Source organism: Diabrotica virgifera, chromosome 1 (genome assembly GCF_917563875.1).
Source record: "Diabrotica virgifera virgifera chromosome 1, PGI_DIABVI_V3a".
Lineage (NCBI taxonomy): Eukaryota > Metazoa > Arthropoda > Insecta > Coleoptera > Chrysomelidae > Diabrotica > Diabrotica virgifera.
Genome location: NC_065443.1, coordinates 54,895,153 through 55,471,868, shown reverse-complemented (window position 1 = coordinate 55,471,868; position 576,716 = coordinate 54,895,153). Strand labels below are relative to the sequence as shown.

The window sequence follows — 576,716 nt, the reverse complement described above, 5'->3', positions numbered from 1 at the left end:
GCAAAATTTTTTCATTAAAATAAATCAATACTTTTTGAGTTATTAAAGATCAAAAATTTAAATTTTTTATGTACTTACTTTCCGTGTCCGGAACACCAACAACTTTAAATTCTGTATTTCCAATGGTTGGCCACATAGATGGCCCTGTCATTTGCTATAATTAAGTCTTGTTCTGTGCAGGTCTCTCTCATCTCTGTGCATGATAGTAGATGCCGGCTGGTCTGAACCGCGCCACAGTCGCAGGTATCGTCCTCCTGGTATCCCCATTTTTTCAGGTTACTAGCACAACGTGAAACGCCGGTTCTTAGTCTGTTTAGCGCTTTCCAAGTCGGATACGGTAAATTGTGTCCAGCAGCCATTTCCTCCGAGGGAGGAAAATGTGTCGCGGTAGCTGACGCTTGACATAGGTGTATTCGGCGCGTCTCTGGCGCTTCGGGGATGGATCTTGATGTTTTCAGGAAGCTTTTCCGAGATCTTAGTCTGCTTGGCTGAGTTTGGTGGTCATATAAGGGGTGTCTTCGGTCCGTCTCCTGCTTTTTCCGTTCTACCTCTGACGTGACCTTCCTCCTGATAGGTGGTGGAGCAATTCCAGCAATGGGGTATACCTCTTCGATAGGTGTCGGTTTCAGGCAACCCGATATTATACGGACCGTTTCATTTAGAGCCACGTCGACGTTCTTTGCGTGAGCGGAGTTTGCCCATACTGGTGCTCCAAACTCCGCGGCCGAAAAACATAATGCCAAGGCAGAAGTGCGGAGAGTGTGTGGTTGTGCTCCCCATTTTGTATTAGTTAGCTTGCGGATGATATTATTTCTGGCACTTACTTTCTTCTTGACATCTTGACAGTGGTATCGGTAAGACAGAGTTCTATCCAGACGGACGCCAAGGTATTTTGGCGTCTTGTTGTGTTCCAGCATCTGACCACGCCATTCCACCTCCAGCGACCTTCGGGCATGCTTATTTCTCAGGTGGAAAGCACATACCTGGGTTTTTGTGGGATTGGGTTTCAGATGGTTTTTATCATAGTATAGAGCTAAGTCTCCCAGGGCATCTGTCAGTTTCACTTCGACTTCATTGAAGGTTCTTCCCTGAGCTGCCACCGCTGTATCATCAGCGTAAATAAATTGCCTTGTTTGTTGGTGTATGGGTTGGTCGTTGGTGTATATGTTGTATAGAATCGGCGCGAGGACACTTCCCTGTGGTAACCCATTTTTTTGGTCCCTCCACCGACTGTTCTTGGACTGGAGCGTTACGTAGAAACGTCTATTCTGGAGGAGACATTTCACTAACCTTGTTAGTCGGAAATCCTTTGTAGTTTCGTAGAGTTTTGCGAGTAGCCGTTGATGGTTAACTGTATCATAGGCGGCAGTTAGGTCTATGAACGCTACTCCTGTTATTTCCTTCCGTTCAAAACCATCTTCAATATGTTGGGTGAGATTAAGAATTTGACTGCAGCAGCACTTTCCGGGCCTGAATCCTGCTTGTTCTGGAATCATTTTAGTCTCCACATATTCTGCGATCCGGTTCAGTATCATTCTTTCAAAGGCCTTGAAAAGGTGGCACAAGAGAGATACAGGTCTAAAACTCTTTGTATCCGCCGGATCCTTCCCTGGTTTTAAAAGGGCTACCACTCTAGCTTTTCTCCAGATTTTGGGGATTTGTAATGTACGGATGCAGTAATTCATCATTTTTACGAGCCACTCAACGGTTCTTAGTCCAAAGTTCTTTATTTGCTCTGTTCGTATGTTGTCCAGGCCAGCCGCTTTATTATCTTTCATTTGATGGATCGCGCCTCTCATCTCCTCTAGGCAAAAAGAGGTACCTAGAACATCTCTTTCTTCGTCGATATTCCGTTGAGCTCTCACCTTGTTCTTTCTTGATGTCGTCTTACCGTTTATTAGAAGATGATGGGCTATCTGATCGGGTGTGACTTCTGTCATGTTGACTGCCGGAGCAGCGGGATCGTTGCCAAGATTCCGAATCAGATTCCAGGCACGTCTGCTGTTTTGTTTCATGTCCAGACTCGTGACCAGCTTGCACCACCTTTCCGTTCTGTTGGCGGATATCGCATGTAACATTTCCTCCCCAGCCTGTATTGTCGCTTCCGAGAAAGGGTCTTCTTCATATAGCTGTTCGTATCTTTTAAGTAGGGGTTTAGATTCCTCATTGAGCCCCGCTATGTACTCAGTTCGACAACCTCTAGGGATAAATTTCCGTGATACTTGCTTTACGATTTCTACAAATTTATCGTATGAATCAGGGCAAGGTTCTAGCTGGGAAACTTCTTGATCCAATGTTTCAGAGAATTTTTCCCATTTTGCTTTAGTAAAGTTGAACCTTCTCTTGAAAGGAACAATTTGAAAGACAAATTATTGGTCTGTGCTGTGTCTTTGGGAGGGCGCTTCCAACGATTTTTGTCACCTGGTCTCCAATTCTGTCGCTGACAAATATATTGTCTGGGTTGTAACCTCTGCGCCATCTTCCGCTGTTGAACGACGCAGGCTGCTTTGGATCGTGAATAAGTTTTAGGTTCATGCTTTCAGCCCATTTTTCTAGTTCTTCGCCATTGGAATCTGTTTCGTTGTAACCCCACGCGACACTGTGACAGTTGAAGTCACCCAGTACGAATTTGATTTGCTGTGATTGAAAGTTATTCGGTTCCTCAAAAGCAAAGTCAGCGTTTGGTGGTTTGTAGATTGACGTTACTGTACAGGAGTTTATCTCCACTGTGAGGATCTCGATGTCATTTTGATCTGTTAGAGATGTGGATGCTACGTCGATATCTGGTCTGACGAAGACTGCGCTACCATATTGGTCGTGTGGTCTCTCCAGTATGAGCTTCATACCCCGAATCCTTGGTCTGCGGCTTGCAGTACCTCTATGGGTTTCTTGAACCAGTAGAACATCGACACCATGTTCTCTGCACATATTAGAAAATAGGTCTTCTTTATCTGCTGATAGTCCTTCAATATTAATTGAGGTCGTCATCAAAAATGGCCTTGATAAAGACCGTTTTGATTTTGATTGCATTTGTATTGTTGGTGCACCGGTGTTGAAAGGATTAGCCGACATTACTCGTTTCCAGGGGACGCCCGATTGTATTCACAAGTGATCACAATCTACGTGGAGGCTCCTTTCATTTCCCCCATTTTTCATGTAAAAATGTATGTTTTAAAATTGTTTTTCATAAATAACTCAAAAATTGTAAGTTTTTAAAAAAATGCCAAAATTAAAGCTAATAAAAAATTAAATAGACTGAATGCTAAAAAACCTTTTTAATTTTAACCCAAAGTGAGTTATAGGTAATAGAATAAAAATTTTTTTCCGGCGATTTCTCAAATCTAAGTATTCAAGCTAAAATAACGGGAAGGCCATGTATTGTATAACATAAACTTACTAAACACGTCAAAGTACTCAGGAATACCTATCAAATGCGCTCCAAAAGAAGCTGATATAATCAAAATTAAGCAAATTATAGTGAAGACTTTCTGCTCGCTAGTCATCTCGACACGCTGCTCACCAGGACTCTCGACGATCTGCTCTCCATTCATCTCGTCGAGGTCGAGATGCGATCGATATACAGTAGAACCCCGCAAATCCGAACTAATTGGGGGGACAGCCTGTTGGGATTCCGAAAAGTTCGGATTATCCGAAAGTTAGCCTAACTAATAAATCAAAGCTTTCGTTTTCGTTGATTTTGAGTCCCAAAACGTTCTCGCAAGAGTGTGGACCGTGGACAATATTTTTCGACTAAGCTGACTGCAAGGCAACCGAAGTAAGTTTATATTTAACATTTATAAACACTACGTTTACGTAGTTTACGCACTTACGTTTACGAACATGTAAACCGAATGGAACCAGATAGATTAGCGAACATCTGTAAAAACAACAAGCCGTGTAGCAGAAGACCCGTTGGAAAGCCGCCGAAAAGGTGGAAAGACAATGTACAGTCAACAACAACTGAAACAGAATAAGAGGCAGACAAACGTGAGTAATACTAGTCGCACGAAGAAGAAGAAGAAGAATAATAAGAAGTGGACGTATAAAGTACGTATTTATTTTTAAGAAATATTAAATTTCAACGTCCTATTAATCCTACATTGTTCAATTTTCTGGTTTTACTCTATAATAAACATGTTTTTAAGTTTTTCTCGTGAATTTTTTATTTTTTTTTCCATTCTGTTGGTTTGGATTTGCCTAACGTTCGGATTAGCGGGGTTCGGATTTGCGGGGTGTGTGTGTATACATATCATATATATACTCACACATATTAAAATATGTTAAAATCCGATTATACAGATAAAGAAAACTAAAAAAAAGAAAAATAAATAGAAAAAATAGGAGCAAAAAAGTGCCCCGTAGCCAATTTTAATTTTGACGTACATTTATTTAAAAAGGAATACTGTAAGCTTAAAAGCAAAAAAAACGCTTGCTCGATCAACTATTATTTAGATATTCTCTTGAACACCGTGTGCTATTTACCACCAATATAATTCCTGTCATTTGTCAGTTTTCCCGTTATTTAAACTTAAATACTTAGATTTGAGTACTCGGCGAAAAAACATATCCTACATTTTATTTACCTATAACAACTCACTTTGAATTAATATTAAAAGGTTTTTCAACTAAGTAGTTTATTCTGTGTTTTATTATATTCAATTGTGTTATCTAAAAATATCTTTTTTGCAAAAACTGATCGTTTTGAGATACCGATAATTTTCACTCCCGAGAAGGGGTGGCATTCATATCCAGAGTAAAAGCATAAGTTGGCATCATGTCACTTTTGTTGTATCCTCTAACCACTCACCAATCTTCATGAAAAGCGACGGAGGTTCACCGAAGTCGGAGGTTATAGCTAATATCCACCTTCAGTCACTGCACTATATTATGGCCTTATTAATGGAATAGGAACGATATTATGGTTATAAAACTTTATTACGTAATATTCTGTCCAAATATTTTATACTACATCGGTACAATACGGCATTAAGCGTTGAAGTGGTTTAACATATCTACTTATTTATAAAGTGAATGATCAAATTATAAGAGTTATCTCTCGGCCTATTAACAGCTGTGTATAGAAATTATAATTTAGTATGCAATACTTAGAAGGAATAACTGAAATTATTAAATGCCATTTTCCTAGTCTCATAATAGCTAGATTTACATCCAAGAACTCGATGAAATAAATAGATACCAGATGAAGTTTTCAATTTCTAATAGCAATATTAATAATATTTAATAATATTAAAATATTACTAAAAGATTTTTAAATTGAAAACTTATTGGTCCATTTCCTTGGTAACACCTTCATGGCTTCCAAAATTTGCAAGCTCGATGGATGCTGAAGCGAAGAAGACAAGAGGGAATTCAAAAACTTCACGATCAAAAAAATTCACTTTCAAAAAATTCACGATCCCGTCTGTTCAGCTGGTAAATTCCAACAGAAAATGGACCTAGTTACTCAAAGAAGTAACGACCAATATAAAAATAAAATAAAAATTCCATTTTTATTCAGTTGCAATGCGAAAGTAAAACAATCTTATTCCTCACTTAGAATACGGAGCACAGTCCAGCACTCTTAATCGACGATTTTCGACTCTTATTGGAGTCTCATCGGAGAGACGTAGGCCTGCTGCTCCATACTCTAAGCGACTAACAACGAGAGTTCATCCCTCACACCGCAACTTACGTGAATGAATTAGGTGACTAGCGTCATCTGGCAAATGAAAGATGAAGTTTTCAATTCTAATAACAACATTATTAATATTTAAAAATATCAAAAGATTTTTAAATTGAAAACTTATTGGTCCATTTCTTTGGTAACACCTCCATGGCTTCCAAAATTTGTAAGCCAGATGGATGCTGAAGCGAAGAAGACAAGAGGGAATTCAAAAACTTAAAATTCACGACCCCGTCTGTTTAGCTGGTAAATTCCAACAGAAAAGGGACCTAGTTACTCAAAGAAGTAACGACCAATATAAAAATAAAATAAAAATTCCATTTTTATTCAGTTGCAATGCGAAGGCAAAACAATCTTATTCTTATTCCTCACTTAGAATACGGAGCGCAGTCCAGCACTCTGAATCGACGATTTTCGACTCTTATTGGAGTCTCATCGGAGAGACGTAGGCCTGCTGCTCCATACTCTAAGCGAATAACAACGAGAGTTCATGGGCAACGGTGTGGGGGATGAACTCTCGTTGTTGGTCGCTTAGAATATGGAGCAGCAGGCCTACGTCTCTCCGATGAGACTCCAATAAGAGTCGAAAATCGTCGATTCAGTGTGCTGGACTGCGCTCCGGATTCTAAGTGAGGAATAAAATTGTTTTGCCTTCGCATTTCAACTGAACAAAAATGGAATTTTTATTTTATTTTTATATTGGTCGTTACTTCTTTGAGTAACTAGGTCCATTTTCGGTTGGAATTTACCAGCTGAACAGACGGGGTCGTGAATTGTAAGTTTTTAAATTCCCTCTTGTCTTCTTCGCTTCAGCATCCATCTGGCTTGCCAATTTTGGAAGCCATGGAGGTGTTACCAAGGAAATGGACCAATAAGTTTTCAATTTAAAAATCTTTTGGTAATATTTTAATATTTTTAAATATTATTAATGTTGCTATTACAATTGAAAACTTCATCTTTCATTTGCCAGATGACGATAGTCACCTAATCCATTCACGTTAGTTGCGGTGTGGGGGATGAACTCTCGTTGTTGGTCGCTTAGAGTATGGAGCAGCAGGCCTACGTATCTCCGATGAGACTCCAATAAGAGTCGAAAATCGTCGATTCAGAGTGGTGGACTGCGCTTCGTATTCTAAGTGAGGGATGAGATTGTTTTGCCTTCGCATTGCAACTGAATAAAAATGGAATTTTTATTTTATTTTTAAATAGATACCATTTAAAATGGATTGAAATGGCTATATTTTAAATTTAAAATTCCAGAATAGGCACAAATTATAGAAATCATCAAAATCGTCAGCAAAGGAAGAGGATATAGAACGGGAAACAAAGAAGTAAAACTACTGTGTTACGCAAACGACGCAATACTGATAGTCCAAGATGAAGATAGTTTGCAAAGATGTCCGCAGTTTTAAAATAAGAGCAAAACAGGTCAATATGACAATTTCATCTCAGAAAATTAACCAATAGTAATAAGTAAAGAACCAATCAGATGTAAAATAGGAATTAGTGGCATGAGTATTGAACAAGTAATGGAAATAAAATACCTTGGAATTACACTGGCCAGCTATTAAGACCTTGAGAAAGAAGTGAGAAATCAAGTACAAAATGCAAATATACTGGAAGGATGCCTTAACACTATATGGCAAAACCAACATATTAACACTGAGATGAAGTCAAGAATTTATAAAGCCAGTGTATGACCAATACTGTCATATGCGTCAGAAACAAGACCCGATACAGCCAAAACACAAAGACTACTAGAATCGACAGAAGAGAGAGTACTTTCAGGTGAATTACAGGAAATAGGATAAGAGATCGAAAAAAGAGTGAAGACATTAGAAGAAACTGTAACGTACCGTGTATAAACGAATGGACACTAAATAGAAATAAGAACGGAATAACCATATTAGCAGAATGGGAGAAATCTGTGTGATTAAAATAGCAAGAGATAAATCACCAATCCGTAGAAGAAGTATCGATCGACCGCGCAAAAGATGGAGTGGTGACCTTCCATAGAGGTATAAATCCGTGAATGAACAAGCAGAACTGCTTATAAAGAGGAAGAAGGAGAATGAATAGTTAAAAGAATGGAAGAACTATATTTCTCTACCGCAATCCCTAAAAAATTAGTCTTTTATCCTTTTTTATATTTTTTTATTTGTTTATTTTTTTTATTAATCGATTATTTTTTTATAATGTCAAAAAATACAATGTTTGAAATAGCTTAAAAAACCAATTTTATTTATAAAAATTTTTTTTCGTCATTTTTCTTTTTATTATATAAACTAATATAGGCGAGCGGCAGCCCCTAAAATTACGTTATGCCGACCACGAAAATCTTCAAAAGGAAATATTTACAGCGAGCAAAGAAATACGGCGAGGTAAAGTTGAAAAATCATCAAAATTCGTTTTTCACATTTTTGCATAAAAGTTGATTATTCCACCAATTCTAGACAAAAATAAACTTCATATTCGGATTCACCGACCTCGAAAATATAAAGAATGACCAAAATTTGCCATTCATCTATCATGGTCGCTTTTTCGATTTCTAAGCCTCAAATTAGGGGTGTGCCGCTCGCCGAATAATAATAGCCTAATAAAATAAAAAAAAGTCAAAATGTAAATTCGTACAGGTTAAAACAAATTTTATATCAAAGTTTAGGTGAATACAAAAGATATTTTCAAAAAAGTATCCAAATCATGCAAGGGGATCATTGTTTAAATAATTAAAAAGTGGTCATTTTTGCAAAAAAATTACTTATTTAACTGCTGAGGTAATTCACTTATTATTAAAGGTCTATGGGATTTTTTCTGCAAACTTGAAGGGTAAATCTTTCACATAAGACTTACTAAATTAAATTTGACCCCCTATTTATTTAAATAATTGTATGTAAAACTTAAAAAACAAATTTGCAAAAAATTATTTTTAGCGTTTTAAATAAGCACTATAAAATATCTTATTTTACAGACTAATTTGCGCTATGTTACCAGTATTAAGCAAAAAAAATTGGTCAAAAAATATTTAATAGTGTTTGAGATATTGAATTTGTTTATTAAATGTTACTTTATTTTCAATTCAAAAAACGCGGTTGTTGTCAAAGAAATATTCACCTGCTTAAGATCTCATTACTTTTATTTTTATGTATATTTTCAATAAATGTATTGATAAATTCAAATTTCAATTAAACTCCACCCTAAAATGGCATTTGAAAATTATTCAAATTTGTTTATAATTTAAGGGATTAAGTATTTTAAAATGCCGTTTCGATAACTGGTTTCCTGATATTTTTTAATAATTAACAAAATTTTTCGTCGTTTTTTCTTCTTCTTTTTTTCGTTGGAGTTATATTACTACGGGCACTTTTAGGGTTAAATTTTATTAAGAATGTCAAATCTCTGAAATGTAGATTCTAGACCTAAAAATATTAAGATTTAACTAAAATCTCTTAAATTAAATGTGGCTACTTAATGAGTTACAGGGTGTTTTATTTAAAAATTTAAAAATTATTGTTACCAAGTACTTTAAAACTATTTAACGTATCCTTATCATACTTGGCAGAAAGTGTAGCTATTATACACCCTACTAAATTGTGATTCATAAGCGTTTCTAGCTAGTGCCAGAGACGTACGACAGGGGATAGTGAATGATTGACCCTTCCCAAATTCTACGCCACTGAGTGAATTACTATTTTAGAGAAATTTGTCGATTATCCAATACTTTGTATGTAAATAACTTTATTGGTATCGATAAAGTCATCAGTTTGAGAGATATTGGAAGTTTAAAATGAATGAATGAATGAATCAAAATAATTATGCCGTTTCAATTTTAACGTCCAATATCTCGAAAACTAATGACTTAATCGTTACCAGTAAAGAGTATATTATTTACATAGAAAGTATTGGAGAATCGAAAAATTTCGCTAAAATAGTAAATCTCTCAGTGCCGTAGAATTTGGGAAAGGTCAACCATTAACTATCCCCTGTCGTACACCTCTGGTAGTAGCTAGAAACTTTTATTTATCACAATTTAGTAGACTGTATAGTACCCACACTTTCTGCCAAGTATAATAAGGAAACGTCAAATAGTTTGAAAGTACTTGGTAAAAATAATTTTTAAATTTTTAAATAAAACACCCTGTAACTCAGTAAGCAGCCACATTTTATTTAGGTGATTTTAGACCAATCTTAATATTTTTAGGTTTAGAATCTACAACTTAGAGATTCGACATTCTTAATGAAACTTAACCCTAAAAGGGCCCGAAGTAATATAACTCCAAGAAAAAAAAAGAAGAGGAAAAAAAGACAAAAAAATGTGTTAATTAGTGAAAAATTCCCAAGAACCCAATTATCGAAACGGCGTTTCAAAATATTTAATCCCCGCGAAGTTATTAAAAAAAAACAAATTATAAACAAATTTGAATAATTTTCAAATGCCATTTTAGTGGGAAGTTTAATTGAAATTTGAATTTATCAATACATTTATCGAAAATATGCATAAATATAATAATATTTAATACAGGTGAATATTTCTTTGGCAATAACCGCGTTTTTGCAATTGAAAATAGAGTAACATTTAATAAACAAATTCAATATCTCAAATAATATTAAATATTTTTGGACCAATTTTTTTTATTAATACTCATAACATAACGCAACTTCTCCTGTAAAATAATATATTTTATAGTGCTTATTTAAAACGCTAAAAATAATTTTTTGCATATTTAGTATTAGTATTAGTAAGTCTTATGTGTATTATGTGTATTAGTATTAGTATTAGTAGGTCTTATGTGAAAGATTTACCCTTCAACTTTGCAGAAAACAATCCTATAGACCTTCATTAGTAATTGAATGACCTCAGCAGTTAAAAAAGTAATTTTTTTGCAAAAATGACCCCTTTTTAATTATTTAAACAATGATCCCCTTGTGTGATTTGGATACTTTCTTGAAAATATCTTTTGTACCCACCTAAACTTTGATATAAAATTTGTTTTAACCTGTACGAATTTACATTTTAATTTACATGTAGTGAAATTTTATTTTACTAGACTATAATAGTTTTCCTTTTATACCGCTGACGCGGCTTTGGGATTGTAGCAGGGTAATTTGCTATAGCTGGGGCCTACGGTATAAAAGGAGGGTAACAGGGCCAGTGCTACGCTTCAACCGCCTATTATTACCCCTGGTTTTACCCAAGGTACTCATTTTTAGTCAGGCTGACCTGGGGCCTATACGCTATGAGCTCGTAGGTGGAGAGGATAATTAAAAATTCGTGAGCGCCAGTAGTGGCAAGTCTGTGACAAGCTTTTACTGGAAATTTGACATAAATGTCAAAGTGATTAATTTAAAACATTGAAATTTTAAAAACATTACCTAATAGGAAATAATATTAGTTGGTCAAAGCTGTGGTGTATACTTTTACCTTAAATATACTTACGTTTTAAATACTTAATTTAAGTTTTTTTAATATTTCGTAATATGTAATTATAAATTAATCTAAGCGCCATCTACACGATAATTTTGAAAGTATCCGAAGTAAGAAATTTCATTAATAGAACGTTAAAATGATTAGCAAAATCTTTAAAAAATCGATTACAATTTAATTACTTTTTTACGTTGTAAATATTAAGCGATAACAATTAAATAATAAATTTAAAAATTACCGGTGAAAGTTGCATTAGTAATCCGCTAGGAGCGACACCAGCGAAGCTCAGAGCGTATAGACATTTTAAAAATGTCGAACCTCGGCCTACCTGCGTGGAAATCAGACATGCTACCGCCTGAGCTATCCGGGCCCCTATTATATATAAACTCCTTTTTTCAAAAAATGTATTACCATTAACATATACAGGGTGAGTCACCACTAACTGGACGGAAGATTACAGCGAAATAATAAAAGGTTTGAATTTTTTTTTAAATTAATAGATTGTTAGTTGATAAAAGCTACATTTAAAAATTATTTTGAAATATACAGGGTGTCCCAATAAATGGCGACGTATAAGTTATATGTTTTCTTATGAAACACCCTGTATTTTATTGCATTTTTAATTGTCCTCAAAAAAATAATAAGAATTATCTTAAAACGTAAAGTTTTAAAAAAGGCTTATTCTCAAGCTATTTAAGTATTTATAAAAAAATTAGATGTCTCTACTCGAGTTACTTCGGATTAAAAAAAGAATGAAGAAAATTGCTCGATTGGAAGCCGAGAAAATGCATTTTTTTACGTATACCGATTTTTGTACTTTGAGGTTCAAATTCCATTAACCTATAGTTCATTCTTTCACGGTTTTTGCTGTAAATTTTAAAGAACCGCTTGGATTGACATGAAATTTGGCATACGCATAGATAACATGTCAAAGAAAAAAAGTGATATGATGCCGATGTGTGCTTTTGCCCTGGGGGCGAGTTACACCCCATCTCGTGGGTGAAAAAATATATGTTCAAGATAAGTTCCGAAATGGATAAACTGACTAATTTTAAGCAACTTTTGTTCTATAGAGTTTTTTCACCAAATCAATACTTTTCGAGTTATTTGCAAGTGAATATGTTCATTTTTCAACAAAATAACCACGTTTTTAGACGGTTTTTCGCAAATAACTCAACACGTAAGCATTTTGTCGAAAAAAATATTCTAAGAAAAACTATAGCCTATAAAAAAGGAAAAAAATGGTGTATATATTAGGTCCCTATACCTAGCAAAAGCAGAGTTATAGCTAATGAAAAATAGGTTCATATTCGAAAAAATCCAAATAGAATAATTCAATGTGAAATATCCAAATAATGAAGCATTCTTGGGGAAAACACATTACAACTTTTTTAAAGTGTTTAAAAAACCTTTATTTCTGTATTTATAAAAAAAATTTCTAGCATCAAATGTAAGCAAGTTACGCTCAAAATAAAGTTGGTCCCTTTTGTTTTGGCAAAAAAAATCAGGAAGATCACCCTCCAATTAGCAACTTAAATGAAATTAATCGTTACCGCATCACAAGTTACTTTACTTATGTTGTGTTTATATGATCTATAAGTTTCATCGATTCAAAGTGCTTATTTTTGAAAAAAATTTGGTTTTAAAATAAAATTTTAAAAATTTTAATTTTGAAAAAATGCTTTTTTTTTCGAAATAACTAAAAAATTGTTAGAGATACCAAAAGTCTTAAACAATAAAAAAAGTCGGCTTTACTTTTCTGAATATTTTGTATTTTTTGTTTTTCTGTAAGACAAAAATTGGTCAAGATTCGGTGTTTCTAAATTTGCATACACTCGTGATAAGTGACTCGTTCAAGCCCTTTTAACTACAGCTCTTCCAAAAATAAGGACTTTGAACCGATGAAACTTACAGATCGTATGATCAATACATACGCGAGTAAAAAACTTGTGAAGTGGTAACATTTAAGTTCATTTGAAATGCTAATTAGGGGGTGATTTTCCCGATTTCTTACCAAAAAAAAGGGACCAACTTAATTTTGAGCGTAACTTGTTTACTTTTGATGCTAAAAATTGTTTTAAAAAACAAAAATAAGCATTTTTTTAAACACTTTCAAAAAGTTAAAATGAGTTTTCCCCAAAAAAGTGCTTCGTTTGCTGGTTATGGCACGTTAAAATATACGATTTGGAATTTGACGAATATGAACCTATTTTCCATTAGCTATAACTCTGCTTCTACTAGATACAGTGATCTAATATATACATTAAATTTTTCACTTTTTACGTGCTATATTTTTGATAAGAATTTTTTTCCACCAAATACTTACTTTTTGAGTTATTTGCGAAAAACTGTTTGAAAACGTAGTTATTTTGTAAAAAAATTATCATTATTCACTCGCAAATAACTCGAAAAGTATTAACTTGGTGAAAAAACTTTATGGAACAAAAGTTGCTTAGAATTAGGCATTTTATCCATTTTCGGACTTATTTCAATCATATATTTTTCACCCACAAAAGGGGGCGAAACTCACCCCTAGGGCAAAAGCACACATCGGCACAATATCACTTTTTTTCTTTGAATTATTAGCTATGTGTATACCAAATTTCATGTCAATCCAAGCAGTTCTTTAAAATTTAGAGGTTTTGCAATATTTTACCTTCAAAGAACATACTACTAGTTTTTTTTTATTTTTGGTATTTTTATACCAAATAATCGCGCAATCGCGCACCGATCGTTTTCATTATTATAATATATTTTATGAGTATCTTGAGCATATGAAAATTTGCATGGAAGAAAAGGATCTAAAGAGTAAGGTAATAGTTCAAAGATTATCATCCTATTGTTTATAACTTCGTCGTAAATACCGGCCAATTTAACCGGCCGTATCTCAGGAACTAGTCCTCACAATTCATCTTTTGTACTTTTAAAATAAGCGTCGTACCGAGTATTTTTGAGTTCCGTTTTGTAAATTTAATTTAATATAATTATTGTAACGGAGATATATTTGTTTATAAGCCAAAAAATTGTTTATAATTTTAAAATATTGCTGACACTGCTTACATAATCCGATTTTAAATCTGTTAAATTTATTAGATATGTATTACCTAGAGCGCCTGTTTATAAGGAAAAAAATTAGCAAACTTCTAAATGGTGTACTTTTTGTTCAGAAAAGGTTTAAAAAATTTTAACTTTTAAAAAAATATATTGAAAATGTTTTATGCAAAATCTATTGGGTAGATTTTAATGAAATTTGGTGGACGGTTTAAGTATGTTATAAGCATTTTCTAAGCAAAAGATGAAGGTTCTAAGTGCAACCAAACTGGTTGAAAGACATTGAATAAAAACAGGCGTGTTTTGCCACCTCATTTTGTATTTATTGCTTTTTTGCAGAAAGGGTAATAATTTAAGACATTTTAACCAGTCGTATATTATATAACATTCAATTCTCTTTATTTTATTTCCCTACAACTTTGTTCCAAAATGAACAGTTTTAAAGTTATAAGTAAAGAAATTTTAAAAAAATCGAGGATTTTCGAAATTTTTAAATATTTTAATTTTTTTATTATTGTTCCGGGCATATTTGGGAAATAGCATAGGTCAGTTGAAATTACTGAAGTTGTCACCTAACTTTGTCTGCAAAAATCCGAATGCCACCTCTCACATTCACCTCATAACAGATCCGCCCTGGTCTTATTAAAAACATGAAAATTTGAGATAAAACGTGGATAATGAGATCAAAAAAATTCATTCTATATATTCACACAACAACTTTATATCTCTTTGAAGATGGCCCTTTATACTCTCAGATGGGATAAACAAATAGGGTTGTTGAAAAACTACTTATACTTTACATACATTACATATTATACATACATTATAATATAATTATATATTATACATACATTATACAGAGTGAGTCTGTAATTTGGAATAAATTCAATAATTCAAATACTAATTGCTTTTTTGAAAAATGCTCAGATCTGTCGATTAGTATTTCAAATTGTCATTTTTGACATAAAATAATAATATATACAGGGTGTCCCAATTTAGAGATATGACGTAATCGTTGATTTTCTTAAATGGCAACACTGTCATTTTGATAGCTATTTTGATAGGGTGTGTAAAGTTTACATAACTGTAAAATTTCCAATTTTTATTCCCTACCATTTACAGGATAATAAAAAATAACAAAATTATGAAAAACAAATGATCAAATAATAATTGAATTAAATTATCTCAATTAAGCAATTTCTCATAATGTTGCCCTCAATTATTGTCAAATAGTCAATTGGCAACATTATGAGCATTTGCTTAATTAAAATAAATAAATTCAATTATTTGATTACTTGTTTTTCATAACTTTGTCATTTTTTATTATCTTGTAAATGGTAGGGAACAAACTACAGTGAACTCTCCCTTGAACGGACAGTAGTCGTTCCGCATAAAGTGTCCGTTTAAAGGAGGTGTTCGTTGAAGAGAAAAAAACTTAACTTAATTTTTTTAAAAATAAGTGCCTGTATTTATGTATGTATAAAAAGAGATAGGTACTAGTTTAATATTACATAACACAAGTTGTGGATGACCACGCAGCATTGTCTATGAACATTGATTTATTAAACTTTTCGATTTTCTTTCTGCATTCTTCTATTAAAATATCATATTGGTACAAAATAGAATGGTGATCCTATCTTTAGAAGCCTTGCCTCCAATGTACCTTTCTACTTTCAGGGTATAAGTTTTCTTGGGTAATACTCTAAACTCTAAAATATAATTCCGTCTCATCTGCGTTAATAGTGTCTCGTGGAGAGTACCTACCTATACTGTCATTAAAATGAGCAGTTTTTCCTTCCAGTCAAAAACTACTAATAAATCTACAGCCGCTGCTTCGCCACATACAGATTTGAAGGAAATACTGTGTCGCTTACAAAATTTTTCGATCCATCCACCAGAAACTTTCTTATCAACGCTTAGTTCCCTTGCAACTTCTAATGCCCTTTTTGAATAATTTTACCAGAAACAGGAATAATTTTAGACCGCACTTCACAAACCAATCGAAAACAATTATTTATAAGTCTAATGCAATAGCATCGGTTTTCAATAATTTTCTTTGCGCTTCCAGGTTTCCGTTCTCAGAAAATTGATGGATTAAATCACTTTTGTGTTTCAAAATTTCACTGGCTTGAAGTTTTCCAATTCCAAATTTTTCAGCTAACACTTAACTTATCTCAGCTCTCTCCATAATGAATCACATCGACTTTTTCTTTCAAACTTAAAAAAATCTAAAACTAGACATAACATTTATTATGAAATTTCATCCGAAAATAAAATTTTAAGGAAAACACTCAAAAAATACAACAACGTCTATTGAATATAGTGTTGCCCAAAATCGGTCTTGGTCTTGCAGTCTTGGTCTTGTTCTTGCGTTTTCGCAGACCAAGACCAAGACCAAGAGCGCCTAATTTTAGCAAGACCAAGACCAAGACTTACCGTGCAAGACTTGAGCAAGAACAAGACTAAGCCTGCGAGACTCTTGCGTCTTGCAGTTAGAACTGAGGGTCGTTTTAGGGAGTATATAAGTTCGGCTATATTCTTAGATCATCTATGAGAAACAAAAAAAAATTGTAACAAAAATTTTGAAAATTGGACTTATGCGCATTACGAACAATACCATAAACATACATAGCGAATTAAAATATCCATTAAAAGAACACTCGACACATTTGACATGTACTAAGCGGTCATTATTATAATGTAAAAATAAAATTTTTTAGTTATACATTCTTTCTCAGCAGCAGTGGCGCAACTCACAGGGGCCCCGTATCAAAGATTTTCGCGGGGCCCTTTTCAAGAACTGATATAAGGTAGTGCTAGAAAATGTTCAATGGAACACCGTACTTATGTGAATATGTACTCTTTTGTATGGTGTCGAAGGTTAGACTTTAACGGATACCCTTCTCAAAAAGCTAGAAGCCTTTGAAACCTTGGTGTATCGGAGGATCCTACGAATAAGTTGGGTGGATAGAGTTCGTAACGAAGTTGTTATACATTAGAGGGGAAAAATTACGGGAAGTCATCAGAGCAGTAAAAACTCGCAAACTTGAATATTTTTTGGCCATGTTATGAGGTGCTATGTGCTATCCGTATTATACTACGGGATGGAAGCGTGGACACTGAAGAAAATTGATGTGAGAAGACCGGAGACATTCGAGATATGGATGTACCGAAGAGTGCTGAAGATCTCATGGGTAAATAGAATAACCGACGTAGAGGTAATCAGACAAACGTATGCATAAGGAAAGAGAAGTACTTCTAACAATTAAGAGAAGAAAACTGAGATATATGGGACATGTGATGGGAGGAGATAAATATCTAATACTCCAGTTCATTATGTAAGGAAAATCCAGGAAAAATATTTATAGGAAGCTGATAGCTGATTTAACTCATGACTGAAGAATCTTAGGGCATGGTTTGGATGTAGTAACAACGAATTATTTAGAGCCGCACTCTCAAAAGTAAAAATCGCTTTGATGATTGCCAACCTTCGAAGCGGAGATGGCACCTAGAGAAGAATGCGCCACCCAGAGGGTTATAATGTACTCCATTTAATAATAAAAGGCAAAGGAGACGGAAGAAAAGGGCCAGGTCGAAGAAAAACGTCATGGCTTAGAAACCCAAGAGAGTGGTTTGAGAAACTCCAGCTTCCATTTTCCGAGTTGCCGCCAACAAAATTTCTATATCCAATTTTGATAGCCAACACTCGATAATCGAGCACGGCACATGAAGAAGAAGACATGTGTGAATAATTTTATTCCACTTTAAAATTCCTGAAATTCAAATACTCGTACGAACTAACCAGCATCTGAAAGAATTACTAACAAGTTCTGTCACCATTTATTCGTTAAGATTTAAAGAATTATCAAAAGAAGTAAAAAAGTTCTGTAAAAAATTTTTCAACACCTCTTTTTTGCATAACTTTTAAAAACGCATTTAATGACGGCTTCTAAAAAAATTCAAATTTCTATCAAAGAATATCAAGGACCTTGGCCACCCCTGTTACAGACGAAAATTAGATAAGAATTATTGTTTCATTAGTAGATAGAGATCTAGTACCTACTTACCATTGCAATCTAAATCACTTTGAGAATCTGGTTGATGGAAAAATGAAGAAATTTTGGGTATCTTCTTTAGAACTTTTTCCTTTTTTTGTTTCATTTTTCTTTTCATCGCTCCACTCAGCTTCTATACTCTCTTTTTATTTCACTCATTTTTTTCACTTCACAATATTTTCAGAATTTAAAATTTAAACTTTCTGAATCGACTGCACAAATTGAACCTAATAAACCTAATAAACTCTAATAAACCAAACTCAAAAAATAGTTTTGAAAACAGATTCAGTTTTTTCAACAACACTACTTGTTCTTGTTATATTATTATATAAGCCAAGGGTGACTGGACAATGAAAAAATGGGCTAAACAATAAATAGATTAAGTACACGAAAATATATGGGCCATTCCACGAACATACGCCTGTTTTGGATTACTTCGACAACGAATATTTTACTGTGCAACATAAGAAGTACGAAAGTAAATGACGCTAATAATTATTCCAATAAACAACAATGTAATTTGCAATTTACTTTCGTCCTTCTTATTTTGCACAGTAAAATATTCGTTGTCGAAGTAATCCAAAACAGGCTTATGTTCGTGGAATAGGGTATACCCAAAACAATATACACACTTTTCCAAATCGTCAAAGATTAAGCGATAACAAAAATTGCATTTGGCCATTTTACAGTGTGTCACCGCCAACAGTGAATGAACAATGAAAAGTAACTTGAAACCAAAAACAAAGCTACTTTGTTGTTATGGAATACGGCGGCAAATATTATAGATAAAGAATCCATTACACGAAAAGGTCGACATCCAAACAATACACTGTTTCAAAGCGTTTTATTAGGGAAATTGTAGAATATTTTGTTCACTTTTTTAATTGGAAGTTTTGTTTCGACATGCAATATAATTGATACGGCGCGGCGGTAGCTACGCCTTTGCTCAGCAGCCGACTTCTTTGCTCTGAAATTATTAATTGTCCTGGTTGTGAGAATAGTCGTCTTCTAATCATATTCATATAACACAACATTCCTGCGTTGCGACGCATGCAGTAATATCGAATATCGTATCCAAACTTTTTAAAAATATGTCACCTTAGCACTTATATTTCTCCAAGAAATTAACGCACCACCCATCTTTATTTATAGGTCCATGGCATCATACCACATTAAAAACCTGTTGTTATTTAAATTTAAGTGATTTTTTTTTAATATTTGGTCTTATTCTATTCTTTATAAATATCGCAATAATAATATATATATTGTTGGTAGACAGGTCAATTATTGTCAGTGTATACCGGGTGTACCAATCAAACTGTGTTTTTTCTTACTTTATAAATGCTTTGTTTACCAAATAGGGAGGGGTTGAAATTTTTATTACAAACTGACGATTTATTTATTGCTCTAAAATCGGTTGAGATATGCAAATGAAATTTTGTGGGTCTTAAGAGGTAGTTTTAACTTTAGTTAGTTAGAACATAGACAGCGATCGTGGGTTCAAACCCCACCCGGTGTCAGTTGTTTAGATATTTATTAATTTGGCTAGTCTTTACTATGGCTATGATATTTTGGCTAGTCTTTACTATGGCTATGATATTCAAGCAAATGTACCTCTCTGTTACGTTGTTCTAAGATATGCAATAGGCTAATGGGCAACTGCGAGACTTGCAAGACTCTTGCTGCAAGACCAAGACCAAGACCAAGACCAGGAGCGCAATACCAAGACCAAGACCAAGACCAGGTGTACTGGCGCAAGACCAAGACCAAGACTGTCTAAGTCTCGTCTTGGTCTTGCATTTGGGCAACACTAATTGAATATGCTTAATCAGACATTCCGGTTAAAATTCTTAAATCCTTGATCTAGTCAAAACACAATTAACAATTCCTGGTGTCGCCTTTCTTTCACCAACCAACAAAAACATTAACGTGAACAGTATCAAATATCAGGTCGTGGACATTGTATTGATTTGAAATAATAAATGTATTATATTATATAGTTTCATATTGTAAACTATTTGGAAAGAAATGTTAAATTTTTTTCATTTACTGTCCGCATTTACACATCATTTACTGTCCGCGTCCGTTGTTGAGTGTCCGTCGAAAGGAGTTAAAGGATACAGGTACATATACGGCCGAATGATTTTTGTTTTAAAAATCGTCGGTATAGAGGATGTGTCGGGCGAAGAGAGGTGTCCGTTAAAGAGAGAGTTTACTGTATTTTAAATGCTTTGTTTCCTGGGATATAACGTAACAATTTCTCCCTTTAGATTTTTGTAATTTTTTTTAAATTAATTTTTTTTTAATTTTTAACACTCTTTTTCTAAAAATTACTTTTCGAGTCATTATTAAACGCATTAATTCTCCGTAATAATCTGGTCTGCCAATTTCATCTATTATTAGAACGTATAAAGGCGAGAATGAAACTGCTGCACCGGAAGGCATTAAAGCAAAAAAAGAAAACCACAAAACCGTTTAAGTTTAAGGTTTTTTAGAGGATTAAAAATTAGCGTATTCCTTTCATCTCGATTCGACGATTTATTGAAGTGGGGAAATTTACATCCAGTGCGATTTTTTTAACTTTTCAAATTAAAATTCTAGCTCGGTGTGGCAGCTTTCATTAAAAGTGTAGTAGTTCCAATACTCCGAGGAAAATATACGTTGCATTTTAGATGAGGTGGTTTTTCACAGAAATCAGATTTTCATTACGGGTTAACAAGCAATTAAGTTTGTAGAAAACTTGAATATATAAAATGAAGTTTTTTTCTAAAGCTGTGCCGAATTCTATACAAACTTTAACCGTAGGAGAAAAAGTTACACGGTGCTACAATGATTGAAAAAAGTGAAAATTATACTCATTTTCATAGTTGATGTTTTCGTGAACAGATTAACAGATTCCGCTAGTTTTTTTTATTATTTTAGATTTTTCTTTAGTATTTACACATTTGTGAAAAGGTTAACTCAAACTTCTTTTTTGTACTTATACCGGGTGAAAGAAAAGAAATGTTTTCTTATTGTTGGAAATCCCGTAAAATTGATTTGGTTGTTTAAATAGTTCGAAATCATATCCCTTTTTTACCCTTGTCGACGCCTGTGTTGTTCCTTGCTAGCATGTTATCGAAATTCACATGTGTCGCGAAGAAGAGGATAGGACGCTTACCACTTGAGATCCAAAAATTCTTCCCCTACGATATAAGGAAGAGATGCATTCGAGACTTCGGGAAGTGTACACACACGAAATATTGTTGGTTTTCGCCGTTGATGCTTTGATTGTAAGTTTTTACCTTTTATTTGTTATTACCTATATATCTCATTTGTTTCGTTTTTGAAATATTTACCAACCAGTTAATTTAAATTTGTGTATGTATTGCGTTTATGGGGAACTCCCACTTTTCTCTCAATAGAAGCTATCAGAAGGATAAAATTCATTTAGCAGGTGTTGTAATTAGTTTTTATTGCTCGTTTTTGATTTTATTAGTTGTCTTGTACAGCACCTGCTAGTATTAAACATACACTTATGTTAAGTTTGAGACACCTTGTAGGGAGGACGAAGTGCAAATGTGAGTATAGCTCAGAATCGCATTGTAGTCTTATGTTTTGTGAACATTTTGTTTTTTGAATGTCCCTCATATCTGTAGAAGCAAAGAAGTAAGACGGTTTTGTAGGTTAACATGTGTTTTAACCGAAACAAAAGTTTGAGACACCTTGTAGAGACGAAAAGGCAGAAAAATGGGTATACATCAATATTATGCTGTAGGCTTATATTTTGCAAATATTTAATTTTTAAACGCTTTTCTTTACTACAATAGTTTGCATAAAATTTTTAGACGTTAATTTGACTGACTTTTCTTCAATGCAAATGCATGAAAATTGGCAGACATATGCATTCGCGGGAGCAATACAGGAACAGTCAATAAAAAAAATTATGTTCATTAATAATTGTTTAAATTAAAAAAAAACGATTTGAATGGAAAATTCTTAAATTCTTTTTTTTTACAATGTAGAAATTTGAAACTTTTACAGCTTGTAGCTAATGATATGAACTATACATAATTTCACTTTTTACGTTAATTGTTTACGTTATGCTTCATAAATAAACAATAAAGTTTCAAATTTTGAACGCTCATTATATTTGTTTATATACAGGGTGTAACGAAAACACAGGTCATAAATTTAATCACATATTCTGGGACCAAAAATAGTTTGATTGAACCTACCTTACCTTAGTACAAATGTGAATATAAAAAAAGTTACAACCCTTTGAAGTTACAAAATGAAAATCGATTTTTTCCAATATATCGAAAACTATTAAAGATTTCTTATTGAAAATGGACATATGGCATTTTTGTGACAGTAGCATCTTAAGAAAAAATTATAGTGAAATTTGGACACCCTATAAAAATTTTATGGGGGTTTAGTTCCTTTAAACCCCCCCAAACTTTTGTGTACGTTCCAAATAAATTGTTATTGTAATACCATTACTTAAACACAATATTTTTAAAACTTTTTTGGCTCTTAGTACTTTTTCGAAAATTCAGTTTTTATCGAGATATTTTAAATATTTGTCAACTCCACCACATATTTGTATATGGTCAAGTACGATTATGGAGACTTGGTAAAAAATATGAAAATTTATGTATGATTTACATTTTTAGGTATAATTTTGAACCGTATTAAAAAAGAAGCCATATCTCGATAAAAGTTGCCTTCTTGAAAAAATACAAAGAGGCAAAAAAGTTTTAAAAACATTTTGTTTAACTAATGGTATCGCAGTAATAGTTTAATTGGAGCGTACACAAACATTTGGGGGGTTTAAAGGAACAAAACCCACATACAATTTTTATGTAAACATATTAAAAAAGAAGCCGCAACTCGATAAAAACTGCCTTATCGAAAAAATACTAAGAGCCAAAAAAGTTTTAAAAATATTGAATTTAACTAATGGTACCACAATAATAATTTAATTTGAACGTACAGAAAAGTTTGGTGGGGTTTAAGGGAACAAAACCCCCATAAAATTTTTATGGGGAGCACAAATTTCACTATAATTTTTCTTTAAGATGCTCCTGCCGTAAGAATGCCACATACCTATTTTCAATAAAAAATCTCTAATAGTTTTCGATATATTCGAAAAAATCGATTTTCATTTTGTAACGTCAAAGGGCTATAACTTTTTTTATGTGCATATTTGTACTAAGGTAAGTTAGGTTCATTCGAACTATTTTTGGTCCCAGAATATGTGATTTAATTTATGACCTGTATTTTTGTTACACCCTGTATAAATCGGCGTTTATTCGTGTCAAGTTTCAATACGATACGAAACAAAACTTCAACCAAAACTCGAATTCAAAAAACTCGTGTTTTTATCGTAGTCTTAGAAAAACCACCGGCAGAGACGTTTTGTGCTACAATTAACATTAGAATTCGTTTTGTCGTATTAATTAATTAAACGCTGTTCTTTAGTTTAATCGTTTGGGTCAAATCTTTGGACGTTAATTTGACTGCCTTTTCTTCAATGCAAATGACTAACAATTTGCAGTCATATGCATTCGCGTGAACCATACACGAATAGTCAATAAAAAATTGTTTTGTTTATTAATTGTTTAAATAAAAAAACGATTTTACCGGAAAACGCTTATATTCTCTTCTTTTTTACAATGAAGAAACTTGAAACTTTTACAGATTGTAGCTAATTATATGAACTATACATAATTTCACTTTTTACGTTAATTGTTTACGTTATGCTTCATAAATAAACAATAAAGTTTCTAATTTTTTTGCCGATTCCGACTACTTTTCATGTTTGTACATCATATGTTTTATATATATTTTAATAAATATGACAATATATTTTAATGTTTGAAAAGTGTAAGACTAAAAAGTAAAAAATAAAAAAGTATGAAAAAATATTTTTAAGAAACGCTTTTCTTTAGCTACGAGTGACTAAAATTAAATATATTATAAAAAGAATCAACTAAAAAGCAAAAAATAAAAAAAAAATGAAAAAATCTAACATATTCGTTAAAGAAAAGCGTGGTGCGAAAACCGTTTATTCGATGAAGACGCGCCACGCTTTTCTTTGACGAATGTGTTATATTTTTTAAATTTTTCTTTTATTTTTTACTTTATAGTTGATTTTTTATATGTTTAATTTTAGCCACTCGTAACTAAAGAAAATCCTTTCTTAAAAATATTTTTTTCATATTTTTTATTTTAATTTCTCTCACATATCTTTAAAAACAATAAAACTAACAACTAACAAATAAATTCTAGAGGTTTTGCTCTTTAATACGTGTTTTAACTGACTACATGCGATACGTGAGGAAGCCATGTCTTATCATACTACTAAGATGAAATTATTTTCTACATTATATTGCGAAAGCAACAAAGTGTTTAAAGAAAAAAATCTGTGTAATGTACCTCTCGCTATTTAAAGAGCCTCATGTAGACACCAAATCCGAACATATTCTCAAGGAAATTCCACCCCAAAGTGTCACAGAGACTCCATTAAACAACCTCATCTCTCTTATGTTACGCTATGCATACCGCTTACCTGGTCGACAAATAACTCTTATAGGTGTCAATAAGAAGTGTTTACCTTATGTGCCTTTCTGTTTTTGAACTTTTGTTAACTGTTATTTTTTTATTGTTAATTTAGTTTTGTTTAAGTTAAAACGTATGTTAAAGAGCCAACTATCTTCTTTATTTCTAAAGATATCAAGTACATTAAAAAAACAAAATGATCACAAAATAGAAGACTACAATACTACTCCGATGTATACTAACACTTGTACCTCGTCCTCCATACAGGGTGTCACAAAGTTAAGATAAGAAAAACATTTCTTTTGTTCCACCCGGTATAAGTACAAAAAATAAGTTTGAGTAAATCTTTGCATAACTGTCAACTGTTTAAATACTAGAGAAATCTAAAATAATAAAAAAAATTAGCCGGAATCCGTTAATCGGTTCACCAAAAATCAACTAAGGAAATGAGCATCATTTTCTATATCCTAACTTTTGACGAGAAGTTTACTTGGGGTATTTCCCATAATTTTATTTAAAGACAGCGCAGCGCGTCCTCTAGTTTATCACAATTATTATGGTTACACAAATTAGATTATTTATTTTTTGACGGACATAGATATTTTTTTTGTAAATACCTAATTTTCATATTAACTCGATTGTCTAGAAATAAAAGATTACAATATTTTACAAATTTTGATAACAGCTATTGCGAAATAAATTTTTTTGCGATTTCGACTTTTTTCGAAATTATATTAACAAAAAATGAGTATATCAAACTTTCTAATACTCCATTTTAAAGCTTTTTCCATGCTCTCGAAGATGTTTGTACTAAAAAAACCATAATTTTCACTGTTTCCCATTGATTTGAAAAAAAAACAAAAAGAAAGGCCGTTTTTGACACTAAATTGTTTATAAATAAAAATGGCCGCCAGATCCTACACCGGAAATAGTTACAATTTTTCTTATAGGTATTACCTGTCGAAAAAACGCTTCTGTGCCCTAGCTGTTGAAGTGTCACGAACAGAGTATATTTTTTTGTTATTATCCTGACCTAATATTACATACATACTGCCGCACACACTAATATACAAGTATAATATCCTTGGATAAACATCGAACAAATGTATACATACGAGAACAATTCAAGGTAAAAGACATATTTCTTAAACAAATAAAATAGAGATATTTACAGTATAGGGCTAGTATTACATTCCAAAACAAGTTCTTCTTATTCTCGCAGCACTACAACTCAGGCAAGTTCTTGGCTGGGCGCATAACCTGCTTCTCTTTTACGCAACGGTCCATGATAGTTGCGTTGATGGGAAGACGAGTAAGATAAAAAAACTAATAAAATTATACTGAGTTGAAGGAAAAAGACCTAGAGGAAAATCTCAAAGCTGCTGGGTAGACCAAACAGAAATCCTAATTAACTGAGGGTTACAAGAAGCCGAACAACTGGCCCAAGACACAGAGCTGAAGGATTGGGACTGAAGTCGAAAAGAAGGAATGACTTTAATATCCCTTAGCAAATTTATTTTGATCCAGATTTATCCATACGGCTCACACTCCCTCTAAGGGGAAAATTGACTTATCCCAGATACAGTTGAGTCCGCGAGTCTTTACACGTGCGTCATCATTTAAAGCATACGAAATAAGTCGGAAATCTATTTCACGCAACAACAACTGACAGAAAGTGGCTACTGTTCCGATTACGGGTTTTATTATAAAATTTGACGTTATCAAGTATATAGAATGTCAAATGTAAGTTTTGCTTCAAAATTTTTGTGCAGAATTACAGCTACATTTGAAGTAGCTTAATAAATTATTTTATTATTATTGATTAATAAATAAATAAACAATTTATAAAAAAATTTAATAACATATTTTATTTTTTTTATTTTATTCACTTTGGCGGAAATCTAAACACAGTAATTTCTTTACTGTGTGAATGACGTTAGCTTTGTATGTTTTAAATATTAATTGCCAAAATATAATTATTTACCTTAAAATTTCAAAGCCCAATATAAAATTAATTGTGAAAACAACTGTTTGTGTAATAAAAAGAAACTTCAAAACGCAAAAATTCGACAAAAACCGCAAAAAATTCAACTGACTGACAGCCACAAAATTAAACAAAGCAGAAACGTCAAACAAATTGTGCTTAAAATATGAAAACATACCGAATCGTCTTTTTTTGTACCTATCTCTTTTCAATGCACTGAGTGTAGATGGTTCATAAAAATAACATGTGTTTTTACTTAATAACAAACGTCAGCTGGTTTGTCATAAGTTTCATGCGTGGAAAAGAATGATGCTAGATAAAAAGTATGTGATTTATCTCGCCAGGTATTCAACTGTACCTACGGTATCAAAAGAATTGAGCTCTGGTGGGACTCTTTCCGTGTTATCGAGCCCTAGGTGACTTGGTATGCATGTGTATCTCCCAAAAATTTTCGTACACATCTAACCGTTGCGAGTAGTACAGCTTTCTGCATGGTCTTGTAAATATATTCATTTAGACCCAGCCTTTTTATGCTTTGGAGGAGGTTCTTCGGAATGACTCCAGTAGTAGACATAATAATAGGTATCGTCTGGATACTTTGCATTCTCCATTATCTTCATATTTGAATTTCCAGATCTCTGTACTTGGCGATCTTTTCAGTAAATTTACTAAGTAGATTATTGTTAGGTATCGCCACATCAATTAGTGTTGTTTGTCTTGTTAATTTATTTACTAGTACGAGATCTGGTCTATTATGTGCCACTGTTTGGTCTGTGAGCACAGTGCGGTGCCAGTATAGCTTGTATAGTTGCCATCAGTTGCCATACTCTCAGAGACGTATTGATAATATGGGAGATGGTCCGTTTGGAGAAGTCACAGCTTGATAGCTATCTCTTGATGAAGGATTTTTCCCATTGCGTCATGCCGTTCCTTGTATTCAGTTGCAGCAAATGCCTGACAGCAACCTGTAAGATGTTGGATGGTTTCTTGGGCTTGACATCCATATCGGCATCTGTCGTTTTAAACATGAGGGTCTTTGACGATATATTTCAGGTAATTTCTGGTTGGTATAACCTGATCCTGAATGGCCAGTAATGAACCTTCCGTTTCAAGGAACATCTTCCCTGATGTCAACCAATAGTTCGACGCTGTATTGTCGACATAGTCTTGGCTGACTTCATTGGGATGTCACCCGTGTAGAGGTTTACCCATCCAGGTGCGCATTTTTTCGTCTGTATTGAGGTGGTTTATGCGCATTTCTGATTCCCTCAGTTTGATCGGTGTTGTGTCATCTACTGCGCAAATAGCGCGGTGTAGAGTAGATGTCTCAGCCTGCATCTGAAAATAAGTTCTTAAATTAGCAATATGTTTGTCTAATTGCTCACCTATATCCATAAGTCCTGTTCCTCCTAAATACCGCGGTAATGTCGTTCGTTCTACTGCACTTTTAGGATATGGTTTTTGTGCCTTTGTGAGATGTGTTCGTACTTTTCGCTGAAGATTTTCTATATCCGTTTTTGTCCACTTAACAATACCAAATGAATAGCTAAGCGCGGAACAAGCGTAGGTGTTTGGTGCCTTAAACAAATTGTTACTGTTAAGCTGTGAACGAAGCAGCTGTTTTACCCTTCGTATAAATAAACTCAGTAGTTATCTCAGTTTTCATTTGCTTATGGTCAATTTTCCGCGCCTGCTTGACTCCAAGATATTTGTACATATCGCTTTCGCCCATGGCCTCGATGTTCTGGCCATTATGCATATCGAATCCACCGGGCTGTATCTTTCCTCTGACTATATTCAAAACACGGCACTTGTCTAGACCGAATTGCATACTAATATCATTAGAGAATGTTTCTACAGTTTTTAGCATCTGTTCTAGGTGTTCTCGAGTGGAAGCCATTAATTTCAAATCATCCATATACAATATACAATAGATGATTGAGCTTCTCTAACACAGTATTATTGTTTTTAATGCAAAAACCTCAGTCAGTCAGTGGAGTTTAAGAGCTGGGAAAGGGGGTTCAAAGCTAAACAGAATATACAAATAATATGAATTTGTTTTTATATTTAGATTTTAGTAATTCTCCCCCCAAACTTTATAATTAGGCAAATACAAACTTTCCAAAAATCCTTAATGAGGGGATTATTGTGGTTTAGTCATTACTGTTTTCATTACCTATTGTTCGAAATATAGATAAGCGGATTAAAATATTTCAATAGGGCCGACCGGGCCTGCTAATAACTCGGGTGGTTACTAATTTACGACCTTCTTACATTTCTATCTTTTAAGTAAATGTCTGATCGCAAGTGCAACGTTACCTGCCAAAATATTTTGGATTGACCGCTTTTGCAACGAAAATTATCTTGATCGCATATGCAACGACCGCATCTGGACCTATTTCTAAGCAACTATACTTTTCTGTTCCTGCATACAATTCTTCTAGGGAAGTCCAAGATGCTGGTAGTGTTTATGATTTTTAGTTTACATAGTACATATTATTTGATATCAACTTTTTATTATTAAAAACTAGGGGGATAACTAACCATTTTAATCATTATTTTTTATTTACAGTGTTTTTAATCAACGTTCTTAGAGTCATCCTGACAATTATGCATCCAAATTCGCAGAATCCTGCACCAGTTGGCATCAGACGGGCAACAAGAGCAGCGTTGATTTTGATTCCTCTCTTTGGAATACAATACATTTTGCTACCGATAATTCCGGAGCCACAGCATCCGCTGTATCATTTTTACTTCTGGCTGACGTTGGCTATGGTTCCGTTTCAGGTAAAAAATATAATATAAATATGTCTGTTTTAATGTTTATGATATGTAATTTTTCTAAAATTCATACATTTTATTATTCATAAATAAATTCATAAATTTATTATTCATAAATACTGTTTATAAATAATGAAACATACATACTGTTATATTTCTATTTGATATAAAAATTAAAATTTGATAATTATAAACAAAATTCACTTTAATATAAAATATTTTTAATTTTCTCAACCTCGGGCATATAAATTTAGAACAACCTGTATACAACAAATTGTTATATTTAATTTTAAGAAGTGATTAGAATAAGCGTACGAAACTCGGAACAATGTGCTTAGATAAACAAAGTGAATGACGCGTACCATTATCGTTCTTCTCGGAAGGTCGATCATTAGCCTATGCTAAATAAAACTCAGTGAAATAGATGATAGTTCATTATCGTTTTTCGCGGAAGGTTTCGATCATTAGCCTATGCTAAATAAGACTCATTTGAAAGAGAGAATAGGTCGTTAAAATTTGTAAATAGTTAGAAAGTATTTTAGAATGGGAATTAAATATTTTCTTTTGAAATCCATTAAGCATATTTAGAAAGATTAAAAATTGGTTTTGAGGAATATTACGAATGAGAGTTGGTGGTGGAAGATTGATTTGTGAATCTGGAAGGGATATTTAGAAAGTAGGGGAATGGATGAGAAAGTGAGATCAGAATGTTTTGAGCTGTCGAGAAGTGAAGTCGAGTAGTAGACGGTAGTGTACGGAGAGTGAGAAAGCCGGTATAGTTCCGTGAGTGTGGAGTATCTATCGTGGAACGAGAAGTAGGCCAGGTCGAGAGTAAAAGAACCTCCTTGAGCCAAGAGTGTCCCGGTAGCTGATAGCAGTTTCGAAAAAGGTAGAACACAGCATCACGACAAAAGCAGGAACGAGAGCTATTCGAGCTAGTTTTTCAAAGGAGAACATTACTGGAAGCCAGGACGAGGTTTGATCGCAGCCAAGGATAGCAGGAAACGGGTCTTGTGTGAGGACATTTTCAGTTCACCAGGAAAAGGTCAGTCTCATTTGTTTGGACATGAATGTATGGGTTTTTCGTATTAAATTCCACATAAAAAATTGAATAACATAATCAATAATATCAGAAAAGCTTCATCAAACTTAAATAGAGTTGTTCCTAATAACTCCTAATAGTTAAATGTTAATAAAAACTTTCAATTGAAAACCAAAAGGAAATAAGATTCCCATTTGTAAATGTTATGTTTAAGAATAATAAGAAATAGCAAATATTAAGCATTGATTGCCTTTTAAATAAAATAAAAAATATTTTGATTATAATTGTAACCCATATGTGTATTTTTTTTGCTCTTTTCTTTTCTATCCCGATTAGGAACCATTAAGAAATATTTGAAGCCACGAAAGTAAGTAATTAATTTATAATTCGCCCTGAGATTGAAAACATATTGATATGTGATCTGGTTAATTAATTGGATTAGTATTAATACATTGATTAAATTAAGTGACATATAAGAATATTATCTCATATCAATAATCAAGATCACATCAACTGTCGTCCAACGTGGAAAGCATTGTAAAGTATTTCTAGTGGCAAATTTGAAGGATAGAAAGAGTAAAGCCGGTATTTGAAAATTTATATGCCTGTGGTAAAAAGTGAGATACTTACATTTGATAACATAAAATTTTAGATCTCTTTAGGTACAAATTTTACATAACTGATTTAATATTTTATTTTTACGATATTTACATTTGATATATTTATTGACAATTTATAATATTTGGGTAAAAAAAAAAGTCGTATTGGTAACATACTAGTACATATTTGGCGGGGATAATACTTCTTGAAAACAAATGTCTGTGACAAGAAGCCAAAGCAAGGATAACAAAAAACAAAAAGAACATTCAGACCAAGAAGATATTTTAGACACGACAATCATGGCATCAGAACAGCAAGAATTATCAGGAATAGATAAATTATTACAAATGATGCAACTCCAGTCACAAAGAATGGAACAGAAAATGGATGAAACACAACAAAAACTGGATGACAATCAAAGAGAAACAAAACAAACAATGGAGAAAAATCAGGAAGAAACATCAAAGAAAATGGATAAAGTGGATCAAAAAATGGAGGAAACACAACGAAAAATGGATGAAACACAACAAAAATTGGATCAAAAAATGGATGAAACAAAAAGAATAATGCAAGAAAATCAGAAGGAAACAAAACAAGCCATAGAAGAGAACAACAAGAAAATGGAGGAACGCATAGAAAAGTATGAAATGAAAATTCAAGATAAAATAAAGGAGTTAACGAATGGCCAGAAAAAGGAACTAGAAAATTTGGAAAATAAGTTGGAAAATGCTATTCAAGTAGACAGAGAAGAAGTGGAAAAAAGAATCACAGAAATAGAAAAACAAGTCACCGAAAACCGGACGCAACAAAATGTCGGAGAAAGAAGAGAAATGGTTATACATAGCACAGATGACGTGAAGATAAGGTTTGGCGGGGATGTAAGAAGATTACACCCAGTGCCGTTCATAAATAGCCTGAAAAAGAAAATACAGCACATCGGAAATTTCGAAACAGCAAAAGAAACTATCAGAAGCCATCTCAAAAATGAAGCAAGCCTATGGTTCGATTGCAAAGAAGAAGAATTTGACAGTTGGCAACAATTTGAACAAAAATTTTTGAATTATTTCTGGGGAAAAGTCCAACAATTGGAAATTAACAAGGAATTGCAAAATGGGAAATACAATGATAGGATGGGTATATCAGAAAGGACATATGCATTACAAATTTACTATAACGCAAAACATTTACAATATAATTACTCATCGGAACAATTAGTCGAACTGATTGCAAGACATTTCGAAGAAACGCTGGAAGACCATATCACATTGCAAAACTACAAAGACATAGATAGTTTATGCCAATTCCTACAAATAAGAGAATTACGTGTAAGAGAAACAAAATCAAGAAGGTCGCGAGAAGATTACAGGCCCCGAGAAACACAGGATTACAGAGATAGAAATCAAAATAGGAGGGACTATACAAGACGAGATTTTAATCCCAGAAGGGAAAACGAAAATAGAGACAACGGAAGAGGAAATTATGAACAAAGAAATAGGCAATGGAATGAGGACAGAAATCGAGAATACCAGAATAGAAACACCACACGCTCAAATCAAGAAAACAGAAATAATGGTAGACAAAATGAACAGGGATATCAAGAAAACCGAAACAGATCCGACAGACCAAGAGAAAATAGAAGAGAAGTAAATAATACCCAGACAGATGGATATGACGGAGAGAGACATTATGACGAAAATATAAACAACGATGAGCAACCGGCGTTTTTTCACGACGGCGCTCACTAAAAACCAAAAATCAAACAGGAATCTTTTGTAACCCCAAGGAGTTTATTAAATTGGCAAGAAACAACGAAAAGAAAAATGGAGTTAATTTAAAATTTGTGGATGGATTTATCAACGAGAAACCAATTAAAATTATGATAGACACTGGATCTGAAATAACATTGGTCAACAGAAAACTAATAGAAGAAGTTAACTTAACAAATTTAATTTACAAAATACCTAGGGTAAATTTAGTGGGCGCAAACAAACGGACATTGGCAACTATAAATGAAGGCATACGAGTAATGGTACGACTGGGTAAGAAGATGTATGCACTACAATGTGTAATAATGCCAAACATGTCACATGACATGATAGTAGGAGTTGACGAATTGGCAGAAAAACATGTAGTGATAGATTTTAAAAATAATACGATGAATCTAACAGAAGAAAAAGAAGAAGAACAGGACAAGGAACAGGAGAAACAAAATACGGACGAATCAGGTAAAGAACAAACAGTGGAAATGAATTTGGCAACGAAGCAAGGACAAAGAAGAAAAGGCAGAAAAAGTCAGAAAAAGACAAAAGAAAATGAAACCTGTGGCTCCTCAAAAGAAGAGTTGAGCCCAGAAGAAGAAAATTTGAGAGTATCAGAAACAAAGGAAACCTGGGATTCCTCAAAAGAAGAGTCGAGCTCAGGAGAAGAAGAAATAAAGCAAAAAAATGAAAGCGAAAAAGATATGATCGAAACAGTGGCATTTGAAGAGGAGGCATATGAAAACGAGGATGCAGAATACACGATAAAAGTATGTGAAAAATCTGAGGAAAAAGACAGAAGATTAATATGGGAAAAAGGGAAAGACAACATAATAGCCGACACTCTAACACAGGATGAGGACACTGAAAATAAGGAAACAATTACTCTACAGGTGGGACTAATTAGAGTAATACAAGAAGAAGGGGTATAAGACGTAGATTAAAGTAAGGAAATATACAGGGAGTTGGTTTTGCCTCGAGAAAATTTCTTTAAAAATGCAGATAAATTTTATCGAATACAAGGCGGGGATTTGTTATATTTCTATTTGATATAAAAATTAAAATTTGATAATTATAAACAAAATTCACTTTAATATAAAATATTTTTAATTTTCTCAACCTCGGGCATATAAATTTAGAACAACCTGTATACAACAAATTGTTATATTTAATTTTAAGAAGTGATTAGAATAAGCGTACGAAACTCGGAACAATGTGCTTAGATAAACAAAGTGAATGACGCGTACCATTATCGTTCTTCTCGGAAGGTCGATCATTAGCCTATGCTAAATAAAACTCAGTGAAATAGATGATAGTTCATTATCGTTTTTCGCGGAAGGTTTCGATCATTAGCCTATGCTAAATAAGACTCATTTGAAAGAGAGAATAGGTCATTAAAATTTGTAAATAGTTAGAAAGTATTTTAGAATGGGAATTAAATATTTTCTTTTGAAATCCATTAAGCATATTTAGAAAGATTAAAAATTGGTTTTGAGGAATATTACGAATGAGAGTTGGTGGTGGAAGATTGATTTGTGAATCTGGAAGGGATATTTAGAAAGTAGGGGAATGGATGAGAAAGTGAGATCAGAATGTTTTGAGCTGTCGAGAAGTGAAGTCGAGTAGTAGACGGTAGTGTACGGAGAGTGAGAAAGCCGGTATAGTTCCGTGAGTGTGGAGTATCTATCGTGGAACGAGAAGTAGGCCAGGTCGAGAGTAAAAGAACATCCTTGAGCCAAGAGTGTCCCGGTAGCTGATAGCAGTTTCGAAAAAGGTAGAACACAGCATCACGACAAAAGCAGGAACGAGAGCTATTCGAGCTAGTTTTTCAAAGGAGAACATTACTGGAAGCCAGGACGAGGTTTGATCGCAGCCAAGGATAGCAGGAAACGGGTCTTGTGTGAGGACATTTTCAGTTCACCAGGAAAAGGTCAGTCTCATTTGTTTGGACATGAATGTATGGGTTTTTCGTATTAAATTCCACATAAAAAATTGAATAACATAATCAATAATATCAGAAAAGCTTCATCAAACTTAAATAGAGTTGTTCCTAATAACTCCTAATAGTTAAATGTTAATAAAAACTTTCAATTGAAAACCAAAAGGAAATAAGATTCCCATTTGTAAATGTTATGTTTAAGAATAATAAGAAATAGCAAATATTAAGCATTGATTGCCTTTTAAATAAAATAAAAAATATTTTGATTATAATTGTAACACATATGTGTATTTTTTTTACTCTTTTCTTTTCTATCCCGATTAGGAACCATTAAGAAATATTTGAAGCCACGAAAGTAAGCAATTAATTTATAATTCGCCCTGAGATTGAAAACATATTGATATGTGATCTGGTTAATTAATTGGATTAGTATTAATACATTGATTAAATTAAGTGACATATAAGAATATTATCTCATATCAATAATCAAGATCACATCAATACATACATACATGCATAATCGATTGCCTCTTATACCATTAGGTGTCGAGGAATAATGGAACAACATGTTTATAAATAATGGAAGCTAGGACCTAGGCACATAATAGGGGAGTGCATATAGATTTTCACTTCGGAAAAAATCAAACAAGATAGAACTTTTCGTAATTTCATTAAGAAATGTTTAATAAACAACATATCAAAAAGTTATACTCGAGAAGTGGGTGCTTCATTTTTTATTAAACAAATGAACTGCGAAATTAGATGTTTTTTTAAATAACTCCGAAAATATAAACTTTAGAAAAAAACTGACTTGACCATTGAAAAATTCAGACAATTTTACAAAAAAAACCTTTTATAAAGATTTTTCTAAAATTAAATCTGTATCTTCTAGAATTTTTTATTTATAACGCTAAAGTCACCCTTCTCACAAACATTGACGCACTGTAAACTAGCGTTCGGAGAAGTGCACGGTTGAGTTATTTTAATGTAATTAAATAATTAAAGAAAGAAGAATAATAATTAAGCTATCTTATGGTTATAATAAAAATAAATAAAATATATGGGCATAAGTACGGCGTGGGCGGAAATTGAGACTTACATGACTTTAGTTTAAAAATGATTTAAAAATGTGTAACTAATACAATTTTTCTTATAAAACTCTCAATTTTGCACAACTTACCTTACAAATGTTCTACTAAACGATGTTACATTCAAAAAAATCTCAAAAATTTAATTCAAATGATACGACGTTTCAAAAAATATAATTTTTGAAAACTTCGCAGTTTTACAGAATTACCACCAATTTAAGACGGTATTACTCAAGTTTGAACAGATTTATTACAATTTCATAGGTTTTTTTTGAAGCTTAGGATGTAATCTTTAAAACGCACTGAATTATTTTACTTTGGAGATGAAATAAACTATATCTTTTTGAGAAAATTAAGAAAGATAACAAAAATGTAATACAAAAACCGAAAATTACCAGCTAAAAAAATTTTTATACAAAGTGACCAAAACTTTTTTCTGTAAAACTTACCTAAAATAAATTTAATAATAAGCTTCAACAATAATAAATGTTCAACAAAAAAAATATTTTTTAGCTCTTATACAGTATGTCTGCGTAATTTGGAACCTATTGATAAATTTTTTATTATCAGTTTTACGAAAAATATTTATTGTTTATAAAATAATCGTATCTTATCTAATCGTATATTATCTAAGATGCAATCATCAAATATCAAATTTTGTTAATTTTATACGAGGTATGTCAAAAAATATTAACTTCACTCAAGAGTAAAGTACCTTTATATTTCACAATATCGAAAATTGTTATTAAGAAAAGTTGTTTCAAATTAAAAAATATGTTTCGGTGTTCAATTAAATCCTTCTAATTAAAATATTGTGAACAATAAAGGCACTTAACTCATAAGAAAAATTCATATTTTTTACATACCTCGTATAAAGTTGAAAACCTTTGATATCTGATGGCTATATCTTAGATTTTAGACCAGGTAGAGCATTTTATGAAAAATAATGTTTTTCCGTAAAATTGATAATAAAATAATTAGCATACCTAATTTTAATAAAATGATGATGAGTATCCCTAATTTGAACAATTGAACAATTGAACAATAACATTATTGTTTAAACAATTAATAAACAATTGGCAGCCAAATCTGCGAGTAGAACTTTTTACTTTAACATGTATATTATAAACTATCAAAAAAAGTTTTAGAAAAATATAAGCTTGTTTGAATTATTCCGAAACAATGCATGTTTTCGTTCTAATTGTACTCCCCTATAAAAAAGTTTATGATTTTTATCTCAGAAACTATGAATAATACAAAAAGATAAACCTCGAAAAAAAATTAATAAAAGGTAATCGATAGGAAATTACAACAGCGAGTATTGTCAAAATATCAAGCTGGCTACAAAAGCATATAATGTCTACTTATAAATTACGATATTAAATACCGATATTTTTGCTGTAAAACCCTATAAAAATAAAAAGGATTGCCAAAACACATAATTCATTAAAATTGAAAAAACAAATCCAGCGCATCACCGCAATACTTTGAATTTTTTTACATACACAATGTTGCCACCTTTATAATTTGTTTTTTGTGGAGTAAAAAATCTAAATTTATATTGATTTATAATATTATGATATAGTAACATAAAATGAGTTCAATAAAAATGAATCTTACTTACCTAAAAACCTATACTAACAATTACCAATTTGTTAAGTTTAAAATACATAAAACCATTATACGGCCAATAGCAACATATGGTGTAGAAACGTGGATCATGACAGAAAAGACAATAAACCTTATTAATACTTTTGAAAGAAAGATATTAAGGAGGATACTGGGACCCCTTTGTGACAATTGTATATAGAGAATAAGGTTCAACGAGTTATACCAATATTATTACAGAGAACCCTCTATAGCAAATTATAAAAAATTACAAATTTAAATTACTCTTACTCTTAGACTTACTCTTTTCAATTACCTTATTTTAATTTTTATCAACAAATGGAATTTTATAGGTTATTTTTGTATTTACTTACAAAAATATTTCATGTCATTTGTCAAAATAAAAGCTTCCTTAAACTTAACTGCGTTTGCAATACCACTCTTTTAGACCCGTCCTGTATTTGTCCTTTATTAAAGTATCCTCTGATAAAGGATTATGTTGCGTTGGAAATAACTCCCTAATGCCTCAATTATTATTATTAGGCCTACTTAAGTTATTGACTTCCTTTGTTTATAAACATTTTCTGACGTTCCAGATCTTACGAAAAATTTCGGGATTTTTCGATGTCGTCTCGAATATTCTAGATTGTTAATACTTTCCTATATGGAATATGTCTTAGGGAACTGTCGTAAAAATAAGAAATAATTTAACCTGTATGTAGTCGCGTGGTGATATTTGTTGCCACTGGAATAAAAAGGTGTCGTTTACATATTTTTAGTAATTATTTATTTCTTTTACATTATTATGATAGTGTTCAATACATACAGTAATTTAAATGGTTAAACAACATGAAAACTTAATAAAAAATAAAAGAAACTGAAATCCCAAACTAAAGCTAATGATTAAAAATACATTATTTATATTAGGTATGGTTCTTATAATAAATTACAAATAAAATACTGCAAAAAATTACAAAATGTTACAACAAACTAGAAATAAATTAATTTAAAAAAATTTGCAAATAAATGACAAAAATTCGCTGCATGATATGAGTATTGAGTATTTATTACCTCGTTAAATTGATAAATATTAAAAACAACAAAATGTAGATACTACTTGCAAATAGTTTTAGTCTGGGCAGATTATCGGAGAATAGGCCATTTTTAAGAAAAGTTATTTACCCGCAATTTTATTGCTGGAATCAAATCTTATGATTGTACATATATATTGATAATATAGGTATGCAAAGTCCGTAGATAGTGTATATACTACTTTTTTTATAAACAGAAAAGTGCCCGAAAATCGTGTCTTTTTAAATTTTTGCTCTATTACTCCAAAGATTTTAACTTAACATCAAAAACCCCCAAATAAAAATTCACCGTATTTAAATTCTCCATAGAGGCTTACCTATTTTTCCCGATTTACTTCGACGAAAATTTTCTCCGGAAAATGCGGTGTTTTCCAACAAAATCTTTAATTTTCAACTCAAATTTTAGATAAGTAATTTTTTATCAATAATTAAATAACTTGGTAATATAAAAGCTATTTTTGTATAGATTGTAATTCCAGAAGCCGATGGAAATTGGGTAAACAGATTAGCAACAATTGAATTCTTAATTAAAAATTTACGGTCGCTATAATAACCACAATAATTGTGATACATAAGAATAACTATGATTTTTGTATAAAAAGATACTGTTTCTATCTAATGTACTTTACAAAATTAAAATTGGACTATTTAAGAGGCCCCAGAAACATTTTAAAATTGTAAACAATTTTTTGGTTTATAAACAAATAAAATATCTCGGGAAATATTAAATTAACTTAAATCATGAAAACGGTATTGGAAAAAAGCAACAGGACGCTTCTTTTAAAAGAAAAAACGTTTAATTATGATGAGTGGTTCCTGAGATACAGCCGGTCAAAGTTGGCCAGCATTTAAGGCAAAGATATAAACAATAGGATTTTCACGAAAGTTGTTATCGAAGTAAATCGGGAAAAGCACCTCTCTATGCAGAATTTAATTACGGTGAATTTTTATTTGAGTGTTTTTGGTGTAAGTTAAAATCTTTGGAGTTATAGAGCAAAAATTGAAAAAAAAAACACGATTTTCCGGCGCCATTTTGTTTATAAAAAGTAGCACACTATCTGTGGACTTTGCATACTTATATTATTAATATATACACTCATAAGATTTGAGTTCAGCAATAAAATTGCTGGCAAATAACTTTTCCTTGTATTTTGCTAATTAGCCCAAAGTATTTCTAAAAGAACACTGAAGGAACAATTGGATGATTGTTTCTTTAAATATTTTTTGTTAAAAAGATACACTCACTTGAATTTAATTTGGCGACAAATGTCGCCACGCGACTACTTAAAGTTTAAAATAACATAATATAAAAAAAATTTATGCTTTCCCGATCGATGATGTAATCGTGCATTGCATTCGTGTTTGACAGCCCGTAGTTTAGAATTGTTTCTTGCTGAAGTTGTGTATTAAACTGCGATAGCCATTATCAAAAGCGATGTGGGATCTGGTATAGACGTAATCTCGTTTCACTGCTCCGGATCACAAATCAATCACGGCTCAGGAAAGAACAATTCCGGATAATGTCCTACAAAGATATGCTTAGCAAAAACAGCAGATAGCTCAAAAATAGTTATTTTAAAATTATCATTTTTCTGAACAAGCTGGTGTTCTATAAAAACATATCAGTTTAACTTGATTTTAAATAATAATTAAAAATTCCAATAGAAAAATTGAAAACAGTGTTTTCTATGTTGTATTAGGAGGCAACAGTAGCGATCCACAGGTAGCAACAAACGCGGTCCAAGATTGCGGCTGTAATTTTGAATATTTTGTCGAGATATTTGGCACACATATTCGTAACATAATAAACGCTGGCGGTACAGAGCCCAATTTAAAAAATATTTTAGTATGTGGAAATTACTCTGTAATTAAATACCAATATTAAAAAAACGAGCCTGTATAAAAAGAACAAAAAAATACACTTTCTTCAAATAAACTTTTTTATCCCATGCCTAGATTTTGTGTCATTTTGGACCTACTAAAATTTTTTATTTCTAACAAGAAACCGAACATATTATAACTAATAACAAATTAGGCAACATAGAGAAGTTGTCACTGCCATTTTGACAAACCTGCGTCAGCTTTTCTCTTATGTGTTCTGTTACCTTTATCAATATCTGTTCAATGCGGTAGTGTATTATTTTAAGAGTAAACAGTAGCGATCAACAGGTAGCAACAAAATATAACTTCGGGAGATAGTATCATAAACTTTTGCAACAGTGGCAATCTTTGACATTATCTAAGATTAATATTTTGACAATATCATAGTCGCGCTAAATGGAAGTAATAGAAAACGATTTTATTATTAATAAATAGATATTTATAAAAATAAACCACAATGGGTGAAAATTTTATGTTAAGATAGGTATTTAGAAAGGTATTTGCATGAAATATCTAATAATAAAACAATAATAAATAATCATTTTTTGTTGTGAAGCGAAAAAAATTTCGATTTTCGCATAATTTTGGCACGGTTTTTAACCTTCCGATGACCAACCTTTTTTTGTTACACGGATGACCAAGGGGGGGAAAATGACCCCAAGTCAAAAATGTCAAAAATGATAATTAACAAAAAAATAAAGTTTTTTTTAATTTTTAATTTTTGTTTGAATGGACTTTATGTCATTCAGCCAGTGACAACATAAGTATTAGTGTCATGTGTAGTGTGTATGTTGAGTAAATGTCTTGTTGCTTTGCAAACTCGACGTCATTAGCGTAAAACTACTTGTAATTATACATAATAGACGCTATTTTACTAAACATCAACTTCAGAATATATTTTTTATTCGTAAAATATAGGGAATATTTTGTATTTCAAAATATGAGGATATCTAGAATGATATTAAAGTCAAATAAAAAAATAATGAGTTAAAAATTAAAAATACTTTTCAGTTTATTAAAGAAAAACATACGCTTGGGTCACAATTTCCCCCGCTTGGTCATCCGAAGGTTAATGGACTTTTTCTTGGCAGGTTTCACTTTATTTTTCGTTTGATTTACTTTTTCCATTTTGTTAAACTATTAATAATATTTTTAGAATAAAAAATCGTCCTAAAACTTTATATACTCGCATTAGAATTCGAAATATTTTTACGTAAAATATACTTACCTACCTACATATAACTAAAACTCACAATTAACAACAATCTATTCTTTCAAAGAGACCAACAACTTATACAACAACAACAAATATATAATAAATTAACTATTAATAAACACTACTATCCTATGAAACAGCAATAACGAATTCTTAAATTAACACACTACTGCACTCAACAGATATCGATAAAGATGACAGAACAGATTAGAGAAAATCTGACGCAGGTTTGTCAAAATGACAGTGATAATTTCTCTATGTTGCCTAATTAGTTATTTAGTTATAATTAAGATTTATATTAAGATAATTAGAAATAAAAAATTTTAGTAGTTCCAAGATTACACAAAATCTAGGCATGGGATAAAAAAGTTTATTTGAAGGAAGTTTTTTTTTTCTTCTTAATGGCGGTACAGGCTCCTTTTTTCAATATTTTATTTGGTTATAAAGTAATTTCCACGTACTAACATATTTATGACACTGGCCTCTGTACCGCCATTCTTTATTATATTACGAATATGTGTGCCAAATATCTCGACAAAATATTCAAAATTAGAGCCACAATCTTGGAGCGCGTTTGTTGCTACCTGTTGATCGCTACTGTAGCCCCTTAATAATTTGTTATTGTTGTTTCATAGGAGAAAGTAGTGTTTATTTATAGTTAATTTATTAAATTTTTGTGGAATAGAACTAAGTTATTGGCTTGTTTGAAAAAATAGATTATTATTAATTGTGAGGTTTTGTTATATTATGTAGGTGGGCAAGTATATTTTACGTAAAAATATTTCGAATTCTAATACGAGTATAAAAAGTTTTAAGAGGATTTTTATTCTAAAAATATTATCAATAGTTTTAAAAAATGGGAAAAGTTCATTTAAAGTTCTATTTTAGAAAAAGTTTGAAGTCCTTTTGGCGCTCTATGAACTAAATAAAATAAGAGGGCTCTTGTTTCTCTTCATAATGAAACGATTATTTATTAATGTTTTATTGTTATTTCGGGCAAATTCCTATGTTAACATAGAATTTTCACTTAGTTTGGTTTATTTTTATACATATTTATTTACTAATAATAAAATTGTTATCTATTACTTCCATTTAGCCCGCCGATGAGTATAATTGTCAAAATATTGATCTTAGAGAATGTCAAAGATCATCACTGTTGCTAGAGTTTCGCAGACCTTACGAAAAAGTATGAGACTACCTCCCGGTTATATTGATGACGCGCTACTATATGCTCTTAATGACGACTATATGCTACTATATGCTCATAAATTTTAGGGAAAAATTGAACATAAATAATTAGGAAAAAATGAGCAAAAAACTGGAGTTTCTCTTTTAAATTTTATCAAGCTCTTGTACATAATTTACAGTTTTCATATTTCTCTCTATAATACAATTGAGACGGTGGCTGACTTTCTTTAAGATCCGCAAAAAAACTGAAAATTTGCAAAATTATAATGGGCCTAGAATTAGGACTTAAAATATTCAAAAAAACATAATATGTAACAAATGCTCAAGCTTTCAAACTCTCTTTGAAAAATTGAAATCGGTCAACTAGAGCTTAGGCAATTTTTTAAATTTCTGGTGGTGGTAGCCCCTCCGCGCACCGAGTAAAAAGTGAATCGGTTAGTTCAAAATCACAACTCGCTCCAGAAAAAATTGCATTTTCTCCCTTTTCTGTCATCCAATTTTAATCTTTTTTTTTAAATCGATTACTCTGACGACCAGGATTTCAAATATAAACTTTCAAATACCTATTTTAGTTTCAAAACAGGAAAACAATAAACATTTTTGCTTGGCGCGCCAAGGTGCTACCCTCACCACCATAAAGGACCCCGCAACACTCCTTATGTAAAAGTGGGCCAGGTCAAATTTAACGAAAGTTTGGTCAATGATATTTCTCGATGTGTAGATTAAAAAAGTCCATTGCACCTGGGTCTGAATAACTACTATTCTCGAGCTACAGCCTTCTGAAGTTATTGGATTCGAGTGCTCGGTTTACGTTAAGTGCACTAATTCACGGTCAAGTGAACAAAAATATTTATTATTAGAAGAAGAGAGACTAATTTTCTTCATGCATACTTACGTCTTGTATAATATGAATTAGTGGTCAAAAATAGATGCATCGTATTTTAGTTTATTAAAGTTGGAAGCATTTGAGCTGTGGGTGTATAGAAGAATCCTGAAGATATCATAGACCGAGCATATAACAAACAACGAAGTCATGAGAAGAGTCAACAAAAAACTGGAAATATTGGAAACCATCAAGACACGAAAGCTGCAGTACCTGGGGCATGTTATGCTTAATGAGAGATATAACATACTTCAGTTGATTATACAGGGGAAAATCTAGGGCAAGAGAAGTGTAGAAAGGAGACGAATCTCGTAGTTGCGTAACTTGAGGGAATGGTACGGATGCACATCAACCGAACTATTCAGAGCAGCAGCTTCTAAGATCAGAATAGCCATGACGATTGCCAATCTCCGTCGCGGAGATGGCACGTAAAGAGGAAGATTTTAGTCTTCAGAAAAGCTCCGAAAAGTCCTCAGAAAACTAAAGAAGTGCGATATAAAGTGTGCTATTAGAGCGATGTAAAAATTATGATGTTTTCATGAATGCTTCACAGTTATGCAATACCAGCAAAGCTGCAGTTCGAAAAGTCTTTTGAATCTCCTATAAAAGTCTTTGAAAGTCTTTTGAATCTTTTGAAACGATTGCCAATCTCCGTCACGGAGATAGCACGTGAAGAGGAAGATTTTAGTCTTCAGAAAAGCTCCGAAAAGTCCTCAGAAAACTAAAGAAGTGCGATATAAAGTGTGCTACTAGAGCGATGTAAAAATTATAATGTTTTCATGAATGCTTCACAGTTATGCAATACCAGCAAAGCTGCAGTTCCGCCTTATCTTTAGAACACTACTAAACAGTGGCGGATCTAGGGGGAATGGGGGAATTCCTCCCGTAAAACGGTCCAGAACTAAAGAAAAAATTGTCAAAACATAAAAAATACATTAGCTGACATGTCCCGCATATCAGATATAAGACAAGTAGAGAACATGGACTTGATCTAAATACGAAAAGAACAAAGTACCTGGTAGTCAGTAAACGCTAAATATTAATTACAATTGTTTATGGAAATATCGGATTTAAGTCATATTTGACTATCTGTACGTTAAAATTTTGCTGATTTCGGTTAGATGTATCATATGTCGTGTTAACTAACGACCTATCAGGATATTGGGTTGATGTCTTGCAAATCCTAAAAACCATAATACACTGGTTATATAAGCACAAGTTCATACACTTCTCGCACCAGATTGACAGGTAGAGTAATACCCGCTAATCGGTTTTTCTGCAGGCTCATCTTCATCAACCGGGTAGGAAATGAATATTTGGTGTTTTGTAGCTTGCCGAAACATAGAAAATATTCGAATTTTTATGAATTCTGGTTCATCCATATTCTCATCAATTTTTAACTCTTCGTCATTGTCTCTAATTATTTTATCTTGTATGTAAGACGGTTACGAACAATTAGCCTAATGAGCCACACTCACTCAAAACGTTTCTGAAAGTGATACACGGCAGAATATATAAAAAAAATACGAAGAACAGGTATCATGGACACAGTTTGGATTCCGCGATGCCTTAGGCACCCGAGAGGCTCTATTCGCTGTCCAAGTGCTTATTCCAAGATGCAGGGATGTTGACTGTGAAATGTATATTTGTTTTATCGACTACAAAAAGGCGTTTGATAGAGTAAAACATAATAAACTCATAAACATCTTGAAAGAAGCGGGAGTACATGATAGAGACTTGAGAATCATATATAATTTGTATTACAACGAAACTGCCAATATTAAAGTGGATGACCAATTGACAGAGGCAGTCTCCATAGATAGAGGAGTGAGGCAAGGATGCATCCTGTCCCCGGTGCTGTTTAATATATACTCTGAATGTATCTTCGAGCCAGCGCTGGGAGAACTACAGGAAGGCGTATTAGTCAATGGAGTGCGTCTGAACAACATTAGATATGCCGAGGACGCTGTAGTTTTTGCAGACAGTCTAGATGGTTTGCAAAGAATAATGTCGCGCATATCAGATATAAGTAGAGAATAGGGACTTGATCTCAATACGAAAAAAACAAAGTACATGGTAGTCAGTAAGCACGAAATATTAAATACACAGCTTTTGGTTAACCAACATTTAATTGACAGGTTCGACAGCTACACATACCTTGGTACCAACATAAACAGCCAGTGGGACCACTCAAGTGAAATAAAACAACTCATAGGAAAAGCGAGATCAGCGATCATAATGAAAGTCTCTTTTCAGAAACCACGATTTACCTCTTGCTACCAAAATCTCTATCATCAGATGCTATGTATTTTCTACGTTATTATACGGAGTAAAGTCCTGGACACTTTCCGAGGCTTTTTTGAGAAAACTCGAGGCATTGTGGATGGAAAACTCGAGGTGGATCATGTGACTAATGTTGAGGTTCTACGTAGAATAGGCAAGGAATGCGAGATTATTAACACAATCAAAAAGCGAAAACCATATTATCTTGGCCATGTTATGAGGAATGAACAGAGATATGGCTTGTTGCAACTCATTCTTCAAGGCAAGGTATTTAAGAGAGGACCTGGGAGAAGAAGAATATCTTGACTTCAAAACCTGAGAAAGTGGTTTAATACATCGACAACCGGACTATTCAGAATAGCAGCAAGCAAAGTTAGGATAGCCATGCTGATCGCCAAAGATTCGGAACGGATATTCACCTTAAGAAGAAAAATATAAGACTGTGCCAGTTTAATTTGATATACCTCAATCATAAAAGTCTTTTAGGTATTCTAAGTCGAAAACAGGAAAGCTGGCAAAATCATGATTATGAAGCCTTCCCCATTGACCATTTCTTCTAATCAGATTATCAGTCTCAACTCTAGCTTGTACAACATTGGGAATTATTAATAACCTCTGTAATAATTGTTGAGCATCTTCAGCTCCAGCACCTTCCATTGTACAATATTCTGTATTAAAAAGTTCATCATCACTGGCTCTAGAATCACTGGTGGACCTCGACCTGTTCAAAAATAAGCTTCTATTCCTTCCTATCCTTCGCCTTGGTTTGCCAATTTCGTACTCTTAACACCCGCAACTCATCTTCCACCTGGTCCTTAAATCGTACTCTGGGCCTACGTATTTTCCTTACATCATCCGGTCTTTGGTTATACATAAATGTGTTTTGAAGGCTTCATCTCGTTCATTCTCGTTAAATGAAGAACAATTTTTTCTTTAATTCTGGAGCATATTACGGGTGGAATTACCCCATTCCTCTCCTAGATCCGCCACTGTTCAGTAGTATTTTAAAGATTAGGTGGAACTGCAACTTTGCTGGTATTGCATAACTGTGAAGCATTCATGAAAATATGACAATTCTTATATTGCTCTAGTAGGGGAGTGCAATTAGAACGAAAAGATACAATGTTTCGGAAAAAATCAAACAATGTTATATTTTTCTAAAACTTCTTTTATTAGTTTATAAATATGTTAAAGTAAAAAGTTCTACTCACAAATTTCGCCGCTAATTGTTTATTAATTGTTTAAACAATAACAATTGTTTTGTATAAATAATGTTAAGAATATGGGTGAAATCAACATTTTATTTTGATAAAAAATGTTTTTATTTTAGTTTTGATTATGCTTATGCTGAAATGGCGGATTTTTTCCTAAAAATCCTTAAAAAGTAGTTGTAAAATCCGAATTTTTTTTATTAAACGTGTTTGTTTACATATATGTGGATATTTTTGAGAGGTTGCTGAACCTGAATCAAATTTTGATAATTTAAATTATAAAATGGCAGATCCAAAATGGCGGATAACTTAAAAAATAGTTGTAAAATCATAATTTCTTTACAAAATGTATTTATTTCTACATATATTTATTTTTGAGAGCTTTGATAAACCTAACTTAAATGTTAACATTATAAACTATAAAATGGCGGATCAAAAATGCGGATTTTCTAAAAAGAACATAAAAAAGACCATTTTTCTAAAACATTTATTGTCTTTATTTTTAACAGGTTGTTGAATCTAAATTAAAGATTAAAAATTTAAATTTCAAAATGGGGGATCCAAAATGGCGGATATTTAAATGAAAACAAGTAGAATCCAATCAAACAAATATGGAATTTCATTCTTAAAAAAAAGATAAACAAATAATTTTCACAATAATATTAAAAATTAAAATGTATTAGAAAGAATATAAAAAAAAAACAAATTTTCGATTAGAAGGATGTAATTACATATCGGGACATAGTTTTTAAATCCAAACAACTTTCCTTTATAAAAATTTTCGATATTGTGAGATATAAAGGTATTTTATTCATGAGTGAAATTCATATTTTTTGACATACCTCGTACAAAATTAACAAAATTTGATATTTGATGATTGTATCTTATGTTATATACGATGTAGAGTATTTTATAAAGAATAACTTTTTTTCGTAAAGCTGATATTAAAAAAGTTATCAATAGGTTCCAAGTTACGCAGACATACTGTATAAGAGCTAAAAAAAATTTTTTTGTTGAACATTTATTATAGTTGAAGCTTATTATTAAATGTATTTTAGGTAAGTTTTACAGAAAAAAGTTCTGATCACTCTGTATTTACATTTATTCAGCTGGTAATTGTCGGTTTTTGTATTACATTTTTGTTATCTTTCTTAGTTTTCTCAAAAAGAAATTATTTATTTCACTTTTAAACTAAAATGATTCAGTGTTTTTTATAGATTACATCCCAAGCTTTAAAAAATAGCAAACAAATTGTATTAGATTTATTCAAATTTGAGTAATACCGTCTTAAAATGGTGGGAATTCTGTAAAACTACGAAGTTTTCAAAAATTACATTTTTTGAGACATCCTATTATTTGAATTAAATTTTTGAGATTTTTTTTGAACAAAACATCGTTTAGTAAGATGATTGAGAGGTAAGTTGTGCAAATTTGAGGGTTTTATAAGTAAAATTGTATTAGTTACACATATTTAAATCATTTTTAAACAAAATTCATGTAAGGCTCATTTTCCGCCCACACCGTACTTATGTCCATAAATTTTATTTCTTTTTATTTACCATAAGATAGCTTATTTCATCTTATTTCATGTCCAATTTGTAAAATTTCTTTTGATCCATTAGTTAAAGAATTACATTAAAAAAACTCAACCGTGCACTTCTTACAACGCTAGTTTACAGTGCGCCAATGTGTGTGAGAAGGGTGACTTTAGCGTTATAAATAAAAAATTACAGAAGCTAGAAATTTAATTTTAGAAAAATCTTTATATAAGGTTTTTTTTGTAAAATTTTCTGAATTTTTCAATGGTCAAGTCAGTTTTTTTCTAAAAATTATATTTTCGGAGTTATTTAAAAAAACATCTAACTTCGCTGTTCATTTGTTTAATAAAAAATAAAGCACCCACTTCTCGAGTAGAACTTTTTGATATGTTGTTTATTAAACATTTCTTAATGAAATTACAAAAAGTTTTATCTTGTTTGATTTTTTCCGAAGTGATAATCTAAATGCACTCCCCTATAGTACCACATTTTATATCGCACTTCACCCAGGTGCAATGGACTTTTTTAATGTACACATCGAGAAGTATTATTGACCAAACTTTCGTCAAATTTGACCGGGACCACTTTTCCATAAGGAGTGTTGTGGGGCTCTTTCAAAAATTCCCTAGGCTCTTCGAGTGGACCGATTTAAATTTTTCGAAGATGTTTGAGTGATGGAGGCCCCATTTATATTTATTTTATTATAAAAAAAACTAAAGCATTGTTGGCATTTAGTAATGCGTTAGTTGGGTGGGCCTACTCGAGTTACTCCGGATTAAAAAAATGAAGACAATTACTGTATGGGAAGCCGAGAAAATACATTTTTTAACGTACCTGTACCGAATTTGAACTTTAAAACTTTATTTTCTTCAACCTAGTTTTTGATTGGACTTTTAGTATTTTTGTTATTTTGAACGCGTAATACCAATCGTCTTTATTACTAGATATAATAATATGTATATGTTATGAGCCTCTTGAAGATATGAAAATTTTTAAGGAGAAATAGGACTGAAATAAAAAGGTAATTGTTCGAAGACTACAACCTATTGTTTAAAACTTCGTCGCAAATGCCGCTCAAATTTGACCGGTTGTATCTCAGGAACCACTCCTGTCAATTCAACTTTTTTTCTTTTAAAAGAAGCGTTCTGCCGCGTCCTTTCCAATACCGTTTTTTTTTTATTGAATTTAATCTAACAGTCGCCGAGGTATTATACTTGTGTATAAGTCAAAAAATTGTTTATAGCCCAATAAATGACCGTTTTGGAGTGTTATTTCCAGGGGCAACTCCGAATTGCATGAAAATTTGGATTTAGGTTCTACTTACCCTAAACTTCAAAGTTGAATTTGTGCCGTTGGTTGCTTCTACTTGGGGGTGACATTTATCCCTTCTCGTGGGGTGAAAAACGCGTGTTTAAAATAAGGCCGGAAATGGATAAATTGACTTATTTTAAGCACCTTTTTTTCTATAAAGTTTTTTTACGCAAGTCAATACTTTTCGAGTTATTCGCGATTTAAAATGTTGATTTTTCGACAAAAAAACTACGTTTTCAGACCGTTTTTCCCAAATAATTCAAAAAGCAAATATTTCATCGAAAAAAATATTTTTAGCAAAAGTGTAGCCCATAAAAAAACAAAAAAATGGTGTCCCATTAAAGTCTACAAATTGAGTAGAAGCAAAGTTGTAGCTCATGAAAAATACGTTCTTATTCGTCTAATTCCAAATCGGATAATTCAACGCGAAATCACCGAAGAAAGAAGCGTTTATCGGGAAAACTTTATTAACATTCTTAAAGTATCGAAAAAACGCTTATTATTTGTTTTTTACAAAAGTTAGCAGCATCAAAAATAAACGAGTTACACTGAAAAAAAAGTTGGCCCCTTTTTTTGGTAACAAAAATCGTGAAATCCTTCCTCTATTTAGCAACCTAAATGAAATTAATCGTTTGGCTTTACCATCTATTTTAACTGTATGTGTATTGTTTATATTATCTGTAAGTTTAATTGGTTTGAAGTGCTTATTTTTGAAAACATTTGGTTTTATATTAAAAAAAAATCTAAAAATTTTTGAAAAATTTCATTTTTTCAAAATAACTTAAAAAGTATTAGTTATAAGAAAAATATTAAAGAGTAAAGAAATGTAGGTTTTGCTATTATAAATATGCTAGTTTCATTTTGTTTCTCCGTAAGACAAAAATTAGTTAAGATATGGCTGTTCAAAATTTGCATTCACTCTTGATTAGTGACCCATTCAAGCTTTTTCAATTATAACCCTTTCAAAAATAAACACTTTAAACCGGTGAGACGGACAGATCATATAAAAAATAGATAGGTAAGTAAATTGTTTGTAAAACGGTAGCGATTAATTTTATTTGGGGAGCTAAGCACAGCGAGATTTTCACGATTTTTTACAAAAAAAAAAAGAGGGCCAAATTTATTTTGAGCGTAAATCACTTATTTTTAATGCTAAAACTTTTGTTAACAATTAAAACAAAGCTTCTTATAAACATTTTAAAAAGTTTAAATGGGGTTTCCCGAAAAGTGCTTAATTTTTCGGTGATTTCATCTTGAAATATTCGATTTGTAATTAGACGAATAAGAACGTATTTTTCAAGAGCTACAACTTTGCTTTTATTTGATTGATAGACTTTACTGAAACACCATTTTTTAAGCTACACTTTTACTAAGGATATTTTTTCGATAAAACATTTACTTTTTGAGTTATTTGCGAAAAATCGTCTAAAAACGTAGTTTTTTTGTTGAAAAATCAACATTTTCAATGGCAAATAACTCGAAAAGTATTGACTTACGTAAAAACTCTATAGAACAAAAGTTGCTTAAAATCAGTCAATTTATCCATTTTCGGTCTTATCTTGAACGTATGTTTTTTCACCCCCGAGAAGGGGTGACTGTCACCCCCTAAGTAAAAGCAACCAACGGCACAATTTCAACTTTGAAGTGGAGGGTAAGTAGAACCTAAATCCAAATTTTCATGCAATTCGGAGTTGCCCCTGAAAATTACACGGTATCGCCGAATTTCCCGTTCATTTACTGGGCTATTATAATTAAAAAAAAATCCTTGAGGCCGCCCGAATCGTCCAATGTCAATTCTGTAAAGTATGTTAGATACGTAGATTGCCTTTTTATACGAAAATCATTAGTTTTTCTGATGTGTCGTAATTATTCTGGTTATTATTGCGACCGAAAATTTTCAAATAAAAATTTAATTACTGATGAAATATTTATAGATTGTCGCCGGCTTCCCGAAATATAATCTACAAAAGAAACTTTTATATCACCAAGCTATTTAATTATTATTAAATAATTACTTCCCTAAAATTTTAGTTAAAATTAAATATTTTGTTGGGAAAACCCGGATTATCCGAGGACAATTATGGTCGAAGTATATCGGGAAAAAATATATCTGTGTAGAATTAAATTACAGTGAATTTTCATTTAGATGTTTTTAGTGGAAAGTTAAAATCCACGAGGAAAAATTTCCTGTAGTTGGCTGTATACCATTACAAAAACATAAAATCCTTTATAAGTGGTATATTTGTTAAAATCCCTATAAAGGGCTACATCAAAGACATAACTAGTTTTTAATCGGTTGACCGATCATCATCAGTGTAATCTCAGAATCTAACATGCTAACCACCAAAGTAAAAAATATTAGAAAAATATGAAAAGATATGATTTTGAACATGGATGTATAAAATATCCATATTTTATACATCCATGTTCAAAATCCCATCTTTTTCATATGTTCCTATGACGGATTAATTATAAAGGGTTTATACCCTAATATTTTTTACTTTGGTGGTTAGCATGTTAGATTATGAGATTACACTGATGATGATCGGTCAACCGATTGAAAACTAGTTATGTCTTTGATGTAGCCCTGTATAGGGATTTTAACAAATATACCTTTTATAAAGGATTTTATGTGAAAGTTAAAATCTTCGGAGTTACAGAGCAATAATTGAAAAAATACAAATTAGCGATCCATTTCGGAGGGCTAATTTATTTATAAACAAAATAACACACTTTCTGCGGACTTTTCGTACCTATTTTACTAATATATGCAATCCTAAATTTCGATTCCAGCAATAAAATTGCTGGTAAATAACTTTTCCTTGTTTTATCTTAATTTGTTTGGAATATTATTTATACTTCCTAATCCTAGTTGGTCTCTATCACTTGCGACCGGCAAATGGCCTTTTTTCGAGCAGGGAAATATGTCTACCTGAAAGTGAATCTTTTAACATCGACCTAGTGTCATTATAATTTTAAAATTTGCTATTATTATTAACCAAAATGTGGGCTAGTTTCAACTACAAATAGAGTGTGAGTGTTTTCCACATGCTAATTTTAACAGTCAAAAGTTTACTCTTTTAGTCATTTTAACGTCAAAATACTTAGGAGAAGGGAGGGCCAGGTGGAAGGCTTAACTTTATCATGTATAAAAATGGATATGTGTGTGTACTTTGTACGCACGTAAGAAGTTATACTTCTATTATTATGATTTCAAAGAAATTAATATACTTAAAAGGTTATTTGTGTTTTATTTAAATATTAAACTAACTTTCTTTACCTACCACTTTTAAAAAAATTTTATTAAAACGATACCAAAAATATAAAAAAAAGAATATGAATCGTCCGGACTTTAAACCCGGGACCTCTTGATCTCCTGTCACACGCTCTACCACTGAGCTATATCCCTTTTGCTTTGACAGGTTACAAGATTTCTCATACATGCTGATCAAGTAAAATATACAAAAATACTTTAAATATACTTACTATTATTATAAAATATCTTATTCCCGAGGAAGACAATTCCAAAGACAAAAAAATTATATTAAATAATACATTTACTAAAAGCACTAATATATCCTTTTGTATGATATAATATGACTTCGTTGCGCTGACAGCGCTGATACATACATATCTTGATAGTCTAGGGCGGATCTGTTTTGAGATGGACGTTGAGAGGTGACTCAAATTTTTTTGCCGAAATTGCTTGAAAATAAATCAAATAATAATATTTGAGTTATCCTCCCTCTCAAAAAGGTCCGGAACATTGTTTAAATAATCAAAATGTCAAGAATTGGAGGAAAAATGCGACTTTTTCCTTCGTTTTTTGATTATAACTTTAAAAGTATTCATTTCCGAGAAAAGTTGTACTGACATAAAAGTTGCGTAATTCAATTTACTACAACATAGAATTGAATAAAACTTTAAAAAATAGTCACCCTAGTTGCAAAGTAGCAATAATTGCGAAAAAACCATACAAAAACAAGTATTTGCATTTTACGTTTTTCAACCATATATGCTACACTTAGGACCTTCATATTTCACCCAGAAAAACTTTATGATACAGTAAAACAATACTGTAAATTTCATTAAGATCAGTTCAATAGATTTTGCAAAATAAATTTTGCAATACAGCTTTCGCAAAAAAAATTCATTTTTTCAAAATGTTACAGGACTGAAAATAAAGCAGATAGCAAGTTGATTTTTTTTGCTTATAGAAGTGTACTGTACCTTTCATTTGCAATTTTCAAAATTAAAATCGATTAATTACCACGGCGTCAGAAAATTTTTGAAATAAACCATAATTTTTGGTGCTACGCGCAGGACAGCGGTGTTCGATTCACACAGGTTGATTTCCACCAAAATTTCTTCTAATCTTTATCTAATATATTATTTTCTTACTCTATATTTTGTTGCATTTTAATTTTTTAATTCCACAAAAATCAAACTAATTTTATTATTGTTTGTGAAATATTGTTTAATTGCATATGTTTAAAAATAATAAACTTTTATTATTTAAGTTAAAATATATGAACAAAGAAAGTTTTTGCTAATAAAAGTGTTATTTCAAAGGATAGAGTATGTGTTTTTATTTTGCAATAAACAAATTTATTTATTTATATCGAAATGTCATAAAAATTAAAATGTATTAATCATTATCAAAGGTCATTGGAATGCCCAATCATAGCAACCTATCCGCTGTCCTGCGCGTAGCACCAATAATTAATGTTTATTTAAAAAAATTCCTGACGCCGTGGTGTTAAGCGATTTTAATTTTGCAAAATGGCAAATGAAAGGTACAGTGCACTTCTATAAGCAAAAAAATTTTCAACTTGCTCTCTGCTTTATTTTCAGTCCTGTAACATTTTGAAAAAATGCATCTTTTTACGAAAGCTGGATTGCAAAATTTATTTTGCAAAATCTATTGAACCGATCTTAATGAAATTTACAGTATTATTTTACTGTATCATAAAATTTTTCAGGGTGATATATGAAGGTTCTAAGTGTAGCATAAATGGTTGAAAAACGTATAATGCGAATACTTGTTTTTGTATGTTTTTTTCACAATTATTGCTATTTTGCAACAAGGGTGACTATTTCTTAAATTTTTATCTAATTCTATATTGTAGAAAATTTAATTACGCAACTTTTATGTCAGTACAACTTTTCTCGAAAATGAATACTTTTAAAGTTATAATCAAAAAACCAAGAAAAAAATCGAATTTTTCCTTAATTTTTTGACATTTTGATTATTTAAACAATGTTCCAGACCTTTTTGAGAGGGAGGATAACTCAAATATTATTATTTGATTTATTTTCAAGCAATTTCTGCAAAAAAATTTGAGTCACCTCTCAACGTCCAAATGTACTAATATTTTTACAGATGCGCCCTGGTCTATGAAAGATTAGCAATGAAATACATACTGTCTGTGTGCGCATGCGCCCGGTATGTGATGAAATTTCACTTCCGATCGTAAATAAGTATAACTTCAAAAATAAAACAACGTAATATAAAACTTTTATTTTATTCAGTCTAGAAAGAGACCTTCTACAATTACAAAAGTGAGCCATTAATAATAAGTAGAATTTTTTTATAGGCAATTCAAAAATAACGTCAAAAATTCCATTTTACTCTTTTATAGGATATAAAGTTTGTTGGAGCAAAATGACAAGTACAGGAAATAACTACATTTTACAGTTTGCACACCTAAAACTGCCATCTTCTGTGTCGGTACACAATTCATGTACCCAACCATTACATATTATGGTACCCAGTCCTCTGTGGGTTGTTCCACACACCGTTCCCCATATACTACACATAACACATCAGTTTGTAAAGACTGTTCTAAATTTTGTACAATATTTTTATCTTTTTCTATTTTTCCCTCGTTTCCTTTAACGTTTCTTTTATTCTCGCAGGTTCCCATTTCCTTGTTTTATTTTCCTAGCCTCAAATGATCCGATCAAATACTAAATTTTCATCTCAGTTTTCATTTTTATAGCATTTTTGAATGGAAAATGGGTTAAAATTTCTGACTTGTTACATGTCACTTTCCGCTTCTTTATAGTAGGACTTCTTTCATCTTACCCTCCCACCGTACTTTTAAGTTTCACTGAGGACGGTCTGATTGGATCCAAAACGTTCTGAAGAATTTTAATCCATGTGCATGGATTTAAAAAAATAATCAATAATGGTAATAATACACCATCCTGTATTTCAACTTTGTTATAAAATGACTATTATTTTAAATAATTGATGGATTCGACCGTTACTTGATGGAAGTTCATTTTATCTCACAATAAAACACTGAAAAACGTTTGTTTTCTATACTTCCACAAAATTTATTACAACTATGTTATTACTACAGCTGTTTCGGCAAAGTGCCTTTCTCAAGTGATATATTTTACAATGTGTTTGTCTTTTTAAGTCTTTAGACAGACTTAAAAAGACAAACACATTGTAAAATATATCACTTGAGAAAGGCACTTTGCCGAAACAGCTGTAGTAATAACATAGTTGTAATAAATTTTGTGGAAGTATAGAAAACAAACGTTTTTCAGTGTTTTATTGTGAGACTATTATTTTCAATCACAATTAGTTATTATTTTTTATTTTATTCATCACTTACAAGAAATCATTTGAACTGTCATAAATTTGTTGTATTATCAGTGAAGTAGGTATTTTATATTTTCATACCCTATTGAAACTTCCCGAAATAACCCACATCAATCATACCAAACGGATTTGTTCGGTATATGAGTTACACAAAGGCTCGCTCTACATTTTCATTCATCTCTTTTCTAAAAACAAACTATCTTCAGAATTTCAGAAATCCTATATTATTCCTACAGCCTTTACATATACAAGATATCTTAAATATAATGAATTAGGCCCTCTTTTTAACACTGGTTACGCACTTTATTAAGTATCTTTTAGTACAGTAAATAGGTCATTTAGAAAATTAAGGATAGAGAAATAGCTGTAGCCAGAGATATAATTGCAGACATAATTGTTAGATACCTGCAGCAACAAAGCCCCGAGTCAAAGCAAATGAAAAAATCTGGAAAACTTATTCTGTTGGCGAAATCCAAAGATTCAAGGTAAAGGGGTATGGCATCAGAAGGTACCACACAGAGGTATGGTTACAAGGTATGGTTGAGACGAAATGATAGTTTGATAGTTGACAGAGAATAAAAGACCATAAGGAGAAATAAGATTAAGAAAATCGAGGCTAAACTAGACTCCAGTCAGTGAAAGCAAGAACAGGGTATTACCTCCGAATTCAATCCTACTGCATGGATTTTAATGAAATTTTGGGAATAGCCTCTACTTATCTCCTAATTCAGAGTCTACCCTATATACTATGGCGCTTTGATCTTGAGGGCGGTTCCCACCTAGCGTTACCAGGTGTCCCGATTTGTGCGGAACGTCCCGATTTTCAGGGGTCTGGGGACGCTTACCGATTTGTACCTGATCGGGACACTAAATGTCCCGATTTTCACCCACGAAAACCAATTTCAGGAGGACTTGCAGTGACTTTTATAACTATGTTATAAAAACAAGCGGCAAAATCGAATGAAACAATATCATTTTAATAAAAAATAAATAATTTACTTAATCTACAATTTTTTTTGTAATTTCGTCTGATTATTATTATTATGTAGGATTAAATACATATTATAGAAACACCTTGTAGTCCAGTAAATGAACGGGAAATACGGCGATACCGTGTAATTTTCAAGATCAACTCAGAATTGCATGAGAATTTGGACGTCTTGTGCCGTTGGTTGCTTTTAATCGGGGGGCAATAGTCACCCCTAGTTGGGGGAGAAAAACCGCGCGTTTAAAATAAGTCCGGAGATGGATAAATTGGCTAATTCTAAGCAATTTTAGTCCTATAGAATTTTAACTTAGTTAATACTTTTCGAGTAATTTACGATTGAAAATGTTTATTTTTCGTCAAAAAATCGCGTTTTCAGGCGATTTTCACAAATAACTCAAAAAGTAAGTATTTGATCGAAAAAAATATTATTAGCAAAAATGTAGCATAATATTGTGAAAAAAAATTGAAAAAAATATTCATAGCACAAATGACAAAAATTGTGAACTCGTAAAGTCTGTATACCCAGCAAAAGCAAATTTGTGGCTCATGATTAATACGTTCATATTCGTCAAATTCCAAATAAAATATTTCAACGTGACATTACCAAGAAATGAAGCATTTTTCGTGAAAAACCAATTAAAACTTTTTTAATAAAGCTTTATTTTTATGTTTTAAAAAGTTTCTAGCATCAAAACGAAGCGAGTTATGCTCAAAATCAAGTTGACTCCTTTTCTTACTCCTAAATGAATCTATAATATTTTTATAAAGCAGAATATACCTACTTTTTACTCCTTGAGATTTTTAGTATCCCTAATACCTTATTTTGATAAGTTAAGTTATTTTTGTGAAGTTATTTTGAAAAAAGGGCATTTTCCAATATTTTACGAATTTTTTTTTAATAAAAAACCAATTTTTTTCCAGGCTAAGCACTCCCAACGGGTAAACCTTAAGGGTCGTATAAACAATACACATAAGTAAATGGTAAAGCGGTAACGATTAATTTTATTTAGGGTGCTAAATAGGGGGAGGTTTTCACGATTTTTTTTACCACAAAAAGGGACCAACTTTATTTTGAGCGTAACTCGCTTAGTTTTAATGCTAGAGACTTTTATATAAAACAAAATTAAAGATTTTTTTAAACACTTTAAAAAAATTTAATTTGTCTTGCCCGAATATTGCTTAATTTTTTGGTTATTTCAAATTTAAAAATTCGGTTTGGAATTTGACGAATAAGAACGTATTTTTGATGAGCTACAACTTTGCTTTTACTGGTTTTATAGACTTTCTGAACATACAATTTTATTTGCTTTTTTAAAAGCTACATTTGTGCTAAGAATATTTTTTTTGGATAAAATTACTCGAAAAGTATTGACTAACTTTAAAAATTATATAGAACAAAAGTTTTTTAGAGCTGTCAGTTGATCCATTTTGGGACTTACTTTAAACGCGCTTTTTTACCCCCGAGAAGGGCTAACTGTAACTGTCACTCCCCAAGTAAAAGCAACCAACGGTACAAGTTCAACTTTGAAGTAGACAGTAAGTAGAACCTAAAACCAGATTTTCATGCAATTCGGAGTTGACTCCAATTACACTCCAAAACGGTCATTTACTGGGCTATTGTTGTTTATTTGTCCCGATCTACAACCCTAAATCCCGATTTGTTTTTGCGTATATACCGATTAAAAACAAATCGGACCTGGCAACACTACATTCCCACCCCTTCTCGGGGGTGGAATATTTTTTAGTTAAAGTAACCACGGAAGTGGCTAGAGAATCTAATTCTAAGCAAAAACTGTTTTATATATTTTTTTGAAAACTAAACACTTTCTGAGTTATTCGTGGTTGAAAATTGGCCATTTTCACTTTTTTTGACGATGCATCTAACTAAAAAAAACTATATAAAACATTTTTGTAGCTTATAAAAAATTAAAGAAGCTAGTTCGTTCATAAATCTTCTAGTTGTAATAAAAAGAGAGATAGGGTAGGTGAAAAAGTTCGTTTTTTTTGTGCATGCTCAAATCGGTGTATTCAACTTGAAATAACAGAGAAACGGACGATTTTAGGATATAATGCTACCAATACATTTTGTAGTGCTTGAAAAGAACTTTAAAATGAGCAATAGTAAATGTCGGTTACATTCAAACTAAGCGAGATATGCTGCAAAAAAATTGATGACTACAGTATTTTAAGAAAAAACAAGAAATGTATTTAATCCCCCAACCCCCTGATTTCCTCCCTGACTTCTTCCCACTCCCCTCCCACCAAACCCTACGCTCAAAATAATGTAACTTTTTACTGAACAATATGTGGACCATATAGAACAATTTGGTATTGGAGGAAAACTTTTATTTTGGTTGACGGGGTTAGGCCTTTTTTTGGACCAATAAAATTATACTATACTACCTCCGTAGCTTTGGAAACGTTCGTTTTAGAAGGAATATGCAACATTATGCGTAGAACCTTGTTTGTTTAAAATTTAATGTAAAACATTTTTGTATATAACATTGTTCATGCTAAACCACATAGTTTTAGAAATATTGACGAATATCTTAAAAAACTACTAATTTACCGACTTCTACCCCTCCCCCCCCCCCTCGCAAACCCAATGCTCAAAATGGTGTAACTTTTTACGGAACATTATGTGTACCGTATAGAACAATTTGGTGTTGGAGGAAAACTCATTTTGGATGTCTGAGGTATGTCTTTTTTTGGATCAATTGTATCATACTATAATGTGGACTAATTATTACTATTTTTTGTTTATTTACTTTTATAAAAACTTAACGCATTGCACAAAATAATGTTATTATGACTGTACTATTAGGAAATATGGGAAATATAACATAAACCCCGAAGAATAAGAGAATAAGTGCGAATGCAGACATAAAGAACCGGAAAATAATGCAATAATCCTCTCGTTGGCTAACTAATAACCTTTTATCTTTAACCGTTCGTGCTTGATGCGATCGCTACTGTAAAAACTGTGGCGTGTTATGGACAAAGCCCTGGAAAATTGGAAAATTGGAAAAAAATTTACACGTGTATTTGGTTGAATAGAATTATTGGGAAGCAGCCACTAATAATATATATTTTTTATTTTTATTTAGTAAAGCTTCAGCAGGAATCTTATTATTATTGCTGTCTGGTCATTTGTACGATCAATAAGCAAGTTAGTTATATCTTAATTTAATACTACAGACGACTTATATAAGGCCATATTCACCTATAATCCTTAGGCTTTAACACTAGAAGCACCAACATTTTTGCATACCTAGAAGCACCAGAGCGGTCAAGCTGACGGGTATTAAAATTTTCTATCGCCAGTCGTTTTCGTATCGTTTTTTAATTAAAAAAAAAAACCTATATTGAGTTAATACCTACTAACAAAAGACATTTAGTTAATTTAAATAAATTATTTAGTGATTTAAGCACAATTTATGTAGTAACAAATTTTTTTAATTTTGCTAGTACAAGACCTACACACAAGTTTTTTACATAGGTATATGACTTTCACATGTTTTATTTTAGTTTTAGTTCCCAGTTTCCCACTTCTTCTTCTTGAGGTGCTATCTCTGCTACGGAGGTTGGCAATCATCATAGCTATTTTCATTTTTGAGTCAGTAGCTCTGAATAGTTGTTTTGAGCTGCATCCAAACCTCATCTATGAAATTCGCCTTCTTCCGATGTTTCTTCTGCTATCTACCCCTCCTTGCATTATGAGTCATAGGATGCCATACTTCTCGCTCTGCATCACATGTCCGAGATATTGTAGCTTTTGTCACTGCCTAGTGCCTACGTTTATTATTTGATTGAGATGTTGTATCTCGGATTTGTTTCCATTGATATTGTCCTGCCCTTTGTCAGATGATCTTGTCGCAATTCTTCTGCTAACTGAAGTAGGAAAGTTTGCCCAAATATTTGACAAAAAGTTACTTCATTATACAGAATCCAAGCATTTATTCCTATCTATGATATTAAAAAAAAAGCCTGCAACGGCCATCTTGGAGCTGATTTGGTTGAGCACTGTATGGCCATCTGATCTACAACGTCTACTCCGTGTTTTGTATGGTTTTAGTAGGTAATGGTTTTAGGTTTCACCTTTTTGTTTATGCCTATTTCAATATTGTTTGAGTATAGAGAATTCAGCGCTAGAACATTTTTGATCATTTTTCTCTGGTACACCTGGTTTCCCTGGTTAGCTCAAGTCTTCGTGTATAAAAATTTTTGATTTATATAATTCCATCTTTTCGTTTTTTATCGACGGAGGAATATCCTTTCTTGCTCGGTTTATTGTTCCAGTACTGCTGGTAGCCCTCTTTCGTAACACTTTTTATGTATCGTGACATTTCTTCCCTTATTCATAAATGGGCCCATTAGACGGCTAATTACATATTCCCCTAGAAGTTGATTGTCTGGGCGTTGTTCATCTTTCCGTAGGTATGAAAATCCGTGCAATAAATATTTGGACTAGACATTAGCTGTAAGCCAGAATTTGATTCCAAACTTATCGGGTTTATACGCCATGTACTGGGTGAAGTGATATCTTGCCTTTGTGGGAAAAAGCTGTTCGTCGATAGATACATTTTAGTCAGTTGTAGGTGTAGCAAAATATACAATTCTCTATAAATAAGTTCCATATTGCCGAAGCAAGTGCAAATTTATCTGTTGATCATCGCTCAGATCTGGTACTTCTCCTCCGTAATAAGGACCGCATTTTTTCTAGGTAGACATCAACATGTTCAACAAGTAATTACACTAAGTACCTACCGGCAAAGGAGAACTTGTAATCCTTAAATAGATGTAGCAAAGTACTAAATTTTTAAGTTTCTAGAATAACTATGAATAAGTAGTAATACAGAAGATCAAAAATAGAAAGCAGTCAAAATGACCGCCCTGGTGCTTCTAGGTATATATTAACACATCTCAAAAAGTAATTACACCAAGTACCTGTAAAGGAGAAATTCTAATCCTCAAGTAGATCTAGGAAAAGTTCTAAATTATCAACTTTTTAAAACAACTAGGTATAAGTAATACAGAGGTTCAAAAATAGAAAGCAGTCAAAATGACCGCTCTGGTGCTTCTAGTGTTTACATAATAACACTATTAATTAACGAGTATATTTTAGCCGTAATTTGCTCTGCTTTTTTTACTTATCGCACTAACTCGAACTGTTTCGTTCTCTTAAGTCTTCTTACCTGATTAGCGTAACTTAGGAGTTTGATGGACTCGACTCTCGACATTCATATGGTTGGACAGTCCTTGTTCAAGATTTCTGCTAATAACTCCAAAAGTTTTCGTTTTATCAAAACAACTTTACCTACCAAAATGTACCTTTTGAAAAAATTAACAAAACCGCTTTTTTAAATTTTCTTTAAGACCAATAGTAATCGAGCTATTTTTTATTATATGTTGGCTCTTCTTCGTCAAATGCTAAATATTGTAGTTTCAAAGTCAAAAGAAGGGAAACTATGCATTTTTCGAGGACAACTTGTTCAAACTACTTTAAAGTACTTAAAATATATATCTCTAGAAATAAAAAAAAGGATCTAGCTCAAAATTAAGTGATTTATAATGAAAAGAAAAAATAAAAAGTGATCGCAAGCGACCCCCTAATCACCACCCTAATTAAAATTGATCATTAACCTTATTTGGTCATTTTTATTTATATATTATTGATAGGTTTTAAAAGTTAGACAGGAATATAATGATTAGTTTTTAAAAAAATTGAGTAATAATATAAAAAATAATAAAAAAAGTTTTTTAAAAAAAAATGTAATACGGTATGCGGTAAAATAAACAGTACTGAAATTCGTATGCCTCAAATTTGTATGGGCCATTCCACGAACATACGCCTGTTTTGGATTACTTCGACAACGAATATTTTACTGTGCAACATAAGAAGTACGAAAGTAAATGGTGCTAATAATTATTCCAATAAACAACAATGTAATTTGCAATTTACTTTCGTTCTTCTTATTTTGCACAGTAAAATATTCGTTGTCGAAGTAAACCAAAACAGGCGTATGTTCGTGGAATAGGGTATATGTGTCAGGCGCCGAAACGTATTGAGTGATTTCTGAAGGTTGTTATAACGTTTGTCAATATCATGTTAATGTTAGATACTCCAGGATGGTTTTCAGTTTTGTAGAATTTTTTGTTATAATGTAGTACTATTTTCGGCCATACGGAAAAGGTCACGAAAATGGTCCAAGCTTAAAATCAACAGTGGTTTCAGCAGGACAAGATAAGCTGTCACACTGCCAGCGAGTCTCTTCGTTCGAATACTGTGTGATTATTTTTGGAACTTCCACTCACCAGAACTAACGCCACAACAATTTTAATAAGGTTGATACGAGTATACGGCCTTCCCTTTAATGGGAGTAACTAATGATAGATGGACTGTTCCATTTGTTATGAAATGAAAATTGTTATTATAGTCGGTTCGCTAAACTCAGACAAAACTAGCTAGTGATTTTAGTAGGTAATTTTTTTATTTTTCGCCAATTTTGCCAAAATTGGCAAAATTACTAATTATTTAGTAATTATTAACTATTTAGTAATTGAGGGGGCCAGACGTAAAAGGGTTTCAGTTTAAGTGCAGTTTTGATAGTTCTGAGATAATCAGCTTCAAAGTTGTTTGAGTTTTATAAATTCTAGGAGTCATTAAACTAAAATATTTCTAGTGTATAATGTACTATAAAATGATAAAAATATAAGGGTATACTATTACTCTTAATATCCTTCTTTTTTCAATTATTAAAAAAATGTACTTGAATCTGTACATGGTGTTGATAAATGTTAATGTTAAAACGGTGCAAGTCCAGATGTTAACTACATATTATTAATCATTTTTGTCCCAGCTGTTATCCACAGTGTACCTAATTACAATTGGCACGTTGCATAATAATTAATTAGTCTTCAAAATGGGTCACAAACCTAATATTTATTTACTTGAAATTAATCCTGTATTAACCTGTGTTTACACATTACAGAATACTAAAAATGGTTTTGTGGTAAAATGGTTCAAGCGCACTTAAACCCGTTAATTACTATTTGTTTTTACAGAACACTAAAAATAGTTTTGTGGTAAAACGTTTCAAAGGCAAGGTTAAACCTATTTACTACCAAAGCAGACTGTAATTGTCTTCAGTGAACTAAATGTAATGGCGATAGAGGGCGACTGTAGGACAAAATTTGCTTAAATAGTTTTACCACCAAGTTTTAATACCATTTAAGTATACGAATCTGTACTTGGAGTAAAATTTTTAAAAAGTTCACCTAAACCTCTACCACCCACTTAAACTTCTAATCCCCTCAATTATTTTTTTTGCCAAATTGGTAAAATTACTGACTAAAACCACTAGCCAGTTGTGTCTGAGATTAGTGAACCGAGTATATGAAATGTTGTTTGGAATTATGGTCTGATATGTGCAATTACATCCTTTTAATGGAAAAAAATATTTGAAGATTTTTATCAAATTCTGGATACCAACAACATTTTCATTTACTCTTTTATTTTTAGTTTGACGAAGAAAAGTTACTCTTCATAAAAAGCTCTTCATTGTCTAAGATTTATGATGCAACTCATATATCAAATTTTATTAATTTTATACGAGGTATACAGGGTGTCCCGAAAAGATTGGTCATAAATTATACCATACATTCTGGGGTCACAAATAGTTCGATTGAACTTAACTTACCTTAGTACAAATGTGCTCATAAAAAAGTTACAGCACTTTGAAGTTACAAAATGAAAATCTATTTTTTTCAAAATATCGAAAACTATTAGAGATTTTTTGTTGGAAATGGACATGTATCATTCTTATGGCAGGAACATCTTAAAACAAAATTATAGTGAAATTTGTCCACCCCATAAAAAATGTATGGGGATTTTGTTCCCTTAAACCCCCCCAAACTTTTTTTTACGTTCCAATTAATTCATTATTGTGGTACCATTAGTTAAACACAACGTTTCTAAAACTTTTTTGCCTCCTAGTATTTTTTCGATAAGCCAGTTTTTATCGAGATACCGCTTCTTTTTCAATATATTTACGTAAAAATTTTATGAGGGTTGTGTTCCTTTAAACCCCCCAAATGTTTGTGTACGTTCTAATTAAACTATTATTGTGGTACCATTAGTTAAACACAGTGTTTTTAAAACTTTTGCCTCTTAGTCTTTTTTTTTTTTCACCTTTTATTGAGATGTAGCTTCTTTTTCAAAATATACCTAAAAATGTAAATTATAAATAAATTTTCAGATTATTAACAGGTCTCTATAATCGTACGATATGCAATCGTACGATTCTACGATATGCAAATATGTGGTGGATTCGACAAATATTCAAAGTATCTCGATAAACAGAATAAACACTGGCTTATCGAAAAAGTACTAAGAGGCAAAAAAGTTTTAAAAACATTGTGTTTAACTAATGGTGCCAAAATAATAATTTAATTGGAGCGTACACAAAAGATTGGGGGGATTTAAGGGAACAAATTTTTTTTTAATGTTGCTGCCATAACAATGCCACATGTCCATATTCAATAAAAAATCTCTAAGAGTTTTCGATATATGAAAAAAACTCGATTTTCATTTTGTAACTTCAAAGGGCTGTAACTTTTTTTGTGTGCACTATTGTATATAGGTAAGTGAGGTTCAATCAACCTATTTTTGACCCCAGAATCTGTGGTATAATTTATGACCAATCTTTTCGGGACACCCTGTATAAAAACTATGAATTTCGATCAAGAGTAAAGTACCTTTATTATAGTTCACAACATTTAAATTAGAATGATATAATTTCACATTAAAACATAATTTCTAATTCTAAACAACTTCTCATAATAGCAATCAATTTTCCATATTATGAATTAAAATACGTAAATAAACAAAGTTTTCTTTATGATAATGCTCGCATTTTCAGCTTGTTTTTATTAAAATCCCTTTAAAGGGCTACATCACAACAAAACGTTTTCAATTTTATAAAAAGTCATCATCAGTGTTAGATAGACTGGATGCTAGCTGAGCCACCATAGAAAAATATTCGGGTAAAAACCCTTTAATATAACATCATCATCATCATCACTGGCTCGACAACCCTTTCTGGGTCTTGGCCTGTTCCAGGATTCTTCTCCATTCTGATCTGTTTCGTGCTTTTTTCTCCAGTTTTTTATTTTTAAGGTTAATATATAATTTTCTATTTGTTCTAAATATCTCAGCTTCGGTCTTCCTCTTGTTCTTTTTCCTACTGGCATCTGTTTGAATATTTTGTTTGGTATTTCGCCTTCTTCCATTCTTTCTACATGTCCCATCCAACGCAGCCGTCCTATTTAAATATAACATAGATGCATTAAAAGTGCATACTTTAATAAAATGCCTTATGATGGTCACATAGCAACTAGGATAATGCTATAAGGTAATGTATTGAATTTCCCAACACGTGGTATGCAAATTGAGTTGTTTACATTCCAATGACTTAATGGTAACTATGTTGCCATTAAGTCATTGGAATGTCATATTTTAACGAATATTATTTTATTACTGCAAAATTAGCCGAACACCTTAAAAATGGGACATGTTTGATGTCTTGAATTTCCTAAACCACTGGTCCGATTTGAGTGATTATTTTAGTATGTTATAGCCTTATTATTTAAAAATATCGTTATAATAATATTGTTGCTAGACAGGTAAATATCATTTTATACCGGGTGTACCAAGCATACTGTGTTTTTTTCTTAAAGTTTGGAACACCCTGTGGAATATTCTAGCATATATAAAATATTAAAATTAATACTCGATTGTAGACTTAGGCTTTTTTAACATTTTTCTTTTTGATTCATTTACTTATGTAAGATAATAAGAAAGTTATGTGCGTTAACAACTATCCATGTTTTTCATCAATAAATCCTCATAGTAGGGGAAGAAAGTATACTAAATTTGCAGTTACTCGAGCGTTATGGGGACCTATTGGATTGTGAAGAGTATGTGCTAAAATCAGAACAAAGTTAAGTTAAGTTTTCCATAAAGTGGGGGACTTTTCATTTTTTAATTTAATTTTCCATTTGAAACAATCATTTTTCTCCGATGATAGTGCTATCTATCCATAATTCGAAAAAATGTGTCGAATAAAAGTTGCTTATTTTTACGCAAAGAATCCAAATCCTAAATAAAAATTGGGGGCTCCTATTTACGATTTTAAATTAAATCCCCCACCCCACCTCCGAGGGGGCTCGTGACACCCAAGGAGAGGGGTGGGGGGTAAATTAAAAATTTTAAATACGAACCCTGTGATATTTCGCGAAATGAACGTCAGATCGTAAAACTGCAAAATACACCTATTCAATATTTTTCAAAAATTAACCGAATGGCACCAAACACGACGCGACGTGGGGTGGGGGGTTACTTTAAAATCTTAAATAGGAGCCCCAATTTTTATTGCAGATTTGGATCCTTGACGTAAAAATAAGCAACTTTTATTTGCAACATTTTTTCCAATTATGTATAGATATAGCCTATATTTCCTATAATCGGAAAAAACGATTGGTGGAAATGGAAAATTAAATTAAAAAATGGAGAGTCCCACACTTTATGGAAAACTTAACTTAACTTTTTTTGGTTTTAGCACCCACTCTTCACAATGAAATAGGTCCCCATAACGCTCGAGTAACTGCAAATTTAGCATACTTTCCTCCCCTACTATGAGGATTTATTGATAAAAAGCATGGCTAGATGTTAAAGCACATAACTTTTTTATTTTACAACATAAGCAAATGAATCAAAAAATAAAATGTTAAGAAAGCCTAAGTCTACAATCTAGTTTTAATTTTAATATTTTATATGTGCTAGAATGTTCCACAGGGTGTTCCGAACTTTATGAAAAAAACACAGTATGATTGTAACACCCGGTATAAAATGACATTTACCTGTCTAGCAACATTATTACCCCGATATTCTTAACTAATAACGCTATAACATACTAAAAGAATCACTTAAATCGGACAACTGGATTAGGAGATTCGAGACATCAAACATGTCCCATTTTAAAGGTGTTCGGCTAATTTTGCCGGTGTGTGTGTATAACTAAATTTTGAAATTTAGTAATAAACAATATATAATGGCGAAACACACATATTAACACTGAGACGAAGTCAATAATTTATAAAGCCAGTGTAAGACCAATAATGACATAGGCATCAGAAACAAGAACCGATACAGCCACAACACAAACACTACTAGAAACTGAAAATTTAGAGTCGTTTTTGATACAACAGGACTTGTGTTTGACACATAACTTAGTAGTTTATTTCTATAAACTTTTAGCCAAATTTATCCAAACTTTCTAAAATTGTGCAAAGCTCTGGCTACCATTGAATATGTTTGCTCAATTGTTTGTTATTAAAGTACAAGTTAGTGTACAGATGTTTAATTATTTTAGTTTTTTATTTAATTAATTATCGAATAATGCCATATGTATATTATCTAATTTGTTGTCAAAAATACTTATAGATACTTTTTCTTATGAATAGATAAATTATTTGTTTTTATCAAATAACTGTACAGTGCAATACAGGGTGTAATAAAAATACAGGTAATAATTTAAATCACATATTCTGGGACCAAAAATAGATCGATTGAACCTAACTTACCTTAGTACAAACGCGCACACAAAAAAGTTATAACCCTTTGAAGTTACAAAATGAAAATCGATTTTTCCAATATATCGGAAACTAATAGAGATTTTTTACTGAAACTGCACATGTGGCATTCTTATGGCAGGAACATCTTACAAAAAAAAGTGAAATTTGTACACCCGATAAAAATGTATTGGGGTCTTGTTCCCTTAAATCGCCCCAAACTTTTGTGTACGTTCCAATTAAATTATTATCGTCGTACCGTTAGTTAAACACTGTGTTTTTAAAAGTTTTTTGCCTCTTAGTATTTTTTCGAGAAACCACCATTTATCGAGATGTGGCTTATTATTAATATATCTTAAAATATACCCAAAAATGTAAATTATAATAATAATTAATGTATAAAATACCTGGTCTCCATAACCGTACTTAACCATATACAAATATGTGGTGGATTTGAAAAATTATTCAAAATATCTCGATAAAAACTGGCATATCGAAAAAGTACTAGGAGTCGAAAAATTTTAAAAGCACTGTGTTTAACGGTATCACAAAAATAATTTAATTGGAACGTACACAAAAGTTTGGGGGGTTTAAGGGAACAAGACCCCCATAAAATTTTTATGGGGTGCACAAATTTCACTATATTTTTTTTGTACGATGTTCCTGCCATAAAAATGTCACATATCCATTTTCAATAAAAAGTCTCTAATAGTTTTCGATGTATTGGGAAAAATCGATGTTTATTTTATAACTTCAAAGGGCTGTAACTTTATTTATAAGCACATTTGTACTAAGGTAAGTTAGGTTCAATTAATCTATTTTGGGTCCCAGAATATGTGGTTTAATTTATGAACTCTATTTTTATTACACCCTGTATACATACATTCCGCTGCACGTCATCTGCGTCATAGCATGTGACGTCACATGATACCAACACAAAATATTTAAGTCGAAGGTGTGTTCCTTTTTAGAATCGTTTAGCTGAGTACACTGGAATTACAGCCACTATAGTTCATTCGCTATCAAGATGAGCTAAGACGCCAATTTCGGACGATTGATTCGTGGGTTTTTCGTGTCGTCGCAGCTTGTCGTTAGAAATTAATTTATTCTATATTATAAATTATTTTCTAACCAATGACAAGCTCCGACGACACGAAAAACCCACGAATCAGGCGTCTGAAACTGGCGTCTTAGCTCATCTTGAAAGTAGGGATGGGAAAAACCTACCGGTTTTAACCTAGAACCGTTGTTTTACTTCGCAATAACCGGTTTTACCGGTTGTTTTTTTTTTGTCCCAGTTATAACCGGTTTTTCTTTTTAAAGTAAAAACCGGTTATTAGGTTTTTACGGTGATTAGGATTAGGTTAGGTATTATTTTGGATCCCAATCATAATTATTATTCTCAAGTATTTATTCCAAACAAAACCATAATTCAAATTTTATTTTATAAATACAGAAGCAAACTGAAAGTGCAAACTCACGTCAGCCAGAAACAATTAAGTTTTATTATAATATTTCGTTGAAAAGGTATTTGTAATCATAATATTTACATAAGAAGTGATCTGGTTGAAGTAGACGCAAACATCATCTCGACACCTGATATGAAAAACATTGTATCTCCACTTACAATGTTTTTCAACTATGGCTTAAATAGCATCTATAAGCGATAACCTTCAATTTGGTCTAAGAACTTTTATCCTATCTTATGTAATTATAAAGTTATTTAACAAAATAACCTCATTGTAAGTGCAAATTTTTGATCACTGGGTGGAAAAAACATTGTAACCAATGTTACAATATTAAATTTTTTTATTATTGATGAAAATTTTTTAATAAAACATTGTAACATGGGATACAATGTTTTTCTCGAAACATTTATTGAGTAAGTTTTTATATAACTGCATTCTAAGTTGTGATACAAGAGAGCACGATAGTGGAATATTACGATGAACAACATTGTAAGTCAATATAGTCAGGAAGTAAATTCTATATTATTAACTGCTGAGCATAGTAAGTATGCCTCAAATCGTTAAAACTCACATAAAAATACTAGTTTAGAATTTCAAACAAAAATAATAACACCTATATCATTCACTGCTGAACTAACTTCTACTGATGAAACTCAGATAATATCAATGGTCACAGTGGATTGCATGCTCAAGATACATCGACAGTGGAACATTCTACATGCACCGAAGATACAAGTTCACCATTAGATACGTCTGCTAAGAAAAAACAATACCACCTCAAGAAGAAAAATTTTGGAAGGAAGAGACAAAGGGATCCTAGTGTTTGGAAAATGAATGTCTTGAAGAAACTGAGGAACTCTGGCCAAGAATATACTGGCAAAACTGGAAAATTATCGAAAATTAGAGAACTGGGACCTGGATGTAACGATAAATGTATCAGAAAGTGTAAATCGAAATTATCTGAAAATGATAGACTCAATTTATTTAATAATATTTGGGCAATGGCTGATCATGACCAACAAAGCGAATATTTATGTAGATATGTTCTCAGACAAGAGAGGAAAGTTGCAAAGCTAAAAGAGTCCAGAAGACACTGGACATATGAATATAATTTGCAGTTGGAAGAACACCGACTTAAAGTTTGTAAGAAAACATTTTTGGACACTTTTAACATAACAGATATGTGGTTAACTACACTATACAAAAAAATTGATAGTCATGAAGGCGGAGGCCGTATACCTGGAGATATGCGTGGTCGCCACAAGAACAGGGCAAATGCTCTAGACGAAAGTATTAAAAATTCGATTCGTGCGCATATTAACTCTGTTCCAGCAAAAGAATCCCATTACGTAAGGCAAGGAACAAGTAAGATGTATTTTGATGAGTCTTTAACTTTTCCCAAATTGTATTCACTATATGGTTAGATGTTAGAGAATCACCCATGCGATAAACCAACCACCAAAAGTCAGTACAGAAACATATTCAATACTGAGTTTAATATCGGTTTTTTTGCACCGAAAAAAGATATGTGTCTTACTTGCAATCTACATAACACTAAAGCAGAGAAAGACCAAATAGAAAAAGAATATGCTTTATATATTGCAAATAAATGTGTTGCACGTGAAGCCAAAAATCGCGATAAAGAGAAGTGTATAACTTTACTATCTTTGATCTTGGATCTGCGGAAGGCTACTGTTATGCATGGGATGAAACCACAGGTAAAAAGGGGCCTAATGAAATAAGTAGTGCGCTATTTGATTTTATTAAGAGAAAAGTTGCTGGTGGAGCATTAGAGTTTAGAGTTTATTCAGATTGTTGTGGAGGACAAAATCGAAATCGAATAATATTTTAATGTATATTTATGCAGCTAAGATCATAAATATTAATATTACACACACGTTTTTTGAGGTGGGCCACTCTCAATCTGAGGGTAATTCAATGCACACCCTTATTAAGCGAAGAAAAAAGAACCAAGTTGTTTATGTACCACAACAGTGGTATACACTGATAAGGTGTGCTAAAGTCACAGGAAAACCATACGGTTTGAAAGAACTAAGTCAAAATGACATATTGGACTTTATATCAATGTTAAAGGGAAATGCCGAATTGGGATTTAGATATAGATAAACGCCAAGTTTTCTGGTCGAAAATACAATACGTAAAAATATATAAAGAACAACCACATATTATTAGTTTGCAGTACGATCTTATTTCTGATTAATTATCGTTTATAAACTTAGAATGTACAAATTCCTTTAGCATATAATGGGTTACTTCCCATAACCACTTCAAAATAAAAAGATCTTGTTGCTTTGTGCTCTGGTAAAGCTACACCAGAGCAATATTGCAGTTTTTATTTAAATCTTCCCCACTCTCAACAAACAGAATATTCGGATGATGAATCTGAATAAAAGTTTGCAAGGGGTTAATGTTGTTTATTTTTTAATAGAATATAAACTGTTGTATAATTTGTAAATGTTCATTTTGTAATAAATAAATCTAAAAGATATTATTTTATTTACCTACTTCTTGTTAGTATGTATGACGTAAATTCTTAAATATTACTTGTCAGCAAAAAAATCACGTTTCAAGTAAAACCAATAAAATAAATTAATTATAATCTCTTTATTTGGATATTTACTGATTAGTTACAATTTATATCCACCTAACCAAAAAAACATACTGTGTTGAAATATGAACCACTTACAATGATTTTCACCTAAAATTCTGAAAAAATTTGCTATTGTAACTCGACCTAAATCAGGACCAGTAATGTTGACAACAATGTGATATGTAAAAGTGAAAAGCTGAGAAAAAGTTATAAAATATGGATTAAGAACATCACAAAAAATGTAAAAGCTGACCCAGTAAAAAAATAAAATATTTTGGAAATTTCTTTAAATCGCTCTCCTGTAAACTAAGCAAAAGTGAGTTACAATGTTTTTCATATCAGGTGTCGATCTATTTTCACACTTGACTCTTGACATTGAAAGTGGATGAATGACTTTTTCTGATTACCAAAAATAATGTTCTGACTATGAATATCGAATTACCGATTACGAATACAAATCTCCAAGGATTTCCCTACGTTTTCAAAACGATACACCCTTACAGGAAGTATTAAATGAGTTAAAATGTACCTATTGTACAAATATACAAACGTGTTAAAAAAATACATAATAATTTTTTTTTATGTTAGTAAAAATAAAGGATAAATTGCATTATCCAATTTATTTTTAAGTAGAATATTTATGTTGATATTATTTTTTTTTAAATCCCATTTGAGAGAGTCTGGGAAATTTTTATAAGTTGAAATGGTTGGGTTAAATTGTATATTATTGCAATATGTATTGATGTGATCTTGATTATTGATATGAGATGATAATTTTATATGTCATTTAATTTAATCAATGCATTACTAATAATCTAATTAATTTACCAGATCACATATCAATATGTGTTCAATCTCAGGGCTTTTTATAAAATTAATTACTTACATACGTGGCTTCTAAGTATTTCTTAATGGTTCCTAATCGGGATAGGAAAGAAAAGAGTAAAATAATAACACATATGGGTTACAATTGTAATCAAAATATTGTTTATTTTATTCAAATGGCAATCACTGCTTAATATTTGCTATATCTTATTATTCTTAAACATAACATTTACACATGGAATCTTATTTTCTTTTGATTTCCAATTGAAAATTTTTATTAACATTTAACTATTATGATTTATTAGCAACAATTCTATTTAAGTTTGATGAAGCTTTTCTGATATTATTGCTTATGTTTCTTCAATTTTAAATGTGGTATTTACTACGAAAAACCCATACATTCATGTCCAAAAAAATGAGACTGACCTTTTTCTGGTGCACTGAGAATGTCTTCACACAAGACCCGTTTCCTGCTATCCTTGGCTGCAATCAAAACCTCGTCCTGGCTTCCAGTAATGTTCTCCTCTGAAACTAGCTCGTATAGCTCTCGTTTCCTGCTTCTGTCGTGATGCTGTCTTCTACCTTTTTCGAAACTGCAATCAGCTACCGGGAACTCTTGGCTCAAGGAGGTTCTTTTACTTTCAACCTGGCCTACCTCTCGTTCTACGATAGATACTCCACAATCACGGAACTACACAGGCTTTCTCACTCTCCGTACACTACCGTCTACTACTCGACTTCACTTCTCGACAGCTCAAAACATTCTGATCTCTATTTGTCATTCATTCCCCTACTTTCTAAATATCCCTTCCAGATTCACAAATCAAACTTCCACCACCAACTCTCATTCGCAGTATTCCTCAAAACCAATTTTTAAACTTTCTAAATATGCTTAATGGATTTCAAAGAAAATAGTTAATTCCCATTCTAAAATTACTTTCTACTATATACAAATTTTAATTACCTATTCTCTATTTCCACTTTGTCTTATTTAGCATCGGCTAATGACCGATCCTTCCGCGAACAACGATAATGGCCTATTATCGATTTCACTTGAGTCTTATTTAATCACTTCTTAAAATTAAATATAACAATTTGTTGTATACAGGTTGTTCTAAATTTATATGCCCGTGGTTGAGAAAATTGAAAATATTTTATATTAAATTGAATTCTGTTTATAATTATCAAAATTTAATTTTCATATCAAATAGAAATATAACAAATCCCCGCCTTGTATTCGATAAAATTTATCTGCATTTTTAAATAAATTTTCTCGAGGCAAAACCAACTCCCTGTATATTTCCTTACTTTAATCTACGTCTTATATCCTAACTTACTATCTACTTCATGTAATTCTGTCTTTTATTCGTGATATTTGTATACATCGTGAATATTATAAATTCCTCGGATCTTTTCCGAGTTCCTGTGCCTCAACTCATAACTATTTATCCCATTTTCATTATTCACGATATACGGGCCTTCGAAAACAGGCATCAACTTTGCGCAAATGCCCCCAGGAAGATTTGATACTCGTAATGCCCTCACGAGTACTTTTTCACCCTTTTGGAAAGTCACTGGTCTTCTTTTTCTATTTTGTTCCTGTCTTTGGATATATTTTTCGTTGCTTCGCCGTAATCTTCTCTGTACGGTTTCAATCACCTGTTGATATTCTTTTGGATCTTGGTCTTCCCATGGCCTTATCGGCAGTACACCCTTCATGATGTATTCTGGGGTCTCTTTTGTTACTGTGCTCGGAATTGTATTTAGATACCTTTCTATTTCCACCATTTTCCTGTCCCAGTGGCGATGTTGACCATCTGTTGCAATGCGAAGAAATTTCGTCACTTCCTGTATGAATCGTTCCGAAGGATTACTCTGTGGATGCCTGATGCTGACAAAATTTGTCTCTATTCCTCGTTCTCGAAGTTGTCCCTTGAAACGATCATTTCGGAAATACGTTGCATTGTCCAGTAGAATCTTTTTTGGTGTTCCTACTATGTCTATAAAATTGTCTATTTTTCTTAATATTTCTTCCCCCTTTGTGGTGCGGCAACTATATAATTTTACGTATTTTGAAAATACATCCACCATTACCAGAATATGTTTGTTCCTTTTAGTGGTCATAATTAGATCGCTTAACATATCTATTGCTACAATGTCTAGTTTGTTTCGGGCTTCAATATTTTTGGCAACATTTTCGTTTTTGAAATTCCGACTCTTATATTTTTGACATACATCGCACTTCTGGGTAATTTCCTTTGCAATGCGGTAATCCTGTCGGCTTATGTAATTTTCCCTAAAAACGAGCCAAACTTTTCTGCTACCGATATGCCCATTGTCCTCATGTAATTTCTTTATTATCTTTTCGGCCAATGTCTGTGTCACTAAATATAGTTCCTTTCCGTCTATTCTCTTAAAATATATGTTATTTTCTACTTCCGCTCGTCTTTTTTCTCTTTCCTCTAGGTCTTCCTGGTTTGTCCTTATCTCATTTAACGAATATATCCCTTCTTCTTGTATTAATCTATTTAGTCCCACCTGTAGAGTAATTGTTTCCTTTTTTCCGGTGTCCTCATCCCGTGTTAGAGCGTCGGCTATTATGTTGTCTTTTCCTTTTATATATCGGAACTCAAAATCATACTCCTGTAATAATAGAATGCCTCTATGTATTCTATTATTTACTAATCTATTCTTCATGATATGTACTAAAGCTGCATGGTCTGTTTCGATTGTGAATTTTGCTCCCAATAAGTAAAACCTCAATTTGTTTACGCAATATAGTACACTGGCAAACTCCAATTCTGTAACACTATATTTTCTCTCATGTGTTTTAGTCACTCGAGATATAAAACATATCGGCACTTCTTGGTCGTTTTGTATTTGAGACAGAACTCCTGCAAATTTTTGTATGGACGCATCAGTTCGGAGTATAAAAGGTAAATTGTAAATGGGGTGGTATATTTTCGTTCCTTTTGCGAATTCTCGTTTTAATGTTTCGAAAGCTTCCTCCTGTTCTTCTTTCCAATTCCATTTTATTCCTTTTTTAAGCAATTTTATCAGAGGGATTTCCTTTTGGCTCAAATCGGGAATCAGCTTTTTAAAATAATTTATCGTGCCAAGAAAACCTCTCAATGTTTTCAAATTCGTTGGTCTTGGGTATTCATCTATGAGCTTGACTCTGTCTTCGGCTAATCTTACTGTTTTGGTGTCCAATTGAAAACCCAAATAAATGACTTCTTTTTGAAAAAATTGACATTTTTCAATGTTTAATTTCAATCCCGCTGTGTCCAATTCTTTCAGAATTATTTCTATGTGTTCCAGATGACTCTGTGTATCTTGTGAAAAAATTAATAAATCATCGATATAATGAACTATGAAATCTTCATGGCGATTCAAAATGGTATGTAGAGCTCGGACGAGTGCAGCACAAGCACTCTGCAATCCAAATGGCACTACCTTAAACCGGTAGACAATACCATCAATAGAAAAAGCGGTGTAGTTTCTACACTTTTCAGCTAACGGTATCAACCAAAAACTGTGTTTTAAGTCAATTTTCGAAAATATGTGTGACCCGGTGATTCTTCCAAAAATGGCCTCGATGTTTAGAGGTGATTCATATTGTGATACAGTGTGCTGGTTGATATTCCTGGCATCTAAACATAATCTCAATTCTCCATTGCTTTTCTTTACTATCACAATCGGGTTAACATACGGTGAATCACATCTTTCGATGATTTGATCTTCCAACATTTTATTTATTTCTTCTTTCACCTCTTGTCGATACTTGTATGGAATCGGGTAAGTCTTTGATCGAAAATTTCCCAAGTTTTTCACCTCAAATGAATGTTCGTAATTTTTAGCCACTCTGTTTTCCTCATTGATCAAATTTCCGTAGTTTCTTAACATCAACCGCAATTCTTTTTCTTTCCCTTCTCCACATATCAATTTTCTGTCTTTTTTTTCAGATTCTTCACACATGTTTACCGTGCATTCTGCATCCTCGTTTGCATATACCTCCTCTTCAAATACCACTGTTTCAATCATATTCTTTTCACTTTCATTTTTTAGCTTTATTTCTTCTTCTCCTGAGCTCGTCTCTTCTTTTGAGGAATCCCAGGTTTCCTTTGTTTCTGATACTCTCAAATTTTCTTCTTCTGTGCTCAACTCTTCTTTTGAGGAGCCACAGGTTTCATTTTCTTTTATCCTTTTCTGACTTTTTCTCCCTTTTCTTCTTTGTCCTTGCTTCGTTGCCAAATTCATTTCCACTATTTGTTCTTTACCTGATTCGTCCGTATTTTGTTTCTCCTGTTCCTTGTCCTGTTCCTTTTCTTTTTCTTCTGTTAGTTTCATCGTATTATTTTTAAAATCTATCACTACATGTTTTTCTGCCAATTCGTCAACTCCTACTATCATGTCATGTGACATATTTGGCATTATTACACATTGTAGTGCATACATATTCTTACCCAGTCGTACCATTACTCGTATGCCTTCATTTATAGTTGCCAATGTCCGTTTGTTTGCGCCCACTAAATTTACCCTAGGTATTTTGTAAATTAAATTTGTTAAGTTAACTTCTTCTATTAGTTTTCTGTTGACCAATGTTATTTCCGATCCAGTATCTATCATAATTTTAATTGGTGTCTCGTTGATAAATCCATCCACAAATTTTAAATTAATTCCATTTTTCTTTTCGTTGTTTCCTGCCAATTTAATAAACTCCTTGGGGTGACAAAAGATTCCTGTTTGTTTTTTTGTTTTTAGTGAGCGCCGTCGTGAAAAAACGCCGGTTGCTCATTGTTGTTTATATTTTCGTCATAATTTCTCTCTCCGTCATATTCTTCTGTCTGGGTATTATTTACCTCTCTTCTATTTTCTCTTGGTCTGTCGGATCTGTTTCGGTTTTCTCGATATCCCTGTTCATTTTGTCTACCATTATTTCTGTTTTCTTGATTTGAGCGTGTGGTGTTTCTATTCTGGTATTCTCGATTTCTGTCCTCATTCCATTGCCTATTTCTTTGTTCATAATTTCCTCTTCCGTTGTCTCTATTTTCGTTTTCCCTTCTGGGATTAAAATCTCGTCTTGTATAGTCCCTCCTATTTTGATTTCTATCTCTGTAATCTTGTGTTTCTCGGGGCCTGTAATCTTCTCGCGACTTTCTTGATTTTCTTTCTCTTAGACGTGATTCTCTTATTTGTAGGAATTGGCATAAACTATCTATGTCTTTGTAGTTTTGCAATGTGATATGGTCTTCCAGCGTTTCCTCGAAATGTCTTGCAATCAGTTCGACTAATTGTTCCGATGAGTAATTATATTGTAAATGTTTTGCATTATTGTAAATTTGCAAAGCATATGTCCTTTCTGATACACCCATCCTATCATTGTATTTCCCATTTTGCAATTCCTTGTTAATTTCCAATTGTTGGACCTTTCCCCAGAAATAATTCAAAAATTTTTGTTCAAATTGTTGCCAATTGCCGAATTCTTCTTCTTTGCTATCGAACCACAGGCTTGCTTCATATTTGAGATGGTTTCTGATAGTTTCTTTTGCTGTTTCGAAATTTCCAATGTGCTGTATTTTCTTTTTCAGGCTATTTATGAACGGCACTGGGTGTAATCTTCTTACGTCCCCGCCAAACCTTATCTTCACGTCATCTGTGCTATGTATAACCATTTCTCTTCTTTCTCCGACATTTTGCTGAGTATTGATTTCCGCAATCTTTCTTTCCACTTCTTCTATGTCTGCTTGAATAGCGTTTTGCAACTTGTTTTCCAAACTTTCCATTTCTTTTTTCTGGCTATTCGTTATCTCCTTTATTTTATTTTGAATTTTCATTTCTTGTTCTTTCATCTCGTTTTTCATTGTTGTCAAACATCCTTTTACTTCCTTTTCATACTTTCCTATGCGTTCCTCCATTTTCTTGTTGTTCTCTTCTATTGCTTGTTTCATTTTTTGTTGTGTTTCATCCATTTTTTGATCCAATTTTTGTTGTGTTTCATCCATTTTTTGTTGTGTTTCATCCATTTTCTGATCCATTTTTTGTTGTGATTCATCCAGTTTCTGATCCATTTTTTGTTGTGATTCATCCAGTTTTTGTTCCATTCTTTGTGACTGGAGTTGCATCATTTGTAATATTTTATCTATTCCTGATAATTCTTGCTGTTCTGATGCCATGATTGTCGTGTCTAAAATGTCTTCTTGGTCTGAATTATTCTCTTGATTTGAATGTTCTTTTTGTTTTTTGTTGTCTTTGCTTTGGCTTCTTGTCACAGACATTTGTTTTCAAGAAGTACTGTCCCCGCCAAATATGAAATTTTACTAGTATGTTACCAAGACGACTTTTTCTCACCCAAATATTATAAATTGTCAATAAATATATCAAATGTAATATCGTAAAAATAAAATATTTAATCAGTTATGTAAAATTTGTACCTAAAGAGATCTAAAATTTTATGTTATCAAATGTAAGTATCTCACTTTTTACCACAGGCATATAAATTTTCAAATACCGGCTTTACTCTTTCTATCCTTCAAATTTGCCACTAGAAATACTGTACAATGCCCTCCACGTTGGACGACAGTTGTTGTGATCTTGATTATTGATATGAGATGATAATTTTATATGTCATTTAATTTAATCAATGCATTACTAATAATCTAATTAATTTACCAGATCACATATCAATATGTGTTCAATCTCAGGGCTTTTTATAAAATTAATTACTTACATACGTGGCTTCTAAGTATTTCTTAATGGTTCCTAATCGGGATAGGAAAGAAAAGAGTAAAATAATAACACATATGGGTTACAATTGTAATCAAAATATTGTTTATTTTATTCAAATGGCAATCACTGCTTAATATTTGCTATATCTTATTATTCTTAAACATAACATTTACACATGGAATCTTATTTTCTTTTGATTTCCAATTGAAAATTTTTATTAACATTTAACTATTATGATTTATTAGCAACAATTCTATTTAAGTTTGATGAAGCTTTTCTGATATTATTGCTTATGTTTCTTCAATTTTAAATGTGGTATTTACTACGAAAAACCCATACATTCATGTCCAAAAAAATGAGACTGACCTTTTTCTGGTGCACTGAGAATGTCTTCACACAAGACCCGTTTCCTGCTATCCTTGGCTGCAATCAAAACCTCGTCCTGGCTTCCAGTAATGTTCTCCTCTGAAACTAGCTCGTATAGCTCTCGTTTCCTGCTTCTGTCGTGATGCTGTCTTCTACCTTTTTCGAAACTGCAATCAGCTACCGGGAACTCTTGGCTCAAGGAGGTTCTTTTACTCTCAACCTGGCCTACCTCTCGTTCTACGATAGATACTCCACAATCACGGAACTACACAGGCTTTCTCACTCTCCGTACACTACCGTCTACTACTCGACTTCACTTCTCGACAGCTCAAAACATTCTGATCTCTATTTGTCATTCATTCCCCTACTTTCTAAATATCCCTTCCAGATTCACAAATCAAACTTCCACCACCAACTCTCATTCGCAGTATTCCTCAAAACCAATTTTTAAACTTTCTAAATATGCTTAATGGATTTCAAAGAAAATAGTTAATTCCCATTCTAAAATTACTTTCTACTATATACAAATTTTAATTACCTATTCTCTATTTCCACTTTGTCTTATTTAGCATCGGCTAATGACCGATCCTTCCGCGAACAACGATAATGGCCTATTATCGATTTCACTTGAGTCTTATTTAATCACTTCTTAAAATTAAATATAACAATTTGTTGTATACAGGTTGTTCTAAATTTATATGCCCGTGGTTGAGAAAATTGAAAATATTTTATATTAAATTGAATTCTGTTTATAATTATCAAAATTTAATTTTCATATCAAATAGAAATATAACAGTATATATGTATACCCTATTCCACGAACATACTCATGTTTTGTATTACTTCGACAACGAATATTTTACTGTGCAAAATAAGAAGAACGAAAGTAAATTGCAAATTACATTGTTGTTTATTGGAATAATTATTAGCGCCATTTACTTTCGTACTTCTTATGCTACACAGTAAAATATTCGTTGTCGAAGTAATCCAAAACAGGCGTATGTTTGTGGAATGGGCCATATACCCTATTCCGCGAACATACGCCTGTTTTGGATTATTTCGACAACGAATATTTTACTGTGCAAAATAAGAAGAACGAAAGTAAATTGCAAATTACATTGTTGTTTATTGGACTAATTATTAGCGCCATTTACTTTCGTACTTCTTATGTTGCACAGTAAAATATTCGTTGTCGAAGTAATCCAAAACAGGCGTATGTTCGTGGAATGGCCCATTCCACGGCTTTATTGAATAAAATGGCTTTATTAAAAATTGTGTTTTATTTACATTGATATTGATGTTCTTTCGATAGTACCTACTAATTTTGATCATATTGATATCGAGTATCGAGTCGAGTGGAGTATCGCAAACTAAAGTGCATTGTAAATGTAACATTGTAACCTACTGTATTAAAAAAACCTTAATCCGGATTCTGGAAAAACCGGTTTTTTGGCCGGTTATAACCGCCAGGTTAAACCGTAAGCAAAAAAAACCGGTATAACCGAAAACCGGTGTTTTGTCAAAAACCGCCATCCCTACTTGAAAGTGAATGGACTATAGACTATTTTATGATATACGCGTAGAAATAATATTGTAAGATTAAATTTCTATTAATGTAAATTTAAAGAAAGATCCTCTAATTTATTTCATTCAATTTGTATAAAATGGAATATAAACCGTTTTTATAAAGCACACTTGTTCGGATTACACTTTATAGCGATAGCGATCGAACAAAGGTGACATTTTGGTATAAATTGGTAAAATTTATTTGACAGTTGCCGTATTTGTTTTTATTCTTTACTGTACGTACTTGTTTTTATTATATTTATTGTTTTTATTATTTACTTTAACGTAAGATTATAACTTAATCCTAATTTTCTGTTTCTAATGTTTTTATTTATTTATATTAAATATTAATTTGTTTTGTATTATAATCCACTTAGCAATAATTATGTAATATATTTGATTTCAAATGAATTCAAGAATTTTTTGTAATTGGGCAACAATATCAACTTAAATCTCTGACGTAGATATTGACGTGCAACGGTATGTATATTATACGGACTGTATTTATGTAAATATCATTTATTGTTTACAAGAAACAATTTTGGTGTTTCAAAACTTTTTTAAATCCAAATTTTTAATTCAAAATTTTGCCGGTCCCTGGTCTATCCCTATTATTTCTTTAATCCTTTATATCAATCTTAAAAGATTTTCAAGACCACCTGTATTTATGTACAAATCGCTAATCTCCCGATTTTCCCTTAAGTAGTTTTTACTACAAAAATCATTTCCTGTCCAAGATGGTTGGAATATTTTTAAAATAAAAATATATTCGGTACAAAAAGACTGAGAGAATAGTCCAAGACGCCGCGGGCGCCGCGCGTCGTTCAAATACGTCTGCGGAATAAATTTAATAAAAAAATGTAAAATACTGCGGTTCTTACTGGGTAGTGTGAAAACTAGATAACGCCGGAAGCTGTAGAATATTTTAGTAAATATTACAAAAACTACAGCAAATCCGCATTGGTAATACCATATTATATGGAAGGTTACAAAAAGTTTAACCGCCCACAGAAATTTTAGATCTCTATTAGAACAGGAAATATGGGCAAGAAATAAAAAGAAATCATAGTTTTATATAGAACATTCCAAAGTGTTTTACGTCATGTTGGATATTTGTTGGATATTTCTCAAATATCAGAAATACTGTTTTAAAACTATGTTCTTGTGTCTCTGCTTTCCCTAGCTCTAGATTTGTTTTTTTTTTTACTTCATTGCACCTTCCTTTAACTTTCCTATGTTTCTATAATTGCCTTTTCTGGAATTTATAATTTATTAGTGATTATGTCCGTCGGAGTGCGATGGGGGATACGATCAATTGCCATCTATAGTCAATGCACTTAATTTTTTTTAACTTCCTCCTATTTATCGTATCTTCCTCCAATTTTTCTGACTCCCTCCATTTTTTTCTGGCTCCCTCAATTTTTTCTGACTCGGGGAGTGTCGACATTTACATTTTCATGATTGTCAAATATTTATGTTTAATTACTTAGTCTTGATTGTAAAACTAAACATTATTTTTTGTGATGAATAAAAGAAGAATATTTTATTTTATTTTATTTTATTATTTTGTTTTATTGTAGTATATTTTATTCATTTTCATTATTCTCAAATATTTACTTATGTTTAATTACTTACACACTACACACCCAAACTCCTATGGAATCACCAAGTATTTCAAACTAATATTTATTTTTTTTGAAAAAAATTGTTATGGTTGCGAAGATTAAAGGTTTTTATTAAAAATAAACAAATATATAAAACAATCGGATAGTACAGCTAAGTACGATATAGGTTATTTGCTTGAGTTGCAAATTGAACGAAAATAAATAAACTAACTTTTGCGTCCAAAAACAAAAATATGCCTCATGTTGGGTTATAGAACTTACAACGAGGAAAGATTATTGGTCTTGTGGAGAAAGTAATGTTCTTAGAGGGACATAGCTGTAGAGCTAGGCGTAATACAGGGCGTTCTGTCCAAAACCTATGCTATTTAACAGGAACTATGAAAATTCAAAAATAAAGCAAGGTAAAGTCGCCAAAATTAATAACGGCTCCCCACGATCGTTTAGTTGTCCAATCAGCTGGAAGACACCCAACCATTTCTCACCTGCAGCTCCAAAGGCAGCTTTTGGAAGCTACAGGTGTAACTGTTTCAGTTGAAATGATAAGAAGAAGAGTTCGTACCAAGAAGTATACAGCAGGAGACAGTTATGATTTACCGAGTTATCCAGGCAGCACAAGATTGATCGACTAAATTGGTGTCTTCACCACCAAAACTGGAACATTGGGAATTGACAAAAATGTGCTACCTATTTTCAAAAAAAAGTCAGGATTTGTTTTAAATTCAGATGACCCACGTAAACGTGTACTTAAAGGTCGAAGAAGACAAGCAAGAACGAAAACTGTCAGATCTGTTCACAAATATACAAGGGAAAGTGTAATGTTCAGGAGAGGAATTGTGATCCGCAAAAAAACTCTTTAATTTTCATCCAATCAACTTTAACTGCTCACAGGTATGTTGATAACCTATAGTCAGGCTCTGGAGAGGTGCAACAGGTGCAAAATTAAATTTTATTGCATGATAATGGACCTCTACATACCATTAGAGTGACTACAGACATCATTGAAGCAGAAGGTATCCCTTGTTTGGAGTGGCCTACTTGCTCACCCGAGATTAATCCTATAGAGTGTTTGTGGGATATTCTTAAAAGAAAAATTAGAGCTCGACGGGATAATCCACAAAACACCGCACGGCTAGTACAAGCTGCTCTTAAAGAAAGGAGCAACCTACCATAACAAAATTTTGATAATTTGATTAGGAGCGTGCCCACGCAAACTGAAGCTTGCGTAAGGACTAGAGGTGATAACACTGACTATTACAAAATACAAAAAAAAATAACAGTTTAAACATTATTCGTTTTACATGGAAATTTTGTATGCTATTCACTTTAAAACAACTACTTTCAATTATTTGTTTGTTAAATACTTTATTGTTTTATTTAATTGTTATGTATTTGTTATTAAATTGCTTTAAGATCTTAATATTGTTTTACTTCGTGTGTTCGTTTTTTTAAATTCACACGAAATAGTAAGAAATATCAGATGGTTCCTTATAAGTTTGGGTGTGTAAATTTGATTGTAAAACTTAGGGCCGGTTGTTCGTACGCTAATCAAGCAATTGATTATAATTATGTCCCCTTAACAACCATCAAAAACCAACACCCCTCATTCATACGTCAATCAGTTGATTGTAATTAATTATGTTAATTATCAATATGATAATTAACATAATTGATTGATTAATTAATTATTAATTATTAATTGACATAACAATTATTAACATAATTGATTAATAAATCTCGTAATTGTAATCAATTATGTTTTCAGCAACCCAAACAAAGTTGCCATCGACAGTTGGTGACAGTAATTAAATATTTGGTAATGATCAGTGTTGATTCCAATTTTCATTAGCGTTCGAACAACCGGCCCTAAACATTTTTTTTTGTGATGAATAAAAGAAATTTATTCTATTTTTTTATATTTTGTTTTATTGTAGTCTATGTAGTCTAATATTTATGTTTACTTACTTAATTTTGATTCTAAAACTAAACATATTTTTTGTGATGAATAAAAGAAGATTATTTTATTCAGTATATACAGGGTGTAACTAAAATACAGGTCATAAATTAAACCACATATTCTGGGACCAAAAATAGTTCGAATGAACCTAACTTACTTTAGTACAAATATACACACAAAAAAAGTTGCAGCCCTTTGAAGTTACAAAATGAAAATCAATTTTTTCGAATATATCGAAAACTATTAGAGATTTTTTGTTGAAAATGGGCATGTGGCATTCTCATGGCAAGAACATCTTAAAGAAAAATTATAGTGAAATTTGTGCACCCCATAAAAATTTTATGGGGGTTTTGTTCCCTTAAACCCCCCCAAACTTTTGTGTCCGTTTCAAATAAATTATTATTCTGGTGCCATTAGTTGAACTAAATATTTTTAAAACTTTTTTGCCTCTTAGTATTTTTTCGATAAGGCAGTTTTTATCGAGTTGCGGCTTCTTTTTTAATATGTTTACATAAAAATTTTATGAGGGTTTTGTTCCTTTAAACCCCCCAAATGTTTGTGTACGTTCCAATTAAACTATTACTGCGGTACCATTAGTTAAACACAGTGTTTTTAATACTTTTTTGCCTCTTTGTATTTTTTTGATAAAGCATCTTTTATCGAGATGTGGCTTCTTTTTTAATATGGTTCAAAATATACCTAAAAATGTAAATCATAAATAAATTTTCATATTATTACCAAGTCTCCATAATCGTACTTTACCATATACAAATATGTGGTGGATTTGACAAATATTCAAATATCTCGATAAAAACTGACTTTTGGAAAAAGTACAAAGAGACAAAAAAGTTTTTAAAAACTTGTGTTTAACTAATGGCGCTACAATAATAATTAAATTGAAACGTATACAAAAGTTTGGGGGGGTTTAAAAGAACCAACCCCCATAAAATTTTTATGGGGTGTCCAAATTTTATTATAATTTTTTCTTAAAATACTACCGCCATAACAATACCACATGTCCATTTTTAATAAAAAATCTTTAATAGTTTTCGATATATTGGAAAAAATCGATTTTCATTTTGTAACTTCAAAGGGCTGTAACTTTTTTTCCGTGCACATTTGTACTAAGGTAAGTTATGTTCAATCGAACTATTTTAGGTCCCAGAATACGCGATTAAATTTATGACCTGTATTTTTGTTACACCCTGTATATCTAGGGATTAAATTAACAAATAGTGAAAGAACAGAACCCAGAAACTCGAAGAGAAGGAAAATGAAAAATTTATAACTCATGAAATACTTCGGTCAAAACGGCATGTGTAAAAAATATATTTTATATCAGCTAAGTACTTTCAACACATAACGTGCCATCATCAGAGCTTCCTAAAAGGACATATTTAAGATAAGATTTTTTTCATATAAAAAAAGAGTGAAAAACTTACGTCCTCTTAAAATACCTTCATAGAAGAGCAATTGCTTAACAACACAACAAAAAACATGAATATTGGGCAAAAGCCACAGATATAGGGTAATAACCCTTTACAGTGAATAGAATCACATCTAAATTCTTTTATTAATTTATAAAGACAACATGGCTGAGTCAGACCATTTTGAGCCCACGTGAACAGCAGATCAGCTGAGGAAGACTGTCATTTATTAAAATGGTACAGAAGGAACTACAATCTTAAGCGACCTCTATATTCATAAATATTAATTAAAAAATTGAAAATGGCTAAAAAGCCATGTATAGGTTAAATGAATTTAAAGTTAAGATACTAAATTTTAAAGTTAAATTTTCAAAAGATTACTATTATTCCTATTGAAGTGAAATGTTAACGTGTATATTATAAGTTATCAAAATTCTCCCAAAAACAAAACTGTTATAGTTCGACCAAGTGTAGAAGAAATTAGATGAAATCAAACCTAGGAGAAATATCATTCGACAAGCTCAAAGTTCGAAAGCTGTTATTTAAAAAATTTTAAAAAATCGTATCGATTAATTCAGACAAATAACAAATATTTATTTGTTTAAAAATATGTAAAAAATGAACGAAAACTCAAGAATACCTAAAAGTAATGTTCAAAAAACTTTCATAAATTGTTGGGTATACTGTATACTAAACCAAAATATACAGTATACAGTATTTTAATAAATGACAGTCTTCCTCAGCTGATCTGCTGTTCACGTGGGCTCAAAATGGTCTGACTCAGCCATGTTGTCTTTATAAATTAATAAAAGAATTTAGATGTGATTCTATTCACTGTAAAGGGTTATTACCCTATATCTGTGGCTTCTGCCCAGTATTCATGTTTTTTGTTGTGTTGTTACGCAATTGCTCTTCTATGAAGGTATTTTAAGAGGACGTAAGTTTTTCACTCTTTTTTTTTTATATGAAAAAAATCTTATCTTAAATATGTCCTTTTAGGAAGCTCTGATGATGGCACGTTATGTGTTGAAAGTACTTAGCTGATATAAAATATATTTTTTACACACTATCAAAAGTTTTTTGAAAACATACACCTGTTTGCCGTTTTGACCTATTTAGAAGTGTGTACAAGTCTTGCAGTATTTTCCAATTCATGAAATACTGACGGAAATGAGTTCAATTTTTATACTCGGGGGTTCTGGAGGTCGTTGAACACGAATTTCGTTTCGGCGATGGACTCCAACATATCTGGTGCCCAGGCTGGAACTCGTCGCCTGGAGTTTTATATTATAATCAAAATTAATCAATAACCATTACTGGGGAGTTTTGGTGGTCGCTGAGCACGAATTTCATGACGGCAATGGTCTCCCTGGTACCTGGTGCCCATGGTGGAACTCGTCGTCTGGAGTTTTATGTTCTAATCATTAAAAATCAGTCAATAGCCATTACTCGGGGGGTTTTGGTGGTCGCTGAGCCGACTTTCATGACAGCGATGGTTTCCGACATCGTGGAACTGGTCGCCTGGAGTTTTCTGTTATAATCATTCAAAATCAGTCAATAACCATTACTCGGATGTTGTTGGGTGTCGCTGACCACGAATTTTATAACAGCGATAGTCTCCCAGGTACCTGATGCCCAGGGTGGAAGTCGTCGCCTGAAGTTTTATGTCATAATAATTCAAAATTAGTCAATATCCATTATTCGGGTAGTTTTTTGGTCGCTGAGCATGAATTTCATGTCGACGATGGTTTTCAAATTACCTGGTACCCAGGCTGGAATTCTTCGCCTTGATTCTATGTCATAATCCTTTAAAATCTGCCAATAAGCATTACTCCGTGAGTTTTGCTGGTCGCTGACGCGATGGTCTCCAAGATTTATGGTTCATTAATGAAAAATTCATATTTAAGTACCCCCAAAACCTCTTAGTCTCCGAGTCTCCTAGTAATGGTTATTGACTAATTTTGAATGATTATAACATAAAACTCCAGGTGACGAGTTCCACCCTGGGCACCAGGTACCTTGTAAGACAATTATTGCCGACATGAAATTCATGCTCAGCAGCCTCAAAAAGCCCCGATTAATGGTTATTGACTGACTTTGAATGATTATAACACAAAACTCAAGGCGACGAGTTTTCCATCCTGGGCACAAGGTCATTTAAAAAGCATCGCCACATTAAATTCATGCTCAGCGACTCACAAAACCACCAGAGTAATGGATATTGACTAATTTTGAATGATTATAATATAAAACTATAGGCGATGACTTCCACCCTGTGCATCAGGTAAATCGGAGACTATCGCCGTCATGAAATTTGTGGTCAGCGACCCTCAAAACTCCTGAGTAATGGTTATTGACAGGTTTTGAATAACAGAAGACTCCAGGCGGCGAGTTCACCATGGGCACCAGGTACCTCGAAAAACATCGCCGTCATGTAAATCGTGCTCAGCGACCACCAAAACCCCCGAGTAATGGTTATTGACTGAGTTTGAATGACTATAACACATCAAGTAATTGGACTTCGTAAGTCCTAGGTTTTCACCCAAAGTAATCGAAAGTAGAACTGGAAGACGTTATTTGAATTCTTCGTGTAACTTTGCGTGGATTGATATACGAATTTACTAATTTTGAGTCATTTTTGCTAAAATTAAAATTAAAAATTAAGTAGTTAAAATTTCTCACCTGTAGTACCATCCTTGGATTATAAGCTTTCATTTGACACCTCATTTGTCATTCTACCTGGTATAATGACAAAGGAGTTATATTTGCGGTCGGACGGACAGACGGACAGACAGCCTACGTTAAATATCTCACCTTTCGTAACATCCTTGGATTATAAGCTTTCATTTGACACCTCATTTGTAATTCTACCTGGTATAATGACGGAATAGTTATATTCGCGGTCGGACGGACCGACGGACAGACAGCCTACGTCAAATATCTCACGTTTAGTACCATCCTTGGATTATAAGTTTTCATTTGACACCTCATTTGTCATTCTAGCTGGTATATTGACGGAGTAGTTGTGATTAAAGACGGACAGATAGACAGAGAGACAGACAGACGGACAGACGGACGTGGATAATTTAAAGTTTTCACATTTTCAAAATTGGGTGAAAACAAAACTTCAGGCGATAAATTCCACCATGGGCATCAGGTACCACGGAGACCACAGCCGTCATGAAATTCGTGCTCAGCAACCACCAAAACGCCCGAGTAATTGTTATTGATTGATTTTGATTATAACATAAAACACAAGGCGACGAGTTCCACTCTGGGCACCAGGTACCTTGGAATCCATGAAACTCCGAAATGAAATTCGTGTTCAACGACCTCCAAAATTTCCGAGTATAAAAATTGAACTCATTTCCTTCAGTGTTTCCTGAGTAATAAATTGTTCATTTTGCATCTATTCGAGAACCACTTTGAATGCATTTTTCTTATCCAAATTTTCATCTGCCGCAGATCAATTTAGTTCAAAAAATTTCCTGATATTCTCCATAGTGTCCATAGTAGTCCATAGTGCACGCTGGTTTCCAAAGTCAGCGCCGAGTCCGTGTGCAAATAATCCTTCGTATTTAAACGGGCCTGTCCAAGTGCACCTCCGCGCTATTATTAGGATTATTCGCACACGAACTCGGCTTTCTGACTTAGAGACCAGCGTGCACTATGACCATGGACGTGCTCTATTGATTCTGTTGGTTCTCAACATGATTTGATTTTTCAAAGCCTCCTGCTGTTCTAGCATAATAACAAAATTATTTTATAATCAATTCCAAGAGGAAATTTTGTAATTTCTGTGTTTGTTTTTATTCCCAATTTTGATAAAATAACCGAGTATTTTTGATTAAAAATTCCATGTTAAAAAACTTAAAAACCAATAAAAGCTTGTAGAACAATATAATATAAAGTGATATTAATAATTATATGTAAATATGAAAGAAAAGAATTTTCACTTATATTACTCAAAAGATTCCTCTACCCAAAGAATTTAAATACATCACTTTGAGATTTAAAGACTCAATTAACATCTGAAACTGAGCAGTTGAAAACTTTTCAAGTATTTAACTTTTAATGAATCCAACCCAAATAAAACGTATCAAGAACCGAAACTAAGAAGTGCCTAATTTCATTAAAACCTTTAGAAAAGTAATAAACTTTTACAATAGAGACAATTAAAAGTTTTACTAGAGTGTGTTTCAAGACCGTACTCAAAAATCGTTAAAATCTGACTTTATAGAATAAAGTACATGGTATGTCGCGGAAAGTTTTTTAAGCAAGTATTAAGAAATTGTACAGAGGGATTAATAAAGAATGGGTAGAACATTGAAAGAATTTAGTTAAATTCAAAGCAGGATTACTCACTTTCTGTGTTCGGACCACTTCTTGAAATTTTATACTATCATTCTCGGATATCGCTTCCGCTTTAAATAAGATTCGGATCGAGACGTGTTGATTCTGAACCTAATAAGTGATCTCCAATGTGGTATAAGCTAATTGCCAGTCCTTCTTTAGGATCTATTATGTACACTATACAGGGTGAGGCAGATAAAAGTCCTATTAGAAATATCTCGAGAACTAAAGGAAACAGAATCATCAAAATTGGAATGAAGGGGTTTTGAAAAGTGATATCTTTAATGAAAATATTTTTATCGATTTGCTACTTCCGGTTATACCGGAAGTGGCTTATAACTTCGTTTTTTTTAATGAAACATCCTGTATATTTTTACATTTTTGGATTCTCCTGGATGTCTTCTTTCTTAAAATATGAGGAATGTTATACAGGGTAGTTTAAAGGATAATTAGGTTTTTTTTTAATTTCCTAGTAAAATTCACACCCTGTAGAATTGTAGTAGTTTGACATCAAAAACTCTATTTATGTTCAAATGATTTTTAATATAGTCTACTATTGTTAAAAATTGTTAGTATAGCTAAATGTTGAATTGTACTATACAGGGTTGGTCGAAACTCGGAAAGAGTATTTTCTGAGTTTTCTTAAATGGAACACCCTATATTTTATTATCGTAATGAAATGATATTTTATGCTACTTTTTTATTTTTTAAGCATTCCCTATACCTAACTGCTTTAATATGTGAGTTATTGGTGATTCAAGCCAAACATTAATTTCAACAAAAAATACGTGAAATTTTATTAGGTTGGCCGTGAAAATATTCAATCACAAATAATTTTTCGGAAATAAATACATATTAATCTAGACTGATCTTTAAAATTGCCAATAATGGTTTAGTTATCAAAATACCTACGTAGTTAACATTCTTGGCGCGATTATCAATTAAGCACAAATTAAAGCATTTAGGTATAGGGAATGCTTAAGAAATAAAAGAGTACCATAAAATGTCTTTTCATTGCAATACTAAAATACAGGGTGTTCCATTTAAGAAAATTCAGAAAATCCTCATTCCGAGTTTCGACCAACCCTGTATACTAAAATTTAACATTTAGCTTTACTAATAATTTTTAATAATAGTAGACTATATTAAAAATCATTTTAATATAAACAGAGTTTTTGATATCCAACTACTACAATTCTACAGGGTGTGAAAGTTGCTACGAAATTAATAAAAAATCGTAATTAGCTTTTAAACTACCCTGTATAACATTACAAAACAGCATATTTTAAGAAAGAAGACATTGAGTAGAATCTAAAAATGTAAAAATATACAGGGTGTCCCATTTAAAAAAACGAAATTTTAAGCAACTTCCGGTATAAACGGAAGTGGAAAATTGATGAAAATATTTTCATTAAATAGATCACCCTTCAAAACCCCTTCACTCCAATTTTCATGATTCTGTAGCCTTTAGTTCTCTAAATATTTCTAATAGGCCACTTATCTGCCTCACCCTATATACATAGGTACAGGCTCTGGCATTAGTGTGACACATTCCAATTACTCGTGTGTCGTAAGAGATACGAAAAAAAGTTATTTAAGTGAAAGTTGGAGCGTACATAGAACCATAGTCTAAAAATATTTTTAAATATACAGGGCAACCCGTATTGACAGGGTGACATAAACTTATGCTTTTTTTAATAGAACGTCCTGTATATTTTTACATTTTTGGATTCTCCTCGATATCTTCTTTCATAAAATATAGGGTTTTTAAAATTATACGAGGCAGTTTAAAAGATAATTACGTTTTTTTGGTAATTTCATAGCAGTATTCACATCCTGTAGAATTGTAGTGATAGAAGATATTTAATAGTACTTTGTTATTTCATAAGCATTTCCTACACCTAGGTGCTTTAATTTTTGAGAGGTGTTCGTTATTCTTTAAACCAACCATTGCAACAGAAATTAATTGAAATTTTATTAGGTGGCCGTGAAAATATTAAATCAAAAATAATTTCCCTTATCTTATGAATATTGATGATATATCCAAATAAATACGTAATTAACATTGTTGGTGCGTAAAATATTAATAAAAACATACAATATTCTACCTACTTGGCTATGATACTAATTTTTCTTAAACATTTATTGACATCATACTATTTTTATAGTTCTAGTTGCTTTGTTACCATTACTAAAATTTAATATGGATTTTTCTAATGAGGAACTGGATTAAAAGGGTTTTTTTTTTCTAGGAGAACATAACAGAAATATGCTACTAGCAATAAGAATCTTTCATCAACAATTCCCTGATAGGCGACAACCAAGAAGAGAAACTTTTGAAAGTTTACTAGAACGGTTTCAACGGGCTGGACACTTAGATTACGATAAATCTGATTGAAGAAAAACTATTGTAAGTGAAAAAAAGGATTAAATATAATCCTTACTGTTACTGAGGATCTACATATCAGTACGACCGTTCTTATAATCTGTGTCTAGTCTGTTGAAACCGTTTTAGTATACTTTCAAAAGTTTCTCTTCTTGATTGTCGTCTATCAGGGAATTATCGATGATAAATAATTCCTATCGCTATACGCTATACTCTCCTAGCACAAAACCATTTTAATCAGTGTCTCATGAGAAAAATTCATATTAGTAATGCTAATAAAGCAAATGGAACTATAAAAATAGTATAATGTCAAATGTTTAAGCAAAAATGTTATAGCCAACTAGGTAAAATATTGTTTTTATTTTATCCCACGAACAATCTTAACTACGTAGGTATTTGATACCATCCAATATTAATAAATTAAGGATCCGTCTCGAAACATTTTGCTATATTACTAATGTTTGGAGGAAAACCTGGATATAATAGTAGAACTGTTCAACGCTATCTATACTACGGGAATTATCCCTAGAGAAATGTTGATATCAGCATACATATAATTGTCAAAGAAATTGAATGCCAAAGAATGCAGTGACTACCGAACCATAAGCTTAATGCCACATACCTTGAAAATTCTGTTGAAAATTATCCACACCAGAATACACTCTAAACTGGAGCTGGATATTAGTGACACTCAATATTGGTTCCGCAATGGTATGGGTAGCAGCGAGGCATTATTCTCCTTCAACGTGCTGATACAGAGATGTTTGGATGTTAACCGTCCTCTTTACGTCTGTTTTATAGACAAAAATAAAGCGTTTGATATAGTAAAGCATGATCGACTCATGGAAATTCTAAAATGTAAAAACCTAGATGACAGAGATTTAAGACTAATAACACACCTCTATTACAATCAGCGAGTAATAGTAAGAATTGAAAAAGGAACATCTGAAGAAATGGAAATAAAGAGAAGAGTCAGGCAACGCTTGTATACTATCACCTCTATTATTTAACGCTTATTCGGTTTAACAGCCATAATACTAACGAAATATTGATAGTAGAGGGCCAGCAGATCGACAGAGTAAACAAGTTCACTTACCTAGGAACACTTATAACAGAAAATAATGACTACACTGCAGAAATAAAAGTCAGAATCGAAAAAGCACGTTCTAATTTTATGAAAATGAAAAAGGTCCTATGTGGCAAAGATTTAACATTAGCTCCTAAAATGAGCCTAAAGAATGTTACGTATACAGTGTACTATACTATGGAGTGGAATTATGGACGTTAAATGTAGACACAATGAGACGACTTAACGCCTTTGAAATGTGGACCTATAGAATAATTATTAGGGTTTCCTGAGTAGATATAGTTACAAACAATGAAGTACTGAGAGGAATAGGTAAAGAAAAGGAAGTTGAACTTACAATTAAATAAAGAAAGCTACAGTATCTCGGACATGTGATACGGGGCGAGAACTATGGCATCCTGCGACTCTTTGCGACTAATGCAAGGAAAGATAGATGGCAGAAGAAGCATCGGAAGAAGACGAATTCCATGGCTGAAGAACCTGAGAAAATGGTTTGGATACAGCTCAAAACAACTATTTAGAACTACTGCTTCAAAAATTAAAATAACTATGAAGATTGCCAACTTCCGTAGCGGAGATGGCACCTGAAGAAAAGAATAATGTTTAACAATAATAGACTATGTTAAAAGTCGTTTAAGCCGAAATAGAAATTTTGATGTCAAATCTCTACACTTCTGCAGAGTGTGAATTCTGCTACGAAATTAACAAAAAAAACGTAATTATCTTTTAAACTACCTCATAAAGGATAACAAAACCCTATATTTTAAGAAAAAAGACATTGAGTAGAATCCAAAAATGTAAAAATATACAGGGTATCCCATTAAAAAAAAACATAAGTTTGTGTCATTTAAAATCGTGTCTGACAAAAAACATTTTTTGTCAGAAATTGAACAAGGAATTTAAAAGTAATTTTTAATTTGAAATATCTTAATGGCGTACTATTTTTTTTTTTCGTTAAAAAAATTTCAGACCATTACCCATTAACCGAACGCGCGCCAATGGTGAATATAAAATTCTTATTTGACATTAAAAAATTATAATGTCAAAAAAATGCGAAATAACTACGTCTTAAAACCCACCACTCAACCGTTTTTAGAGTAATACATAAATGGTTAGTTTACAAGAAAAATTATAACATTAGTCCAAGTAATGAAGCTTAAAATACGACAAAACCTCGCAATTTTTACAGAATGGATCGATTTGCTTGAAAATTTGAGAATAAGTAGTTGATAGTCCAAGGATCAAAATCTATATGATGCCAAAAGGCGCTGTTACCATGGGTGTGGTTGCCACCCCATGTCGGGGGTGAAAATTTTTTATTATATTTTAACCGCAAAAGTTGGTAAAAACATTCATTCTAAGCAAAAAATGTTCTATACATTTTTTTGATAAAATTAATAGTTTTCTATTTATTCGCTATCGAAAGTGTTAGTTTTATATTAAAAAAATTAATGTTTTTAATCAGTTTTCTGCAAATAACTCAAAAAGTTTTTGTTTTATCAAAACAACTTTGCTTAACAAAAATGTACCTTTTGAAAAAATCAACAAAACCGTTTTTTTTTTAATTTTCTTTAAGACCAACAGTAATCGAGCTATACTTTATTATATGTTAGGTCTTCTTCGGCAAATGCTAAATATTGTAGTTTCAAAGTCACAAGACGGGAAAACTATGCATTTTTCGAGGATCACTTGTTTAAACTAATTTGAAGTATTTCAAAATATCTGTCTTCAGAAATAAAAAAAGTCTTTAGCTCAAAAATTAGGTGGCTTATAATGAAAAGAATGTCAGACCCTATATTTTTCAGCGAAAAAGTGATCGAAAGCAAACCCCTAATCACCACCCTGATTAAAATTAGTCATTGACCTTATTGCGTCTTCTTTACTTATGTATTATTAATAGGTTCTAGAAGTTTAACTGATTTAGAATGATTAGTTTAAAAAAAATGGAGTCAAAAGCCAATATCGAATTTTTGAAGTTTGGTAAAAAATTCCTTTTTCTTCAGAATATAAAGATTATCATCAGAGATACAAATAATATTTAAATACAAGATTGTAGCTTATTCAATTCTCAAGAACACGGTTTGCAAAATTTTTCTCTACAGTAAAAATTGAGTGAGCTATTGACAATTAAAACTTGTAACAACATGCAAAAATCACCTTTACCAACCCTTTCAAAGTCACCACTTTTTGCGACTGAGCATTTTAAAAGGATTTGGTATTAATAGTCTTATAGACCTTATAAAAACCTACAAAATTATTTTTTAACAAACTTTCTAAGATAAAAATTAAAAAGGTTACCGTTAAAAAATCAATATATTTTTTTCAAAAAAAAAAAAAAAAGAAATCCAATTGGAAGCATAATAATGTAAGGTAGCTTTGCTTTTAGTGATTGGTCTTATTAATTCTTCTTTATTTATGTATTATTAATAGATTTTAAAAGTTTGACTGGTTTAGAATGATTAGTTTTTAAAAAACTAGAGTTAAAATCGAATAACGACTTTTTGTAGTTTGGTAAAAAATGCCATTTCCTTCAAAATAGAAAGATTAGCATCAGATATACGAAAAAATGCTTTTATATGAAATTGTTGGTTATTTATTTCCCAAGAACTTGGTTTGAAAAAATTTTTTCTACGGCAAAAATTGAGTGAATGGTAAATGAGTATAATATATCGAAAAACATTGATTTTTTCTATATAAAACTAACATTTTCGATAGCGAATAAATCGAAAAGTATTAATTTTATCAATAAAATGTATAGAACATTTTTTGCTTAGAATGAATGTTTTTATCAACTTTCGCAGTCAAAATATAATAAAAAATTTCCACCCATAAGATGGGGTGGCAACCGACCCCATGCTAAAAGCGCTCTTCGGCATCATATAGATTTTGATCCTTGAACTATCCACTACTTATTCTCAAATTTTCAAGCAAATCGATCCATTCTGTAAAAATTGCGAGGTGAAATGCTTCGGTTCCTGGACTACATCTCGTATCTCGGAAACGAAGAATCTACGGGAAAGGGCAGTTTCTGTTTTTATTTGATTCAGAGTTGGACCACCATCTCCAGATATCTATTTCTGCATCTCATGAGTCCTCGGTGGAGCTATGCAGTCACAACTCTAAACCAAATACATATCAACAGTCCGGTTATTTAAGAGGAAAGGAACATTTTGACGCCTGTCAAAGTTTTCAATGTATTTTAAATGTAATAATTTTTTTTTCGAATCCTGAGAAAACTAATAAGTATATTTGAAAAATTGAAACGCAGAATGAAAGATTACTTTATTACCGAGGGCCAAAAGTCCCTTAGAATGAATAAAAGGTTTCTTTTGAATGAGATATTTGAAATTAAAAATCACACTACATTTTCTCTTAGTTTTTCACCCGTATAATTTATTAAAATAAATATTATAGAAGTTTTCAGGGACTTTCGGCCCTCGGTAAGAACGTAATTTTTCATTCCGTGTTTAAATTTTTCAAAAATATTTATTAGTTTTCTCAGGATTCGAAAAAAAATAAATCCCCATTTGAATAGCATTGCTGCCGAAAATACGTAAGGGAAAACACCGTGAAGCAATCATTCCACCTTTAAGACGTAAAACCGCGACATCTCTCGTAAAACGAGGAAGACGAAAAGACCTAGATAGAAAGTTTACTACAATTAAAATAATTAAAATAACTAAAATAAAAAGCCCACAACGGCATCCAGGGCGGAGAAGAAGGTCTTCACAACGGTCTGGAGGACGGAGGTGGCAGCCCCCTGGTTTTAGGGCTTGTATAAAATCGAACCTGGAAATCGGCAGCTGGTTTTTCAGTATCTGTATTGAGCGGAAGTCATTTAGGCCAGAACGGTCAATACAGAATAGTACTCGGTGCGGTGGCAACCACTTAAACAGCGTGTACACAGCGGTGTAGAAAACCAAGGGAATGACTACTACACTATTTTTCCCAGGTTAATCAATATGGCTGAGGAAATAAACGATGGCCCCGAGTACGGGCGCTTCTTAAATGGGGCAGGGGTGCGAAGAATCTCCCGCTTGGCCAAATTTGATATACAGAGAAGTTGTAGAATAGGCACATGGAATGTGCGGAGTTTATATGAACCAGGAAAAACACACAATGCCATAAATGAGATGAAAAGGCTGCAAATATCAATTCTGGGTATCAGTGAAATGCGATGGCTCGGATCTGGCCAATGCCATGTGGATGATCATGAAGTATATTATGCAGGAGAAGAGAGTAATTACCATCGTCATGGTGTAGGATTCATAGTCTCAAACGAGGTTAGCAAATGTGTTAGAGCGGTATGCCAGGTATCTGAACGAGTCATAATGATTCAGTTGAACGCGAAACCCAGAAACATAAATTTAATACAAGTGTATGCACCGACAGCGGAAAGTGAACTGGAAAAACTTGACAAGTTCTACGCCGATGTAAAAACTGTTACCGACCAACTCAAGACTAGAGATCTCACCATTCTGATGGGTGACCTTAATGCTAAGATAGGAAAAGGCAGACAAAGTAATATTATTGGCTGTTATGGACTGGGCGATAGAAATGAAAGGGGAGACTATTTCGCAAAGAACATAATCTATGTATAATGAATACCTTTTTCAAATTACCTAAAAGGAGATTATATACGTGGAAATCTCCAGCAGATACCCCCAATAATATCGTAAGAAACCAAATTGACTACATAACCATCAGTGAGCGTTACAGAAATGCAGTAAAGTCTGTAAAAACCTATCCTGGCGACGATGTGCCATCTGATCACAATCTATTGTTAGCCGAAATAAAATTAAAACTTAAACGGATAAAACAACCACGATCCTCTAGCAAACTGGATACCGATTTTATTAGAAACAACAGTCAGGGGATTTCAAACAATTTAGAGAGCAATTTTGAGAATAGCGAACAACAAGAATCCATCGAGGATCATTGGAACCAAATCAAAACGATTATAAGCAACTCAACTCCAAACTTCAAAGAGAAAAATCAAAAGAAGCAACAGTGGATGAACGATGAGATTTTGAATTTGATGGAAAAAAGACGCAAATTTAAGAATCAAAACATCGAAATGTATAAACGCATTAATAAAGAGATAAGGACTAAAATACGAGCGGCAAAAGAAACATACTTTGAAAAAAAATGTTTAGAAATTGAAGAGTTGCAGAGAAAACATGATTCATTTAATATGTATAAAAAAATAAAAGAACTCACCGGTCAGAACAAAAAACATGCAAATAACATCGTTGATAGAGACGGAAAACTGATTATCACTGATTTGGATAAAATAGACAGATGGAAAGAATACATTGAGGAACTGTTTAATGATGAAAGGCCCGAGCTTGAAATTAACGAAGTAGTTACAGGACCTGACATAACTATGGACGAAATTGAACAAGCAATAAGATTAGCAAAGACCAGAAAAGCGACGGGACCAGACGAAATACTGAATGAAATAATAAAGCTCTTCGAAAATTCAGGTAAAAGATCTCTCCTTCATCTTTTTAATAAAGTTTATCAAACTGGCTATATACCAACGGATTGGCTGCTGTCGACTTTTGTGACGATACCTAAAAAAGCAAACGCGAAAAGATGTAGTGACTACCGAACCATTAGCTTGATGAGTCATGTTTTAAAGATATTTCTACGAATTTTGCACTCTAGGATGTACCAAAAAATAGAAGAACAGCTTGGTGATACACAGTTTGGATTCCGCAATAACCTTGGGACCAGAGAAGCACTGTTTAGTATTCAGGTTATGGTACAGAGATGCAGAGATGTCGGACATCCGGTTTATATGTGTTTCATTGACTTTGAGAAGGCCTTTGATCGGGTAAAACATACGGAAATGATTGCTATTCTTCAGAAAGTGGGTATTGCTGATAAAGACCTACGCATTATCAAAAATCTTTACTGGCATCAACGTGCAAACATCAGGATTGGCTGGGACACGTCTGAAGAACTTCAAATACGAAGAGGAGTAAGGCAGGGCTGCATTTTGTCCCCACTAATATTTAACATCTATTCTGAGTTTGTTTTCAATAAAGCAGTGGATAATGCTCAATGTGGTATCAAAATGAATGGCGTCAATATTAATAATTTGAGATATGCGGATGACACGGTTTTAATTGCGAGCAATTATGAAGAACTTCAACATCTGATTAATAGGATTACCACAACGTGTGATGAATATGGACTCAAGCTAAACACCGCAAAGACCAAGGTGATGGTTGTCAGTAAGACGCCAATACAACCGGAAGTAGTAACAGCTTATGGTGAACAATTAGAAAGAACTAACAGTATCACCTACCTTGGTTGTAATCTAAATGAGAACTGGGACATGAGCAAAGAAATTAGAATAGGTATAGAGAAGGCCAGAGCTGCATTCTTTAAGATAAAGAAACTTTTATGTGGAAACAACATTACTTTGAATCTTAAAATTAGATTAGTGAGATGTTATGTGTTCTCTACTCTTTTGTACGGTGTCGAAGGTTGGACTTTAACAGATACTCTTCTCAAGAAATTGGAAGCCTTTGAAATTTGGGTATACCGAAGAATCCTACGAATAAGTTGGGTGGATAGAGTTCGTAACGAAGTTGTTTTGCACCGGATGGGAAAAGTCACAGAAGTCGTCAGAACAGTTAAAAATCGAAAACTTGAATATTTTGACCATGTTATGCGACACCCAGAGAGATATAATATACTCCATTTAATAATACAAGGCAAGGTAGACGGAAGAAGAGGGCCAGGTCGAAGAAGAACGTCATGGCTTAAAAACCTGAGAGAATGGTATAACAGATCCTCTGCATCCCTTTTCCGAGCTGCCGTTAACAAAATTACTATAGCCAATTTGATAGCCAACGTTCGATAATCGAGCACGGCACATGAAGAAGAAGAAAATAAAAATAATTACCAATATTTTAAATCTAAGACTTTTCATTAAGAAACTGCTTTCTGGCTGCATCTCATATCTCTGGCTTCTACAATATACATATGTATAAGCACATGTAAAAGCACAGAGACGACGAATAGAGAAGAAAGCAAATAAAGGACACGGTCACGTATTTACCTTATATTAGTCTAGGAAAAGGGCCGAAATAGAGTTTCAGATACTCAAATCTGAGTAAAGATTAAAAAGGAAAAGGCAGTTTCTGTTTTTATTTAATTCAGAGTTGGACTACCATCTCCAGATAGCTATTTCTGCATCTCATGCGTTCGGTGGAGCTATGATTTCACATTTGAGACGCAAAACAGCCACATCTCTCGTAAAACGAGGAAGACGAACAGCCATAGATACAAAGTTTACTTCAATTAAAACAATTAAAATAACTGAAATAAAAATAGAAAACAATATTTCCTAGACGAAAAGAAGGTAAATACGTGACCGTGTGCTTTATTTTCTTTCTTCTATGTTCGTCGTCTCTGTGCTTATACACTGTGTCCGTAAAGTATCGAACAAATTATTTTTTAGCTAAACAGAGCATTTTAAGGAATAATCCTGAAACACGTCGATTTTTGATTTTAATTTACCGTATTTTAAAATAATACTCTAATACACAGGGTGAATTACTTTCGAGTAATGACGTCACCGTCATTTTTTTTTTAATGGAACACCCCCGTTTTGTCTCTATTTTCGGATTTTTCTAGCTGAGCTGATTCCAAAAATGTATCAAATGTTGATTCAAATTGGTACAGGGTGGACACAAATACAATAGTTTTGTGTGTGCTCATAAAATTAAATTTTAATTAATTTTTGATATTAAATTAAAATATTAAATTAAACAATATCAAAAATTAATTAAAATCAAAAATGAATTAAAATCAAAAATTAATTAAAATATCAAAAATACAATAAGTATTTTTGATAATATTGTTAATTTAACTAACGCGTTACTTTATGAACACACACAAAGCTGTTGTATTTTTGTCCACCCTGTACCAATTTGAATCAACATGTGATACATTTTTAGAATCAGCTCAGCTAGAGTAATCCGAAAATTAAGACAAAATGGGGGTGTTCCATTTTAAAAAGAATGACGGTGACGTCATTACTCGAAAGTAATTCACCCTGTATAGTAGAATATTATTTTAAAATAAGGTAAATTAAAATCAAAAATCGACGTGTTTCAGGACTATTTTTAAAAATGCTCTGTTTAGCTAAAAAATAATTTGTTCCATACTTTACGGACACAGTGTATATTGTAAAAGCCAGAGATACGGGATGCAGCCAGAAAGCAGTTTCTTAACGAAAAGTCTTGGATTTAAAATATTGTTTATTATTTTTATTTCAATTATTTTAATTTTTTTAATTGTAGTGAACTTTGTATCTAGGGCTTTTCATCTTCCTCGTTGAGGACATGTTTATCAAGCGAAATGTCATTATTTTTTCATGTTTGACCCCTTAAAGTTTGTTATACTTATTTACTAACACCCTATAGGCAAACTCCATTCCATTTTTATATAAATTCATGCATTCCACTGTGAAACGTTATCAAATAGACTGTTTCGTTTTCAGGGTCTTTGCTGTGCATGTCTGTTCTGCTTCGCCAACCAGGATGTGATTTCTGCTCTAAAGGGTTGCATTATGAGCATAAGGCAACGGAATACGAGATTCAGCAGCTATAGATATACAGGCGGGGCAGTTGACAGTGCCGGCGTGTATGTTGTCAACGGATTACACCGGAAGTCAACGGTTTCCACAAAGATCTAAGCAGGATTAGGCAGAAACTCGAGCCCAGTGTAGTTAGATAATAATTTAAGACATTTTGTATTGTATGTAAGTTAAATTGCATTCAGCGATGTTTGAAAAAGGAAAAGACAAACTGCATTTACGAACATGAATGCCTAAAGGATTTAGTTACTAAGATACAGGGGTTTAAAAGCTAGAAAATAAAATTCAAAAATTGCCAAAGAATAAAATCACTTGTAAATATTGTTATGTAATGTTTGCTATGTCAACTTTTATACGCCTATTTTTAAACAACTGGCAAATATTTTTCCAACTGTTTCTTACTAGGCCAGGGTAATAAGACAAAAATATACCCTGTTCGTGACACTTCAGCAGCTAGGGTACTGAAGCGATTTTTCGACAGGTAATACCTATAGGAACAAATTATAACTATTTCCTGCGTAGGATCTGGCGGCCATTTTTATTTATAAACAATTAACTGTCAAAAAATGGCATATTCCCCTTTTTATTTCAAATCAACGTAAAACAGTGAAGCTTATGATTTTTTTAGTACAAATATCTTCGAGATTATGGAAAAAGCTTTAAAATGACGTATTACAACGTTTGATATACGCATTTCCCACATAACAATGATGTTCGTACCATGTTCTAAGCATATACTACCAACATTCGTCGGAGTATATTCTTTTTAGTACAAGCATAGCATGTACCTTAAAAAACATTCTAAATTTCATGTTCTTTGCATATACTTTAAAGTATATTCTCGTACCGAATATACTGAGTACATTCGTGTACGTAGTAACTCGGAATATTCGTAAAAGTTTATTCTTAGAATATACATTTATCGAATATTCTTAGCACATACTTATAAGTACATTCTTAACACATACTTGTAAGTAGATACTTTTAAGATATCTTAAAAATATTATGTATGTATAGGAAGCATAATATTAGCCTTATAAATTATCAACTTCGTTATATTTTAGAATAATTAATAAAATTTATGTATGTAGGTAGTATTGGACGAATTTGATTTCAAAATTTTTGTATGGTAAAAAAGTTTAAACATTAATTGTATTAACGTTTTTTATTAAAAATTCGTTTTCATAATTGAAATAACTTTACCATTTCGAGTCTATCACGAGTATTTTTACATCGTTGGAATTTGAATTTAGGTACATTCAATTCAATACGGGAGGCTGTGATACGGGCCATTCCAGAACCAAAGCATGCCAAAACCCACGACCCACAACCAAAGGCTTTGGTGTTGCCAGCCATCGAGTAAGCTTTTTCCGTCAACCTTAAAAATTCCCACTTTTATCAAAAAATTCCCTCCTGTTTACAAAATTAGAGAAGATATGTTTAATTATTTTCAAATATTTTGATTTTTTTTTAATATTTAATAGTTTGGACTGGAACAAAAATTCCCTTTTGAGTAAACTTTTCCCTTTATCACCTTTTATGTTAAAAATTCCCGCAAAAAGTGAAATTTCGCTCCGTTTGGCAACACTCACCGGTGCACCGTTGTTATTCCACTTCCACAATACATATCCCCCTAACACCGTCTTGTCTTATTCTGACCATCTGAATGGATCAGGGTAGGAAACAACGGTAAAATATATTAAATCGAAAATATGTATCTATCTATGCAGTGTGGCAGTGTTAAGGATGAAGACGAATGATAATAAAGTACTAGTAATAATCTATTTTGGTAACTCAATATTATTTAATAAATATCTACATATAAGGAAGTATATATAAGTATATAAATTTTAGTTACTCATACATAGTTTAGTTTAGCTAAATATTATAATATAATAGTTTATACAGATAACTAAAATTTATAAATATGTACTTACTTTTTAAGTAATATTGCAGAATATTTGCCATTAAAATATGTAAATAATAGGTATCTGGTAGAACCAGTAGAACCTAAGATGAGATTAGGTGATGCTGAAAACATACTTCTGAGCAATATAGCACTTGATAGCACTTTCTTAGAATATCCTTAAAAATATATTCTTCTAATACAAAGATGTGCAGTAGTACGTTCTAAGTATATAAATAGAAGGTGTATAGCACTTCCTTCTAATATTCTAAAAAGTATATTCTTAGTATATACTGAAAAGAAGTGCGGTAGTACATTCTAAGTATATGCATAGAACGTTTAAGTACTGTAATGTAGTATATACTCAGTATGTGCTCTGCACATTCGCAATGATAATTACGCATATTCTTAGTATATACTTGTTCTGAAAAGTATGTTCTATGAATCTACTACGAACATGAAATTGTTATGTGGGTTATTGTTAATATAATTGCGAAAAAAGGTCAGAATTGCAAAAAAAATATTTCCTCAATAACTGTTGTAAAAATGAGTGTACAGCTTTGAAATTTTTGTCAAATGAGGGTTCTTTTGTGCTTAATATGTGATATAAATTTCAAAGCGATTCAAAAAATTGTAATAAATATATATAATTTCTTATATAATAAAATAAAAAGTTTATAAGAAAAGATTTACGATACTTTTGCATAATTATTTATTACTAACAAATGCATTTTTATTCACTTTTTTTAAACCAAGTTGAAAATATAGCTCATGCTCTTTCATTTGACACCTGTGGAATGGTTCTAACGTCATTTTTTTCTGACTTATGTTATTGCAAAAGAAATGCTCCCTGGGATAAACAATTTGAATAAAATTTAAACAATTTAATGAATCGCTTTGAAATTTTTATCACATATTAAGCACCAAAGAACCCTTATTTGACAAAAGTTTTAAAGCTGTATACTAATTTTTACAACAGTTATTGCGAAAATAATTTTTTTTGCAATTCCGAACTTTTTTCGCAATTATATTAACAATAAATGAGTATATCTAACTTTGTAAAACGTCATTTTAAATCTTTTTCCATAATATCGAAGATATTTGTACTAAAAAACCTTAAGTTTTCCTGTTTTCCATTGATTTGAAAAAAAATTGAAAAATGCCATTTTTTGACACTTAATTGTTTATAAATAAAAATGGCCGCCAGATTCTACGCAGGAAATAGTTACAATTTGCTCTTATAGGTATTACCTGTCGAAAAAACGCTTCCGTACCCTGGCTGTTCAAGTGTCATGGAAAAAACCTTATTACCCTGTACTATACTTATTCTCTTCTATTTAAGTTAAAACATGTAACAAGTTTCTATGAAACTAATAGGTCTTTGGCCCACACTTTAAAAAAATATATTACCTGCCTCATGAGACTATTTTTATTCAAGTAAAATTTAATAAAAAATTTTGGTCTTGGTAAAAGGTATATTATTTTAAAAAGCCCTATAGGGCTACAAACATCGAACAGAACGTTTTCGCTCTAAAAAGAGCATCATCAGTGTTGCAAGAACATGGTGAGCCAACCAAAAAATACGAAGGTCAAAGCCTTTCAAAAATGGACTAAAAGTCACATCAAAATGCTAACATAGCAAATTCCAAGCATTTTGATGTGACTTTTAGTCCATTTTTGAAAGGCTTTGACCTTCGTATTTTTTGGTTGGCTCACCATGTTCTTGCAACACTGATGATGCTCTTTTTAGAGCGAAAACGTTCTGTTCGATGTTTGTAGCCCTATAGGGCTTTTTAAAATAATATACCTTTTACCAAGACCAAAATTTTTTATTAAATTTTACTTGTAATTAATGGTATACAGCCAGCTACAGGAAATTCTTCCTAGTGGATTTTTATTCAGTTATTCATGTCGAATCGGACAACTTTTCTATTTCCGAAAATTTTCGGGAATGTGGCGTTTCGTAAATATAGAGGTTTCTAAACTTTAGTGCGTCCAACAACTAAATTACCCTTAAAGATTTGTCGGCCAATATTACCGGTTGATGTGAGGGTATAAAGGCTATAGCGGGATAAAATGGTAAAATCTGCACTCCGCTTGGATTTCTACTTGGGATAGGGCAATCGAAAGTGCATACGTACCCCCTAACCAAATTTTTAGCTCCCTACGTGGCTCCAGGTGTCCCCTATCGCAAAAATGTGTTTTTTCGAAAAATGTGTTTTTTTTGAGCGGTCCTTTGCTTTTAAAACTGTGAAAACATTTGTGAATGTACATTGTTATGCCCAAAAATATACTAATTTTTTTCAAATTTTTCGAATTAAAATTAAGCTCAGAAAAAATTTATGAATTTTTCAAAAAGTTTTTAGGTTATGTACATAGTGTTTGGCTAGCTACGAAATAATTATTTTTAGGGTATTTTTTCCACTCTTTTGAATGGCGGGGATAGATTTGCCATTTTCACGCAGGAAATCCCTCATAATTCGAAAAAACCCATTTTTTAGTGTGCCCTCTTATATTTTTAGCGTTTACTGAGCGATCCTTTGCTTTAAAAAATCTGAAAAAAATTATGAACATAATATATTGTTATGTTCAAAAGCATCCTGATTTTTCAGATTTTTTTTGGCAAATACTTATAGTGATAAGTATGATGATGGATTGCAGGAGATAATAATTCCAAGAATGTTATACCCGAAATCAAAGGAAAATACATTAGCCTTACTACAGGTTGAGACAAAGACATGGTTCAGGCGGCCCACTACTGCGGTAAAACTAACTGATCAAGAAATTGGAGATTTTCCAGAGATGATTGAAAGGGATCTAAAAGTATTTTTTTCGTGGACCTACCAGTTAGGTCAAGCCATTTGCTACTTAGCCGAGCTGATTGATGACAGTATCATTAAATATATAATAAATATCAATTTGGAGTAAATCAGGATCAAACCTAATATCATTAATGATTTAATTAGATCAAGGCACATAAATAGTAAAACCTACAAATGTTATGTCCAATACCAAACTAATTCAATTAGGCACGGAGGTATTTTACGCCATACTTGTGACTGTGCCAACGGATTAAGGACTATAGGATCCTGTTCTCACATTGAAGCAATCATTTATTATCTTATTAGCAATGCTAGGTATAAGTCGAAAATTATTAGACCAGCAAAAATGCTTTCAGACTTGTATATCATATTATCAGATACTGATCCCGTAATAAAAGAAGATAGTGACCAAGACTCCAACTAATATTCTAATGTAAATTAGAACATATTGTGTTGTAATTTTGTAATTTTATATTTCATTATTTAAAAGAAAAATTGAAATATTGTTCAATATGAAATTAAATATATATCTATTAATTTAATCCATAAATTATAATATTTAAATGATAATCACCACTCGAATAAAGGCGGGAGCAGAAATCGTTATTTGTTACGTATTAACTTAATTAATGCGTGACAAATACCAGAAAAAGAGCGTTTGTTGTAGTTTGAGCATGTTTTGGTCTGATAATGTCAAACCTGATCATATCATTAGAAATAACAAAAAAACTATCAAAAATTGTTATTTATTTACATGCAGTTTATGTGTTAAAAATGTGGGGAGGGGGAGACATATTTTTTTTTTAATTTTTAGACTTGTAGGGAAATTCCGCAGAGTAAATGGCAAATCTAACCGCGTCATTCCAAAGAACGAAAAGTAAATTTACGAAAATATAATTATTTTGAAGTTTCCCCAAAATTACTTACCTACATACCAAACAAAAAATTTTCCTGGGCTCAATTTTAATCCAAAAGATCTGAAAAAATCAGGATGCTTTTGGGCATAACTATATATGTTCATAATTTTTTTCAGATTTTTAAAGCAAAGAATCGCTCAATAATCGCTAAAAATATGAGGGGGTACACAAAAAAATGGGTTTTTTCGAATTTTGAGGAATTTCCGGCGAGAAAATGGCAACTCTATCCCCGCCATTCAAAAGAGTGGGAAAACATACACTAAAAATAATTATTTCACAGTTACCCAAAAATTATCTACATAACCTAAAAAAAATGAAATATTCAAAAATTTTTGCTGAGCTCAAATTTGATCCAAAAAATTTAAAAAAAATCAGTATGTTTTTGGATACAACAATGTACATTCACAAATTTTTGCACAGTTATTAAAGCAAAGCATCGCTCAAATTTTTTTTTTTTTTTCGAAAACACACATTTTTTTCGATAGGAGACACCTGGGGTCACGTAGGCAGCTAAAAATTTGGTTAGGGGGTTTTTAGATATGTACAGTGGAACCCCGATAAGTCGGCCCCCGATAACCCGGAAGTCCGGCTAACCCGGACCGATTTTCATCAGATAAACATTTTGATTTTCAATATTTTGTATTTTGACAACGACCCGATTTGGGCGTCGAAACGTTAATAAAATTATTTTTCAATTTAATTGTGGCTTATTTCCCATCAAAATAGTTAAGTATCACACAAACCTTTCAACAATAAAAATGTATGTAATATAATATTTGAGAGATAATGTGTATGTGTGTAATTTGAACTATATGATAGTAAAATGACTCATAGCACACGCCGCAGAAACAACAGGCACCTGTCTGTAGTACCTATTCCTTTTTATTTCAAACTGTCTTAGCACTGTTTAGGAAAGACTATTTAAAAAATTCTTTTATAAACAATGGTCTTTATTTTTCACTGTCCTTAAATAACATAACATCGTTGTGACTGAATTGTGTGTCTTGTATTGTTTGCTTCGGTTTGCTTAACGTTTGTGTTTGGTGTTTTTTTTAGTAATTTTGATGTGTAGGTATTGTGCATACTTATAAATATATTTCATGTTATTTCAATTCTAACGGAGTTTATCTGTAAGTATACCGTCTTTTATTAATTTTTACCATATTCTCCGGCTATCCCGGATTTTCGATAACCCGCATCGACCGCGGTCCCGATTAATCCGAGTTATCGAGGTTCCACTGTACTTTCGATTGCCTTATCCCAAGTAAGAATCCAGCTGAGTGCAGATTTTACCATTTTATCCCGCTATAGCCTTTTATGACTTTTTATGATGCCCCCTTCCCCCATATTATGAGTGCACTAAGGAATCATGAACGATGATTTTTTTTTTCAGGATTGTTTTATAAAATACAACTGACTGAATAAAAAAGTCTCATGGGGAGTTAATATTTTTTAAGTGTGGGCCCAAGGTACATAAGATAAATGATTCCGTTTAGAAGTACGAGCCCAGACGCATATGACTTAAGACCAAACTTATGTGCAACAAAATCTTGTATTTCTCAATTAGAATTTATTTAACTATTACAAAATAAATGGATGGTATTAATAGGCGAGGCAACATAGCATTAACCCTAAGAATTTTCTGCAGTAAAATGAATCGTCATGCAACTTTTTGCATTCGATTCGGGAAAATGTCAGGAAATTTTGTGAACTAAACTGATCTCCTGAAGATAAAAATTGCATGTTGGGCATAAGAAAAATGAATTTTCAATGTGCATCTCAAAGAGATGGAAAATGAAAAATTTAGAACTCGGAAAATCTTGACGGAAATGGGTTCAATTTTTATACTCGGTGGTTTTGGGGGTAGCTAAACACGAATTACATGACGGCGTCGGTCTCCGATGTACCTGGTACCCAGGGTGGAACTCGTCTCCTGGAGTTTTACGTTATAATTATTCAAAATCAGTCAATAACCATTACCCGGCGGTTTTGGGGGTCGCTGAGTACGAATTTCATGACAGCGATAGTTTTCGAGGTACCTGGTGCCCAGTGTGGAACACGGCGCCTAGAGTTTTATGTTATAATAATTAAAAATCAGTCAATAACCATTACTCAGGGGATTTGAGGGGTCGCTGAGCACGAATTTCATGACGGCAATGGTCTCCGATGTACTTGGTGCCCAGGGTGGAACTCGCCGCCTGAAGTTTTCTTATAATCATTGAAAATCAATCCGTAACCATTACTTGGGGGTTTTGGAGTTGCTAAGCCCGAATTTCATGACGGCGATGGTCTCCTAAATAACTGGTGCCAGGGTGGAACTTGTGTCCTGGAGTTTTATGTTATAATTATTCAAAATCAGTTAATAACCATTACTCGGCGGTTTCGGGGGGTCGCTGAGCACGAATTTCATGACGGCGATGGTCACCGAGGTACCTGGTGCCCAGTGTGTTACGCGTCACCTAGAGTTTTATGATATAATAATTAAAAATCAGTCAATAACCATTACTCAGGGTGTTTTGGGGGTCGCTGAGCACGAATTTCATGACGGCAATGGTCTCCGATGTACTTGGTACACAGGGTGGAACTCGTCGTCTGAAGTTTTCTCATCATCTCATCATCTCATTATCATTGAAAATCAATCCAAAACCATTACTCGGGGGTGTTGGAGTTGCTAAGCCCGAATTTCATGACGACGATGGTCTCCTAGGTATCTGGTGCCCAGGGTGGAAGTAGTCACCTGGAGTTTTATGTTATAATCATTTAAAATCGATCAATAATCTTTAGTCTAAGGTTTTGGGGGTCTCTGAGAACGAATTTCATATCAGCGATGGTTTTCGGGGTACCTGGTTGCCTGGTTCAGTTTGCATTTTTATTGGAAAATATAACAACAAATACAGATAAGGAAACAACTCTCAGGCAGGCTGCAGTGGAAAATAGCATTGGAGAGTCAAGGTTACAAGCGTTGGCAATGCAAAGATGATTGTAAAAATAATAAGTGTGCAGGCCGTGCAAATAAGAAAATTTGTAATTCAAAATGCCATTGGTTCACTATCTTGTCAAAATAAAAGTGATTAGTCTTCAAAATTTGTTTTAAATAAAAAATAATATATCTTATATAATTTTATTTATTTATCAACATTGGTGGTTTGCTTCTGGCCACTCTCGCTATTGACCGGTTATTGATGAAAACTCTAATTTTAAAATATATTTTTACAACATTGGCCTATAGCTAGTGTTACCATAATTTATTAGGGCCAAATCCGGACAGGGTAGTCCAAGGGGTTGTAGAAAATTTAAAATGTGAATTTGACTGTGTTGCTACCTCTACATTGTACATATATGCAAAATCCATATGGCACAATTAAAAGTACAGCTGTTTCGCTGCAATATGCAACTAACATCCAAAATCTCTGCCAGTTTAGAATACATATACACCTATGTTTCAACATACTTTAGACCTAAGGTACTGCGCTGAATGAAATTTCCCACCGTTGGGCCTAGTATTTTCCATTTTTTAGTAAAGAAAAAATCCGGACATTTCTCATATCCGGACGCCAATCTGGATATGTCTTTCAAACCCGGACTGTCCGGACGAAATCCGGACGTATGGTAACCCTACCTATAGCTAATGTTACTTTCGCTAAAGACATTGTCGTTAATAACCAGGGAAAATGGATATTCACGACAATGCACGTAGTACAGAGAAATAAGATTTTTCTTGATTCGTTGATTCGCCTATAAGTAGTTTATTTGATACTATCCTGCTTTGGAGTCAATATCTAATAAAACTTTTATCAACCAAAATAGTAATCACAAAATAAACAAAAAAGTAATGTTTGGTGCAAATGAATTGGACCATCTCCTAATTAGTAATATTTATTTATTCAATAATATTTGGTTTAAAGTGTGCGTTGAAGAAATATTTTCTGACGTAAGTTGACTGATTTAATTTAGTTACGGTTCAAAATGGTTCGCGGAAAGTATTTATCTAACAATTTATGCAATTCCATTGTTTTGGTCCATAACAAACGACTTACGGGACATCTTCTTCTTCTTAACGTTCTATCAACATGGAAGGTTGGATATTAACATGGCAATTCTTATTTTACTTACAGTACCTCTAAATATTTGGTTAGAGCTCATATTAAAGCATTCCCTTAGATTTCGTAACCAGAAGGTTTGTCTTCTTCTACATCTCTTATAATATAACGAGGACCTCTTACTATATGACCAAAATATTCAAGCCCCCGCTTTAAAATTTTCTGTATAATTGCTTTCCTCTTATTAACCCTATCAAGGACTTTAATATTGCTAATTTTGTCTACCTATTTATATTCGTAGCATTCTTCGATAAGAGCAACGTTCAAAAGCTTCCAATGTCTCAAACTCTAATTGTTTCAATGTCCATGCCTCAGATCCGTAGAGCATTGTGTTGCATATTGTTTTTGGTCCAATACGTATATTTAGAAAAATAATATTTTTCCCTACTTGAACAACTTTAAAATGTCGATATTTGGACAACAGTTAAAAATTTCATAACGAAAAAAATAAATAAATTTTACAAATATATAACTGTTTTCTCGTATATGTAGAGTAAAGCATAACAAACATAAAGAAATCTAAATGCCTAGATAAAATATCAGATCAGATAATTTCGTATGGTTATCATTAATGATTAAGAGAAGAAGTGACTCCTTGTCTCTAATGTATATTATATTTTAATGCGTTCGTTCAGATATTCATCATCATCATTATCATAGTCTTGCAATCACATTATGGCTCACGCCTGAGCGTCCCACTTTTTACACCTGAACGTGTAACAATCCCACTTTTTTTTTAGAGATGGATTGTTCCTCTTTGTTCATTATAATTTTCTGTGTTTTCGCGGCTGTGTTTGTTGATCTTTCCATTTTTTTCGTTCCTGCATTGTGCTTTCCAATATATAACCTTCATAATCTTACATCTTCTTCCACGCCACTTATCAATCTTTTTTCGATCTTCCTCTTCGTTTAGGCCATAGTGGAGTCCATTTCAAAGCATATCTTGATGTGGTATTCTAAGTATGTGTCCAATATATTCTAGGTGAAGTTATTTGATATAACTGACTATGTTTTCCGCCTTTTGTTTATTTTCTACTTACATATTCATTTTGAGTATTTTCCTAATCTCTCTTGTTATATTTAGGCCTAGTATTGCTATCAATATTTGTCTTCCAAATTTTAGTAAGCTATCTTTCTATTTTTTATTTATCGTTGTTGTTTCCATAGCATACGTATGCTATATCGTCGCCCCCGTTAGGTAAGTTGTTCCGATTCGATTTTTTTGCACAAGCTTACTCAAAAAGAGATCGTTATAACAAATCCACAGGATGCCAGACGGTACCGTGGTCGAAAAATTGTTTCAACATTTATTGTTTTTAAAGAAATTCACAAAAACAGTTTTTCACTTCGGACAATTTTTTTTGATCATTTGGGTCATTCGGAGCAAGGAGCAAAAAAGGTCTCTTGTAATTTTTCTGTAAAATTGAGTGTTGTCGAGATATACGCGATTTAAAATTTGAAAAATACGGAAATGGCCATTTTCAAAACTTAATAACTCTGTTAAAAATTATTATTATGAAAGTCACAAAATCAAAGTTTAAAGCCCCCCTACAAGATTTTAAAGAAATTTTTGTTATTATTTATTCTATTACTAAGCTGTTATTTTTAATTATTAACAATGAGCGCTAAGAGCGTATTGAGGCGGCCGTCAATGTGAGTGCGAGTGAGATACGCCATTAGACGGCCGGAATGCTGTATTACTTTCACACTCACCATTCACGGCCGCCTAATACGTGCTTAGCGCTCCTTGTTAATAATTAAAAATAACCGCTTAGTAATACAATAATGACACAAACTTCTTCAGGATCTTGTAGGAAGGACTTCAAGCTTTGATTTGGTCACTTGCTGACTTTCGTAATACCTAATAATTTTTAACCGAGTTATTAAGCCTTGAAAATGGCCATTTTCGCGTTTTCCAAATTTTACATCGAGTATAACTGGACAACAATTAGTTTTAGAGAAAAATCACAATAGACCTTCTTTGCTTCGAATGACCCAAATGATCTAAAAAAATTATTGGAAGTGATAAAATAATTTTTGTGAATTTGTTTAAAAAAATTGTTTAAACAATTTTTCGACCACGGTACCGCTTGGCACCCTGTGGATTTGTTATAAGGACCTCTCTTTGAATAAGTTTGTGCAACAAAAACGAAACGGAATAATTTACCTAACAGGGGCGACGATACAGCTTGGACTATAAGGTTTTGTACAGATTTATTATATGTGTGGTATATTTTGGTCCAGATAAGCTGGCTCATTTTTGTTTTTAACAAAAACTTATCTGTATCAGCGTTTAGTCCTCTGATCACGTGTCTAGTTTTTTCTTGACAAGTTCTTCTGTTGCTAAGATTGATTGGTTTACTTGATGTTCATTGAATGCGGGTGAGCGGGTGAAGCAGGGTGGATGTCTCAAGGGTGCTTTGTGTTTATTTTGGGTTTTCGAATTTTGTTGAAAGAAATACCATATTCAGTACCTCAGTGAGTTGGCAAAGACTATGCTGATTATCGTTTGTTTTCTTATATTTCGTTCCTTTTCCATTACCCACTAGGTCCTTAAGATATTTCTTTTGCCTATCTGCTCATTTATATCACCTAATATCATTTGGGATTCCGTCATATACTTGGTTTATCTTAAAATTAATCTTTTTCTCGTTGTTCAGCTGTCTTAGTTGGTGCAAATATACATATATTATTTATTAATGCCATAGACTTATCCCTCAATTTCAACCTCACGGTGGCTATTCTTCAATTTTTGGGGTTAAATTTTATTTTCATTTGAGATTTTTTTATTTATGTAAAATCTACTCCATTATCTTGTTGTGTTTACAAAAATGTATCTCCTTTCTTGTTTATTTCTCCGGTTTTTTGCCATCTTTCCTTCTTGTCTTGTATGTTTTTTGTATACTTATTTCGTTTTCTTAGAAGCCTAAACCTTTTCTATCTTTCCAATGTTCAGTAGTGTTTTGATATTATATGTTGCTATCTTAAATGTATAATTTTTTTCGTTTGTTTTTTTTTTCAATATTAATCTATTCGTTTCCGTTTTTGTTACCTGTTCTGTTCTCTTTTGTAGTGAATTTTTTGTTGTATTATCGCCCAATCATTGTTTGTAACTTCTTATTGCTAAGCTCTATTTCTGATCGATTTCCAGGATTTTCTGTGTACCTAATATTAATTTTATCAATTTGTTTTTAATATTTTGCTAGCCTTTTGTTTCTTTCTTAACATACATTTCCTCTGATTTTTTATTTCTGTTCAAGCACAATTGAGGTAGTTCTGTTTAATTACACAGGTTTACAAAAAAAAATAAATTGTGGACTATTTGACGAAACCATATGACAAGGGGGTTTTTGGGGTCGCTGATCACGAATCCGGTGTCCGCTGATCTCTATCACATCAGGTTATGGTCATTTCAAGGTCAAATCAAGATAAATAGACAATCGCTCTGAAAAAGTATATTAGGGGGTTTTTGGAGTCGCTGATCACGAATCCGGGGTCCGCTGGCCTCTCTCACGTCTAGCTCAAGGTCATTTCAAGGCCAAATCAAGATAAATCGGCACAATCGCTTGGAAAAAGTACATTAGGCGGTTTTTGGGGTCGCTGATCATGAATCCGGGGTCCGCTGATCTCTATCACGTCAGGTAAAGGTCATTTCAAGGTCAAATCAAGATAAATCGACAATTGCTCTGAAAAAGTATATTAGGGGTTTTTTGGGGTCGCTGATCACGAATCCGCGGTCCGCTGACCTCTCTCACGTCCAACTCAAGGTCACTTAAAGGTCAAATCAAGATAAATGGACACAATTGCTCTAAAAATGTATATTAGAGGTTTTCTGGGGTCGCTGATCACAAAACTGATTTGACCTTTAAATGACCTTTATCTGACGTGTTATAGCTCAACGGACCCCAGTTTTGTGATCAGCGACCCCAAAAACCTAATAATTTACTTTTTCAGAGCGATTGTGTCGACTTATCTTGATTTGGCCTTGAAATGACCTTGAGATAGACGTGAGAGACGTCAGCGGGCCCCGGATTCGTGATCAGCGACCCCAAAAACCCCCTAATATACTTTTTCAGAGCGATTGTCTATTTATCTTGATTTGACCTTGAAATGACCTTTACCTGATGTGATAGAGATCAGCGGACCCCGGATTCGTGATCAGCGACCCCAAAAACACCCTAGTCATATGGTTTCGTCAAATAGTCCACAATTTATTTTTTTTTTTTGTAAACCTGTGTTATTGTTCTCGTGTACATAATAAATATATTAAGGGGCCCAAAAAGCTTCGATGCAGTCTTAGAGCTGTAATTGTAAATTAAGTTTAACGTGCTTGCTCACAATGTATTCTAAAATCTCTTTTGAAACGATATGATGTAATAGCTATAGAACATTCTTTATGATTTGATATTCTAGACCATCACAACGGAGTTAAAAATGGATTATTGATTATATAAATCAAAATATTATATTGAATATAAAAAAGTATGAAACCGTGGGACCTGGATATTTTTGTCCGATCAGAAATAGGAACATATTGTATAAAGTAGAATAAAGTTGATTCCATGGAAACCATTTAATAGACCTAGTGTAGAAAACGACCAAACTTCCTTGTAGTGATTGTTAACCTATTTGCAACCTTAATACTTAAAAAAGAAGGAAAACAAGTTATAGGTGCGTTGAACTCAGTATTATGGCAAAAAAATATAAGACCAAAAATGAAAAAAAGAATATATAATACCATATTAAAACCAGTAATCGTCTATGGCTCAGAAGTGTGGCAGTTACCACAAAAACTTAAAGGTAACCTATTGGCAGTTGAAATGGATTTTTGGAGGAGAGCGGCGGCAAAGTCTAGATTAGAACATGTGAGAAATGAGGACATAAGGAGACAAATGAAAAAGCAAAGATCAATTATAGAAGACATCGAAAAACAACAACTAATATGGTACGGACATGTTAGACGTATGGGGGAAGAAAGACTACCCAAAAAGATAATAGAATGGGTACCACCAGAGAAAAGAAAACGAGGACGATCGCCAACAACATGGATCCAAGGAATCTCAAAAGCAATGTCAGCAAGAAATCTATCTGAAGAAGACTGGCAGAATAGACAGGCTTGGCGAGCGGGAACCCAAAGCCGTATTACGCTGTGAACGGGATGTATATATACTCAAAACAGTATTTTCATATTGGTAATCTTAGAACTAATTTGTTCATTAACTAATTAGTCCAAGATTACCAATATCTGCTTATTCCATTTCTAATCATGCTGTCACATGGTATGATGATCTGCGAAGGTTCTGCAAAAGATGACTTTTGTTGTCAATATTATAATATATTAATTTATTTTTCGTCCTTTAATTTTTATAATAATATATCCTCGTCCTAACATAAAGTTGCACTTGCAACTTAAACGTGGTCCTTTGAAAGTTATGGTCCCTTTTACGTGGAAATCTTAATTAATATAACGTGCTGTATTAGTATATTTATTATGCAATGGGCATTTAATTATGGTCATTATGATGCGAGCATGATGAATACGACACGGGCCGTGAACCGGCGAGTGTCGTATAGAATACGACCATCATAATGACAATTAAATGCAAGTTGTTACATGTTTTTTCAAATTACTACACATTTTAACACAAATTGAACGTGTAAAGATATAATTAAGATCTACAACAATAGGACGAACATGAAGAACGTCCTAAAAAGGAGGGAGATGTCAGACGTAGGATGTGGATTCCAAAATATGAGACTCTTACCTGTAACAGGTATGCCTTAACACTACTGGTTCTGGTTCAAAATGCTTTTTCCAAATTACAGTGGAACCCTGATAAGTCGGCCCTTGATAACCCGGAAGTCCGGCTAACCCGGACCGATTTTCATCAGACAAACATTTCAACAATAAAAATGTATGTAATTATAATATTTGAGAGATAGTGTATTTGTGTAATTTGAACTATACGATAGTAAAAATGACAAACGGCGGCAGAGCGACGTTCATTGTATCGGATTATCGGAAACAACAGGAACCTGTATTCCTTTGTTTATTTCAAACTGTCTTAGCATTGTTCAAAAAAGACTAAATGACTATTTGAAAAATTATTTTTTAAACAAAACCGGGCGTTAGTCTCTACTGCTCTTAAATTACTTAACATTGTTCCAATTGTGACTGTATTGTGTGTAGTACAGTTGTATTTTTCGCTTCCGTGCTGTAATCGTGCTTCATATAGTTTTGGGTTTGCGTTTTTTTTGTCTACCCATGAGTTTTTTACCAAGAAATGAACAGTACTCTATACTCTATACAACTATACGTAATTTAGATGTGTACTGCGCATATATATTTCATGCTGATTCAATTATAACGGTGTTTATCTGTAAGTATACCGTATTTTATTAATTTTAACCATATTCTCCTGCTGACCCGGATTTTCGATACCGCGATCCCGATTAATCCGAGTTATGGAGGTTCCACTGTATTAGCAATTTATTATAGAGAAAATACAAAATGGAGCACAAAAAAGTAGAAAATATAGAGAAAACAACATACATAAAAGCAAATAGATCTCACAAATTATCATACAAAGAAACAAAACTATTATAAACTACTCTATTACTTACTAGTGTAATAAGTCTTTCAAATTGTCTATGTGCACTTTTGCATATCAAAACTCACTGGTATGCAGATCCTGGCTGTGGAGTCTGGCAAGATTGGTTGGTTCTAAACGCTCCCAAAAGCGATGCACACTCATGAACACTTGTTTACACAAAGGTCACTATTAAAACTTGATTGCTATTTTAACAACAATTCACAATTTTTGCCAGATTGGAGAGCACGTAGAATGAATTTACATACAGTGTAGGTACAGTAAATTCTTAACGAATTCGTAAGAACTGCCAAACAGATGGCAGTTTGGTCAACTTCTTGATTTGCTCTTTTGAGCGCAGTAGGCAATAGAGCGGAGGCTCAACAGAGTGTTGCATAGACCTCGTTTAAACTCACACTTTATCCTTGACGGATTTGTTGAGGCGCAACAGGATGTTGCCTCTACCTCGTCTTGAGTCACACTTTTGAGTGGAATACGGCAACAGATCGGTAATACAGTTTTACTTTCATCTTAAAGTTAAGGAACCGACTGACCCAAAACTGGGCAAACTAGCCCAACGCCGTTTGACGGATTCTTTTTAACACAATTTGATGGCGGTTTTTTTTATAAAAATATACAAAAAAAAAGAAGAAACTTTTGATAATAATATCTCAAATATTTTTCCGGTTATGCCAGTTTGATTTCACACCGACGATATAGTAGAAATTTATTTACTTTTTCACAGAAGTTAGTTACCTTGTAAATATATGTATATATATGTATATATATATATATATATATATATATATATATATATATATATATATATATATATATATATATATATATATATATATATATATATATATATATATATATATATTTAGATGTATAAACTTAAATTCAAAAACTGTAAATTATTAAATACTAACTTAATATTTTCAATTGTAAATTCTTTCAACTCAACGAATAATTCAACGATTTTGGACATATTGTGTTTTAGATATTTGAAGATATTTTAGACCAATATATCATTCAATTACCTTGAAAATAAGAATATCTCTAAAAACTTTATAACTTGTCAAAGCTGTTGCAAACCGTCGATGAGGAAAAAGCTTTTGAAAAAGGAAATTAGACTTACAGTCGATCAAGGGCCCAATTAAAAATTTATCTATATTCTCAAAAGTACAATTATTACCTCTTAAGGGCATAGGCGCAAAATGTCGCCTGTCGAAATGTTCAATGTGTTTTAAATGTATTATTTTTTTTTCGAATCCTGAGAAAACTGATAAATAGTTTTGAAAAATTTAAACGCAGTATAAAAGATTACATTATTACTGAGGGCCGAAAGTCCCTGAAAATTTTATAGTAACTATAATGTTTATTTTAATAAGCTACAGGTGTGAAAATAAAACAGAAAAATTAAGTGTGATTTTTAATTGCAAATATTTCATTCAAAAGAAGCTTTTTATTTATTCTAAAGACTTTCGACCCTCGCTAATAACGTAGTCTTTCATTCTGCGTTTAAATTTTTCAAAAGTACTTATTAGTTTTCTCAGGATTCGAAAAAAATTAATACATTTAAAACACATTAAAAATTTTGACTGGCGACATTTTGCGCCTTTCCCCTTAATACTAAGATCCTAAAGTACAGTTGTTGTTCCGTTGAAACTTGCAAAAACGTAACGATTAATTTGCAAACAAGTTAAATCAAAATAGGTCCGTCGACATGTACTGACAATGTAATTATTAGGAAATTGCTATTATCCCGGTAGACGTATTTTATAAAGTTATTTTATAGAAGTGTTTGATCTTTTTTCACTATTGGGGAGATTGATGGACTCAACATTAAACAACTTGAACGTCATACCGACTATTACTAATATAAAGATAAACATAGGACGGTAATAAATAAATTATAAAAAAAAACAAAAAGTCAAAAATTAATCTCGAAAATAAACAAATAGGTACTTTTCCATCGACATAACTATGACCAGACTCATGTAGTATACCTAATGAAAATTTATGGGTGACAAAATATTAGTTGTCTCATTATCTTAAAAACAAATAATTACCGGAAGTAATCAAATAAGAGAGCAACAGTTAGTTGTTCTAACAATACTTATTGTGTTTACCTTACCTAGCCATTATTTTTTGTAAACACAAGTGCGCCAATGTCACTGAAAATAAACGTCAAAATTCTGTAGAAATAATGTATCAAAGACATGCCGTATTGTTTATCCTTGTTTAACGTATTGTGGTTTGTATGAACAAGCGACTTAATTTGGCGATACTAGTTTCTTTGAGTAAACATTGTTTTATACCTGTTATTATTATACCTATTACTCGTAACTCGTATGTATAAAAAGGAATTCGTGAATAAGTTCATGCTTGTGCAAAGTTCCGCCGGAACAACTAGCTTAGACTCTTTTATCAAAATTAAAGTACCTAATAATTATTTATTTACTGACTTAATAAATTTACTAAACTTGTTTTCCAAATGAATAACTGGTTGTCTACTTTAGGACGACGTAAGATCCTAAAATATTAAAAATTCTCAACACCTAATTACCTACTAAGTATGTAGTTATTTTATTTTATTTACAATTAATTAGTAATAAAAATGAGATGTAAATGTATGCTTACTGGGAAATAACATTCTGCAGTGATTAGTTTTACATTCTTGCTAATAAAACAATCCGTTGTAACTAATTAATATTTATTTTTTAATAATTATAATTATTTATGTTATGATACTAAAATAGTTATTTTATTGTGTAAATGTCTTATTACTTGTACTTTGTATATAATGATCTCCTTGTAAAAAGAAACTTAATGTAAATATAGATATTTATGTACAATCGGTTTTTAATCATTCTCCTCGCCATTAGGGGTGGAAAAAACCTACCTGTGTTAAAATAAAACCTCTTTTTTTACACCACAAAAACCGGTTTTTCCGGTTTTCTGTTTTTTTTTTGTTCCTTTTGTTACAAATTTACTTTTGTTGTAGGTCTGGATCCGGCGTATGAAAAAAAAGTTGATTAATAGCAAGCTAAAAATTTGTTAATAGCTTAAGGGTGTCTAGTCGGACAAACTTTGATATATGGGAACACTGGAACAGGGGAAGTTTTAATTGTGGAACAGGTTAAAAATTTGGAACGGTCAGACCACGAAAACGGCACATGTATTTTGTCCGACAGAACAGACTTAAACTCTCCGAACAAAGATTAAACTCTCATGAAAAAATCAGACTGCTATTTATCACCAAATGGGCGTTTTAATTAGTGGAACATGTAGAATATGTCAAATGACAGGAATTATTACAGGTGATAAATAGCAGCATGATTTTCGTGGTCTGACTGTTCCAAATTTTTAACCTGTTCCATAATTAAAACTGCCCCTGTTCCAGGGTTCCCATATATCAAAGTTTATCCGACTAGACACCGTTAAGCTATTAACAAATTTTCAGCTTGCTATTAGTCAACTTTTTTTTCATACGCGGGATCCAGACCTATGGCATTCACCGCTCTCAATGTGAAAACATAATTTTTTCACTCAGCAACCCACGTGCCTTGTGGGAGTCACATATTGCCCGAGAGTCTTATCGTTAGGGATTATATCCATCCTTTGGATTTCATAATTAAATATACAATGCAAGACATTCAGTCAACATTTAAAAGATTTTAACCTCTGTATTTTTTGGGCATTGAACCAAAAATTTTCCCATCTTAGATTTTTTTGTACAGTATTTAACTCTCCAAGCTTAAGATATTTAAACGACAAAATTGCAAATTTATGAAAAAATCAAATACCTCTAGAGAACTGTGAGGCCTTAATTCAAGTTACTAAAAAACTAACTGACAATTTGCCTGTTTTCATCGAGAGTTATGATTTATTAACTAAAAGTGACGGCAAACTGGAATATCTTACTAAAAAAATTGACGAAATCCACAAACTAAATAACCTGCTGAATCTTGAAAAGGTTTTAAAATCTGCAAGGCAGATGGAACACGACATTTTCAATATATCGTCCGTTTTTCGGCTCTTCAGATAAGACTATCAAATCCAAGACACAAATTCAACTGAGATTAAGTTGGGATTAGAAAGGCTCTCTTCAAATATCGGTGAAATTTTTAATCAAATGAGCAGTTTTACCAAAAATTTATCTACTATACCCACGAAAAAGGAGATATTGAAGAAAAATACATCTTATGCCACCGCAAGTACTCAAACTGAAGAGCCCCGACATGACGAAGTAAGTCCAGAACAACAGCCAAAAATTACCTACAGAAGATAAATGTCACTTTGTAGTTATTAGTAACTTGACCCCAATATACACCCCTATACAAGTGGTTCACTATATTAAAAGAGAAGCTAGTCATTAAGGAATTTATTAGATATTATGCACTCCTTAAAGATGCCGATAAAACAACTGGTTCGTGGTACAAAATAGGTATAAAATCTAAAACATATTAACTTATTATTTAATAAGAAAATTTGGCCATCTGGTGTTAACATTAAATGGTCTATACAATCTTCCTATTCTGAACCAACGCTTTTTTCTGGATCCCATAAGAATCCGAAGAATCTCAGAATCTCTGTCACCTTGGTAAATCCAATTACCATTTCAAGCAAAAACAAAGATGAAGTAGAAAACACAAACATACGTACAGACAAGCAGGCCATCGAAGTTTGTAAATCTAAGAATCCTTTCCATTCGCCTATAAATTTCATTAGAAACGATACTTTAGGACCATCGATAAATCTGGATCCTTTGGCCCCACCCAGAGTTAGATTAACCAATAACCCGAATAGTCGATATCTTCTAGCCAGATTAAGGGAACCGGATATCTTAATAGTTATTTATGATATAAGTGTTAAAAGTACGCGTTTAAGACACGCATGTGAAAGTTTGCAGAATGAGCGAAGCGAGTTCTGCAATTCACACGAGTGCCTTAAAAATGTACTTTTTAACACGCATATCATACAATATTTTTTCTACAATCGTAATTACAGGACAATATCTACAAAAACTTTTACTTGAACTTGACTGACATTCCATTTTTATATTTTTTTGACATTACATCAAAATTGCCTATACGGTCAATACGAACTGCAGTGCCATAAAAATTTTAAAGCACTAGTGCCTTAAAGTAGCATTTTTAACGCTCGTATGGAGTGCTAAAATTGCATTTTTAACACGGTTGTAGAAAAAAGCCATTAAACTTCTTCTTGATTTTCTACTCGACCAACCTGCTTCAGTGTTTTATGGCGGATTTACCAACACAAGCGATAAACCAGAGCCGGATTTAAGGGAGGGCAGGCTGAGCAGCTGCTCCACATTCCGGGGGCCCCCACAAAATCACAAAAATAAAAAAGTCAGCACATTATTCACATAAAATAATTTTTGTTTTATGTATATAAAAAATAATGTATTATTTATCGTTATCTTGATTTGGCACTACGCCACTGAGTATAATAGCATTGATCAAAACATTGCTTACTCCACATTTACAAAGTTTGAACTTAAATTTGAGCCAAACTTGCCTCCTACGCCTACAATAATTTATTTGCCTTCTAAATCCTATTCTACATCATGCATATTTTTTAAATACCTACCCTTTTGCATGGATTGCAAAATACTCAGAGCATGATCAAGTGGAATTCTGTCTTTTTTGTTAAGTCATAATTTGGTTACGAGTTTGACCTTAAATTATCCCGTTGACAAAAATTGTGGCATAAGCAAATCTGAAAATCTGGCACTAAACCTAAATCACTCATTGGTTTTGTGATTTTGTTCCTACTTGCAGAAAGAATAATAATTGTCAGCTGTAATACAATTTACGATAATAATAATAATATCGTATGGCATTTTTGCTGGGGAGATCCTTTCGGACAGTTCCGGCGCCATTTACATCTTTAACCCTGTTTCAAGTAACTAGTGCCGATGTACACTAGCCCAGGGGGACCGACGGCTTTACGTGCTCTCCGAGGCATAATGAGACGGCTCGTGTCATTATTGGAAATGAAAATGGTTTGTCTTTGGCAGGGCTCGAACCCACGTGCACTGGCGTATGAGGCCAACGGTATTGCCGTTACTCCACGGCCGTTCAAACCATTTACGATAATCTAGTAAAACAGCAATATTACTCACCTGTTTGTATTATTTCGTACTGTTACCCCTGTTGAAAAAGGTAAGTTTTTACTTTATTTTTGTGATAGCCTAGAAGTGTCCTATCTAAGTATTTGGAGGGTTGGTGACTTTTAAAATATAAAAATTTAAATAAAGTCGTGCTACTCATACAAACATGGTCAGGCCAAGCTGGAAAATATTTAAGCTGTACATTGGATTTTTAACTGTTAAATAATTGGGATACAAGTTTAAATTCTAATTTCTAAAATCATTTAAAAGGTGCGTATTAAATAAAATTGTGCTGTGTGCTCTCATTATTACTGGTACCTATAATAGTCCATTGACTCACGGTTTTTTCTGAAAATTTTAAAGAACCGCTTGAATTGACATGAAATTTGGCATACACATAAATAATAACATGTCAAAGAAGAAAAGTGAATTGTGCCGATTTGTGCTTTTGCCCTGGAGGTGAGTTTCACCCCTTTTCGGGTGTGAAAAATATAAGTTCAAAATAAGTCCGGAAATGGATAAACTGACGAGTTCTTTATTTATTTATTTATTTATTTTCAACGGGCTGCAGCCCAATAAGATTACAGCAACTTTTGTTCTATAGCATTTTTTCACTAAGTTAATACTTATGTAGTGCTATTATTTTAGTTATTCATCATCATCAGTAGCTCGACAATCATTTTCAGTCCTGGCTTGTTCTAGGATTTTCCGCCATTCAGTTTTGTTCCTTGCTTTGTTTTTCCAGATCTTGTTCCACTTGTATTTTATCGAAAAAATATTCTTATCAAAAGTTTAAGTGTAGCTTATGAATAAGTGAAAAAAATGGTGTATGTATGAATTCTAGAGAGCAAGTCCAGCTTTGCTGTCTCTAACTACAGTGGAGAGTGATCATTTTCAAAACTAAAGTTAATTAAAAATCGCCTTCGGTCTATGATGGGCCAAGAGCGTTTCATCTCTCTATAATGAGCATTAAACACGAAAGGAACTAAATAGATATGTCAAACATAATTAAGGAATTTTCAGTTCAAAAATCTAAAAAATACCCAGATTTTAACCATACATTTTACAATATTTATTTTTAATATTTTACGGTAACAAGTTACACCTCTTGTATTTTTTATTATTTAAAAATATATTTATAAATGTAGATCAACATTTTTTTTTTAATTTTTAAAGGGGAAAATTCCATACTTGGCTGTATAATAACAATTTTTTAATGGTAGGAGGTAGGGTCCCACACCAATTCTGCCCAGGGGCCCCCACTGCCTTAAATCCGGCTCTGCGATAAACTCTTTTTTGCTTCCGAGGGACTTCCTACTCAGACGGAAAATCTACGAAAAATTCTACTAGAATTTAACGATGACTATAGAATTGGTCCAGATGAGGTGGAAGCTGATATTGATGCTTTGAGGGCCTTTCTCACTTCTAAAAGAATTATACACCTGCAAAAATTGAAGGAATGTCACCGTGTTCTGAGGGACTAGAATCCTCAAATTGTTTTAGTGATAACAACTTTAGCATGGTGCTGATTAATATTCGTTCTATAAGATACAAAACTGATGAATTGTTTTTGTTTCTACAGGAATTAGGATTTCAACCGAGTTGCGGTTACAGAGCACTGGCTTGAAGTCAACGAGCTTTTTGTAGAAAAATATACCGCAATTGCTAGGTATGATCGTCCAAGCTCAGCTTATGGGGCACCCTGATTCTTTCTACAAGTAATGATTTTTCTTTGCTAACAAAATATGACTTTCTGTTAAGTGAAGTCTTCTTTGAGTTTTCCTTAGTTTACAATAAGAATCTTAATCTTTATATTATTTGCATTTATAGATCACCTGACTCTTCCGTAGAACTATTTTTTCAGAACCTGCTAAATTTGTTAGATTACCTGCCCCATTAAAGCAAAAAAAATTTATGCGAGGATTTCAACATTGATTATGCTGCTGTTTGTTTGTTTGTTTCACTAGTTTAAAGATCGATGGAAAAATCTTTTTTGTTACTGATGATACCAGTATCACTTGAAGCAACACAAATATTGCAACTCTTCATACTGATCTGACTCTAATTTACTCTCGTCTAACGTAGATAAAACAGTAGCATTTACTTTTAAAGGAGCTCTTCAACCCTTAACTCTTAATATCAGTACCGTTGATTGTGAAAATTTTCTTGGTATTTTTTTAGACAGCAACCTTAAATGGTCACTTCATATCGATTTGTTAAGGAAGAAACGATCTTCAGGTTGCTAGGCTATAAGATCTGTTTCGAATGAACTCAATTTAGCATCTTCCAAAATATCATATTTTTCTTTGTTCGCGTCGCATCTTCGATATGGGCTTTCTTTTTGGAGTTCTGGTACAGCTGCCCAATTCGATATTATTTTCAAATTACAAAAAAGAGCAATGAGATATCTGTTTGGCCTGAGAAGAACAACACATTGCAGCAGTTACTTCAAAGATCACGGAATTTTAACCCTTCCATCTTTGTATATTTTAGAAACTGTTTGCTTAATTCGTAAACATCTACATGTGTTTCCACCAAGACCTAATCATGACAACTTCACGACAAATTCTATGTTTGACGTTTTACTTGTAATAACTAATGGTGTATACTGTACAGCCAGCTACATGAAATTCTTCCTTCTCGATTATTAGAAAAGAAACTAAATGACAATAAGTCATATTTTTTAGATTTTATGAAATTTGATTCAAAAAATATCTCTTTAATTTACGCATATTTCAAAAACATATTCACGTTTTAGATTATTTCGAAAACAAACGTATAATAATAAATACCTATCGAGCAATAATTCAACACGGTGATATTTAAGCTTTGTTATCGTCAATACGATGTAAAACAAAAACAACATTTACTTTTACTGCATCTAACATTAAAACAATTAGGAATTGAAGGTTAGGTTATAATCGTGTACGTGCTTCAGTAAAAATACTTTTCGTATTTTTTTTTACTTCCACTAAAACAATAACCATGGTAGCTGTTTAAAATGGTATGCATTTCAAATGGCAAATGCCACAATAAATCTGCAATCCTCTCAACATCTGCACGGAATACGCCAATTTGTCCCTTTAGACCAGGATATTAAGGAAAAAATAAATCGACTTTTAAATACATCACCAAGAGGCTTGCAACTTTCAACATAGAGAATAAGACAATACGTCATTAGAACTGACCCCCGAGCACCTGGTGCCCTGGGATACTGCTAAGGCATGTCATCTTCTGAATTTTCAAGGGTTATCGGCACTAAATTTATACAAACATATTACTGGGGTGATTTTGGGGTTGCTGAAAACGAATATGACATAAGAACCGACTCTTGGAAAACCTTATGTCCAGGGTGACTGATATGCACATCATCTTCTGTAACGTCGAGGCTTCTCGACACTAAATTGGTGCAAATAAATAGCTAAGAGCATTTTGAGGGTTACTGAACACGAATACACCATCAGAACCGACCTCCGAAAATCGAAAACCATCGAACTTACAGAATATGAAGTGTATATCAGTCACCCAGGGCACTGGGTGTTCCGAGAGTCCGCTCTGATATCATATTCCTGTTCAGGATCACCAAAACCCCTAGAATAATCTGTGTGTTTCAATTTAGTGCCGAAAATCCTCGAAACTCTAGAAGATGACGTACCTCAGCATTGACCCTTTGCACCAGGTGCTCCGGGGGTCGGCCCTGATGAGGTATTCGTGTTCTACAATGTTTTTTATCATTCAGTTTATGTGGTCATTCCATTCTACTCTTCTGTTTCTTGCCCAGTTATTAATGGTATTCATCTTGCATCTGCATCGTATACCTGTACTACTAGCTCTGTGCCATAGTGTCTTACCATCGATTTACAATAACTTATTTATTTTGAAGCGATAAACTACTCCAGATCATTGAAATACCATTATAAAATAATACTTCAATCAACTATGATAGTTCTGTATCTGTAGAGTAGGGAGGGTGAGTCAGGTCCCATAGCACTTATGCCACAATTGACCCATTGTGCATCCTCCCGGGGGTTGTCCTTAGTTCATTCTCCATCCTGCCATTTCCAGGAAGGCGGACAAATCACCAGGTGACATCTCCCCTATGTCGGCAGGTGTAGGCCAAGGCTTGGCAAACGCATACTCTCGTATTGACGATAACTCCGGACATTCACATAGGACATGCTCGACAGTTTCGTCATCTTGTTCACACCTCTTGCATAGAGGTGTGTCTACTAGCTTCAGTGTGTGAAGATGTTTTCTTAATTGACAATGGCCAGTTAAAACACCAACTGTCAAGCGTAGGTTTTTTCTGGTCATTCTCAAGTACTTTTCTGATGCTGACTTCCCAAGGTTCCTTAGTGTTACCTTGGCCAGTCTACATCCTGGCCTTTCTTCCCATCTTTTCACGGTTTGCGTGTGGGAGTGACCTTTGACAATTTCCGCGATTGTTGCAGTTGACCAGCCAAAAAGATCACCGAGTTCGAAGAATCTTAGGCCTGCTGCCTTCCTAGCTAGCTGCTCAGCAATGTGGTTGCCTTTATTTCCATTGTGTCCTTTAACCCACCTCAGGATGATGTTGTTAGCATCCTAAGCTTCGGCTACTGATTCATGACACTCCATTACTAGCCCTGATACGACACGTGGTCTGTTCATGGTTAGTAGTGCTTGTCTGCTCTCTGTGCAGATTATTATGGTTTTGCCGGCTATACCTTTCTGGGTTATCTCTTTTGCGGCTATGGAAATACCAGCCAGTTCAGTTTAAACTACGCTGGCATGTTTGTGCATACCCCATTTTATACTTACGTTCAGTGATCTGGAGTATATCCTGCTTTCTTCCGTTTTGGAGCCATAGGTGTATATGCAATATGCATTTGCCACGTTTGACTGCCTATGTTGTTTTGTTTCGATTTTGTAGGGTTTGTCGAAGACAAACTTAGGTTTAATTGAGTCGCATCCATGGCCCGCATGTAGCTGGAGCAGTGCCTCCACCTCACCCCACCAGAAACGACATCTCAATTGTCCCATTCCTACATCAATATTTGCACCCTCTGAGCGTAATCTCATCATAGTCATCAACGTCACCTCTTTGACATATATGTCTAAAGGGGTGATGCTAATGAGCAACTCCATTGCAGCAGTTGGTGTTGTTTTCATGGCACCTGTTATATTTAGGCAAGCCATCCGTTGAATATGGTTTAGTTTGTTGATCGCTGTTGCCTGTAGCACTTCTGGTACCCAAGCAATAGCTCCATAAGTTAGCATTGGCCTAATGACATTAGTGTAGATTCAGGCGTCCACCCTGAGCGAAAGGACCCAAGTGCGTCCTACCGTTCGCCGACACTGTTCATAGGCAATATATGCTCTTTTACCTCTACTATCTAAGTGAGAGTTCCATGTTTACTTCCTGTCAAGGGTACTACCAAGGTATTTCACCTCTTCAGAGAAGTTAAGACTGCAGTTTTAGATGCTAGGGGGTATTAAGCACGCAATCCTCCTTTTTCTGGTGAAGAGGACCATCTCTGTCTTTTTTTTGGATTTATAGACAGTGATTGTTCCTCGACATGTTTCCATCAGTCTGAGAGCAACTTGTAGTCTCTCACATAGTGTCACTTTTCTTTTTCTCTTTCTTAACTATCTCTTTATCTTTTGTTTTTTGTCTCTTATAGTTTTCGTATTTTTGTTGTGTTTTGTCTTGTATGTATTCTTTCCGTAATTTTTCTTTTCTTTGATTTCTATTTTCACTTCATCGTTCCACCAAGATGTTCGCTTTCCTCTGTTGTTATTTCTTGTAGTTCCACATATTGTTTTAGCAGTTTTTATCATCGCATTTTTAAATTTTCCCCATTCTTCTTCTATTGTTTCTGTTATTTCATGTTCACTGTCCATATCTTTCTCTAGCTCTTCTGTGTATCTTATTCTCGTTGATTCTTCCCTTAGTTTATAAATTTTTATTATTTCTGTGTGTTTTCTGTTCAGGTCCTCTTTCTTTTTTATTTCTTTTCTTTTGCTTCTGAATGTGGTTTCTAGTAAATAGTGGTCACTGCCAATCTCATAACTCCTTTTACTCTTACATCTCTTATCCAGATCTTCTCTGTTTTTTGTACTATAATATAATCTATAATTGATTGTTCTCCTCTTTATTTGACTTCTCTTGTGATTTTGTGTATCTTTTTATATTGGAAATGTGTTCATAATCACCAGGTTTTTGTCTAGACAGAATTCGAGTAGTAATTTTCCATTTTTTTTTTTATTTTTTCCTCCCCACAAGGTCCACTGATATTGCTCCATTTTTCAGCTTCTATCCCTACTCTACTGTTTATGTCTCCTGTGATCACAATTTTCTCTGTACAATCATTTATCACTTCTTGTAATTTATCCCAGGACTCGTTCTTTTCGTTTTTTGTTGCAACTTCATCTGGCCATAGCATATGATTAGGTTCGCGTTGGTTTCCTCTGTATCCATATCTATGTATACTCTTAGTACGCATTCGTTTTAATATATCCAATTTTTTACTTTGTTGATACTGCCCTTTTTAATCATGCATGCTACTCCTGCCTGAGCTCTCTTCGTTTCTTCCACTCCACTGTATATTAGTAGCATTCCGTTTTCTAAGATTAGTGATCCTCTTCCTTTTTTCTTTGTCACTGTTATAGCTACTATTTCAATGTTCTTACCTCTAATTTCTTCCTCCAGTTCTATTTCCTTCCCATTTATACCTCTTACCTTCCATGATGCCATTTTCAGAGTTGTTTTGTTCTTTTCTGTATTTAAGTTGTACTTCAATTTGCTTTTCCTTCCGTTTGTGTTATGATCTTTAAATCTGCTCATGTCCCTGTTCTGTGCCTGTTTTGTTTCTCGGTCCGTCATTGTGTTTTCTTCAGCTAGTTTTTTGAACAAGTTGGTTCTATATTTTATGTTCTGTATTGTATCCTTTCACTCCGGTTCATTTAAATCCAATGCTAGATTTGAGTTCTTGAGGCTAGTTATGAAATTTCTTTAACCATACCTAAAACTGGAAAAATCATACTATAGGGGAGAATTTAATAAAACCGCAATATAAGCATTTTTTAAAACAGTCCTTGAAAAAGTGACAAAAAGGAAATATCTATGCCACACAGTAGCAATACTGTTAACCGAAGAATAGACGAAATGTGTGAAGATATTGAAAAACAACTTGTTGAAAAGCTGAAAATGAGAAATTTTTCAGTACAAATGAATGAGTCGACTTTAAGGGGCAGTGATACAGGATTGATAACTTACGTAAGATATACAGGGCATTTTGCCGAAGAAATATTGTTCTGTAAAAGATTAGAAAGTACAACTACTATAATAAGCTAAAAAACTACATACTTAGCTGTCAGTGATATACCAATAAAAAATATAACATTTTGTGCTGCTTATGGTGAAGTAAGTACTGAAGTAAGATGGATATTTGAAGGAAACTACTTGAAAATATTTATGGAACTGTTTGATACTGTTAATAATGCCTTAGATACCAGAAGTACCTGGTAACAATCTAAGTTTTTGTGAGTTATTTAGCCGATATATTTGAAAACCTAAATGTATTAAAGAATAAACTTGAAGAAACAAATAAAACTTTTGTTGATGCAAAAGAGAAGACATTTGATTTCCTTACCCATATTGAGTTAGACCAGAATAAACATATTTATTAACATATTAATATTATTAAAAAATACTTATAAACAGTTTCATTGGATCCAAAAATCTTAAGTAACTGACAGCTTATTGTCAATCATCTGAGTATTCTATCGGCTGATATATACCTATGTTCTGATTTACAACAAATTGATTTTCCAAGATTGATGTTGCAGCCACTGTTAGTGGATTTGTCTGATATATCAAATATATACAGTATCAGAGTGGCAAAATGATAAGTCGTTAAAACTATATGTAATATAAAAAGGCGGCGGCATGGCTTTTTGAGGAAACAGAAATCATCATCATTCTCTTTGCCTTATCCCTATGCGGGGTCGGCTTCCCTAATTGCATTTCTCCACACAATTCTATCTTGGGTTATATCAATGTTAATCCCCTTTACCAACATGTCCTGCCTTATCGTCTCCCCCCAGGTCTTCTTTGGTCTTCCTCTCCTACCCCTTCCAGGAATCTGCACTTCAGCTATTCTTCGCATTGGGTGATTAACGTCTCGACGTTGAACATGACCAAACCATCTTAACCTTTCGTTATTCGCGCCAACTTTTTGTGATCGGATACTCGCGCACGGTCCAGGAGACCGGGTCCAAAAATATGGGTCAGCAGTGTTTTAAAATTATTTTTTTTGCAAAATTGTGTACGATTAAATTATTTAATGAATATATGATCATATAATTTTGTAGATATGCGTTTGTGTTCACATTATATTACTTTAATCAAAAATTTAATAATTTTCATTGTTATCCATTTATATGTATATACAAAAACTTTGGAAGTGAAAAAAAAATTGAATATGGTTAAATTTGTTTACTAAGAACTTTAGATCTTAATTCAATACACAAAAAAATTAAAAATAAAGAGTACCTAATTGTAATAACAAAAAAAGTTATAAAAATTAATTAACGTTTTTAAAACATGAAATACACAATGGTGTCACATTCATTGGAACAATGGTGTTCCAAACACAGATATTTTGAGCATATTTGGCAGTAAAACTTTTTTTTGTTCTATTTTTCTTCCAATCACAAACAGCACAGCGATCTGAAGTTCCTGGTGTTACGACTGGTACTTGTTCTGTGGGTAAACCACATATCTCCCTAAACCTCATTCTGATGGTTATAGGAAAGTTATATATTTATATTTATATATATAAATATAGATAAACTAATCTATAAACATTGAAAATAAGGAAAAGATCTTAAATTACCTTACTAATTAAAAATATCGATGTGTGATCCAAACACAAAAATTGGTGCACAAATACTCGCACACGGTGTACGGGACCGTGTTGCGTAATAACAAAAGGACAGTACTATTTTTTACACTGCGAACTGACTTTACCCACAGTTGATTGACCACTGAAGAGATATACGAAGTAGCCATTCAAAATCCCCACTACAAGCAGAGTTACAGGAATTTATTTACAGGCCCGGTCTCCCACACCGTGTGCGAGTAACGGAGGGTTAACCTATGCTCTCTCATTTTGACATCAATTGGTGCCAAACCTAGACTTCCTCTAATACACTCATTTCTAATTTTATCCTTCTTTGTCACTCCACTCATCCATCTAAGCATTCTCATTTCCGTCACATGCATTCGTGGATCCTCTTTCTTTTTGACTGCCCAACATTCAGTTCCGTACATCATAGCCGGTCTTATGGCTGTTTTATGGAATTTTTCCTTCAGCTTCATTGGCATTTTCTGTCACACAACACACCACTCGCTTCTTTCCACTTCATCCATCCAGCTCTAATTCTACTGCATGCATCTTCATCTATATCTCCATTATTCTGTAATACCGATCCTAGGTACTTAAAATTATTGCTTTTCACAATCATTTCACCATCCAAAGGTACCATTTTATTTGTAGTAGCTCCATCTTTAAATGAACACTCCAAATACTCTGTTTTTGTCCTACTAAGTTTTAAATCTTTTCCCCCAGAGCTTGTCTCCATTGTTCCAGTTTTTGTTCTAAGTCTCTTTCACTATTTCCTACTAACACGATATAGTCCTGTCGCCAGGGGGGGTACAACGGCCTTCTTAATTCAGATGGACTTACCCAAGTTTTTTTTTATGTATTTTTACCCGTAGAACACGAATTTTTTGGGTAACAGTTGATCCGGATGTCGATAAGATTGTTATAAACAAAGAAGTTGAGGAATTACGTAACAGCGATTTCTCGCAAAACAAAACATTTTTTTGTATTTTTTGGGTCATTCTAACCAAAAAATGTTCCTACAAGTTTTTTCGTAGGATGCATAGTTTTCCAGATAAACGCGGTTGAACTTTCAAAAAATGGAAAAATTGCAATTTTTGAACCCGAATAACGTTTGAATAAAAAATAAAATAGCAATTCTGCTTACCGCCTTTAAAAGTTTAAGTCAAATTATATCTGTTTTGAATATTTGCATTGCTAAAAATTTATTTTTTGATTGTTAAAAAAAGCTATAAACACATACTGTTTCCCGTGCCTAATACATGCGTTTTAATGCATGCTACTTAGAAATAGCCCCGCTTGCACTTTTACCTCCTCTACGTACTCGTTCGATTTTAAATGAGAAATCATTGAAACATCACTCAAGCACTAGGTGTTTATAGCTTTGTTTTAACAATAAAATAATACATTTTTGGCAATACAAATAATTAAAACCGATATAATTTGACTTGAACTTTCAAATGCGGTAAGCAGAATTGCTATTTTATTTTTCAATCAAAAGTTTTTCAGGTTCAAAAATTCAAATTTTTCGATTTTTTGAAAGTTCAACCGCGTATATCTCGAAAACTATGCATCCTACGAAAAAATTTGTAGGAACATTTTTCGGTTAAAATGGACCAAAAAATACAAAAAAATGTTTTGTTTTGCGAGAAATCGCTGTTATGTGATTCCTCAACTTCTTGGTTTATAACAATCTTATCGACATCCGGATCAACTGTTACCCAAAAAATTCGTGTTCTACAGGTCAAAATACATAAAAAAAACTTGGGTAAGTCCATCTGAATACAGGAGGCCGTTGTACCCCCCCTGGCGACAGGACTAATATCATCAGCATACATTAAGCACCATGGAATGTTACCCTGTAGTTTCGCTGTTATTTGGTCTAAAATTAATGAGAATAAATACGGACTAAGCACAGAGCCTTGGTGCAATCCTACTTTCACATGAAATTTATCAGTCTCTCCCACACCTGTCCTAATACTAGTCGTTACTCCCTCATACATATTCCTCACATTTTTTACATATTCACCAGGGACTCCTTCCTTATCGAGTGCCCACCACAGAATCTCTCGAGGAACTCTATCATATGCTTTCTCAAGATCAATGAATACCATATGAGCGTTTGTTTCTTTACTCCTGTATTTTTCCATCAACTGCCTTATAATGAAATTGCATCTGTTGTTGATCTACCCTGCATAAAGCCAAATTGATTCTCGGATATTTCGGTCTCTTCACGTATCCGTCTATCAATTACTCCTTCCCATATTTTCATGGTGTGGCTAAGCAGTTTTATAGCCCTGTAGTTTGTACATTGTTGTATATCTCCCTTGTTTTTGTAAACAGGTACCAATATACTGCTTCTCCATTCGTCTGGCATTTGTCCGACTTCCATAATTCTATTAAATAGACCTGCTAGCCACCTTGTTCCTGTCTCTCCCAATGCTCTCCATACGTCTCCAGGAATATCATCTTGTCCTACCGCTTTTTCTTTCTTTACTTTTGAAGCGCTTGAGCCACTTCCTCGTTGGTTATTTTGGTGACCATTGCTGCTACTGTCTCCGTTGACTCTACAGGCTGTCTGTCAATTTCTTCATTTAATAAGCTGTCAAAGTACTTTCTCCATCTCTTTTTGACATCCCTTTCGTGAACTAGTATTTTATTATTTTCATCTCGGATACATCTAATCTGATTAAAATCTTTTGCTTTCTTTGCTCTCTGTTTGGCTATTTTATATATATTCGTTTCGCCTTCCCTGGTATCAAATTGATCGTATAGGTTTGAATACGCTTCTGCTTTGGCTTTTGCTACTGCTGCTTTCGCTTCCTTTTTCGCCACCATATAGTTTTGAAGATCTGTGTCGGATCTGGTTTCTTGCCACTTTTTATATAATTTTCTCTTCTCTTTTATTTTTCCCTGTATTCGTTTGACCACCACCAAGTCTCTTTCTCCTCAATCTTTTTTCCTGACGTTTTCCCAAGTATTTCAATAGCAGTCCCTCTAATACTACTGGCCATTTTTCTCCAAATTGTATTAGGGCTTCCTTTCATGTTACAACATATTTTTTCCACTATTCTTCTCCTGAATAGACCTTCTTTCTCATCTTTCAGCAGCCACCACTTGATTTTTTGTGGTCCTCTCTGATATTTTTGTTCAGTTTCGCTTTTAACTTCGATGTCCAGAACAAGCAGCTTATGTTGTTGGCTTACTGTCTCACTAACTATTACCTTGCAGTCCTTGCATTCACGTATGTCTTCTTTCCTTATCATGAAGTCGTCTATTTGGGATTGATGTTGTCCACTTTTGTAGGTAATAAGTTGAGTTTCTCTCTTTTTAAATAATGTGTTAACAATCGCCATATCCAATGCTGTTGCTAATTCAAACATGTCATCTCCAGCTTCATTTTTAGTTCCAACGCCTAATCCCCAATGTATTGTTTCATATCCTGTCTTGGTTTGGCCCACATGTGCATTGAAATCACCACCTATTATAACTTTCTCCTCTGCTGGAATATTACTCAGTACGTCTCCTAATTAATCATAGAAAGCTCTTCTTTCATTCTCACCCAGATCTGTTTGGGGAGCATACACACACAACATTCAATACTTCTTTATCAATTACAAATTTCACTGACATCATTCTATCACTCGTTCTTACAACTTCTACTACGTTATCTTTCATTTCACTATCAGCAATTATACCAACTCCATTTCTAGTGTTACTACTCCCTACATACCACAATTTGTATCCTTCACCTAGTTCTTTCGCCCTTTGTCCTTTCCACCTAGTTTCTTGAATACAAGCAATTTGAACTCTTCTTCGTTTGAGCGCATCCACTAACTCCAGACTCTTACCTGTAAGACTACCAAGATTCCACGACCCTATCCTGATTTTTCTAACCTGCAATGGTGTTCCTCCTGAGATAGTCCTCACCCGGAAATCCGAACGTAAGCTCATTTTACTTCCGGCACATTTTACCTCAGGAGATGCCATTATTTCAGTATAAATTTTTTATATCATTGGAGAAGGTCTTTTCATTATTATGGCCTGAAAAGATTTTGTTTGGATATTTGATGCCTGAATGCCTTTTCTGTCAGCACCATCTGCCCTGCACGTTTAGCCAATACACCACCAATTCAACCAAAGTGCAGTATTACCCACACCCGCCTGCATTTTTCTGTATAGGCCAGGATCCCTACCTTAAGGACTGCCCTATAAGCCAGTGTATTGTTGCCCGTATCCCGCCACTAGGAGGCACGTACTTTATTCGGGATACTGTGAGGAAACAGAAATCAAATACCCAAATTCAACCAATTGTGCAAGAAAAGTATTGCTACCGTCTAAATCTTCATATTTAGCTAAATGTAGATTTCGTGCTGTAAGTGATTTCCTGGTAAAAAAAGATAATCGAGTTGTAAAAGTAATTCAGAGATGGAAGCCCTAAGGAAATAGAACAAGAGGAAGGTCCCGTAAAAGATATATAGAAGACATAGAGGAAGATCTTAAAACCATAAACATCAAGCAGTGGCGAAGGAAAGTATTCGACAGCGCAGAATGGAAGAACCTGTTAAGCAGGCCCATAGTCACAAAGGGTTTTAGCTTTAGCGCCATTAGATGGAGAAGAAGGTAAAAAAAAAGAAATCGGCTGGATATAACACAACGTGAAGACTAGACTGGAGCTAACCAAATTGGAACCTAATATAAAATCTCTCTGCAGCAAAAATCAAATGCAAGGATCTCTTTTAATTAAAATAATAAATTAATATAGAAAAATCTTTATTAAAATTATTAAGTTTCGTACCAAGTCAACAATTAAATTTTTTAATATTAAAAATTATGTATGTTACATTGGGGGCATGAGAATTTTAGAAAGGCTAAGGTGGAGCATGGCACAAAAAAGGTTGGGAAACACTGCTCTAGACCCATAGTATGTGCCGATAACTTGACCCGTGTTGAGCTTGAAGCGTTTTACATGTCTGCTCATATGGGAACAAGGAAAGACTATCTATAGAGATACTGTGGGGGTCAGAATGGGGCTAAAGAAGAAGAAGCAGACACGCAAACCTTCTTTGCAAGACGGCAGCTCATTTGTTGTGCGGGAGCTAGGTCGTAGATTCGTTAGGGAGGGTGAAGGGGTGTTAAGATGACTAAACTACCATAACCAAATACAAAGGGTACTTACTCAGACTAGAGGATCTTTCTACTATTTAAAAAACAGGACGCCGTTCGAAACAAATCCTCTGGTTCATATTTGGGTACTTACTAAGACATTTTCTCACTTACGGGGTACCAAATGGGGGGACATTCATCATTGATTCCTCTTTGGGGTTAGACTGGGCAACATCTTTTCTTTTACTGGCTTCTATGCCATATTCTTTCTTCTGTACTAAAACTTACACACAGTTGCATTAGAATTTAGTTAAAATTTTTCCAAAACAAGGTTACAGAAATAAAATGGTAGATACACTTACAAAACGTTTATTCAAAACTTTAAACTCTTACCAGGTTTATTCAAAATTTTACTACAAAAACAATGATTACAATGATTACAAACAAAACAATTACAATTGAACTTGTTGGGCAGTATATGTCAAATAAAATTTGACCTATTTATTTCAACACAAGATTTGACGTAGCTGTCAAATGTCATAAGTCTCTGCCTTTTTTTACCATTATGAAAGCAAATTTCTTTATACAATTATTTACCAGCAATTTATCCACTTGAAATTTAGTAAAATTAAAAAAACGTATCATACCTTAAAAACAAAAAAAAACTCTTCGTCACAGTCACAAACTACAGGGGAGGGGTTCATCAACAAACAGGGTCATCGAACTGAGGCAGGGGGCAGGGGGAGGACATGGCTTCTTTCTTCCATTTCAGGACAAATGGGGACTTGGAGACTTCATTTCTGGGAACTGGAAACAAAACATCACGGAACAGGAACGACATTTCTTCGATGAAATCAGGGCTTGACCATCATACATAACACAGAAAAAAAATGGGCAACAATGCCGGTTTGTAGAACTGCGTGTTTGACTCTCAAGAGGCTTCGATTTTCCATTAAATCCAACACTATTTTTGGAAAAAAATCCTCTCAGAGCACTCACCACACATTCAGATCTTCACAGCGACCATTCTACATTTTACCGGCGGGGAACAAAGGGACTACGCCCTACTTCGAGCGAGTACCAGCCGAGGAGATGCTATCACCTTGGGACGTAAAGCTGGACTAATTTGCGCTTCGCTCTGAAGCTACTACCGGGGAAAAATACGACGGAAGTACCGAGCGATTTTGATCCTTAGGGATGCTTAGTTGACAAGAACTCAACTTTCAGTTCAAGATTTCTTCTAGAAAGTTCATCTACGCATCTCACTTCTTACAAATTGTAACAAATTGAAATGTTATGCAATACTTCATGGCTGTGTACAGGGACGGCTTGGGATCTTATAATGATATTGAACTTCACAAAATAAATTTAAAAAAATGGACATTCTTTTTGGGAATTGGGATATTAAATTAATGTTGGAGTTTTTTCAAACGTTACAAAGCCTCCGCGCAAAAGAGAAACCTGGATAAGATTATCCAGTTTTCGATAACAAACAGAAAAAAATCCAACATGGACATCTTAGGTGTGACAGGACAACAATATCAAAATATTTAGATAATGGCTAGTGGGGATTAAACAAAACAAAAAAGTCGTTAGGGATTGGGCTAGCGTGCCATCAATCGCCAGACTCTTTAAAGTCGAGTAGACTTAAATGTTTATTGACTCTACTTAGAACTGTAGGTGACAAGAGTTTCTGTGCCTTGGGAAAGAACTAAACTTATGCCCTGTGTGGACCTCGCTGACATCCACAGCAGTAACACAAGCGACATACCAGGGCAGACACAGCCTTATCACCTCGTTGCCTAACCGCGAGCGGTTCTCAAAAACTAAAAAAAATATGACAGATATACATCTGCCCAAACTCTGCTAACACCTAGCGAGTTTCACGGGACAATTTGGCAACGGTTCTGCAAAATGAGGATTTAGACAATCCAGTCTAAATACCTCAGTGAGACAAAATCTCACCAACAACTTACTTCAACAACTCATTCAAATAAGACAGGGCTAGACAAAAGGGTATATGACAACAACAAGGATTAAAATCAAGACAAGATTAACAAGGGGGGAGGGGGGGATACGTGTGACAACAACAAAAGACCAAAAAGACTAGTATACTGGGTTCAAACAGGATATCAAACATTTTAAACAAGACTAAGGGAAATGAACGCAACATATGATATAGAGAACACTACATCATTACGTTTTCACTCAACAGTCCAATCTAGGACATAAGAACCTTTCATGAAAGTTCACAATACAACTCTCATTTTCAAATCACAAGCTGGGGAAAGACTTCATTTTCAAAACAGGGCTACACTTCACTTTTCGAAACAGGGGATAGACTTCATTTTTCAAGACAGGGGGGTTGGGCTCTACTTTTCAAAACTGGGGATAGACTTACTTTTCAAAACTGGGGGCATTTCATTTCTCAAGACTGGGGGTGGACTTTATTTTTCAAAACGGGGGGGCTACTTTTTCAAAACAGGGGATGAAAGCAACACACAATGGAAAGACCAAAGGGACATTGGAAAGTATGATAGTCCTGACGAACAACCGCTTCCATTTATCGACCGAAAGCAAGCTTCACCTGTACTCAACGCGGCCAGATCCTAACCTCACCAGCCTTGACACAGCTTCTGCTCTTGGCCTACTTTCAATCAACAAACAGAAGAGAGGTCAACTAACTATTCGCCAAAAAAAATCAAACTCCAGCACGGACACGGGCTAACAAACAACACGGGCTAATAGACAACACGGGCTAATAGACAACACGGGACAACAGACAACGGGCTCTAAAATTTCCAGACAAAACAGGGATAGACAAACAAACAGGCAACGACATACTCAATGACTTCTAGATATGCTCAGGGGCTTACAAACACAAACAATATTGAAATTTGGTTCCTATATGAGCTCACACTGGATAAGACATTTCTTGCTCCGACTACTAATACTAGTATGTATTAACTAAGTAACTAATGAAACCTGTCTAATGAAAGTGTTCACAGATAGCTGAACAACACTTCCTTCATCACGAGTATTACACTTGTGACATGTCAGATACAAAAAGACATACTTCATTCACGGGGGGACTTCTACTACTTCACTGGGGGGAGACTTCAACTACTACTTCACGGGCTCTTTTTAACTAACCTCTGGCATCCTTTTGACACCTACAAAGATAGATTAGTCAAAAAAACAAGGGGCAACACAGACAAGGGGGGTTCTTCTTGAATAAGTGGGGGGCCTCTCGACGGTTTCCCTCTTCACTTCTTCATGAATAAGTGGGGGGCCTCTCCACGGTTTCCCTCTTCACTTCTTCATGGGGTTACTTCTACAAGGGGTGACTTCTTGAATAAGTGGGGGGCCTCTCCACGGTTTCCCTCTTCACTTCTTCACGGGGCCACCTCTCAAGGGGATGACTTCTCAATGGGATGACAAAACTTTCACAGACAATACGGGACTAAGCTCATACACGGACCATACCAACAACATTACACATCTACTCAAATGACCAAATCAATAAATCACAAAAAACGGTTATTCTGTAAAAAACTGTTGATCTATAGGAATACATGCAAAAAATACAACATACTGTTATACTTCATAAGTGGATTCAATATTCAAAATATTTAACGTTACTTTTTACCAAAATTTTCAAAAAAAGTTTACGTTACTTTTTTATTCAACTGTTTGTCTATATATTTCATCAATATTTTCAAAAAAATTCAAATCAATGCTTTCATCATGGGTACAATATCAATACAATACAGTTAGTACGCTACAATAACATACAATTCTGTTCTACGATGCTTACAATACAATACAATACCAGTATACATATGGGGTTACAAGTTAAATACACTATGATGTATGAAATGGTACATGCCTATACAATCAACAGCATGACCAAATCAACATCACAACAAAATGTGTACATACTTACACCTCTTTGGAAAAATTATTAACTTCTGCAACAAAAACTACAAAAATGGGCTCTTTCATGGGGACTAACAGACTGAAACAGTTTCGGGGGCACTAACAGACATGAAACAGTTTCTGGGGGCAAGACAAGAGGAATCTGGGCTAAACTACATGGGAAGACTGGGGCGATATTTACTCGGGTCAAACTTCAGGGTGTATGTTACAAATGTAACACTAAGTGGGGGGTGGCTAAAGACATTGGGGACTAGTAGATAGGCTAACTACTAGTTGAACATGTCTACAAGCTAGACTTGTAACAATGGGCGTACACAAAATATGACAAAAGTCAAGCTTCCATGTTGTCGGAAACACTTGCACCACAAACTGAGATCGGCTGCCCAAGGGGACGGGCACTGCCTAACAGTTGTAGTACAAATGAGACCGAAAGGAGGCTAAAGGGATATGGTAGTGGGCACATGCAAATGGGGTCTGAGGGAGGCAAAAAAGTACAGGCCCCACGTTGTCGGGGCCAGTTGAAGCGTTCAACTGGACAAGACAACTACTGGATACTGAAGGAGGCAGAAAAATGAATCGGCCCCACGTTGTCGGGGCCATTTGAAGCGTTTTACATGTCTGCTCATATGGGAACAAGGAAAGACTATCTATAGAGATACTGTGGGGGTCAGAATGGGGCTAAAGAAGAAGAAGCAGACACGCAAACCTTCTTTGCAAGACGGCAGCTCATTTGTTTCATTTGTTGTGCGGGAGCTAGGTCGTAGATTCGTTAGGGAGGGTGAAGGGGTGTTAAGATGACTAAACTACCATAACCAAATACAAAGGGTACTTACTCAGACTAGAGGATCTTTCTACTATTTAAAAAACAGGACGCCGTTCGAAACAAATCCTCTGGTTCATATTTGGGTACTTACTAAGACATTTTCTCACTTACGGGGTACCAAATGGGGGGACATTCATCATTGATTCCTCTTTGGGGTTAGACTGGGCAACATCTTTTCTTTTACTGGCTTCTATGCCATATTCTTTCTTCTGTACTAAAACTTACACACAGTTGCATTAGAATTTAGTTAAAATTTTTCCAAAACAAGGTTACAGAAATAAAATGGTAGATACACTTACAAAACGTTTATTCAAAACTTTAAACTCTTACCAGGTTTATTCAAAATTTTACTACAAAAACAATGATTACAATGATTACAAACAAAACAATTTCAATTGAACTTGTTGGGCAGTATATGTCAAATAAAATTTGACCTATTTATTTCAACACAAGATTTGACGTAGCTGTCAAATGTCATAAGTCTCTGCCTTTTTTTACCATTATGAAAGCAAATTTCTTTATACAATTATTTACCAGCAATTTATCCACTTGAAATTTAGTAAAATTAAAAAAACGTATCATACCTTAAAAACAAAAAAAAACTCTTCGTCACAGTCACAAACTACAGGGGAGGGGTTCATCAACAAACAGGGTCATCGAACTGAGGCAGGGGGCAGGGGGAGGACATGGCTTCTTTCTTCCATTTCAGGACAAATGGGGACTTGGAGACTTCATTTCTGGGAACTGGAAACAAAACATCACGGAACAGGAACGACATTTCTTCGATGAAATCAGGGCTTGACCATCATACATAACACAGAAAAAAAATGGGCAACAATGCCGGTTTGTAGAACTGCGTGTTTGACTCTCAAGAGGCTTCTATTTTCCATTAAATCCAACACTATTTGTGGAAAAAAATCCTCTCAGAGCACTCACCACACATTCAGATCTTCACAGCGACCATTCTACATTTTACCGGCGGGGAACAAAGGGACTACGCCCTACTTCGAGCGAGTACCAGCCGAGGAGATGCTATCACCTTGGGACGTAAAGCTGGACTAATTTGCGCTTCGCTCTGAAGCTACTACCGGGGAAAAATACGACGGAAGTACCGAGCGATTTTGATCCTTAGGGATGCTTAGTTGACAAGAACTCAACTTTCAGTTCAAGATTTCTTCTAGAAAGTTCATCTACGCATCTCACTTCTTACAAATTGTAACAAATTGAAATGTTATGCAATACTTCATGGCTGTGTACAGGGACGGCTTGGGATCTTATAATGATATTGAACTTCACAAAATAAATTTAAAAAAATGGACATTCTTTTTGGGAATTGGGATATTAAATTAATGTTGGAGTTTTTTCAAACGTTACAAGCTGCCCCCCCCCCACTTGCAAAAATCAAAAAACAAATAGCCCTGATTTATGAGCTATTTATGAGCTTTCATATTCCGCAAACTAAAAATTTTGAGCTCGTTCCACTGAGCAGGAATTTAATACTTAATGGGGGGGCTGAGTCAGCCCCCCCCACTACTTAAAAATAGGAATATTGAATCGGCTTTTGCGGCAGAATTACGAGCTATTTATGAGCTCTTGAAATTAAATAGTTTCGATTTTTGAGCTCATACCCTTCACCCCCAAACAACCCTTTAATTGATTTAACTTAAGAGAAAAATGCTGAGAAAACTTAATAAATTTCGTATTGCGGATATGATTCCTATAGCTTATATACTCTAAGAATAAACTATTAAATCACGTGCATTTCGATTATTATTGAGCTACAACCCCTTCGCAAGAAAACCACCCTATCTTCCCGGCTTAAGAGAAAGTTGTACTTAAAATGAATTAAATTAATTATTTGGCGACTACATATCATTTAATAATTTATAAGCTTCCAAATTACGCGCATTTAGATCAGTAAATTGCAATTTATTTTGTATAGTGCAGTCACTGAAGTAAAAATTAACGATTACCTTCAATTTCGGTGAACCTTCATCGATTTTCACGAAAATTGGTCAGTGGTTATAGGATACGTCAAGAAACAAAGGTGATGTGGTACCACCTTGCGCCTTTATCCTGAGGGTGGATACCGCCCCTTCTCGGGGGTGAAAATTATTTTATAAAAAATAACTGCACAAATCAATAAAAGAACAAATTAAAAACAAAATTTATTATATAAAGTTATTAAAATAAGTCAATACTTTTTAAGTTATTAAAGATCAAAGATTTAAATTATTCGTGAAAAAAATGCATGTTTTGAAGCGGTTTTTCGTAAATCACTGAAAAACTGTAAGTTTTTACAAAAAAGTTAATAGTAGTTTAATTCGTATAGCTTATATTCTAAGAATAAACTCTTAAATCACGCACCTTTCGATTATAGAGCTACAACCCCTTCGCAAGAAAACCATCCCATATTCCCGGCTTAAGAGAGAGTTGTACTTAAAATAATTTAAATTAATTATTTAGCGACTACATATCGTTTAATAATTAATGAGCTCGCAAAATATACGCATGTCAATTATTGAATTGCCATTTTTTACCAACTAGGCCAACTATGACCTTCGATTTCGGTAAATCTCCATTCATTTTCACGAATTGACAATAACAACTTGCGGTTTTAGCCTGGGGTATATGTCACCCCTTCTCGGGGGTGAAAATTACTTTATTAAAAATAACCCCACAAATCGAGAGACGGACAAATTCTAAGAAAAATTTGTTATATAATGTTATTAAAATAAATCAATAATTTTTGAGGTATTAAAGATCAAATATTTTAATTTTTGTGAAAGAAAATGCATGCTTTAAAGCGATTTTTCATAAATAACTCAAAAACTGTAAGTTTTTACCAAAAAATTTTTTATCAATAAAATTTAACCTTATAAAAAATTTAATAAATTGATCACTTGAAAAACCCTTTATTGTTAATTTAAAGTAAGTTATTGGTAATTAAATGTATATTTTTTTCTGCGACTGTTCAAATCTAAGGATTCAAGCTTAAATAATGGGAAAGAGATGCATTTTATAACACTTAGGTACTAAATACTTGTCAAAGTACTTAGAAATCCCTATCAAAAATGAGCTCCAGAAAAAGTTGATAGCATCAAAATTTATACTTATAAAGTATATAGCTATAAAACTGTAAAACATTTAGTCTTTCAAATATAGATTATTTTAGATCATATTTAAAATAATAACTCTAACAATACACGATTGACGTAAAAAATGATAGATAACCTTTGAGTTTTTTTTTATTAGCAAAGATTTTACTTGTCTTTTGATTTATGTATGAATCAAAATAACGAAGATAGAAACGTTTAAGCCTAAATTTTACTACGAGAACAATGTAACTGGAGCCCTTTAACCTATTATCCTAAAAAATAAAGTATTTAAAAGATTAAGCCGGTATGTACTTTATGTCTCGGTTGACAGCCGGTTAGTTAACCGGAGTTTAATCGGGACCTCTTTAGGGTCTCTTGCAATTACAAGTATTATTATGATTATAAATAAGAATAATAATAATACTTATAATTGCATTTATTACAATGCAAGAGACCCTAAAGAGGTCACGATTAAACACCGGTGAACTAACCGGCTGTTAATCGAGACATAAAGTATCGGGCCTAAATATAATACAGTTTTATAGCTCTTGAAATTACCTTTCAAATAGTTGGATGTGCCTGATATCATAAAAATTAACAGAGTGATTAAAAAAAATTCATTTTTTTTGAAAAAATTTTTGGAGTATAAATTTTGATGCTATCAACTTTTTCTGGAGCTCATTTGATAGGTATTTCTAAGTACTTTGACAAGTATTTAGTAAGTGTTATAAAATGCATCTCTTTCCCGTTATTTAAGCTTGAATCCTTAGATTTGAATAGTCGCAGAAAAAACTATACATTTAATTACCTATAACTTACTTTAAATTTACATTAAAGGGTTTTTCAAGTCATCAGTTTATTATATTTTTATTAGCTTCAATTTAAGCGATGAAAACTTTTTTGTAAAAACTTACAATTTTTAAGTTATTTATGAAAAATCGCTTTAAAGCATGCATTTTCTTTCACAAAAATTAAAATATTTGATCTCTAATAACTCAAAAAGTATTGATTTATTTTAATAACATTATATAACAAATTTTGCTTAGAATTTGTCCCTCTCTTGATTTGTGGGGTTATTTTTAATAAAGTAACTTTCACCCCTGAGAAGGGGTGACATATACCCCCGGCTAAGTTGTTATTGTTAATTTTCTTTCTTGACGTATCCTCTATGCGCTCACCAGTTTTCGTGAAAATGAATGGAGATTTACCGAAATCGAAAGTCATAGTAGATTTTTACCTTCAGTGACTGCACTATAGAAAGAAAATGGCAATTCAATAACTGAGATGCGTATATTTTGCGAGCTCATAAATTATTAAACGATATCTAGTCGCCAAATAATTAATTTAAATTATTTTAAGTACAACTCTCTCTCTCTTAAGCCGGGAATATGGGATGGTTTTCTTGCGAAGGGTTTGTAGCTCAATAATCGAAAGGCGCGTGATTTAAGAGTTTATTCTTAGAATATAAGCTATACGAATTAAACTACTATAAACTTTTTTTATAAAAACTTACAGTTTTTCAGTGATTTACGAAATACCGCTTCAAAAACATGCATTTTTTTCTCGAATAATTAAAATTTTTGATGTTTAATAACTTAAAAAATATTGACTTATTTTAATAACTTTATATAATAAATTTTGCTTATAATTTGTTCTTTTATAAATTTGTGCAGTTATTTTTTATAAAATAATTTTCACCCACGAGAAGGGGCGGTATCCACCCTCAGGGTAGAGGCGCAAGGTGGTACCATGTCACCTTTGTTTCTTGAGGTATCCTCTAACCACTGACCAATTTTTGTGAAAATCGATGAAGGTTCACCGAAATTGAAGGTAATCGTTGATTTTTACCTTCAGTGACTGCACTATACAAAATAAATTGCAAGTTACTGATCTAAATGAGCGTAATTTGGGAGCTTATAAATTATTAAATGATATGTAGTCGCCAAATAATTAATTTAATGCATTTTAAGTACAACTTTCTCTTAATCCGGAAAGATAGGGTGGTTTTCTTGCGAAGTGGTTGTAGCTCAATAATCGAAATGCACGTGATTTAATAGTTTATTCTTAGAGTATATAAGCTATAGGAATTATATCTGCAATACGATATATTTTTTAAGTTTTCTCAACATTTTTCTTTTAAGTTAAATCAATTATAGGGTGGTTTGGGGGTGAAGGGGATGAGCTCAAAAATAGAAACTATATAATTTCAAGAGCTCATAAATAGCTCGTAATTCTGCCGCAAAAACCGATTCAATATTCCTATTTTTAAGTAGTGGGGGAGGCTGACTCAGCCCCCCCACTAAAGTATTAAATTCCTGCTCAGTGGAACGAGCTCAAAATTTTTAGTTTGCGGAATATGAAAGCTCATAAATAGCTCATAAATCAGGGCTATTTGTTTTTTAATTTTTGCAAGTGGGGGGGGGGGCGCTCAACACGGGTGATAACTTGTTTCAACGCAAGATTAAAAGTGTTGCGGATAGCACATCTCCTTGTGTTTACTCCTCTAAATGTTTAAATTCATCGGCCAGTTGATTTTGGATTCTTACTTTTGCTTTGGTGTCGGTTGGGCATAGTTTTATAAATCTACTTAGTCTTTTGGCATTTTTTACTCTTGTTCTTCTAGCTTTTCAATATTTTCTTTATTTTGTTTCCTCTTTTTAAATCGTAGATGTTTTTGAATTGTCGTATTCTTGCAATACATTCCTCTCTGGTTTCTTGCATACTCTTGATCAGAATTTTAAGCCTAGCTCAGTTTTTTTTTGTTTCCATTAGCATCTGACAGTCTTTGTCATACCATATTTTTTTGGCTGATTCCTTGCTTTCCCCCACTACATCTCTTACAGCTGTTATAATTGAGTCTTTTAGAACCCTCCATTTATCTTCGATATTTCTGACCTGATTTTTATTTACTTGATTACATTGTTCAATTAGGTATGCTTTCTATTTTTGTTTCATACGTTGTTTCAAAAAACCTAAACTATCATTAGAAAATTACACAATTCGAAGAAACAATAGTTCAGATAGTAAATATTTAATACTTTTTGATAATAAAAGAGCTTGGTATCTGAAATGAAATGTAAAAACTACTTATTTGAAATATACTACGCTAAAGTCTTATCGTGATGACTAATTTAAAAACCATAAAGTAAAACTAAACAATAGATTAACACCTTCCCAATAAAAAAAAATAAATTTCGGATATCTATTAAATCATCGCAATGAACTTTAATCGCGGTCCAAACTTTAAGCGTTGTATAAAATGTCCGAGCGCTGATAAACAATACTCAGTTCATACACAAATACGAATAGATAGGCAATCACAATCTTCGAGAGTACTTACTGGTTCAGTCGCTGACAGTCCGCGAATTTCAATCCGCACCATGGAGGCAGTTCTGCACGAGAGTACTTTTGTAGGGCAATCTAAAGACGCCGCCGCCGTTGTCAAATCGAACGGGGTCAACGGCGATTCAGTGAATTTTTCCGTAAAGGTGAATCTTAACCAAGAAAAGACTTTGATTTGTGACGATGGTACTAATGGCAAAATGTGCCAAAATACGGTGGACTTGGAGTTTCAAAATATTAGTTTTCGTGCGACGCAAGGGAATATATTTACCAAAAGGAGTAAGTAGATCAATGATGTTTTGATTGCTTATAAACCAAACAAAGGAAATGTATGCGTGTTTTTGTTTTGATTCTTATAAACCAATAAAGAGTAAAAGTGCTAATGTATTTCGAATTATCTATATACAAAATTGTTAATGCATTATTGAATTATTAGCAGTGATGAAAGGAAAGTTATTTTTATACATTATTATTATATCTACATTTTAATATTTTTTATGTACTTTTATGTATATTATAACTTCTTACGTACTAAAACCAATTTATGACTTCTTCATAAAGTTCTGAAACTATTTCTTTGTGGCCTTTTATGCAATTTACTATTTTATTTGGAAAATAAGCCGCAATTTAAATAAAGTACTATTTTAGAAAAATTATGAACTTTAAATAAATTTATTAATAATTCTGTTAGACAATTTTCGATAATTTAAGTTTAAAGCTCAAAATTTATATTTTAAACTAGCTACTTGAAAGATCTTTTGTCTGGCATATGTTTGGGACCCCTTTCAGATAAGTTTTAGCAGCTGCTGATAAGCTTCTCTTGCCTTGAAGCCTTACCTGGACAGATGCTTAACTATTCCCCGCTGAACTTTTCATGCTCGTTCACTGGATATTTTTAGGTCCTTATTAAATTTCAATATTTTCCTGCTGATCTGACCTAAAAGACTCACTGCTTTGTTTGTTTCTGGTCCATTGTGTACCCATAGTAAACGAGAAAATAGTTGGACACGTCTGACACTAGCAGTTAGCAGTCTTTAACAATGTCTGAGAGGGGGTGCCCTTATTTTTCTTCAGTTGCCATGTCCTCTGCGACTGTTGGCTATTAGTACAGCATTTCTGATCTTGCTTACGGTACTTCTGAATAGTTCGACTGATGTGATCCCGAACCATTTCCCCATATTTTGGGGCCACGAGGGTCTGTCAATACATGGCCCTCGCCTATTATCTCTGAGTAATTAAATAAAGTAGGTGGTATTTATTGTATTTAAATGTATGGTCTAGATATTTCAGTTTCTTTGTTTAATTGTGCTTATGATGTGTTCATCATTGTTCAGCCTATACTTGTCCACTTCTGAACGTAGGCCTCCCGTAGTTCACCCCACAAATTCCTGTCCTGAGCCGCTTGCATCCAACTTTGGCATATCCGCTTCAGGTCATTTGTCCATTTTGTTGGTGATCGTCATCTGCTTCCTGTAATTTGTTGTTCTTTTCCAATTCTGTGGGTTATCTCCATATTAAAAAAAATTATAGAAAAGTCTTCTGCATAAAAGGTATATTTATTTTAACCTTCGGTTGACCAAGCGGGGGAAATTGTGACCCCAGCGTATGTTTTTCTTTAATAAATTTAAAAGTATTTTTAATTTTTAACTTATTATTTTTTTATTTGACTTTAATACCATTCTACATATCCTCATATTTTGAAATGAAAAAAATTCCCTATATTTTACGAATAAAAAATATATTGTGAAGTTGATGTTTAGTAAAATACCTTCCATTATGTGTAATTCCAAGTATAGTCCAGAGAAATAAGATTTTTCTCGTGACACATCCCCCTCCAGGCCGAAACCAAATTTTTTGAGTAGTATGGACATCTATATTATTAACCTATATGTTTCCTGCAACCGATTTTGATGATATACATAGTTATAAACAAATGAAGATCGAAAAACGGTAAATTATCGCTTTTTTCGTCTATTACCAAATAGTTAAGCACTTTAAACAAATTTGAGAGTAAGAAACTCATAAATCGTATAAAAAACTTCAATATGGCATTCGCTGAATATGTCCATCCTTATTGGTTGCTTAGAAAATTGCAAAATAAATCATAAATTTTGAGTTTTTATAAATATTCATAACTTAGGTAAAAATTAACTTAGAATCTTCTTATTAAACGGAATGCCGAGACTTCTTGTACTTAAATTATATTTTAAATTTCAAAGCAATTGGTCAAATAGTTTAAAAGTTATTTAATTTGTTTATTCCAAATTCATTTTTTTTTGCAACACCATAAGTCAGAAAATTGCGAGGTTACAAAAATACTTCAGACAGTTTATGAAAGAAGAACATTTATACTATTACCTTAATTAAAACTAAATGACAAAAAATAATTTTAAACAGTGTAAAATTATTTTGCAAAAACATGTCGATTTTTTGCTTACTTAAAAACAATTAGGATAACTTTTTAACCGTTACCCGTAGACAAATTATTTTTTCACATTTAGAAAGACTGAATTTTTATACACATTTAGAAAGAAAAACAACTGTTCTAGGACATTTAGGGACAAAGTTAGCCCCCCATTTTTTGAATTTACATGTTTTTGCAAAATTATTTTGCAATACTTATAATTATTTTTGGTCATTTTTTTTAAATTAAATAAATACTGTAAATTTTCTTCTTTCATAAACTATCCAAAATATTACTGTAACTTCATCATTTTCTGACTTACAGTGTTGCAAAAAAAATTAATTTTGGATAAACAAATTAAATAACTTTTAAACTATTTGACCAATTGCTGTGAAATTTAGGGTATGATTTAAGCACCATAAGTCTCAGCATTCCGTGTAATAAGAAGGTTCTAAGTTAATTTTTACATAAGTTATGAATATTTATAAAAACTCAAAATTTATGATTTATTTGGCAATTTTCTAAGTAACCCATAAGGATAGACATATTCAGCGAACGCCATATTGAAGTTTTTTATACGGTTTATGAGTTTATTACTCTCAAATTTGTTTAAAATGCCCAATTTTTTAGTAATAGACGAAAAAAGCGAAAATTTACCGTTTTTTGATCTTCATTTGTTTATAACTATGTATATCATCAAAATCGGCTGCAGGAAACATGTAGGTTATTATTATAGATGACCATATTACTCGAAAAATTTGGTTTCGGCCTGGAGGGGGTTGTGTCACCAACACGATATTTTTTTTTCCTTATTTCTCTGAACTAGTAGTTTTACGCTAATGACGTCGATTTTGCAAAGTAACAAGACACTTACTCAACATACAAACTAAACATGACACTAATACTCATGTTGTGACTGGCTGAATGACATAAAGTCCATGCCATAAAAAAAACTTCATTTTTTTGTTAATTGTCATTTTTGACATTTTTGACCTAGGGTCATTTTCCCCCCCTTGGTCATCCGTGTAACAAAAAAAGGTTGGTCATCGGAAGGTTAAAAAACCCTAAAAAGGGGCTACAAATACAACAGAACGTTTTCGCTCTAAAATCATCAGTGTTCTTGCAAGCTTTACATGCTAAGCCACCAAAAATACATCGGTTAAAACCGTTTATATGTCGACTAATGCCCGGTTGCACCAACAGATCTTAAGCTTAAGTCGAGAAAATCATAAGAATTAATGTAATATAATTATAATATATTACAATCAGAATACCATAATATAATATTAGATATAATTGATAATAAGGTAAGAATCTCAAACTATTGTGCAACAAGTGATACTCAAGGAGGCCCTCTCTATAAGTAGAGCTTAGCTAAGCTGGAGCTTAAGATCTGTTGGTGCAACCAGGCATAAAGTTCTTACATTAGAGTGTTGAATGTTAAATCCAGATGATTTCGTTAAGGAATCTATCCTAAGGCATTACATGACCTTCCACGGAGAACGTGGGTTGTTGACTTAAATTCTCTGATAAAAGTCAACTGATTTGAGAGTTCACTTTTACCTTTCTCAATGTGAAGACAGAGAATTTAACTCAACAACCCACGTGCTTCGTGGAAGGTCATATAATGCCTTACGGTAGATCCTTATGGATTTTATCCATCATCTAGATTTAACATTTAACACTCTAAGGGTTTGCTCACTACGGAGAGCAATAGATTGTATCCTCGCTCCGACCCTTGCTCCCTGATATTTATATTCGTGAATTCTCGCATTTAAAATAATGTATTTATTTTACATAGCGATCGAAACTATATTGTCGATCGCTATGTAAAATAAATACATTATTTTAAATGCGAGAATTCACGAATATAACGAATAAAGTAGAACCCCACAAATCTGAACTAATTGGGGGGGGGGGGGGGGGGGCAGCCTGTCCGGATTACGAAAAGTTCGGCTTATCCGAAAGTTAGCCAAACTAATAATTTCGTTTTCGTTAATTTTGAGTCACAAAACGTTCTCGCAAGAGTGTGGACTCTGGACAATATTTTCGGACTAAGTTGACTGCAAGGAAACCGAAGTAAGTTTATATTTAACATATATAAGCACTACGTTTACGTAGTTTACGCACTTACGTTTACGAACATGTAAACCGAATCGAACCAGATAGATTAGCGAACATCTGTAAAAACAACAAGCCGTATAGCAGAAGATCCGTTGGAAGGCCGCCGAAAAGGTGGAAAGACAATGTACTGTCAACAACAACTGAAACAGAATAAGGGGCAGACAAACAGGAGTAATCCTAGTCGCACGAAGAAGAAGAAGAATTAGAAGTTTACGTATAAAGTACGTTTTTAAGAAATATTAAATGTCAACGTCCTATTAATCCTACATTGTTCAATTTTCTGGTATTACTCTGTATAATAAACATGTTTTTAAGTTTTTGTCATGAATTTTTTATTTTTTTGTTTCATTTTCTGTTGGTTCGAATTTGCCGAACGTTCGGATTAGCGGGGTTCGGATTTGCGGGGTTCTACTGTATAAATACCAGGGAGCAAGGGTCGGAGCAAGGATACAATCCATTGCTCTCCGTAGTGAGCACAACTTAATGTAAGACGTTTGGTCGACATTTAAACGGTTTTAGCCGATGTATTTTTGGTGGCTTAGTATGTAAAGCTTACAAGAACACTGATGATGCTCTCTTCAGAGCTAGAACGTTATGTTGTATTTGTAGCACTTTTTTGGGTTTTTTTAAATAAATATAAGTACATTTTATGCAGAAGATTTTTCTTTCAAATTTTTGGATTTAATGGTATACAGTCAGCTACAAGAAATCCTTCCTTGTGGAGATCTCTATATTGTTTACATTTTTGGTCATGGATATGCGAAGAATTCATCGGTACACCCGCAATTTTGTCTTTAGTTTTTTTATAAGCGTCTCTGTCAGCGTCCAGGCTTTATAACGTATCATTTTACTAGTCATAGTTTTAGAGAAAAAATCGTTGCTTATGCGATTTTTTTTCATTTTGTTAAATATTGCTTTAGCACGTTCTGTTATAGCTCGTTCTGCAAATAGTTAGTAAATAAACAAAAAAGAAGAAATTCCCTGATGAACCAGAGGTTGTGCTTAGGGATTACATTATTCAAATATTAAATATTAACAATATATAACTCATTCTTTTTTAATGTTAGATTATCTGGCTTGTTCATGTTTTTGTATATTTCACTTTTTTTATTAATCGATTTTACTAAACCACCAGTCATCCAGATATTCCTCTTAATCTCACATATTTTTTTCTTTATTTCTTTTGTATTTTTATTGATTAATGAAATGACTGTGTCTGAAAATTAATATCTGCCTTACAAAATTTTAGGATTTACTGTTTTGCTTCCATTAACTCTTTCTTTGGTACCTGAAAAAGAGTTTTGCCTTGATTTTGGCTTCTTTCCTTCTTCGTATTTATCTTCGTTTTTATTCTTTTCCACTCCTCTGAGTAATTCTTTATGTTCTGTAATATTTTTATTTTACGATCTCTTATTTTTTTTACTTACCTTTATCAGTATCTGATTCGTTTATTAGTTTTTCAGTCAGTGTAGTTATCAGGTTATTTTTTTAATACATTAAATAACAGTGAAGAAAGAAAAGTTATTTTTATATATCTACCAGCTTAATAAGATTAATCTAAAAACTGCTATTAATGTATATTATTGTATTAACAAAATTCCGATAAAATAATTAAATTAATTTATATCATCCTGTATAAACCCCTGATGAGGGCGTCAATTGATTGTTCATAAGCGGGCACTTCGCGTCGCGGTCATTTAAACTGCATGTCAATTTCTTAATGTTGTGCTGAAGCTACATATTTCCTTGTGGCATTTTTGTAATCAACTATTCTAAATGGGAAATAAGCCATAATTTAACTAAAAAAAAGATTGTATTAAGGATGATGAGAAAGAAGAAGTATATTGACAACGACATCCGATGTGATAGATGCAAAACTGAAGACATGATGCATAACTGCATAACGGATAACGGATAACGGATTTTTCAATCATCATTTTTTCCAATTTTTCCTATAAAACGTTTTATTTTATTGTGGAGACCTATTCCTTAGATAATTTTTATATTTTAAAATGTTTTGATTTTTTAACTGTTATTCGTTTTTTATTCTTGTACCAAGGCTTTCCTTTAAGGTCACACCTAATTAGAAATGAAACAAGAGAAGAACAGAAAAACTTGTTTTCTGTATAATGTGTGTAAAGATTATTGTAATTACGAATAACACGAATGATAAATATAGACCTATTATTTATTTTTGAGCTGTTAATATTCGAGGTGCATTGTTTGCAAAAATTGAATATAAATTTTTTAAACTGCAAACACTGATATGCGTAAATTCGGTCGTGTACCTTTAATATTTAGGTTAGTTGTAAAACAATAAAAACAGGTCGTATATTATGTTGATAAAAAAGTTAAATTATTTTTTAGATTTTATCTGGGACAGGAAGTGATTGCGAATGATTGATAAAATTTGTAAATTCAGGCGATACTGAAATCATAATTTATACAGTCGGAAAAATGAAAGAATATCCATGAACGATCACATCAATCACTTATTTTGTATTTGCTATCTTTTTCTATAACAAACGTTTGTTATTTATAGAAAAAGACAGCAAATACAAAATAAGTGATTAATGTGATCGTTCATGGGTATTCTTTCATTTTCAGACTGTATACTAAGTGTCAGTTTAACCGGACAAGAGGTATCATGGAGATTTGAAAATTAAGTTTCGAGACTTATTAATTTAACGAAAACTTATATAATGATATATGCTTAACTATTTATACGATACGTAATGTATAGGGTGAAAACCACTTATGAAATAAAATTATTTCTGACGAAATTTTAAAAAAATCTGAAACAAATATAAAAAACGCTGAGACACGTCGATTTTGATAAATATAAATTTCGCTTTTTAAACATAACCTTAATGTACACAGGGTCCATAAGTCTGTCATAGTCCATAGTATTTAAGTTTTAACAAAATACGCTGTGTGCCCATTTTTAAAATTTTAAACGCTGCTAACAACCTGATTTCAACAGGTTTTTGCAACTACCTTCATTGGTAACACTATATCGTTAATGGTACACCACAATTAGACCGAAAGCAGTAGACTGAACTCATTGGACTGAAAATCACTTTACCGAAACCTCACTAGACCGAACAGCATTAGACCGAAATGGTACATGAATTAAAAAATATTGCAGCAAATTATGCTAAGATTTTGTATATCTGTCTTTTTGTTTATTGTATTTTTTTTTGTATTATTTTACGTGTAGACTGTGTAAATTGTTACTTTGTAGAGTATGATATGAAATAATTTTCATCCCTTAAACAAAGGACCCCGCAGAAACCTTATGGGAAATGGCTCTCTGTCAAATGCTCTGAAACTTTGGGTTCTAGTAGTCCTTGATGTATAAAACAAAAGACTCAATGGGCACGTAGCTACAAAAAATCATGGTTTTAAGATATAAGCCTTTAAAGTTATAGGTCCAGTGAGGACGTTTGAGTTGGAATAAATTCATTTTCTGGAGAATGGGTGACTCTGGAGATAAATTACGAATAAGGTCGATTTTAGAATTTATTTAATTCGAAATACATTTTACTGCTGTCAGAAAACAGAAAAAAATGTTTGTTTGAAAAATAAACATTGCTTTTCCCTTAAATTAAATATTCAAACTGCTAAGAAGCAGGTGGGTGGCAGCTTTAATATTGAATTTAAATTAAAAACAATATTTATTTATCAAATAAACATTTTTTTCTGTTTTCGGACAACAGTAAAATGTATTTCGAATTAAATAAATTATATACCTTCTTCTTTGTGTCTCAATTGATATAATTCAAAAAAATTTTGGGCACCCTGTATAAATAATTATGTTAATGTTTAGATTAGTGAATAGATAATTGAATAACCTTTTAAACGAGCTATCACACGAACCCTATTCTTATTTAAAAAAATCATCGATTGCGTCATCACGCCCATATGGATGACGTCACTAATATGATATATATGCCAAAAAATTATAATTTAAAAATAAAAATCGACCTCTCCTTAAAGTGACCTATCAAGTCCCCTTGACGTTGGCGATTAACATGGCGAAACTGTCTTTGTCTCGAACTATTCTAAATAGGTGTTCTGCTTTCTTTATTCCTGTCCACTCCCGGATATTCTTCAACCAAGAGGCCTGCTTTCTACCAATTCCTCTGCGTCCTTGTCCAAAAATCGACCTGATTCGTAATTTATCTCCAGAGTCGCCCATTCTGGAGAAAATGAATTTAATCCAACTCAAACGTCCTCACTGTACCTATAACTTCAGAGGCTTATGTCTTAAAACCACGATTTTTTGGAGCTACGCGCCCATTGAGTCTTTTGTTCTACACATCAAGGTTTACCAGAACCCAAAGTTTCAGAGCATTTGACAGAGAGCCATTTCCCATAAGGTTTCTGTGGGGTTCTTTTTAGTGAAGGTAAAAATAAATTATGGTAGAGTGACGTTAACACCATTTTAACTGTTTCTAATAACCATCCAAATAACATTTAGTTGTAATAACTTTTGTCGTATCTCTTTTACTGCGACAAGAAAAAAGAAATTAAGGGTGAATTTTATTTGCTTCTAATTTATAAAAAAATAAACCAAAAACAAATAAATACAAAAAAATAAACCAAAAACAAATAAATTCAAAAAAATGAACAAAAAACAAAGCAAAAAAGAACAACCTCTAAACTTTTTTTAGTATTTAATTTTTAGTATTGTACATAACAAATAAAAAATAAACCAAAAACAAAAAATAACAAAAAACAAAGCAAAAAAACAACCTCTGAACTCGCCAGTACTTTGTGCTGCCAGTCTTAAGCTTGGATAAAGGCGAAGGGAGATTGATGTTACCCTTGCTCAGATTACAATCCTGTTTGAGCACCCTGTATTATGTACCTAATTCTTTTCGGTCTCCTACTGTTCGGTCTAGTGAGGTTTCGGTAAAGGGCTTTTCGGTCTAATGAGTTCGGTCTACTGCTTTCGGTCTAATGATTTCGGCCTCTTTACAGTAAACCATCATTCTTGTGGTTCTACATACTTCCTTTGCTGTAGTGGGAATTAATTTTTTAAAATGGTTTGCGTCTATTTTCTGTTCTTGGAGCTTCGTTCTTATTCATTACAAATATTAATTTTCGTTCCTTAATTAATTTCCTTTCTTATACTTCTTAACTCTTGTTGAGTCTTCTTTTGTTCATTCTTCAATTCCTAGTCACTGTTTTAAGTTTTTGAATAATTTTTATTAATATGTCCAGTTCCTTGTCTTTTTCGTTAGCTTTTTTTTTGGTCGCTCCATCTTTATTCTCTTTTCTTGGCAATCTTGTTCTAAGTATATTAGGTTCTTTGTTTTTACACGATCTGTGCGATAGAAACATAGTCCAGAACAACTGGTTTCGTTCCCTTCTCAGAACTTTTATTGCCACCACTTATTTAGTTTATAAGGCTTTTACTATTTCTATGGAAAAAATTCGCTTATCCCTTATCCGGGCAACACATTTTACTTACGTAACCGGGCAACTCGGGTCCGTTGGGCCCACCACTGTTCTTGAACTTACTATTCATATTTACCCAGATATTTTTAATATTCTTTTTTGATATTTTATTAAAGTTAAATTTAAATTGTCTAGATTAAAAAAAATGTTCTACTATAGTATGCGGTCTACCTCGAGGGTGCGATCTACCTAGGATTTGCAGAAAATAATGAAATGCAAGAAAACTTTTGTAGAAAACATGTTTATTTACAAGTAATAAATATTTGAAGTCAAATAAAGGCTTAATTAATAAATAAATAAAAATTTCGTCCACAAACAAACAAAAGGAATCAACAGGATCATCTACACTTTGACCAGGGGCTAACATTACTTTGTGTATTTTGCTTTTTATTATATCGCAGGATCGCATACGTCCTGTCGGTTGTGGTTGAATCTTTCAGTTAATTCCATCCTTAGTTTCAAAAATTATTATTACACATTCTTCTTCACTATCACTCAATACTACTTGCTGATTATCCTCCAAAAGATAATCTTCAATTTCAGAGTCACTTTCAATCCCACCTACTTCAGGAGATTCTTCATGATCGGAATCCCATAAATTATTAGTAATATATTGCAGTACTGCAGCTGATAATGGTTTTTGGGACATTTTATTTGCACTGTCTACTTTCACTGTAATTCAATATAATTTTAGGAGCTTAGTTGTCGACACTAACATCGATATCAAACGACTGATAGCAGATGCATTATTTATTTCAAAATGTGGATAGGTACGTACATAACAATATTATTACATTCCAACAATGATTATCAGTTTTTCAAATTCATTTAGAGTAGGCAAAACACGTATTGTAAGCATATCTTTGATGTTAACATGAAAGAGATGTTTACATTGTTTGTAACACGTTTAGACTTTATCATTGGATTTCCGTAATCATAAAGTCGCTTAGATAATCCACAAAAACATTACCTGACTGCCAGATTAACTTCTGTAACAAAGATTTAGACTTTAGGTATAAATACAAATAGGGTCCGACGGGCCCGTGTTACCGTGAATATTTTGAATAGCTCATGACTATGTTGAAGGAAACATACTTCTAAACAAATTCAGTGATGCATAAAATTCAATAAAATTTTTTTTATCAGTTTATGATAAAAGAATTGGCGTCTCGGGCCCGTTGGACCCACGTTGCCGAGATACGGATTCCCAGATATTGATGTTATGAAAATAATTGAGCTCTGGTGGAACTCTTTTCGTGCTATCGAGCCCTAGGAAACGTGGGGCGACGGAGTGTATAAAATATATTCCCAAAAATGTGCATACGCCTATGCATACTGCTTTCTGAGTGGTGTTATAGAGATGTTGACTAAAACCTAGTTATTTTATGTTGTCTAAAAGGTTCTGTGGAATGAATTCAGTAGAAGGAAGAATCTGGATTTGCATTCTCCGTTGTCTCCTTATTTGTATTCCGTAGTCTCTGTACACCGAGAGAAAAAAATTCTTGACATAAAGAAACTTTATTAATATTTAAGGCCCTTAATACTTGGCATATTGCCTAAGAAATATATCTTTGTATGTAAGATATAATTTTCTAAAATATTTCAAATAAATTCTACTATAGCCAAAGAAATATATCTTAAACATGATTGAACTATCACTTTCTGGCAAAATTCAAACCCATTTATCAGAAAGAAATTACACTTAATGTTAATTAATTTTATTAGTCATAAAAATATATTTTGTACACATTACAAAACTATTCTTTCTGAGCAATAATATTTCTTAGTAAGGAATATTATTATTTTACTATTAATAATTAATGTATTTAATGTTAAGAAATATATTTCGCAGAGATAAACGTATATTTAGAGTTAAGTTAATATTTCTTGAAAATAAAGTGATATTACATACGGCGAAATAAATCATTGTGTTAAGGTAAAATCATTATTTATTAATAAAACAAGATATAAAACGTTATTATTACATACAAATATTTTCTCCACTCTTAAACCACTGGCTTCTACACAACAATAAAAGGATGGAGAGGCAAATCCAACTACCTCAAATTTTCCTTCTTTTGTTAATAGCACTTTGTATATCAGCAATTCACTAAAACAAAATCGTTATGTAGAAAGAGTAAACTTACTTTAATAAATTTTTTTTATAAAGATATAGATATTTATTTTGACAAATTTGGGAAATACAAAAAAAAAAAAGAAATACACGGCCCCACATAAGAACTATTAATACTAATAATAATCAATCATATTTAGTTCAAACGTGGCATTATTTAACCTACACATCTTTGTTTATTTTTTTCTTTTTGTTAATGAAATATTAATTATTTATCTGTATAATATTAAGTCACACAATAAACATTGTTTAGCTAAAACATGAGGGAAAATACAACCAATGTAAAACATTGAAGCAGACATAATAATATGTAATTTTCTTAATTTTTATAATCTAAAAGAGACAGCATACCTAATCATTAAGAAATTTTATTACGGGAAAGTATTATTAGTTTACTTCTAAGTCATTTAATACATATTAACTAACTCACGGTTTTCGGCAATAACATTTCTTAACCATAAACATATATTTCTTCTAGACTAACTGATTTCTTTATCTCAAATAAATTAATAGAAAACATCCTCAGCGTTGTACCCGCCATGTTTGATATAGCGTTGTATTGTATATTTTTATAGAAGACGATACATTCAAAAAACCTATGTTTGGTGACACAGAATGCAACCAATTTGTACAACGTTGAAATTCTGCATTATATAAGCAATATTTGATGCGAAACAACTGATATAGTAGGTACGTTTGGAGTATTTAACAATAAAAAATTCATTACAAAATAATAAACATAGAAAATGAATAAAACAATAAAGTAAGGTAATCTTCCAAAGTAATATTTAGTCGGTAAATAAATTTTAAAAATATCTGATTTACATGATGGGTTTACATGGTTTTCAAAAATATAACTTTCAAGATCAGTGAAAAACGAAAAAAATTTGGTCGATTTTGTCAACCCAACATTATCTCAATGAATATTATAGAACGCAAGAGACTAAAATAATAAAATTTTGCGTAACTTTTGACAGCGTTAAATGATAATTTTAATAAATATTTTCATTTAGATGAGAACTTAAAAAATAATGTAATCAAAGAAAGATTCTAGCTTCTTATTATACGAAACGATAACCCTTTGTACATGTGATTTATTTATAAATAATATACGGGGTTGGGCAAAATTAAGGAAGCAACAAATTTTTGGATGAAGCGTTGGTGATAGATTAGTAGTTGTATTTAAGAGGATAGACGCAAAATTTCGGCTCCAATGCTTTTTAAATGCATTCATTTTTTTCGATACCTGAGAAAACTAATAAGTATTTTTGAAAAATTTAAACGCAGATTTAAAAATTACGTTATTACCGAGAGCCGAAAATCCCTGAAAACTTTTATAATGTTTATTTCGATAAGTTACAGGGGTGAAAAAAAAATAGACAAATTAATGTGATTTATAATTTCAAATATCGCATTAAAAAAATTTGTTTATTCTAAGGGACTTTCATCCCTCGGTAATAATGTAATCTTTTATTCTGCGTTTAAATCTGTCAAAAATATTTATTAGTTTTCTCAGGATTCGAAAAAAAAAGCTTTTAAAAAGCACTGGAACAGAATTTTGCTCATATTCCCATAAAATTATGCTTTACTAAATTAAGGAAAGAACAGTCTAAATTCAAATAAGTAAGCCCTGATTAGTCCGTAGAATCTTAAAATTGAATGTTTAAACGTCTATTTAGATCATTGGCACTCTCAAAAATGATAATTTACACGAATTTTCAACCCCCGAAAAAGATCAACTTTTGAGAAAAATTACAAAAGACCGTTTTTGTTTACAATAGACTAAAAAATCATAAAAAATATTTTTCGGAGCAAAAAAGGTAATTTTTTAAAAATCTGCGTTTAAATCTTAGTTTTTTAACCTAATAAAAATTTTTGCAACTTTTTAGAATTCCCTCTTATCTTCAATGCAGAATCCATCTGGCTTACAATTTTTAGAAGCCATGGAGGTGTCACCAGGAAAATGGACCAAAAAGTTTTTCAATTAAATATCTGTTAAAAATATTTTAAAAATATTTTTATTACGTTGAATAACTTAGACTTTCATTTAGCAGATGCCGCTACGCACCTACTACCTTCACGTCAGTTGCAATGGGGGGACAAATAAATATCGAAAATTTTTACCTGGAGTAGAGATAGCAGCCTATGCATTCTATGCACCTACTACCTTCACGTCAGTTGCAATGGGGGGACAAATAAATGTCGAACATTTTTACCTGGAGTAGAGATAGCAGCCTATGCATTCTCTGAAGAGCCTCTAACAAGAGGTGAAATCGTCGAAAAGAGTGCTGGTTGCGCTCTCTAACCTAAGTAAAAATTAAGGCGGTTTTGGCTTCTCATTGCCACTGAATAAAAATGGTATGCTTACATTTTTATTGTAATATTTTGAATTTCTTTAAAAAAATTGTTTTAGCAATTTCTGCCCAAAAATTTGGCCCGGCACCCTTCTGATTTGAACATATAATAATGTGAATCTGTGACAGAACATGTCATAAAAAAACTGCACAAGCCAAATGGAGATAGGTACAAATTTAACTGATAAAAGGTGGATCAAAAGACTCATAGAATGAAGAAATAGAAAAGATAAAAGACATCGAGGTAGACCACCAAAAAGATGGATGGATGACTTGAGAAAAATAGTGGGAAATCGGATACGGAAGGCAAAAGATAGAGAACAATGGAAGAGTATGGAGGAGACCTATATCCAGCAGTGGATGCAAGACGTTAAGGAATGACGAAGGTAGTGATGTAAGACTGGTATAGGAGTATATTCCTACAGGCAAAAGACCACTCGGACGTCCAAGAATGCGATGGATAGGTAACATTCAAGCAGATCTCCAGAAAATCAACATTCCATCTGACCCTAGGTTGATGGATGACCGAATAAATTGGAAAAAAGTTGTACAGTCAGAAAGGAGCCACCCAGGGTTGTAGTGCTACGTGATGATGATGATAATGATGGTGATGATGATGATGATGATGATGATGATGATGATGACGTCTAAAACAAAGTGTTTACATGATGTAAAATTGAATAAAAAATGTTTGGGGTAGAAATGTAAAAATTAATTATACACGTTATATCACTGTTTGTATTAATACATAAATATAATATATTATATACAAGAGAAAATGAAATACATACCTACAAATTATTTATTATTGCTGATTTCAAGGTTTAGGAAAACAAGTAACTCGTTCCTGTATTTCGTCGTAAAACAAAGAAATGTTTATAGGCGGTGTCTTAGAATATTAAATTAACATTTCTGCGTCAGAATAATAAACAGTATTGTCGATTATTTAAATTTGGCCAATTTGCTTAGAATACAAATGTAATTAATTGTGGATCCAGTTCGTCAACATATAAAAATCTGCTATTTATCATTTTTTTCTACATGGATTAAACAAAAGGAAATGCATATTAAGATAATTGTTAAGTAGAAATATTATTTAATACATTATTTGACTTAAACATCTAATTTAACTAAATATGTATAATTATTATATATTTTAGCAAGAACAGGGAGTCTAATATGTATAATTACGAATATTTAATAAATATCTACCAGCGTCAAAATAATCAAAAAACTAATAATTTTGATTACATTTTATGTTCTTTAATAGTCGCTTATAAATGATAAGACATTAAGTGCTATTATAACTATTATGAGTTCATGAATTAGCTAATTATGAATTATTAACTAATATATAAAATATATATTTATCAACTAATTCATGAATTAAAATTAGCTAAGAAAGAAATTTAAAAAACGTAATTGAAATAATCTGTAAATCCCGAGAAAAATAATAAGAAATTAAAATTCACTTTAAAAAAAGATTAAATAAGTTTGAAACTTATAGGGCTTACGATAATGACAATGGAAGTATCGACGGCAGCAATAATAACAGACGACGGAATCACCAAAAATTTAGAAATAGTAACTGAAGTACGACAACCCGACTCTCTATCAAAGTCATTATTATTTAGAGTCGCTACAGAAGGAACACTAAGGGCTTGTCCATATGCGGGCGGTTTGCCAACGTCGACTGCGCGGTTTACCTGTTTCCCCCTGTTTTTCTTGGTATTAGTGTGAAACTTCAAAGGCGGCATTAGGGTGAGATCAAGTAAAACAGGTAAACCGCGCAGTGGACGTTGGCAAACCGCCCACATATAAACAAGCCCTAAGCTCTACAGAAATAAAAGGTACTGAAACGAAAACGACAATGGCGATGGACTACCCCAGCTAATTGAAAATACTATTCGAAAATATTATTTCAACCAACTAAGATAGCTTACAGGGTAGCGAGAAAGTATGGAAACACGGTAATTTCTCGGAAACCGCTAAAACGATTTTTATAGATTTTGGTGGGTAAGGGTTTTCTAATACGGCCGATATTATGGTGGTAATTACATTGTTGTCAAATCTTCCGTTTTTCTGGAAAGCTAACGAACTTTCTTATTTTAAATGGAATACCCTGTATATTTTTTGTGTTTTGACGTGCTTAAGAAATACTGATTATTTTTTTTTTGTTATATTCTCTGTACCTAAATGCCATAAATTCGGAGCTATTACTACATTCATAAAAAAAATTTAAACAAATTATAAAAATCAAATTTTTCAGCCCGGATAGACATTATTTTAGATTCTTTGATTCATTGAAAACAAAAAAGGTCTTTCGTAATTTTTGCCTAAAGTTAATCGTTTCCTAGTTATAAACAATTTAAAACTGAAAAAAATCGAAAAATTACGATTTTCTAGTTTCAAAAACACAAGTAAAAAATATTATTTTTGAAACAACGAAGGACCTAAATTCAAGTTCAAACCTTTTATCAGTTACCAATAAATAATTTGGGCTTATTGCATTTTAAAATACTCTTTTCTAGTTGTTATAATGCAGCCCGATCGCCCGTCCTCTCATATGCGCTTCATTAAAAATTAAAAAATAAAAAACAATGTCTTAGAATAAAACGTGCCAAAAATTCTTATAGGGAGCTGATAAAAGAAGGTTTGAGCTTGAATTAAAGTACTTCGTAATAAAAAAAAATATTTTTACGTGTGTTTTTGAGTCTTGAAAATCGTAATTTTCGATTTTTTTTTTCAGTTTTACATTGTTTATAACTCCGAAACAATCGACTTTAAAGAAAAATTAAAAAAGATCTTTTTTGTTCCCAATGATCCAAAGAACCTAGAATAATGTCTATCCGGGGCGAAAAATTTTATTTTTTTAATTTGTTTAAATTTTTTTTTTTTAATAAATGTAGCAATAACTCCGAAATTATGGCATTTAGCTATAGGAAATATAACATGGAAAATAATCAGTATTGCTTAAGGACGTCAAAACGCAAAAAATATAGAGGGTGTTCTATTTGAAATAAGAAAGTTCATTAGATTTCTAGAAAAACGGAATATTTGACAACAATGTAATTATCACTATAATATTGGCCGTATTAGAAAACTCTTACCCACCAAAATCTATAAAAATGGTTCCAGCGGTTTCCGAGAAATTACCGTGTTTCCATACTTTCTCGCTACCCTTTATATCCACCCTAGCTTAGCTCAGTCTCTCAGTGTGTGTTCGTCTTGTCCTAATCTTAGATATATGAGCTCTGAAAATTTAGAATGTAAGTAAACAAAACAACTACTTTAACTAATCATGTTTATTATTCAATAAATATGATTAACAAATTCATGTCAAAAACTAACAATTCTGGATTATACTTGTGCATGGCTTGTGGTGTTGGTTCGATGGTAACTTCTTGATGTTGAATGGTACTGCTGTTTCTGCAACTGGTGCTGTGGTTCTGAATGCTGTATTCCACCAGGCCTACGGATGTTGGTCGTTGCAGTCTTGGTGATGTGGTTGCAGTCCAGATGACATGGTCCTTGTTGTTGTATCGCCGGTGATTTGAGGATGCTTGAAGCTCCCGGAGGGAGAAAAGTGGTTTTATTCCCAAAAACTATAAGATAAAACGTGTATAAGTCAAACATCAAGAAGAAAAACCAAAAACGAGCCTTTGCCAAATAATCGTAAAAAGTAGTAATTTGCAAAGGAATAAAATAAAATTAATACTGACGGTACTAGTCCAATAATGTGATTAACCCTGCATATAAATATGTAAGTTAAAAAGATATATTATGTAAAACTTAAATATCAGAACACATGCTTTTAGAAGATGGTTAAGTTAGATACGTAAAAATGATTAGTACTCTGGGCTAATTAGCAAAATTCATGGAAAAGTTATTTACCAGCAATTTTATTGCTGGAATCGAATTATAAGATCCTATATATTAATAATATAGGTATGCAAAGTCCACAGATAGTGTGCTACTTTTTTTATAAACAAAATGGCGCCGACAAATCGTATTTTTTTCAATTATTGCTCTATAACTCCGAAGATTTTAACTTTACAACAAAAACACCCAAATAAAAATTCACCGCAATTAAATTCTGCATAGACATATGTCTTTCACGATTTGCTGCGACGAAAATTTTCCTCGGAAAATGCGGATTTTCCTAACAAAAACTATAATTTTCAAATAAAGTTTTAGGTAAGTAATTATTAATCAATAATTAAATATCTTAGTGACATCAAAGATTTCTTGGTATAGATTGTAATTCCAGAAGCCGGTGAAAATTAAACGAATATTTTAGCAACAATTCAATTGTTAATTAACAATTTACGATCGCAATAATAACCAAAATAATCATAATACATTGATCAAACTTATAAAGATTATAAAGATGAGATGCTTGTTTAATATTTTATCGACAAAATATAAATTTTTCTTTTTTTTTGCATAATCTTTAAATTTTGAAAAAAAAATAGTTATAATACGTTGGTCTAATTAATAAAGTACAAAGAAAGGTTATTTACCAGCAATTTTATTGCTTTAATCGAATTATAAGATCCTATATATTATTAATATAGGTATGCAAAGTCCACAGATAGTGTGCTACTTTTTTTATAAACAAAATGGCGCCGACAAATCGTATGCCTTTCAATTATTGCTCTATAACTCCGAAGATTTTAACTTTACACCAAAAATACTCAAATAAAAATTCACCCCAATTTAATTCTACATAGAGGCATGTTTTTCCCGATTTGCTCCGACGAAAATTTTCCTCGAAAAATGTGGGTTTTCCCAACAAAATCTCGAATTTTCAAATAAATTTTTTGGGCCAGTAATTATTTATCAATAATTATATAGCTTGGTGAAATAAAAGCTTTCTTGGTATAGATTATAAATTCAGAAGCCGGTTAAAATGAAACGAATATTTTAGCAGCAATTTAATTGTTAATTAACAATTTACAGTCGCAATAACAACCAAAATAATCATGAGACATTGATCAAACTTAGAAAGATTATAAAGGTGTGATACCTATTTAATATTTTGTCGACAAAATATAAATTTTTCATTTTTTTGAATAATCTTTAAATGTTTAAAAAAAATTGTTATAAACAAATTAACATTTCTTAGAAATTGTTTATTATATTCTAATTTTAAAAAATACTTAAAATGCGTATTTCATAGGTCTTGAAAATGAATGCTTTAAAAAAATTTTCCAACCATTTGCAAAAAAGTTAGGAAACAGGAAAATAAATATACGATATCTCCATTGTTTATAATATTTGTTTTAATTGTTTCAAAGCTTAAAAGTGAGTCTATGGTACAATCTAATTACTCACAAAAATGTCAAAAATTAGTGCAATGGTTATATTTTAATCAAAGATTAAAAATACTTTTTTTTGTAATTTTTAGCGCGAAAGTAGGCTTGATAAAGAGCCGGAGATAAAATGTTCACTCGAAGCGACTGACACGCTTAAACTCGCGCGAGTTGTGTATGTGGGCGGGTAGCTACGGTACTGTATTATTCTACTTTCGCGCGTGTAAATTACAAAAAAATATATTTATAATATTTAATTAAAATATAACCATTAAGCTGATAATCGATATTGTTTCATAAATAATTAGCTTGTACTTTAAACTCACTTCTACGCTTTGAAAGAATTAAAAAAAATTATTAACACCGTAGTAATCGTATGTTTACTTTGCTGTTTCATAACTTTTTTGCAAATGGTTGCAAAAAAGTTTTAAAGCATTCATTTTCAAGATATTTGAAATGCGCATTTTAGCTATTTTTTAAAATTATAATATAATAAAAACTTTCTGAGAAACGTTAATTTGTTTATAACTATTTTTTTAAACATTTAAAGATTATGCAAAAAAATAAAAAATTTATATTTTGTCAACAAAATGTTAAATAGGCATCTCATCTTTATAAGATTGCAAAGTTTGATCAGTGTATAATAATTATTTTGGTTATTATTGCGACCGTAAATTATTAATTAACAATTGAATTGTTGCTAAAATATTCGTTTAATTTTCACCAGCTTCTGGAACTATAATCTAAACCAAGAAGGCTTTTAAGTCACCAAATTATGTAATTATTGGTAAATAATTACTTATCTAAAACTTTATTTGAAAATTAAAGATTTTGTTGGGAAAACCCGCATTTTCCGAGGAAAATTTTCGTCGGAGCAGATCGGGAAAAACACTTTTCTATGCATAATTTAATCACGGTGAATTTTTATTTGAGTGTTTTTGTTGTAAAGTTAAAATCTTTGGAGTTCTAGAGCAATAATTGAAAAAAAACACGATTTTCGAGCACCATTTTGTTTATAAAAAAAGTAGCACACTATCTGAGGACTTTGCATACCTATATTATTAATATATAGGATCTTATAATTCGATTCCAGCAATAAAATTGCTGGTAAATAACTTTTCCCAAAAATGGCCTATTCTCCGATAATCAGCCCAGACTATAGATATAAAAAGCTGTTAGATGTAGAAATGTTATTAATATATGATATGTAATATTTTAACCCCAAGAGAGATGATTGTTGAAATAGAAATGTTTTAATTTTGAAGCTTCTTTGGCTTTTATACCGGAATTAATTTTTTACCACCATATTCAGAATTGAGAGACGAAGTGTCACTGCTATGACAGTGGGACGTTGGAAGTGGCAGGCATGTTCCGTATTGAAAGACTGATATCTAGAGTGTAAGGATATACAGGGTACGTTCAGTATGTTAAGTTGATGATTTAAATTAAAAGAGATATAGTAAATAGGTAATAAAAGACGGAGCCAACGAGTTTTTAACGAAGAAAACTGGTAAAACAAATAGAAGAAAATAATTACTAATGAAATATTAAAGAAAATAAAGTAAAATAATTATTTAAAAATAAAATATTAAAGATGTGACGTTTGTAACGTTACAGTACAATAAATCGACGTCGCAACTTGTGGCAAATGCTGACGGTTTATCATTAATTGAGCAGAAACCTAAACAGTTTAAAGGAAGAATTTGCGGAATTGATTCCGTGGCCAGCTATTCGCTTGATGTCATCAGTTCATCTTGTTTGACGTTTGCCTCTACTTATTTTGCTAGCTGAAATTTTCTAGTGAAAATAAAGATCACGTGAACAAATAGGAAAGATTAGAAAAAGAATAGGAAAACGCCTTAGCAATAATCCGATAAAATATACCTGAATAAAGAATAATATCATCCAAGATAAATCATAGAGTAAAGTCAATGTTCATTTAATAATAAAAAAAGAACATTTTTAAATTTTTATTTTCAAGAGAATTGAGCAGAGAAATAAAATGTTCCTGGAGCCAATTTCTAAGAATAAATAAGTATAAATTAAGGTGGTAGGCGCAAATCTCGAACCAATGCATTTTAAATGTATTAATTTTTTTCGAATCCTGAGAGAACTAATAAATATTTTTGAATAATTTAACCCAGAATAAAAGATTACATTATTACCGAGGGCCAAAAAGTTCCTGAAAACTTCTTTAATGTTTATTTTAAAAAGTTATAGAGGAAAAAAAAGAGAAAATTCGCTATCTTTTTCATACAACGCACTCAGTCGAACAGCATGTGGTGACAAACAAGGCTATGAAATATTTGACATGGCTTCAGGAATATTTTGAGTTGTTTATTAAATACTATTGATAATGTATTTGATAAATAATTGATTTAAGACGTGAAATTAGTAAAAAGTTATTTATTGTTTATTATTTATGGAAGGTCCAAGTAGAGAATACACCAGGATATACAGTGATGTGCGCGCTAATAACCGGCAAAATAACGCAAAAGATAGAAAACGCATTAACCCTTAAACGCCCAAGGGTGGATAAAAAATGTCCACCTAATGCCTCTTCCCTTACAACATATATTTATTACGTGTTCCAAAATTTTTCAAAAAGTATTTATTGTTAAGAAGACGACCCTTTATCGAATGTTAATTTGGTTCTACCAATATTTTTAAAAATAAAAGTAATATCTTGAATTCAAAATATGGGTGAGCACAAAAAGTCCACCCTTGTGTAAAGGTTTCTACATAATTTCTCGTTGGCAGAAACATAGTGCACATAATTATCGATTTTAATTACATAATCGACATAATTATTCGCCACACTAATAAGGACGTAAAGGTAGAATGTCGAAAAAATCGACAAATCTGAATTACTGGCTTTTACTAGTATGTTAATTTTAATGTACATCGTAATTTTGTTCTAAGGTTTGTGCATCGTTTATATTAATGCTTTAGAGGATGCTGTGTTTACTATGCATAAGATTCTTTCCATTTCTTCTGTTTATTTCATTTTATAACATATTTGTAACAATTCTCAATAAATATATTAGCTATTTTCGAGGTGGACATTTTTTACCCACCCTTGCGCTTACATGGAACCTATAAAAGGTTGGGCGTTTAAGGGTTAAGTTGTGAGATAAAAAGAAATGAGACTAGTGGAGGTGGGAGATTTAGCGATAAAATCATATAAATTTACATATTACTTATTGTTTCCCACCTTTAGGCGCATCGGACGAGTTTGGCAACTGCCAGTGTCACAGTGACAGTTTTAGTTGACATACTTCTCTGATACGTCTAAAGGTGGGAAACAATAAGTAGACTGTAAGTTTATAAGTTTTTGTCGCTAAATCTCCAATTTCCACTAGTTTCATTTCTTTTTATCTCACATGTTTTCCACCTTTTACGTTATTTTGCCGGTTATTAGCGCGCTCATCACTGTATTAGTATATACAAGTATTTTGTTGTTAAAGATGTTCAAAATTTATCAAAACGTTCCATAGTAACAATAAATTAATAAAATACCTTTATCACTTTTTCTTTTTTCTCGATTATTAGTTTTTATTATATAGTATATAAATTATTGTAATCACTGAATTCATAGTTAGTGAACATATAATCATATTAATTAACTGTATTAATAATTTAAGCGATTATACAAGTAACGGTGATCCAAGAACATTCAAAAGCAATCTCTATGTTAATGATGACAATGCCATTGTCAACTAATGTTTGCACCTTCGTGCCATTGAGAATTTTCGTAAGTTGCCGTGTAAAGAAAGAAACAGTAGGGATAGCAGTAAAATATTTGCGCCTACCGTCTTAAGTGTAAGTTGTAGGTTCAACTACACATTTTATCATAGCGAAGTATATTGAATCAAAATTTTATAATACATTTTTTCTCGTTGTTCCTAGAAGATTTCTACTTGAAAATACTTAATACTGTTTTTGCATAAACACAGAGATCTCTCAAAATTTAAAAATAATTGAACATTTATCCTCTAATTTAGATAACACAAAAGATAACAAATAAAAAAATTTCACAATTGTTTCATCGACATACAATAGGTATAAATATTAATAAGAATATTATCTGTTGTTTCTAATGAAAACTTGATCTTGCAATTCTATAAAAAGCATTCTTATCTTTGGAAATAAATTAAAATAAATGACAATATCGGTATATTTATTGACACACGGCACATCAACTATTTGATTTTGGGATTTGCCGGCAAGTAAACTATCTTTTTTGAAGTATTAACTTTAAGAAAGAAACATTAAAAAAAATACATAATTACCTTAAATAATTTATAATCATCAGGTCAATATGTCTCAATCCTCCTTTTTCACTTGCTCTTGATTTGTCGTAGTTTGTTACCTTTTGAAAATTAGAATTTCCTTTCAGCAAACTTTATCCCCTTTGACATATTATCCCTAAGGTACCTTATTCACTGCACTTTTATAATTACACTCTTCCAATGACTGTTCTTCTTCTACATACATTTACATCTTTTAAACTTCTTTACGCTTCTATGTATCTTCTACGTCGATACTTACATATAATTTTAGTTCAATATCTTTATCAAGGTTTGATGTCTCGCTTACATATATTATAGCAACTTAGATTGGGCAACTATTGCGCATATTTTTCTTCTTCTATCTTTGTTCAGAAAATTAGACAAAAATATTTTTCTTGGAAATTTTTTTTTATTTTAATTTATTGATAAACTTGCTTTACGTACGAATGAATTAACAAGCTGTGAAATTCATTTTAAGGAAAAACAACTAATTACGTGAGCTTGTGAAAAATTATTTTTTTTTTGTTTGTAAAAACAATAATTCTTTTTACATACTAATTTTCGACAAATAATACGCTATTTTTTATAAAAAAAAATAGAATATTCTCGCGTTTTCATTTAATTAAATTCAATAACCTTTTTTTCTTTAACTTTATACTTGAAAATATTTATGACTTTAAAAATAAATAAACTTTTACAATAGTTGTTTTAACAATTTTTAGCAACAAAAATTAATACAGAAAAATGATGTTATTATTTTCACCCAATTTTGAAAAAATGTGAAAACTTTGAATTATCCACGTCCGTCTGTCCGTCTGTCTGTCTGTCTGTCTGTCTGTCTGTCTGTGATCACAACTCCTCCGTCATTATAAAAGGATACAAGGTAGAATGCCAAATGAGGTGGCAAATGAAAGCTTATAATCCAAGGATAGTACTAAAGGTGATAAATTTGACCTAGGCTGTCTGTCCGTCCGACCACCAATATAACTTCTCCGTCATTATACCAGGTAGAATGACAAATGAAGTGTCAAATGAAAGCCTATAATTCAAGGATGGAACTAAAAGTGAGAATTTGACCTAGGGTGTCTGTCCGTATGCCCGCCCGACCGCGAATGTAACTCTTCCGTCGTTATACTAGGTAGAATAACAAATGAGGTGTCGTATGAAAGGTTATAATCCAAGGATAGTATTAAAAATGAGAAATTTGACCGAGGACTTCCGGTTTTAGAAATGCGACCAGAAGTACTGTTTTAAGGTGACCGGAATAGTACAAGCGATATATTATTCGACGCGCCTTCGCAATACGAGAACAAATTAATATATACTTCCGGTTTCATGACTGTGTGTCCGTCTGTCTGTCCGTCCGCGAATACAACTTCTTCGTTATTAATACAGATATAATGACAAATGAGGTGGCGAATGAAAGCTTATAACCCAAGGATGGTATTAAAGATGAGAAATTTGACATAGCACTTCCGGAATTATTAATTTTTAAAATATTCTCAGTAAAAATTTACAATACTGCTGTTTTCAAAATATACTGATAATAAGATCAAAACAATACACAATGAATTTATATTTTATTTATTGTATCCGGAAAACTTACAGAAAAGTATACAGTAACCAAAGACAATCAGATATTATTAGTTTTTCTTTCCATATTAGTCCATGTGTGAGGCCACTTTCATATGAAAAATGTTTCTGACTTGATTTATTTGCGGATTCCTGTTCAAAAATGCCCCCTTTAAAAAAATCAGAAGTGTGCCGTGTGAAACAATTTTTTAAGGAAATTCAAAATTACTTTTTTGCCTCGAAAAATGTATTTTTAGGTTTCTTGTGTAATTATAAACACTAAATGTCTCTTGTCATATTTCTGAAAAGTTGATAGTTTTCGAGTTATAAGCGATTTAAAATCTGAAAAATGCGAAAATATGCATTTGCGATGCTTGAAAACTTTTAAGTTTTAATAAAATGACAGATCTTTTTTATTTAAGATGACCCAAAAATGCTAAAATAGTTATTTTCCTAACAAGTGCAGAAAGTCATTCTTTTCCGCACGCGACTGCAGCTTGCCGAACGACACGAAGCGGGAGTTCGGCAAGCACTCGAGTGCGGAAAAGAGACTTTCTGCAAGAGTTAGGAACAATATTTTTTCTAAGAGTCTTTAAAAAATTACCAAAGCTTATTCAATTAATTTAATTAATATGAAAATACATACACAAATTAATTCTTTGACAAGGTTGTCAAAACCAAACTTTCAATATAATTAGTTAGCATGACGACGATCTTGGTTTCCTTGACGATGATTCAAAACGACTGTTGTTGTCTACCGATTTGACTTTCGAATATTATGTCAAAATAATTTTATTTCATCGAATTGTCGCGTTAATTTCATTAAAACAGGAACACAATAAGATATATTTGAAATAAATTAGTAAATAATATCTAAATATTAGTTTATTGCATGTACTATAATTACTTAAAGGCCATGTTAACATATCTAAATTAGCACGCGTGCGGAAAAGTAAAAACCGCGTGCGGAAAAGTAATACGCGTGCGGAAAAGTAACAGGCGTGCGGAAAAGTGAAACTTTCTAAACTAAAATGCGTGCGCGAAAGTAGACATTTTTGCACGCTCGTAGAAAAACATATTTTCGAGGGCAAAAAAGGTGATGTTTTGAATTTGTTAAAAAATATATTAAACAATTTCTGCCCAAAAATTTCGCCCGGCACCCTTCTGATTTGTTTATAAGGGATATTTTTTAAAAAGAATCCACAAAGAAACCGAATCATAACAGTCAGACACACGCAGCATAAATCCGGACCCCGGAAGTGTCATAGGTTTTCGAAACGGATTTCAGGGAAACTAATTGGTGACCCCTGGCGTAGACAATAGTCTGAATCTAGCCGTGAAAGCCACCAATTACTTTTTTTTTGTAATACATAGTACCTAAGTATTCTACAATATCACGTAGATATCTACAAAATACACTCACATACAGTGACGAGCGCGCTAATAACATAATACGTTATGCAATAAAAAGAAATGAAACTAGTAGAGGTGGAAAAATATCGGTGGAAACCTATAATTTCATTTAAATTACATTATTACTATCGATAGTCTCCTCCTTTAGACGTTAGCTTCAGAGCTAGTTGACTTCAGTCATAATTGTGCGTATGATGTTCTTGCTAACATAATTTTATTAGGTTAGGTACAGCTCCCGGAGCAAACCATGGCCGGTGAGAGAAATCCTCTCTATGTAGAGTTTAGGGGGTGTACTACCGGCGGCGACAGCGTTTCTCATCGACCATGGTTTGCTTCGGAAGCAGTATGTCTTATCTTATCATCAGCAACGAAAACATAACTGAAGAAAATCTGTATGTGAACCAAATGAAAATTGAAGGGAACTTGGGAACTACAGGGTGTAAGAAAAATACAGGTCATAAATGAAATCACATATTCTGGGACCAAAAATAGTTCGATTGAACCTAACTTACCTTAGTACAAATGTGCACACAAAAAAATCTTTGAGTCGAGGTTATAAAATGAAAATCGATTTTTTTCAGTATATCGAAAAATATTATAGATGTTTTATTCAAAATAGACATGTGGCATTCTTATGACAGGAACCATCTTAAAAATAAATTATAGTGAAATTTGGGGAACAAAACCCCATAAAAATTTTATGGGGTTTTGTTCCCTTAAACCCCCCCAAACTTTTGTGTACGTTCCAAAGAAATTATTATTGTAGTACCATTAGTTAAACACAATGTTCTTAAAACTTTTTTGCCTCTTACCACTTTTTCGATAAGCTAGTATTTATCGAGGTATTTTGAATATTTTTCGAATCCACTACATATTTGTATATGGTATAGAGTATAGAGTACAGAGACATGTTAATAATCTGAAAGTTTATTTTGGATAACTTATATTTTTAGGTACAGTTACAGAAAACAAAAACGACAATGGATAGATCTAAAGATTCAGGAAATAGAGAACGAAAAATATAACAGAAATTCCAAAAAAATTATATAATAAAATAAAAGAAAACAATAGAACATTCAAAGGTAAATTAAAAGGAATAAAAAACAAATAAGGTAAAATTGTAGAGGAAGAGAAGAGTATAAAGAAATATGGACAAATCACTTTAAAGAATTACTAATCGAACCAGTTATAAATGATGAAATAGAAGACGAGGACGAAGAAGAATCGAACACACAGGAACCAACATTAGAAGAAGTAAAAACATTATAATGAAAGGGAATAATGGAAAGTCACCTGGGAAGGACGGAATAAATCTAGAACTAATAAAATACGGAGGGGACATATGGCATGAAAAAATACATGAATTGATTAAGAAAATATGAAAAGAGGAGGCAATGCCGAACGAGTGAGAAATTGGACAAATTATAACGATCCATAAAAAAGGCGACCAGTATGAGTGTAGGAACTACAGAGGTATTACACTATTAAACGTTGCCTATAAAATATTATCGTCAATAATACAAAAAAGGTTAACAGATGAGACAAAAAATATCATAGGACAATACCAATGCGGTTTCGTAAAAGGCAGATCAACAACAGATGCAATACATTCCATTAAACAAATCATGGAAAAAGCACACGAACATCAACATGAAATAGAAATATTATTTATAGACTTTGAACAAGCCTTTGGCTCAATAAAGAGAAAGAAAATAATGAAAGCCCTAAAATATCAAGGAGTAAGTAAAAAACTAAGAAACCTAATAAAAATGTCTATGAATAAATCAAAAATACGTATCCTAACACAAAAAGGGGAAACAGAAGAATTAGAAATAAATAAAGGAGTGAGACAAGGTGACTCACTGTCAGCAACACTATTTAACCTGACAGTAGATTTTGTGTTAAGAAATATCCACAAGGGAAACCTAAGAGCATCAGGTTACCAATTAATCGCCTATGCAGATGATATAGCGAGAGTAACAAAAACACGAAAAATCATGAAAAAATTATTAATGTACATAGAAGAAGAGGGAAAGAAGATGGGACTAAGAATTAATGAAAAGAAAATAAAATTAATGAGACTCGGAAAAGCAAAACAAAACAGAGAGATAAGGATAGGAAATAAAAAATTCGAGGAAGTACAAAAATTTAAATACCTGGGCCTTATGATAAATAACAAAGGGGAAAGAAAAACGGAGATCGAAGAAAGAATAACTGCGACAAACCGGGTATACCAAGCAAATAGAAAACTACTAAAGAGTAAAATATTGACCAAACAAACAAAAATGAATATATATAAAACAATAATAAGACCAATAACGATGTATGCAGCAGAAACCATGACTATGACAAAAAAGGAAGAAGAGGAAGGATAAATGAACGAAAGATAATAAGGACAATACTGGGTCCAATGAGATCCGAAGAACAAGACTATAGGAGGAGAACGAATAAAGAAATTTTAGAAGAATTAAATGGTGAAGATATAATAAAGAAAATAAAATTACAAAGAACCAAATGGCTAGGTCACATGGACCAGAATCAGTATCAAAAGCTATGATATTGTGGCAACCGGAGGAAAAAGGAGACGTGGTCGACCCAGATCGAAATGGTTAACTGAAGTAGAAGAGGACCTAAGAGGAGCAGGAATTACAAAATGGAAAGAGAGGGCAATAGACCGGAAGAAATGGAGACATATTAGTGAACAAATACAATGATCATGGGGACTGATCCACCCCGTAAAATGGATCTAGAAAGCGAAAGCGGCGAAACCCCACATGGGGTGTTAAGCCATATACTATACTATACTACATTTTTAGGTATACTTTGAACCATATATTAACCTGCCAGTGGTCGCTATATGAGATTTTCTCTCACGGTTTCAGAAAATTGCGCACAACTTTTTTTCTGGGAAATTATACGCGCTGTAGTTCCTTCTAGTCTCCTTACTATCCTCCCTCGGCAATCTAATAGACTCGTCCGCTCAGATAGTGACTCAGTTTACTTAGTATCACCATATTGTTGAGTCAGTGCGCTTCATATGAGAGATTCTCTCATCAAGCGACCACCCGCGTCACCAACTGTGTATAAAAATTAATTTTATTTTTCCCCTTAAAACCTAAAATAATATCCTTTTATGATGTAATAAAAGGCGCCGTGGATGTGTTCGATGATATGAAAATCCTATATTCTGTTTCACAGGTTAGTTTTAGATGGTCACTTACCATATATTTTTCAATGTTAAATATTGGCGGCATCAATAGTCACATTTTATATAAAGATAATAATAATAAAACAGAAAAACGTCGTGTCTTTTTGAAGCAAATAGCTTTATCGTTGATGGAACCTCAGTTTTTTGGAAAATTTTGTAAGGAAAGGCAAAAGTTGGATATGTGAGAGAAAATCTCACGCGCGGCCACTCGCGTAACAACCTACCTAGCGACCAATGCCGGGTTAAAAAAGAAGCAACGTCTCGATAATAGGTGCCTTTTCGCAAAAATACGAAGAGGCAAAAAAGTTTTAAAAACACTGTCTAACTAACGGTGCCACAATAACAGTTTAATTGGAACGTACACAAACATTTGGGGGGTTTAGAGGAACAATACCCCATAAAAATTTTATGGGGTGTACAAATTAGTTAAGATGCTCCTGCCCTAAGAATGCCGCATATTCCGTTTCAATAAAAAATCTCTAATCGTTTTCGATATATCGAAAAAAGTCGATTTTCATTTTGTACCTTTAAAGGCTTATAACTTTTTTTGTGTGCACATTTGTACTAAGGTAAGTTAGGTTCAATCGATCTGTTCTTGGTCCCAGAATATGTGATTTAATTTATAACCTACATTTTTATTACACCCTGTATAATCAATGAGTCATGGTATAATACCCAAGAAATTAGATGTCGCATCGGAAAGGCAAAAGTTGCATTCTTGACTATGAGCTTTGTGTCCAAAAGGCATGACCTCACCCTAGAAATAAAAATAAGGCTGCTTAAATGTTACGTGTACTCAGACGTACTCAGTGTATTTCTATACGGAGTAGAAACGTGGACATTGAAGGCAGAAACTCTATCAAAACTCCAGGCTTTTGAGTTATGGTTGTCCAGAAGGATTCTGAAGATACCATGGAGAGACAAAGTCACCAATGAAGAAGTACCACGGAGGATGAACACAACCGCAGATTTGGTCAACATCGTGAAGGGCCGTAAGCTGAGGTACTTGGGACATACAATGAGAAATTAAGGTAAACACGAGCTACTTCAATGCATTTTGCAAGGTAAAATTGAAGAAAAAAGGGGCCCACGACAAATAAGAATATCCTGGCTTGCTAACCTGAGAGCATGGCATAGAAAGACCTCACCAGAAAATCATAGCCAGAATAATCGCCAACATTCGGAACGGACAGGCACCCTAAGAAGAAGAATGTATGTCTTCTTTTTCTTCTTCTTCTTTGGTTTATTGTCTTCCATCTACTTAAGTATTTGGCCAGCTCATGGCCTCGGAATAAAGGAAAAATCCCTTATTCAGCTAAAATTTGGAGTTGATATGGGACAAATAAAACAAAGGTAAAAAATTTTCTCGCTCAGGGATGATAACTACCGACCATTACACAATCTGCTTTAATAAGCCACAATTTTAGTTTGAAATTAAGGTGATTTTACGTTTCTATTTCGATTTGACTTTTATTTATGTCAGCCGAAACATGGAATATTAAAATAAAATGTTTTTCGACGTCATAGGTATACTTATGACTGAAGTCAACTAGGCACGTATAAGAACTAGGTTTATATCGTACTATTATTATCTCACAACTTAATATGTTTTCCATTGTTTGCGTTACTTTGCCGGTTTTTAGGGCACCCTAATATCTACACAGTATGGTGCAAATATTTGGAATAAATTCGATATTTCATACACCAGCGACTTTAGGGAAAAATACTAAATCAGGTCGATTTTTATATTTAAATTATGATATTTTGGCATATATATCATACGCGTGACGTCATCCATATGGGCGTGATGACGTAATTGAAAATTTTTTAATGCGACAAGGAGTCGTGTGACAGCTTATTTAAAAGGTTATTCAATTCTGCATTTATTGATAAAATATTAACGTAATTGTTTATACAGGGTGTCAAAAAAAAATATTTTTAATTTAAATTAATTGACAAAAAAAAAGAATGCATGTAATTTATTTAATTCAAAATACATTTTATTGTTGTCAGAAAACAGAAAAAAATATTTATTTGACAAATAAACATTGTTTTCCGCTTAAATTAAATGGTCAAACCTGCTCCCGCCAACCACTTGGAAGTTTGAACATTTAATTTAAGCGAAAAGCACTGCTTGTTTGTCAAATAAACATTTTTTTGTGTTCTGCCAGCAGTAAAATGTATTTTGGATTAAATAAATTACATACATTCTTCTTTCTTTGTCAATTAATTTAATTTAAAAAAATTGGATACCCTTTACAAATAATTATGTTAATAGTTATATTACTGAATACAGAATTAAATACCCTTTCAAATGAGATATCACGCGATCCCTAATCTCATTTAAAAAATCATCGATTACGTCATCACACCCATGGGAATTAACTAATCGGGTACAGCAGTTATTTTGTCGTTGTAAAGTTTAGAACTTACGTATCTCAACTATCAAGTCTTTAGTGGTTCGTGCTTCTCTATCAGAATATTAATTAACCATGTTTTTTACGGTGAAGGGTTGACAGTCAAATGCAAGAATAACCTTAAAATCCGTCTTGTACAATAACTGTACCGAATATTTAGCAGAGTATCTAGTGATTGCTAATTATGTTTTAATAAAACCTATTTTTTTTTAAGTATGATATAGGTAGATGGTAGATGAAAGTATAATAATAATTATTTGTACATCTTAAGAAACGCTTCAAACCGTTTAACACACATACTTATATATAAATCGGCGCAATAATGTAAGTGAAAGTGAATTGCCATTTTAATAAACTTATAACAAATACGTCTCATGTTGCCTTATGCAACGGCAAGATAATAAATATGCAATGGCAAGATAATATTTTATGGATTTTGTTGTTTAAATAATTTAAGTTATATTATAAAATTTCTTTTTTAACAGTCGACCCAAAATAAATAAACACAAGGCCAAGTGTAACGTACCTTTCAATTTTTCAAAAATAATGTACAATATTCATCATCATCAGTGGCGTTACAGCTCTTTATGAGCCAAAGCCTTCTTCAGAACAATCCTCCATTCGCCCCTGTCTCTGGCAACTCTTCTCCATGCTCTAATTCCAATAGATTTCAAATCATTTTCTATGTTGTCTTGGTACCTAAGTCTCGGTCTTCCTCTTGCTCGTTGTCCTATCGGCCCTCTTCTGTTAACACTTTAACTGCCATGTGTACCATATATGGACACAGGAAATTTTAGTTCTCTGCCATGTGTATATATATTGGACACAGGTTTTATCAGCGTTTCAGCCATGTGTCCGTGGTTGGTATACATTTACCGTGTATTTAAATGGGAATATCATTGAGTCTGGCGTAGAACTATAACGTTTAAAAATATCCTTGGATTTTTTAAATTTTTAATGGTATAAGGGATAATAAAATGAAAATTCACTATACATTAACTTTTTTTATTTTTATGACAGTACAGCATATTACCTATACCTAATAAAAAGTAAATAATGTAGTATTTTTTAACTAGAAAGTTAGGTACTGAGAGTCAATTTTATTGTACATGTTTAAGTTATTTTTTGTGAAAACATGGTTGGCAAAGAAACATTCTAAGCACATAAAAGGGCTGTCTTCACATGTGTTTCATACCCGTGTGTTTTTATAGCATTATTTCGACCATGGAGATCAGAGTTTTTTTTGTAATAAATCGTGCATCTCCCTCTTTTGTTCAAAGCATTTTGAGTAAGTTCATGTTTGGCTTAAACTTTTACAGGAAGAAGTAGATTACTACTTTGAAGAAGTTACATGCACACATTTTCTTTGAATTTTGTAACTGGCATTTTGCTTTGGTTGGTGTAATTGAAAATAATTAGAGTATTCACCAGTGAACTACCAGTAATCATCTCAAATGCCACCTTTCTGTACCATTTGACAGACTTTCGAAAGCAGTTTGACTAAGCTGTCTTTCGATCTGGCATGTTCACAAATGCTTTTGCGTTATTGTATCGACAATGGCTGCAGGTTTTCTTTTAGGACCTTCCCTAAGATAACGGACTATTTGACCTTAAGTGTCCATCTAATCGCAGGCCGCGTGCACCAAATAAGGACACAGCAATTTTTACAAAAATACCCAAAAAACAAATCTGATTTTATGATTTTTGCTAAAAACAGACACAAATAGAGTAATTAAGATGAAAAAAATATTTTGGCCCAGAAGACCCGGTACAAAATTTACTCTGAATTTACCTGGCAGTTAAAGTGTTAAAAACTTTTCTGACTATGGCATCTTCCTCTCGCCTGATTTCATGACCTATCCATCTAAAAGGCGTGCTACCTTAATGAATTTTACAACGCCAGGTTCTCCAAAACTTCTATACAACTCAAAGTTGTAACGCCTGCGCCACAAACCTTGTTGTTTCATGGCTCCATATATTCGTTTTATGATTTTTCGCCCAAAACTTCTGAGCAGTTCTTGGTCATTCTGTGTAAGTGACCAAGTATCTGAACCATATGTTATCACTGGTCTTATTAGTGTTTTGTAAACAGTCAGTTTAATTTTTCTAGGTATTTTTGAGGCCCACTGTCTTCTTAAACCATAGTAGCACTTATTGGCGAGCACTATTCTTCGTTTAATTTCTTCACTGACGTTGTTATCTTTAGTTAGCAGCGAGCCTAATTATATGAAGGTGTCAATACCTTCCAGTTCTAGGTCGTCAGTTATTATTCTTGTAGGTGGCGGGTTGCTTGACCTAATGGATGTGTGACTCATTAAAGCAGTGGCGTAACTAGTCTGACCTGCGCCCCAATGCAAGTATTCCTCGTGCGCCCCTATGCAAGTATTCCTCGTGCGCCCCTATTCCCAGACTTATTCTCCATCCCCTCCCACCCCTCCCCCCCAACCTCCAACGAAACTAACAACGACATTTCTCCAGAGAAAGATTATACAAAGAAATATAACAGCAATTTTAAAGTTAATTATTAAAAAGTTATTATTCAAAAAATAATTGAAAGTAAAATTAAGGGGCTATCCTAGTGTAAAAGTACGAAATTCACATACTTTTTTTAATTTCTAAAATAAAAAGAACTGTACCAATATGAATTACCAACTGAACCAATATGAAGTATGTTATATGAATTTCGTACTTTTACACTAGGATAGCCCCTTAAGTTACTGAACATTTCCAAATACCAATAATATAACTGAAGTAAGGATCACATTATACAGGGTATCCCGAAAAGATTGGTCATAAATTATACCACAGATTCTGGGGTCAAAAATAGGTTGATTAAACCTCACCTACCTATATACAATAGTGCACACAAAAAAAGTTACAACCCTTTAAAGTTACAAAATGACAATCAATTTTTTTTCATATATTGAAAACTCATAAAGATTTTTCATTGAAAATGGACACGTGGAATTTTTATGGCAGCAGCATCTTAAATAAAAATTAAAGTAAAATTTGTGTACCCAATAAAAATTTTATGGGGGTTTTGTTCCCTTAAACCCCCCCAAACTTTTGTGTGCGTTCCAATTTAATTATTATTGTGGCACCATTAGTTAAACACACTGTTTTTAAAACATTTTTGCCTCTTAGGACTTTTTCGATAAGCCAGTGTTTATCGAGATATTTTGAATATTTATCGAATCCACCACATATTTGTATATGGGTAAAGTACGATTATAGAGACCTGTTAATAATCTGAAAATGTATTTATAATTTACATTTTTAGGTATATTTTGAAAAAGAAGCCACATCTCGATAATAGGTGACTTATCAAAAAAAGAATAAGAGGCAAAAAAGTTTTAAAAACACTGTGTTTAACTAATGGTACCACAATAATAGTTTAATTGGAACGTACACAAACATTTGGGGGGTTTAAAGGAACAAAACTCCCATAAATTGTTTTGAAGATATTCTTCTTTAGCGGCGAATCGATTGAGGGTAAAATTTGATTGATCCCCGCGCATGCGCACACCGACGGTATGGTATTAGTGGTTATACGGGCTCTGATTGGGTGTTGAAATTTTGAAATGATCTGTTATGTCAATAATTGTTCAATATGGAGGTTATCGGTAAACAAAAATATTGTATAATATTAGTTTTTATTGATGTGTGGACAGAAATAAAATCAAATTTATAATTATAGTGACTTTTTAAATAGTTTTGAAAAGCCGCAGGTACGTAAGTCTAAATGTTTCAGTTGGAAATACCTAATAGTTTCAATACCTATCTATTTGGAAAACTTAAACAAAATAATGTAGTTACCTATTAGTAGGCAATGCTTTAATTTACATAATCTGATTACGAACAAACTTTCTACAAATCTTCATCTCATATATCGTTTTCTTACTCTATATTTTGTTGTATTTTATTTCGACAAAAATCAAACTAATAATTTTATTAAATTCATATAAATTTATGGTGTAAACGTTTAGTTTGTGTATATTCCCACATGACGTACACGCGAATGTGGTGCAGTTTGAAATGCCGTCAACTTTCGTACGGCGCGGTAGACGTGAAGTGGGTTCGAGCCCCAAGCAAGTTATTTTTTTTTTATTTTTTTTTTATAGATTTTATGATTGTAATTATATTATTATATAATTTTTGAAGATATTCTTCTTTTTTGAAAGTGGTAGATAAGAAAGTTAGTTTGATTTTTTAATAAAATAAGTACAAATAACCTTTTAAGTATATTTACTTTGTTTAAATTACCTATTATATAATAGAAGAATATCTTCTTACGTGCGTACAAAGTACACACACATTCTTTTTTTGTAATTATATTAAAAAAGAAGCCGCGTCTCGATAAATACTCGCTTATCGAAAAAATACTAAGAAGCAAAAAAGTTTTAAAAACGTTGTGTTTATCTAATGGTACCACAATAATGACTTAATTGGAACGTACACAAAAGTTTGGGGGGGTTTAAGGAATCAAAACCCCCATAAAATTTTTATGGAGTAGACAAATCTCACTATAATTTTGTTTTAAGATGATCCTAGCATAAGAATGATACATGTCCATTTTCAATAAAAAATCTGTAATAGTTTTCGATATATTGAAAAAAATCGATTTTCATTTTGTAACTTCAAAGGGCTATAACTTTTTTTATGAGCACATTTGTACTAAGGTAAGTTAGGTTCAATAGAACTATTTTGACTCCAGAATGTGTGGTATAATTTATGACCAATATTTTCGGGACACCCCGTATACTTACAATTAATTAATGTACTTTTTAGGACGATAAAATATACACTACTTACTTTACTCAACATTTTTTATTTATTCAGTGCCCTATACAGTATAGTATACATGATATCGCAAGCAACAATATAATGTTTATGTTCCGTTTCTCAAACTTTGATTAATTTTACTTGATGATGCATTCTTACAGTCAAACCTACCTACAGCTCATAGGAACAACACTGTACGTTAATTCCTATTCCCTGACAAAGCCCCTGCGGCTCTTTGTTTCTAGGAACAGTCTTGCTAACTTTTCTACATCTAAAGACCGAGCTCTTTCATATTCAATACTAATTACACTAAGACCACACAGTCTAGTATTGGACATAGAGTTCCTTAAGTAGTTCTTTATTATTTTTAGTTTAGAAAAAGATCTTTCACTACTTGTAACAGTTACGGGTAATGTAAGAAACATTATTAATGCTGTACTTACGTTTGGGACACTTGATGCAATAAATTTATTCCTAATCAATAGATAATCAGCCAAGTGGCTGATTTTGCTTATTTTATTACTTTTGATATCGTCTTTGACTACATTTCTAAAGCAAATTACTTCATTGGTCAAAGCATGAGTCACATCAGATTCATATTTTTTACAAAACTCAGAGGCTGACTTTACAAGTTGTTCGTCAGAAAAATGTAATAAATTATCTGGGTTTAAAAAACTGAACGTGTCAGTTATACATACCATAAAACCTTTCGTTTAACTGTGAAATAAGAATATCAACAGCTCTCAAAAATACCTAAACTTTAAAGCAATGCACAGGATCACTAAACTCATAGTCACTAGAAAGTTCGTCAAAAAAAGTCTTTACTTTTCTTTTGCGTTTGGAGGTCATTAAGGAATCAATATTTCACTTCGCAGCTAACTTTCTGGCTTGATCCAGGACATCGTCGAATTCTCCTCGCAGTTCGCTCACAGTCTTTAAACACTTCTGAAGGAGATTCTTTGCATCATCTAGATTAACATCGGATCTCTGTACATTTACATCGGTGTTTTTTTACATTTTTTATTTTCGGGAAGCTACAGGGAGTTTTGCTTCAACATATTTTTTTGCTAAAATTTTTCCAGAATATCAGTTTTTTGCGCCCCCCTAAGGCCTGCGCCCCAATGCACCGCATTGGTTGCATTGGCGTTAGTTACGCCACTGCATTAAAGCTATTGTTCTGTGATCTGAGCAGGTTGTTGCACTTACTTTTTGGGAATTGCTACAAAGGTCGATTGCAGCCATTGTCTGGGGATTGTAGCAGTCTGATATATTAGATTAAAGAGATCAACCATTACATCAATACCCCCTTCATCGATGGGTTTTAATAATTCGATGGGAACATCATCTGGTTTAGTTGCTTTAGTAAATATTTGTGGACTTTTAGTTTCACGGCCATGACACATTGACAGTTCTCGTCCGATCACCGAAGTCAAGCAGTATCGGGCACGTATATGGATGGGCGACCGCTTCGGAGGGAACACCGCATGCATGTTGTTGACTCTCGTTTTTTTTTGTTTAATTTTTGATATTATTTTAAAAAGGTTAATACTGAGCTATCGACAAAAAAGCGTAATTAGAGAACTTTGTGGTATATACATTTTAGTAAACTGGTTGGCAGGTCAGTTTTTGTTTACGAATTATATGGTATAAAATAATATTAAGAGCACGGAATTGAGATTAAATAGGTAATTTTGAATAAGTTTTTAAAATCTATTTAAATAGTGACAAAGAAGTATAACTTCTTACGTACGTACAAAGTACACACACTCTTTTTTATCATGAGGATTGGTGACGTGTAGAGTCTCACTCCAGTGAATGAACTCATTTAGAATTTAACTAATTTAAGTCTACATATATTTGTCTAATAGAGTTTTATGCATTTTCCCTAAAATCTAAAGTTATCTATGAGCTAAAGGCAGGTCTGATGACAGTAAACATTTTACTTTTGAGATATCTTTGATATGTGGCACATTTACTGGAGTGGCTAACCAGTTTTGATACGCTGACACTCTTTCACTGTAACTGACGTTGAAACGATGCATAGTACTCTTCGCTGATTCTAAGGGAATGTGATGCTAGATAATTTTGTTAGAAACGTAGTTAATGCCATCTAAAGTAGGCGGCTTTAACGATAATTGTAGTTTATTTTGAAATCTTTGTAAAATTGATAAGATGGAGTCGCTAGTACTATAAATACTTACAGTACCCGATAGACAGATGCTGTAGGTGCTCACATGTATCAAAAGTAGGAGCCTTTTTTACGTTAATCTAGTTCTTTATTGTTTGCTTTAACTTCCCTGTAAAAAGTGAACTTACCGTGTATGTCCATTTTAAAAGGTTCGGTGATTATAATTTGGTGGTATATTTTCAGGTATTTTGAGATAATATATCTTATTTAAGGGAATTTAAGTATCTTGGAACAAGGAACAACAATAACTGCAGACAATGATGGATCACAAGAAATAAACAATAGGATACAGACCGGCAACATATGTCTTTTTGCCATCCAAAACCTTATAAAATCGAAACAACTAACAAGACGTACGAAGATAAAAGCCGTTATGATGTATGGAAGCGAAAAGTGGACGATAACAAAGGCAAACGAAGCGAGACTACGTGTTTGGGAAAGAAAAATTCTAAGGAAGATCTTTGGGCCTGTGCTGGATGAAGCATCAGGACAATATAGGATAAGAACTAACAAAGAGCTCGAAAAACTTTACGCAGGACAGCTTTCCCAACTGGAAGAGACCACGCGGACGCATTCGACTCCGGTAGCAGGAGACCTGATAGCTATGGACATGGCGAATTGGATAGAGGTTGCTCAAAATAGCAGTGGAGGCATGCTGTCGAGTCGGCAAAAACCCCATGAAGTGTTGTAACGCCACGGAGTGAGTGAGTGAGTGATATCTTATATAGGGGTCTACCCCAAAATCCCGACAGCCAGAATCCCGACAGCCACAATCCCGACGGCCAAAATCCCGACACGCCAGAATCCCGACATGCCAGAATCCCGACAGGTTTGATGAGTTTCTTTTTAACATATAATTATATTTATTTCTTGTTTTTTGTTTATGGCCATCTGTTTTTTATTTTTTGTTACTAAACAAAAGTATTTACCATTTAATATGAACTAATTTTCTAAATAAAATTTCTAACATGGGTACTTATATGAATTTTTTATTTTGCCAATATATAGTCCAATGATATATATGTATATTGTAATCAAATCCTGAATTCAAGTGTACTTTCATATAATAGATATTATCATGTCACTTACAACCTTCCATTTCAGTAAGTATAGCTTTTATATTATAAAATGAAGTGTTTAAATAATTTTTTCTTTTAAAATACATAATAATTTACATGTCGGGATTTTGGCCTGTCGGGATTAAGGCGTGTCGGGATTCTGGCGTGTCGGTGTTTTGGCCGTCGGGATTTTGGCTGTCGGGATTTTGGCTGTCGGGATTTTGGGCGGCACCGCTTATATAGATCATATTTTATATCAAGAGGGAATAGATATAGAATAATACAGTTATACCAAGGAAAAAATAGGTGGTTGAAAGGCTGTAGGAGAAAAAAGCTACTTGACTGAAAAACATTTGAGGTTGGACCAAAAACAAAACCCATTGCCATTTTTATTTGAAAAATACTTTATCTGGTTTGGCACATAAAGAAGTAGAATGAACTCAAATTATAGAGACAATAATTGAAGAATGGAACAGTACTTTCCAAACCACGATTGAAAATTATATTGAACTTGACAAAATATTTGAATGCAGTAATAGAACTAGACTAGTATAGCATAAAATTTCTATTTTTATTTAAGTTAATAACAATAAAGTTGGCAACTTGTGATTATTAGCAACTTATGAAACTTATAACCTTTTAACTTATATGTGTGTGTGTGTGTGTTCACAAAGAGGGGATGGCATTAGATAAACTTTTTGCCACAGATATTTGAAAGTTGAAGATTGAAGATGTGATATTAAATTTTTATTTTAGAATCTTTAAGAATTTTAACTTATATAAATTTGGTGACCAGTTTTTACTCTTATCCAATTTTTTTGATGAATTTCGTATTCAAATCAAAAAATTATTCTTGTCTAGCTCCGGTTAACCTTCAAGAACATGGTACATGCACACGCACGAATATAAACCTTTTAGGAAAATCAAAGTCCAAGTGTCGGAATTAGAGATTTATTGCAAAGAAATGTATTTCCCAATTGTAAATCCCAAAACAAGGTTCAAATTAGAGACCAAATTTATTAATAAATTAGGCATAAGGCAAAAAAAAAACAGAATTAAGTCATCATATTATTATCATAACATTAAATCATAATTATAATGAAAATGAAAAATATAATTATAAGGACGCGATAGTGTTCAGGTCAGTGTTATTGCATAATGTTAAAAAAAAAACAAGATAAATCTTTTCAACTATTAGATTATACGGTTTTGCATTTTGAATATTTTTTTGCCGCCTCCTGATATAATTAATTAAGTTTTTTGTAACTATTTACTGTAGTTTGTTAAAATCAAATACTATCTCACTTCAAACGCATAAGTGATAAGGTTTCACATAAGGATATACATAGAAAGATAGAGTTTTTAAAAGTAGGGGGGTATGCCCAAAATCATGGTCCAATGCTATTTAAATGCATTCATTTTTTTCGAATCCTGAAAAAACTAATAAGTATTTTTGAAAAATTTAAAAACAGAATGAAAAACTTCATTATAACCAAGGGCAGAAAGTTAATGAAAGCTTATATAATATTTATTTTAATAAGTTACAGGGGTGACGAAGAAAAAGGGAAAATTTATTGTGTGATTTTTAATTTCAAATATTTCATTTTAAAGAAATTTTCTGTTTCTTCTAAGGAACTTTCTTCCCTTGGTAATAGTACAATCTAACATTCTGCGTTTAAATTTTTCAAAAATATTTATTAGTTTTGTCAGGATTCGAAAAAAATTAATGCATTTAAATAGCATTCTACCAAGATTTTGCGCCTACCCCATTAACGACAAAAAGTCTAGTGAATTCTAGAATTAAAAAACAGAATTACTTTCTTTACAAAATATATGTCATGTTGTCAGTGGCGGCTGGTCCTATGAGGCAGGTGAGGCAGTACCTCACCAGTATATCAATCCACTATTTACGTTATTTCTTTATCCCATCATCAATTCATTAAATACAATTTAACTTTTTGAAATTTGTTAAATAACTTTATTTTTACGATAACGAATAAAAATAGGTACGGCCCTGATCTCTGTAGTCCACTTTCACTTTCTCAAATAATGGTTATAGGAGAGGCATGCTTGGGCCAGCCTCTCATGGGTTCTATATCTACAAAAGGGACTAGACCGAGTAAAATTCATTCTGAGAACAATTTCAAACGCTGATTCAAATATCCTGCCTGATATATATAAGCGTATAGGGTCGAACTGCACCGATCTGTTTAATGGATAAAAATTATTGGATATGCTTTTTCTCATGAGGATCTTTCAGTGCGTCACAGTTTTTCGATTTCTTTCTAACGCATTAAATTGTATGTGACAGACTATTTCACTAGACTGTTTTTAACTGATAAAACTTCATAGCAACGCATCGTTTCCTACTGACAAAACTCCTTAGCGACGTGATTTCTCAGCGACAAAATTATGACAGATCCGTCACGAAAGTGTCTGGTAATAACAAATAAATAAAGATTATATTTCGTTGATAAGGTGCACTAATTGTCTCGTGAAATAGTCTTGTCGAATATCATTCGAGAGAAAATTATTTACCGGCAAAATTTTCTCCTGGTTTCATTCAAGTTCGTTGTCTTTTGGTAATTTTCGCTTATGAAATTTTGACAAAATCACTCGAATGACGTCTCGTGCTCGTGATTTAAGTCAAAATTTAATTCGCGAAAATTGCCAGGCAACAAACTTTCATACCAGTCGAAAATATTGCCGGCAAAATTTTCTCTCTTGTGATATTATATACGAAAAAAACGCACGTCGGTGATTACATTTCGTCGGTGACATATAACATTTATTATAGTTGTCAATAGATGGCGCCATAATCGAAAATAAAATAATTTGCGAATTATATAATATATCTACGAATATAATCTGAACAATTTATAAGACTATTAGGTCTGGATCCCGCGTATGAAAAAAAAGTTGATTAATAGCAAGCTGAAAATTTGTTAATAGCTTAAGGGTGTCTAGTCGGATAAACTTTGATATATGGGAACACTGGAACAGGGGCAGTTTTAATTGTGGAACAGGTTAAAAATTTGGAACGGTCAGATCACGAAAACGGCACGTTTATTTTGTCCGACACAACAGACTTAAACTCTCCGAACAGAGATTAAACTCTCATGCAAAAATCAGACTGCTATTTATCACCTCTCATAATTCCTGTCATTTGACATATTCTACATGTTCCACTCATTAAAACGCCCATTTGGTGATAAATAGCAGTCTGATTTTTGCATGAGAGTTTAAGCTCTGTCCGGAGAGTTTAAGTCTGTTCTGTCGGACAAAATAAATGTGCCGTTTTCGTGGTCTGACCGTTCCAAATTTTTAACCTGTTGCACAATTAAAACTGCCCCTGTTCCAGTGTTCCCATATATCAAAGTATGTCCGACGAGACACCCTTAAGCTATTAACAAATTTCCAGCTTGCTATTAATCAACTTTTTTTTCATACGCGGGATCCAGACCTATATACAAATCAAATGAAATACCAAAATGTGACAACTGTCAGATTTAACTAAAATGTCATGTCACTAAAATGTATATTCTCACGGACTTACCTTTTTTTCTATCATTTGTGACGCACTGAAAAATGCTCATGAAAAGAAGCATATGTAATTTAGTATGTTAACAATTATTATAAAAATCAAAAAAGCAAGAGGTGTCCGATCTAATTTTTGTCTGACTATAATTCTGTGGCTTGGTTCTAAAAGGGCCAATGTCAAATTCTTGTTTTATTGTACAGCTCTCTTTTGAATTTAATATTGACCAAACAAAATGCAAAAAATTGAAATTGGCCATTTTAACACCAAGTCACATAATGTGGCTTAATGATAAAAGGGCCAGAGTCAATTTTTTGCATTTTGTTTGATCAATATTAAATTCAAAAGAAAGCTGTACAAAAAAACACAAATTTGACATTGGCCCTTTTAGAACCAAGCCACAGAAATATTAATAATTATTTAATTATTAAGAAAGTACTTTTTCTATAAATTAAAAAACATTTCGGCCCAGGCAGACATTATTTTAGATTTTTTGGATCATTCTAAACAAAAAACGTCGTCTTTTGTAATTTTTCTCTTAAGTTGATCGTTTTCGAGTTAGTAATTTAAAACCGTTTGATCTTATATCGGATCCTCTACTATAGCGCTTTTTCACGATAGAGAGAGACTTTTTTCGCGATAATGATTTAAAACTTTGTATGCCAGTTTTTAAATTATTATACATTTGTGTTGTTAAAAATTATATCAGAAATACAACTGCATAGACACGATTGAGTAATATGGTAAAAATATCAATTGAAAAATCATTTATAAAATCACAGGATGAGAACGCTTTTATAGACGAGGTAATAGATCATTTTTCAGAACAGAAATCTCGCAAAGTTTCTTTAATTAATAAAAAAAAATTTAGAACTCAGTTTTCTATTTACCATTTATATTTTATGAAGTTTTTTTACTAAAATAACTTCAAAATAGGAAGTGGTTCGAATATATGAATTTTACGAAATAAAAGGCAGATATCGAGCAGTGAGTTTTATTTAAACTTGCTCAAGTATCATTTCGCTCCTAGAGCATCTTCAGGGGCATTTCGTCAAAAAAAGGAAGGTATTCTCGAATGTCATTAATTGTCTGAAGTTGTGGCAACTTAAATTAACATATCTAACAAATACTTAACTTACACGACACTGTAACGTACAAACAGATACATTTATCTGTTTGTACCTCCATCTTCAAAATGTATAAGTACCAAAATTACCTGCAGTCAAATTTATCTGTTCGTCCTTCGTGTAGTGTACGTTAAATATTTGTTAGATATATGTTAATTTAAGTTGCCACCACTTCAGACAATTAATGACATTCGAGGATACCTTCCTTTTTTTACGAAATGCACCTGTAGATGCTCTAGGAGCGAAAGTATACTTGGACAAGTTTAAATAAAACTCAGTGCTCGATATCTACCTTTTATATCGTAAAAAATAACTTTCTTTTATTTATTTTCATTTTATTAGTATAATTTCATAATAATAACGTAATTAATTAATTTATTAATTCTAATTATAGGTCATAATTAATTTTCTTTTACGCTTTTTATATAAAAAAACAAAATTTAACCCTTGGTTTATACGTAAAAATCACTCTTATAATATAACAGTAATTTGTTTCTTGATTGTTTGTATTGCCCTATATTCAATAGAATTTACAATATAAGATTGGTTCTAAAATTAAATTATCACGTGTTTGTAGGTATATTCTTTGCGTACAATAATTTCATTTTGGCAACTGATTAAACAATAGTACATTGTTTACCGGGTAGGAAAAGCTTAACATTCCTGGACGACTGTGAAGATTGCTAAGTCGAGGCGCAAGCCGAGACTTAGCAACACAGAGTCCAGGAATGTGGCTTTTCCTACGAGGTAAACATACTATTTTTCCGCAAATCGTTTAAAATTCGACAGATATTGATTGATTTAAAAAAAACGCGATAATTTTATTCCCAAATAAATGGTGCTTTGAAATTCCTAATAAAATTACTTGGGTTACTATGGAAACGTATTGAGGTTGAATTGTCAAACTAACAACTGTACGGAAATATCATTTCCTTACAGTAAGGAAATGACATTTCCTTACAGTAAGGAAGTCCTGACTTTTTCTTCAAGAAATTTTGACAGGAATGTCAAAATTTCCCGGCGATTTGCGGAAAAATCAGTTGTTGTCCGCTGTTCTCATGTAGTTTCTAATATAAATTTTGCTTAATATGGCTGTAAAACGCTGATGAGACCCAGGAAGGACGAAATATCTGATGGATACTGTTTTGATATGTGGTATTAGTAATTATTATTAGCTAAAAAACTAGTACTATGAGTATGAACCTATCACAGACTTGGCCAGAAAATAATTTGTCTCTCTCTAAATACCAGCCTGCCACGTAAAATGGTATCCGAGCTTTCGTTGCTATTTTTGCCAATAAAATATTAATTTTCCGCAAATCGCCAGGAAATTTTGACATTCCTGTCAAAATTTCTTGAAGAAAAAGTCAGGACTTCCTTACTGTAAGGAAATGTCATTTCCTTACTGTAAGGAAATTATATTTCCGTACAGTTGTTAGTGTTCTACATAAATGATAGAAAACATTGTCAAGTTTGACAATTCAACCTCAATACGTTTCCATAGTAACCCAAGTAATTTTATTAGGAATTTCAAAGCACCATTTATTTGGGAATAAAATTATCGCGTTTTTTTTAAATCAATCAATATCTGTCGAATTTTAAACGATTTGCGGAAAAATAGTATGTTTACCTCGTAGGAAAAGCCACATTCCTGGACTCTGTGTTGCTAAGTCTCGGCTTGCGCCTCGACTTAGCAATCTTCACAGTCGTCCAGGAATGTTAAGCTTTTCCTACCCGGTAAACAATGTACTATTAATATAATTTGCAAGGGTTAAAATAAATACAGCAATGTTCTGTAGAAGGCCTCATGTTATGACGTCACAAAATTGACCTTTCGCTCATTAAAGATAAGCTAACCACAATAATATTCCTCAAGTGTAGTGTGCCTCACCATCTTGTACTATCACGAGCCGCCCCTGCATGTTGTATCCATGTATCCAAATCAAAAGCATTTGTTTGCTTCCATTTATATCTATTCATTTGGATCCATTTATATGCTCATAGGAATCTGCTTCACGTTTGAGTTGTCAGCTAACTTATTGGCGGTTAGTTTCCTTTAGTACAGCATTTTTCTAATGAACTCTTACATCGAATACCTGTACGTACAGCTGATGCTAACTTGTAAGGAAAGAATTTAGATTAGAAAAAAAGAACATGTAGCATACGTAACATCTTGTAACCTAATGGCTTGTATTATTGGATAAGTTCCTTCCATCTTGTAACCTAATGGCAATACAATGTATTGCTTTCCAAAAAATTTGCTTAGAGACATAAAAAATTACAAAAAGGAAAATTTTTAATTTGTAATTTTTCGTGTGTGAGGGATAATAAACAATTTTTGAAGTTATACTTCTTTAGGCGCGATTGGGAGTAAATTTTTATTTTACTAGGCGCATGCGCACACTGACAGTATGTTATTAGTCGTTATACGGGCTCTGATTGGGTGTTGAAATGATCTGTCAATAATTGTTCAATACGGAGGTCATCGGTAAACAAAAATGTTGTATATTATATTAGTTTTTATTGTTGTGAGCACAAAAATAAAGTCAAATTTATAATTGTAGTGACTTTTTAAATAGTTTTGAAAAGCCACAGGTACGTAATTCTAAATGTTTCAGTTGTATTGCAATAAAAAATTATCTTCATACTTATTTGGAAAATGTAAAAAAATAATGTACTTACCTATTAGTAGGCAAAGCTTTAATTTACATAATCTGATTACGAACAAACTTTCTACAAATCTTCATCTAATATATCCTTTTCTTACTCTATATTTTGTTGTATTTTAATTCGACAAAAATCAAACTAATAATTTCATATAAATAAACAAAATGTCTAAAAGTTTATGGTGTAAACGTTCAGTTTGTGTATATTCCCAAATGACGTATACGCGAAGGTGGCGCAGTGGGAATTCGCTTTGACTTTCGATCGGCGGGATATACGGGAAGCGGGTTCGAGCCCCAAGCAAGTTATTGTTTTTTTAGTTTTTTTTATACATTTTATGATTCTAAGTATATTATTATATATTTTTTTTCAGAAAATACGTATTTAATTAAAATTTTTGGCAGCAATTATTGTTCAGAAATCATTTGTGGCATTTTTAAATGTACTTGTGTGTGTTTTATTTTTTTTAATTTTTTGGTATTATTTTAATAAAAATTTTTGGAAAGTAGTAGAGAAACTGTTTAAAGTATATTGATTTCGTTGAAATCATATAATGGAAGTATAACTTATTACGTGCGTACAAAGTACACACATTCTTTTTTTTTTTTTCTTTAAGATTTTAGTCATCTACCTATGCGAATTTCAGTCAAACGTTTCAATAAATTTCTCCTATATTTACAACATTGTCTAGAGTCTAGATAAATCTTCCATTGAGAAAATTACTGACAGATTGAACTGCCCCTTCTCTGTAGGTATACAATGGTACTTTTTGAGAACAAGTCCAGGAGTTTAAATTTCTAGTCATCACACTATCTACCTACGGAAAGCTCGAAACAGAAGTGGAAGATAAAATGAATAAAGCACACACTGCCGCAGGTTACCTGAATGAATCAATATGGAGAAATAAAAATATCGGAAAAGAAGTGAAAGGCAGAATTAACAAAACAACCATCAGACAAATAATGACATGCACGGCAGAAACACGACCTGAAAAACAATGCTAGAAACAGCAGAGATGAAGACACTATGGTATAGACTAGAACATTGATTCCCAACCGGGGGGCGATTTGAGATTTTCAGGGGGGCGATAGAGCGAAGGGGGCGATATGGGGGGCCAGAGAGAAAAGGGGGCGATAAGGTGGGCGATTAGCATCTGGGAAAAGAGAAATGGGTAATAGAGAAGAAAAAACAATACTTTCGATCGGATATCCATAGGATAATAAAAAGTAATTAAATGTACACCAACGCAGGTAATAATAACACAAACATCTCGTCTAGTAACAGAGGGCTATGAATCATGATACAATTTAATTCTATAGGTAAGTAATACATTATAATTAATTCTGCATTTTCCTTTTATCGAGCTTTCGTATTGGGTGAATATCCGCACAAAAGAGGAAGGGATAGAAGTGGGATAAGAATGATGAGAGTAGGTACCGACCCTGCCGATCTGACTCCAACAAAAAGTGTACGGCCAAAATTGTGGTCGTTTTGTCATCTATCTATCTTTTGCCCTTCATTTGTCCAAAGTTAAACGTAGGCCTCCCCATTATTTTTCCACTCTTCTTCGTTCAGTGCTAATCCTGTCCATCTGGTCCCAGCGTATCTTTTTGGGTGATTCGACCATCTCATCTGTGGTCTGCCCTTTCCTCTTTTACGGTCCCAAGGTCTCCAGTGGATTGTCGCTTCATTCCATCTTCCGTCTTTTTGTCTGTTGTTTTATCATGTTTTTAACTAGAGAGTAGCTGCATGCTTAACTATCAGATATTTCTGAAAAATTAAATGGAACGAATCTGGAATTACAAAGGAAGAACATAAATATGGCCAAAGCGAAAGGAGTAGTCGGAGCATTCATTGACAAACTATCTATTTTTGAACAATATATACAGAGAGGAGGTCTGACCAAATTCCCCAGAAATCATCATGTGGTTATTCTGAGGATCTTCAAACATATTGCCTCCACCTTGGAGGGGATTTGAGGTACATAGCTATTAACCAACATTGAGCCAGACATAAAGAAATTATGTGAGTATCACCAGGCCCAAGGGAGAAATTAACAATTATTACTAACCATGTTCACCAACACGTGGACAAAATGCAAGAGGCACAAGATCGAAATAGAGGGAAAATTATGAGAGAGATCTATGTCCAGCAGTGGACAAGCGAAGATTGAATGATGACTTACCATGTATCATTTTACGAAATGTAAAAATAAATCAATATTGTACTGAATAGTTTTTTGTTTCAATTTAATTGGGGAGGGGGGGCGATTATAATATTCACAACCGGTGAAACCTGTCTAAGGGGGCGATCATGGGAAAAAGGTTGGGAACCACTGGACTAGAAGTGCAGATATAAAAGGGTATGGAAAGGCTACATAATCCGAATGACCACAAAGAAAGTAGTAAGGATGCCGAGAAACGGTTCACCAATAGGAAGACGATCAGTGTGAAGACCACGAAAACAATGGAATGACAACTTACTGGAGGTTCATTAAAAAACAGACAGAGTCACGTCTACACAAAAACAAGAAAAAGAAGAAGATTATTGTAAGAGATGCTGTAACGGAACGAATGATAGTTGAAGGTAACGTAGCGGACAAAAGACCCATAGGAAAATCTACAACAGGATGGCCGTAAAGAGCAAATAAAGGATATGATTGGTTACTCATTCTACGAAGCCAAATGACACGCACAGGAGAGAGCAAGTTTGACAAAAATAGTCAAAGTCCCTACAAGCATACGAATGAGAAAAGTTAGAGAAGGAGGCTGTAAGAGAGATCCAAACAGTTATACTTCACTTTTGGGACTATCCGTAAGCTCTTGATAATACATCAAATAAGGCTGCTAGTACTGATAATACAAAAAGATATTAGAATATTTTTAAGGGCAACAAATAACGTGAAATATTGTTTTCTTGGAATTAAAATGCTTGTAGAGCGGACAATTACTACTAAAGCTTTGATTAGGAGGCTGGCAGATGTTTATGGTACCATAGTTTCACTTAATATACAGGGTGTTTCATTAATAATTGTCCATATAGTAACTGGAGAAACCTTAGCACAAAATACGAAGATCTAACCTAAAACACTTAAAGAAAATGTTGTTCCTTACTGAGTTACAGGGTGTTTTATCTTAAAATTTAAAATTATTTTTGCTCAGAATTTTAAAACTATTCGACGTATAACTTTCATACTTGGCAGAAAGTATACGTACTGTACAAGCTACTAAATTATGTTAAACACACGTTTGTGCTATTACCAGAGGCGTACGACGGGGGAAAGTGAATGGTTGACCCTTTCCAAATTCTACGCCACTGGCGAAATTGCTATTTTAGTTCAATTTTTGGATTCTCCAATACTTTCTATGAAAATAATATACTCTTTATTGGTAACGATAAAGTCATTAGTTTTCGAGATATTTGAAGTTAAAAATGAAACGACACGGTTATTTTGATTAATGTATTGTGTCGCTTCATTTTTATTTTCAAATATCTCGAAAATTAATCAGTTTATCGTTACGTATGAAGAGTATAATATTTACATAAAAGGTATTGTAAAATCAAAAAATTACACTAAAATAGCAATTTTATCAGTGGCGTAGAATTTGGGAAGGGTCAACTAGCCACTATCCCCTGTCGTACGCCTCTGGTAGTAGCTAGAAACGTTTATTTATCTTAATTTAGTAGGGTGTACAGCACCTACACTTTTTGCCAAGTATGATAAGGATACGCCAAATAGTTTGAAAGTACTGGGTACAAATAATTTTTAAATGTTAATCATATGAGTCATATCATAAATTAATCAAAATAATTGTGCCGTTTCATATTTAACTTCAAATATCTCGAAAACTAATGACTTTATCGTTACCAATGAGGAGTACATTATTTACGTAGAAAGTATTGGAGAATCTAAAAATGGCACTAAAATAGTAATTCCTCCAGTGACGTAGGATTTGAGAAGGGTCAACCATTCACCATCCCCTGTCGTACGCCTCTGGTAGTAGCTAGAAACGTTTGTTTATCATAATTTAGGAGTGTGTCTAGTAGTCACACTTTCTGCCAAGTATTAAAAGGATACCTCGAATAGTTTTAAAATGCTAAGCAAATATACTTTTTAATATTTTAGATAAACACCCTGTAACTTAGTAAGGAACCACATTCTATTTAAGTGTTTTAGGTTAAATCTTCGTATTTTGTGCTAAGGTTTCTCCAGTTACTATATGGACAATTAATAATGAAACACCCTGTATACGCAGATGAGGCAAACACAATTTTTTATCTTATGTACCGGCTGCAGATACTACATACTCCATAGAAACTTATTCTTCCTCTTCTTCTGGTAGCACTACAACCCGGGATGGGTCTTGGCTGACTGCACAACTGGCTTCCATCTCGAACGGTCGTCCATGATAGTTGAGTCAGTGAATAGCCCCATTGTTCTTAGATCTGACCATATATATTGTCTCTCCATTGCATTCGTGGGCGTCCTAAGAGCTTTCTTTCTGTGAGACCTTCCTCCCAGATTAACTTGGCAAGGCGGTTGTTAGGGCGTCTATGAACATGGTCAGTCCATCTTAGACGTTGAGATTTAATTTCATGGACTACGTCGCTCGCCCTATACATCTGCTTGGTTTCAGCATTTGTTCTGATTCGGTATTGGTTACTATTAGTGTCGTAATAGGGTCCAAATATTCTTCTGAGGATATTTCCCTCAAAACATCTTAAGTTTTCTTTCAATTGCTTTGGTCAGAGTTCACGTCTCACACCCATATATGAGCACCGGTCTAATCACTGTTTTATATATTCTTATCTTTGATGCTCGTATAAGGTCTTAGATTTAATAGTATTGTGGAGGCTATACATACATCTGTTTGTTGCCTGAATTCTCCGTTTAAACTCTTCCGCGATATTTTTATCACTACATACAAACTGAGACATGAAATATTAGAGAAACTTTTTGTTTCCAGAGAAGTCTCTACGAGTTCTTCATCTGATGTTCATTAAAAGGGTGTGGAAGAGTCCTAAAGAACGCTATGCCTAATGTTGATTCTCTATTATCTCTATCTCAACATTAGACATAGCGTTATTTAGTGTTGTAGGTATAAGTACATGAGGCGCCATTTTTTTAGAAGCGCATACAGATCTTGTTATGTTAGAGGTAGGTGGCCTTATGACTGATAGCTACATTATCTGGAATATCTGGAAGAATATGTGGTACTTTATATTTCCTCTTAATGCAGAATAAGGGTCGGCCGCATATAGCCAGGGTCCTCCTAAGTGCCTACTCTATTGAGGTTGGTGATCAATATGGCAAATTTCTCTCTGTTCTGAGCTTGATGAATTAAATCATTTCCTGTTGTGTAGGTCCAATCTCTGACGTTTCGGAGCCAGGATTTGTTCTTTCTTTCTATACCCATTTTACCTTTGATTTTGCCTTCTAATATTACCTGGAACTGCTCAAATTCCCTATGGCGCATTATGTGTCCTAGATATGACGTCTTTCTAATTTTGATTGTATTGACCAGATGAGGACCTGTATTCATTATTTCCAGTACTTCTTCATTTGTGGTTCTGCTGGTCCAGCTTATTCTTAACATTCGGCGGTACATCCACATTTCGAATGAATTCAGTGTGTTGACGTCATACTGTTTTAATGTCCAGGTCTCACAGCCTTTGGGGTTACAAAGCATTCTACGCGTGTTCATGAAGCCAGACCTTGCTATTTCAATGCTTATTCTAATTTCTTTTGAGTGGTCTAGCTGACGGTTTAGGTCTCTGCCCAGGAATATGAGGCTTTCGGAACTCTGAAGGGTGATACCATTGATTTGTATGTTGGGTGTAATTTGTTCATGGGGGTTCTTTTCGAATACCATAATTTTGGTTTTGGAAAGGTTAATATTCAAGCCCAGTCTGTGACTTTCTTCTGATAGTATGTTCATCAATATTTTTAGTTGGTCTTCTGGACATTAAATAGAAGAGGGGACAGAATGCACCCTTGACGCACTCCTCGTTCTATGTTTACGTAATTGGTGTTTCCGTTGTCTGTTCGAACGCATCCTGTGTGGTTCCAGTATGTATTACTTATTATAGCTATGTCGTGTCCGTCCAACCCTACTTCTTTTAGCCAGGGTAACAATGCAATAATTTACATAATAGGTTTGTATTGGGGTACTGGGGTGGCGTTCTAGAATTCCAGACTTGAACTCCATAGAGAATTTGTTATACCGCTTGGAAAGAGTTTGAAACTGTAATAGCGTTTAAACAGAAGATGGTAAACGAGTGGGAACAAATAATGCAAAATGAGATTTCTTGAGAATTATTGTAAAATTAATTAATATTTTGAAACTTGTTTTTTCTTTTGGGATTTTTTATTGAGCAGGCAATAAAAATAAATTCTATAAATTTCAGTTTTTCTAATATTCGTCAATTGGTATTGTCCGGGTAATTCTGCGGGACATTGTATAAAGGTATCTCGGAATTTTTTCTATTACAGCAAGTATTAAAAATACTTTGCACTTTCACTCGAGGCTATATTAGTCGAGGAAATTAAGCTAAAAAAATGGCAAAACCTCGCAATTTTTTCGTCCAGCATCGATTTGTACAAAAATTTGGGATTAGTCTCATTACACCTTCTAGTTCATTTTCTATATTGAGCATTTGTACGCTTTTGGTTTTTTAAGGGTGAAAACTACCCCTAATTGTAAAAAATTATAAAATAACATTTTAAACTTTAAAATTGTCAACATTTGGTTCCTATTATTTACATAATGATTGTTTTATGCTTTAAAATATACTATCATAATATTTCAACCCTTAAAACCACCCTCGTAGGAGCTATATATAAAAAATTTACTTATCCTAAAAGAATAATTTCGGCTTGCATCGATTTACATAAAAATTTGAGATTAGGATCATCTCACCCTGTACTTCATATTCTATATCATCCTTAAGGGCGTTGATTATTTTTAGGGGTGTCAACTACCCCTTACTGTCAAAAATTATATAAAAACATTGTAAACTTTAATATGGGTAAAATTTGGTTTTGATTGGTTCTGTATACGAACGGGTTCTGTGGTATTATACATACATTGAAAATTATCCATAAGCGGACTATCCGAATTTTTCGAAAAAAAAAATTGTTTTATAAACATAGCTCCTTCATTTTGGGCAATAAAAAGTTTTTTGAAAAATGACTTTGTAGGATTTTTAAAGAGTTATAAGACTGTGTAAACTAAATTCCGTAAGATCCCTTAGTTTTTAATTAGGGTGGGTTTAAAGGGCTCGAATAAGGGGGTGTTTGCTCGTAAATAGAGGTTTTAAACAGCTATATCTCGCTAACTGTTCACTATAATGAAAATCTATGCAGAAGGGACTATTAGTTATTAAAAAAATACAATTTAGTAATCCATCATTTTTTTTGTATCTCCAGTATTGTCGGAGATATTCTGAAGTAAAAGGTGAAGAATGGAAAATTCCAAAACATTAATTTATCTTTAAACTCTAATTCTCCTAAAATTAGGCCTTTTAAATAGGTCAAACTTCTTAGGTGTATTGATAATATAAATATTAAAGGAACTACAGAAAGATGAAGAACAATTTTTAATTAGGAGGGTAGTTAGGGGGTTGTTTTCACTGATTTTTTCACAGAGAAAAGCGGGTACCGATTTTTTTTTATTAAAAGTCGCTTAATTTTCAGGCTAGAAACTTTTTATTATTATTTTTTGAGAGGCCTAGCTGTATACTTGAAAAAATATCATTTATGTTTTCTTCGAAAAATGCAAAGTTTTTCCGTTATTTTACTTTGAATATTTAAAATGATGCATTTGACGAAAAAAGCTAACTTTTAACATGCCGTATCTCGGTTTGTATTGGTCTTAAAGATATTACAAAAAAAGAATTTGATTTGTGTTACTAAAAGATACAATTTTGGTATCTACAGTTTTTTTGATTAAATGCATATTTTTCGAAATATTCTCAAAAAACCCTCTAAAAAAGTCGATTTTTTCATCGAAAAACTGTTACTTTCAAGCGCGAATAACTCGAAAAATATTAGTTTTACGAAGAAAATGTAAAAAACATTTTTTTCTTAGAATTACCTTTTACATCGATTTAAATGTTTAAAATGTAATAAAAATTCCCGCCCCCGAGATGGGGTGGCAACCACCCCCAAGGTTTTAGCGTACAGCGGCATGATATAGAAAATGATCCTTGGACTATTCCCTACCTTCTGTGGAAATTTCAAGTAAATCCATGTTAACGAAAAAATTGCGAGCCAAAATGCTTCATTTCCTCGACTATATCGCTAGCAACATTTTATGTCAAAAATCAACATTCAAAGTCCAATTTAATTGAAAACATGAGTAATGTCTTATATCCTGTTTTACTGATATAAATACGCGTGCCTGCGTTCACATGTGTATAATTTGTGCTTTAAATGATTATATTATTGTAATATTTAACAGATATTGCAATTATTCATAATATGTCACGCATCTACAGCATGAAATCGTTTAGGAAATGTGTAAAATGTGTTTATTGTGTTAATCATTTTAGTATAAAAATTTTAAACAAATTATATCAATTTTAAAAATATCTGATTTGTATGCAACATATCGCACCTCCGCTCAAACAGTGTCATAAGTCAAAAAAGCAAAGTAACGAGAAAACGGCGTTTAAAATTTGTGCTGGAAATTTTTCGAGTTAATTCAAATACTGTTAAAATTAGTATAATAACTTATTTGGTCAGTTACAAAGGTTTTTAAAGCTCTACAAAATAGTGTGTTAATTCTGCTAAAAAAAATATTTTTTTTGAGTTGTGACACTGTACAGATAAAAATAACTAAACATGTGCTAATTATTTATCAAAAGTGGCCCTTGTAGTACATAATATAATATCATTATTATTATTTGGTTAACAGACTCATACTTTTTAATGATGTAACTTTAAATAAAAGTAACAACATTAAACAAAAAATACTGAAAAAAGAAAGATAAATAAATGATAAATGTGTTACTTTTCTTGACCACATACGCAAATTGTTTTGAATAAAGTAATCGAATATACTGTCTTAACTCGACAAACGACGCTTTATACACATCTTAGGTGGGCAAGTGCCTATGGACAAGTCGATATGTGACACTGTTTATGTTCGGTGCATCGTTGATTTTGGTTAATCGTATAATGACACTAGTGTCATCTAATAACAAATACTTGAAGTATAAACGTAACACTTTTTGAGATAAGAGTTTGTAGCTTTATTAAACTGTTAATGCAATAAAGCCGTTTTTAAATTTTTTTGAGTTGTGACACTATTTGCGCGGAGGTGCGATATGTTTTCTTCTTTATGCAAAATATGTTCCTCTATCATATCAGAAGTATTTGACTTCCTCGAGATATTCTGTGATGAGCTCTCAATAATAAAGAAGTTTCGAATGAGGGTGTAAGATAGTATAGAGTAACGACAGGTACTGGAGAAATTGGTAACTTCCATGTAAAAGTAGGATTATCGGTACTTAGTCCAAAGTTATTTGCATTAATGTTTCCTGTCTCACTCAGTATTATTCGTTGTCAGATAATAGCGATTTTACAGGGTAGCATTTCCTGGTGTTTAGTATATTCTAACGATATGTTGTTAGTTAGAAATACTGAATGGGATTTTTAACAAAAATTGAAAAGTGGAGACAAAGTCTCTTCAAGATAAAGTTTGAAAAATAAGTAAATCAAAAACAGTATTTAGATAACAGAGAAATAATAGATTTGAGTATCTAGGTGGGTATCACAGAATATGGGGGAAATAGATCTCCTTTGCTTTATATAAATTTGTTTAGTTTATTCGTCTCTCATTTGTACCACATGCATCAATATATTCTTCTTCCTGTGATACTGTCTCCTTTAGAGGAGATTAATGACTACACTGGCAAATCTGTATCTGTCCAATGCGGCTCTAAACAAAGATGTTGAATCACGGCCGGACCAATCTCTGATATTTTTAAACCGTGATATCTGGCGCTTACCGGGACCCCGTTAAATAAATAACACATATTAAATAAACCGACTAGCCTACATATTCACGTCCCTCCTAAAGCTGTCCATATTTACCCAGGTATATCATCTGGTCTAATTTATTTGCCTTTCTTTGTAATCCTTTTCCTAAATTCTATTTCATGTTAGTTAAATTAAATAAAATTTAATAAAATTAAATAAAATAAAAAAAAATAAATAAAATTAAAACATAAATAAATAAAATTAACTAAAAGTAAAAAATAAATCTTCAAAAGTAAATTCACTTAAATAAAATTCAGTGACATGAAATAAAATTAAATAAAATCGAATTGAATCAAATCGAATCGTATCGGATAGAATCGAATCGAATCCACACTATGTGGAGTAGTAAGCCGTCCCATACATCTGTCTTGTTAGATGTTGTATACACGGTTTTAAGGATATTTATAAAAAAAATTGTAGAGTTACTGTATAAAAATTGTGTAGGGTGTTACTCAGCAGCATAAATAATATTATTTTAACATGAGTTAAAATTTTTTATATTTTAAAAAACCTAAATGTTTAGTGAGTGTTATTATAAAACCAATTACAATAACTCAGTAATAAGCAGACATAAAATGTCATGAACCTATATAATAATATATGTGTATACTTGCCGTGCTTAGAAATAGCGCTCCATAAAAAGTATTCGCTTCTGTCATCACTCCCTTACCGCCACGTTTTTTTTTTGCCTACACACCTAATCTACTAAAAATCTTTTGGTATTCTTTGTTCTATGTTTGACCACTTTATTAAAACCTTTTTATATACTTGGCTTGGTTGGTGTCACGGACTCCGCAAATTTTGTAATCCATTTTAAAAATAGTTCCAGGCTATCTAGACACCTGAAATTTTCAGAATAGCTTAGAACTAGCTAACAATGCTAATACAGAGACGTATGGCAAGAAGAGAAAATACCCGACGACTGGAAGAAAAGTATAGTATGCCCGATCTATAAAAAAGGAGACAAACTCCAGTGCAAAAACTACCGTGGAATCTCTCTACTATGTACAGCATATAAAGTCCTCACGTATATTATAAACCAGCGGCTCCAACCACTAGCAGAAAATATTATTGGAGAGTATCAGACGGGCTTCCGACGGGGAAGATCGACACTGGATCAAATATTCACAGTAAAACAGATCTTGAGCAAAGCATGGGAAGACGATATTGATGTTCACAACGTGTTTGTAGACTTCAAACAGGCATACGACTCAGTCAAAAGGAACAAACTATACTATATATTGGCTGAATTGGCAATACCACACAAGTTAATAAGACTCATTAAAGCCACAATGGATGAAACTCAGGCATGTGTACGAATACAAAACCACCGGACAGACTTTTTTAACATTTCGCAGGGACTAAAACAGGGAGATGGGCTGGCCCCAACATTGTTTAACCTGGCACTGGAGTATGCGGTTAGGCAAATGCAAACTGGACGAGGAAATCTACTGATCAACCGAACGGTTCAACTGGCCGCTTATGCTGATGATATTAATATTATGAGTAGAACATCAACAGGAGCACAGGAAACATATGCAGAGTTAAAAACACAAACAAAAATGCTAGGTCTGGAAATTAACACAGAAAAAACAAAAATAATGACTCAGACGAGAAGAAATATAGTCCCAGAAAACATTATACATGAAGATGACATTGAAACGGTTGAAAAGTTTACATACCTGGGAGTAGAAATATATGCCGACGGATCAGAAGATGGAGAAATAAGGAAGAGAATAACGCAGGCAAACAGAGCTTATTTTGCCCTCTCCCATATATTTCGGTCAAAAAGTGTCCACCGAAATACAAAGATGAGAATCTATAAAACCTTAATTCGACCAATAACATGCTATGGCAGTGAAGTCTGGGTGCTGAAAGAAACATCCAAAAACAAACTCGACACATTCGAAAGGAAAGTACTTAGGAGAATACTAGGACCTGTGAGGGAAAACGGAATCTTCAGAAGTCGATACAACAACGAGCTTTATCAACTTTATAAGGAAACGCCCCTGTCAGACTTCATTAGATTACAAAGATTGCAATGGGCCGGACATGTGATAAGAATGGGAGAGGATAGGCTACCAAAACGAGCACTGAATGCTAGAATGCAAGGAAAGAGACCGGTTGGGAAGCCACGAAAGCGCTGGGAAGACACAGTAAACAGCGACGCACAAGCCCTTTTAGGAGTCCGTGTATGGAGAAGAGCAGCCACAGACAGGCAAGGGTGGAGGCAAAAAATAAAGGAGGCCAAGGCTCAATTTGGGCTGTAGTGCCGTAGAAGAAGAAGAAGCTAACAATGCAATAATTAACTGCTATTATACAGGGTGATTAATTATTAGTGGGGTGAAGCTCCGTAGATCCGTTATAGTAATGTATAGCGATAAAACTTGATAACAAAAATTGTAGCGAACTTTGAGCTTCACATTACAAAATTAGTTAGAATGTTACAGGGTGTTCGATAACAGAGTGGCAGACCAAACTTTTGTTTTTTTAAATGGAACACCCTATATTTTATTATATATTCGATATCTTCGTAACTTTTCGATTACAAAAATATAAAGGTTTGGGATGTTATACGGGGTATTTACAAAGTTATAACCAATTTTATATGAAAATCGTAACAAGTTTAACTACCTGTATAAATAAAAGCAAGCACAAGGTCAATGGTTTATTGACGTCATATTTTTTTATTTATTGTCAAAATTTTCGTAAATGTTTGTTTTGCTAATTTTCTTTATATTGAATACAGGGTGAGTCAAAACGCAAGTACATTATTTTCTCAGTAATTTTAAATAGAACACCCTGTATTTTATATCATTATCGATTATCATTATCATTATCGATCATATATAATTATAATTAATTGTATTATTAATAATTGTGTTAATTATGACAATACGTTTAACATATCTTGTTAGAAATTAAACAGTAATAATCATTTTATTCGCATTAGAATCTTGAGAAAAACAAGGAATGCCACTTTTTCATGAATTTTGGCTTTTCTCGCCATTTGGTAGCAAAAACTGAGTACTATCGACTAGCCTAACGATTCAAGACAACAACCAGAAAATTCAGTCTATATAAATTTTCTAAAAATTTGTATCCAGGCGAAGAACCAGGATTGTCCGCACGCCACTGAACAAAAATAAGGAATGTTAGCAGTTTTTTGGTGCATTATTAGATTAGTAAGTTAGTATAGATTAATATTATATTAAGAATATACAATAAGAACTGCTAGAATTCTACTAAGAATCTACTGTGTAGTTTTTAGATATCATAAGAATTAAACTTTTATTGATTTTTACCTCAACATGTTTAAAATGTGACATTCCTTGTTTTTCTCCTGTACTCTTCATTTACTATAATCAGTTTATTACAATCAAGCTACTTTAATCTAAATAATAATGAAGACATTAAGGTAATACTTGATTAGTCCATTATCTTAATGTGTACTTCTAAATGATTCACGTTTTAAACAAGTTATTGAAGTCTTTTGCTTGACGATGATAAATAGTCAAAATATTGCTAAAATATGCTCTGATATTATAATGATTAGTTAAATCATTTATTTTATTCAAATCCTGAGAAAACTAATACGTATTTTTGATAAATTTAAGCGCAGAATGAAAGATAGCATTATTACTGAGGGCCGAAAGTCCCTGAGAACCAAAATTTTCATTGTGTTAAATGTATTCATTTTTTCCAAATCCTGAGAAAACTAATAAGTATTTTTGAAAAATTTAAACGCAAAATGAAAGATTACGTTATTATTCTTTGCGTCAAGATATAAGAAATTTGGCCTGCCGCTGGTGGGATGTCCCTACCGATTTAGTATCATAATAACAAACAACAAACCCTCCAGGAGCGGATTCGCTAAAATTAAGGGGAAAGGAACAAATGCAAAATTTTGACGCCTGTCAAAATTTTCAATGTGTTTTAAATGTAATCTTTTTTTTTCGAATCCTGAGAAACTAATATGTAAGTATTTTTAAAAAATTTAAACGCAGAATGAAAATTTACTTTATTACCGAGGGCCGAAAGCCCCTTGGAATGAATTAAAAGTTTCTTTTGAATGAGATATTTGAAATTAAAAATCACACTAAATTTTCTCTTAGTTTTTCACCCCTGTAACTAATTAAAATAAACATTATAGAAGTTTTCAGGGACTTTCGGCCCTCGGTAATAACGTAACGGCTTAAAGCCGAAAGTTCGTACCCATCCCCTTAACAAAAAAAAATTCAATTCTTCAAGTAGATATAATATTTTAATGGGGTTGGAATAATAAATATAAATTTAAATATCATATCATTATATTTATTACGTATTTATATCTATGTAGTTATAGGTATATTATTATGTACAATGAAATAAGAGAAATGAACAAGTTAAAGAAATTAAGGAAATTAATGATAATAACAATAAAAGATTAAAAGAGTGGTAGCAAAAATCAGAATTAAAAAGATAACATAATAAAAATAAAATAGAAAATAACATAGAAAAATAAAATTTGAAGTTTAGACGGAAAAAAATAAATACAAATTACAACTCTATGTCACTATCGCTGTCATCTTCACTAGAATCGTTATCTAATGTTATAATTATTGGTTTAATATGTGAGGTTAATGTTCTGTAATGATCTTCCGTTTTTATAATATGCGAAACACAATTTTGCCACAGTGTTGGGGAAATCTTTTTTATTTCTTCTACAACATGTGACACCGATTCGCTACTAAATTTGGGACAGCAGTTGTTTCGCCGTAAACTTTCCTTAAGTTGGCTCCAGATTAATTCAATGGGGTTGAAGACACAGTAGTAAGGAGGTAATCGCAATACATTATGACCAACACGTTTGGCTAATTCCTCTATAACAAATTGTTTCTCAAACACTTTTGTGTGAAGAACTTCCAACATTTCTTTTTTTGTATATGTTTCTTCAAAGTACAAATCATTGTCATACAAAAAATCAGATATTTGTTTTTTTGTCGAACCTACACCGGGGATTTTTCTAATTTGGTCGCTGTGATACGTTGCGTTATCCATTACAATTACACTTCTTGGAGGCAAATTTGGCAACACCTTCTTTTCAATCCATTCCTTAAACAAGCTACTCGTCATATTTTCATCAGCGGCGGCTCGTGGGTCAATCTTCAGGGGGGTCATTTTGGTTTGAAAACTTCAAACTGTTGATTTTTTAAAGTATTTAAAAGATCTTTTAGCATTTATATTTTAGATAAAAAATACAGACTTAGATAAAACTCAATACTATTTACCCTAGTTTTCCGAAAATTAAATTTGTCTTTTTTTAGAGTAAATCTTTTAAAAAATATAGGAAAAATGGTATGAACAGGTTATTGACTGATATATAGATAGGAATATTTATAGTATAATAAATTGTAAATTTATTAAAACGAAACTTACTTTAAATATTTTTATATTTTAAGTCAATTCTTCTATCCTTTAGTTCTGCAAAATAGTCTATGACCTTCTCATTGAAATTTGGAATGCTCTTGACAAGCGTTTTCTCGATGCTCAGCATAGACAAGGCACTAAGTCTAGGTTGTCCCATCGTATTACGCAGGAATGTTTTTACTCTTTTTAAAGTAGAAAAACATCTCTCACTTTCCACGGTTGTCATAGGGAGTGTGCACAAAATATTTAATAACTTCACTGCTTCAGAAAATGTTTCAGACAAATTCATGTTAATAAAAAGCTGAAGTATGGCTACTGCACCAGCACTATTGCGAAAATCCTCACGACAATATAAGACTTCAAGTTCCGATTTTAGTTTGGAAATATTCACTGTGGGATAATTAGCCGTCACCATTTTTAAAATATTTTGCGGAAAGTTGGTAGTGTATGCTTCAAATTTCTCTATGTAGAATAACTGTGAAATCATGAGATGATCATTGAAACTAAACCTGTGATTTATTTCAGATATAATAATATCACAAATTTCAAGTGCAGTTCGTCGCTTTGGATCCTCTGCAGTAGTTTTTCTTTTTTTTGCTGTTGATGTGCTTGGTACTTCTGATTCCAAAATAGTATTTCTAATTATTTGGATATTGTTGTTAAAAGACAGGATACAATTTTTGACAGATATAACATCAATGTCTCGCATTTGCAATTGTTTAAACAATATATCAACATGGGGCATTATTTTATGGAAAAAATTTAACCAAAATAAAAAATGCTCATCTTCCAAATGTCTTTTTAAACCAGTTGCTTGATTTATATTGTTACCATCTTGCTCCTCATCAATAATTTCCTCTAAGCAAGATTTTAAATCATCTTTATAAGTGTATACAATTTCAACACATTTTGTATTGAAAGCCCATCGAGTAGGCGCAGCTTTAGGTAGCCTTACTTTAACCACTCTATCCAGAACCATCGTACGTTTTGGAGATCGGCCGAAAAAGGACGAAAATCCGTGTAAATTTGCAAAAAATATTTTTATCGGTTTGTGTTGACTCGCCGCTTTTTGGAGGATAAGATTAAATTGATGGGCATAGCAGTGAATGAAGTGTGCATTTGGGTATATTTCTTTAATTTTTGTTTGTACTCCTCCCAGTTTACCGCTCATGACTGATGCACCATCGTAACTTTGGGCAATCAATTTTTCAGGTGCTTCATTAATTTTTAATAATTGAAGTTCTTCCAATATTACATTAGTTAAATGTTGTGCTGTAGTACCTAGGGGGTTAACAAATTTCCAAAATCTTTCATGTACAATACCAGTTAATACATATCGCAATATGATAATCATCTGCGTTTTATTGGAGCTGTCTGTGGTCTCATCTACTTGAATGGCCACAAAATTTGTCTGGCCAATCTCCTTCATGATATGAGTATGCACAATGGCTAACATTGATTCTAAAATATCGTTCTGAATTGTTTTCGATGTTCCTTTAAATACTGTACTTTTTTCAATGTGTTCTTTAAACATTAAATCCAGTTCAGAAACAAAATCGATAAGGCCCAGAAAAATTCCACGATTATTGGAGCTGTCACTTTCGTCATGACCGCGCAATGCAATTTCGAAAACTCCACAAAATTTTACACAGTCGATTAGTTTGTTTAAAATATACCTATTTTTAGATACCAATTCATTAAAGTCATGCACAGATTTACGATATACACTATCAAGTTGCTGTCTTATGTTAACACGTCCTAAACTTGCGTAACTCATTGATGAATTTATATGAGTAGTTGAAGAGGCATGTTTTGTAATTTTCACTTTTAAATGCTTAATGTCAGTTACTCCATTTTTCGCCCATACAGCGTCATTCGAAAACAGTAAACACGGATAGCAAAAAAATGCATTTCTCACACTGCAGCCACAAATCCAATCACACAAATTGTACATTGATTCTTTAAAATATCTTTGAATGTCCTTACCCCTATCCTTTGTTGTTTGTTTTAAATTCATGTTTGGTTTTGGTCGACCACTTTCTTTTTTCTCAAGCCGCCGTTCATAATTTAGTGTTCCAGCAGATTTTAAGGCAATTATTTCGTCAACAACACTCATCTTGTTTTTGTTACAATCACAAAAAAATCCAACAAAACAAAATAAATTACGCAAATACGCCGCGATCGATATAGACCTGCCGTGAAGTGCGGTCAGCAGACGGTAACTAACTAAACGTGAGGCCGTCGACTCTACTAGAGGTATACGACGGAAAGGTCACTCCCACTCTCGCCCACGAAATTGCTATCTGCCGTCTCTTTTCTATTTTACATGCATTTGTCCATAAGCCATAAGAACTGTATATAGACAATTTAAAATACGGCCCAGCCACGGGCTTGTGTATAGCGCGAGGCGCGACGTTATTATATCTATTATATTTGTTTTGCCAATGCAGACTGCTGAGAGAGAATTTTATATTTCAGAGTGAAGTTTTAGATAAAAGATATTTTTAATAAAATTGGTATTTTTATGAGATTATTTTAGGGGGGTCATTGACCAATTGACCCTAAGGAGGAGCCGCGCTTGATTTTCATGGTAGTCCAGCTTTGAATCTTTAATGTTTTTTGCCGATAGTAAAAAGCTTTCCCCTGCAAGCCAGCCATTTTTGGATCCAATGTTCAGAATAATTATTCGCTGACCTCTATTAATTGGATAATTGGGTGCAAATTTAATAGAATCGTCTGTCCAACCTTTTGAGCAGTATCGTGGGTATCGAACCATGTTTCATCTAGATAAAATATCGGTCTTCCTTCATCTCTAAATTTAGATATAGCATCCAAGTATTCATTTCTCCATTTAATTAGACGAGGAGAATCCATTATTGATGATCGCTTATTAATTTTCTTGTATCGAAAACCAATGTGATTCAAAAATCTCAATAAAGTTGAAGGCGAATACGTAATGGAATAGTCTTTAACAAGTTGATCGTAGATCATACTAAGCGTTGGAACTAGGTTCTTTGAATAGAAATTGTAAATTGCTCTTCTAATTACCTCAGCATCTTTTTCATTTACTGCTTTATGTGTAGAAAAGTCACTCCGCTTTTTACGAGGTTGAATTCTATTCGTAACAATTTTCGACACTGTTGTATATGGCATCCTTGTCAGTCGAGATGTTGTTTTGATGAGGAATTTACCCTCTTCTGGATTTGGATTATCTTCTTTCACAGTTTGATAAACATTCCTAATAATTTCTTTGGCATTATCAGATGATAAATGTACACGTGTTTTACACTTAGCACTAGCTTCACCGACTTCAGACATTTTACTTGAATACTCGCGATCTAACCTTCTATCTAAATGCAAGAAAATAACTGCCTGAATGTGCAAATATCAAACTTAAATATGTTTGCCCATATGTTTGCCAATATGTTATACCAAGGGCCGAAGTCCCTGAAAACGTCTACAATGTTTATTTTAATAAGTTGCAGGGGTGAAAAAAAAAGAGGAAATTTAGTGTGATTTTTAATTTTAAATATCTCATTCAAAAGAAACTTTTTGGTTATTCTAAGGGACTTTCGGCCCTTGGTAATATGGCAATCCTTCATTCTGCGTTTATATTTGTCAAAAATACTTATTAGTATTCTCAGTATTCGAAAAAAAATGCATGTAAAACACATTGGCGCGAAATTTTGCGCCTACGCCCTTAATAGTGATCTACTTATACAGCAGACATAGATAAGTTACAAGATTACAAGTGAAATGTGCGATGAAACTGATCTATTTGGATAAATAAATAAATTCATATTAGATTTTCGAAAAGTGTTCTTATTCGTGATATTCCGCGTATTTATCTGTGATATGGAACGGAACAATGCAATGTACATATTCGCTTTTCTGTATGCTATTTTGAAATATTCGCACTGTCACGAATCGATAAATGTCCAAGCAATAAAACAATTTCGACAATATTATTAATTATATCTCTATAAAGGTGAACAGTTCCATGGCCATAAATTCAAAGTTCTTATTACATACGTCATACACATTACACAGTATCCGTTGTTGGTTCATAGAATTGGACAGGGTTGTTACTTTCACTGCAGGGCCGGAACTGTGAGATTTGTCAGGGGGAAAAGATCAGTTTGCCGCCCTGTTTCCGGACCATCCTCCCTCCCTATTGCTCACCACTAAGACATAAAAATAAAAACTCAGCTAGTTAGTTTTTAGATACGGTAATTGAAATTACACAATGTATACTATTAAGAAGTTTAATTTTTGATAAGCAGTGAAGAGTATATCAATACCTCTATATATTATTGTAATACATATAGTGAGGTGGAGAATTATGGAATAAATTCAGTTTTTTGAGAATGAGCGATTTTGGAAGTAAATCCTGAAAAAGGTCGATTTTTATTCTTAAATTATGAATTTTTGGCATATATTATCATACTACTGTAATAGGGTTTTTGTGCTATCTCATTTGAAAGGCTATTCAATTGTCTATTCAGTAATATAAGCATTAACCTAATTATTTATACAGGGTGTCCATAAGATTTATTTGAATTTAAATTAATTGACACAAAAAGAAGAATGTATGTAATTTATTTAATTCAAAATACATTTTACTGCTGCCAGAAAACAAAAAATGTGTTTATTTTACAAATAGTAGGGGAGCAATGTATGCTAAATATGCAGTCACTCGAGCGCTTTGGGGACCTATTGGGTTGTGAAGAGTAAGTCCTAAAACCAAAAAAAGTTAAGTAAAGTTTTCCATTTTAGTGAGCGCTTGCCATTTTTTAATTTAATTTTCCATTCTCAACAATCTTTTTTCCGATTATAGCGCCATCTATCCATAATTTGAAAAATGTTTCGAATAAAAGTTGCTTATTTTTACGTAAAGAATCAAAATCTGGAATAAAAATTTGGGGCTCCTATTTAAGATTTTAAAGTAACCCCCCACCCCACCTCCGTGGAGGTCGTGTTTGGTACCATTCGATAGATTTTTCATTGATTAAGTGTATTCCGCAGTTTTTCGATCTAATGCTTATTTTGCGCAATTTCGCGGGATTTGTATTTAAAATTTTTAATTTACCCCCACGGCTCTCCGTGGGGGGTCATTTTTGGTATCATTCGATAGATTTCTGAAAAATATTGAAGTATTTTTTAGTTTTTCGATCTAATGTTCATTTCGCGAATTATTCGCTTTTCTTTTGTGAAAGTTTTTAACTCGCCCATTTCCTTACGCCCCGCTCAAATCGTCAGATTTTTGAAACATACACACTTTTGCATATACTTAACTTACCTTATCTTAATCTGAAAATTTCGAGTATTTTTAAGGATAGATTTTTTTTTTCGGGCCCCCTTAAAATACTCCCCTGTGTTAAGAGCCAATATATCTTAGAGGTATATCTGCAGGGCACCAGGTTTCTCCCCATATGATAATCTGACGTGCTCAAGTAACTGCAAAAATCCCTGCTTGGGCTCCCCTGCCAAAACATTGCTTTTCGTTTAACTTAAATGTTTAAGCTGTCAACCACCTTCCTCCTGGTATTTTTTTTTTTCTGTTTTCTGACAGCAGTAAAATTTATTTTGAATTAAATAAATTACATATATTCTTCTTTTTGTGTCAATTATTTTAATTCAAGAACATTTTTTCAATATTTCCCTGTCCACTCCGGAATTCGTTCTCAAAAAATCTGCCCAGAATTTCTTAGATTGTTTTTCCTTTTTTTTTTAGAATGATTTCCTTAGTGGAAATCAAAACGTCAAAATATTGGTTAATAAATTCTAAAATATCCAAAAGTCTAAAAAGGCATGAAAGACTCAAAAATCCTAATTAATTTAATGCGAAAGATTTTTGACACATACATCCTTTCTCTCATGACCTATGGAATGGAGACCATGACACTTACTAACCAATCTGTCAATAGACTTTGAGACAACTCAGAGAGATTTTGAGACACTTATGAAAAATCTGTGTATAGTATTTTTACTACAAAAACGTTATTACGTAGGTCAAAATTTTTGACGTAAGAGAACTGTCAAAACATTAGAATGTGACTTTTCATTATTGCCATGTTTATAATAAACATGACAATAATGAAAGTCACATTCTAATGTTTTGACAGTTCTCTTACGTCAAAAAATTTGACCTACGTAATAACGTTTTTGTAGTAAAAATACTATACATAAACTTAAGATATCGTATTAAAAACGAAGATTTAAGAAGAAGAACCAAAGTAGACCATGTTATCAAAGCTATCACAAGATCTAAATGGAAGTGGGCAGGCTGTGTAGCAAGAAAAATCGAAGAGAACTCGACAAAGAGTTTAATGCTGACCAAGAGCACATATACGAGGCATAGCAAGACCGCACAAAAATAGATCGACGACATTCACAATCAAGAAAACAGTAAGGAACTGGCACCAGAGAGCACAAGATAGACCAATATGGAAAACACAAGGTAAGGCCTATGTCCAGGACTGCACCAGAAGAGGCTGCTAAAGAAAAAGAAGTTATATTCTATAAATAATGTCCAACTTTTAATTGAGCAACCTCCACACGACAATTTAACGCCTGTAGCTGGCTATATACCATTGATTCCAAAAAATTACTAAAATCCTTTATAAAAGGTAGATTTGAAATTTATATCTTTATATATTATATCGGTTTTATAGCGTTCTACGCCTTTTCGTTCCTAATCTCCACTCCTTTCTATTGTGGCATTTTTACTCTCTTGGATTTCTTTCCGACATCGCCTTGGAGATGCCCTTTATCCATGTAGTTGCTGGTCTTCCTCGTTTTCGTTTTTTTGTGGGGTCCATTCTAACACTTCTTTGGGAATTCTCCTTTCGTCTTACGTGTCCGTACTAAACTAGTTGTTGTCTTTCGATGTCTCCTATGATTGTTCTCTTTATTTCCATTTGTTGTCTAATGTCGTCGTATCTTATGTGTTCTAGTCTAGATCTTGTTGCTGACCTTCTCCAAAAATCCCTCTCAGTGGCTAGTAATGTATTTTTGTACTTGTTGGTTAATGCCAGACTTCAGCTCCATAGGTTAACACTGCTTTTAATATTGTGTTGTAAATTCCTTTTTTATTTTCTGTTCTTATATTTTTTTGCCATAGTACAGAATTCAGGGCTCCTATCACCTGTTTTCCCTTTACTATCCTTTCTTTAATGTTTTCTTCGTTTCGTCCTGTACTAGTTAGTTTTATTCCCCGAAATGTGTATTCATTGCAGCTTGTAATTTTCTCCTGTTCCAGGTTCCGGTTCTCCGTTTCTTCCCGTCCTACGCATAGGTATTGTGTTTTTTTTGGTATTCACCTCCAGGCTCCATTTTTTATATTCTTCTATTAGTTTCCTTGCCATATCGTTCATTGGGAAGAAGATGGTTACATCTCAAAATGTTACAGTTTTTTTTTGCATCAATACCTTCCAAATAATGATTTCTACTATGTAGATTCTAATATGTAGTAGTATCCAAGAGATGGCAGATGTAACTCTTTGGTTTTCCCCTAACTTTCTTTACAGAACGTTATTTGCTTTAACGAAAACAGTTATATCTTGGAATATAATAGACAAAAATAATAGTATGGTATAGTTAGACCCAAACCCAGACATCCAAAGTGAAAGTTATCCTCCAACACCAAATTGTTCTATATGGTCCACAGAATGTTCAAAAAAAAGTCACACCATTTTGAGCGTCGGGTTTGGGGAGGAGAGGGGGGAGAAATCTGCAAATTCGTAGTTTTTTACGTTTTTCGGCAATAGTTCTAAAACTAAACGGTTTAGCATGAACAACCCTCTACACAAAATTGTTCTACATTAAATTTGAAATAAAAAAGGCCCTACGCATAACCCTTCCAAAATGAACGGTTCCAAAGTTACGGAGGTAGTATAGTGTAATTGGTCCAAAAAAAGGCCTAACCCAGACATCCAAAGTAAAAGTTTTCCTTCAACACCAAATTGTTCTATATGGTCCACATATTGTTCAGTAAAAAGTTACATAATTTGAGCGTCCGGTTTGGGGGGGAGATGGGGGAGAATTCGGTAAATTAGTAGTTTTTTTACGTTTTTCATTAATATTTCTAAAACTATGCTTTAGCGTAAGGAATGTTTTATAGAAAAATGTTCTACATAAAATTTAAAACAAAAAAGGTTGTATACATAATTGTTATAAAATCAACGGTTCCGGATTTACGGAGGGTGAAAAGTGAAGGTTTTCGATACTTTTTATATTTACCGATTTCTCCTTCTCTCCCCCCAAACCCGGCTCTCAAAATGGTGTGACTTTTTTCTGAACATTATGTGGACCATATAGAACAATTTGGTGTTGAAGGATAACTTTCACTTTTAATGTCTGGGTTTTTGGTATAGTTATATCATAAATATTCTCCAAAAAATATAAGAAGTATCGAAAACCTCTACTTTTCACCCTCCGTTGGAACCCAACTCTGGAACCGTTGATTTTATAACAATTATCTATAGAACATTTTTTGTTTTTTTAAGTTCATGTAGAACATTTTTGTATATAACATTGTTTACGCTAAAGCATAGTTTTAGAAATATTGACGAAAAACGTAAAAAACTACTAATTTACCGGCTTCTCTCCCATCTCCCTCCCAAACCGGAAGCTCAAAATGGTGTAACTTTTTACTGAACAATATGTGGACCATATAGAATATTTTGGTGTTGGAGGAAAACTTTTACTTTGGATGTTTGGGTTAGGCCTTTTTTTGGACCAGTTATACTATACTACCTCCGTAACTTTGGAACCATTCATTTTAGAAAGATTATGCATAGGTCCTTTTTTATTTCAAATTTAATGTAGAACAATTTTGTATACAGGGTTGTTCATGATAAACCGCATAGTTTTAGAAATATTGGCGAAAAACTTAAAAAACTAAGAATTTACCGATTTCTCCCCCCTCTCCTCCCCAAACCCGATGCTCAAAACGGTGTGACTTTTTTCTGGACATTGTGTGGACCATATAGAAGAATTTGGTGTTGAAGGATAACTTTCACTTTGGATGTCTGGGTTATGCCATCTTTTGGATCAACTATACTATACTATAAGTTAATTTAATTAAATGGGTGATTTAGTTTTGGGATACAGAGTTATAAGTAAAGATATAACCATTTTTCTTAAAAGTCATAACACTAAAAGTGAACAGTATGTTCTGATAGAAGGATACTTTCTTAGTTGTAACTTTTTTTTGGATAATTTATCATAAAAAAGAAGCAATATAATGTGCGTAAAAAGTGGTGTTGTGAAGTGTAACCTTATTCTTCATAGTTATTTTGTTATAGGTATGTGAATTATCTTTTTTGCATTGGGTAAATTATTATAATGACCCCCTCCGTGGCTCAGACATACGAAGACAAAACGAGCAAAACGAGGACGAGCAAGTAAAGACAACTGGACTTCGGAGAAACAAAGATTACAAAGAAAGAAGGGAGAAGAATATTTTTGTAGACAAAAAAGAGAACAAGGAAAAATTGTTTTTGATGTACCTAGAGCATCAAGACAACTGAAACCTCGATGTAGCCACACAATTTCTGTATTCCTTAAATGCAGTTCTGTAAGTGATAATTTAAGGCAGAATATTTTTACTACTTACTGGAATATGAGTCGTCCGGGAAAAAAATGTTTTATAAAAGCACTAGTTTTGAAGAAGGAAGTTAAACAAAGACGAACAGATAATCCAAATTCTCGTAGAGGCAGTTCCTTTCAGTACCATTTAAAAGATGTAGGTACCGCCTTTCACGTTTGTAAAAAATGTTTTTACATACATTAGACGTTGGAGAATGGACCGTACATGCTTGGGTCGGTATTAAAGATACAATTAACACAACAAGAAATCCTGTCATCAAAACTAACGAGAACACCAATAGACAAAAGGTTTATGATTTTCTTGATAGTTTACCAAAACTGGAAGCAAATTACTGTAGAAAAGATACCGCCAAATTATATTTAGAACCTATGTGGCAGTCAAAATATAAATTGTATACAGAATACTTAAACTTCCTGGGTGTAAATAATGAACAACAGCATTCAGTATCTAAATTTGTATTCTGGCAAATTTTTGATGAAATGAATTTATCTTTATTCCGACCAAAAAAAGACCAGTGCAATATCTGCTGTGGCTACAGAACAAAAAAATATTACTGAGATTTTTTATAATAGGCATATTGAGCGTAAAGATGAGGCGAGGAAGGAGAAAGACAAGGACAAGGAAAATCAAGATCCATCTGTAGTGGTGTTTACGATTGACCTACAAGCCGTACTACTTTGCCCTTTTTTAAAAGCTTCGGCACTGTATTACAAAACGAAACTTCTTGTAACAACCTAACTATTTATAATCTAGGAAATCATGACGGATTTTGCTTTTTGTGGGACGAGACACACGGAGGCCTTAATGCTGACGAATTTTGCAGTATTTTGTATGATTTCATTATCCATAATATTGACAGAACTGTAGTAAAGGAGGTAATTTTCTTCAGCGATGGTTGCACATACCAAAACCGCAATGTAATTTTATCTAATGGATTGCTTCTGGCGTCAGCAAGAACAGGATTAATTATTACTCAAAAGTTTTTAGAAAAGGGTCACACCCAAATGGAGTGTGACTCGAGGCACTCCACAATTGAACGACATCTAAGAAATAGGGAGATCTATTCACCAGCAGGATACGTAGAAGTGTGCAATACAGCTCGTACGCATCCTAGACCATACCAAGTAAAGTACGTGGAATACGATTTTTTCTTAAAATTTAAAGATGTCCCTTATGTAAACTCAATACGTCCTGGTAACCGTGTTGGAGATCCTGTTGTAGTGGATTTGTGTGCAATACAATACTATCCTTAAGGCTATGGGTACATAATTCGCAAATATTTTACGTGTATCCCTACTTTTTCTGTCTTTACACGGCAAATTACGTGTAGTAAAATTCACACTGGTGTGGATATGTAAACATTACTAGAATGTCATTCTACTTGAAAATGTCATAATTAATTTAAAGAGATGGCTTTTGAATGTTCTTGGACAACTGTTATTTTTATAATTGCAAATTATTAATTCAGTTAATAAATGTGATAATTTTTTCACTAACTATGTTTTCAGTGATTGTAATAATTTATTTGTACAACAAAAACTAATAATCAATCGAGAAAAGAGGAAAAGTGTTAAGTGATTTTTTAATAATATGTTGTTATTTTGGAACGCTTACAATTTTGAACATCTCTAACAACAAAATACTTGGATCACAGGATATATCTGATGTATTCTCTGCTTGGATCTTTCACAAATAATACACAATAAATAACTTTTTATTAAGTTCACGTCTTAAATCAATTATTTATCAAATACACTATATATCAATAATATTTAATCAATTTCTCAAAATATTCCCGATGCAATGTCAAATATTTAAAATTGTCACTGATTGTCAGTGTCTGACTGACAATATATGCTGACAATATTATATTCGGTTGAGTGCGTTGTAAGACAAAGACAGATTTGGAAAATATTACCACGGCATTGTGTTCATTTTTTTCAAATCCTGAAAAAACCAATAAATATTTTTGAAAAATTTAAACGCAGAATGAAAGACTAAATTATTACCGAGGGCCGAAAGTCCCTTAGAATAAATAAAAAGTTTATTTTGAATGAGATATTTGAATTTAAAAATCACACTAAATTTTCTCTTAGTTTTTTCACCCCTGTAACTTATTAAAATAAACATTGTAGAAGTTCTCAGGGACTTTCGGCCCTCGCTAATAACGTAATCTTTCATTCTGCGTTTAAATTTTTCCAAAATACTTATTAGTTTTCTCAGGATTTGAAAAAAATGAATCCCCATTTGAATAGCATTGCAGGCGAAAATACGTTCCGATCCTCTTAAGGTAAAAATTCTCAGATCCTTACGAGAATTTACCCAGGCGCATTAAAAAACCGGAAGCCTCTGACAACTTTATGCAATTGTACACCAAAAGAAATTCTATTAAAATACAGAAATTTAATCATCTTCAAGAATTAAAGATGGTCATTCCAAAAGATATTCATTCATTTCATGATGAGCTACCACACTAACAATAAACTTTTTCGTAATTTTGTTTGATTTAAGAATTTATTATTTGTTTGTTTTATCCTAAAAATAATCAGTTTTAGTTTTAATGCATTGTGAACTTATTTTTTTAAAAACTGTTAATAAAAGTATAGGCTTAATACCGTATTGCTTATTTCATAATGCATGAAATACTCGTATAAATACTAACTCACGTTGCGTGAAAATCACGTAAGTCACGGTACTACGTCATAGTAATGATTTTTTAAAAAATTAATGTGTAACCTAAAAAGTATTGCCCTTTAAACATACTATCCAATAAAATATTTAAATTTTTCGATATTCTAAACTAAAAAACAGTTTAACTGTTTCCTGTAAAATTTGCAATTTTTGACATACGAGGGTTTCACTCTACGTCATCGATATACAACAGGAGCAGTATACCGATCAGTTTAAAAAGACAAGTGTTTGATCAATGTGTGCTACCGGTAATGACATGCGGAGCAGAGACACTGACTCTAACCAAGGCAACAGCGTCGAAACGAGGGTTGCTCAAATGTGTATGGAAAGATCTATGCTGGGCATAACCCTACGAGATATAATAAGAATTGAAGATCTCAGACAAAGAACCGGTATCGCAGATGTTCTAGAACGTATCACCAGGTTCAAATGGAACTGGGCAGCACACGTCGCCAGACTGAAGAATTCCAGATGGACACGAAAGCTCATTGAATGGAGACCAAGAGAAGATAAACGCAGTAGAGGATGGCCGCCTACACGATGGAGAGATGATATCAGGCGGATTAGTAAAAACTGGCAACAATCAACAATCAGCACAAAACCGTGAAGTGTGGAAACCATTGTGGGACCTATGTCTAGCAGTGGACGTAAATTGGTTGAATGATGATGACGATGACGTATTTTTTTCTGTTGTTCTGAAGCTATTTCCTTGTGGCATTTTTATAATCAATTTAGTATTTAATGTGGCTTATTTCCCATTGAAAATAGTTGAGTATTTTTTTCTAATATAAATAAAATTAATGTATCCTGTAATTAACGAAACTACACACATAACTTTTTAAACATGCATTTTTACATTACGTGTAGTTGATAAATAATTTGCTTTCATAGTATATCATACAAAGTTCATTACACATACACGTTTTTATTATAGTTATGTATTTTACACTTAATAATAGTTGTTAAATATCAAACATGTCACAAGTACAGATTAATTATTTGTTCAGTTATTTTTTCCATCGATACAGTCGAAATATTAGGTAATTAGGCATAATTATGTGTATTATGTCTAACGTGCGTAAAATCTAAATACGTAAGTTACTCAGGAAAAAATGTCATCAACATACAGGTGGCACCAACGAATGAGCAAAAAAATGTTTCCAGAAATTACATGAAGAAATAAATTGCGATACTGAAAAGCCTAGTCGGCACTATTATAATTGAAGCGAAACAAAAGTTAAAAAGCGAAATGAATGTCGACTCGATTCAAGTTCTCTGTTTAACCCAGATATGACAATATCAAAAGGCACCGCTAGGAAAATATTCCAATATGCGGTTCAGAGAACCTGTATGAAACGAGTCTTTGTACTCTAATACAGAGTATGGTATTAGCAAAATTAGAAAATCTACGGTTTCGTTTTGATTTAAATCTGTCTCCGGTCATCCCCCGATAGTACTATTTATAGGTCTACCTGCTGTCAAGGAGGGTCCGCAGAAGACAAATTTACACAAAAACGTCCGTAGTTCTCGGTACAAAAATAAAACTATTTATACTATAATATGGTTAGAACGCCCTCTAACGGGGAATAAGTGAAATGAATGTCGACTTTGTCATATCTGGGTTAAACAGAGAACTTAAATCGAGTCGACATCCATTTCACTTATTCCCCGTTAGAGGGCGTTCTAACCATACTACGGTATAAATAGTTTTATTTTTATACCGAGAGCTACGGACGTTTTGGTGTAAATTTTTCTTCTGCAAAGCCTCCTTGACAACAGGTAGACCTAGAAATAGTAGTATCGGGGGATGGCAGGAAACAGATTTAAATCAAAACAAAACCGTAGATTTTCTAATTTTAAAAGTTAAGATATAAAAAACATATTATAAAACGAAAGGAATGATGCGTTAGTGGAATAGAGTCCTAGCATCGCCCGATGGTATGGCTATACCTGGGTTAATAGTTTACTTTAATCGTTACCGGCACTCATTTCATATTAACACGTTAGAGCATATTTTGATACAATATTTAAATAAGTATTTACCAACCAGTCGGTGCGTTTTGGTTTAATTCAGTTTTCTTACAAAGCTTCTTTGATAACGCGTAAACCTAGAAATGCGTGTCAGAGGATGGTAAGAGACTCGAATTGAATCAAAACGAAACCGCATATTTTTATATGAAATGAAGTTTTTACCTGAACGAGAAAGTAGAATATGATTAGTAGGCTAGTGGCAGGCACCACCAAAATGACCAGGTACTGACCACGAAGAGATGAATGGCCAATTTTAGTCATACTGTATGTTTTTGATGGTGCTGAAAACGAAAATGAGGTTTATTTTGATTTTATGTGGGGGAACATTTTCAAAATTGCAATTTTACTCTAAAAATAAAAAAAATTATGTCACAGTTTTTACGTTTACCTCGCTACAACTCTTTACCATTCTAATATTTTTTTCTGAAATTATTAAAGTATATAGTTCTAACATTTCTGAAGACGACGATACCTGTTTCAAGCTTTCAGTGTTTTTCTGATAAAGGTTATGAATTTTTTAAACTAAAAGGTGCAGATTTGTACATTGCAAAGTTTAATCGCAAAAGTAGAGTGACGAAATTTAAAATGTAGCTTTTTAGTCACGTTTACCTTAAAATATAGAGTACAAAAAAGTTTTCTGGAAAGAAGAAATCCCCAAAAGAGGGGAAATCCCCAAAATAACGCCCTTTTTTTCGAGATACTGACCATGGGTGGTGAATGGCTAATTTTCGTCTTACATTATGTTTTTAACGGTGTTGAAAACGAAAATGAAATTTATTTTAAATTTTATGTAGGGGAATATTGTCAAAATCGCAATTTTACCCTAAAAGTAAAAAAAATTAAATCGCGTTTTTTGCGTTCAACTCGCTACAACTCTGGTCCATTTTCATATTTTTTGTACATTTTTTTAAAGTTTGTACAGTGTATATTGCTTTCTTTTCTGAAGAGAATGGTATCTATTTTAAGCTTCTATTCTTATTCTGTTAAAATTTCTGAATTTTTTAAAGTACAAGGTGCAGATTCGTGAATTGCAAAGTTTAATCGCAAAAGTTGAGCGACGAAATTTGAAATTTATCTTATTAATCACGTTTATGTTAAAACGTAGAGTACAAAGTTTTCTGGAAAGTTTTAGACACAAATCTTTTATAGAAAAAAAATGGTGCAGCTTTTAATATAAACGTTATACATCCCCAAAATAACACTTATTTTTCGAGATACTAACCATTGCCGGTGAATGGCTAATTTTGGTTTTACTTTATGTTTTGGATGGTGCTGAAAATGAAAATGAGGTTTATTTTGAATTTTATGTAAGGGGGCATTGTCAAAATCGCAATTTAAACCTAAAAATGAAAAAAAAAATGAAATCACGTTTTTCTACGTGTAACTCGCTACAACTCTGTTCCATTTTTAACAGCATATATTTCTCACCTTAATGAAGACTATGAAAGCTGTTGTAGACTTTCAGCCTTTTTCTAATAAAAGTTATGAATTTATTAAAATAAAAGATGCAGATTCGTGAATTTTAAAATTAAACCGCAAAATTAAGTGACAAAATTTAAAATGTATCTATTTGATCACACTTATGTTAAACTATAGAGTCCAAAGAAGTTCTATGGGGAGTTTTAGATCTAAATGTTTTGCACCATCAAAAACATACAGTATCAGTAAAATTGGCTATTCAACTGTCTGTGGTCAGTATCTCGAGAAATAAGCATTTTTTTGGGGTGTGCCGCTCGTCTATACATAGATGATTTAGAAGAAATTGCATGCTAATTAGGCAGTTTTAGGTGTAGGTGCGTACTATTCTAAATGTTGTTAGCTGACTGCATGCAAACCTGCGCTAGATGGACATCTTCATGTAGGGATTTTTCATCAGGGTCTTGATTTGGTCTGCTCATCGTGTTGGACATTTTCCTCTTGATCTTCGGCCTTCTTTCTACCTTTCCTCCTACTACCAATAGCTTCATGGTCCCCGTTCTTCTGACTATGTGGCCGATGTAATTTATGTATGCCCAGTTTGTTTTTTTAATAGTATTTTATATGAAGCTCTTCTACAATTATTAACAGGTTGATTCTGTGTTCTGTCCACGTCTCGAAGGTTTCGATCATAATAACTTGTAACTATTTTTTGAGGGTCCATGTTTCATTTGCGGATGTAGTAATGAGAAAAAGAAGGGCATTGATGTGACTAGGTGATTAGGTACTCCCATATTCTCCGTTATACTCCAGGGGGGTTCAATTTTACTGAATTGGAAGCATTTGTGTAATACACGAAACATATATTGTGTTCCGTTGCCTTTTCTCTTATCAATTTTGTGTTCAATATCTCCTCACTATCTGCGCTTTTAAGCTCATTAAGCTAACTAAAAAAAATTAAAGCACTCATGGGAGTGCCGACAGAAGTGAAAACTTCTTATAGTATATAAATTACTAGCTCAATGCTTTTCCCCATCCAAAAAGAAGTGCTATACCAATATTATATACGCGTTGCGTACGTTCTATGCTATTTGTGCAAACTTACACATAATTTATATATTCGTACGAACTTTAGTTCGGCAAAGTGATGACAGTCGCAAACTCAATACTTTTTTCCTATATAAAAAGTGCACAACGTCCCTAAAGAAGCTTTCACTTTAAAATTTTTTTTCGTCAAACAATGAAGGTCGCTAATTTAATACTTTTTCCCCATCTAAAAAGTGCACAACGTCCCTAAAGAAGTTTTCACTTCAAAAATTTATTTCGTCGAAACAATAACGGTCGCTAATTCAATACTTCTTCCCCAACCAAAAAGTGCACAACGTCCATAAGAAAGTTTTCATTTCAAAAATTTATTTCGCCAAAGCGATGGCGGTCGCTAATTCAATACTTTTTCCCTATTTAAAAAGTGTATGACGCCCCTAAAGAAGTTTTCACTTCAAAAATTTATTTCGTCGAAGCAATAACGGTCGCTAATTTAATCCGTTTTCCCATCGAAAAAGTGCAAAACGTCCCTAAAGAAGTTTTCAATTCAAAAAATTATTTCGCCGAAGTGATGACGGTCGCTAATTTAATACTTTTTCCCATTTTAAAAGTGCACAACGTCCTTAAAGAAGTATTCACTTCAAAAATGTATTTCGTCGAGTCAATAACGGTAGCTAATTTAATACTTTTCCCCATCTAAAAAGTGCACAACGTCCCTAAAGAACTTTTCACTTCAAAAATTTATTTCGCGGAAGTGATGACAGTCGCTAATTCAATACTTTTTCCCCATCTAAAAAGTGCACAACGTCCTTAAAGAAGTATTCACTTCACAAATGTATTTCGTCGAAGCAATGACGGTCTCGATGACGGTCGCTAATTCAATAATTTTTCCCCATCTAAAAAGGGCAATACGTCCCTAAAGAAGTTTTCACTTCAAAACGTTATTTCGTCGAAGCAATGACGGTCGCGATGACGATCGCTAATTCAATACTTTTTCCCCATCTAAAAAGTGCACAACGTCCCTAAAGAAGTTTTCACTTCAATAATTTATTTCGTCGAAGCAATGACGGTCGCTAATTCAATAATTTTCCCCATCTAAAAGAGCACAACGTTTCTACAAAAGTTTTCACTTCAAAAATTTATTTCGCAGAAGCAATGGCGGTCGCTAATTCAACACTTTTTCCCTATCTAAAAGTGCACAACGTCCCTAAAAACGTTTTCACTTCAAAAATTTAATTCGTCGAACCAATGACGGTCGCTAATTTATACTTTTTTCCCATCTAAAAAGTGCACAACGTCCCTAAAGAACTTTTCATTTCAATAATATTAGTATTATTATACGTACATTATAATAATATACGTACAAAATTTATTTCGTCGAAGCGATGACGGTCGCGAAATAAATCCTTTTTCCCCGTCCTACATTAGGTTTTACATTTATCTTAAATTTAAATACTTCTATACAATTTATATATGCATAGGGTGAGTCAGATAACTGGCCTATTAGAAATATCTCGAGAACTAAAGGCAACAGAATCATGAAAATTGGAATAAAGGGGTTTTGAGGGATGATCTATTAAATGAAAATATTTTCATCTCTTTGAAACTTCCGGTTATACCGGAAGTTGCTTATCACTTGGTTTTTTTTTAAATGGGATTTTTAAATTTTTACATTTTTGAATTCTCCTCAATATCTTCTTTCTTAAAATATGAGATTTTGTAATATTATACAGGGTATTTTAAAAGATATTTACGTTTTTTTATTAATTTCGTAGCAATATTCACACCCTGTAGAATTGTAATAGTTTGACATTAAAAACTCTGCTTGCGTTCAAGTGATTTTTAATATAGTCTATTATTGTTAACAATCATTAGTATAGCTAATTTTGAAATTTTAGTATACAGAGTTGGTCGAAACTCAAAATGAATATTTTCTGAGTTTTCTTAAATAGAACACCCTGTATTTTAGTATTGTAATGAAATGATATTTCATAGTATTTTTTATTTTATAAGTATTCCCTATACCTAACTGCTTTAATTTGTGAGTTATTGGTGATTCAAGCTAAACATTAATTGCAACAAAAAATACGTATAATTTTATTAGGTTGGCCGTGAAAATATTCAATCACATATAATTTTTCAGAAATAAATACATATTAATCCAGACTGATCCTTAAAATTACCAATAATGGTTTAGCTATCAAATACCTACGTAGTAAAGATTGTTGGTGCGACTAACAATTAAGCACAAGTTAAAGCAATTAGCTATAGGGAATGCTTAAGAAATAAAAAAGTACCATAAAATATCATTTCATTGTAATACTAAAATACAGGGTGTTCCATTTAAGAAAACTCAGAAAATACTCATACTAATGATTCTTAACAATATTAGACTATATTAAAAAATCAATTTGAACGTAAGTAGAGTTTTAGTTGTCAAACTACTACAATTCTACAAGGTGTGAATATTGTTACGAAATTAATAAATAAACGTAATTATCTTTTAAAATACCCTGTATAACATAACAAATCCTCATATTTTAAGAAAGAAGACATCGAATAGAATCCAAAAACGTAAAAATATACAGGGTGTCCTATTTAAAAAAACCAAGTTATAAACCGGAAGTTGTAAATTGATGAAAATATTTTCATTTGATAGATCATCCTTCAAAACCCCTGCATTCCAATTTTCATGATTCTGTTGCCTTTAGTTCTAGAGATATTTCTAATAGGCCAGTTATCTGCCTCACCCTGTATACATACTTACACATAATATACCTATAATATGTGCAAAATATATTTCGTCGAAGCGATGACGGTCGCGATGATGGTGGCGAAATCAGCTTTTTCCCATCCTAAAATAGGTTTTACATTTATTTTAAATTTAAATACCTCTGCACAATTTATATATAACTACATACACATAATATATAGCATAAGCGATGACGGTCGCAATGACGGTCGCGATGATGGTCGCCAATTCAATGCTTTTTCCCCTATCCAAAAATCGCACAACGTCCCTAAAGAAGTTTTCACTTCAAAAATTCCTTATGCGACTTATTTACGGAACATCTCTCAAATAGTACAAATCGTAATTTTGATTTTTTTTTCAGCTACAAAAGAAATTTTGCATCAAGTCGGAGGACGTTTCCAGCCCGGGCAGCTGATAGCCATAATGGGGCCATCGGGTGCAGGCAAAAGTACATTATTGGATGTTTTGAGTGGGTATAGGATACGTGGCGTAACAGGTTCAGTATACGTTAACGGCCAACCAAGAAGTTTAAAGGAATTCAGGAAAACGTCATGTTACATTACGCAAGATGACCGTCTGCAGCCTTTACTCACTGTGGACGAAAATATGTGGGTAGCTGCAGATTTGAAACTACCTTCCAGTGTCAGCAACAGTAATAAACGGAGTATAGTAAGTATGCCTATTCATTTTCTAGTACAGAGTTGTAACATACCACTACCTACTATCGGTTTACAGCGTTTACCGACGCCTTCCAACTCCCAACCGCCATTCTTCTCTGTTTCACCGTAGACCTGGAGGAATTTCTCTTTCCTCTAATTCTTTTTCAATTCCCTCCCTCAAGCTTGTTATCGGCTTTCCTCTTTTTCTTTTCCCTTGTGGTGTCAACGCCAAAATCTGGGGTTCCATGTCAGGGATCCTGTCATCTGGCATTCTCTATACATCGCTGTACCATATTAGTTGTTTTGTTTTTATGTCATCAATAGACTTAGGCAAATATGGTTCATTCCACCAACATACGACTGTTTTGGATTATCGCGACAACGAATATTTCAGTGTGCAAGATAAGATAAGAAGTACGAAAGTAAATGGCTCTAATAATTATTCCAATAAACAGTAATGTCATTTGCAATTTATTTTCGTTCTTCATATTTTGCACAATAAAATATTCCTTGTCGAAATAATTCAACACAGTCGTATATTCGTGGAATAGGGTATATGCATATTGCATATTTTGCATATTTTGCATAAAATATGCAAAGATGTAAAATTTTTGCATATTTTTATAAAAGTGTGCCTAAAGTACATATAATTTGAAATGTTGGTTGTAATTATGTATATTCTTGTAACAAATAGCTTGGAAATCCTAATATTTTGTTTTATAATTTCTTGGTATTCAAATTTTTGGTATCGAAAGTAGTAACTAATAAAAGATAACGGCTTGTAGTTTTGTACTTGAATGTAAGGGTTCCAAAATCTGCAAGTTCATACCTATCCCTAGGTAAAAAATTTTTATTTTAACGGCCAATTTCACTTTTGTTTTTGAAGTCGAAAAATTGAAGCACTGAACACATGTCTTTGTAATTTTAACTAATTGTACTTTGAAAATGCCGAAAATAAACTGTGATAAAATTTGAAAATGCTTCAACTAAGAGGTATTTATGGACATGGATAAAGTTTATTGCTTATTTTATTTTAAATATTTACACGGTGTTACAAACAAACATTTTAAAAGTTAAGAATATTTTAATAAGTGCGAACACAAGGCCGGTTCGCAAGAAATCGATGTATTTTTTCGTTTTTCAAGCAGTTTTTAAATTTCTTGAGATGAGAAATCTTCAAAATGCAAATCATTCAATAGTCTACTGAAAGGTCGCTATTACTTTTTTCTTGAACAGTAGCATTAGTTGGCCTTTATTTTACTAAACACAAGAACATATATATTGCACTTAATTAATTAAGTGCTTTTAATTTAGGTTCATAGTATTTTTTCTTTAAATATAAAAAGAAAAGGTTGAGGTCTCCTGTAAATATTTGGGGGTTCTTCCTTCTTGCGCAGTCATTTCTTGACATTTTCAAGATTACTGCACGAATTTTTATTGGATATTTTTAACTTAAATATGTATTATAATTGCTATGCAAAGAAAATTTAAAATATTTTGATAATTTTGAGATTCCTACATCGATTTTTATTTAACATTTAAAAAAAATCGCTGCCAAATGAAAATGAGAGACATCTTACATTTCAAATCGTTCAGAGAGGACCGTAAGCGCCCTTAGGTAGGTTTCACCCTTATTAGGGATCGTCGGAGGGGTACATATGGTTCCCTCTGTAAGGTATGTACCCCTACAAAACCGCATTTAATAATTTGTTGTTACAACAATTCGAAATAATATCCTTTATTTGTTAAAATACTTAAACTTAAATATTTAATTACCTAAACTTAGTTTGTAAAATACATAGGTAATGTTAATTCATATTTTATTACATGCATATTTTCTAGATAAACATGCATGTTTTTGGATAAAATAGTGCATATTTATGCGCATATTTCATACCTTTTTATTTGCATATTTGCCTAAGTCTAGTCATCAATTATTGTATATGTAACTCCCATCATTTCTAGTATTTTCTCATTTGATATCCGATCTTTTCTTGATTTGCCTCCTGCTCTTCTTCAGAAGTCCATTTCTGTTACTATATAGTAACATTTTCTTTGTTCTTTGTTTCAGTAGCCAAACTTCACTGCCATATGTGATTATACTTTTAAGTGTGGTATTGCAGATGAGCTGTTTGTTTGCTTTAGATATTGTTTGGTCCCACAAAATGCCGTTCATCATGGAGATGGCTTTTCTACCCTGCATGTTTCTGTCTTTTATAGCAGGATCGAGTGTTCCATATTGATTTTTCTTCTTTATAACATGACAGAGTTGTCACATAACGTCGCAAATTGGTGTAAGTATATTGAGGTCGTCAAATAAGCAGACCAAATTGCCTATGATATTCGCACAACATTCGTTTTGAGTAAATTTCTAATGGGAATAAAGCACGTTTAACAATAAAATAAACAATTTGTTAATCAACGTAAACGTGGTGTTCAAAATGAACTGCAGTAATAATCTGAAATCTTACGTTCATATGAAATTTGTTACTCTTTTTCACACTTGGAATAATACCAATAATTATGATTACTCTATTAGGTACACATAATACACATTATATCTGAACCTCACAATCTTTGCATGTTGATGGTTCCTTGCATAAATTCAAACTGATTTTTGGATATTTCGATTTCCTTAATTAGGGTAGGGGAGCAAAGTGTTGGATTTTTGCAACACCAAGGAAATAATTTTACACTGGTTTTACACTTCTGAAGCTAGGAATAACTAAAGACACTTTTCACAACTAATATTTTATTACAATAACACAAACTTTTGGTATTAAAGTAATTTTTGTGTGGGATCGGACACACGCCCTACTTTCCCGTTTTTTTATTATCTTATTATTCTATATAACAACACCTTGGCAACGAACTTTTTTTTTGAATATTGCGCCTTTGTGTACACTTTGAATTATAGAACATAAAAACATAGAAACATCTTTGTGAAGTGTACACAAGGCGCAAACCACTAAATAAAATATTGAAACAAAATATAGTTTTACTAAATATTAATGTTGGGAATTTATTTCTCCAACATGCTGGGGGGCCTTGGTTTTGATACCAAAACAATATATTCCACCCCTTTTTTTTACACATTTTTTAAAGAATTTATTGCTTATATAAGTATAAAACTTTTACAAAGTTTTAAATTTAAATAGAAATAGTTATAAAGTTAAATTTTATTTATTATTATAAATTAAAAAAAAAAAAAATAATTTAAATTTGTTCATCGTTAATTGGAAGAACAGCAATTTTTGTGACAGAACGTAAGTATGTTCCCTTTTTAGTTTTTACTTCCACCACTCTTACCTTTCCGTCTTTACCAGGAATAACTTTATTAATCCTTGCTATAGGCCACCCAAAAGAAGAAACATTGTCCTCCTTTACAAGCACAAGCATGCCTTCTTGTAAATTTGGCAACGATTTTCTCCATTTAGGTCTGTTTTGAAGTTGTGTTAGATAATCTTGGTACCACCTTTGCCAAAAATGCTGCTGCATTTGAACACACAACCTCCAAAATTTTAATCTATTTTCAGGAATCTCAGTTAAATTAGTTTCAGGGAAAGTTGTCAAAGGAGCACCTATTAGAAAATGACCTGGGGTCAAATATTCTAAGTCAGAGGAATCATTATTAATTGCCATAAGAGGCCTTGAATTTAATATTCCTTCAACTTGAGTAATCAAAGTATTAAACTCCTCATATGTTAAAATATTATTTCCCATCACCCTTTTTATATGATATTTAGCACTCTTCACCCCGGCCTCCCATAGACCCCCAAATACTGGAGAATAACTTGGGATGAAGCAAAATTCAATTTTATCATCAAGGCAAAAGTTGTTTAACTTAATGTTGTCGTTTAGAAGTTTTTGAAGTTGATTATTTGCTCCCTTGAATGTGGCACCATTGTCACAAAAGATCTTGGATGGTTTACCCCTTCTAGAAATGAATCTTTTTAATGAAGCTAAAAAAGTATCTGTTGTTAGATCAGAGAGTAACTCCATATGAATTGCCTTCACAGAAAAGCAAACAAACAATGCTATATATGCCTTTGTCGTTATAGACTTTCTAATCCGTGACTGTTTAATTTGGAAGGGACCACAGAAGTCTATACCAACATTCTGAAAGACCCTCGATGAACGTACCCTTTGTTCAGGAAGAGATCCCATTAACTGTTCACTGCACTTGGCCTTACATTTAAAACAGGTTACGCATTTGTGCAAAATCCTTAAAATAACAAAAATGTTGACGATTATTTACAAACCAAAACACAAACAGTCAATTTATTTAATTTTGTATTCACTGTCAATGTCAGTTTTCTGTCACTTCATATATGATCGATTTCATAAAACATCGATTATTTCTCTCGATCGCTTGATAACCATTCGACGTCGGTCGTTCGCCCTCTTTTACATAGATGGCGCTATTGTATGAGCTTGACGTTTTACAAAATTAATTTTTTAATGATTTTTCTTTTTTGTAATTTCTTTTCTAATAATTTCTTTTTTGTTCAATAATTTCTTCTTTTTTTTTATTAGGTGTGTTTCTTACCTTCTGGAAATTGAGTAATTCCTAGCTTCTTTTTATATCCGGCTCGAAGGACCAAACTTGATGTTGGATTTTTGCAACACCAAGGAAATAATTTTACACTGGTTTTACACTTCTGAAGCAAGGAATAACTAAAGACACTTTTCACAACTAATATTTTATTACAATAACACAAACTTTTGGTATTAAAGTAATTTTTGTGTGGGATCGGACACACGCCCTACTTTCCCGTTTTTTTATTATCTTATTATTCTATATAACAACACCTTGGCAACGAACTTTTTTTTTGAATATTGCGCCTTTGTGTACACTTTGAATTATAGAACATAAAAACATAGAAACATCTTTGTGAAGTGTACACAAGGCGCAAACCACTAAATAAAATATTGAAACAAAATATAGTTTTACTAAATATTAATGTTGGGAATTTATTTCTCCAACACAAAGTATGCTAAATGTGCAGTCACTCGAGCGTTATGGGGACCTATTGGGTTGTGAAGAGTAGGTCCTAAAAGCTAAAACAGTTAAGTAAAGTTTTCTATTTTAGTGGGCGCTTGCCATTTTTTAATTTAATTTTCCATTTCCAACAATTGTTTTTTCCGATTATAACGCCATCTATGCAAAATTCGAAAAAATGTTTCGAATAAAAGTTACTTATTTTTTTGTAAGGAGTCCAAATCTGCAAAAAAATATGGGCTCCTATTTAAGATTTTAAAGTAACCCCCCACCCTACTCCCGTGGGGAATCGTGTTTGGTGCCATTCGATAGATTTTTCAAAAATATTAAATAAGTGTATTTAACAGTTTTTCGATCTGATGTTCATTTCGCGAAATATCGCGAGATTCGTATTTAAAATATTAAATTTATCCCCAACCCCTCTCTGTGGGAAGTTGTGTTTGGTATCATTCGATAGATTTTTAATAAATATTGTGTATATATTTTTTAGTTTTTTGATCTGTCATTCATTTCGCGAAATATTCGCTTATATCTTGTGAAATTTTGGGACTCACCCATTTCCTTACGCCCGGCTCAAATCGTCAGATTTTTGAAAAATACACTCTTTTGCGTGGACTTAACTTACCTTATCTTAATCTGACAATTTAGAGTTTTTTAAGGATACATTTTTTTTTCGGGCCCCCCTTAACGAACTCCCCTGTGTTAAGAGCCAATATATGGTATGGTACATCTGCAGGGTATCAGGTTTCTCCCCATATAATTTGACGCGCTCGAGTAACTGCAAAAATCCCCGCTTGGGCTCCCTACCATTATGTATATAGGGATTTTCATCGCTTCTCATTCGTTTCGGGCTTCTTCTTCTTCTTCTTAGCCTTCTATCGTCCACGTTTGGACATAGGCCTCTCCCAACTCCTTCCATCGGTCTCTATCCTGAGCAACATATTTCCAATTCGTTTCGGGCATGTGTAATAATATATTGTATAGTTTCATATTTCAAACGAGCGCGTGACTTCGACTGACATCGGCTGTAAACGCTTGTGATCAGGACCCTAAATTGATGTCTCGAGATGCAAGCATAGAGGTTATAAACATAGAGGTATATATTAACATAGAGGGAGCCTACCTTCCGCGCTTCCTGACGACAAGATCTCATTGACTGGTTTGCTGCATCTCTTTCTAACACATTGTATCGAAAATCTATGATGACATTCAGTGTGAATATAGGCACGGAAGAGGAGGACAACTATAGCAGCTTTACTGTGCGTAAGAGTGAAACAGCACTAATCCAAATAAAAAAGATGGTGTCGTCACTTCGCTCTGAAAGACACTCTCTCTATGCTAATATATAACTCTATGGTTATAAAGGGCTTTTCATCGATTGTCATTTGTTTCGAGCTTCTGTCATGTGTCACATAATATTAATATATCTACGACATACGTCTTTGGTTTGTAGTATTGTATATACCAGTAACGTATGTCGTAGATATATTAATATTATGTGACACATGACAGAAGCTCGAAACAAATAAATGACTGTGAATGAAAAGTACTATTAACATAGAGTGAGCCTACCTTCCGCGCTTCCTGACAAGATCTCATGGACTGGTTTGCGGCATCTCTTTCTAACACATTGTATCGACAAACTAAGATTACATTAAGTGTGGGTATAGGCACGGAAGGGGAGGACTACTCTCGCAGCTTTACTATGCGTAAGAGTGAAACAGCACTAAGCCAAATAAAAAAGATGGTGTCGTCACTTCGCTCTGAATGACACTCTCTCTATGATAATATATAACTCTATGGATGCAAGTCTTTGTTTTGGGCTGACACAAACAAACGTCAATGTCAAAGTCGAAATGTCAAATAAATAAATTTGTTAAATGGCAGCTTACAAACATTTTTTACAGGGCTTTTCATCGACTGTCATTTGTTTCGACCTTCTGTCAGATGTATAATCTGTGTATAATATTACTATATGCTTCTTTTCATGAGCATTTTTCAGTGCGTCACAAATGATAGAAAAAAAAGGTAAGTCCGTGATAATATACATTTTAGTGACATGACATTTTAGTTAAATCTCACAGTTGTCAAATTTTATTTGCAATTTGGAAATCAATTGTGTTTATTGCATTTATAAAATGGTATTTCCTTTGATTTGTATAGTTTTTTAAATTGTTCAGATTATATTCGTAGATGTATTATATAATTCGCAAATTATTTTATTTTCGATTATGGCGCCATCTATTGACAACTAGAATAAATGTTATAAATGTCACCGACGAAATGTCATCACCGACGTGCGTTTTTTTCTGTCACTTACAATTTAATGCGTTAGAAAGAAATTGAAAAACTGTGACGCACTGAAAGATCCTCATGAGAAAAAGCATACACAGATTATAAATATGACATATGACAAAAGCTCGAAACAAATTACTGTGAATGAAAAGCCCTATTCGAGCTGACTACCCAATGATAACATTATTATTAATGTAAGTATAGAGAGCATTTCATTAGGAAACGGTAACACTTGAATGGTAAATAGAGGTCATTGATGCGGCTATAAATATACTACACTTATGGCCTCACCGATTTTTATAACCGTGTTTTATCGATTTTGTTCATTTCTTTCTGGGTCCATAACTTTAGAACCACCTTGTATATTTTTTTTGAGATATGGTACACATATTACGTCTCATTTAGAACCCAAACACACTAACTACTAATAACAAAAATAATCCAGGTCCGGCCTAAAATTTTTTTATAAATTCACTTTGACCTTGAAACAGCACCTTGTATATTTAAATTTTCAAAATCTGTTTGCATATTTGAAAAGAGCACAAAACACTTAGTGTAATGGGTGACTTCAATTTTTTGGCCAGACAATTTAATGACTTTAATTTTGAAGTTATATTGAAATTTTTAAGAACTCTGAAATTAAAAAGTTTTTAAGAACTTTTAATACTAAATTATTAGGTACAGTTAATGAATATAGTTATTTTCCTAACAAGTGCAGAAAGTCATACTTTTCCGCACGCGACTGCAGTTTGCCGAACGACGCGAAGCGGGAGTTCGGCAAGCAGTCGAGTGCGGAAAAGAGACTTTCTGCAAGCGTTAGAAACAATATTTTTTCTACGAGTCTTTAAAAAATGACCAAATCTTAGTCAATTAATTTAATTAATATGAAAATGCATACAAAAATAAATTCTTTGACAAGGTTGTCAAAACCAAAGTTTCAGCATAATTGGTTAGCATGACGACGATCTTGGTTTCCATGACGACGATTCAAAACCACTGTTATTGTCTACTGATTTGACTTTCGAATATGATGTCAAAATGATTTTATTTCATCGAATTCTCGCGTTAATTTCATTAAAACATGAACACAATAAGATATATTTGAAATAAATTAGTAAATAATATCTAAATATTAGTTTATTGCATGTATTTTATAATTACTTTAAGGCCATATTAACATATCTAAATTAACACGCGTTCGGAAAAGTAAAACGCGTGCGGAAAAGTAAAACGCGTGCGGAAAAGTAACACGCGTGCGGAAAAGTAAAACTTTCTAAACTAAAATGCGTGCGCTAAAGTAGACAATTGTGCACGCTCGTAGAAAAAATACTTATTTTAAAAATAATTAATAATTATTTACTAGGCCCTACAGTCCGTCCAATATACTTACCGTTGTAGGTCATCCGCGTCATAGCCCGTGACGTCACATGATACCAACATGAAATATTTAGGCGGTAGGTCTGTTCCTTTTTAGAATCATTTTTTCATGGCATAAAGCAGTTTGGTTGTTTTAAAACAATCAAAATGCAGCAGTAATTAGCATCCTCTTATCTTGTTTTTTTTTTAGTTGCTAGGATTCCTACTTTAATGATACCATTTCTCTCGGTCTATTATTTTCTGTTTTTTATTTAATTATTTATTTTAAAATCTAGTTATACAGGGTGTCCCAAAAAGATTGGTCATAAATTATACCACGGATTCTGGGGTCAAAAATAGGTTGATTAAAACTAACTTACCTATATACAATTAATAGTGCACACAAAAAAGTTACAACCCTTTGAAGTTACAAAATGAAAATTGATTTTTTTTTATATATCGAAAATTATTACAGATTTTTTATTACAGATTTTAAAAAATAACAACAGTGAAATTTATACACCCCATAAAAATTTTATGGGGTTTTGTTCCCTTAAACCCCCCTCCCCCCCCCCTCCCCACCGCTGCCAAACTTTTGTGTACGTTAGAATTGAATTATTGTTGTGGAAACTTTTTGCCTCTTAGTATTTTTTTGATAAGCCAGTTTTTATCGAGATGCGTCTTCTTTTTTTAATATGTTTACGTACAAATTTTATGGAGGTTTCTTTCCTTTAAACCCCCCAAATGCTTGTGTACGTTCCAATTAAACTATTATTGTGGTACCATTAGTTAAACACAGTGTTTTTAAAACTTTTCTGCCTCTTAATATTTTTTCGATAAGGGACCTTTTATCGAGATATGGCTTCTTGTATAATATAGTTCAAAATATACCTACATGTAAATGTAAAAGATGTAAATTATAAATAAATTTTCATAATACCAGGTCTCTATATAATAATCGTACTTAGCCATATACAAATATGTGCTAGATTTGTCAAATGTTCAAAATATCTCGATAAAAACTGGCTTTTCGTGAAAGTATAGAGAGGCAAAAAAGTTTTAAAAATACTGTGTTTAACTAATGGTAGCACAATAATAATTTAATTGGAACGTACACAAAAGTTTGGGGGGGGGGGGGGTTAAAGGAACAAAACTCCCATAAAATTTTTATGCGCGCACAAATTTCACTATAATTTTTTTAAGATGTTCTTGCCAAAGAAATGCTACTTGTCCATTTTCAATGAAAAATCTCTAATAGTTTTCGATATATTGGAATTTTCATTTTTTAACTTCAACGGGCTGTAACTTTTTTTATGTGCACATTTGTACTACAAGTTAGGTTAAATCAACCTATTTTTGACTCCAGAATCTGTGGTATAATTTATGACCAATCTTTTCGGGACACCCTGTATATTTTATGTATGTAAAGGTTCTTAATTATTATTAATCTGATTCAAGTGCTTTTGCGTAATCTTTTTTTTTTATCTTTAAAGAGAGAGGGTCTGCAATCTTCAAAAGACATCTCAGTCCAAAACGTCGCCTGACTGACCTTAGTGCAGGATTCATTCGTCGTAGCCCCAGCGATAGTTCCCGAGGTACTTTAAAAACACTCTCGTCGTCGAGGCTACGCCGGGCCGAATGCCTACCTGCTAAACCAGACCCTCCACTGTCATCCAGCGCTCCGAAAGCGGAATGGCCGCTGCAAGGTCGACATCGCTTCCGGAGCACTTTACCTTCATTTATCCACAGACTGTAAGCAAGGATGCCCTTCCTTTTCCCCGTTTCCCCTATTTTTCGGCCCCAAAATTGGGTTTTTGTTTGGGCTTTTGCGTTTGGGCTTTGGGTTTTGGGTTTTGGGTTTGGGCTTTTGCGTAATCTAGAATTCATATATTACCCGTACTAGTTTCTGCTATCATGAGCGTTTCTTAAAAGATCTATCTGTTTGTACAATATAAATTACTTAGAAAATTAAGGTGACTATTTGTTTTAAGAATATTTGGCAAGTACAGATAAAGGTGTATCAAATTTTACTGTAATCGAATGTGAGCATTTTCCTACTATAATCCTCTATAAAGCGAAAGAAAACTTTGAATACGCGGTGGAACAACGAAACAGTCATTCGTCTATGGTGGGTTTTTTTATGAATCTTTATGCAAAAATAATAATTCTTGGAACCTTGTACTAGGTACTCAATCCTCACAAATTTTTAAATAAAACGGGGGGTCAAATATCCCACCATCTTGATTATTTTTTTGTATAGGTATCTGTACCTAGACGTCTTAATGTTGCTAGAAGCTGTTTCAACTACCTACGCTTACAATGATATAACTTTCTTTAAGCGATTTTCCGTACTTCTTGTAAAAGCAAAACCCACTTTGGATATGTTTTTATGTTTCAAAAGAAGATTCATAAAAACCGGATTTATTAGACAATAAAAAATTAATATTTATTAAAAAAATTCCTGTAATTACATGTATGTTGAAACTTCTAATTTGAATATTGAACATTATTGCTTTCAAATAAATTAATATTTTAATATTATTCTTAACAATATCTGAATATGTGCTAATATTATCTGCAAATACAAATTGTTAATATTAAGTCGATAATTACATAGATAAAAAATTTACAACCTATTCAGTTTTAAAAGTATTTCTAATACCAAGGTTGTTGAAAATTTTATCGGTAATGCCCGTTGATTTATTATAATGATGATTTCGTGAGAAAACATTTTTATTATCTTTCCTAATAAAGATATCACAGAGTATGATTCTGTGACGTTCCTTGTCAAATTACCTATTTCTGATAACTACTAGTCTGGGCAGATTATCCGAGAATAGGCCATTTTTGGGACAAGTTATTTATCTAATCTTATGATTGTATATATTAATACTATAGGTATGCAAAGTCCGCAGATAGTGTGCTACTGTTTTTATAAACAAAATGGCGCCAGAAAATCGTGATTTTTCAATTTTTGCTCTATAAACTCAAAAGATTTTAACTTAACACCAAAAACACCCAAATAAAAATTCACCGTAATTAAATTTTGCATAGAGACGTGTTTTTTTCGATTTATGTCGATGAAAATTTTCCCCGGAAAATGCGAGTTTTTCCAACAAAATCTTTAATTTTCAAGTAAAATTTTAGGTAAGTAATTGTTTATCAATAATTAAATAACTTTTCAATATAAAAGCTCTTTTCGTGTAGATTATAATTCCAGAAGCCTATGGAAATTGAATGAACAGTTTAGCAACAATTGAATTGTTAATTAAAACTTTACGATCACTATAATAACCACAATAAGTATGATACATAAGAATAACTGTGATTTTTTTATAAAAAGACACTGTACCTATCTAATGTACTTTACAGAATTTTAAGCAGCCTCAGGAATATTTTAAAATTTTAAATAATTTTTTGGCTTATAAACAAATAGAATATCTCGGGAAATATATATATACACCGTTTTTAGGCGTCAATGCTCTTCCGGTAGGGATCTATGGAGGAGTGTCACCGAGCCGCAAGCCCTTATCCCTTGCCGTACCGCTCCTCCATAGGCCGATCAGACACCAGCTTATTCCAGACCAAGTCGTAGATTCCTTTTAGAATTTTAGACTACGACGTCAGCCATTTTATTTTTCTATTCACCGGGCTGGGGCTCGAACCTCGATCGCCTCGACCGCATATATACTAGATTTGTCAATCGTTCGCCTCAGTCCGCTTGGCTAATCTGATCGGGAAATATTAAATTAAATTTTTGCACGATTGATCATTTTTGACTGTTTACCGTGAGAGATTTTACGTCAGTAGGTGACATTCACTAGCAACTCGACGGTAAGTAATCCAACTCGACGGTAAGTAGTCCAACTCGACGGTAAGTAATTCACTTACCGTCGAGTTAAAAAATATCTTAACCCACATATTACTGAAACTATTTTTTTTTATTTTTATCTTTACTTAAAGGAAATATAAGGAAAAGTGCCTTATTTAACTACAAAAAATACTAAAATAATAATTTTTGCATTAGCTGTCAAAATATGGCATGTTCTTTTAAAAGGACAGCAGTAAGAAGCAGTATAGAAAGTAAAACTTTATTAATACAAAAATAATTACAAAGTATGGAAATCCTTAAAACATTGTTTAGGGTATAATGGTATTTTACATTTTTCGCACAAAAACTGAAACTTTTTCTTACAAAGTCCGCAACGATATTGTTTTTCTTGATAAACAATTAAATGGTTCATACCATCATATCTTGAATGTAAGACTGTGTTGGGATTCCGTCTTGTTGGGCCGCGTTTGGCATCTTTTTTGTACCAACAACATATCAACACCTTTATTAGCCAAAAGCGTTGCTGATGTCCTACTGAACGAATGGCCAGTATAGTTCTCGGGATTAGGCAAATTTAAGAATTTGGCAATTTGAGAAGGCCAGCCCCCGATTGTCCCTTTCCCTATTACTTGAGCACAACATTTTCCTTTGGCGTATCTTAAGAGCAAATGATTTTATTTTACTTGTAATGGACGAAGTTTTATATAATTTTGGTAGGTATTTTGATAACGGATTTTGGATTTTTCGGGAATAATTGCGGAACACCCTTCTTCCCAAGCCCGTTCAATTTCTTCAAATTCACTTTCGCTCATATTTTAATTTATAATAATCAAAATTGTACTTAAAATTATTGACAACTAAAAAAAACTCAATTCTCCATTGTTGTTATGCACCCTAGTTACTACCTAACAACCAAAGTATCTATCTTGATAAAATGAATGAAACTATAGGCTATTGATTATATCCAAAATAAGATAGCTAAAAGGAACTACAACGTTAACGGGGTTTTATTATTTCATATGGTCAACGGACATCTATATATAAACAAACCGCGGAGTGCTACCATTTAAAGGGGTGCGTTTTTGAGAAATTGGTGAATTAGTCCCTGGGCACAGGTTACATTAGGGTGAGTTCTATGCAATTTTGGTACAAACATGTCTACATAAAAATTGTTCCTGTTTAAATTTCCTATCTAAATATCACTTTTTAAAGTCAATGATACTTTTTTTTACAAAAATATTTTCAAAAGAAAAAGCACAAAGAAACCCAAAAGAAAGAAATTTTGTTTTTTGTCCCATAACTTTTGTCCATGAGGATATAGGTATAGACATTGCTTTACAGAAAAAAACTTACATATTTTTTCTTTGAAATATTGTTTAGTAGAGGTAATTGGGATTTATAGTTTTCGAAATATGATTTTTCAAAGTTCTCCACTCACAGCAATTTTTGGGCAATTTTCCTTGATATTTCACAAATATTGTTCTGTAACTTTTTTCTACGTAATTTTAGGTATATACAATGGTACACGTAATAGGACTAGAAGTCAATTACCTTTAAAATGGTCTACCGTATAACGTCGTACGACTTTTTTTAAAGAGATTATGGTTTTTCAAGATTTTATACTTTTAACGATTTTTTTATAATATAATATAAAAATAAAATAATATTATTATATAATATATTATATATTAGATAATATTATATTATATATTATATATTATATATTATATATTATATATTATATATTATATATTATATATTATATATTATATATTATATATTATATATTATATATTATATATTATATATTATATATTATATAATACCTAATATAAAAAAAATATTATTTTTTATATTTTTTACGATTATTTTTGAAATTTCTCATTGTAACTTTTTTCTTGTACATGAATATACTATATATTGCTCAATAAAGAGGGCTTACTTTCTGTTCTTTAACATGGTGTATCATCTATATTTAAATAATGGAAACCGAGTGATTCTTTGATATTTTTTTAACTGTATTATTTAAAATTATTTCTTTTACAAAAATTACATAAACATTAGTCTTAGAAAACATCACTTTAGTTAAAAAAATTTAAACGTTGACATTTAAAAAATTTTCAAAATCAAAATCTTTGTTAGCATTAGCTTCAATAACTTCCTCTGACACCTCAATTATCTTAGAGTTCCCACAATTAGTACCCATGCACATGCGCCCTTTACAGAATATTGAACAACTAATTCCTATCTTCCTACCACTGCAGTTTTTTGTACATCCTTTGGTACATTTACATGCAATTTTTTCAAGCAAAGCTTGTGGTGCAGGAGCTTTGACAGTAAATATTGGAATTAATCCATATTTTGAAGTTTGTCCTGCCGAGTCAAGTGGATCCAAAATAAAAAATAAGATTCAATCATAACACACAATCACATAAAAAAGTTATAATGAGAAATTTAAAAAATAATCCTAAAATCAAAAATTGTTGCAAGTACTTATTTCATTTTGAAAAAGCATATATTATTCAAAAATAATCTTAGAATTTTTTTATAATACACCATTTTAAAGTAAACAGAATAAGCTTTTATTTTTATTATATAATATATACCTAAATGTAGAAAAAAAAAAGTTATAATGGGAAATTTAAAAAATGATCGTAAAAAATATAAAAACTCGTTAAAAGTATAAAATCTTGAAAAAGATAACCTCTATAAAAGAAGTCGTACAACATTATACAGTAGAACATTTTAAAGGTAATTGATTTCTATTACTTTTACATGTACCATTGAATATGCCTAAAGTTACGTAGAAAAAAGTTACAGAACAATATTTGCGAAATAACAAGGAAAACTGCCCAAAATTGCTGTGAGTGGCGAACTTTAAAAAATCATATTTCGAAAACTATAAATCCCAATGAACTCTACCAAACATCATTTTAAAGAGAAAATATGTAAGTTTTTTTTCTGTGAAGCAATGTCTATACCTATATCCCCGTGGACAAAAGTTATGGGACAAAAAACAAAATTTCTTTCTTTTTGGTTTTTTTGTGCTTTTTCTTTTGAATATATTTTTGTAAAAAAAGTATCTTTGACTTTAAAAAGTTATATTTAGATAGAGAATTTAACCAGGAATAATTTCTGTGCTTGCACCAAAAGTGTATAGAACTAACCCTAATGTAACCTGTGCCCAGGGACTAATTCACCCATTTCTCAAAAACGCACCCCATTAAATGGTAGCACTCCACGGTTTTTTCATACATAGAGATTCACTGACCATATGAAATAATAAAACCCCGTTAACGTTGTAGTTCCTTTCTATAGTACATAATTAATAGCCTACTAGTCAATATGACGAAAATGTTTAATTTTATCATTTATAATGGTATCAATCGTGCAAAAAACGTTATAAGCATGTCGAACGTTAAGGGTAACCGATCTCAGACAATAATTGGAGTCGTCGCTCCGCTCCTCCTCCAAACAATTGTCTTCGATCGGTATAAAACCCTTACCGTTCTCCATACTTAATATACTATAAATCATGAAAACGGTATTGAAAAAAAGCGGCAGGACGCTTCTTTTAAAATAAAAACGTTTAATTGTGATGAGTGGTTCCTGAGATACAACCGGTCAAAGTTGACCGACATTTACTGCAAAGATGTAAACAATAGGATCATAATTTTCGGACCATCACCTTTTTATTTTTGTCGTTTTTCTCCTCACTAATTTTCAGATCTTTAAAATAGGCATAACATATATTATTATAATAAAACATATCGATATTACTAGTGAAAATTGCCAAAAATAGCAAAATTCCAATAAAAAATTAGGTTGGAGAAAATATGAAATCTCAAAGTTCAAAATCGGTATACGTTAAAAAAATGCATTTTCTCGGCTTCCCATAGAGCAATTTTCTTCATTCTTTTTTTGTTCCCAAGTAACTCGAGTAGAGCCATATAACCAACGCATTATTAAATGTCAAACTTGCTTTTGTTTTATTATAATAAATTAATTTATTGGTTATACCAAAAATATTTAATTTGTTTAAATAAAGATTGTTTAAATAAATATACAGCTTTCAAATGGGAATATTTGTGTTTTTAACAGTAAAAGGTACACTTGTAGTAAGTTTATCTAAAAAAACTCTACAACAAAAAAGAAGTTTTCTTTTCTTATAAATAAATAAATCTATTATAACAAAACAAAAGCAAGTTTGACTTTTAATGATGCGTTAGTTAGATGGCTCTACTCGAGTTACTTGGGAACAAAAAAATAATGAAGAAAATTGCTCCATGGGGAGCCGAGAAAATGCATTTTTTTAACGTATACCGATTTTAAACTTTGAGATTACATTTTCTCCAACCTAATTTTTGATTGAAATTTTACTATTTTTGTCAATTTTTACTTGTAATACCGATAGTTTTCATTATAATAATATATGTTATAAGTATTTTAAAGATATTGGTGTGGATAAAGAGGACAAAACTAAAAAGGTGATGGTTCGAAAATTATGATCCTATTGTTTATATCTTTGCCGCAAATGCCGGTCAACTTTGACCGGTTGTATCTCAAGAACCACTCATCACAATTAAAACGTTTTTTCTTTTAAAAGAAGCGTCCTTCCTACAGTGTCTTTTTATACAAAAATAATAGTTATTCTTGTGTATCATAATTATTGTGATTATTTCATTCATAGGAGATTCTGACCAATAGAAAGCTACAGAAATGCAAATTAAGGTGATAATTTTTGATAATATCCCGTCGTCAAGTATATTACGTCAGATGCCCTTCGTTGCTACGAAAAAAATACATCCAGTGACAATAATGGCAATTAATGTTTTTAAAGTTATAAAAGTGATGACTTTCAACCTAACCGTAAAATATTTTATATCAAATGTATGTTTAACAGTACTAATTTGTACTTACATAAATAAATTATAATAAAATTTTGGTTTTGAACAGTTTTATTCATGAAATAATCGCAACAAATTGCACTAGATCTCTAAAATTAATATAGAATTTTAGAGCTCTTGTGCAATTACTACTGATAATTATAGTGACCGTAAATTTTTAGTTAACAATTAAAGTGTTGCTAAACTGTTCACTCAATTTCCATCAGCTTCTGAAATTATTATCTATACGAAAAAGCTTTTATATTACCAAGTTATTTAATTATTGATAAACAATTACTTATCTAAAGTTTTAGTTGAAAATTAAAGATTTTGTTGGAAAAGCCAGCATTTTCCGGGGAAAATTTTCGTCGAAATGAAAAAACAGGTCTCCATGCAGAATTTAATTACGGTGAATTTTTATTTGGGTGTTTTTGGTGTAGAATTAAAATCTTTTGGAGTTATAGAGCAAAAATTGAAAAAAACACGATTTTCGGGCGCGATTTTGTCTATAAAAAAATTAGCACACTATCTGCGGACTTTGCATACCTATATTATTAATATATACTTTTATATTTCTATTTGATATGAAAATTAAAATTTGATAATTATAAACAAAATTCAATTTAATATAAAATATTTTCAATTTTCTCAACCACGGGCATATAAATTTAGAACAACCTGTATACAACAAATTGTTATATTTAATTTTAAGAAGTGATTAGAAGAAGCATACGAAACTCGGGACAATGCGCTTAGAATAAACAAAGTGAATGGCGCGTACCATTATCGTTGTTCGCGGAAGGTTCGATCATTAGCCTATGCTAAATAAGACTCAGTTGAAATAGATAATAGTTCATTATCGTTGTTCGCGGAAGGTTCGATCATTAGCCTATGCTAAATAAGACTCAGTTGAAGTAGATAATAGGTCATTAAATTTTGTAAATAGTAGAAAGTAATTTTAGAATGGGAATTAACTATTTTTTTTGGAAATCCATTAAGCATATTTAGAAAGATTAAAAATTGGTTTTGAGGAATACTGCGAATGAGAGTTGGTGGTGGAAGGTTGATTTGTGAATCTGGAAGGTATATTTAGAAAGTAGGGGAATGAATGACAAATATAGATCAGAATGTTTTGAGCTGTCGAGAAATGAAGTCCAGTAGTAGACGGTAGTGTACGGAGAGTGAGAAAGCCGGTGTAGTTCCGTGAGTGTGGAGTATCTATCGTGGAACGAGAGGTAGGCCAGGTTGAGAGTAAAAGAAACTCCTTGAGCCAAGAGTTCCCGGTAGCTGATTGCAGTTTCGAAAAAGGTAGAACACAGCATCACGACAGAAGCAGGAAACGAGAGCTATACGAGCTAGTTTCAAAGGAGAACATTACTGGAAGCCAGGACGAGATTTTGATCGCAGCCAAGGATAGCAGGAAACGGGTCTTGTGTGAAGACATTCTCAGTTCACCAGAAAAAGGTCAGTCTCATTTGTTTGGACATGAATGTATGGGTTTTTCGTATTAAATACCACATTTAAAATTGAAGAAACATAATCAATAATATCAGAAAAGCTTCATCAAACTTAAATAGAATTGTTGCTAATAAATCATAATAGTTAAATGTTAATAAAAACTTTCAATTGGAAACCAAAAGGAAATAAGATTCCCATGTGTAAATGTTATGTTTAAGAATAATAAGATGTAGCAAATATTAAGCAGTGATTGCCATTTAAATAAAATAAACAATATTTTGATTACAATTGTAACCCATATGTGTGTATTATTTTACTCTTTTCTTTCCTATCCCGATTAGGAACATTGAGAAATACTTAGAAGCCACGTAAGTAAGTAATTAATTTTATAAAAAGCCCTGAGATTGAAAACATATTGATATGTGATCTGGTAAATTAATTAGATTATTATTAATGCATTGATTAAATTAAATGACATATAAGAATATTATCTCATATCAATAATCAAGATCACATCAACTGGCGCCCAACGTGGGGCATTGAAAAGTATTTCTAGTGGCAAATTTGAAGGATAGAAAGAGTAAAGCCGGTATTTGAAAATTTATATGCCTGTGGTAAAAAGTGAGATACTTACATTTGATAACATAAAATTTTAGATCTCTTTAGGTACAAATTTTACATAACTGATTTAATATTTTATTTTTACGATATTTACATTTGATATATTTATTGACAATTTATAATATTTGGGTGAGAAAAAGTCGTCTTGGTAACATACTAGTAAAATTTCATATTTGGCGGGGACAGTACTTCTTGAAAACATGTCTGTGACAAGAAGCCAAAGCAAAGACAATAAAAAACAAAAAGAACATTCAAATCAAGAGGATAATTCAGACCAAGAAGATATTTTAGACACAACAATCATGGAAACAGGAAAAAAAGAATTGTCAGAATTATAAAAGATATTACAACTTATGCAACTCCAGTCACAAAAAATGGATGAAGCAAAACGAACAATGGATAAAAATCAGGAAGAAACATCAAAGAAAATGGATGAATCAAATCAAAAAATGGATGAAACATCAAAGAAAATGGATAAAGTGGATCAAAAAATGGATGAAACACAACAAAAATTGGATCAAAAAATGGATGAAACACTACAAAAAATGAAACAAGCAATAGAAGAGAACAACAAGAAAATGGAGGAACGCATAGGAAAGTATGAAAAGGAAGTAAAAGGATGTTTGACAATAATCAAGAACGATATGGGACAACAAGAGACAGAGATTAAAGAAATCAAAAGCAAAATAAAGGAAATAACGAATTGCCAGAAAAAGGAAATAGAAAGTTTGGAAAACAAGTTGCAAAACGCTATTCAAGCAGACATAGAAAAAGTGGAAAGAAAGATTGCGGAAATCAATACTCAACAAAATGTCGGAGAAAGAAGAGAAATGGTTATACATAGCACAGATGACGTGAAGATAAGGTTTGGCGGGGACGTAAGAAGATTACACCCAGTGCCGTTCATAAATAGCCTGAAAAAGAAAATACAACACATCGGAAATTTCGAAACAGCAAAAGAAACTATCAGAAACCATCTCAAATATGAAGCAAGCCTATGGTTCGATAGTAAAGAAGAAGAATTCGGCAATTGGCAACAATTTGAACAAAAATTTTTGAATTATTTCTGGGGAAAAGTCCAACAATTGGAAATTAACAAGGAATTGCAAAATGGGAAATACAATGATAGGATAGGTGTATCAGAAAGGACATATGCTTTGCAAATTTATAATAATGCAAAACATTTACAATATAATTACTCATCGGAACAATTAGTCGAACTGATTGCAAGACATTTCGAGGAAACGCTGGAAGACCATATCACATTGCAAAATTACAAAGACATAGATGGTTTATGCCAATTCCTACAAATAAGAGAATCACGTCTAAGAGAAAGAAAATCAAGAAGGTCGCGAGAAGATTACAGGCCCCGAGAAACACAGGATTACAGAGATAGAAATCAAAATAGGAGGGACTATACAAGACGAGATTTTAATCCCAGAAGGGAAAACGAAAATAGAGACAACGGAAGAGGAAATTATGAACAAAGAAATAGGCAATGGAATGAGGACAGAAATCGAGAATACCAGAATAGAAACACCACACTCGCAAATCAAGAAAACAGAAATAATGGTAGACAAAATGAACAGGGATATCGAGAAAACCGAAACAGATCCGACAGACCAAGAGAAAATAGAAGAGAAGTAAATAATACCCAGACAGATGAATATGACGGAGAGAGACATTATGACGAAAATATAAACAACGATGAGCAACCGGCGTCTTTTCACGACGGCGCTCACTAAAAACCAAAAATCAAACAGGAATCTTTTGTCAACCCAAGGAGTTTATTAAATTGGCACGAAACAACGAAAAGAAAAATGGAGTTAATTTAAAATTTGTGGATGGATTTATCAACGAGAAACCAATTAAAATTATGATAGACACTGGATCTGAAATAACATTGGTCAACAGAAAACTAATAGAAGAAGTTAACTTAACAAATTTAATTTACAAAATACCTAGGGTAAATTTAGTGGGCGCAAACAAACGGACATTGGCAACTATAAATGAAGGCATACGAGTAATAGTACGACTGGGTAAGAAGATGTATGCACTACAATGTGTAATAATGCCAAACATGTCACATGACATGATAGTAGGAGTTGACGAATTGGCAGAAAAACATGTAGTGATAGATTTTAAAAATAATACGATGAATCTAACAGAAGAAAAAGAAGAAGAACAGGACAAGGAACAGGAGAAACAAAATACGGACGAATCAGGTAAAGAACAAACAGTGGAAATGAATTTGGCAACGAAGCAAGGACAAAGAAGAAAAGGGAGAAAAAGTCAGAAAAAGACAAAAGAAAATGAAACCTGTGGCTCCTCAAAAGAAGAGTTGAGCCCAGAAGAAGAAAAATTGAGAGTATCAAAAGCAAAAGAAAACTGGGATTCCTCAAAAGAAGAGATGAGCTCAGGAGAAGAAGAAATAAAGCTAACAAATGAAAGCGAAAAAGATATGATCGAAACAGTGGCATTTGAAGGGGAGGCATATGAAAACGAGGATGCAGAATACACGGTAAAAGTATGTGAAAAATCTGAGGAAAAAGACAGAAGATTGATATGGGAAAAAGGGAAAGACAACATAATAGCCGACACTCTAACACAGGATGAGGACACTGAAAATAAGGAAACAATTACTCTACAGGTGGGACTAATTAGAGTAATACAAGAAGAAAGGGTATAAGACGTAGATTAAAGTAAGGAAATATACAGGGAGTTGGTTTTGCCTCGAGAAAATTTATTTAAAAATGCAGATAAATTTTATCGAATACAAGGCGGGGATTTGTTATATTTCTATTTGATATGAAAATTAAAATTTGATAATTATAAACAAAATTCTCAACCACGGGCATATAAATTTAGAACAACCTGTATACAACAAATTGTTATACAAAGAAGCATACGAAACTCGGGACAATGCGCTTAGAATAAACAAAGTGAATGGCGCGTACCATTATCGTTGTTCGCGGAAGGTTCGATCATTAGCCTATGCTAAATAAGACTCAGTTGAAATAGATAATAGTTCATTATCGTTGTTCGCGGAAGGTTCGATCATTAGCCTATGCTAAATAAGACTCAGTTGAAGTAGATAATAGGTCATTAAATTTTGTAAATAGTAGAAAGTAATTTTAGAATGGGAATTAACTATTTTTTTTGGAAATCCATTAAGCATATTTAGAAAGATTAAAAATTGGTTTTGAGAAATACTGCGAATGAGAGTTGGTGGTGGAAGGTTGATTTGTGAATCTGGAAGGGATATTTAGAAAGTAGGGGAATGAATGACAAATATAGATCAGAATGTTTTGAGCTGTCGAGAAATGAAGTCCAGTAGTAGACGGTAGTGTACGGAGAGTGAGAAAGCCGGTGTAGTTCCGTGAGTGTGGAGTATCTATCGTGGAACGAGAGGTAGGCCAGGTTGAGAGTAAAAGAACCTCCTTGAGCCAAGAGTTCCCGGTAGCTGATTGCAGTTTCGAAAAAGGTAGAACACAGCATCACGACAGAAGCAGGAAACGAGAGCTATACGAGCTAGTTTCAAAGGAGAACATTACTGGAAGCCAGGACGAGGTTTTGATCGCAGCCAAGGATAGCAGGAAACGGGTCTTGTGTGAAGACATTCTCAGTTCACCAGAAAAAGGTCAGTCTCATTTGTTTGGACATGAATGTATGGGTTTTTCGTATTAAATACCACATTTAAAATTGAAGAAACATAATCAATAATATCAGAAAAGCTTCATCAAACTTAAATAGAATTGTTGCTAATAAATCATAATAGTTAAATGTTAATAAAAACTTTCAATTGGAAACCAAAAGGAAATAAGATTCCCATGTGTAAATGTTATGTTTAAGAATAATAAGATGTAGCAAATATTAAGCAGTGATTGCCATTTAAATAAAATAAACAATATTTTGATTACAATTGTAACCCATATGTGTGTATTATTTTACTCTTTTCTTTCCTATCCCGATTAGGAACCATTGAGAAATACTTAGAAGCCACGTAAGTAAGTAATTAATTTTATAAAAAGCCCTGAGATTGAAAACATATTGATATGTGATCTGGTAAATTAATTAGATTATTATTAATGCATTGATTAAATTAAATGACATATAAGAATATTATCTCATATCAATAATCAAGATCACATCAATACAATAATAAAATTCGATTCCAGCAATAAAATTGCTGCTAAATAAGTTTTCCTTGTATTTTGCTAATTAGCCGAGAGTATATTATAAAGACAGTGTACTTATAGGTATCAAATAGAAAATAATGTCGTGCCAAACCATTATTTTAGTGCATCAACGATACAATGTCGAAATATATTATCCTAGAAGAACAATTGTAATTTTGTCCCTCGACATTGTGAAAGTATGCAACTATCCGTCAACGAATACAAAATTTTCTGAGTTATATCTATAATAATCACGATAGAGAGAATTCGACAAACTGTGATGCACTGAAAGATGGGTTGGTATGAAATTTAAAACATAAAAAATAATCAAATGAAAAATTTATCAATGATCCTCATTAATTAAACAACGATTTTTAAAAAATATATTTTTAAAAAGTGTACACGGGATAAAACGAAAGTTATGATAAAGCGACAATAAGATTTTAGAGAATAAGATTTTCGCAGATGGTCAAGGGACATCTCATGAGGGGCGAGCGTTATAACTTGTTGCAATTAATGATACAAGGAAGAATACAAGGTAGAAGGAGTCGTGGAAGAAGACGGATCTCCTGGTTAAACAATTTGAGAGCTTGGTTTAACTACACTTCTGCTGATCTCTTTTTGTGCGAATTGCAATGATAGTTGCCGACCTTCTTAGTCACATTCAGAACACGCTTACACGCTTCAGAAGTCAAAGGGTGTAAGTCACATTCTCTGTAAAAATGACGTATGAGATGTAACACGTATTTTTATATACATATAATAAAATTATAATTTCCTTGTTTCTATTTATGAATATAATACTTATAATATGATAAATAAAGTAGGTTTATGATGGTCCCTTATTTATCTGCAACTACTTTCACAAACATCTTACTATCTCATTTTAAACACTTATTGACTTACACCGATTGGCTTCTAAGGCATCGATATCTGGATAAGAAACAAGACCCGAATTACAGGAAATAGTCTGAGAGATCGAGAGAGGAGTGAAGATATTGGAAGAAAATTTAACGTAGAGTGTATAAACGAATGGACGCTAAATAGACAAAAAGAAATGGAATACCCACATAAGCAGAATATGGGAGAAAAGTGTGGTCTAAATAGCAACAGATAAATCACCAATCGGTAGAAGAAGTATCGGCCGACCGCGCAAAAGATGGGAGTGACAACCTCCAATAGCTGTCTCAATCGTTCAATGAGAATAGGGGTCGTGTGCTAGTTTATTTGAAAGGATATTCAAGTCTCTATTCATTAATATAAACATTAACATAATTAAAAATGTATACGATTTTTATTCTGATTTATATGATTGAAAATCGCGATTCAAGGGACTGGACTGCACTCCGTATTCTAATTGAAAAGTAAGATTGTTTTGCCTTCGCATTGCAACTGAATAAAAATACATTTTTATTCAGTATTAAAATACATATACATTTTTATTTTATAGTCGTATTACTCCGTAGAGTAACTAGGTGCATTTTTCGTTGGAACTTTACCAGCTGCAGACGGGGGATGTGAATTGCATAGTGTAGAATTCCTTCCCTCTCGTCTTCACTGCAGCATCCATTTGACTTGCAAATTGTAGAAGTCTTGGAGATGTCACCAGGAAAGTGTACCAATAAGTTTTCAATTTAAAAATCTTTTAGTAATATTTTTAATATTTTCAATATTAATAATTTACTATTAGGATTGAAAACTACTTCGTCTTTCAATGCCAGATGGCGCTAGCCACCTACTATCATCACTTCAGTTGCAATCGGTGGGAAAACCTCTCGATACGAATCAGTTAAAATATGGAGAACAGTGCCTACGTTCCTTCCGATGAAGGCTCCAGTAAGAGCCGAAAATCGCGATTCAAGGGACTGGACTGCACTCCGTATTCTAATTGAAAAGTAAGATTGTTTTGCCTTCGCATTGCAACTGAATAGAAATGGTATACATTTTTATTTTATAGTCGTATTACTCCGTAGAGTAACTAGGTGCATTTTCCGTTGGAACTTTACCAGCTGCAGACGGGGGATGTGAATTGCATAGTGTAGAATTCCTTCCCTCTCGTCTTCACTGCAGCATCCATTTGACTTGCAAATTGTAGAAGTCTTGGAGGTGTCACCAGGAAAGTGTACCAATAAGTTTTCAATTTAAAAATCTTTTAGTAATATTTTTAATATTTTCAATATTAATAATTTACTATTACGATTGAAAACTACTTCGTCTATTAACATAATTATTTATACATGGTGTAAAAAAAAATAGTTTTTAAATTAAAATGATTCACACGACAAGAAGAATGTACGGCGAGAGTGTGCAAAGTACCTGATGCCTGCAGCTGGTGTAATAAACGTCTTCCTCTGGAGTACTATGGTAATTTATCATATAATTAGTTTAAACTCGTTACTCGGGTGTTTTTGGGGTAATCTATTTTCTTCGATGTAACTATAGTGATCGAAAAGGGTGGAATTTTTATTATAAATAAACATAAATTTTTATTATTATAATATATTTATAGTTAAAAAAGTTCATTATACAAAATTTATCGTAATTTATCTTTAAAATTCATTTTCTTCATCATTATCATCTTCTTCATTATTGCCATCCTCTCTCGAGTCAAATGCAATAATTGTGCAATCAGAGCCTGCACAATTTTTGCAGGCTAAATTACAAACTAACCCATGCTTCTTACACCCGCATGAGTTACCGCAGTCTGACTTACAACTACAGAATATTAAATTTAAAATGTTTGGCGGACCAGGTGGCTGAGTCATTATAACTGGAATTATACATTATTTTGCAATTCCCATCCCCAAACGGTTGGGTTCATGTTACTGTCCTCTCCACGCCAAATTTGTGTCTGTAAATATACCCTTTTTAAATGCTGGATAAATGCATCAACAGATGAAATAATTTTTCCAATGACAATCTTTTTATTTTTGGCAATATCCATTAAGTACATTCTGTATCTAGTAATTTTCTCTCAAGGCAAAACCACATCATCCACTTGCGCCTTAATTCAAACTGCTTTAAATCATATGAAATTAGAATTGAGTCGTTGCGATATTTATTTTCAGTGACCCCAAAGACCCCCGAGTAACAAGTTTGGGCCAATTATTTAACAAATTATTATAATAGTCCAGAGGAAGACATTTATTACACCTGCTGCAGGCAACAGGCAGTTTGCACACTCTCGCCGACCTCATATTCATTTTCAGCGGCCCCAAAAACCCCCGAGTAATGAGTTTAAGCCAATTATATGGTAAATTACCACAATACTCCAAAGGAAGACGTTTATTACACCCGCTGCAGGCACCAGGTAGTTTGCACACTCTCGCCGACCTCATATTCATTTTCAGCGACCCCAAAAACCCCCGAGTAATGAGTTTAAGCCAATTATATGGTAAATTACCACAATACTCCAGAGGAAGACGTTTAATACACCCGCTGCAGGCACCAGGTAGTTTGCACACTCTCGCCGACCTCATATTCGTTTTCAGCGACCCCAAAAACCCCCGAGTACGAAAATTGAGTAAATTTTTCCCTTTATTTACCGAAATGCATTTTTGAAATGCATTTTTCTTATGCACACATGCAATTTGAGATTTCTTATTCATTACATTAGTTCACAAGATTTCCTGACATTCTCACGAATCCAACGCACCAAACTGCATTAAAATCCGTCTTACTGCGCCAAAAATCGACAGTAAAGCCTTTTTTGTGCTTCAATGCCTCGACTATCACATATCCAAGTGACTGCGCTCCTCTCAATAAGTCCGCCCATCTCATTTAGTGGGACAATTCTACTCAAACTCTGAGAGTTTCGCAGAATGAGTTTCCAGTTGAATTCTTAATTTGGTCGCACCATATAGTTGGTGATCGTCCTCTTGATATTCTCCCCGGAACATTTCCAGAAACAATTAATCTCTCCAAACTATCGTTACCTCTGCGAACCACGTAACCGAAGAATTGCAGAATTCGTTGCAGATGTGGACAGTCTTTTTTTAATTTCGAGTTGGCTGAAAATGGAAACGTTTGTCCTATGAGCTGTCCAAAGTATGCGCAGCATTCTTCTCCAGCACCACATCGCAAAGGCATCAATTTTTGGCTCTCGCTTGTGCGAAGAGTCCAAGTCTCCAAAAGTGCCCCGTATAGAAATATTGAGAATACAAGGGCATTCACCAGTCTTATATTGATATTTTGAGAGATAGATCTGTCTTTCCAAACTTTAGTTAGGCGAGTCATCGCATTTTTTGCCATACCAATACGTCTCCGAACTTCTGCTTCACAGTTACCGTCGTCAGCTATATTAGACCCGAGATAAACAAAGGTGTTTACTATCTGGTATTCCCAGGGCCACTTTATCCATTAGGCAATATAGGCAGTTGCCTAGGGCGGCACATTTTGAGAGGGCGGCAAAAATACTGTACAAAAAATATTTGTATATAAACATTACGAATCTAAGTTCTGTCATTAAAGAGTATGAAGCTCTTTCAAATTACTTTACCGCAAGGAAGCCACAAAATTGTGCCCAGATATAACATATAAAGAAATAAGAAAGATAAATTCAATTTGACGAGGGGGCCGATGATGAACTAAACTTTTCAGCTAGTGATGAGATGAAAATCGACACATTCTATGTTATAATCGACACTCTGCTAAGAGACCTGAATAGACGTCTGGAATCTTATCGACTTATTTATCAACGTTTTCGTGTTATTAACAGATTTGCCAAAATTAAGCAATGAAGAAATTATTAAAGAAGCTGAAAATTTGATACAAAATAAAGACGACCAAGATACATCATTCATACATGAATGCATTCACTTAAATTGTCATTTGGATACCACAATAAAATCACCAATCGACATATCTTAATATTTAAAGAAGAGTTAGTACAGTCACTGAAGGTGGATATGAGCTGTGTATTACCTCCGATTTCGTTGAACCTCCATCGATTTGCATGAAAATTGGTGAGTGGTTAGAGGATATCTCAAGGAACAAAGGTGACATGGTGTCAACTTGCGCTTTTACCCTGGGGATGGATGTCACCTCTTCTCGTAGGTGAAAATTATTTTATTAGAAATATCCCCAGAATTCGATAGAGGGACAAATCCTAAGCATAATTTGTTACATAAAGTTATTAAAATAAATTAATACTTTTTGAGTTATTAAAGATCAAAGATTTTAATTTTTCATGAGAAAAATGCATGTTTTTTACCGCTTTTTCATAAATAACTCAAAAAATATAAGATTTTACAAAAAAGTTATTATTACCAAAATTAAAGCTAATGGAAAACGAAATAAACTCTTTACAGGAAAAACCTTTTAATGTTAACTAAAAGTGAGTTATAGATAACTCAATGTATTTTTTTTTTCGGAGAATACCCAAATCTAAATATTCAAGCTTAAATAACGGGAAAATGATGCATTTTATAACGTAACATTTGTCAAAGTACTTACTTACTTTTTTTTAACAAAAGGTTAAATGGCCCCGGTTACATGGTTCTCGCAGAAAAATTTAAGCTTTAAACGTTTCTATCTCGCTTATATTTTACCCTACAGAAATAATAAAAAGGTAAAATATTTGATACAGAAAAAACTATAATTTGGTCATACATATATCACTTTTTACGTACCTACATATATCGAGTATTTTTGGAGTTATTATCAAAAGAAAATAAAAATTACGATAATTTTAAAAATTCTGATTTTTTTAAATTACACCTTTTTCCAAAAAAGATGTAATTCTTTTTTGTATTGTAATTGTAAAAAGATGCATTCTAAACTGGTCAAAATTGTTGAAATCATTACTTATGCTAATATAAAGAATTTCTTCTAAGGATAACTATAAATTTTGATTTTTTTTTAAAACGGCGTATATTTTATTTTTCACTTTTTTCTAAAAAGTTGTAAAAGTTGTAAAGGGTTCTCTTATTTTCATCATAACTTGCTTAACTGTGATGCTATTAACTTCTACTGGAGCTCATTTGATAGGTACTCCGAAGTACTTTGACAAGTGCTTAGCAGGTATATTTTACAAAATCCATCGTTTTCCCGTTATTAAAGCTTGAGTACTTAGATTTGAGTACTCATCGAAAAAATATACATTCAATTACCCATAACTCACTTTGAATTAACATTAGTTTAGTTCTTTAGTAAGTAGTGTATTCAGCTTTTTATTATCTTCAATTATGGTAACTTTTTGGTAAAAGCTTACAGTTTTCGAGTTATACGTGAAAAACTCCTTTAAAACAAGCATTTTTATGAAAAAAATAAAATATTTGATCTTTAATAACTCAAAAAGTATTGATTTGTATTAATAACTTTATAAAACAAATTTTGCTTGGAATTTGTCACTCCATCGATTTATGGTATTATTTTTTCACCCCCACCTAAAATGGTAGTTTTCACCACCACGGTAAAAGCGCAAGTTGGCATCATGTCACCTTTCCTGAGGTATGCTCTAACTACTCACCAATTTTCATGAAAATCGATGGAGGTTCAACGAAATCGGAGGTGAAAACCTTTAGTGACTGCACTAAGTGGATTGAAAGATATTTCCCCTAATTTTGACATGTTGTGTCAAAATTAATGTTGCTTAGCACATTTATTTGTGCCAACGTGTCCGCTGAAAGGTCATTTTCGAAAATGTCAAGAATAAAAAATAATTTCCTATCAAGTATGACGCAAGAACGTGTTCAATTTGTCGATTTTGTCAAGAACAAATTTTTTTTTGAAAACTCTTTTTTTGAAAAGAAGTCTCTGATGTGATAGAACTGGAATGACAATTTTTTCTATGGTAGGTATATAAACATCGTACTTTAAATCCATTTTTAGTGTATTCTCATTTAAATAAAAATTTCTGCATTTTTTTTCACAAAAATGTTTGAAGGGCGGCTACTAGAGAATTGCCTATGGCGTCAATTGACCTAAACGTGGCCCTGGGTATTCCAGTAACATGTTGAATAGCGTCAAATCTGTCGACCACCATTATTTTTGTGTTAGCTTTATTGCTGAACTCGTTAACACATATGTCAGCAATTCAATATTTCTCGTGTGAAATAATTAAATAAAGCAAATACCAATGAACGCTTTCCATTCGTCATCTTATCCTTCTACAAACGCGTGGCTTTTGTTATTATGAATGCTTTGACCTTTCGTGTTGATAAGAAACAAAGGCAACTAGGACAATATTTATTTACTTATTCAGCATGGCACACATATCAACCCGATGAGTATATTCCGAGATTGATAATTCTAAATTTTGTACAAAACACCAGCTGACCCTTCGATTAAGTCGTGACCCCTAATTGATCAACTTGTTTTGTTTATAGAAATCGGTGTGAATACAGTATTTGGTAATAGTACGAAATTCCACAGAAGTTTTATTATTTTTATACAATCTCTACGAGGAAGTTTTGTAGTAAGGGAAGTTCTTTTTTTTCATGAAAATACTCCTACAAAAAATCATTGAGTTTATGAAAAATATTTACGCTTTATAGATTTCGAAAAAGACTTTGATAGAGTACCACATACATTACTATTTCAATGCTTGGACTTAGCTGGGCTGGATACGTACAACACTAGATTGCTCAAAAATCTTTACTACAACCAGACCGCTTGTATTATGGTGGATCAAGAAGTTGCAGCGAAAGTTTCTATTAAGAGTGGTGTCAAACACGACTGTTATGTCACCGACATGGTTTAAATGACTACACTGAACCAATTTCTGAGAGAGCGTTAACTAATCGTCGCAAAGGTGTTAAAATCGCTGGTAAAACTATTAATAACATCAGATACGCATATGACACCGCCATAATGGCAGAGATTATAGAAGACCTTTAAACCCTGTTGAACGCTGTAAACAACGAATGTACTGCAAAGGGCTTAACAATCAACGCAAAGAAAACAAAATGGATGGTGGTGAGAAAAATTAATATGAAAGACTCAGTACTAAAATTAGATAACAAAATCCTGGAAAGGGTGGAACACTAGATATCTGGATTAAGTACAGGGTTGAAAGTGATAATAATTTTGGGCTGCTGAATCCGAATATGGGGTTTGCGGAAAAAATTTCTTGCCGGAACATTGAAAAAATCGCGAGAAAATCTCGAAAACTATTAACTTTTAGTAAATGTTTTGTTAACAGAAATTAAAGTATTAAAATTATCTACAAACATCACTATTTACTTTTTTTTAGACGAACCGTTCGGTCTAAAGTGCAAGTTGAAAATTGCCAATTTTTAACGGTCTCGGCAAAACCCACTTTTTACATTCCAAAACTTTAGTTTTCATTAGAATGCTGTCATTAAATTTGATAAATTTGACCTAGTTTTCAGTACAAATAATAAATGTTAGTTTATAATATGAATATGGTATGTTTCTTCTCATATCTTCCATGAATCCATTCCATCCTAAAATACCGAGAATGTCTCTGCTTTTCCCTTAGAGCCACAGAAGATCAGGCACAGATGGAGTCAGTTTCAGTTGGTGTGAACATTCCCTTCGGATCTTGATTTCTGATAAACCTTGAGGTTTTGTCTTTTCAAAATATGCTTATTAGTTGAACAGCTCTCTGACTTCCGTAAACCTCAGGTGCGGGTTTAGTTTTTAGCCGAGGAATGGATTGGTTAGGAGCTATTGCATGTTTTGGCGCAATACAATAAATGCCACCCATGACGTTAAAAATTGTGGTATCCGTCGATTGTATGTACGTTAACCATTTCTGTCCCAACGCTGCCTATATATGTTTTTGAAAAAGTGGGTGTGTATTCCCAGCCGCCTTATATATACGTTCAAGGTGTTATGGTCTCCATTTACCAAAGCCGAAAATATGCATTGCTTATAAAATTTTAGACTCATTGGTGTCCCAATGCCGTAGAAATATGTCCGAAAATGTTAGATTATTGTTCCCAAAGCCTCAAAATGTTGGCACCTACGACAGGTCATGCGGACCTATTGCCGTATATATTTGTTCACATATTTTAGATATATGCTATATTGTAGCACTGGTGGCAACGCTTATAGGTAGCTGCTAGAAGGGAAGCGTTTGTAACCACAGAAAACACCAGAAAAAAAAGAAGCGAATCGAGATACATGTGTGCAAGATACGGAGTCGGCCTTTGCATAGTAACATGTTTTGAGGAGTACCACACAAAAGAAAACTTTTAATGGTAATTTACATTACATTATTTTTTTTTAAGTTAGTTACACTTTTTCAAGTTGGTTTTGCTCTCTGATGAGTATTTTTGAAAAGAATACGTTTAAGTTGGTTAAAATAACTCATTAAAAAACATGTTTTGGTCATTTATTTGTTTATTTATATGCGACGTATATATAAGGCAATGGGACTCTAAGCATGAAAAACCTTTGGAATTGAGGGACCAACATGCAAATTAAGGTCTGTCATAGAAAGGGTTAAAATCAGCGATTTCGTACACCTGTTGTGTAAAGCACGGCTGGTCAATTTTCTGCGGATCGCCTGCGATTGCTGACATTTCCAGATAAGCAACGCGCTTGCTCAAAGTCTTGTAGCGGCAGTAAGGCCCAGATAGTTGGTCTCACCATTCCTTGCAAGGTTGGCCGTTTTCTCTACAAAAAGTACGGCTTAAGAAAATAGGTTGATGTAGTTTCCTCTTTGGGGTTTTATTCATCCTATAAAGAAGCTGTTCGCCTGGAAGTGTCAGCCAGGGCCCCCGTAACCGGGCGTGCAACGCGTGCGGCGCACGCGGGCGTAACCCCAAAGGGGTGCCAAACCAAAGGTTTGGTAAATAAGAAATATTTATTTTAAATGAGATAATCATTTTTTGTATACAATTTTAATTATTTCATGAACAGCTAGAGAAATCTCAAAAATCAAATATTGTGTTATTACTGAAAAAATAATTATTCCCCTCCTGAAATATTGAACTTAAATATTATGTCAAAAATATTTTGTTGTTCCTTCCTAAGTTTTTTCTTTGGAGTAGATTGAATTACGCTTGGCAAACCATCCAATCGATTTATGTTGTAAATTAAAGCCACACTCATAATAGTCAAATAAACATCAAATCATACCCCTTGACAAGTAGAAACATAAATTAACACCCATAAAACGCAACTTAGCAGTTTTACTCCAACAAAAACACAACTTGCTGGATCAAGCCGTTTTACTCATATAAAGTGAATCTTCTACTCGAATTTATGATAATTACCCTTAAGTAAACAAATACTCTATGAATTATGATTATGTATTTGACTTGAGTATCTTTTCCCTTCTCGTCTATGCGTTAATTAGGCACAAACATTATTTACTGTTACTGGTGAACGGGTGGTTTCCTGCAGTGAAAGGTTTAAAATTTTATTTTATATTGGTGTTAGTAATTACCTACAACTACGACTATTATTGCAATATCCGTTGGGTTTGTTCTGCCCTGATTTTAAACTTTTGTTTTCGTGTAACAAATATTGGACAATTTTTTTTATTTGTTTTTATTTTAAGTGGCGTGGAAATTAAATTATTTGTGAAAATGGTAATTATCATAATCATTGCAAAGATTAATAATAATTAATTTTAAATAGTCGATTATAACCGGGTTTCCTCTTATAAAATCCACAATAATTAACAATTTATTAAAAAAAAAAAAAAAGAAAATAATTAAGACATTGTGTCTACGTCACTTGGAACCATATGGGAAACTTTTTTATTATTAATTTTACGGAAAAAATTTATTCTTCATGAAATGCTTTGCATAGTCTAAAAACTAAATTATGTCAATCTTATGAGTATCAAAAATATGAATTTCGATCAAGAGTACTTTATATTTCACAATATCGAAAATTAGTGTTATGAAAATTTGTTTGGAATTAATTAAAACTATGTTTTAATATGAAATTGCATCCTTTTAATTTAAATTTTTCTCTCAAATTACAGATACCCAACGCCCTTCTCATTTATTACGAATAATGCGATAACTCTTTTATTGTTATTGATTAATTAATTACTAATAATAAGAGTTATCACATTATTTGTAATAACTGAAAAGGGCTAAATATTAATAATAAAATGACTTAACACATTATTTCTAATAAATGAAGAGGGCGTTGCTGAAAAGTACAATTAATGTACGATAAAAAGTTCTTTCTAAAAAGCTTTGCATGGTCTAAAATCTAAGATGCAACCATGAAATCCTATCAAATTTTTCCAATTTTATATGAGATATATGTAAAAAAATATGAGTTTCGATCAAAAGTAAAGTGCCTTTCTAGATCACAATATATTTCAATTAGAAGGATGTAATTGCATATAGAAACATAGTTTTTAATGCTGAACAACTTTTCGTAATAACTTTTCAATATTGTGAAAACTAAACGTACTGTGCTCTGGACCGAGATTCATATTTTTTGACAAACCTCGTATAAGATTCATAAAATTTGATATTTGATGGTTGCATTCAGAGTTCTAGACAATGCAGAACTTTTTATGAAGAATACCTTTTTCTGGTAAAATTAATAATAAAACAGTTTCCCATGAATATGGTTCCTAGTTATGTAGACACCCTGTATAAAATTTGTTTGAAAACTTTGAAATAACAAAATATTATTGTTTATTTACTTAAATGTATATTTTTAATTTAATATGCCGGGTGCTTCATTAATGTTGCCAAAAATCTAAGGGGAAAGGCGCAAAATATCGCCTGTCAAAATTTTCAATGTGTTTTAAATGTATTAATTTTTTTCGAATCCTGAGAAAACTAATAAGTATTTTTAAAAAATTTAAACGCAGTATGAAGGATAACGTTATTGCCGAGGGCCGGCAATCCGTTAAAAATAAAAAAGAATGTGTGTGTACTTTGTACGCACGTAAGAAGTTATACTTCTATTATATGATTTAAACGAAATTAATATACTTTTTATTTGTATTTTATTTAAATATTAAACTAATTTATACTTACTACTTCTCAAACTTTTTTATTAAAACAGTGCCAAAAATTAAAATAATACAAGAATAAAACACACAGAAACACATTAAAAATGCCACAAATGATTTCTGAACATTAATTGTCGGAAATTTTTTTAACTAAATACGTATTTTCTGAAAATAAAATTATATAATAAATATACTTACAATCATAAAATGTATAAAAAAATAAAAGCTTCCATTGGGATTCGAACCAGCTTTTATCAGCGCGGTTGGTATTGGGGTTCATTCGCCTTGAACGCTTCGCCATGGAGGCAATGCGTCATTATTTGTGAAGATCGACTAACTAAACGGATTAAACTTTTGACATTTTGATTTAAATCAAATTATTTTGATTTTGAATTGAAATGATTTAGAATTGAAAAAATACAACAAAACATAGAGTAAGAAAACAATATATTAGGTGAATATTGATAAATTTTTTGATGGTAATCAAATTATGTAAATAAAAATATTACATACTAATCATAGATACTATGTATTTTGGTAGGTTCAAATAGGTATAGGTACCTACCTATGGAATTTTTTATTAGGATACTGATACATTTAACAATAATTACGTACCTGTTGCTTTTAAAAACTATTTAAAAGTCACTACAGTTATAAAACTTTTTTGTTTCTGTCTTCACAACAATAAAACTAATATATTATACAACATTTGTTTACCTCCATATTGAACAATTATTTATTATTGACAGATCATTTCAACATCCAATCAGAGTCCGTATAACGACTAATACAATACCATACTGTCGGTGTGCGCATGCGCGCAGATCAACAATAAATTCACCCTCAATCTCAATCGCGCCTAAAGAAGTATAACTTCTATAAAAAGTTTCTTTTAAATTAAATATTTTCAATTATTAAAAATCACACTAAATTTTCTCTTTTATTTTTACCCCTGTAACTTATTAAAATAAACATTATAGAAGTTTTCAGGGACTTTCGGCCTCAGTAATAATGTAGACTTTCATTCTGGGTTGAAATTTTTCAAAATTATTTATTAGTTTTATATGTTTAGTAGATTTAAAGGGCGCTAAAATATGTCCCGCACGCGGGAGCAAGTCAGCCTTGCGGGGGCCCCGTGTCAGCATTCGCAGGCGATCCCCAGAAAATTGACCTGCCGTGCTTTACACAGCAGGTGTACGATAACGCTGATTTTAACTTACATAAAATCGAAGAACACCACACTTTTCACGTCATATGTGGCATTTTTTGTATTGCACCAAAATATGCAGTAGCTCTTACGCAATCAAGCAATCCATTCCTCGGATAAAAAAGTAACCCGCGCCTGAGGTTTAGGGAAGTCAATGAGCTGTTTAACTAATTCATTTTAAAAGGACAAAACCTCAAGGTTTATCAGAAATCAAGATTCCGAAGAAAATGTTCACACCAACTGAAACTGTGACTCCATCTATGCCTGATCTTCTGTGGCTCTAAGGGAAAAGCAGAGACATTCCCGGCCTCTTAGAACGGAATGGACTTATGGAAGCTGTCACAAGAGACATACCATACCTATAAACTAACATTTATTATTTGTACAGAAAACTAGGAGAAATTTATCAAATTACAGCATTCTAATAAAAAATAAAGTTTTGGAATGTAAAAAATAGGTTTTGCCGAGACCGTTAAAAATTGGCAATTTTTAACTTGTACCTTAGATTGAACGGTTGGTCTGAAAAAAAGTAAATAGTGATATTTGTAGATAATTTTAAGTACTTTAATTTCTGTTAACAGACCATTCACTAAAAGTTAATAGTTTTCGAGATTTGAGCAAAAAAGCGGAAATAACTGAAATTTTTCGTTTTTTTTTTTCGCGATTTTTTCAATGTTCCTGCAAGAAATTTTGTCCGTTAACCTCATACTTGGATTCAGCAGCCCAAAATCCATACTCTATAGTGAAAGAAATCAGAACTACCCCAAAAGTTTCCTAGTCAAAATATAATTTTATTGAATCATAAGGAAATTTCGGCCAGAATAGAACTTGCACGAAAAATCTTTATTAGCTGGCGTTCTGTATTGTGCAGTAGAAGTCTGTCATTGGCCACACGGCTAAGAGTATTGAAGTGCACGTTTGGTCCATTTTAATATAATTATATCCTTAATAAATTGGAAACTTTCGAGATGTGGTGTTTCCGTCGCATGCTCAGAACCCCGTGGATACATACCGTATCACACATATATAACGAACGTGCGATAGAGACCATGCACAAAGAGCGAGAATTCATCAACATCATAAAAACAAAAATATAAACAGAAGAGATATTCGAGTTATATGCAACCTCTATTGGAATCAAACAGCAAATGTGAAGGTTGAGGGTAGGCTAATAGAAGAAATTCAAATCCGTGGAGGATTTCGACAGGGATGTATCTCATCGCCACTTTTATTTAATCTGTATAGTGAAGCCATCTGTCAACAAGCACTCGCGGAAGAAGAAGTTAATCTCGGTCTGATAGTAAATGGTGAGACGATCAACAATATAAAGTATGCTGACGATACTGATAAATCACCAATCGATAGATGAAGTATCAATGACATATAGGAGGATAGACATAGCAACAACTATAAAAAGTGTCCAAAACATATACTTCGCTGAAGTATACGTTTTGTTAGGAAGGGGAGACATTTTTCGAACACGACACTATCAAATATTGTTTTGTTTGTATGTGCGTATTTGATCGTTGTTTGTCTTGTGTTTATAATTGTGAAAGTCAAATTATATTTTAAATTTTTGGGAGTGTAGAGTGAAAATGTCTAAATCGTTGATTGGGAAGAATAGTATGATATTTCAAAAACATTAAGTTTACAGAAAAGACAATTAAAGATTGAGATGGGTTACGAGATCGGATTACTTAAGCAATACAATATTAAATATCCTTTTCATTAGAATAATTAAAACTTACAGTATTAACTGACAATATGGGTTTTACATCCAATCCATATACCACCCCCAACTCATATTTTTCATCCCCATTTTGAGTTATAATACTTTTCTTTATAAAAATTTTGTACTATTTCACAATTATAAGGTTATTAGAGACAATAAAACGGAACAGTTTTAATGTTTTAATAGAGTTTAAACAACAATGAATGAAAAAAATCGCAGTTATAGTACAATACCAATATAAAAAAAACAAAAAATTTGGGCTCCCATTAAAAAAAATGAAAGTTTCTACAAGTTAGCGTAAAAATCCCTATAGTATTGTGGCATAACCGCTACATTTTTTTCTTTTCAAAAAGAGAGAGCAGGCCAGCTTTCTTTTTTTCACCTATTTCCACTTTCTTCTTGTAAGCTTGTTTTAGAGTAACGTCACGTGCTGATGGAAGTCATCGTTTGCTTTGAAGAACGTTTATGGTTTTAAATTCCTGTTCTTTTTACGACATTTTATATTGCAGGTGACTAGGATTTTCTTTTGTAACTTTTAAAACGCATATTCCTGAGAGAGGGACTGACCCACCTTCTTCCGTCTTAAAATAATCCTTCATGCCCAATTCACTTGATAGTTGTTTTAGATCAAAAAAATTCTCATGACCCGTTCCATGTACGTTGAATGGATTTCCATTCTTCTTTGCTTGTCTAACCAATGTTACATATTGATCTGGTACGTAAACGTTCTATAACACTATAATATGTTCTATAAATTGAACGTTCTATGAATAACAGAATGAACGTGGTCTCCCTCGTTCTGAGCATGACCACTAATTAAAAATTTATGGGTGATGGACCTAATATTTTCCAGAATAGAAACTGCATGGATGTATAAAGCAAATACGAAGCGGTTCTTATTTTGTCCGAAACAGTTGTCAGTATAAAATACAACATCTACCATTTTAGTATTTTTGGCGTTCACAGAATGCAAATAGTTCCAAACGCACGAACCCACTTCATTTGCACCTCTGTGAGCAAGACCTTCGTACCACATAAAGCACATTGCTTCCGTACTTTTAAGCTCGTACAATGTTAAATTATACACACTTAGTTTTGATACATAATAAAAAGAAGACCAGTCCCCTTGTGGACATGGCAATTCTGCCTATATATCATAAACAGCGTCAATTTTATCCGGAGAATTTTTATCCATGTCCTTCTCTTTTCTTGCCAGTTCTTTGTCTTCAATATGGTTATTGTACTGTTCCTGAAGTTCTTGTTTTTCTACCTCGGAGGGATTAGTAAAACCCTGTCAAAAATCGCACTTATCTTTTTTTGAAATAAAAAAAGATAAATTAAAGTCTCCTTTGAATATATTGGAGTACATCAAGTAGTTTACGATAGGTTTCCCGAGTTCTTTACAACGCTGCTCATAATCTCTGTGCAGGTCGGCAATAGTTTTTCCTCCTTCAATGTATTCTTTCTTTGATTGAGATCGGCAGTAGTGGCTCTCCATTTGAGGAATAGATCGAATATGACTACGCACTTCTTCTTTCAACTCCTCAGGAACACTGCTATGTTTTTCATGTCTACCTCGATTATCTGCCTGTATTATTCCATTTACTTCATTATTTTGTTTGCGTAAAATGGTCTCAATTACTTGAGAGTTAATGCAAAGAGTTGCCATAAAGAAGGATTTACAAACATGAATTTTTTCTCCTGCGTATGTGAAAAAAATGCGTTATTAAGTGTCTAGTAAGAAAAAAATATTTTAAGGAATAGAATGATAATACGAAATAATTTCTTGGATTTGAGTTAAATTATGTTGAAGACAATGTTAACTAAAAATATCACTTTATACTTAGGGCAAAATTATATTCAAAACTGTGTTAACTCAAAATAAAATAAAGATAAAATGCCCACAGGTGTACTTATTTTATTCAAGAGTATCATATTATTTGTAATCATCATACTGACCAAAATTATAATAAAAATAAATGCTTACCTGTTAAAGAAGAGTATGATATTTTGAAATATAATTCTCTTGCTCCAAAAATGTTCACTAATAAGATGCAAGCAGTGTTAATATTTTGACTTATAATAGTATTGATTAAATAAAAATGACCTAAGTTTAGTACGAACTGTAGACAACTGAGTTACCCGAGTCTTCTCCACACCGGTTGTGTGGAAGTGGGAGATGCCATAGTTGGCCACAGAGCTCTCTAGTGCTTGTCGTTTAAACTGCACTTACAATACTTTTCTCTATAATAGGTCCATTCATTCTAAGTAGTTTGTTGATATAAACTAAAAATGAACCATTTTTGACTTATCATACTATTCTTCCCAATCAACGAAATGATCTTTCGGACACCCGATTCTGTGTCAGATATAGAGGAGTTCTCCGTCCAATGGGAAGTATCAGCAGATCGCGCAAAAAATAGAGTGGCAACCTTCCATACAGGTATCAATCTGCCAATGAACAAGCAGAATAGACCGAAAAAGTGTAACGTTTCATCCCCACTGCTATGATTCCATTCCAGTATAATTATGACCCTTATGGCCATATGGCATAAGACCATCACAAATTGTTTTTTCAAAATTCTGACTTATTCTGAAGTATTTAATTGATGTAGTATTTTTTTCTTGTTCTATATTTCTGTTTATTTAATTCTATATTTTCCTTTTATGCAAATAATATTGGAAATTAATTTATAAAGTTAATAAAAAGCGTATCAGACGTATGTCGTTGATTGTTGTTTGGTTTATCCATAGGACTCATAGAAATGTATAATTTCTGTGGACTTAACACGTTCCTTTTTGTGTTCTGTGGGTTTTTAATATCATTTGTGACATTTTTGTTATCATTTTTGTCATATTTCCATTTCAGTCTTGTGTACATTTTGTACTTGTAGAGGTAATTTTGAATTTTACTGACGAGTAAAATTTTACTGAAGATTTTGAATATAACGGATATTTTTATTTTTAATTATAACGTTTTTATTCTATGTTTATGTATATGTATACGGTTGTTATTGCATTATTATACAGTTTTAGTTTTTGTCTTTCGATTGGAAGTCGTTTTCATTCTTGAAACAGTTGTTTTACAAAGTTGTTAAACAAATTAGAAAACTAGATTAGTAATCAAATCGAAATAACTTTTTTTACTTGCTTATATAAATAATCCAACAGAAAGCAAGATCCTACTACATAAAAGAGAAAACTGGATACACTTTGGTATTTAATAAAACTTATTACCGACTGTATAAACAAAATATGTAAATACAAAGTCCTAACCCTACACACAATCGTAATTATAAATCTATGAAAATACAAAGATTTTTCAACACATAAATAAACTCAAAAGACCGAGAATCAAACATTTGTAGCTAACTACACTAACCACAGACAAATGAAAATAAGAATTTTATGTAAATTAGCGATAAATTATTAAACTTACGACAAAGGATAAAATTGGAAATTCCAGATAATTAGCCGTGAAAGCAACTGTTTGAATAATGAAAAGGAATTAGAAAGGCGAAATCTGTATAATAACAAAACAACCACAATATCAACAACCTTTAATTTAACCACAGCACAACCCAATGAAATGTCAACACAGATGGAATGGGCAAGAAGTGAATTTAATGCCGCCAGGATAAGATAGCGCTAGTCAGGGAAGGAGGGAAGATAATCGCAATCTTTCCTAAACAAAAAATTGATAGTGGTAGTCAGGGTTGCCAGCTTGGGGTATTTTTCCATAATTTTGGAGTAATTTGAAAGCGTCTAGAGAAATTTTGCTAAGCAGAAATGGTTGGGGAGGGACAATTATGAGATATTTTAAGGGGTCATGGTAAATTAAATTTGCGTATATACATAGAACTGTATAATTATACTCTCATATAATCGAAGACGATAGGACCTATGAATTATTTCCAGGGCCTTCTGTTGATAAGTAGTATAATTTTGGTTTACTGTTCTCTACATTTGACTACTAATTTATTAAAATGCGGCAAAATTTTAAATTTAAGGAGCTTCAATTTGAGGGATTTTCAGTTTCTAAGTGGGGGATTTATAAAATCACATCTGGCAACTCTGGTGGTATGTTGTAGCAAATTTTCCCTGACAAGTCTCTCTCTAGGACCTCTCACTTGTATGTTGGCCGCAATCTCGCTTCACTGTTTGAATGGGATGGGGCCATTCCATCCGTGTTGACAGTTCATTGGCACAACCACAGTATCCTGCTTAATCATAGAGAAATAAAAATAATTAATATTATTATCTCTAATCATAGAGAAATAAAAATAATTAATATTATTATTAATTATTTTTATTTCTCTATGACCTAACCTAACCTTATATTTTATATTATATACAGAGACAGAGACAGATAGAAAATAAGTATATACAGACATATAGAATGGAGAGAGACAGAAACACAGAACTGAAACCAAACGTTGTTTTGTGACAAAATAAAGATCCGACATACGTTCCACTATTCAACTTATTTTACTCTTATTTCAGTTTAAGCAGCTTTTTACTGTATTCCATCCATGCAATCATGAGATAAGCTTATTTACTTTCATAATAAATACATTTCAATAGTTATCTCGGAGTTAGTCAACCTAAAAATTCGCAAATAAAATTGTACGATTTAATTTTGACCCTTATGTTCAGTAACAATAAGGACAGCCATAATTTGTGCTTGGAACATAGTCAAATTTCCCGCCTGAAAATTACGTCACAACTTTTTCGGTCCATTGCTCATAAAGAGGAAGAAGAAGAAGAAACTCGGTTGAAAGTATTTTTCGGTAGTATTTTACAGACTTCATTTCTCCGTATACCAATTCAACTATTTTCTACAGCAATTATTACAGATGGCTATTATACAAAAATCTAATGATTCCTCGAAGTAAACTAGAGCTGAAAGTATGATTATTAGTAGGAGTAGGCTATCATTTTCCACGTTAATAAAATATTCACAGTACTAACTCCTTTACGCAACCAGCTTGTTTTCTTTATACCTACATAGATACTCATCAAATTTGATCGGTAATCTGTATTTTGCTGTATCACCAGGGCACAATTTTGCTATTAAGCTACTATGTTCCATTTAAATGACGTATTCCTTGAAAATACAAAATTATTAGATATTATTCCATTTAAATGTTTCGTGTTAATCATGTTACTTTATAAAGCAATATTTATCAACATTGAAATCATATACCAAACAAACAATATCGCTATAAACCTGTAAAATTATTACCATATTATTATCTCGGTTCAATGTTCTCGCGATTCTGGAAGGATTTTTTCAGAAAAGAAGGTTTAACCAGAACTGTTACAAAAATGCATTGCTCCAAGGTCGTTTACATTTAATTTGTGGTGAAGGTCGTTCAACTCTTACTTTTACTTTTATTTAATACATCATCTATTCAAAATATCCATTTAAGTATTTTATAATATGTAATCATTTAAATAGTCTAGTAAATAATTACACAGTTGGTACCGACATACAGTGTAAATCTCGATACACGTCATTATCTGCGTCAGAGATCTAAGTTGACATTGTTGCCAAATTACAAAAAAAAATCCTGAATTTATTTGAAATCAAATATATTTCATAATTATTGCACAAGTGGATTATACAACAAAACAAATTAATATTCAATGTTAATAAATAAAAAGAAATAGTCCTAGAAAACAAGAAAACACTTGTTACAACTATATTTTCAAATGTCAATCAATCTTTTTTCTTCGGTTTTTTAGGTTTAGTTTTCTGATATGATGGTTTTGTCTTTCATAAATGATGGTTATCTTTCATTATGATGGTTTTATATCATTTGTCAACAATTTTTGAAGTTTTCCTACTTTAGGCGCGATTAAGAGTAAAATTTCATAATACTGCGCGCATGCGCACACAGACAGTATGGCGTTTAGTTGCTAAATCTTTCTAGTTATGTATAACATATATCAGTGCAAGAAAAGGTGTGAAAAGAATATACTAGTGTTTTTAGTAAATATATTTATTATAATTTTTGTGTCTTTGGATTTGTCTTCCTCAGGAGTAAGATGAGTATTATTAAAACATTTTTCCACCTACCTCTACTGAAAGTATACTTTTCCGGGCGTGATTGTAGGGAGCAAAGTTGTACTTTTCCTCCCTAGGGAGGAAAATGTTTTTCCTCCCTAGGGAGGAAAAGTAAAAGTGACGTCATGGTATTTCATTCATGAAATATAACTTATTGGCGCCCTGTACAATATCTATTTTCTATTACGTAAGTATCTATACATTTTAACGTTTATTTAAAAACATTCTCTATTTTGCAGAATGGTAAAAAACAGTAAATTGTTATTCTGATTTAACAATGTTTACATTAATAATTTGACTTATATTTGACAGTTGACAGTTATATTGTACCTACTTGTCAGTTTTAGTTCTAATAAATTTTGTTGGTTAGTTACATAAATAAATTAAGTAAAAATGAAAAAAGGAGGAAATTATTTGAGGAAGGCGGAAAAACCATATGTATAACATGGGAGTAAAGTGCCTTTTCCTCCCTTGAATGATTACTGCCCTCCGCTACGCGTCGGGCAGTAAACTTCATTCTCGGGAGGAAAAGGAGCACTTTCCTCCCTTGTTATACAAATAGCTATTATTGTATATTTATTATACTTGTCTGTTTGTTACCGTGAAGTGTCATTAGGTACGTCCGAACCGATACAGACACAGTCCTTGTAGCGTGTTTGGTATAGAATTCGGCCAGAGATCGAGAGATCTTGAGTTCGAGTCCGGAGCAATCCTATACTTTTTTTTTTATTTTTTTGAAAGCGGTAAGCACAAAATTAGTTTGGTGTTTAAAAAAATTAAAACAAACTGTTTAAAGTACATTTATTTTTAAGAAATCATATAATAGAAGTGTAACTTCTTACGTGCGTACAAAGTACACACACATTCTTTTTTTTTTTTATTTGAAACTTGAAAATTTACAATCTACTCTGAACAAAGGAGTATTAAGTAAAACTGATAAATTGTGTAATGTTTTGTAGGTGTTGCCGGCCAGTGCCGGTTCACCTTATTCACCACTGTATTCACTAACACAAGTGTCACTCACACAAGTTTTCTGGCCACTGTCTCTTGAGTCTCCGAACTGGTAATGGACGATTGGTAAGCGTGTAAATCAGCTCGTTGTTGTGATTAATACTTCTTTTTCTATGTTTGGTCGCATGCAGTCCTATTACGTCCTTTATGAATGGTATTTTTAAGTCCTCATGTAATGTTTGGTTTGAAATATACCAGGGTGCATTTGCACAAGCTTAATTTTAATACTCAATAGATCATACAATATTTTAATACCAAAGACAAAGATATAAATAAAGAATATAAAATTTCTACGCGTAGGTATAGGTATAATAAAATATGTCTAATAGTGACTATAATTCCAATGTGTTTGGCTACAAAATTCTAAGAAAAAACAGACCTATGACTTAAATAGTTTGTGTTGGTATCATGTGACGTCACTTGCTATCTGGATTTATAGTGTACCAACCATATCTGAAATACTTTCGTTTTTTCATTCGGTGTTTTTACTGCATTTTCTATTAGAGGACAGAGTCATATTTTTTTTAATTCAGGTGTTTTGATACAGTAGGCCACCCTATTATAAGTGTATGGCTAGTTCTCCCCTCAATCGCGTTTGACATACTCCAAGAAGGTAACATTTTTTTTTCCGTATTTATTGCTTTGGTTACGACAAAATTAACTTCCCTGTTTATGTTATGGACTTATATCTGCACAAAAAACTTATATTTCAACATTATGTTTATATTTTAAGTCGATGGTTTGCGTGTCATAGTTAGTTTTCAAGTTTGACAGTTTACAAGGTCAGATTACAATAGTAGATATGCCACTTCTATATACCTGTACCTTCTGTAACATACAAAGAAATCAAACTAATTTGGTTAAATTTGTCTGGTTGGTACAACAGGTTATTTAAGGGTGAGGCCAATTTTTGGAGGTTAATCGCCAATAATAAACTAATCTAAAACTAAAATTTGCATTTGCGGTATGCAGTACAATATATTTGTGTCTTGGAATTGTAATTAGTATCACCTAGCTGTATTTCAGATCTGGGATATCTCCATCTCATTTTTTCACCGTAGGTTGATAGTTCTCTCAGGTTTTGGTGGTGTGGCAGTTTAGTACCTAGGTAATTCCGCGTCTTTTCATGCATCATCCGTAGTAGTCTCTATTCTTTTATTTTCATATAATTAATCTTATAGGTCATATGCATTTGTATTAAAAAAAATACACAAGGAAAAGAAAATGTTTTTCCTGTAGTTGGCTGTATACCATCAATCACAAAATTGGACAAAATCCTTTGTAAAAGGTATAAAATTTTATTAAGTTGCCATTAAGCCATTGAAATGTAAACTCAATTTGGATCCCACGTGTTGGGAAATTTCAATACATTACCTTAGGGCATTATCCTATTTGTCATGTGACCATCATTAGGCTTTTTGTTGAAGTATGCACTTTTAACGCATCAATATTGTATTGAAAGGGTTTTTACCCTGATATTATTCTTTTGTGGCTCAGCTAGCATCCAGTTTATCTAACACTGATGATAATTTTTTATAAAAATCGAAAACGTTTTGTTGTGATGTAGCCCTTTAAAGGGATTTTAATAAAATTTTATACCTTTTACAAAGGATTTTGTCCAATCTTTTTTATTAAGTATCTTTATTCTGTTGCGATGGGAAGTGTCTGAATCTTAACATACTGTTATTTATTAAACAAAATATTGAAATCCTGTATTGTGTTATTTGCCTGTAATCTTCAATTGTAATTGCGCCCATCGCCTTAACCTCCACCTACTCGTATAGTTAATATCAGCACCGTTCCTACCCAACCCAGTGTCCAATGCTTCTTTAATACACCTAAAAGTGGGGCAGTAGAATCTACAAAATAAATACAATGCAGTGCCGGTTTATCCACTGGGCGCATGGGGCGGGCGTCCAGGGCCCGGGCACCGGAAGGGTCCGAAAGGGCCCGTTCCTTTTAATTATAAAAAATTAAAGTCGCTAAATAATCTACATATTTTCCGAAAATAATCTCATACGCAGATACGCTAATACACTGCAAAGGCCTATGTTCTATTGTTACATCTCTTCATACCTATACACAGTGGCGTAGCCTAGCCCCACAGGGGCCCCATGTCAATATTTGTGGCGGGGCCCTTTTCCAAAAACTACGGAAAGTTGTCGGAAGGATGTCTCGAATTGTAGTGAATTTTGCATGTGAAACCAGACCAGCTTGGTTGAAGTAACTAGTTATTTCAGAACTGTTCAAAGTATCTACACGTTTTTTTTTCGTATGTGGTTTTTCGGCTTCTCCTCAAAGGTGGAATTTACTGCAAGAAAGCGGCTAATGTTGTGTAAAAAGATTAATTGAAACTAGATGGTCCGCCTGATTTGACGCTGTAAATGCATTATTTAAAAACTGCGGATCCATCAAACATATGTTTTCCAGTTAAGCAATAATAGAGATGAAAAATCAGCAGATAGAAGTGCAGCCAAGCCGCACTGTACAATAAAATGGATACCTTTGAGACAGCTCTATTGACACTGATTTAGGCAAGAATTTTGGAACCAGTGAATGCAACAAGCAAAACGTTAGAAACTGTGGACTTAAACGTAGAATGTGTCAATTGGGGTAGAATTAATGGCATCTTTTTGAGCTTTGTTGGAGACGTAAGAAATAAGTTTAGCGAAATTGAACAAGAATCGAAAACTTTCTTTTGCGAAGGCGAGGATATCTCAAACATCTACTATAGAACTGACCTTCAAAGAATAAAGAAAATAAAAACATTTTTCGAAGAAGCAGGTGAAAGTCAAATTCATTTTAAAGGGACAAGAGATATTCAGAATTGAAGTATTTAATGTTATATGCGACAATATTACTCAAGATCTTTTAAAGAGAATTGAATGCTACAAGGATGTAACATCAGCTTTTAGATGTTCTTTTACGCTAGATAAAGAAGAAGTCAAGACGTTAATTAATACTTTATGCGAGAAATATAAAAAAGATGTTGATGAAACCAGAGAGAACTTGCATAATAAAATTACCCATTTTGTAACTTTATGCCAAAATTTAAATAAACACACATTTTATGAAAAAATGTTTATGAAAAAAGGCAACTTTTCCCAATATTTTAAAATGTGTGTGTGTGTTTATGTTTTATTGGCACTGGTTTAAGCAACCAACTGGCCAGTCAATGTGTTTTGAATTCTCTCTTTTACAAAATATATGCTTAGTATCTAAATTTAAAACTATTAGTACTACTGTTTTTTATTACTCTGTTTTTTTTATTATTTTTTTTATTATATTTTTTAACATTTTTTTTATTACATTTTTTATTTTTTTTTTATTTTTTTTTATTTTTATTTTTTTTTATTTTTTTTTATTTTTTTTTAGTTTTTTTTTTTTTGTATATTTTTTTTATCGCGCTAAGACCTAAACCCGATTCAACCTCGCGGAGGTTTAGATCTTAGTAACTTTTTATTTTATTTAATTATTTTTTTTTTTTTTATTTTTTTTTCTTTTTTTCTCAGAGCTTTAATTTTAAACAATTAACATGGTTGTACAAAATTTTATAAACATCTAGATTGTTTGATTGTAAAAGGTATATAAGATTAAAAGGAAATTGTACATTAACTTGAACTAGATTGGCAAAAAAGTTTGATATTTCAATAAAATGTAAAGGACATTCTAACAGCATATGTTGTAGATCAGCTAGCTCTCCACATAAACATTCATCATTATCTACAAGTCCTATTTCTCTTTTGTAGACTGGAGTCAGACAGTGATTACTTCTTATCCGACAAATAGTTTTGATAAAGCCTTTGTTGGAAACTTGATTAAACCATGTCTTGATGGGAAGTGTAGGCTGGATTTTTTTGTAATAATTTCCTTTGTCTGAATTATTGTATTGTTCCTGCCATTTCGTCCGTTTGATAGATCTCATAATAGAAATTATGTCTCCCATAGGAAGTTGATAAGTATGCAGAGTGGATTCCTTCGTTGTTGCTTTTTTAGCCAGATCATCTACTATTTCGTTGTTTTTTATACCAATGTGTGCTTTTATCCAACACAATATTATATTTTTGCCCGATTTCAAAGCTTCACTGTTCATTGCTATGATGTCACTGATGATATAATTTTCTGCAAAATTATGTACATTATATTTCAATGTCTTTACAATGCTTTGGCAGTCTGTAAATATAACATAATTGAGTTCTTTTTGATTAATACATATTTTGTATGCTTCTTTGATTGCAATGAGTTCAGCTGTGAAAATTGTCATTTTATCAGGTAATCTGTTGTTTATTTTTATACTTTTTTGTGGGTAATATATAGCATATCCAACTTTTCCTTCCATTTTTGAACCATCCGTATATAATTTCTGATAACTCCCCCAGTTTTTTTGTACACACTGAAGGTGGTCTATTTTAGTAAGGAAGTCTGTCGCACGAATATTACTTAAATGACAGTTAACTGGAGATAAATAATCTTCATAATTTAGCTTTCGAGACGAGCTTTGTTCAATTTGGTGTATGTCGCCAATGGAATTAGAAACGTTGAGGAAGCTTTCCACAACTAAAAGCAGTTTCTTTTTTTCCCAGTAATAATGAGTTAGGTATGAGGTGGTTAAATGAACAATTTTATTTAATAGCAGTTTATCGTTAACCGCTGTTTTAACTATAAATTTCTCACTTAGGTATTCCCTGCGTAATGAAAGTGGAGGTTCATTAAGCTCACATTCCATGACCAATATAGGTGTGCTACGAAGATAACCAGTGCATAACCTAAGTGCCTTATTTTTGATCCTCTCGATTTTTTGGAGTACAGAGTTTGATGCTGAGCCATAAAAAATAGATCCATAGTCTAAGATTGATCTTATCAAATTTCTGTATAGTAATATTGATATGTTTGGATCAGCTCCCCAGTTACTGACACTTACAGTCTTCATGATATTCATTGCATTTTCCATTCTTCGTAATATGTAATTTGTGTGTTCTTTCCAATTTAATTTGGAGTCTAAAAATACGCCAAGAAATTTTATTGAAGTTTTATAAGGAATACTAGTATTATCAAATTGTAGATGGCTTTGAGGAACATATCGTTTTTTAGTAAAGGTAACAATGGTTGATTTACTCTCTGATATTGTTAAGTTATTATCGGTAGCCCATTTTTTTATAATATTCAATGTCGATTTAAGGTAGTTATTACATCTATCTATTGACTTATTTTCTGCATATATCGCAACATCATCAGCGTACTGTAGGATTTTTATGTGTTGAGGAAGTTTAGTTTCTAAGTCAGCAGTATACAGTATATATAATATAGGACTTAGGATGCTACCCTGAGGTAGTCCCAAAGATGTGTATCGGGAGTTAGATTGATCTCCATTTAATCTAACGTGAACTGCTCGATTAATGTATAAGTTAATGATGTCCCATGTTACTATCTCGGGTATTCCTATTTCCAACATTTTCGCGTATAGTATGTGAAGATTAACGTTGTCGTAAGCCCCTTTTATATCTAAGAACAAAGCACTAACTGCTTTCTTATAAGTAAAGGAACTATAAATGTCTATTAAAAAGTGGCAGAGGCTATCTTGTGTGGATTTACCTTTTCTAAAACCAAACTGACTTCTTGGTAATAGGTCGTTCTTTTCTAGCCAAAATTCCAGACGGTTTTTAATAAGTCTCTCATATGTTTTTAGTATACAGGAAGCCAGACCGATTGGACGGTAAGAATCCCAATTCTTTGATGATTTTCCTGGTTTTAAAACCGGGATAATAGTGTAAACGTGCCAATCGTCAGGAATCTTTATGCGGCGCATCCAAATTTCATTATATATATTTAGTAGTGCAGCCTTACCAATTCTTGAAAGATTTGATAGCATCGAGTAATGGATATTATCGGCACCTGGTGCTGAATTTGAGTTTTTCTTCAACGCAAAGTTTAGTTCAGTGGCAGAAAATGGTTTGACTAGGAAACGGATTGGTTCTGGATAGTCGTACAGAGCATTTAGTTGTAAATCAGGAATTACTAATTCTGCAGACGGCGGTGTGATATTTTGATGGAACTCTTCTATCCACGAAGCTTCCGACAGAATAACAGGGACTTTGTTCTCTGTTTTTCTATTTTTTATTCGGTTAACTTTTGACCATACATCTTTAATAGGGACTGACCTATTTAGGGATCCGACATAATCTCTCCAGCTATTTCTTTTAGTTTGTTTAGTGATCTTCTTGACATATGCATCATCTTTTTTATACTTAAGTAGGTTTTCATGGTTTGGATTTTCTTTGAATATACAAAAACTTTCCTGTCTTCTTCTGACTGCTTCTTCACATTCTAAATCCCACCAGTATTTTCCTCTGGAAGTCGGTTTTTTTATTTTAAATTTGGGGATGCAGTAGGATGCAGTTGTATTTATATTGTGCAAAATTTGTTCATAAGAATTTATATCTTTAAATTGAGAGAATACATCTTCCGAATACTGTTCATATAATTTCCAGTCGGCATTCTTTAAATTCCACTTTTGTGAATATGGATTATATGTATGAGTTGGTTGATCCTCTAACTCTACTCTTATAGGTGTATGGTCTGAACCAAATAGGTCTTGAAGTGTTTTCCAAGTGATCAGGTGGTTTAAGTCAGGAGTACAAATGGTCAGGTCTATTGCCGATTTCGAGAAGTTCCTAAAGAAAGTAGGAGAGCCATCATTTTTGAATATTAAATTATTATCGTCTATACAGTCCATCAAGATTTTACCTTTCATATCTGTTTGGTTGTCTAGGCCCCAGGCAATGTGGTGAGCATTAAGGTCACCTCCTATTATAAATGGTCTTTCTATAGATGTTATGAAATTGTTCCATTGTTGTAACAATAACTTGGTTCCTGGGGGAACATACATAGATATAAATGTGACAGTATATGACTTAAACTTTATTTTTATTGCTACTTTATTGACGTTTATTAAATCTACTTTCATGGTGACTTCCTCGTAATATAGGTTTGAATTTATTAAAATTGCTGAGCCACCGCCAACAGTTACTGAAAAGCGGTCGTCTCTGACAATATTGTACCCGTGAAAGTTATAATACTTTTCTGGTTTAAATCTAGTTTCTGATAATAATGCGATATCAACTTTCTGGTCTTCTAATAGGTGGATAAGGTTTTCTCTATTAGAGTTAGCCGATCTACAATTCCATTGACAAATTACCAATCTATTCATTATTATATAAGAGAGAACTTAAAACTGATTGAATTGAATTTACTAGAACTGATTTTTCTGGAATTTCAAAATTTTTGTGATTTATATTAGAGATAATACTTGTAACTATATTTGATATTAATTCTGTTAATTCTTTTGATGGTTCATGTATTTTAGATCCTTGTTCTGGATTAAATATAGATTGATACGAAGAAGAGGTGATAATACCACCAGGTCTGTTGGACATGGGGTTTAACTTTATTATTTTTTGATGTTCCATTGTTACTTGGTCTGGTGAGGAAGAGATAGGTCGTTTGTATTTTGGTGGTTTTATTATTGTATATCTATTTAAAACTGAAGGTAGAGCGAACTGATTGGAAGATGTTTGAGACGTGGACAATTGAGTAAAGAAATATGAAGAGGATGGTGCATTCATATTTGGAGTTTGATGAGAATTTATTGAGGAATTATTGGCTGCTATAGATGCATAAGTTATCTTAGGAAAGAGTTTAATTGTTTCCTTAAAAGATAAGCTGTTTTCAGACATATAATGTTTTATTTTCTTTTGGCGATCAAATTCTGGGCATATCTCCCATTCATTAGTGAAGTGTTCACCTTCACAGGATAGACATTTTTTGTTAAACGATGATAAAGAACAAGAATCGGAAAGGTGAGATTCATGACACTTAAAACAGCGAGGATTACTTTTACACTGCTTACTCATGTGCCCATACCTATAGCAGTGGTAACAGATAATTACCTTTTGCTGGTATTTTTCAACAGTGTGTAAGACATGATTAATTACTACATACTTTGGTATATTCTGGCATTTAAAAGACACAATAACTGATTTTGTTGGATTAAATATTACTTTGTCATCTGCTACTATTTTTCTTGTTATTCGTTTCACATACTCAACCGAGAATTTGCAATGGTGATCAAATTCCTTTATTCTATTTTTAAGATATTCTTCCGATATATCTGAATCTATATCCCTTACTACACCTAGTTTAAACAATTGAAATTTTGGAATGTATGCGGTCAGATTTTTTTGAATAAGGAATTTGGAAGTAACTAAAGCATTTGCGCTACTATAATTTTTAAATGAGACCCTAACTCGGTTGCGTCCGATTGAGTCAATTTTTTTTATATAATTGTCAATTTCTGGATGTAACGTAAATAGGATCTCGCCTATTTTAACAGCGTTTAATTTTCCTGTAAAATTTAAACTGGAGTTTTCAATGAAAATGTAAAAAGGTCCTAAATCAATTTTTTCGTATAAATAAACAGGCCTGGTTTTTTCTGGTTGATCTGAGTTTACTAAAGTATTTTGTTTTTCATTAATATTGTTAAGATTAATACTACTACTTATCTTATTTTGAGGCTGGTTGGGTAGAAATCCATTTAAATCTTGTAAATCACAGCTACTATCCATCGAATTCTCAATATCAGGCGGTTCGCCTCCACTAGATGACTCCATAGAGGAGTTTTCAAGTAACGTTTAACTTATGAACACTTTCAAAATGTAAACTAAATAAGGAAAAGTTTAACAAAACTAAACAAACTAAATTAGAACGGTATAAATCAAATAATCCGCCAAAAACTAATTTTTTTCGGAGAGATTTCCAAATTTAAATTAACTTTGACAATTATTTTGACGTATATGAATATTTTAAAATAAAAACATATTTAAGGTCAAATTTCTGTTTTTGATTTATGTTTTTAAATGTATTTTTTGGATTATTTTTTATAATAATAGTCTCCCGTTTTATACCGCTGACGCGGCTTTGGGATTATAGCAGGATATTCTGCTATATCTAGGGCCTACGGTATACAAGGAGGGTAACAGGGCCAGTGCTACGCTTCAACCGCCTATTATTACCCCTGGTTTTACCCAAGGTACCTACTCACTTTATTCAGTCTGAGTCGACCTGAGGCCTATAGACATTTTAAAAATGTCTAGTTGTTCTTGCCGACGCTGGGATTTGAACCCCGTCCTACCAGCACGCGAGTCAAGCATATTACCGCCTGAGCTACGCCGACCCGGGATTATTTTTTTCGTTCGCTATTCTTCTTGCTTGTTTAAAAAAAATATTTTATGGATTTTACAATAAACCTTTATAGTTAATGCATGTGTTTTCTTGTTAAAAAAGTGACAACGAATAGCAATGAATGGGGCCCCTAAACCTCCAGCGCCCAGGGCCCGAAGTTAGGTTAAACCGGCACTGATACAATGGGTTTTTTTATCTTTCTTTTTAAAATCTGTTTGATTAAAAAGTTTGCGTAGTATTTTTTCTTATATCTGTTTTTTTATTTCCAGATTAACAATATTTTAAAAACACTAAATCTTGAAAATACAAAAAAAGTGAGAGCAGCTGGTCTTTCCGGTGGACAGAAAAAGAGGTTGTCAATAGCTTTAGAGTTAGTAAATAATCCAATGGTCATGTTCTTGGATGAACCAACCACGTAAGTAATCTCAGTCGTTGAAAATTTTACCTTTTTATAGTTTTAATTTTTTTTAATTGCCACTGCCTAAAAAAACTTTGGAAAATATTATATTCACGGATGTCATCAAGTGATTTAAATTAAAGAAAATTTCGAAGAAAGATCTTTGGACACAATATTACTTCAGTATTCATTACTCCAGTATCTTTGAAGGACAGGTTATATGGTAGCGATGGCTGAGGACAGATTTGCAAGAAGTAGTCTAGACAATAAAAAGCAAGACAGAAGACCAAAACAGAGACCACGAAAAAGATAGGAGAGTAAAATGCAGATAAAAATTGATGTGCTTCCTATATATGTACTTAAGAGCCGAGTGGTAAGTGACCGGCACTATTGAGAGAATATTATAATAGGTGTCAAAGGCGAAGTCATCTTTTTAAGACGAAAATTATCCCAACCTTAGTATAAAATTGTTTGTATTCACAAAAGGATTTTTTTATGTTTCGTAGGTTATGAGAAAACAATCAACAATATAAAAGACGCTTTACTAAAATTATTATACTACTGCTTCAAGAGATGGCTCTTGAGTAGCTATGAATTCATTCCAACGTTGGGACGATATAGAAACTTCTTCAACACATGTAAGGAAAAGAGAAAAATGTTGTTTCATTTGGATGAAAAGATAAAAAAAAAGCAGTTACAGAGACAATTACAGGTTTTAGTAATATAATTACAGGTTAGGGTATATTTAATAAAACAGGATTGGCCACAATAAAGTCACACAATATCTTCTGGATGACTCACCTTCGCAAACGAAAATTTTGATTTAAACACAAACCTTATGAAAACACACACCGTTATGATCGGTACAATACGATTAATGAGAGGAGGTATACCTTATTTAATTACCAAAGTAAAAAGGTACAATATACATGTCGAATTCATAAAGTTAGCAGAAGACAAAAGCATCAAATAGCATAGTCGCAATCGACATTCGTAACACTTCTTAAGAAATAAATGATAGATTGTACAAGATGTTTCGAACGATTGTTCTAATAAGTCAGTTATTGAAACTATTTCTAAATGTAAGTCATTAAACAGTATATAAATTATTCCAGTAACGTATTAACCTATGTACATTTTTATGCAGAAATCTTGTGCTGGTTGTGGTCAAATCGTATTCTCGACATATTTCAATTAACCGACTTCTATTGTCGTTTCTACTACTGCATCTTTTCCCAATCGTCCCACTATATCTTCATCTTCCGTCCCAATATTGCTGTTGAAATCTTCTCTTAGTAGAATATCTTATTATTCCTTTACCTTTTCTACTACATCTTTAATGTATTGAAAAAATCTTTCCTTTCTCTTATGGATGTATTGTGATTCATTGTATATACTCAAACAATTGTTATTGGTTGCCCAAATATATTCATTGTAATTTCCATTATTCGTTCATTTATTTGCTGGTATTTGTGATCCATGGTGTTCTTCATTTATTTCTTATTAATACTGATATTACTTTTGCTGCTCTTTCATGTTTGTGAATCCTACTCCATCTATCGAGGTGAATCGAAAAATTGCACTAAAATAGTAATTCCGCCAGTGGCGCAGAATGTGAAAAGGGTCAACCATTCACTTTCTCCTGTCGTACGCCTCTGGTCTAGAATCTATTACTCAGAGATTGGACATTCTTAACGAATCACAATGTATACCGCTTAATTAGCAGGACACGCGCCAACTCGTAACTTTTAATGACAAAAATTTTCAAATCAAAATGTACACCGGCCAATTCGTAACTTTTCTATTACCTGACCTGCCAACTCGAAACTTTCTTCAGGTGAATTCGAAACCATTGATTATATCTAATACCAAATCTAAACCGAATGTTCCTTGGTTTGGTTAAAACAGTATATATATATATCGGGTGTTCTACAGCATTCGCCGTTTCCCGCATCCTATTCGCCATGCTTTTCGGTCACGAATATCTTCCTCGTTGAGTTGTCTACTGTTCATTGCTTTCTCTACATCTTGTATCCATGTTCTCTTCGGTCTGCCTCTTTTTCTTCTCTCGGGTGGTACATACTGGATCATTTTCTTGGGCCATCTTGTTGGTCCCATTCTCTGGACATGCCCGTACCATATTAATCTTTTTTGTTCTATTCTGTCTATAATATCCTTTTTTACTTCCATTCTTTCTTTTATTTCTTCGTTTGGGATATGCTGCAGTTTAGATATTCTGCAGCTTCTTCTAAGCGCGTCCATTTCTAAAGCTTGAAGTCTTTTATTTTGTCGGTCTTTTACTTCCCACACTTCCGAGTTGTACAGGACAATTCCTTCCACGATAGTTTGGTAGATTTTTTTCTTTGTCTGATTCTGCAGTCCTGTACTCCACCAAATGCCATTTAGCTGTTTTATAGCTTTTCTTCCTTGGCTTATTCGATATTCTATATCTTGATCGCATGTGGAGTTTTTGTCAAAAATTGAACCTAGATATTTAAATTCATCACATCCTTTTATGTATTCCCCTTCTAATTCTAAGTCTTCAGTATCACCTCCGACTACAAGGTATTCAGTTTTCTCCATGCTCATTTCCAAACCCCATTTTTGGTACTCCTCTTTCAATTTTCTAATCATGTAACTGGCGTCATCTTTATCAGCAGCAATCACAACTTGGTCGTCAGCAAATAGCAACGTATACAAATAAGAATCTCCTACTGGTATCCCCATTGTTTGGCATTTCCTAGTCCAATATTTTAACACATGTGTAAGGTAAATTTTAAATAAAGTGGGCGACAGACAGCATCCCTGCAAAAGGCCTTTCGAAGTTTCAAAGGTATTTGAAAGTTTCGTTCCAATTTTAATTGCTGTTGTTGCATTAGCATAGAGATCTTTTATTGTTTGGATGTATTTTCTATTTAAAGTGGTTTGTTGTAATACCTCAAACATTTTTTCTCTGGGAACGGTATCGTATGCTTTTTTTAAGTCTACAAATACCATGTGAGTTTCTAGATTTCTAGCAGAACGTTTTTCTAGTAATTGCCTTATGCAGAAAATGTTATCTGTGCATGATCTACCTGCCCTAAATCCACTTTGTTCTTCGGAATCTTGCCACTCCTTTTCTATCCGTTTCTTTATTATTCGTCCGTACAGTCTTCCAACTGAGCTGGTCACACTAATGCCTCTGTAATTATTACAATTTTTTCTACCACCCTTTTTGTATATAGGGGTAGTTATGGAGTTTTTCCACTCAGAGGGCACGCCACTATTGCCTGAAAGGCATCCGTTGAATATTTGTATTATAAAACAGTATATTTGTATTATATGTACCTATAAAAAATAGCAAAAATTTAAATATTTTAATAAAATAATTGAAACAATATTATAGTGTTTCATTAACACGTGTTATAAATATTATTTCCATCATGTATAGAAGTATAGCTCTACGCGAGCTTGGTTTTTATCTAGTAATTTTGTAAATTCAATATTTAGATGTTTAGCAATGATAAATTATTAAAATCCATCTGATAATTTAAAAGCAAACAGATTTTCCATATAATAAAAGATTATATCTTTATTTAGTTACGAATTCACCGGTATTTGATTGGTTACCGAAAAATTACCTGAGGGCCAGAGTTAGGCCTGTAATTAGGATGGGGGATTAAAATAGTTACGAATTCACCGGGACCCAATTAGCATAAATGAAGAACCAAATTCTTTTGCAAACAGACCAAAACGAAAATTTATCATAGTTTATCCTAGTTCTGATAAGGTAAACGAAATCTCGTGGGAGAGTAAATACTGGTATTGACTTTATATATCTTTTTATAAATATGAGTAATTAAGACAGATGCATTATGTAAATGTTTAACTTACGTTAACTCAGTAAACACTGTTAGATTGTTAAAGAAATATTTTGGAATAAAGAATATAAGGTGAAGTATAAAATAACTCTTACAAGCACAAATAACAAATTTCATGGCAAAATAGGATGGATAAAAACATTTTCCATCAACAAGTCTACAAAAAAAGTTATTTCCTCTTTTTTGATGGAGCATTGTAACCGAATTTTTCCATGTGTATGTATATTTTCTATAATTTCCTCTCATTGACCCTTTTTTGGGAGTTGTATATCCTTGTTTTCGTCCAAATGACAAGATTCCGTCCATTTTCCATCAACACGTCTACAAAAAAAGTTATTTCCTCTTTTTTGATGGAGCATTGTAACCGAATTTTTCCATGTGCATGTATATTTTCTATAATTTCCTCTCATTGACCCTTTTTTGGGAGTTGTATATCCTTGTTTTCTTCCAAATGACAAGACAGTGTTGGTTTATTGTTTTGCATAATGATTTTCTTTTAACTAATTATAATGGGAAATAAGCCACAATATTATTAAAAAATGATTTTTATTAACGTTTCGACACCCAAATCGGGTGCCGTTGTCAAAATACAAAATACTATTAACATAAACAAAAATGTTGTTGCTTAGTAAAAAAATTCTTCTAATAATTTATTTAATTTGACTCATTTATATCGGCAATTCAGATACATATTATGATACATTTTAAAGTAGAAGACTTTAAAATGATATTGCCAATATTTATGAGTTGCGTTCCTGGGACGACTTTACTGAAAGATAGTTCATTCGATTACATGAAATCAACCCCAACTCAAGAATATCCGTCACAAAAAAATCATAGCATGTGATCTGTCTTTAAAAAGACAACCACATGCAACGGTGACATTAAAATTCTCGCGTTAGAGATCTCATAGTAAATCACGAGGGAAAACCAGGAAAAACCTCGTGATACTATCCCGACATCGTAAGTATTTTGTCTTATATTTAATTTACTCTCAAAATTAATACCAAATTCTGACTTTACTATAATTTTGTTTAAATTATAAATAATATCAATAATACATGGATATATAAGTAATACTAAAATATAAAATGTGTACTAACTTGACTATTGACTTACTAATTGTGGTATTTTCTTTCTATTGACTTCCTCTTTCAGTATGGGTATCCACATCCTACTGCATTCCACCGAGGAATTTGCGACACAATTGGTTTCGTTTAGCATAATTAGAGCCGCTTCTTTTTTGATGTTTTAGTCTCAAAGAAGGATACTGGATATGAGACTCAAGTGTATAGAAAACCAACACATACCAACAGATATCTCAATTACAAATCAAATCACAACATCAACGTTAAAAAGGGAATCATAAAATCCTTATATGATAGGGCCAAAATTACTTGTTCTAACGAAAATTCATTTTTAGAAGAAAAACAATCCTTAAACATCTGTTTTATTAAAAAATGATTATCCTTTATCGTTTATAAATAAGGAATTGTCAAGATTGGATCGAATGGAACAGAACAACATAGAACGGGATCCTACAACATTCACAAGAGATAATACGAGGAAAATATCAATACCATACTTAAAAGGACTATCCGAGAAACTTAAAACAATAGGAAATAAATTCAACATTTCAACAACATTCAAAACAACCAACACATTGAGATCTATTCTATCTAAAACTAAACCTAACAATGAGCAAGAAAGTACAAAGAATTGTATTTATAAAATACCTTGTGAATGCGAACAGTTTTATATAGGTGAAACATCAAGACCATTAAACGTTAGAATAAGTGAATATCAATCTTATATTAAAAATAGAGAATTTGATAGATCTCAAATATATCAACACGCATGGGATAATGAACATAGAGTTCAGTGGAGAGATTCAAGTATAGTCCTGAAAGAAACAGATAGTAAAAAGAGAAAAATCAAAGAAGCGGCTCTAATTATGCTAAACGAAACCAATTGTGTCGCAAATTCCTCGGTGGAATGCAGTAGGATGTGGATACCCATACTGAAAGAGGAAGTCAATAGAAAGAAAATACCACAATTAGTAAGTCAATAGTCAAGTTAGTACACATTTTATATTTTAGTATTACTTATATATCCATGTATTATTGATATTATTTATAATTTAAACAAAATTATAGTAAAGTCAGAATTTGGTATTAATTTTGAGAGTAAATTAAATGTAAGACCAAATACTTACGACGTCAGGATAATATCACGAGGTTTTTCCTGGTTTTCCCTCGTGATTTACTATGAGATCTCTAACGCGAGAATTTTAATGTCACCGTTGCATGTGGTTGTCTTTTTAAAGACAGATCACATGCTATGATTTTTTTGTGACGGATATTCTTGAGTTGGGGTTGATTTCATGTAATCGAATGAACTATATTTCAGTAAAGTCGTCCCAGGAACGCAACTCATAAATATTGGCAATATCATTTTAAAGTCTTCTACTTTAAAATGTATCATAATATGTATCTGAATTGCCGATATAAATGAGTCAAATTAAATAAATTATTAGAAGAATTTTTTTACTAAGCAACAACATTTTTGTTTATGTTAATAGTATTTTGTATTTTGACAACGGCACCCGATTTGGGCGTCGAAACGTTAATAAAAATCATTTTTTAATAATATTGTGGCTTATTTCCCATTATAAATAGTTAAAATTGTAAAAATGCCACAAGAAAATAGCTTCAGAACAACATTAATGATTTTCTTTGAGTGTCGACTAACAAGCCTGGCGCGGCGCCTCAACCCTTATTCTTCGGGAAACTATAATTCCTGTTTGTTAATCAAAATCATTCTTGTATTCAATCTAGGGTCGTTATCGGTAAATCCATCCTGGATACTGGTAGGGAAATGACAGGTTTGAAAATGGACTGAAGGTAGGACAATGGTTTCCTCTGTATGGTATTAGAAGAAACAAAAGCTCGCGTACACTTCTTCTTCTTCTTCTTTTGGCATCATAACCCTGGATGGGTCTTTGCCTGTCTGGCTATGTCCTTCTGGACGAAATGATGGCAACCGAACTAGTTCAGTGTAGTAAAGAAATCCATATTAATGATAGCCAAAGTTTGGAATAAGTATAGAGCATTCCAAGAAAAAGATGATATAAATCGAATGAAAAGAAAATAACAAAGTATAAACTGTTATCTAAAATTAGCATAGAAACACAATTATGTAAATGTAAGAACAACACAATAAATGTAAAATTTTTAATGTAACACGAAAAATGCAAAATAGAAATAATAATATGTACATACCTAACGGACTTGATCGTAACATCGGAAAATTGACAAAATATATTATTTATTCATTAATTACAATTAATGATATAGCAAATAAACAGCGACGCACAAGCCCTTTTAGGAGTCCGTGTATGGAGAAGAGCAGCCACAGACAAGCAAGGGTGGAGGCAAAAAATAAAGGAGGCCAAGGCTCAATTTGGGCTGTAGTGCCGTAGAAGAAGAAGAAGAAGATATAGCCAATAATTATTAATAATAGAGGAAATAACTAATTAACTAATACAACTTGTTTGGGTACATGATTAAATACATACATTAAAAAGTTGTTTTACTAAAATGTCAAAACAACATTAGCTTTAATAATAAAATAGATATTTCCCTGAACTTCGAACAAGTATAGAAGTATAGATGTATATAAAAATTATCGAAACATTGACCGAAATTAATTCTAACAACAAAAGTTATCATTCTTTCATCAACCTTGGCCTTTGAACTTTTTTATCGAAATCTTTATCACCCACCAATGTATACAGTGTGATTCATTAAGAATGTCCAATCTGTAAGTTGAAGATTCTAGACCTCAAAATATTAAGATTTAACCCAAATCACTTAAATAAAATGTGGCTCGTTACTGAGTTACAGCGTGTCTTATTTAAAAATTTAATAACTATTTTTACCCAGTGCATTAATAATATATCCTTGTCATACTTGGCAGGAAATATATGTACTGTACATCCTACTAAATTATGATAAATAAAAGTTTCTGGCTACTACCAGAGGCGTACGACAGGGACAGTGAATGGTTTACCCTTTCCAACTTCTACCGCACTAGCCGAATTGCTATTTTAGCGCTTTATTTCAATTCTTCAATTCATTCTATATAAATAATACATTCTTCATTCGTAACGTTAAAATCATTAGTTTTATAGATATTTAAAGTTGAAAATGAAACGGCACAGCTATTTTGATTAATGTATTCTGTCCCTTCATTTTTAACTTCAAATATCTCCTAAAATAATGATTTTATCAGTACGAATGAAGAGCACATTATCTACATAGAAAGTATTGGATAATCGAAAAATTGCACTAAAATAGTAATTCCGGCAGTGGCATAGAATGTGGAAAGGGTCAACCATTCACTTTCCCCTGTCGTAAGCCTCTGGTCTAGAATCTATAACTCCGAAATTGGACATTCTTAATGAATCACCCCGTATACCTGTAAAATCTTTAATGAAAAAGGGGGTTGAGTGATACCTCATTTTAAAGGTGGTTCAACCACTTTTCAAAAATGCCACAAACATTATTTTTCCTTTTAGCACTTTTGCAAAAATCTCGTGAAACCGTAAAGGTATGAAGTATCGAGTTCAGAACTCAAAAATTGGTTTTGTAGTATTGAACTCCAAATTGACTATTTTTTGGAGTATTGGAGTGTTTTGAGTCGTATTTTTTGGAGTATTTTCGGAAAAATCAAGTACGACCGTAATGATAAGTATTGAGTTCAGAATCTTTCCATTAAAGGTTTGGGGGTTATGTCTGCCCCGCTAGAGGATTGATGCATGTAATTTAGTTGAAAACTGGTCTACAAAATGCCCCCCTCACAAATAAATTTGACGTGTTCTTGCATATTTGGCACCTGTTTAAATTGATAAACTGTATAATATGCCTGGCCAATCTGAGACTATACTCCCATTTTTGTCTTTAAGTTGGAGGATTCCTTTTTTAACATTACCCATTTTTCTTCTCAATACTGTCATGCTTTTCTTTTCTCCTATAGTTTTTATATCTTTCTTGGTCTTGTATCGGTCTTGTATCAACATTTCCTTGACTTCTTAGTACTCTACGATCTTCCATTTTTTGTTTCGTATCCTTAATAATTTTTTCTTTTTTTTATGTTTGGATCGAAACTTTTCTTAGGCTTGTGTTATAGTATATAATATTTCTTTGTTTCTACTGCTTACATCACTTTTTGTGGTGGTTCTGAGTAAATGCCTGCTGATATGTTTTTGAAAGTTAAGTTCATTCGTTGGCCGTAACTAAAGTTTAAACTTTTTTTTGTATCATCTTCAGTTTTTCTTGCTATATACAGTTGCTCTGACCAATTGATACCGAAAAATTATTTAAGGCTGTAACATCTTTAACTGTGTTTTTTGTCCGTGATGAAGTCAATCTCGTTTTTAGTCTTATTAAAGGGGCTCCTCTAAGTCGATTTTCCATGGAAGAAGCTATATAGAATATATGGACCTTCTTATAGAAGAAGCTATTTATTAACTAAATTTAAGAGTATTTCGCTCCTTTCCTTTCTACCGAGTGTTCCAAAATTTCCAATGTCATTTTCAACTGGATCGGTTTTTACCCCTATTTTGGCGGTAATATCGAAGATTATCGTGAAACTTTCATGGTCTTCTATAAAAGCTGGTAGGCTATTGATTATCTTCAAAATAAGAGAGCTAAAAGGAACTACAACGTTAACGGGATTTTATTGTCTTATATAGTCAATGGACCTCTAGATTTGAAAAAACTACGGAGTGCTACCATTTAAATGGGTGCGTTTTTGAGAAAGGGGTAAAATAGTATCTAGGCACAGGGTGAATTAGGGCGAGTAGAGTTCTATGCACTTTTGGTACAAACACGTCTACAGGAAAATTGTTCCAGATTAAATTTACTATCGAAATATCACATTTTAAAGTGAAAAATATTTTTTTTTGTTACAAAAATATGTTCAGAAGAAAAGCAAGAAAAAACACGAAAGATAGCAATTTTGTTTATTGCCCCATAACTTTTTTTCACGGGGATATAGATATAGGCATTGCTTTAGTGAAAAATAACTTCCATCCCTCCTCTTTACAACGAATTTTAGCAAAAGTCTCTAGGATTTATAGTTTCTAAAAGAGGATTTTTCAAATTTCGCCGCTCACAGCATTTTTGGGCCATTTTCTCCATTATTTCGCATACATTGTCCTGTAACTTTTTCTACGGATTTCTAGGTATACGCAATGGTACATTTAGTAGAAAGAGAAGTCAATTACCTTTAAAATGGTCCATTGTATAAGATTATACGCCTATGTTTAAGCAAGTTATGTTTGTCAAGGTTTTATATTTTTAATGAATATTTTTTAAATTTCTCATTATGACTTTTTTTTCTTATACATTTAGGTATATACATTGTAGAATAAAAAGAAAGCTTATTTTCTTTACTTTAAAATGGTGCATTGCAAAACATTCTAGGACATTTTTAAACAACGTATCCGTAGGATATCCAAAGGTATCCGTAATTTGAGAAAAATTTCAAATTTTTTTATTTTTTTTTCAATTAGAAGAATATAATTACGTATCATAACAAAATTTTTAATTTTAAATAACTTTTAATAATAACACTTTTCGATATTGCGAAATATAAAGGTACTTTACTCTTGAGCAAAATTCATATTTATTAACATACCTCGTACACTATTGATAAAATTTTATATCTGATGGTTCCATCTTGAGTTTTAGACTATATAGAGTATTTTATAAAGAATAATTTTTTTCATAAAGTTAATAGGTATGTAATAAAAAATTTTCCATATGGTTCCAACTTAGTGGGACCTATTGCATGTGTATATGTCACATATTGAAAAAGTATATCTTGTTTAAAAATAGTCCTATAATTTTCTATAATATATATATACACCGGTATTTTAGGCGTCAACGCCCTTCCGATAGGGATCTATGGGGGAGTATCACCAAGCCGCAAGTCCTTATCGCTTGCCGTACTGCTCCCTCATAGGCCGATCAGACACCCGCATATTCCAGTCTACGCGCCAGATTCATATTTAGAATTTTATACTGACGCGTTAGCTTTTTTTGTTTTTCCGATGGCCTGGCTGGGCTTGAACTAGCATACCTCACGGCGAAGTGAAGGTGCTGTCATCCGCTAGTCGCACTGAACTATCCGATCGACGGCATCCTAATTTTCTATAATACAGCATTTTAATGTTAAGAAAATAAGCTTTCTTTTTTATTGTACAATGTATATACCTAAACATACAATAAAAAAAGTTATAATGAGAAATTTACAAATATTTGTAAAATATATCAAAAATCATTAAAAGTATAAAACTTTGAACAACCATATCTTGCTTAAAAACAGCCACAAAGCCTTCTACAGTAGACCGTTTCAAAGGCAATTGACTTTTCTTCGTATCAAATGCAACATAGCATTTGGTACGTAGGAGTAAGTTACAGAATAATGAGGAGTAACAAGGAAAATGGGACAAAATCGCTGTGAGTGGGAAAAGTTGAAAAATCATGTTTTGTAAAATATAAATCATAGAGACTTCAACTAAACGTCGTTTTAAAGAGGAAGGATAGAAGTTTTTTTTCTGTGAAGCAGTGCCTGTACCTATATCACCGTGGAAAAAAGTTATGGGGCAAAAAAACAAAATTGCTATCTTTCGTGTTTTTTTCTTGTTTTTTTTTTTGAATATATTCTTGTAAAAAAATATTTCTGACTTTAAAATGTAATGTTTCGATAGCAAATTTACCCTGGACCAATTTTTCTGTGGACTTGTTTGTACCAAAAGTGCATAGAACTCACCCTAATTCGCCCTGCGCTTAGGGAATAATTCACCTCTTTCTCAAAAACGCACCCCTTTAAATGGTATCACTCCGTGGGTTTTTCATATTTAGAGGTATATTGACGATATGAAACAATAATACCCCGTTAACGTTGTAGTTCCTTTCTAAAATACATAATCAATAGCCTATGGGTACAAGTCATCATAAAACTGTTCTATTTCTTCTTGGTTGTGACACGAATATGCCATCAGAATGACACCCGGAGCCCCTGTTGTCTAGGGCCACGTCATATTCTGGAGTTTCTAGTAATTTTGTCACAAACTTGATGCAAACAGATTACACGGGAGGTTTTTGAGGTTGCTGACCACGAATACATCATCAGAACCGACTCCCGGATCACCTGGTGCCCACGGGCACTGCTAATGAACGTCATTTTCTGGTGTTTCGAAGGTTTTCGGTACTGAATGCATGCAAATAGATTAATAGGCAGTTTTTGGGGTCGCTGATTGCGAATACGCTATTAGAACTGACCCCCCCCCCCCCCCGACTACCTGTTCCCCAAAGGTCACTGCTAAGGCCTGTTATCTTCTGGAGTTTGGAGGGTTTTTGGGCACCAGGTGCACCTGGGGTCGTTTTTGATAGCTTATTCTTGTTCAGAAACTTATAAAAACCCCCAAGTAATCTGTTTGCATCAATTTAGTGTTGAGAACCCTCGAAACTCCAGATGATGTGCCTTAGCTGTGAACCTGGGCACGAGGTACTCCGGCGGTCGGTTCTGATGGCGTATTCGTCTTGTATACTTTTTTCTTTACATCATCCTGAACATAATGCAAAAAGTTGCAAGTTTCTAGGTGCTGTATTGAAAGATAGATTTATTTTGTGCTAAATGCCCAGGTCTATAGATATTTATAGAATTACGTGATGATTGTAAGAATTCTACAATACGAAACATTTCCAAAAATATTTAGTTTACTTTTATTGCGATTAAATGAACGGAGTGCATAAATTTTTCTATTCTATGTATTCTAATCTCTTGCGTATTCTGAAAAAAACAAATGTGAGGAAAAAACTGGTTAAATTAGTTAACATATAATATATTAAAGATATTTATTTTTCGATGTAAGATTTTCTCATTTATTTTGTGGCATAAGCTTTTCTACTTTGACAATCTACACAAACCTAAAAGTAACTTTCTTCTTCTTCTTGTGACGTCTTCTAACCAAGGTTGGCGATCACTTTTTTAAACGCTTCTCTAGTTTTTGCAACGTGAAATATCTGTTCAACACTGAGGTTAATCCAATCTGTGATATTCCTCAGCCAAGATTTTTCTTTCTTCCCAAGCCTTTTTCCCTTCTACTCTTCCTTGCATGATGACGTGTAGCAGAAAGTAGTTATCGTTTCGAAGTATGTAGCTCAGATAGGATGTTTTTTTTTTATTTTAATTGTGTTCATAAGTTTTCTGCCATGCCAAATTCGTCTTAACACTTCTTCGTTTGAGACTTGTGCAGTCCAAGGAATTTTCATCTTCTTCTTCTTCTTCTTAGCCTTTTATCGTCCACGTTTGGACATAGGCCTCTCCCAACTCCTTCCATCGGTGTCTATCCTAAGCAACATATTTCCAATTCGTTCCGGCTACTCTTTTAATATCATCAACCCACATCATCTGTGGTCTTCCTCTCGATCGTTTACTTTGGTAAGGTCTCCAATGTTGTACTGTTGCATCCCAACGTTGTCTTTTTGTCTAGCAGTGTGGCCTGCGAAGCTCCATTTAAGTTTGGTAACTTTTGTTGTTATGTCCTCGACTTTTGTTCTTACCCAGTCGTTCCTCTTTTTATCTGACAGTCGTATACCTAACATTGCTCTTTCCATTGCTCTTTCTGTTGTGGCTAGTTTATTCATATTTGCCTTGGTTAGGGTCCAGGTTTGACATCCATATGTGATGATAGGAAGGATGCACTGGTTGAACACTTTGCTCCTCAAGTATTGGGGTATTTTGCGGTTCTTAAGTATCCAACTAAGTTTTCCAAATCCTGCCCATGCTAGTTTTGCTCTCCTAGTAATTTCCGCACTTTGGTTCTCGTTGTCAAGTTTCAGGATTTGGCCTAAGTATATATATTCCTGGACTGTTTCTATCTCACTGCCATTTATAGTTATACGTCTGAGGTCATCCGGGTTTGTCATTATTTTTGTTTTTTTCATGTTCATTTTCAGGCCGACGTATTGGGAGCTGCCTGCGAGTTCCTCCATCATAATTTGCAGTTCCTCGAATGAGCTCGCTATAATCACAATGTCGTCAGCAAATCTGAGGTGGTTTAGCTTCTTGCCATTAACGTTAATGCCATAGGTTGACCAATTTGTCGTTTTTCAGACATCTTCTAGGGCTAGGTTGAAAAGCTTTGGCGATATTACGTCTCCTTGTCTCACGCCTCTCTTAATGGAGATGTGATTTGTGTTTTCGTCTATAGTTCATGTGGCTAGACCGCTCCCGTCTAAAAAAATTTCTGACTCGGTTTCTTTGTGGATTCCTATTCAAAAATGTCCCCTTTGAACAAATCTGAAGGGTGCCGGGCGGAATTTTTGGGCAAAAATTGTCTAAACAATTTTTTTAAACACATACAAAAGATCATTTTTGCTCTGGAACATACATTTTTAGGTACTTTGAGTCATTTTAAACAAGAAAGGTATCTTGTAATTTTTCTTAAAAATTGATAGTTTTCGAGTTATAGGCGATTTAAAATCTGAAAAATGCGAAAATACGCATTTTCGAGGTTTAAAAACTCATATTTAAATTCGTATTTTGAAGTTTCCAGTTACTTACATTTAAGATATACCGTTGTTTTTTAATTGTTTATTATGCGTGTTATCCGATTTTTTTGCCGGTGCGGTGAGCTCTATTTCAAAAAACTCGTATTTTCCTCCGAAAAATATTTTTTCTAGATTATTTGGAACATTCTAAATAAAATAAGTTTCCCGGCATTTTTCTCAGAAGTTAATAGTTTTAAAGTTATAAGCGATTTAAAATCCATAAAAAAAAATGTAAAAAACGCATTTTTCGATTTTAAATCGGTTATAACTTTAAAACTGTTAACTTTTGAAAAAAATGTCAAGAAACATATTTTATTTAGAATGTCCCAAAAACTCTAGATGGAGATTTTTATTTTGTCTTCTTTAGTCCTTGTTTTTTTGCGACCTGTATTCCGGCTTCGAGAAGGTTCTTATTTATGTTTTGGTTAATTTCGTCAATTTGATCTTGATTATCTGAAGGATCATATTCGAACTTATCCGCTAAGATCTCTCGGAATTGCTCTTCATTTAATTTTATATATTCTCTCTTCTTCAATATTATTTTGCTCTCTTCTTTCATGTTAACATTTATTTTTGCTCTAACTATACGATGGTCACTACCCGTTGTTACTTTGTTTATTGTTGTTACGTCTTCAAATATTCTTTTGTTGTTTGAGAGAAAATAGTCAATTTCATTTTTAATGGTTCCGTTAGGTGCGACCCATGTCCACTTTCTGTTAGGTTTCTTTTTGTAGAAGGTATTCATAACATACATGTTTTCTTGTTCCAGAAATTCCATAAGCTTTTTTTCTCCCCTTGTGTTTCTTGTGTCGAATCCAAAATTTCCAAACTTGCTTTCAGAGTCTTCAATCTTACTTCCAATTTTGGCGTTAAAATCTCCCATTATTATTATTTTGGATTCTATGTTGGTGTCTATAGCTTTTTTAAGCTCTTCGTAAAAAGAATTTATTTCTTCATCAGTTGCTGTTTCAGTTGGAGCATAAACTTGCACAATCTTTAATTTGGTTTTTGGATTTAGTTTTAAAATCATGTATGTAACCCTGTCTGAGATGCTGTCAATTATTTGAATTTGTGATTTTCTCTTCTTGTTGATTAAGAAACCTATTCCACCGTATGTATAGTCTTCATTGCCTTTATAATAGAGGCTGTTGCCTGAATGTAAGTCCACATACCCTTCACCTCTTCTTTTAACTTCTGATAGTCCCATTATATCCCAATTCATGTTCACCAATTCCTCTTCTAGTTCGTAGAGTTTTTCGTCTTTTGCCTTGGAACGGATGTTGTACGTTGTTATATGGAGTTGTTTGTTGTTCTTCTTTTTCAATGTCGACTTGCCTCCCCCAGAATCCTCGAGACAGACCGTTGTTTCGGCGTGGGACTGTGGAATAAGCTTCCTACACACCTGGGGTATCTTCCGTATCTCTGTTGAAACCGACATTTTGGATTTTTTGAGGTTTTGGCCATAACCCACCACGCTGGCTAGACGGGTTGGTGGGCGGGGGGATATTAGGGAAGGACTTTGGAGTTTGGATAGGATAATACTGGGGTTAGGGCCTGGTTTTCTCTAAGTAGGAAGTGGAGGAAAAACTAGGAGCTCGCGTGGGCAGGGACGCTAAATCCCTGAAGTAAGTCTACTCTCTATCGGGATCATAGTGGGGTACCTACCCGCTACCGCTATATTTTTCGGAATTTTCATAATACGCCTATGTGTATATTGCCACATTTCGAATGCCTCCAATTTTTTATGGATTGTGCTTTTAGAGTCCAACCTTCTACCCCATATAGTAATTGCGACCAAACATAACATTAGACGAACCTCAATCTGATGGACATACTCAATTTCTTATTTGTAAACATTGACTTGAATCCTTTTCGAGCTATTTCTATTCTGATCTTTATCTCCTCATCTTGATCTAACTGTGAGTTTATAATTGCTCAGAAGTATTTATACTTGTCGACCCTCTCTAGCGATTTTCCTTCCCTTGTCACCTGTATGTTGTCAACAGGGTTTTTTGAGATCACCATGTATTTGGTTTTATTTATATTCATTGTTAGTCCCATATTTTGGTTTCTCTGTTAAACATTTCTAAGAGAATTTGTAAATCGTCTACATTTTCTGCCATGATTGCGGTATCGTCTGCAAATCTTATGTTAGGTAGTAATGAGGCTTCCTCAAATCCTTACACCTTCTGTTCTTTCCCACAGTGCCTGCTGAAATATTAGTTGGGAGTACACATTCAATAATTGTGGCGACAGCACGCATCCCTGTCTGAAAGAAACCTAAAAAGTCACCTAAGACTTAATGATTAAATTAACCTAAAATAATCTACCCGAAGAAATAATTAGAAGAGTTTATTTAACGTAAATTTCTTTTTATTACAGGGGATTGGATAGTTCGTCTTGTTCAACATGTATAACACTACTTAAGAAACTAACTATGCAAGGAAAAACAATCATATGTACCATTCACCAGCCTTCAGCTACTTTATTTGCAATGTTTGATCAGGTGTACGTAGTAGGAAATGGGTACTGCCTATATCAAGGTAGTACGAATAAACTGGTTCCATTTTTGCAAGACTGTGGGTTTCCCTGTCCGCAGTATCACAATCCTGCTGACTACGGTAAGTTACTTTAATTATGGATTATCTAATTGTTATAATTTACGTTTAATTGTGGATAATTATTATTTCCATCCCATTGTTATCTAATTGTTATAATTTGCGTTTAATTGTGGATAATTATTATTCCCATTCCATTGTTGTATGATTCGTTCAGGACAATAGTTGGACTAAACATTCTAATTTAGAGCAACGATTAATAAATTAGTGGTCTTTGTTAATAGAAGTCATTTCCTCACATAAACTATCTTTTTGGTTAGTAAATCCATTGACAATCATGGGCAAACCAGTCAAAGCTCATGATACTATCTCGACATTTTTTACATATATCCCTTCATGATACCCATTCCAGAATTCTGGAAGCCTGCACCAGTTTAGACAGGTCTAGTGGATGGGTACTATACTTTTTTGAGTCACTTGGTCCCCAAAAATTGTTTGCAGCCTACGATCTAATAGCGCGTCGCAGTCATGAAAGATATGGTTGACTGCTTCAGGTTCTCTGCCACAGAACTTGCTAATTCTCGATGAAACAGTCCCGTTGTGTGCAGGTGTTCCTTTACTGGTGCATGTCTTTACTATCTACTTAGAAAACTAATAAGTATTTTTGAAAAAATTTAAACGCACAATGAAATATTTCGTTATTACAGAGGGCCGAAAGTCCCTGCAAACTTATATAGGGTTTATTTTAATAAGTTACACGGGTAAAAAGAAAAGAAAAAATTTAGTGTGACTTAATTTCAAATATCTCATTCAAAATAAATTTTTGGTTATTCTAAGGGACTTTCAGCTCTCGGTAACAATGCAATCTTTCATTCTGCGTTTAAATTTTTCAAAAATATTTATTAGTTTTCTCAGGATTCGAAAAAAAATTAATACATTTAAAACACATTGAACATTTTGACAGGAAACATTTTGCTCTTATGTCCTTAAACAATTTATTTTTATACAATTCATTTAATTTCACTTTATTTCTGTCCTATGATCCATATGAGAAACAACACAGACGTCTATATGATTCTGTTCCGGGCTGTACTTTAGACCAGTTAGGTGACGATTTATCTGATTATACTGATGCTGTTGAAGTAGAAATAATAAATCATGTAGAAATCAATAGCCGGTAGCAGGTAGGAACTCCTTTTGGATAGTCCTATCAGGGAAATTGAATCAATCCCTGCCTTCTGCAGATTCCAGGTGTTTCCTGACCCGGGAAACTAGTACCTGGTAAGGGTCCCCTGTCCAGGGTCACGGATGAAGCCAACAACGGCATCCAGGGCGGAGAAGAAGGTCTTCACAACGGTCTGGAGGACGGAGGTGGCAGCCCCCTGGTTTTAGGGCTTGTATAAAATCGAACCTGGAAATCGGCAGCTGATTTTTCAGTATCTGTATTGAGCGGAAGTCATTTAGGCCAGAACGGTCAATACAGAATAGTACTCGGTGCGGTGGCAACCACTTAAACAGCGTGTACACAGCGGTGTAGAAAGCCAAGGGAATGACTACTACACTATTTTTCCCAGGTTAATCAATATGGCTGAGGAAATAAACGATGGCCCCGAGTACGGGCGCTTCTTAAATGGGGCAGGGGTGCGAAGAATCTCCCGCTTGGCCAAATTTGATATACAGAGAAGTTGTAGAATAGGCACATGGAATGTGCGGAGTTTATATGAACCAGGAAAAACTGGATCTGGCCAATGCCATGTGAATGATCATGAAGTATATTATGCAGGAGAAGAGAGTAATTACCATCGTCATGGTGTAGGATTCATAGTCTCAAACGAGGTTAGCAAATGTGTTAGGGCGGTATGCCAGGTATCTGAACGAGTCATAATGATTCAGTTGAACGCGAAACCCAGAAACATAAATTTAATACAAGTGTATGCACCGACAGCGGAAAGTGAACTGGAAGAACTTGACAAGTTCTACGCCGATGTAAAAACTGTTACCGACCAACTCAAGACTAGAGATCTCACCATTCTGATGGGTGACCCTAATGCTAAGATAGGAAAAGGCAGACAAAGTAATATTATTGGCTGTTTTGGACTGGGCGATAGAAATGAAAGGGGAGACTATTTCGCAGATTTTTGCAAAGAACATAATCTATGTATAATGAATACCTTTTTCAAATTACCTAAAAGGAGATTATATACGTGGAAATCTCCAGCAGATACCCACAATAATATCGTAAGAAACCAAATTGACTACATAACCATCAGTGAGCGTTACAGAAATGCAGTAAAGTCTGTAAAAACCTATCCTGGCGCCGATGTGCCATCTGATCACAATCTATTGTTAACCGAAATAAAATTAAAATTTAAACGGATAAAACAACAACGATCCTCTAACAAACTGGATACCGATTTTATTAGAAACAACAGTCAGGGGATTTCAAACAATTTAGAGAGCAATTTTGAGAATAGCGAACAACAAGAATACATCGAGGATCATTGGAACCAAATCAAAACGATTATAAGCAACTCCACTCCAAACTTCAAAGAGAAAAATCAAAAGAAGCAACAGTGGATGAACGATGAGATTTCGAAAACATCGAAATGTATAAACGCATTAATAAAGAGATAAGGACTAAAATACGAGCGGCAAAAGAAACATACTTTGAAAAAAAATGTTTAGAAATTGAAGAGTTGCAGAGAAAACATGATTCATTTAATATGTATAAAAAAAATAAAAGAACTCACCGGTCAGAACAAAAAACATGCAAATAACATCGTTGATAGAGACGGAAAACTGATTATCACTGATTTGGATAAAATAGACATATGGAAAGAATACATTGAGGAACTGTTTAATGATGAAAGGCCCGAGCTTGAAATTAACGAAGTAGTTACAGGACCTGACATAACTATGGACGAAATTGAACAAGCAATAAGATTAGCAAAGACCAGAAAAGCGACGGGACCAGACGAAATACCGAATGAAATAATAAAGCTCTTCGAAAATTCAAGTAAAAGATCTCTCCTTCATCTTTTTAATAAAGTTTATCAAACTGGCTATATACCAACGGATTGGCTGCTGTCGACTTTTGTGACGATACCTAAAAAAGCAAACGCAAAAAGATGTAGTGACTACCGAACCATTAGCTTTATGAGTCATGTTTTAAAGATATTTCTACGAATTTTGCACTCTAGGATGTACCAAAAAATAGAAGAACAGCTTGGTGATACACAGTTTGGATTCCGCAATAACCTTGGGACCAGAGAAGCACTGTTTAGTATTCAGGTTATGGTACAGAGATGCAGAGGTGTCGGACATCCGGTTTATATGTGTTTCATTGACTTTGAGAAGGCCTTTGATCGGGTAAAACATACGGAAATGATTTCTATTCTTCAGAAAGTGGGTATTGATGATAAAGACCTACGCATTATCAAAAATCTACTGGCATCAACGTGCAAACATCAGGATTGGCTGGGCCACGTCTGAAGAACTTCAAATACGAAGAGGAGTAAGGCAGGGCTGCATTTTGTCCCCACTAATATTTAACATCTATTCTGAGTTTGTTTTCAATAAAGCAGTGGATAATGCTCAATGTGGTATCAAAATGAATGGCGTCAATATTAATAATTTGAGATATGCGGATGACACGGTGTTAATTGCGAGCAATTATGAAGAACTTCAACATCTGATTAATAGGATTACCACAACGTGTGATGAATATGGACTCAAGCTAAACACCGCAAAGACCAAGGTGATGGTTGTCAGTAAGACGCCAATACAACCGGAAGTAGTAACAGCTTATGGTGAACAATTAGAGAGAACTAACAGTATCACCTACCTTGGTTGTAATCTAAATGAGAACTGGGACATGAGCAAAGAAATTAGAATACGTATAGAGAAGGCCAGAGCTGCATTCTTTAAGATAAAGAAACTTTTATGTGGAAACAACATTACTTTGAATCTTAAAATTAGATTAGTGAGATGTTATGTGTTCTCTACTCTTTTGTACGGTGTCGAAGGTTGGACTTTAACAGATACTCTTCTCAAGAAATTGGAAGCCTTTGAAATTTGGGTATACCGAAGAATCCTACGAATAAGTTGGGTGGATAGAGTTCGTAACGAAGTTGTTTTGCACCGGATGGGAAAAGTCACAGAAGTCGTCAGAACAGTTAAAAATCGAAAACTTGAATATTTTGACCATGTTATGCGACACCCAGAGAGATATAATATACTCCATTTAATAATACAAGGCAAGGTATACGGAAGAAGAGGGCCAGGTCGAAGAAGAACGTCATGGCTTAAAAACCTGAGAGAATGGTATAACAGATCCTCTGCATCCCTTTTCCGAGCTGCCGTTAACAAAATTGCTATAGCCAATTTGATAGCCAACGTTCGATAATCGAGCACGGCACATGAAGAAGAAGAAGAAGAAATCAATAGCGATTCAGAGAAGAGTATTGTAGAAAAAATTTTGCAGGTTCAGAATATCACCAATGAGAATGTCAATCAACCTTCGCAGCCATCAATTGAACCTTCTCTTCGCCGGTAAGGAATAAGAATGTCGTAACTGCAAAAATCCAAATTTCTCAGGGGAGCAAAAAAAAACGATTTTTAAATATTTAAAATAGGGATTAAATAAGGAGTAATCGTCCAGGAGCATCGGTATGGCGTTTATTCTTACAATGATGGCTTTTATTTTTATCCCTATTGGTTCGAATTTCATTATTGCGTCATTCTTCATCTAAAAATTTTTAAATAATTAAAATAGTGATTAAATAAAGAATAGTCGTCCGGAGCATCGATATGGCGTTTATTCTTACAATGGTGGCTTTTAGTTTCATCCCTATTGGTTCGAATTTCAATATCTTAACTTAATCTCCCCATTTTAAACCCTATATACAGTTGCGTCATTCTTGATCTTAAAATCTTTCTGTGTAAACAAATTATTTTTAAATATTTAGTATGCTCTGTATTCTTAGAGCGATGGCTTTTATTTTCATCCCTATTGGTCCGAATTTCATTATCTTAATTTAGTCCCCCCATTTTCAACAATATTTACAGTTGCGTCATTCTTCATCTGTAACAAGGTTTAAAATGGTGCGTATATCAATAACGACGCAACTACTCCGTAGTGGCTTAGCACATAGTTACAGTTCTGTCGCTTTTGTATCATCTGTACACAGTATTTTAAAATTTAATTACGCAATAAACAGGAAATGACAAAATTTGCAGTTACGTCATTCTTATTCCGGACCGGCGTCTTCATCTTTCATTGCAACATGTTATTATTTTATATTTTGATGGTTTAACCAAAATGCGTTATTTGAAGTTCCCGGGTTTTACGTGTCATGGGAACTTTTCTAATCGAGTCAATATTTTTCATTATTTCTTTATTCCGATTATATTTACATTTGTAACCTTAGTACAGGAAGTTAGCAGATATTCTGTATAATAATGTATGCTTAATATTTCGTTTAATTTAGAAACATGTAGGTATATTTGTATATCACATAATATATAAACAAATTATTATAAAAATATATATTTATATTACATATACCTGAAAATATTCAATGATAAAATATTATCGGCGTTTTGCCAACTCTAGTGTCGATAGGTCAGATCCGGCAAATTACTAAGGAGGTGTGTTATCCCCTCACATAAAAGGAAAAAAAAGAACAACAATATCAGTTCTAATTCGGAATACTAAAAGAATATTGAAATATAATTTACACATTTTAATAATATTTGGTTAACTTTCAGCCGCTTTAGTCTTGTTCTTTACATGCCATCTCCGCGACGAAGGTTGGCAATTATCATTGCTATTTTCACTTTTGACACTACAGCCCGAAAGAGTTCAGATGAGCTACATCCAAACCATTAAGCTGAGCCGCTTTAGTATAAGGAGGCAAACCCAAAGGGCGTGTACTTGCGTAACCCTCATGGCACGTGTAATGACGTATTAAGCCACAAAATAATACATACAATATAAATGTTATGTTTACATTCTGTTTTGAGCAATTTTTGCTATATTTTTGGCAATTACATATTTTTTATTTTTATCGAAATCACGTCGCTTCGGAGCATATCTTTAGACGGGGCGCTTTCTAGTAAGGAAATTTTTGATAAGATACTGGTATCTTGGGTCAAAAATTCACCTACCATAAAAATAATCTCACAGTGTACTTTTTATTAATTATAAAATTCCAATAATGTTGCAATAAATTATTGAATGTTAGTGTATAACACTGCAAATACCTACAATACATATCTTTTTTGATATTTTAAACAAATATTTATTTTAAATGCAAATAAACTCCTGTATAGAATGAATGCATCACTAACTTAAATAATTGTTACTAATGGAAATTTAAAACACTTTTGGGGAATGACGGTAGCGGGGGGGGGGGGTTTCTTAACGCATACTTCAATAGTATGAAATATATTATGCTTTTTACTAAATTTAAAAAAATATATATGGAATCATCAGATTTTTTTGACATGCCACTCCTATTACAGCGAGTATTTTATTGGCTAGAAGTAGTGACGATTATATTATAGACGTCATTATTATATTTGGTCAGATGGTAAATGGTAACTGACGTCTGTCATATTATTGGAGGTTAAATAATGACAAATTATTATTTTCAAATTATATTTTATTTATCTTATTTTATATTTTAACAACAGTTTATTTTTTCACCAACTTCAATTTCCCGGCCTTATCCTTGATTGGTCTTGTTGTATGATCGGTTTAATTAGGCGTTAAATTTAAGAAATGTTGCTGCCTAAATGGGCACAACTCACAAAGGACATAAAAGAAGAAGAAAAAATAATAAACAAACACACATCTTACATAACCTTGTATATGACAATGTCAGTTTGACACTTATAGTAAAGATCTTTGTTTCACCCTCTTAAAAACAAAGAGAAACAGTGTAGACTGTAGCAGCTTTGGTAAATAAATATCTGTTTTTTATTATCCAACCAAACTTATAGAATAGAATAGAAATATGCTTTATTGTCATGAAAAATTGTACAATTTTATCGACAAAGCTTAGAAAAGTCAAGAAAACAAAACAATAACAATCCAACTTACTAAAATTACATAAATCGTCAATGTATTTAAAATAACAATAACAATAATGAAGTTAAACACAAATAATCAATTGCAAAATTTAAAATAAATTGCAAATGCATAGTCTACCTAGTAATTAATAGAAAAACTTTTAAAAGTTAAGCTGCTGCATATCACACCCAAATATATATAAAAAAAATAATAAAAATACTACTTGTGCAAAGGTTACTGTAATTTCTTAGTTATTGATTAAGAAAATCTTCTACTGAATAATATGGTCTTTCAAATAGGTAGGCTTTTGTCAGTTTACGGAATTTGGGGAAAGATGCTGCAGATTTAAGTTGTAGAGGGATATCATTGTAAAGTTTTTTTGCGGAGTATAATATAGATTTCTTTACTAACTCCGAGGAGAGGGTTGGCAAATAGACGTTAAACGTAGAATTTCTCGTGAAGTAGTCATGGTTAGGTCTTGGTGGAAAGACATGTAGATGTTTACGAATTAAGCAAACAGTTTCTAAAATATACAAAGATGGAAGGGTTAAAATTCCGTGATCTTTGAAGTAACTTCTGCAATGTGTTGTTCTTCTGAGGCCAAACAGAAATCTTATTGCTCTTTTTTGTAATTTGATAATAACATCGAATTGGGCAGCTGTACCAGAACCCCAAAAAGGAAGACCATAACGAAGATACGACTCGAACAAAGAAAAATATGTTATTTTGGAAGATGCTAGATTGAGTTCATTCGAAACAGATCTTATAGCATAGCAAGCTGAAGATAGTTTTTTTCTTAACAAATCGATATGGAGGGACCATTTAAGGTTGCTTTCTAAAAAAATACCAAGAATTTTTACAGAATCAACGGTACTGATCTGGCTGTTATTAAGAGGTAAGGGTTGAAGAGCTCTTTTATAAGACAATGCTACTGTTTTATCTACGTTAAATGACAGTAAATTAGAGTCAGACTAGATTTTTATTGTAAGTAGATCAGAAGTTATAGTAGCATGAAGAGTTGCAATGTTTGAGTTGCTCCAAGTGATACTGGTATCATCAGCAAAAAGAAAGATTTTTCCATCGATTTTTAAACTAGTAATGTCATTAATAAAGATAAGGAAAAGTAGAGGACCCAATACTGAACCTTGAGGTACCCCACATACAATGTTTTTGAGACTAGAGTCTGTATCATTTGCTCTAACCAGTTGTTTCCTATTATCGAAGTAAGATTGGAACCAATCTAAAGAAATACCTCGAATTCCGTAGAAATTTAGTTTTTTTATCAAAATGTTGTGATTTACACAATCAAAAGCTTTGGCGTAGTCACAAAAAACGGTGGCAGTATGAAGATTATTGTTCAGTGCTTGATAAACCTTATGTAGTACAGAAAACATGGCATCAGTGGTGCATTTATTATTTAAAAAGCCCAACTGATTTTGTGATAAAATGTTGTTTTCATCTAGAAAGGACATACGTCGGGCTTTTATGAGTCTCTCAATAATTTTGGAGAGTACCGGTAGTAGTGCAATAGGTCTATAATTGCAGGAATTAGATATTTCATCACCTTTATGAAGAGGAATAATGATGGCTGTCTTCAGGCATTCTGGAAATTTACCTTTCTCAAAAGAATCATTAATTAGTGAGATTAGGACTTCTAACACATTTTCTGGAAGATTAGAAAAAATTTTTATCGATAGACCATCAGTACTACAGGAAGATTTGCTTTTGATACTATTGATTGTTTGGATCAGTTCAGATTTATTGACTGGTTTTATAAAGAATGAATTCGAGACCTTTCTTGAATTAGGGAGATAGGAAATGGGATCTTGTTGTGACAAAATAGTTGGTGTAATATTTTTACTCACACTAACAAAGTATTCATTTAGATTTTCAAGGTCTGGAAGGGAAACTGTTTGAGCAGTGTGCGTTTTATTTCGAAGATCGTTTATTATGGACCAAGTTTCTTTTGCAACACTTTTAGAGCTTCCGAGACGGTTTTGGTAGTAGACTTTTTTAGCTGATTTTATAAGTTTAAGATAGGTTGCCCTGTACCTACTTGGTGATATATTCAGTGATAGAGACGTTGGTAGTAAATTTCTTGATATAGAGAAGAGAACGCATATTCTTGGAAGATATTTGGATACCTTTAGTAGTCCAGGGTTTGCGATGTTTTGGCTTAATTGCAATTAAAGGAAATGCATTATTGAAGATACAGACAAGCTTATCTAAAAAATCACTGAAAATATTATCCACGTCCATAGCAGGAAAGCGCCAGAGCATAAAGCAGAGGTTAAGCATAAATTTTGGAATTTACGAAAATTCCGGGTGGAAAAAATCCTGCCTAAACGTCGGGTTTTCGAGGAGGGTTTGCTGAAGATATTAAACTTCGTATAAACTGCTTCATGATCAGATAGTCCAGCATTAATAATTGTAGAGTGGACATCAAGGGGTGCGAAATCTGAGACAGTATAATCAATTATGGTGGATGAAGTTTTTGTAATCCTTTTAGGAGAATCAACGTGCATTGTTAGACCATACGATTCAAATATGTTGACCAAGGATATTTGTGTAGCACAAGCAGCAGCATAATCAATGTTAAAGTCCCCGCATAAAATTTTTCTACTTTTATGTGGCAGGTCATCTAACAAATTTAGCAGGTTCTGAAAAAATAGTTCCACGGAAGAGTCAGGTGATCTATAAATGCAAATAATATAAAGATTAAGATTCTTATTGTAAACTAAGGAAAATTCAAAGAAGGCTTCACTTAACAAAAAGTCATATTTTGTTACCAAAGAAAAATCATTACTCGTAAACAGAATTAGTGTCCCCCCATAAGCTGAGCTTGGACGATCGTACCTAGCAATTTTGGTGTATTTATCTACAAAAAAAGGCTCGTTGACTTCAAACCAGTGCTCTGTAACCGCAACTACCGAGGGAACTCCTAATTCCCCTAGGAACAAAAATAATTCATCAGTTTTGTATCTTATAGAACGAACATTAATCAGAACCATGCTAAAGTTGTTATCATTAAAACAATTTGAGGATTCTAGTCCCTCAGAACACGTCGTGATATTTAAAAATTTCGTTTTGGAGAGACAGCGGAATAGTAATTTCGGTGACATTCCCTTGATTTTTGCAGGTGTATAATTCTTTCAGAAGTAAGAAAGGACCTATAAGCATCAAGATCAGCTTCCACCTCATCTGGACCAATCTCATAGGCGTTGTTAAAGTCCAGCAGAATTCGTCGTAGATCTTCAGTCATAGTGGGAAGTCCCTCGGAAGCCAAAAAGAGTTTAACGCTTGTGTTGGTAAATCCATCGTAAAACACTGAAGCTAGTTGGTCGTGTAGATAAGCAAGATGAATTTTAATGGCTTTTAAGATATCCGGTTCCCTTAATCTGGCTAGAAGATAGCGACTATTCGAGTTATTGGTTAATCTATCTCTCGGTGGGGTCAAAGGAACCAGATTTATCGAAGGTTTTAAAGTATCCTTCTTAATGAAATTTATAGGCCAATGGAACGGATTCTTAGATTTTCGATGGCCTGCTTGTCTGTACGTATGTTTGTGTTTTCTACTTCATCTTTTTTCTTGCGAGTATTGGTAATTGGATTTTCCAAGGTAACAGGACTTCTGAGATTCTTCGGATTCTTATGTGACTCAGATGAAAGCGTTGGTTCAGAATAGGAAGATTCTTTAGACCATTTAATGTTAACAACAGGTGGCCAAATTTCCTTATTAAATAATAAGTTAATAGATGTTTTAGATTTTATACCTATTTTGAACGAAGGGCCAGTTGTTGTGTCGGCATCTTTAAGGAGTGCGTAACATCTAATATATTCCTTTATGCCTAGCTTCTCTTTAATACAGTGAACAACTTGTATAGGGGTGTACGTTGGGGTCAAATTACTAATATCTACAAAGTGACATTTATCTTCTGTAATTTTTGGCTTTTGCTCTGGACTCGGTTCCAGATGTCGGGACTCTTCAGTTTGGGTACTTGCGGTGGCATAAGATGTAGTTTTCTTCAATATCTCTTTTTTAGTTGGTATAGTAGATTGATTTTTTGTAAGACTGCTCATTTGATTTGAAATTTCCCCGATATTTGAAGACAGCCTTTCTAATCCCAACTTACTCTCAGTTGAATTTGTGTCTTGGATTTCAACCTTGATAGTCTCATCTGAAGAAGAGCCGAAAAAAACTGACGATATATTGAAAATGTCGTGTTCCATCTGCCTTACAGATTTTAAAACCTTTTCAGGATCCAGCAGGTTGTTTAGTTTGTGGATCTCGTAAATTTTTTTCGTAAGATAGTTCAGTTTGCCGTCATTTTTAGTTAATAGGTCATAAGTCTCGATGAAAACAGGCAAATTGTCATTTAGTTTTTTAGTAACTTGAATTAAGGCCTCAAAGTTCTCTAAAGGTATTTGATTTTTTTATTAATTTGTAATTTTGTTATTTAAATATCTCAAGCTTGGATATACAGCTCAACTGGTCATATACGGTACAAAAGAATCTAAGATGAGAAAACTTTTGGTCCAATAGGGCTTTAGTGATGGTCTTGTTTAATCCCGTACATTTCATACAGAAGTTTCTTTGGCAATCTCCATTACATCTTAACTGGTTGTATTTATCCGAGTCAGAATATTGTGACAATGTTCACAATTATACGTCATTTTCAAGGTTAGATGTGCAAAAATTAACTAGGTCGATGTGATGATGCTAGTATTCACAACACATAAATCAAAACAAATAACAAAACTTGTAAACAAAAGAAAACAAATCAAAACATACATCCGTATACTTCCACTGCTGGAAAACGAATGAACTTGACGGTAGCGAAAAACTTGAGGAAAAATTTTTTGAATTTGTTTACCGGTAGGTTTGTACCGGTAGGTTACGATATCATTAAATCTATGGCGTGCATTCTTAATTGTTTGACTTCTAGTTTAGCGAATATCTCCCCAATAGATAGTGTTCCGCCTTCTTTTTTATATATTATATATTTTATATAATATTATTTATGTATTTAAGTGTTTCATTTCTTGAGTGACATTATCTAATTTTGCTGATTTTTAAGAGTTTTAACATTTCATGTGTACCCCTTACTCATAGGGACCAATACTGCCAAGAAAATTCTTAAAAAATCACAAAACATAATAAATATAAGCACATAAGTGTAAATGTGAAGAAATGGTAGGTGATACAGTTTCATTAGTGTCATATTTGGGTTTAGAACCCTAAAAAACTTAAGAATAAGATGTTTTAAGTATGAAAGTTTGGGATTAAGACAGGGGGATTCCCTGAGTCCTTTATTGTTCAACCTGATCACGGATGAAATAATAAAAAAAAAGTAAGAACTAAAAATAGGATATCAAATGGGGGAAAACAACTTAAAATAATATGCTATCCAGACGATGCAATACGCTCAACGTGAAGATGCTGTACAACGTATGATGTACCAATTTAATATAACCGCCAAAAAATTGAACATGTTAATTTCGCCAAAAAAGACAAAATGCTTGGTTATAACAGCAAAAATTCAGTAAGATGTAAATTAGAGCTGGAGGGTCAGATAATAGAACAAGTGATGGAGTTTAAATATCTAGACATCACACTTTCTGGCTAGGGAAAGCTCGAAACAGAAGTGGAAGATCAAGTGAATAGAGCAAACAGAACCGCAGGTTTCCTGAATGACACAATATGGAGAAATAAAAATATCGGAAAAGAAATGAGAAACGGAATTTGCAAAAAAGTCATCAGACTAATAATAGTATGATAGAATTGATTCAAAAAATGACATAACCCAGACATCCAAAGTGAAAGGTATCCTCCAACACCAAATTATTCTATATGGTCCATATAATGTTCAGAAAAAAGTCACACCTTTTTAGCGTCGGGTTTGGGGGGAGAGGGGGGAGAAGTCGGTAAATTCGTAGTTTTTTAGGTTTTTCATCAATATTACTGAAACTATGAGGTTTAGCATGAACAACCTTCTATACAAAAATGTTTTACGTTAAATTTGAAATAAAAAAGGCCCTATGCATAATCCTTCTAAAATGAACGGTTCCAAAGTTACGGAGGTAGTATAGTATAATTGGTCCAAAAAAGGCATAACCCAGACATTCAAAGTAAAAGTTTTCCTCCAACACCAAATTTTTCTATGTGGTCCACATATTGTTCAGTACAAAGTTGTAAGGTTGTTTGGGGGGGAGATGGGGGAGAAGTCGGTAAATTATTAGTTTCTTTACGTTTTTCGTTAATATTTCTAAAACTATGTTTAAGCGTAAACAATGTTCTATATAAAAACGTTCTACATAAAATTTAAAACAAAAATGATTCTATCCATAATTGTTATAAAATGAACGGTTCCAGAGTGACGAAGGGTGAAATGTGGAGGTTTTCGATACTTTTTATATTTTTTGGGCAATTGATGATGATTTTGCGTGGTGAGGTTGACGTTTTTTCAAGGGCTTATCACTAACATACCATGGCCACTGAAATAGCAAATTCTGTTAAAGAAAATTTTTTTCTATCAGTAAAAATATTATAAATTGCCCAAAAAATATAAAAAGTATCGAAAACCTCCACTTTTCACCCTCCGTAACTCTGGAATCGTTGATTTTATAACAATTATGATTCGGACATTTTTTGTTTTAAATTTGATGTAGAACATTTTTGTATAGAACATTGTTTACGCTAAAGCATATTTTTAGAAATATTGACGAAAAACATAAAAAAACTACTAATTTACCGATTTCTCCCCCATCTCCCCCCAAACCGGACGCTCAAAATGGTGTAACTTTTTACTGACCAATATCTGGACCATATAGAACAATTTGGTGTTGGAGGAAAACTTTTACTTTTAATGTTTTGGTTAGGCCTTTTTTGGACCAATTATACTATACTACCTCCGTAACTTTGAAACCGTTCATTTTAGAAGGATTATGCATAAGACCTTTTTTGTTTCAAATTTAATGTAGAACATTTTTATATAGAAGGTTGTTCATGCTAAAGCGCATAGTTTTAGAAATATTGACGAAAAACTTAAAAAACTACGAATTTACCGATTTCTCCCCCCTCCCCCCCAAAACCCGTCGCTCAAAATGGCGTGACTTTTTTCTGAAGATTATGTGGACCATATAGAACAATTTGGTGTTGGAGGAAAACTTTTACTTTGGATGTCTGGGTTAGGCCTTTTTTTGGACCAATTATACTACACTACCTCCGTAACTTTGGAACCGTTCATTTTAGAAGGATTATGCATAGGACCTTTTTTGTTTCAAATTTAATGTAGAACATTTTTGTATAGAAGGTTGTTCATGCTAAACCGCATAGTTTTAGAAATATTGACGAAAAACTTAAAAAACTACGAATTTACCGATTTCTCCCCCCCTCTCCCCCCAAAACCCGTCGCTCAAAATGGTGTGACTTTTTTCTGAACATTATGTGGACCATATAGAACAATTTGGTGTTGGAGGAAAACTTTTACTTTGGATGTCTGGGTTAGGCCTTTTTTTTGGACCAATTATACTATAATACTACTATACTACCTCCGTAACTTTGGAACCGTTCATTTTAGAAGGATTATGTATAGTGTCTTTTTTATTTCAAATTTAATGTAGAACATTTTTGTAAAGAAGGTTGTTCATGCTAAACCGCATAATTTTAGCAATATTGACGAAAAACCTGAAAAACTACGAATTTACCGACTTCTCCCCCCTCTCCGCCCCCCCCCCCCAAACCCGACGCTAAAAAGGTGTGACTTTTTTCTGAACATTATATGGACCATATAGAACAATTTGGTGTTGGAGGATACCTTTCACTTTGGATGTCTGGGTTTGGATCTAGTTATACCATACTATAATGACATACGCAGCAGAAACACGACCTGACATAGAGAGGACAAAAAGAGACAAAAAGATTATAAGACACTATGGGACAGAGCTAGTAGTATAAATATATGACGGAGCTGCAAGGTGGACAATATTAATAACTGGGTAGGAAACAGAAGAGTAGAATGGAATGACCACATAAGCCGAATGACAACAAATAGACAAATAGAGCAGTAAGGACGGCTTGAGACGGTTCCCCAATAGGAAGACGTTCAGTGGGAAGACCACGAAAACAATGGAACGACAACTGACTGGACGCACATTGAAAAAACAGACGAGTCATGTGTATAAAATAAGATGAAGAAGTAAAAAAGTTTTTCATCGTTCGCTTTCATAATCTATCCATAACATATATCCGTAACGGTGTTATATAAAATATTATCAGTATAGTGCAGTCACTGAAGGTTTTCACCTCCGATTTCGTTGAACCTCCATCGATTTTCATGAAAATTGGTGAGTAATTAGAGGATACCTCAGGGAACAAAGGTGACATGATGCCAACTTGCGCTTTTACCCTGGGGGTGGATGCCATCCCCAGGGTAAAAATTGGGGGATGAAAATTATTTTATTAAAAATAATACCATAAGTCCATAGAGGGACAAATTATAAGCAAAATTTGTTATATAAAGTTATTAAAATAAATCAACACTTTTTGAGTTATTAAAGACCAAAGATTTAATTTTTTCGTAAAAAAATGCATGTTTTAAATCGGTTTTTCACGTATAAATCAAAAACTATAAGCTTTTACAAAAAAGTTATTATTATTGAAATTGAAGATAATAAAAAGATGGATACACTCCTGACATAAAGAACTAAACTAATGTTAGTTCAAAGTGAGTTATTGGCAATTGAATGTGTATTTTTTTCGAAGAGTACTCAAATCTAAGTATTCAAGCTTAAATAACAGAAAAACGATGCAATGTATAAAATATTCCTGCTAAGCATTTATCAATTATACTTCAGAATACCTATCAAATGAGCTTCAGGACAAGGAAATAGCGTCAAAATTAAGCAAGTTATAATGAAAATAAAAGAACCGTTTCGATTTTTTTAGGAAAAAGTGAAAATAAAACATACGCCATTTCCACAAAAATTAAAATTTATAGTAATTCTTACAAGAACTTCTTTATATTAGCATAAGTAATGTTTTCGATAATTTTGACCGGCTTAGAATGCATATTTTTGAAAAAAAGATATAATTTAAAAAAATCATAATTTTTAAAATTTTTGTAATTCTCATATTCTTTTGATAATATCTCCAACAATACTCAATATACGTAAAAATTATATATAACCAAATTTTAGTTTTTTCTGTGCCAAATATTTTACCTGTTTTACTATTTCTATAGGGTAAAAAATAACCGAGATAGAAACGTTTAAATCTTAAATTTGCTGTGGGAACCATGCAACCCGGGGTCATTTAACCTTTTATTTTTTTAAAAAGTAAGGGGTTTAGAAGGTTAGGTTTAACGTGCTTAAATAGCACTTGGAATTAACTCTCAAACAGTTTTTAGAAGAACCTGATATCGTAAATATGAACGGAGTTATTAAAAAAAAAATAACATTTTTTAGAAAAATTTTTAAAAGATAAATTGTGAAAAAATTTTGGTGCATAAATTTTAACGCTATCAACATGTTCGGGGGCTCATTTGATAGATATTTTTAAGTAATTTGACAAATGTTTAATAAGTTAATGTTATAAAATGCATTAATTTCTCGTTATTTCAGCTTGAATACTTGGAGTTTTTTACTCGCCGAAAAAAATATACATTCAATTACCTATAACTCACTTGTATTTAAAATTAACAGGTTTTTCTAGTAAGGGATTTATTTTGTTTTTTATTAGCTTCAATTTTGATAATAATAACTTTTTTGTAAAAACTTACACTTTTTGAGTTATTGATGAAAAATTGGTTAAAAACATGAATTTTTCTCAATAAAAATTAAAATCTTTGATCTTTAATAACTCAAAAAGTTTTGATTTATTTGAATAACTTTATATAACAAATTTTGCTTGAAATGTGTCCCTCTATCAAATTATGGGGTTATTTTTATAAAATAATTTTCACCGCCGAGAAGGGGTGGCATCCACCCCCAGGGTAAAAGCGCAAGTTGGCACCATGTCACCTTTGTTCCTTGATATATCCTCTAACCACTCACCAATTTTCATGCAAATCGATGGAGGTTCAACGAAATCGGAGGTAATAGCTCATATCCACCTTCAGTGACTCCACTAGTAGTAATTGCACAAGAGCTCTGAAATTATTGAATTTTTCCCGAGTGACACTTTGACAGTTTTAATTTCACGAACCGAAGGCGAGTGAAATTATGTCAAAGTGTCACGAGAGCAAAAATTCTATATTAATTTCAGAGGTCGAGTGCAATTTGATGCGATTATTTCATGGATCAAACTGTTCAAAACCAAAATTTTAATGTAATTTATTTATGTAAGTACCATTAAACACACAGTTTTTATAAATATTTGACGATGGAAAGTCATCACTTTTATATTTTTTAAAACATTAATTGTCATTAATGTCACTGAATGTATTTTTTCGTAGCAACGAAGGGCATCTGACGTAATATCGCACCTTGAAAACCATATGGCAATATCTGCAATTTTTTCATGAAATGACCTTTGAATGCAGTCTAATAGGAAAAAAATCTATTTTTAATGCTTTATAGCAGCGTTTGAAAAAAATTTTAAATTCGGCACCAGAAAGATACATCTCTATGGCTTTTGTCAAAAATCGATTCTTCTTTGTATACCATCAGGCATTATCTGCAGCAGTTGATGCTCTACGGTTCTAAAATTGGAACAGAACCCCAGATCTATATGGCAATATGTGCAAAATGTGACCCACGCTCGTAAAATGAAAGCAAGATCTACTAAGGAAACATCCTTTGAATGCAACAAAACATAGAGTGCTGCATAGAGATTTGATTGCAACACTGGAAATAAGCGACAAGACTATAACAAATTGATATACAACGTCGTACTGCAGATGGGTTTATCCCAAAAGAAAAGCGAATTATAACCGACAGACAATATATAAGCGACAGATTATAATATGCAAGACTTTGATTAAGTGTTAACACTAAAAATTTGTAATAAATAAGTACAATCAATAAAAAACTGTTATTTTATATGAATTTTTACTGTATCATGTGCGAAAATTGATATATTTTTTAAAACCATATGGCCGTATGTGCTAAACTACCTATTTCCTGGGGGAAATTTTACGTACTTTTTAATTCATATAAAAATATGTAAAATTAAAGACAATTGTGCCAAATACCAGGTTTGCAGCTTGATTTTTGGAATTACAGTAAATAAAATTAACTTTACAAAAATTTAAAATGCTCATAATTCAATATTATGATTTTTGCAGGTACTGCCCTATGGTTTTCAAGGTGCGATATACTTAACGACGGGAGATTATCAAAAATTATCGATTTAATTCAGATTTCTGTAGCTTTCTATTGGTCAGAATCTCCTATGAATGAAATAATCAATTTTACTATTATAACGATTACAACTATTATAACGATAGAAAAATGTCTGATTCGGAAATGGAAGTTTAATCTATGAGAAATTATAAAAACAATAATTAGATTCATTCTACACGAGTTTTAATATGCTTTTTTATTGAATCATTTAAATGATTAATCAAATTAATATTATCGTTATCACTCCCGCTGACTATTACATATTTATTAGTGCTAAAGTACACTTTTTACATTAAAAATTATTAATGATAACAGCTGTTCTTTGTCGTTGACGGTATCGGTGCAATTGCAATGATGTTCAGTCAGTGGCGTCGCATTGAGTTTTCTATTAAATTTGCTCGTAATTACGGTATGCGGCAAAATAAACAGTAATGAAATGCGAATGCCTCAAATTTGTATGTGTCATGCACCGAAACGTACTTTCAGAGTTGTTTCAAAACGTAGTTATAACTTACGTGAATGTCGTGTTAATGTTAGGTGCTTCAGAACCATTTTGCAGAAAAAAGTTTTATCGTGAAGTACTATTTTCGGTCATACGGAAAAGATCGCGAAAACGGTCCAAGCTTAAAATTAACAATGGTTTCAGCAGGACGGGGCAACCTGTCACACGTCCAGAGAGTATCTTCGAATACTGCACGATCATTTTGGGAGATCGCCACTCACCAGTCCTAACGCCACCTGATGCGTACATATGGGGAATTCTGAAGGACTAGAATTAAAGATTTTTTCGTTAACTTCGATCTTTAACATCTGTTTTATCGGGAACGTCGTCGTCATGAATAATGTTTGCAAGGCTATTTCATGTATTAGTATGCCAAATAAATAAATAGTCATAAACATTTCAATATTCATTTCAGTACTTTGAATACACATATCTAGGAATCGTTTTTGACACAACGGGGAAAGATGATGAAGAAATAAAGAGAAGAATAACACAATCCAGAAAAACAATAGGTTGTCTAAACAGCGTACTGTGGAATCATGAAATAGGAAAAAGAAGAAAACACAATATCTACGAATCTCTTATTAAAAGCAGTCTATTGTACGGAGCAGAAACTTGGCGGATAACCGAAAACAACAGAAGAAAACTGGAGGCAGTAGAAATGGACGCTTTTAGAAGATCAGTAGGAGTGTCACGCAGAGAGAGAATACGTAATGATGAGATAAGACAGCGAATGGGGGTTGACGGCTCTCTAACAACAGACATAGAAAGAAAACAGCTGATATGGTACGGACACGTCCAGAGGATGGATAACTCAAGACTCCCTAAAATAATTATGCAATGGGTACCACCAAACCGCAGAAAGAGAGGAAGACCCAAGAAATCTTGGAGAGAGGGAGTAACGAAGGCGATGAGCGCAAGAGATCTTAGAGAGGGCCAATGGGATGATAGAGTGTCATGGAAATTAGGCATCGGACAACGTCGCAAGACGTTTTAAAACCGATTGATAGATAGATAGAATTGAACTATTTATTTTGCCGCATACTGTATATAAAAATGAGTAGGATAAGAATGAATATTGACCCTCATTCACTTTAATAAACTGTGAACTAAAAAAATTCAACACTTAGAAGGACAAATATATTTTTTAAATATTTATTTATGGAAGTATACATTTTAAATTTTTTATCATTTAATAAAATTATAAACAAATTTGCAACGTATTTTTCGTCATGTAATCTAAGAGCTGGGAGCGGATTTTGTGCGTGATAAGTAATATGGAAAAACTATACGGGGATATGTTGAATTAGTTGTGTACATGACTTCCCCCAACGAGCGGAAACCAGAGTGGGGGACGAGGGTAGTTATAAAGGGTCAAAATCGCGGTTTTTATTATTTTTTTTTTGTGACGCTCATGATGGGGATAGTGCACCAAAATTTGGGAATAAGTAGGTCATGACGTAGCTAAGTAAAATCTCCAGGGGCGGAATGCTGCTTGGGGTACAAAGGGGTGGTAGGCAGGGGTGAGTATAAAAATATAAGGGTTTTTTTGCCGTTCGTTATTGAGACAGTGTACCAAACTTTGGGAATAAGTAGACCATGACATATCTAAGTAAAATCTCTAGGGGCGGAACTCTGCGTGGGTAACAAATGTTGTGCTTCGTCTCAAAAAATAATACAAACTGCGACTTTAACCCCTTAAAACTACCATCATCCCTCGTTTTGGTTTCCGCCTCTGGGGATTTTAGTTAGTTATGTCATGGTCTATTTATTCTCAAATTTTGGTTCACTATCTCGATCACAAACGTCACAAAAAATCCCTTATAATTTTTATATTCACCCCATGCCCCCACCCTTTTGTCGGTCACCCGCCCCTGGAGATTTTACTTAGTTACGTCACGACCTACTTATTCCCAAATTTTGGTGCACTATCTCGATTATGAGCGTCAGAAAAAAAATAATAAAAACCGCGATTTTGACCCCTTATAACTACCCTCGTCCCCACTCTGGTTTCCGGCTCTGGGGATTTTACTTAGTTATGTCATGGTCTACTTATTCCCAAATTTTGGTGCACTATCTCGATCATGAGCGTCACAAAAAAATAATAAAAACCGCGACTTTGACACCTTATAACTACCCTCGTCCTCCACTCTGGCTTTCGCCCGTTGGAGAAAGTCTTATACACAACTAATTCAACATATCCCCGTATAGTTTTTCCATATTGCTTGTCACGCACAAAATCCGCTTCTATCTCTCCGACTAATGTTGTTCTGAAGCTATTTCCTTGTGGCATTTTTATAATTAACTATTTTGATTGGGAAATAAGCCACAAGTATTTTTCGTCAAAAAAATTAATAATTAGAGATTGTTTCCTTGATTTTCTATACCCTCAATTACTCTGTGGTGTATTGAGTGGTCTATATTATATTGCAGAAAGTCATCCAGATTATTCTCATGGTATGCCACAGGTCTTCTAATTTTGCTGAAAGACGTCTATTTTGTTTTCGACCTACCATTTTTCCCACACATGTTCGATGGGTGACAAATCAGTTGATCTTTATGGCCACTCTAAAGTCTCTATACTAGATTCTTGTATGAACTCCATGGTTTCATGGGCAATATTTGGTCTTGCGTTCTCCTGTTAAAAGATTGCATTTGGAATGGTTTGTAGGTTGGGATGAGAGCTTCGCCGTATTGATGAAGACCAATAGTTAGAATAATGTATCTACGGCTGATTTTTTTCATTCTTATGTATATCTATTTTATTTCGAGCTATTCTTACATCATTTTACAATATTTTACTATTGTAATATGTCGGAATTTAGTTGTACTATAACAAATTTACAATCAAGATGCAGTAGAAATAAACAAACCAAGGCACGTTACATGCTACCAGGAGCACTCCCGAATCATAATTTACAATGTATAAACTTCTGAAATCATGATTTGGGATTTACAATGTATATAAATTGTAAATTATGATTCGTGAGTGCTCCTAGAAGCATTTAACGTGTCTTGGTTTGTTTATTTCTACTGCATCTTGATTGTAAATTTAGTATAGATCTAGTTTTTTTATTAACTTGTCAGAAGTTGCTTGTACATACTCGTAATACAAAAATGTATGTTAATGTTGGTGATTGAATATTTTGATGAATTTTTGGATATGTTTTGTTTTCAGTAATAGAACTAGCATGTATTGAGCACGGACCTGAGAAACCTGAATATATGAGGGATATAATTCAGAACGGACAATCTTACCAATATTTTAACGAGCCTGAAAAGATGAAAAGCACCATTTGTAACTACCCAGGTAAATATAAATTAATTAAATTGTAATAAGTTAATTATCTATACAGAATCTAAGCAGAGGTTTCCGGAATTTGTCCCAATGAGATTTGATAACAAGTCTAAATAAGAGGGATGTGCAAGACATCAAAAGAGAAACTATCGATATATTTTCGCATATGAAAGAAATATGCTGGTGATAAAGAGAGATTGTCAAAACTATTAGTATCAGATATTAATGCCTGGTTGCACCAACAGGTCTTAAGCTCCAGCTTAGCTAAGCTCTACTTATAGATAGGGCCTCCTTGAGTATCACTTACGTTGCACCATAATTTCAGATTCTTACCTTATTATCAATTATATCTATTATTATATTATGGTATTCTTAATGTAATATATTATAATTATATTATATTAATTCTTATGATATTCTCGATTTAAGCTTATGATCTGTTGGTGCAACCGGGCATTAATCATATAAAATCGTCACTAACAAAGCGGGCTTGGTATCTACTTTTTGTTTAAGTTGTAGATTTATAAAGAATAGAGAAAAATAGCTATAACAACAAAACGATAACAGCGGAATGAAATATACAAGGAAAAGCTTATCAATAGATATATAACTATATAATATATGTATATAGACTTTAAACAAGCTTTTGATACTGTTAAAAAAGACAAAATGCTAGATCTTCGTCATCTAGGTATACCTAAGAAATATATAAGCGGTCTTAAAAGTGACGTTGCAGAGTTCAAAAGTTGAAGCTAGAGTAGATGAATAACGGAGTCTCCTATCTATTTACCCTCAATGTTGGAGTGAAACAGGGGAACGCACCATCAACATTGCTGTTAAACCTAGTTCTTGAAGCAGTCATGGGAAAAAATAATGTAACCGGCCATACAAATACCAAAACAGTACAAATTAGTGTACGTGTAGACAATGCTCAAGGAAATTTATCCTGAAACACGAAAAAGAGGTCGTAAATAAACGAAACAAAAACGAAGTGCATGACAGTCACAAGAATACCTGACAATGAAAATAATATCGCTATAGACAACTATAACATTGAATAAGTAGATGCCTTTACAGATCTGGGCACAGAAATCAATCAGAATAATTCCGTAAGTAGCAAAATAAATGCATGTATTTCCAGTGCGAATCGTACATACTATTATAATAAAAGACTGATTATATCGAAATTATTAGACAAAAGAACCAAAATGACTATCTACAGAACATTATTTAAACCCGTATTAACCAGGGCCGGATTTAAGGGGGCAGGCTGGGCAGCTGCCCGGGGCCCCTCACATTTTGGGGGCCCACACAAAGCCCCAAACTTAAAAAATCAGCACATTATTCACATAGAATAATTTTTGTCAATCAATTATCTGTAATATTTCGTTATATGAAAGGTTTCTCTCCTATTAAAAATGTATTTTTGGCAAATTACGGTCATAAAGCAGAAGATATATTTAAGACATTCTTGCAAGAAGATGATTTCGATTTGAAAAGCTGCAGGGGACAGTCCTACGACAATGCGTCAGTTATGAGTGGAAAATACAATGGTGTTTAGCTAAAATTTAGATAACACAATATCTTGGCGTTGTAGATTCCATGTGTCGTCCACTCTCTAAATTTAGTTGCTAAAGCTGCAGCTAAGTGTTTTTCTGCTGCCATAGAATTCCTTGATTTCTTGGAAGGACTGTATGAAACCTATGTATTTTTCACTTCCTCTACATATAGATGTAACTTGTTAATCGAATGTTTAAAAACGTCTTTAAGCGAGAGCAACGCCGACCATGGCAGAAATATTATTGTTCCTAAAAAAGAGTAAATACTACTAGATGGTCGTCTAGAAGTGATGCCGCAAAAGAACTAGTTAAAGGTTATAATCAAATTAAAGGAGTATTATCGAAAATTTCAAAAGACGATGGGCAACGATTTGAAACTCGTAGCGAAACAAATGGTTTGTATAATCGAGTGTGTTTACTGAAAAAAGGGATATTTGCAATATTTTAGAATGAAACCTTAGAGAGGACAAACAGCACAAGTCGTATTCTCCAAGATCCAAATATTGACCTTAATTCAGGAGTGGCACATAGGAGGTGGCGGCACTTAAATCAATTAAAAAATTTATATTCTTTTAAGGAATATTTCAGAAACTGAAATGACAACATCAGAGAAATTTAGGACTCAAAATTTTATAGCTTCAAGTCATATATAGGCTTTCGGCATATGAATCCATTCATTCCAATTTTGGATTTTTACATTATTTGGAAAATTTAACTCCCAATGAAATTGAAGTTCACTCACTGAAGCTTACCGACAATTATAGCAATGATTTAGATAAAAACTAGGTGTCGAACTAGTACAATTTGTAGAATTTTTCAATTCATATAAAGAGAAAATGGGCTCATCAAATATAAGTAAAGAACTTGAACTGTGTCGACGGTTAAAAGAGAAAAATGTGAATGAGGCGGTTCCAAACGTTGTAGTGACACTTCGTTTATATTTAGTTCTGATGGTAACTAACTGCAGTGGAGGGAGATCATTCTAAAAATTTAAGTTAATTAAAAATCGACTTCGGTCTATGATAGGCCAAGAGCGTTTGAACCATCTCTTTATAATGAGCATTGAACACAATTCCTTAAAGCAACTAGACATGCTCGACATAATCAAGGAATTCTCAGTTAAAAAATCTCGAAAAGTACCCGGACTTTAACCATACCATAGTCATAACAACAATTTGTTAAATGGTAGGAGGTATGGCCCCACATCAATTCTGCCAAGGGGCCCCACACCAATTCTGCCCAGGGGCCCCCACTGCCTTAAATCCGGCTCTGGTGTTAACCTATGTTTGTGAAACCTGGGTAATGAAAAAAAAATTAAGGCTAACTCAGGACATTCGAGCCAAAGATACTACGATAAGTATATGGACTGGTGTAAGAACAAGACGGCATATGGAGGATCAGAAGAAACGATGAGGTTAATGAATTGAATGAAGGGTATGATATTGTAAGATTGGTGAAAAGTCAAAGACTGTGATGGTTGGGACATGTCCAGGGACAAGACAAGAAGATTCAAAAACAGCAAATAAAATATTACAATGGAAGCCACTAGGAAGACAAAAAAAGGAAGATCCAGAACGAGATGGTTGAATGACGACCTGAAAACCATGAATATAAGACAATAGAGGAGAAGAGTACAAGAAAGATCTGAATGAAAGGACAGCCTCACAGGTAAAGACCTATCCAGGGTTATGATGCCAAAAGAAGAAGAAGAGAAAAATAGCATCTTGTATAAATACACAACAACCTTTTGCAATATAGCAGTAAACTCTCGTCAGCAATACTCACGCATCTTGGTTATTTTGATAAAATGAATAAACAATGAGGGCATGGAACTGAAAAAATATATGTATCAGAAATTACAATAAAACAAATACACAAAATTTAACAAAATCAAACAAAAGATAAAAAGTTAAAAGAAGTGAAGACCTTCACACATGAAGTGTCATAGAAATGCTTTTTTATTTGTGCATATTATGTACAAATAAGAATATTAGAACTGGATCCCGCGTACCAAAAAAAAGTTGATTAATAGCAAGCTGAAAATTTGTTAAGAGCTTAACAGTGTCTAGTCGGACAAACTTTGATGAAGGGGAACACTGGAAGAGGGGAAGTTTTATTTGTGGAACAGTTTACAGGTTTCGAACATCAGACTACGAAAACGTCCCATGTATTTTGTCGGACAGAACTTCCAATTGATTTTTTACCCTTTCATTAATAGTCTAGGCGCCAGAGGGGTCACCGTGTCCTTTTTAATTCTGATGGGCAAACTCAACGGCTTCTTATGGATTTTTGGCTGCTGATTACGAATTTCGAGGGTGTATTTCGATCCGAGTGGTCAAAAAATTGTTATAAACAATTTAATTGTTTATAAATTGTTTATAAGGCTCTGGCTCATAAACTAAAAGAGATACAAAAGAATGTTTTAAATAGAATTTGTTCGCTAATAAAAAACGAAGAAAAAACGTTTACTAAACTTAAATCCAACAGTTATAACTCAAGATATTGTAAAATTAGTGCATAATGCAAATTTCAAATTGCAAAATAAGTATTTTTTGAAGCTTTATCGATCGTAACTCAGCTTCTACGCATGCAAATGAGCCATAGGGTCTCTAATTTTAAAGCCTCATTAATAGGCTTCCAAACAAAGTTTGTTAGATTACTTTATCTTCATTTTTTTTAAGTTATACCCGTTTGAAGTTATAATTTTCTTAAAAAAAAGTGTACATCAATTTGTTTATAAGGGTTTCAACTAAATTTGAGCTGCAAACATTTATACTTTAATTAACAATAATGATAGAAAAACTCAAAAGGAACATTTTGAGCTTTTTAAAATGTTCGTAAGTTTATTTTTGGTCAAGATATCGATATTTTAATGGCGCGCTATGAGGCGCAAAAGCGGCTCACCGTTAAGTATGTAAGTATTTTTTGACGCTTTATCGATGGTAACTCGGCTTCTACGCATGCAAATGAGCCAATATGTGATATCCATATAAAAATGAATCGAGTTCTTTTAAAGCATCATCATTGCATATAAGACGAGCATTTATGTTGTGGCGGCATACACACAATTGACGTGTCTTGATGATGTTGCAAAAGAACTAGATCCACTTTATATGGATATCATCTAGATAATTAGACTCTGAAGCCCCAGAAAGTTTTAGTTTTACTACCCACAAGAACATACTTAGTACCACCATGTAACTGTAAAAATTGCTCTAAGAACTTATGCAGATGTAAAAAAGCTGAGATTCTCTGTATATCTCGATGCAGATGCATGAAAGATAATGTTTGTAAAAATAGTATTAATAAATAATATCAACTTACTTTTTAGTTATATTTCTGAAATATTAGTTTTTAATGGTTTTTTTCTCATTTAGTACAAAAAATAGAAGACAAAGTAAATAGAATGAAACAGTATGATGATTTATATAAAAATTATATGATAAAATTTTATTAGGATCTTCAAAAATTAAAAATGAAGATAACGTATATAATATACATAGAAATTATAATTTGCATCGAGAAGTTAGGGCTTGTCCATATGTGAGCGGTTTGCCAACGTCGACTGCGCGGTTTACCTGTTTTCCCCTTGTTTTTCTTGGTATTAGGGTGAAACTTCAAAGGCGGCATTAGGGTGAGATCAAGTAAAACAGGTAAACCGCGCAGTCGACTTTGGCAAACCGCCCACATATAAACAAGCCCTTTGCTCGTGAACCTTTACGCAGTGAGTCAATCTCGCGCCTCAGAGCGCGCTATTAAAATATCGATATCTTGGCAAAAAATAAACATACGAACATTTGCTTAAGCTCAAAATGTTCCTTTTGAGTTCTTCTATTATTATTATTAATTAAGGTATAAATCTTTATAGCTCAAATTTGCTTGAAACCCTTATAATCAAATTAATTTAGAATATTTTTAAGAAAATTTTGACTTTAAACGGATATAACTTGAAAACAAATGAAGACAAAGTAATTTAACAAGCTTTGTTTGGAATCATATTCATTAAACTTTAAAATGAGACCTTCTATGGCTCATTTGCATGCGTAGAAGCCGAGTTACGATCGATAAAGCTTTGAAAAGTACTTATTTTGCAATTTGCAATTTGCAGTGTGCACTAATTTTACAATATCTTGAGTTCTAATTTGGTGGATTTAAGTTTAGTAAACGTTTTTTTCTTCGTTTTTTATTAACGAACAAATTTTATTTGAAACATTCTTTTTTATCTCTTTTATTTTATGAGCCAGAGCCTTATAAACAATTTATAAACAATTAAATTGTTTATAACAATTTTTTGACCACTCAGATCGAATTCCACCCTCGAAATTCGTAATCAGCAGCCAAAAATCCATAAGAAACCGTTGAGTTTGTCCATCAGAATTGAAAAGGACACGGTGACCTCTATTTGGCGCCTAGACTATAAACTCTCATGCAAAAATCAGACTGCTATTTATCACCAACATGATTCCTGTCATTTGAAAAAATATTCTACGTGGTGGACAAAAATTTTTTCATATATAATATAAAGTTTGCTATTAACCAAACTTAAAAACAACCTGCTAGTTTTCAAAATCATAAACTTATCAGGATGACACGTTCCACAATTAAATATTCCCCAGTTCCAGTGTTCCCGTACATCAAAGTTTGTCCTACTAGACACCGTTAAGGTAGTATTTACAAATGTTCAGCTTGCTATTAATCGACTTTTTTTGATACGCGAGATACAGGCGTGTATATTTTAATGTCAATTTAAATCTGCTTCGGTAGGTCCCAAACCTATTAAACGAGTTGTTAGCAGTGATGAATCCTCTTTTCCCACATCACAATTCCATCAACTAGGAGTTCTTATGAGACGGGGATTTATTAAAGCCTACAGAGATAAGGTAAGCCAAAATATTTATTACAATTCATTTTTAATTTACTCTGATTGGAGTACGAAGGGAACCTTTCTCGTTGGAACTTTACCGCGCTGAGCAGATGGGACGTGAATTATAAATTGTAAAATTCCCTCATATTCTTTAGTCTCAGCATCCGTTATGGCTTGCATATTTTAGAAGCCTCGGTGGTGTAACCAGAGAAGGTCCCCATTGTTTTCAATCTGGTGGGACGTAGAGTAATATTTTTTTATTTTATGTGCTATTAGATTGAAAACTTTCATTTAATAGAATGTTTGTTATTAAGGGGGGGGGTATGGTTTGAAATATTTTTTTTTATTTCAAATAAAAGTGCATACTTTCAGCAATACTCTCTGAAAATTTCAAAATAATTGGAGTAAAATTACCAGAGATACAGGGTGTTGAATATCCCTACCTTCGACTCGCGTTGCCGCGGCTTCGCGCTAGCACGCTTGAGCGTAGTGAGAAACGTTAAACAACTGTTTGCCTTCTCTTTTGTAGATTACTCCGCAATTCAAAAACCATATTCCAATGTTCATCACTTTACGATTTGGCAGACAAATCACAAGATGAAGATGCAGTTGTCAAAACTTTAAACGCATTTCTCTCAAAACTGCTTTTTCAAATGCGGTGGACATTGTAACTGAAAAAATACTTGACCGATCTACCTGAAATTTTGCAGAGATTTTCTGGGAGAGATTAAATGTCCAGCAAACGACGGCAATGTTGCCAGATTCCTTTTAGCGGGAATTTTAAAATTTTATAGCAGTTTGGTTTTAAATTTGACAGTTCTGTTTTCTCAAGTCAAAAATCTTAACCTTACTTTTACAACTGATTAGGATTATTATTATTATTTTATCTACAATGTAAATTGAAACAATAAATATTGTGCTGTGTCATAATTTCAAACTCATTATGTTGCAGTCTTTTCCAGTTGATAAAATTGCAATTCAAAAACTTTTAGGTAGGTACGTGTAACTTCCACATTATTATTTATTTTTTAAGTATTAAGGTTGATGTTGATATCAAAAATTTAGATTTCAAAGATAGTTTTATGTAGGTAGATACTAATAGAGTAATACTAGATAATATATTAGATACAAAGTAAGCTGTAAGTAGTATAACTGCCCATGTAATCACCTGTTATGTTGTTTTTTTTAGATTTGCACTGTATGGATGGCACAGGAAGAGAACAAGAACATGAAACATCTTATTATGAATGTATATGTATGTGATCCTCAAAAAATTATTTTACAAAACAAGATAGAGAAAGAGCTTTAAAATCCCAAGGATCCTGCAAAATGTTTATTTGGTGTACTAGTCGAATAATAGTATCTAAAAATATTGAAACTATTTTAAAACACATTACGGGCATGAGGATGATAAAGAGCACTTACATAAATACCAAAATCAGATAAATATCTCTTCAAAGTTTATTTTGAGACTTTCTTCAAAAAATGTAAGTACAATATTTGCATATCGACGGTGGAAAGGCAGGACTTCGTAACTGAAAAATTTTTATAACATGAGTTACTTCAGTTTTCGCTTTAGAATAAGTGTATCGGCAGCTATTAAACAGCGATTACAGCTGGGAAAGTTTCCGGAAGGCTTCCAAAAGGCTTTCCCAGCTCTAAAAGCTGTTTAATAGGTGCTGATACACTTATTCTAAAGCGAAAACCGAAGTAACTCATTTTATACAAATTTTTCAGTTATGAGGTCCTGCCTTTCCACCATCGATATACACAATATAATTTAAAACAAGAATGTTACCACTAAATCACTTTTTAAATATTACTCATGAATATTTACTACAGTTTACAATTTCAAACTAGTGTGTTTGATTCTCCTATACCTATATTTTACTTTTTTAGTAAACTTCAGACTGTTCAGGATAGCATAATAGCATAGGAGGCGAATTAAAAAGAATTGATTTACTTACAAGAAAAGATATCACAAACATTAAACTCTCTTATGGCATTGATTTGAAAGATGGGTATATGTACAATGATGATGCAACCAGTGTTTATTTTTGGGTTGAATGCTTACAGACTCATGTCCAATATTATTTTACAAACAACAGGGCATACTAATGGATATTCATTCTGAATTTAACATTTATGATTTTTGTCTTATTTTCCTTAATACTGTGCCAAAAGGAAATGTTAATTAAGTTTGGTAAATCCTTTATCGCAATCGATGGAACTCATGGGCTCAATTCCTATGACTTTGAACTTATGACAGTATTAGTAAAAGATGAATTTGGGAATGGATTTTGTACTGCTTTCTTATTTTCAAATAGAAAAGATACCTACTTTAATTTACCAATTTTTTTAAATACATGTCTGTGTTGGTATTATATGTATAGTCAAATGTTTTCATATTAGGCATAAGCGACACCTTTTACAATGCCTCGTCAAATGTAATGGGTATTGCTCCAACTAGACTGTTAAGTGCCTGGCACATAGATAGGGCATGGTAAGTAAATCTTAATAAAATATCTGATTCTGAAAAAAATCCTATTATGTATACAAGACGTATTAATGATGGTTTAGAGAGAATTAATAGCTTTTTGGGTAGACTTCTAAGTGATGCAGATACATACAATTTTAGTAAGTATTTCCAGTAGAACTACTGCAATAACATCCAACAATGGGCCTATTGTTATAGGAAGGGGTTGTGGAATTTATACCACTATGAACATTCAAAATTTTCATAAAATTTTGGATAAAAGGGTATCCATTAGTTGTTATCAGTTAAGTTTAAAAATTGCACTCATGGAGAGCTATACCATAATATATAATAGGTATATCTCATAATATTACATCTCATATTGTTCACTACAGTAGTAATGAGTGAGCCTGCATACACAGAACCATAATAATATATTATAGTTCGTGTATGCAGGCTCACTCATTACAATAGTGAGCAATATGAGATATAACATATTATAGTATAAGTCTCTGTGCATGACCAGATTAACATGTTTGGTGCCCATCTCGAACAAGCTCCACTTGGTTGGTACCACATACTTAAATCATTTATTTAGTTACACAGTACTACTCACATAACTTATGTGTCGTCAGTACCTTCCGTAAAACCTTCGTGATGCTACCCATACGTCATGGCCACTGAATGTGTTAAAGCTTGTTAATGTAGGAGAGTTATACTAAAATATATATCTTATATTATATTGCCTTAAATAGAAAAAATATCTTATTTAAATTGTATCCATGTAAGTTTTGATTTAATGAAATAAACCTTTTAATCAAAAAAGTGTTGTTTACTTGTGTACACCCAGCAATATCCTGATCACTGATAAATAATATAGTATTACCGGATCCTGATATGCAGACGCCAATAGGGCTTTTCATCGATTGTCATTTGTTTCGAGCTTCTGTCATGAGTCACATAATATTAATGTATCTACATCATACGTCTTTGGTTTGTATCATTGGTATATACCAATAACGTACGACGTAGATATATTAATATTATATGACAGAAGCTCGAAACAAATGACTGTGAATGAAATGCCCTATTGAATAGGGCTTTTCATCGATTGTCATTTGTTTCGAGCTTCGGTCAAGTGTCACATAATATTAATATATCTACGTCATACGTCTTTGGTTTGTATCATTGGCAAGATCAATAACATATGACATAGATATGTTAATATTAGACAACACATGACAGAAGCTCGAAACAAATGACTGAGTGAAAAGCCCTATATCATGTAATTACAAGTCATAAAGATGTCTTTCTATGGTTAAAATTTCACAGCCTAAAGACATCATTTATGTAACTTCTTAAGCCGTCACAAAATGACTGCAATAAGGAAATAGAATTTATTAACTCGCCTCGCCCCCAGGTAAAGTAAAGGTGCTAGGCCACTAAGAATGTTTTTTTCATTTTTTTTTATTTTGCGGCTTTAGCACTTAGCTATTTAGCCAGATACATGATGAGAATTAATACACTATTAAAATACATATTAAAACTAATTCAAATTACTAGTAATTTTATTAATATTCTGAATAATTATGTAACCACTTAATACTAAAATAGAAAAGTGTCCATCTATACTATCCCAACACATTTTCACCTTTGAAATCGTAAATTTCCATTCCCATTAAAAAATAATTTGTACTGTATAAGTATATTTCTTTTGAGCTTCATTTTTTTTTTTCAAAACACTGCAACATATGAGTTTTAAATTATGACACAGTACAATACTTGTTTCAATATTTACATGTAAATAAAATAATCCTAATTACTTGTAAAAGTAAGGTTATATTTAAAATTTAAGAATACAGAACTCTCTTTTAAAATCAAAGTGGCATTGGACTAATTTTAAAATTCCCGCTAAAAGGAAAAAGGTAAATCTGGCAACAGTGCCGTCGTTTGCTGGACATTTAATCTCTCCCAGATTTTCTTTAGACATTTCGTGAGGTAACAACTTCGAGATATTTTTCGTTTAGTGCTTATTTTTTGTTCAACAATATTAAATCTGTTGGTTTTCACAAAATTTTTATCAAAAATTTCGTATTTTTGACTTCTGAGTGATACCAAAAATTCAAAAATCATTAAAAATAAAAAAAAACTTGACGTTGTTACCTCGCGAAACTCGTAAGCTAATTAAATCTTTTTGAATTTTTTGTTTCGTATGATCCAGTGATGAGTTCTGATGTCCACCGCAAAATCCATTTTTTTTGAGCTGCCTGCCAAAATTTGTCGGCAATGGCTTATTTTTCAATATTTTGGATTGAATTTTTTCTTAAATATTCTTTGAACTGTACTTAATATGTTTATTTAATCTAAAAATAAAATATTTTTACCATAGCTTCGAAAAAAAATCACAAAAATGTGCTTGATATGTTGATTTCAAACCATACCCTCCCCCTTAAAAAAATCATTCTAAGAGCAACGCTAAATAATTTATAGATATTCATCTTTATTTCAATATACAGGGTATATTCATTGGGTTTTTTGTTGGTTAATGTATATTGTACATACTTTAACAACTGCTGATAGAGGACCGATCTTGCCGATCTTTATTCTATCAAACTATTCCATATATTTCTATTGTCATCTAGCTTCAGCAAGTTTCTTAAGATCGTGAATGATACCTTCTCCTCTATCTTTTCTCCTTCGTAAGGATGTAGTGGCGCCATGTAATTACTTATCTCTCTCCTGTGCTTGTTGTTTTGCTTCGGAGAATGAGTAAACAGTCATGTCCTTTATTTGGTCCGACCATCTTACGGGAAATTTCTCTCTGGATATTTTGCCCTCTACGTTGCCTTCAACTATCATTCGTTCCATGCTTTTTCTTCTTCTAGTTATAAATATGTCGAAAATATCTCAGTATATTTTACTTGATAGTTGTGTTGAGTCTAGTTTTTATGTTCTGCTAGTATTGAATTAGTTGTATGATGTGGGGTTCATGGTATGCGCAACAAACTGCTTTTTCGATGGTCCAAGTCTCTGAAGCGTAGGTGGCGAAAGGAAATATTAATGTTCAAACAAGGCGTTATTTTGTGTTTTTTTTTTTTTGTAATATCAGTGTTCTTTGGGAGTACAGCAGGGACGCCTCTTGTCACCACTGCTTTTCCACGTTTACTCCGAAATAATTTTCAGAAATACACTTTCTGAAAAACAAGAAGGAATAATTGTGAACGGTGAAGTCATCAAGAATTTGCGATATACGGATGATACAGTACTCCAAACCTCTAGTCAAGAAGATCTGCAAACACTACTTGATAGTGTCGTTGAGAGTTGTAGGGAGGCAGGTCTGGATCTGGAATACCAAAATAATCATAATAAGTAAACAACAGAAAGTTGCAGAGGTAGTACCGTTTATCGGAACGACCACATCGAGTGTCATAGACAGGAGATGGTTCTTGATAACTGGTCCTCGCAAGACACCTAACTCTCACTTATGGCTCCACGTGCCACACCCCAGGCAACTGCATTGGTATTCAGGCTAAACTAAGTGAGGGTAACCAGATATGGTGAAACTGTAACGTCTGTACTCAGAGTGGGCGGGTACAAACGGCGTCTGACCCAGAGTGGGCGGCCGAAACTCAAGCCAAGAAATGGCATGAAGGAAGGCAACGGGATACCACCTTCATTACTTATTATCCCAAGAGAATCACAATGACGCCATTTAATTATAAAATTTCCGGAGTTATAAACAGTTCCCCAATGGGATCTCCGGGGGGAACGCAGTTAAATGATAAAAGCCTAACCCAATTGAACTTACGAAGTAAAATGAAGATCGTACCATGGAACGTGCAAAGTTTGTATGAAGCTGGGAAGCTGAATAACGTAATCCAAGAAGTAAAGAAATTAAAGATAGATGTCTTGGGGATAGCAGAAACATGGTGGCCAGATGTAGGAAGGTGTGCTGTCGAAGGGGCAGTTATATACTATTCTGGAAACCAGGATAAAAACCACAGAAAGGGAGTAGGTATAATAATCACGAGCAAATTATCTGCATCGGTAATACAGTTCTTCCCACTCTCAGACCATATGGCCTTATTCAAACTAAAAGCCAGTCCAGTCAATATCAACATAATTCAGGTTTATGCCCCAACATCGGACTCAACAGAAGAAGATATAGAAATGTTCTACGCAGAACTTAAACAACTGCTTAGTAACGTGAAGAGACATGAAGTAAACCTCATAATGGGCGACTTTAATGCCAAGATAGGGAGAGGTAGAGACGACGATTTAAGAGGCCCGTACGGGAGAGAGAAATGACCGAGGCACGACTATATCAATTTTGCCAAGAGGAAGATAGGAAAATATCTAATACCTGGTTCAAGCTACCACCTAGACGCTTATATACATGGAAAGCTCCAGCGGACCGCCCCGAGAGTATAGTTCGAAACCAGATCGATTACATAATGGTTAACAAAAGATTTGGATCATCAATAACTAGAACTTGTACATACCCTGGCGCCAATGTTCCATCAGACCATGTCCTTCTCTTAGCAGAAATAAAAATAAAAATCACTAATATGAGAAGACCTAAACCAGAACCAACAATAGACTATGCTAAACTTAAAGATGAGAATACCAGAAGAGAATTAAGTATGAAATTAAACAAAGAACTAACAAAGAATACAAAAGTAGAACTAGAAAGAGAAGTTAATTTGGATAACACATGGAGAGCCATAGAGGAAACAATGACGGATGCAGTTAAAAAATAATTAGGTTATAAACAAAAAATACAAAAGAAAAGTTGGATGACTGACGAAATTCTGGCAATGTTCGAAGAAAGAAGAAAACATAAAAACCAAGGGAACCGAGATAAATATCGAGAACAACAACAACGCATAAGAAGAGAAATAAGAATGGCAAAAAATAAGTGGCTAAAGAAACAGTGTGAGGAAATGGAACAGTTACAAAAACAACATGATGATAACAACCCACATAAGAAACTAAATGAGGTAGCTGGAATATACAGAAAAAAGAAATTTTCTAACTTAGAAAATGAACAAGGAAAAATGGCACAAGATGATAGAGAGAGGAAACTCATATGGGAAAAATACATTAAAAATCTCTTTGCAGACGAGAGGCCTGAGATAGAAGTCGTTCAGGAACAAGTGATAGATATTAACAACCTATCTGGTCCCGAGATCAGAATTGAAGAAATTACTAGAGCAATAAATACCTCGAAAGACGGGAAAGCAGTTGGACCTGATAAAATTCCTATTGAGTTACTCAGATTCTTAGATGAAGAGGGAATTACGATACTCCAAAGATTTTTCAACCAAATCTATAAAAAAGGAAAATTCCCTGTCCAATGGCTTGTATCTACCTTTATCCCTTTGCCAAAAAAGAACAACGCAACAAAGTGTCAAGAGCACCGACTGATAAGTCTGATGAGCCATTCTTTAAAAATATTCCTCAAAGTTCTTCACTACAGAATCTCCACAAAATGCGATAAGGTTATTGGTTGCTCACAATTTGGATTTCGAAAAGGCCTGGGTACCAGGGAAGCACTAGTTGCAACCCAAGTGCTACCTCAGAACTGCTACGATCAGAGGAAAGATGTAATTATGTGCTTTATAGATTATGAAAAAGCCTTCGATCGAGTACAACATCATAAACTCGTACATATACTAAAACAACTCGGCATAGATCAAAAAGACATTCGTTGCATAGAGGCTCTTTACTGGAATCAAACAGCTGTCGTCAGGGTGGATAATGAAACAACGCAAGCTCAAAAAATTCTCAGAGGTGTAAGACAGGGATGCATTCTCTCCCCACTACTGTTCAATCTATATTCAGAAAGTATCTTCCAGGAAGCTCTTGAGGAATGCGAAAGCGGCATCAAAGTGAATGGTACCTGGGTCAATAATATACGATATGCGGATGATTCGGTCTTAATAGCAGACAATATAGAAGACCTCCAAAACCTTCTTAATAAAATTGGAGAGCATAGCGAGAACATGGGACTTAGCATCAACATAAAAAAGACGAAGTTCCTTATAATCAGCCGTCAATTATGTCAACATCAAAATGCAAGACTAGCATATACCAACCAAGATGTAGAGCGCGTAAGAAAGTTTAAGTACCTGGGAACCTGGCTACGTGAAGACTGGATGTCGGATATGGAAATTAAATGTCGGATAGAAAAAGCCAGAAGTGCATTCATGAAATTCAGAAACGTCTTTACGAACTCTGACTTTGACCTAAACCTAAGATTAATATTCACAAAATGCTATATATGGTCGGTGCTCCTATATGGCATGGAAGGATGGACTTTAAAAATAAACACAATGAATAAGCTAGAGGCATTTGAGATGTGGATCTATCGACGAATCCTTAAAGTTCCCTGGACCGCAAGAATAACAAATGAAGAAATCCTGAGAAGAATTGGTACAGAACGACAACTGATGTGCACAATTAAAGAGTTTCTGCAAACCTTAATTGAAGGAAAGATCGAAGGAAGAAGGGGAGTGGGCAGGAAGAAAATGTCATGGCTCCGTAATGTCAAACAATGGACAGGACTAAAAAACATAGGAGACCTCATACATACTGCAAGGGATAGAGAAAAATGGTCAAACGTGATCGCGAACATCCATTAGTGGATTGCATAAGAAGAAGAAGAAGAAACAACAGAATATAAAACCGTCTAGATATGTATATAAATAATACCAAACTTGAGCAAGTTGATAAAATCGTTTACCTTGGACAACAATTAAGTTGTAACATAGAAAGTCACGGCGAAATTATATCTAGGATAAAACAGGCCAGAGCCGCTTTTATAAAAATTTCCAAGGTCTTGTGTAACAGAGACCTAAAATTCGCATTGAGGATCCGCCTACTTCGCTGCTACGTGTTCTCGGTCTTACTTTATGGTGTCGAGTCCTGGACTGTGAATAAACTCGATCTAAATCGTCTTGAGGCTTTCGAAATGTGGTGCTATAGAAGAAGTTTAAAAGTTTCCTGGGTGGAGAAGATTCGAAACTCCACAATACTAGAACGTCTCAGCAAGACCACTGAGATTATAAAAAGTATCAAGCAGAGAAAGCTGGAGTATTTTGAACATGTAAATATAGGTTGTAAATATAAATAAATATAGGACATCCCAAATATAGGTTGCTGTAAAATATTATGCAAGGAAAAATAGCAGGCAAACGCAGTCCAGGACGAAGAAGAACCTCATGGTTTAAGAACTTGCGAGATTGGTATGGTGTTGATACAAGCATGCTAATTAGGGTGGCAGTGAATAAAATTAATATAGCTATGATGGTAACCAAGTGTTCTTCGATATTTTTGTGAGTTTGGCTGTTGCCGATCTGGCCGTTGTCATGCGTCTACGAATCTCGTCTTCGTATCCACCACTGTTAGTAATAACGTAGGCTAAGTAATTAAATTATCTGACCACTTCGTAACATGCCAAGTTTCTTATCTCTGTTTGGTTGTTTCCGATTTTAGGAATAAATGATATGCTTTCTCTCATGAGCATCTTTCAGTGCGTCAGTTTTTTTATTTGTTTCTAACGCATTAAATTGTATGTGTCAGAAAAAAAGGCACGTCTGTGATTACAGACATTTATAACATTTATTCTAGTTATTCTAGTTGTCGATAGATGGCGCCATAATCCAAAAAGGAATTATTTCCTAATTATATAATAATATTACGAATATAATCTGTACAATTTATAAGACTATACAAATCAAAGAAAATACCATTTTATAAATGCAATAAACACAATTGATTCGTTTTTATGCCAAATTGCAAATAAAATGTGACAACTGTCAGATTTAACTAATATGTCATGTTAGAATAAATGTCATAAATGTGTATTATCACTAACTTGCCTTTTTTCTATCATTTGTGACGCACTGAAAAATGCTCATGAAAAGAACCATACCATGTAGGCTCTATTATGAATAATACAGAGTAAGTAAGATAAGTCCTAGGTATATTCAACGATCGATAGAATAAAGATCGGCAAGGTGTTTTGTTATAAAAGACAATTACTAGGAATCGTGGCAGAACTAATGTATGAAAAATTAGCGAATATTTTGTTAGAAAAATATAATTATAGATCTGGGAAAAATACTGCTAAAGAACTCTACCAGGGGCGTAACAGAGGCTCCCGCAGCATGAAGCTTGCGGGGGGGCCAATCGGTCAGGGGCCCCAATTGATCATGGATATTAGGTAACCATCTTGTCGTCTGATATTAGGTAAACATCTGTTATTGTTATATTATTTTACGTTGTGTGTTTAAATTTAAGAACGTAAATTTCTCAATAGGCATGTTCGGCAAGTGGATCATCTCACATATATAAACTCAATTCTTTCCGGTCTTCCGAAACTTTTATGGTGACGACAATAAACTATAATGCTTTGTACGTGACCATTGAAAGACTTAAGAATTGCAATTTGCCGAATTTTAGAACAATATTTCTAATTCTAGAAATGGGCTTTCTCTTTACATTAAATGCTAAATTTTAGTATTTTTACTTCTTGGTTTCCCACTCTGTACCCTCTTCCTTTGTTGATGCTGTTGAGGATTTCATTCATGATTAAATTGAAGAGAATTGGGCTCAATGAGTCTTATTCCATTGCCTTATACCATTGTGAATGTCTATAGGTTCTGTAAGTTGTCCATCTATTCTACAGGAACTTCTCTATTAATCTATTATACAGGAGATGGATTACATGTTTAAGTCTTGAAGCTTGCGGGTGGCCCCATCTTGTCGTCTAAGATATGTAAAAATTTGTCATTTTTATATTATTTTACGCATACACACGTAACGTTTTTTTTTTGAAGCAGTGTAGTATTGAAAATAAAGTTGTCCATCAGATAGATATGTATTAATAAAATTTTAGATATATTCCCTGATAGTAGTGCACGAAGAAAGTTGTTCCTCTCATTAATAATACTATGCAATAATGTAATAATTTATTAATTTTTGTTATATTTTATTCTATACCAATAAAGATGAAAAATGTAAGTTGTCATAAACAGTACATGTATACACCGATAGCCCAGTAAATGACCGTTTTGGAGTGTAATTATCAGCGTCACAACGGATTTGCTTGAAAATTTGGATTTTGATTCTACTTACCCTCCACTTGGGGGTAAAAAACATACGTTTAAAATTAAGTCCGGAAATGGTTAAATTGACTAATTATAAGCAATAGTCCATAGTACATCGTCCTTTTTGGGAGATGATTACAAAAGTTTTAATTATCTTAACTGCTTCGTTTGAGCGAGTCTACCACTTTCTGAAAATTTTCAGAGTGCATGTTGAACGCATTTCCGCGTCCCGCGTCATTAACTTATTTACATTGTCGGACTAAAAAAACGCGGCTGTAAATATGTCGGACAAGATATCGACAATCTTTATTATTTAAATATAAGTACTTTAAATAAATTGAAAATTAAGAGTCTAAGCTTTCACTGACATTGAGAATGGTTATTCATTTTTGAAAATTAAGAGTTTTGTGATAACAAAATCGTAGAGTCCGACACCCGCAAGATATCATTCTATACTTTATTTCACGTTAAAAATAGAACATTGCGCTTATGGAGATCAGTGTTGACAAACCTCTCGGGCACGGGTGGCTACTCGACTGCCGATATACGATTCATTTTAATCAGTACGCCGTGGCATCGGCGCGCTTCTATCGTTCATAAGAAATGTATGGGGCTGTCTTCGCAATGTTCTATTCTTAACGTGAAATAAAGTTTAGCGTTTAGCGCGGTAGGTTTGTTATTACAAAACTCTTAATTTTCAGTTTAAAATACTTATATTTAATTAATAAAGATTGTCGATCTCTTGTTCGACAAATTTACAGCTGAGTTTCGTTAGTCCGACAATGTAAATATATTAATGACGCGGGACGCGGAAAGACGCCCAACCTGCACTCTAAAATTTTTCAGAAAGTGGTAGACTCGCTCAAACAAAGCAGTTAAGAACATTTTTAAGACTTTTCTAATAATCTTAAAAAAACGATGTACTGTGGACTACAACTTTTGTTCAATATTTTTCGAGTAATTGCGAGTGAAATTGTTTATTTTTCAATAAAAAAAACTCAAAACTTTTTCTCGAATTAAATATTATTAAAAAAATATTTTTAGCAAAAATGTAGCTTATAAAAAATGGTATATTCATGAAGTCAATCGATACAGTAAAAGCAAAGTTAAAGCTCATATTATTCTTATCTGTCAAAAAACCAAAAAATAAAGCACTTTTAGGGGAAAACTCATTAATTTTTTTTAATGTTTAAAAAAAAGCTTTATTTTTAAAAGCTTTAAAAGCTTTTAGAGTTAAGCTATTGGCAATTCAATATAAATGAGTCAGATTAAATACATTTTAGAAGAATTTTTTACCTAGCAACAACATTTTTGTTTATTTTAGTAGTATTTTGTATTTTGACAACGAAACCCGATTTGGGCTTCGAAACGTTAATAAAATCATTTTTTTGGTAAAATTGTGGCTTATTTCCCATTAAAAATAGTTGATTGTAAAAATTTCACAAGGAAATAGCTCCAGAACAACATAAATAAAATTAGTTATTAAAATGCAATACTGCAAGCAAAATACAATTAACTAAATTTACGTTTATATAATAGTTGCATATCATATCAATATTGTGGAGCAATATATAATTTTTCTTCTTCAGTGACAGTAGGTATGAAATATACGTCAATTTGACAATTTCATTTGACAATATGAATTATTTAAGAAAGTTGCAATATTTCTCCGCTATTCGCGCACGATCGTTTCTCGTATCCCCTCCAAGTACTTGTACACCGCGAATATGTATTATTTTTATGATCTGTAAGTTTGACCGGTTTGTACGCAAGTCGTATTTAGTAACTTTTTAAAGGGGGCCCCATTTCCAATCCTGCGGGGGGCCCCGACGGAGTTTGTTACGCCACTGAACTCTACTGTCATATATTATTTTAAACATAATTATCAAAAATATATGGACTTATCTACAAGTATTTACTTGTCGAATTCCAGATAATTTGGCAAGGTATGGCTAGAATAAAAAATTATTGTTAATACTGACAATGTTACAAAATTATTGATAGCTAGTGATAATATTGTTATGATCTATAACTTAACAATCACTTTTTTATTTTAAATGCACTTGACACAAGACCTTCAAATATGTTTGATAAACTGAATAGATAATTATTTAACAATAAAAAATTCACGGGCTTTACACACACTTTCGAAAGATATAAGATTAAATAAAATGTAGTTGTGAAGTTGTTATAACCTATTTTTTCATCATAAAGTTCTTTATTATAAGAATAAAAAATTGTCTTAAATTTTAAATGCACTTGACACAAGACCTTCAAATATGTTTGATAAACTGAATAGATATTTATTTAAAAATAAAAAATTCACCTTGAAGTTGTTATAACCTATTTTTTCATCATAAAGTTCTTTATTATAAGAATAAAAAATTATCTTAAAACTTTGTTATAATCCGTTGAATATATTATGCAACAAAATCAGTGTAGACAAATTTATATTTATGGACGAAATTTTATAAGTGATGTGTGTACGAGTATCTATGCGCTGAAGATATTTATGTAGACAGTTATATTAACTTGATCTAAAATACTTTAATTCATAATTAATTCATAATAATATCATAAAAGAACTAACAAACCTATTGGTTATAAAAAAAGTAAGTGTTAAGGGCTTGTCCATATGTGGGCGGTTTGTCAACGTCGACTGCGCGGTTTACCTGTTTTGTTGATCTCACAATAATGCCGCCTTTGAAGTTTCACCCTAATACCAAGGAAAACAGGAAGAAAACAGGTAAACCGCGACGTCGACGTTGGCAAATCGCCTGTATATGGACAAGCCCTTAGGCCTCGTTCATATAAGAGCGGTTTGCCAACGTTAACGTCGCGGTTTACCTGAAAAACCCAACCGCCGCGGTTTAAGTTAACATAGAGACAAATGCAACCGCTCTACATCGTACATATTCAACCGCCAGTTTACCAGCGTTTAAACTGGTAAATCGCGGCGTCGACGTTGGCAAACCGCTCTTATATGAACAAGCCCTTAGTCACGCTTATTGGTACCTAATCTATTTAAATCAATAGGATGCTGTCAGTCAGAGGTTGCAAAAAAGTTAAATCGGTACGAATTGTAATTCTATATCATAAAGAAACGCATATTATATGTATTGAGTAAAACCAAAACTTGAGTAGCCGTTAGTATATAGTATAAAATGTTCTAAACATCTATGAAGGCAGAGGCGTGCGGTCCATGGAAGCGGGGGAAGCGCCGCTTCCCTATTTATTCGTCGATATAAGAAAATATATTATTAATTAATATTTAATAATAAAATTTTTTCCCTAATCCAAATAATCTACATATTACCTAGCCAATAGGCATTGAAAAATATTAAAAATTAGTCGCGTACGAACGAACTCAATATGCACAGAATTCAACTATTTGGTTCACTCCTGGCAGAAGCGCATCTCAAAATCGCCGCTTGTCATGCATTTGTCTCTTTTAAAATTGGTCAGGGTTCAATGACCGCAGCCACTAGTCGCGCGAATTTTGGTATGCCATGGAAGCGCTCGTCGTATCGCCTTCCCGAAAGTGAGATGCTCCGACTGTTACTGCTGCTAAGGGGTGCTTAGGTATTACATACATTCGCTTAAAGAATATTTCGATTTAAATTTTTTGCAGAGATATTTCCTTTTACTGATCTTTTATTTGACATTTTACAGAAATCAAATGGTATTGCATTTTGTATAAGACAAATTGATGACTTTATTAATACGATAATTAAAAAAACGAGAGCAGTTTAAAAATATTTGGGATAAAACTGAACATGTGGGGTTTGAACATGAAAGAAAAATAATGAAGATTGATAATTTCGGAGACAGAGAGACAGAGAAAACAGAGGAAACAAAGAGACCTTTTGATAATATTCTACAACAAATGAATTCTAGCTTTCAAAATTTTAACGATTTAAAATTTGTAGAATTATATATAATCTTAATATTTCTAATTATAATTCATCAAAATTTCCCACAGAGGAATTTATGTCATTACAATTAAATAATGAAAATTTTTTGATATCCCAGCTTTGCATTCTCAGTTAAGTATCATTTATGAAACAACTGACATGAATGATAAAGAAATACCCAGAAATCTGGGATTTCTTTATAACTACTGGTTTAAACAAGTCGCTGTGTGAAGTGGTCAAGTTGTGTGAATTAGTACTACTAACTATCCCAGCCAAAAGTGCATCAGTTGAACGAAGTTTTGCAGTATTAAGATGCATTAAAAGTTTCAAATTAAGAGTTTAAAAGAAATTCAACAAGGGAAGACAGACTTTGAAAGTTAGCCCTATTATCCATTAAAAAAGACTGCATTCAACAATTATCAGAAGTTGATAGGAGAATAGACCTCGAGTATAAATAAGTGTCATTTTAGTGAAAGTTGTGTGTTGTGGAAAATGCCTCGGAGTATATTTTTTTTTAACTATGGTTCTTCTTTAGAAAACCAAGCCCGGCGCGAGGACTCAAGGCCCGAGCTAGCAATACAGATCAATGATAGGTCACTAGTCACTAGAAATAGCGGGAATAGAGTGCCTCACGCATCACGGATTTAGTGTGTGAGTCCTTGTACGCAGGACGTCTCATATAATTAAGTACTTTGCTGATAGAGAGCCCCTGCGCATCAGAGTGTTATCAGGTGGAAAGTTGCTCGACCCTCGACCCTTAAGAAAATATTTTTATATCCTTATTGAATCGCTTCCCCTTTCGAAAAAGTCACCGCACGCCACTAATGAAGAGACTTCTTCTTTCTTCAAGTGCCCTGTCAGTTGCGAACGTTGGCTATTAACATGGCAATTCTGAGAACCCACACGAGTGTCTTCTCCTGTCTGGCTATCGCTTATTTTCTATTTTCCCGTGGATAATCAATTGCAGTTGACGGTACTTATCATGTCCCAATACGTGGCCTAGATATTCAAGTCTTCTTTGTTTAATTGTTCTTACGATTTCGTTTCTCTTTTCCGATTCTGTGGATTACCTCCTTGTTGGTAACATGTTTGGTCCAGAATATATAAATAATATGTCGGTACGCCCACATTTCGAATTCTTCTAGTTTTTTCATGAGCGTCTCTGTCAGAGTCTATGTCTTCACACCATGAAGAGACTGAAAATTTTATTTTAAATTAACAGTCGTTTTAGGATACATAGTGCGGCCGATATGTGAAACAATTGCACATTTAATGATACAAACATATAATTTGGACCACATATACTACACATATTAAGGTTTAATTTTAGATATGAGGCCATCTCAGATTTTGCCTTTTACAAAAATGGCAGGCATTCAAAATGGCGGCTATACATATGTGTTTAATAGTACCACAACTTTTGAACGAAAAGTCCGATTTCAACCAAATTTGGTATATAGGTTCTTTTTTTTGATTTATAAGATGCATCTGGTGAACCAGAAGAATTGGTTTACCAGAAGTTGTGTTTTTACTGGTTGTTCATGTAAAAATGTTTTTTTTTTCAATTTTTTCCCTCTGTATTTATTAATTTTTCAAAAAGATAATACCCCAATTGAAAAGACGTAAAAATATTTTGTAGAAAATATTTTGAACTTTTTAGTTATGGTAATTACCATTTAATAAATGCATAACGTATCTTCACATGTTCCTATGTGTGGCAGATTTGTGCAAATATTATAAGAATTATTGTGCATTTAATGGTAGAAACATATAAATTGGACCACATATACTACACAAATCAAGGTTCAAATTTAGATATAAGGCCATCTCAGATTTTACCTTTTACAAAAATGGCGGGCATTCAAAATGGCGACTGTACATATGTGACTAATAGCACGATAACTTTTGAACGAAAAGTCTGATTTCAACCAAATTTGGTATATAGGTTCTTCTTTTGATGTGTAAGACCAAGGTCTTGAACCGTAAGAATGGATTTACCAGAAGTTGTGTTTTTCCTGATTTTTATGTAAAAACATGTTGTTTTTACCAATTATTTCTTCCTGTACATATTAATTTTTCAAAAAGTTGATACCGGCGTTGAAAAGAGCGTAAAATATTTTTTAGGAAATATTTTGAACTCTTTAGTTATTTAGTTTATTTATGTTATATACCAATTAATAAATGCATAACGTATCTTCACATGATGAACCTATGTGCGGCAGATTCGTGCAAATAATATAAGAATTATCGTGCATTTAATGGAAAAAGCGTATAATTTGGACCACACACACTCAGTGTTGCCAATCGGCGGATAATTATCCGATTTGCGTACCTTTTGGAGAGTTGTCGTATCTTCTTCGTACCTTTAAATAAATCGGATATTTGCGGATATTTTTCAGTGTATCTACCATTGACTAAAACTTTCTCATTCATATATTCCCAACACCAACAACACATTAATTTTGTTTGGTTCCACCCAAATTTTTATAAATAGCCTATACTGGATGAATGTTAGTGACATCCGATACTTTTCATCTTTTGACAAAAGGGACATGTGCCGATTCTTTTGTTTATAATTTAAATGCACAAGTGCGTCCACTTAAGGCATACTAATCCAATTCAAATTTCAAAAACCGTTATACAGTGTGAAAGGCACTTTTGGAATAAAATTATTTGTGTCCTTGTTTTAAAGAATTATAAAAAGCGCTGGGACCCGTCGATTTTAATATATATAAATGTGCATTTTTTAAATATAAATTTAAATCTACAGGGTGATTGACGCAAGCCTGGCAGAGTCCATATGTTTTTTTTATTGGAACACCCTATATATTTTTATATTTTTAAAAGCTGCTTAACAACCAATTTTAACGAAATATAATTAACAATAATACAGGGTGAAATTTTGAAATTATTGAAACTACTTATGGAATAAAATTGTCTGTGTACTTATTTTAGAAAATTATTAAAAAATGCTGTACCCGTTAACTTTTAAATTCAAATGGGCCCTTTATAAACATAGATTTAAATATACAGGGTGCGTCACGAAAGTCTAGCATAGTCCATGTTCTTTAGTTTTAATGAATCACCCAGTATATTTTTGTGTTATTAGAAGCTAATGTTATACCTAATTATATTTATGATTTTTTTGAGGAATGTAATGGTACTATGCAGAAAAGGACTTTCCGGCACAGAAACGTCACTTTTCTTCACACTACTGTCAGTTATTCTGTGAGAAAATATTAAGTTTGTTAACATACAATTGTGCAGAAAAATGCATTTGGAATAGTGGTTGTAGAAAAATCTACTTATTTGAAACTAGTTGTATCTAGATATCTACTAATTAACTCAAAAATCCTTCAAACTTTTTGCCTATAAAAATTATTTAGTCGGGCATTAACGTTGAACGCACCACGGGTATTATGGATAATAACTTTGATACCTTAATAACTACAAGACTGTCAAATACATTTCTATTGTTTTAGTTATAATAAATCTTTAGTTGTTAAAAGAGCGTAGGCGCAAAATTTCGGACCAATAATCTTTAAACTTATTAATTTTTTTCGATTCCTGAGAAAACTAATAAATATTTTTGAAAAATTTGAACGCAGAATGAAATATTACATTATTATCGAGGGCTGAAAGTCCCTTAGAATAAACAAAATGTTTCTTTTGAATGAGATATTTAAAATTAAAAATCACACTCAATATTCTGTTTTCCTTTTACCCCTCTAACATATTAGAATAAAAATTATAGAAATCTTCAGAGACTTTCGGCCCTCGGTAATAATGTAATCTTTCATTCTGCGTTTAAATTTTTAAATAATACTTATTAGCTGTCTCAGTACTCGAAAAAATAATGCATTTTAAAAGCATTGACCAGAAATTTTGCGCCTATGCTGTTAATGTAGCTGTAGTTTATTTTGTATTGATTTATTTATTATTTATTTTTCCAGTACCTAGTTTTAGGTAGTTATTACGTTTTAATAAAATAACATTTAAAAGTGTTTTTTTTTACTTAAATAATTATAATAAATTAATATAACGATCCAAATAATGAAATATTTAGATTTATTTATTTATTTATAATTTAACACTTACGATAATACAAAATACGAATAATATAATAATAGTAAGTAAATAGTGTTTACATACATGAATTAGGTAATAATCAGCTAGGATAAGAGATTTTCATCTATAAACGAAAATTGAAATTTAAACTTTGAAATAGAGAATCCAGTAGATTAAAGGGCCGGTTGCGGTTGTTCGAACGCTAATCAGAAATGGAATCAACTGATCAATATCAAATATTTAATTACTGTCAATGTCAACTTTGATTGGGTTGCTGAAAACATAATTGATTACAATTATGAGATTAGATTAATTAATAAATTATCTTAATAATTGTTACGTTAATTGATAATTAATAATTAATTAATCAATCAATTATGGTAATTATCATAATGATAATTGATTACAATCAACTGATTGGCGTACGAACAACGGATTTTGTTATTTGATGGTTGTTAGGGGGACTAGAAGAATAACATTGGCAACACTGATTTTAATAACAGAATATTTTTTGACCTAGCGTACCTTTTCGTGACAAATCGGATATTTTTCGAGTGATTATCGGATAATCTAGAGAAATGCGATTGGCAACACTGCACACACTACACATACAAAGATTTAAATTTAGATATGAGGCCATCTCAGATTTTGTCTTTTATAAAAATGGCGGTCATTCAAAATGAATCTGCTGCACATAGGTACATGTGAAAATACGTTATGTATTTATTGAAAATAAAATATGACGAACTGATGAAAATATTAAATTCAATTGGTCTAGACAGCAGAGATCGCCGTATAATAAACAATATCTATTACGAACAAACTGCAGCTGTTAGAGTAGGGGATCAGTTAACAGACGACATAAAGATAAAAAGAGGTGTGCGACAGGGATGTATATTGTCCCCATTATTGTTCAATGCATATTCAGAGCACATTATGAACCTAGCGCTAACGGACATAGACGAGGGAATACTTATAAACGGAGAACGATTGAACAACATAAGATACGCTGATGATACTGTCATTTTTGCAGACAGTCTTGAAGGTCTGCAGACACTTGTCTCCAGGGTGGCAGAAGTAAGTAGCAGGTTTGGGCTTGATTTTAACATAAAAAAAAACAAATACATGGTTATAAGCAAAAATAGGATACCACTTGGTCAATTACTAGTTAACCAACAACCTATAACACAAATCACCAACTTTTGTTATTTGGGTGCAAACTTAAATGAACAGTGGGACCAATCGACGGAAATTAAGATAAGGATCGAGAAGGCAAGATCAGCCTTCGTCAAAATGAAAAAAATCTTTAACAGCCACGATATAAAATTGGAAATAAAAATTCGTTTACTAAAGTGCTACGCATTCTCCGTTCTTTTATATGGCGTGGAGTCATAGACCTTAACTGAAGCATCACTGAAGAGACTCGAAGCATTTGAGATGTGGTGCTATAGACGCATTTTGAGGATTTCCTGGATAGACAGAGTTACCAACGAAGAACTTCTACATAGAATGGGTAAAGAGCGCGAACTAGTCGTAACCATAAAACGTCGCAAACTGGAATACCTGGGCCATGTAATGCGTAATGAACAACGATATGACCTACTTCGGACCATACTTCAAGGTAAAGTGCATGGGAAAAGAGGTCCAGGACGAAGAAGAATATCCTGGCTGCATAACCTGCGAAAATGGTTTAACTTAACCACTACCGGACTTTTCAGGGCAGCAGTCAACAAAGTCAGAATAGCCATGTTAGTGTCATAGAAGAAGAATTTATTAAAAATGGTAATTAACATAACTAAAAAGTTCAAAATCTTTCATAAAAAATATTTTTACACTCTTTTTAATGGGGGTATTACCTTTGTGAAAAATTAATATACACAGGGTGAAAGAATTAAAAAAAAGAACAACATATTTTACATAAAAAACAGTAAAAACACAACTTCTGGTAAACCGATTCTTCCGGTTCAAGACCTCGACCTTATTCATCAAAAAAAGAACCTTGATGCCAAATTTGACTGAAATCGGACTTTTCGTTCAAAAGATATCGTGCTATTAGTTACAAATGTATAGCCGCCATTTTGAATGCTAGCCATTTTTGTAGAAGGCAAAATCTAAGATGGCCTCATATCTAAACTTGAACTTTTTTATGTGTGTTATATGTGGTCCAAATTATATGCTTCTACCTTTAAATTCACAATAATTCTTATAATATTTGCGCGAATCTGCCACACATAGGTATATGTGAAGATACGTTATGCATTTATTAAATGGTAATGAACATAACTAAAAAGTTCAAAATATTTCCTAAAACATATTCTTACGCTCTTTTTAATGGTGGTATTACCATTTTGAAAAATTAATATATACAGGGTGAAAGAAGCGAGTGGTGTGTTGTGTGACAGAAAAATTCCAATGAAGCTGAAGGGAAAATTCTATAAAACTGCCATAAGACCGGCTATGATGCACGGAACTGAATGTTGGGCAGTGAAAAAGAAAGAGGAACAACGAATGCATGTGGCGGAAATGAGAATGCTTAGATGGATGAGTGGAGTGACAAAGAAGGATAAAATTAGAAATGAGTATATTAGGGGAAGTCTAGGTGTGGCACCAATTGATGCCAAAATGAGAGAGCATAGGTTAAGATGGTTTGGTCATGTTCAACGTCGAGACGTTAATCACCTAATACGAAGAATAGCTGAAGTGCAGATTCCTGGAAGGAGTAGGAGAGGAAGACCAAAGAAGACCTGGGGGGAGACGATAAGGCAGGACATGTTGGTAAAGGGGATTAACATTGATATGACCCAAGATAGAATTGTGTGGAGAAATGCAATTAGGGAAGTCGACCCCGCATAGGGATAAGGCAAAGAGAATGATGATGATGAATATATACAGGAGAAGAAATTGAAAATAAATTATTTACATAATATAAAATACTTTTACATAAAAAACCAGGAAAAACACAACTCCTGGTAAACCGATTCTTCTAGTTTACGACATCTATCTTGTAAATAACAAAAACAACATATGTACCAAATTTGGTTGAAATGGGACTTTTCATTTAGAAGATATCGTGCTATTAGTCACATGTATAATCGCCCAATTTAAATGTCCGCCATATTTGTAAAAGACAAAATCTGAGGGCGCCTGATATCTGAATTTAAACCTTTATATGTGAAGTATATGTGGACCAAATTATATGCTTGTATCATTAAATGTGCAATTCTTATAATATTTGCACGAATCTGCCGCACTAACAGAAGGTGTACAACAGCAGTTAATGACCGTTTTTTAATCACAAAACTCATCGATTGCATTTTGACACAATTGATGTTCCGTGAGCACTGGAAAAAATATCCTACTTACTGAGAAGACTACGACACAATTATGGAATTCAGGCGGGCACAAAGAAGGGTACAGAAAAGTAGGGAAACGATACACCAATTCTTGTGTTTGTCGAGTCTGTTATAAATCTTCTTTTTCACGTGCCATATCAGAATTATCCGACGTTGCGTTGGCGATTACCATTGCGAAGGCTTCTCGAACTTCTGAAATATTGAGAATATGGCAATATTCCAACATATGAAATAATTGTCAACTGCATTTGATGTCGAGTCCATTCACGAATGTTTTCTAACCAAGAAACTTGTTTTCTTCCTACACCCCAGCAAACAGACCGACGTGTTAATTACGTGAATTTTGGGTACATTTGTCACCAATATACGTAAATTGCTTACGTGAATTTCACGTGAAAATTTGGTTCGAATGTCATATTGAAAATACGTCTTTAAATTACGGGAATAACTCGTCTTCAATAGACGTGTTATTTACCTTAAATAGCAATAAAATGTTTCGGGAAATTCACGTTGCAAATACGTGTCGATTAACGTATCTTTTAGGGAATGTATATATTAGTATTCACGTGAAAGATACGTCCTCGGCTCACGTAAATAATTCGACCTTAATTAACTTATGAATCACGTAATTATTATCCTCATATGATATAAATAAAACAAGCATATAAAGTATTAACAATGTATTTATTTAGTAGAATTTAGAGACTTTAAAACATTTGTCCTGTATAATTATTATACAAGATAATTAACCAAAAATGGTACCGACCTAAAGACACATTAAAAAATGTGCCCAACACAAAACACAACACAGGTCACTTTTTATTTCGAGGAGGACACTTCGACACTTTCTTGTTTTTTCTGATTGCATCATTGGCACTTCAACCCTCGAGCAGTGAGGTAAACGTTAATACGAAAGACATTATTATAAATAAACCCGCCTAAAATAAAACGAGGGAAATAAAGCCCTTCACGTTTCACTTTTTGTTGTGAGTTTGTGAGAAATGTGAGAAGCTGATATTAGAGTTTATGATCATCGATTATAAAAATCGATTATTTTTAAGCTACAGTTAAACTATTCTACTTACTTTAAATTAGTTTTACGTATTTTCTTTTTGTTTTTAAATTTCTTCTACTATTAACTAATTGGTCTTACTAAGAATCTATTTCAATACCAGAATAATATAAAAAAAATTATCCTATCGAAACGTATATATTATTCGATAAATCGATTAATTTGGTATTCTAACCAACTATGTTAGTCATGTACCGTGGTCACGTGATAGTATAGGAGGAGAAAGGCTTGGTAGTACGTCATCACCGTGCGAATTTTGAAAATTAGACTCAACATCATTTTAGCTCCTGTGATATTTCTAAAGAAAAAATAGCAAAAACAGCTTCAAATCAAGGTTGGATTGAAATAGTTATGCTAAATGATTTTAAAAGCGAAATCATTAACTTTTTGTTTAAATATTGGTACTATTTACATTAATTTTACGTGAAATACCTACATCTAATTTTTCGAGTATTTTTGACGTCCATAAAATACAGTGAGTAAAATTCAAGCGATACGTGTTTAACCAACACCGTTATAAAATTTTGTTTTCCAAAATATTTCTCAAAATTTAACCAAAGGAAGTTATTTCTGTTTCGTGATTATTACGTGAAATAAACGTACCTTTGCGATGTAACCGACATTCACACTTATTATAAAAAAACATGTACTATATTCGTCATTATGATTTTATATTATTCTAATGTCAAACATGTATAAAGGAAGCACTAATATATAAGTGAATGATTTGGCACTGAAATACGTTTTTTTCCCGTCATAAATTACCGAGTTACGTATTCGTTGAAAGTTGCCGTAAATTTAACGTAATCATCACGTAACTGGGCTTAAACCTGTTTGCTGGGACCTCTACGGCCCTCTATTTTGCGTTTAAGGATCAGTAGTTATAATATTTTATATCGATTTCTCCCCACTATATGTCCCAGATAAGACATTTTCCGGTGTTTAACAGTCTTTAGCAGTTCTTTATCGTTGTTGATCCACCTTTGTACTTCTTCATTAGTTTTTCTTGCCGTCCAATGTATCTTCAGCATCCTTCTATGACTTCACATTTCCAATGCTTCAATTATGTCCATGATCGATACTTTTAGCGTCCACACTTCCGTATCATACAAAAGTACAGATCAAACCCAAACGTAGCACAGATTAAGTGCTATATTTGGTCTGTTATAAATAAACTTTATTATTACTTAAACGTTTCGGTCATCTTCGCCATTTTCATTAAGCACTTTAATTATATAAACATTACTTAATACAATTTTTATTTATGACTGCACTGTTTGCTAGTTTGCGATCGTATGCAAAAGTGATATTTTACTCTAAAGCCACATGGCCGACACTTGAAATCTACGACTGGTTCAGTGTCCTATTTAAAATATCTGCCAATAGTGCATTTATGAACAAATCAATGTATTAAATTGTGATATATATTGGAGAGATGTTTTATATGGGTCTTATTATTGATACCTATTTTACCTATTTTTATGTGAATCATCTCCAATATACATCTTTTGTTATAGTTATGCTCTTTTTCTAAAATATGTATATTTTCAAAATCAAAATAATGGTTATTTTCTAGAGAATTCTTAGCTAATGCTGTAGTGTTTAATTTGTTGGTTGTACACTATATTTGTGTGCAACAACCCTTTCATGTAGATGTTGATAAGTTTGCCCAATGGATGTTAAATTGCATTCTTTACAATTTACTTTACAAACATACAAACAACATCCGACTGATGATCTTTAGTAACAATGGGTTTAACATATATGTTACCGGCAAAGTACACGTTTATATAACTATTATTGTTTCCTTTCCATTTATTTGGTCTTTAAAAAAGATCCAGGTGACATTAGGAGATATTAGGTGATTTCTTAAGAGAACTCAAAATAGGATACAAAAAATTTAATTAGATATCTTTAGAGTTTTTCAATTAAACACTTATTGATATTTTTTAGTGAAGTGAATTACTGGAAAAGTATAGATCTACCTAGGTATAGATTACATTGCATATTTTTTAGGGACGTGAATTACTGATATAATGAGTTTCACTTTTGCTAAGGTTATTTGCCTATTGCCAAATGTTAGGCTTGCAATGCAGTGCATCATAAAAATACTCTTATAAACAATAATAAAACCATTTACAGCTATTGTAGGTACTTACAGGTATACCTTTTAAGTAATCGACGTATATAAAAATTGCCGGTAACATAAATGTTAAATTTTGAAAAATATATTTTTTCAAAATACAGGGTGTAACGAAAATACAGGTCATAAATTTAATCACATATTCTCGGACCAAAAATAGTTTGATTGAACCTAACTTACCTTAGTACAAATGTGCATATAAAAAAAGTTACAACCCTTTGAAGTTACAAAATGAAAATCGATTTTTTCCAATATATCGAAAACTATTAAAGATTTTTTATTGAAAATTGACATATAGCATTCTTATGACAGTAGCATCTTAAGAAAAAATTATAGTGAAATTTGGACACCCTATAAAAATTTTATGGGGGTTTAGTTCCTTTAAACCCCCCCAAACTTTTGTGTACGTTCCAATTAAATTATTATTGTAGTACCATTACTTAAACACAATATTTTTAAAACTTTTTTGGCTCTTAGTACTTTTTCGAAAAGTCAGTTTTTATCGAGATATTTTGAATATTTGTCAAATCCACCACATATTTGTATATGGTTAAGTACGATTATGGAGACTTGGTAATAATATGAAAATTTATGTATGATTTACATTTTTAGGTATATTTTGAACCGTATTAAAAAAGAAGCCATATCTCGATAAAAGTTGCCTTTTCGAAAAAATACAAAGAGACAAAAAAGTTTTAAAAACATTTTGTTTAACTAATGGTATCGCAGTAATAGTTTAATTGGAGCATACACAAACATTTGGGGGGTTTAAAGGAACAAAACCCCCATAAAATTTTGATGTAAACATATTAAAAAAGAAGCCGCAACTCGATAAAAACTGCCTTATCAAAAAAATACTAAGAGCCAAAAAAGTTTTTAAAATATTGACTTTAACTAATGGTACCACAATAATAATTTAATTGGAACGTACAGAAAAGTTTGGGGGGTTTAAGGGAACAAAACCCCCATAAAATTTTTATGGGGAGAACAAATTTCACTATAATTTTTATTTAAGATGCTCCTGCCATAAGAATCCCACATATCCATTTTAAATAAAAAATCTCTAATAGTTTTCGATATATTCGAAAAAATCGATTTTAATTTTGTAACTTCAAAAGGCTATAACTTTTTTTATGTGCATATTTGGACTAAGGTAAGTTAGGTTCATTCGAACTATTTTTGGTCCCAGAATATGTGATTTAATTTATGACCTGTATTTTTGTTACACCCTGTATATTTTTTTCGGAAAATCCATTAATATATGGCAAGGATATACAGTATTTGCGTGAGACAGTGACATTATTATTATTATGATTATTATAATTTCTGGAAACTTTTAAGTTATACACAGTGGGAGTTATAAATGCTCCAAAATCGCTGCGGAGAATTACTGACCGGAGACACACAAGAATATCAAAATAAGAAAAAAATGTAAAAGGAATTAAAAGACTTAAAAAAAGTGTGGGTGTCAACAATCTTAGCCAAAATGATCAATTTTCTTTTAATTTTTAGATGCTTACCTACCTTCGTATTGGAACAAACATAATAGTTGGACTGATGTTGGGCAGCCTCTATTGGAAAGCTGGAAGTGATGGATCTAAAGTTTTGGATAATTTTAATTTATTGTTTGCGATATTATTGCACCATATGATGTCCACAATGATGTTGACGATTTTAACATGTAAGTAATTATGATTTACATATTTTTCGCTTTTTTAAAGATAAACAGTTGGTGTATTGTAAACCAGAAAATGATCAAGACATGTTTTTGACACTAACCTATCTTGTTATAATTTATAGTAATTAACGATAATTAAAAAAACTACAAAAAGTTTATGACAGTGACCCGTGTACCTACAAAAGATTTGAATCGTGAGTAGATACAACTAATTATTATTATGTATTTGGAATTAACAGTGATATGGAAGAGAGGGGATATGACATATACTATGCTTCTGTATTTAGTAAATGTGACCACTTGATTTGACACTCTGTCATATACTTACACTATGGCGATGGGCAGGTTTTTGTATGTTATATATGGAATATATATATGTTATTAATTAATTGTTAAAATTATTTAATATTTATATATTTGTATAATATAATATAATTTTACAGTTACCTATTATATATTTTATATGGGGCTGTTGAGATAAAACACCTAAAGAGAGTACTTGAAGTCTCCAGGAGGAATCATATATCAGAAACGATGATATAAGAAAGCGCTTCCAAACAAAAGCAGTTCTGTGTGTATAGAGTTGAAGAAAATCAGCTGCAATGGTTTGGCCACCTGAATCAAATGCCAAATGAGAGACTTCCCAAAATAGTCGGGAAGTGTAAGGCGCAAGGCAAAAGACAAAGAAGCACACCTCAGCTAACATGGAACAACACTATTGAGAAGACTTTAACGAAAAGAAATATAGACTTCAGGCAAGCAAAAACTTTGACAAACAACAGAAGAGAATGGAGAAGAACTTATACCGCAGACTGCAGCGTCACGATAAAAGCGTCATAATTTATTTTTAGATTTTAATTAGGCTGTATGTAGTTATTATATAAGTTTATATTTATTTTTGAAATGTAAAATTTGATTTTCGACACTGGCGGCAGCTGGTAAAAGAAATAAAGATTATGTGTGTATTTATATGTTATATGGAACAGAGAACAGAATATACTAACAAAGAGTCGTTCCGCCATGTTGTGAAGTGCTTCTTGTCAGTGGAACCAAGCCCATCTACTTCACCGTATGTCTCCATATCACTGGGAATTAAGTATTTATAGTAGGAGAGCCGCGGATGCTAAATTTGCAAATACTGAAGCATCATGGGGACCTGTGAGTCCCATTTGCGTCCCGCAATTGAGTTGTGAAGATTAGGTCCTAAAACCTAATTTTAACCTAACCTAGGTTTTATCCAATTATAGCGCCATCTATCCATAATTAGAAAAAATGTCTCGAATAAACGTTACTTATTTTTACTTATGAATTTAAATCTGCAATAAAAATTGGGGGTACCTATTTAATATTTTAAAATAAGTAGTACCCAACCCCAACTCCGTGGGGGGGCCTTGATTGATATCATTCGATAGATTTTTGAAAAATATTGAACATGCATTTTTCACTTTCTTTTTCATAATCTGATATTTATTTTGCAAAATATCGTGGGGTTTAAGCTGTTTAAAGCTTTAAAGTTACTCCCCACCTATTCCGTGAAGGGTCATCTTTGGTACCATTCGATAGATCTTTGAAAAATATTGAATACATATTTTTCAGTTTTCCGATCTGATGTTCATTTCGCGAAATATTCGCTTTTTTTGTGAAATTTCGTTACTTGCCCCTTTCCTTACGCCCGAATTTTTCTAACGATAGATTATTTAGGACTGCCCCCAGTGGCGTCGGGCCGGTGGGGCACGGGGGGGCACGTGCCCCCCCCCCAACATTATGCAAAAAAAGAAAAAAATAATATAAATTATCTTTAAATTACGTATATGTATACACTAAAAGTTACGAATGAATAACTAATATAGATCCCCCGTTAGTCTATTTTTCTGTATGCATCTAATTTGATTCTGTGTGTGTAAAGTATGCGCGTGTTACAACTAAATTTACAAGTGCCGGTGAGCCGACTCTGGCCGGTTGCGCCCGAGCTGGAGCAGCCGATCGAATGCACCCGAGCCCAGCCGACGCCTGGCGGAGGGATATCATACCAGCTCAGTGCGCGTGTGTTGTGTTGTGTAGGTGGTCGCCACGTTTTATTCGCTCAATAAGCCTATTGTTACTAGCTGAGCTGCTATTGTTTGTGTAATTTTTGCGGATGTTCGTTTGTTATCATGTCTAAGAAACAGTCCTCTGTACTAACATTCTTTAAAAAACTTGGAAATTCAAGTGAAAGTGTAAATGAAGATAGACAATTAGCGGGAAGTAGCACTGGAGGTAGCGTTGGTGATGAATCGCCATCTTGTTTACGCCCAGATCGTGATGCTACATTCCAGGGCGAAAGTAGAGATCCTTCATTGGGAGTACAAAGTGCAGATATTGCAAAAGGAGCATTTCAGCCTGTTAATTGTTTTAAGGTAAGCAAGATTCAATCCCAATCGAGGCAGTTCAAAAATCCTCGTACAGTGAATTTAATTGGGTCGAATATAGCCCCATTACAGACGCTGCATTTTGTTACCCATGCCGACTATTTTGTCAACATAAGTCTGGTCGCGGGGAGGAGTCATTCACTAAACTGGGCATGAACAATTGGAAGAAAGCTTTGGAAAAATTCAGGAAACATGAGAAGAGTGAAATGCATCAAAAATCTAAACAGTTTCTCAATGAGTATAGAAAAGCAGGAAGCACGGTAGCAGATTCGTTGTCCTCGGCACATACTAAATGGTTGAGATGAATAGGAGGTATTTAAAATTCATAATTGAAAACATCCTATTCCTTGGAAAACAGAACCTTGCCTTAAGAGGACATGATGAGAGTACTGCTTCATTTAACAGGGGGAACTTTATAGAACTGCTAGAACTGAGATCTACTGAAATGGAGGAAGGAATCCAAACATTAATGAAATCCCCAGTCCATTCATACAAAAGTGCCCAGGTACAAAATGAGATAATAGATTGCATAAAAAGTGAAATGCTTCAACAAATTGTCCAAGAGGTGAGTGAGGCTTTGGCCTACTCAATTATTTGTGATGAAACTACGGATATTTCAACCCGTGAACAGCTTAGCATTTGCATTCGATACATTACTAAAATAGATGGACACATTAAAATCAATGAAAGGTTTTTGGGCTTCGTTGATGTGTCAGACACTACTGGTGAAAATTTACATCACACTATTAAACAGTATCTGCAGCAGTTGGGTATAAGCTTAAATAAAATGCACGGCCAGGCATATGATGGAGCTAGTAACATGAGCGGCAAATTCAAAGGTGTTGCCTCAAGGTTCCAAGAAGAAGAGCCTAAAGCTTTGTACACACACTGCCATGCCCACTTGCTTGATCTGGCTGTTCAGAGATTTTGTGAAGAAATAAGACAGCTTCGGAATTGCTTATCCATAGTAAATAACCTGTATAACTTAATTAATGCATCAGCTAACAGGTTTTCAATATTTGAATCAATATGTAAGCAAAGCGGAGAAACAAAAATGAAAAGACTGGTGAGCTTGTCTCGAACTAGATGGACAGTTCGACACAAAGCAATCCATGTAATTCTAGAGTAGCTCCCTGAAGTGTACGAAACTTTGGAAGTTATTGCAAACGATGTATCAAATCGTAAAATTGCAGCCGAAGCTGATGGTCTAGCCAAACAAATCAGCACATTTGAATTTGTATTCAGTTTAAAACTATTGCACAGCGTTTTGAGTCAGACTGATATACTCTCCAAAGAACTGCAGAGTGAATCTCTTGACATTTCTAAGGTTTTTGCAAAAGTTGAATCAGTCATTGACTGTTTAAAACTGGACAGAAATGATGATGGCTTTATTCAGATGTGGAATGAGTCAGAAGAACAGTGTAACAAATATGGTATGAAAGGTTTGTCAGTTGAAAGGCCTTCACTACCACGCAAACGGAAGATTCCGAAAAAACTTGAAGCTAGTAGTAGCTCTTCAGATGCTGCATTTCATCAATCACCTGAACAGATGTTCAAGACTGACATTTACTTTGCTGCTTTAGACACAGTAATTGTAAACTTGCAATCTCGTTTTTCCAAGAACGATTATGATAAAATCAACTGCATTGCCCAGTTACTATTTATTTGGACCGAAATTGACAACAACGCTGTTATGGCAATCCAAAAGTTTTATAACTTGTCTTTAAGTTTCTCTGCACATCTTAAGTTTTTTCACTGTTATGCCAAGAACAATTTTGTCAAAACAGACAAAGCAACCACAAGAGTAACGTTCCAAGAGTTGGCTGATTTTTTTATTGAGAATGATCTTCAAGCCAGTGCACCAGATGTTTGGCAGCTACTAGAAATATCACTTTCGTGGCCTATCACAACAGCAAGCGCAGAAAGATCGTTTTCTACACTACGAAGGCTAAAGACATTTCTTCGAAGCACCATGACAGAAGACCGCTTAAGTGGGCTTGCCCTGATGTCTATTGAGCAAGAATTGACGTCTGAATACATGAAAGATAAAAAACTAGATCTGTTAGTTGACAGATTTTCAAATCTAGCCGATAGGAGGCTAATGCTTCATTAGAACTAACGAAAATTGGTTCGTTGAAAACCATTACTGTAGTTCTGTTCACCTTAAAACATTGTCTTGTACACAAATTTGTTTTTGTGTTATAAATGTCCATGCAGTTATGTCTAGAATAGAATAAACTTATATATTTTGAAATTGAGTCTTTTTACAATCCATCAATATAGTAAAAATTGATTAAAACCAATGTTTAACAAAAATACACATATACTTTACTTTAGTTCTTAAGTGGTAGTGTTCAAAAAAGTTTCCACGGGACCACCACTCCCCCCCCCCGTAGACCTCGTGCCCCCCCAAATTATTAGGTCACGCTACGCCTATGACTGCCCCCAACGCACGCCCCTGTATTACGAGTCCATATATGGTAGGTGTACATTTTCAGGGTACAAGATTTCTCTCCATGAGCTTTTCTGACGCGCTCGAGTAACACGCCAAATCCCCGCTTGACTCCCCTACCATTAAGTTAAATTACTGTAAATAAAATAATACTGCTAAAATTATTCAACTTCACGTCGATGGGCCGGTCTACTACCCTACGCTATGAGACAGAACCGGTTTCAGTCTGATTTTAAATCTCTTAAAAAAACAGATCTGCTTCAAGCCAACTACCACGAAATGTATTAGATTCAGAAGCAGTTAGTTAACAACGACATGTTCTAATTCGAAATAGGGGGCAAGCTATTTTGTTTAATAATCTAAACTCTAGACGGTTGTACACGTAATGACAATCTCGAAAGATTTAGTCGTCAGCATGTAGATTCGAAAAACATAATCTCCACATCCCGTATATCAAACGGTAGAACATATATATATATATATATATATATATATATATATATATATATATATATATATATATATAGCTATCTTCTAAAGATTTAGAAGATCAATTTATAATGAAAACAAGAAGCAAAAAACATAAATGGAAATATTTTGGAAGCGAGAAGATTAATAACTCCATTAGTCCGCTTAATTATGTCTAATGTATGTCTTAAGGTATGTATAGATATGTAGGTATGTATGCACTTCGCGCACAAAATATGTAGCGCCATTTAGCCAAATCTAGAGGTAGGTTGAACGTTCGACTTCGTTTTAAAGTTCCCAAAAGAAGACCCCAGAGAAAAGTCATGTCTAAATCCATCAAAAATCAATGACTTCCAACACAACCTAGAAGAAGCTCTCTCTTTAGACCAAGTAGATAGTGACCCTGACAGCACTTGGATTTATTTCAAAGATAAGGTAATCGAGGCTGCAAAAGACTGTGAGGCAGCGGTTTCCACTGGCCGTAAGCCACGGATATCCGATAATACGTGGACTGTGATTCAACGCAGAAAAGAACACAAAACTAGACACGGAACAAACGATGAATACAGAGCGTTATCGAAAGAAATCAAAAAACAGTGCCGCAAAGACAAAGCTGATTACATCTCTCAAATATGCAGAGAGATAGAGGAACATGGCTGTCGAAATGAACCGAGGGATTTATTCCAGAAGATCAAATTCCTTACCAAAGAATTTAAACCTCAAACGTGGTCTGTAATAGATAAGGAATGTAATCTAAAGACCGATACTGACGAAATATTGGAAACATGGCGAAACTACTGTAACGAGCTATATAAAAATAACGAGGTATCAGCAGAACATCAGTGGCCCTCTGACTACCCTAGAGAACCTACTGTCTTACTCGCTGAAGTCAAAGATGCAATTAAATCACTAAAGAGAAATAAATCCCCAGGCATTGATTCAATACCATGTGAAATACTACAGTTACTAGGTGACAAAGGAATACATATCATCCATTCTATCTGTGTCGCTGTTTGGAATTCAGGAAAATGGCCATCTGATTGGTGCACCTCAATTTATATCCCGCTACACAAAAAAAGGAACTACTACCAGATGTGAAAACTACCGCACACTGTCACTAATAACACATGCTAGTAAAATCTTGTTGCATATCATCAAAAACAGATTAAAAACCTATCTACATTACCAAACACCTCAGGAACAAGCGGGATTTGTAAAGGGTAGAGGTACAAGGGAACAAATCCTGAACCTGAGACAACTTATTGAAAAGTCTAGAGAATTTCAAGTACCTATGATTATATCCTTCGTTGACTACCAAAAGGCATTTGATTGTGTAAGCTGGATAAATCTGTGGCCAATTTTAATAGAAATGGGCGCACCAATGCACCTGGTGACACTTATTAAAAATCTGTACCAGTCTAATATAGCGACAGTACGACTAGATCAGAAGTTCTCAAACCAATTCAAGACCGAGAGAGGTATTCGACAAGGATGCGTGTTGTCACCTGACTTATTTAACATTTATGGTGAACATTTCATGAGGATGGTTTTAGAAGGATGGGCCGGTGGAGTAACAGTAGCCGGTAGGAAAATCTCCAATTTGAGATTTGCTGATGACACTACACTTATAGCAGCAAATGAGCAAGAAATGTTTGATCTTCTGCGAAGAGTTGAGCACGAAAGCAATAAAGTTGGTCTGAAAATCAATAAAGCTAAGACAAAAATAATGGTGGTCGACAGATTCGACACTATTCAACTGACTAACATGTTACAGGAATACCAGATAGTAAACACCTTTGTCTATCTCGGGTCTAGTATAACTAACGATGGCAACTGTGAAGCAGAAGTTCGGAGACGTATTGGTATGGCAAAAAATGCGATGAGTCGCCTAACTAAAGTTTGGAAAGACAGATCTATCTCTCAAAATATCAAGATGAGACTGGTGAATGCCCTTGTATTCTCAATATTTCTATACGGAGCAGAGACTTGGACTCTTCGCGCATGCGAGCGCCAAAAAATTGATGCCTTTGAGATGTGGTGCTGGAGAAGAATGCTGCGCATATCATGGACAGCTCATAGGACAAACGTTTCCATTCTAAACCAACTCAATATTAAAAAAAGGCTGTCCACAATATGTCTGCAACGAATTCTGCAATTCTTTGGTCACGTGGTTCGCAGAGGTGACGACAGTTTGGAGAGATTAATCGTTTCTGGAAACGTTCCGGAGAGAAGATCAAGAGGACGATCACCAACTAGATGGTCCGACCAAATAAAGAATTCAGCTGGAAATTCATTCTGCGAAGCTCTTAGAGCAGCTGAAGATAGAGACCAATGGAGGAACATTGTTAGGAATATTGGAAGAAATCACGATCCTCAGTAATGGGGAAACGACAAGAGAGAGAGAGGGGTAGGTTATGTAGACCCTTGTTAATCCGACGATTTAATGTTGGCCTTTTATTGATATAATAATTTAAAAATGCTCAATTTGTGGCTTAAGCCTGCCACTAACGATACTGCGACGTCGTTCAATTTTGTCGAATTCGACTAATTGACAAAAATTTTGATCGTGTGTGACCGTGCATCCAACAAAATCGTTACAATTTGATCACAAAGAGACTGGCCTCTCTACTGCAGTATTGCAGAATTGATATAGTATATCATCGTCGATTTTGTCGAACGACACCGCAATACCGTGAGTGACCGGCTTTAGGCCACTGTTGCGCTGAGCGCCGCATATAGTCTAGTCTAGATATTATATACAGCGTGTCTACTTGAGTTGGAAACATATGGGAAACTTTTTTATTATTAATTTTACGAAAAAAAGTTATTCTTTATAAAAAGTTCTGCATGCCCCAAAACCTAAGATTCAATTATCAGATATCAAATTTTCTCAATATTATACGAGGTATTTCAAAAAATATGAATTTCGGCTAAGGGTAAAGTACCTTTATTTCTCTCAATATCGAAAATTCTTATTATGAAAAGTTGTTTGGAAATAAAAACCAAGCTCAAATATGTAATTACATGCTTCTAATTGGAAAAAAATATTTTCCAAATTTTTCTCAAATTTATTGATACTAACTTCGTTTTTATTCATTACACATACGATAACTCTTTTATTATTACTTTTACGAAAAAAAGGTATTCTTTATAAAAATCTCTGTATGTCCTAAGACCGAAGATTCAACCAACAGATATGACATTTTATTAATTTTATACGAGTTATGTCAAAAAAGATGAATTTCACTCAAGAGTAAAGTACCTTTATTTTTCACAATATTGAAAACGGTTATTAAAAAAGTTGTTTAGAATTAAAAACTATGTGTCAATATGCAATTACATCCTTCTAATTGAAATACTGTGAAATATAAAGGTGCTATAATATTGAGCGAATTTCATATTTTTTGACACACCTCGTATAAAATTAATAAAAGTTGATATATCATGGTTGTGTCTTAGATTTTAGACCATGCAAAGTTTTTTATGAAGAATAACTTTTTTTCGTAAAATGAATAATAAACGAGTTATGATATTTGCAATAATTAAAAACGATGTTGGGTATCCATAAATTTGAGAAAAATATTTTTTTTTTCAATAAGAAGCATGTAATTGCATATTTCATCTTAGTTTTTAATTCCAAACAACTTTTTATCGTAAGAATTTTCGATATTGAGAGAAATAAAGGTACTTTACCCTTAGCCGAAATTCATATTTTTTGACATACCTCGTATAATATTGAGAAAATCTGATATCTGATAATTGAATCTTAGGTTTTGCGCATGCAGAACTTTTTATAAAGAATAACTTTTTTTCGTAAAATTAATAATAAAAAAGTTTCCCATATGTTTCCAACTCAAGTAGACACGCTGTATGTGTAAGGACCAAATAGTTCACCTCCTAACCCTAGGAGGCAGAAGTAATTTATTTTATACATTTTATGGTACGGGAGCAAAGTATGCTAAATTTGCAGACAATCGAGCGTTATGGGGACCTATTAGGTTGTGATTACTAGGTCCTAAAATCAAAAAAAGTTAAGTAAAATTTTCCATTTTGGGGCGCTTTCCATTTTTTAATTTAATTTTCCATTTCCAACAATCGTTTTTTCCGATTATAGCGCCATCTTTCCATAATTCGAAAAAATGTCTTGAATAAAAGTTGCTTATTTTTACGTAAAGAATCAAAATCTGCAATAAAAATTTTGGGCCCCATTTAAGATTTTAAAGTAACCCCCCACCCCACCTCCGTAGCGGGTTGTGTTTGTACCATTCGACAGATTTTTCAAAAACATTTTGAAAGTGTATTTTGCAGTTTTTCGATTTGATGTTCATTTTGCGAAATATCGCGGGGTTTGTATTTAAAATTTTAAATTTACCCCCCAACCCTCTTCGTGGGGGGGTCATGTTTAGTACAATTCGATAGATTTTTGAAAAATATTGAAGATGTATCTTTTAGTTTTTCGATCTGACGTTCATTTCGCGAAATATTCGCCTTTTTTTTCGCCCTCGTCTGCGACTCGGGAAATTTTCAAAATATTCATGATCTCAAAAAAATTTCCGGAAATAATTTGACCTCTAGTAATATTACTAGTGATAATTTCGAGTATGTTTAAGGATAGATTTTTTTTCGGGTCCCCCTTAAGGTGATACAGTAGCGATCAACAGGTAGCCAAAACGCGTTCCAAGATTGCGGCTGTAATTTTGAATATTTTTTCGAGATATTTGGCACACTTATTCGTAATATAATAAAGAATGGTGGTACAGAGCCCAATTTGAAAAATATATTAATATGTGGAAATTACTCTGTAATTAAATACAATATTAAAAAAACGATCCTGTACCGCCATTAAGAAGAACAAAAAAATACACTTTCTTCAAATAAACTTTTTTATCCGATGCCTAGATTTTGTGTCATTTTGGAACTACTAATGAAATAAAAAATTTTAGTAGTTCCAAAATGACACAAAATCTAGGCATCGGATAAAAAAGTTTATTTGAAGAAAGTGTATTTTTTTGTTTTTCTTAATGGCGGTACAGGCTCGTTTTTTTAATGTTGTATTTAATTACAGAGTAATTTCCACATACTAACATATTTCTCAAATTGGGCTCTGTACCGCCATTCTCTAATATACCGGGTGTCCACTTATATTTTCCCCCATTTTAACTGCCTATAACTTCTAAACGGCTCAAGATAGAAATATGCGGTTTTCACTGAAATGTTTTATTTTAGTAAAAGTTTTGTCTGAATGGATGGAATTTTTTATATCGCTTTCAAATACGAAATAAAAAATGGCGGATTTTTGAAAAAAACTTGTTGACTTTTTTTAAATATAACACCCAGTATATTCCTTTGTAAATTGAAAGAAAGGTCATTCACCTATCTAGCGATATAAAGTTTTTCAAAATCGGTTGTCAAATCACTGAGTAATTAATTTTTAAAATGAGAGGTGCAACGTGGATATCACATACCTAAATAACATAACTAAGCAAGTTATGTGATTTCCACATTGCATCTCTCATTTTAAAAATTAATTGCTCAGTCATGTGACAACCGATTTTAAAAAGTTTTATATCGCTGGATAGATAAATGACTGTTTTTTCAAGTTTTTAGGTAAATGACCATTTTTTATATCGTTTTTAAATAGAAAATGGCGGATTTTTGAAAAAAAAACGGTGTTGCCTTTTTTTATTAAAACACCCAGTATATTTTTTTGTGTCTTGAAAAAACGGTCATTTACCTATCCAGCGATATAAAATTTTTTTAAATCGGTTGCCAAATGACTGAACAATTAATTTTTAAAATTAGAGATGCAATGTGGAAATCACATAACATAATATCATTTTGCTCAGTTATGTTATTTAGGTATGTGATATCCATGTTGCAGCCCTCATTTTAAAAATTAATTACTCAGTGATTTGACAACGGATTTTGAAAAACTTTATATCACTGGAGAGGTGAATGACCTTTCTTTCAATTTACAAAAAAATATACTGCGTGTTCTATTAAAAAAAAGTCAACAAAGTTATTTTCAAAAATCCGCCATTTTTTATTTCGTGTTTGAAAGCGATATAAAAAATTCAATATATCCACACAAAACTTTTACTAAAATAAAACATTTCAGCGAAAACCGCATATTTCTATCTTGAACCGTTTAGAACAGGGATGGCCAACCCGCGGCACGCGTGCCACTCTGTGGCACGATTGAGTCCTATCAGTGGCACGCGTAGCATTTTGGATTAAAAAACTTTCAAAAAAATTAAAACTTGAAAAACAAAAAATAATAAGAAGAAACTTGGTAGGTTTACGGAAGTTACGATAGATGCGGCACCATTGCATCCTCTGGCGAGCGATATTGCTGCGATTGGTGCACGTGATCCTAGCTGTCGTAATGTGCAATAGGACTGCGTTACCCTTGCTCAGTGCTGCCAGATTGGGCGATTTATCGCCAATTGGGCTACTTTTAACAAGCCTTTGCGACAAAAAATTTAAGGAAATCGCAAGTCGCAAATTGGGCGATTTTATACTTTTTAGCACAAGTCGTTTTTTCATAGTTGTAGATTTCATATTTTCATAGTTGTAGATTTCATATTTTCATCCAATTACGTTTGAGGCAATCTCTGACGTCAACAACGTGACTACGTGTTTTAAATTCCGTGTTGTAAAGTGTATATATGTATCAGTGATATGGGAGAGAGGGGATACGACATAAAGGCTGTATGACACTATGCATTTTCTTGTATCATTTCTAATATCGTTTCTGATATCGTTTCTTGTATCCATTTTCTTGTATCATTTCTTGTACGTACATTTGTACCCTGTATGACACTATGCAAGTTCTTGTATCGAAAATTGTATGAAATTCGGCACGTGATTGGTCGAAATTTTGTTTGTCACCCTGTGTCACGTTATGGTAGTACTGCATCTACAGACACAGCTGATTTTAAATATTTTATAAAATTTATAAACTTTTATATAATTAACATTTTAATGTTAACCAGAATTTTACGTTGACTGAGGTTGATTATTTGTGTTTTTATTTTGTTTTGATATTTGTGCTAAAATATTTGCATTAGAATTATCTTCAATTTGATCCAAATTAGGAACTATTGTATTTTCGTCTATTAAAAAATTATGCACCATGAAACCTAAATTTATAGTTTGAACTTTACTAGGAGCTAAATATATGGTTATTAGTAGAACAGTAGTCCATACCAAACGGTATATTAAGTATCAATAAAAGATTATAAATAATACCTACAAAAACACAAATAAATTCATCAATACATTATCCCATTTTCATTTCAGCCGCCATTATGAGTAAGTAATTTTGACATTTTAGATGTTTTACCAGCAGGTTTTACGTTTTTGCTCTTTGCGCAGAAATTGGCGCAGTTCTTGTACAATAATCTGTGCCTGACACAAATTCTTGTATCGTTTCTGATATCGTTTCTTGTATCTGTGTATGACACTATGCATTTTTTTGACATATCAGAAACGATATTAGAAATGATACAAGAAAATGTATAGTGTCATACAGCCTTAAGGGATGATTTTGTATTTACTAAATGGGACCACCTGATTTGATACTTTTGTGCTACATCCAATATGGCGACTGGCAGGTTTTTATATGTTATATATGGAATATGTTATTAATTAGTTATTAAAATTATTAATTATTTATATATTATATTATATAATATAATATAGTTTTATAATTATATATTTTATATAGAGCAGAGTATACTACCAAAGAGTTGTTCCGCCATATTGGATGCAGCGTTTTTGCGAGTGAAACCAAGCCCATCTACTTCACTGTATGCTGCATCCCCTCCCTCCCACATCACTGATATGTATTGTGCTCCGTGAATATTTATGCATCTGCACCTGTGAAGACGGCAACCTGCGTTGCTACTTGCTACCTAACCCTAACCTAAAAAACTGTTTTGTAACAAAAACAAAGTTATTTTTGTATTAAATAAAAAATATTTATTTATAAACAAGTGACGTATGACGTCATTTATGAAAACAGTACGAAAACTTGGCGGCCGATAGTAGTGGCGACATCTGTCGAAAATTGGCGACATTTTGAGATTGGATTGGCGACAGGAGGAAAATAAATCTGGCCACACTGCCCTTGCTTAGTTTATTTTAAACTGCCCCGTTGTATGTGCACATTTTGTCATCGCGCATTGTTTCTTTAAAATTTTAAAAGTATTTGTTCGATATGTCCACGAGTAAGCCTTCGACTTCAAAACGAAAATATGAAGATGATATTGCAATTCGCGATTTTCAACCTGCTTGGGAAGAACAATTTTTATTTACTAATCGTAATACTTCAAAGCCTGTTTGTTTGATATGTGGATTGTCTGTAGCAGTTCCGAAAAAATTTAACCTGGAACGACATTATAAACAACTGCATAAGGACTTCAGCAACAAATATCCTATTGGTTCACATTTGCGAGCCGACTTTATTGAAAAAAAAAAGAAAACCCTAGCCAGCCAACAGTCACTGTTTCAGAAGAGAAGTGATGAAATGGAAACTATGGTTAAAACATCATATGAACTTTCTCTGCTGTTAGCCCGGAAGAAAAAAGCCTACTCTGATGGAGAGGAGATAATTAAAAATAGTCTGGCAATATTTGCTAAAAATGTGGGAGATGTAAAGATCAAAAATATGGTCGATAATATTGCATTATCCCGAAATACAGTCATGCGCCGTATAGATGATATGGGCCAGGATGTTGTTTCCCAAATTATAAGTGGATTACAATCCTGCAAATTCTTTTCTTTAGCGTTGGATGAAAGTTGTGACAACACAGAAAATGCGCAGTTAAGCATTTTTGTCCGTTATACCAATGATAAGTTTGAAAATGACGAAGAGCTTCTGGATTTGCGCCAACTAGTCACAACAACAGGAGAGGACATTTTTCAACAGCTTAAAAACGTAATCGAAGTCAACAAAGTTGAATGGTCAAAATTAGATAGTGTTTGTACAGATGGAGCTCCTTGCATGGTTGGTAGACTAAAGGGGTTTGTTACATTACTGGAAAACTATTTGGGAAGAAAAGTTTTTAAGTACCATTGTATTATTCACCAGGAAGCTCTTTGTGCCAAGGACCTAAACATGTCATCTGTTGTTGACCCTGTAACACGCTGCATTAACAAAATACGAGCTCGGGCATTGAATCGACGACAATTTCGAGAACTGTTCGCGGAAGAAACGGAGCAAGATGGAGAGTTACTTCTCCATTGCAGTGTGCGCTGGCTCTCCAAAGGAAATGCACTCGAAAGGTTTTGGAACTTGAAGGAGTGCGTCTTAAAATATTTGCAAGAAAACAATGAACTACCCAGTGAGTGCTCGTTACTTAATGATAAAGATTGTCTTTGGGATTTAGCTTTTCTCACTGATATTATGAGACATTTAAATCAATTAAATTTAAGATTACAGGGAAAAAATTGTATTTTTCCTACTCTAGTTGGTCATATATCTTCTTCTGTGAATAAACTTATGCTTTTTTGTAACGATTTGGAGAACAGAGATTGACACATTTCACATTAATGCAGGAATTAGCCAACAAGGTCAGTAGAACTCCAAATTATGACAGATTTAAAAACCTTATATCTATTTTGCTAGGTTCATTCAATACCCGGTTTGAAGATTTTCAAAAAGACAAAATGAATGTTGACCTTTTCAAAAATCCTTTTTCTATTTCTCTGCAAGATATCAATTGTTACTCAGCTGAAATACAGATCGAAATTATTGATTTACAGAACCACACTATACTAAAAACCAAATATAGGGAAATTATTTCAACTGTTACTGATCCCAATTATATTGAATTTTGGAAATTTGTACCAGCAAACAATTTTCCTAATTTACACGAGTTAGCTCTGAGATATTGTTGTAGATTTGGTTCAACGTACGTTTGTGAGCAAATGTTCTCTATTATGAACATAATAAAATCAAAATATCGGTCACGATTAACTGACATGCATTTAAAAATCTAATTCTGTTGGCTAGTTCCGAAATTAATCCCAATATAGATGAATTAATTAAAAAAATACAAGTTCAAATACCACATTAAATAAGTAACTGTTTAAAAATTTGAATTTTAGATAATAAGAAAATATTTAAGTTTTTTTGTTTAACGTTTTTATTTTATTTTTATTAACAATAAAGTAAGTTTGTTGTTATGTTTTACTTATTACGTTATTTTTTAAACCTCCACTATCTTGACTAAACGGAAAAATGTGGAATTTACATAAGAAATACATATTGTACCGTATATTATTAATATATAGTATCCATATTAGTATGTCGAAAAATTTTAGTGGCACGCCAAATTTTATTTGTTCTCATATTGGCACTCGACTTAAAAAGGTTGGCCACCCCTGGTTTAGAAGTTATAGGCAGTTAAAATGGGGGAAAATATAAGTGGACACCCGGTACCTATTACGAATATGTGTGCCAAATATCTCGAAAAATATTCAAAATTACAGCCGCAATCTTGGAACGCGTTTTCGCTACCTGTTGATCGCTACTGTTTCCTCTTAAGGCCATGGGTACATAATTCGCAAATATTTTACGGCTATCCCTACTTTTTCTGTCTTTACACGGCAAATTATGTGTAGTAAAATTCACACTGGTATGGATATGTAAGCATTACTAGAATGTCATTCTGCTTGAAAATGTCATCATTAACTTAGAGATATGGCTTTTGAATGTTCTTAGGTAACAGCTATTTGTATAATTGCAAATTAATTCAGTTAATAAATGTGATAATTTTTTCACTAACTATGTACCGATTCAGTGATTGTAATAATTTATATGTACAACAAAAACTAATACTCAATCGAGAAAAGAGGAAAAGTGTTAACTTGATTTTTTAATAATACATATATTGTTACTATGGAACGCTTACAATTTTGAACATCTGTAACAACAAAATACTTGGATCACAGAATATATTATCCTGATGTATTCTCTGCTTGGATCTTCCACAAATAATACACAATAAATAACTTTTTATTAAGTTCACATCTTAAATCAATTATTTATCAAATACACTATATATCAATATTATTTAATCAACAACTCAAAATATTCCCGATGCCATGTCAAATATTTAAAATTGTCACTGATTGTCAGTGTTTGACTGACAATATGCTGACAATATTCTATTCGACTGATTGCGTTGTAAGACAAAGATAGATTTGGAAAATATTACCACAGACATGGTGTCCATTTTTTTCGAATCCTGAAAAAACTAATAAATACTTTTAAAAAACTTAAACGCAGAATGAAAGACTAAATTATTACCGAGGGCCGAAAGTCCCTTAGAATAAATAAAAAGTTTATTTTGAATGAGATATTTGAAATTAAAAATCACACTAAATTTTCTCTTAGTTTTTCACCCCTGTAATTTATTAAAATAAACATTATAGAAGTTCTCAGGGACTTTCGGCCCTCACTAATAACGTAATCTTTCATTCTGCGTTTAAATTTTTTTAAAAATACTTATTTAATTAGTTTTCTCAGGATTCGAAAAAAATGAATCCCCATTTGAATAGCATTGCAGCCGATAATACGTACCCATCCTCTTAACGAAATTCCCTGTGTTAAGAGCCAATATATTGTAGAGGTACATCTGCAGGGTACCAGGTTTCTCCCCATATGATAGTCTGGCGCGCTCGAGTAACTGCAAAAATCCCCGCTTGGGCTCCCCTACCCTTATACATGTACACAAAGTATACCTATTTTCTTGTATACCTATATGATTATTTTTTTACAGTTCCCCAGGAAATGTCGATTTTAATAAAAGAACACTTCAACCGTTGGTATTCATTAAAAATGTATTACACATCGGTAACCATAGTGGATATTCCGGTTTCGGTAAGTATTTTCATTAACTACAATTTTTTTATCTTCAAATCTGGTACTTATGTACTCCTAAGGGAATCATACTAAAATATTGTAGTTACGAAAATTATTGAAAAACAAAATATGCTATTTGTTTCTTAAAATGACTTTATAAAAGACTTTGTAAAAATAAAGAACTTATCTAAAAGTTGTATACTTTTAGATGCATAACTTCCCCAATCACCTTTCCTAAACTTTGCCTTATCAATGTGCAATGAGCTATTCCGAACAGTTGTTCTACTCTCCGTATCCCGGTCTATCCTCTGATATGCAGTAGATAATTGATGCCTCCCCCTTTAAGGAGTCACCTTCGGATGCCTCTTTATTGGTTGTCCCGATTATAACTGCATCGTTTTCTTGGCCTTTCTGGTTTCTGATGTTCTCTACATTACACCTTTACCTGTTAAGACCCGTAATTCGTTGTGTGCCTTAAGCCCTATAGTGATTGTTTCCATATTTTCCCATTCTGCATTTTGTTGCCTGTATTGATCTGTTACACAATATCCCATTCAGTATCCCTATGCCCTATAATCATGCAAAAGTAGGTATTCGCAAGTAGTTAGAATTTGTTTTTTGTTTAATTATTTTCCTTCCTTTTCTTTAAAATTGATTATTATTTATGCTGGAAGAACTTTATAATGAAAAATGAATAATCATCTTCAATTTCGTTGCAACACGCAACTACAGCCGCATCATATTCTAGTTCAATCAAAGAGTGCAGCAAGCAACTCTACCGGTTTCGAAACCTATTAGTCTCTGATCAGGAGGCACATATGCTGCTCTCTCTGGCTCAACCAGGACAAACCCCGCCATGCAGTTACGCATCGCAACGAACGAAATGGCAGGGATGCCCTAGCGGCAACTGCTAGCAAAAGACTAAGTTTTCAATCTAATGGCACATAAAATAATACCAAAAATATTACTCTACATCCCACCAGACTGAAAACAATGGGAACCTTCTCTGGTTACACCTCCAAGGCTTCTAAATGGGGACGTGAATTATAAATTGTAAACTTCCCTCATCTTCTTTAGTCTCGGTATCCGTTATGGCTTGCAAATTGTAGAAGCCTCGGAGGTGTAACCAGTGAAGGTTCCCATTGTTTTCAGTCTGGTGGGATGTAGAGTAATATTTTTGGTATTATTTTATATGCTATTATTACAGTAGTTCCCAACCTTTTATGTCTGGCGAGCCACCTTCTGATGTTTTTTCATATTCATGACTCATCCCTCACCCATGATGATACGTTGTTCTGTACTCTGTACGCCACTCAGCTACTGTAAGAGCCACGCCGCGACCCACCTGAAATCTGTCCACGGCCCACTAGTGGGTCGCGACCCACCGGTTGGGAAACGCTTTGCTATTAGATTGAAAACTTTGTCTCTTGAACTTTATAATGGTTTGTTATATGACAATATTTCGAAAAATCTATAATTCGTATACTTGAATTACCGTATCAATCAAAAGGTATACCTATGACAATATTAGCTTAATTTTTGTCCAAGTTTTAATTTTTGTCCGTTTTAGTCAATATGTAATTTTTTTTTCTTTTACGCCCAAAATAACTCATTAAAGGTTGGCATAGTTAAATTCAGTAAGTTTTAGTTTCCATTAGAAAATGTGTTACAATATTTACTAAATATATATATTATGTGTCCAGTGTTACAATATTTTATTATATCCAAATTACGTAATTTATAATGGTGAAAAAATTAGTTTTACATTTACAAATAGCATTGCGTACGAAGAACGAACGATTTACATTTATATTATTAATTCTTTAAATTTTCTAGGTTATTGGCTGCTTCCTGTTTTCACTCATAATATACTATATGACAGATCAACCAAACGATAAAGCCAGATTCCTGATATTCTTCGTCACTTGCATGTTGGTAGTTCTAGTAGCTCAAGGAGTTGGTCTAACTATTGGCGCATATTTTGATGTTGTGGTAAGTAGTCTCAATATATTTGGAAAGGGGCAATTTCTCATTTTTATGTAATTATATTCTTAAAAAAACAAGCTGTTTTGAGAAGATGAACTAACTTCCTAGTTATAACACAGTCATTTATAATAATCGTACTATGGATAAAAGCCGAACTCAAGTAGAGGTCGGTATTATGTATAATTTCCAATATACTCGCACATAAACAGATCCACAAATAAATACTGATAAACATTTACCTACTCAATTGGTAAATCACTATACAGTCGCACCAATACTTAGTCTAATGCGATAAGAATTCTGCTGCGACTACTGCATTCCCTAATCCCGTGGTGTGTCAAAATTGTACCCAGGGGATATGGTCCTGTCGTCAGGGGGAACAACGGCCTGCTTTATTCAGATGGACTTACCCAAGATTTTTTTTTATGTATTTTGACCCGCAGAACACGAATTTTTTGGGTAACAGTTGACCCGGATGTCAATAAGATTGTTATTAACAAAGAACTTGAGAAATTATATAAAAGCGATTTTTCGCAGAACAAAACATTTTTGTGTAATTTTTGGGTCATTCTGAGCCAAAAATGTTCTTACAAGTTTTTTCGTAGGATGCATAGTTATCGAGATAAACGCGGTTGAACTTTCAAAAAATCGAAATATTGCAATTCAGAACCCGAATAACGTTTAATTAAAAAATAAAATAGCAATTCTGCTTACCGCCTTTGAAATTTCAAGTCAAATTATACTGGTTTTGATTATTTGCATTGCTAAAAATTAATTATTTATTAAAATCAATGGGAAAATCCCAATTAAAATCCCAATCAAAATAATTATTTATTGTTAAACAAAGCTATAAACACAAAGTGCTTGAATGATGTTTTCAAGGCATCTCTCATATAAAATCAAATTAGTAGGCGCGACTACACAGGCAATTTGGACGTAGCATGCATTATAAAACGAATTAAAACACTATTTGTTTATAGCTTTGTTTGACAATAAAAAAATTAATTTTCAGCAATGCAAGTAACCAAAACCGGTATAATTTGGCTTGAGCTTTCAAATGCGGTAAGCAGAATTGCTATTTTATTTTTTAGTCAAAAGTTTTTCGGGTTCAAAAATTGCAATGTTTCGATATTTGAAAGTTCAATCGCGTTTACCTCGAAATCTATGCATCCTACGAATAAACTTGAAAGAACATTTTTTGCTTAGAATGGCCAAAAAATACAAAAAACTGTTTTCTTTTGCGATAAATCGCTGTTATTTAATTCCTCAAGTTCATTGTTTATACCAAACTTTGGTAAGTCCATCTGAATAAAGGAGGCCGTTGTACCCACCTGGCGACAGCACTAATACATAGTACAGGGGAAAATTTTCTCCCTAATGATGCCCCATATATCTAGTGAACTCTAAATTATTATAACCTTGACACGATAAGGGCGCAGTGCCGTGACTGACCGCATTTCACGGTAACAAAATTGACAAGTAGACAATAACAGATGGCTTACAAAATGATTTCCATCCGGTGGAAGACCCTGGTCTTTACCATAAATAAGTCACAACAAGGTTACTAGGCAAAAATGCACCACCTCTAATAAAACTACTTACCGCTTAGTTGCAGAATGCTAGGAAAAAGAATAATTGGGAAAATATTAGAATCAACATAAACGGAGAGTTTTTGAGCAGTTTGAGGTTTTCCGACAACAAAGTCCTTATTGTGGACCGAGTAGATCATGCCTAAAAACGTCTTCAAGATCTTCAGAGCTCTTGTGCATGAGTTGACCATAAAATTAACTTTTCGAAAAGACAAAACATAAGCAACCTTGTACTGGCCAAAAACATTTTAACATATGGCAAGTGTTCAATCCCAAATTAATCCCTTAATTTGTGTTGTTCTGAAGCTATTTTCTTGTGGCATTTTTATAATCAAGTATATTCAAATGGAAAATAAGCCACAATTTTACCTAAAAATGATTTTATTAACGTTTCGACGCCCAAGTCGGGTGTCGTTGTCAAAATACAAAATAATACTAATAATTTTAATTTTAAATAAAATCATTTTTAGGTAAAATTGTGGCTTATTTCCCATTTGAATATACCTTAATTTGTGATCTCACATTATTCATAACTTCATAAACTTTTATAGTTTCCCCGTGTATAATTGAAACATTAAGAAATATATTAAGTAATATTTTAATAATTAGATTCCATTCGACCTGCAAACTTAATAAATTGCCAAATAATATATTTTCCGATTGAACTTTATAAGTTTTGCAGTAGCTTCCTTTAAACTGTAGTTACAATCTTTCAACATATTCAAAGTCCGTAGTTTTGTTACCACGCGACTTACTGATGAATTGTATATTTTGACGAGATTATAAATTAGCCAAAGGGACTATTTTTGGGTCGCAGTCTATTTAGAATAGTTACCTCGTTAACAAGATCACGTCAGATATTCTCAACGTCAGATATTCTCATGTGCCTGAAAAGGAAAGTCTTTGATTAGTGTGTGCTAACGCAGGGAGCAATGGAGAGGTCAATGTTAAATATATCACAGTTTCAAACCTAATAGAGGAAAAGCTAATATTACGGATGAAGTTAAAATCATTACAACGGACTAGTTGAGAAGCCGATGCCCATTTATTTCCTCCGTCCAAATTTCACTATGATAAAGTATAACCGTTCAAAGATCTGATGGCGGGAGGGGACTCTTGGCTAGCACTGAATAAATAAGCATTAAAAAAGGTCTAAAACTAAATACGCCAGGGAAATAATGCAAAAATATACCATGTTCGGGACACTTGAGCAGCCAGGTTGCAAATGGATTTTTTAGGTCCTATATATCTAATACATTATAAATACAAAAATGCCCGTCACAGTTCGGACGAGAATTTTAGTTATTAACAAATAAGTGTCAAAAATGGCAGTTTTTCGTTTAAATCGCCACAGGTAAAAATAGGGTAATTAAATATCTTATTTATAGTATCCTTCTATTAGTAGATGAGCAAAGGTTTAAAATGGCAGTTTTTGAATTTTAGTCCCATCATTTTTTGCTTTGCGGAAATTTCAAAATAAAACTAAAATTTCGAAAATAAAAAATTTGCTATAACTTTTGCAAAAATGACCATAAGACTTTCATATTGCATGAAAAGTTGAGTCAAACAATCCATATAACACATAAGAAATTTTAAGCCGATTCGTCGATTAGTTTAAATTTTATTTAATTTGCTTATCGCAAAGAGCTTTTTTGCCATGTTATTATTCAGAAAATAATAATGATATAACAATTCTGTGGAAACCACGTGAAAGAAGAATAGTTATATTTTCAACGTATTTAAAAAAAATCAATAAAAAGTCATTTATATCAGTCCGAAAATATTTTACTAAAGTAGAATCATTTTTGGCTTAAAAACAATTTGAATAACTTTGTTAATATTGACTCTAGACTAAAACTATTTTGGGATTTGAAAAGTTGGTCTTTTTACACGAATTTTCAAAAAAATATTTTTGTCTAGGTTAATTACGGTTAAAGTTAGCCACTTTTTTTATATAACTCACGGCTACTTTGTTTATAACAATTAAGCAACCTAACTAGCGCCATTTTGAAGTTCAAGTTATATAGTTTATGTTTAAAGTTTGAGTAAACTTGAAACTTCAACAAAGTGGTTAATAAAGGTTTAAAAATTACGTCCTAACGAAATCGATTCGTGGTCGGTGGAGGGTAATTATTAAAATCCGTGCACTCAAAAAATGAAATTGATTCTTCAGACATATATGCTGCAATTATTACCTCCGGAGCTTGTTTCTGAATTTGGATCATCATTTTTTTAATTATTATGTACTCGTAGTATTGTAGAGTACGTTATGTACACATATCACCACCTAACATTCCAAAATGTTAGGGGTAACCCCCTTATCACTCAGGGATATGAAAAATAGATTACGACCGATTCTAAGACCTACCGAATATACATATATAATTTCATAAAAATCGGTCAAGCGGGCTCGGAGGAGTATGGCAACAAACACTGTTACAGGAGAATCTTATAGAGATGTAAATATATAGATGGCTATTAAAAAATAGGGTTGGTGATAGAAGAGTGAAAATTAAGGGTTGTATGTATTTTTTTAAATTCTACACCATGTAAAATTAAGGTAGACAATTTTGTCCAAAAAAATAGAAAAAAATGTCAGGGGGCAACCCCCCTTATACATTATGGGTATGAAAGATAGGTTAAAACCTATTCTCCGTCCTACAGGATATACGTGTAAAATTTCTTAAAAATCGGTCAAGCCGTTTCGGAGGAGGATGGTAACTAACACTATTACAGGAGAATTTTATGTATATAGAAGTAACTGAATTAAATAATAAAAGTGGCTAACTTTGACCTCAATTGAACTAGGAGAAAAGTTTTTTTAAATTCGTGTAAAAATTCCAGCTTTTGAAATCCCAAAGTAGGTTTACTCTACAGTCAATATTAACAAAGTTATTCAAATTGTTTTTAAGCCAAAAATGACTCTACTTTAGTAAAAAATTTTCGGAATGATAAAAATGACTTTTTATGGATTTTATTAAACACTGTGAAAACGTAAGTGTTCTACGTTCATGTGGTTTCCACAGAATTGCTGTATCATTATTATTTTCTGAACAATAACATTGCAAAAAAGCTCTTTGGGATAAACCAATTGAATAAAATTTAAACTAATTGACGAATCGTCTTAAAAATTTTTGTGCATGATATGTACTGATTGTCTCAACTTCTAATGCAATATCAAAGTCTTAAGTTCATTTTTGCAAAAGTTATAGCAATTTTTTTATTTTAGAAATTTTAGTCTTATTTTGCAATTAGCGAAGCAACAAATGATCGGACCAAAATTAAAAAACTGCCATTTTGAACCTTTGCTCATCTACTAAAAGGTAAAGGCCGTAAATAAGATATTTAATTACCCTATTTTTACCTGTAGCGATTTGAACGAGAAAACTGCCATTTTTGACGCTTATTTGTTAATAACCAAAAGTCTCGTCCGAACTGTGACGGGCATTTTTGTATTTAAAATGTATTAGTATATAGTACCCAAAAAATCCATTTGCAACCTGGCTGCTCAAGTGTCCCGACAAAATTTCTCCCGACCTTATTTCTATGGACTAAAATGTTTGTTTCAGTAATTGCTCGAACAATAGTAGGCTAAAGATAATAATGAATTATTAATAAAATCTAATATTTTCAGAACGGAACTTTTGTTGGACCAACCCTGATGGTACCCATGATGATGTTCTCCGGTTTTGGCGTTCGTCTACGTGATCTGCCGACCATAATGTACTACGGCAGTTTTACTTCTTACTTAAGGTACGGCTTGGAAGGAGTAGTCCAGGCGGTGTACGGAATGGACAGGGGTATTCTTCAATGTCCCGAAGACAAATTTTGCTTCTACAAGTATCCGAAGACTTTCCTGGAAATAGTAGATGTCAGGTCGGATCAGTTCGATAATGACATCATTGCTTTACTGCTTTTCTTGTTTGTTTTGAGAATTGCGGCGTACGTAGTGCTGAGGTACAAACTGGCATCTGTGCGATAGAGCCTGTTTATGTTTTAATAACTTTTATTAGAAGTAGGTGATTGAAGCCTCGGTTTTGGTAAACAGTGTTGTTAGAAGGACATTTATTTAAATTTTACTCAAAAAAATATTTTTTTTTCTTTAGAAAACATCATTTTTTGTGACAATCAAAGGAACTTAGAGAAAATTTACAATAATGTTTTTAAAATTTTCCAAAGATTATGATTTATTAAAAGATAAAAGTATGAGATCGTCACTCAGTACAGTGGTTCCCAAGTAGCAATTTTTCGACGCATTGGTTGTCAGTACAAACAAATGCACTGTCTACAACTTTGCCCGAGAGCATTTTCAGTTGTTTCGGCCAACGTCCCCTACCCCGACTGACATTACGATGTTACAACCTGTAGTTATACGGGCAACTAATTTATTACCATTTTGACAACTACATATCACAATTCAGTTTTTTCAACAATCGCAACGACTTAAAAATGTTATAATGCTAAACTAATTATTATATATTTTATTTTGATAGAAATTTTGGATTTATTTAACAACCTGTTTATTTGTTTTTTTAATAGCTGGTTTCCATTCCATTGTTTTATCAGTAGATTTGAGATTTGATAACCACCTTTGTATCTGCTTTGGTAGACAGGGTTGCCAGGTCAGTTTTAACTCTTTCAGTAGTTTTGTTTTCACAAAATCAGTAGATTCTTTTTAGGCCATGTAAATATACAGTAATACAGTGATATGCACATCCGTCTTAAATGTCCCAAGAGCAATTCCACAAAATTGGAAACCTAATTATTCCAAACCACCAACTGGTAATTATCATTTTTTAGCTAAAATCTACTAAATCAAAAACTAAAATATACTTAAGTATTTTGGGATATATTTGGGATTTTTTATAATAAAAACAACAGCTAACTTAAGGGGATAGGCGCAAAATGTCGTCTGTTAAAATGTTCAATGTATTTTAAATGTTTTCGTTTTTTGCGAATCCTTAGAAAACTAATAAGTATTTTTGAAAAATTTAAACGCACAAAGAAAGATTACTTACCAAGGACCGAAAGTCCCTGAAAACTTCTATAATGTTTATTTTAATACGTTACAGGGGTGAAAAAAAGAAAAAATTTAGTGACTTTTAATTCCAAATATCTCGTTCAAAAGAAACGTTTTGGTTTTTCTAAATAATGCAGTCTTTCATTCTGCGTTTAAATTTTTCAAAAAGACGTATTATAGTTTCCTCATGATTCGAAAAAAATGGATCAAATTCTGTTGAAATATACCAAAAATCTACTAAAAAATATTGCCTACTAGAATTTTTTAAAAAATATCAAAAATCTACCAAAAATGTAGAAATCTACTAAATGTGGCAACGCTCTTAATGAGAATAATACACTTTTGACACTGGTCATATGACCTCTGTCACCCAATAAGAGGGTGCGTTCTAAAATGGTTTTGATAGTCGGCGCTGCCGGGTTTGGTTGGCGATTGGACTTCTAAGTTGTCTTATCCGTCTAAGGTTGGTAATTAGGTATTTTTTTAGTAATATTGGTAATATTGTTTAATGCGCCATTTTGGTTTTACTTGAGATTTTTGGGATGTAAAGAAAATGAAAACACAGAATATAAAAAATGCAGGCATTTTCTGATAACTTTAAAAGCACCATCAATACATTAAATTTATACAGAACATCTTTAACATAAATTTTGACTTTTATATTAAAATTTGATTTTTTAAATTTGCATATTTTTTGTCAAAAATGTCATAAAAAAAGCAGCGCGTGTGTTTTTTAAAGGTGAAATATCCATATTTGACGGTAATCTGAGATGCGTTTATAAATTTCACATCTGGTAATAAGTCCTTTATGTATTTATATCATATAAATTTAAATACCCAATACGATGTCAAAACAGTTTACTTTTTGGTTTTCGCATTCACCATACAGTTGTTAAAAATATAGGTAAAAAAACATAACTAGTCTGACTCCTTGAGCAACCATTGCACGCGCAGGTGCTTTTTATAGTCGCTTCAGTTGTCTTATGCAACGGTTACGAAACGATGTTGCTTAAACAGGAGGTTGCCTAGGCAACGTCAAGACAACTCAAAAATCGTCCACCAAATCAGTGCAGAATAGGGTCGTCTTTTAGGCAATAACAACGTTGTAAGAAAACGTTGCCACGCGGTAGACAACGTTGTCGCCTCGACAAATTGCTACTTGGGTTATACCTATTAATGAGCCAATTCTGTAAAAATCATGAACTCTCATACAATTTTGGTAGTACCTAGTGCAATTAAAAGTGAAATAAGAAATATAATTTCATACTTACGTTATGATATTATCCGTTATGGTATGTAGGTACTCCATTCAAATGTTACATTTAGGGTTGCATTTCTTAGAGGAGTCAATATTATTATTTTTTTAATGTGTATGGCGGTTCAGTAGAAACTTAAGTTCAAGTTTTTGGGGTCGCCACCCTTGTCCCCCGGCCGCCATCTTGGAAAAAGGGGTGCAAAGGACGTTCGCGCTGTATCTCCTAAACTAGCAACCCTACAGAAAATTTAATTAGAAATAAAATGTAGCAAATTAAATTTTCTACAATTTTATATTTATTACTTTTTATCGTCAAGTGATATACAAAAAAGTTATAAAATAAACAAAAATAAGAAAAAAATTTGTAAGAAGTTTCCTTTTGGAGGTTATAACTTTTTTCCGTTCATTTCACAATAAAATAATATCATTGCGATTTTATGGAGGATTTCTCAACGAACAATTTCCACTATTTATAAAGTTGTTTAATTTTACTTATTTATCTGGGCTTTACAGCGCTCCAAACTTGACTAGATTCTCGAAATCTCATAGGAATACACAGACAATTTCTAGACAAAATAATATTTAATATTATATGTTGAAATAGATCTATCAAAGGTTATTATTTTTTTATGGTCAAGGCTTCAAGTTAAGATCTGAATCAGTATCCGAGGTGAATTTTTGTGGTATAGTGAGAGTTAGAGAGTTAGTGTTAGCGTCATTGTCGGTAATTCATCTTTTTCATCAATAATTAATGTTGATATGTCCACCCCACATAACAATTTCATGTTCTTAGTAGATTCATAGAACATACTTTTCAGAAAAAGTATATACTAAGAATATGCGTAATTACCATTGCGAATGTGCAGAGCACATACTGAGTATATACTACATTACAGTACTTAAACGTTCTATGTATATACTTAGAATGTACTACCGCACTTCTTCTCAGTATATACCAAGAATATACTTTTTAGGATATTCTAAGAAGGTGCTATAAACCTTCTATTTATATACTTAGAATGTACTACCTCACATCTTTTAGTATATAGGAAGAATGTACTTTTTAGTATATGGGAAGAATATTACAAGGAAGTGCTATATTGCTCAGAAGCATGTTTTCAGCATCACCGAATCTCATCCTAGGTTCTACTTTCTACTAAATTTACATATTACATATGAGAATGTAGTTAGTACATTCTACAATATTACTTAAAAAGTAAATATAAAATATTATATAAATTTTAGTTAGTTATATCAATATTATATAGGTAAGTAGGTATATATATTTAGTTATTATGTGCATATAAAAATAAAAATGCTGAATATATAAATTTATATATTCATATTCATATACCTATCGTACCCAAATAAATATTATGTAACATATGTATGTAAATAACTAAAATTTATATGTTGCTTATATGTACCTATATACATACTTACTATTTAAGTAATATTGAAGTACCAAAATGAATTTTTTATTTGTAAGTTGACAGCAAACAAAATAAAACGTTTAATTATGCATGTTCCTATTCCTGGTTGAAATACTTGGTCTTCCTCACAACACAGCATAGACATTGTTAGTGTTAAGTGTAGACACAAATGCCAAATGCCTATTCAGTAACTATTTTCATATTTTGTATTTTTCCTTTGTTCCCAACCCCCTACCCGCTAACCCCTATGCAGGTATGCAGCGGTCGTTTCCGCTTTGTTTGTGCCGGTTGTGGGTTTTGGCTCAGCCACACAGCTTACCTGAATGTCAATTCCATGTAAAAATAAAATTCTTCATAAGAATACTCAATAAACTTAATCAAAATAGTAAATGCATTTCAGTTATGAAAGCGAAACGACAATTTCTCCTTTTTCGTTAATACAATTAATTCTTAAACATTTTTACCATACAATTAAAACAATTTTAAATAATGAATTCGGTAGTTTAATTAATAGTACCTACATACATAAATTTTTAAATTTCATTAATTATTCTTAACGAAGTTGATAATCTATAGGCTAACATTATTCTTCCTATACATACATATATATTATTTTTAAGATATTTTAAAAGTATCTACTTATAAGTATGTGTTAAGTATGTACTTATAAGTATGTGCTAAGAATATTCGGTAAAAGTATATTCTGAGAATAGTATCTACTTATAAGTATGTGTTAAGAATGTACTTATAAGTATGTGCTAAGAATATTCGGTAAAGGTACATTCTAAGAATAAACTTTTACGAATATTCCGAGTTACTACGTACACGAATGTACTCAGTATATTCGGTACGAGAATATACTTTAAAGTATGTGCAAAGAACATGAAATTTAGAATGTTTTTTAAGGTACATGCTATGCTTGTACTACGCATATACTAAAAAGAATATACTCTGACGAATGTTGGTAGTATATGCTTAGAACATGATACGAACATCATTGTTATGTGGGACGATGTTGCTGCAACTTTCACCACCACAATGGAAACACACTGCTGAACATTTGCATTTGAGATCTGCTTTTCATCAACCACATGCACTTCCAGTTTCCATTGCATCTGCAAAAGGTGAATTTAATAAGCTCGGGGGTACTGGAGGCTTAGAAGTTTGGATTAGTATCCAAAATTTCCCATGCTTTTTCCAGTCCCAATCTTCTGGATCACAATGTTTACCGAGCCATGACTGAATCTGGTGATACACTCGGAGTCTTTGGAAACGGACTGCATCTTGTGTTGGAGGAAGTGCGAAGAGATTAAATGCATTGTTTTCACTGTTTTAGCGAATTGTTTTTATCTCCGGGTTTTTAGAGATTCGTCTTTATTTCCGCCATATAAAGAGGCGATAAACGTTCGTCGACCCCAAAACTTGAACTTAAGCTTCTACTGATACCCCCTACACATTAAAAAAAAATAAAATTGACTGCTCTAATAAATGCAACGTATGCCCTAAAAAATGTAACATATCAATGGACTAATGGTAAAAGTTGAACAAATACTTCCTAGAACTGCAGAAGAATCTTTCTTACTTACTCCACAAACCAATTCAAAAAGTACTACGTTAAGAGTGTATGAAGAGTATTTCATATAAATTTCCAACAAAAAATCTAGTCATTTTACCCAATTAGGTAAATACATTTTTGTCATTTTTGGCATTTCTCTGATTTTGGATTGTCGTTTCGTTTCGATAGGGCTTTTCATCGATTGTCATTTGTTTCGAGCTTCTGTCATATGTTGTATAATATGTGTATAATATTAATATACACGGATTATATGACACATGACAGAAGCTCGACACAAATGACTGAGAATGAAAAGCCCTATTCTCACTGCCTTAAATGAAACACAGCTCATAATATTTTTTATAGGAAGTTATTGCCATACCACAAAGTACAGGCTTCGTCTGCAGATATTTTTTATGGTAATAGTTTTAACAATTACTCTTATATCATGGTATAGGTTGTCTGGCTCTAAACAGTGTCGTGTTTATTCTTAAGTATATAAAGAATGTTTCATTTAAGTAATTTTTAAACTTTGCTGTGATATTGTATTACCATTTTCTTGTTCATATAGCATCATGATTGCGCTTGGGATATGATGTTTAGAACTATCCTCTTTTATTAGGCAAAAAATGCCTAATAAACATTAGGCAACTCAACATTTATCTTCTTTATGACGTCACTGATAATTGGACCGCATTATGTAATAACGGATTAACCGCCAAAAGTCCAAAATCGAGATATTAGTGCCATCTTGCAGCTAGGGTGCAAATCTCTGTATAAAAATATGATTTTTGTAAAAAAATTCAAAAAAAAGCTGTTTTTAAATGCCTGTATTAAGCGACATTTTTTATTTTATTAAAAAAAATCTCGCACTAGGATTTGTAATATCGAACTAAACGCCAATAATGGTACATAATCCATTGTCATAAACAAATATCCGCATCTTTGTAAGTGTAATATTTTAATTAATTCTTTAATTCTTATTAACTTAATTCTTTATTACAAAACATAACATATTTACTAACGTTTAAGATATCGAATTAAAAGACATCCTTTGTCAGGTAACATCAGATTAAGCGCCAAATATGTCTCTTAATCCGGTATTCGGATCTTAACTCATGCATATCTTAAAAAATCATTAACGAATTAAGCGACATTTGATCGAATAACTTTTAAAATATAAATTATTTTTAAAAAATTTTAAACACATGTAAAAGTCTATTTACATTTGCCTTAATGTATTAAATATGAAACATGTCAGTACTATATTTTAGAAATAGTACCAAAAACAAATTTAAAATCTTTAAACCGATTTATCTCAAAACTACATTTTGGCGCTTAATCCGCTATTACATAACGCGGTCCAGTTGACGTTAGCGCTACCAGTAGTAGAATCATCACGAATCACGAAACGTAAACATAAATATTTCACCATTGGGATCATGATGATGGTTCATTTCTTATTGTTATTATGAATAGAGTACCTTAAGTTAACAATTTCTTATATTAAGTTAAAAAAATATATTATATATTTATTCTGCATGTATCTAGGTATGCCTAGAAACCCAAGTCTTAGTAATTAAATGTAAAAAATAAGTCATTTTAATAATTGTTTTGTACTATATTATAAGTTATATTAGGCAATGGTTTGTAACATATTTATTTTTAAAGACAATAATAATTATGTGTAGGTATAAGTAATGGATTTTGGGAAGAGCTATGACCTCGAAAACATCACAAAGAATATAACTAAATATCTCTTTTCTTACTCAGACTCTTTCAAGTCTTTTGCAATATTTCAGAATCTAAAATATTTACTAATATTACTAAAGTATTGGATTTTGACAAAAACTATGAATTATGCCGATTTAGTTGATACCTACACAAGTTTATGTGAAATTTTCAAAGTCATAGCTCGTCCCAAAATCCATTAGGTACCTATACAATTGTTTGTATTGGTAACAGTCAATCTATGAAATTTTATAGGTGTGTAAATACAAAAATAAATATTTAAACATATAAAATAAAATATATTTAAAGACAAGTAAATAATTGGTGGTATTGATATTTATTCCGTGTTATATTCCCAATTTATTTTCTTAATTATGGTGTTATTACTAGTAATTTTGAAATGGTCCAGCAATGCAATTATTGTGATGTTATATAATAAATATAAGTATAATGATTAAAATTGTATGTATTTTAATACTTCCTATACTCCGTTTGAAAATTATTGATATAGTTCTTCTTAGACTCTTCTTACAGTTATGAAGTACGATTGTGTTTTATAATTTTTGCTATTTTTGTGCAATTTTGAGATGGCGCTTTCACTGTTGCCAACAGAAGAAATATATATGAAGGGTCCAATGGAAAAATGATGAGGCTCCATTCTTTTAAGAGGTAAGAATATTGAAATTTAAAGCTTCGCAACTACTAGTAAAATATGTTTCACCAGTTGTCATTATGATGTTAGCTTGTCATCAAGTTGAACAATAGAGGGCTCATCGAATACATAATATTATGTCTTATCCCTTTGCCCGTTGCATTTTAGGTCGTTTTTATTTTTCCTAGTGGCCTCTCTTGCGATCATGCCAGTTTGTTTTATTCTAATGATTTCTTATGCAATTGCCTTACCTATTATAAATATTACGTTGGTGCTTGACCTTCCCTACCTAAAACCTTGTTGTTTTTCTACTAGTGCAATAATTTCTTCTTTTTCTTCAAGTGCCGTCTCCTAATCGGAGGTTGGATATCATCATCACTATCTTTACTCTATCCACCGCTGCTCTAAAGAGTTCTATAAAACTGCATCTAAACCAGTCCCTTAAATTCTTTAACCATTCTCGTTCTTCCTATACTCCTTCCGCCTCTTATATTTCCCTGTATTATCAGACTTAGCATTTCATATCGCGGTCCCCTCATTACGTGTCCCAGATATTGTAACTTTCTTATTTTTATTGTGTTTATTATTTCGCATTCTTTACCCATTTCTCGCAGTACTTCTGTGTTCGTTTTCCTCTGTGTCTATGCTATTTTAAGCATCCTTCTGTAACACCACATTTCAAATGACTGTAGCTTATTTATGTGTTCTTGCTTTAATGTCTAGCTTTCAAGTCCATATTGTAGTATCGAGAACACGTAGCATCTCAAAGCTCTTACTCTCAGTTCTAAGCTAAGGTCTTTGTTGCAGAGAACTGTTTTCATTTTTACAAACGCATTTCTTGCTATTTCTATCCTGGTCCTTATTTCTGTTGTTTGATCATTTTTCTCTGAAATCCAGGTTCCTAGGTATTTGTATTTATCAACCCTTTCTATCGGTACATTTCCCAAATGTATGCTTGTTTGTATGTTTGTTTTCTTAGTTATTATCATGTATTTGGTCTTTTTTATATTCATTTCTGGTCCATATTCTTCACAGAAATTGTTTGTTTTGTTTAGTAGTAGTTGGAGTTGTTCAGCAGAGCTTGCCATAATCACGGTGTCATCTGCATATCTTATGTTGTTAATAGATCTTCCGTTAATTATTATTCCTTCACTTTGAGATAGCAATGCTTCTTCAAAAATGGCTTCACTATATGCATTAAAGAGTAATGGAGTCATAATACATCCCTGCCGAACTCCTCTCCTGATTTCAATTTCTGGACTGGGTTCGTTATCTATTACAATTTGTGCTCTTTGATTCCAGTAAAGGTTTGTTATTATTCGTAAGTCCCTTTTGTCTATGTTTTTTGTCTTTAGAATTTGGACTAATTTTTCATGTCTTACTTTGTCAAAAGCTTTCTCAAAATCAACGTCACAAACATGCACATCCACATTCATGTCCATGCATCTTTGAGCTAACACATTAAAAGCAAATAACGCTCTGGTTCCTAGTCCGTTTCTGAACCCAAACTGACTATCATCTATTCCTTCTTCTAGTGTTTTATTTATAAGACCATGTATTATTTTCAAGAATAATTTGAGAATGTGACTTATTAATGATGTTGTTTTGTATTCACTGCAATCTTAAGCGTTTGTATTTTTAGGGATAGCACAAAAGTTTGAGAGTAACCATTGTTTTGGTATGTTTCCTGTTTTGTACACTGTGTTAAACAAGTCTACGATAATGTCTAAGGTTTCATCATTTATGCATTTTAAGCTTTCTACTGGGATTTGGTCTGGACTTACTGCTTTACCATTTTTGCTGTTTTTTAATGCCGATTTAATTTCTTCTTTTAATATCTTCAAAACCGTATCATCTTCTACTTCGACTTCCATCTGCTATGTTCTATTGTCTTTGAACAATTCATTTATGTATTCTGTCCATCTCTTTAATTTTTCGTTAGTACTTAACACAAGTTTCCCATCTGTATCTTTTAGTGTTCCCGGTTTCCTTTTTCTCTTGTTCTATAATTTCATTCATTATTTTTTGGATTAGTTTTAATAATTGTTTGGTCAGATCTGGTCCTCCATAGTTTGAGAGTTAATTCGACATTCCGTCCTCTCCTGGCGATTTTCTATTTGTTAATTTAATTTCCTTGATGCTTCTGTTACCTCTCCCTCCTTAATGTAAGAAACAACATAAAGACGTTTATTATTACTTCTCATATTTAACCTATAAGGCTTTCACTTCCTCTAATGGGAACATTTACTGTACCAGTCACCTATAACATCAAAAGGATTGAACTCTATGGGAACTCTGAATCTGTATGCTTCTTATAAGACCGCTTATGAATATAGTTTTCACCTAATTTCAAAAAAAATGTGAAAACTTTAAATTATCTACGTCCGTCTGTCCGTCTGTCTGTGAACACAACCCATCCGTCATTATACCACGTATAATGACAAATGAGGTGTCAAATGAAAGCTTATAATCCAAGGATGGTACTAAATGTAAGCAATTTGACCTAGGCTGTCTGTCCGTCTGTCCCTCCGACCGCGAATATAATTCCTCCGTCAATATACCACGTAGAATGACGAATGAGGTGTCAAATGAAAGCTTATAATCCAAGAATGGTACTAACGGTGAGCAATTTGACCTAGGCTGTCTGTCCGTCTGTCCGTCCGACCGCGAATATAACTCCTCCATCATTATACCAGGTAGAATGACAAATGAGGTGTCGAATGAAAGCTTATAATACAAGAGTGGTACTAAAGGTGAGAAATTTGACCTAAGACTGTTGGTTTTAGAAAAGTAACCAGAAGTACTGTTTTAAAGTCACCGGCATAGTAAAAGTGATATATTATTCGACGCGCCTTCGCAAGACGAGAATAAATATATACTTCCGGTTTCATGACTCTCTGTCTGTCCGTCGGCGAATACAACTTCTCCGTTATTAATACAGATAGAAAGACAAATGAGGTGTCGAATGTAAGCTTATATTATAACCCAAGGATGGTATTAAAGATAAGAAATTTGACATTAGATTTCCCGTTTTAGAGTTACAACCGTAAGTACTGTTTTAAAGTCACCGAAATACTATAAGCGATATATCATTCGACGTGCCTTATCAACCTGAAAAAAAAATGTAAAATTTTGGTTTTAATATCATTTCCGGATAAAAAGTTCCAACCAGAAGTACCATTATAGTCGCAGAAATAGTATATAACATGTAACACATCAATAGAAGCTTATTGAAAAGTTGAGTTTGAGTCTTTAGTTCTGGTTTTGAAATAATTCATATTTAAACAATGATGACCCAAAGTTTAGTAAAAATGACTCGACGTAAAGTTACACCAAGAGGTCAAATATCGACTTCCATTTCTATTTTCGATTACTGAGTCTTGCCGTTCCTTGTATTCAGTTGCAGCAAATGCCTGGCAGCCACTGGTAAGGTGTGGTATAACCTGATCTTGAGTGGCCAGTAATGATCCTTATGTTTCGGGGAACAACTTTCCTGATGTCAACCAATAGTTCTACGCTGTATTGTCGACATAGTCTTGGCTGACCTCATTGTGATGTCGCCGGTGCAGAGGTTTACCCATCCAGGTACGCATTTTTTCGTCCTTTGTAAGGTGGTTTATGCGCATTTCTGGTTCCGTCAGTTTGATCGGTGTTGTGTCATCTACTGCGCAGATAGCGTGATGTAGAGTAGATGTCTCAACTTGCATCTGAAAATAGTTCTTAAATTAGCAATTTGTTTATCTAATTGCTCACCTATAACCATAAGTCCTCTTCCTCCTAGATTCCGTGGTAATGTCGTTCTTTCTACTGCACTTTTAGGATGGTGTTTTTGTGCCTTTGTGAGGTGTGTTCTTACTTTTCGCTGAAGATACTCTATGTCCGTTTATGTCCACTTAACAATGCCAAATGGATAGCTAAGCGCGGAACATGCGTAGGTGTTGAGTGCCTTAAACAAATTTCTACTGTTAAGGTGTGAACGAAGCATTTGTTATACCCTTCGTATAAACTCCGTAGTTATCTCAGTTTTCATTTGCTTATGGTCAATTTTAAGCGCCTGCTTTACTCCAAGATATTTATACATATCGTTTTCACTCATGGCCTCGATGTTCTGGCCATTTTGCATATCGAATCCTGTGGGCTATATTTTCCTCTGACTATATTTAAAACACGGCACTTGTCTAGTCCGAAGTGCATACTAATATCATTTGAAAATGATTTTACAATTTTTAGCATCTCATCTAAGTTGGTTTCGAGTGTAAGCCATTAATTTCAAATCATTCATATGTATACAACAGATGATTAAGCTTCGCTACTACATTATTGTTGTTTTTAATGCTAAAACCTAAGTCAGTGGAGTTCAATAGCTGAGATAGTGGGTTCATAGCTAGATATAACCACAGTGGACTTAACGTTAACGAATCTCCTTGGAACAAGCCTCGGCTGATTGCGATATTTTCAGTTTCGATGTTATTTTCAGCAGGTATTTGAAGGTGAATTCTAGTCTTCCACTCCGTCATTATATGCTTTAAAAATGTCACTATATTATCATCGACTTTATATATTCTCAGTATATCTATAAGCCATTCATGCGGCACTGAATCAAAGGCCTTCTTGTAATCAACGAAGGCAGTAAATAGGTTCCCCTTTTTGGAATATGCCTGGTTAGGAATGAATGAGTCGATGATAATTTGTTCTTTGCAACCCATGGAACCCTTAGCGCATCCTTTCTGTTGAGGCTCTATGATATTGTTCAGAACACAGTGTTGATAGATTCGCCGGGCTACACAGGATGTGACCAGTTTATACAAAGTTAGAAGACAAGTAATTGGGCGGTATTTGGTTGGATCTTGGGTATTATTTTGATTCTTCGGTATTAAATAAGTGGTTCCCTGGGTTAGGAATGATGGTATTTCCTGCGGATTAGAAATAACATTATTAATTAGTGTTGATAAACAATCATGAACACTCCAAAACTTCTTAAGCTAGAAGTTTTGAACTCCGTCTGGTCCAGGAGATTTCCAGTTATGAAGCTCTTTGATGATATTTGAGACTTTTTCAGTGATGAAGGGTTCGTAGAGAGTAGTAGTGTAGTGTTGGCAGTTCTGTGTCGTATCTTATATCCATCCAGCATTGGTATTAAGAGTAGCTTGTGTGTAAAGTTGATTTCTCCAAAACTCATGAATTTCTTCTTAGCTTGGATAAGAGTTATCGAGATCTTCTACGCTGGAATTGAGTTTTCGATAGAACGCCTTCTCAGCAGTCTCAAAAAGTGCATTGTCGGATTTTCGGTTGTTACTCACTTTATACCTTCTTAGTCGTCCTGAATAAACGGAGAGTTTTTGTTTTAATGTATCCAGACACTGTTGGGCTGTGTTATTTTCTGGATCATAGCTTGAGTGTCTTACAGTACTCAGTATTATTTTTTCAGCTCTCCTGATGACTTTTCTACTTCTTACACCTCGTACATATTCTGTGACTTGATCAATATCCCTACGCAGTAGTTCAATCTTTCCAAGCAGTATTTTTTCCCAGGGTGCAATTCTGTGACCAGTCTTTCCGTTATTAGTACTCCGTCGTGTTCTGATCTTAATGCTCATTATATTAGCAATTGCTGTTGCTGCCCAGTAGATTAGCATATGCAAATATTCTAATGTGTGGGCTTCTACGACATAATTGGGTAGGACTTCAGTGTTCACAATTTGTAACAGCGCACCTAGTTTTTTACAAGAGTTTATACGTGGTAGCGGTGGTCTGCTAAGTGGGTTTGTTCCATTTAACTCCTGTACGCCACGTGGCATTTCGCTTACTAGGTTATCACGTATAACTCGTTGTTTTCCTGCTCTGTATCGTCAGGTTGAGTTTCTTGTATGACAAGCTCAGGAAATCTGCTCACGAACTTCATCAGGGACTTGATCTCCAATTACTACTTGGTTATAAATCCCCCGTACGACTTCGCTTCTGATGGTATTGCGTCTAATCTCTGGGATAAAGTTGTTTCTTTGAATTACCCGGTATTGGTCTGATACTCTTTGCTCCGATACTTGAATATCTGACTACGTCCTGCAAAATTCGGCATACAGCTGTTGTCGGTAGACGATTGTTTCTTGACCGAAGTTTGTCACCTTGTAGTAGATGCGCAAAATGTTTTAGCTAATGGACACAGTCCATTTCATGCGCTGCTCGGTCGTCCCGCTTGAGTGAGCGCCGGCTGCACCGAGAGAAAAACATTCTTGACATAAAGAAACTTTATTAATATTTAAGAAAGATCGAGTTGGCATATTGCATAAGAAATATATCTTTGTATGTAAGATATAATTTCCTAAAATATTTCAAATAAATTTTATTATACCCATAGAAATATATCTTAAACCTGATTGAACTATCACTTTCTTGCAAACTGCAAACCCATTTGTCAGAAAGAAATTATATTTGTCATAAGAATATACTTTCTTGGCATTACGAAACTCTCCTTTCTGAGCAATGATATTTCTTAGCAAGGAATATTTGTTATCTTACCATTATTAATTAATGTATATAATGTTAAGAAATATATTTCGCAGATATAATTGTATATTTAGAATTAAGTTACATTTCTTAAAAATAAAGTGATATTACATACGGCGAAATAAATCATTTTGTTAAGGTAAAATTATTCTTTATTAGATAATAAAAAGAGGATATAAAACGTTATATATTAATACATACAAATAATTTCTCCACTTTTAAACCACTGGCTTCTATACAATAATAAAAGGATGGAGAGGCAAATCCAACTTCCTTAATTTTTCCTTCTTTTTGTTAATAGCGCTTTGTATGTCAGCAATTACCTAAAACAAAACCGTTATAGAAAGAGTAAACTTATTTTAATAAAAAAAATTTATAAGGATATTAGTACATACTTATTTTGACAAAAGGAAATACAAAAAAAAAAACAAATACACGGGCCCACATAAAACCTATTAATTTTTTGGTATAAGAACGGTAGGTATCAGTAAAACAGTCTACAATCCAAAAACATTTCTTGGCATTTCAACAAATAATAATCAATCGTATTTACTTCAAACATGGCTTTATTTATCCTACCATCTTTGTTAATTTTGTTCTTTTTGTATATGAAATATTAATTATTTATCTGTATAATATTAAGTCACACAATAGACATTGTTTAGCTAAAACCAGAAGAAAAATACAACTAATGTAAAACATTGAAGCAGACATAATATTGTAATTTTATTTATTTATATAATCTAAAAGAGACAGCAAACCTAATCATTAAGAAATTTTATTACAGGAAAGTATTATTACTTTACATCTTAAGTTTTTTATACCTATTAACTAAATTTCTTAACAGTTAAGATGTTTCTTTTAGACTAAGTAATATTTCTTTGCGACAAATAAAGCACACGCCATGTTTGATATAACGTTGAATTGTAGGATTGTATATAGAAGACGATACATTCAAGAAACGTTATGGTTTATACATAAGTATACACATTTTTATAAAGGAACTTACTTGTATACAGTTCTACCATTTATGGAAGCCCCTAGTTGGTTAATAGCTCTTTTCAATATTGTTCTGAAGCTTTATATTATATTATTCTCTCCGAGGTGGAAGTCGAAACGTCAATAAAATCATTTTTTAAATTAAAGTGTGGCTTATTTCCCAGTAAGAATAAGATCCTTTCTTTCAGAGTTGTCCATCATTATAGATATCTAAAATACATATAAAGATACTATTATGTTTCTTTTAGAAATACATTTTCGGATATGCAACAATATTATTATTTATTACATCTTACCTAAATTAATCAATTTACTTTTATTTAATACATATATGTACCTAACTTTAAACTATCCCTTAGATTTTAAAGAAACCCAACAAATCCATAATCCATCTATGAAAATGAACTAATTACACGCCATCTTGCCAAACACTGAGATTAAACGACAAAAATAGTGAATAATGGTTACTGCGCAATTCTTTTGTGGAAGAAAATCTCTTTGCAAGTAACATTTCGGCATTAATGATAAAGTTTTTATTTAATAACCACAGTTACTACAGAAGGTATTTCTGAAAAATTATTTCTTGTTTAAAATATTTATTTGGTTGCAAGAAAATTCCTTGTTCACAAATATAAAAATGGATTAACTTAACATATTTATATTTCTTATACTGCAAAATATTTGAAGTTTTCAATTTAAGAAACAAAAACTTTAGGATAAGAAAATTAAAATGTAACTATTAATGTATTTCTTAGTATTGAAGAAATTATCTGTAACAAGTTATTGAGTTTTATTTAAAAAAACTCGTTTCTTTATATGTGAAGCGGTATGTTTAAATTAATACGATACGTTAACTTTTAAGAAACATAGCTCAAAGAAATCAGTGTTTTAGGAGAAAAGACATTGTTCTCTTGGTGTGATGTTCCAGCGCAGCACCTTCGGCGGGTGGAGCTCTTGTTGTTGTTTGGCTCGCTTGTGGTTGTTGTGGTTGGGCTGTAGCTGATTGTATGACAGGGCCTGCCTCCTTAACACCCTGCGACCGACGTCGACGTCCCTCATGCTGTCACGTTCAGCGCCGGCTCCAGACGTGCCCTGGCGATCCCCAAACAGCGACCCTAAACATAAACTATTAATCTTTATTCACATGGGTGTGCATTATATACTTACTGTCAGGTGTCAATTTTTGTTCCACGGCAGGTATCCCTGCTACACTCTGGGCATTGGCGCTACGAATTCCCAGAAAGCATCCTCCATTAGCAGGGGGCCGCGCCTGATAGAAGAACTGACAAAAAACTCCCACAGGCTACGGTATCTATTACTACCTTTATTATTATTAGTTCCGAATTGAAAGTATAAATAATATAAACATGAATTACAATTACACGCAATCAATCGTGTTTATACAATCTTGTTTTTTTTATTTGTTTATCTTTGCCGAATCGTAAAATTAAATTAAAAAAATAAACATACATATGTCGGTACAAAATAAGTTGAAAGATTTTTAAAAATAATTTATATCTAAAGTAAGGAATCTCCACCTATGGATAAACAAAAAAGTAAACTAGTTTATAAAGCAAAAACAGAATACAAACCCAGCCAAAAGAATATTATTAAATTTTTGTTAGTGTCTGTGTTTGTGTTAGGCGACATATTTTGGAAGAAGAAAAACAAAATTAATTAAAGAATAGTTTGAGGTAACTACTTCTTTTAATCCTTATTATATATTAAAATAAGTTTAAATAATTTTCTTGTTTATATAAATAAATCATTGCATTGATCTTAGTGACTACTGCACATTTTTTCAAAAACAAATGAGGTATTATAACATCCATAGAGATATTAATTATTTAGCATTCTTATTTGATGGTATTAATTTTAAATAAAAAAAAATTGAAAATATTTAACGACATTCTTTTTATCCGTTTTTGTGAGAGTTTTTTGATAAAACTCTGTATACTAGTCCATTAACTCACGGTTAAATATTGCAAAACCTCCGAATTTTAAAGAACCGCTTAGATTGACATGAACTTGTACATACACGTAGCTAACATGTCAAAGAAAAAAGTGATATTGTGCAGATGTGTCCTTTTGTCCATTAGTAGTTCTAGTCCTTAGACTAGTTCTAAGCAACTTTTGTTCTATAGAGTTTTTTCACTAAGTCAAGACTTTTCGAATTTTTGCGAGTGTTTTTATGTTCATTTTTCAACAAAAACAAACACGTTTCTAGACGATTTTTCGCAAATAACTCAAAAAATAAGTATTTCATCGAAAAATATATTATTGACAACAATACAGCTTATAAAAAAGTAAAAAAAAACGTGTATATTATATGAAGTCTGTAAAATCGAATATTTCAACGTGAAATAACCAAAAAGTGAAGCACTTTTTGGGGAATACTCATCACAACTTTTTTAAAGTGTTTAAAAGAAGCTTATTTTTTTATTTTTAAAAAAGTTTCTAGCATGAAAAGTAAGCAAGTTACACTCAAAATAAAATTTTTTATTTTGGTAAGAAGAATCGTGAACCTTATCCCCTAATTAGCATTTCAAATGAAAAGGTTGCCGCTTCACAAGTCATTTTAATGTGTTGTTTATATTATGATCTGTAAGTTTCATCGGTTCAAAGTGCTTATTATTGAAAGGGCTGTAGTTGAAAAAGCTTGAACGAGTCACTAGTTAACCAATTTTTGTCTTACAGAATCACAAAAATCAAACATATTCAGAAAAGCCAAATCTATATTTTTACTGTTTGAAATTTTTGGTTTTACTAATAATGTTTAATAGTCTAAGAGCTAGTGAACCTTTTGACTAACGGTCGTCCTGTAAGGCTAGAAATTTGTAGAGTGATAATTCATAGCACACCAAAGCTAAAAACCATGACCTGGCAGGCCTCAGCGGTGCACGTGTATCTACCAGGTGAATCGAAAAGTGCAAATTTAGGGGGTAAAATAAACTTTCTCCTGTAAGGTTTAAATTTAAGTATGTGTTTCAGTAAGTCATTTAAAAGAAATGTGTAAAATGACAGGCGATTCTGAAGAGCATAAGACCTTGCCAGGCGAGGGGAAAGATTAGGGGTTTTTCCTAAATTTATTTTTTTTGCATCGAACAAATTTTTTTTAAGTTTTCTGAATCATTCCAAACAGAAAAGGTCTTTGGTGATTTTTCTCTTAAGTTAATAGTTTTTGTTATATAAGCGATTGAAAATTTTGAAAATTGCGAAATCGACCATTTTTAACCCCAAATCGGATATTTATCTAAAAATCTCAAAGTTGCCAAGGTAGGTAGATATTCTTTAAACATTGATTGATGAAATCCCAAAGAGTTTTTTGCAATACAATATCGGAAACCCCTTTGTTTTTTAATTGCTAATCAAGCGGACGCTTCACTGTAGTATAAGTGAGGACGTTTGAGTTGGCATAAATTCATTATCTCGAGAATTGGCAAATTTCAAGAGCAATCTTCAGACAGGTCGATTTTTATTTTAAATTAGGACTTTTTGGCATATATATAATACTAGTGACGTCATCCATCTGAGCGTGATGACGTAATCGATGATTTTTTTAAATGAGAGTAGGGGTTGTGTGATAGCTCATTTGAAAGGTTATTTAATTATCGATTCACTAATATAAACAATAACATAATTATTTATACAGGGTGTACAAAAAAATTTTTTTTATTAAATTAACTTTGATTAAATTTGACAAATAGAAGAAAAAAATTTTTTTGTACACCCTGTATAAATAATTATGTTAATGTTTATATTACTGAATAGAGAATTAAATAACCTTTCAAATGAGCTATCACACAACCCCTACTCTTATTTAAAAAAATAATCGATTACGTCATCACGCCCAGATGGATGACGTCACTAGTATTATATATATACCAAAAAGTCCTAATTCAAAAATAAAAATCGACCTGTCTGAGGATTTCTCTTCAAATTTGCGCATTCTCGAGATAATGAATTTATGCAAGCTCAAACGTCCTCAATTATACTACAGTGTAGCGCCCGCTTGATTAGCAATTAAAAAAACAAAGCGGTTTTCGATATTTTATTGCAAAAAACTCTTCGGGATTTCATCAATCAATGTTTAAGGAATATCTGCGTACCTTGCCAATATTGAAATTTTTAGATAAATGTCCGATTTGGGTTAAAAATGGCCGATTTCGCAATTTTCAAAATTTTCAATCGCTTATATAACAAAAACTATTAACTTAAGAGAAAAATAACTCAGGACCTTTTCTATTTGGAATGATTCAAAAAGCGTAAAAAAAATTTGTTCGATGCAAAAAGAATAATTTTAGGAAAAACCCCTAATCTTTCCCCTCGCCTGGCAAGGTCTTATGCTCTTCAGAATCGCCTGTCATTGTACACATTTCTTCTAAATGACTTACTCAAACACATACTTAAATTTAAACCTTACAGGAGAAAGTTTATTTTACCCCCTAAATTTGCACTTTTCGATTCACCTGGTAGATACACGTGCACCGCTGAGGCCTGCCAGGTCATGGTTTTTAGCTTTGGTGTGCTATGAATTATCACTCTACAAATTTTTAGCCTTACAGGACGACCGTTAGTCAAAAGGTTCACTAGCTCTTAGACTATAAGTTATTTTGAAAAATGGGCATTTTTTTCAGATGTAAAAAAATTCATACTTTAAAACCAAACTTTTTCAAAAATAAGAACTTTAAACCAATGAAATTTACAAATCATATAAACAATGCATAAGTAAAGTAACTTGTGAACGGTAAGGATTAATTTCATTTGGGATGCTAATTAGGAGGTAAGTTTCAAGATTTTTTTTGCAACAAACGGGACCAACGTTATTTTGAGTATAACTTGCTTACTTTTGATTCAAGAAAAGTAAAAAAATATAAATAAAGCTCCTTTTTTACAACACTTTAAAAAAGTTGTGATGAGTTTTCCCCGAAAATTGTTTCATTTTTTAGTTATTTCACGTTGAAATATTCGATTTGGAATTTGACGAATAAAAACTTACTTTTCATTAGCTACAACTCTGCTATTACTGGGTCTCCAGACTTACTATATACATTTTTTTAATTGTGTATATTTTTGCTAAGTACTGAGTTATTTGTGAAAAACCGTCTAAAAACGTGGTTTTTTTGTTGAAAAACGAACGTATCCACTCGCAAATAACTCGAAAAGTATTGACTTAGTGTAAAAACTCTATAGAAAAAAGTTGGTCAGAATTATAGACCTGGATCCCGCGTACCAAAAAAAATTGATTAACAGCAAGCTAAAAATTTGTTAATAGCTTAACGGTGTCTAGTCGGACAAACTTTGATGTATGGTAACACTGGAACAGGGGAAGTTTTAATTGTGGAACAGGTTAAAATTTGGAACTACACACTACGAAAACGTTCCATGTATTTTGTCGGTTAGAACTTCCAATTTATTTGTTACTATTTCATTAAACTCTCATGCAAAAACCAGACTGGTGTTAGTCATAAAGTGGGCATTTTAATGAGTGGAACACGAAGAACATGTCAAATGACAGGAATCATGTCGGTTAGTAATAGCAGTCTGATTTTTGCATGACACTTTAAATGAAAGGGTAACAAATCAATTGGATGTTCTGTCCGACAAAATACATGGGACGTTTTCGTAATCTGACGTTCCAAATTTTTAAACTGTTCCACAATTAAAATTTCCCCTGTTCCAGTGTTCCCGTACATCAAAGTTTGTCCGACTAGACACCGTTAAGCTATTAACAAATTTTCAGCTTGCGATTAATCAACTTTTTGTTGGTGCGCGGGATCCAGGTCTATTAGTCAGGTTATCCACTTCCGGATTTTTTGAACGTATGTTTTTTTTGACCCCCGAGAAGGACACCCCCAAGCACACATCGGCACAATATCATTATTTATCTTTGACATGTTAGCTATGTGCAATGTGCATGCCAAATTTTAGGTCAAAAAATGTTCTTTAAAATTCGGAGCAAAAACCGTGAGTAAATGGAGACTATACTCGACTGCCTTGATATACCGCACAATTTTTATTAGCATTAGATTAAACTGTTTTTGTAGAAGATTGTTATTCTTCTTCTTCTTTTATATAAGCAAATTTGCTTGTTCATTGGCGGGTTGTTGCCTCTTACAGCGGGTTGTGTTCGCCTTTCTACTGATGTGATTGTTCCGTTCTTTTTCATATTTAGTGTCCACTCGTTTATACCCTGTATATTACATTTTGTTCTGATCTCGTCAATGCTTATTCTGTCTCTCAACGTGTTTCCTGTAGTTGTTCTGAATATTCTTATTTCCGCTGTTTCTAGCCTTCTGTGTGTTTTTTCGGCTCTACCGGGTCTTTTTTCTGATCATTATTTCCTGTTTAACACCATTATTGGCCTTATACTGGCCTTATAGATTTTGGTTTCATCTCAGAGTTATGCCTTATAGTATGTCGGTGACGCCTTATAGTATAATTAAGGCATTATGTTAAAATATTTGATCTTTGTACTTCGTTTCCAATCTATCCATAGCTGGACTATGCATCCCCAGATACTTTTTTTCCATTACTTCTTCAGTGCAAACTCAATCGATTGTATTCAATTTGTGAACTAGTCATTGAATTCTATCTTCATTTTGGGTTATTAAAATTGCATTCGCTGCTCTTCTGATAATTTTCTATTTTTTAATTTCCTTAATGCTTCCTTTACTTCTCTCCCCCTCCTAAATGTTTATTGTTTATTTATTAATTTTTCATTATTTTGGTGTTGGTGACCCATCATCGTCACTATTATCAAATAGGAATCAAAAGGTCTTTGTCCATGTTTCCTTCTGAATTTATTTCGTTTTTGTTAGTTCATATATTTTCTTTGTCTTCTGATCATACTCCATATTTCTGGTCACGTGTACTGGTGTACTGATATTCTTCTTTGTGGGTAGATAATGACTCTGTTTTTTAAATGTGCCTCCAATAAGTTGTCACCTCATACAACATTACAAAACTTCATATTTTAAGAAATAAGACATCGAGGAAAATCAAAAGATGTAAAAATATACATTGTCCCTTTAAATAAAACGAAGCTACAAGTAAATTTTAAACGGAAGTAGCAAATGGATGAAAATATTTTCATTAAATAATTCACTCTTCAAAACCCCCTCATTCCCATTTTCATGATTCAGTTACCTTTAGTTGTCGAGATATTTCTAATTTGCCGTTTATCTGCCGCACCATGTATATTCAGTACTGGACTATACTGAATCTACAATCAAGATGCAATAGAAATAAACAAACCAAGACACGTTAAATACTACTAAGAACACTCTCGAATCATAATTTACAATGTATAAACTTTGGAAATCATGATTTGGGATATACAATGTATACAGGGTGTTTCATTAATAATTGTCCATATAGTAACTGGAGAAACCTTAGCACAAAATACGAAGATTTAACCTAAAATACCTAAATAAAATGTGGTTCCTTACTGAGTTACAGGGTGTTTTATCTAAAAATTTAAAAATTATTTTTGCTCAGAATTTTAAAACTATTCGATGTATCCTTTTCATACTTGGCAAAAAGTGCGACTACTACTACTAAACTACACCCTACTAAATTACGATAAACAAACGTTTCTAGCTACTACCAGAGGCGTACGACAGGGGATGGTGAATGGTTGACCCTTCTAAAATTCTACGCCACTGGAGGAATTACTATTTTAGTGCCATTTTTAGATTCACCAATACTTTCTACGTAACTAATATAATCTTCATTGGTAACGATAAAGTCATTAGTTTTCGAGATATTTGAAGTTAAATATGAAACGGCACAGTTATTTTGATTAATTTATGATATGATTCATATAATTTAAATTTAAAAATTATTTGTACCCAGTACTTTAAAACTATTTGGCGTATCCTTATCATACTTGGCAGAAAATGTAGGTACTGTAAACCCTACTAAATTAAGATAAATAAACTTTTCTAGCTACTACCAGAGGCGTACGACAGGGGATAGTGGCTGGTTGACCCTTCCCAAATTCTATGCCACTGACGAAATTGCTATTTTAGTGTAAATTCTTGATTTTGCAATACTTTTTATGTAAATAATATACTCTTCATTCGTAACGATAAAATGATTAGTTTTCGAGATATTTGAAATTAAAAATGAAGCGACACAATACATTAATAAAAATAACCGTGTCGTTTCATTTTTAACTTCAAAGATCTCGAAAACTAATGACTTTATCGTTACGAATGAAGAGTATATTATTTTCATAGAAAGTATTGGAGAATCCAAAAATTGAACTAAAATAGCAATTTCGCCCGTGGCGTAGAATTTGAGAAGTTTCAACCATTCACTTTCCCCCGTCGTACGCCTCTGGTAATAGCCAGAAACGTTTGTTTAACATAATTTAGTAGTATGTACAGTACCTATACTTCCTGCCAAGTATGAAAAGGATACGTCGAATAGTTTTAAAATGCTGAGCAAAAATTTTTTAAATTTTTAGATAAAACACCCTGTAACTCAGTAAGGAACGACATTTTATTTAGATGTTTTAGGTTAAATCTTCGTATTTTGTGCTAAGGTTTCTCCAGTTACTATATGGACAATTATTAATGAAACACCCTGTATACATTGTAAATTATGATTCGGGAGTGCTCCTAGTAGCATTTAACGTGTCTTGGTTTGTTTATTTCTACTGCATCTTGATTGGAAACTTAGTATCGATCACTAAAACTACTGTTACCTTTATTTCATCATTAGTTTTCGTGGTTTTAAATATAGTGCAGTCACTGAAGGTTTTCACCTCCGATTTCGTTGAACCTCCATCGATTTACATGAAAATTGGTGAGTAGTTAGAGTATACCTTAAGACACAAAAGTGACATGGTGCCTATACCTAAATGATTCAAATGTAAGTTTTAACAAAAAAGTTATTATTACCAAAATTGAAGATAATAAAATATCAAATGGATTTCTTACTTGAAAAACCTTTTAGAGTTAATTAAAAGTAAGTTATAGGTGACTGAATGTATATTTTTTTCGGCCTAGAACTCTTCTTCTTCTTCTTCTTCTTCTTCTTCTTCTTCTTCTTCTTCTTCTTTTTCTTCTTCCTCTTCTTCTTCTTCTTCTCCTTCTTTCTCGAAACTCCTTATGCCCCTCAGGGGCGTCGGATGTTTTATGCATCCTCTATCCATATCTTCCATTTCTTGCGGTCCTTTGCTAACTCTTTCATTTGTTGATGTGTTTTCCCTTTTTCCTGTCCAATTTCTATAATCTGATCGATCCATCTCTTCTTTGGCCTCCCTTTCCTTATTTTACCATATCTTTTTGATTCCATCACCTGCTTTGGTAGTCTTCCCTGGTCCATTCTGTTAATGTGTCCATACCATTTTAATTTTCTTTTTTGTATCTTGGTTATTATCGATTCCTGTTTCAGTCTTTGTCTAATATCTTCATTTCTTATTCTGTCCAATTTCGTTTTCCCTGCTATTTTTCTTAGCTGCTTCATGTCCGCTGCGTTTATTGTACTGTCTATTTTTGCATTGTTTACCCATGTCTCACTTGCATATATTAAAGTTGGTACAGAGATTGCGTTGTATACCTTCAGTTTTATTTCTTTATCTATTTCTTCCTTTCCAAATATTGTTTTATTTAGTGCATAGTAGATCTTATTTCCTTTTTTCGATCTGTATGAAATTTCTTGATCTATCTTTCCATTCTCTGATATTATTTCTCCAAGGTATTCAAACGTCGAGACTGTTTCTATTATTTCGTTTTTGCACCTAAATATCGTTTGGTTTATTTCTTCCCTTTTTTTTTGGGTTACTAGCATGGTCTTCGTTTTCTTTACATTTACCCCCATTTTCAAATTTTCTATTTCCTCCACCCAGATATCGATTAATTTTTACATTTTCTCTTTATTGTCTGCTATTATTACTAAGTCATCTGCATATAGTAATCCCTCCATTCTCACTGGTACTAAATTCGTGTACTTTATTTTTGACTGTAATTGCCTTGACCTTCTTTTAGCGCTCTTCATTACTCTATCCATTACTAATATAAACAAAACTGGGCTGAGACTGTCCCCTTGTTTTATTCCTCTCCTTAGGTTTATTATTGGCGATCTGTTTCCGTTTATTTGTACTTTAGCAAGTACGTGAGTAGTTAGAGGATACCTTAAGACACAAAAGTGACATGGTGCCTATACCTAAATGATTCAACTGTAAGTTTTAACAAAAAAGTTATTATTACCAAAACTGAAGATAATAAAATATCAAATGGATTTCTTACTTGAAAAACCTTTTAGAGTTAATTAAGAGTAAGTTATAGGTGATTGAATGTATATTTTTTCGGCTAGAACTCAAATATATGTATTCAAGCTTAAATAACGGGAAAACGATGCATTTTATAAAATAGACTTATGAAACACCTGTCAAAGTACCTACTCAAGAATACCTATCAAGTGAACTCCAGATTAAGTTGATAGCATCAAAGCTAAGCAAGTTATGACGAAAATAATAATTTCAAATTTTTGAATTTTTTCGGAAAAAATGAAAAAAAATACGCTATTTCCAAAAAATTAAAATGTATAGTAGTCCGTATAAGACTTTCTTTTATTTTAGCATAAGTAATAACCTCAAAAACTTTGACCGGTTTAAAAAGCATAATTTTTGAAAACAAAAATATGATTTAAAAAAATCCTATTTTTTCAAATTTGTGTAAATTTCATTTTCTTTTGATTATTTTTTGATGATTTTAACTTCCAATCGTATAGTAAGATATTTGATCACGTTTTTAATTCTGTCCAATCAGATTATAATTATACTGAGAATTATCTACTGTAGAAAATTACCGATAGAATTTTTTTAAGTAGATTGTTTCTGTTTAATGGCAACCAGTTTCCTAGTTTTGACAACTGTCACATTTAAGAAAATATCCATAATATAGGTATTAAAAAATAATCTTACGAATATCACACTACAGTAAGAATAAATAAGAAAATAATGCTTCATTTTTACTCAAATTTGTTGTCATTGGGCAATAGCCACTCGAGCCCTGCGGGCTCTCGTGTCTATTGCCAGACAACAAAATTTTCGAAAAACTGTCGCATTATTTTCAATTTATTCTCACTGTAGTGATATTATACCCGATTATTTTTTTCGCCTGTCAAATTCTGACGTTTTTGCTTTTTCAGCCAATCACCACGCGTCGTTCTAGCCAATCATTGAGTGTAATACTGATAAAACCGCCTCTTCCTTGATAAAACAGTCTCTTCCTTGATAAAACTTAAGGTACCCTAAATTTCACATAATACGTACTTTTATTATTTACGAACGACATTGGAAAATCTCATATTAGTTATAAAAATTGTGTTTTTAATAATTGTTCATTTTCGATTTAAACAGTTTTTTATGTATTAACAATATAATAAATAAATTGGTTCATTTTTAAATCATAAAATAATTTATCTATAACCTACTTAAGACATTGATCCTAGTTGTCTTAAAAATATTCGTATTTACTAATAATACATATTGGTTCACAAAATAATCTTTTCAAATACCACTCGTCCTCTAAATTTTGCTTGATAAATTTTTTCGTTTTCATGCTTAAACTTCTTTATTTAGGGTAAAATCACTCAAACAAACCGAAATGGATAAAATCACTCGTCCTTCGGACTCGTGATTTTATCATTCGGTTTGTTTTCGTAATTTTACCAAATAAAGAAGTTTTCGTGAAAACAAAAAAATGTATCGATAAAATTTAGAGGACTCGTGGTATTACCTTTGATAATAACTCCAAAAGTAATCGATATACGTAAAAAATTATAAAAAACTAAATTTTTATTTTTTCTTTAGCAAATATTTTAGTTTTTTCTTCGGATAAAAAATAACCGAGAGAGAAACATTTAAAACATAAATTTTACTGCGAGCACCATGTAACCGGGGCCGGTTAACCTTTTATCTTAAAACAATAAGGGATATATAAGATAAGGCCGTCCGCACATGGAGCGACGCTCGAAGTAATCGACTCGATTCCAATCGCGTAGATCTCTCCCCGTCACTTAAGTTCCTTCGTTGTGGCATTGAGTTCCGTACACGGAGCGTTTAGAATTGCAAATCTCCTCGTCTTGTACGACTTTCGTTCCGTGCGATCTGAAGCGAACGAGAAAGTTCGTGTGAGATGCACGTTTAGTCATTATTTTATTTGTTTGCTTCGTTTTCGTTGGTTTTTGCCCTAAATTAAATTTTAGTCTTTTTAAAGATCGGTGAATGTTATGTTCGTTGATTGTAGTACTATTAGCTTTGTGGAAATATATTGTTTATAATGTAAAATTCTGAAAACATTGAACTTCTGTTTCTAGGTGTTTATTATAAAATTCGTTGAGGAAGTAGAAAAATACCCTCAACTGTATAATGCAACTGTATAAAAATTTAATAATACCGTAATTAGTCCTGTCGCCAGGGGGGGTACAACGGCCTCGTTAATTCAGATGGACTTACTCAAGTTTTTTTTATGTATTTTGACCCGTAGAACACGAATTTTTTGGGTAACAGTTGATCCGGATGTCGATAAGATTGTTATAGACCAAGAACTTGAGGAATCAAAAAACAGCGATTTTTGGCAAAACAAAACAATATTTTGTATTTTTTGGGCCATTTTAAGTAAAAAATATTTCTACAAGTTTTTTCGTAGGATGCACAGTTTTCGAGATAAACGCGGTTGAACTTTCAAAAAATCGAAAAATTGCAATTTTTGAACCCGAATAACTTTTGATTAAAAAATAAAATAGCAAGTCTGCTTACCGCATTTGAAAGTTTAAGTCAAATTATATCGGTTTTGATTATTTGCATTGGTAAAAATTTATTTTTTTATTGTTTAACAAAGCTATAAATACGTAGGGTTTCCCGTGCTTTTACATGCGTTTTAACGCATGTAACGTAGAAATAGTCTTGATTGCACTAGTACCTATTCTACCTACTCGTTCGATTTTAAATGAGAAATCATAGAAACATCACTCACGCACTAGTTGTTTGTAGCTTTGTTTAACAATAACACAATAAATTTTTAGCACTGCAAATAATCAAAACCGACATAATTTGACTTGAACTTTCAAAGGCGCTAAGCAGAATTGCTATTTTACTTTTTAATCAAAAGTTATTCGGGTTTAAAAATTGCAGTTTTTCGATTTTTTGAAAGTTCAACCGCGTTTATCTCGAAAACTGTGCATCCTACTAAAAAACTTGTAGAAATATTTTTTGCTTAAAATGACCCAAAAAATACAAAATATTGTTTTGTTTTGCCAAAAATCGCTGTTATTTGATTCCTCAAGTTCTTGGTCTATAACAATCTTATCGACATCCGGATCAACTGTTACCCAAAAAATTCGTGTTCTACGGGTCAAAATACATAAAAAAAAACTTGGGTAAGTCCATCTGAATTAACGAGGCCGTTGTACCCCCCCTGGCGACAGGACTAAATCTTCACAGATCGAAATAGTCGTTTGGGTTACTCTATAAAAAATGCGTTAATTTATAAAAACAGAATCGACTAGTGTGCGGAGGGCAATCGCGTGTGACGCAGGGTTCGTACAAGTCGAGCAAGACGCGCTAACTTCGAGACGTGTCTTCGATCGACCCATGTGCGGACGGTCTAAGTTTTAAGTTTAAAAAATTATTTTATAGCGCTTGAAACTACCTTTTAAACTGTGTTTAGATAAACCTGATATCATAAAAATTAATAGGGTTATTCTAAAAAAAACATTTTTTCTGAAACATTTTTGGAGTATAAATTTTTGCTATCATCTTCTTCGAGAGCTCATTTGATAGATATATCTGAGGGGGATGGAACATCTCGGCTTTGCCGTTTCGGCGTCGCCGTTTGGGCGTCTGGCCAAGTTGACGTCAGCCGTTTCGGCGTCGACCATTTCGGCGTCGGAATTAATTAGTGACGTTACAGCTTACTTATATTAGTTCAATAATTAAAAAGTTAACTCTAGACTTTATGTTCCTACGGTTACTGATGTTGCCATGATCACTTTAAAACACGCGCGTTTTAGTATAATTTGTGCACACTAGAGCGTTGTTAAATAAATAAAATATATGTACCTAGTGCCACTATAAAAAATATTTTATTTGTAAATACAGTATTACATGTATTATATTATGTGTTTATATCCATCCTCCAAAAGGCGAATAATAATTGCAAGTACTTATCTATCGAAGTACTTATCTAATAAACGTCTGTCTCAAAAAACTCGTATAAGGCTGTATAGAACATTGGTAGTTCCCGTTCTCACATATGGATCAGAGGCATGGACGCTAACTAAAACAGATGAATCCGCTCTATCGATTTTTGAAAGAAAGGTGCTACGCAAGATATTCAGAGCGGTCTGTGAGAACGGAATATGGAGGCGTAGTTATAACTTTGAACTGCAGAATATTTACAAGCATACGTTTGGTGGAAAAGATAGTATCACTGTTATTAAGCGAAACCGCCTGCAGTGGGCAGGACATGTAGCCCGGGCCCCTGAATCGAACATGATAAAAAAATCTAACAGCTTAACCCGTGGGAATGAGAAGACGGGGTAGACCAAATTTGAGGTGGATGGACGGGGTAACACAAGATGCCGAGAAGATCGGAGTCGACAACTGGAAAATGCAAGCAAGGGACAGAACAGAATGGCGTAGAAAGCTTGAGAAGGTCGAAGCCCTCTAAGGACTGTAGCCTGCTGTAGCACCAAGATGAATCCAACCTCAAAAAATTATTCAACAATTAAAATAAAGTATTTACGTGTTGTAATTATGTGGTAGTCCTCTCAGAAATTCTATTTATAAAGGTACCTTTAATAATCCAACCAAACAGATAAATAATACTTAACATTTTTACTAACGTATTTTAAAGTGTACCTGGCAACATCAGTAACCTTAGAAACGTAAAGTCTAGAGCTAATTTTTTAATTAAGTAACCTGTAACGTCACCGATTAATTCCGAAGCAGAAATGCCCCACGCCGAAACGGCTGACGTCAACTTGGCTGGACGCCCAAACGGCGCCGCGCCGGAATGGTCACGCCGAAACGGCGATGCCGAGATATTTTAGATCCATTTCTAAGTACTTTAACAAGTGTTTAGTAAGTATATGTCATAAATTGCATCGATTTCCCGTTATTTAATTGAATTACCTATAACTCACTTTGAATTAATAGTAAAAGGTTTTTCTAGTAAGAAATTTATTTAATTTATTATTGCCTTCAATTTTGATAACATTAACTTATTTGTAAAAAGTTATGGATTTTGAGTTATTTACGAAAAGCCGCTTTAAATGATACATTTTTTCACGAAAAATTAAATTCTTTGATCTTTAGTAACTCAAAATATATTTATTTATTTTAATAACAAAATATACCAATTTTTTCTTAGAATTTGTCCCTCTATTGATTTGTGGGGTTATTTTTAATAAAATAATGTTCAGTCCCGAGAAGGGGTGGCATCCACCCCTAGAGTAAAAGCGCAAGTTGGCACCATGTCACTTTTGTTCCTTAAGGTATCCTCTAGCGACTCACCAATTTTCATGAAAATCGATTAAGGTTCAACGAAATAGGAGGTAATAGCTCTTACCCACTTGCAGTGACTGCACTAATACTTCTAAAAATATTTTAGTATTTTAAAACACTATGACTGAAGATAAAAAAACTATTCCAACAACAACAAAATCAATAAACCAAAATACAACTCTGATAGACGATGACAAAAACACCTTTTTGCATTATTCCGCTGCAAGGGGGATAGATGAAGACTTCAAGAAAGGGATAAAATATGAAGAACTAAATTTGGAAAATTTCTTGGGTTGGACACCCCTGATGATGGCTTGTAGAAATAAACACGTCGAGACAGTTAAAGTTATATTAGATCTTGGTGGAGATGCTACGAAAAAGAATAATTTTGGTAAGTGGTCCATATTTAGTATTTAGTACTATTTTGATATGTCAAGATTGACTTACAATAATTTATACTTAGTAGAAGTTAAGATATGATTTTTTGAAATTGCCAACTTTTGACCTGATTTCGCCCTCAAAATCGCTTATAACTCGAAGAAGGTGATATTTTTTCAAAAATTTCTTCTTTTCCCGCAGCACAACAACCCGGGGTGGATCTTAGCGACTACACAACTCGCTTCCATCTCGAAGGGTCGTTCATCATAATTGGGTCAGGCCCAGTGGCGTAGCGTGAGTGTCGGGCGCCTGAGGCGGAAGACAATTTTGCCGCCCTCTTATTTAGGTAGTTTAATTTATTGTATACTATACATTACATATATATATATATATATATATATATATATATATATATATATATGAAAGAACGGCGATTGCATTCTATTACACTTCGACCACCACCGGTATTCTACACGACGTGTTTCGCAGGTTATGTCAACCGCTCGTCAGGAACACCTAGGTGAAGTGGTCGAAGAGGAATAAAATGCATGGGGCCTTCCTGGTAATAATAAAATACCAGACTTCAGTACACTAGGTACGACATCTATATGAAATAAACGAAAGGATTTCTCTGGTGTACAGAAGAAATCCTTTCCTAGACCTTTATTAACCAGGAAGCTTTGCGATAATCTGTTTCCAGTTTTTATTTGTGATGTTGACCCTTCATACAAATTTCTTAAGGCTTTTATTAAGGTGAAACTAATATTCGTCTGTCGTAACACGTTCCAGAATTTGTTTACAGGAACTGTATCGTACGCCTTCTGCAAGTCAATAAACATGAGGTGGGTTTCTTGATTTGTGCTTAATTTTTTTTCTATTAGTTGTTTGAGGCAGAAGATATTATCAGTACAGCTTCTTCCTGTTCGAAAACCGGATTGTCCTTCTTCCTCTTGGTCTATACTTGGTCTTATACTATACATTACATACATTAATTATAGAGAACTTTTCGGCGAGAACAGTCATCATTATTTTGCATTTTACATGTTGGATTTTAAATAAAAAAGTTTATCTAAGTTTTACAATCACGTTTATTAATACAAAAATTCTTTTACTTTAACCAATTAGATACATTAATATAACTTAGGTACCTATCACTTAAGATTAGGTAGGTATACCTTGACGATCGACAAAATTAAATAAAATCAATTTTTAATTGGAACTAGAACGCTACTATAATGTTATATTTTTATCTTTATTGAAAAGTAATATGAGTATTTGTTAGAATTAAAACAAAACTTCCATCTTCAATTAAAAATTTATACGTCTACTTCTTTTATTAAGAGCAAAGTCTGTTATTGCACCGTGAATATATATCGCATCACACACCTCTTGCTTAATAGACAAAATAGCCAAATTAGTTAGTCTTGCAATACTCATTGTCGATCTTAAATAATTTTTAATCAGTTCCAATTTTGAAAAACTCCTCTCACAGCTGGCATTGGTTATAGCAACTGTGAACAATATTCGGAATATTAATAAAATATTTGGCAGAGTATCTTGGAGCTTGGAATTAACAATAAATTTAAATAATTCAAGTGAGTCTGCATTAATCAATTTCGTTGCCTGTAGCAGCAACAGCAACGAAAGTCCACAGTCGAAATTTTTATAGCTTGAAACCCTGCTCTTCAATTTCGTCAGATGCGTAGTCTACATATCTGCATTCAGTATTGTCTGGATCTAATAATATAGCCGTCTAGCCGGCGTTAGATAAACAAACTTAACCGTTAAATTCTGTAGCTGTTGAGAACGCTCACGAATTTCTAGAATAACTCTATCTAACGAAGAAAACAGTTTTCGTCTCAACTCATTTTCACAAGACAAGTTAGTACCTCTAGTTCCGTCATCGAAAATATGCTTTCTTGTTATGCGCCTCCGAGGTTTTATGGAAATTCCAAGTTCTTCACTCATATTTTTGCATAACCTACAGCGCCATTTGCCCATTCCTTTCTTTTCTCTGTCAATATCATCTACAAAGCCTTTTCTTTCTGAGCGCACAATCTTATGTCAAGTCCCTTTGTTTGTAAAAAGTGACGACAATGGCTTTATGATGCCATGTCACATTTACGGCATCACCTCTTGCACTCCACCGGGTGTCTTGAATCCTTCTTATGCCTGTAGCTGCTAATATCAGAACTTCCCCAACGATGTGTCGGAAAAAAAAGAATAGCAACGTTCTAAAGTGCCGAAAAAAGTTGTGCTGATTATTAGTCATAAACGGAGAATTCCCATAAGTTAGTATAGACGTTGTTGCCAGTCGCTACAAAATATCATTCAAAGAAAAGAAATTCCCCGAATTCGTCACAAAATAAGTAATGAAAAATTCCGTGCTCCTTTCAATCGGTTCGAATTTGTAGTTGGGATAAAAATATAAAATTGTTCAAATATTTACAAAATATTTTTATTATTTATTGTTAAATTTTGCCGCCCCCTAAAAAGTGCCGCCCTTGCCGCCCCCACTACGCTACGCCACTGGTCAGGCCCCATCGTTCTTAAATTGACCATATGTTATCTTTCCATAGCATTCGTGGACGTCCTAAGAGCCTTCTTCCTGTCGTAGCTTAATCCCAGATTAGCTTGGCAAAGCGGTTATTAAAGAGTCTATGGATATGACCTGCCTAGTGTTGGAAAATTCTCGAGAATGAAAAATCGGAGAATATTCTCCAGAAAATTCTCGATATGGAGAATTTTCCGAGAATGAACCCCATGACGCACTTAAGAATACTGTTGAAGATGAAAAATAGGGTTTTAAAAATCATGATCTTATATACAAAATTATGAGACGAAAAAAACAGTGTTCTTTGTATATAAAAAATACAAAAACAACAGAAAACACAAAATTTCTTTGATAAAAAATGAAATTTTCTTCTTAACAGCCAATAATCGATGTGGTACATCAAAAAAAACTGGTACAACTCTTATAACCGAAAATCGTGTTTTTCAAGTTGTGTAAGTTGATCTTGTCACAAGTGTCATTCCAATTTCTAGTGCAACGTTGCCAGTTCAAAGAAAATATTATATCAAACTAGGTAAAAACGGGGCTGTGCGCTGTGCGACAGACCGCATTTTTTAATATGTATATGTACTAAAAACTAAAACAATTGTAATTCGTGTTTTATTATAATTTATGAAAATATTTCAATTAAAAAATAATGATAGATAATAAATCTTGACATGACTTTAAATTATTATGTTTAATGCCAAATCGAGAGGTGTGATTGGTTTCTCGTAAATTGTAGGACAAACCTGCATTAAGTTGTGCAGAATAAATAAAACACACTGGAAAAATAAAAAATTAAATTTAAAATTAATACAAAATGAATAACTTTTACAGTGAACAAGTGTGTAATTTAAATATATGTATTACAATTCGAAATATACTTTTAAACGTTACATTTTAAACGTTATTTTTTGTATTTAGATTTAGTGCAATTCCGTTATCTGTGATGGCAACAACGAAGTGATTCACGAACAATAATTGTCAGTCTGAACACAGGTTTACATTGGGAAAAAAAAGTGTACCAGTTTTATATGACGCGAAGTGTATGATAAAAGATGAGACCTCAGATTCAGAATCTATTTCTATCATTAGCTCATCCTAGTCATGTACAATCTGCATTTCAATGTATGTACTAATGAGTTGTGGGATTTTGTTTTTCACGAGTGGCCAGCTCAGTCATGGATTGGTCTACGTCTAACAATTTTAAATTGTGAGCAATAAAAGTTACCTTACGAGCCCGTTCAGCAGTGAGCCGGTTTCTTTTCGAGTGGATAAAAAACCATAAGTACTGAAACTTCTTTCACTCACTGCACTGGATGAAGGCATGCTTAATATATCAACTACTATTTTAGTTAATTTTGATCCGAAACATGTACTTTCACCATGATTAAGTCTAGTTTTTCAATTGATTTTACAACGTATGGTTTTCCAAAAAATTCCTTCTTTTTAGCGATAAAGTGCCAAATCTGCCATTATTTCAGCCGACTCATCACCATATTTTAAAGTGGCTAAATTATCTACAAACTCGGTCCTCAACTTGTTCTTCTCTGCTTAAATGAACACCATTCTAAATATTTGCACGTTAATATTGCACCAAAACAATAAATATTGACACTGTAAACACCCTTACTAGTGGTTCATGGGATTGGCAAAAACAATATACCTACATAAGTACCTACATATTTTTTAAGTTATAGTAATTTGACCCGTATCTAGTTTTATTTTTGTTTCGGTTTTTGAAAATATAGAAAATTTTTGAGAATATTCTCGAGCGAATTTTCTGGCCGAGAATATTCTCTTCTAACATCACTAGACCTGCCCATCCTAGAAGTTGGGATTTAATCTCTTGGACCACGTCGCTAGCACTATACATCTGTTTGACGTCGGCATTTGTTCTCGTTCGGTATTGGTTAGTATTCGGGTCACGAGATGGTCCAAAGATTCTTCTGAGGATTTTTCTTTCCGTTGCCTTTGTCAACGTCTACGTCTCATACCCATAGGTACATGAGCATCAGTCTAATCACTGTCTTATATACTCTTATTTTTTATGTTCGTGTTAGGCTCTTAGATTCAAGAGTGTTATGGAGGCTATACACCCATCTGTTTGCTGCCTGGATTCTCCCTTTTATCTCTTTCGAGATATCGTTATCTTAGTGGAATCACTGAAGGTTTTCACCTCCGATTTCGTTGAACCTTGATCGATTTTCATGAAAATTGGTGAGTAGTTAGAAGATACTTCAAGGAACAAAGGTGACATGATGCCAACTTGCGCTTTTACCCTGGGGGTGGATGCCACCCCTTCTCGCGGGTGAAATTTTTTTTTTTTAATAATACCAGAAATCGATAGAGAGGCAACTTCTAAGCAAAATTTGTTATATAAAGTTATTAACATAAATCAATACTTTTTGAGTTATTAAATATCAAAGAGTTAATTTTTCTTCAAAAAAATGCATGTTTTAAAGCTGTTTTTCTCGTATTACCCAAAAACTATAACCTTTTGTAAAAAAAGTATTATTACCAAAATTAAAGATAATAAAAAATTTAATACACTCCCCACTTAAAGAACTAAACTAATGTTATTTCAAAGTGAGTTATGGGTAATTTAATCTATATTTTTTTCGACGAGTACTCAAATCTAAGTATTTAAGCTTAAATAACCGGGAAAACGATGCATTTTATGACATATACTTACTAAACACTTGTTAAACTACTCAGAAATGGATCTGAAACACTTTTACGGTGCATTTTATATGCGATGCATTTTATATAATATACTTGTTAAACACTTGTCAAAGTACTTCGGAATACCTATCAAATGAGCTCCAGTAGAAGTTAATAGCATCAAAATTAAGCAAGTTATTATGAAAATAAGCGAACCCCTTCGATTTTTAAGGAAAAAGTGAAAAATAAAACAAACGCCATTTCCACAAAAAGTTAAAATTTGTAGTAATCCTCACAAGAATTTCTTTAGGTTAACATAGTTAATGATTTTAACAATTTTGACCGGTTTAGAATGCATGTTTTTGAAAAAAAAGATATAATTTAAAAAAATCAGAATTTTTAAAATTTTCGTAATTTTCATTTTTGATAATAACTCCAAAAATACTCAATATACGTAAAAAATCATATATAACTAAATTTTATTTTTTTCTGTTCCAAATACTTTATCCATTTTACTATTTCCGTAGAGTAAAAAATAACCGAGATAGAAACGTTTAATATTTCAATTTTGCTGCGAGAACCATGTAACCAGGGCCATTTAACCTTTTATTTTTAAAAAAGTAAGAGGTTTAAAATACTAATTTTGACGTTTTTTAATAGCTCTTGAAATCATCTTTTAACTAGTTTTTAGGCAGACGAAGTTATTTACAAAAAAAACAATAACATTTTTTGGAAAATTTTTTAAAATATACATTTTGAAACATTTTTGGTGCATAAATTTTAATGCTATCAACTTGTTCGAGGGCTTATTTGATAGATATTTCTATGAACTTTGACAAATGTTTAATAAGTTTATGTTATAAAATGCGCCATTTTCCCGGTATTTAAGCTTGAATACTTAGATTTGGGTACTGGACGAAAAAAATATACATTCAATTACCTATAACTTCCTTTTAGTTAACGCTAAAAGGTTTTTCTAGTAAGGAGTTTATTTGATTTTTTATTAGCCTTAATTTTGATAATAATAACTTTTTTGCGAAAACTTATAGTTTTTGAGTTATTTATGAAAAATCGGTTAAAAACATACATTTTTCTCACGAAAAATTAAAATTTTTGATCTTTAATAACTCAAAAAGTTTTGATTTACTTTAATAAATTTATATAACAAATTTTGCTTATAATTTGTTCCTCTATCGAATTGTGGGGTTATTTTTAATAAAATAATTTTCACTCCGAGGAGGGGTGGCATCCACCCCCAGGTTAAAAGCGCCAGTTAACACCATGTCACCTTTGTTCCTTGAGATATCCTCTAACCACTCACCAATTTTCATGCAAATCGATGGAGGTTCAACTAAATCGGAGGTAATAGCTCATATCCACCTTCAGTGACTTCGCTATCTGTGGTGATTGTCGCTCCGAAATATTTAAAACTTTTTACTCTTTCAAAGTTATGTGGGTCATTTTGCCTAAACCATCTCGTCTCTTTTGTCTGCAATTACACATTTGCTTTCCTCTTCATTCGCCCTTAGACCAGTTTTTTGCCTCTACCTCTAATTTATTGAAAGTCTCCTTCACGTTGGTGACCGTGTTCCCCCACCATGTCAATGCCATTTAGGCATTTACTGTCAGTAGTTTGTTATAATTTGTGCTGTTCTTACTACAGACTTTCTCCAGGATTATATCAAAAAGGAAAGGAGAATGTTTTTTCTTTTAATTTGGTATTACGGCAATAAAAACAAGCAATAATTATGAATAAAATTAAATATTTTAGGTGTTTCTGTACTCCTGATTAGCGTTGCCGGAGGAAATCTGGATATAGTTACCATGATTTTGGAAAATTTGCTTTCTGGAGGAATATCTAAGAGAATTATGCAAAATATGTTTTCTCCATTATCAATGGCAATATTGTTCCGAAATCGTAACATATTCGAATATTTGGTACAACAAAATTTTGATCTTAACATGTCTACACCATTGACAGGTTCGTATGTGTATACAGACTGTATAGATTTAAATTAGATATACACGCTTTATAATGGCAACACTGCGAGCTAGACGTAAACATTAGCAACTGTATTATGGTTGTATTAGTTGCCACAGTCGAGCATCAATTTCAACAGTAAACTAGAGATGACAATTTCGTTTAGTTATTGAATATTCTTGGACAATTTTTACTTGCATAATCGCTTAAATTATTCATTAATTTAATTAATAGGATTTTATTTTTTCAATAAGTATGTATTTACTGATTGCAATAATTCATATTATACTATACAATAAAAACTAATAATCGAGAAAAGAGACAAATTGATAGTGATTTTAATAACATACTGTTTAGTCCTGTCGCCAGGGGGGGGTACAACGGCCTCCTTAATTCAGATGGACTTACCCAAGTTTTTTTTATGTATTTTGACCCGTATAACACGAATTTTTTGGGTAACAGTTGATCCGGATGTCGATAAGTTTGTTATAAACAAAGAACTTGAGGAATTACATACCAGCGATTTTTCGCAAAACAAAACATTTGTTTGTATTTTTTGGGTGATTCTCAGCAAAAAATGGTCTTACAAGTTGTTTCGTAGGATGCATAGTTTTAGAGTTAAACGCGGTTGAACTTTCAAAAATCGAAAATGTGCAATTTTTGAACCCGAATAACTTTTGATTAAAAAATAAAATAGCAATTCTGCTTACTGAATTTGAAAGCTCAAGTCAAATTCTATTGGTTTTAATTATTTGCATTGCTAAAAATTAAGTTTTTATTTGTTAAACAAAGCCATAAACACATAGTGTTTCCCGTGCCCAATGCATGTGTTTTAATGTACCTACGTAATCTACGTAGAAATTGTCTGTATGCGCGCCTACTCTTTCGATTTCAAATGGGAAATGCATTGAAAACATCATTCAATCATTATGTGTTTATAGCTTTGTTTAACAATAAAAAATTAATTTTTAGCAATGAAAGTAATATCAAAACCGATAGAATTTGACTTGAACTTTCAAATGAGGTAAGCAGAATTGCTATTTTATTTTTCAATCAAAAAAGTTTTTCGGGTTCAAAAATTGCAATTTTTCGAATTTTTTAAAGTTCAACGGCGTTTATGTCGAAAACCGTGCATCCTACGAAAAAACTTGTAAAAACATTTTTTGCTTGGAATGACCCAAAAAATACAAAACAATGTTTTGTTTTGCGAAAAATCTCTGTTATGTGATTCCTCAAGTTCTTTGTCTATAACAATCTTATTAACATCCGAATCGACTGTTACCCAAAAAATTCGTGTTATACGGGTCAAAATACATAAAAAAAAACTTGGTTAAGTCCATCTGAATTAAGTAGGCCGTTGTAACCCCACTGGCGACAGGACTAGTTATTATCGGAACGAGTAGATAAATTTTAAACATCGTTAATAAATTAAAATACAATAAATTATAGTATACAGCAATGTTGCCGATTTTAGAGCTTCCTTCGCTCTCTTATATCTAATTAAAAACTAAACGGTCTGTATATATGAAACCAAGATGCAGTCTTCGCTACTGCTTTGTGTAGGCTTATGTTATTAATAAAAAATATTACATCATCATTGTTTATTTTTAGGTATTACCCCATTGATGTTTGCATCAGCAATGGAAGATAACTTTGCATTTTCAATACTGCTCAAAAACAAAGCCGACACGTCGATAAAAAATTATTTAGGAGACACAGCGAACGACATAAAGAACTCAAGGTACCAAAAGCAGGAACCTTCCAAGAAACTTACTCCTGCTGAGATGATATCAAGAAGCCCTCACATGGCACCTCCACAATGTATCCTAACTCCACGTCCTACGTCGTATTTAAGCCCCGGTCCACTGATTTATGTACGACGGTCCTCTGATACGATATCTCCCAACTCTACACTCTTTGTCACTACACCCAATATGACACCTATAGCTCAAATGAATACACCCCAAATTTTCTTTCCGTCCAATTTTTGTCACAATAATTTTATGGCAGTTAGTCCTGTACCTGTAACCAATTTTTTTAATGGTGCTACGGATCTTTTGAACATGAGAATCGATCAGTCGACCGGTGAACTCGTTCTATCGCCTAGCGTTATTTAAATTTTATATATTAAGTTTTAAATGTTTTTAAATTTACAAAGTTAAACTTTAAGTTCTGAAATTCATTTTATATTGAGGAGATCAACTTTTAATTCAGATTTTCTAGATAAATTATAATCGTTTAAGATTAAAATACGACTTAACCCTTTCAGGCCCAATTTATTGGTATCAACGAGAAAAATGGTATAATTGTAGCTTATTTAAAACAAGTAGTGAAGCCTAGTGAACTCAAAAATAACATTTTTTTTCTACTAAATTTTGTATAATATATAAAGTATACCATACTCGTATTTTCTATTTCTCCACAGTCACAGTTTACATCATCTTCACAGGCGCCCATACCCATGGGCAGGGGGGGGAAGTGGCCCCCCCTAGCTTTTCGGATGCTTTAAACTATATATTGTTATCCATAGTGTACAAAATGTAATGGGCAAAATCTTCAAGTCTGCCCCCCCACCTGAAAATTTTTATATGGGCGCCCATGATCATCTTAGTCTGTTTTGCCCATTTTGCCATATTTGAGAGTGTCGTACAATTTATGAAGCAATTTATTGTACCTAACTCTCTCATACGCTCCGTCAGATCTATGGGAGCACCCACTGTTGGTTTGGGGTTGTGGGTTTTTTCCATTCTGGCCAAAATGAGTCTCTCATATAGTCTAAAAAATTATCACAACAGGGGAATAGATCTGTAACCTACCTTGATTTTATAAAGGCTACTATTTTAGATTTTCATGATTTTTGAATTTCGCAGGTTTCACAGCTCGTGTTATAGAGCTGCAAGGTCCATTTTTGGTACTTGGCCTAGATGCTTTATTTGTTAACTGTATACATGATCCACATTTACAGGTTTCCCGTTTTTATCATCCTGTTCATATATCGTGGAGTTCTTTGGTATAACTAGAGTTACTAGGTGGTTTGTCTCCAGATTCAGTCTTCTTCTGGTTTTTGGGTCTGTATTGGTTCTAACTTCTTGCATTCACAAGGAGTTTGGTAGACTTGGTTTGCTGCAATTTTTATTGCTGTTTGTGTTCCTTAAGATTACCGCTAAGTTTTTTAACAAGGTTCTATGCTATTTTGCTACTGTGTGTCATGTCCATTTTTTCAGGTCTTCCATTAACTATTCCTTTCTGGATTAATTGAAATGTTAGAGTACCACTGCTCCACAATCAGCCATTTATTGGCTAAAAGGGGCAGCTAAATAGGGGGTTTCGTTTATTGTCATTAGTTCTTTGGACTCGCCGGACATCCCGGAACATATTGTTGTCTACATTTCCCGAGAATAACTTTTCTAGGAGAATTTTTTATTGATTCTACAAATTTTTAGTAGTTTTCTTAGCATTTTGCATAGCATATGAAAATGTCATCTAAGAAAGAAGTGAGAAAATATCTAAAAAATTAAATTGGAGGTGCTATCGTACTGGAATTGTTATAAATAATGCTATCATGGACAGGTGTACTTTTTTCTTATTCGGGACAACGTATCTCCGTTTCCACCACTTGATGGATAGTTTTTCTTTTTTCAACTTCTGACATTTTATTTCTTTCTTTTTGTTTGAGTTTCTGAAGTATTTTGTGACATCATTCAATATAGGTATCTGAAAGACATTCTATATACAATAATATAATATACCCAACATTATAAATAGGTATGTATTTTTCACCTTTGTGGATTTATTACTCTGATCTACACTTTTGTGCATTTCATCCTGTTCTTTAAATTCACCAATATTCAAGACAAAAGTATCTCTTGGTAAGCTGATAAACTTTCTTTAATTTAGATCAATTGTCTATTTCAGTTGACATGTAAAATTGAAATTACAAAATCTATGCATATACAGTATGGTGCAAATGTCTGGAATAAATTCGATATTTCGTAAACCGGAGACTTTAAGGAGAAATCCCGAAACAGTTCGATTTTTATTTTTAAATTAATATATTTTGGCATATATTTTATAAGAGTGACGTCATAAATATGGACGTGATGGCGTATTCGATTATTTTTTTAAATGAGACTAGGGGTCGTGTGATAACTCATTTGAAAGGGTATAATTCTCTATTCAGTAATATAAATATTAACATAATTGTTTATACACAGTGTCAAAAAAAACAATTTTAAATTAATTGACAAAGAAAGAAGAATGTATGTAATTTATTATATTGAAAATACATTTTACTGCTGTCAGAAAACAGTAACAAAAGGTTAATTTGACAAATAAGCATTGCTTTTCGCTTAAATTAAATGTTCAAAGTTCCAAGAAGCAGGTGGTTTTCGGGAGCTGGTTTTAACATTGAATTTAAGCGAAAACAATGTTTATTTATCAAATAAACATTTCTTTCTATTTTTGACAATAGTAAAATGTATATTTAATTAAATAAATTGCATACATTCTTTTTTTTTGTCATTAATTTTAATTTAACAAAAAAATTTTTGGACCCTGTGTATAAACAATTATATTAATATTTATATTACTGAATACAGAATTGAATACCCTTTCAAATGAGCTATCACACGACCCCTAGTCTCATTTAAAAAAATCATCGATTACGTCATCACGTACATATGGATGACGTCCATATGGATGACGGTTTGTTAGAACAGTGAGCGACGCACAACTCACAATCAGTCGAACGCCGCGCACGTCAGTCCAAATCAAAGGAATGGTTTCTGTACGTTAACGGATTGTTGTTGCGCGCTTTAAAGACTATAGTTGCGCGCTTTAAAGACCGACAGCAGTGTACGTCGACGGCGCCGGCGTGCGCTGGAATCAACTGCGATTTGATTTAGACGCAAACGTTCAGCTGAACTCACATTGTACAACATTGTGGTAAATTAATTTTATTCAAACAAAAATAAGTTTACATGATTTGACATTGTTTTAATTGCACAAAGTAAATGAAAAAATCACTTGTATTAAATTAATATTATTAGTATTTAATTTGGATTTAGAATAATTGGTATTATTCAGGGGCGTCATTTGGGCGTCCAGGGGGGGGCATTTGCCCCCCCTGACCCTGAAAATGACTGAAATTTACAGAAAATACATCAATATTCATCATAACATCATATATAATATATTGTATATATAGCGCTTGCCTCCCTCCCCCAAACAAAATTTCAAATGACGCTCCTGGTATTATTACTATTATTTATTAAACTGAAGCCATTATAATAAAACAACGTTGGTACAAAATAAAGTGTATCGTTATTATTCAACAATTTTTTCTTGTCATTCTACAGATTTCTGATGAAAGTATGCTTTACATATCCCATTTTTATTATTTTATTTTCTTATTTTTAAATATGTACATAGTTCTCTGTAAATTGACCCGTTTTCAGGTCAATACTTTGGGTAAATATTCAAAGAGAAAAGTAAGTTGCCTTTAACAAACGGTGCTATAAACCTTTCAGTAGTCAGTAGTGCCTTTCAAATACACCATATGCTTCACAGGACCCGAACGTCTAATTTCTATTACTATTGTATTAGACGATTTATTAGACAATTCGATTATAAACCGAAAAAAAAGGTTCCTATTACAACAAATAATTCTTCTGGCGAAAATTCTTTGGAACCCAATATAGGATCTCAGAGCGTGCATTCGTTTGTACTTTTGCCAGAATCAATTAATAGCAATGTAGAAATGGAAGATACATTTATGATATACTTTGCATTTTTAAGAAGATTTCTTTTTTGTACTTAACACTCACTGTATTTTTATTTTTTCTCTAAATAAAAAAACTTACTTCAAAGTTATGCTTAATTTTTCTTCTACAGAAATCGGATGTTGTCTTATGTTGTAGGGTTTTTTAGTAATATCATCCCTTATAAATTATTGTAATACAGTTTCAAATAAATTCCTGGAAGGTCTAAAATATTCTCTAAATTTTTCCTTATTCTAAAACAATCTTCTTTTGACTGTTAATTAAAATGCACTTTCTGTATTACGACATGAAAAATATTCGTTTACATTTTTATTTCTTTTATTAAAATTTAATATTATCAACTTTTCTTCCTCCTCCTTTTCTAGGAGTAATGAAATGATTGCCTTGTTTTTGACAGAATTTATTTTTTCTACGTACACCGTCCGTGATAACAAACGTCAATCTCAAACTATTTTGAGAGCGACAGAATATGCTAACAAACCGACTTACTCAAATCTGCCGTGCGTCGAGTACAACAGATTCTGTTGTACGCCACGGCACGCGTATGCCGTGCGTCGCTCACTGTTCTAACAAACCATGGCTTTAAGTTACTGGTTTACGAAGTATATAATTTATTCCAGACATTTGCACCATACTGTATAATAATAATAATACAGTTTTACATCATACAATAGTCGGTTCATTACAATTTTATTTGCATTATAATGATTCATTAGCAATTTCCTATTTACATAAAACAATCAATTATGTATTTTATATGTATACCTCATATGCGGTGTATATTAACATACAACAGTAGCAAGTTATAGGTCTTGGACCACACTTAAAGATAAATGATTACCTCCCTCATAAGACTTTTTTATTCTATTTCGAAAAATTTTCAGGAGGGATGCATTCCGTAAATATTGAGGTTTCTAAACTTTGGTGCGTCCGACAACTGGAGTACCCTTACAAATTTGTCGGACAATATTACCAGTTTATTTTTAATATTTTTATCAAACAATGCTGAAAAAATCAGCTATGAGAGTATAAATTTTATGACTCTTTATGATGTGTGCCCCCCACGTATGGGGGTTCAATATGAAGTCATAAATGATGATTTTTTTTGTGCAGGATTATTTGAGAAAATTCCTTACAATTTACTAGTAATACTGTCCGACAATTGTTTAAGGGTGTTTGTTTACTAATAGCAGGTATTGAACGAAACAAGTAATAAAATCAAAACAAGCAATAAAAATACTAATTACAACCCCTGCTAATGCCTTCGAATAGCTAATATGGAAAGAAAGTGAACTTTTCTCAATAGGCGCAAAAATAAACACATGTAAATTGGTTTACTCACAATCGGTTAGTAATTTATGGATTTCTAACCTTTGAGGTAATCAGGAAGCGACTTATTACTTACTTTACTTTCCCAGCTAGCCGGGAAAGTACTTTCTCGGCTAGCATCTGTCACTTTTCTACCTGCAAATGTCAGTGTCATTTTTGATTAAAAGATGGTTTAGAAAGAATAGAATCCACTCAACATTTATTTAATTAAGAACAACAACAACAATAACAAAAAGAAAACTATTTGGAATTATAAATATTAATAGTTACATTGGAATTATGATTACTATTAACGGTTAAAGTAAGACCGTGTTGCTCAAAATTATGAGTTTCAGAAATAGATGATGACGCCGACGTTTCTGGATTTTCTACATGAGACAACATATTAGCAATTTTTATTTGTCCATGTAATGAATTCTCCACATATCCCTCTGCTACGGTGTTGGATTTCCAACCCCCCAACTTTTTCAACTGTAGGATGTCTCCACCTGTATTTGCTAATAATGTTGCTGAAGTACGTCTAAAATAATGTCCTGTAAACCTGTTTATCCATTCCGATTTTGTAATTACAAATGTACGGGAAGAGTAGGTTTTTGTGACAGGAATCACTATTATAATTCGATTTTCTAAAATATCCAGGTCACTTATTTTCATTTTTAAACGTTCATCGCACCTACAGGCTCCGGAAATGCCAATAATTAAAGCAACCTAAAAAAATTTAATATAACATATATTTAATATGCACTAAATAAATTAAAATTACCTTTTGAGGAAGATATTCTATTGGGGCATTGTTTAAAAATGTATCGATGTCTGCTTCAGAAAAAACACTTGAATTTTTAGCTTGATATCCCACGTTCTGCCTTTTCAAAAATGCCCGCAATTTGGCGTATTTACTAATATCAACATTATGCCTAAAGTTTAATACTGCTCGCAACATCGAATATATTGACCATAATGTGGAGGCTTTACTTTGTTTGCTCATTTCACAAAAATAAGCAAGAAGTACCGTCTCAGAGATATGTTGCACACCTTTAGCCACGCACCATTTACTGTATAGTTCATAGGTGTTTTCATACCTCTCCCTGCTTTTTTCAGGAATTATTCCTTCAGTAGCTCTCTCTCTGCAGCTACCCGCAGTTCTGGTGGCGTACATTCAAATTCACTATCAGACATTTTTGTAAAATAAACACAATTTGATTATATTTACAATTAATGGCGTCGTGTATCGCCTAAATGTCAGATTCAACAAACTTGTTTTGTTACCTAGCAACGATCTCACAGGTTACTTAAAATAATTCATCTTATCATAGAATGAAAATGGATACAGATATTTGAAACGAAATTATTATTGGTAGATTATTGATAGATATTAGAAATCCATAAACTACTAACCGATTGTGAGTAAAATAGTATACAAACCTCGCGGGAACTCATTCTAGCCTCGCGTCTGTAGTTTACCTCGGTGCTTCGCACCTCGGTAAACTACCTTACCGCTCGGCTGAAATAGAGTACTTTCCCGCTAGGTATGTAATGTATTGTTGCCAAATAATTCAAAACGATAACAAAGGAAATATATAGGTAACAACAAAAATACAAGGTAAAAATACAAGGTACTTACAATCGGGACATCATCGACGAAGTCGGCACTATTTCGCGTCTGCACACTTGAGTGGTCGGGATGCATCTCATCTTATCTCGTAGTGGGCAGAACTTTTGGATTTCAAGTGGTAAGCGTCAGATCTTCTTCTTTCGCGACACATGTGAACTTCGATAACATGCGAACAAGGAACAACACAGGCGTCGACAAGGAAAAAAAGGGGATTTCCAACAAAGGGTATCTACTATAGTTGACGGACGCATCAAAGTTTAGAAACATCTATATTTACAAAACGCCCCCCTCCTGAAAATTTTCCGAAATAGAAAAGTTGTCTGACTCGACATGAAAAAAGTCTCATGAGGGAGGTAATAACTTTTTTACGTGTGGGCCCAAGGTCTATAATACATGACATGTATGTACCTACAATAAACCATTGTGTGAAGATCAAGCAACATAGAGAAATAGTATCTGGGCAAGCACCGTTATTTAACTGGGAAATAGCAAATGCATAAGCTTATGTCCATTGTAATGGACTGAAAGTGTTTAATTCAAATATCTTTAGAACGGTTCCTATATGTACTTTCAAGTGATAATATTTTGTTATATTAGAAATAATTTATGTAAATGTTATTTTTTATAATTAAAGTCATAAACAACTGTTTTGGGAGAGGATTGAGAAATAGTCATAGTCTGTATTTAGAGTAGGCATGTGACGCCAAACCTTGAATATCCTCTTTCAATCCTGTTAGTATATTTAATGAAACTTGACGCCCCTTTTAAATTGGCCTGAAATTGTTCCAGTTACCTTTACTAATCGTAGAAAAACCTGTTCTTATGCATTTTTAAATGGGCAGTATCTTTACCGGCACGAAATCATGAAACATTTTGAAATATGTCTTGATCGCACATAACAAAATAAATTATTACCTCCCTCATAAGACTTTTTATTATATTTCGGAAAATCTTCAGGAGGGAGGCATTTCGTAAATATTGAGGTTTCTAAACTTTGGTACGTCCGACAACTGGAGTACCTTTACAAATTGGTCGGACAATATTACCAGTTAATTCTTATTATTTTTATCAAACAATGCTACAAAAATCAGCTGTGAGAGTATAAATTTTATGACCCTTTATGATGTGTGTCCCTCGCCACATATGGGGGCCCAATATGAAGTCATAAATGATGATTTTTTTGCAGGACTATTTGAGAGCATTACTTACAATTTAACTAGTAACATTGTCCGACATTTTTTAAGGGTACTATAGTTGACGGATGCACCAAAGTTTAGAAACATCTATATTTACGAAACGCCCCCTCCCAAAAATTTTCCGAAATAAAAAAGTTATCTGACTCAACATGAAAAACTTTATAAAAAAGTCTCAGGAGGGAGGTAATAACTTTTTTAAGTGTGCGCTAAAGATCTATAATACATGACATGAGTGTACCTACAATAAATCATTGTGTGAAAATCAAGCAACGTAGAGAAATAGTATCTGGGCAACCACCGTTATTTAACTGGGAAATAACAGATGCATAAGCTTATGTCCATTGTAATGGACGGGGGGCCTGAAAGGGTTTAATTCATATATCTTTAGAACGGTTCCTATATATGTACTTTCAAGTGATAATATTTGTTATATTAGAAATAATTGATGTAAATGTTTTTTTTTATAATTAAAGCCATAAACAACTGTTTTGGGAGAAGATTGAGAAATAGTCATAGCCTGTATTTAAAGTAGGCATGTGACGCCAAACCTTGAATGTCCTCTTTCAATCCTGTTAGTATATTTTATGAAACTTGACGCCCCTTTTAAATTGGCCTGAAATTTTTCCATTTACCTTTACTAATCGTAGAAAAACCTGTCTTTATGCATTTTTAAATGGGCAGTATGTTTACCGGCATGAAATCATGAAACATTTTGAGATATGTCTTGATCGCGCATTAACGTGGATATAAACTGCGGTTTCTTCTAGATCAGTTAGTTTATTTTTTTAAATTATAAACAATATTTTAATTTATGTTTTGTGTTCAAAATGGCAAATAAAGAGGAATATTTAAAACAGATATTTCTTCGTTATTACCATTTCCTTTTCCATACTCTATTCCTACTTCTATATCACTTGTCGCTACTATTACTATTTTTCACAAAACCCACAGAACGAATTTGTTGGTTATGCGCATTTATTATGATCTATTCGTTCAGCTTGTGAATATTTTGGCAGAATCATTATAGGCCACGATATGAAGCTGAAAAAATGGCAAAACCTCGCAATTTTTTCGTCCAGCATCGATTTGTACAAAAATTTGGGATTAGGCTCATTTCACCCTCTAGTTTACTTTCTATATTGAGTCGTTGTACGCTTCTGCTTTTTTAGGGCTTAAGACTACCCCTAATTGTAATAAATTATATAATAACATTTTAAACTTTAATATGGTCAATAGTCGGTTTTTATTAGTTAGGTAATGATTGTTTTTTGCTTTAGGATATAATATCATAGATCATATTTCAACCCTTAAAACCATCCTTGTTGGATATAAAAAATTTATTTATCCTAAAATAATAATTTCGGCTTGCATCAATTTGCATAAATTGGGATTAGGATCATCTCACCCTGTACTTCATATTCTATATCATGCTCAAGGGCGTTGATTATTTTTAGGGGTGTTAACTACTCCTTATTGTCAAAAATTTTGCAGGGTGTCCCGAATAGATTGGTCATAAATTATACCACAGATTCTGGGGTCAAAAATAGGTTGATTGAACCTCACTTACCTATATACAATAGTGCACACAAAAAAAGTTACAGCCCTTTGAAGTCGAAAACTCTTAGAGATTTTTTATTTAAAATGGACCTCTGGCATTCTTATAGCAGTAACATCGTAAAAAAAATTAAAGTGAAATTTGTGCACCCCATAAAAATTTTATTTTTTTGTTCTTTTCCAGTGTCCTCGTTCCAATTAAATTATTATTGTAGCACAATTAATTAAACACAATGATTTTAAAGCTTTTTTTGTCTCCTAGTACTTTTTCGATAAGCCAGTGTTTATCGACATATTTTGAATATTTGTCGAATCCACCACATATTTGTATATGGTTAAGTACGATTATAGAGAACTGTTAATAATCTGAAAATTTATTTATAATTTACATTTTTAGGTATATGTTGAAAAAAAAGCCACATCTCGATAAAAGGTGACTTGTCAAAAAAAGACTAAGAGGCAAAAAAGTTTTAAAAACACTGTGTTTAACTAATGGTATCACAATAATAGTTTAATTGGAACGTACACAAACATTTGGGGGGTTTATAGGAACAAAACCCCCATACAATTTTTATGTAAATATATTTAAAAAAAGCCGCCTCTCGATAAAAACTGGTTAATCGAAAAAACACTAACAGACAAAAAAGTTTTAAAACGTTGTGTTTAACTAATGGTATCACAATAATGAATTAATTGGAACGTACACAAAAGTTTGGGGGGTTTATGGGAACAAAACCCCCATAAAATTTTTATGGGGTGGACAAAATTCACTATACCACAGTAGCAAAAGCCAAGGCAGAAGCGTATTCAAACCTATACCCTTGATACCAGGGAAGTCGAAACGAAGATATTATATAAAATAGCCAAACAGAGAGCAAAGAAAGCAAAAGATTTTAATCAGATTAGATGTATCCGAGATGAAAATAATAAAATACTAGTTCACGAAAGGGATGTCAAAAAGAGATGGAGAAAGTACTTTGACAGCTTATTAAATGAAGAATTTGACAGACAGCCTGTAGAGTCAACGGAGACAGTAGCAGCAATGGTCACCAAAATAACAAACGAGGAAGTGGCTCAAGCGCTTCAAAAAATAAAGAAAGGAAAAGCGGTAGGACCAGATGATATTCCTGGGGAAGTATAGAGAGCATTGGGAGAGACAGGAACAAGGTAGCTAGCAGGTCTATTTAATAGAATTATGGAAGTTGGACAAATGCCAGACGCATAGAGAAGCAGTATACTGGTACCTGTTTACAAAAACAAGGGAGATATACAACAATGTACAAACTACAGGGCTATAAAACTGCTTAGCCACATCATGAAAATATGGGAAAGAGTAATTGATAGACGGATACGTGAAGAGACCGAAATATCCGAAAATCAATTTAGCTTGATGCAGGGTAGATCAACAACAGATGCAATTTTCATTATAAGGCAGTTGATGGAAAAATACAGGAGTAAAGAAACAAACGCTCATATGGTATTCATTGATCTTGAGAAAGCATATGATAGAGTTTCTCGAGAGAATCTGTGGTGGGCACTCAATAAGAAAGGAGTCCCTGGTGAATATGTAAAGATTGTGAGGGATATGTATGAGGCAGTAACTACCAGTGTAGGACAGGTGTGGGAGAGACTGATAAATTTCATGTAAAAGTAGGATTGCACCAAGGCTCTGTGCTTAGTCCGTACTTATTCTCATTAGTTTTGGACCAGATAACAGCGAAACTACAGGGTAACATTCCATGGTGCTTAATGTATGCTGATGATGTCGTGTTAGTAGGAAATAGTGAAAGAGACTTAGAACAAAAACTGGAGTAGTGCAGGAAAGCTCTGGAGGAAAAAGGTTTAAAACTTAGTAGGACAAAAACAGAGTATTTGGAATGTTCATTTAAAGATGGAGTTACTACAAATAAAATGGTATCTTTGGATGGTAAACTGATTGTAAAAACCACTAGTTTTAAGTCCCTGGGATCGGTATTACAGAGTAATGGAGAAATAGATGGAGATGCATGCAGTAGAATTAGGGCCGGATGGATGAAGTGGAAAGAAGTGAGTGGTGTGTTGTGTGACAGAAAAATTCCAATGAAGCTGAAGGGAAAATTCTATAAAACAGCCATAAGACCGGCTAGGATGTACGGAACTGAATGTTGGGCAGTGAAGAAGAAAGAGGAACAACGAAGGCATGTGGCGGAAATGAGAATGCTTAGATGGATGAGTGGAGTGATAAAGAAGGATAAAATTAGAAATGAGTATATTAGGGGAAGTCTAGGTGTGACACCAATTGATGCCAAAATGAGAGAGCATAGGTTAAAATTAGTGTTGCCCAAAATCGGTCTTGGTCTTGCAGTCTTGGTCTTGTTCTTGCGTTTTCGCAAGACCAAGACCAAGACCAAGACCGCCTAATTTTAGCAAGACCAAGACCGAGACTTACCGTGCAAGACTAAGCCTGCGAGACTCTTGCGTCTTGCAGTTAGAACTGAGGGTCGTTTTAGGGAGTATAAAAGTTCGGCTATATTCTTAGATACTCTATGAGAAACAAAAAAAATTGTAACAAAAATTTTGAAAATTGGACTTATGCGCATTACGAACAATACCATAAACATACATAGGGAATCAAAATATCCATTACTATAAAAGAACACTCGACACATTTGACATGTACTGAGAGGTCATTAATATAATGTAAAAATAAAATTTTTTAGTTATACATTCTTTCTCAGCAGCAGTGGCGTAGCTAGCCCCACAGGGGCCCCGTATCAAAGATTTTCGCGGGGCCCTTTTCAAGAACTGGTATAAGGTAGTGCTAGAAAATGTTCAATGGAACACCGTATATACTTATATGAATGTGTACTCTTTTGTATGGTGTCGAAGGTTCGACTTTAACGGATACCCTTCTCAAAAAGCTGGAAGCCTTTGAAACCTTGGTGTATCGGAGGATCCTACGAATAAGTTGGGTGGATAGAGTTCGTAACGAAGTTGTTATACATCGGAGGGGAAAAATTACGGGAAGTCATCAGAGCAGTAAAAACTCGCAAACTTGAATATTTTTTTGGCCATGTTATGAGGTGCTATGTGCTATCCGTATTATACTACGGGATGGAAGCATGGACACTGAAGAAAATTGACGTGAGAAAACCGGAGACATTCGAGATATGGATGTACCGAAGAGTGCTGAAGATTTCATGGGTTAATAGAATAACCAACGTAGAGGTAATCAGACAGACATATGCATAAGGAAAGAGAAGTAATTCTAACAATTAAGAGAAGAAAACTGAGATATATGGGACATGTGATGGGAGGAGATAAATATCTAATACTCCAGTTCATTATGTAAGGAAAATCCAGGAAAAAGATTTATAGGAAGCTGATAGCTGATTCAACTCATGACTGAAGAATCTTAGGGCATGGTTTGGATGTAGTAACAACGAATTATTTAGAGCCGCACTCTCAAAAGTAAAAATCGCTTTGATGATTGCCAACCTTCGAAGCGGAGACGGCACCTAGAAAGGAATGCGCCACCTAGAGAGTTATAATATACTCCATTTAATAATAAAAGGCAAAGGAGACGGAAGAAAAGGGCCAGGTCGAAGAAAAACGTCATGGCTTAGAAACCTAAGAGAGTGGTTTGAGAAACTCCAGCTTCCATTTTCCGAGATGCCGCCAACAAAATTACTATAGCCAATTTTTATAGCCAACACTCGATAATCGAGCACGGCACATGAAGAAGAAGACAGGTGTAAATAATTTTTTTCCACTTTAAAATTCCTGAAATTCAAATACTCATCAGTACGAACTAACCAGCATCTGAAAGAATTACTAAGAAGTGCTGTCACCATTTATTCATTAAGATTTAAAGAATTATCAAAAGAAGTAAAAAATCTCTGTAAAAAATTTTTCAACATCTCTTTTTTGCATAACTTTTTAATACGCATTTAATGACGGCTTCTAAAAAAATTCAAATTTCTATCAAAGAATATCAAGGACCTTGGCCACCCCTGTTACAGACGACAATTAGATAAGAATTATTGTTTCATTAGTAGATAGAGATCTAGTACCTACTTACCATTGCAATCTAAATCACTTTGAGAATCTGGTTGATGGAAAAATGAAGAAATTTTGGGTATCTTCTTCAGAACTTCTTCCTTTTTTTGTTTCATTTTTCTTTTCACCTCTCCAATCAGCTACTCTCTTTTTATTTCACTCATTTTTATCACTTCACAATATTTTCAGAATTTAAAATTTAAACTTTCTGAATCGACTGCACAAATTGAACCTAATAAACCTAATAAACTCTAATAAACCAAACTCAAAAAATAGATTTGAAAACAGATTCAGTTTTTTCAACACTTGTTCTTGTTATATTATATAAGCCAAGGGTGACTGGACAATGAAAAAATGGGCTATACAATAAATAGATTAAGTACACGAAAATATACCCAAAACAATATACACACTTTTCCAAATCGTCAAAGATTAAGCGATAACAAAAATTGAAATTTGGCCATTTTACAGTGTGTCACCGCCAACAGTGAATGAACAATGAAAAGAAACTTGAAACCAAAAACAAAGCTACTTTGTTGTTATGGAATACGGCGAAATATTATAGATAAAGAATCCATTACACGAAAAGGTCGACATCCAAACAATACACTGTTTCAAAGCGTTTTATTAGGGAAATTGTAGAATATTTTGTTCAATTTTTTAAATGGAAGTTTTGTTTCGACATGCAGCGCCGGGGCCCCGTATAATTGATACGGCGCGGCGGTAGCTACGCCTTTGCTCAGCAGCCGACTTCTTTGCTCTGAAATTATTAATTGTCCTGGTTTTAAGAATAGTCGCCTTCTAATCATATTCATATAACACAACATTCCTGCGTTGCGACGCCTACAGTAATATCGAATATCGTATCCAAACTTTTTAAAAATATGTCATTAGCACTTATATTTCTCCAAGAAATTAACGCACCACCCATCTTTATTTATACGTCCATGGCACCATACCACCTTAAAAACGGGGCATTTTTAATGTCTCAAATTTCCTAAAACTGTTGTTATTTAAATTTAAGTGATTTTTTCTAATATTTGGTCTTATTCTATTCTTTATAAATATCGCAGTAATAATATATATTGTTGGTAGACAGGTCAATTATTGTCAGTGTATACCGGGTGTACCAATTAAACTGTGTTTTTTTCTTACTTTATAAATGCTTTATTTACCAAATAGGGAGGGGTTGAAATTTTTCTTACAAACTGACGATTTATTTATTGCTCTAAAATCGGTTGAGATATGCAAATGAAATTTTGTGGGTTTTAAGAGGTAGTTTTAACTTTAGTTAGTTAGAACATAGACAACGATCGTGGGTTCAAACCCCACCCGGTGTCAGTTGTTTAGATATTTATTAATTTGGCTAGTCTTTACTATGGCTATGATATTTTGGCTAGTCTTTACTATGGCTATGATATTCAAGCTTAAAATGTACCTCTCTGTTACGTTGTTCTAAGATATGCAATAGGCTAATGGGCAACTGCGAGACTTGCAAGACTCTTGCTGCAAGACCAAGACCAAGACCGGGAGCGCAATACCAAGACCAAGACCAAGACCAGGTGTACTGGCGCAAGACCAAGACCAAGAAGTCTCGTCTTGGTCTTGCATTTGGGCAACACTAGTTAAGATGGTTTGGTCATGTTCAACGTCGAGACGTTAATCACCCAATACGAAGAATAGCTGAAGTGCAGATTCCTGGAAGGAGTAGGAGAGGAAGACCAAAGAAGACTTTGGGGGGGACGATAAGGCAGGATATGTTGGTAAAGGGGATTGACATTGATATGACCCAAGATAGAATTGTGTGGAGAAATGCAATTAGGGAAGCCGACCCAGCATAGGGATAAGGCAAAGAGAATGATGATGACAAAATTCACTATAATTTTGTTTTAAGGTGTTCCTGCCATATGAATGATACATGTCCATTTTCAATCAAAAATCTCTAATAGTTTTCGATATATTGAAAAAAATCCATTTTCATTTTATAACTTCAAAGGGCTGTAACTTTTTTTATGAGCACATTTGTACTAAGGCAAGTTAGGATCAATCGAACTATTTTTGACCCGAGAATGTGTGGTATAATTTATGACCAATCTTTTCGGGACACCCTGTATAATAACATTGTAAACCTTAATATGGGTAAAATTTGGTTTTGATTGGTTAAATAATGATTGTTTTATGATTTAGGATATAATATCATTAATTTTTCAACCCTTAAAAACCACACTTAGTAATATTTCAGTTTTTATAAGTAATTTATGCCTGGTTATACCAACATAATATCTTAAGCTTAAGACGTGCCTTAAACTCAGCTTACGAAATATACGTGTTCTACCATTGAGTCTTAGATATATTTTCAGCTTGCCAAAATGGATTGCTACGTGGATTGCATCTTAAACTTCGTCTCAGTTAAGACGTGCTTAGATAAAAATCCAAAATTATGGATCTATAAGCTGAGCTTAGCTAAGCTGGAGCTTAAGATTTGTTGGTGCAATCAGGCATTAACAGACCTATAAAGAAAAAAAAGTAGAATTACGTACAAAAACTTTTTTATTTTCACAAAAATACGAATTTGCAAATACAAATATAAATACAAAAAATAGTGTTTTAGTTATCTTCATTGAGATCTATGTCATCTTCGTCTTCTTTTATAACTGGTGGACTATTGTTGCAATCTTAACCCAAGCACCCAGAACAAGTGTGATTGGAGTATAACCCCAATTTCCTGCACCCGCATGAAAGGCCGAGGCTTTTCTGGCGAGGAATCAACGAAATATATACTCACACTCGCAGACATATGAGCATGAGATGTTTCTTCTCTTCTGTCTTTCGATGTGAATGGGAAAAGTCGAAACATATCATAGCGTATGACTGCCGAAAAACCGGTTATGTGATATTATATACATTGAAAATGCTCTATTACACTTCCAAGCAGGCTAATTGGTTTTATAAACAAAACTCCTTCATATTTGGTGATAAAAAGTTTTTCTACAAATTATTTTATAGGGTTTTTTGAAGAGCTATAAGGCTATGTAAATTAAATTCCGTCATATTTCTTATGGCTTGATTACACGTAACGAGTACAGTGGCGAGACAGCCAACTGTTACTAGGCCGAGGCAGTGGTGAGGGCGAGAGATGGTTCAGTGGTCAGGGCGAGAGATGGTTTATACGTATTCGGCAATTTTTGAATTTGGAGGCGAGTCAGTTCATTTTCGATTCACAAAAACAAGGAGTAGTGTACTTATGGATCATAATATAAAGCTAACATTAAAAATATATCAAACGATTTATACTACTGCTTATACAATAACCGACGGATATTTTATGAGAAGGAGATAAGCTTCTTTGGACTATAGACTATAGACAATGGATTTTAAGAAAGCCAAATCTCGCCGCTCCCGATCTCTTCGATTCATTGATTTTTTTATTTCTTGTCTATATGTCGAATTTAAATTTTATTTTTTTTTTACTTGAGTATAAAACCAACAATATTTATTTCTTCTACAATCGATACATATTATGCGGCATCACGTTTTTGTTTATTCTTATACTCCAAAGATTTGAAATTTCAAAAGCACGGGTGTGACTTATACAACTGAACTAAACTTTATTGTCCTATCTGAGTTCCATTTGTTGGCTATTTTTGAGAATCACAAATCACATTGATTAACACAAGTCGTCTCCTCTGATAAAGTGGTAATGTGCACAGTTACACAGCGAGGGTTGTTTACACATACCGAGTGGATTGGAGAGTATACGATTGAAGGGTGGGAGGTCGAAGACTCGGCCTAGTAAATAGAACAAGATTCGAGTAACTGTCTCGCCATATGACTGGGTCGAGTGCTCGGTCAAGTACTCGTTAGTATGTTTATACCACACGAGCACTCGGCCGAGAACACTGTCTCGCTACAATACTCGTTACGTGTAATCAAGGTTTTAGTTTTTAAGTGGGGTGGGTTTAAAAGGCTCGAATAAGGGGGTGTTTGCTCGTAAATAGAAGTTTTAAACAGCTATACCTCGCTAAATATTCACTGTAAATAAAATATATGCACATGAAACTTTTAGATATTAAAAAAGCTATAATTTAGTACCTATTCTAAAAATTTTTGAAGATATTCTTCTTTAGCGGCGAATCGATTGAGGGTAAAATTTGATTGATCCGCGCGCATGCGCACACCGACAGTATGGTATTAGTTGTTATACGGGCTCTGATTGGATGTTGAAATTTTGAAATGATCTGTCAATAATTGTTCAATATGGAGGTTATCGGTAAAAAAAATATTGTATAATATTAGTTTTTATTGATGTGTGAACAGAAATAAAATTTATAATTATAGTGACTTTTTAAATAGTTTTGAAAAGCCGCAGGTACGTAATTCTAAATGTTTCAGTTGGAAATACCTAATAGTTTCAATACCAATACAATATTTGGAAAATGTAAACAAAATAATGTAGTTAACTATTAGTAGGCAATGCTTTAATTTACATAATCTGATTACGTACAAACTTTCTACAAATCTTCATCTCATATATCGTTTTCTTACTCTATATTTTGTTGTATTTTATTTCGACAAAAATCAGCCTAATAATTTTATTAAATTCATATAAATTTATGGTGTAAACGTTTAGTTTGTGTATATTCCCACATGACGTATACGAGAGTTTGGTGCAGTTTGAAATGGCGTCAACTTTCGTACGGCGCGGTAGACGTGAAGTGGGTTCAAGCCCCAAGCAAGTTATTATTTTTTTATTTTTTTTATAGATTTTATGATTGTAAGTATATTATTATATAATTTTTGAAGATATTCTTCTTTTTTGAAAGTGGTAGATAAGAAAGTTAGTTTGATTTTTAAATAAAACAAGTACAAATAACCTTTTAAGTATATTTACTTCGTTTAAATTACCTATTATATAATAGAAGAATATCTTCTTACGTGCGTACAAAGTACACACACATTCTTTTTTTTTCGTATCTCCAGTATTTTCGCAGATATTTTGAAAAAAATTTTATGAAATACGAATTTTGCAAAAAATAAATTTATCTTTAAACTAAAATTTTTCAAAAATTAGGCCTTTTAAATAGATCAATCTTCTTGGGTGTATTGATAATACCTATATAAAAAGAATTATTACAGAAAGGTGAAGATCAATTTTAATTAGCAGGGTATTTAGCGGGTAGTTTTCACTGAGTTTTTCGTAAAAAAAAAAGTAGGTACCGACCTTATTTTGATCATAAGTCGCTCAATTTTTATGTTAGAAATATATTTTTTCTTTTTTTGGAAGGTCTAATTGTAGACTTGAAAAAATATTGTGTAAGTTTTCCTCGAAAAATGTAAAATTTTCCCGATATTTGGCTTTGAATAGTTCAAATTATGCATTTAACAAAAAAACTAATCAACTAGTCTAAACAAAAACTAACCTTTAACATGCCGGATCTCGGTTTGTATTGGTCGTAGAAAAATTATAAAAACAGGATTTTGTTTGCGTTTCTAAAAAATACAATTTTGATATATACAGTTTTTTTATTAAATGCATATTTTTCGATTTATTCTCCAAAAATGCTCTAAAAAAGTCGATTTTTTTTCGTCGAAAAAGTTACTTTAAACCGCGAATAACTCGAAAAATATTAGTTTTACGAAAGAATCGTAAAGAACATTTTTTCCATAGATTCCCATGGTTAAAATGTAATGAAAAATTCCCAGCCCGAGATGGGGTGGCAACCACCCCCAAGGTTTTAGCGTACAGCGGCATGATATAGAAAATGATCCTTGGGCTATTCCCTACCTTCTGTGAAAATTTCAAGTAAATCCATGCTGGGCGAAAAAATTGCGAACCAAAATGTTTCATTTTCTGGCTTATTACATTTTAAATGTAATTGAAGCTAAAATTAAAAAGATATTTTTTAAAGGCTTTTATTTAATTCAATAGTTTGCGTCAAATCTTTAGACGTTAATTTGACTGCCTTTTCCCCAATGCAAATGAATGAAAATTTGCAGACATATGCATTCGTGGGAACAATACACGAATAGTCAATAAAAAAAAAAATTATGTTTATTAATTGTTTAAATAATAAAAAACGATTTTAATGAAAAATGCTTAAATTCTCTTGTTTTTACAATGTAAAAACTTGAAACTTTTACAGATTGTAGCTAATTATATGAACTATACATAATTTCACTTTCTACGTTAATTGTTTAGGTTATGCTTCATAAATAAACAATAAAGTTTCAATTTTTTTGCCGATTCCGACTACTTTTCATGTTAGTACATCATATGTTTTATGCATATGTTAATAAACATGATGATATATTTTAATGTTTGAAAAGTGTAAGACTAAAAAGTAAAAAATAAAAAAATTTGAAAAAAAAATTTTTAAGAAACGCTTTTCTTTAGTTACGAGTGACTAAAATTAAAAATATTATAAAAAAAATCAACTAAAAAGCAAAAAATAAAAAAAAATTGAAAAAATCTAACCCATTCGTTAAAGAAAAGCGTGGGGCGAAAACCATTTAATTCGATGAAGATTTTTCAATTTTTTTTATTTTTTGCTTTTTGGTTGATTTTTTTTATAATATTTTTAATTTTAGTCACTCGTAACTAAAGAAAAGCGTTTCTTAAAAATGTTTTTTTCATATTTTTTTATTTGTAAATAAACACATCTGACAGCTAAACAGTTGTCAAAGTTGGTTGGATATGATACTGCGCAAGACGAGTGTAGTTAGCCATCCTCTCAGAAGCAGGTGTACATTTAAATTAACACTTTTTTTGTTACACTTTTCAAAGAAACAGACCTAATATATAGGGTGTCCCGATAATATTGGTCTTACCACAGATTCTGGGGTCAAAAATAGGTTGATTGAACCTAACTTACCTTAGTACCTAAAAAGTGCACATAAAAAAGTTAAAGCCGTTTGAAGTTACAAAATGAGAATTATTTTTTTCCAATAGATCGAAAACTATTAGAGATTTTTTATTGAAAATGGACATTTGGCATTCGTGTGGCAGGAACATCTTAAAAAAATTATAGTGAAATTTGTGCATCCCATAAAAATATTATGGGGGTTTTGTTCACTTAAACCCCCCTAAGCTTTTGTGTATGTTCCTATTAAATTATTATTGTAGTACTATTAACTAGTTTAACACAATGTTTTTAAAACTTTTTTGCCTGTAGTACTTTCTCAAAAAGCCACTTTTTATCGAGATATTTTGATTTGTCAAAATTTAATCCGCCTACGATTATAGAGACCTGGTAATAATATATACAGTGTGTCCGCGTAACTTGGAACCATATGGGAAACTTTTTTAATATCAATTTTACGAAAAAAAGTTATTCTTTATAAAGTGCTCTGCTTAGTCCAAAACCTAAGACGCAACATCAGATATCAAATTTTATCAACAGTATACGAGGTATGTCAAAAAATATGAATTTCGCTCAAGATTAAAGTGCCTTTATATTTCACAATATCGAAAATTGTCATTAAGAAAAGTTGTTTGTAATTAAAAATTATGTTATAATCTGCATTTACACTCTTCTAATTGAAAAAAAAAATCTGAAAATTTTTCTCAAATGACGGACACCCAACATCAATTTTATTTATGATAGCTCCGTTATTATTACTTTTACGAAAAAAAAATACTCTTTATAAAACGTTCTGTATATTCTCACAACTAAGATAAAATTATAAGATATTAAATTTTGTCAATTTTATACGAGGTATGTTAAAAAATATGAATTTCGCTGTAGAGTAAAGTACCCTTAATTTTCAGAATATTAAAATTTGTTATTAAAAAAGTTGTTCAGAACTAAAAACTATGTTTCAATATGCAATTGCATCCTTCTAGTTGAAATATTGCAAACTATAAAGGTATTTTACTCTTGAGCGAAATTCATATTTTTTGACATACCTCGTATAAAATTGAAAAACATTGATATCTTATGATTGCATCTTAGTTTTTTGACTATTCAGACACTTGTATAAAGAATAACTTTTTCTCGCAAAATTAGTAATAACGGAGTTATCTTAAATAAAAATGATGTTAGGTATCAGTAATTTGAGGAAAATTTTCAAAAAAATTTTTGAAGTGAAAACTTCTTTAGGGACGTTGTGCACTTTTTAGATAGGGGAAAAAGCATTGAATTCGCGACCGTCATCGCGACTGTCATCGCTTATGCTATATATTATGTGTATGTATAGGTATATAAATTGTGTAGAGGTATTTAAATTAAAAATAAATGTAAAACATATTTAAAGATGAGGAAAAAGGATTTATTTCGCGAGCGTCATCGCGACCGTCATCTCTTCGTCTAAATAAATTTTGTAGGTATATACATTATACATTATGTGTATGTATATACTATAAATTGTATAGAAGTATTTAAATTTAAAATAAATGTAAAACCTATTTTTGTATGGGGAAAAAGGATTTATTTGGCGACCGTCATCGCGAGCGTCATTTCTTCGGCGAAATAAATTTTGTACGTATATTTATTATGTGTATGTGTATATAAATTGTGTAGAATTATTTAAATTTAAAATAAATGTAAAATCTATTTTAGGATGGGGAGAAAGGATTGATATCGCGACTGTCTTCGCGAACGTCATCGCTTCGACGAAATAAATTTTGTGGGTATATTATTATAATGTACGTATAATAATAGTAATATTGTTGAAGTGAAAACTTCTTTAAAGACGTGGTGCACTTTATAGATGAGAAAAAAGCATTGAATTTGCGACCGTCATTGCGACCGTCATCGCTTAGGCGAAATAAATTTTGTACGTATATGTATATTATTACGTGTATTTATATATAAATAGTGTAGAAGGTACGCAACGCGTATATAATATTTGTATTGTATAACACATATTTTTGGATGGGGATAAAGAATTGATTTCACGACCGTCATCGTTAAGTCGAAATAAATTTTGTATGTATATATATTATCTTCTTCTTCAGCCTGTTTGCATCCACTCCTGGACAAAGGCCTCCCCATGAGCTCTCCATTATTCTGTTTTGAGCTATTTGGTGCCAGTTTCTCCCCATTTTTGCTTGGATGTCGTCTAGGCATAGTTTTTGTGGTCTTCCTCTACTACGACTGTGCTCGCGTGGTCTCCAATGTACAATGTTCCTCGTCCACGTTTCGATGTTTTGTCGTGCCACGTGTTCTACCCAGGTCCGTTTCATTTGCATCTCAATTCTTCCAGTTACATATTCCACTTCCGTCCTGCTTCGCACGTCCTTATTTTGTATATGATCCCTCAGAGATACCCCTAACATATCTCGTTTGATCGCCCTCTGTGTCGTTCTCAATCTATTGGCTGATCCCTCTGTAAGTGTCATCGTTTCCATTCTGTAGGTCATAATTGGCAGAATACAACTGTTGAATACCCTTTTCTTTAGATTTATTGGTATCTTTTTGTTCTTCAACACATTACTGAGTCTTGCTACTGCTGCCCAAGTCATTGGGATTCTTCTAGATATTTCTGCGGTATGATTCTGTTTGCCTAGTTTGATCGTGTCACTTAGGTATATATACTTTTCGACACTTTCGATATCACTTTCATCTAATTCGATTGTGATATATTGATTTGTCATCACTTTTGTTTTATTTGTTTTTGTCCTCTGTCTTCTCTCTTCTCTCTTCGTTCATATTTTGCTTGTTGTTAGACCTTCTGATACATTTATTTGATTTGCATAGTTGCATTGTCGTATATGTATTTGAGGAGTATTTTATATCTAGAATCAATCCTTGCGTTATTCATTCCTTCTAATACGGCCCAGAGTTCTATGGAATCGAATGCCTTATTGTAATCCACAAATGCCAAATGAAGAGGTTCATTGTATTCGTTGCACTTTTCAATAAGTGTCGTCATTGTCTGTAGGTATTCTATGGTACTATGTCAACAGACTGGTAACTATCGAATTTATTTGATAGCCTGTTAGTAATTATTTTGGTAAGCATTCTGTACGGATCTGGCAACAGGCTTATTGGTTTGGAATTTTTGCGTTTGTGGTACCTTCATATTAGGTGTATGTATATATAAATAGTATAGGATGCACACAACGCTTGTATAATATAGGTATAGAACTTCTTTTTGGATTGAGAAAAGGCATTGAATTCGCAACCGTCATCGCTACGGCGAGATATTAGTAATTTATATACTATAGGTTGAATTGAGTATGTACAAGTTCGAACGAAGTTATAATGGTTGGAGAAGGGATAGAGTGTGTACCCGAAGGAGCTTGCGAAGCAAGCGCATAAGGGGCCACACGGTCCCTACTCCAATCATTATAAGTGATTAGTGTTTAAAGTATTTTTGAAGTGAAAACTTCTGTAGCGATTTTGTGCAATTTCTAGATGGGGAAAAAGCATTGAATTCGTGACCGTCATCGCTTCGCCGAAATAAATTCTGTACGTTTATGTATTATGTGTATGTATATATAAATATTATTATATAGGATGCACCCAATGGGTATATAATGTAGGTATATCACTTCTCTTTGGATGGGGAACAAGCATTGAACTCGCGATCGTTATCGACAAGGCAGATATTAGTAATTTATATACTATAGGTTGAATTGCGTACAAGTTCGACCGAAGTTGTAATGGTTGGAGGAGGGATAGAGTGTGTACCAGAAGGGGCTTGCTTCGTAAGAAGTTTTCACTTCTATCGGCACTCCCACGAGTGCTCTAATTTTGTTTTAATTAGAAGAGTGTAAATGCATATTATAACATAATTTTTAATTACAAACAACTTTTCTTAATAACAATTTTTGATATTGTGAACTATAAAGGCACTTTACTCTTGAGCGAAATTCATATTTTTGGACATACCTCGTATATTATTGATAAAATTTGATATCTGATGACTGCATCTTAGATTTTAGACTATGCAGAGCACTTTATGAAGAATAACTTTTTTCGTAAAATTGATATTAAAAAAGTTTCCCATATGAAGTTACGCAGGCACGCTGTATGAAAATTTATTTATAATTTGCATTTTTAGGTATATTTTGAACCATATTAAACAAGAAGCCACATCTCGATAAAAGGTGCCTTATCGAAAAAATACTAAGAGGCAAAAAAGATTTAAAAATATGGTGTTTAACTAATGGAACCACAATAATAGTTGAATTGGAACGTACACAAAAGTTTGGAGGGGGGGTAAGGGAACAATAGCGCATAAAATTTTTATGGGGTGTCCAAATTTCACTGTCGTTTTTTTAAGATGTTCCCATAGGAATGCCGCATGACAATTTTCAATAAAAAATTCCTTCGGTATATGAAAAAAATCAAATTTCATTTCGTAACTTCAAAGCTGTAAACTAAAGGTTGTAGCTTTTTTGTGTGCACTTTGATCCCAGAATCTGTGGTATAATTTATGCCGAATCTTTTCGGGACACCCTGTATACTAACACTACGTTATACAATAATTTTATTTGCCAGAAAATACGCAACATCTGGGGGGTCCTGGGAATTTGGACTGTAGAGACATAAACATGCAAATTAGTAAATGGAAAATGAGCATAAATAAGAACTAGTTTCACCTAAAAAAATGTTTTGATTGGTATAAACCACGATGAGCGATGTAATTATTAAAAACAATATATATTATTTTCTTATAAATATATTAAGTATAAGCCATTCTCAAACAATAAAATACTTACATACCTAATACTTTAAATTGATGTTTTCTTGTTTTAACAAATATTTATGAAATTAAAAAAAAATATGTTTACACAATTTTCAGTTAATATCGGTAAATTTACTACTATGTTTTAACAAAAATAGGCAATACAAGTAATATAGTTAACAGCTAGCTAATTATTTTAAGATTAAAACAACATTGAACTATCTTACTATCACCACAAAATCCATTATTTTTTTTCTATCGGTTTTAAGTCTTTCGTTTACAGAAAAATACAATATTATGTACTTATTTATAAACACTCGTGACATAATAATAATAACAGCTATACATAACTGGGTAACAATTTTGTTGTTTATTGATATTAAAATTTAAAAAACAGCCAAACAGCCAAAGAGGTAACAAAAAAAAAATAATAGTAATACTAAGAAATTTTCCATGGAATATAACTTTCCTTAATAAAATTAAAGATGTATAAAAAATAAAAAGGCGCAAAATAGAGAAGAGAGATAAGTTCCAATACCTACTATAAATAAAATATTAAATATTATGTACATGTGGCAATATTAAAAATCAAATAACATTATTAAAGTTTCAGTTTAAATTTATTGAATAAATTTGTTTTTTATGTTATTGTTTGGTGTTTCTTTTTCTCTTTATTAGGATTTAATAGAGCAAGTGTCATATTCTTTGGTTATTCTTTCATGGTACTAAAAATGTATTCCTTTGATGATTATATCAACAGAAACTGCTCATATAGCTGTACGGAATCAGCAAAGGATTAAACAGATAAAAAAAAATAGAAATTAACGGATCCAGCATTGAACAGATTACAGAAATTAACTATTTAGGCATCACAGTATCAAGTTACGGTGATGTAGAAGAAGAGGTAAAAAAGAACCAATACAGAAAGTCAATGAAGCAGCAGAATATCTAAACAATACAATATGGAGGGACACACACATTAGAATGGAAACTAAGTAATATTTAACATCAAAGAATCGATGGTGAAGTAAAGAATAACGGTCAACCACTTCAATAAATTTCCAAAGTAGTAGCTTACCTTTGCTACAAAATAACTAACATTTTATTTAGAAAATTTTATACAAAATAACTAACATTTTATTTAGAAAATTATCACGTTATACAAAAAAGAACGACTCTTTAATTATAAGAGAATTCTTATTGTACCTATATGTTACGCTCAAACTCCGAATTCGGATAATGCACGAAATTATTACTCACTTCGCGATGTGGACAACGTGAATTACCTACGTCGCGCGTCGCGGAGTGATCATTTTATTCGGACATTGGTCGAAGCAAAATAACTAGAACGCGTTATGGGTAAACGAAAGCACTCAATTGCCGAAATAAACACGTTCACTGGAGATTAAGCAAACCATAATAACTCGACGTGGGTAATCTATTTTACCCACGTCGCGTCGGGTTGTAGGTATTAATAATTTGCGCAAATGCCGAAAAGCTTCCAAACACAATCATACCCTACACTAATTACATAATAAAAAGTAAAATAAAATCAAATTTTTCTTGAAATTCAGTAAAATACAACAAGTATCTTATTATTGAAAATAGAAAAAAAATAATTAAACGTTTTCATTACATGTACCTAGGTCTTTTTAATACATGTAGGTACCACTTTCAATGTATATTACAGTTCTTTTCAGAAAATATTCACTTTATTTGTTAGCACAAGAAGTGCTACAGTGACATTTGGAATTGCATTTTAAGTTTGATTTTACACATTTGCAAGATTTGCTCGAACAGTTCTTCTTGCATCCACATCCAATGAAATCTTGTTTGGACCCGGATGACATCATTGCTTCTATACGGACATGTATTTTAATATTTATTTTTTTGTCCTTTTTTGTTTTATTTAAAATAAATTGAATTTCAAGGAAAATTTGATTTTATTTTACTTGTTATTATGAAATTAACGTAGGGTATGTTTGTGTTTGGAAGCTTTTCGGAGTTTGCGCAAATTTCAAATACATACAACCCGACGTGTGTAAAATATATTACCCACGTCGGGTTATGGGTATTATGGTTTTGCTCAATTTCCGTTGAACGTGTTTATTTCGACAATTGAGTACTTTCGTTTACCCACAACATGTTCTGGGTATTTCGCTTCGGCCAATGTCCGAATAAAATGCTCACTCCGAGACGTGGATAATTCACATTGTCCACATCGCGAAGTGAGTAAAAATTTCGGGCATTGTCCGAATTCGGAGTTTAATGTAACATATACATCAATGTGGATCTAAAGATCAAAATACTGAAGTGATTTCCATTCTGCTGTTAGGAGTAGATTCCATGATTGCAAAACTCAAAGCTTTCAAAATGTGACTTTACAGGAGAATATTGCACATTAGTTGGATGGATCACTGACTGAATAACGAGACTGTTAACGAAGAATAAAGAAAGGTAAATATAAATAGTAGAATCATTAAAATGTGAACAGTAACGTATTTCGCATGTTTAATAAGGCATATAAACGAGTCAAACTGATTACTTTTACAAAACAACATTTATGAAACAAAATTCAGAAAGAAAAAAGAAATCCAGTTAGACGAACATCGCGGATTATAAACCAAAGATAGTAATATTCATAAAAACCTGCACTAAGCGGATACAGCACTCTAAAGCCGCGTAGCTATTTCGCGAGGTGGCCGCACGCGGCCTGGCTCGCGAAGCAAACTTGGCATTTGGCACGAGGCTTTATCGCTTTGCCGCACGTAACAGTGTGGTATACACTTTCCGCAGCAACGGCAACGAACATGCCGCGCCCGGCAGCCTCGCGAAATGGAGACGCGGCTTAAAGGAAGCAGTTAATAAGAGGTAACACAGACGGGGCGGCGTACGTCGACTGAACCCCCGCTGAGATGTCGATAGCGACGCATCCCTTACTATATTTTGATGCTGTGACACACACCAGACGCTCTTAAAATTTTCGATGCAGCGGTTCTCTGGCGACATATCCTGGAACCCATCCACCGCCAATCGGTTTTATGACTTCGACGGCATATCATAAATGCGTGTATCGTGGTGCAACACAGACGATTGAGCGGTTCTTTGGCGTTTCTTGTTGTGGGTGTTGCCAAATCTTGTTTAATGATGGAAATTACAGACTCGAACTATATTTTTACTTGAATTCTTTACGCCCATATCAAATTATTTTTATATGGGACTCATCGTATTCTTATTTTTTTTTATCTTATAGCTTAAAGGGCGACTTAATTAGGTACATTTTTATCTGAAAAAAAAGTAATCTACTAAATAAATTATTTTTCAAACTCTTTGAAACTAATTTCACAAACAGTCAAACAGAATTATCAAATCTGTAACCATTGACCAGTTGGAATTGACTTAAGTTATCTGTCAGAAGGATTGACTTTAATAAAAATAAAATTATTGACTCCATAAAAATAAAGATAATAAACAGTTATCTTACCTTATTTATTATGCTCTACAGGCCTTGTATTTACAATTTTACATAATACAGTTTATACTACTAACTTATTATATAATTTTATTTGATGTATATCATGTAAACATTGCTGAACTATGGTTCTCCTATTTTTCGCCTTCTCTTTCCAGTCTATAATTTCCATTGATACTATTATATTCCTGAAACTTTCTTGCAGTCTTTTTCTTGGTCTACCTCGTCTCCTAGTCCCAACTGGTCTTCTTAGCAGTACCATCTTTGACATTCTTTCCGTATCCATCCCCTCGACATGACCTGCCCACCTGATTCTTTATGACTTTGTGTATCATTATTATACTTGGTCCCTTGTAAAGCATCCTTAATTCTTGATTGGTGCTTCTATGCCAGCCGTCTTCTGTATCTGTATTCTTTCTTCTTTCCCCTAAAAACAGCTCTAAGTACGTTCCGTTCTCAACTCTCTATCATTTCTTCTGTTTTATTTAGCACCCATGTCTCACATCCGTAGGTGACTGTTGCTCTTATTAAGGTTTTGTATATTCTGGTTTTCGTCTTTCTCGATACGTACTTTGACTTTATTTTGAATAATTTTTTTGTTAATATTAATTTGTGAAAGATCACTATTTCCCAATTAATGGGTTGACAGCCTCTTAGAGTTATAAATAGTTTTTCCTATGTGATATGCTTTCCCTCATAACGGTGTTATTTCTTGAACATTACTCTTTAATACTTACTAATAACTCCTGAAAAGATTTTTTAGACATTCTTGTAAAATTAAAAAACTTCTCTGGGCCTTTTATTACATTAATTTCGTTATATAATGTGTAAAAAATCCCTTATACTTTCGTCCCTTTATGATAGGATGTATCCAATATCTGCGTTTCTTTTTTTCTGTAATCTAAGATAAAGTAAACTTGTATTTATTACAAAAGACAAATCGTCATAACTTTCAGACATCGTGTCGTACAGCAGCCAACACGCGACTAAATTTGGCAACAACGAAATACAAATACTTTAAATCGTAGCATAGCTGCCGCTGTTACACCGCGCCATGTGTTTTAAGCTGCCTCGACGTCGAATCGACGTGCGCCGCCTGGTGTGTCCTTGTCACAGTGCCTTCTCTTCCGAGCCATGAACGAGCTATTTCTTTTCTTTTTTTTTTGGTGTCCTTATTGGTAATTTTTTCTAGTTTAAATTTGCATATAGATCTTCTGTCATATTGTCAGTAGTTTTTTTCTCTTCCTCGATAAAATAATATTATCTTTTACACATAATCTTAAGCTTTGGAATTGCAAAATAAATTTTTACAAAATAAGTTATCAGCCAATACATCAGTAAATATCAGTAAAATATCAATATTAATTCAGAAAAAAATCAAAATTCACTAAATTTAAAAAGTGCACAACAGGATGTATAAAAGACCTCGTCAGATACCAAGCCTTATTGAAATATATTCTGATATTTTTAGTCATCCATGGAGCTTAAACATTATGAAAAATAAAGCTGAGTTTAACAATTATGAAGGGCATATGAAATTCTCTTACTGGGCATACACCAAGTCTTTGTCTTTTGGTGTCATCTACAGTTAAACTTCAATTCCGAACGACTAAATACAGATGACCTACAGATTCATACTTTTTGGTTTTGTAATAATAGGACCTACATCATTTTTTGTAGTATAGATTGGTACTATATAGAGTTCTGGACTATATAGGTGGTTCAAATCTATTACTTATCAAAAATAAAGCATCAGATATGGTTTTGCAGCTATTTCCCACAAGTATTTCATTATTAATTTCACGTAGGTACACCAAACATGCCGACATTAATATTCATATCTATAAAAAACAGACAGAACCCGTACAAAGATTCCAGTATTTTGATTTCTCGATAACAAGCGATCTTGCCCTGAGGTCGAAATTCATACAAAGCATACTCATAGGTACAGAGTATGCTAGGCCCGCTTTTCAAACAATGAAAAAATTCCTAATAAACTCTACCATATCGTTTGATATTATGTACCAATGTGTAATGGTTATTCCATACGAATGGTTATTCCACGAAGTGGAAACATGGACTTTCGGAATCATACTAGTATGAGGCGTATGATGTGGGTTGTTCGACGAATGTTAAAGATCTCTTGGACAGAAGAGCACGTGACCAACAACAAGGTGCTGACAAGAATGGGGACTGAGAGAGAACTCATAAATATTAAAAAAAAACAGAAACGGGAAGAAGAGGTCCAGGAAGAAGAAAATACTCTTGTCCGAAGAACGTAAGAGACTCAACAGGCAAGGACATACATTATATACTAAGAACAGCTCAAAATAGAGAGCAATTTGCTGTAGTTATGTAATAAAGTAATTACCTTCAGTAATGGAGAAGGCACATTAAAATGAAGATTTCATTGAGAGTAGATATGTGGACCATCTTGTAGCAAATACACACTTCTTAATCTTCTTGATCCAGTAAATTAACAATTGTATTGAATATAGTATTCCGATAATAAGTTATTGTAAACAAAATAACTCACTAACTCGTTTGTCGACGCTCGTCGTTCTTTTTTTTGCAAAATCACAGCCACAAGATGAAGCTAGCAAATAATAAAGAAATAAAGTGAAAAATAAACTTAGCATTTTACTGTGACCTAAAACGTGTATCTACTACTATACACTGCGAGGCATAAGAAAATTATGCTCATTTTCATAGTTCATTTTTTCGTGAACAGATTGACGGATCTGTATCTGTATCTGATCTAATCATCTACAAGAACCTGCCTAATACTGCCTTTGAGAAGCCACTGCCCTGAAGAGCGACAATGTTGTCAAGAAAATTGCCCCATAGGGTTGTATGGCCCTATAATTGTACACTGCATCACATATTTGAAATACGCTGTAGAGTAAATGGACTGGGCATACGAAAAATCTGTATTCTGTACACACCATTATTTTAAGTAAAGACAATATGCGCAATACATAAAAACATAACAGCTTTCAAGTATATAATAAAAAATACGTATAATTTAACAATAAAGATTGTTGTTTCACAGTTTCTGCGTGGTTTATCATCAAATCTTTTGCATGTTAAAGAATCATCGCTTATTTAATCTCAACCATAAGGTCAAATACGTCACAGCATGCATAACACACCAAACAATAACAATCAATATAAAATTTGAAACTAAATCTACATCTAAAATATCCATTTCCGAGAGGAACTTGTGAGGATCTTTATAATGACAGTATTCCTCCTCTATTGGGCAAACCAAGATCTCTCGGTTAAAGCCGTAAATACTATAAACGACGCTTTGGAATGCTGCTCTAAAGTAACTGATGAAGAAGATCGGTTTGAACATGGTAGAGGTGTCTATTGCTCTGATGCAAAAACCGAAGACTGATAAGAAGCAGGCTAACACTGGGGCGATGAATACAGCTACCTAAAAAAAAAATTCGAGTAAGAACAAATACAAAAAAACATATAAGTACAAATACATTAGTACAGTTGAGTCCCTGAATCTTTACCCGTGCGTCATCATTTAAAGCATACGAATTAAGTCGATGGTAAGTCGGAAATTGAAATTTACTAAACGCAACAGCAAGTGACAGTAAGTGACCTTAAATTCTATGTGAGGGACATTGCCAAAATCGCAATTTTAACATACAAGTTAAACAAAATGAAATCACGTTTTTTTGCATTTAACTCGCTACAACTCTGTTCCCTTTTAATATTTTTTTCTGAAATTTTTACAGCCTATTTTTTTTTATTTTTAGGGTAAAATTGCGATTTTGACAGTATTACTCCACCTATTAAACTTTGCAATTCATGAACCTGCACCTTTTACTTTAAAAAGTTTATACCTTTTATTATAACAAGACTAAAAGCTTGAAACGGGTACTATTGTCTTTAGAAAGGTGAGCAATATAATAATATACTGTACAAACTTTAAAAAAGATACTAAAATGGAGGAGAGTTGTAGTAGCGAGTGGAACGCAAAAGCACGTGATTTAATTTTTTGTTTATTTTAGGGTAAAATTGCGATTTGGACAATGTTCCTCCACCTAAAATTAAAAATAAACATTTTTTCCGTTTTCAGCATCATCAAAAACATAAAGTAAGACTAAAATTAGCCATTCACCAATATTCACCACCCATGGTCAGTATCTCGAGAAATATGTGTTATTTTGAGGACCTATGACGTCGATATTAAAAGTTGCACCATTTTTTTTTTCATTTTTAGGGAAAAAATGTGATTTTGACAATGTCCCCCATATAAAATTCAAAATAAACCTCATTTTCGTTTTCAGCACCATTAAAAACATAAAATATAGCTAAAATTAGCCATTCACCTCACCCTTGTCAGTATCTCAAGAAATAAGCGTTTTGGGGGTGTTCCGCTCGTATATAGAGACCTGGTGGTAATATTATAAAGACTATTTCATTCATAGGAGATTCTGACCAATAGAAAGCTACAGAAATCTGAATTAAATCGATAATTTTCGATAATCTCCCGTCGCGGTCGTTAAGTATATTACGTCAGATGCCCTTCGTTGCTACGAAAAAATACATTCAGTGACATTAATGACAATTAATGTTTTAAAAATTATAAAAGTGATGACTTTCAATCGTCAAATATTTATAAAAACTGTGTGTTTAATGGTACTTACATAAATAAATTACAATAAAATTTTGGTTTTGAACAGTTTTATTCATGAAATAATCGCAACCAATTGCACTCGACCTCTGAAATTAATATAGAATTTTTGCTCTCGTGACACTTTGACATAATTTCACTGAGCTCTTGTGCAATTACTACTGATTATTTCATTCATAGGAGATTCTGACCAATAGAAAGCTACAGAAATCTAAATTAAATCGATAATTTTTGATAATCTCCCGTCGTTAAGTATATTACGTCAGATGCCCTTCGTTGCTACGAAAAAATACATGCAGTGACATTAATGACAAATAATGTTTTAAAAATTATAAAAGTGATGACTTTCAATCGTCAAATATTTATAAAAACTGTGTGTTTAATGGTACTTACATAATAAATTACAATAAAATTTTGGTTTTGAACAGTTTTATTCATGAAATAATCGCAACAAATTTCACTCGACCTCTGAAATTAATATATAATTTCAGAGCTCTTGTGCAATTACTACTGATAATATTATAGGTATAATCTTACTTAACCATTTAAAATTATGTAGTAGATTTTACAATTGTTTAAAATATCTCGATAAACACTGGCTTAACGAAAAAGTACTAAGAAGCAAAAAGTTTTAAAAACATTGTGTTTAACTAATGGTACCACAATAATAATCTAATTGGAACGTACACAAATATTTGAGGGGGTGGGTTAAAGAGAACAATACTTCCATAAAAATTTTTATGATGTGCACAACTTTCACTGATATTTTTTTAAGATATTCCTGCAATAAGAATGCCACGTCCATTTTCAATAAAAAATCTAGTTTTCGATATAATGAAAAATATCGATTTTTATTTTGTAACTCCAAAGGGCTGTAACTTTTTTTATGTGCACATTTGTACTAAGGTTAGTTAGGTTCAATCAAACTATCCTTGGTCCCATTATATGTGATTTAATTTATGACCTGCATTTTTGTTACACTCTGTATTTACGATTATAAATAATATTATGTAGTTATAATTAAACATAGTGTAGTGAGATTAAAAATCAGTTAGAAAGATCTGAACAAGAAAATATCGGTCAAAATCTAGATATCATGAATTCCGCCATGGTCACCATAGTAAACGAAGTTTTGAAACCAGAAAAAGACCCAATAAAGAAAAAGGATTGGATGACCGATAAAATACTAGACCTTATTCAACAAAGAAGAAATTGGAAAAACAAAGACGAGATTCGGTATAGAGAGATATATCGACAAATAAGATGCGAGGTTAAGCGAGCAAAAGAGGACTGGATGGAACAAAGATGTCGTGAAATGGAAGAACTACAAAGAAAACATGACGAGTTTAATATACATAAAAAGCTTAAAGAAATTACCTACACTCAGAGAAAAAGAACTCCTCACTTTATGAGAAACTCCAAAGGTAACATAATTCTCGACTTGGATGAAAAAAAGGAAGAATGGACTAACTATATAAAAGAGCTCTTCCTGGATACGAGGCCACCACTTAACACCACAAAGTATACGAATACTGGTCCTAGTATTTTAAAAACGGAAGTAGAGAAAGCCATCAAACAGAGCAAAAATGGGAAATCTCCAGGTCCTGACCAAATACCATCAGACTGGCTCAAACTTCTGGATGACGATAATGTTTCACAATTAACAAACATTTATAACCATATATACGAGACTGGAATGATGCCACAGATATGGTTGGAGTCTACATTTATTCCACTCCCAAAAAACCTAATACATCATCATGTAAAGACTTTAGACTAATTAGTCTCATGAGCCACTCTCTCAAGCTACTTCTTAAGATAATTCTTAATAGAATCAAGTAGAAATGTGAAGAGACAATGGGAAACAAACAATTCGGTTTCAGAGAAGGATTGGGAACAAGGGAAGCTTTGTTCTCAATGTTAACATTACTTCAACGATCATGGGAAGTACAGAAACCAATTTACGTCTGCTTTATAGATTTTGAGAAGGCGTTTGATAGAGTTCAACATGATAGGTTGTTTGAATATATAGAAATGATTGGAATAGATGATAAAGATCTGAGACTTTTACAACATCTATATTGGAATCAAGAAGCTTCTATTCTGGTAGACGGCAAAGAAACAGACAAAATTTGCATTCAAAGAGGTGTCAGACAGGGTTGTGTGTTATCCCCAACTTTGTTTAACGTATACTCAGAGATAATTTTTAATGAAGCCTTGGAAGGACAATGTGGAGTTCGAATCGGGGGAGAAACTATTAACAACATCAGATATGCAGACGACACCGCGATCATGGCTGAAAATATCGAAGATCTTCAATTTCTTATTGATCGAGTCACTAGAGAATGCTCCAATAACGGACTTAACATAAATGCAACAAAGACAAAGTTACTTGTGGTTAGTAAACAAGACGTCGGCCCTATGCAACTAATTGTCAGTGATGAATCAATAACAAAAGTTAACCATTTTAAATACCTAGGATGTTGAATAAACGAGACACTAAATCCGGATGAAGAAATTAAAACTCGTATAGAAATTGCAAGAGGAGCATTTATGAAACTTAGATCTATTCTGAGCAACTCTCAGCTGAATTTACAACTAAGAATCAAGTTCCTAAAATGTTATGTGTATCCTGTATTACTATATGGATGTGAAACCTGGATCATGAAGGTTAACATGATGCACAAATTAGAAGCCTTTGAGATGTGGTCGTATCGCAGAATGCTCAGAATATCTTGGGTTCAACGCATTTCAAACAGAGAAGTCTTAAACAGAGTAGGTCAAGGCGAAGGTGACTTAATGAAGATGATAAAGAAAAAACTTTAATATCTGGGGCATATAATGAGAGGTAGCAGATACAGGATGCTGCAGTTAATACTCAATGGAAAGATCGACGGAAAAAGAGGAATTGGTCGAAAGAAATATTCATGGCTCCGAAACCTTCGTCAATGGACTGGCTTATTAGCAGATCAATTGTTACATGCCGCACAAGATCGAGAACGATATCGGCAAATTGTTATGGAAGCTACCCACGCCTAAAAATTTGGGCACGGTACTTAAAGAAGAAGATTAGTGTTGTGACAAGCCCACATGACGCCCATGATCAAACATTTGGACATTCGTCGAGAAAATTTTATTGGAGTCTAGAAGTGAGGCAGAAATATATATATAAAATTAAATTTGCACCGATATTTAAATAATTGTTATAAATTAATTTTATTTTTAGTATTAATGTTACAGGACTGTATATAAAATTGTTTTAAATTATATTACTTTCTCACTTACCTTTACTGGTGTTGTGGCTCCTATAAAATATCCCATGGATTGGCCACAGAGAGAACACGCTGTTACAAAAATGACAAACAAGAATAACCTAAAGTCTAATGGCTGGTTCGTTAACCAATAAGATACTGCTATGTACATCCATGTACATATAACCTAAAAAAATTATGATATTTAGTTTTAAAATATATAAGGAAGTGCGCCAAGAAATATTGTATACTTATAATTTATTTTACAGTTTTTTAGTCTTTTTTCGTTTTATCTGTTTGTTTGCATTTTTTATTCATATTTATATACTAAGGATTTCCGCACGGTTTTTACTGTATTCGTTCACTCAACCGTTCTTTCCAGTTCTTTTTGTTTTACCAGTCCCCTTCCTCCAGATTTTTTCTTTCCATTGCTTCATCTACTTCATCTCTAAAAGATCTTCGGGGTCTGCCTCTCTTCCTTCTTCCTATCCGGTTCCACTCTATTATTTATTCTATCTGTTCTTGTTACTCTGCAGCTTCTCTTTGGGAATTCCATCTCTGTTGCTCTTTTTTGATATTTTTTTTTTTGTTTTCTTATTTATTGTCCAATTTTCCCACCCATAAGTGAGGATACTTTTTGTCATGGTGTTATAGTATATTCTTCTTTTTAAAAAATCTACGAAGAAAATAAACTTCCTGTAGCTGGCTGTATACCATAAATCACAAAAATACTAGATTTGTTGTAAAAGATATATTTAAAATACCCTATGTAAGGGTCACATTAAAACAAAACGTTTTCGTATTTCGTATAAAGAAATCTACCATCAATTACTGACCTTGAAACATGGTCAGTTGGCCATTGGAATCACGTGGGATGAGTCCTGTGTTGCCCTGGTAATATCCAGGCATATCTTCAACATCTTTAAACTTTTATTTTAACATGTAACATAACATAATTCTTTACATTTAAAGGGTTTTTACCAGGGGCGTCATTTGATAGGGGGCAGGGGGGGCATTTGCCCCCCCTGACCCTGAAAATTACTGAAATTTACAAAAAAGAGATCAATTTTGAATTATGTTTGCATATAAATGTATTGTATATATAATGCTTGCCCCCCCCTAACAAAATTTCAAATGACGCTTCTGGTTTTTACCCAGTACATTTTGGTGGCTCAGGTATGCTATTTGGCTTTTAGAAACACTGATGATGGATTTCTTAATCCGAAAACATTTTACAACAAATCTAGTATTCTTCTTTTTGTTTTTATACTAACTTTCTTATCCCACAGTACCGGGTTCAATTTCCGTATGCAGTCTGTTGTTTGTCCTAGTCTCTTTTTTATATCTTCTTCTTGTGTTCCTTTGTTGATATTATGAAACCTAACTACTTGTACATGTCTGTTCCTTTGATTTGTTTAACTTTGTCTATTTCCAGCTGTTTTATTTCTGTATTCTTCGTTGTTAGGTATTCAGTTTCCTTTAGGTTTATTTCCATCCCATTCTTTGTATATCCCTGTTCCAGTTTTCTCATCATAAAACTGAGGTCATCTTCGTATTGTACTATCAGTATTTGGTCGTCAGCAAAACTTAGGGTATGTAGATTTTTTTCTTATTCATTCATGATTAATATGTTTTCAATTACAATATGACTATGATTGCCAAAATACTCAAAGAAAACGCATTTTTATCATGTCGCAGTCATCATCATTCTGGCTTTACAACTCTGTGAAAGCCCTAGCCTCCTCAAAAAATTCTTCCCAGACGTTCCTATCCATTCCCTTCCTTAGCCAAGCACCTATTCCCATATTACTTATGTCTGCATCGATGTTATCAAAAAACCTTGTTTTGGGTCTTCCTCTTTTTATCACATCATTTTATCTTTTTTGGAAAGCATCATTTTTCATGTTGATTTTTGGTAAAATTCCGAGTAAGGTTCCGGTAAGATTCCGAGTAACTATAAATTAAGACCATTGTAAGAAAAACAATCTAAATTAAAATTATAAATGTTTAATCGTTTTTACTCACTTGGAAAGGAATTTCAACTAATATCACAGACAATAAATATGGAGTTAGCTTATACCAACGGTTAAAATGCTCTCTAGAGAGTATCTTCATTTCTAGAGGAACTGTAACAAAAAATAAGATCATAAATAAAAGGTGCGATATGTCCGTTGATATAAAATAAGGTTGAATGCTCGACTATCAGAGATTTAGAAATAAAAGGCAGATATCAAGCAAGGTTATTTATTAAAATTTTGCCCAAGTACTTTCACTTTCAGAGCATCATCAGGTGCATTTTTAATAAAAGGAGTAAGCCGTCCTAGAATTCAGTAGATATTTAATTAAAATTAAGGGTATGGGTACAAGGTTTCGGCTCCAATGCTATCTAAATGGGATTAATTTTTTTCGAATCCTGAGAAAACTAATAAATATTTTTGAAAAATGTAAAAGCAGTATGAAAGATTACGTTCTTACCGAGGGCCGAAAGTCCCTGAATACTTTTATAATGTTTATTTTAAGTTACAGAGGTGAAAAACTAAGAGAAAATGTAGTGTGATTTTTAATTTCAAATATCTCATTCAAAAGAAACTTTTTATTTATTCTAGGGGACTTTCGGCCCTCGATAATAATTTAGTATTTCGTTCTGCGTTAAAATTTTTTAAAAATATTTATTAGTTTTTTCAGGATTCGAAAAAAATAGACACCATGTCCGTGGTAATATTTTCCAAATTGAACATACGCTAAATTTGTCATACAACGCACTGAGTCGAATAGAATATTGTGACAAGACAGTGACAATTTTAAATATTTGACATGGCATCGGGAATATTTTGAGTTGTTGATTAAATAATATTGACAGTGTATTTGATAAATAATTGATTTAAGACGTTAACTTAATAAAAAGTTATTGTTTATTATTTATGGAAGATCCAAGCAGAGAATACACCAGAATATACTCTGTAATCCAAATATTTTGTTGTTAAAGATGTTCAAAATTGTAAGCGTTCCATATTAACAATATATTATTAAAAAGTCACTTATTTTCTTTTCTCGATTGAGTATTCGGTTTTGCTGTACGGTATATAAATTATTACAATCACTGAATACATAATTAGTGAAAAAATTATTATAATATTAATTAACTTAATGCAATTATACAAGTAATAGTTATCCAAGAACGTTCAAAAGCCACCTCTTGAAAGTTAATTATGACATTGTCAAGTAATGTTTACATATCCACACCAGTGAGAATTTTACTACACATAATTTGCCGTGTAAGACTGAAAAAGTAGGGATAGCCGTAAAATATTTGCGCCTATACTCTTAATAAAACACTTAACACACTGTATGTTCCAAATTTATTGGAAATGTTCATAGCCTAATAAAATAAAAAAAAGTCAACAAATTGGTTACAACAATTGGACAACAAGGTTAAAACAAATTTTATATCAAAGTTTAGGTGGGTACAAAAGATATTTTCAAGAAAGTATCCAAATCATACAAGGGGATCATTGTTTAAATAATTAAAAAGGGGTCATTTTTGCAAAAAAAATACTTTTTTAACTGCTGAGGTAATTCACTTATTAATGAAGGTCTATGGGATTTTTTTCTGCAAAGTTGAAGGGTAAATCTTTCACATAAGACTTACTAAATTAAATTTGACCCCTATTTATTTAAATAATTGTTTATAAAACTTTAAAAATTAATTTGCAAAAAATTATTTTTAGCGTTTTAAATAAGCACTATAAAATATCTTATTTTACAGACTAAGTTGCGATATATTACCAGTATTAAGCAAAAAAAATTGGTCAAAAACTATTTAATACTTTTTGAGATATTGAATTTGTTTATTAAATGTTACTATATTTTCAATTGCAAAAACGCGGTTGTTGCCAAAGAAATATTCACCTGCTTAAGATCTCATTATTTTTATTTTTATGTAATTTTTGATAAATGTGTTGATAAATTCAAATTTCAATTAAACTCTCCCCTAAAATGGCATTTGAAAATTATTCAAATTTGTTTATAATTTTATTTTTTTAATAACGTCGCAAGGATTAAGTATTTTGAAATGCCGTTTCGATAATTGGGTTCCTGGGAATTTTTTACTAATTAACAAAAATTTTTTGTCGTATTTTCTTCTTCTTTTTTTCTTAGATTTATATTACTACGGGCCCTTGTAGGGTTAAATTTTATTAAGAATGTCGAATCTCTGAGTTGTAGATTCTAGACCTAAAAATATTAAGATTTAACTAAAATCTTTTAAATAAAATGTGGCTACTTACTGAGTTACAGGGTGTTTTATTTAAAAATTATTGTTACCAAGTACTTTAAAACTATTTGACGTATGTTTATCATACTTGGCAGAAAATGTGGCAATTATACACCCTACCAAATTGTGATTAATAAACGTTTCTAGCTAGTGCCAGAGGCGTGCGACAGGGGATAGTGAATGATTGACCCTTTCCAAATTATACGCCACTGAGTGAATTACTATTAGGTTTGTTCGTAGAACGATCAGCAACCGTTGCCAACCGTCAGACGCAAGCGCGTTCGTAGTCTACGAACTTAAACTGTTAACTGCGCAGCGCTAACTGTTAACTGCGCATGCGTCTGATGGTTGTCAACGGTTGCTGATCGATTGGATCGTACTACGAAGAAACCTATTGTAGCGAAATTTTTCGATTCTCCAATACTTTGTATGTAAATAACTTTATTGGTATCGATAAAGTCATCAGTTTGAGAGATATTGGAAGTTTAAAATGAATGAATGAATGAATCAAAATAACTATGCCGTTTCATTTTTAACGTCCAATATCTCGAAAACTAATGACTTAATCGTTACCAGTAAGGAGCATATTATTTACATAGAAAGTATTGGAGAAACGAAAAATTTCGCTAAAATAGTAATTTCCTCAGTGGCGTAGAATTTGGGAAGGGTCAATTATTAACTGTCCCATGTCGTACGCCTCTGGTGGTAGCTAGAAACTTTTATTTATCACAATTTAGTAGACTGTATAGTACTCACACTTTCTATCAAGTATGATAAGGATACGTCAAATAGTTTGAAAGTACTTGGTAAAAATAATTTTTAAATTTTTAAATAAAATACCCTGTAACTCAGTAAGTAGTCACATTTTATTTAAGTGATTTTAGACCAATCTTAATATTTTTAGGTCTAGAATCTACAACTTAGAGATTTGACGTTCTTAATGAAACTTAACCCAAAAAGGGCCCGTAGTAATATAATTCGAAGAAAAAAAAAAGAAGAGGAAAAAAAGACAAAAAAATTTGTTAATTAGTGAAAAATTCCCAGGAACCCAATTATCGAAACGGCATTTCAAAATATTTAATTCCCACGACGCTATTAAAAAAACAAATTATAAACAAATTTGAATAATTTTCAAATGCCATTTTAGAGGGAAGTTTAATTGAAATTTGAATTTATCAATACATTTATCGAAAATATACATAAAAATAAAAATAATAAGATTTAATACAGGTTAATATTTCTTTGGCAACAACCGCGTTTTTGCAATTGGAAATAGAGTAATATTTAATAAACAAATTCAATATCTCAAGAAATATGAAATATTTTTGCACCAATTTTTTTTTTTATTAATACTGATAACATAGCGCAACTCATTCTGTAAAATAAGATATTTTATAGTGCTTATTTAAAACGCTAAAAATAATTTTTTGTAAATTTGTTTTTAAAGATTTATGTATAATTATTTAAATAAATAGGGGGCCAAATTTAATTTAGTAAGTCTTATATGAAAGATTCACCCTTCAACTTTAAAGAAAACAATCCTATAGACCTTCATTAGTAATTGGATGACCTCAGCAGTTAAAAAAGTAATTTTTACGCAAAAATGACCCCTTTTTAATTATTTAAACAATGATCCCCTTGTATGATTTGGATACTTTCTTGAAAATATCTTTTGTACCCACCTAAACTTTGATATAAAATTTGTTTCAATCTGTACGAATTTACATTTTGATTTACATGTAGTGTAATTTTATTTTACTAGACTATCAGGTGATATCTGACAAATGACCTCTGTCATATACAAAAAATATAAGTTTTTGATTCTGTGGTAAGGTATGAGTTTCTCTGTTCTGTTTCATTTGGATATCTTGCTCCTCGGCGCTCCTTCGCCGTACTTCTTCTACCAGATACCCATGGATAGATATTGAATTTACTATTTTTAGATAAGCTGTTTTATTATTTTCCAATAGAGTGTAGGCTTCCCGTACACTGGTATAGTTGTTTAGTTGTTGTCCTCATGTTTTGTTCTTATAGTAGAGATAATGAAAGGCAATGCGGAAGAAATCACAGTTAAAGACGAAACGTTTATTCTTTTTCAGTTACCATATCCTTTCAGAACGTTGGTTACCATCATAGCTATATCAACTTCATTCAGTGCCTTCACAGGTTCTTCTTCGTCCTGGACTGCGTTTGCTGCTATTTTCCCTTTCATAATATTTTGTAGTAACCTATATTTGGGCTATCGTTTTAGGTAGAGCTATCTATAGACAATGCATTGGACCAACCATTAGGTAGGTGTCCGCTGGTACATATAAATGGTGTTGAAAAACGAAGTTATAGTCTCTACAACATTGCTATTATTTATGCTACTATATTTCACTTGGAATTTCATCAGTACCTGTCGCTTTACCATTTTTGATGATTGTATGGCTTGTATCACTTCAGAGCGTGTTATTAGGGTAAACTACTAGGCCTGGATCCCGCGTATCAAAAAAAAGTTGATTAATAGCAAACTGAAAATTTGTTAATAGCTTAACGGTGTTTAATCGGACAAACTTTGATGTACGGGAACACTGGAATAGGGGAACTTTTAATTGTGGAACAGTTTAAAAATTCGGAACGTCAGATTACGAAAACGTCCCATGTATTATGTCTGACAGAACATCCAATTGATTTGTTTTGTTACCCTTTCGTTAAACTCTCATGCAAAAATCAGACTGCTATTACTAACCAACATGATTCCTGTCATCTGACATTTTCTTCGTATTCCACTCATTAAAATGCCCATTTGGTGATAAACACCAGTCTGATTTTTGCATGAGAGTTTAATAAAATGGTAACAAATCAACTGGAAGTTCTGTCCGACAAAATACATGGAACGTTTTCGTAGTCTGACGTTCCAAATTTTTAACCTGTTCCACAATTAAAACTTCCCCTGTTCCAGTATTCCCATACATCAAAGTTTGTCCGACTAGACACCGTTAAGATATTAACAAATTTTCAGCTTGCTATTAATAATTTTTTTTTGGTACGCGGGATCCATGTCTATACTCCTATCGTGTTTGAAAAGGTTCGTAATGTAATTTTCCCATTCTTTAAGTTTGTCCTCTATTTCAAATATTAGATAATATGTGCATCATGTAGCAGTTTAAAAGTGTCTCTTATTGAAGATATCAGACGCTTATTTCACTTTTTTATACATGTTAAACGTGTCGTATCTATTTTCGACTTCTTCAGTTTCATGACACTGTTTGGCTAGATGTTGACTAGTTGCTTTTCTCGTATTTTACGTCGAATTATATCTTATTTATACATCAAATCCAATATGTTTTCTGTCGTCCAAGCCTTCTTTTTTAGCTTTGAGTAGACTTAAATTCTTCACACAGATTTCCTTTACTGTTGTTATAACTTTATTTAACCCTCATCGACCTTGTCACCCATATTTTCCCAAATTAAATTTTGGTTCAGTTGTCTTTGAAACGTAAGGAATAAAAAATTCCAGATCAAGGTCTATTAACTATAAACTCTGATAACAGTTAACATTGGAAGTTGATACTATAGTAGGGGAGGAAAGTCTGCTAAATTTGCAGTTTCTCGAACATAATGGAGACTTATTGGGTTGTGATAAATGGGGTAAATCATTACCCCACATACCCATTAATTTTCCATTTCCAACAATCGTTTTTTCCGATTTTAGCGCCATCTGCCCATAATTCGAAAAAATATCTTCAATAATAGTTGCTTATTTTTACGTAATAAGAATCATAGATTTTTCAAAAATATTGAATAGGTACGTCTATTTTGCAGTTTTTCTATCTGATGTTCACTTCGCGACATATCGCGGGGTTCGTATTTAAAATTTTAAATTTACCCCGCACCATCATTGTTTGGTGTTTGGTATCATTCGATAGATTTTTGAAAAATACTGAACAGGTATTTTTTAGTTTTTCGATCTGACGTTCATTTTGCGAAATATTCGCTTTTTTTGTGAAACTTTGTGACTCACCCATTTCCTTACGCCCCGCTCAAATCGTCAGATTTTTGAAATATACACTCTTTTGCATACACTTAACTTACCTTATCTTTCCCCGTGTGGGTCACGGGCCACTAAAGTAGAATATGCCCACAGTTTCCTCCTGCTTGTCGTAAAAGGCGACTAAACGGAGAGGCGGTCGCTCTCTTGTCCGATCGCGGCCGCTAAGTTTTGTGAGGCGATCGCGACGGAGCAGGAGAGTGGCCGTTCACCGGGGGTGGTGGGCGAGATTGGCACTCGGAGTTGGTCGCCGGATGCCACTGCCGCACATCAACCTCGTGATGGATCTGCAAATCCCAGCTTGTCCATCTTTACCTTCTCTGTTACCTATCCTAAATCCAATGACCTTACCTACCCACAGGAGACAACCTGCCACGCAAAAAAAAACCGAAGGAGTAAACCTGCGATAAAAACCCCGGAAGTCAAGGTGTGAGAGACCGTGCCGACGACTGAATGGCCACACGACACGTGGTCGAGAACGGAATCCCTCAGGGTACCAGGCGACACCCTGTTGTAAACTAGCCTTAGCAGGGTAAGGGCGCACTGCCCTGCCGGACTGTCTTTCGGCCCTACTCGTGGGATATAGATGACGAAAAAAAATAAAAAAGAAAAAATCAGAAAGGTAGAGGAAGAGGGGAGAGAGAGGGAACCCTTGAGTGAGCCCTCTTCGTCCACAGCGGCGGAGAGAGCTCTCCCGGAGGGATCGATGGATGAGGTCAGAGCAGGTGTGACACAGACATCTGTTCACGTTAACAATGAGGAGAGTGGATCGGAAAACGGCTTTGTCGATCTATCGACGACCGAGTCCAATCAATCCGGCTCTGAAAGTAGCTCCAGCGGCCGGTCTACCGAGTGGACAGTGGCCGATAGAAAACGCAAGAGGAAATCCCATGCGCGGAGTAAGGAAGCCCCCGGAGAGGATCGCCCCCGTGCGAATCTACAAAAGGTAGATAAAGATATGGCTAAACTAAAGGCGGCCGTACTAGAGGTGTTGGTTCTAACAAAGGTCCACGTAACAACTAAAGTTGAGATAAAGTCTGGTATCAGAGGTTTAAGGAATCTGATGTATAGATTAGAAAGGGACATGTCCCAGTTTAAAGCGGCAATGTCGAAGGAGTCCCGTGCGTCGGCGTCGGCCATAAAAACGGCCAACGTGTGCAAGACAACTATCGGTACACAGACCGATGTCACAATGGTTCGGACACAACAGAAAAACATGGGTGTGCAGGTGTCCCCCTCAGAGGACCCTGCGGAAACCGAACGTCGGGTCCAGAACATTAAGACCCGAATGGCAGAGAGCAGAACCCCTGAGGAGATCACGGATCTCCTCAGCGAGGATTGGCCAGAGGCCTTGTTTACCAAGGTTTCTGTAATGGAGGGAAGCCCGCTGGACTGTAATGACGACGCGGCTGTGTATATTTCCGCCGACCAGGTCGACGAGAAAGTTCTTGGACGATTTAAAGAGAGGTATCCAGATCTCATGGATACTCCGGTAGCTGAGGACGAAGAGGGTGGAGTTGGTACAATGTTCAACTCTGTGAGCATTGTTGATGATGATGGGCGAAGGGCTTGCACTGAGAGGTGCATCCACAAGTTCATACCCAGCAACACGGATCTACCTGAGGCGGTCAAGTTCTTGGCGGCAAGCCGTAAACTTCTAAATAGGATGGGCCACCTTGACAGGAAGAGCGTAGGGCTCTTCGCTCCGACGTGCTTGGGGACAGACCTTACTCGAAAGCTTCTAGAGTGGGCAGCCGAGGGTAAGGAAGTTAAAGCCGCGGTATATGGACCGAGGAAGAGCTGGGCGAGCATGGTAAAGCCCAGAGAGAGTAAAGGAGTGGTAGTGCTCACCAAGGCGAAGGACAAGTCCTTCGACGAACTACTGGGTGAGTTACGCACAGACCTGTGCGGCAGGAGCGACGTTGTTGTCAAACGTCTTAGGCAGACCAGAGATCAGGGTATTGTATTGGAACTAGGAGGAGGCAGAGAGATGGCGGAAACGGTGAAGGGCATCGTCTCAGCTAGACAGGGCACGGTCACAAGAGCAGTGGCGAAAGGTGGCACAGTCAGGCGGGAGCTCTTTGTAAATGGAGCAGATGGTCTAACCAAAGAAACTGACATTGTCAGCGCGATTGAGACCTTTGCGGGACGGAACGGAACGTGTCAAGTCAGGGGACCCCTTCGTAAGACATATGGCGGAGACCTCAACGCCACAGTTGAGGTCGATGAAGACATTGCAGCGCGCCTTATACGGATAGGATTTATTAGGGTGGGATATATATTCTGCACAATTAAGGAGAAAATCCGTATCGCCCGGTGCTACAAGTGCATGGAGTACGGACACCGCAGGTCTGAGTGTAAAAATGAGGTCTTGAAGGGATGCATCCGGTGTGGAGCAGAGGGACACACCGTGAACGATTGCCCAGAAGAAGGGCACAAATGTATTAATTGCAAAGTCACAGGACATCGGGGCAACTCAATGGAATGTCCGAAATTCCGACATCTGGTTAACACGGCCAGGAAGGAAACGGAAAGGAGAATGCAGTCTTAGGAATGGAGCGGTCGAATGGATGCGAGAGTCAATTTGACAGAGCGTGTGGATGTGAGAATGAATATCCTGTATATATAATGGATACCAGAAAACAGAGACCGGATCTGAAGATACTCCAGACTAATGTGGGCACGGCGAGATTAGCTCATAGTCTCGCAGTGGCTTCCGCCGCGGAGGGAAACTTTGACGTCCTGATCGCGGCGGAACCGAACCCCACATTGGTCGGGAACCGAGGATGGATTGCGGATGCTTCGGGTAGGGTTGGGATATATTTCTGCAACAGACACCTACGTGTGTATGATGTTGTCAAACACGATGGATATCTGGTCGCTAAGATGGAGAGAATGAATCTGGTCTGTTGCTATATTTCACCGAATATAGCAATCGACGCATATGAAAGTAAGCTGGATGAGATTATGAATGAAGTGAGACGATTGAATCGGGAGTGCGTGGTGCTTGGGGACTTCAACGCGAAATCGGCGGAATGGGGTTCTCCTATCACCAACACTAGAGGTCAAATGCTGAGCGAATGGATAGGAACCCTGGACCTTGTTGTACTTAACAGGGGTTCAGAACCCACGTTTGTGAGAGGCAATTCTGTGACGGGTTCGTACATAGACGTTACCTTTGCGTCCCAACGTATATCTAGCTGTGTGAAGGAGTGGGCGGTGCTGCAAACCTATACGGGTACGGATCACCGCTACATTGGGTTTTCGATAACTGGAATGGGCATCGCTACTGGAAACAGAACCTCTCAGGGCCCGGGAGCCCGATGCGGAATACAATCGACTAACTGGAGAGTGTTTGATGAGAGTGTTAGATGGGAAGTGGAATTGGTTCGAAACCTTCCGCCCTCGCCGGAGGGACTAGAACAAATCGTGAAAAGTGCAATGAGGACCAGTAAGGTAGCTCCACAAAGGGTAAGGAAAATGCCTTACTGGTGGAATGCTGAGATTGCGAATGCTAGGTCGGAATGTGTGGCATTGCGTCGAAGGGTACAGCGTGCAAGGAAACGTAGAGCAAACGCCGATGAAGTGCTACAAATGGAAAATGAATATCGTGCACAGAAGAGGGAGCTGAATAGGTTGATACGCTCTAGAAAAAAAGAATGTTGGAGGGGTCTATGTGACGAGCTGGACGAGGACGTATGGGGACAAGGCTACAAAATTGTAATGAAGCGTTTCGGCGCATACCCTCTGTACGAAATGCCGCTGGATAAGAAGCTATCGGTAACACGAGTGCTCTTCCCGTCTGGCGAATGGCATGGAGCGCGGAGGGACGGGTCTGTTGAGCGGGCTGCGCCCTTCTCCCTAGACGAACTTATTGAAGCGTTGGGGGCCCTTAAGTTCCGCAAGGCCCCGGGCCTAGATGGGATACCGCCTGAGGCGGTTAAACGTCTGGGTCTACTGGAGCCGGCGTGGCTTCTGGGCCATATGAACGCTGTACTCGCTGAACATACCTTTCCCAAGGACTGGAAAACATCAAAATTAATACTCCTCCCTAAAGGAGAGGAAAAGTATCGGCCGATTTGCCTCCTCTCGTGTATTTGTAAACTGTTTGAGAGAATGTTGCGTGAGAGGATTAATGAAGCGATTGAGAGGTCTGGAGGCTTATCCCCCAGACAGTATGGATTCCGGAAGAATGTTAGCACGACTGATGCAGTGTTGGGGTTGCACCGAACGTTGAATACGGAGGCCCGCGACCAGAAATGGGCCGCCTTGCTCCTGCTCGACGTTAGAAACGCCTTCAATTCACTTCAATGGAGTACAGTGATGAGAGCGATTGAGGATAGGAACTTCCCTGGCTACTTGAGGAACCTGGTCTCGGACTATCTATCCGACAGGAGAATTGTTGTTGAGAGAGGAGTAATTGTGGATGTCACGGCTGGGGTGCCGCAGGGGTCCGTTCTTGGCCCGACGCTGTGGAACCTGGCATATGACGGGGTATTGCGTCTCGAATACGGTGAGGGGGTTACTCCTTTCGCGTTCGCGGATGATCTTGCGTTATTGGTGGTAGCGCGGGATACTGATGAACTTCTGTACAAAGCACAGCGTGCATGTGATCTCGCGGAAGATTGGATGAGTCAGCGCGGTCTGAAACTCGCTGGGGAGAAGACCGAGGCCGTGATCCTCAAGGGACCACGGAAACGCGAGAACGTGATATTTGAGTGCGGCGGAGCAGAGATCATCCCGAAAAAGTGTGTTAAGTATCTGGGAGTGACTCTCCACACGAATGGGAGCTGGGGCGAGCACCTGCGAGTGGTGACGCGCAAGGCCACGCAGAGAGCGGCCGCGTTGGGGTGGATAATGCCCAACATTGGCGGGCCCAAATCTGAAAGGAGGAGGGCTTTGCACGGTGTGGTACAGTCTGTTCTTCTTTACGCGGCCCCAGTCTGGAGTGAGGCGGTAGAAATATCGTCCTACCGGAGGCTCTTGACGCGCACAGACAGAGCAAGTCTCTTACGAGTGGCAAGCGCCTACAGAACTGTGTCTGCGGCAGCATTGTGGGCCATCACCGGCTGCATACCCTCTCACATCTTGGCTTCCGAGAGGGCCCGTTTATTTTATCGTACTAGGGACAACGGTCCGACCGAGAGTGTAAGACGCGAGGAGAGAGCCATATCCATACGGATGTGGCAAAGTGAATGGGAGGCAATTGTGGATGTGGCGCAGTGGACCAAATCACTTATACCGGACCTGAAGACGTGGCTCGAATGTGGGCACCGGCGCTTGGACTATTTCCTGTCGCAGGTGCTCACCGGTCACGGTTGTTTCCGTTCGTATCTCTTCAGGTTCAAGAAAGCGGCTACAGAAAACTGCCCTTACTGTGGTTTGGTCGACACAGTGTCACATACGTTGTTGGAGTGTGCAAGATGGAGTGTGGATAGAATACAATTGGAGAGAAGGAATGGTGTTCGTTTTGACTCTGTGAGTGATATGATTGCGAGGATGTGTGAGGATGAAGGTACGTGGGCAAGGACCCATGCGTTCGTGAGACAAACGCTCCAATCTAAGGAGACTGAAGGAAGACAACTACGTCCATAAAAAGGATATGCGTGTGTATATATGTGTATATGTGTGTATATGTATATATGTGTGTATATATGTGGCAATTAAGTCGAACTGTGTATGTATATAAATGTAACATTGTAGATATTTAATGAGACGTGAGGTGAATGCAGTGTCGCAGATATGCCCCCACCAGAGCGGATCCCGGCCTGCATTCCCAGATCACAAGTATGTTTTGGTTGAGAGGACGGAGGGTTTCTAGTGGGTAGGTTCTTGCCCCGGCGGGGATTGCGGCTCAGCGTACCACACGTGGTGAGCTGTGCAGCCATCTCAGCGGCGGCGAGGGAATCCCACATAACCAGGCATAAGACCGGTATCTTAAGAAGATTTCCCACCCACCTCCAAAAATATGAAAAAAAAAAAAAAAAAAAAAAAAAAAAAAAAAAAACTTACCTTATCTTAATATGACGATTTCGAGTTTTTCTAAGGATAGATTTTTTTCGGAACCCCCTTAACCAACTCCCCTGTATTAAGCCCCAATATATGGTAGAGGTACATTTACAGGGTACAAGGTGTATCCCCATGTGATAATCTGACGCACAGTTTCAGCAAAAGTAACTGCAAAAATATCCTCTTGGGCTCCCCTACCACTACAGGTAATGCAATAAAACGGCTAATGCATTGTTTTTTACGATTAAACTTTCTACGAAAAATTTCTTTTTGTTTAAATTTAGTTCACCACTTTCAGATCATCTGGAGGATATTTAAGTTCGCTTTTAAACAACCAACGCAACGTCAGTATCAAAATATCGTGTAACCAGGGCCCCCGTAACCGGGCGTACAACGCGTGCGGCGCACGCGGGCGTAACCCCAAAGGGGCGCCAAACTGAAGGTTTGGTAAAAAATAAATATTTATTTTGAATGAGATAATCATTTTTTATATACAATTTTAATTATTTCATGAACAGCTAGAGAAATGTCAAAAATAAAATATTGTGTTATTACTGAAAAAAATAATTATGCCCGAAAATAATTAAGACATTGCATCTGCCTAACTTGGAACCATATGGAAAACTTTTTTATTGAAGTTATACTTCTTTACGGGCGTAATGACGGTGAAATTTTATATGGTAAAACCTAGCGACCGGGCGCATGCGCATTATAACTTTGTTCTGATTGGATGTTCAAATGACATGACAAAAATTATCCAATATGGCAGCTGTGGGACTGTGGTTTGGTTATAATGTATGCTTGTTGCGTTTTAAAATTTGTAGGAAGAGAAACAACAAACAAAAAGTTAGTTAATGGTTATACTGCCTTTTTAAATAGTTTTCATATTATATTTTTGGACTTATTTACATAGAAGAGATGATTGTTGCATGCCAATGTGAAAGCTCATCAAACTGTGACTAGTATGCCTGCCGCAGATCTCGCTTATTCAAAGCTAAAGAATCTTTCACTGGTAAGTGTTTTATAAATAGTTGATCAAATTTTGTTATGATATTTGAACATAGCCACTTTGCACGACGCAAGTGATTGCGAAATTTATTAGTCGTTATACGGGCTCCGATACCTACCTTGAACCTACCAAAATACATCAGTAGTATGTACAGTGGAACCTCGATAACTCGGATTAATCGGGACCGCGGCCGATCCGGGTTATCGAAAATCCGGGTTAGCCGGATAATATAGTAAAAATTAATAAAATACGGTATACTTACAAATAAACTCCGTTATAATTGAAATAACATTAAATATATCTATGCAAAGTCACAGTACACATCTATATTACGTATATTAATTTGTATAGAGTATTGTTCATTTCTTGGTAAAAAACGTAGACAAAAAACATGCAAGCACAAATCTATCTGAAGCTCGATTACAGAACGAAAGCGAAAAATACGACTGTAATACTACACACAATAAGGTCACAATCGGAACAATGTTATGTTATTTAAGAACAGTGGAGACTAAGACCATTGTTTAAAAAAGAATTTTTTAAATAGTCTTTTAGTCTTTTTTGAACAATGCTAAGACAGTTTGAAATAAATAAAGGAATACATGTGCCTGTTGTTTTCGATAATCCGAGACAATGACGTCACTCTGCCGCCGTATGCCATGAGTCATTTTTACTATCTTATATGTAGTACAAATTACACAGATACACATACACATTATCTCTCAAATATTATATTACATACATTTTTATTGTTGAAATGTTTTTCTGATGGAAATCGGTCCGGGTTAGCCGGACTTCCGGGTTATCGGGGGCCGACTTATCGGGGTTCCACTGTAATACTTTTATTTACATAATTTGATTACCATCAAAATGTCTATCAATATTCACCTAATATATTGTTTTCTTACTCTATGTTTTGTTGTATTTTTTCAATTCTAAATCATTTCAATTCAAAATCAAAATAATTTGATTTACATAAGTTAAAAATGTCAAAAGGTTAATCTGTTTAGTTAGACGATCTTCGCACATAATGACAAGCTGTCTCTGTGGCGAAGTTTTAATGCGAGTGAATCCCAATACAACGCAAATACCAGCCGCGTGGTAAGTTGGTTCGAATCCCAATAGTAACTTTTATTTTTTTATTTTTTTTTATACATTTTATGATTGTAAGTATATTTATTATATAATTTTATTTTCAGAAAATACGTATTTAGTTAAAAAAATTTCGACAATTTCGAAATTTTACGACAATTAATGTTCAGAAATCATTTGTGGCATTTTTAATGTGTTTGTGTGTGTTTTATTTTTTTATTATTTTAATTTTTGGCACTGTTTTAATAAAAATGTTTGAGAAGTAGTAAGTATAAATTAATTTAATATTTAAATAAAATATAAATAAAAAGTATATTAATTTCGTTTATAATCATATAATCATATAATAGAAGTATAACTTCTTACGTGCGTACAAAGTACACACACAGTCTTTTTTATTAATTTTACGGAAAAAATTATTCTTCATAAAGTGCTTTGCATAGTCTAAAAACTAAACTGCAACCAAATATAAAATTGTGTCAATCTTATGAGTATCCAAAATATGAATTTCGATAAAGGGTACCTTATTACTCATTATTATGAAAAGTTGTTTGCAATTAATTAAAAACTGTTTTAATATGCAATTACATCCTTTTAATTGAAATTTTTTTTCTCAAATTACAGATACCCAACGCCTTTTTCATTTATTAGATACGAATATGCGATAATTAACTGTTTTATTGTTATTGATTAATTAATTAATAGATAATAATAAAAGAGTTATCACATTATTTCTAATAAATGAAAAGGGCGTTGTTGAAAAGTACAATTAATGTACGATAAAAAGTTCTTTTGATATGAACAATTTGACGTCATACTTGTATTCTATAAATGTACTAAATAAATTGTAAACCTTCTAACTGTATTACGCCAATGACCCTTTGGGGTTGAGACATAAATAAATGAAAAAAAAGTTCTTTCTAAAAAGCTTTGCATGGTTGCATCTAAGATGCAACCATCAAATTCTATCAAATTTTTTTCAATTTTATATGAGATATATGTAAAAAATATGAGTTTCGGTCAAAAGCAAAGTGCCTTTCTAGATCGCAATATATTTCAATTAGAAGGATGTAATTGCATATTGCATATAGAAACATAGTTTTTAATTCTGAACAACTTTTCATAACAACTTTTCAATATTGTGAAAACTAAACGTACTTTGCTCTTGACCGAAATTAATATTTTTCGACATACTTCGTATAAGATTCATAAATTTGATATTTGATCTTGATGGTTGCATTCTGAGTTCTAGACAATGCAGAACTTTTTATGAAGAATAACTTTTTCTCGTAAAATTAATAATAAAACATCTCCCATATATGGTTCCTAGTTATGTATGTATGTATAAAATTTGTTTAAAAATTTTGAAATGACAAAATATTATTGTGTATTTACTTAAATGTATATTTTTAATTTAATATGCAGGGTGCTTCATTAATAATGCAAAAAATTTAAGGGGAAAGGCGGAAAATGTCGCCTGTCAAAATTTTCAATGTGTTTTAAATGTATTCATTTTTTTTTCGAATCCTGAGAAAACTAATAAGTATTTTTAAAAAAATTAAACGCAGAATGAAAGATAACGTTATTGCAAAGGGCCGACAGTCTTAAAAATAAAATTAAAATTAAAGTCCCTTAAAATAAATAAAAAGTTTCTTTTGAATTAAATATTTGCAATTATTAAAAATCACACTAAATTTTCCCTTTTATTTTCACCCCTGTAACTTATTAAAATCAACATTATAGAAGTTTTCAGGGACTTTCGGCCTCAGTAATAATGTAGTTTTTCAGTATGGGTTTAAATTGTTCAAAAATAATTATTAGTTTTATACGGGATAAGTGGGGAGGAACGCACCAAACTTTAAGACTGTATAATATACGTAAAAGTAATCCAAAATAACTCATATGTTGTTATTCGATTTTCATTTGTTTCCGAGATACGGAGTGTTAAGATATTTCTTACAAACTGACGATTTATTTATTGCTCTAAAACCGGTTGAGGTGTGCAAACGAAATTTGCTGGGTTTTAAGACATAGTTATTGCGCATGTTTTGACATACAACTAAGAAATTTATATTCACCATTGGCGCGCGTACGGGTAATAGTCTGAAATTTTTTAAAGATAAAAATGGTACGCCACTGAAATATTTCAAATTAAAAATCTTTCTTGAATTCCTCGTTCAGTTTGTGATAAAAAATCTATCTTCCCTTTTTTTCATGCGACGCTTCGTTTTCATGCAAAAAATAAAACATCTTAACGCTTACAAAGTTGTCGACGAAGTTTCTAAATGAATGTGTAGAAACTTATTTCGAATGCTTTGTAAGCGTTAAGATATTTCATTTTTTGCATGAAAACGAAGCGTCGTATGAACAAACATGAAAATATATTGTTTGTCAGAAATTAAACAGCGAATTCAAAAATAATTTTTAATTTGAAATATTTCAGTGGCGTACCATTTTTATCTTTAAAAAATTTTAGACTATTACCCGTACGCGCGTCAATGGTGAATATAAAATTCTTAATTGTGTATCAAAACATGTGCACCAACTGTGTCTTAAAGCCCACCAAATATCATTTGCACGCCTCAACCGGTTTTAGAGCAATAAATAAATCGTCAGTTTCTAAGAAAAATTTTAACACCCCGTTATCTCGCAAACAAATGAAAATCGAATAACGACATATGAGTTATTTTTTATTATTTTTACGTATATTATACAGTCTTAAAGTTTGGTGCGTTCCTCCCCACTCACACTGTATAGTAGATTTAAAGGGCGCCAAAATATGTCCCGCACGCGGGCGCCAATCAGCCTTGCGGGGGCCCTGCGTGTAACTATCTTAAATCGCCTTGTCAAGGTAATTTTTTTAACGTTAATTATAATAGTACCTTTCCTGACTTGAATATTTAACAGAATTATCTACTCTCCCTATGATTATAATTTAAGTATAAAACGGAAGCGATTATTCTGTTAATAATAGAAGATTTGTATGCGTGCTTTGAAGATGTTATCAAATAATAACTTTATTGTTCGTCGTAATAGTTTGAGTCACGAGAAAGTAAATGAAACAATATTCTTTTTTAACAGAATAGAAAAAATCTATTAGAATAGAATATGTAAATATGCTTTTTTGTCACTGAAAAGGACACTGCACACATCTTATGGAAAATATAATGTCACTAAAATGAAATAAAATTTACATAAATAGATTCGTCCCGAAATTTCAATCATTTGATACTATTGCGCCAACTCTGAATTTAGGTTAATTAGGGCGTTGATTGTAATTAAAATTTATCAAAATCGCGTTTTGAAGTCTATAAAACTGGCATTCATAAATAATATTAGTCTAGCAGCTATTGAATACAGTCTATTCACCATTAGCTTAAGCAGATTGGAGGCGGTACAACTGACCAATTTATACCTACTTTATTACCGTAAAATCGGGTTACTTTGACCGCTGAGGTGAATGTGACCGAAAACAGTCTATTCACCATTAGCTTAAGCAGATTTGAGGCGGTAAAACTGACCATTTTACCTACTTTATTAGGTATGAATAATAATAGGATAAGATAAGAGTAAGCATCTGCCTTAATCCCTCAGAAAGATTCATGGAGTAAGCGAATTACAAAATCTTTTTTGTCTTTTTGACACACGTACATTCCCATTTGATTTTAGATTTATTTTTATCAATTTACGCTCTTATTATTTACAATACAGAGTTGGCGCAATGATAAGAAATGATCGTAAATTCGGGACGAATTTATTCACGTAAATTTTATTTCGTTTGAGTGACATTATATTTTCCATAAGATGTGTGCGGTGTCCTTTTACAATTTTATGGTTTAAGCTTAGATACATAATATGTAGAGTCAGAAAATAACAATACAATTTACTGAAATTAGATAAATCGTAAATATTACAAAATAAAAGATCATGCAAGTAAAACAAAAACAATTTATATAGCCCAATAAATGATCGTGAAAACCGACGATACTGTGTAATTTTCAGGGTCACCACCGAATTGTATGAAAATTTGGATGTAGGTTCTACTAACCCTCCACTTCAAAGTTGAACTTGTACCGTTGGTTGCTTTTACTTGGGGGGTGAATGTCACCTCTTCTCGGGGTTGAAAAAATAAACGTTTAAAATAAGTCCAGAAATGGATAAACTGACCAAGTCTAAGCAATTTTGGTTCTATAGAGTTTTTTTAACTTAATCAATACTTTTTGAGTTATTTGCAAGTGAAACTGTTGATTTTTCATAAAAAAACACGTTTTCAGGTGGCTTTTCTTGTTCTTAGCAATGTATTTTGCCAAAAAAAAAACAAAAAATGGTGTATTCATGATGTCTCTAGACCCAGTTTAAACAAACATGGAGCTCATGAAAAATACGTTCTTATTCGTCAAATTCCAAATCGAATAATTCAACGTCGAATTAACAAAAAATGAAGCACTATTCTTTAAAAACTCATTAAAAATTATTTAAAGTATTTTAGAAAAGCTTTATTTTTATTTTCTACAGAAGTTTCTAGGATCAAAACTAAGCGAGTTACGCTCAAAATATTTTTTTTGTTAAAAAAATCGTGAACATTTCCCCTATTTAGCACCCCAAATGAAATTATTCCTTCCAGCTTTATTATTTACTTTACTTATGTATTTTTTATATGATCTGTAAGTTTCACCAGTTCAATGTAATTATTTTTGAAAGGGTTGTAGTTGAAAAGACTTGAACGAGTAACTAATCACGAGTGTATGCAAACTTTGAACAGCCATATTTGACAAATTGTCTTACAGATAAACAAATAAAACCAAAATATATTTCCACGATTTTTTTTATCAAAAAAAAGGAGCCAACTTTATTTTGTACGCTTTAAAAAAGTTTTAAAGTTTTCCCGAAAAGTGCTTCATTTTTTGGTTATTTCACGTTGAAATATTTGTTTTGGAATTTGACGAATAATAACGTATTTTCATGAGCTCTAATTTTGCTTTTACTGGATTTTTAAATATCATGAGTACACCTTTTTTTTCGACTTTTTATAAGCTACATTTTGACTAATAATATTTTTTTGATAAAATACTTACTTTGTGAGTTAACGTGAGTAACTCGATATCTGCCTTTTATTTCTGTAAATTTCATATATTCGAGCATTCAACCACTTCCTATTTTAATATTATTCGTACTTAATGAAGAAATAATAAATAATATTGTCCTTTTCATGAGCATTTTTCAGTGCGTAACAAATGATAGGAAAAAGGGTAAGTCCGTGATAATACACATTTATGACATTTATTCTAACATGACATTTTAGTTAAATCTGACAGTTGTCACATTTTATTTTCAATTTGGAATAAAAACAAATCAAATGTGTTTCTTGTATTTATAAAATGGTATTTTCTTTGATTTGTATAGTCTTATAAATTATACAGATTATATTTGTAATATTATCTAATTAAAAAAAAATTATTTTTTTATTATGGCGCCATCTATCGACAACTAGGATAATCACCGAACTAGAATAATTACCAAAGTAACCACCGACGTGCCTTTTTTCTGTCATATACAATTTAATACGTTAGAAAGAAATCGAAAAACTGTGACGCACTGAAAGATGATCATGAGAAAAAGAATAAGATAATACTTACATGATAAAGTTACGGGCATTTTACCAGTATATACTGTGAGTAAAAGAGTACCATACAAATATACATAATTTGCTAAAACTGTATCCGCGGCACTTCCAACGTTTCTATACAAATAGCCAAAGATCAGACCAATAACAATGTGGGCCAATACTCTGTTCAGCGATGGACCCTATAAATAAAAAAAAACGAAAATATTTACATTTTAATACCAACACAGGTACAAGTCATAAAATAAGTGTTGTATTTAGTCTTAGATATCTTCGGAGACTAAAAAAAAGAATTATCTGCCAGAATTTTACAACCGTCTAAATAAAAAAAGAATGCACATTATCAAAAATCAATCTAATTTCAATACCAACCACTCCAAAACAAACACAAATTATACCTTACAATAATAATGGTAATGTCACCGACTCAAATAATCTCTACCACAAATTAATGGATTCTCCGAACATATATGGAAAATGTTATTAGCTACACTACTATCGATTTACAGCGTTTTCTGACGCCTTCCGACGTACCATATGAGTTGTTTTGTTTTTATGTCATCAATTATTGTATGTGTGACTCCCAACATTTCTCGTATTCTCTCATTTGGTATCCGATCTCTTCTTGATTTGCCTGCTTCTCTTCTCCAGAAGTCCATTTCTGTTACCAGTAACATTTTCTCTCTTCTTTATTTTAGTGGCCAAACTTCACTGCCATATTATGTGATTATACTCTTAAGTATGGTATTGTGTATGAGTTGTTTGTTCGCCCTAGATATTGTTTGGTCCCACAGAATGCCGTTCATCATGGATATGGCTTTTCTACCCTGTATGTCTTTTATAGCAGCATCGAGTATTCTATCTTGATTTATCTTCATGCCCAGGTACTTGTGTTCATCATAAGTCTACCCCATCGTCTAATGTAATGGACTGCTTTGTCCCTCCAATATAGATGGCTTCAGTTTTTTTAATGTTGACTTCGAGACCCCGTTTGTTATATTCTCCTATTCTATTATTCTATTAGCTTCCGTGTCATGTAACTCAAGTCCGAAAATGTTAGCAATAAAAATCATAAACAAGGTTACTAAAGATAATCAGTAGGATGTTGTTTATAAAGTAAATTGTAAAGACTGCAATTCAAAATATATTGGGCAAACACACCTATATATGCATAAAAGGGCTGTTGCGCTGTTGCGCACAAACATAGTGTACAAATCAACACATTAAACACTACAGCCTTAGCCAAACATTCTATAGAAAATAGCCATCCTTTTAACTTTACAAATGTTAAGATTTGTATCACAAAATTGTATCAAGAACAAGACGGATTTCAAGGATATCTACAATATACTCGTAGGTATATAACAAAATATTTTAAATACGACCCTTAACCAGTCGTCGATTTTAGGTATCACTAAAGTAAGCCGCACATTGGGACGCAGGTGACACAGGCGACACAGTGCAGAGCAGGTCAGAAAATATACGTGCCACGCAGTGTGAGGGCATATTTGAAAGCAGTCCTCTCGAAACTTTTGAAGTGCAAATAGCAAATATATTATTGTAACATAGAAAGAGACTTTTTTTATTTTAATTATGGCTTTGTTTCTGGACGGTTCCATGTCGGAGTCGGACGCATCATTTGAAGAAACAATTTTATTATCTTCTTCTTCACGTGCCATCTCCGCGATGGAGGTTGGCAATCATCAAGGTTCTTCTCCTTCCTACACTTCTGGATTTGCCTGGATTTTCCCCTGTATATTTTATGGATTTTCCCCGCATAATTTTATTATACAACATGTCAAAGAGGAAAAAATCATTTTGGGAAAGCAGCTATAGGTATGAAAAGGAGCTGTGAGCTTAGACTGTTTTTTAAATTATTTTCGGTTAAGCAGAAAATAATTTGATGAAGTACCCCAAGAAGCAATTGGACGTAATATTACGACGTCTTAACGTTGGATTAAATGTCCCAACGTTAATACGCGACGTTGCGACGACGGTCAGAAAACCGCTATTTGCACTTAAGTGGGGAATAGAAATACGGGTTGCCTCGACGTCCCCCTCTCGACTTCTCAGCTCGAGATATTTTATCGTCAAATTATGTTAGTTTTGTAGTCTTGTTTTCTCTACCACAGAAGTAAGGAGAACACACTTCATTTTTACCAAATAGGTTAATAATCTTGGAGGATATTAAATCATCAGAAACTAAGATGCATGACGGCCTGTTGATACTTATTTAAGTAGGTTCCTACTCTATTCAGAATATAACCTAAGTGACTTGTATAATTATTTTATTAATCATCTGCCTCATTGCATAATGCGGTCGAAAATTTACAAACGCAAGGAAGTGTACTGTTAAACTAGGTATAAAAATTGCTAAATACTGAAAGCGCCTCAGAAATTTACAGGTTAAATCGAACAAAACGGTAAAAATATAAATAACCATCGTAATTAAAAAAACATATTATTATGTCTAGACCCATACAAAATTATCCTTGATTTATATATAAACAAAATTCGTTAATTAAAATCAAATATTCATTAAAATCTAGCAAAAAAATTGTCAAACATTATGTTTCAAAAAACTGGCTGAACCATGGCGATCTTTCATTAATGGCGGATTTGACTCGCGACCTAAATTGCACTACATTTTAACTGATTTGGACAAGGACACCCCCTGCCGACCTTTAGTATAACCTATTTTTACCTTGCACACCTCGAATTTACCTATTGGTATACCTAATACGTCCTAAAGTAAGCGCAAAAAACCTGGTCTTGACGACAGACTCCCGACGACCGGTCGTCGTCGTGAACACGCCTTAATCTCACTCGATAAAACACCAACGTCCTCTGAACGTTGGCATCTATCCTAAAAAATACGTTGTAATTCCCGACGTTGAGTAGTCGTTGAAGTATGCCACTTAATTGCACTTATTCGACAGATAGGTTAAGACCGACGTCAGCTTAACGTCAAACCTTATCCCAATAATTGACGTCGTTATTCCCGATGTCGGTTGGTCATCAGATTATATTACTTATTAGCAGCAACGTTGGTCCATAGGAAAAACAGACGTTGTCCTTGGTTAAGTCTTATTGTGAACCAATTTTGTCCTTAAATTTAACGTCCCATTAGGACAAAATTGGTTGCAGGTCGTAAAATTGCTACTTGGGACATAATATAATACCATCGTAAAGAATAATTGTATGGCTTCTCACCACTTCAATTATTTGTTCATACATTTCCAATATACCCACACAAAATTTTACCAGAAACAAACAACTGCTCTGCACGTAGCGCAGGAAAGCCGGAAGACTGCGCTAGCAGGTTTACTGAAACACAGTTTTGTGCTACCCTATTCTGCATTCCAATTCGGAAAACAGAAACCTGTTCTGTCCTAATCTGCGTCGTCTTCGTCACCTGCGTTTCAATGTGCGGCCGGCCTAAGTTTTCGGCACAAACTAGCAAATAGTGCAGACGTAAATATAAATTGAGTTTAAAGCCATGGTTTGTTAGAACAGTGAGCGACGCACGGCATACGCGTACAGCAGAATCTGTTGTACTCGACGCACGGCAGATTTGACTGGGTCGGTTTGTTAGCATATTCATTCTGTCGCTCTCAAAATAGTTTCAGTTTGACGTTTGTTCTCACGAAGGGTATATTATGTACGTAGAAAAATGAATTCTGACAAAATCAAAGCAATCATTTTATTGCTCCTAGAAGAGGGGGCGGAAGAAGAGTTAATAATACTACATTTAAATAAAAGAAATAAAAATGTAAACGAAATGTTTTCATGTGCATTTAAATGAACAGTCGAAATAAGATTGTTTCAGAACGAGGAAAAATTTCGAGAATATTTTAGATTTAGACTGTCCATTGATTTATTTGAAACTGTATTACAATTTATAAGGGATGAAATTACTAAAAAACCTTACAACAGAAGACAACATCCGATTTCTGCAGAAGAAAAATTAAGCGTAACTTTGAAGTACCTAAGTTTTTTTTATTTAGAGAAAAAATAAAAATACAGTGTTTAAGTACAAAAAAGAAAACTTCTTAAAAATGTATATCATAAATGTATCTTACATTGCTGCATTGCTATAAATTGATTCTGGCGAAAATACAAACGAATGCACGCTCTGAGATCCTATATTGGGTTCCAAAAAATTTTTTGGTCACAAGAAATATTTGTTATGTATAGAAACCAATGTTATGAATAGAACCAATTCATATACCTAATTAATTTGCAGCCAGCTCAGTTTCATATCGCGAAACAATATTCATGAGTTCAGCTTTAATTCTTGCCTTTTCAATCGTAAGAAATTTAGATACTGTGGAAGCCACACTTTCAAAAAACACGTGTATAGAAGGATCACCTGATTTTTGAGCCAATTTCGATGATGTTTCCGACAAGTTTTTTAATCAAAGCGGTTCGTTCCTCTCGTCCCATTTTTAATTCACTCATTAATGAGAAATTTCTGTTTTTAGACATTGACTGTTTTCGATTAGGAGACTCCTTGTCAGACTGAAATGTAAATGTCCGAAATTTCTTGGAAATTTATGTGGAAGTTATTGACCATTTGTATTTTATATTACCATTACATTGACCAAAATCGTTTCGAAGTAAAGAGACTTAAAAAGTGTATATTTCTGGCTCCTGGCGACAGGAACCAGGAGTAATAAATCGTATAATACAATAGTAATAGAAATTAGATGTTCGCTTCCCGTGAAGCATATGGTGTCTTTGAAGGGCACTACTGAAAGGTTTATAGTATCTTTTGTTAAAGGCAACCTGCTTTTCTCTTTGAATATTTACCCAAAGTATTGACCTGAAAACAGGTCAATTAACAGAGAACTGTACATATTTAAAAATATGAAAATAGAATATTAATAAATAATATATTTAATCAAAGCATACTTTAATAGTGATCAGGGATCTGTATAATATGGCAAGAAAAAAATTGTGTTATGTGTTGAATAATAACGATACACTTTATTTTGTACCAACGTTGTTTTATTATAATGCATGCCTCAGTTTAATAAATAATAGTAATAATACCAATTAATTTAAATACCAATTAAATACTAATAATATAAATTTAATACAAGTGACTTTTTCATTTACTTTGTGCAATTTAAAATATATCAAATCATCTAAACTTATTTTTGTTTGCATGAAATTAGTTTACCACCATATTGTACACCGTGAGTTCAGCTGAACGTTTGCGTCCAAATCAAACCCCAGTTGATTCCAGCGCACACCGTCGACGTACACTCAGGGTTGTTAACAACGGAACTGAATATTTCCGTAGAGGGCGCTTCAAAAATCCGTAGAAATCCGTAGTGCAGAAACCTGACAGAAAATGACACTTGGCAGACCAAAAAAAGAAGAAGAATGACACTTGACAGACAAAAAGAAGAAGAATAATGCTTGACAGACCAAAAAAAGAAGAAGAATGACACTTGACAGACCAAAAAGAAGAATAATGACACTTTATACACCAAAAAAGAAGAAGAATGGCACTTGACAGACCAAAAAAGAAGAAGAATGGTACTTGATAGACCAAAAAAGAAGAAGAATGACACTTTAAGAGTAAAAAAATCCTCATTTTAGCTTTTTGATGGCTGCAGCTGAAAAATCCGTAGAAATGTGGTTATCTGAAATTCCGAAATAATATCGAAAATCCGTAGATCTACGGAAAAATCCGTAGAGTTAACAACCCTGCGTACACTGCTGTCGGTCTACAGAGCGCGCAACTCAGCAGAACCTAACAATCCGTTACATACAGAAGCCATTCCTTTGATTTGGACTGACGTGCGCGGCGTTCGACTGACTGTGAGTTGTGCGTCGCTCACTGTTCTAACAAACCGTGGCTTAAGTGTCGTTTATATACTTAAAGTTCTTATTGAATATGGCGAAGATAGCGGAAACGTTTAAGCACTAATAACGTGTTTGATTTATAACAGAGCGGCAAATCCATGAATTAAAAATTTTCTATTATTTTACCGCTTTTTAAATAATTATGTCCCCTTATCTCGATTATAAGAAAATTAAAAATTAGGAAACGCAACAAATACTCATTGGTGTATGTAGTCAGTGCCGGTTTATGCACTGGGCGCTTGGGGCGGGCGCCCAGGGGCCCGGGCCCCGGAGGGGCCCGTACAGACCCGTTCCTTTTACTAATAAAAAAGTAAAGTCCGCTAAATAATCTACGTATTTTCCAAAATAGAAAAAAAAAACGACGAAATACCTGCGATTTTGAATTGGCCTTTCGAAATGGTCGAAACTTTTAAACCAAAAAGTGATTTCTTAGAACCTTATAAAAACATGTTTGAAGATGAAGAAAAAGCTTATTATAGAAGATTAAATAAAAGCAACTTTTATAGAGGAAAGCCCAATGGAGGCAAAGAAAAGAGAGATTAGCTAATATACGGCGCAAGTGTTAAAGCTGTTTATTGTTACCCGTGCAAATTATTTTCAATTGAAAAAATAGTTTAACTGAGTTTGGATGGACCCACTGGAAACATTTGAATATTTTGCTAAAATCTCACGAAGAAAGTAAATTTCATCTGAACTCTATGGTTACATTAATAACAAGATCATCATTGATTGGAGTTATAGACGCTGTCCTGGAAGAGCAAGTAAAATGCGAAGCTAACTATTGGATAAACGTCCTAAGAAGAGTTGTTGTCACTACTAAATGACTTGCTTCTCAAGGACTAGCTTTCCATTGATGCAATGAGGATTAAACGAGTCGTCATAAAGGAAATTACAGTTGTCTTGTATACATGGCTAAATTTGACTACTTCTTAGCTGAGCATTTATAACGGAATGCGAATAACTAAAAGGTTCAGTTAGCTATCTGTCTCACCAAATTTGCAATTAATTTTTTAAAGTAATGAAATCAAAGCTTGTAGAAACTTTTGACGCTGTAAATGCTTTAGTTAAAAACTAGGGATCCATCAAACTTATATTTTCCAGTTAAGCAATAACAGAGACGAAAAATTAGCAATTAAAAATGAAGCCAAGACAATGCAGAATAAAATCTTTGAGACAGCTCTATTGACACTGATTTGGACAAAAACTTTGGAACTAGTTAATGCAAAAGCAATACGTGAACGTGAAGAAACTGTGGACTTAAACGTGTCCATTGGAGTAGAAATAATGGCATCTATTTTGAGATTTCTTAGAGACGTAAGAAATATGTCAAGCGAAATTGAACTAGAAGCCAAAAATATTTTTTTTGCGAAGACTAGGATATATGCTACAAAGATGTTACATCAGCTGTTGGATGATTTTCTACGCTAGATAAAGAAGCAGTCAAGACGTCAATTAATACTTTATATGTGAAATATAAAAAAATATGATGATGAAACCAAAGAGAACTTGCATAATGCAATTACCCATTCTATAATATTATGCCAGAAGTTAAATAAACATTTATAAAATTTGGTATCATCCAGGATGTAAATATTGTACTTAAAGGTAACATTTCCCAATATTTTACCTTTACTGCAAATTACTTTCACGATACCAACTTCTAATGCGGTCTTTTTCGGCTTTAAAAAGAATAAAAATATATTTAACGCCAAATTTGGGTCAAGAAAATCATAGACGCATATCACTATTGTATTATAGAAAATGAAGACCTGGAGCAACTGAATTGTGATAGTATCATCTGACAGATTGCTAAAATGCCTAATTAAGCAAAAAAGTGATCTAATTTTTGTGATATGTATTTTTTAGAATATATTTTTTTCTTTGTCATGTGTTGTTTTGTGCAACTTTCTGTTTTTTCTTATACCTTTTTAAATGTATTTTTTGGAATATTTTTACGTTTGCTATTCTTCTTGTTTGCTAAAAATTGTGTATGGATTTTAGGGGTATAAATACATGAATGTGTTTTCTTGTAAAAAAATCTGACAACGAATAGCAAGTAAGAGGGCCCCTAAATATTCAGCGCCCAGGGCCCGAAGTTAGGTTAAACCGGCACTGTATGTAGTCCTTGACACTCAAAAGTTTTACCACTTAAAATTCAGACCGAATAAAATGCAATCATTTTTATGGTACTTACGTAACATCTCTTTATTATCAGCAGATTCCTCTTATACAATAACAAAAACTGCATAATGATTGCTGCGGGCACTGCTTTCGTTTCGTCGGAATAGAGACCTACTTTTTTTTCCTCGAAGAGATCTCTCCCTGAAATAAAACAATGCGAAACATGATGAATGATGTCGTAAAATATGCAATATTTTATTGTTGAATTAAGTATTTAAAGTGTGTTTTTAGTTTTTAATAGAACAGGGCATTTAGGAAAAAATAAATCGATTTTTAAATACAGCACCTATACTCAAGGGAAATAAGGCAAAAATGTACCATTTTCGGGACACTTCACCAGCCAGGTTGCAAATGGATTTTTTGGATACTATGTACCTAATACATTATAAATACAAAAATGCCCGTCACAGTTCGGACTAGAAATTTAGTTATTAACAAATAAGGCTCAAAAATGGAAGTTTTTTCGTTTAAATCGCTACAGGTAAAAATAGGGTAATTCAATATATTATTTAGAATGTTCAGCTTTCAGTAGAAAAGCAAAGGTTTAAAATGGAAGTTTTTGAATTTTGGTCCGATTATTTGTTGCTTCGGAAATTGCAAAATAAAACTAAAATTTCGAAAATAAAAAAATTGCTATAACTTTTGCAAAAATGAACTTAAGACTTTAATATTGCATGAAGAGTTGAGTCAAACAGTCCGTAGAATGCAAAAAAATTTCAAGACGATTCGTCAATTAGTTCAAATTTTATTCAATTTGTATAAAAAAAAACCTTTTCTTTGCAATACTATTGTTTAGAAAATAATAATGATACAGCAATTTTGTGAAAAGCTTATGAAAACAGAATATGAAATCCCGAGTATGAAAAAAAGTTGATTAATAGCAAGCTGAAAATTTGTTAATAGCTTAAGGGTGTCTAGTCGGATAAACTTTGATATATGGGAACACTGAAACAGGGGCAGTTTTAATTGTGGAACAGGTTAAAAATTTGGAACGGTCAGACCACGAAAACGGCACATTTATTTTGTCCGACAGAATAGACTTAAACTCTCCAAACAGAGATTAAACCCTCATGCAAAAATCAGACTGCTATTTATCACCTGTCATAATTCCTGTCATTTGACATATTCTACATGTTCCACTCATTAAAACGCCCATTTGGTGATAAACAGCACTGTGATTTTTGCATGAGAGTTTAATCTCTGATCGGAGAGTTTAAGTCTGTTCTGTCATACAAAATACATGTGCCGTTTTCGTGGTCTGACCGTTCCAAATTTTTAAAATGTTCCACAGTTAAAACTTCCCCTGTTCCAGTGTTCCCATATATCAAAGTTTGTCCGACTAGACACCCTTAAGCTATTAACAAATTTTCAGCTTGCTATTAATCAACTGTTTTCATACGCGGGATCCAGACCTATTATGTTTTCACAGTGCTTAAAAAAATTAATAAAAAGTCATTTTTATCATTCCGAAAATATTTTAGTAAAGTAGAGTCATTTTTGGCTTATAAACAATTTGAATAATTTTGTTAATATTGACTGCAGACTAAATCTACTTTAGGATTTGAAAAGCTGGTATTTTTACATGAATGGTTAAAAAAAACATTTGCCTAGGTTAATTACGGTCAAAGTTAGCCACTTTTTTTTATTGAATTCACAGCTACTTTGTTTATAAAAATTAAGAAACCTAACTAGCGCTATTTTGAAGTTCAAGATATATGTTTTGTGTAAAAGTTTGAGTAAACTTTGAACTTGAACAGAGTGGTTAATAAAGCTTTAAAAATTAAGTCCTAACGAAACAGACTCGTGGTCAGTGGAGGGGAATTATTAAAATCCGTGCACTCAAAAAATGCAATCGATTTTTCAATGTTATGTCGCGATTAATATCTCCGGAGTTTGTTGATGGATTTTAATCATTATTTGTAAGTACTTGTAGTCTTGTAGAGTATGTTATGTACATATCCCCACCTAACAATACAAAATGTCACTCAGGGATATGAAAAATAGATTACGACCGATTCTAAGACCTACCGAGTATACATATACAATTTCATAAAAATCGGTCAATATTTGAGTATGATGAGTTGCAATATTTGAGTTGCTCCAAGTGATACTGGTATCATCAGCAAAAAAAAAAGATTTTTCCATCGATTTTTAAACTAGTGATGTCATTAATAAAAATAAGGAAAAGTAGAGGACCCAATACTGAACCTTGAGGTATCCCACATACAATGTTTTTGAGACTAGAGTCTGTATCATTTGCTCTAACCAGTTGTTTCCTATCCTTCAAGTAAGATTGGAACCAATTTAAAGAAATACCTAGAATTCCGTAGAAATTTAGTTTTTTATCAAAATGTTGTGATTTACACAATCAAAAGCTTTGGCGTATTCACAAAAAACGGTAGCAGTGTGAAGATTATTGTTCAGTGCTTGATAAACCTCATGTATTACAGAAAACATGCATCAGTGGTGCATTTATTATTTTACCCGATTTTTATTTACCCGGTATTTATATGCCCGGTTACTGCATGTTCAACGTCGTGATAAAAATCAATCAATATAAGAAAAAACTTTTAGCACACAAATAAATTATATTAATGATTAATATTTGTAAGAATTTAAACAAAAAAAGTTGAAAAATTTCTATTTAAGATTTCCTACCTTTTAAGTCATCGTTTTCACCACTTTCCATACTTTTATATTGATACGATTTGACACTATCTGCCAATTTGTTAATATTTGCATTGTGATCTCCGATTGATACTTCTATTACTAAAAACAAAAAATACGTCGTAATAAAAAATAAGAAATACTTCACTAAGGTTTGTTTAATTATAGATATATAAAATTCCATTTAATAATATTTTATAAAATTTATAAAATATTATTAGATGGAAAAAATATAACACAAAAGATGTGGTATTTTGATGACAATCAAAATACCACAATAAACATAGATGGAATGAGAACAAAAGTTTTGAAGACCATATACCTAGTTTTAAGTAAATTAAACATTACACAATTATATGGTAGAAACGTTTTTGGAAATAGAAAGGAAAAACAATTTCAAGGAAAAATATTCAACGGTAGCCAATTTTTACAGACACCAAAAAAATGGAATATGTGGTGGACATCAAAATTCGTCATTGAATTATGTTAAATAAAAAATTAAAAAAGATGTTATTAGCTTATGAGTTTGTCGAGGTACACTGCCGAGTTTTTTTCGTTTTAGCGATATTTGAGTTTTTGATATTACTCAGAAATCAAGACAACGAAAATCAACGAAAAAAGGTAAAAATCAACATATTACAAAAAATAACCATAAAACAAAAAATATCTTAAGAGCGTTACCCCACGAAATGTCTAAGAAAATGTATACAACATTTCAGTGGGATCGGTCAAGTACTCTTTGAGTTGCAATGTCCACCGCCTTTGAAAAACGCAGTTTTGAGAACAACTAAAGTTTGATCAACTTTTACGTTCAATTTGTTTTTTGTCTGCCAAATCGTGAAGTAATGCACACCGGAATATATTTTTGAATCGCGGAGTAACCAGCAACGTTAACTAAACAAAGTTAATTAACATGTTTTTTAGTTAATGGGGTATGATTTGAAAATTTTGAAATTTCGGTTTTTTTATTATTTTAAATGAAAGTACAATATAACTTCAAAAATACTTTCTGAAAATTATCGATTTATCTGAGCAAAATTACTGTACAGCATGTTGAATACCCCTACCTTCGACTCACTTGCGCTCCAGCGCGCTTGAGTGTGGTAAGAAACGTTAAACCGCTGTTTCCCTTCCCTTCTCTTTTGTAAATTACTCCGCTATTCAAAAACATATTCGGGTGTGCATCAGTTTAAGATTTGACAGATAAAAAGAAATTGAAAATATAAGTTGTCAAGATCAATCCACCTGAAATGTTGCCATATATGTTCTTTAGACATGAGGTAACGCTGTTAGAGATATTTTTTATGCAAAAAATAAGCATAAAACAAAAAATATCTCGAGAGCGTTACCTCACGAATAGTCTACGAAAAATATATGTTCATTTTCACAGCTTTTGCAAAAATTTTGACTTTTTCACTTTTGAGTGACACCAAAAAGTCAATTCGTTAAAACTAAAAAAATGTCGAAACATTTGATTTAGATAAAGAAAATTAAAAAATAAGTGTGTAAAAATCCTGCATTTTTTGTCATTATCAATAAGAAAGGGAATAGTGAAGATGGTATCATAGCGAGAATAAATAATAGTAGTGTAAAAGTAAATAAAAATGAACATATTTGTAGTATTCTAAGTATTGTACAAGTTGCTACATTATACACTTAGGAGATTTGGGAGGTTAGTAAAGATAATAAAAACAAACTAATGACGACAGAGATGGACTATTTAAGACGAAGTTTTAGTAAATTATCGAAGACAGAGTCAGAAGATTGGGAAACAACAGTTGACACGTAACGAGAATATCAGGAGGACCGATGGTCCCGAAGAGTATTAGAATGGATTTCCCTGGAAAAGAGAGGACGTCCTCGAAGAAATTAACGTAACGATATCGATAATTGCTTCATAATAGCAAGAAAAGTAAAAGAGTTAACAAAACCAGATTACATTCCAATACTCAGTTTGAACACACCACCTATAGTGCACCTGACGAGATTTGATATTAACTGAAACACGTGTAGAGGATTGGTGGAGTTCGAATTGAATTGAAATGCAGTCGTCTATTTTAATTTTACCGTATTCTTTACATAAGAAACAAAAAAATAGCGTTTTAACGGTGAATTGTAGATGTATTCTAAGAAAAACGTTTCTCCTAACATCGTTCAATACCTTCTAATATTAAGCTATTTTTAAATATTATAATATTGGAATCTAATACTTACAGTAATCAGCTGGATTGTGGTACGGGGGACATTTTAGATTGAGTTTTTCGAAATATGGTACTACATCGCTAACCCTTCCATCATATATGCATTTTCCTTCAGAGAGAGCATAGAGTTTATCGAACATTTCGAATATTAACGCTGAAGGTTGATGAACAGTGGCTATTACGGTTCTTCCTTCTGAGGCGAGGTTTTTGAACAGAGACACGCATTGAGTACACGACAAACTGTCCAGGCCCCTGAAATAAGAAAAATATTTCTTAACATAGTTATATATAAGCCAAAATAAGGCAAAACGATGGCCACAAGTGATCTTTTAGACATTAGGAAATTGAAAGTGAAACACCATCGTTAACCCAATGATTACAGCTAAAATATTTTAATTGAATCGTTAAGGTATGAAATTTTTCACTAATTTTACTACAGTAATAATAATGTACAATCAGACTATTTGATAGGGTGGAGCGAAATTTTTTTTTCGTAATTCCCTAAAGCCTATGTGTGGAAAAGTTGCCTTTTACTACCAGTATTCACCAAAAAAAATCTCAGGTCAATCAACTTAAAACTTCTACTGCCCAAACCGCTTTGAAAATTGGAATTTTCCCTATATTTAAAAATATAATATAGAATATCTTATTATTGTCACTAATATCTTATGAATAATTATTACTGGATAATTACGTCAAGAAGGTATTACAAAACATTCCTAGAACCAAATAGCAACTCAATATAATGACCTTGAAACAATACTACATGCTCTTTGACACCGCATTGCGCCGGCTTAGCGCCAACGAGGCTAACAGGATTCCACGAACTCCGTCGCAATAAATCGGTTGTGGTCGTAGACCTACGTATCGTCTGCCCCCGCTGATTTTTGTTGTTGAAATATTTTAGCTGTTTGGCAGCATTAGAGCAGATAACGTATGTAAAAAATGTCTTTTACGCGACGTGATTCATTGTGCCCTGTGTTTGGTGTACCAAAACCATTTAAGAACAATGTGTTGCCGACCTACGCGGATATTATTAAATGTTACTTACAGTCGGAAAAATGAAAGAATACCCATGAACGAACATATAAAACACGCTGTATTTTCCTGTCACCGTGTCACACAAAAAATTGGCCAGCGCAAGTACATGTAATAATTATTGTTACATGGACTTGCACTGGACAATTTTCTTTGTGACACGGTGACAGGAAAATACAGCGTGTTTTATATGTTCGTTCATGGGTATTCTTTCATTTTTCCGACTGTATATCGTCGACAAGAAATTGTTGTACAACAAAGTAAACAAAGGCCTAGTTTCGCTGATGATGTCTGTTCCCGTTTAATAAAAGACTTGAAAAACTTGTGGCAGAAAAGTTCCATTTGTGTTGTATCAGACCAACAAATATTACATAAAATTCGAGAATACCACGGTAAATATCGTAACATAATGAAACGGCTAAAAAAGGACGGTAAACTTAATAATTCAAAACAGGTTGTTTTATTTAGAGCATTGGTCGAAAAGAAACTCTTTGATATATCTTTATGCAAATGTAAAGACTTTTTAAGAACGTGAATTTCTAACCGACCAAAGAACTTCGTGTAAAATGGTAATCGGTGGAGTTGATCAAAAAACTACAAAAGTACTCGAAAAGAGATGGAAGCGTAAAAGTAAAACCGAGGAAAGGAGAATCAGGCATGATGAATATGATGATCAATACAAAGAATCTTTAATTGGCAGAGTATACCAGTCAGTGTCATCTAATCTAGAAGAAGAGACTTCAAACAACAGTTCATCAGAAGAAAATGTCATTAAATTAGAAGACAGGGTCGATATACTCCTTCCACTTCTCAGATGAGAATAAAACTACCAAGTGTAGCACAGGCATGTGACAGAACGGGTGTTTCTGATAGGACGGCAGCAATTATTGTTGTTAGTGCAGCGTTAAAAGATATAGGAATAATTACTACAGAAGATTCATCAAAAATTGTCGACCGCAGCAAAATTCGTAGAGAAAGGGCAAAAGCTCGATTTGAGCTCAAGAGAAAAGATAAAGAAGACGGTTCTGAATTGGTATATGGAATATATTTTGATGGAAGAAAAGACCAAACGTTAGTTCAAACTAGTGAAGAAGGAAGTTTGTCCAAGAAAACGAAGATTGAGGAGCATATAGTCCTAGCTTCAGAACCAGGATCCAAATATATTGGTCATTTGACTCCTGCATCTGGCAATTCGCAAAGTATAAAGAAGAGCATTCTAGAATTTTTGGAGCATAATTTTGACGTTTCAAATTTGCAGGCTATAGGTTCTGATGGTACAGCAGTAAATACTGGTAATAAGAATGAAATTATTAGACAGCTTGAGCTTTCGCTGAACGGTGAACAGCCGTTCGCTGTTCAGCCGAAAACAGTGAGAGAATTAGGCCTTAGAAGATTATTGAAGTGTAGGAAAACAGCAAACCAACAAGAAATACGGGAATTCAAATTGCCATCTTTAAATTTTTATGCTGAAAACTACATCGATATGATTGACTGGCAGTCGACAACAATAACAGAACCTCCCCTGACAAAATGTATTTCCAATGAAGAACTAGAAGAAATGATTTTAGATGTTCCAGCTGAAATTGAAATTCTAAAATATCCATGCCACACGCAAGCAGTGGAAAGGTGCATCAAATTAGTAACAGAAGCGTCAGTTGCTGTATGTGGAAATACAGCAAGGGATGGATTTTAAGGGCACGATTTGCTTCTAGAGCTAGTTTGCCAGTATTCGAGACAAAAAGTCAATATCTTCAAGTTTTTAATGAACATTAATCACAAAAGTACAAAAAAGGGGTGGGAGGGCGGTGGAACTCGATATGCAGCTACCTCCACGCAGTGAGGTCTGGGTTATTTTCATCAAAAATTACGAATTTTTTATGGAAATAAGCGAAGAGCTGCATCACGGCTTTAAAAAATATTTATCTTTAATTTTTTACATTTCACGGTCAAATGGGCAGTAGAAGATGGCAATATTTTAAGCCACTTTTTTTTTCTAGAATAGACCATTATATTAGGCAACTTTTCCACATATAGGTCAATTGATTTAAGGATATTTTTTTTTCGAGCCAGTTTTCACTCCACCCTACATTTGATAGATCATGGATTTATGCACAGCAGATCAACGGATGAAACTTTTGTTATTAACTAGTATTAACAGCAAGTGAAGTAACTAGAAACGAAAAAGTATATTTTAAAATTTATATTTATAGTTGGTTACTTATTTCTTAGTTTATCAAATAGTAGCGTGCCTACAATGAATAAGGTTTGTTGATGAAAACGTTATTAAGCATTCAGAAGCATTTATGGCATGATTCGTAGGAATTCTTTGATAACCTATTGACGTATATCTTCTAAAGATACGGGAGGTGTTCTGTATATTTTACTTTTTAGGTGTCCCCACAAAAAAATCCAGTAGAGACAAATCTGGTGACCAAGGAAGCCATTCGAATCTGCCTCTCTACTCAATCTCCTGCCGTGGAAAATTTTGATCCAAAAATATTGACGAACAAGGAATAAGTAAAGCATTATGCGGGGAACGCCGTTCTCTTGAAAAATCAAAATGATCTTCATCATAATATTATCGATTGAGATTGCTGGGTATGCACCTCATGAAAAATCTTCAGATTGTAATCAGACCAATAACAGCAATAATGGTGACGATTTACAGACCATTTATGAATGAAAATAATTAAAGAAAATTACATTCATCGAAGGAAATAATTAAAGAAAAATAATTATGGGATGGTCAATGCTCGCTCACTGATTATTTCAGAAAACTATAATCAGTCATAATCATCCCCATTAAAATATATTCCCCCCATTATATAAGTTCCTGCACTAAGAGTATTTTAAATGGATGTAATTTGTTCGTCTCTAAAATTGCTTTGACCCTAATTAAAATTCATTTGATTATATGTAGATACAGCTGTTACTTGTCTCGTACTTAACATAGAAGCTAGTTGAACATTTCGTAATACTGTAAATTCACTAGTTTTGCCAGTTAAATTTTTTGACCAACTCCAACACATATTTCCTCCTGTTGTATTTATCTTGATATCGTTCTTTAAATTGCTGAGCTGTCATATTGACACATTTATTGTGCATAAAATACATCGAAACGCTAAATATCTACCCTTTCCAGAATGAAATAAACCATGGTAATAAATTTTCAAAGGATACAAATTACTGCTTATAGACCAGGGCGGGTCTGTTTTGAGGTGGATGTGAGAGGTGGCATTCGGATTTTTGCAGATAAAGTTAGGTGACAACTTCAATAATTATAATTGACTCATGCTCCTTGTCAAATATGCTCGGAACATTACTAAAAAAATTTAAATATTTAAAAATTTCGAAAAATATCGATTTTTTTCTACTTTCATTGCTTATTTACTTTAAAACTTTAAAACAATTCATTTTGGAACAAAGTCGTTGCGAAATAAAATAAAGATAATTGAATTTTGTATAATATACGACTGGTTAAAATGTCCTAAATTATTACCCTTTCTGCAAAATAGCAATAAATAGAAAATAAGGGGGCAAAAAGCCTGTTTTTATTCAATGTTTTTCAACCACTTTGGTTGCACTTCATAGTTCGCACAGAACCTTCATTGTTCGCTTAGAAAATTCTTACAATATACTTTTGAACCGTCCACTAAATTTCATTAAATTCGACTTAATAGATTTTGCATAATAATATTGCAATCTAGATTTTTTTTTAAAGTTTAAATTTTTTTAAAACTTTCTGATCAAAAAGTTGACAATTTAGAAGTTTGCTATTTTTTTACATATAAAGAGGTTCTCTACCTATCTATTACACTTTACAGAATAAAAATCGGATTATTTAAGCGGCCTCAGCACTGTTTTAAAATTATAAACAATGTTTCGGCTTATAAACAAATACAGTGAGGACGTTTGAGTTGGCATAAATTCATTTTCTTGAGAATGGGCGACTCTGGAGATAAATCCCGAAACAGATCGATTTTATTTTTAAATTATAATTTTTTGGCATAAATATCGTACTATGTGACGTCATCCATCTGGGTGTGATGACGTAATCTAAATATTTCAATTAATTTAATTCAAAACATTTTTTTTAATTCAAACCCTGTATAAATATTTATGTTAGTGTTTATATTAGCGAATACAAAATTGAATAGCTTTTCGATTGAGCTATCACAAAGTACCTATTCTCATTTAAAAAAATCATCGATTACGTCATCAGGCCCAGATGGATGACGTCACTAGTATGATATATATACCAATAAAATTAGAATTTAAAAATAACAATCGACCTGTTTCGGGATTTATCTCCAGAGACGCCTATTCTCGAGAAATAATTATTTATGTACCAAGTCAGTAAAGTTACTCTTTATCGAACGAGTCTGATATTATGAGCAGAGCGAGCGTTAGCGAGTGAGGCGAATAACAGACGAGTTCGATAAACAGTCTTTACTGACGTGGTGCATACAAAATTTTATCGCCAACAATTTGATATTGATTTTAATACTTACAATTTACAATTTAAGAATTTTTTAAAATTTTAGACGTAATAAAAATTTTATGACAGGTGACTTCTGCATGATGGCCGCTTTCGATTTTTAATCGATAGTTATCAATATTGAATAATTATATATCGGTAAAGTGTTGATTTATTTTATATGAATATAATTACAAAATACTACAGAATTTCACTTTTCGACATTAATTTAATTAACAACATTGTAAATTTTGTAAAATATTTTTAAAAATTAAAGAAAATAAATTGTAAGTTAACTCAAATAAATAATCGATTACTGCCATCGACCACTTACATTCAATTCCGATTAATCGCGGCAGGTAAAGTAAAATTCTACTTTCAGTACAATAAAGTGTTACTTTACTGCGGCAAATGAGGGCAAATGAGTACAATAACGAATGACTTTAGTGACGGTTGGCGATAAATGAATTTATGCCAACTCAAACGCACTCACTGTATTTGTTTATAAGCCAAAAAATTGTTTAGGACTTTAAAACAGTGCTGAGGCCGCTTAATTCGTCCGATTTTAATTCTGTAAAGTGTAGTTGATACGTAGAGAACCTCTTTATATGTAAAAAAATAGCAAACTTCTAATTGGTCTACTTTTTCTTCAGAGATTTTTTAAAAAATTTGAACTTTTTAAAAAAAATTTAGATTACAAAATTATTCTGCAAAATATATCAAGTCGATTTTAATGAAATTTGGTGAACGATTTAAGTATGTTGTAAGAATTTTCTAAGCGAATTACGAAAGTTCTAAGTGCAACCAAAGTGGTTGAAAAACATTGAATAAAAACAGGCTTATTTTGCCCCCTTATTTTGTATTTATTGCTATTTTGCAGAAAGGACAATAATTTAAGATATTTTTAACCAGTCGTTTATCATACAAAATTCAATTATATTTATTTTATTTTAAAACTTTGTTCCAAAATGAATCGCTTTAAAGTTATAAGCAAAAAAAGTAGAAAAAAAAATCGATGTTTTTCGAAATTTTTAAATATTTAAATTTTGTTATTATTGTTCCGGGCATATTTTGAGAACTAGTATTAGTCGATTATAATTACTGAAATTGTCACCTAACTTCATCTGCAAAAATCGGAATGCCACATCGCACATCCAAAAATAGACGTTTTTTCACAGATCCGCCCTGCAGGGCCTAGTTTACCACTAGACCAGTGAGGCACCTGCCCCGGGCCCGCATTTTTATGGGGCCCGGAAAGATCATCAAAAAATTTTTATTGCAATAAAACAAGATAAATTTTCAAATTTGTCAACTGTGGTCTTAGAACCACATGAGACACACTTTGAAAATCTTTATACGTATCATCCACAGTAGAATCAGAGATAAATATGAAGAAGACCAGGATGAAACACAATTTGGCTTCAGAAATGGACTGGGAACCCGGGTCGCACTCTTAGCACAAAATGTATTATTGCAGAAATGCCGAGATCAAAGGAAAGACGTATTGCTGTACTTATTGACTATGAGAAGGCCTTTGATCGAGTACAACATCACAAATTAGTTAAAATATTAGGTAAATGATTAAGGAGTTGATAGTCAAGATGTACGAATCATAGAAAAATTATACTGGCATCAAACAGCGACAGCTTGCATAAAAAGAAATTCAACAAAAATATGCAAAATACAAAGAGGTGTCAGACAGGGTTGTATACTGTCCCCACTGTTATTCAATTTATATTCAGATAGAATATTTAACGAAGCGCGCCATATTTTGGTATGGGGTGTGAAAGTTAATGGAATTCTGATAAATACAATCAGATATGCAGACGATACAGTTATTTTAAGTGATGATATGAATAGATTACAACACCTTTTAAATGCCACTGACAAAGTGGGAAGAGAGTTTGGCGTAAACATAAACTGTTCAAAAACAAAATACGTGGTATTTAGCCGTTTGGCCCATCAAGATTCAGTTATATGTTGATGGTCATATAATTCAAGAGTGCCCAGTTTTAAATATCTTGGTTGCCATATTACTGAACAAATAGATCCAGATAGATAAAGAGATTAAATGTAGAATCGAGATAGCCCGCACGACATTTTTAAAAATGAGGTCATTCTTCTGTAATGATAACTTGCAACTTAAACTTCGAAAGCGCATGATTACATGTTACATTTGGTCAGTCCTCGTGTATGTTGTCGAAGCATGGACATTAAAAATATCGACCATTAATCGTTTGGAGGCCTTTGAAATGTGGCTGCACAGACGTACACTGAAAATACCATGGACCGCTACTCTGACACGTGTGGCAGTCCTTAAGAGAGCAAATGCTGCCCGCGAGCTGTTTGATAACATCAAATATAGAAAGATGGCCTATTTTGGACACGTAGTAAGGGGAGACCGGTATAATATTCTTCAACTTATTATGATGGGTAAAATCGAAGGACGCACAGGAATTGATAGAAAGCAGGCTTCTTGGTTGAAGAATATCCGGGAGTGGACAGGAATAAAGAAAGCAGAACAACTATTTAGAATAGCTCGAGACAGAGACAGTTTCGCCACGTTAATCACCAACGTCAAGAGGACTTAATAGGGTACGTTAAGAAGAAAAAGAAGGTCTTAGAACAATTAAAAAATTTGATATTAATATTAACTAATTAACTTAATTAATATTATTATTAAATTATATTTAGGGGCCCGAAAATTATGTAGTGCCTCGGGCCTGATTTGAAGTAAAATAGGTTCTGCTGCCCTGGTCTATTACAGCAGATTTTCACCAGTCACTTACATAGTGTGACAAATGTCACTAAAAAACAAAAGATGGACGAAGAAAGAAATTAAAATATAAACCAATGTCGTACTAAATCAACTTATTACGCCGGTTACACAACAATTATATTTATACAGCAAAAAGTTTAAAAGTCGTTATAAATATACAAAATACAGTATTGGACCGAAATTAATTAAAGACTAATGTACACAGTGAATTATAAGGAATTCAGAATATAATGGGTGGGAGTTTTTATCCATTGCTAAGAATTTTTTACGAAGTTTAGCTCAAAGTTAGCTGACAGTTACTCTTGTGCTCATGCTACTGTGTCTTGTTTATAACCATATAGTATATATTATATGCATAAATGTATATTATACCATCGTCAATTGAGCCAAGACTTAATAATTTAATCACAGTGGGTATAGTGGCAAACAAAGAGCATGCTTCATGCATTATTTGGAAAATATATGTGATTACAACGTTGCAACAATGTAACAAATACATATTTATAATATGGAAAATATGTAATAAAAATATAATAATATTACACAACGTTGCAACAATGTAACAAATATTTGTAATATGGAAAATATGTAATAGACAGATCCACCAAAGCGTCCAGGTGGATATAGTGGCAAACAAAGAGCATGCTTCATGCAATATTTGAAAAATATATATGGTTGCAACGTTGCAACAATGTAACAAACGTTTGTAATATGGAAAATATTTTAATAGACCGATTTAATATGCATTTACAGGTGATTATTTTATTTTTTCAGAACACACGTTTTATTGGATTCGAAATGTGACCTGGTAATACTACATTTTGAGGCGCGTGTACTACAAGGTTAAAAGACATTTGTTATAGAGCCTGAATATGTAATATGGTTCACAATTAGCCATTTAATCATATTTTGTTTTCTATTTATGTGTGAATGTGTTCAACGCGATGACTGATTTCCTGTTGATTTATCACGACTGCACTTTTATTGGTAATTAGTATCATTAATGCTTAAAAATTATAGCGAGGCTATAATTTAGTATGAATAATATGCAATTTCTAACCGCAGAGATGAATCAGTTAGAGTTTTAATCGTGTAAACGTCAGTGAATTTCCCATAGCTTATGGTTAATCATTAGGGAAATATATATACAGAGTGGGCCAAATAAAAGGAGCCACCCCGATATTTGGCAGTATTTATTAGATTTTAAGAAAATAAAAAAACAGGTCAATTTTTGATCTAAGGGGGACACATTTTTACGATACAAACATCTGTCATTTGTCAACTCCCTCCCTTCCACTTCCCCCACCCCTTATTTTTAAATAGGGAATAGGGGTCGTGTGCTAGCTCATTTGAAAGGTTATTTAATTCTCTATTCAGTAATATCAACATCGACTTAAAAATGTATACAGGGTGTCCAAGAAAAATTATTTTGAATTAAATTAATTGACACAAAAAGAAGAATGTATGTAATTTATTTTACTCAGAACACATTCTACTGCTGACATGAAATAGAAAAAAATGTTTTTTGATAAATAGACACTGCTTTTTGCTTAATTTTAATGTTCAAGCTTCCACCCATCTGCCTCTTGGTAGGTTGAATATTGAATTTAAGCAACAAACAGTGTTTATTTATTAAATAAACATTGTTTTCTGTTTTTTATCAGCAGTAGAATGTATTCTGAGTTAAATAAATTACATGCATTCTTCTTTTTGTGTCAATTAATTTAATTTAAAATAATTTTTCTTGGACACCCTGTATAAATTTTTATGTCAATGTTAATATTACTGAATAGAGAATTGAATAACCTTTCAAATGAGCTAGCATACGACCCCTATTCCCTATTTAAAAATAAGAGGTGGGGGAAGTGGAAGGGAGGGAGTTGACAAATGACAGATGTTTGTACCGTAAAAATGTGTCCCCCTTAGATCAAAAATTGACCTGTTTTTTTATTTTCTTAAAATCTAATAAATACTGCCAAATATCGGGGTGGCTCCTTTTATTTGGCCCACTCTGTATATTTATAAGAAATATAAATTATTTATATAATTATTTTGAAATAATATATCATTCTGCATTGGTAGAAATTCATAATTGCGTTTACAGTGCATAAAATTTATTAGCATTGAATTTAAGGAAACATGTCAAAATTAGTAGGTATATTAAGGGCCAGATTTTGTTACTCAGGGGGTTTTTGGGGTTGCTGAACACGAATGCCTGTAGCACCTGGCATGTGTAAATGTGTAACACTGTAGTTACTGCTAAGGCACGTGGTCATTTTCCTAAGCCCAAATGTTCCTTTTGAGTTCTTCTATCATTAATGTTAAATAAAGTATAAATGTTTGTTGCGCAAATTTGGTAAAAACCATTATAAACAAATTAGTGAACAAATTCTTTAAGAAAATTATAATTTCAAACGGGTATAACTTTAAGACAAATAAAGATAAAATAATTTATCTACTCTGTCATATTATGTATAAGTTTTTAGTTTGTGAAAACTGTCATTATAGATAGCAGTGCGTGAAGGATTTAAAGTGTGCGTGAAGTAACAATGTATTTTAAATGGGATTTACTTTTTCGCACTGTTTGTAACTTTCGAGTTGTCATGGTGACAATCCTTAACTTTCGCGTTGTCATGTTGATGGTGATGACAATATGAGCAATGAATTACAAAAAAAGTTTTGTGTTTTGAAAGTAGTTAGAATTTTTAAATTGGAAAACAATCGTTTGTAAAAGGTAAATTTTTTTTTTTTTATTAAAATCCCTTAAAAGGGCTACATAACAACAAAACGTTTTCGATTTTTATAAAAAAATCATCATCAGTGTTTGATAAACTGGATGCTAGCTGAGCCACAAAAAAAATATCCCGGTAAAAACTCTTTACATGTAATATAGATGCCTTAAAAGTGCATACTTCAATAAAAAGCCCTGTGATGGTCACATGGCAACCAGGATAATGCCCTGAGGTAATGTTTTGAAATTGGCCAACACGTGGGATCCAAATTGAGTTGTTTACATTTCAATGACTTAATGGCAGCCTGCCATTAAGTTTGTTGCAATTAACCTTTGTTGCCATTAAGTCATTGAAATGTAAACAACTCAATTTGAATCCCACGTGTTGGGAAATTTCAATACATTACCTCAGGGCATTATCCTGGTTGCCATGTGACCATCACAGGGCTTTTTATTGAAGTATGCACTTTTAAGGCATCTATATTACATGTAAATGGTTTTTACCCGGTATTTTTCTTTTGTTGCTCAGCTAGCATCCAGTTTATCAAACACTGATGATGATTTTTTATAAAAATCGAAAACGTTTTGTTGAGATGAACCCCTTTTAAGGGATTTTAATAAAAAAAATTTATACCTTTTACAAAGGATATTTTTCCAATTTTGTGATTGATGGTATACAGCCAACTACAGAAAAAACATTTTCTTTTCCTTGTGGATTCTTTTAATTTTTAAATGTCAAAGTTCTAAAAATTGTAGAATATAAATGAATTCCAGTGACGAAGAATTACAGCTTTTTTTATTTGTTTATCGTAGATAAAATATTGTATGAAACTGTGCGTGAAGTACTTTTTGCGAACTTACGCGATTTATAGCACTCGCTCCGCTGTCGCTCGTGCTCTAAAAATCGCGTGCGTTCGTAAAAAGGATACTTCACGAACTGTTTCATAAATAACTATTAACAAGCTATTTGTTGTTATGAATTGAGATTTAAAATGGGGCCTTGTAGATCTCATTTGCACGCGTAGAAGCCGAGTTACGATCGAAAAAGCTTCAAAATATGTAGTTATTTTCATAACTAGTGCGGAAAGTGATACTTTCACGCACGAGACTGCCGCTGACCTGAACGACGCGATAGCGGAGTTCGGGCAAGCAGTGCGGGGAAGACACTTTCCGCATGAGTTAGGAACAATATTTTTTCTAAGGCCGTACGTTTGGAAAAAAGCCACAAAAAATAGAGTCATATAAATTTTTATTTAGGAGTGAAAATACACAAATTAATGCTTTGACAAGGTTGTCAAAACCAAACTTTCAATATAATAGGTTACCATGACGACGATATTGGTTTCCATGACGACGATTTAAAACCACTGTAATTGTCTACTGATCTGACTTTTAAATATTATGTCAAAATTATTTTATTTCATCGAATTATTGCGTTAATTTCATTAAAACATGAACACAATAAGATACATTTGAAATAAATTGGTAAATAATATCTAAATATTATTTTATTGCATGTATTATTATTATTATAATGCCATATTATAAGGTATTCTACTTTCCCGCACGCCCTGTGGGAAAATTTACTTTCACGCACGCCGTGTGGGAATGTGTAACTAACACGAAATGCATGCTAGAAAGTGGCTGTTTAAGCACGGTCGTAGAAAAAATACTTATTTTGCAATTTGCAATTTGCAGTATGCACTAATTTTACAATATCCTGAGTTCTAATTGGTGGATTTAAGTTTGGTAAACGATATTTTCTTTGTTTTTTAAGTAACAAATTTTATTCGAAGATTTTTTTAAATTTTTCTGAAGTTACACTTTTTATGTGCGATTGGAGAAAATTGATGGCGGTGAATTTTTATAACAATCACAGTACATATGAAGTAAGTACGCGCACACTGACAACATGAAGTTAGTTGCCAAATCTTTCAAGGTACGTAAATATATTTATTATAATTTTAGGTGTCTTTGGATTTGTCTTCGTTGGGAAGAGGATAATTAGTATTAAAATATGATGAAAAGAAAATTAAAAATTTATGTAGAAAATCTGACGATTTTTAGATTTTCTAGGATTCATCAAGAAAAAATCTGTGGGAGGCCACAGTTCATAAAAAATGACGTATTAACGTCATTTTTAATTTTTGGTATTATTGGATTTTTGGTATTATCTTTATTTTAAGTAATAAAATTAGTTTATAAAAATACAATTAACAGTTTAAAATATATTTATTTCGTTGAAATTATAATAATAGAAGTAAGTATACCTTCTTACGTGCGTACAAAGTACACACACTTTTTTTTAGTTTATGAGCTAGAGCCTTATAAACAATTAAATTGTTTCTAACAATTTTTTGACCACTTCATCGAAATCCACCCCCGAAATTCGTAATCAGCAGCCAAAAATCCGGGTCTAGGACGTTTCATCGCCGCCGTTTCGATGCCGCCAGTTCGATGCCGATGCCGGCCGATTCATCGCCAGTCAATTAATCCCTATCTGATATATTTTCGAATTTTCGACAGTTACAATTATTAGTTATTTTTAGTATTAATTAAGAATTCTAGGAAATGCGAGATATGAAGGCGATGAAATGGACTGGCGATGAACCGGCGGCATCGAAACGGTCGGCGATGAACCGGCGGCATCGAAACGTCCCATTCCGCAAAAATCCATAAGAAACCGTTGAGTTTGTCCATCAGATTTGAAAATGACACGGTGACCTCTATTTGGCGCCTACATTGTTAAATTAAGATGCTAGTAAGAATTTGCTAGCATGCTTTAACATGCATAAAAAGATCAAGGAAATAACAGGTAAAAAAGTGAAACAAGCATCCATCGTAAAAGACAAAAAAGGTAAAATAATTACAGATTTAAATGAAAAACTGGCAAGATGGACAGAATACATTGAAGAACTTTTTGCAGACGAAAGACCAGAAATAGCAGTGGCAGAACCTACAGACGACACAACAGGGCCTGAAATCCTAAAAAGCGAGATAGAATATGCTATAAGGAACAGTAAAGGGGGTAAAGCTGCAGGACCAGACGAAATTCCTGTAGAATTGTTGAAACTTATAGACGACGACACACTTGAAATAATGGTGAACCTCTTTAACACAATTTATAGAACAGGCATCATACCAAATAAATGACTCTTCTACTTTTGTCAAAATCCCGAAGACGAATAACGCCAGAGAGTGTTCAGACCACAGAACTATAGCATTAATGAGCCACACACTAAAAGTATTTTTAAAAATAATACACAAAAGAATATTTAATAAACTAGAAGAGAACATAAGCGCCACACAGTTTGGATTCAGAAGTGGACTGGGAACACGGGAAGCTTTGTTTGGTCTGAGTGTGTAAATGCAAAGATGTTTGGATGTAAACCAAGACCTCTACATAGGTTTCATAGATTTTGAGAAGGCCTTCGATAAAGTCAGACACCAAAAGCTGTATGAAATCCTAAGAAACAAAAACATCGACAGTCTCGACATTAACATCATATCCAGGTTGTACTAGGGACAAACAGCAAAAATCAAGTTTTATAATGAGTTAACCGAAGAAATTGAGATTCTTCGAGGTGTGCGTCAGAGTTGTGTGCTTTCTCCACTACTATTCAATATACAGAGAGAGTCTGTAATTTGGAATAAATTCAATATCTCAAATACTAATTGTTTTTTTGAAAAATACTCCGAGCCGTCGATTAGTATTTCAAATTGTCATTTTTGACATACAATAATAATGTATACAGGGTGTCCCAGTTTAGAGATATGACGTCATCGTTGATTTTCTTAAATGGCAACACTGTCATTTTAATAGCTATTTTGATAGAGTGTGTAAAGTTATACACAATTGCAAAATATCAAATTTTTATTTTCTACTATTTATAAGATAATAGAAAATAACAAAGTTATGTCTGTAATTTGGAATAAATTCAATAATTAAAATACTAATTGTTTTTTTGAAAAATGCTCAGACCTGTCGATTAGTATTTTTTTAATTGTCATTTTTGACATACAATAATAATGTATACAGGGTGTCCCAATTTAGAGATATGACGTCATCGTTGATTTTCTTAAATGGCAACACTGTCATTTTGATAGCTATTTTGATAGGGTGTGTAAAGTAATACACAACTGCAAAATTTCAAATTTTTATTCCCTACCATTAACAAGATAATAAAAAATAACAAAGTTATGAAAAACCAGTAATCAAATAATAATTGAATTTAATTATTTCAATTAAGCAAATGCCATAACGTTGTCCATTGACAATTTGACAATAATTGAGGGAAACATTATGAGTATTTGTTTAATTGAAATAATTATTAAATTCAATTACTACTTGATTACTTGTTTTTCATAACTTTGTTATTTTTTATTATTTTGTAAATGGTAGGGAAAAAATTTGGCAGTTGTGTATATCTTTACACACCCTATCAAAATAGCTATCAAAATGAGAGTGTTGCCGTTTAAGAAAATCAACCATGACGTCATATCTCTAAACTGGGACAACCTGTATACATTACTATTGTATGTCAAAAATGCCAATTTGAAATACTAATCGACGGGTCTGAACATTTTTCAAAAAAACAATTAGTATTTTAATTATTAAATTTAATCCAAATTACAGACATAACTTAATTATTTTCTATTATCTAGTAAATGGTAGAGAATAAAAATTTAATATTTTGCAGTTGTGTATAACTTTACGCACCCTATCAAAATAGCTATCAAAACGACAGTGTTGCCATTTAAAAAAATCAACGATGACGTCATATCTCTAAATTGGGACACCCTGTATACATTATTATTGTATGTCAAAAAGGACAATATGAAATACTAATCGACGGGTCTGAGCATTTTTCAAAAAAATAATTAGTATTTGAGATATTGAATTTATTCCAAATTACAGACTCTCTCTGTATATAGCGAAACAATATATCAGGAAGCGCTCCTAGAGCAAAACATTGGTATGAAAATTAACGGAGAGTTAATTAACAATATACGATACGCTGATGACACGCTAATAGTAACAGATAACCTAGCAAAATAAAAAACTTTACAGTATTTGATGGAAAACATAAACACTCATACCAATAAGTATGGTATAAAACTGAACATCAAAAAGACTAAATTCATGATTGTAACGAAGAAGCTATAGACCAATGTGAATTTAACCATAAATAATCAGCCAGTTGAAACGGTTACGTCCTACAAATATTTAGGGGTTTGCTTCACTGATAGTAATGACCAGACAAGAGAAATCAAGAGGCGAATAGAGATAGCGAGACAATCGTTTGTCAAAATGAAAAAGTTCCTATGCAGCCGGGACATAAATATAAACTTAAGAACAGGAATGTCAAGGTGCTATGTTTTCTCCGTTCTGCTGTACGGCATGGAAGCTTGGACACTGAAAAATATAAACATTAAAAACATTGAGGCATTCGAGATATGGTGTTACAGGAGAATGTGGAAAATACCATGGACAGAAAGAGTAACAAATCAAGAAGTTTTGCTGAAGATGGGGAAGGAATGCGAAGTCATAAAAACCATACAAACCAAAAACTGGAATAGCTAGGCCACATAATGAGAGGAGAAAAGTACTCTCTGCTAAGACTCATAATCCAAGGAAAAATCTCGAGAAGGAGAAATGTGGGACGTAGGAGGATTTCCTGGTTGCGAAATTTAAGGGAGTGGTATGGGTGCAGTTCAATATAGTTGTTCAGAGTTGCAGCCAACAAAGTTAAGATTGCTGTAATGGTAGAAAGCCTCCGATAGAAGACGGTACTGCAAGAAGAAGAAGAATTTACCACAAAAAATATTTGACGTTAAACGCCAACAAAATGTACAATTATTATTGTTTTTAGATTAAATGTAATGATTGGTTTAAAATATTCATTTTTTTAGTAATTGGACACATTTAGCCACGAAACCAGTAATTTGTCAAAACTGAAGGTTAATGTTTATTGGAGGTAGGTATATTTTTCATTTGTGTAATTACGTATTTTGGTTTGCAAGAGCTTTACATTAAATATAGATTTTACATCGGCTACAATTCACTAACTATGTTTTTAACATTATAATTAAAAGGTGTTTTTAAAAAATATTCGTTGAACATTTAATTATTGAAGCAAACCAGTTTTATGTTATTAAACAAGCTTTGTTAATATTTTTTAATTAAAAAAAGAAAAAAAATAAGATATGATTGTCATGGACATTTTTTTTATTTTTTGGTGAAAAAATTAATTTTTTGTTCTTTTTATTTACACGAATATTATATTAATGGTCTCAACAAATTATATTAATATAGTAATATTTTATAATAACTGAATATAATTTTTATAACATTATATTATAATACATATTACGTAAATATAAATAAGTATATTATGTGATATTTCAGGGTTAGCCACTCATAAGATTTGTGTGTGATTATGCGGAAAACAAGTAGCAAATTTTTTTTTCTTGTCATGTTGGAAGAACCAAAATAAACGGCTCCTAGTCCCAGGATGGCCTTAAATATCCAAGACGAGCGAAGAACCTCCTGGTGTCAACTCGATAAGGTAAACAAAATTGCTACGTGGAATGTGAGAAGCTTCTTTGTAGCAGGCAAACTACAAAATATAATTCAGGAAATGAACAGAAATAACATCGATATTCTCTGCATAAGCGAATTGCGATGGAAAGGTACAAGAATACTTATAAAAAATCGAATAGAAGAAGAATATGAAAGAATATGGAAGCCCGAGAAGAGGGTGGTTTTCGCGCAGGCCGATCCACATTAGATGATGTTTTCTCCATTACTCAGATAATTGAAAAGAAAGTCCATCTGATGTTTGAATACCTTAGAAAAGCATATGATAGTGTCCCTCTGGTTAAATTAAGGCACTGGGGAAAACAAATGTAAATATAGAATTGGTTGAAGCGGTAAAAACGTTGTACTACCAACAAATAACAAGAATTAAAATGGGAAATCTTATAACACCTGGATTCACAGTAACTAAAGGACTAAGGCAAGGATGTTATATCTCGCCAACACTATTCAAAATATACCTCGAAGCAGCACTCAAATTAAAGAAAAAATGTACGAATATGGGCATACCAGTAACGGACTCGACTTTGTACACGCTGTGATTTGCGGATGACCAGATCATCATCGCACATGACTCGGAAAATCTGTTATATGATAGGAAAACTATTAGAAGAGTTTACAGGGTGGGGTTAAGAAGTGAATATGGAAAAAACTGAGTACACGAGTATCGAAGGAGACCAACATAGCCTCCTAGTGGAGGAAGATCAAGAAATAAAATCATTGTGAAAACTACAAGTACCTGGGAGTAAAGATCATTCAGGACGGATAATTAGCTTTACAGGGTGGGGTTAAGAAGTGATTATGGAAAAAACTGAGTACACGAGTATCGAAGGAGACCAACATAGCCTCCTAGTGGAGGAAGATCAAGAAATAAAATCATTGTGAAAACTACAAGTACCTGGGAGTAAAGATCATTCAGGACGGATAATTAGCAGCCATTAAGGAACGAAATGTACAGGGAAGGAAAGGAATATCCTTACTGAACAGCGTACTGCGGGATAAAAACATCTCTAAGTAAAATAAAAAAATAATATACAAAAGTATAATAAAAAGCATCCCAATATATGGATGTGGAGTTTGTCCTCTAAAAGACAGAACGGAGAAAATGCTTAGAGCAACAGAAATTGACTTCTGGCGTCGTTCGGCGGGAATGTCTAGACGCGACAGAATAACAAACGAGAAAGTCCGAGAAATCATGGGGGTTACACTTACTACTATTGACGACATCAGGACGAAAGAACTCAGCTGGTACGGACACGTAAGGAGAATGCCGGTGAATAGATTAACAAGACAGTTTCTCGAATGGCAACCAAGAGGTAGGCGCAGACCAGGAAGACCTAGAAGAAGTTGGAGAGAGGGAGTTGACATAGAAATCAAGGACAGAGAACTAGAGGACGATTCATGGAAAGACAGAACTAGATGTAGATTGGAAATCGGAAGACGTTAAAGAACGTTGTGAACCGATATTAATAAGGGGAACCGTTGTAAACCGATATAACCGGTAAGAATAATCAGTACTAGTGGCAAAACCCTTTACTACTCATACACCATAGTACCATAGTCAAAGATCTACGTGTTTACAACTGAATAATTACAAGTGTACTACAAAATAATTGCTGAGGAAGCAAATATGACGATGTATCTTGTAAATTTATACCGATATCAGAAAGCCATCATTCGAGTAGACCAATAAATCCAATAGAAATTTCAATAGGAAGAGGAGTAGAAGGACGTGTACGTTTACCTTTACTTTTTAATATTATGTTCTCAAATATCTTCTATCAATGAAGGCATATCAATCAACAGAATACTAGTGAATAATCTCAGATATGCAGACGATACAATACTTCTTACGGACAGCAGAAAAGGGCTGCACATTTTGGTTGATCGCACTACCTTAGACAAGGAAAGAGAGAGGACGAGTAATCTAAAATATAATGAAAAAATGAAATTTATTTAAAATGAAAAATTTGTGTACGGTAAATGTTTTATTAAGTTGCTCATATTACGTACATATGTTTTATACGTACATACAGGGTGAGTTTTTAGTGGGGGATCGGTCGATAATTCCATTACGGTATAGAATATCGAAAAAAGTTATTTAGAAAAAATGTAGGCAATGGTATTCTCCACGCTTGGAAAATATGTCCATTTCTACAGGGTGATCAATAACAGCGTGGTATATCAAACATATAATTTTTTAAATGGGACAGCCTATATATTTTTTCATATTTATATTCCCCTCATAATTCTTGTTCATATAATACAAGGTTTTGCATTACTATACAGAGTATTTAACAAGTTATGACCATTTTTATTTCGAAATCCCTATGAGATTAACACCCTGTATATAAAGAAGTAATTCATAGACAATAATTTGTTTTATGTAGTAAGATAAACAATATACTGTAGTTTTTAAATTAAGCCCAATTGAAATCATTGACGAATGTTTTGTATACAGGGTGAACTACAAAACCAAATTACGATTTTCTCTATTTTTTTAAATGGATCACCTTATATTTTATTCTTCAAAAATATTGTATTTATTATAGTTTTTCATTTTTATATAGCATTCCCTATATCTAAACTTATTACTTTCGGAGATATTTTTAGTTTTCTTCAACTTTCGAGAATACATTCAATTTTTCTAGTAGAAATAAGTTGGTATTGAATGATAATTAAACAAAATTATTTTTATTCAATAAATAACTAACACAAAATATAAACCATAGCAATACGCAATAAATGTATCAATAAATGTGATATTAAGGAATTATCATATTTCCCTAATATACAAGGATCATACAATTCCTACAAAAAAATATAGGTATCTTGTGTTGTGTATAATAAAATTACAGGATTATTTTAATTTAATAGCAACTCACACAAAACATAAATCAAAACAATATACAACTAATTTAATAGTTTTTAGACTATTATATCAACAGCATTCTTAGCCAAGAAGTTCTTAGTAACACATTCCTAATAGCAGATTGTGACCCGCAGTTATTAATAATATAATTTTCATATTAAATTTCATTAATATGCATCAAGAAATCCCTACTTTGTTAACACTCAAACTAGGTGATCTATAAATGTTTAAGGTGATATTGTTAGAGATTATGTGATTGGTCCACATTTTTTGACGGTTGAGATTTTTATACGACGGTGCTCCAGTTCTTCCAAAATTGATTTTTTTCAAGTGGGGCTATATAAAAAACCTTGTATACCAGAAGCATTCAACAACGCTTGATGATATGAAAAATAGAATAAAAGAAGCTTTTAATAATATTGACTTACAAAAATGTTAGAAATGTGGCTCGGTCATTTGAATATCGGTCACAAAATTGCATAGACGTTGAAAGTGGTCATTTTCAACATTTACTTTAGACTAATATCCTTAACATCACATTAATTGGTACATTCATTAAATTTTGTTATGGTTTATTATTTTTTTGTTAGTTATTTCTTGAATGAAAATATTTGTTGTATTATTACATAATACTTATTTGTTAAGTTATTTATATTTATAAGAATAGTTGAATGTATTCCCGGCAAATGAAGAAAACTAAAAATATCTCAGAAACTAATAAGTTTAGGTATAGGAGATGCTATATAAAAATGAAAGAGTATCATGAATACAATATTTCAAAAAAAAATAAAATATAGGGTGATCTATTAAAAAAAATTTAGAAAATCGTAATTTTATTTTGTAGTTTAAAAGTGCTTATAAAAATGAGTGTTCTACTAAAAAATTATTGCTTTAGAATGCTGTTGATATACCAATCTAAAAACTGTTATATCAGTTGTATATTGTTTTGATTTATGTTTCATGTAAGTTATTTATTGAATAAAAATAATCTTATTATATTATTATATACAATACAAAGTTTTTTTGTAGGAATTTTACGATTCTTGTATATTAGGGAAATATGATAATTTCTTAATATCACATTTATTGTTATATTCACTGCATATTGCTATGGTTTATATTTTGTTTTAGTTATTTATCTAATAAAAATAATTTTGTTTAATTATCACTCAATACTAATTTATTTCTACTAGAAAAATGGAATGTATTCCCGAAATTTGAAGAGAACTAAAAATATCTCGGAAAGTAATCAGTTTAGATATAAGGAATGCTATATAAAAATGAAAAGAGTATATTAAATACAATAATGTTGAAAAATAAAATATAGGGTGATCCATTTAAAAAAATAGAGAAAATCGTAATTTGGTTTTGTAGTTCACCCTGTATACAAATATTCGTCAATGATGTGAGTTGGACTTAATTTAAAAACTACAGTATATTGTTTATCTTATTACATAAAAAAAATTATTGTCTACGAATTACTTCTTTATATACAGGGTGTTAATCTCATAGTGATTTCGAAATAAAAATGGTCATAACTTGTTAAATACTCTGTATAGTGATGCAAAACTATATATTATATGAACAAGAATTATGAGGGGAATATAAATATGAAAAAATATATAGGGTGTCCCATTTAAAAAATTATATGTTTGATATACCACGCAGTTACTGATCACCCTGTAGAAATGGACATATTTTCCAAACGTGGAGAATATAATTGCCTACATTTTTTTTAAATAACTTTTCTCGATATTTTATACCATAATGGAGTTATCGACCGATCCCGCACTAAAAACTCACCCTGTATGTTTTTATTACGAATTTTAGATGAGGATTTACTTTATTTTTTACGACATTTTAACCCCCAACGAACACCCACCACTGGCAACCCATTGTTATATTTGACGTGACCGCCATGTTTTTGGTGGCAAACTCAAAACTGGCTTCACTTTTTGAACGTGTATTAAAATGAGTGTTACCCATCCTCTCTCTTTCCTTGTCTAAGGAGATTTAGAATGGCTCTGAACACAAAAAAAAAACAAAAATCATGATTGTCAGTAAGAACAAGATTAAAGACGAAATAATCTTTAAGAGGGTGGGTACGTAGTTTCTGCTCCAATGCTATTCAAATGGGATTCAATTTTTTTCAAATCCTGAGAAAACGAATAAGTATTTTTGAAAGATTTAAATGCAGAATGAAAGATTACGTTATTAGCGAGGGCCGAAAGTCCCTGAGAACTTCTATAATGTTTATTTTAATAAGTTACAGGGGCGAAAAACTAAAAGAAAATTTAGTATGATTTTGAATTTCAAATATCTCATTCAAAATAAACTTTTTATTTATTCTAAGGGACTTTCGGCCCTCGGTAATAATTTACTTAGTCTTTCATTCGGCGTTTAAATTTTTCAAAAATATTTATTGGTTTTTTCAGGATTCGAAAAAAATGAACACAGTGTCGGTGGTAATATTTTCCACATCTATCTTTGTAATACAACTTACTCAGTCCAATAGAATATTGTCAGCATATTGTCAGTCAGACAGTGACAATTTTAAATATTTGACATGGCATCGGGAATATTTTGAGTGGTTGAATAAATAATATTGATAGTGTATTTGATTAATAATTGATTTAAGACGTGAACTTAATAAAAAATTACTTATTGTTTATGAAAGATCTAAGCAGAGAATACACCAGGATATATTCAGTAATCCAAGTATTTTGTTGAAAGATGTACCAAATTGTAAGCGTTTCATAGTAACAATATATTATTAAAAAATCACTTTATCACTTTTCCTCTTTTCTCGATTGATTATTAGTTTTTGTTGTACAGTAGATAAATTATTACAATCACTGAATACATAGTTAGTGAAAAAAGATTATCATACTAATTAACTGAATTAATAATTAAGGCAATTAATTATACAAGTAACATTTATCCAAGAACATTCAAAAGCCATCTTTAAAGTTAATGATAACATTGTCAAGTAAAGTTTGCATATCCATACCAGTGAGAATTTTACTACGCGTAATTTGCCGTGTAAAGACAAAAAAGTACGGGATAGCCGTAACATATTTGAGAATTATGTACCGATGGCCTTAATATATTTTACGTTAACGGAAAAACTTCAGAAAAAGTACCCAGATATTTGGGATGTGAACTAAATTAATAATAGCCTTGAAATAAAACCACGCATTGATATAGCCAAAAGCGTTTTTAAAACTGGGAATAGAAATTAGAACTAGAGTGTTGAGATGTTACGTATTCTTTGTCCTTTTATATGGAACAGGAACGCAGCTTATAAATATTGGCAATATCATTTTAAAGTAGAAGATATATGTCTGAATTGCCGATATAAATGAGTCAGATTAAATTAAATTATTAGAAGAATTTTTTACTAAGCAACAACATTTTTGTTTAATTTATTAATATTTTGTATTTTGACAACGACATCCGATGTGGTTGTCGAAACGTTGATAAAATCAATTTTTTAGTTAAATTGTGGTTTATTTCCCATTTAGAATAGTTGATTACTTTTATAGGGAGTTAAAGACTGGACAATAATTATTACGGACGCAACTGAAAACAGACTTGCCAGCTTTGAGATGTGGTTTTATCAGAGAATGTTAAAAATATCATGGACACAAGACGTACTGAACAATAAAACATTAATAAATGTGAAAAAAGAAAAAGAAATACTCAACACTATTAAGGAAAGAAAAATGAGCTACTTACATAGGTCATATACTAAGAAATGAAGAAGCTAGGACAATTTAATTCCCGGACAAATAATCCCTAACAAAAATTCCCCACAAATTATCCCTGGACAAAAAATCCCCGGACAAATAATCCCCGGAAAAAAATCCCCACAAAAATCCCGGACAAATAATCCCTACAAATTTTTTTGGACAAAATATCCCCACCAAAATTCCCAGACAATAAATCCCCAAGAAATATTTGCTGTCGAATAGTTCTCTAAAAGTTTTCCTGACATTTTAACAAATTTCGAATTCCAATTCCATGCTGAAAAGTTTAAATTATACATGACAAAAAAGTGAGAGTTTTTTTCAAAAATCGTGGAAGATATGGGGAATGAGCTAAGGCCCCGTTTTCATGACAGGCGCTTAACGCAAGTTTTGATAACGCGCGATTACAACTACATACATTTTACTCTTGAGACCGTTCACGTGCCAACGCGCGTCTTAATGACCTAAAACGCATGTGAGCATGTGAACGGTCTTCAGTAAAATCTACGTAGTTGTAATCGCGCCTTATCAAAACTCGCATTAAGCGCCTGTCGTGAAAACGGGGCCTTAGCTCAATCCCCACATCCTCCACGATTTTTGAAAAAACTCACAAAAACTTAAAATTTGAAGTTTTCAGCATGGAATTGGAATTCGAAATTTGTTAAAATTTCAGGAAAACTTTTAGAGAACTATTCGACAGCAAAAATTTCTTGGGGATTTTTTGTCCGGGATTTTTTGTATGGATATTTTGTCCAAAAAAATTTGTGAGAATTTTTTGTCCGGGATTTTTTGTGGGGATTTTTTGTCCGGAGATTATTTGTCCGGGAATTTTTTGTCCGGGGATTTTTTGTCCAGGGATAATTTGTGGGGATTTTTTGTCCGGGATTATTTGTCCGGGATTATTTGTCCGGGGATTATTTGTTTGGAACCCCATCCAGGTTGAAAAATTTAAAGCAATCGAGAGGAAGAACAACAATAGAACTCTTCAGAATCGCTGCAGACGCAATAAAATGGGCCATGATGATCGCCAATGTCCTTAAAGGATGAGGCACATAAAGAAGAAGAAAAGAAATTTCGTAACTAGTTCAAGTTGTGGTATCATAACATAAATACTCCATATTTTTGTCCATGAGTGTATAACAGGGAACTTGTATAAAATTTAAGTATTTCTAAAGATTATTCATCGTTGTATATACAAAAAGTTAGAACAAGACATTGGGCAAACTCAGTTCGGATTTAGAAATGCTCAAGGAACCAGAGAAGCATTATTTGCAGTAAATGTGCTAATACAGAGATGTTTAGATGTAAATCAGGACATCTATGTCTGCTTCCTAGATTATAACAAGGCATTCGATACGGTGAAACATAATCCGTTAATAAAACTACTGAGAACAAAGAACATCGACACACGGGATATAAGAATAATAAATAATCTGTATTATGAACAAGAAGCTGTCATGAGAATAAATAATTTAAACACCTATAAAATAAAAATCAAAAGAGGCGTTAGACAGGGCTGTGTCTGGTCGCCATCACTGTTTAATGCATACTCAGAAGAAATGTTAAAAAAGCATTAGAAGATGAAGTAGCGGGCATAAAAGTAAATGGCCTACCCATATGTGAAATTAGATACGCCGATGACACAATACTAATAGCAGAAACTATTACAGATCTACAAAGAATTTTAGATAAGGTCGTTGCAATGAGTGAAGAATTTGGTCTGTCACTAAACATAGAGAAAACAAAATCCATGGTTATATCAAAGAAAAATATTAGAAACATCAATATACACGTAAATAATAAGACGATAGAATGAGTTCAGAATTATAATTATTTAGGGACAAACATTAGTGAAACAAACGATTATACCAAAGAAATACGAATTAGAATAGAAAAGGCTAGAAGTGCATTCACTAATATGAAACAAATATTATGTAGTAGAGACCTCAGCCTAAATCTTAGAAAGCGAGTACTAAAATGTTCTGTATTTTCTGTTCTTTTGTATGGTGTGGAGACATGAACTCCTAATAAACAATGCCTCAATAGATTGGAAGCATTTGAAATGTGGACGTATCGAAGAATGCTGAGAATCTCCTGGACAGAATAACCAATGAGGAAGTACTAAGGAGAATACAGAACTGCAGGGAGATACTGGATTCCATCAAAATAAGAAAACTTCAAGACTTGGGTCATATAACACGTGGTGACAGATATGAACTCATAAAATTAATTATGCAGGGAAAGATTTAAGGAAGGCGCAGCATAGGTAGGAGAAAAATGTCCTGGCTGAGAAATCTCAGAGAATGGTTTGTATGCAGCTGAACTGAACTCTTTCGGGCTGTAGTGTCAAAAGTGAGAATAGCAATGATGATTGCCAACCTTCATCGGGGGGATGGCACGTAAAGAAGAAGAAGATAAAATTTTAAATTCGAATAAAATGTTATAAATCACAACAGAACATAATTTAAAACATGTATCAAAGATAAAAGGGTTGTTTTTGTGTTCCGTTTGGTCCTAAAGAAGATTATAAATTTAAATTAAAGCAGCTAGCCCAAAACGCGTCGTGACGTCATATGGTTATATGTTTAGATTCTGCACCAACAAAGCAAAACAAAATTGTATATAATTTTAAATTAGACCTTATAAACGCCAGTAGAAAATACAGTTATGGGACCTCACAAGTGTTTTTGATCGTTTGAACTGTTTTAAATAGATAGAAAACTTATACTTTTACAAAATGGCACTAAACAACACTTATAGTGTTTTCTTTTATTTTCCATAGTAAACCTTTTTTCATTTCCTTCAAAAACTGGATCAAACTCCAATCTCAACAAACTGTTATATATTATTAGAATGGCATACGATAAATGTCATTAGGATATAAATATTTTTTACTTATTCCGCGACGATGAGCTGGTCAAATACCCAAGTAGGTGGAGACCAATAAACTAAAGAAGAAGACGAAGAATATATATACCTAAATATAACCATAAACATAACTATATAGTACAACTATGTGACGTCAGGGGTCATTTAAACTATTTTAAGTCACAGAAGATTTTAAATTTGTACTTCTAAGTTATTATGAGTTTTTGAAGCGTGAAATTTTGAAAATCTCATTTTTAAACAGAACTGAACATTATTTTGTAATAAAAAAAAATGTGCAAGTTCCTTATTATTATGAAACATTTTAAGAAATTTAAAAATGCCCTGCATTTATTTTTCTGTAATTCTTCTTACTTCTAATACAACAATCTCTACTTAATTCATTTACATATACTAATTAAATTCTCTCTATTTTTATCGCAGTGTCCCGTGATTGTCATGCAATTATTAATATATTCCGAACAGACAATAATTTAATCATAAATGCAACACTTACGTTGTTGGTTCGTCGAGAAACAATATCGGTGGATTACTAAGTAGCTCCAGTGCCACGGCCAACCGTTTCCTTTGTCCACCAGATAATTGTGCTGTTAGTGTATGTTGGCATTCTTCTAAACCCAGCATTTTCAGAATCCCTGCAATCTAAAAGAAAGAAATTGATTATCTACATAATTAAGTATACGTGCCAACAAATTATTTGATAATTCAGGAGACTCTCAGAATTCAAGAGCAACAACCAACACATCCACGGAGGTAGCTGTAGCTTCCTCCGTGGATGTGTTGGTTGTTGCTCTCGAATCCTGAGGGTCTTCTAACATTACAGCCACAAATTGGTTGCATTGCTCCTGTAGTAAGCTTTCCCAAGTTAACATACACCTATTCTAATTTGGCTCTACCATACTGATGACGACTAATAAGTCAGAAACACGTGTCTATGCTAGCATTCCATCTTATGCATATTTTGTTTTTTTTTTTCATCCTTGTTGCGAGCCCTGCCGATATCTACTTTTACCTTGAATATATACTGCGCGTCAGAGAAAACGGGTATCCCACAATTTTTTTTTTGTAAACTTTTAATTCTTTTTGGTAAACATGATCTCTTATTTTTGTAAAACCGATAGAGATCACAGTTTCTTTTTAATTTTATTTTATTTTGTTTCAATAAAATATTGTTTGATTCATTGCAAAATACTATTTTCTTATTGTCTTTTCCCTTTCTCTTGTTTCGTAAGTACAACAAAGATTTAATTTGGTAAAGACATAGATAAGGTAAGTCACGCCATATTTGCATTCATTTAAAAGTATTTTATATATTTTGTATTGACTATGTTTTTGTTAATTTTTTATTTGAGCTTTCTTTTCTTTTAAGTTTCTATTTTTGTATATGTTTGGTTCCCATAAGGAAACCAGTGGCGCCCAACATTTTATTTCTTTTTATTTGATATTCTTATTTGATTTTTCTATTTTTTTTTTTTTTTATTTTTAAGCTAATAAGAGAATATTAATAACATTCCGTTAAGAACCACTCCCATATCTCTTCCGTACTGAGCAACCGAGGACATGTTCTTCAAATTGTGTAACACGTTAACAGGCCCTTATATGACATATAAACATCTTGTCAAATTCTATTTTCCATTATTCCTATTGGGACCGTGCAAGTTCGGCAAAGCAACCCCTATTTCTTCGCTCTGTACTTTTATTCGCACTTTTAATTATATTGGCCAATTATATTAGTCCTGGTTACTGGATAATTGTCAAGGCCATATTCCAAAAAAAATAGTAAGAAGAAAAAATAAGATTCAGGTTATGTTATGAAAACGTGAACAATTGTATGTAGTAAATAAAATTAGTTATTAAAATGCAGTACTGTACTCAAAATACAATTAATTAAATTTACCTTTATATAATAATTGCATATCATATCAATATTATGGAGCAATATATAATTGTTCTGCTTCAATGACAGAAGGTATGAAATATACGTCAATTTGACAATTTCAATTGACAATATGAATTATTTAAGATAGTTGCAATATTTCTCCGCGACTCGCGCACGTTCGTTTCGCGTTTCCCTTCCAAGTACTTGCACACCGCGAATAGGGTGAATTTCGTCTTTACACTACTTACCAAGTAAGTCTTTCTGTATTTACCTATTTTGACATAAAACTGATTTTTTGCTTTTAGTTTCGGATTAAGGTTTAGGATTTCGCTAAAGATTTAATTATTTAGTACTCAACGCAAAACATCTCAAAAATATTTATTTTCCTCTAGGTTCTCCAAAATGTTTTATCATGTTATATGCATCTATAAAAAAAGTTAGTGGTTGAATGTTTTGGAGACATATAGAATGAGTCGTGGCGAGATGCCTAATGCGTGTCGAGATTCACGGTGAGATGCCTGGCGAGATGCGAGGCTTCACTATATTTGTACGCTAAGCCTTATAAAATAACAAAGAGAGAGATATATTTACATCGGATCCCTTTGTTTTATTAGATATAACTATAAGCGCATGTACTCCCTTTTCTCATCTTGTTTGTAAGTAGTAGATATGTTTAGCCGATAATAACGAATAACCGTTGTGTCCAATACAATGCCTAGATATTTATCAACAATAGGTACAGTGGCGTAGCTGACAGGCCCGCAAGGCGCGTAGGGCCCCCTTAAAGCCTTTAAGCTTCATACTTCTACTTTGTTTAAATTAGGGACCAAAACATATTTTCCTAATAAGCATCAAAATAGGGAATTTGGAAGGAAGTAATGAAGCGTGACGTAACTCTTACCCTTCCGGGTGAAATTTAGTGATTCGTGGACAAGTTGGTAGTTTAGATGAAAGTGAGTCCCAAAAAGGTATTTTTTTGTCGGTGGTTTTTTTACTATCTCAATCTGATCCTGTTTCAGCTAAATTAATCGATAAAAACAATAACTTAAAAACAAATTACTTGAGTCCCAAATAAAAAACGAAGTTATAAATTTGCTGGCTCAAGAAACTGAAAACAAAGTGATCAATTTAATTAAAAAAAAGTTATTTTTATTCAATAATTCTTGATACCACTCAAGATACTTCAAAACACGATCAGCTTAGTTTTGTTTTCCGTTATGTAAAACTAACTTGCGATGAAAATAATTGATCTTCCAAAGCAGAAGTTGTTGAAAGTTTTTAGGGATTTATTCGCATTTTGCAGGTGCAGGCGGTCTTATAAATAAAATTGTTCTTGTAAATAAAATAAAAAAAAACCTTTCCGTACACAACTGAAGAGCAAAGGGGTATGCTGGGACCAGCGTTATGAGTGGTCAGTGATGTATATTCAGGCGTACAAAGCCGCATAACTGACATTAAGAAAACAGCTTTCTATGTTCATTGTGCATCTCATAATCTGTACTATTCAATCTAAAATATGTACTCAACTTTATTAATTTAGCATCAAAATTTTTGCAATCTGAAAAGGCAGAGTTAACGGTCGCCCTTCAACTTTTTGAAAAAACTCGTGATAATCTTAAAGAAATGAGAAATTCGTTTTCCGAAACTTTAGTAAAAGCAGCAGGAATAGCAGAATAGCTGGGGTATTATACCAGAATTTAAACATAAACGGATAAAGCTTATAAAAAAAAATTTCACGATGAGCTCAGCTGCGACGAAAAAATAACTTATAGCAAAAAAAGTTTTGAAGTTAATGATTTCAATGTAAATTTAAATATTGCAACAACTTTCTAACAGGTTTTTCGGATTAAGAGATATGTATAATAGGTTTTCATGTCTTTTAACAGATGAAGACTTATTAAAGAAAGGCCAAATATTGTCCTTTAGACATATTCTAGTAATTATACTGTTATTTGGTGTCGTTATGTTTGTAATACGGGGGCCCACAAACATTGTCGCGGAGGAGCCCCCCAATCTTCAGCTACGCCAATGAATAGGTACAGAATAGTCATCAACTACAATATTGTTAGGTAAAATTAATATGTGCCTTATGTACATAATTAGGTACTTATTTCGTATGAAAGTAAAGTGAAAATAACTATTGTTTTAATTAAGGAAAAATAAAGTACATATTATAATAAACCCATCGATCGTTATTACTCATTGCATTTATGGTTTTTAATAGTCTCATTGTTTTAACATTAGTCATATGATATTGCATGTTGTAAATGAGTCATACCAACAAGTACTCTATTTGTTGAAGATATTTGTTTTTATCATTACTGGGAATTATTATCAGAAATTATAAACAAAACAATTTTGTTATTACCTACCAATTATATGAATTACTTTTGTGCAGAAGCCTTTTATTCAGTATTTGCATCTTTTCCAATATTTTTTAACCCCACTTCTCTTCCCCACCACTTTTTACTCGTTCAGGGAAAATAAAAATATAAAACCTGAAGAAAAATATAGACAGTCGGTGTCGAAGTAAATTTAATTTAGTACAAAAGAGTTAAGAATCAACAAAGATGCAATGAAAAAATCAGGTTATTAATCCTTAAATCTTGCAAAAACACTTCCTTCATAAAAGTTATAGAGTAGAGACTTTGTTTTCGGTGGTGTAAAGTAAATACTTATCATTATGTAATCCTTTACTTTAACCCAAGGATTACATACTAATCTTCTTTCTTCATAGGCATTCTACAGGGTGATTGATTAGTAGGGTAAAGCTCAATAGCTCCGCTATAGTAATATATAGCAATAAAAGTTAATAACAAAAATTTTAGCCACTTTTGAGCTTCACATTACAAAATTAGTTATAATGTTACAGGGTGTTCGATAACACAGTGGCAGACCTACCTTATGTTTTTTTAAATGGAACACCCTATATTTTATTTTATATTCGAAATCCTATTAGCTTCTCCATCACAAAAATATAAAGGTTTGTAATGTTATACAGGGTATTTACAAAGTTATAACCAATTTTGTATGAAAATCGTAACCAGTTCAACTCCCTGTATAAATAAAAATAAGCACAACAGCAATGGTTTATTAATGCCATATTTTTTATTTATTATCGAAATTTTTAAGAATTATTGATATTGCTAATTTTCTTTATATCAAATACAGGGTGAGTCAAAACGCAAGTACATTATTTTCTCAGTAATGTTAAATGAAACACCCTGTATTTTATATCACTATTTAAAAGTAACATTAACGTACTTTAATTTTTATAGAACATTCCCTATGCCCAAATTTATTAGTTTTCGAGATTTTTCATTTTTCACAGCAAATTATTTTAGGTGTTTTTTTATCTAAATTTTAAGTAAGCCATGACTGAATTATTGACAATTGAAGATTACCGATTATCAATCCGGTAATCAACGTAACACTGTAGCAAATAAAGAAATAAAAATAATTTATTAGTAATACATTTTACAAACAAAAACACAACCACTATATGCAACATTTTTGAAACAATTAAAAACTATCTTTTTATGTAAATGCAACCAATAAACAAAGAAAATTAGTAATTAATTTTACAAAAAAACACACAAACACAAAATACAATATTTTGTATTTATAATCAGTAATACATTTTGCAAAAAAACATGTTTGAAAAAATTAGAAGCTACTTTTAATAAAATATTTTTAATACCTATTTAATTACATAAGGTGTTCAAAATTATCTCCTAACACATTTATGTACGCCTAAAAACGATCATTGAATGAGCTACTTACTCTACGGAGCATTTGTAAATTAACACATCGAAATACACTTTGTATTCTATTTTTCATCTCATCCCTTGTTGTTGGAGGTATTTTATAAACTTCATTATTAACGTAACCCCAAAAAAATCAGTCCAGTTTATTAAATTCTGGTGATTTGGGTGGCCACGCTACTGGTCCATTGAAAAATGAAAATATCTCGAAAACTAATAAATTTAGACATAGGGAATGTTATCTAAAAATTAAAGTACGGTAATGGTACTTTTCAATAGTGATATAAAATACAGGGTGTTCCATTTAAAATTACTGAGAAAATAATGTACTTGCGTTTTGACTCACCCTGTATTTGATATAAAGAAAATTAGCAATACCTATCGACCATTCTTGAAAATATTGACAATACGTTAAAAAATATGGCATTAATAAACCATTGTTGTTTTGCTTATTTTTATTTATACAGGGAGTTGAACTTGTTACGATTTTCATATAAAATTGGTTATAACTTTGCAAATACCGTGTATAACATAACAAACCTTTATATTTTTGTGATGGAGAAGTTAACAGGATTTCGAATTTAAAATAAAATATAGGGTTTTCCATTTAAAAAAACATAAATTTGGTCTGACACTGTGTTATCGAACACCCTGTAACATTCTAACTAATTTTTTAATGTTAAGCTCAAAGGTGGCTAAAATTTTTGTTCTTAACTTTTATTGCTATCTATTACTATAGCGGAGCTATTGAGCTTTACCCTACAACAATCACTCTGTATATACCTATTCACTTTACCTTCTTCTTCTTCTTCTTCTTCTTCTTCTTCTTCTTCTTCTTCTGGTAGCACTACAATCCTGGGTGGGTCTTGGCTGACTGCACAACTCGCTTTCATCTCGAACGGTCGTCCATGATAGTTGGGTCAGTGGGTAGCCCCATTATTCTTAAATCTGACCAAATATTTTCTCTCCATCGCATTCGGGAGCGTCCTAACTGCCTTCTCCTTGTGGGGGCTTCCTCCTAGATCAACTTGGAAAGCGGTTATTAGTGAATCTATGGACATGACCAACCCATCTTAGACGCTGAGATTTAATTTCTTGGGCTATGTGGCTCGCCCTATACATCTGGTTGACGTCAGCATTTATTCTCATTCGGTATGGGTTGCTATTAGGGTCTTGGTAAGGTCCAAAAATTCTTCTGAGGATTTTTCTCTTAAAACATCTGAGTTTTGTTTCAATTGCTTTGGTCAGAGTCCACGTCTCACACCCATAAATGAGCACCAGTCTAATCACTGTTTTATATATTCAGATCTTTGATGCTCGTCTTAGGCTCTTAGATTTAATAGTATTGTAGAGGCTATACTAGGAAAGTCCGATAAGTACTTAGCCTCTCCGCCCGATGGCGCCACTATCGCAAATGAAGTGTACTGTCATTTAATGCGTTCTCGTAGACAGCTAATGTCAAAATTTCAGCCAAATCGAAATTATAGTATTGCGATTGCGCGTGAAAGTCAGCGTGTCCGCGGATTTTAATAAAATGGAAAAAGCGCAATATCCGTCGGTAATTCGATTCTTGTTTTTGGAAGGGAAATCATGCAGCGAAATCTAAGAGCGCTTGAATGCTGTGTACAGTGACTCTCCTCCTTCGATGGCAACTATCAAAAATTGGTTTAATGTGTTTCAACGTGGACGAACGTCCAGTGCCGGTTTAACCTAACTTCAAGCCCTGGGCGCTGGAGGTTAGGGGCCCCCTTCATTGCTATTCGTTGTCAGTTTTTTAACAAGAAAACACCTGCATTAACTATAAAGGGTTATTGTAAAATCCATAAAATATTTTTTTAACAAGCAAGAAGAATAGCAAACGTAAAAAATAATCCAAAAAATACATTTAAAAACATAAATAAAAAACAGAAAGTTCCACAAAACAACACATGACAAGCAAAAAAACATATTCTAAAAAATACATAAAGACAAAAATTAGATCACTTTTTTTCTTGACTTGGCATGCGCAAACTTCCATATAATATTATCACAATTCAGTTTCTCTAGTTCTTCATTCTCTATATACAATATTGATAATGCGTCTAGGTTTTCTTAATCTAAATTTGATCTTAAATATATTTTTATTCTTTTTAAAGCCGAAAAAAACAGCTCTCCTGAGGCATTAGAAGTTGGTATCGTCAAATAAATTTACAGTAAAGTTAAAATATTGGGAAAAGTTGCTTTTATATATGTTTATTCAAATTTTGGCATAACGTTACAAAATGGGTAATTTCATTCTGCAAGTTCTCTTTGGTTTCATCAACATCGTTTTTATGTTTCTAGCATAAAGTATTAATTGACGTCTTGACTTCTTCTTTATCTCTAGATTAAAAAAACATCTAAAAGTTGATGTTACATTCTTGTAGCATTCAATTCGCGATTCTGAAAACAGCGACTAATTTTCTAGACTCTGGATTTTCTGCGACAGCGATTTTTTTGTCGCTGCGACTACAAATCGCAAGTGGAGTGCTAGCCTTAGAGGCCATTGTATAATGCCAAATTGCAATTTTTGTAATTTAACTTTTGAATGTTTGAAAGAGTGTATCCGCTCTGAGCGTTAACAAAGTGTCAAAGCAAAATCGACCGACCTGCTCATGGTGGCGGTTTTTTGAAATTTTATCAGGACGCTTTGTGTATGTTTAAATGAGACATTAAAAAAATGCCGTGTCCCGCTAGTGATATTATGTATTAATATAAACAGAAAATAAAAACGCACTTAATCTGATATAAATTCTTCTATTTACAATATTGATTATCAGTTTGATTTTATATACATAACCTCACTATCGCAGTTTATGTCAATAAATCTTTATTAACGAAAAAGAGAATATTTTTGTTGCACTATAAATTACATTATAAATTAATAACTAATGAATTCTAACAATTGTATTCGGTTATTATCACTATAAAATAAAATATTCAAGTTTAACAAAATAATCCCATAAGACTCAATGTTAAAACGTCCTGACAAAATCTGACAGCGTGTCACGTGACTGTAAGTAGAGGGAAGACGCACGGAGCCAATACCTATTGTTTCGGTATAGGGCTTTTCATTCACAGTCATTTGTTTCGAGCTTCTGTCATATGTCACATAATATTAATATATCTACGTCATACGTTATTGGTATATACAATGATACAAACCAAAGACGTATGGCGTAGATATATTAATATTATGTGACACATGACAGAAGCTCGAAACAAATGACAGTCGATGAAAAGCCCTATTGGCATTTTCAAGAATAATCTATTCTTTATAAATTAGATTTATGTATATCTATTTTTGTCTTTCGTTTAACTATTTTAAAAGGACTTATTTTGTTCCTATTTTAAAAGAACTTATTTTAAAGCCGAAAAGTGAGATAAATTTTTATTTAAGCCCCACAATTCAAAAAGAAATTATTAGAAACTAAAAAAACTCCGTTTGTGCGATTATTTTGGATACAATTCGAGACATGGTCATTGATTAATAACCTACACAGTTTTTACCCACTATCTGGGTAGTTTTTAATCAATGACATGGCGAAATCTGACAACTTTCTGTAGTTTTTGGAAAAGGGCCCCGCCACAAACATTGACACGGGGCCCCTGTGGGGCTAGGCTACGGCACTGTGTATAGGCGTGAAGAGATGTAACAACAGAACAAAGGCGTTTGCAGGGTATTGGCGTATCTGCGTATGAGATTTTTTCGGAGAATATGTAAATTATTTAGCTACTTTATTTTTTTATAATTAAACGAAACGGGCCCCACCGGGGCCCGGGCCCCTGGGCGCCCGCCCCAAGCGCCCAGTGGATAAACCGGCACTGCGAACGTCGGTTTTTGATGAGCTACACATAGGTGTCCCGAAAATGGATACCACGGAGAATAAGGTGACAAACTTCCACGATCTTGTATTGACAGACCACCGACTGGAGATGCGCGAGATAGTTGTCACAGTAAACATATCAAAAGACCACTTAGATCATATCCTGCATGAAATTTTGGGCATAAGAAAGCTGTCGGCGCAATGGGTGCCGCGTTTGCTCAGTTCAGACAATAAGCGCAATCGTGAGACCACTTCAGAGCAGTGTTTAATGCTATTTAAGTGTGATCCAAATGAGTTTTTACGTGGTTTCATAACCGTCTACGAAACATGGATTCACTGCTATACACCAGAAATCAAGGAACAGTCAAAAGAGTGGACAGCACCCGGCGAACGTGCTCCGTAGAAGGCGAAAGCTGTCCAGTGTCCAATCGGCCGGAAAGGTGATGGCCAGAATTTTCTGGGATTCACAAGGTGTGATCTACATCGACTACTGGGAGAAGGGCAAAACGATCACAAAAGTGCTCTTCCACCATGACAACGCACCGGCTCACACCTCCGCCGTCGCCATGGCCAAACTGGTCGAATTGGGCTACAAACTGTCGCCCCATCCACCGTATTCTCCAGATTTGGCCCCGTGCGACTACTACTTGTTTCCAAGCTTGAAAAATACACTCGCTGGGCAGAAATTTAAGTCGAATGAGGAGGTCATCGCCGCCACAGAAACCTATTTTGCAGACCTCGAGAAAAGGTATTTTTCAGACGGGTTAAAGAAGTTGGAGCATCACTGGGTCAAGTGTATCAAGCTAAAAGGAGACTATGTAGAGAAGTAAATTGCCACTTTTCCAAAATTTTCCTTTTTCTTTTGTAGGCTAAGTACTTATAGGACTGCCACGTACATACATATGTTTGCTGTTTGAATGCTCCCTCTAATCCTTTTAATCTCTTCAGTGATATCGTTATCTGCAGTGATTGTTACTCCCAGATATTTAAAACTCTCCATTCTTTCAAAGTTATAAAGTTCTATCGATATATGGGTCTATCTATACATATATGCTAAACATTTTGCCCTATTCTATCCCGTCCCTTTTGTCTGTTGATGCAAATGTATTTGGTTTTCTATTCACTTGCCCTTAAACCAATTTGTTTGCCTCTACCTCCAATTTATTGAAAGTCTCCTTCACATTGGTGACTGTGTTTTCCACAATGTCAATGTCATCCGCGTGTGGTAATAGTAATTTTGGTCCATTTACTACTTTCTCCAGGATTATTTATACAGGGTGTTCATTGGGAAACGGAAATACTTTAACGGTGAATAGAGGTCACCGAGGTGGTTCTAGATATACTACATTTTTTGCCCTGTCGACTTTTATAAGCGAGTTACAGGGTGTTTTATCGGTTTTGCCCATTTCTTTCCTAAACCATAACTTTAGAACCACCCTGTATATTTTTTTGATATTTGGTACACATATGTCTCATTCAAAACCTAAACGACCGACATACTAACCATAAGAAAAATTCAGGTCCGGATTAACAAAAAATTATAAAGTAATTGTGACCTTAAAACGACACCCTGTATATTAAAATTTTGAAAATCTGTTTGCATATTGGAAAAGAGCACAAAAAAGTAAGCTTAATGGTTCGATTAAATTTTTCGGCCAGACAATTTTATGACTTTAATTTTGAAATTATGTATATTGAATTTTTTAAGAACTCTGACATTAAAAAGCAGGTATTATTAACTTTTAGTTATAAATTATTAAAGTTAATGAATAAATACTCATTTTAAAAATAATCAGTACTTATTTACCACATTGGAACCACCCAATTACTAATGACAGGAAAATCCAGGTCCGGATTAACAAAAAAATATAAAGTAATTGTGACCTTGCACCAACACCCTGTATATTGCAATTTTGAAAAAAAATTTTCGTAAATAACTCCAAATGTAAGTATTTTGTCGAAAAAAACATTCTTAGCAAAAATATAGCCTGTAAAAAATTGAAAAAAACGGTGTATAAATTAGGTCTCTATACCTAGGAGAAGCAGAGTTACAGCTAATGAAAAATAGGTATATATTCGTCATATTCCAAATGGAATATTTTAACGTGAAATAACCAAAAAATAAAGCACTTTTTGGGGAAAACGTATTATAACTTATTTAAACTGTTTAAAAAAGCTTCATTTTTGATTTATAAAAAAAATTTCTAGCATCAAAAGTAAACAAGTTATGCTCAAAATACAGTTAGTCCTTTTTTTTATAAAAAAAAATCGGGAAAATCACCTCCTATTTAGGATCTCAAATGAACTTAATCGTTACCACTTCACAAGTTTCTTTACTCGCGTGTGTATTGTTTATATTATCTGTAAGCTTCATCGGTTCAAAGTCCTTATTTTTTAAAGGGCTGTAGTTAAAAGATCTTGAACGAGTCATTGATCACGAGTGTATGCAAATTTAGAAACACCAAATCTTAATTAAATTTTGTCTTACAGAAAAACAAAAAAATACAAGATATTCAGAAAAGCAAAGCTGAGTTTTTTTTGTTTTTTGAGATTTTTGGTATCTCTAACAATTTTTAAGTTATTTAAAAAAAAACATTTTTTCAAAATTAAAAATTTTAAAAATTTTACTTTAAAATCAAATTTTTTCAAAAATAAGCACTTTGAATCGATGAAACTTACAGATTATATAAACAAAACATAAGTAAAATAATTTGTGAAGCGGTAACGATTAATTTCATTTAAGTTGCTAATTAGGGGATGATCTTCCTGATTTTTTTTTGCCAAAACAAAAGGAACCAACTTTATTTTGAGTGTAACTTGCTTACATTTGATGTTAGGAACTTGTTATAAAAACAGAAATAAAGCCTTTGTTAAACACTTTAAAGAAGTTATAATGGGTTTTCCCCAAAAAGTGCTTAATTTTTTGGATATTTCACGTTAAAATATTTCATTTGAAATTTGGCGTATATGACCCTATTTTTCATTGGCTATAACTCTGGTTCTGCGAGGTCCAGAGGCCTCAAGCGTACACCATTTTTTTTTACTTTTTTACAGGCTATATTTTTGCTAAGAATATTTTTTTCGTAATACTTACTTTTTGAGTTATTTGCGAAAAACCGTCTAAAAACGTGGTTATTTTATTAAAACAAGAACATATTCACTCGCAAATAACTCGTAAAGTGTTAACGTGGCGAAAAAGCTCTGTAGAACAAAAGTTACTTAAAATTAGTCAGTTTATCCATTTCCGGTCTTTTTTGGACATATTTTTTTCACCCCCAAGAGGGGTGAAAGTCACCCCCAGGGCAAAAGCACACATCGGCACAATATCACGTTTTTTCTTTGACATGTTAGCTATGCGTATGCCAAATTCCATGTCAATCCAAGCGGTTCTTAAAAAATTACAGCAAAAACCGTGAAAGAATGTACTAATTCCAAAATGTTTTAATGATTGACAACTTTCGATATAGCACGGCACTTTGAGAAGAAGAAGATTAACCCTTAACCACTGACTAATTTTTTATAAAAGATTTCTAGAACAACATCTGTCTCGCTTGAAGTGGTGTGTAACTGTACCTGCTCTCAACGGCTGCAGTTTTAGTACGGCTTAAGCCCGGTTTCATAATCAACTTAAAGTGAACATTAACTCAAGTTCACTTTAACGTTGACATTTACCCATATGAATTGCATTGATAAAGGTACCAACTTAAAATTTAAAGTCCACTTTAACTGATTATGAAGCCGAGCGTTAGTCTTTTCTTGCGGTATCACGTACGGCATGTCAGTGTTTACGTTTCTATAGTTAAAAGCAGTCCAGTCTATTTTTTCGCTATTAGTTTGGCAGCAAATTCATCCATTTGTTCTACTTTTACTGATTTCAACAATATTTTACTATTTTTTAGTTACCAATAACTACACAAGTTTTTCTGTAATTCAGTTTATAAAGGATTTTGTAAGAACATCCACCATTTTTTTAATATTGTGCATGCTTTCATAATTTTCTTGAAAACATAAAATGTATTTTATGTTGAGCAGTATTTTATTCTACAGCAGTGTGAAGGATTACTCCGTAGTTGATATAAAAAGCAAATACGGTGATATAAGACAAATTCATATTGAAAACGAAGAAGAATAGACAACGGTGTTTTATTTTCTAAACATTCCGTATATGCATTTGGCACCTAGGAGTTTTCTATTGGTTCCTCGCGGCACGTGGTCATATTTCAACCAATACGCGGCGAGTTGCCAAACGCATATACGGAATGTTATTTGGTGCGAAATTCATATACGGAATGTTAAATATTCGTAGACGGAAAAAGATAACTTTTTATTAGTCAGTTAAAAGGAGATTGATTTTAAAATACTTGTTAATGTATTATTAAATAAAAATAAAACAATTATAGTATTTGTAATGTTATTTGGTGCGAAATTCGTATGCGGAATGTTAAATATTCGTAGACTAAAAAAGACGACTTTTTATTGAGTCAGTTAAAGAAGACTGATTTTAAAATATTTTGTTAATGTATTATTAAATAAAAATAAAACAAGTATAGCATATGGAATGTTATTTGGTGCGAAATTCTTATACGGAATGTTAAATGTTCGTAGATCAAAAAAGACGACTATTTTCGTCTGGTAGCACAAAGCCCTAAACTTCAACAGAAATAACAGAATTGAATAGCTGAAACATAAATCTAAACATACTATACAACACGTGCAAGTCATTGAAAATTCTGCGAAAGCGAAATGGTCAAATAAAGAAATAATAAAGTCTCTCAAATCTATAACGTACCATTCCATTTATAAATTTCGCATCAAATAACATTCCATATTGGTAATAATTGTTTTATTTTCTTTAATATGCATTAACAAAATATTTTAAAATCAGTCTTCTTTAACTGACTTAAAGTCGTCTTTTTTAGTCTACGAATATTTAACATTCCGCATATGAATTTCGCACCAAATAGCATTCCAAATACTGTAATTATTATTGTTTTATTTTTATTTAATAATACATTAACAAGTATTTTAATCAATTTCCTTTTAACTGACTCTAATGAAAAGTGTCTTTTTCGGTCTACGAATATTTAACATTCCGTGTATAACTTTCGCACCCAATAACATTCCGTATATGCATTTGGCACCTTGCCGTGTATTGGTTGAAATATGACCGCGTGCTGCAAAGAACCAATAGAAAACTCCTAGGTGCCAAATACTGTATACGGAATGTTTAGATGCCAACGGTATAGACTTACTGAATGTCAGAGTCTACGTCCTAAAACATCCAGGTCAGTAGTTAATGGTTAATTCGTATCTACAAGGAACGAATTCGCTGGATTTCTGCTTTGTAATTCTGTCAAAAAGTTTGTGATCTAGTCTCTAGTCATACTATGATGTGATGTTTTGCTGTAGCTAATCAGGTTATTAGTTATACCCTACCAGTTCTGTATAGAAAATAAGCTGATTCAACAAATAATAATAATCAATAAATTCTATGTCAATTGAGAGATACAGAAAATTTTAAAATTATTATTTATTTTTCAGATTCAAAGTTAATAAACATAATGATTAAACTGGATCTGCAAAAATAATCATAAACAACATTTTTGGCATTGACTTTAGGCCTGACTGTGGAATCATTTCCCTTTACCTTAACAAAACCAAGTCAATAAAACTGAGGGTCGATGTCAAGGGTAACAGGCCAATGATGCTTCAATTTTCGCATAATTTATTTATATTACTTCATTTTTTATTTAAGATTGGGTACATTTAATAAATTTTTATGTCTCGATACGTCGACTTTAAATTTCTCGAAAACGAAGATCTCGGCATCTACTGCGTACGTCATACACTTAAATCTGCACCATACATTACAATATACACTATAAATATAGCTCTATTCCACGAACATATGCCTGTTTTGGATTACTTTGACAACGAATATTTTACTGTGCAAAATAAGAAGAACGAAAGTAAATTGCAAATTACATTGTTGTTTATTGGAATAATTATTAGCGCCATTTACTTTCGTACTTCTTATGTTGCACAGTAAAATATTCGTTGTCGAAGTAATCCAAAACAGGCGTATGTTCGTGGAATGGCCCATATCCCATAATTAATTAGACATTAGCTAATGGGTGATAGTTTACATCAAAATAAAGCGTTTGAGCTCAAATTGCTTTGGCAAAATGTTGCTAGTTTTCGTTCTACAGGTTTTCGATCAAATAATATTAAATTCTACACAAAAGCTTTATTCTTCTTTCAAATAAAAAATTACATTGTTTTCGAAATAAACATATTTTTTAGAGACGTGCATAAAATGAAAAAAAATTGTACAAAAACTTATGTAAATTCAAACATTATTCAAAAGGTCTAAAATACCAATGAATGTTAAACGTATTAGTAGTGGGTAACGTTTCCAAACAAAATGCATATGTTACCGGACAAATCCGATTTCAGAACAAACTAGTTTGGCCTAGGCCAAACTAGTTTGTCCTAAGCGCGTTAGGATATACTAGTATGGCCTGGGCCAACTAGTTTGTCCTATCGCGCGTAGGCCAAACTAGTTTATCCTGATATAAATACACACACTTCAGGCCAAACTAGTTTGGCCTAGACTCACACTTCAGGATAAACTAGTAGTAGTACGGCCTAGTCTAAACCAATTTAGCCGAGTCGGAAGTAATTTAGCGAACATGTAAGGACTTTTACATGCGGGGAATTCCCAAATCACGTCTCAAGAGGGATGGAAAAAAATTATACTTACATCGATATTATTGTATCATATGATACATTGAATGAATATATTGATACATGCTATAAATCAATATATTCTTGTATAATTAAATAATATAAAAAATAATAAATAAAAGGATGAGGTTTTCTCCAAACATTAAAAGAAAAGATACCCTTACGAATAAAATCGAGTACGAATTAATATTGTTTTCACCAATTTTAAAAAAATGTGAAAACGTTGAATTGTCCACGTCCGTCTGTCCGTCCATCCGTCCGTCTGTCTATCTGTCTGTCCGTGAACTCAACTGCTCCGTCATTATACCAGGTAGAATGACGAATGAGGTGTCAAATGAAAGTTTTTAATCCAAGGATTCTACACTAAAGGTGAGAAATTTTTCCTAGGCTGTCTGTCCTTCTGTCCGTCCGACCGCGAATATAACCCCTCCGTCACTATACCAGGTAGAATGACAAATGAGGGGTCAAATGAAAGCTTATAATCGAAGAATGTTACTAAAGGTGAGAAATGGTTTTCGTCTTCCATAGCACTCTATTCTCCCAGTCGCCACCTCTGAGGTCTCTATCTATCATAGCATTTCCTATGTAAGTTTTCCATCTCACAGCAGGTCTTCCTCTCCGTCTTCCTCCCCGCGGGTCCCAGTCCAATAATCTTTTCGGCCACCTGTGCTCCGGCATTCTTTGTACATGCCCGTACCATTCCAGGGCTCTACTTTTACTACCACAACTTTTTTATGTTATGTTTGTAATAGTTTATCGTCGTATTTTGTCTATTTTTGATTCATTTGGATTTCGTTTGCTGTATTTTGTGAACTTTATAAACTTTACAACAATGCAATGTTGGAAAAAGGTAGGGGAAAAAATTTTTATTTACTGTTCATTTTTCCCTGATATTTATCAATATTAATGAATTTTGCAAGCAATAACATTATTTCTTTTATTGTTTTAGATATTTATTGAAGCTGAAAATAATTGGGGAGTTAGATCCATATACAATTCAGTCAGAATTGGATTTTACAGTAAAGTGCATTCCACCATAATGATATAATGATATTTATACATATCTGGTGGAGTCTCACAGTTACTACTCTAAGCAGCAGATGAAAGCATACAAAAGCCTTCAGGCACATAAATATTTTACAGCTGGATTTGTTTTTAAAGTTGGAAGTCAGGAGCAACAACTTCATAAGTACCTACAAGAATATTGAGGAAATCCAGCTCCTCGATACTACTGGGCAAACTAGAAGATTGAAGAGGACAAAGCCTTTTGAACTAGTTTGAGTGATAGGTGATAGTGAAAAGCAGAGCATAGTGCTTGTGTGCCTGTGCATGTTTAGAATAGTGCACGATATTGTTAGATTAGATAAGAGAGACGCTATGGGGTAAGCTCTTCATGTTGTTCTGAAGCTATTTTCTTGTGGCATTTTTACAATTTTAACTATTTATAATGGGAAATAAGCCACAATATTATTAAAAAAATAAGTAAGCTCTTCATTTTAAGGGACAGTAGTAATTTAATATGCTGGCCAATATGAGAGCCAACGATCGACAAGCGATCTCGGCACCTTAAGAAGAAGAAGAAGTAATTTAGGTTAAATTAAAATTGCTCATTGGTCAGTTATTACCAGATTGTAATTGTAATGTACAATTCAATACAATGAATCATCATCGTAGTGATGATTATGGAAAAAAATATATGACAAGCTTTTCTGCAATAAAAATGTTTATATTTATCAAGGATGTATTATTTTGTATGGCCACATATACTTCTGGTATATCATCGGTGATGTGACAATACCTCCTATCTGCTTTTTCATGAATTTTGTAGGAGATGAAAAACCATTTTTAGGGTCATCTCTTGTTTTCACATGTAAATTTTGACATGTTTTGTAGTAAATAGATAGTTGAATTTACTACAAAACATGTCAAAAAATATCATATGAAAATAGGAGGTGAGTGTAAAAAGAGTTTTTAGTATCTCTTACAAAACTCATGAAAAAACAAATCGGAGATATTATACTACGACTATATCCAGGGAATGTATAAAAAATATACTGTGAATGTCCAAAGAACATTCGCAAAGAAGCTTCTTACACAAGTGGAAACATTCATTTATCCACATTCTTCGTTTTTAATTTATAAATTTTAGCAGTTACCATTTGAAACTTACAGTTAAATTAAGATCTAAAAAAATTAATTTTTCTCTTCCATGAAAAGTTCTTTTTTGAGTTGTGACACTTTTCTTCCCGGTGGGCGATTTATCCGTGGCTAGAGTTCGAAGCTAAAAACTTGAAACTATCATTACCCGTATATATTATTATGTAGGTAAATGACTTTAAGATACACGTACTATTAACTTTTTACCAGGCAAAAACCCCCTAAATGCGTAATTTGTGACGAAACAAATGGTTATAAATAAAACATACCTACAAATAACAAACATAAATAAAACATTTCTTAATTAACTGTCCACTTTTTGTAAATCAATTAAACAACAGTTAAAATATTCCGAACAATATGAATAAACTTTTAAGTCCAGACTTTAATTATGTTGATATCGAAAATTATCTAAAATATATTAGGTCTGGATCCAGCGTATGAAAAAAAAGTTGATTAATAGCAAGCTGAAAATTTGTTAATAGCTTAAGGGTGTCTAGTCGGACAAACTTTGATATATGGGAACACTGAAACAGGGGAAGTTTTAATTGTGGAACAGGTTAAAAATTTGGAACGGTCAGACAACGAAAACGGCACATGTATTTTGTCCGACAAAACAGACTAATGGCCGGTTGTTCGAACGCTAATCAAGAAGTTGATTATAATCAATCATTTATTGTAATCAATTTTCTTGATGGGAATCAAATCGCGACATGAAAAATACATGTAAAACACTAATCAGTTATTGATTGTAGGTAAAACAGTAATTAAAATATAGCCGCAGCTCTTAAATTATTAAAAATTGCTTATTATTATTATTGATTTGTAAGTAAAAACAAGAAATTAACATCAAAAAGAGTTTAATTATATTTTATTTTAAATTAAAACCAAAATAATAAAATAAATCAATCAACATAACCTCAAAATGCGACATCTGTCAGAAGTACGCTTAATCAAATATAATTGTAATTAAATATTTGATAATGATCAGTTTTGATTAGCGTTCGAACAACCGGCCCTTAAACTCTCCGAACAGAGATTAAACTCTCATGCAAAAATCAGAGTGCTATTTATCACCAAATGGGCGTTTTACTGAGTGGAACATTTAGAATAAGTCAAATGACAGGAATTATGACAGGTGATAAATAGCCGTCTGATTTTTGCATGAGATTTTAATCTCTGTTCGGAGTTTAAGTCTATTCTGTCGGACAAAATAAATGTGCCGTTTTCGTGGTCTGACCGTTCCAAATTTTTAACCTGTTCCACAATAAAAACTGCCCCTGTTCCAGTGTTCCCATATATCAAAGTTTTTCCGACTAGACACCCTTAAGCTATTAACAAATTTTCAGCTTGCTATTAATCAATTTTTTTTCATTCGCGGGATCCAGACCTATATAGGATTGTACACTCACCGGCAAAATTAACTGCTCACCTTGTATTTCTTTCAATTTGCAAAAATGTTCAATCTTGAACCACATTTTCGTTGAAAACATGATAAGGTGAAAACTGCTTTTGAGGAAGAGAAAACAATAAAATTATTGAAAAAAAGTCGTTTCTCAAGGGATACTTACAAAAATCCAATGTTTAAAAATCTTGGAAGAAAATTGCAACAAACATAATTTTCAAAATCATAGTCCAACTATTAAAAAAATATAAATATTAATAATGGATGTTGCCGCCTGTTCAATCACAAATTAATCCCTTAATTGGTAATCTCACATTATTCTTAATTTCCTTAACTTTTATAGTTTCAGCGTGTATAATTGTGAAACATATTGATTAACAGTTTAATTAATTATTAGAATCATTTAACTTCATGCCATCTGCATGCAATTCAATAAATTACCAATAGTGTATATTACCAATTAGAAGTATATAATTTGGACCACATATACTACACATATAAAGGTTCAAATTTAGATATGAGGCCATCTCAGATTTTTTCTTTTACAAAAATTGCGGGCATTCAAAATTGCGACTATACATGTGACTAATAGCACGATAACTTTTGAACGAGAAGTCAGATTTCAACCAAATTCGGTATATAGGTTCTTTTTTTGATGTATAAAATCAAGGTCTTGAACCGCAAGAATCGGTTTACCAGAAATTGTTTTTCCTGGATTCTATGTAAAAATATGTTGTTGTTTTTTCAATTCTTTCACCCTGTATGTATTAATTTTTCAAAAAGTTAATACCGCCGTTGAATAGAGCGTACAAATATTTTTTAGGAAATATTTTGAAATTTTATTCATACCACTTAATAAATGCATAATGTATCTTCACACGTACCTATGTGCGGCAGATTCGTGCAAATATTATAAGAATTATTGTGCATTTAATGGTAAAAGCATATAATTTGGACCACAAATACTACACATATAAAGGTTCAAATCTAGATATGAGGCTTTCTCAGTTTTTGTTCCTTTTACAAAAATGGAGGGCATTTAAAATGGTGACTATACATATGTGACTAATAGCACGATAACTTTTGAACGAGACATCAGATTCCAACGAAATTTGGTATATAGGTTATTTTTTTGATAAGTAAGGTCTAGATCTTGAACCGAAAGAATCGGTTTACCAGAAGTTGTGTTTCTACTGTTTTTTTTTTATGTAAAAATATGTGGTTTTTTTCAATTTTTTCACCCTGTATATATAAATTTTTCAAAAAGGTAATACCGCCATTGAAAAGAGTGTAAAAATATTTTTTTGGAAAATATTTTGAACTTTTTAGTTATGTTAATTACCATTTAATAAATGCATAACGTATGTTCACATAGTATCTATGGGCGGCAGATTCATTTTGAATGCCATTTTTGTAAAAGACAAAATCTGAGATGGCCTCATATCTAAATTTGAATTTGAATCTATCTTTGTATGTCTAGTATGTGTGGTCCAAATTATATGCCTCTACCAATAAATGCACAATAATTCTTATATTATTATTTGCACGAATCTGCCGCACATAGGTGCACCTACATGTGAAGATAGGTTATGCATTTATTAAATGGTAATTAATATAACTATAGAGTTCAAAATATTTCCTAAAAAATATTTTTACGCTCTTTTCAAAGCCGGTATTACCTTTTTGAAAAATTAATACATACAGGGTGAAACAATTGAAAAAATAAACAACATATTTTTACAAAAAAATCAGGAAAAACACAACTTTTGGAAAACCGATTCTTCTGGTACAAGAGATCGATCCTATATATTAAAAAAAGAACCTATATACCAAATTTGGTTGAAATCGGACTTTTCGTTCAAAAGTTATAGTGTAGTCACATATGTGTAGTCGCCATTTTGAATGTCCGCCTTTTTTTGTAAAAGCCAAAATCTGAGAAGGCTTTATATCTAAATTTGACCCTTTGTATGTGTAGTATATGTGGTCCAAATTATATGCTTCTACCATTAAATGCACAATAATTCTTATAATATTGGCACGAATCTGCCGCACATACATAGGTACATGTGATGAATTTATGAATTTATTTATTTATGAATTTATTTATTTTTATTTATTTATTTATGAATTTATTAAATGGTAATTAACATAACTAAAAAGTTCAAAGTATTTCCTAAAAAATATTTTATGCTCTTTTTAATGCCGGTATTACCTTTTTGAAAAATTAATATATACAGGGTGAAAGGATTGCAAAAAAAAACAACATATTTTTACATAAAAAATCAGGAAAACCACAACTTTTGGTAAACCGATTCTTCCGGTTCAGGAGCTCGATCTTAGACATCAAAAAAGGAACCCATAGACCAAATTTCCCCTCTATACCAAATTTAGTTGAAGTCGGACTTTTCGTTTAAAGGTTATCGTGCTATTAGTCACATATGCATCGTCGCCATTTTGAATGCCCGCCATTTTTGTAAAAGGTAAAATCTGAGATGGCCTCGTATCTAATTTTGAACCTTTTTATGTGTGGTATATGTGGTCCAAATTATATGCTTCTATCATTAAATGCCCAATTCTTATAACATTTGCACGAATCTGCCGCACTACAAATAATATATATTTTCTTATTGAACTTGATAAGTGTTGCAATCATGTCCTCGATTAAATTGTATTGTGAGCTCAGAGTTTAAAGTTTGTTAATATGATAGATGCATTAACCTCTGGGCTGAGGTATTACATTATCTCTGAAATTATAAATTGGGGATTTGAGCTCTGTTAAGCGCAGTCTATTATAGAAAGTTACCTAACCAACACCTATAAGTGTAATAATCAGTCGCTGTCAATAAAACCATATTTTTTACTCCAAGACTTCAAACGTTTATTTATCATCGTCGATTGAGAAGAAACGGACTCAGGGCATTAGAAAATAATTCGAACCTGATATTACAGCGAATTGTCCACCGCCTCTGGTCCTTAGGACTTCTTGGAGCCGGTTCGGCAATAATGATATCCTGGATATCCGATTGGGGAATATTGTGCCACTCCTCTACCTCAGCTGTCTTAAGCTCTCCGAAGGATGTAAGGGCTGAACAACGGTACGGGAAGCTATCAGACGATTTCGGGAGACAGATTCATACAGTGCCGGATTAACCAACAGGCAAAGTAGGCAGTTGCCTAGGTGCCTCGGTCCCAGAGGGGGCCTCGCAGGGCCCAAAACGAAAAAATTATAATTCGAATTAAATAAAAACTATAAATCATGAAAAATTCAAATATCGCGCAATTCCTATTAATAGTGATGGTGGACGTATAAAACTACATTACAATGCATACTTTTGTTCACATAGAAAACCTATGTTGTGAGAATAAGTCGCTATTGAATGCCGTTTGGTAGAAGGAACAGTACTGCCTATCAGTCTGCACTGTTTCTTAAAAAAGTAGTAAGAGCAAGAACAACAAATGAGTCAGCGCTCCGTCACTACCCTCTCCTTCATTACCCATGCTTTTCGCTACATGCTATGCAAACACAATTGTCTCCAAGTTCATTTATCTAAGATTAACAAACTTGCAGTTTACATTTTTTGTGCTGCACACTCGCTTTAGTTTGAGTAAGTGCTGCTAAAATTTACGTTGGACCCGTTAGAGCATTATCGTATTTTGGATTTGTTCAGTCCGTGTACAACTTTTTCAGCTTGTACCCACCGTTGGGAAGCTACGATCTAAACCTTGTCCTTAAAAGAACAAGCAGCACTAGATAGACTGCAAAGGCTGACGCAACAAGAGCTTTGTCTAAAGGTTAAAACTTCAAATTTGCTCTTCGTACTCTTGCTGAAGTCCCTAATCAGAAAGCTCCTGAGGCTAAGTGTTTGTGAAAAAAATGTCAAAACAGAAACATTCATAATGAGTGAGTTCTGAGCAACAATTTTAGAACTCATCAAGGCTATCAGTAAATCAATACAGAGAGAAGAGATTGAACTTGAAACTGCAGTTCAGCTTCTAAAATGACTTGGAGTTCTTAAAATCCCAAAGAGATAATTTTGCTTAGTACGAGCAGAAGGTATGCGATCTACAATACTCTGAAAATAGCGACGAGAGTAAACAAACGCGAGCAAGAAAACTACATTTTGATGATGCTAATCCAATGAAGTTTTTCTACAGGATGGAGAAAAGTTAAAGGTTGAAACGAATCTACCAATTTTGAACAAGTTAATTATTGAGCTGAGTCTTCAGTTGACAGCGTACGAGTCAGTAACTCAGTATTTGGTGTTTTGTTTGTTTTTCCAAAACTGAGTCATACTCAAATAGACGTGTATGCTTCAAAACTACATGAAAACTCTACTGATGATATTGAACCTGAAATTTAAGGTGAACTACTCTTGCAGTTCAAATATTTTATAGTCAAGAGTCCATCTTCATGACTTGTAGCGAAAATAATTTATTCCTGCTTCATAGTGTTTTTTGGTTATTTATGAGAACAAATAGTTCGAATCGAAGTTTCGAAATTTGTCAGTAGCTTGTAAGATTTTTTATCTTACGCTAATAATTACAAATGCAACAGGCGAACGGTCATTTTCAAAAATTAAAATTATTAAAAACTGTCACCGGCACAAAATAGACTAGCATTACCATCAATTCCACGAGCCGAAGGCGAGTGTCGTTATTCATCACAGTGAGTAATAGCTATTACATGTGAGTAGAATACTATACTTTTTCTACGACCTTCTTTGTTTTTCATTATTAGAAAAATTATTATACCTTAAAATTAATTGTTCATTTATTGGTAACTATAACAAAAAAAAAAACTAAAATAATTTTTTTTGCAAAATTTAAGCAAAATTACATAAATTAACAGTTTCTTGACTATTTCTTTGTTTTTTTTTTCTTCAAGCAAGAAGTTTTACAAAATGAAACAAAAATTTAAGTATAAATCTACAAAATGTCCACTAATATAATATCAAAGGAATACCGCTCGGAGATGGAGGGGGTTATCCAAGCTTTTGGAAGGAAAAGACAAAAGTTTCTTAAGGAGTCTCCTAGATTGGGTTGCCTAGGGGCCTCAAGATTCTTAGTCCGGGACTGGCATACACGCTCAGGTCAGATCAAGGCCGTCATCGATGGACTACAATTCGAGATGTTCACTTCATTGCCAGTAACGTATTAAGAAATCACAATAGCTGTTCAAACAACACCGTAGATAAGTACTTGGTCTTGCGCGAGAATATTCTGACTAAATTGTGGCGGAATGGAAGAACATAGTGTGCTCAGATGAGAGCAGAATAGCTCTAAAAGATCCAGATGGACGTCAGCGTGTCTACAGGCGTCAAAATGAAAGGTTTGCTCAATGCACTATAAGCGAAACAGTGGCTTACCGAGGAGGGTCAATAATGATTTGGGGAGGTAACTCTTACGAAGCTCGTACCGATCGTGCTGTGTTCGATAGAGGCAATGTGAATGCTTAAAGATAAGTGGAAGACCTTCTCCAAGACCATGTGATGACTTTGGTACCGTTTATTGGTGAAAACTTTAGATTAATGCATGACAATGCACGTTGTTATACCGCAACGCAAGATTCACTCGTTAGTGCCTTAATGAGGTCGGGATTCAAGTTTTACGATGGCCGGTACGCAGTACCAATCCACATTTGGGACCACCTCAAAAAATAGGTAAGAGCAGGAGTACTAGCCCCTACATCTTTCGGAGAACTCAAGACGGCTGCGATAGAAGATTCGCTTATTATCGCCCAATCGGGTATCCAGGATATATAATGAATGGATTGCCGAACCGGCTCCAAGAAGAAGTTCTAAGGACCCATCATCAATACTCATACACCAGGAAATAAGGCAAAAATACACCATGTTCGGGACACTTGAGCAGCCAGGTTGCAAATAGGTTTTTTGGGTACTATATACCTAATGCATTATAAATACAAAAATGCCCGTCACAGTTCGGACGAGAATTTTAGTTATTAACAAATAAATGTCAAAAATGGCAGTTTTTTCGTTTAAATCGCAACAGGTAAAAATAGGGTAATTAAATATCTTATTTATATTATCCTTCTTTTAGTAGATGAACAAAGGTTAAAAATGGCAGTTTTTGAATTTTGGTCCGATCATTTGTTGCTTCGGAAATTTGAAAATAAAACTAAAATTTCGAAAATAAAAAATTTGCTATAACTTTTGCGAAAATGGCCTTTGGACTTTCATGTTTCCTGAAAAGTTGAGTCAAACAGTCCGTACAATTCACAAAAATTTTTTAAGACCATTCGTCAATTAGTTTAAATTTTATTCAATTTGTTTTTCCCAAAGAGCTTTTTTTGCAATGTTATTGTTCAGAAAATAAGAACGATATAGCTGTTCTGTGGAAACCACGTGAAAGAAGAATAGTTATAATTTCAACAAATTAAAAAAAACAATAAAAAGCCATTTTTATCATTCCGAAAACATTTTACTAAAGTAAATTCTTCAAGAGTCATTTTTGGCCTATAAACAATTTGTATAACTTTGTTAATATTGACTCCAGATTAAAACTACTTTGGTATTTAAAAAGCTGGTATTTTTACACGAATTTTCAAAAAAAAACCTTTCCGCCTAGGTTAATTACGGTCAAAGTTAGCCACTTTTTTTATTTAATTCACAGCTACTTTGTTTATAACAATTAAGCCACCTTACTAGCCGCATTTTGAAGCTCAAAGTATATAGTTTATGTGTAAAAGTCTGAGTAAACTTTGAACTTCAATAAAGTGGTTATAGCTTTAAAAATTACGTTCTAACGAAATCGATTCGTGGTCGGTGGAGGGGAATTATTAAAATCCGTGCAGTCAAAAAATGAAATTGATTCTTCAAACATATGCTGCGATTAATATCTCCGGAGCTTGTTGATGGATTTTGATCATAATTTTTTCAATTTGTATGTACTCGTACATCGTACATCTGTATGTACTCGAGTATCTAGATTAGAACATGTACCAAATGAGGAAATAAGACGACGGACAAATAGTTTATATTCCACGGTTGACCATATAGAAACAAAGAAATTGCTATGGTATGGTCATGTTATGAGGATGTCAGAGGAAATATGGCCAAAAAGAGCATTAAATTACACACCCATAAATAGAAGAAGAAGAGGAAGGCCTAGAGAAACATGGAAGAAAGGCATAGAACAGTCTATGGCAGATAGAGCTATTGACGAAAACGAATGGGTGGATAGAAAACGATGGCGGGCGAAATGTGGGATGCGGAGGAGACCGTAGGAACCCCACTACTTATATATATGTACTCGTAATCTTGTAGGGTACGTTATGTACACATATCCATACCTAACATTAAAAATTACCCCGGAACCCCCCTTATCACTCAGGGTTATTAAAAATAGATTACGACCGATTCTAAGACTTACCGAATATTCATATATAATTTCATAAAAATCGGTCAAGCGGCCTCAGAGGAGTATGGCAACTAACACTTTGACAGCAGAATTTTATAGATGTAAATAAATAGACGGCTATTAAAAAATGAGGGTTGGTGATAGAAGAGTGAAAATTAAGGGTTGCATGTATTTTTTTAATTCTACGCGATATAAAATTATGGTAGACAATTTTGTCCAAAAAAATTTAAAAAAAATGTCAGGGGGCAACCCCCTTATAATTTATGGGTATGAAAAACAGATTAAAACCTATTCTCATTCCTACAGGATATACGTGTAAAATTTCATAAAAATCGGTCTAGCCGTTTTGGAGGAGTATGGTAACTAACACTGTTACAGGAGAATTTTATGTATATAGAAGTAACTGAGAATTAAATAATAAAAGTGACTAACTTTGACAGCATTTAACCTAGGCAAAAGGTTTTTTTTGAAAATTCGTGTAAAAATTCCAGATTTTGAAATCCCAAAGTAGATTTACTCTACAGTCAATATTAACAAATTTTTTCAAATTGTTTTTAAGCCAAAAATGACTCTACTTTAGTAAAATGTTTTCGGAATGACAAAAATGACTTTTGATTGATTTTTTTAAGTTAAATATGTATTCTTCTTTCATGTAGTCTCCACATAATTGCTGTATCATTATTATTTTCTGAACAATAACACTGCAAAAAAAAGCTCTTTGGGATAAACAAATTGAATAAAATTTAAACTAGTTAATGACTTGTCTTGAAATTTTTTGTGCATGATACGTACTGGTTGTCTCAACTTCTCTTGCAATATCAAGTCTTAAGTTCATTTTGGCAAAAGTTATAGCAAATTTTTTATTTTCGAAATTTTAGTCTTATTTTGCAATTAGCGAAGCAAGAAATGATCGGACTAAAATTCAAAAATTGTCATTTTGAACCTTTGCTCATCTACTAAAAGATGAATGCTCTAAATAAGATATTTATTAATTACCCAATTTCTACCTGTAGCGATTTAAACGAAAAAACTGCCATTTTTGACACTTATTTGTTAATAACTAAAATTCTCGTCCGAACTGTGACGGGCATTTTTGTATTTATAATATATTAGGTATATAGTACCCAAAAAACCCATTTGCAACCTGACTGCTCAAGTGTCTCGACAAAAACCTTATTTCTCTGGACTATCATAATTTTGTTTAATTAGACCATGACTATGACTCAAAATTATGTTTGTTTGAGTTTTCTTCGGAGAGTTTTAAAAATTGGATTTTTGCTAAGCATCCTTTGATAAATGTCTTTTTTTTCAATAATTTTATTGTTTTCTCTTCCTTAAAGGTAATTTTCACCGTATGTTTCATAAAATGTGGTCTAAAATTGACAATTTATGCAAACTGAAAGAAGTACAACGTGGGAGGTTAATTTTGCCGATGAGCGTATTATAAAATTTATTCGAATTGAAAAAATTTTCAATAAAAATATTTTTTTTTTCGGAAGGATCGTGTCAAAATAAAAACAAAACAACTTATATTGCTCATTTATAGCTATGTATAAACAGTTTTATTTACAGCTTTGAACATAAAACTATGAGACAGTGATCGTTATATTATAAAATCGACATCTAGTCTGTTTTGGTTCATAATTTAATCATATGAGGTCGCTTGCGTTGACCCCTCTTGTTCATTAATGAAGGACCTTAATTATGAGTCATAAAAGGCCGCGTAAAATGGCCAATTTGACAACATATTTTATGGTCTTTCCTGTGTTTTATATTCTCATATTTAAATCCAAAAAGTCCTTAAACTCTCAACAGATTGTTTATCTCGTTTCCTAATCACTAGGGTACCTTTTAGTCCCTTTTTTTAAGTATACAGTGAGCACGTAAAAGTTGAAATAAATTAATTTTTTCGTGAATGGGCGTTTTTGTAAATAGATCCCGAAGTTTTTATTTTTATATTATGATTTTTTGGCATATATATCATATTAGTGACGCCATCCATCTGGGCGTGATGATGTAATCGAGGATTTGTTTTATGAGACTGGGGTCGTGTGATAGCTCATTTGAAAGAATATTAATTTCTCTATTCAGTAATATAACCATTAACATACTTATTTATACAGGGTGTCAAAAAAAATAATAGAATGGAGACAAAAAGAAGAACGTATGTAATTTATTAAATTTAAAATACATCTTACTGCTGTCAGAAAACAGAAAACAGATCTTAATTTGACAAATAAATATTGTTTTTCGCTTAAATTCAATGTTAAAGCTGCCACCCACCTGCATCTTGATAGCTTGAACATTTATCTACGACTGATACATAATATATGTATTATACTTGTGGTGTTTGCAATATAATGCCATATAATAATCCCTTAGGGATTAATAATGCGGGATTAATAGCTATTAATCCCTCTGGCATAACAATCACAAAATTCACCACGGAAACAAAATAATCAACCTCAAAAAGTGTCACTGTCAAACGAATAGTATATTTGACAGTTTGTGTTGAGATGGACGAAAATGAAGAATCTTTTAATTGTACACCACCAGAAATTGTAGAACTAGCTACAGCAACAGCATCTACCTTAATACCTGAAACATCGAAATCCATTTATAATAAAACGTACGCAACCTTCAACGAATGGCGTGTTCGAAGTCAACACAGGTAGCTGAAGGATACATTGATCAGTCTATGAGAAACAAGGCAACTACAGCAGATACTATCGCTAAAGAGATAAACAGTAATGTACCATCTTCTTGTTCTACAGCAATCGAGATCCCAAATATTTGTATTAAAAACTCTACTAAAGTTAATGATGATTCTCAACCAATTCAGTTTATTAATTGTACTATTACTAATTTTAATGTTTTTAACAAATAAAGTTGTTCATTAAAAATCTTAAATTAATTAATTTGTCGTAGATAAAGTAGAGTATACTACTCGCAATAATGGCTCTCATTCCCTCGAAATGTTACTCCCTCGCCGCTAACGCGGCTCGGTTCGTAAATATTCCTCGGGAATAATAGCCATCATTATTGACTCGTGGTATAATCTACTATTAATCTAAATGAAAAGCAATGTTTATTTTTCAAATAAACATTTTGTTCTGTTTTCTGATAACAGTAAAATATATTTTGAATTAAATAAATTACAGACCTTCTTCTTTTTGTGTCAATTAATTTAATTAAAAAAAATTTGGAGATCCTGTATAAATATTTATGTCAATGTTTATATTACTGAATATAGAATTAGACAACCTTTCGAATAAGCAATCACACGACCCCTATTCTCATTTAAAAAATCATCAATTACGTCATCACGCCCAGATGGACGACGTCACTAGTATAAAATATATGCCATAAAAACATAATATAAAAATAAAAATCGATTTGTTTCGGGATTTATTTTCAAACTCTTTCCCATTCATAAAAAAATGAATTAATTCCAACTTTTACGTGCTCACTGGATAATATGATACATTTAATAAAAAATTAAAACCAGATAATTTTCTTCGTATTTGAACAAATTTTAGTTTTCACTAAATTTGAGTAGTATAAATAGTAATAACTTAAATCAGATTTTCATATTTAAAAAAAATGGTATTTAAGAAGCGGTCAAGCAAAATCAATGCTAGAAGAATTTTGTGACCAATCAGTATTATAAAAGAGTCTAGGTACCGTACACATGACAGCGTGTAACGCTGCGGTTTACCTGATAAACGCGCGCTTGCATGTGTTCGTTACTATATACAGTGCGTTGGAATAAGTGTTATCCCCCCCTTATTAACTTATTTCTTTTTAGCACATAAGCAAAACGCTCGGACAGGTCGATTTTTAAAATAACCATAGAATATTATAGCATCAATGTTTCGAACTTTACGCCATTCCGTCTTCAGGTGACAAGCATAACTTTGATTTTTTTAAATGGGAAAATACATCATGTGACACCTCATTTAAAAGATTTTGAAATACTGATTACAAAAATGTATAATACGTTAATCCTTTTTAAGAGCGTAGGGGCAAAATTTCGGTCGAATTAATTTTAAACGCATATATGTTTTTCCAATCCTGAGAAAACTAATAAATATTTTTACAAACTTTAAACGCAGAATGAAAGAGTACATTATTACCGAGGGCTGAAAGTTCCTTAGAATAAACAAAAAGTTTCTTTTGAATGATACATTTGAAATTAAAAATCAGACTAAATTTTCTGTTTTTTTCACCCCTGTGACTTATTAAAATAATCATTATAGTTCTCAGAGACTTTAGATCCTCGATAATACTGTGATACATATTTCATTTTGCGTTTAAATTTTTCAAAAATACGTATTAGTTTTCTCAGGATTCGAAAAAAATGAATGCATTTAAAAATAATTCTACCGAAATTTTGGGCCTACGCTCTAAAAAACGATTAAAGTATTATACATTTTTGCAATCAGTAATACAAAATCTTTTAAATGAGGTGTCACATGATGTATTTTCCCATTTAAAAAAATCAAAGGTATGCTTGTCACCTGAAGAGGGATGGCGTAAAGCTCGAAACATTGATGCTATAATATACTATGATTATTGTAAAAATTAACCTGTCCGAGCGTTTTGCTTATGTGCTATAAATAAATAAGTTAATAAGGGGGGGGGGGTAACACTTATTCCAGCACACTGTATGTTCCTTGGTAACTTGAAACGCTACATTAGGCAAACGCGGCGTCTAACGCCCCCTGTGTACAGGGTATAATATAGGTATTGCGTAAATTAAGAGAAATCATTTTATCATTGTCTACAATTTTTTCCTTCTTCTTCTGGTTGATCTTTTGTCACACTGCATACTATTAAGTATCTAGAATAAGTTGGGATGATTCTGAATCTATTTTGTAGTGGAAATTTTATGTTATGAGTCTTTTGTATTGAATGGGAATTGCCATAATTTTAATCGAAAATTCATTTGTTTGGACGTCTTTATTTCCACTTGGAAAATTTCCGATATTTCGAGTCAATTCCGAGTCTTCTTTACGTCGACCATTACATAATATACAGCTGAGTTTGTTCGGAATTCCTAGATCCAAACATGCGCTTTAATATATTATAGGGGTGAGGCAAAGCTTTTTAATGCCATTCGATGCAATATAGAACGGTTATAGGTGTTTTATCTCAGTTTTTTCGAATATTTTATCTCTCTCTTGATCGCGTTCGTCTGTCTAATATTAGACGTGCGCAGATATTATAATAGTCGACGTATACATTTTTCTGCAATATTCAAGATAAGTGTCATCATAATTAATTTCCGCTATACATTGCGCTGGAATAAGTGTCCACCCCACTTATTAACTTATTTATTTTTAACACATAAGCAAAATGCTCGAACAGGTCGATTTTTAAAATAATCATAGTATATTTTAGGATTAATGTTTCGAACTTTGCGCGATCCCTCTTCGGGTGACAGGCGCAACTTTGATTTTTTTAAATGGGAAAGTACATTATGTGACACCTCATTTAAAAGGTTTTGAAATACTGATTTCAAAAATGTATACTTTAATCCTTTGTGAGGGCGTAGGTACAAAATTTTGGTCGAATTCTTTTAAAATGCATTAATTTTTTTCGAATCCTGAGAAAACTAATAAGTATTTTTGAAAAATTTAAACGCAGAATGAAATATTACAGTATTATCAAGGGTCAAAAGTCCTTGAGAACTTCTATAATGTTTATTTTAATAAGTCACAGTGGTGAAAAAAAGAGTAAATTTAGTCTGATTTTTAATTTCAAATATATCATTCAAAATAAACTTTTTGTTTATTCTCAGGGACTCTCAGCCCTCGGTAATAGTGTAGTCTTTCATTATGCGTTTAAATTTTTGAAAAATACTTAGGTATTAGTTTTCTCAGGATTCGAAAAAAATTAATGCGTTTAAAATGAATTTGACCAAAATTTTGCGGCTACGCTCTCAAAAAGGACTAAAATATTGTACACTTTTGTAATCAGTATTTCAAAATCTTTTAAATGAGGCGTCACATAATGTACTTTCCCATTTAAAAAAATCAAAGTTATTCCTGTCACCTGAAGAGGGATCACGTAAAGTTCGAAACATTGATGCTATAATACACTACGAATATTCTAAAAATCGACCTATCCGAGCGTTTTGTTTATGTGCTAAAAATAAATTAGTTAATTAGGGGGGTAACACCTATTCCAGTGCACTGTATAAGAAAAATGACGGTAAACACATCAGTGCCGTTTTATCCATTGGGCGCTTGGGGCGGGCGCCCAGGGGCCCGGGCCCCGGAGGGGCCCTTGGCGACCCTTCCTTTTATTAATAACAAATTAAAGTCAGCTAAATAATGGAGGACCATATTTTTTTAAATAGAGAAAAAGACTACGAAATACCTGCGATTTCGATATGGTCTGATTTTAAGAATGATAAATAAGAACTGTGACAATTTTTAAACCAAAGAGCGATTTCTTAGAAAATTGTAAAAAATGTATGAAGCTGGAGACAAATTACAAAAGCTTATTATAGAAGATTAAATGAAAGCAACACTTTAGAGTAAAACCCAATGGAGGCAAGGAAAAGTGTTAAAGCTGTTTATTGTTACTCGTGCAAATTATTTTCAATTAAAAAAAAGCGATGATTTTTCGATGAAGCAGTTGAAAGTGAAACCATTTTAAAGGGGCAAGAGATATTCAGAATTGAAGTACCTATTTAATGTTATATGCCTCAATATTTCTCAAGATCTTTTAAAGAGAATATAATGCAACAAAGATGTTACATCAGCTGTTAGATGTTTTTTACGCTAAATAAAGAAGTCAAATAGTGAATTAATATTTTATGCGAGGAATATAAAAAAGATGTTGATGAAACCAAAGAGAACTTGCATAGTGAAATTATTCATTTTATAACGTTATGCCAAAATTTGAATAAACATTTGAAAATTTGGTGTCATCCAGGATGTAAAGGCAACTTTTGCCAATTTTTAACTTTACTGCAAGTTTATTTGACGATACCAATTTCTAATGCGTCAGGCGAGCGGCCTTTTTTTGGCTTTAAAAAGAATAAAGATACATTTATTGAAGGTCAAAGGGTCAAGAAAACCTAGACGCATTACCACTATCGTATTATAAAAAATGAAGAAGTGGAGCAACTGAATTTTGATAGTATTAATATATGACAGTTTGCTAATGCCTAGTCAAGAAAAGAAGTGAGCTAATTTTTGTCTTATATATTTTTTAGAATATGCTTTTTTGTTTGTCATGTGTTGTTCTGTAGAACTTTCTGTTTTTTTTTATATTTTTGAACATATTTTTTGAAATATTTTTTACGTTTGCTATTTTTCTCGTTTCTTTTAAAAATCTTTTTATCTACTCTATGTCATATTATGTACCTATAAGTTTTTAGTTTGTGAAAACTGTCATTATAGATAGCAGTGCGTGAAGGATTTAAAGTGTGCGTGAAGTAACAATGTATTTTAAATGGGATTTACTTTTTCGCACTGTTTTTAACTTTCGCGTTGTCATGGTGACAATCCTTAACATTCGCGTTGTCATGGTGATGACAATATGAGCAATGAACTACAACAAAAGTTTTGACAGTTTTGTGGTTTGAAAGTAGTTAGAATTTTTAAATGTCAAAGCTCTAAAAATTGTAGAATAAAAATGAATTCCAGTGACGAAGAGTTACAGCTTTTTTATTTGTTTATCGTAGATAAAATATTGTATGAAACTGTGCGTGAAGTACTATTTGCGAGCTTACACGATTTATAGCACTCGCTCCGTTGTCGCTCGTGCTCTAAAAATCGCGTGCGTTCGCAAAACGCATACTTCACGAACTGTTTCATAAATAACTATTTAAAATTTTTAAAAATTTATGGGTTTTACAATAAACGTATATAGTTAATGTATGTGTTTTTGTTAAAAAAAATTGACAACGAATAGCAATGAAGGGGGCCCCTAAATCTCTAGTGCCCAGGGTCCGAAGTTAGGTTAAACCGGCACTGAAACACATCGTATTTCTTCCTGTGAATAAAAAAATATTGAATAGTAATTATTGAGATAGTATACAATCTTACCATACGCCTCTGTTTGTTATTATGTATATCTTCTTTTAACTGATCCCTATTCATAACAGAACAGTAGCAATTTGTTTAAAATATAATATATTGTTTATTATACCCTATTCACTAAGGTCTAGACCAAATAACTATTGTATTTTTATGAGCTCTTGGTATTTTGTTCTATGGAACATATTTTAGTAAACAACAATGAATACGTATATATCGAAGTGAGGTCTACGACATTGGAAGGTCGCCTGTATTGCAAAAAGAGGGTTATACTTAAGTACATATCTAATGTATCCCTGAATCCACATTATTATATTTTTATAGTCTGTTGTTCACTTTTTATACATGCATTTTTATTTTATGTGTTCTGTTTAAAAACATCTTATTATGTCTGATGAGACATTGAGGCATAGCATGATGACTTAATATTTAATAGTCTTAACATTTTAAGTTAATTTTAAAAAAGTTAGAGGTTTAGGCGATCTTAGTAATTTGTTTCCTCGCCTAGTACCGCGTTTCTTCAAATGTAAGTGGAAAAAGATAAATAAATTAAAATTGTGGCCTTTAAAATATTTTTTAAACAACTCCAACTTTTATATCATATCGTTGATATCTACAAAAAGTATAAAACAATATGGTAGGGTAGCCCAAGCGCGGATTTTTGCAGTTACTCGAGCGCGTCAGATTATCACATGGGGAGAAACCTTGTATCCTGTAAATGTGTAAATGTACCTCTACTGTATATTGGCTCTTAATATAGGGGAGTTCGTTAAGGGGGGTCCGACAAAAAAATATCCTTAGAAAAACTCGAAATCGTCAGATTAAGATAAGGTAAGTTAAGTACATGCAAAAGAGTGTATATTTCAAAAATCTGACGATTTGAGAGAGGCTTGAAATGGGATGAGTCACAAAATTTCACAAAAAATGCCAATATTTCGCGAAATGAACGTCAGATCGAAAAAATAAAAAATACGTGCTCAATGTTTTTCAAAAATTTATCGAATGATACCACGAGCCCCCACGGAGAGGGGTGGGGTGTAAATTTAAAATTTTAAATACGAACTCCGCGATATTTCGCGAAATGAACATCAGATCGAAAAACTGCAAAATACACGTATTCAATATTTTTGAAAAATCTATCGAATAGCACTAAACACGACGCCCCTCGGAGGTGGGGTGGGGGTTACTTTAAAATTTTAAATAGGAGCGCCCAATTTTTATTGCAGATTTGGATTATTTACGTAAAATAAGCAAATTTTATTCGAGACATGTTTCGAATTATGGATAGATGGCGCTATAATAGGAAAAAACGATTGTTGGAAATGGAAAATTAAATTAAAAAATAAAAAAAACCCCCACTTTATGGAAAACTTAACTTTTTTTGGTTTTAGGACCTACTCTTCACAACCCAATAGGTCTCCATAACGCTCGAGTAACTGCAAATTTAGCATACTTTCCTTCCCTACTAATACAAAAGTAAAAGTATAAAACAGTACAAAAAATTTAATCATCCTGATTTTTTGTCCAACAGTGTTATGTAGGGGAGAGTTGGCCAAAACGGGATACCATTCTTGTTTACTTTTACTACGGAAAATATGTTAAAGACATTATCATAATATTATTTTTAATAGGTATAACATTTATTGCAGCACACAAAACACATATCTTTAGCTACTTTTAATAACTGGAAAATAGTAAAAGAAAATATTTATTAAAGTCCTACACATCCCGTTTTATCTAACCACGGTTGGACAAAACGGGATAGGTTTATAATATTTAATTTCTTGTATAAAATTATCTAAAACTTAGTTTATGTCTAAATTAAGTAGACATTAAACTGTATAGTAAAATTTACTCTTGAAAAAATAATATCTTCAGTAGTAAGAAACTTAAAAATAGTCATTTTTTATGTTTTATGGCAAAATGGGAAATAAGACCTTTTATTTAGGACTAGGTACGTATATCAGAACAAAAGTCACATAAAAATATGTTGTTCTTCTCTGCGGTATGAGAAAACGCTTCATATCTCTATTTAAAAAATTAATAGGCCAACAAATAAATAGGTAGATAAAACCGGACATAACAAACTGTATTCCATTTTATCCAACTTATAAGTGTCCCGTTTTGTCCAACTCAGACATTTTTCAAAACAAAAATGGCTGCTGCCTAAATGTGAAAGTAAAATTAGATAGACTACACATGAGAATATTCGTTAATGAGTGCTTAATTAAATGTAATAGTCACCGGAATTATATGTTTAGATATGTAGGCAGTATAATGTAGAAAACAACGCACTTAAAAGTACAAAGTATCAAAAAAATAGAGTCAAACAATTCTAAACACAACAACTTTCATCAAATAGTGGCATCGAGGTAAAACGAACTGAGAATGTTAAAATATGGTTAAAATGACGACTGATAACAAGTTTCCGTCGTTGTCTGATTGATAGCACCACTAGTTGGGTCTCTAGGCTAGGTATCCCGTTTTATCCGACTATCCCGTTTTATCCAACTCTCCCCTATACCTATTAACTTGTAGTGGATTAAATTAAAACAACCATAATAATAAGTATCATTAATATGATAATGTAAGCCACGACTATGTATATTTTATAAATATTCTAAGTAACAAAGTGGTGGGGAGTGATGTAATTTAAATGTCTTTAAAAGTATTCCTTTCAAGTTATTAAAAAGAAATCAACACCAATGTAATCGACACTTAACCTATAAGTGGATTTTAATTGTCTATGCAAATTTAGGATATATTATTCAAAAATTAAATAATGTATTTACTAATTATTGTTCTACTGTAATCACATTGTTGGATAATCATCAAATTAGATCATTGGGATGTTTTAATAATGGAAAATTATGAGATGTTTGACTAGTTTGACTATTGAGTTTTGTTGTGAAGGTTGTTCTTAGTTTATATTATAATATAACACAAAACTATCTGAACATAAAATAAATAATACTGTTTTAATTTCCACTTATAGTAATGGATTGGTCAACTCAATATTAGCATTGTCGGAAAGAACTGTTGTGTTGTTTTATTAGTAAACTAAACTCATTGGCACAAAATTCCGCCACCCAAAATTTTTGATTAAGTTTGACAATCTATAACTTTATTATTTCTACTCCGATTTTCAAGATTCCTGCATCAGTTTGTAGGTACATGTATTGATGTCATTTGTTATTATTCCGGTAGCAAAAAATTTTTACTGAGATGGCATTATAAGGGGGTAAATGGAAGCTTTGTTTTTTCTCCTAACTTTAAAAGATTCTGTGGAAAAATTGCAGGGCTGATTTTGTTTCATATACTCCTTTTGTATTATACTGGAGGTATCACTAAGTTTTTGAATTATTCGAATATCCTTTTTCTTGTAAGAGCTGTAAATAAAGCACTGCTTTGAAGGTTTATTTAATTAAAAATATAAAACGCACTAAAATGTAAAACAAAATTAACAACAAAACAAAACAATTAAATAGCGGGTAGGTCCTCCTCTTGCAGCAACGACTAAGTACTCGCAATCTGCTTAGCATCGAATAAGGATGTGCTATCCTTGCCTGGGGAATAACCCGATATTTCTCTACCAGGGCCATAACTGTAGGTACCAAATTTACTGGGGGCCTAGGATGACGGCGAATAGCTTTTGTTAATTCATCTCATTAATGCTCAATATGATTGAGATCGGGGCTGCATTCGGGCCATTCTAATCTTCTCAATCGAACCTCTGTTTTATGTCTTCTAATCTTCACAATCAGTGTTTTTATTTACAAAAAATGGTACAGCTCTTACAAAGAAAGGGATATTCGGATAATTTAAAAAACAAAATTTTAGTGATGCTTCCAAGATAATATGACAGGACTATGAAACAAAATCAGCTATTCCATTTTTCCACAGAATTTTTTAAAATTAGGAGAAAATACAATGCTTCCATTCACCCCTGTATAATGCCATGCAAGCCATGCAGCTTATTTTGCCCTCTCCATATTCCAGTTTAAAAATATCCACCGAAATACAAAGATGAGAATATATATAAAACCTTAATTCGACCAATAGCATGCTATAGTAGTGAAGCTTGGGTCCTCAAAGAAACATTCAAAACAAACTCGACACATTCGAAAGAAAAGTACTGAGGAGAATATCAGGACCTGTGAGAAAAAACGGAATCTTCAGAATTCGATACAACAACGAGCTTTATCAACTTTATAAGGAAACACCCTTGTCAGACTTCATTAGAATACAAAGATTGCAATGGACCAGACATGTAATAAGAATGGAAGAGGATAGGATACCAAAAAGAGCACTGAACGCTAGAATGCAGGGAAAGAGACCAGTTGGAAAGTCAAGAAAGCGCTGCGCTAGGAAGACACAGTAAACAGCGATGCACAAGCACTTTTAGGAGTCCGTGTATGGAAAAGAGCAGCCACAGAAAACAAGGGTGGGGGTAAAAAAATTAAGGAGGCCAAGGTTCAATGTGGGCTGTACTACCGTAGAAGAAGAAGGTATTAGAAGAATAATAACGCTTGAGATGAATGGTGTGTTGACGTTATCCGAAATCGTTATTAAGCTCCATAAGTTGGTACGGGCACAACACATTGCTAATCAACTTTTCTCTTGAGACGTATGGGAATTGAACTTTTTATAATATGATTATATATGATATATGACATATGATTATTTATAGTTTGATCGTCTCTGCTTATTTTGATCTCGTGTCCCAGATATTTGTACATAAGTGTTTGTTGTACATTATCTACATTATGAGCAGAAATAATCAACAGGCGAGAATACGTATCTTGAACTTAAATCACATGCTAAACAAATATGTCTGTCAATAAACACGAAAAAGACTAAAATCGTAGCACATAGTCGATCGGAGATAACAACACAAACCTACCTGAAAATTGACAGCTTAGAAAAAGTAGATAGCTTTATTTATTTAGGAGTTTTGTGTTTTATTGGCACTGGTTTTCACAACCAACTGGCCAGTCAATTTCATAATTGTTTTTTAGACTATAACTTATCACTAACTCAGGGGAGTAATGTGTAGTGTGTGTGTTGAGTAAGTGTCTTGTTACTTTGCAAAGTAGACGTCATTGTCTTTGCAAAGAGACGCTAATTGTATCCGAACGTCTGCGGATCACAATAAGGAGTTAATATCACAAGGGACTACATTGACGATACAGAGCTTCATCTACAGTAATCATCCTAGCAAATACCTACGGCATACTTTACTATGAACTAGATATTTAAATCACGACACCTACACCAAAGATTTAAGTCTTGAATCTACAAGACCATGCTACCGGTAGTGAGCTATGGATGTGAAAGTTAGATATTGACTTAAAAATCTGTAAATTTCATGGACATCTTAGAAATAAAGGTACTGAGATGAATACTAGGCCTTATAAATAAGAACAATAGGGGCTTTCTTCTTCTTTAGGTACCGTCTCCTCTAAGGAGGTTGGTAACCATCACAGCTATTCTCACTTTTGAGATTGCAGCTCTGAACAGGTCAATGGAACTGCAATTATACCAGTTTCTCAGATTGTTAAGCCAGGAGATGCGTATTCTTCCAATACTTCGTTTTCCCTACATTTTTCCATGAGATATTGTAACTTTCTTATCCTAATCATATTTATATAGGGGGCCAGTCAGATACAATTATGAAATATATAATATTTAAATAAATAACCACATTTATCCCAGTATGTCAGCCTGCAGAGTCTTTAATGAACAAGCCATATGAATTTGGGCTTTCAAAAAAATTGCTGAAGGCAAGAATGCAGGGAAAGAGACCCATTAGAAGATCGAAAAAGTGATGGGAGCATGATGTAGATGATGACTTCTTTGCAGTCGATCATGTGGGAGAGTGGCTAAAGACCGTAACGGATGCAGAGGTTTGCTGAGGGAGGCCAGGGTTTGAATTTGGCTGTAGAGGGATGGGATGAAATTTGTAGATCTGTAAAAAGGAGGTGTTTGATGATTTCCATTGATAGTTGTTTCTTAATAACTTGCTTAAGAAAGTACATTTTTTTGTTAGTGTTCTTCTTTTGATTTGTCTAATAATTATTCTTTCATTACCCACCCTACTTATTGTACTTTTACTAATAACTCTATAAATATTATCGATAGGGTTTTTATTAGTGATTATAAAATCTGGCAAATTTATTTTCAATATTTCAGTTCCTATTCCGTGCACACACAGGCCGGACTTCGCTGGACCTAGCGATGATGTTGATGTTATCTGCATAATATGCAAATCAAAGTCAGATATTATCTGACTTTAATTTGTACAAATTTATTAAAGATTGCCTCATTTGTATTAATCTGGGAGTGTTGAATTACTTTTTCAGACGGAAGATTGAATCGAATGCGTGGCAGTCCATCTTCTTTAGTATATTTTTACAATTAGGCCTGGATCCCGCGTACCAAAAAAAAAGTTGATTAATAGCAAGCTGAAAATTTGTTAATGGCTTAATGGTGTCTAGTCGGACAAACTTTGATGTACGGGAACACTGGAACAGGGCAAGTTTTAATTGTGGAACAGTTTAAATATTTGGAACTTCTGATTACGAAAACGTCCCATGTATTTTGTCGGACAGAACATCCAATTGATTTGTTACCCTTTCATTAAACTCTCATGCAAAAATCAGACTGCTATTACTAACCAACATGATTCCTGTCATTTGACATGTTCTTCGTGTTCCACTCATTAAAATGCCCACTTGGTGATAAACACCAGTCTGATTTTTGCATGAGAGTTTAATGAAATGGTAACAAATCAATTGGAAGTTCTGTCCGACAAAATACATGGAACAATTTCGTAGTATGACGTTCCAAATTTTTAACCTGTTCCACAATTAAAACTTCTCCTGTTCCCGTGTTGCCATACATCAAAGTTTGCTATTAATGCTATTAATCCACTTTTTTTTGGTACGTGGGATCCAGATTTAAATGAAAGGGCCTTGAAAGTTTATTCTAGTTGATTCCGCTAACTGTTCCTGTGAGTGATAGTTCCTTTAGTTGAACGAGGAAGTGTATGTGAAATGCGGTGGATATTGACATCAAACACACCAGGCACTTTCAGGCCAAGATCTTTGGGATCCTGGTATGGTCTCAAGAGATAACAGACAGGGCTTGCTCTTCGTCTTCTTCGTCTAGCCATTCACGTCCACATCTGAACATAAGCCTCTTCAAGTCTTCCTTTCCATTGTTATTTATTGTACGCTACTTGTAGTCAATTTTTCCCGGCAGTCCGTTTCAGATCATCTGTCCATCTCATAGGAGATCCGCCTCTGGGTCTTATATGTTGGTATGGTCTCCAGGTTAGAATTGTTCTGTGCCATTTGTTTAGATCGCTCCTAGCTACATGTCCAGCGTATTCCCATTTCAATTTCATTGATTTTTGTGCCACATCGGTGACTTTGGTTTTCTGTCTTATCCATGTGTTTGTTTTCCTATCCTTAAGTGACATGCCTAGCATTGCTCTGTCCATTGCGTATTGAGTGACTATAAGTATTTTCATATTCTTTTATATATTCATATTAGGCAGGCCGCACATCAAAGAAACATGAAACGTAAATTACGTTTCATGGAAATAAACCACTGCTAAACAAATATATGTTTGGCCATTTATGAAACTCTCCGAAAATAAAAATGTGTCATGAGCATGAATCACACTCGTTTCATTGGTAGGCGGACTTTGAGATTTGTTTAGCAGTGTTTTCTTTTCATGAAACATGTTTTTCGTTTCATGTTTCATGTTTTTCGTTTCATGTTTCTTTGGTGTGCGGCTTGGCTTACGGTAACGTACATGTAACTACATAAATTATATTTATCTACATTTGGGTGTCACATACAACAGCTTAAACGTATTAGTTCCTATGTTTGTATTTTATTACGTTGTATGTTCAATTTGCAATTTATATAAGGTTTGCAATATATTGGTTCTGTTTTTTGCTTCACTTTATTAACTTGTATATTTTTTTATATATGAATGATTTATCTAATTTCAGAAAATTGTATTTGTTACTTTTTTTGACTCTATGTTAATCTTTGTCCATAAAATTGTATAATTTTCAGTAACAATAAAGCATATTTCTAATGCATAATATTAGGTACCTAGAATTATGTACATATTCTTTAAGTTAGTATTCAATTGTATTTGATATTTTGTATTCGAGATCAAAATTTATCTAGGAAGAAATCAAACCTATGAAAATCGGTTTATTTATGAACCTACTACACACAAAACAACTCTTCATGTCTACTTAAGAGTGGAAAATTATACCTTAACTCACCTGTTTGAATTTATAATCGTTAGAAACACGGTAACCTAGTTTTAGGTGAGCAGCAAACGTCATGGCCTCCTTCGCTGTCAAAGCCATTCTAAGTTCTTCATCTTGTGGAATATAAGCTGATAATTTTCTATACCGGGGGCTCTGGTCTCGAACGACATCGTTTAATTTTACTGTTCCGGTGCTTCCTTTGGTTCTGCAACAAAATATATTATATGATTTGTAGTTGTAAACGATACTGTACAGTTGATCCCAAACCCTTTTTTCAATACGTCATAGTTTGTCGAATTCGCTTTAAGGCATTAAGCTGGAAGTGACAGAAAAAACGTACGTCCATGATTATTATACATAGAAAATTATGTATTCGTTGAAGGGTATTTCCATATTACAAAGTGTATGTACGAAATTGTAGGAAAAGTAAATCTTACCTTTTTCGATAAACTTTCAAAGACTGGTAAACACCAGAAAATATCTTATCTGAGACATATAGTTAAAGGAAATCTATAGAGAATACTACAACGGATCCTTAATAGCAAAATAGATGGCCGTAGAAGTGTAGAAGAAAACAAGTTTCTTGGTCAAAAAACATTCGTGAATGGACACTTTATCCAAATGGGCAATATAGGCAGTTGCCTAGACCGGCAAATTATGAGAGGGCGGCAAAAATACTGTACAAAAAATAATTGTATATAAAAATTAAAATCGAATAACATTTAAGTACATCAGTACATCCATCAATGGAATATAAGTGGGCATTCATTTCTAGAAAACAAATTGCATTTTCTTAACACTATTCATTCAAAAAGGACAGAAGTCGTAATTTTAGGGATTATTTGGTCGCGTCGTCGGCAGCACCGCAAAGGCAGCGAGCGCACTATTCTATATTTTTTTTAAACTGGGTTTATTCGTGGTTGAAAATTTGCCGCTTTCATTGAAAAATGTCGCCTTTTCGGACGGTTTTTTGCGAATACCTTAAAAATTATGCATCCAACGAAAAAAACTATATAAAACATTTTTGTAGCTTATGAAAAATATAAGAGATTTGTTTCTTCATAAATCTTCTAGTGATAACATAAAAAGAGATATGGTAGGTGAACAGAATTTTTTTTTGTGCATGCTCAAATGGGTGTGTTCAACTTAATAACAGAGAAATGGTCGATTTTAAGGGTATAATGCTATCAATATCTTTTGTAAGCACTGCCTGAAAAGAGCTTTAAAACGACCGCACTTTTAAATTTCGATTACATTCAAACTAAGCGAGACATAGTGCAACAAAAAAGAATGACCAATTTATTTTAAGATAAAATGAGAACTATGTATATTTTAACCCCTCATGCACCAGATTTAAATGCATCGTTTTGCTTCTACAATACCTTTTACTATAGTGTTATTTCTATGTGCAACAAGTTGGACGGGTTTAAAATGTTTGGTTTTTGAAAAAAATAAGATCAAATTATAGAGAGCATTTTTAATTTTTCTTAAATCTTCTTTTTCTCCATGTAACTCGAAAATGATAATGAGATACAGTAATAAAAGGAAAATAAAATTGTTATCTAAAAGAAAACCTACATTTTTGTAAGGTATTTTTTTACGTATCTCTTATCACTTTCGAATTACATGGAGAAAAAGGAAGATTTTTAAAAAAATTTAAAAATGCGCTTTATAATTTGATCTTATTCTTTTCAAAAACCATTCATTTTAAACCCGTCCAATTTTTGAATATAGAAATAACACTATAGTAGAAGGTATTCTAGAAGAAAAACGATGCATTTAAATTCTGGTGGATGAGGGATTAATAAATATACTTCTCATTTTTCCTTAAAATACATTAGTCATAAGTTTTTTTGCACCATATCTCGCTTAGATTGAGTGTAACCGACATTTACCAGTTCTCGTTTTAAAGGTCTTTTCAAGCACTACAAAATGTATTCGTAGCATTATACCACTAAAATCGACAATCGATGTCTGTTATTTTAAGTTGAATACACCGATTTGAGCATGCACCAAAAAATTTTTTTTCGCCTACCATCTCTTTTTTTATTAAAACTAGAAGAATTATGAAAAAATGAATCTCTTTGATTTTTCATAAACTACAAAAATGTTTTATATAGTTCTTTTCGTTAGATGCACAATTTTTATGGCATTCCCAAAAAACAGTCTCCGAAAAGTGTCATTTTTCAATGAAAATGGCAAATTTTTAACCACGACTAACTCCAAAAGTATTGAGTTTTCAAACAAAATTATAAAACAGATATTGCTTAAAATTAGGTTCTCTGGCCACTTCCGGTGTTAGTTTGATAAAAAATTTCCACCCCCGAGAACGGGTTGGAACCAACCCTAAGTCAAAAGCGTCATAGTATATAGCGTAGACTTTGGTTCTTGAGCTATTTCCCTACTTACAGTGAAAATATCAAGTAAATTGATGCAGTAGAATGGAATTCGTAGCCAAATACCCTCACTGACTGCACTAATAGATTCCTACATCATTCATAATACATAAATCTTCTTCTTCAGGTGCCATCTCCGCTACGGAGGTTGGCAATCATCATAGCTATTTTAATTTTTGAGGCAGTAGCTCTAAATAGTTGTTTCGAGCTGCATCCAAACCACTCTCTCAGGTTCTTCAACCATGAAATTCGTCTTCTTCCGATGCTTCTTCTGCCATCTATCTTTCCCTGCATTATGAGTCGTAGGATGCCATACTTCTCGCCCCGCATCACATGTCCGAGATACTGTAGCTTCTTTTCTTTAATTGTAAGTTCAACTTCCTTTTCTTTACCTATTCTTCTCAGTACTTCATTGTTTGTAACTCTATCTACCCAGGAAACCCTCATAATTTTTCTATAGGTCCACATTTCAAAGGCGTTAAGTCGTCTCATTGTCTCTACATTTAACGTCCATGATTCCACTCCATAGTATAGAACACTGTAGACGTAACATTTTGTTAGGCGTACTTTAAGAGCTAATGTTAAATCTTTGCTACATAGGACCTTTTTCATTTTTATAAAATTAGAACGTGCTTTTTCGATTCTGACTTTTATTTCTGCAGTGTAGTCATTATTTTCTGTTATAAGTGTTCCTAGGTAAGTGTACTTTTTTACTCTTTCGATCTGCTGGCCCTCTACTATCAAGATTTCGTTAGTATTATGGTTGTTTTTACTAATTTTCATAAACTTCGTCTTTTTGATATTGAGAGAGAGTCCGTACTCCCTACTACACTTTACTATTTTACTCATGAGTCTTTGCAGGTCTTGTAAACTATCGGCTATTATTACTGTATCATCTGCATATCTGATGTTGTTAACTAAGACTCCATTTACTCTTATGCCGACTGTTTCATCTTCCAGAGTTTCTCGCATTACCTCTTCAGAATAAGCGTTAAATAATAGAGGTGATAGTATGCAGCCTTGCCTGACTCCTCTCTTTATTTCCATTTCTTCAGATGTTTCTTTTTCAATTCTTACTATTGCTCGCTGATTGTAATATATATACATATATATTGTAATATATAATACATAAATGCATTCACTTAAAGGTTCATTTGGATACCACAATAAAATTACCAATCACCAATAATTGACATATTATCTAAATACTTAAAGAAGAGTGGATTGAAAGATATTTGCCCTAATTTTGATATTAGGTTGTTCTAGCAAACAGTCAAACTAGTCAGTAACCGTCAGCAAACAGTTGGTCAGTGAGAAAACATAATACAGTCACTAGTGCTATCTCCTCTACTCGCGCTTGTCCACTATTCGCTGATGGTTTCAAACCGTTTGAAACTTGCTAGAACAGACTTGCTAGAATGTGCTTTGCGCATTTATTTGTGCCTCCCAGTTGCCAACCAACGTGTCCGCTGAAAGGTCATTTTTGAGAATGTCAAAAATTTAAAATAGTCATGAAAATAATTTCCGATCAAGTATGACGCAAGAACGTCTTAACAATTTGTCGATTTTGTCCATAGAAAGCGACGTAACAAAGGCGATTAATTATGACGACATTAAGATGATAATTTTTCCAAAGAAAAATCAAGAGAGAAATCTGATTTGATCGAACTGGAATGGCAATTTTTATGTATTCTTATTTAAATAAAAAATCTACTTACAATTTTTTTTCGCAAAAATGTTACATGCTTGAAGGGCGGCTACTAGAGGATTGCCTAGGGCGTCAATTGACCTAAACGCGGCCCTGCCTGTGTCCGCGGAAAGTAAAAAATGAAAAATAAAACCAAATTCAGTTTCAGTTCAAACCAAATTTTAAAAAGATCAGAGGAGAGAGTAGAAGACTAGTTTAAAAGGAGCTTCTCTTGAGATAGGGACTGTAGCTATATCATCACTGTAGATCTATTGATTCATCATCACTCACATACACATATATACACACACAGACGACTATATACACACACACACAAATACACCACGCTTAGTGGGCAAATCACATACAGTTGTATGAAAACTAGTTCCTCATACGGTCAGATTTGTTCTGTGACAAAGGCACTCTCCAATCGTTAGATGTAACACCATCGAGAGCAAGAAATGCATTGTACAGAGAAAAAGTGTTTTTTTACAAAAGTGTGTATCAAGTGAGTTAGCAAACTCTGGAGGAATATTGCCTTGGGTAAAAGCCTTACATCTAAAGGTAAAAATATCTAGTCCTCCAGAGAATGGGTAGAATTTCCTTGAAATATAATTTTTTCTCATACACGTTCACGGTTTTTATTTAAAAAAATTAATGAATGTACAGTATAATAAAAAATCAATTATTATTCCATCAAACCAAGTATTTAATATGTGTAATTGATATCGTCTAAAAACATTATTTTTTTGTTCTTAAATACCAGAAAAAAAACGAGTAATGATAGTGTAAGTAGCAACAAGTTTTTTTGGTAATTATTAATAATAGTTGGGGTCCATTTATCACTGACTTGTTGCGTAATGATTATGATCTAAGATAAAAGAAATTGTCTTTGCACAAAAAATGTGTCATTAATAGCCCATATTTGACATCTAACATAATGAGGACTGTCCTTTTATCACTCTGGGGTTATAAAACATAAAACCC

At 33.0% G+C, this 576,716-nt stretch overlaps 3 protein-coding genes and 2 long non-coding RNA genes across 5 annotated transcripts in view; 3 read left to right on the top strand and 2 right to left on the bottom strand.

Annotated features, from left to right (window-relative positions):
- The first annotated feature begins 152,018 nt into the window (after window positions 1-152,018).
- LOC114328603 (ATP-binding cassette sub-family G member 4) lies at window positions 152,019-396,708 on the top strand. The gene is made up of 10 exons (XM_028277492.2): window positions 152,019-152,357; window positions 235,497-235,804; window positions 290,851-290,996; window positions 307,846-308,084; window positions 330,120-330,251; window positions 336,563-336,678; window positions 364,314-364,482; window positions 381,597-381,697; window positions 383,516-383,671; window positions 388,889-396,708. Exons 1-10 carry the CDS (start codon window positions 152,117-152,119, stop codon window positions 389,234-389,236), a joined length of 1,956 nt encoding a protein of 651 aa, XP_028133293.2. The 5' UTR covers window positions 152,019-152,116; the 3' UTR covers window positions 389,237-396,708.
- On the bottom strand, window positions 169,851-176,427 carry LOC114328605 (uncharacterized). The gene is made up of 2 exons (XR_003652198.1): window positions 176,168-176,427; window positions 169,851-170,165 (listed from the first exon to the last, which is right to left on the bottom strand). It is a non-coding gene; the product is annotated as an uncharacterized LOC114328605 (long non-coding RNA).
- A 9,315-nt stretch (window positions 396,709-406,023) lies between the features above and the next one.
- LOC114328600 (uncharacterized) lies at window positions 406,024-438,276 on the top strand. Its single transcript, XM_028277490.2, has 4 exons — window positions 406,024-406,097; window positions 420,033-420,317; window positions 427,294-427,503; window positions 429,115-438,276. The coding sequence occupies exons 2-4, from the start codon at window positions 420,047-420,049 to the stop codon at window positions 429,618-429,620; spliced, it is 987 nt and encodes a 328-aa protein (XP_028133291.1). The 5' UTR covers window positions 406,024-406,097; window positions 420,033-420,046; the 3' UTR covers window positions 429,621-438,276.
- A 15,362-nt stretch (window positions 438,277-453,638) lies between these two features.
- On the top strand, window positions 453,639-459,661 carry LOC126888878 (uncharacterized). The gene is made up of 2 exons (XR_007699695.1): window positions 453,639-457,517; window positions 459,235-459,661. It is a non-coding gene; the product is annotated as an uncharacterized LOC126888878 (long non-coding RNA).
- LOC114328599 (ATP-binding cassette sub-family G member 1) overlaps window positions 454,625-576,716 on the bottom strand; it is a gene marked incomplete in the record, with an annotated part of 266,280 nt that continues 144,188 nt past the window's right edge. Inside the window, 9 exon segments of the mRNA XM_050657211.1 lie at window positions 454,625-461,557; window positions 466,058-466,210; window positions 468,049-468,149; window positions 488,076-488,244; window positions 496,134-496,261; window positions 498,779-498,889; window positions 501,002-501,240; window positions 528,615-528,760; window positions 571,659-571,851. Coding sequence (XP_050513168.1) covers window positions 461,213-461,557; window positions 466,058-466,210; window positions 468,049-468,149; window positions 488,076-488,244; window positions 496,134-496,261; window positions 498,779-498,889; window positions 501,002-501,240; window positions 528,615-528,760; window positions 571,659-571,851 — 1,585 coding nt within the window.

Coding starts and splice junctions, on each gene's coding strand:
- LOC114328600 (XM_028277490.2), top strand. CDS start 420,047: ATGACTGAAGATAAAAAAACTATTCCAACAACAACAAAATCAATAAAC. Junction 420,318..427,293: donor TACGAAAAAGAATAATTTTG/GTAAGTGGTCCA, acceptor TAAATATTTTAG/GTGTTTCTGTACTCCTGATT. Junction 427,504..429,114: donor CATGTCTACACCATTGACAG/GTTCGTATGTGT, acceptor GTTTATTTTTAG/GTATTACCCCATTGATGTTT.
- LOC114328603 (XM_028277492.2), top strand. CDS start 152,117: ATGGAGGCAGTTCTGCACGAGAGTACTTTTGTAGGGCAATCTAAAGAC. Junction 152,358..235,496: donor GAATATATTTACCAAAAGGA/GTAAGTAGATCA, acceptor TTTTTTTTTCAG/CTACAAAAGAAATTTTGCAT. Junction 383,672..388,888: donor GCGCATATTTTGATGTTGTG/GTAAGTAGTCTC, acceptor TAATATTTTCAG/AACGGAACTTTTGTTGGACC.